Source organism: Pristiophorus japonicus, chromosome 27 (assembly GCF_044704955.1).
Source record: "Pristiophorus japonicus isolate sPriJap1 chromosome 27, sPriJap1.hap1, whole genome shotgun sequence".
Taxonomy (NCBI): Eukaryota; Metazoa; Chordata; class Chondrichthyes; family Pristiophoridae; genus Pristiophorus; species Pristiophorus japonicus.
The window spans coordinates 5,404,718-5,981,433 of NC_092003.1; the positions used below are offsets into that span (position 1 = coordinate 5,404,718).

The 576,716-nt window shown below is 48.3% G+C and overlaps 3 protein-coding genes and 2 long non-coding RNA genes across 10 annotated transcripts in view; 1 reads left to right on the forward strand and 4 right to left on the reverse strand.

Moving 5' to 3' along the window:
• Positions 1-14,880: 14,880 nt before the first annotated feature.
• LOC139239286 (prokineticin receptor 1-like) lies at positions 14,881-18,208 on the reverse strand. The gene is made up of 2 exons (XM_070867956.1): positions 17,754-18,208; positions 14,881-15,574 (listed from the first exon to the last, which is right to left on the reverse strand). The coding sequence occupies exons 1-2, from the start codon at positions 18,206-18,208 to the stop codon at positions 14,881-14,883; spliced, it is 1,149 nt and encodes a 382-aa protein (XP_070724057.1).
• Positions 18,209-28,533: 10,325 nt separating this feature from the next.
• LOC139239436 (uncharacterized) lies at positions 28,534-44,102 on the forward strand. The gene is made up of 3 exons (XR_011588657.1): positions 28,534-28,678; positions 35,842-35,910; positions 43,868-44,102. It is a non-coding gene; the product is annotated as an uncharacterized lncRNA (long non-coding RNA).
• On the reverse strand, positions 41,340-51,354 carry LOC139239435 (uncharacterized). 2 transcript variants are annotated; one of them, XR_011588655.1, is made up of 3 exons: positions 51,107-51,354; positions 44,849-44,964; positions 41,340-41,535 (listed from the first exon to the last, which is right to left on the reverse strand). It is a non-coding gene; the product is annotated as an uncharacterized lncRNA (long non-coding RNA). The 2 variants fall into 2 exon arrangements; XR_011588656.1 differs by having other exon boundaries at positions 51,076-51,354.
• A 23,140-nt stretch (positions 51,355-74,494) lies between these two features.
• On the reverse strand, positions 74,495-451,175 carry sptbn2 (spectrin, beta, non-erythrocytic 2). Of its 4 annotated transcripts, XM_070868167.1 has the most exons (39): positions 451,011-451,175; positions 448,832-448,920; positions 432,316-432,437; positions 345,044-345,235; positions 188,561-188,712; positions 171,767-171,940; positions 166,364-166,455; positions 163,792-163,872; positions 161,109-161,224; positions 158,778-158,890; positions 157,178-157,365; positions 155,862-155,979; positions 154,050-154,208; positions 149,766-150,068; positions 146,973-147,126; positions 143,826-144,696; positions 142,802-142,939; positions 140,235-140,991; positions 137,167-137,369; positions 136,352-136,442; positions 132,209-132,355; positions 128,655-128,918; positions 123,534-123,758; positions 121,763-121,852; positions 120,153-120,431; positions 118,418-118,548; positions 116,211-116,415; positions 114,511-114,885; positions 112,455-112,699; positions 109,219-109,357; positions 107,443-107,527; positions 104,933-105,129; positions 97,806-97,957; positions 95,746-95,818; positions 95,040-95,096; positions 89,363-89,577; positions 86,782-86,955; positions 84,394-84,436; positions 74,495-80,757 (listed from the first exon to the last, which is right to left on the reverse strand). In XM_070868167.1, the coding sequence occupies exons 4-39, from the start codon at positions 345,201-345,203 to the stop codon at positions 80,539-80,541; spliced, it is 7,185 nt and encodes a 2,394-aa protein (XP_070724268.1). In that variant the 5' UTR covers positions 345,204-345,235; positions 432,316-432,437; positions 448,832-448,920; positions 451,011-451,175; the 3' UTR covers positions 74,495-80,538. The 4 variants fall into 4 exon arrangements, with proteins under 4 accessions (XP_070724268.1, XP_070724267.1, XP_070724271.1 ...); XM_070868166.1 differs by lacking the exon at positions 448,832-448,920; XM_070868170.1 differs by lacking the exons at positions 95,040-95,096; positions 448,832-448,920.
• A 43,359-nt stretch (positions 451,176-494,534) lies between these two features.
• Positions 494,535-576,716, reverse strand: part of LOC139239438 (acylphosphatase-2-like) — a 104,969-nt gene continuing 22,787 nt past the window's right edge. For both annotated transcript variants that reach the window (XM_070868171.1, XM_070868172.1), the window contains exons 2-5: positions 564,744-564,883; positions 555,302-555,318; positions 526,104-526,213; positions 494,535-496,288 (exon numbers count right to left, since the gene is read on the reverse strand). In XM_070868171.1, the coding sequence (XP_070724272.1) occupies positions 496,174-496,288; positions 526,104-526,213; positions 555,302-555,318; positions 564,744-564,804 (303 nt within the window). In that variant the 5' untranslated portion in view covers positions 564,805-564,883 and the 3' untranslated portion in view covers positions 494,535-496,173. The remainder of the gene's footprint in view (positions 496,289-526,103; positions 526,214-555,301; positions 555,319-564,743; positions 564,884-576,716) is intronic.

Below are 576,716 nucleotides of genomic sequence, written 5' to 3' on the forward strand. Positions count from 1 at the left end.
TAAATCCAATGGGGAATTTACTTGTGACCATAGTGTTCAATCTGCAGTATGGGGCATGAACGAGAGAGCCGAATATGGGATTGGGCAAGAAGTGTCAGACCTGCCCTTTCCCCTATTCGACTGTGAGGGGCATCACAACCATGCCTGATCCTGACCTGACCAGACATCTTGTGTGCACATTCCAGCAGGAGATGCTCAATAGCGATCGGGTGCAGTGGCCAAGGCTGAATGTTGTATTTTAATTTTGTTTCCCTCCCGGGACAGTAGCCTAAGCTGCTGGGTCAAGTGTCTGGAGAAACCTTTGGGGTTGAAGGAAGAACGTAGAAGGAAGTGAACCAAGAAACAATGATATTTTTGACCAGGTTCCAAGTCTCTCTCCCAGATCCTGTGTGTCTCAATCTAATTTTCTGGTGGCGTTTTATTGGATTGTGGAGGTTTACAATGTGTCTGCTCTTTGGTGACAAGATAATCTATTGCAGGAGCTTTTCATGCTCTGTGCCATAGACTCTTAGTCTATTAATCACCTTGATGCGCCTGACCCCGCAGGGTGTATCATTCACTGAGCGCACAGTGCTGTGAGTCTGCTCCACCTCCAATCCAAATCCATCTTAAAAAAATAAAAGGCAACCTGTGGGTTCTGATGGCTCGGGCAGCGTGTAGCAGCATCAGACAAGGACGAGATTGATGAACGGGCCGTCCTATCAGGAGAGATTGAGTAGATTGGGTCTGAACTCTCTGGAGGTGATCCCATTGCAACATACAAGATTCTGAGGGGGATTGACAGGGTAGATGCAGGGAGGATGTTACCCCCGGGCTGGGGAGTCTAGAACCAGGGGTCACAGTCTCAGGATAAGAGGTCGGCCATTTAAAACTGAGATGAGGTGAAATTTCTTCACTCGGTTGTGAATCTTTGGAATTCTCTGCCCCAGAGGGCTGTGGATGATTAGCAATTGAGTATATTCAAGACCGAGATCAATAGATTTTTGGATATCAAAGGGAATCGAGGCATATGGGGATCGGGCAGGAAAGTGGAGTTGAGGTCGAAGGTCAGCCATGATATTGAATGGCGGAGCAGGCTCGAGGGGCCGAATGGCCTCCTCCTGCTCCTAATTCTCTCGGGCTGGGCTGGTTTGATCTCAGCTGGTTGCTGCAATTAGGTTCCTGCAGCTGACTGTTTATCCAGTGAGCCCTGAATGTGTGGACATGGAGCTTGGACAACATTGGGTTCGGCTGCAATCTACTCCACAGTCGAATAGGCTGCTGACCAGGGTCGTGGGGGAGGATTGAAAAATTTAGGACCAACGTCAGGAAGATCTTGACACCAAGAATGGGAATCCGTTGGCGAACCTAGTTTCATCGGGCACAGACAGAGGCCATTCGGCCCATCGACCCTGTGCCAGCTCTTTGAAAGAGCTGTCCAGTTAGTCCCACTGCTGCCCCACAATGCCTACTCTTTCCCCACAGCCCAGCAAATTATTCCCCTTCAAGTGTTTATCTAGTTCCCTTTTGACAAGTTATTCTTGAATCTTTTTTTCAAAAATATACTTTATTCATATAAAATGTTCACAATACATTGGAAAATAGTTCAGTACCTTGCGGTCAGCAATTCCATACAATTAGTTTGGATGCTGACAGCAGTTCCGTACAATGCATTCGATTGCATTTCATTTCAAAGTACAGTTTAGTACAATCCGTAAATCACGTTACATGTAGTACTGTGCAAATGAGGTTATTACATGGAGCAGATGAGAACAGGTTTACATTACATTTCAGGATACATTTCAATACCGATCACGAATCACGTTACATGTAGCACTATGCAGATGAAAGCAATACACGGAACAGATGAGAATACATTTACATTTCTTTACAAGTTACTAAACAGTGCAGAGACTTTCATTATACATGGCACAACACAGGTGTTTTTCAGTACGTTAATCTACTTGTATACATAAAGCACCAAGTACAGCCCGAGGAACTCTGATTCCATCCCCTGGGTTACTGTGGCGGAAAATGGCCTTAAACTCTGGCCCTTCCCCATCGTGCCTTTGCGGCGACTGCACCAACCTTTAGTGCGTCCCTCAGCACGTACTCCTGGACCTTGGATTGCACCAGTCTGCAACACGCAGCCGTGGACATCTTGCTTTGGAAGACCAACAAGTTTCGGGAAGATTAAAGTGCGTCTTTCACCGAGTTGATGGCCCTCCAGCAGCAGATGATGTCTGTCTCGGTGTGTGTCCCTGGGTACAGCCCGCAGAGCACAGAGTCCTGTGTTACGGAGCTGCTTGGGATGAACCTCGACAGCAACCACTGCATCTCCTTCCAGACCTGCCTTGCAAAGGGGCAGTCCCGAAGGAGATGGATGACAGTCTCCCGCACCACAGCCGACTCGGAGGCAGAGTGCCGTGTCTCTGAAACCCCAGCTGTGCCTGAAGGATCTGACTGGTAGGGCCCTTCTCACCGCCAACCAAGCTACGTCTTGGTGCTTGTGTGAAAGCTCTGGCAATGAGACACTTGAATCACTTCAGCAACCATTGAGTACTGTGATGAGGGAGACTGCAAGGTGCTTCTCGCTGACCGCTGGAGATGCTGCTATCTGCACACATTGGTTTGGCGGCTGTACAGGTTCGGGAGCTGACTGCTGCCGGAACAGAGAATTTTACCAAACCACAGGAGGTCAGTGCAGGTGATCGCTGAGTGAGGGAGAGGCAAGGAATGTTGGTGGTTGGTCATTTTTCTGTCTGTCTCGGGTCTGACGCCCCTTCACTGTGCCATCATGCCCCACAATTCCACAGTGAGATGCTGAGCGTCACGGAAGCGCCTAACAACGAGCTCGAACCCGAGGCGCAGGAAAGCAGCAGTTCCGCCACGGATGCCGAACCACGGATGTTTCCGCACCGGAGAGGTTCAACCTGTACCAGCTGCGAGGCAGGATTTCCAGCGGTGGGTGCAGAAGTCCCGTCCCGGCAGCTAAGTTGGTGTTAGCGCCCCCAGGAGGTAGTGCGCTATCGCGCGCTGCACTTCCTATTGGTTGCGGGACTGGGACGCTAACATTGCGAGTTTTCCAGCGCTAGGCGGAGAGGCGCGCACAGCTGGCGGGCGCATAGGGCGCTCCCCTCTGTTAGAGGAGGGCACGCTATGGACTCGACCCAAATTTCTCCCCCCTCAGTCTGAAAATGCGATGCTGGCGTGTTACTGAGCTGCCCAGACCGCTGAGACCCTGTGAGGCTGCGCTCGGCCTCAATCCTACCCGGGCATACGTCGGGTGAGGGAATGAAAATATTCCTTGCTCCCCGCCCGGTCTCCGACAGCCTCATTGTCATTAAAATAATCATTTAAATCTGTTAAAAAGATAAGTCTTTGCTGCACTGTAAAATATTCTAGCTCTTCCGTTCTTGCCTTATTCATGGGGCCATCGGCCCTTTGAGGGTGTGCCAAAGTGCCTGGCTTTTCATCATTAAGGTTGGAAGAAATCTTTTGAGAAATCTACTTTAATGCCTGAGTTGGTCATTCAGAACATTACTGAGTAAGATCGATCTGTTTGTATGAGCCCTCTCCCTACTATTTCTCCCCTTCCAGTCTCCCTCTGTGACAACTCTGCCTGAACCATGGCAGCACTCTCTCCTCTGAGTCAGAATATTGTGGGTTCAAGCCCTACTCCAGAGACTTGAGTACATAAATCTAGGCTGACACTCCCAGTGCAGTGTTGAGGGAGGGGCCGCACTGTCAGAGGGGCAGTACTGAAGGAGCGCTGCACTGTCGGAGGGGCAGTACTGAGGGAGCGCTGCACTGTCGGAGGGGCAGTACTGAGGGAGCGTGCACTGTTGGAAGTGCCGTCTTTTGGATGGGACATTAAACCGAGGCCCCGTCTGCTCTCTGAGGTGGATGTAAAAGACCCCAAGGCCACTATTGGAAGAAGCAGGGGAGTTGTCCTCGGTGTCTGGAGCCAATATTTATCCCTAAACCAACATTACTAAAAAAACATTATCTGGTCATCTTATTCCTGTTTGTGGGAGCTTGCTATGCGCAAATTGGCTGCCGCGTTTCATACATTACAACAGTGACTACACTCAAAGTACTTAATTGGCTGTAAAGCGCTTTGAGACATCCTGAGGTCATGAAAGGCGCTATATAAATGCATGTTTTTACTTTTGTCTAACACTGAAGAAAGTTGGCATTTGAATCATCTTGCGAGAGGGAACCGATAAGTGGTAACAATGTTCCCCGAATCTTTTAGTAGCAATCACATTCAACCTGTCTTTACCAGCGGATTAATCCAGACCGACTCTTTCATTGTGCACAAACTAAAAATGTTGCGTGTAAGGAGGGAAGCCAAATGGAATTCTTTCAGCCAAAGAGTAATGAAGCCGAGACTGTAAGTGGGATTAAGAGACTATTAGGCACGTCACTGGAAAAGGAGTGGATTGAGGGGTCTGATGGGGAAGCGAGTCAGGAGGATTAGCAATTAGTTATAGCCGTCGGTAGATTGTGACATAGCATTTCATTTATTCCCATTCGTTATCGTTTAACGGTTTCCCTTTGATCTTTCCATTACACTTCCATTCCTTTCTTTGTTCCTTTGCTCCAGACTCTTAGCCATTTGACGCTCGAGGCTTACACGTTGCTTTTGAATTAGTTGTGCCGTCTGGCGGTGATATCAACGAGGCAGAATCAGCTCAAAGTGGTCACACCTTGTGCACTCCGTGTTGGGAGGATCACAAGAAACCATGTAAGAACACAAATGGAAAAAAACGCAGAGAGGATGTTTCCCCTTGTGGGAGAATGGAACTAGGGGCCACAGTTTCAGAATAAAGGGTCGCCCATTTAGAACTGAGGATGAGGAGGGTTATAAATCTGATTTCGCTGCTCCAGAGAGCTGTGGAGGCTGGGTCATTGAATATATTTAAGGTGGAGATGGACAGATTTTTGAACGGTAAGGGAGTCGAGGGTTATGGGGAGCGGACGGGAAAGTGGAGCTGTGCCCAAGATCAGATCAGTCATGGTATTGAATGGCAGAGCAGGCTCGAGGGGCCGAATGGCCGACTCCTGCTCCTATTTCTTTTGTTCTTATAACGCCCGCAGGAGCTGCCGAAGAGATGTGAAAGCAGCTCTTTGCTGTGGTCTGAAGGGCTTCGAAGAGATAGTGAGCTGTCACTGTGTAACCGGTGGAATTGTTTTCAGCAGGCTGCGGCTGAGACTGGTACATTGGATGTTGTCCAATGTTTGTCTCTGTGGAGCAGCAGCGTCTGGCTGTACGTCCGGTGAGACCCGGCGTCCTTAAATGTCCTGTTTCTCGTCTCCTGACACTTCTCTGTGTGCGTTTTTCCCCCATTCATTTCAGTGGGGTTTAATCTATCAACTTTGTGCGTTCTCTCTTCAAATGTTTTTCCTCAAAGTGTTCAGCCCACTGATGGGCGGTGGTCTTGTGTCCCTTCAAGCCATCCTTACCACCCACTGAAGGCCCTTGGGTTCTCAGCAAAACTTTAGACTTTAGTTAGAATTTTTTGCATTGAATCTTACCAATTTTCTCCCATCCCATTAATACGCTGGCTCTGCACTGTCTGTGTGAATTTACCAGTGCACAGTACAACAACAACTTGAATTTATACAGCGCCTTTAACGTAGTGAAACATCCCAAGGCGCTTCACAGGAGTATTATGAGATTCAAAAAATTTGACATCGAGCCGCACAAGTAGAAATTAGCGCAGGTGACCAGAAGCTTGGTCAAAGAGGTCGGTTTTAAGGAGCGTCTTGAAGGAGGATAGAGAGGCGGACAGGTTTGGCAGGGAGTTCCAGAGCTTGGGGCCCAGGCAACAGAAGGCACGGCCACTGATGGTGGAGTGATTACAATCGGGGCTGCGCAAGAGGGCAGAATTAGAGGAGTGCAGACATCTCGGAGGATTGTGGGGCTGGAGGAGATTACAGAGATGGGGAGGGGCGAGGGCCATAGAGGGATTTGTAAACAAGGATAAGAATTTTGAAATTTAGGTGGTGTTTAACCGAGAGCCAATGTAGGTCAGAGAGCAAGAGGGTGATGGGTGAGCAAGACTCAGTGCGAGTTAGGACACGGGGCAGCGAGCACAGGGGGTGATGGGTGAGCGGGACTCGGTGCGAGTTAGGACACGGGGCAGTGAGCACAGGGGGTGATGGGTGAGCGGGACTCGGTGCGAGTTAGGACACGGGGCAGCTAGCACCGGGGGCGATGGGTGAGCGGGACTCGGTGCGAGTTAGGACACGGGCTGCCGAGTTTTGGATCACCTCTAGTTTACGTCGGGTAGAATGTGGGAGGCCAGCCAGGCATGCGTTGGAATAGTCAAGTCTGGAGGTAACAAAGGCATGGATGAGGGCTTCAACAGCACATGAGCTGAAGCAAGGGCGGAGGTGGAAATAGGCCGTCTTGGTTATGCTGCAGGAGAGCGCGATGCTCAAGCTTGTGCAGGCGAGTTGGTCGGACTGGGTGGGGGGGGCTTGAGGGGCGAGGCCAGTTCACCCTCCCCTTGGGTCCAGTGGGGAAACAACAACAAACTTGACTTTATGCAGTGCTGGTCGTGTCTTCAGGACACGCCAAGGCATTTTGCAGACCATGAATTAGTTTTGAAGTGTAGGGAAAGAGATGGTAGGAGAGAAAAAGACTTCAAAAAGCTTGAAATTCAGCCTCCAGAATAAATGCAAAGCACAACCATTTTCTTCCATTAATTTTATTCAACGCTATTGACATTACAGGAATAAGAATCACTTGTAGAGAACAGCTACAGTTAGATCAGGAGCCATTGACATGAAACGGCACGGGACAAGAACCAGCTCCTTCACACTTTCTTTTTGGCCATCCACAGGTTTCGACGGTTGGATGCCATCCAAGTTTAAAGTGACAGAAAACACCTGAAAAGGGAATGGTCTGTTGATGCCGTTTCAGCTATTTACAAGGCGTCGCTCAATGCCGATAGGCGTTCCAATGTTTTCTGGTTGACCCCATTTTTCTCTCCCGTTTGTGTCTCTCGTCAGTTCTCCAACTGAAGTAGATGTTTTGAACGAGAAATGTTGGAGATGTTTGAGAAACCCAGCTACGGTGCTTGTATAAACGGGAGACCTTCTCGTCCAGTCCACCTCTCCCTGCCCCGGAATAACTAGACTAGTGTCTTCTCCGCAGCATGTACGTGAAGACACGATGACCCAAAACACACGAGAGTATAAAGCTGTCTTGGAATTACATGTGGGTGGTGTGGGGACTGACACTGTTTATCCAGTAAACATCAGTTTCGGATAAGGAATTCTGAAATGAAATGTCATGGAATACTGTGGCCCTGTTTGGCCCGGTTGTGTAAGAAAAGGACCAACTCCTGAGACCCATGCCGGAGATGTGGTTAGGGAACTTGGTCCTGAATACCATTGGGAACTGGAGCAGCACCCGCTAAGAGTTGTGAGCACGGGAGCCTTCAACACTTGGGACAATACAGTACCAGAAGGAATACATTACGCTTGTACAAGTTTGAACACGAAATGAACCGACAGAGCTACTACAGTGACTAGAGCAAACTCTGCTCATTGAAAGGCTCCAACATGCTCGCTTACGCCACATGGTTTTCTCAAAACACCACCACAATCAAATTCATGATCGATACTTGCCTCTTTTTTTTTTTTTCCAATTGCCCCGAGCTGCACTCCCATCTTACTGCAGAAGGCCATCTCGTCTTTAGTCAGCATGGCCTTATTTAAGGAGGGATATACTTTCATTGGAGGCAGTTCGGAGAAGGTTCACTAGATTGATTCCTGAGATGAAGGGGTTGTCTTATGAGGAAAGGTTGAGCAGGTTGGGCCTGTACTCATTGGAGTTTAGAAGAAACATAGAAAATAGGTGCACGAGTAGGCCATTCGACCCTTTGAGCCTGCACCACCATTCAATCAGATCATGGCTGATCATTCCCTCAGTACCCCTTTCCTGCTTTCTCTCCATACACCTGCATCCCGTTAGCCGTAAGGGCCATATCTAACTCCCTGTTGAATATATCCAATGAACTGGCATCAACAACTCTCTGCGGTAGGGAATTCCACAGGTTAACAACCCTGAGTGAAGAAGTTTCGCCTCATCTCAGTCCTAAATGGCCTACCCCTTATCCGTAAGACTGTGTCCCCTAGTTCTGGACGTCCTCATCATCGGGAACATTCTTCCCGCATCTAATCTGTCCCGTCCCGTCAGAATCTTAGAAGCTTCGATGAGATCCCCTCTCATCCTTCTAAACTCCAGTGTATAAAGGCCCAGTTGATCCAGTCTCTCCTCATATGTCAGTCCCGCCATCCCGGGAATCAGTCTGGTGAACCTTCGCTGCACTCCCTCAATAGCAAGAACGTCCTTCCTCAGCTTAGGAGACCAAAACTGAACACAATATTCCAGTTGAGGTCTCACCAAGGCCCTGTACAACTGCAGTAAGACCTCCCTGCTCCTAGACTCAAATGCCCTAGCTATGAAGGCCAACATACCATTTGCCGCCTTCACCGCCACAGGTTAACAACTCTCTGAGTGAAGAGGTTTCTCCTCATCTCAGTCCTAAATAGCTTACCCCTTATCCTTAGACTATGTCCCCTGGTTCTGGACTTTCCCAACATCTGGAACATTCTTCCTGCATCTAACCTGTCGAGTCCTGTCAGAATTTTATATGTTTCTATGAGATCCCCTCTCATCCTTCTAAACTCCAGTGAATACAGGCCCAGTCAATCCAGTCTCTCCTCATATGTAAGTCCTGCCATCCTGGGAATCAGTCTGGTGAACCTTTGCTGCACTCCCTCAATAGCAAGACCGTCCTTCTTCAGATTAGGAGACCAAAACTGAACACAATATTCCAGGTGAGGCCTCACCAAGGTCCTGTAAACTGCAGTAAGACCTCCCTGCTCCTATACTCAAATCCCCTTGCTATGAAGGCCAACATACCATTTGCCGCCTTCACCGCCTGCTGTACCTGCATGCCAACTTTCAATGACTGATGAACCATGACACCCAGATCTCGTTGCACCTCCCCCTTTCCTAATCTGCCGCCATTCAGATAATATTCTGCCTTCGTGTTTTTACCCCGAAAGTGGATAACCTTACACTTATCCACATTATATTGCATCTGCCATGCATTGGCCCACTCACCTAACCTGTCCAAGTCACCCTGCAGCCTCTTAGCCACCCAGTTTAGTGTCATCTGCAAACTTGGAGATATTACACTCAATTCCTTCATCTAATGTATATTGTAAAGAGCTGGGGTCCCAGCACTGAGTCCCAGCCTGCCATTCTGAAAAGGACCCGTTTATCCCGACTCTCTGCTTCCTGTTTGCCAACCAGTATCCACGTCAGTACATTACCCCCAATACCATGTGCTTTGATTTTGCACAACAATCTCTTGAGTGGGACCTTGTCAAAAGCCTTTTGAAAGTCCAAATACACCACATCCACTAGTTCTCCCTTGTCCACTCTACTAGTTACATCCTCTCAAATTCCAGAAGATTTGTCGAGCATGATTTCCCTTTCATAAATCTATGCTGACTTGGACCGATCCTGTCACTGCTTTCCAAATGCGCTGCTATGTCATCTTTAATAATTGATTCCAACATTTTCCCCACTACTGATGTCAGGCTAACTGGTCTATAATTACCCGTTTTCTCTCTCCTTTTTTAAACAGCAGTGTTACATTAGTTACTCTTCAGTCCATAGGAACTGATCCAGAGTCGATAGACTATTGGAAAATGATCACCAATGCATCCACTATTTCTAGGGCCACTTCCTTAAGTACTCTGGGATGCAGACTATCGGGCCCGGGGATTTATCGGTCTTCAATCCCATCAATTTCCCGCTTTATAAGGATATCCTTCAGTTCCTCCTTCTCACTAGACCCTCGGTCCCCTAGTATTTCCGGAAGGTTATTTGTGTCTTCCTTTGTGAAAACAGAACCAAAATATTTGTTTAACTGGTCCGCCATTTCCTTGTTCCCCATTATAAATTCACCTGAATCTGACTGCAAGGGACCTATGTTTGTTTTCACTAATCTTTTTCTCTTCACACATATCTATAGAAGCTTTTGCAGTCAGTTTTTATGTTCCCAGCAAGCTTCCTCTCATACTCTATTTTCCCCCTCCTAATTAAACCCTTTGTCCTCCTCTGCTGTATTACAAAATTCTCCCAGTCCTCAGGTTTGCTGCTTTTTCTGGCCAATGTAAATGTCTCTTCATTGGATTTAACACTATCCTTAATTTCCCTTGTTAGCCACGATTGAGCCACCTTCCCCGTTTTATTTTTACTCCAGACAGGGATGTACACTTGTTGAAGTTCATCCATGTGATCTTTAAATGTTTACCATTGTCTATCCACCGTCCATGGTACCGTGGATGGCTCTGCTGCACAGGAGGGCAGGAAAAAGAGTGGGAGAGCTATAGTGATAGGGGATTCTATTGTAAGGGGAATAGATAGACGTTTCTGCGGCTGGAACCGAGACTCCAGGATGGTATGTTGCCTCCCTGGTGCAGGGGTCAAGGATGTCTCGGAGCGGGTGCAAGACATTTTGAAAGGGGAGGGTAAACAGCCAGTTGTCGTGCATATAGGTACCAATGATGTAGGACCTCATCCCGTTTTGTACTATAAGTCGAATTTAGGAAGCTAGGAGCTAAATTTAAAAAGTAGGACCTCAAAAGTACTAATCTCAGGATTGCTACCAGTGCCACGTGCTAGTCAGAGTAGGAATCGCAGGATAGCTCAGATGAAAATACGTGGCTTGAGGACTGGTGCAGAAGGGAGGGATTCAAATTCCTGGGACACTGGAACCGGTTCTGGGAGAGGTGGGACCAGTACAAACTGGACGGTCTGCACCTGGGCAGGACCGGAACCAATGTCCTAGGAGGAGTGTTTGCTAGTGCTGTTGGGGAGGGGTTAAACTAATATGACAGGGGAATGGGAACCTATGCAGGGAGACAGAGGGAAGTAGAATGGGGGCAGAAGCAAAAAATAGAAAGAAGAAAAGTAAAAGTGGAGGGCAGAGAAACCCAAGGCAAAAGGGGCCATATTACAGCAAAATCCTAAAGGGGCAAAGGGTGTTAAAAAGACAAGCCTGAAGTCTCTGTGCCTCAATACGAGGAGTATTCGGAATAAGGTGGACGAATTAACTGCGCAGATAGCAGTTAATGGATATGATGTAATTGGCATCACGGAGACATGGCTCCAGGGTGACCAAGGCTGAGAACTCAACATCCAGGGGTATTCAACATTTAGGAAGGATAGACAGAAAGGAAAAGGAGGTGGGGTGGCGTTGCTCATTAAAGAGGAAATTAATGCAATAGTAAGGAAGGACATTAGCTTGGATGATGTGGAATCGGTACGGGTGGAGCTACGGAATACCAAAGCGCAGAAAACGCTAGTGGGAGTTGTGTACAGACCACCAAACAGTAGTAATGAGGATGGGGACAGCATCAAACAAGAAATTAGGGATGCATGCAATAAAGGTACAGCAGTTATCATGGGTGACTTTAATCTACATATTGACTGGGCTAACCAAATTGGTAGCAATGCGGTGGAGGAGGATTTCCTGGAGTGTATTAAGGATGGTTTTCTAGACCAATATGTCAAGGAACCAACGAGAGGTGAGCTTATTGAAACAGAAGATTCTGAGGAGGCTTTACAGGGTAGGTGCTGAGAGGATGTTTCCCCTCGTGTGGGGCAATCTCAAACTAAGGGCATAGTCTCAGAATAAGGGGTCGCCCATTTAAAACTCCGATGAGGAGCAATTTCTTAGGGTTGTAAATCTGTGGAAATCTCTGCCCCAGAGAACTGTGGAGGCTGGGTCATTGAATATATTTAAGGTGGAGATAGACACATTTTTGAATGATAAGGGAGTAAAGTGTTATGGGGAGCGGGCAGGGAAGTGGCACTGAGTCCATGATCAGATCAGCCATGATCTTTTTAAATGGCGGAGCAGGCTCGAGGGGCCAAATGGCTGAATCCTGCTCCTATTTCTTATATCCTCGGACGAGAATGGTAACTGAACACTTGAGAGTTTGGGAGGGTTTACGAGCCTCTGAGGCACTGCCTGTCCGTGCTCCAATCACTGAGGCACAAGTCATCATCGGGGAATTTGCAGCTTGAAAAAAAATTATCTTCCTCGCTGCCCCCTCCAATTATTTCCTCTCCGCTGCTGAAGGAGGTGACTTGAGATCTGGTTTCAGAGCATGACCATTTGCCTCACCGTGTGCGATCCTACACATTGGGGGATTGGCGTGTTTCTTGATTATGGGGCTGCACTGCAACCTGACCCAATCCTGTTGTCACTCTTTCGCTTTGCAACACGATTCACCAGATGGAAATCGAGGAGTCCTTGCTGGTTTCTCTTTCTCCCTCTTTCCCCTCAATTCAGTGGCACCTCTCGCCATCGCCCCGACTGAGATAAAAGAGTTCAGGGATTGAGCGACTCGCTGATCGACTGAGTCAGGAGCTTTGCTGATTGTTTCATCAGTGGGCCAGGAGCGAATCACAAGCCTCCTCACCAATTGGTTGATTTGAAATGGCTGAAGCATTGGCAGAAATTGGTTCAAGTGCAACGTGTGAATCAGTTCTGGGCAAACGGTGAGCTTGGCTCCATTGACACCCAACATTGTCAATCATTGAAAATTTCGGCACAGAAGGGGGCCATTCAGCCCATTCTGTCGGTCAAGAAAGTGAGACCCAGCCTAATCCCACTTTCCAGCTCTCTGTCCGTAGCCCTATAGGTTACGGCACTTCAAGTGCACATCCAGGTACTTTTTAAATGTGGAGAGGGTTTCTACCTCTACCGCCCATTCAGGCAGTGAGTTCCAGACCCCCACCACCCTCTGGGTGATAGTTTTTTTTTTTCCTCGTCTCATCTCTAATTCTTCTACTTTAAATCTATGCCCCCTGGTTATTGACCTCTCTGCTTGGGGAACTAGATCCATCCTATCCACTCTATCTAGGCCCCTCATAATTTTATACACCTCAATTAAATCTCCCCTCAACCTCCTTTGTTCCAAAGAAAACAACCCCAGCCTATCCAATCTTTCCTCATAGCTAAAATTCTCCAGTCCAGGCAACATCCTCGTAAATCTCCTCTGCACCCTCTCTAGTGCAATCCTGTAATGTGGTGACCAGAACTGCACGCAGTACTCTAGCTGTGGCCTAACTATTTTATACAGTTTAAGCATAACCCCCGTGCTCTTAGATTCTATGCCTCAGCTAATAAAGGAAAACATTCTCTATGCCTTCTTAACCACCTTATCCACCTGTTCTGCCTTTAAGGAACTGTGGACATACACTCCAAGGTCCTCCATACCTCTCTGTATCCTCCTACTTAATGTGTATTTCCTTTCCTTGTTAACCTTCCCCAAATGCATCACCTCGCACTTTCCTGCATTGAATTCCATTTGCCACTGTTCTGCCCACCTGACCAGACCATCAATATCTTCCTGCAGTCTTCAGTTTTCTTACTTGCTGTCCACCACACGGCCAACTTTTGTATCATCTGCAAATTTCTTTATCACGCCCCCTACATTTAAGTCTAAATCATTAATATATACCGCAAGCAGCAAGCCCACGTGCAGTCCACAAATGATGTACAGTAGGAAAGCCGACCGGGTAATTCAGGAGGTAGCGATGTGATGCTGTCTAGTTTCAGTCGGTTGGAAGAGGAAGGCACAACAGAAGGAAATCTGAAAATTTGACATCTTGGGAATCCGAGCCCAGGACCGAAACACCAACGTGGCTCTTTGGGTGGAGACTTGCCTCGTTTATGTCAGCCGTGGCTCAGTGGGTAGTACACTTGCCTCTGAGTCAGAAGGTTGTGGGTTCATGTCCCACTCCAGGGACTTGAGCACAAAAATAATCTAGGATGATACTCTAGTGCAGTACTGAGGAATCGTCGCACTGTCGGAGGGGTAGTACTGAGGGAGCGCCGCACTGTCGGAGGGGCAGCACTGAGGGAGCGCCGCACTGTCGGAGGGGCAGCACTGAGGGAGCGCCGCACTGTCGGAGGGGCAGTACTGAGGGAGCGCCGCACTGTCGGAGGGGCAGTACTGAGGGAGCGCCGCACTGTCGGAGGGGCAGCACTGAGGGAGCGCCGCACTGTCGGAGGGGCAGCACTGAGGGAGCGCCGCACTGTCGGAGGGGCAGTACTGAGGGAGCGCCGCACTGTCGGAGGGGCAGTACTGAGGGAGCGCCGCACTGTCGGAGGGGCAGTACTGAGGGAGCACCGCACTGTCGGAGGGGCAGTACTGAGGGAGCGCCGCACTGTCGGAGGGGCAGTACTGAGGGAGTGCCGCACTGTCGGAGGTCCTGTCTTTCAGATGAACATTAAACCGAGGTCCCGTCTGCCCCCCTCAAGTTAAAAAATCCCATGGCCACTATTTCAAAGAAAAGCAGGGGAGTTATCCCTGGTGTCCTGGCCAATATTTATCCCTCGATCAACATAACAAAAAGCGATGATCTGGTCATTACTATATTGCTGTCTGTGGGAGCTTGCTGTGCGCAAATTGGCTGCCGTGTTTCCCACATTACAACAGTGACTACACTCCAAAAGTACTTCATTGGCTGTAAAACGCTTTGAGACGTCCGCTGGTCGTGACGGGCGCTATATAAATCCGAGTCTTTATAACGAAACTGCTTGGGCACTTTGATGGTCTGTCCTCTCATCCCACACACCCAACCAAAGACCTCCACAACGATCATCTCGGGAGGCCGAGCAGGCAGCGATTTGCTTTGCGTCAACGCTGGGTTTGCAGCCACCCACTTGCCAATGTACTACACGCACACGGGAGGGCTGGCCCCCTCGCACCCGCGTGCAGGGGAGATCACTGCTTCTCGTCGCACTGCCAGAATATCCGTCCGCGTATAAACGTTGCGGCCCATGTCGGCTACTGCTGGTGAAGCAGATACTCGGACACCGGCAGCATCGAGGTTCGGCACTCTTGCACTGCGGTGCTCTTGTCTGGCATGCAGGGCGCCCTCCAGCGCTGAAGCAGTGTCCTTCTCGCGACCTTGATGGTGGTGTTCTTCACCGTGACGAAGAAGAGCGTGTTGACCATGCTGTTGCTCACCGCCACGCACTCCACGATGTAGTACATGGTGATGGAGTGCCTCTCCTTCAGGAGTACGTGGGGGAAGAAGTCTCGGACGATGGCGTAGCTGTAATACGGAGCCCAGCAGAGGATATAAGCGGTCAGTATGCCCAGGAGGACCAGGACCGTCTTCCTCCTCGCCCGGAGCCGCCGCTTGATCTGGCTGGTCTGCACGCCTGGCATGGTCTTGAACCACAGCTCCCGGCAAATCTGCACGTAGCACAGGGACATGGTCGTCACCGGGGCGATAAACTCCAGGACGAAGAGGAACAGGAAATAGGATTTGTAGAAGACCTCCTTGTCCGCCGGCCAGATCTGCCCGCAGAATATTTTCCCGCCTCCACCCGGGGAGGCGTCAAAGGTGGTCTCCGTGGTGAAGTAGGCGGAGGGAACGGAGATGAGCAGGGAGACGACCCAGACCCCGGCCAGGACGCAGTACACCGTCTGAAACTTCATGCGGGGTTTCAACGGGTGCACGATCACCAGATACCTGCAACGTGCACAGGAGAGATAAAAAAAATGGAAAATACAGTGGGGAGAATGTGAGGTAGGCGGGAGACTTTGGGTTGGTCCAAAATGAGTGTTGACCCAGTTTGATTTGATGAGGAAGGTTACCAAAAAGAAAAATTCTTTAGTAGGGAAGTCCTGCTACAACTGTACAGGGCGTTGGTGAGGCCACACCTGGAGTACTGCGTAGTTTTGGTCGTCTTATTTAAGGAAGGATATACTTGCATTGGAGGCAGTTCAGAGAAGGTTCACGAGGTTGATTCCTGAGATGAAGGGGTTGACTTATGAAGAAAGGTTGAGCTGGTTGGGCCTCTACTCATTTAGAAGAATGAGAGGTGATCTTATTGAAACGTATAAGCTTTTGTGGGGGAAATCTAGGACTAGGGGGCATAGTTTCAGAATAAGGGGTCGTCCATTTAAAATGGAGTTGAGGAGGAATTTCTTCTGTGGGTCGTGAATCTTTGGAATTCTCTGCCCCAAGAGAGCTGTGGAGGCTGGGTCATTGAATATATTTAAGGTGGAGATAGACAGATTTTTGAGCGATAAGGGAATAAAGGGTTACGGGGAGCGGGCAGGGCAGTGGAGTTGAGACCAAGACCAGATCAGCCATGATATTGAATGGCGGAGCAGGCTCGAGGGGCCAAATGGCCAACTCCTGCTATTTCTTATGTTCTTATGTTTTAATTCCCCCCCACTCCCTCAAATTTTGCTCCCTTCCTTTTCCAGAGAGAGGTAATGGTTCCGTGGGCACTGCAACCTTCGGCTACCTCGTCCAAATGGCCCTCCTTCATGTTTGAGCCTCTCCAGTATTGTCTGGCAATGATAATTTACACTGGGCTGTAGTAAACGAGCCTGATCGTTCCAAGGCGCTTCACAGGAGCATAATCGGAGCCACATAAGGAATTATTAGGACAGGTGACCCAAAGCTTGGTCAAAGAGGTCGTTTTCCAGGGGCATCTTTTTGGAGGAGAGCCCGGGAGAGAGGTTTAGGGAGGGAGCGCAGAGTCCAGACGCCTGAAGGCATAGCCACCAATGGTGCGGTGAAGGAAATCAGTGATGCTCAAGTGGCTAAAATTGGAGGAACGTAGAGTTGTAGAGCTGGAGGAGATTTATAGAGATGGGGAGGAGAGAGGCCATGGAGGGATTCTGAACACTAGGATGACAATTTTAAATTCGGGGCGTTGCTAGACTGGAAGTCGATGTAGGCCCGAGATGTTGGCTCAAAGGGACTTGGTGCGAGTTATGAAATGGGCAGCAGAGTTTTAGATGACCTCGAATTGACGGAGGGTAGGAGATGGGAGGCCGTCCAGGAGAGCACTGGAATAGTGGAGTCTGAAGTTAACAAAGGCACGGATGGTGGTTTTAGTAGCAGCTAGGCAGAGACGGGCGATGTTAATGGAGATGGAAGAAAGGCCTTGGTGATGGAGAGGATATAAGAATTTGGAGCAGGAGTAGGCCATTCGGCCTCTCGAGCTTGCTCCACCATTCAATAAAATCATGGCTGATCTTCCACTTCAACTCCACTTTCCCACCCGATCCCCATATCCCTTGATTCCCTTAATATCCAAAAATCTATCAATCTCTCTCTTGAATATACAAAGACTGAGCCTCCACAGCCCTCTGGGGCAGAGAATTCCAAAGATTCACCACTCTGAGTGAAGAAATTTCTCCCCATCTCAGTCCTAAATGGCTGACCCCTTATCCTGAGACTGTGACTCCTGGTTCTAGACTCCCCAGCCCGGGGGAAACATCCTCCCTGCATCTACCCTGTCGAGCCCCTGTAAGAATTGTCTGTTTCAATTAGATCACCTCTCATTCTTCTAAACTCTCGAGAATATCGGCTCAATCTCTCCTCATAGGACAATCCCCCATCCCAGGAATCAGTCTGGTGAACCTTCGCTGCACTCCCTCTATGGCAAGTATATCCTTCCTTTGATAAGGAGACCAAAACTGTGCACAATAAGATGACTAAGACCTTGTTATTGTGGCTGGAAGCTCAGCTCGAGGTCAGTTCGGACGCCGAGGTTGCGAACAGTCTGCTTCAGCCTCGCGTAGGGTGGCTAGGGAGAGGGACGGAATTGGCGGCTGGGGAACAGAGTTGGTGATGATTTGTAAAAACTTAACCGGAAGTCCCTGAGCACAGCAAAACGGAAGGTTCTCACCTGTCGACCGCTATGGCCAGCAGAGCGTTGGTGGAGACGTAGAGGGACACCGTCCTGAGGTAGTTGACGCAGGAGCAAAGCACATGTCCAAAACTCCACGACAGCTCCCTGACCACGTAGTAATCCATCTCGAAGGGGCAGCACACGACGGCCACAATTAAGTCGGAGATGGCCAGGTTGACGATGAGGAGGTTGGTGATGTTCCTCAGGTTCTTGTACCTGGCCAGGGACACGATGAAGAGGAAGTTGCCGACACCACAGACCAGCATGATACAGACCAGGGCCACGCCGATCACGACCCTGGCCTGGTAGAAGGTGTTGTCCGTGGCCTCCTGCCCTCGTATATCCGGGGAGGTCATGTACTGCTCATACTCGCAGCTCTGGTTCCAAGGTGAGCTGATGTCCATCAAACTCAAGTCATTGTAGTGCGACAGGTTGGCACAGTGATCAGCCATGGCTGAATCGTCACAATTTCTCCCCTAATCCTGGGACCTTGCGTGTTCAGTGGAATTTCCTCTTCGGGCAAGAGCTTATTGATGTTCCTGCACACAAGGTTCTGCAGACGTACCTTTTCAAACACAAGGATTCTCTTGTAAGTGTTCTGCCTGGGTGAAGAGAGACATTTGTTTTAAAGTTCGCAGTTTGCAAAGTGCTTGACTGCGTCACAGGATTGAACAGTTGTCTGCATCACTCCACTACGCTGATGAGAAATATAGAAAATAGGTGCAGGAGTAGGCCCTTCGAGCCTGCACCGCCATTCAATGAGTTCATGGCTGAACATGCAACTTCCTGAACATGCAGCACCCCATTCCTGCTTTCTTGCCATACCCCTTGATCCCCCTAGTAGTAAGGACTACATCTAACTCCTTTTTGAATATATTTAGTGAATTGGCCTCAACAACTTTCTGTGGTAGAGAATTCCACAGGTTCACCACTCTCTGGGTGAAGAAGTTTCTCCTCATCTCGGTCCTAACTGGCTTACCCCTTATCCTTAGACTGTGTCCCCTGGTTCTGGACTTCCCCAACATTCTTCCTGCATCTAACCTGTCTAAACCCGTCAGAATTTTAAACGTTTCTATGAGATCCCCTCTCATTCTTCTGAACTCCAGTGAATACAAGCCCAGTTGATCCAGTCTTTCTTGATATGTCAGTCCCGCCATCCCGGGAATCAGTCTGGTGAACCTTCGCTGCACTCCCTCAATAGTAAGAATGTCCTTCCTCAAGTTAGGAGACCAAAACTGTACACAATACTCCAGGTGTGGCCTCACCAAGGCCCTGTACAACTGTAGCAATACCTCCCTGCCCCTGTACTCAAATCCCCTCGCTATGAAGGCCAACATGCCATTTGTTTTCTTAACCGCCTGCTGTACCTGCATGCCAGCCTTCAATGACTGATGTACCATGACACCCAGGTCTTGTTGCACCTCCCCTTTTCCTAATCTGTCACCATTCAGATAATAGTCTGTCTCTGTTTTTACCACCAAAGTGGATAACCTCACATTTATCCACATTATACTTCATCTGCCATGCATTTGCCCACTCACCTAACCTATCCAAGTCACTCTGCAGCCTCATAGCATCCTCCTCGCAGCTCACACTGCCACCCAACTTAGTGTCATCCGCAAATTTGGAGATACTACATTTAATCCCCTCGTCTAAATCATTAATGTACAATGTAAACAGCTGGGGCCCCACCACAGAACCTTGTGGAACCCCACTAGTCACTGCCTGCCATTCTGAAAAGTACCCATTTACTCCTACTCTTTGCTTCCTGTCTGACAACTAGTTCTCAATCTATGTCAGCACACTACCCCCAATCCCATGTGCTTTAACTTTACACATTAATCTCTTGTGTGGGACCTTGTCGAAAGCCTTCTGAAAGTCCAAATATACCACATCAACTGGTTCTCCCTTGTCCACTCTACTGGAAACATCCTCAAAAAATTCCAGAAGATTTGTCAAGCATGATTTCCCTTTCACAAATCCATGCTGACTTGGACCTATCATGTCACCTCTTTCCAAATGCGCTGCTATGACATCCTTAATAATTGATTCCATCATTTTACCCACTACTGATGTCAGGCTGACCGGTCTATAATTCCCTGCTTTCTCCCTCCTTTTTTAAAAAGTGGGGTTACATTGGCTACCCTCCACTCAATAGGAACTGATCCAGAGTCAATGGAATGTTGGAAAATGACTGTCAATGCATCCGCTATTTCTGGGATGCAGTCCATCAGGCCCTGGGGATTTATCGGCCTTCAATCCCATCAATTTCCCCAACACAATTTCCCGACTAATAAGGATTTCCCTCAGTTCCTCCTTCTTACTAGACCCTCTGACACCTTTTATATCCAGAAGGTTGTTTGTATCCTCCTTCGTGAATACCGAACCAAAGTACTTGTTCAATTGGTCTGCCATTTCTTTGTTCCCCGTTATGACTTCCCCTGATTCTGACTGCAGGGAACCTACGTTTGTCTTTACTAACCTTTTTCTCTTTACATATCTATAGAAACTTTTGCAATCCGTCTTAATGTTCCCTGCAAGCTTCCTCTGGTACTCTATTTTCCCTGCCCTAATCAAACCCTTTGTCCTCCTCTGCTGAGTTCTAAATTTCTCCCAGTCCCCAGGTTCGCTGCTATTTCTGGCCAATTTGTATGCCACTTCCTTGGCTTTAATACTATCCCTGATTTCCCTTGATAGCCACGGTTGAGCCACCTTCCCTTTTTAATTTTTACGCTAGACAGGGATGTACAATTGTTGTAGTTCATCCATGCGGTCTCTAAATGTCTGCCATTGCCCATCCACAGTCAACCCCTTAAGTATCATTCGCCAATCTATCCTAGCCAATTCACGCCTCATACCTTCAAAGTTACCCTTCTTTAAGTTCTGGACCATGGTCTCTGAATTAACTGTTTCATTCTCCATCCTAATGCAGAATTCCACCATATTATGGTCACTCTTTCCCAAAGGGCCTCGCACAACGAGATTGCTAATTAATCCTCTCTCATTACACAACACCCAGCCTAAGATGGCCTCCCCCCGAGTTGGTTCCTTGACATATTGGTCTAGAAAACCATCTCTTATGCACTCCAGGAAATCCTCCTCCACCGTATTACTTCTAGTTTGGTTAGCCCAATCTATATGCATATTAAAGTCACCCATGATAACTGCTGCACCTTTATTACATGCACCCCTAATTTCCTGTTTGATGCCCTCCCCAACATCACTACTACTGTTTGGAGGTCTGTACACAACTCTCACTAACGTTTTTTGCCCTTTGGTGTTCTGTAGCTCTACCCATATAGATTCCACATCATCCAAGCTAATGTCCTTCCTAACTATTGCATTAATCTCCTCTTTAACCAGCAATGCTACCCCACCTCCTTTTCCTTTTATTCTATCCTTCCTGAATGTTGAATACCCATGGATGTTGAGTTCCCAGCCCTGATCATCCTGGAGCCACGTCTCCATAATCCCAATCACATCATATCTGTTAACATCTATTTGCACAGTTAATTCATCCACCTTATTACGGATACTCCTTGCATTAAGACACAAAGCCTTCAGGCTTGTTTTTTTAACACCCTTTGTCCTATTAGAATTATGATGTAGTGTGGCCCTTTTTGTTTCTTGCCTTTGTTTACTCGGCCTTCCACTATTGCTTTTTACCTTTCTACCATCTGTTTCTGACTCCATATTACTTCGCCCTGTCTCACTGCATAGGTTCCCATCCCCCTGCCATATTAGTTTAAACACTCCCGAACTGCATTAGCAAATGTTACCCCCAGGACATCAGTTCCAGTCCTGCCCAAGTGCAGACCGTCCCTTTTGTACAGGTCCCATTTCCCCCAGAACTGGTTCCAATGTCCCAGGAATTTGAATCCCTCCCTCTTGCACCACTGCTCAAGCCACGTATTTATTCTAACTATCCTGCTCCCTCTACTCTGATTAGCACGTGGTACTGATTGAACTCAATGCCCCGACGGCCCAGTGTCCCAGCTTCAATCCTGGTCCGCCTCCGTTTCACTGCCCTGTGCCAGAGGGGTGGCAGGAGAGACGTCATCACTCAGCCTCCTCTCAACTGGAGAGCGGAGGAACAATAGCAGCTCACCACCCAACTTACCCCCTCCCCCCTCACCTCTCTGCTTCCCCCACCCCCCACTAACTCACCCTCACCCACCCCCTCCCGCTCCCCACTAACTCACCGTCCCTGCTTTCCCTGCCCCCCCCACTAACTCACCCTCACCCCCCCCCACTAACTCGCCTCCCCCTCGACACGAACACACCCTCACCCCCCTCCCCATTAACTCGCCCACAACCCCCCCCCTCCCCACTATCTGGCCCCCCCCCTCCCCACTATCTGGCCCCCCCCTCCCCACTATCTGGCCCCCCCCCTCCCCACTATCTGGCCCCCCCCCTCCCCACTATCTGGCCCCCCCCCTCCCCACTATCTGCCCCCCCCTCCCCACTATCTGGCCCCCCCTCCCCACTATCTGGCCCCCCCCCTCCCCACTATCTGGCCCCCCCCCTCCCCACTATCTGGCCCCCCCCCTCCCCACTATCTGGCCCCCCCCTCCCCACTATCTGGCCCCCCCCCTCCCCACTATCTGGCCCCCCCCCTCCCCACTATCTGGCCCCCCCCCTCCCCACTATCTGGCCCCCCCCCTCCCCACTATCTGGCCCCCCCCTCCCCACTATCTGGCCCCCCCCTCCCCACTATCTGGCCTCCCCCCTCCCCACTATCTGGCCTCCCCCCTCCCCACTAACTGCCCCCCCCTCCCCACTAACTGCCCCCCCCTCCCCACTAACTGCCCCCCCTCCCCACTAACTGCTCCCCACTAACTGCCCCCCCTCCCCACTAACTGCTCCCCACTAACTGCCCCCCCCTCCCCACTAACTGCCCCCCCTCCCCACTAACTGCCCCCCCCTCCCCACTAACTGCCCCCCCTCCCCACTAACTGCCCCCCCCTCCCCACTAACTGCCCCCCCTCCCCACTAACTGCCCCCCCTCCCCACTAACTGCCCCCCCTCCCCACTAACTGCCCCCCCCTCCCCACTAACTGCCCCCCCCTCCCCACTAACTGCCCCCCCCTCCCCACTAACTGCCCCCCCCTCCCCACTAACTGCCCCCCCCTCCCCACTAACTGCCCCCCCTCCCCACTAACTGCCCCCCCTCCCCACTAACTGCCCCCCCTCCCCACTAACTGCCCCCCCCCTCCCCATTAACTGCCCCCCCTCCCCATTAACTGCCCCCCCTCCCCATTAACTGCCCCCCCTCCCCATTAACTGCCCCCCCTCCCCATTAACTGCCCCCCTCCCCACTAACTGCCCCCCCTCCCCACTAACTGCCCCCCCCTCCCCACTAACTTGCCCACCCCCACTAACTCGCCCCCCCCCCCCCACTCATCGTTCCTCCTTCTGCTAACTCACCCTCCTTTCCCCTCCCCTCCCCCCCCCCCCCCCACTCCCCACTAACTCACCGTTCCTCCCCCCCCCACCCCCACTCTCCCTCCTCCACTCACTCTCCCCTCTCCCCTCTTCCCTTGATTGCGCTCTGCTGGACCTGCAAATCTGCGTTGGCTGTGGATTGTGAAGCTACCCACAGCTCAATAGCCTGCAGTTACCCTAGATTAACGGGCATTTGAACATGGTCCGTAGACTGCTACCCCAGCCCGGAGTAAATGAGAGGCGGGGAAAACGGCATAAGCCGCGAACGTGAGCTTGCATCGCCCAGCAGAGGTCAGTTTTACAGATGGACATTTAGCATCGTTGCTGCAATGGCCTTCTGTGCTAAAGGTGAGTCATTTTGTAAGAGGCAGTCCGGAGATTTTATTTTGAGCACCAATGCCGTCATGGACCTGTTGGGCCGAATGGCTGTCAATATTTTGCTGCAGGCCTCTATAAAGGAGAATTGCTCTCCTACAAATGGGGGTTTCTCTGGGTAAGCTCTCCCTCCCTTTTTTTCTGTAATTTATTTGTCTCTATAATTCAATGCCCAGAGACCCCCAACTCCTCGCAGCCTGAGAGGGCACACGGCCTGTCCTCAACCTGCTGGTTGACCCCCGTGGGCGCTGGGCGGCTCTGGGCACAGGGGTGTGACCGCCCCCCCCCATGACAGCTATGAGCTGATCAAGACTATAACCTGCACCCCCCCCCCCGCACCATGAGGATATCTGCACCCATCCACTCTCCATTGCACTGTGTCGTTACATTATTTATTGCAGTAACATTGACTAATTAATCGGAAAGGTCTTCATGTCTTCATTCTGCCAGGACTATAAATTCTGTTGAACAGGAACTGATCATCTACACCCTGTTTGCAATAAATCCTGAGGGAGTTTTTACTGGAATTAACTGCTAAACGTGGCCTGCAGCTCCCCAAACACTGCCTCGAGGTTATGCCTGACTCCCGGAGGAGAAACATTACCTTGTAGAGAGGACACACCCCACCTTGTGCTGATTTTTATTATTTAAAAGTCTTTAAAAGTGTAATCCATGTGTGAGATAATACGGTAAATTTCTTAACTGGCGAGTTTTGATTTATAGAATCACAGAAGACACAAGGAGGCCATTTGGTCCATCGTGGAAATTAGTCCCACTCCCCCCTGCTCTTTCACCACAGCCATGCAAAATTTTCCTTTTTAAGTCCACATCCAATTCGCTGTTGAATCTGTTCCCACCACCCTTTCAGGCAGTGCATTCCAGATCAGCATAACTCACTGCGTAAAAATCTTTTCCTTTGTGTCAGCTGTGGCTCAGTGGGCAGAACTCTCACCTCTGAGTCAGTAGGTTGTGGGTTCAAGTCCCACTCCAGGGACTTGAGCACAAAAAAACTAGGCTGACACTCCAGTGCAGTGCTGAAGGAGCGCCACATTGTCGGAGGGGCAGTACTGAGGGAGCGCCGCACTGTCGGAGGGGCAGTACTGAGGGAGCGCCGCACTGTCAGAGGGGCAGTACTGAGGGAGCGCTGCACTGTTGGAGGGGCAGTACTGAGGGCGCGCTGCAGTGTCGGAGGGGCAGTACTGAAAGAGAACTGCACTGTTGGAGGTGCCGTCTTTCGGATGAGACGTTACACCAAGGCCTCGTCTGCCCTCTCAGGTGGATGTAAAAGATCCCATGGCACTATTTTGAAGAAGAGCAGGGGAGTTCTCCCCAGTGTCCTGGGCCAATATTTATCCTTCAATCAACATCATAAAAAATATATAATCCGGTCATTATCACATTGCTGTCTGTGGGAGCTTACTGTGTGCAAATTGGCTGCCGTGTTTCCCACATCACAACAGTGTCTGCACTTCAAAAGTACTTCATTGGCTGTAAAGTGTTTTGAGAGGTCCGGTGGTCGTGAAAGGTGCTATATAAATGCAAGTCTTCTTTCTCATCTCCCCTCCCCCCGGCATTTTTGCTAATTAACTTAAATCTGTATCTCTCCCATTACCGACTCTCCTGCCACTTGAAACCGTTTCTTCCTGTTTACTCTATCTAAACCCCACGTCATTTTGAAGAGCTCTATTTGTTGAAGTTGTATTACTGTGAAGATTTCACCCCCTCCCGAAGGCACTGGTCCGTGCTCCGGTATGGTACCCCATCCGGACCTTGAACTAAAACAGCCAGGATTTCTGCCTCTACCACCCTTTCAGGCAGTGAGTTCCAGACCCCCACCACCCCAGAGTCAGACCAGGTTTCCCCGCCTGGATTGTGGACCAGTGACCAGGCGACAGTGCGTTAACTCGAGTTCGACCGCCCTGCCCCAAGCCAAGCCCCTCCGAGGAAGGAAACCCACCTGCCAAACACTTAACACCAGTGAATGATATAAGACTATCTGAAAGCTTCATCACAGCAAGTAACCACTCACAAAAATGGGGTTTAAGAAGTCTCTAGAGACGAGTGACTGACTGAGCAAATCTTACCTGGCCCTGGATGAAGTAAGCTTGAATATTTTCAGCTGTCTCAAGCAACAACCGCTTTGTCCCCAAAAAAGGCTGGTCTTGGAGATCGGTTAGTTGGAGATACCCAAACGTTATGGAACTGAATTCGATCGGCAGCTAAAGTCCTCGATCACTTAACTGTTAACTGTTTTACAATCTCTCTGCTGGGCCAAAATGAAACGGCTGACAAGTTTCTGTGAATCAGCGGAGTGAAACTGGAGCAGGTTTATCGTGTGGGTTATATTTCCCCCCGTTCTCCTGAGATTGTGAGCAAGTTTAATGTCCCGTTGCTTCTGATTAGCCCCGTGAGCATGTCTCTCACCCTCGACTCTCCCACAAGGGCTCGATCTCCAGTTGACACAGCTATGCTGTCTTTTGTTGTAAAATGTCTCCGGGTGGAAGTAGGGTCCAGAGAAATTGACCACTGTGCTTGGCTATCTTCTCCCGTTGATTGTAATTATAATTTTAGATTTTTTAAATGAAATTGTCTGTTTTCTCCAGAGGTGTGCTGACAGAACGCTCTCTCCTCTGTCCCCAAGCTCCTGTTTCTGTCGCTCGGTTGCTCACTGACATATGCAGCCTCTGTGATTGCTGACTTTCACCAGCCAGGCTCTCCTCTTAAAGGAGAAGTCCCATTTTTTTTTTATTCTGCTGAATTAAAGGGGAACCCAGGTACCTGGCCTCCCACGGTCTCGCAGCTGAAGGGTCTCGAGTGCAGGAAACGATGAAGAGGCAACTTCCTGGGATAGGGGGAGGTTTCCAGGGGCAACGCACTTAGCAACTAAAAGTTTTTTTTTTAATCTCCCGAGGAATCACAAAGGTCTTCATATATTTGACTCTGTCAGAAATGCACCACTTGTTATTATCCGTACTGGCTTTCTCCCCCCCCCCCCCCCACTTGACTGTCTTTGTGAAAAAGACTGGCTTTAATTGAGAAATCTTAAGTGAAGGGCAAGGCTGTAGCAGGAGCGAGGCTGGAAATAGGAGAGAAAACGAGATGAGCGAAGGAGCAACGACTGTGTGTCGCCAAGCTTGGGTTTTAAGGCCTCGCGGAATGTGGGAGGAAGGACAGACCGAGGGAGGAAACGAGTTCCACAGAATGAACGTGCTGAACCTTATGCCCAAAAATCGCGGCCTCTCCGGCTGTGTCTGATGTGCACACGCACCCGGAGAGGCCTCGCATTTGCCGGTTCTCTGCGCGCGATGAGAGAAGGCATTTATGATCGATCAAAATGTCTCTTGTCCGAGCGCTTGCCTTCCCGAGAGAAGGACGTTTGCGAGGTGGAGATTTGGGCTATTTGCTCAACTCTTGCCCAGCAAATGTCCTTCAAACTCTTACCCCTGGTAAAAGCAAGCGTATAGCCTACTTTTACCAGAGTAAGAGTTTTAAAATGTAGAAAAATTCCATTTTATCACTAATTTCTATAATAAAAACCCTGTCCATTAAGGTAAGTTTATTTTTAATCCAATTAAAACATTTTGTATTCTTAAAAAAAACGTTTTGTTCTAAAACATTCAATTTCAATTAATTTTAAATGTGTGAGGTGTTTTATTTATTGTGTTGTGTTTCTGTGGGTTATTCTCAATGATAGTAATGGGAGCTGGTACGAAGGGAGCTCCCATTATTCTAAATGAGAATACTAGATGTTCAATGGTAGTCCCAGGCCCACGTCACCCCAGGTTAGGAATACGTTCTTGGGATGTATGGGCCCCTACACTGGACTGCGCATCTAGGCCTCGGAGCGCAAGTCTACGTTCCTCCGGGACCACCGGGTACTTTTGTTTTTTTAAAAATTTGGTTGGAGGCGTCTGACCGCAATTTTCAGGCCTTTAATTTAATCGCAGGTTGCAGAAAGGAAGCAAGGAGAGTGAGTCAGACAGGGTATCTCGAGCTTCAGAGGAACAGGAACAAGAGCTTTTGATGATGTGGGCACTGTGCACAGTGGGCGACAGAAGATGAATACGGAATGGCTAGCACCTTGTGTCAGTCAAAATCACGCTTATTTTGAAAGTTCTTCCAACCCTGCAAACCAATTTCTGATATAAAATACTTCCTTCAATTCACAAAGCAAGCCTGCTTTAATGGTAAAGGATAGTTTGGGTGCCCTCAGTGTGAAGTTACTCCTCCATGTAGTACAAAAGCGAGGAAGTTATGATTGAACCTGTTGTGTATCTGTAAAGCATGCACTCCCATGTTCCGCCACCAGGGAGCTCATCCCCTGAAGTCCCAAGGGACCCCAGCATCCCTTGGGAGCACTGTATATAAGCCCAAGGCCTGTTCCTCACTCTGGAGTGTCTTATTAAAGACTGAGGTCACTGTTACTTTAACCTCCCTGTGTGCAGTCTCATCTGTGTTAGGGACACAATAGAACCTGTGTAAAACACTGGTCCGGCCTCAACTGGAGTATTGTGTCCAATTCTGGGCACAGAAAGATTTAGGAGAATGGTTCCAGGGATGAGGGTCTTCAGTTACGCGGATAGACTGGAGAAGCTGGGGTTGTTCTCTTTGGAGCAGAGAAGGTTGGGAGGAGTTTTGATCGAGGTGCTCAAAATCATGAGGGGTCTGGACAGAGTAGATCGAGAGAAACTGTTCCCATTGGGGGAAGGGTCGAGAACCAGAAGGCACAGATTTAAGGTGTTTGGCAGAAGAACCAAAGGCGACATGAGGACAAACATTTTTACGCAGTGAGTGGTTAGGATCTGGAATGCGCTGTTTGAGAGGGTGGTGGAGGCAGACTCAATCGCGGCTTTCAAAAGGGAGTTGGATAAGTATCTGAAGGAGAAATTATTGCAGGGACAAGGGCGGGGGAGGGGGACTGGCTGAGGTGCTCTTGCAGAGAGCTGGCACGGGCTGAATGACCACCTCCTGTGCTGTAACCGTTCTATGTACATCACTTCACAAGCTGAATTATGTTTCTTCTTCCCGCAGGGTATGCCATTGTTCTGACTGTGGAGCTGCGCATCTATGGGTCATCACTTGCATGGCAGAACTGAATACAGGTATGTCCAGAGGGGCTTTATGGGCTAATTAACAATAGACACTTGGACAGGGCTGGGAGTTTCTTAATGAACCAGAATCGTAGACATCTTGTGCAGGAAGCGGCCATTCGATCCATCGTGACTAACCTGTGCTATCGTGATATTGGAGCTCTCCCATTTCTCCATACCCTTAGGTATTTTTGTTTAAGTGCCCATTGATGGGACTTCAGTAGACACTTGTGATGGATTCCATTTTCCAATAATCCTTTGTGTGGAAAATATTCTTCTTCATGCTTTGAGTATGAAGCCTAAATATTCTTACCCATTCAATATCTTTCATTGTTTACCCTCTCAAATGTTTCCATAATTTTGAACACCTCCCTTAGATTCCTCAAACCTTCTCTGCTCCAATGTAAATTGCCCCAGGTTTGTTAAGTCTCTCATTGTGACTATATCCTCTTGACCCTGGTATCATCCCAACGGATCTAAGATGTGTCTTTTCCATGGCTCCAGTGCATGCCTAAATCTGCCCACAGGCCTCTGTGCCCGAATCATTGTCTTGCACAGATTCATTGTCGTTTCCTTGCTTTTGTATTCAAGGGTGTCAGCTGTGTCTCTGGGTAGCACTCTCACCTCCGAGTCAGAAGGTTGTAGGTTCAAGTCCCACTTGAGCTCATAAATCTAGGCTGACACTCCTGAGGAAGCGCCGCACTGTCGGAGGTGCCGTCTTTCGGATGAGACGTTAAACCGAGGCCCCGTCTGAACATAAGAACTAGGAACAGGAGTAGGCCATCTAGCCCCTCGAGCATGCTCCACCATTCAACAGGATCATGGCTGATCTGGCCGTGGACTCAGCTCCACTTACCCGCCCGCTCCCTGTAACCCTTAATTCCCTTATTGGTTAAAAATCTATCTATCTGTGATTCGAATACATTCAATGAGCTAGCCTCAACTGCTTCCTTGGGCAGAGAATTCCACAGATTCACAACCCATCTGGGAGAAGAAATTCCTTCTCTACTCTGTTTTAAATTGGCTCCCCTGTATTTTGAGGCTGTGCCCCCTAGTTCTAGTCTCCCTGACCAGTGGAAACAACCTCTCTGCCTCTATCTTGTCTATCCCTTTCATTATTTTAAATGTTACTATAAGATCACCCCTCATCCTTCTGAACTCCAACGAGTAAAGACCCAGTCTACTCAATCTATCATCATAAGGTAACCCCCTCATCTCCGGAATCAGCCTAGTGAATCGTCTCTGTACCCCCTCCAAAATTAGTATATCCTTCCTTAAATAAGGTGACCAAAACTGCACGCAGTACTCCTGGTGCGGCCTCACCCATACCCTGTACAGTTGCAGCAACACCTCCCTGCTTTTGTACTCCATCCCTCTCGCAATGAAGGCCAACATTCCATTCGCCTTCCTGATTACCTGCTCCACCTGCAAACTAACTTTTTGGGATTCATGCACCAGGACCCCCAGGTCCCTCTGCACCACAGCATGTTGTAATTTCTCCCCATTCAAATAATATTCCCTTTTACTGTTTTTTTTTCCAAGGTGGATGACCTCACACTTTCTGTATTGTATTCCATCTGCCAAACCTTAGCCCATTCGCTTAACCTATCTAAATCTCTTTGCAGCCTCTCTGTGTCCTCTACACAACCCGCTTTCCCACTAATCTTTGTGTCATCTGCAAATTTTGCTACACTACACTCTGTCCCCTCTTCCAGGTCATCTATGTATATTGTAAACAGTTGTGGTCCCAGCACCGATCCCTGTGGCACACCACTAACCACCGATTTCCAACCCGAAAAGGACCCATTTATCCCGACTCTCTGCTTTCTGTTCGCCAGCCAATTCTCTATCCATGCTAATACATTTCCTCTGACTCCGCGTACCTTTATCTTCTGCAGTAACCTTTTGTGTGGCACCTCTCAGGTGGATGTAAAAGATCCCACGGCAATTATTTGAAGAGGAGCACGGGAGTTATCCCTGGTGTCCTGGGGCCAATATTCTTTCTCTCTCTCTCTCTCTCTCTCTCTCTCCTTCTCTCGACATCTCAGAGTGCTTTACAGCCAATGAAGTACTTTTGAGCTGTAGTCACTGGAAAATGTGGCGGCCAACTTGCACACAGCAAGCTCCCAAAAACAGCAATGTAATAATGACCAGATCATCTGTTTTTATTATGTTGGTTGAGGGATAAATATTGGCCAGGACACCGGGAATAACTTCCCTGCTCTTCTTCGAAATAGTAGCCGTGATATTTTTTACATCCATGCGAGAGAGCAAACGGGGCCTCGGTTTAACGTCTCATCCGAAAGACGGCCCCTCTGACAGTGCGGCGCTCCCTCGGCACTGCCCCTCCGACAGTGCGGCGCTCCCTTGGCACTGCCCCTCCGACAGTGCGGCGCTCCCTCGGGACTGCACTGAAATGTCAGCCTAGATTTTTGTGCTCGAGTCCCTGGAGTGGGCTTCTGACTCGGAGGTGAGTGTGCTACCCACTGAGTCACGGCTGTCTTTTTTTAAGACAAAAAGGAGAGTAACATTGCTTCAAAACAGAAGAAAGCAAGGTGAGATGTGGATAATAAAATAACTTGTATTTATATAGCGCATTTAATGTAGTAAAAAGTTTTAAGGAATGTCTTAAAGGAGGGTACAGAGGTTTAGGGAGGGAGTTCCAGAGCTTGGGGCCCAGCCATCAATGGTTGAGCAGTTATAATGAGGGATGTTCAAGAGGGCAGAATTTGAGGAGCGCAGACATCTTGTGGGGTTGTGAGGCTGAAATAGATTGCAGAGATAGGGAGGGGGCGAGGGCCATGGAGGGATTTGTAATCGAGGCGTTGTTTAAGTGGGAACCAATGTAGGTCAGAAAGCTCAGGGGATGATGGGTGATCGTGACTTGGTGCGAGTTAGGACACGGGGCTGCTGAGTTTTATATCAGCTCTAGTTTACATAGGGTAGAATGTGGGAGGCCAGCCAGGAATGCATTGGAGTAGTCAAGTCTCGAAGTAACAAAGGCATGGATGAGGGTTTCAGCAGCAGAAGAGCTGAGGCAGGGGTGGGAGGCGGGCGATGTTACGGAGGTGGAAAAGGGCGGTTTTAGTTATGCCGCAGATATGTGGCTGGAAACTCATTTCAGGGTCAAATATCACACCGAGGTTGTGAACAGACCCTCAGATTGATGCTATGGAGAGGGATGGAGTCAGTGGTTAGCGAACGCAGGTTGTGGCGAAGACCAAAGATAATGGCTTCGGTCTTCCCAGTACTTAATTGGAGAAAATTTCTGCTCATCCAGTACTGGATGTCGGACAGGCAGTCTGACAATTTAGAGACCAAGGAAGAGTTGAGAGAAGTGGTGGTGAGGTCGAGCTGGGTGCCGTCTGCGTACATGTGGAAACTGACCCCGTGTTTTCGGATGATATCGCCAAGGAGCAGCATGTAGATGAGAAACAAGAGGGGGCCCAAAGACAGATCCTTGGGGGACACCAGAGGTAACGATGCAGGAGTGGGAAGAGAAGCCATTGTGGGAGATTTCTGGCTATGATTCGATGGATAAGACTGGAACCAGGCGAGTGCAGAAGTGGTGAACTGTGTCTAAGGCTGCAGACAGGTCCAGGAGGACGAGGAGGGATAGTTTGCCTTTGTCACAGTCACAAAGGATGTCATTTGTGACTTTGACTTGAGCAACTTTATCTCTTAAATGTCTTCCATTTTCCTGCCAATTTCTTCCATTCAGTCATCCGTGTTTAGCCTCGAGGTTGCAGAGTGTGAAGGAGACGATAAAATATTGAAGTTGGTGTTGAGCTTGTTTGAAACAGTCTGAGAACTGAGGAAGGAAAGGAATGGGAGCGGGAGGTCTAGAATTATTCTGATTGATAGGACACAGTCATGGCAAAATGTCAACAACGTGTACGCAGCAACATGTCCCGAGACACTTCACAGGAGCGTAAATTAGACAAAATCTGACCCCGAGCCACAGAGAGATTGGGACAGGTGACCAAAAGCTGGGTCAAAGAGGTCGGTTTAAGGACCGTCTTAAAGGAGGAGAGAGAGGCGGAGAGGTTTAGGGAGGGAGTTCCAGAGCTTGGGTCCCAGGCAACAGAAGGCACGGCCACCGATGGTGGAGCGATGGGAATCGGGGGATGGGCAAGAGGGCAGAATTGGAGGAGTGCAGAGATCTCGGAGGGTTGTAGGGGCTGGAGGCGGTTACATAGATAGGGAGGGGTGTCGTGCTGGAGGAGGTTACAGAGATAGGGAGGGGTGTAGTGCTGGAGGAGGTTACAGAGATAGGGAGGGGTGTAGGGGCTGGAGGTGGTTACAGAGATAGGGAGGGGTGTAGTGCTGGAGGAGGTTACAGAGATAGGGAGGGGTGTAGGGTTGGAGGTGGTTACAGAGATAGGGAGGGGGGTAGGGCTGGAGGAGGTTACAAGGCTAGGGAGGGGTGTAGGGCTGGAGGAGGTTGGGGCGGGGGAGATGGGGAAATGGCTTTTAATTGAAAAATCAAACTTTTTGGTGCCTCTTTCAGCTTTCGAGAGATTCTGTTTAAATAGCCAGACTGTTGGGTCCAACACTGTATTCTGAGCCCGTACTGCTTGGCTCTCAGGCACCTGTGCTGTAGTTAGTTTACTGCTGGATGTAGCGGGCACAGCTGTGATGGTTAGTGTATGACTGGGCGAGAAGCTGTTCCTCATTAATAGTGCCATTTCTTTGTTTAAATGTTCGGCGACAGATTGAAAGCTAAACACACGCTGTGCTATACGATGCAGTTACCCTGAGCATTGCTGGAGCTGATTGGTTAATTTAGTGGCTGAGTGAATGAACTGCCCAATATGGTGCCATCCCTTAAATATCGGAGCTTTAATTCCTTCCCTTGTGCTATCTTTTAATGTGCTGAACAAAGCATTGGCTAAAAGGTGCTGCAAGTTCTTTCTGGTTTGCAGCCAGAATGATCTCTTTTCCCGGTCCATTAATTTAAATGGACTGATCGTCATCTGTTGAATGCGTCATTCTTCGTTCCTGAATTGTGCTCCCATCTCATCGAATGCAAACTGTGTGGGGGCGGGGGGGTAATTACCCCTCAAATCGTTCTCCCGCGGGCTTTTGTCCCTCTTCAAAGGAATCTGTTCCCGGGTAGCTTTGATACAGCGGGCTCCCAGGCACTGAGTGGTGTTTCCGGGGTTTGAAGTATGTACAAAGCCAGCGAGCGAGAGCAGGCTGCCATCCTCGCCTCGCAAAGATGTGAATCAGGACAGGCCATATAAATCAACCTGTGTCGCAACACAAACTGTGACGTGTGACGTGAGCTTAAACACATGCCACCTTTCACAGCGGTTATTTCCTGGGCTGGTAAAACAGTTTCCAAACACACGGGTCGATTTCGAGGTCAGCAGCCTGCTTTACGTCGCTCGTGTTTTTATTTTATTTTCCATTTGCAGTCAAATGCTCCCTGATTCCTGAAGGTAATCAAGAAAATAAAACACAATTCAAGTCCTGAGCACTGCCCCCTCGCTCCCTCCCCCCAGCACTCAGACTAACACAGGCTGCGGCTACCTTGTCAGCAAATGGTTATAGTTGCCGCAAAGAACAGAGGTGAAAGGAGGAAGGGACGCAGTAAAAATATATATAAAAGAGGAATTTTGGGAGGATCTGGTGTGGTGACTGAGCTACTAGCCTTCCATCTGAGACTGCATACAGTGAGTTTGGCCTGCTTCATCCCAGCTCGCTGTGAGTGTGGACACAGTGGCATTAAATCGGCAAGAGAGCCTGAATACTGGCTCGTGTGGGAGAGGGAAAAATGTTCCTCTGATGTGGTGTGGGGGGGATTCCGTCCATGTTTGGGCCGAGGGGAGGGATGGAGAGAACTTTCATCTCTGTCGCTTTCCCTCCCATTCCCCAGTAACTCTTTCTAAGTGGCCCTTCACGTGAGTTTAGACCATGAGCCGAATATTCAACTACACGGAGTATAATGCAGCTCTCAAAACGACATTCTCGGAATGTTTTTCCAGCAGAAGTCACCGAGTGATCAGGGGCAGGAGCTCTGGCCGATTTCTGCCTTCTCTAACCCAGGAGCCCCTAAGCCAATATTGTGGGACCCTCTATTGCTAACTCAGTTAGGTCTGCAGTGTGCACCGTCTACAAGATGCACTGCAGCAACTCACCAAGGCTTCTTCGGCAGCACCTCCCAAACCCGCGACCTCTACCGCCTAGGACAAGGGCAGAAGGTGCATGGGAACACCACCACCTCCACGTTCCTCTCCAAGTCCCACACACCATCCCTATTGTGTCCCTAAAACAGATGAGGCTGCACACAGGGAGGTTAAAGTAACAGTGACCTCAGTCTTTAATAAGACACTCCAGAGTGAGGAACAGGCCTTGGGCTTATATACAGTGCTCCCAAGGGATGCTGGGGTTCCTTAGGACTTCAGGGGATGAGCTCCCTGGTGGCGGAACATAGGAGTGCATGCTCTACAGATACACAACAATCCTGACTTGGAAATACATCACCCGTTCCTTCATCGTCGCTGGGTCACAATCCTGGAACTCCCTCCCTAACAGCACTGTGGGAGCACCTTCACCACACGGACTGCAGCGGTTCAAGAAGGCGGCTCAATAAATGCCGGCCTTGCCAGCAACGCCCACATCCCAGGAATGAATTAACAAAATGCCATTGTAGGAGCTCTACATTTCTTAGTAAGCAAGGGCTAACTGTGCGTCTTTAATATATAATTGAGGCAGACATTTTAATCTCCTGACTAAACTTCAATCAGAGACTGAACTGGAGCTGATGACAGAAAATAACTGGGTCTGTCTTTACACCGATTCCAATTGTCAAAAATTTAGAATATGCACACTAGAATAAATGTTTTGGGAAATTTTGGAAAGAAAAAATGTTCTTTGACACATGCGAGAATATCTCATAATTGTGTGTGGCAAAATATCTGGCCAACCACATGGGTGTTATCCGTCCATCACCATCGCGCTGCAGACAGTACCTGTCCAATCGGGTTCAGAGTTCTTCTAAAAACTGACTTCATGAATTTGTCAGTTGCCTGCATAGACAGATTAAATGAGTCAATAGCGCTTTGTCCTGTTCACTTTTGAAAGAAAATTTATACCCAAAACCTGCATGTACAGCTGGATATTATTATTTCAATGCGCTGAACAAAATTGATTAACTTGCTGTGTTACAGGCTCCTGACTTGTAGTCGATAGCGTATCAAAGGCGCGCTCACTGTGGGAGGCAGCCTAGATCCTCCTTGGTAAGTGTACTGTGTTTGCTACTTTCTGTAATGTGTGCTCATGGATTCAAGCCCCACCCCAGAGACTTGGCCACTTAATGAAGGCTGACACTTGGTGCAGTGCTGAGGAAGTGCATAATTGTTGTAGTTTGCTTCAGTGCCCCATGTTGGGGGAGGAAACTAGTTAAAGTTCCCACTTTCTCACAACTGTATTGATACTAAAACACTGGCGTACAGGCGGAGGAGCGGTGTCGTAAAATTTCAACTCGAGTACTGTTCTGGTGTGGTGCAGAAGAGAGTCACAGAGCTGATGCTGATGTAGTCACTGTTGTATCATTGGGAAATGCGGCGGTTTGTGCACAGCAAGCTCCCACAAGCAGCAATGAGGTAACAACCCGATAATCTATTTTTAGTGACATTGGACAAAGGATAAAGATAGGCCAGGACACTGGGATAATGCGCCCTGCTCTTCGAAATAGTGCCATGGGATCTTTTACGTCCACCTGAGAGAGCAGACGGGGCATTGGTTTAATGTCTCATCTGAAAGATTGCCCCTCCGACAGTGCGGCGCTCTCTCAGCACCGCCCCTCCGACAGTGCGGCGCTCCCTCGGCACCGCCCCTCCGACAGTGCGGCGCTCCCTCGGCGCCGCCCCTCCGACAGTGCGGCGCTCTCTCGGCACCGCCCCGGGAGTGTCAGCCTAGAATCTGTGCTCAAGTCTCTGGAGTGGAACTTTGGAGCCATAATCTTCCAACTAGGAGGTGAGAGAGCTGCCCATTGAGCCACTGTACAGAGAGACAGGCCCGTTAAACCCGAGTTCTGGGTTTGTTAGTGCCCTTTTACCCTCTGATTATCTCCTCTGCTCTTCTGACCCGTGTGTGCGTGTGTGTGGATCTTAAGATATCAGATGCCCTCCAGTGACCATGTGTGATCCCAGCCAGCGAGTGTCAGTAGGTTATTTGACCATGCGGGGGGAGGGAGGCACAGCAGCTCAAACCTGGTTCTTGACCGTCATCCAAGTCGATATATTTTTCCACGGCAGCAAACCAGGGAATGAAGTGTGTAACCAGAGGGCAGGGAATGAAGTGTGTAACCAGAGGGCAGGGAAATGGGGTGCAGAATCAGGAGGGTTAGGAATTGGCTGGAGAGATTTAGGGGGAGGTTCCAAGTTGTGGAATTGGGGCTGCCTATGGATAGGTGTGTGGAAATGGGGACTTGCTGCAGAATTGAGGAAGCTGGTAAAACGAAACAAAAATTAAAATGGGAGAGACCAGAGTAAAAACAAAAACAAGTGAATTATGCAGAAGCCTGCATGTAGCGAAGTGATGATTGCCTGATTCAGCGCATTGCAGGGTGCCGATATAATAGAGCAGCAGCCAGTGCACGGTGCAGTGCGTCATTACAGGAAAACTCAAGCTCGGGGATGGACTGGAATTCTAATCAACAGGCTGTACGCTTCACTCCGCTGCAAAGCTCCAGAACAGGCAAAGTACTTGCACCTTCAGCGAGAGAGAGCGCGAGTTCTGGAATGCTGAACTTTCTGATCACTGTTGGTGTCATGTATTCAACTGTCATTGTAACCCATGTATAAGCTGACCTGAGTTGTATACCTTGAGAACACTGGCCACAGGGGGCGAACTTGGGGGAGACACTCCTAACTTGGACCTTCCAGTCTAAAAGGGGAAGCTCCACTCACTGTCCACCTCTTGAGGTCTTGGTAATAAAGGTAACTGGTCACAGTGATCTTTTCTCAAGTATGGGCCTCGTATGCATTTATACTGTATAGTAAGGACATATTAGTTGGGGCTCCTTTTCCATCTCTCATCCTCTCCTGAAGATGCTGGGGAGCAGCATCATACTGGGTCGTAGTTCCACGGATACGACAGGATGCTGACTCTCGCTGGGGTATAGTTCCACGGACACGACAGGATGCTGACTAGCTGGGGTATAGAAACATAGAAAATAGGTGCAGGAGCAGGCCATTCAGCCCCTCTAACCTGCACCGCCATTCAATGAGTTCATGGCTGAACATGAAACTTCAGTACCCCCTTCCTGCTTTCTCGCCATACCCCTTGATCCCCCGAGTAGTAAGGACTTCATCTAACTCCCTTTTGAATATATTTAGTGAATTGGCCTCAACTACTTTCTGTGGTAGAGAATTCCACAGGTTCACCACTCTCTGGGTGAAGAAGTTTCTCCTCATCTCGGTCCTAAATGGCTTACCCCTTATCCTTAGACTGTGACCCCTGGTTCTGGACTTCCCCAACATTGGGAACATTCTTCCTGCATCCAACCTGTCCAAACCCGTCAGAATTTTAAACGTTTCTATGAGGTCCCCTCTCACTCTTCTGAACTCCAGTGAATACAAGCCCAGTTGATCCAGTCTTTCTTGATAGGTCAGTCCCACCATCCCGGGAATCAGTCTGGTGAATCTTCGCTGCACTCCCTCAATAGCAAGAATGTCCTTCCTCAAGTTAGGAGACCAAAACTGTACACAATACTCCAGGTGTGGCCTCACCAAGGCCCTATACAACTGTAGCAACACCTCCCTGCCCCTGTACTCAAATCCCCTCGCTATGAAGGCCAACATGCCATTTGCTTTCTTAACCGCCTGCTGTACCTGCATGCCAACCTTCAATGACTGATGTACCATGACACCCAGGTCTCTTTGCACCTCCCCTTTTCCTAATCTGTCACCATTCAGATAATAGTCTGTCTCTCTGTTTTTACCACCAAAGTGGATAACCTCACATTTATCCACATTATACTTCATCTGCCATGCATTTGCCCACTCACCTAACCTATCCAAGTCTCTCTGCAGCCTCACAGCATCCTCCTCGCAGCTCACACTGCCACCCAATTTAGTGTCATCCGCAAATTTGGAGATACTACATTTAATCCCCTCATCTAAATCATTAATGTACAGTGTAAACAGCTGGGGCCCCAGCACAGAACCTTGCGGTACCCCACTAGTCACTGCCTGCCATTCTGAAAAGTACCCATTTACTCCTACTCTTTGCTTCCTGTCTGACAACCAGTTCTCAATCCACGTCAGCACACTACCCCCAATCCCATGTGCTTTAACTTTGCACATTAATCTCCTGTGTGGGACCTTGACGAAAGCCTTCTGAAAGTCCAAATATACCACATCAACTGGTTCTCCTTTGTCCACTTTACTGGAAACATCCTCACAAAATTCCAGAAGATTTGTCAAGCATGATCTCCCTTTCACAAATCCATGCTGACTTGGACCTATAATGTCACCATTTTCCAAATGCGCTGCTATGACATCCTTAATAATTGATTCCATCATTTTGCCCACTACTGAGGTCAGGCTGACCGGTCTATAATTCCCTGCTTTCTCTCTCCCTCCTTTTTTAAAAAGTGGGGTTACATTGGTTACCCTCCACTCGATAGTTCCATGGACACGACAGGATGCTAACTCTAGCTGGGGTATAGTTCCATGGACACGACAGGATGCAGACTATAGCTGGGGTATAGTTCCACGGACACGACAGGATGCTGACTCTAGCTGGGGTGTCGTTCCACAGACACGACAGGATGCTGACTCTAGCTGGGGTATAGCTCCACAGACACGACAGGATGCTGACTCTAGCTGGGGTATAGTTCCACAGGAAACCCTATCTCACCCGTGTCCCTGCCTGCCTCCTTGTAATTCTCTGCCTTAGAGAGTGCGGAGGCCGAGTCATGGAATATATTCAAGGCTGAGCTTGACAGATTCTTGAACTATAGGGGAGTCGAGGGTTATGGGGAACAGGCAGGGAAGTGGAGTTATGGCTAAGATCAGATCAGCCATGATCGTATTAAATGGCGGAGCAGGCTCGAGGGGCCGGATGGCCGACTCCAGCTCCTATTTCTTGTGTTCTCCCTGGCTGACATAGTGAACAGCACAGAGCAGGGATCAAACCTGGGCGTTTATGGTCTGTCTGGATTTGTACCACACCGGACATAGTATTTACCCACTGAGCCATGATGGAGGGGGGAGGGGGGAGGGGTTCTAATAGATTACTTGATTAAAGTGGGTAGTGTTTGGGAAAGGAGACAATCCAGAATTGCAGTATAACATGTTCTAAATGGATAAATCCTATTAATAAAGCATGTGGGATCCTTTCTAAATCACTGGGTAGTTTTCAGCTGGAGAATTGTGTCCATCTCTGGGCTCCACACTTTAGGAAGGATATCAAGGTGCAGAGGAGATTTACTCGAATGGTACCAGGGATGAGGGACTTCAGTTATCCAGAGGCACTGGAGAAGCTGGGATTGTAGCAGAGATGGTTAAGGGGAGATTTGATAAGAGGTGTTCAAAATCATGAAGGTGATTTTAATAGATGGGGAGAAATTGTTTCCAGTGGCAGGAGGGTCGATGACCAGAGGACACAGATTTAAGGTAATTGGTAAAAGAACTGGAAGTGAGATGGCGAGAATTGTATTTGACACAGTGAGTTGTTACGATTGGGACCGTGCTGCCTGAAAGGGCGGTGGAAGCAGATTCAATAGTAACTTTCAAACTGGGACTAATTGGACAGCTTTCAGGAGCACAGCACAGCCTCCTCTGTGCTGTAAGATTCTATTATTTTTGCTGTTATGACTGTTGGAGTGTGGCACAATATTTTTGTGGTGAGATCTATTCTCACGATATCATGTTGTTCAGGCACGGGCATCACGATCCTAGTTTTGATCATGAGTCGGTGCGGCGATAATAGATCTCAGCCAGGCCAGCAGTGAACGGGTGGGAGGGTGGGCACCAGGTTTGACCTCCGCACTCTTGAGTGGGGATGAGTGTTGGCCAGGGTTCCTGCTCGAAGCTAAGCGTGCATGGTTCTCCAGTGAGGTACGGGACCGGCGTGGCGTGATGTCTTCGCAGTGAACAGCTTGGATTTCCATTGGTGGCTCAGTGGCAATAAATGCAACCTGCTGCAATTTCCTTCTCCAGCGTGTGGCTGTGCAGAACGGTAATATCGTCCCCTGGTTGGTTTACTGCTGGAGGGAGAGGGGCAGTTAAGGGTCCCAACACCTTTCAGCAAGTATTGTCAGAGCTAGCTGGAAGGGCTCCCAGATTCTCAGACATATACCCTGAAAGTGCTTTTGACGGAAGTCAGGGCTAATTTGTAAGACGTGTGTGTGTGGGGGGGGGGGGGTGTTGTGGGGCTGGAGGAGATTAGAGATGGGGAGGGGTGAGGCCACAGAGGGATCTGAAAACAAGGATGAGAATTTTAAAATCGTGGCGTTTCTTAACCAGAAGCAAATGTAGGTTAGCGAGCACGAAGGGTGCAGTTGTAGATGAGCGCTGAGAATTTTTGACCTTGTTACTTGTGTACAAGGAGTTAATTTGTGTGTGGGTTTGATCCTGGAATGGAGGCAGTGAAATGTATACAGGCACACCAGAAGAGGCTTTATTGAGAGCACTGGAGCAAAAATGATAAACAACTTCATTTATTTTTTTTTGCATTGCATCCTTTTTCTGTCTGCCAGCTGGCCTGATCTATGCCCTGTCCTCATACCGTGGGGACACAGGTCCGGCTGCCCACATTGCTCATCCTCATCGCTCCCAGAAGCAGCGAGCTGTGCTTCAGTGCGGTACGCTGCAGGCTGTTGCTGGCCTCTATAACCACATTGGTCCAGGCATCTAAAATGGGTAAGAAATAAAACGTGTGGGTGGGCTGGGTGTGAGCACCTTAATCCAGGTAATGTTTTCTGGCCTAAGGTTGGGTCAGTAAGGCCCAGAAGCCTTTGAAGAACATCCAGTCCTGAACGAGCCACCTTTGTGTTCGGCCTCCCCACCAATTCCATCCCCCTTCCCGGCCATTGTCTCGCGCTGAAGCCGACAGTTTGCAACGTTGGCGTCTTTTGACCCCGAGTCGAGCTTCTGACTCCATAAGCTCTCCACTAAGGGGCCAACTCCTAGCCCCACACCAGCCTCGGCCCATCTGCTGCTGAAACCCTCACCGTGCCTCTGTCACATCGAGACTTGACTGTTCCAGCACTCCCGGAGAGCCTCATCTTCCACCCACCATAAAACGCAGCCGTAGCCTAGCCTAGCCTGCACTGTCCTGCTCACCTATCGCCTCCCTGCTCCTTTCCCGTCCCCACTGTTCCTAATTTCTCATCCTTACCCCATCTCATCTCTGTAACCTCCTCCATCCCTCTAACTCTGGCTGCTTGTACCTCCCCGCCTGCCTTCACCCTCCACCCCAACACCGAATACCTTCCCTAAATGACCAAGGTTTAGATTATGCTGCCTAATCTTTAACTCATTCCATCTGATAATACCTTGATCTACCTTAAAAGGACAAAGGCATGCTATTGTAATTCCTGAGTTAGCCTGAAACTCCCCTCCTCCCCCATGACGTGGGTGAGAAGCTCCATCCACAGACCTCCACATCGCCAGAAAATGGCTGCACCAAACTGGGGGAGGGGGGGGGGGAAACCAGGGTTCCGAAGGTGGACATGGGCAGAATATGTTTGGTTTCAAGTATTTGGAGTGACCGAGTCTTAACCCAAGAGGGTTGTTAATGAGGAACAGGCTTTGGATTAGTCCGTGTCTCAGGTGCCGCCTCCTTCCAGTAAGTACGCCAAGCGAGAGTCCTCTCTGACACAGCCGACTGCCATTCTCGTCTTCTCTCTCTGTCTCTTCCCTCTCCCTCGCTCCATTTATTCCTCTCCTTCCCCCTCAGCCTCCCTCCGCCTCTTCTCTCAGGCTGTCACCCTCCCTCTCTCCCACCATCTTTCCTTTCTCTATCTGCCTTCCTCCTTTTTTCATCTTGCCCCTTTTCTTCTTCCGCTTTCTCTCCTGCTCTCCCTCCTTTTGTTTTTCCTCTCTTCCCACTCTTGTTGATCATCCTGTTAAGTATTGCTGGTGTTCACATGGTTAGCTGAAGCGTTGAGCTCAAATAGTACCACTGGCGTCAAATCAATCTGCCTGCTCTGCGTATTCCGGCAGACATTCACTGTGCCACCAAGGGCACTCTTAGCGCCCAAAACACGGGCATTAACGATACTAATTTCCCACCCTAACTCTAGGTTAACACCTGAAGAATGGCTACTTGCGTGAGCTTCATTCAACCATAATCCCAGAAAGCAACAGCAACCTAGATTTTGTATCTTAAGTCGGCCATTGCTAGCGTTTTACTATAGAAACACGATATAAAATGCAAATTGTCCGTTTAAAAATAAAAGCCCCATACCAATCATTAAATAGAACGCTGCACTTCAGGAGGGGATAAACTGTTTGTACGAACTAATCTCTCACCCTGTGATCAGTCCAGCCACGTGGAGAATGATGAGGTCTGGCAACTACAACACGGCCACCACCTGGGTGATTCATGCTGGAATCAATGAGTGAGATTTAATAGACAGAGAACCTGCAGCTGCTTGAAACTGGAAGGAATCACCAGGGAGACATTAACACCATTTACTCCCAGCGGGGATACTGAAGCAATCTGGCTGCTGACCTTGTTCCCGTTAATTGTTTTCAGGTATTAAATCCCACTGGCTTCTCTGCTGTTGGAAGAATCGGGGCAGAGCTTCCAGAATCTATTCGGGGGAGAAGTTGAGTCAAGGTGCTTTGCCCAGCCTCGGTGGTAGAAGCTCCCTTTCCTAACCCAGGTCGGAGCGCCGCTGCTGATCACGACCCAGAGACCCCCGATCTACCCCCCTCCCTGCTGAGGGGTGAGCCGAGGGCGTGTTCTCCTTGCTCGAGAAACTGGCTGCCCAGTACTGATATCCGTCACCTCGCTGCACGCACTAAGTAATGAGCGTAGAAGAGCTAAAGTTAAACTTATGGGGGTTACAGCTGAGCCTGGAGCTGATGTCAGTGGGGCCAGTGTGCATGATACAATCTTCCCTCCCTCTCCTAATTCCTTCTCCTCCCTTCCCATCCTTCTAATCCCCCCTCTCTCTCCTCCCATCAGCAGTTATAGACAATGCTATGAAGTGACATTTGTTCTTGGTCCAAACAGGAAGACCAGAATTCCAGAAGTGAGGGTGATTACCCCTTGCCCTCAAGGCACCATTCGTCACGAGGTCAAACTCCAGGAAAACTCCTCACCTACCAGCACTTGTGAGCGAGAACCTTCAGCAAATGGATGCAGTGGTTCAAGAACCACCACTTTAAGGGTAACTAGGGATGGGCAATAAGTGCCACTCTTGCATGTGATGCCCACAGCCTGGGAATAAATATATATTTAAAATGTGCCATGAGTATTGAGCTATTTTGTAACATAAGGAGCAGGAGGCAGCCCCTTGAGCCTGCGGCATTCCCCCATGGCTGATCTACCTCAACTCCACTTTGCTGCACTGTCCCCATTCAGTGACTGAGCCTTCACAACCCCCAGTGAGGAAATTCCTCATCTCAGTCTTTAATGGCTGGCCCCTAGTTCTAGACTGTCCAGCCAAAGGGAATAACTTCTCAGCAACTACCCTGTCATCTCAGAATCAAAGGCAAGTATATCCTTCCTTAAATAAGGAGACCAAAGCTGTGCACAGTACTCCAGGTGTGGTCTCACCAAGGCCCTGTACAATTGTAGCAAGACTTCCTGACTCTTGCAATAAAGGCCAACGTGCCATTTGCATTGCTTGCTGTACCTGCATGCTAACTAACCCTCTGTTTCCTGTTCCAGGACACCTAAATCTTTTCAAACACCATTTAATACTTTCTCACCATTTTTTAAGAAAAATGTTTTTATATTTTTCCTACTTTTCCCCACATTACACTCCATCTGCCACCTTATTGCCCACTCACTTAACCTGTCTATATCGCTTTATCCTCCTCACAGCTTGCTTTCCCACCTAACAAGCCCTGCCGAGGCGGAGATCAGCTTTTTCTTTATTGGACAAAAAGGGCGCTTGATTTAAAGAACCTCCCCTCCCCCTGACACACACACACACACACTTCCTCATTCAACTGCCCAGGGGGCGTGTTCATTTGCAGTTCATCTCACCGTTATCTGTTGTCCTCGGCAGGCTTGCTGCTTCTGGGCCTCCAGTCATGACCTGCCTGGTTGGAGGATGTTGGCTGAGCTGGGATTAAGGCTGTTCCCTCTTCCGTGCTGTGCAGCTAAAGGAGGCAAGGAGTTTGTATTAGCAGGCAGGATTATCCCAGCTTCCATACAGCAAGCGAAAAGGCCCCATTAAAATACAACTGCATGGCCTGGAGTATTATCTCTTCATGTGAACTGCCTCTCCTCCACCATGATTGTAATTAGGATTCTGTTGGGATCCCAGTCCCATCGTTACATGAAAACAAGATATAGGAGTCGGCCATTTGGCCCCTCGAGTCTGGTCCGCCATTCAATAAGATCATGGCTGATCTGATCTTGGCCTCAGCTCCACTCCCCTATCGTTCAAAATTCTGTCTATCTCCACCTTAAATATATTCAATGACCCAGCCTCCACAGATTCACGACCCTCAGAGGAAATTCCTCATTCAGTTTTAAATGAGCAACCCCTTATTCTGAAACTATGTCCCCTTATTCTAGATTGCCCCACGAGAGGAAACATCCTCTCAGTATCTTAACGTGTTTCAATAGATTGCCTCTCATTCTTCTAAACTCCAATGAGTACAGGCCCAACCTGCTTAACCTTTCTTCATAAGAACTTAATTTCAGGAATCAACTTTGTGAATCTTCTCTGAACTGCCTCCAATACAAGAATATCCCTCCTTACTAAAATCATTCTCTTTCTGGTTGCTCTCCAGTAGAAGATTGTTCGTAGTTGGAGTACTTCAGGCAGTTAGCTGCCAAGTCTGGTGCCAATTAGTTGTTTGTTCCCATTTTCAAAGAGGAGCTCGCGCAAAAAGACTCTGGATCAATGTAGAGACTCCCAATCATAATTAATTCCTCATCAATTTCTGTAGTGGCATTGCAGTTAAACTCCAGCAACGATAGAGATTGATTTTCCTTCCACTGCTGCCTGTACAAAAGCCACAAGATATTGACAACGTAATTGTCTCTGCAGTAATCTGCACTCGTCGATTTGCACAAACATGTAGGAGCACTTTTTTTTTTTACAACGTGTGAATTTGTGCTCCTCAAGGTGAAAAACTAACTGCCTAGAATAGAAGTCAACATCGCGCATTCCTGGGTCAGCACGGGTTAGATACAGAGTAAAGCTCCCTCTACACTGTCCCATCAAACACTCCCAGGGCAGGTACAGCACGGGGTCAGATACAGAATGAATAGCCTCAGTCTGAGTGGAGCGCCTCTACTGTACCTGTATGAAATTTCCATTTTCCAGACCAGCCCTCTAGTGGCTTTGATTTGAATGTGGGTCTGAGATAAAATGCCAAACCTGCTGTATGACCCACAGAATTCTCAAAGGTATACAACGTAGAAGAGGTGGCTCCAGACTAATGGACGTTCAATACACACAAAAAAATACAAGAGTGAGTAATGCAGTGGGATAGATCGTTGACTTCTCTCCTGTCTTGGGTGCAAACTCAGCCCATACACCGATAGGATTGAAGTATTCCTTTTGTCGGAGGCTATAGGATTCCTAATAAATAACAATGAACCTCTGGCATCAGCAACACTCTCGTCACGTGACCAGGTTTTCATACAAACACCATAAAGCACATTAACTATGAATGAACAGTAACTTATTGCATAGCATGCATGCATCCCCACGCTGCTGAATAAAGGGGAACATCAACACACTGAACTTGACTCGAGCCCGACCACTTTGTGGGGCCTTACTGTTTGAAAAGTTCAGCAGCGTGGACCTCCACAGCACTGGCTATTTTTGACCCAACTGAGGTCAATTGTGGAGCCCCACTTGCATACAAGTTCTTGTAGATTTCTATAGCACCTTTCACGACCACCAATGTTTTTACAGCCAATGACGTACTTTTGTTGTAAACGTGGCAGCCAATTTGCTGTTTGTGGGAGCTTGCTGTGTGCAATGTGATAATGAGCAGATAATCTGTTTTAGTGATGTTGGTTGAGGGATAAATATTGACCCCAGGACATCAAGGATAACCCCCCTGCTCTTCTTTGAAATAGTGGCCATGGGATCTTTTACGTCCACCTGAGAGGGCTAGCGGGACCTCGGTCACATAGAAACAAAGAAAATAGGAGCAGGAGTAGGCCATTCGGCCCTTCGATCCTGCACCACCATTCAATAAGATCATGGCTGATCATTCACCTCAGTACCCCTTTCCTGCTTTCTCTCCATACCCCTTGATCCCTTTAGCCATAAGGGCCATATCTAACTCCCTCTTTGAATATGTCCAACGAACTGGCATCAACAACTCTCTGCGGGAGAGAATTCCACAGGTTAACAACTCTCTGAGTGAAGAAGTTTCTCTTCATCTCGGTCCTAAATGGCCTACCCCTTATCCTAAGACTCTGTCCCCGGGTTCTGGACTTTCCCAATATCGGGAACAATCTACCTGCATCTAACCTGTCCCGTCCCGTCAGAATCTTGTATGTTTCTATGAGATCCCCTCTCATCCTTTTAAACTCCAGTGTATAAAGGCCCAGTTGATCCAGTCTCTCCTCGTATGTCAGTCCTGCCATCCCAGGAATCAGTCTGGTGAACCTTCGCTGCACTCCCTCAATAGCAAGAATGTTCTTCCTCAGATTAGGAGAGCAAAACTGAACACAATATTCCAGGTGAGGCCTCACCAAAGCCCTGTACAACTGCAGTAAGACCTCCCTGCTCCTATACTCAAATCCCCAGCTATGAAGACCAACATACCATTTGCCTTCTTCAATGCCTTTCAATGACTGATGTACCATGATACCCAGGTCTCGTTGCACCTCCCCTTTTCCTAATCTGCCACCATTCAGATAATATTCTGTTGTGCATTTTTGTCCCCAAAATGGATAACCTCACATTTATCCACATTATACTGCAACTGCCATGCATTGGCCCACTCACCTAACCTGTCCAAGTCACCCTGCAGCCTCTTAGCGTCCCTCTCACAGCTCACACCGCTACCCAGTTTAGTGTCATCTGCAAACTTGGAGATAATTACACTGAATTCCTTCATCCAAATCATTGATGTATATTGTAAAGAGCTGGGGTCCCAGCACTGAGCCCTGCGGCACTCCACTAGTCATTGCCTGCCATTTTGAAAAGGACCCGTTTATCCCGACTCACTGATTCCTGTCTGCCAGCCAGTTCTCTATCCACGTCAGTATATTACCCCCAATACCATGATTTTGCACACCAATCTCTTGTGTGTGACCTTGTCAAAAGCCTTTTGAAAGTCCAAATACACCACATCCACTGGTACTCCCTTGTCCACTCTACTAGTTACATCCCCAAAAAATTACAGAAGATTTGTCAAGCATGATTTCCCTTTCATAAATCCATGTTGACTTGGACCGATCCTGTCACTGCTTTTCAAATGTGCTGCGATTTCATCCTTAATAATTGATTCCAACATTTTCCCCACTACTGATGTCAGGCTAACTGGTCTATAATTACCCGCTTTCTCTCTCCCTCCCTTTTTAAAAAGTGGTGTTACATTAGCTACTCTCCAGTCCATAGGAACTGATCCAGAGTCGATAGACAGTTGGAAAAATGATCACCAATGCATCCACTATTTCTAGGGCCACTTCCTTAAATTCTCTGGGATGCAGACTTTCAGACCCCGGGGATTTATCGGCCTTCGATCCCATCAATTTCCCAAACACAATTTCCCGACTAATAAGGATATCCTTCAGTTTCTCCTTCTCACTAGACCTTCGGTCCCCTAGTACTTCCGGAAGGTTATTTGTGCCTTCCTTCGTGAAGACAAAACTGAAGTATTTGTTCAATTGGTCTGCCATTTCTTTGTTCCCCATTATAAATTCACCTGATTCTGACTGCAAGGGACCTACATTTGTCTTCACTAAGCTTTTTCTCTTCACATATCTATAGAAGCTTTTGCAGTCAGTTTTTATGTTCCCGGCAAGCTTCTTCTCGTATTCTATTTTCCCCCTCTTAATTAAACCCTTTGTCCTCCTCTGCTGAATTCTAAATTTCTCCCAGTCCTCAGGTTTGCTGCTTTTTCTGGCCAATGACCAAACTGGTAGCAATATGGTGGTGGAGGATTTCCTGGCGTGCATCAGGGATGGTTTTCTAGACCAATATGTTGAGGAACCAACCAGGGAGCTGGCCATCCTAGACTGGGTGATGTGTAATGAGAAAGGACTAATTAGCAATCTTCCTTGGATTTAACACTATCCTTAATTTCCCTTGTTAGCCACGGCTGAGCCACCTTCCCCGTTTTATTTTTACTCCAGTCAGAGATGTACAATTGCTGAAGTTCATCCATGTGATCTTTAAATGTTTGCCATTGCCTATCCACCGTCAACCCTTTAAGTATCATTTAAAAAATTTGCCAGTCTATTCTAGCCAATTCACCCCTCAAACCATCAAAGTTACCTTTCCTTAAGTTCAAGACCCTAGTTTCTGAATTAACTGTTTAACTCTCCATCCTAATAAAGAATTCTACCATGTTATGGTCACTCTTCCCCAAGGGGTCTCGCACAACAAGATTGCTAATTAGTCCTTTCTCATTAGACATCACCCAGTCTAGGATGGCCAGCTCCCTGTTGGTTCCTCGGCATATTGGTCTAGAAAACCATCCCTAATACATGCCAGAAATCCTTCTCCACCGTATTGCTACCAGTTTGGTTAGCCCAATCAATATGTAGATTAAAGTCACCCATGATAACTGCTGTACCTTTATTGCATGCATCCCTAATTTCTTGTTTGATGCTGTCCCCAACCTTACTACTACTGTTTGGTGGTCTGTACACAACTCCCACTAGCGTTTTCTGCCCCTTGGTATTCCATAGCTCCACCCATACCGATTCCACATCATCCAAGCTGATGTCCTTTCTTACTATTGCATTAATTTCCTCTTTAACCAGCAATACCACCGCACCTTCTTTTCCTTTCTGTCTATCCTTCCTAAATGTTGAATATCCCTGGATGTTGAAGTTCCCAGCCTTGGTCACCCTGGAGCCATGTCTCTGTGATGCCAATTACATCATATCCATTAACTGCTGTCTGCGCAGTTAATTCGTCCACCTTATTCCGAATATTCCTTGCATTGAGGCACAGAGCCTTCAGGCTTGTCTGTTTAACACACTTTGCCCTTTTAGAATTTTGCTGTAATGTGGCCCTTTTTGCTTTTTGCCTTGGGTTTCTCTGCCCTCCACTTTTACTTCTCTTCTTTCTACTTCTGCCCCCATTCTACTTCCCTCTGTCTCCCTGCATAGGTTCCCATCCCCCTGCCATATTAGTTTAACTCCTCCCCAACAGCACTAGCAAACACTCCCCCTAGGACATTGGTTCCGGTCCTGCCTAGGTGAAGACCATCCGATTTGTACTGGTCCCACCTCCCCCAGAACCGGTTCCAATGCCCCAGGAATTTGAATCCCTCCCTTCTGCACCACTGCTCAAGCCACGTATTCATCTGAGCTATCCTGCGATTCCTACTCTGACCAGCACGTGGCACTGGTAGCAATCTTGAGGTCCTACTTTTTAATTTAGCTCCGAGTTCCCTAAATTCGTCATGTAAGATCTCATCCCGTTTTTTTAACCTATATCGTTGGTACCTATATGCACCACGACAACTGGCTGTTCACCCTTCCTTTTCAGAATGCCCTGCACCCGCTCCGAGACATCCTTGACCCGCGCACGAGGGAGGCAACATACCATCCTGGAGTCTCGGTTGCGACCGCAGAAACGTCCATCTATTCCCCTTACAATTGAATCCCCTATCACTATAGCTCTCCCACTCTTTTTCATGCCCTCCTGTGCAGCAGAGCCCACGGTGCCATGAACTTAGCTGTTGCTGCCCTCTCCTGGTGAGTCATCCCCCGCAACAGGACCCAAAGTGGTGAATCTGTTTTGCAGGGGGATGACTGCAGGGGGATGACCGCAGGGGACCCCTGCACTACCTTCCTTGCACTGCTCCTTCCTGTTAGTCACCCATCCCCTATCTGGCTATGTACCCTTTACCTGCGGTAAGACCAACTCACTAAACATGCCATTCATGTCATTCTCAGCATTGTGCATGCTCCAGAGTGAATCCACCCGCCGCAATGTGGTCCGTCAGGAGCTGCACTTCCCGCACACGTAGTTGTCGGGGAGCATAACCCGTGTCTGAGCTCTCCTGCCATGACTTCTAAAAGTTACTTACTGATAAAGAAAAAGAATAACTATTTACCAATCACCAACCCCCTTGGCTGTGACGTCACCTTTCGATTTCTTTCTACTTTTTTGCCTCGCAGCTGCACCAGATGGGCCTCTTGTAGGCCTCACTGCCTCCTCGACTCCCTGCTGGGCCTCTCTGACTCACCACGCTGGCCTCTTGTAGGCCTCACCAACGCTGCCGCTCCGCCTCCTCGACTCCCTGCTGGGCCTCCCGACGAAGGCTGGTCTCTTGTAGGCCTCTCCGACGTTGCTCCGCCTCCCTACTGGGCCTCCTCGACGAAGCTGGCCTCTTGTCATAGTCTTAGCCGAAAGAAGGCACCTCCGACAGTGCGGTGCTCCCTCAGTACTGCCCCCCCGACAGTGTGGTGTTCCCTCAGTACTGCACTGGGGGTGTCAGCCTAGATTTATGTACTCAAGTCCCTGGAGTGGGACTTGAACCCGCAACCTTCTGAGTCAGAGGCGAGGGTGCTACCCACTGACCCACAGATGACACTGTAGAATGAAGCTCCTGGAACATTTGTTGACACTATTCCTCCATTTTCTGCTTGTTACTTTCCTGTGTTTCACTTTTACAACAAACAAGAGTAAACTTTGATCATTAGCCCAAGCTAACTTTGTCCTTCGCCTTCTAACATTGTCTGCGATTATTCCAGGTTCCCGAGCAGACTCGCTGAAACCGGGCCTGTAGGCATCATCACTCTCCCAACTTTCAACGGGTCTTTCGGGCATGTGTTAAAATGAACTGAATCCAATAGACACACTTCGTTGAACAGAAGCGACTTATTCATTTTTACAGAAAAATATATCATCCAAACCATTCACTGTTTTGTTTGGAAACAAAATGAAGGATTGTTGTAGTCAGTATGGGTTGCGAAAGGCAAGGGACACTAAACTGAGATTGTTCAGCTGCCTCACACTATATTATGGGGAAAGCAAATCTTGAATAAATAATCTAGAATATAAACAGCTCAAGTGTCACCCAGAATGGCTCAGTGGATACATGATAGCGTGGGGGAGGCCAGAACTAGGGGCCATCAATATAAGACAGTCACTAATAAATCCAATGGGGAATTCAGGAGAAACTTCTTTACCCAGAGAGCGGTGAGAATGTGGAACTCGCTGCCACAGGGAGGGGTTGAGGCGAATAGTATCGATGTATTTAAGGGGAGGCTGGATAAACACATGAGGGAGAAAGGAATAGAAGGAAGTGTGAGGAGGGTGTGCAGCATAAACATCGGCATGGGCCTGTTGGGCCCAAAAGCCTGTGCTGTAAACACTTTGTAACACACCTCCTGGAGTGGGACTTGTACCCACAACCTTCTGGCTCGGAGGCGAGGGGGCTGCCCACTGAGCCACTGCTCGACTGACAGATGGGGATTGATTGTGGGATCATAAAATTGGGAGCTGCTGTCATGCCATAAGTGTCCCGTTGCCATGACACCGGCCAAATGTGATGTGGCATTTGCAATAAATGTGCTAATGTTCTGGAGTGCGGCCCTGCAGACAAGACAAGCTACCTGCCTGTCATTGTGAAGGCACATTTGTAACAAATTCGCAGCTTGTCCTTTAAAGGAGATCGTCTCTCAGGCAGTATTTGTACCTACTGTCATTCAGATGCTGGGTTTGGGAGGCTGAGAGTGACTGGAAAGGTGCCAGGTATTATTTGGCACAGTGGGCATTGCTGCCCTGCGAATGTAAAGTACCGGATTCACTGCATATAAAACCGCTCCATCTATGAGCCTTTTGTTTTACAACAACATTTTTTTCTGCTTCTTCTAGGCCAAGCAGCAGAGCCCGACAGACGTTTGCGGGAGAAACATAGAAAATAGGTGCAGGAGTAGGCCATTCGGCCCTTCTAGCCTGCACCGCCATTCAATGAGTTCATGGCTGAACATTCAACTTCAGTACCCCATTCCTGCTTTCTCGCCATACCCCTTGATCCCCCTAGTAGTAAGGACCTCATCTAACTCCTTTTTGAATATATTTAGTGAATTGGCCTCAACAACTTTCTGTGGTAGAGAATTCCACAGGTTCACCACTCTCTGGGTGAAGAAGTTTCTCCTCATCTCGGTCCTAAATGGCTTACCCCTTATCCTTAGACTGTGACCTCTGGTTCTGGACTTCCCCAACATTGGGAACATTCTTCCTGCATCTAACCTGTCTAACCCCGTCAGAATTTTAAATGTTTCTATGAGGTCCTTTTTCATTCTTCTGCACTCCAGTGAATACAAGCCCAGTTGATCCAGTCTTTCTTGATAGGTCAGTCCCGCCATCCCGGGAATCAGTCTGGCGAACCTTCGCTGCACTCCCTCAATAGCAAGAATGTCCTTCCTCAGATTAGGAGACCAAAACTGTACACAATACTCCAGGTGTGGCCTCACCAATGCCCTGTACAACTGTAGCAACACCTCCCTGCCCCTGTACTCAAATCCCCTTGCTATGAAGGCCAACATGCCATTTGCTTTCTTAACCGCCTGCTGCACCTGCATGCCAACCTTCAATGACTGATGTACCATGACACCCAGGTCTCTTTGCACCTCCCCTTTTCCTAATCTGTCACCATTCAGATAATAGTCTGTCTCTCTGTTTTTACCACCAAAGTGGATAACCTCACATTTATCCACATTATACTTCATCTGCCATGCATTTGCCCACTCACCTAACCTATCCAAGTCGCTCTGCAGCCTCACAGCATCCTCCTCGCAGCTCACACTGCCACCCAATTTAGTGTCATCCGCAAATTTGGAGATACTACATTTAATCCCCTCATCTAAATCATTAATGTACAGCGTAAACAGCTGGGGCCCCAGCACAGAACCTTGCGGTACCCCACTAGTCACTGCCTGCCATTCTGAAAAGTACCCATTTACTCCTACTCTTTGCTTCCTGTCTGACAACCAGTTCTCAATCCATGTCAGCACACTACCCCCAATCCCATGTGCTCTAACTTTGCACATTAATCTCCTGTGTGGGACCTTGTCGAACGCCTTCTGAAAGTCCAAATATACCACATCAACTGGTTCTCACTTGTCCACTCTACTGGAAACATCCTCAAAAAATTCCAGAAGATTTGTCAAGCATGATTTCCCTTTCACAAATCCATGCTGACTTGGACCTATCATGTCACCTCTTTCCAATTGCACTGCTATGACATCCTTAATAATTGATATTTAATAAGACTTTGCTGTTCCGTGATAAAGAGGAACTTCATATAGTTACACAACAACTGCTTGGCTTTGTATAAGCTTCTTTAATGCAGCAAAACGTCCCGAGGTGCTTAACGAGAGACTTATCAATAAAAAAAATCAGACTGTTGCAACAAAGCCACACGGGGAGGTATGAGGTGAGCAAAAGCTCGGTCAAAGAGCTAGGTTTTAAGGAGCGTCTTAAAGGAGGAGAGGTTTAGGGAGGGAATTCCAGAGCTTGGGGCCAAGGCAGCTGCAAGCCAATGATGGAGCGATTAAAATTAGTAACCATTGCCCTGTTAAACAGCAGGGGAAATGTTACAGGGACACCCTCAAAGCCTCCCTGATAAAGTGCAACATCCCCACCGACACCTGGGAGTCCCTGGCCAAAGACCAGTGCATCCGGGAGGGCACTGAGCACCTCGAGTCTTGTCGCTGAGAGCGTGCAGAGACCAAGCGCAGGCAGCGGAAGGAGCGTGCGGCAAACCAGTCCCACCCACCCCTTCCCTCAACCACTGTCTGTCCCACCTGTGACAGGGACTGTGGTTCTCGTATTGGACTGTTCAGCCACCTAAGGACTCGTGCTAAGAGTGGAAGCAAGTCTTCCTCGATTCTGAGGGACTGCCTATGATGAAGATGAAACAGCAACTCTGTACGGACATTCTTACCTCGCTGAATAAATACAGTTGCTTGGGTGCGAGTCATTTCTGGGAGTAGCTCCCTGGAACACCCAAGAAGTGCCACTTGCAGGAGTAGGCACAGGACTGCTCGCAGCACGAGAGCCAAATGACAGACGCTATGATGCTCCTGGAGGGGCTCCTGCAGTGCAGTGCATAAAGATAATGATTCCAGGGACTGTAGTTATGTGGATAGACTGGAGAAGCTGGGGTTGTTCTCCTTGGAGCAGAGAAGGTTGGGAGGAGATTTGATAGAGGTGTTCAAAATCATGAGGGGTCTGGACAGAATAGAGAGAGAAACTTCCCATTGGCAGAGAACCAGAGGGCACAGACTTAAGGTGATTGGCAGAAGAACTAAAGGCGACACGAGGAAAAACGTTTTTGCACAGCGAGTGGTTAGGATCTGGAATGCACTGCCTGAGAGGGTGATGGAGGCAGACTCAATCGTGGCTTTCAAAATGGAGTTGGATAAGTATCTGAAGGGAAAAATAATTGCAGAGCTACGGGGAAAGGGCGGGGGAGTGGGACTGGCTGAGAGTTGGCACAGGCTTGATGGGCCGAATGGCTCATCGGAAAGACAGCACCTCCAACAGTACGGCGCTCCCTCAGTACTGCCCCTCCGACAGTGCGCCGCTCCCTCAGTACTGCCCCTCCGACAGTGCGGTGCTCCCTCAGTACCGCCCCTCCGAAAATGCGGCGCTCCCTCAGCACTGCCCCCCCAACAGTGCGGCGCTCCCTCAGCACTGCCCCTGCGCGCCGCTCCCTCAATACTTCCCCTCCGACAGTGCGATGCTCCCTCAGTACTGCCCCTCCAGAAGTGCAGCGCTCCCTCAGTACTGCCCCTCCGACAGTGCGGCGCTCCCTCAGTATCGCTCCTCCGACAGTGCGCCGCTCCCTCAGTACTTCCCCTCCGACAGTGCGGTGCTCCCTCAGTACTGTCCCTCCGATAGTGCGGCACTCCCTCCATACTGCACTGGAGTGATAGCGTAGATTGTGGTGCTCAAGTCTCTGGTTCAAATCCCATTCCAGAGGCGAGGGTGCTACCAATGGAGCCACTGGCTGACATGATGAATGTAACACTGGGCAGCTTTCCTCATTTCAGCAACACTAATCAGTGGGTGCACCCCCAGGGCCAGAGTCGGCTCAATGGGTCAAATGGCCATTTCTGATTGGGATATGCAGATTTTAGAAGCAGCATTGGGGCCACCCGATCACACTGCCATACACAAGACATGCTAAATTCAGCTCACCCATTTACATAACCTAGTACAAAAAAACGCACCTTTTAACATCAATACTAAAGGGTGGAGACCTTCGGGTTCTGGATAGCACAAGGAACATTAAACGTTGATGCTACCTGAAATATCTCCGTCCATGACTTCTATATCCGCGCATGCTTAATTATTAAACATCACTTGATAATCTGTTTTGTGTGATGTTGATTGCGGGATAAATATTAGCCCCAGGACACCGGGAAGAACTCCCCTGCTCTTCTTCGTGTCAGCCTAGATTTATGAGCTCAAGCCCCTGGAGTGGGACTTGAACCCACAACCTTCTGACTGAGAGGCAAGTGTACTACCCACTGAGCCACGGCTGATACCGAGCTCACTGCTACCCTCACCTATCGTTCTCATACATGTATTCTCCAGGGGGAGTCACTAGATGGTGTTCTGGAGCACGGACCGTGGCTGATTTTTCCCTTGCAAGCCCAGAAGTACTGAACCCAACTGCAGACCCCCGCTGTTATCTAGGCTGAGGTCACTAAGTTAGCACAGAACAGTGATGGAACCTAGGACTTCGCACCACAATGCCCATTAGTATAAACAACTTTCACATTGGAAAGCTGTCTGACCCCGTTAAAGAAAATCTAGAGAAAGATGGGAGACTGGTATACATGTTGTATAAAAGGGAAATCATGTTTGACAAATTTTCTGGAGTTCTTTGGGGATGTAACGAGTAGGATGGATAAGGGGGAACCAGTGGATGTGGTGTATTTGGATTTCCAGAAGGCATTCAATAAGGTGCCACATAAAAGGTTACAGCACAAGATAAAAGTTCACGGGGTTGGGGCTAATATATGAGCATGGATAGAGGATTAGCTAACTAACAGAAAACAGAGAGTCGGGATAAATGGGTCATTTTCCGGTTGGCAATCAGTGACTAGTGGGGTGCCGCAGGGATCTGTGCTGGGTCCTCCACTATTTACAATCTATATTAATGACTTGGATGAAGGGACCGAATGTAATGTAGCCAAGTTTGCTGATGATACCAAGATGGGTGGGAAAGCGAATTGTGAGGAGGACACAAAAAATCTGCAAAGGGACATGGACAGGCTAAATGAGTGGGCAGATGGAGTATAATGGCAGAAAAAATAGAAAAGCAAATTACAATTTAAATGGAGAAAAATTGCAAAGTGCTGCAGTACAGAGGGACCTGGGGGTCCTTGTGTATGAAACACAAAACGTTCGTATGCAGGTACAGCAAGTGATCAGGAAAGCAAATGGAATGTTGGCCTTTATTGTAAGGGACATGGAGTATAAAAGCAGAGAAGTCCTGCTACAACTGTACAGGGTATTGGTGAGGCCACACCTGGAGTACTGCGTGCAGTTTTTGTCTCCGTATTTAAGGATGGATATAATTGCACTGGAGGCAGTTCAGAGAAGGTTCACTAGGTTGATTCCGGAGATGAGGGGGTTGACTTATGAAGATAGGTTGAGACTATACTCAATGGAGTTCAGAAGAATGAGAGGTGATCTTATCGAAACATGTAAAATAATGAGGGGGTTCGACAAGGTGGATGCAGAGAGGATATTTCCATTCATAGGGGAAACTAAAACTAGGGGACATAGTCTCAGAATAAGGAGCCGCCCATTTAAAACTGAGATGAGCAGGAATTTCTTCTCTCAGAGGGTGGTAAATCTGTGGAATTCTCTGCCTCAGAGAGCTATGGAGACTGGGTCATTGAATATATTTAAGATGGACATAGACAGATTTTTGAGCCAGAAGGGTTATCGGGAGTGGGCAGGGAAGTGGAACTGAGACCATGATCAGATCAGCCATAATCTTATTGAATGGCGGAGCAGGCTCGAGGGGCCAAATGGCCGACTCCTGCTCCTATTTCTTGTGTTCATGCAGCATCTACTGAAGCTCATTGTGGAGACTTTTATGAAAAAAGATTTTCCAGCAGCAGAGACTGAGGGTGAAGTGTTACTGATCACACGAATTTAAAAAAAAAATCACTTCACAAATGACATCAAAGAAAGGCATTGTTTGAAGAGGAGGGAACAGGTTTAGCAGTGCTGTTGTTAGCATCGCTCTTTAATCTGAAGCCATTATAGACCTCGCTCCCAGAACACAGGAGAGCTCTCAAGCAACAGGAGGAGAGCCAGCTGTTTGAAGACACATTTTACCTGAGATTAACAGGCTTTTAGAGACAGAGCAAGGTTTAAATCAGCCTAATTTAATCAAAAATGTGACTTTGATCAACCAAGTATTGATCAACAAGTTACGGCATCTCACAGATGTTTGAACACTATTAAAGCTCTTGAAGTAGGCCATTCTTGGTTTAAGAGCTCTTCCATACAACCACTTGTATTTATATAACGCCTTTAAGGTAATGAAACGTCCCAAGGTGCTTCACAGGGGGGGTTAGGAGATAAAAATTTGACACCGAGCCGCATAAGTAGAAATTAGGGCAGGTGACCAAAAGCTTGGTCAAAGAGGTAGGTTTAAAGGAGCATCTGAAAGGAGTAAAGAGAGACGGAGAGGTTTAGGCAGGGAGTTCCAGAGATTGGGGCCCAGGCAACAGAAGGCACGGCCACCGATGGTGGAGCGATTATAATCAGGGATGCTCAGGAGGGCAGAATTAGAGGAGCGTAGAGATCTCGGGGGGGGGTTGTGGGGCTGGAGGAGATTACAGAGATAGGGAGGGGTGTAGGACCAGGGAGAGATTTGTAAACAAGGATGAGAATTTTTAAATCGAGGCGTTGACCGTCAAGGTTCCAGGTTTAACCTCTCATCTGTGCTGAGCCAACTGCTGAGAAACCTCTTGACATTCCTGAGGATGTAGAGCTCTGAACAGAGCCCTTTGAGCAAAGGATGCTGACCCGTGTGTGTGATATGTCCACTTTTTGACTCCACAACAGACTGAGAGGCAAGACACGGATGCGCTGAAAGTCAAGCAACCTTAATGACGCAGATAAGAACATAAGAATTAGGAACAGGAGTAGGCCATCTAGCCCCTCGAGCCTGCTCCGCCATTCAATAAGATCATGGCTGATCTGGCCGTGGACTCAGCTCCACTTACCCGCCCGCTCCCTATAACCCTTAATTCCCTTATTGGTTAAAAAATCTATCTATCTGTGATTTGAATATATTCAATGAGCTAGCCTCAACTGCTTCCTTGGGCAGAGAATTCCACAGATTCACAACCCTCTGGGAGAAGAAATTCCTCTCAACTCGGTTTTAAATTGGCTCCCCCGTATTTTGAGGCTGTGCCCCCTAGTTCTAGTCTCCCCGACCAGTGGAAACAACCTCTCCGCCTCTATCTTGTCTATCCCTTTCCTTATTTTAAATGTTTCTATAAGAAAAATAAGCTGATTGAGCAAGTACCCTACTAGCCTGAGGTTGACGCAGCCTCAGCTACTGTACATCTCACACACATGCTCATACGCGGCTGTGTGGGAATCCCTGGGAGACTGACTGCAGAAAGCAGTGAGGTCGCCTTCCTCTCCTTGTCGTGTCAACTGTGACTCAGTGGGAAGCACCCTCTCGCCTCTGAATCAGAAGGTTGTGGGTTCAAGTCCCACTCCAGGGACTTGAGCACAAAATAATCTAGGTGTACACTCCCAGTGCAGTACTGAGGGAGCGCTGCACTGTCGGAGGGGCCATCTTTCGGATGAGACATTAAACCGAGGCCCCGTCTGCTCTCTCAGGTGGATGTAAAAGATCCCATGGCATTATTTCGAAAAAGAGCAGGGGGAGTTATCCCTGATGTCTTGGGTCAATATTTATCCCTCAATCAACATAACAAAATAAAACAGATTATCTGGTCAAGTCCCTGGAGTGGGACTTGAACCCACAACCTCCTGACTCAGAGGTGAGGGTGCTGCCCACTGAGACACGGATAACACTCGAGCACGACATGGCTTGGGATAGCAGCGCTCGACAAAGCAGTGCCTTTGACTAGCATCGCAACATTTAAGGCAGTCAAGCACTTGGAAGTAACATCACTTCCAATAAATCTTCTTCAGTGTTAGATTTTACCAATCTCTTCATAATAAAAGATCATTCTGAGGATCAGTTGATGGAATGCCCCCTTGAGAATGAGATCAGAGGAGGATTCTTAAAACTAACACAGATAAATCCTGACAGACAATAGTGACAGGAATCACGTTAACACTCAGTCCCAAGCTTCTCTAGATTGCGGGCGAGACAGTTAATTGGTAAATCTTTTCTCGAGAATCTTTTTAATCATTCCTTCAATAATTTAATCTCAACAAAGGCTAAAGGACACTCAAGAATGTTGTACAAAAATAATCTGATTCCTGAAATGTCACTGCTGTCTCGATGAACAGATTGGACTGTATTGATTGTTGCAACTGCAATAAGGACCAAAGTCACAAACAACATCTTTTGTGTAACAAAGATAAACTATCCCTCCTCGTCCTTCTCGACCTGTCTGCAGCCTTTGACACAGTTGACCACTTCATCCTCCTCCAACGCCTCTCCACCATCGGCCAGCTGGGTGGGACTGCACTCGCCTGGTTCCTATCTCTAATTCCTATCTCTAATCGTAGCCAGAGAATTACCTGCAATGGCTTCTTTTCCAACCCCCACATCGTTACCTCTGTGTCCCCCAAGGATCGGCCCCCTCCTGTTTCTCATCTACATGTTGCCCCTTGCCGACATCATCCGAAAACACAGCGTCAGTTTCCACATGTACGCTGACAACACCCAAGCTCTATCACTCCACCACTTCTCTCCACCCCTCCACGCGCTCTAAATAGTCAGACTGCTTGTCCGACATCCAGTACTGGATGAGCAGAAATGTTCTCCTTTTGAGTATTGGGAAGACCGAAGCCACTGCTTTCGGTCCCTGTCACAAACTTCGTTCCCTAGACACTGACTCCATCCATCTCCCCAACTCCTGCCTGAGGCTGAACTAGACTGTTTGCAACCTTGGTGTCAGATTTGACCCTGCAATGCAGCTTTCCACCACATATCTGCAGCATAACTAAGACCGTTTATTTCCACCTCTGTAAGATCGCCCGTCTCCGCCTCCTGCCTCAGCTTATCCGCTGCTGAAACCCTCATCCGTGCCTTTGTTACCTCCAGACTTGACTATTCCAACGCACTCCTGGCCGGCCTCCCACATTCTGCCCTCCGTAAACTAGAGTTGATCAAAAACTCAGCTGCCCCGTGTCCTAACTTGCACCCAGTCCCACTCACCCATCACCCCCTGTGCTCGCTGGCCTACATTGGCTCCTGGTTAAGCAACGCCTCGATTTCAAAATTCTCATCCTTGTTTTCAAATCTCTCCATAAACCTCGCCCCCTCCCTATCTCTGTAATCTCCTCCAGCTCCCCCCTCTCCCCACCCTGAGATGTCTGCGTTACTCTAATTCTGTTATCCTGAGCATCCCTGATTATAATCGCTCCACCATTGGTGGCCGTGCCTCTGTTACCTGGGCCCCAAGCTCTGGAACTTCCTCCCGAAACCTCTCTGCCTCTACCTCTCTTTCCTCCTTCAAGACGCTCCTTAAAACCAACCCTTTTTGACCAAGCCCTGCGCTAATTTCTACTTATGCGGCTCGGTGTCAAATTTTTCATCTCATAACACTCCTGTAAAGCACCTTGGGACGTTTCACTATGTTAAAGGCGCTATATAGTTGGAGTTGGGTTTTTCAGCCAGTGAGTTTGAGGCAGGAATCCCCTTCGTCAAAACTTTTTACACGGGGAAGGAAAGGTCTAGAACTGGGCTGAAGATAGCTGGACAGTCAAGTGGAGTGCTGGGTAGAGTGGTTAGTGTTTACCATGCCCAAAATTGAAACGGAGCTGGGGTTTTTAATGAGGGCAGGACAGAGAGGGCAGCTTTGAAAAGATAGCAGGTTTAGAGGAAATATGCTAACCTGCAAATAAAACACCAGTGGGAGCTAAAGTCAAGCTTTCTCAATGAAAAAGGAGGAAAAAAAACTGATGTCAAAGCATCCCGAACCTCGCTCAACATAAATGCGAGGAGGAAGACACAAGACCATAAGAAATAGGAGCAGGAGTCGGCCATTCGGCCCCTCGAGCCTGCTCCACCATTCAATAAGATCATGGCTGATCTGATCCTGGCCTCAACTCCACTTCCCTGCCTGCTCCCCAGAACCCTTCACTCCCTTATCGTTCAAAAATCTGTCTATCTCCACCTTTAAATATATTCAATGTCCCAGCCTCCACTGCTCTCTGGGGTAGAGAAGTTCACAGATTTACAGCCCTCGGAGAGAAGAAATTCCTCCTCATTTCTGTTTTAAATGGGCGAGCCCTTATTCTAAGCCTATGCCCCCTAGTTCTGGATTCCCTCCCACGAGGGGAAACATCCTCTCTGCATCTACCCTGTCGAGCCCCCTCACAATCTTACTCGTTTCAATCTGCTCACCTCTCAGTCTTCTAAACTCCAATGAGTATAAGGCCCAACCTTTCTTCATATGACAACCCCTTCATAAGACAATTCATTATCCTAGCTCGTCCACCTAGATAAATCTAATCTCCCTCCGCAGACAGCTCTTAAAAAGCTTGCATTTTTAATTCAACCTTGGTCGATTACATGTTGGAGAAGATCATCCTGGAATCACCGCTAAATTTGCATTTCACTACTTTGTCCCCTTGTACACGTTTTACCTTGCAGTAATGCTCAAGAGTCTCACCGGCAGTGACAAGGGCTGAGGGGGATTTATTATAAGGAAATGACTTGCATTTATATCAGCGGCAGTCACAACCTCAGGACGTCACACAGCGTTTTACAGCCTATTAAGTACTTTCTGAAGGGTAATCATTGATGAAATGTAGGTAGGAAGCAAAGAAGCACGGAAAATTGAGGGCAATAAAATCTCCACCACAACAGGACAGGATTAGACTTGACTGCCATACCCTCCTGGTACAGCAATCTTAAATTTGGGTCTATCTAAGGTTTTGTAAACATTCTGTGTCGAACCTTGGTTAGACTACACTTAGAGTACCTGTATCGAACCTTGGTTAGACCGCACTTGGGAGCACTGCGTACAGTTCTGGTCACCATGTTATAAAAAGAATACAAAGGCACCGTAGAGGGTGCAGAGAAGATTTACAAGGATGATACCAGAAATGCGAGGGTATACATATCAGGAAAGGATGAACAGGCTGGGTCTCTTTCCTCTTGAAAAAAGGCTGAGGGGTGACCTAATAGAGGTCTTTAAAATGATGAAAGGTTTTGATCGAATGGATACAGAGAGAATGTTTCCACTTGTGGAGAAGAGCATAACTAGAGGCCATCAATATAAGATAGTCACCAAAAAATCCAATGGGGAATTCAGGAGAAACTTCTTTACCCAGAGAGTGGTGAGAATGTGGAACTCGCTGCCACAGGGAGGGGTTGAAGCGAATAGTATCGATGTATTTAAGGGGAGGCTGGACAAGCATATGAGGGAGAAGGGAATAGAGGGTTATGCTGATAGAGTTAGATGAGGAAAGACGGGAGGAGGCTCGAGTGGAGCATAAACGCCGGCACGGACTGGTTGGGTCCAATGGCCTTGTCTGTGCCGTATATTCTTTGTAAAATAAAGGGGCTGGGAATTTCCTGTGGGGTTTTTCAATTGGCAAATGGAAAATTGGCAGAAAGAGGATTTACACACATATGCATATAAAATCGAAGGCAGCCCTGTGATGTTCAGGAGAGGCCAGCTCAATAAAATATGTATTTTTGTAAACTACAAATGTAAAAGCAATTCGTTGGGTATGTGGGATGTAGAGCAGGAAGGCTGCGGGTCCAAGTCTCAGTTTGGGCCGAGGTGGTCCACTTCAGTTGGAGCGCCACAACATCTTGATGCAAGAACAGGTGAGGGGGGTGGAGAGAGAGACCACGGTTCCTCATCTCCATACAGTGTCTTCTGTCAGAAAGTGAGCTGGGGACCTCGAGTGAGAGTACAATCAGCTGTGAGGGTTAAACAACAACTCGCATTTATACAGTGCCTTTAACATTGTAAAAAAACCAAGGCACTTCGCAGGACATTTGAGAGAAGCCACATAAAATATTAGGATGTGCGACTCATAGCTTGGTCAAAAAGGACAAGCTGGTGGAAGACCTTTGTCTTACGGATGTTAAGCGTAAGGCCCATGCTTTCATATACCTCGGTGAATACATCGACTATATCCTGGAGCTCAGCCTCAGAATGTGCGCAGACGCAGGCGTAGTCAGCGTACTGCAGCTCCGATCTATACAGGAGGGCGGGTATTACTACAGCCCTGTAGACCATGAGCTTGGTGGTAGATTTGAGGGCCTGGTCTTCAAACACTTGTTTCCTCAGGCGGCCAAAGGCTGCACTGGCGCACTGGTGTTGAATCCCCGCATTAAGGCGCCATGAATCTTGTCGAGCTCTTCGAATCTCAACGTCGCGAGTGTGAAGAGGTCAGGTGCAGGCAGTGGAAGGAGCGCCTGGCAAATCAGTCACATCCCCCCCCCCCCCCTTCCCCCGACGAATGTCTGTACCACCTGTGACAGGGTCTGTGGATCTCGTATTGGACTGTTCAGCTGTCAAAGGACTCACTTTAGAAATGGCAGCAAGTCTTCCTCGATTCCGAGGGACTGCCTATGATGATGGTCAAAAAGGAATGTTTTAAAGAGCGTCTTAAATGAGGCGAGGCGGAGGGCTTTACTGAGGGAATTCCAGAGCTTAGGGACTCAACACAGGAGGCAGGGTCGTCAATGGTGCAGCGATTAAAATTGGGGATGCACGAGAGGCTAGAATTGGAGGAGCGCAGAGATCGCGGAGGTTACAGAGATTGGGAGACGAGAGCACGTGGAGGGATTTGAACACAAAGTCAAGAATTTTAAATCCTCGGCGTGGCCGGACTGGGTACCAATGTAAGTCAGTTGGTACAGAGGGGATATTCTAACACCGAACATGGCCCAGTCAGTAGACAGGGGTTGGGGGCGGGGGGGAAGAAGAGCTAGAAATAGCGCCCATGGACGTATCTTAAAATACAGCCAGCGACAATCAGACCTTTATTATCAAAGATGATCACTTGGGAAATCAGATCGTCAAGGTCGAAATTATAGAAACATAGAAAATAGGTGCAGGAGTAGGCCATTCGGCCCTTCGAGCCTGCACCACCATTGAATATGATCATGGCTGATCATGCAACTTCAGTACCCCTCTCCTGCTTTCTCTCCTTACCCCTTGATCCCTTTACTTGTAAGGACCACATCTAACTCCCTTTTGAATATATCTAACGAACTGGCCTCAACAACTTTCTGTGGTAGAGAATTCCACAGGTTCACAATTCTCTGGGTGAAAAAGTTTCTCCTCATCTCGGTCCTAGATGGCTTACCCCTTATCCTTAGACTGTGTCCCCTGGTTCTGGGCTTCACCAACATCAGGTACATTCTTCCTGCATCTAACCTGTCCAATCTCATCAGAATTTTATATGTTTCTATGAGATCCCCTCTCATTCTTCTAAATTCCAGTGAATACAAGCCTAGTCGATCCAGTCTTTCTTCATATGTCAGTCCTGCCATCCCGGGAATCAGTCTGGTGAACCTTTGCTGCACTCCCTCAATAGTAAGAATGTCCTTCCTCAGATTAGGAGACCAAAACTGCACACAATACTCAAGGTGTGGTCTCACCAAGGCCCTGTACAACTGCAGCAAGACCTCCCTGCTCCTATACTCAAATTCTCTCGCTATGAAGGCCAACATGCCATTTGCTTTCTTTACTGCTTGCTGTACCTGCATGCCTACTTTCAATGACTGATGTACCATGACACTCCGGTCTCGTTGCACCTCCCCTTTTACTAATCTGTCACCATTCAAATAATAATCTGCTTTCCCACATTATACTGCATCTGCCATGCATTTGCCCACTCACCGAACCTGTCCAAGTCACCCTGCAGCCTCTTAGCATCCTCCTCACTGCTCACATTGCCATCCAGCTTAGTATCATCTGCAAACTTGGAGATATTACATTCAATTCCTTCATCTAAATCATTAATATATATTGTAAATAGCTGGGGTCCCAGCACTGAACCTTGCGGTACCCCACTAGTCACTGTCTGTGTACAAAAAAAAAAGATTTTTGAGTTAATATTTTGAATTCTAAATTGGTTGCAGTTGTAAAGTGATAATTACAACACTAAACTAATTGGGCACGTGATTTATTCTGATTTAATTTATCCCCACTCTCTGCTAACCAGTTCTCTATCCACGTCAATACATTACCCCCAATACCATGTGCTTTAATTTTGCACACCAATCTCTTGTGTGGGACCTTGTCAAAAGCCTTTTGAAAGTCCAAATACACCACATCCACTGGTTCTCCATTATCCACTCTACTAGTTACATCCTCAAAAAATTCTAGAAGATTTGTCATGCTGACTTGGACCGATCCGATTATAGCGGTGAAACAATTTCTCTCACTCTGACGTGCAAAGAAATGTAAAACCGCAAAAGATAACTGCATTAAATATATTTGTGTTGAACGCTCGCTCATTCGGTGGTCTTAAGTGTAGAGTGGAAGCTTTGTCCCTTCTGACTCACTTTATCCGTCAGACATAATTGAAAGCAGTTGAATTTAATTCACGAAGACACCAGCCGATAAATTGTACAGCTTAAGCCAAATGACAGCTCACTGAGAATTATTCTAAAAACGCATAAAAATTATCTCACCAGCTGCAATCAGCTTGCCGTCATCCTGCCTGGATTAACCTTTCAGTCGTGCTCAGAATGATGGGATGAACATTTTCTCTCTCTCTTTGCTGGCTGCAAGACTCCCACAACAACGAGGCAAGCTGTAAATCGGTGCCGGAAACAGAAATCGGTGAGATGTGGGTCAGTTTTGACAAGGGGGAGAAAAACAAAGGACAGGTTAACGACTCAAGTGAACATGCTTCATCAGAACTCGTGTCAAATGGATTTGAGGGGGCCCCAACCCAAAGCTGACCATAACTGGGCACAAACATGGCAATCTCATGCACAAGATAGACGTGGACGAGTTAGGCCCTTCCGGGCTCTTTCATCCAGAAATGCCCCAGCATCTCCCCAACTGCTCCAGGTCTTACACTCCATTCATCATCATTCTAGGCAGTCTCTCGAAATCGGTGCGGCCCTGGACAACGTGGACTACTTCCCATACCTGGGGAGCCTTTTATCAAACAAGGGCAGATATTGACGAGGAGATTTAACACCGCCTCCAGTGCGCCAGTGCAGCCTTCAGTCGCCCGAGGAAAAGTGTTTTTGAAGACCAGGCCCTCAAAACACTCCATTACCCTACCCATGATATGGACCCCAAATTTGCCTTTACAACATCATTACAATAGTGATTACACTCCAAAAGTACTTAATTGGCTGTAAAGCGTTTTGAGACGTCCGGTGGTCGTGAAAGGCACTGTATAAATCCAAGTCTTTTTTTTACTAACTGTCCTACACTAACTACTAGCCCAATGTCTCCAATTTGAAATTCTCACTCTCCTGTATAAATCCCTTTGTGACCTCACCCCTTACTATCTCTAACCTGCTGCAGCCTTGCAACCCCCCACTACCACTCCCAATCCAGTACCCTCCGAAACTCCGACCTCTTGCACATCCCCAATCACATTGTCCCACCGTTGCCAGTTGAATCTTCAGCCATCAAAGCCATCTCAGCCGTAAATGGCTGACCCCCTTATTCTGAGACTGTGACCCCTAGTTGTAGACTCACCACAGCCGGATGCTCTTCCTTCACTTTGGGCGGTCTTGGGCCAGGTGTCGGTGGGGATGTTACACTTTATCAAAGAGGCTTTGAGGGTGCCCTTGAAATGTTTCCTCAGCCCACCTGTGGCTCAATAAGGTCTCCCCTCAGGCTCCTCTGTTCCAAAGAAAACAACCCCAGCCTATCCAATCTTTCCTCGTAGCTAATGTTCTCCAGTCCAGGCAACATCCTCGTAAATCTCCTCTGTACCCTCTGTAGTGCGATCACATCTTTCCTGTAATGTGGTGACTAGAACTGCATGCTGTGGCCTAACTAGTGTTTTACACAGTTCAAATTGACAAATCATTTGCATTATCTTCATTATTCAGTGAATATTTCAGCCTTGACTGTTTGGTATTGATGCTGATTACCTAAACCCCACAGTCTCATGCTGGGCACTTGCAATTTATAATTCGGATATTACTTCTGTTGTTTGTGAGAATAACATGATGAACACCAGCCCCATTTATGCCCGATGTAACTCGCAAGAGGTTAACTCTCCTTGTGTGTACAAACTAGTCTCCGACTCTCATCACTATTCTATCCGTCTCGGTTTCCTTCCCCCAAATATGTATACAGTGCAATTTTTTTGCCAATCATAGTAAGCAATGCATTCGTTTTTTCTTAAATTGCAAAGCCTAGGGCTGAGGTGCACAAGGAAGGTCAGGACCAGGGCTGAAAGAAGTCAGATTAAATACTGGATAAATCAGCAATTAGTGCTTGGGTGACACCAAGCCTGGGTTTCCAAGGCTGATGGATTGGAAGGGGATGGGTGAAGGGGGGAAATTCAGCAGGTTTGCGAGGAAAGGAGATATCAATCGATTCGATTGCTCCTTCTGGATGATGGAAATTAACCTCGAGTTAATTACCTTTCCTTGGCAAAATGTTCACGCTTGGGAGAAAGGTAGTCAGCTCCCTAATTTATGAGGCAATTGGGTATTTTTTGACGCAAGAAATGAAATATTTTAAACACTGAAGGAAATAAATCAAGCAAGAACCAATCTAACATTCCATCCGACATTAAATCAACCCTCCCCAGTTGCTATCCTTGACGTGACAGTTCCAAGGTCCCACAACTCACTCCTCAGTGGCAATTATTAATACCACTCGGTTTCCCTGAACTTAAATCCAATTTTAATTTACACGTGGTTGGTTTGACCACAAATCTGTGCCCTCGGGAAAAGACTGAAGCTAAATTGTGCCCCGCAGAGAAAAAAGACAGAAAGAGAAAGACAGGCTTGCATTTTTATAGCATCTTTCACAACCTCAGGACATCTCAACGCTTTACAGCCAATGGCATACTTTTGAAGTGCCAGACACTGTTGTAATGTAGGAAATAGATGACATTTATGACATAAAACTGCTTGATTTGAAACTCTGACATGGGCAGCAGTGCAGTCATGCAAGGTAGGGGCAGTTTGGTAGTGAGGCAGCTGTTAAGCCCAATCTACAACACTTGCATCCTCAACATAGTGTAATATTGCAAGGCATGTCACACGGAGGTAGGGGGGGGGTGCAGTGAGTCAGGGTTGGAAGTAGTTAAGATGCTGCTGGATCTGGTGTGTGACAGGAATATTAACAAGTGTTTTGAACGGTTCTTGAAATTAGAAAATATGTGAAATTCAAATTTGTTTTTTTTTGCTTTTAAGCATTCCAGAGCGAGTCATTCCAGCTCCAGCTGATCAGATCCCATTACAATCAGAGATTGCAGCATCAGAGCTAATGAATCCTTCTGAATCGCAGCCTAAACTAAATCAACTAATAATAAAGGGTAAATTAAATCATGGTGTCTGTGCATGAGGAGCCAGACCCAATCAAAGTGAAAACTGGGGACTGGTTTGATTATCGTTATCCACAATCAAGGCTCTCACACTGTCTCCTGCTTGTAACGCACTCACTCTCAGGACCTCAAAACCGCCACATTTCATACTGCAAGACCACAGCTGCAGACTCAGGTTTCTCTCCGTATTCATGTCCATTTGAGAGCAGGTGGATGTGCAAGTTGTGGCGGGGAGTCCTTCCGCCAGCTCCCTGCTGTCGGACACCACCTCTGGGGTTTTCTGCTCGAAGTGATGGTAGACAATAAGTATAGCCCCCACCCCCCCATCTTTAAAGTGGGCACGTACAGACTAAAACATAATGCTGCGAAAAATGTAATTTCCAGGTCACAACAATTTTTATTTAACATCCCAAGGTGCTTCACAGAAGTGTTAAGAGATAAAACAGATGATTGTGCCACCGAACAGCATAAGAAGAAATTAAGGGAGATGACCAAAAGCTTGGTTAAAGAGGTAGGTTTTAAGGAGCGTCTTAACGGAGGAAAGAGAGGTTTAGGGAGGGAGTTCCAGAGCTTGGGGCTCAGGCAGCTGAAGGCCACCAATAATGGAGCGATTATAATCAGGGATGCTCAAGAGGGCAGAATTGGAGGAGCGCAGAGATCTCGGGGGGAGGGGGGGGGGCTGGAGGAGATTACAGAGATAGGGAGGGGCGAGGACATGGAGGGATTTGTAAACAAGGATGAGAATTTTGAAATCGAGGGAGTTAAAAATTTAAATTTAAAAATCAAAACAATTTTTTAATTGTTGATAACAGCACTGATCTCGCAAGCTGCATCGATCGCACTGAAGGTGATTCTGTCAATTTGCGGTAAGCCTTCTAGGAATTGAATGCCTATCCAGGCTGTCATTGTTTAGTTCACTAATGTATTATAATGCTTTGTAAGTGGGCTTTGACTCGCCACAGGGCATCATTAATACGTCTCCAATTCTCTAGCGGTTACGTGACACCTGTGACAGAGCAAACAGTCTTGTTCCTGCAGAGAAGTTTCGAACATGTGTTTGAGAAAACTCAAGGAGTAAGTGTCAGGTCCAATCCCTGGTCCGCACCGTTTTAGATGATCTCAAGTATCACAACTCAGCCTGATCCCATCCTCACCCAGCACACACACAACACTTGGGTGCAGCTCAGTTTTTGAAGGCACCAGCTGGATTTGCCAGTTACATGCGGTACACATAAGAAATAGGAGCAGGAGCCGGCCATTCGGCCCCTCGAGCATGCTCCGCCATTCAATAAGATCTGGTCTTGACCTCAACTCCACTTCCCAGCCCGATCCCCACAACCCTTGATACCCGTGTCGTTCAAAACTCTGAATATATTTAAGGTGGAGACAGACAATGAGTTGGAGAGGAAGCTATTGAAGCAGTGTCCCTGCTGGCAATGCACAGTCTGGCAAGGTCAGCACGAGAGGGCACCGTGGTTCCAAAAATGGCTGACTATTTAGGTATTTAAAGATACTCGTGAAAAATCATAGGCTATGACTACACATCATGACCACAGCAATTGTTCCCACATTTGAGCAGAATATAGACAAGAACCGTCAGGGTCATGACCCACACTATGAAGACTCCAATATAAACTCGAGTTCTTTTAGTTATTACATAGTATTTACAGCCTAAAAACAGGCCATTCGGCTCAACAGGTCTGTTAAGTCTGTAATGCACTTATTAATGACTCCACGAGGCAATGTGTTGTACTCAAACTGTAGTGACCTTGGTCCTTTATTCGTAACTCCAGAGTGAAGCACAAGGATGGTGGGCAGCCTTTTATACTGGGCCCTGCACACCTATGCAGGTGACCCTCAGGTCTCCCACCGCATGCCCTCTGGTAGACTGTCTCTGCCACGGGCAGGAAACCCCGGTCTCCACCAGTTGCACCCTCTAATGGTGCCAGCATAATATATACATAGTGTGAACCTTATTGATAGTACATCAGGTAACAAGTCTCCATCTTATGCAACTATACAGTGACTACACAGAGAGTATATCTATAGCTTGCATATATGACATGGTCCATGCTTATATCGATGGCCCCTAGTTCTGGTCTCCTCCGCAAGTGGAAACATCTTCTCCATGTCTACCCTATCGAACCCCTTCATAATCTTAAGAGACCTCCATCAGGTCACTCCTCAGTCTTTTCTTTTCTAGAGATTTAAACCTCCTCTGGAACCATCTTTTGTTTCTTTACTTGTCCCATTACCACCTCTTTTTGCTCTGCGCCGTCATCCTTTTGAGTGGAGTTGAGGCCAAGATCAGATCAGTCATGATCTTATTGAATGGCGGAGCAGGCTCGAGGGGCCGAATGGCCGACTCCTGCTCCTATTCCTTATGCTCTTATATTTGGTCACTGAATCGCCCCTACCCTCCATCTTATCACAGACCTTCCTGCTTCGACATTTCTCCGTTACCGACACTTTTCCTGGTTCTGCATTTGCTGTAGTTACATCGAGACTACAGCACAGAAACAGGCCATTCGGCCCAACTGCCCCACACCAGCCTCCTCCCACTCCATCACCATATTTTCTATTCCTTTCTCCCTCGTGTGCTTGTCTATCATCCCTTTAAATGCATCTGTACTACAAGCTTCCAGTTCTGATGAAAGGTCATCGACCTGAAACATTAACTGTTTTTCTCTCCACAGATGCTGTCTGACCTGCTGAGCTATCCCCAGCATTTTCTGTCTTTATTTCAAACTTCCCTTAAGGTCCGTGAATATAATGGATCATTTTGTGCGTTATTTTTCTCCACGACCAGGAAGTACTACTCTGTCATTACCTCATCTATGCCATCGAATATCTTATACCCTCAGTGAGAACCACCTCTTAAACCTTCTCTAAACTTATATTTCCAATGGTTTCTCATTCCCCGAAAGAATCATAGTTTTACACCGCAGGAAGCCATTTGACCAATCAGGCCTGTGCCAGCTCTATAAAAGATCTATCCATTTAGCCCACTCTCCTGTCCGTTCCCCATATCTTCATTTTTTTTTTCTTTTTCAAACATTTATTCTCCTTTTAAAAGCTATTATGGTTTTACTTCCATCACTGTGTCTGCTAGGGCTAACCTCTACACAAAAACAAAATCTCCCAAATCTTTGAAGTGTCAGCTGTGGCTCAGTGGGCAGCACACTCGCCTGAGTCAGAAGGTTGTGGGTTCAAGTCCCACTCCAGGAATTTGAGCACAAAAATCTAGGCTGACACTCCAGTGCAGTACTGAGGGTGCGCCGCACTGTCAGAGGGGCAGTACTGAGGGAGCGCCGCACTGTCAGAGGGGCAGTACTGAGGGAATGCCACACTGTCAGAGGGGCAGTACTGAGGGAGTGCCACACTGTCAGAGGAGCAGTACTGAAAGTACTGAGGGAGCGCCGCACTGTAGGAGGGGCAGTACTGAGGGAGCGCCGCACTGTCGGAGGGGCAGTACTGAGGGAGCGCCACTGTCGGAGAGGCAATACTGAGGGAACGACGCGCTGTTGGAGGGGCAGTACTGAGGGAGCGCCGCGCTGTCGGAGGGGCAGTATTGAGGGAGTGCCGCGCTGTCGGAGGGGCAGTACTGAGGGAGTGCTGCACTGTCGGAGGGGCGGTACTGAGGGAGTGCTGCACTGTCGGAGGTGCCATCTTTCGGAAAAGACGTTAAACCGAGACCCCGTCTGCTCTTTCAAGAGGATGTAAAAGATCCCATGGCACTATTTCGAAGAAGAGCAGGGGAGTTATTCCTAATGTCCTGGGGCAACATTTATCCCTCAATCAACATCCCAAAATTTAATTACCTGATCACATCGCTGTGTGTGGGAGCTTGCTGTGCGTAAGTTATCTGCCGCGTTCCCTATATTACAACAGTGACCACACTCCAAAAGTACTTCATTGGCTGTAAAGCGCTTTGAGACATCCGGTGGTTGTGAAAGGCGCTATATAAATGCGAGTCTTTCTTTCTTTAGGCAGTGTTCTTCAATTTATGCCCTTTAGTTACCGATCCACCGGCCAGTTGACATCGTTTTTCCTTATTTGCCACATTTACATACCCGAAACAATTAAATTGCACCCTCTCCAAGGCCTTGACATTGTTCCTAAAGTATGGTGCCCAGAATTGGACCAAATACTCTCGCTACCAGTGATTTATTTATAAAGGTTTAGCATAACTTCCTTGCTTTTGTACTCTATACCTCTATTTATATAATCAACAGTCAGTTAGCAGGATTATTATAAGAACATAAGAAATAGCAGGAGTAGGCCCCTCGAGCGTACTTCACTATTCAGCAATATCATGGCCGATCTTCTACCTCAACCTGCACTATCCCCTTATCCCTCGATTCCCTTAATATTCCCCCCCCACCCAAAATTATATTTAATATAAAACAAAATCTTTTCTCCTTACCGGTAGTTTCTCTGTTGCAATCCTCTGCTGCTTACTGAAGCGTGCTTCGCTCTAGTGGACAATTCTTCAGGTGGGGAATCCTGTAGAGTAGGTAAGGGCAGGCTATTCAGTCACGGGGGCGGGAGGGAGGTTTCTCAGCTGAGTCTGATGGTAAGTGTGGACTTTGCTTGAAGGCACGAACGTCCAAGGAGGGGGTCACTGGATAGCGACAGCAGAAAAATCCTAGCCCAAAGGGACTGAGGCGAACTGCAGCGCACCTCGCTCCATCTTGCCCGAGATCAGAAATCAAACCTCCTTGCCCGTGATTGAGTCATCGGGGACACTGCCTTACTTCTAACGCAGCACATTAACATTTACAACAGCTCTCTGAGACTCAAACACCGAGGAACCAAGGCACTGGGAGAACAGTTTTAAATGCACTCTTTATTTGCAGTACAATAAGAATCCAGTAAATAGAGAGATTATAATATTCCAAACCAGAACTTCAAAATGGGAACACCAAGACCACTCCATTCATTAGTAAGCCTTTAAGGGAACATTTTGAACAACCCGCTAGCGGCCAGGTTGTTAGCCAAGCCTGTGCTGTGGACTGTCGGATCATTCCTTCCCTCACGTACCCGTGTATACGCTCGATGGCTTTCACTTCTCTCACTATTACGCTTTAGTCGTGATGGTTCAGTGGCTGATGATGCCACCGTGCACCCGAGTCACAACCAACAATAGTCGCTGACTCCCCTTCACTGTTGCCCGCTTTGGTTGGAAGAAGCCACTGACAGTAATTTATCAAATGAGTTGGTGCCTGAGCAAACATTTCCATCACACTACATTTTTTTTAATTTTGGGGGCTGAATTTTGTGCTCATTAATCTGAGGGATCAGAATCCCAGCATCGACATTTCCACTCTACACTGTCCCCATCAAAAACTCCCAGGGCAGGTACAGCACGGGGTTAGATACAGAGTAAAGCTCCCTCTACACTGTCCCATCAAACACTCCCAGGGCAGGTACAGGGGGTTAGATACAGAGTAAAGCTCCCTCTACACTGTCCCCATCAAAAACTCCCAGGGCAGGTACAGCACGGGGTTAGATACAGAGTAAAGCTCCCTCTACACTGTCCCATCAAACACTCCCAGGGCAGGTACAGCACGGGGTTAGATACAGAGTAAAGCTCCCTCTACACTGTCCCATCAAACACTCCCAGGGCAGGTACAGGGGGGTTAGATACAGAGTAAAGCTCCCTCTACACTGTCCCATCAAACACTCCCAGGGCAGGTACAGGGGGTTAGATACAGAGTAAAGCTCCCTCTACACTGTCCCCATCAAACACTCCCAGGGCAGGTACAGCACGGGGTTAGATACAGAGTAAAGCTCCCTCTACACTGTCCCATCAAATACTCCCAGGGCAGGTACAGGGGGTTAGATACAGAGTAAAGCTCCCTCTACACTGTCCCCATCAAACACTCCCAGGGCAGGTACAGAGGGTTAGATACAGAGTAAAGCTCCCTCTACACTGTCCCATCAAACACTCCCAGCGCAGGTACAACACGGGGTTAGATACAGAGTAACGCTCCCTCTACACTGTCCCATCAAACACTCCCAGCGCAGGTACAGCACGGGGTTAGATACAGAGTAAACATTCCAAATTGAAAAAAACATTCTCTGGACCAAAGCATCATTTGGACCTCCCGTACCAGCTATTCCTGCTTCTATTGGCAACTTCTATTGGCAAGGAATACCGCCTCACAAGATAGGCCATTCCTTGCCAAAGTGTTAAAGCTGACCAACATAAATAGTTGTGGGGACCCGTGTAGATTTAGTTTGCCATTTTTGGGGATAATATTCCTGCTGGCAACTCTATGGATCGACCCGATTACTATACTATTGGGATAGGGTGAAACATTGATCCAAAGCCGAATGCAATCTTATCACAAGCGAAAATGCACAGCAGGGAAGTCAGCTTCTGAAGGAGGAACGACAGATTAACACTGTCTTTTTTATTGACACTGTCTGACCCGCTGTGCATTTTCTGCTTTTATCCCAAATCTCCAGCAATTGCAACTTGACATCGTTACCCAGTTTTATTCATGTTCACTCCCAATTCTTCCTAACGTTATTATCCCATGCTTAAATCCCGTATCAATATTCAAAGTCAGTTTATAAACCATTCCCCAACATACACAGCCTCCACACATTAAGCATTGTAAAAACCATTTGAAAGCATATAATGTCCTTATAACTGTTGCAGATAGGTTGGAAATTATTAAAAGGCTCTGGCTGCTGGCAGCTATCTGATGCTACTTTCTCTCGAGAGTCGCGTTCTCTCATTTCCTTCCTCCTCGCCTCATTTTGTGGAGGCATTGACTCCTTACTAGGGTGCTGCTCCATAGGCACCGAGCGTTTTCCAGTACCTAATGCAAGTGGAGACTCTGCATGTACTCAAATCAGCGAGCGTCGGCAGACTATTTGACTGATTCTGTCCACAAGACACATGTTTTGCCAGCAGCAGTCAGTGGCTAGTGAGCTCTGGCTGATTTCCCCTACTCCCTCGCCCTGGTCTGAATCTTAGCTTTGAAGACAAGGGTTATGGGGAGAGGGCAGGGAAGTGGAGTTGAGGCCAAGATCAGATCAGCCATGTTCTGTATTGAATGGCGGAGCAGGCTCGAGGAGCCAGACGGCCTACTCCTCCATTTCTTATGTAGGATTGGCTGGACTCTTGCGCGCACAGGATCAGGGGGCTGTGATCCCTATGCTCGAGGGCGTTAATTTGCAAGAACTGCTCTGAGCTTTAAATTCCTCAATTGAAAAGGCTGTGCTGAGTTTTGATAATTCAACGCTGTGCAAAGCTGCTCGAGACACAGAAGCTCCGAGGGAGACCTCGGCCCTTTTGTTACACAAACCACCTTGAATGCGCTGCTAGTGTTTCCATATAGCTACTCGCGACTCCCATTTTCCCCCATGTAGAAAATGCAGTTACATTTAAATGCAGTGCCGAGGCACAAGGACATTTTTAGCTTTATTTTCCAAAGCAAAAAAAAAAGATTTAAACAAGAGGAACGACTCCTCTTGCAGAAGTGATTTCAAGCATTAGTTGCTCAGACAGGCTAGGCAGCACAACCTGAAGAGTTAAACCGTACGTCACTATTGCAATGGCTGTGTTGGCAGAGTGGGGGTGGCATTGTATAAGAATAATCTGATTGGTGGAATCATCATTAAAACGGCCTGTTGGCACTGGATGCACCAAGTCTGGATACTAGTGGCATCCCAATAGCACTGGATTCACCAAGTCTGGATACTATTGGCACTATAATGGCACTGGGTTAACACGTCTGAAATGGTTCCTTTCGGAAAGTAATGGGTGAATACTTCGGACTGAGCCACAGTATCATTTGTTGCAAGGATTGAAACTGACGTGCTTTCCTCATGTATCATTCAGGTATTTGCTATTATCTCATTATTTCCCCCCCCCCAAAAAAAGGATTTCCTGCTTTCCGCTCCGGATCCCCTATTTTATGAGAGCAGAGAAATGTCCTCACCAAGGATTTCAGCGCAACGCCGACTGGTGGGACTGTGAAAATTGCCGTGTCCTCTTGAAGTGTGCGAGACACCCAGCTGTACAATTCTACATTGCTTCTTTCCAAACCCGAGCTGTTTGGCACTAGGAAAATGTGTGTCACTGGTGAATGAGAACAACGAGGGCATGAGTCGAGAGTACTGCACAAGAAGTGCGTCACACGTGTATTGGCTTCGGGTCCAAATGTTCTCATACCGCATTTGTGCCAGCACACCGAACAAGGTCAGTAAACGCCGATAATTACCCACTGTTTCTTTGCTCCAACGGAGAGTGAGAATCCAGCCGCCTCTTGCCTATACCAAATGGCGTGTGTCACATGGTAAAAGGTAACCACCGGCAAGTCTGTGGCAACATGTCCGTCGGAATCGCGATCAGGGAACGGTGGGAAACACAAGAGAACGTCTGCATGCTGCCGAGGTGCCTTGAGACTACAGTCTGGCCCCCCGCTGACCACGATATCTGTTTCTACCATTTCTCTCCCGAGTCTCTGTGTGCTGTAGGTGTCTTGGTGCATGACCAGGCAATCGCTCTTTAGTTCCAGCTTTAAAAATTATTTTAAATGGAACTTGTGTGTGAAAGAACTCATCAAAAAAAAGCTGTACTCTGATATTTATCGATAATAATGTTCAAATCCAACATCCCCGGGCGTTTCCTGTTCAAAAGATTGAACTTCTTGTCCCGGTTTTTGAGTAACGTTTAGTGTCAACAATGGCCCGTCACAATTGGGGTCTCCCTCTAGTGGAGCCTCTCTGTCTGTCTCCAGCAGTAGTTTTTGGTACTCAAACCTAAAATCTCCTCCTTGCTGCTGCAGCCTCTCTTTGAAGTTCCTTCAAGTTCTCAACTTTTGGAACCATTTTTTTTTAAACTAAGACTTACCACGATTGATTTTTAATATCAGATCGACTTTTGCGTCCTTCAACTTTATGCCTTTCATTTTCTATCTTCATCTTTTATATTTCAAGTCACACCACGGGGCTTTTACTAGTGTCAAGTCCCAGCACCCATTTAAAAACACTTTTGGTAACTCAACTCAACTAGACGGATTTTGGGCTTGGCCAACAGTAGGATAGCAAGCGTTCTGTAGCGTGCCACCCGGCTGTGGCAACAGCTTACCACAAAACCTGTCCATCTCACCTCTCCTCCTTCAAAAGCCTTCTCATCAAGTACCTGTCGTACCATTCGCTCACCTCCCCCAACGTCCCTCCTACCTGCTGCTGGCTGCCTACCGGTCGGTCCCTCCCGCAAAGCTCAGCGGGACCTTTCCTAATCGTGAGAGGCGCTAGGTAGCTCGGAGCTTGGCGCAAAGAGGCAGCGTCTGAGGCGTTTGCAGCACAGAAAAGAAACGACAAGAGTTAGTGGGACCAGAGGTGAATTTAAAACTTTTTGTTTCTTTAATGGAAGTTAACGCAAGGTTTTAACCTAATGTTAAAATGTTCAGAACTGAGCCGAGCGAGTAGAATTCCTCTGGAGGGGAGAGGCCGGCCCACCTCCTAACAAACAGCAATACAAGACCAACCATTAGTGTACACTCACTCCAACACCTCCGGCGGCACATTCTATAATGTGGTCTACACCAAGCTATGGAGGCTTCGTCTAGTTTTAACTCGGCACTGAGTGGCAGCTGCTGTGGCCTGTAAAGGTCGAAGGGTGCTTATATTGGAAATAAAACTTAAAAGCTATTAAAAGGAGGAAAAAAAACCCAAGTTGAATTAGTCTACAATTTTCACTACAACCACTTAAGTAAATAGAATATTTTGACAAGTTCTGTAACGTGTGTGTGTGTGTGTGCTTTCCTTTGAAGCAATAATCCATTTCAACACCTGATGCAGCACAGGCCTGCGAGAGAGAAAGAAAGTTTGGCAAGTTGGGAGATCTATTCACATCGAGAGTGGATTTGCTTTTTATCGGGTCAGTGCTGCGGGACACCCGCGGAGGGAGGAGTGGCCAACACATGCTGCCAAACCGTCTTAACACAGACAAAGGAAAAGCATCTAAAAGCAGGTCGAATGCTCTCTCCAGCCCCTCCTCCCCCGCCCCGCCCGTTCTGCATCCTTTGAAGCACATCTCGGTTTTCAATAAATACACAAATATTTCAATGTTGTGTTTACCCCACTTTAGACGTTAGCTAACTGTATGTGTCCCTGCTCCCCATTACTTGCACTCTGGTTAAGTGGGGAGGGGGTGAAATGGAGGGGTGGTGGCGGTAGGGAGGGAGCGAAGATACGAGGGGAAAAAAAATTAAATGGCACCAAGTGAGATAGGAGATGACTATTTGCTGGTTGCTTGTGAAATACGTATTTCCAACTTTTTTGTCTCATTTTGCAGCCGTTCAGACAAGACAGCCACCACTCTGCCCGGCCGAGCTGGGAAAAGAGACAAGTTAAGCGTAAGCTTCTGCCTGGAGGCCCCGTTAATCTTTCAAACCGTGAGCAGCCCACAGAGCCATCTTGTCACATTTCAAACCATCGGAAAAGCCAGCCAAGGCACCCAACACACACAGCTCAGCCGACAGAATTTACACTTCGGTGCTGGTAAAAGCACGGCAGGACTCTGGCAGTCTCTCTCTCTCTCTCTCTCGATCCCTCTCTCGACTACGTTAAGTAATCGAGAATAATCTCTCGTGGTTCTTGAATCGGTTCTTTAGAAATGTCCCACTAACCATTCCTGAAGTGTTGGCGTTTTGTTTTCCCCATTGATAAAATTGAGTTTGTTTTTGTTTAAATTCCCCCCCCTCCCTCCCCCCCCACCATGCCCCGGGAATGTCAGGCAGAGTCATTCGGAAAAACAAGCTGGAATCGACTGGAATGACGTGCGAAGTGTGGAACGCGTGGTGACCTTTTTTAGACTTTTAAACTTTGCAGCTTTGGAATTCATGTTCTATTTTTTCTTGAAGAAGCTGAACCTCTTCTCTCGGTCTTTGTCCTTGCCGTCCTTGTCCCGTCGCAGGGTGACAGTCTCGCCGCTGTTGGGAGAGATGGGGGGCATCGTCATGGCGCGGGTCAGGCCCTGCGGGCTGACGGGATAGCGGTCCTCCTGATTGGTGGAGCTGGTAGAGATCGACGTGGAGATCCCATCGATCCAGCTGCTCATTTCGGCCTGCAAAACACATCTGGGTAAGTACACACAATCCCTTTCCACCCGCGCTGACCCAATGTTCTCCACCCTCTCCCGACAATACAATTACATGGATGGTAGCGCACCCAAGCACGCCTTGTCTATGTGTGAGGATAGATAGTGAATGTCAGCAGGTTATTTGACCATGGCTGACTCGCCAGTGCAGCACTGAGGGAGCGCCGCACTGTCGGAGGGGCAGTACTGAGGGAGTGCCGCACTGTCGGAGGGGCAGTACTGAGGGAGTGCCGCACTGTCGGAGGGGCAGCGCTGAGGGAGCGCCGCACTGTCGGAGGGGCAGCGCTGAGGGAGCGCCGCACTGTCGGAGGGGCAGTGCTGAGGGAGCGCCGCACTGTCGGAGGGGCAGTGCTGAGGGAGCGCCGCACTGTCGGAGGGGCAGCGCCGCACTGTCGGAGGGGCAGCGCTGAGGGAGCGCCGCACTGTCGGAGGGGCAGCGCTGAGGGAGCGCCGCACTGTCGGAGGGGCAGCGCTGAGGGAGCGCCGCACTGTCGGAGGGGCAGCGCTGAGGGAGCGCCGCACTGTCGGAGGGGCAGCGCTGAGGGAGCGCCGCACTGTCGGAGGGGCAGCGCTGAGGGAGCGCCGCACTGTCGGAGGGGCAGCGCTGAGGGAGCGCCGCACTGTCGGAGGGGCAGTGCTGAGGGAGCGCTGCAGTGTCGGAGGTGCCGTGTTTCGAATGAAATGTTAAACCGAGGCCCCGTCTGCTCTCTCAGGTGGATGTAAAAGATCCCATGGCACTATTTCAAAGAAGAGCAGGGGAATTATCTCCGGTGTCCTGGGGCCAATATTTATCCTTCAATCAACACCACTAAAAAAAACATGATCTAGTTATCACATTGCTGTTTGTGGAAGCTTGCTGTGCGAAAATTGGCTGCTGCGTTTCCTACATTACAACTGTGACTACACTTCAAAAAGTACTAAATTGGATGCAAAGCACTTTGAGACGTCCAGTGGTCATGAAAGGCGCTATATAAATGCAATTCTTTCTTTCTGTGGGGCTCATCACGGCAGAGCCCAACCCTGAATTTACCCAACAGCCATTCACCTCCAACAGGAATCACTGGATAGTGATCAGGAGCAGCAACCCTGACTCGCTCATTCATTTCCTAGCCCAAGGGGTTAGGTTAATTGTGGTGCCCCAAATGTTGTTCTGGTTGAGAGTAGCTAATTCAACACAGATCGGGAATTCACCCTGGAGCGTCCTGCTCTGTATGGCTTGGTGCAAGAACCAGGAGAGGCAATTGCCAACTGAGCTGGTGGAACAGGCTGCATGGCCAGGCACTGAAACCTATACAGGGGAACAGATCTAAACATCAAGCACAGAACTCGGCAATGCTGTAGGATGCCAGTCATAGAAACATAGAAAATAGGTTTAGGAGTAGGCCATACGGCCCTTCGAGCCTGCACCGCCATTCAATGAGTTCATGGCTGAACATGCAACTTCAGTATCCCATTCCCGCTTTCTCGCCATACCCCTTGATCCCCCTAATAGTAAGGACTTCATCTAACTCCTTTTTGAATATATTTAGTGAATTGGCCTCAACAACTTTTTGTGGTAGAGAATTTCACAGGTTCACCACTCTCTGGGTGAAGAAGTTTCTCCTCATCTCGGTCCTAAATGGCTTACCCCTTATCCTTAGACTGTGTCCCCTGGTTCTGAACTTCACATTTAGGTAGACTACCCTTCCCCTTTAAATGGCACACGAGGCTCACCATCACTTTTGATCATATCAGACACCCAGTGTCAACATTAAGCACTCACAAAGTCAGGTACACAAGTTCAAAATCCCACCACGGCAGCTAGTGTCAGTAATGGTGACCATCACACTACCGGATTGTCGTAAAAACCCATCTGGTTCACTAATGTCCTTTAATCTCTACTCGGAACTCCCTCACGGCAAACGAGCCCCAGGTGGGCAGAGGAAACGTTACAGGGACCACCCTCAAAGCCTCCGTGATAAAGTGCAACATCCCCACCGACACCTGGGAGTCCCTGTCCAAAGACCAGTCTGCCCTAAGCGGAGGAAGTGCATCTGGGAGGGCGCTGAGCACCTCGAGTCTCGCCGCCGAGAGCGTGCAGAAATCAAGCGCAGGCAGCGGAAGGAGCGTGCGGCAAACCTGTCCCACCCTCCCCTTCCCTCAACCACTGTCTGTCCCACCTGTGACAGGGATTGTGGTTCCCGTATTGGACTATTCAGCCACCTAAGGACTCATTTTAAGAGTGGAAGCAAGTCTTACTTCCGAGGGACTGTCTATGATGACGATTAGGAAAGGAAATATGCCGTCCTTACCTGGTCTGGCCGATACGTGACTCCAGACCCACAGCAATGTGACTGACTCTTAACTGCCCTCTGAAATGGTGGTTCACCACCACCTTCTCACAGGCAATTGGGGGACGGGCAATAAATGCCAGCCTTGCCAACGACGCCCACATCCAATGAATGAATTCATTTAAAAAAAGGTTAAATGCAGAGTAAAGATTTATTCGCTGTGCCCCAACTAAGGACCTCAGCCCAATCCTACATCAGTACGACATTTCCCATCCCCATCATCCTGTGACCTCCGAGATAGATCCTCAAATAATAGTGGATATGGGCCACACCTGGAGTACTGTGTACAGTTCTAGTCTCCTTACCCAAGGAGAGACATAATTGCCGTAGAGGGAGTGCACCTGGGATGGGGGGATTTCCCTGGGAGGAGATTGATCAGACTACGCCTATATTCTCTAGAGCTTAGAAGAATGTGATCTCATTGAAACATATAAAATTCTAAAGAGGCTTGACAGGGTAGATGTTTCCTCTAGCTGAGAAGTCTAGAACCAGGGGTCACAGTCTCAGGATAAGGGGTCGGCCAATTAAGACCGAGATGAGGAGGAATTTCTTCACTCAGAGGGTTGTGAAACTTTGGAATTCTCTGCCCCAGAGGGCTATGGAGGCTCAGTCGTTGAATTTATTCAAGACAGAGATAGATCATTTCTTGGGAATTAAGGGAAATGGGGATAGTGCGGAAAGGTGGAGTTGAGGTAGAAGATCAGTTATGGTCTTGCTGAATATCGGAGCAGGTTCAAGGGGGACAAATGGCCGAGTCCAGCTCCTATTTCTTATGTTCTTATACCTACCAGGAACTTGACTGATTCCACCCAAAAACTCATTTCATATAGAATCCCTACCGAAAAGGTCTTAGTGGCCACAGGTGGCTTCCCTTCCATCAGTCTGAGTTGGATTTGAACCCAGGATCCCGAGGTAAAATGTTAGCGTCTGATCTAGTGCACAACCCAGCCCCCAAGGGAAAGGGATAACAAATCTTCATCCTTTCTGCAGAGTAACTGTGTAGTGCTTGTGTGTATTCAGCAGGGTGAAAATTAGACAGGCCTGGGTCTCTGCCGTGTAACTGTGCAGTGTTCCTGCGTATTCAGGGTTTACATAAGAAATAGGAGCAGGAGTCGGCCATTCGGCCCCTCAAGCCTGCTCCGCCATTCAGTAAGATCACGGCTGATCTGATCCTGGCCTCAACTCCATTTCCCTGCCCGCTCCCCATAACCCTCGACTCCCCTTTCAATAATCGGCAGCGTTTTCATCAAAATCGCAAGTAGTTGACACTTACATCATCCTTGGCCTGGAACAGGAACTCCTTCCCTTCGCTGAGCCTGTGAGCAAAAATACACTGACTGAGCAATCATTATCGCACAAACAGCGATGATACGATGATTCAATCAAAGCTTTCACCCTGGAGTAACGCTTTGCCAGATTACGGCTGACGCACTGACACTGACTCACTTCAGTATGTTTAGAGTTAAGGGTGAGGGCAGCCCAGCAAGTGTAGAGGCTTTTTTCCATAACTTTTTTTTCTCGTAACAATTTTCCCATTTCACCACATAATAGAACCATTATAAATCGCTGGTTCGGCCCCAAGCTGGAGAATTGTGTCCACTTCTGGGCACTGTACTTTAGGAAGGATGTTGAGGCCTTAGAGAGGGTGCGGAGGAGATTTGCTAGAATGGTCCCGGGGATGCGTTCCTTCGGTTATGTGGAGAGACTGGAAAAGCTGGGGTTGTTCTCCTTAGAGCAGAGACTCGATAGAGGTGTTCAAAATCGTGAAGGGTTTTGATAGAGTAAATAAGGAGAACCAGTTTCCAGAGGCAGGAGGGTCGGTGACCAGAAGGACACAGATTTAAGGTAATCGGCAAAAGAACCAGAGAGGGAGATGAGAATAGGTTTTTTAAAAACGCAGCAGGAGTAAGGGGAATACAATCTGACCCGTATGATTCCTGTACGCTGCCCGCCATGTATGCACCTGTGAGCATGCTCACAGGTGTGTAGAGTTGTTGCACCCTGTGCGGAGGGGAGCGGGCAGGTCGGAGGGCCTCCTCGGGGGAACTGCTCCTGGGCCTGGCCATGGGGGCCATTAACAGGTCTAGGCAGCGGGCAGTCAAGGGGGTCGTTCAGCCCGAGTGCCTGCCTCTCTTCCACGGTTACATCTGAGCCAGGGTGTCCACCGGTACGCTCGCGGCCTTCCGCGAGAGGTGGGCGCCAGAGGGACTGGAGTGCATCATCACCCCCGGGAACAGAAGTTTAATTTAATTTGGCAAAGTTCCCAGTCAGTTTGTAAATTTGAGGGTTCGAGCGACCTTACCAAAAGAGGGCACTTGATTTAAAGTTATTTTTAAACAGTTGTAGAGCTGTTGCATGGTGAGTGGCTCAGCCAGTCACGTGATGTCCACAAGACTCAATAAAACCCCAGCCAGTTGGGCCATCCACGATGGGGTATGCAGTTGTGAGCCTGGTGGATGAACTGGTAATGTGTCGTGTGATTGTTAAACCTTTGCTAATAAACAAACTCCTCCTTAATAGCAATGAATGAATGCTATGAATTCTTAAGCAAAGAACCCATGAAGCAAACACATTACATTGCCAAACTATTATAGCTACAGTGACCCAACGATTCTGGACTCTATTTGTTTGACGGCCCATTCACTTGTATCGGTGTGACTCTGACCTAATGGTGTGGGTTCGACCTCCGCCAATGTACTGGGGTTTCAGTGCATACTCGAGGCAGACGCCCAGTGTAGTCAGGGCCGGATTAAGGGCCTGATGGGTCTGGGGCAAATTGATCCAAATGGGCCGATAGTTATGTTTGTTCATGTTCATTAGATGACGTATATGATTCTGATTCCGAGTATGGAAACACAGGCCAGTATAAATAACAAATAACAATGAAAGCATATATTCTGTATCAAGTCAGTATATATTCTGGTTCTGGTAACAGTGCAATACTAGATTCCTATACATATATGCAAATTTTTCTCAATAACGTGAAATAAAATAGGCTAGTATGTATTCTGTTCTGTCAACAGGTATATTAGTGTATATAGGTACTTCTGTATATTGGTACTTCTGTATATCGGTACATTAGTGTATATAGGTACTTCTGTATATAGGTACATTAGTGTATATAGGTACTTCTGTATATTGGTACATTAGTGTATATCGGTAATTCTGTATATCGGTACATTAGTGTATATTGGTACATTAGTGTATATTGGTACTTCTGTATATCGGTACATTAGTGTATATAGGTACTTCTGTATATCGGTACTTCAGTATATCCGTACATTAGTGTATATCGGTACATTAGTGTATATAGGTACTTCTGTATATCGGTACTTCTGTATATCGGTACGTTGGTGTATACAGGTACTTCTGTATATGGGTATAAACAAGTGCATCTATTTTCCTCGGTCTTGTTTTTCCTCTTATTGTCTATTCTATTCGGCCTATTTGGGAGGCCTTATATTTTTCTTCCTACATTTATTTGGTGGGGCTGTGTTCTTTGGTGGGTCTGGGGCTGCAGCTCCCTCCGCCCCATGGTTAATCCACCCCTGGGTGTAGTAATAAGTCGCAGGTACATACCAGTGTTTGTACGTGCCACTGTGCAATACTGAGGGGAAGCAGTGCGCTGTGTTATGGGGACAAGGTATGAGGTGAAGCTTACTTGAGTTTGAAGACGCTTTTTCTCTTCTTGTAATCATGTGCCACCTCGCACGTGGCGTCTGTCAGGCTGACCGGAACCTCTCCGTGGTACGGGATGCCCATGCTCGCGTTCTTGGAATCCTTATAAAAACCGAGGCTTCTGTTCCTCAACACACAGTACACGTTCTGCCATGACCTGCAGGTGGAGCAACACAGCAGTTAGGACGACTGGTTCATGTGCATCAGGTTAGAGCAGCGCTTGCCTGCGCTAGCCAACAGGTAATTTAAAATATATCTGGCACTGCTTGCCCAGCGGGGAGCTTGGTGATATACCAGGGATATATGCTGCAAACTGCACGCTGGAGAGGGAGGGTCTTTATGGGTGCTTGATACTGCAAGGGGGATGGAGTATAAAAGTAGGGAAGTCCTGCTACAACTGTACAGGGCGTTTATCAGACCACACCTGGAGTACTGCGTGCAGGTTACAGATCTCTTTATTTAAGGAGGGATATACTTGCAGTTCAGAGAAGGTTCACTAGGTTGATTCCCAAGATGAAGGGGTTGTCTTATGAAGAAAGGTTGAGCAGGTTGGGACTGTACTCGTGGAGTTTAGAAGAATGAGAGGTGATTTTATTGCAACGTATAAGATTCTGAGGGGGCTTGACAGGGTAGATGCAGAGAGGATGTTTCCCCTCGTGGGGGAATCTAGAACTAGGGGGCATAGTTTCAGATAAGCGGTCGCCCATTTAGAACTGAGATGAGGAGGAATTTCTTCTTTCAGAGGGTTGTGAATCTTTGGAATTCTCTGCCCCAGAGAGCTGTGGAGGCCGGGTCATTGAATATATTTAAGGTAGAGATTGTGTGTGTGAGGTGTGAGATGTGAGTGAGTGAGTGTGAGTGCGAGTGAGGAGTGTGAGTGCGTGAGAGTGAGCGTGAGACTGTGCGTGAGAGTGCGATTTTTGGACTATAAGGGACTCCCAAGGTTATGGGGAGCGGGCAGGGAAGTGGAGTTGAGGCCAAGATCAGATCAGCCATGATCTTATTGAATGGCGGAGCAGGTTTGAGGGGCCAGATGGCCGACTCCTGCTCCTTCTTATGTTCTTATGATAGCCATGTAACTGACGGGAGGAGGAAGGGTGGTGGGGGGGGTGTTAAGAGTCTGTGTAGATATCTGCTGTGTGCACGCATGCGTTGGACGTATGTTTGAATCCAGGTGGGTAATTACACACGCAGCCATGATCATATTGAATGGTGGAACATGCTCGAGGGGCCGTATGGCCTGCTCCTGCTCCTAATCCTTATGTTCTCGTTATATAAATTCAAGTTGCTATTAAATAACTGTTTCAAAGAGCCATGTTGGAGTCTTCTATAGTGTATGATGTGTTATAGACTGGGATATCTTAAGTGCCTTTCTTTTAAGAAGGCTGTGACAATAGAGGCTGTGTTATATTGATTAACAGAGTGACTCCTGCCAATGAACCAGAAGCATTCTGTGCATAACTATCAGGTCCCACATTTCCACCACAACAGATGGAGGATGTGAAGTAGTACTGAAGCACATCACTAATAAGAGTTTCATTAATGAGGCTAGCTTGGGTAAAATGCTACTGGTGAATTTACAGCTGTCTCAAAGGACAAACAACTTTGAACAATAAACTCTCGGTTCAAATTTTGTTTAAAATCAACAGAATTCCGCTTCTTTATTCCTCATTTTGGGAAGCCCGGCGACAACAAACAAAGGCACTGGCACTGTGCATGCGCACCTACTTCCTGGTCGTTGGCCGCAGTCGTGTCGATTCATTAATTCGAGAGGCTGCAGTATTTCACAATGCCATAGTTGGTGAAAGGTTGTGGTATGTCAGAATGTCAGTGAATGTGAGGGCCATGTATCAGTGCGTTGTAGTGTCTGCGATATATCATAAGGAATAGGAGCAGGAGCAGGCCACTCGGCCCCTCGAGCCTGCTCCGCCATTCAATAAGATCAGGGCTGATCTGATCTTGGCCTCAACTCCACTTCCCCGCCCACTCCCCATAACCCTCGACTCCCTTATCTTTCACAAATCTATCTCCACCTTAAATATATTCAATGACATCCTCCACAGCTCTCTGGGGCAGAGAATTACAAAGATTCACGACCCTCTGAGAAGAAATTCCTCCTCATTTCTGTCTTAAATGGGCGACCCCTTATTCTGAAACTATGCCCCCTAGTTCTAGATTCCCCCACAAGGGGAAACATCCTCTCTGTATCTACCCTGTCGAGCCCCCTCAGAATCTTACATGTTTCAATAAGATCACCTCTCATTCTTCTAAACTCCAATGAGTATAGGCCCAACTTGCTCAACCTTTCTTCATATGACAACCCCTACATAGCAGACTGCGGCACTGAGTGACGGGCTACGTTATATTACTATCGTAGTGAGCTGTAGGTACACTAAGTAGGACATTGATGACACTGGTCGGGTTTAGGAAAGCACAGGGAATATGCTGCTCACTGGTTTGCTTTCTCTCCCCGATCATTCCTGGCGAGTCTGCTATACATTGCAACTGTCCGATACACAAGTGCTTGTGCGCGGCAGTTGAATTTTCTGCCACCAGCCTCTTACCTGCTCGACGCTTTCTTGTTGTGCGACTCCCACTCGTGTTTGCGACACAAAATTCCTTCCAGTTGCACCGTGGCGGCGTCCTGTGCCTTGCTGAGCATGGTGCTGACAGAGCCCGGGTGCGGAGAGGACTGCGGGGTCTTCCGGGCGGGACTGTGGTCCTTCTTCGATTCTGTTGCAGTGCTCGTCCCATTAATGGGTTCCGATGGTTCGGAGACCTGGGGGAGAATCGCAGAAATTGACAGCATGGAAGGAGGCCATTTCGGCCCATGGTGTCCACACCGGCCAACAGATAGCTATCTGGCCCAATCCCACTTTCCAGCTCTCGGTCCGCAGCCCTGTAGGTTATAGCACTTCAAGCGCACATCCAAATACTTTTTAAATGTGGTGAGGGTTTCTGCCTCTACCACCCTTTCAGGCAGAGTTCCAGACTCCCACCACCCTCTGGGTGAAAACATTTCCCCTCAAATCCCCTCTAAACCTCTTACCAATGACTTTAAATCTATGCCTCTGGTTGTTGACCCCTCTGCTAAGGGAAATAGGTCCTTCCTATCCACTCTATCTAGGCCCCTCTTAATTTTATACACCTCAATCAGGTCTCCCCTCAGCCTCATCTGTTCCAAAGAAAACAAACCCAGCCTATCCAATCTTTCCTGGATGGCCTGATGTCGCCTGAGAGCGCCAAAAACATTACAGCCGGTATTAGAGGCACTTCAATCATCAAAATTCTACTGCGGTTTCCCGGTTACTGATCTAACTGTGAGGATAATATAGCGTTATCGTCTTTCAGTGAATTAAAAAAACATTTATTTCACAACCATCAGTGATCCGCCATTAAATACACAAGAGAAATCTGAAAGAAGACATCATGCCATCCAGGCTCAGCTAATCCTTTGCTAGGATAGCTTACATTGCAAATGATTTATTACTCTTAATTTGTTTCATGTGAATTTTGTGCTCATCAGGATGTGTGATGTTAATATCGGGGAATGCAACAGTCAATGTCAAACAATCCCAGGGCAGGTACAGCACGGGGTTAGATACAGAGTAAAGCTCCCTCTACACTGTCCCATCAAACACACCCAGGGCAGGTACAGCACGGGGTTAGATACAGAGTAAAGCTCCCTCTACACTGTCCCATCAAACACTCCCAGGGCAGGTACAGCACGGGGTTAGATACAGAGTAAAGCTCCCTCTACACTGTCCCATCAAACACTCCCAGGGCAGGTACAGCACGGGGTTAGATACAGAGTAAAGCTCCCTCTACACTGTCCCATCAAACACACCCAGGGCAGGTACAGCACGGGGTTAGATACAGAGTAAAGCTCCCTCTACACTGTCCCATTAAACACTCCCAGGGCAGGTACAGCACCTACTAGCCGTTTTCCATTGCCCACACTATTTCTAGCCTCAGTGAGATTATCACTTCGTGGCAAACAACAAACTGAGTTCAGACTGATTGAGGGTTGTGATCATTCCTGCCATCATTCCTGACATTCATTGTCTAATCTCAAAAAGGATGAATGTCAAGATATTGAACTCACCCCAGCAAGAGTCGGCATCTTCAGGAGGGGGGCAGTAAGCGGACAACATAAGAAATAGAAGCAGGAGTAGGCCATACGGCCCCTTGAGTCTGCTCCGCCATTTAATAAGATCATGGTTGATCCGATCATGGACACAGCTCTACTTCCCTGCCCGCTCCCCATAACCCCTTATCGGCTAAGAAACTGTCTATTTCTGTCTTAAATTTATTCAATGTCCCATCTTCCACAGCTCTCTGAGGCAGCAAATTCCACAGATTTACAACCCTCAGAAAAGAAATTTCTCCTCATCTCTGTTTTAAATGTAGGAATTGAATTGCTGCCTGGCCAAGTGCTTCATTGTATTACAGGTAACTCTTCTGGAAAAATATGTGCTTTAAAAAGGGATGAAACCATGCCTTCCTTAACATGGGTGCTCGTGCCTGATTTTGCGAGAATGGCAATTTGAGGGTTGAGCTGGGTTTGAGGCCCAAGAGTTGGTGCACCGATGTTTGCAGCTCAGATGTCTGGACTGGCTAAAGTTTGCGGCACTAATCGAAGCTACAGGCGTGAAATGTGTGTGTTGTGCAGGCTGGGTGTCCCCTGGGCTCAATTGGCTCCGGTGGCAAGAAAACTTCATGCTGCGGTGAGCTATTGTGGAGGTTGTATATAACTCGCCCCGCAGAAATTCTGGCACGGTAGCACAGCGATTATGTTACTGGGCCGGTACTGCAGAGGCCGAGACGAATGATCCGGAGACCAAGAGTTCAAATCCCACCACCGCAGCTGGGGAATTTAAACTTCAGTGAATTAAATAATTCTGGAATAAAAAGCTACGATCAGTAATGGTGATCGTGGAACTATTGGATTGTTGGGAAAAAACTATCTGGTTCACTTTCGGGGAGGAAATCTGCCGCCCTTACCCGGTCTGGCTGATATGTGACTCCAGACCCACAGCAATGCAGTTGACTCTTCGCTGCCCCTCTGAAATGGCCCAGCGAGCCACCTAGTTGTACCAAACCGCTACAAAGAACAGCGGTTCAAGGCGGCGGCTCACCACCAACTTCTCAAGGGCAATTCGAGATGGGCAATAAATTGCTGGGCTTTGTCCGCGACTCCCACATCCCGTTGAAGAATAAATTGTGAAACAGCTTCTGTTATGAAGAGAGCCGGTGACAACAGATCACTTCTGACATCTCCAGGTCCGTGCAGACGGCCCATAACGTGGGCGCCGAGAGGTATGACCAGAACCCCTCAGATGGTCGTTGCATCTGCATTGGCTGGCCCCTCAGGAATTCCTTCCTCCTCATCTAAATCGTACACTGTGCCAGAACCCCACCCCAAGAGAAATGCCAGCCTGTACACTTTTTTGGTGCGATGTAAATGCCAGCAGCAAAAAAGAATAATGAAGGAAAGTACTGTCAGGAAAACAAAACACACACAAAAATTGAGGAAGAAGAAACAGTAAATGTTGCATGCAGAAAAATCTAATTGCAAACTTTCCAAAAGCAATCTCCCTCTTTGAAGCATACTTGCGCAGGCTGGGCCCTAGGATAATCTACATAGCCATTTATATGGGCGAGATGCACGCATGTCATAAAGGGACCCAAATGCAACAAACCGCACAATTGCCCGGCGGGGCAATACAACGCACCGTGGATTGGGAGGAAGCAATGCCGCGATCGGTTGCTACTCCCCCCCCCCCCGGCGAGGCTCTGTTCGGCTGGCGGAGTGTCCATCAACCCCACTCGCCTGCAGTGGCTCGGGACAGTGACTCGACATGGGTTTGTCGGTTTCACCAGTGGCTCAGTGGGTAGCACTCTTGCCTCGGAGTCAGAAAGTTGTGGGTTCAAGTCCCGCTCCAGGGACTTGAGCACAAAATCTAGGCTGACACTCCAGTGCAGTACTGAGGGAGTGCTGCACTGTCGGAGGCACAGTACTGAAGGAGCACCGCACTGTCGGAGGGGCAGTACTGAGGGAGCACTAAACTGTCGGAGGTGCCGTCTTTCGGATGAGACGTTAAACCGAGGCCCCGTCTGCTCTCTCAGGTGGATGTAAAAGATCCCATGGCTCTATTTAAAGAAGAGCAGGGGAGTTATCTCCGGTGTCCTGGGGCCAATTTATCCCTCAATCAACAAAATAAAAAACAGATGATCTGGTCATTATCACATTGCTGTGTGTAGAAATTGGTGTGAGCCCTTTGGCTGCCGCGTTTCCCACATTACAACAGTGACTACACTCCAAAAGTACTTCATTGTCTGTAAAGCACTTTGAGATGTCTGGTAGTTGTGAAAGGTGCTTTATAAATACGTCTTTTTTTCCCCCACTGGCTGAGATCGCCACCTGGTGGACATGAAGGAAACTACTGTGGGACACTCAGGACTGGTTAAAACAGAAAATGCTTTAAAAAAAAATTACAGCAGTTCTGTTAGTGTCTGAATAAAGAAAAATAACTAGCGAATCTCCCGAGGGGTTTCTCCTAGTAAGTTGGATTTGTAGATGACAGGAAACGTGTGATTCCGCTGCTAAGGTGGGACCTGGAAGGTCACAAGAGTCGATTGCACATTTCGAGGTCACTCGGAGGGCAAGGTCCTTTTTGGTACACCTTGAGGTCGAGCAGAGTGATATTTTTTTTGCTGATCGTTTCAGGCCAGATTTTTTTTTTAAAATACGGTGGAGTCCAGAACAAGGGGGCGAAACCTTAAAATTAGAGCCAGGCTGTTCAGGGCTGATGTCAGGAAGCACTTCTTCTCACAAAGAGCCGTGGGAATCGGGAACTCTCTCCCCCACAAAGCTGCAGAGGCCAGGGGTCAATTGGAAATGTCAAAACTGAGATGGCTATTTGTTCGGCAAGGGGATTAAGGGTTACAGAACCGAGGCAGGTAGATTGGGTTAAGATACGGATCAGCCGTGATTTCATTAAATGGCGGAACAGGCTCGAAGGTCCGATCCCGTACCTAAGAAATGATTGGTTTTATAAGACTGCTTTGCATCCAAGAACGTATACAGTGACTCAAAAGTTTTGTACAGACTAATAGATGTAACCTGGCTCTGCTCATGGTGAGCGAAAGGATACGTGGTTTTATGACAATATGGGTATTCGGTTATGTAACGTACAAAGCATCATCAGGGCCACTGATTTTCCTCAACACTCCCCTCGCCTTTGGTCCATTTATTTCCTGTCCCTGTAAGTCCTGCTTTACTTTGAGCCAGGCAACAAAGAACGTAAAAACTAGGAGCAGGAGTAGGCCATTCAGCCCCTCAAGCCTGCTCCGCCATTCAATAAGATCATGGCTGATCTGCCTCAACTCCATTCTCCTGCTCCATCTCCATATCCCTCGATTCCCTTAATATCCAATCTATCGATCTCGGTCTTGAATATACTCTACCACTGAGACTCCACAGCCCTCTGGGGTAGAGAATTCCAAAGTGAGACAGCAAGTGCAAAACGGTGGCAGGACTTCGGTAATATCACGAGTAAACTTCCTGTGGCACTGCGTACGGGGAGTCAAGTGTACGCCCAGTGGAAGTGGGGGTTAGAGGGCATGACATAAATAGACCAGACGCCATTCAGTCCCCCCTTTTAAACTCATCCATTCTGTCTTAACTTTCTCATTTCAGTGATAAATTCCCATGTCCACATTTATAATGGAAACTGCCACTGATGATTCACCTTTATTGAGGAGGGGGGGGGGACTGTAATAAATGCCTGACAAGCACACCTGCCCAACGCCCCCCTTGCCTTCATCTCACCCCATCTGTATAACCCTCTATTCCTTTCTCCCTCATGTGTTTATCCAGCCTCCCCTTAAATGCATCCATACTATTCGCCTCAACCCCTCCCTGCGGCAGCGAGTTCCACATTCTCACCCCGCTCTGGGTAAAGAAGTTTCTCCTGAATTCCCTATTGGGTTTATTGGTGACTGTCTGATATTGATGACCCCTAGTTCTGGTCTCGCACGCCCATCAACACTACCTCTACCGTATCAAATCCCTTTTTATCATTTTTAAAAGACCTCTATCAGGTCACCCTCGGTATTTTTCCGAGAGTTAAAAGGCCCAGCCCGTTCAGTCTCTCATAAGATCAAACTTGTGGAGTAGAGATAAAGGTAAAACAGAAAGCCAGGAAGACAAGAAGCAAGGAAGCAGAAAGCACTTACTGTCACAGTCACAGGTGATGATACACCATCTCTCAATTGTCTGAAATCTTCTGACGGCTGAAAGAACGGAGTAACACCCATTATAACCAAGGAACCAGTGCAATATGAAATTAGAAAACTCCTTCCCGGAGCCCGCCAGATGAAGGTTGTGTTTTATATTAGCAAAACAACAGAATAGTCCAGCTGGGTACAGGCCTACCACACATTTGGCCACCTTGATACAATGAGCATCAACCTCAGGGTTTAACTTTGTATCTCGATGTTTCATCACTGGAGTTGTGTGTGGTAAAACAATCCCAAGGACCTTCACAGCAGTTACCAGACAAAATATGCCACCAAGCCACATAAAGGGATAGTAGGACAGGGTAGGTTTTAAGGAGCGACTTAAAGGAGGAGAGGCAGAGAGGTTTAGGCAGGGAGTTCCAGAGCTTGGGGCCCAGGCAGCTGAAGGTACGGCCACCGATGGTGGAGCGATTAAAATCAGGGGATGCGCAACAGGCCGGAAATGGAGGAGGCCAGAGATCTAGGAGGAAGTTACAGAGATATGGAGGAGGCGAAGCCATGGAGGGTGCCTCCATGCGCTGCTGAGTACAGGGGTCCCAATCGCACAAACTGCAAACCCATGTCGCCTACAGCTCCCCACTGCTGCCTCTTGTGGGCAGCGGGTCCCACCGAGCGACTCGCAGAGCGCGGCACTGTGACTGACCTGCGGCGACTCCATGTCCGAGTGAACTCCGTTCTGAGCGATGGGCTCCAGGTGATTAACCATCTCACCTTCCCTAAAAACAGCAAAAAAATTAAATTAATGACAGGAAACCATTAAAACGACTGCTGGCAAAACAGACCCATGGTTTTTAGCTGCTGTGATATAAAACCCTCCCGCTCCTCGGCCTCTTTACAAAATGAATGGTCGTCGGGGCAGACAGCCCACTCTCATACTTTAAGGAGGCACATGATTCACCCACTGGTTTGAAGAAGAACCTCCTTCCCCCTACCAGGTAATTTCATAGGGAAGGCTCCCAGCTGACAAGACAGAATAGAATTCCATGCCATGGGCTTAGATTCAAACCCGAGTCGCAGAGATTAAAAGGAGACCAGAAACGCTAAGGCACTATTAAGAGGTCAGGAAGGGAGGGGCCATGTCCATGAAGCAGACAGGAGCTGCTAATACACTGCGACGGACACAGGCCTGGGAGCAAGTTGCCTCCCTGGCCTCCTCGACAAACTGATGTATTGCGTAGGGGAAGCAAAGGTGGGACATGATCTTATTGAATAGTGGTGCAGGCTCGAAGGGCCGAATGGCCTACTCCTGCACCAACTTTCTATCTTTCTATGAGAAGATACACAATTAAATGATCCCTTAACAGAGTGTGACAATTACCACATTACACCCAACATGCATATATCTACTTTAACCCCAGAGAACAACTTGTATTTTTAAAGCACCTTTAACATAGTGCAACATCCCAAGGTCCTTCACAGGAGTATCGACATTAATAAATTGACACTGAGCTGCTATGAAGAGATTGGGGCAGGTGACCAAAAGCTTGATTAAAGAGGCAGGTTTTAAGGAGCGTCTTGAAGAAGGAAAGAGAGGTAGGGGGCGGAGAGGTATCGGCAGGGAGTTCCAGAGCTTAGGGCCCAGGTAACAAAAGGCACGGCCACCGATGGTTGACCGATTATAATCAGGGATGCTCAGGAGGGCAGAATTAGAGGAGCGCAGACATCTCGTGGGGTTGTGGGGCTGGAGGGGGTTACAGAGATAGGGAGGGGCGAGGGCCATGGAGGGATTTGTAAACAAGGATGAGAATTTTGAAACTGAGGCGTTGCTTAACCGGGAGCCAATGTAGGTCAGCGAGCACAGGGGGTGATGGGTGAGCGGGACATGGTGCGAGTTAGGACACGGGGCAGTGAGCACAGGGGGTGATGGGTGAGTGGGACTCGGTGTGAGTTAGGACACGGGGCAGCGAGCACAGGGGGTGATGGGTGAGTGGGACTCGGTGTGAGTTAGGACACGGGGCAGCGAGCACAGAGGGTGATGGGTGAGCGGGACTCGGTGCAAGTTAGGACACGGAGCAGGGAGCACAGGGGGTGATGGGTGAGCGGGACTGGGTGCGAGTTAAGACACGGGGCAGCGAGCACAGGGGGTGATGGGTGAGTAGGACTCGGTGCGAGTTAGGACACGGGGCAGTGAGCACAGGGGGTGATGGGTGAGTGGGACTGGGTGCGAGTTAGGACACGGGACAGGGAGCACAGGGGGTGATGGGTGAGCGGGACTCGGTGCGAGTTAGGACACGGGGCAGCCGAGTTTTGGATCACCTCTAGTTGAATGTGGGAGGCCGGCCAGAAGAGGCACCAGAGGCAGTCCTGCAAAAGATCCGGCATCGGTGCACGGCGCAAGGCACATGAACCAGGTCGGAAAGGTCACTTTCGCAGGTACCTTTGTCAGTAGAGGTCAGTGGGCACTTGCAACAGGACAACCTCAGATCCTGGTTGTGGATTGCTCAGCTTTCAGCCTGCCAGCAGAGGGCAGCAACGGACTTTCACCATCGCTGCCCGACCGGATCTTCCCCGGACCCCGGCAGCAGTCGAGACCCAAGTGACAAAGTGGCGACTGCTTTTTAAACTTAACAGCACATACACTTGTCCTGTTACTTTAAAGGTGCAGTCACAGCTTCGCAGCAACGGTGCAGGTTGCAAACCTTTGGCAAGGGACAGTCCCTTGGTCACGTGATGGCTAACGGCACGACTGGTGGGTGTTATTACCGTGACAGTTCGTTCTGCTGTGCCCGACTCCTGGTCTCCGGGCTGTCCTCTGCAGTCACGGAGACGCGCGGTGTGGGCGGCGAGGGTGGCGGCGGGGGCTTTCGCTTCCTCTCCTCCTCCTCCTGTATGCGGCGAATCTCGTGCTGCTCCAGCTGCAACAAAGGATGGCACGCTAAGGCGTCATTCTCACTAAAACAAAGACATCCAAGTACCGCCGATGAACATGACTTGGAACGCACGCGCACCAGACAGCTTGCAAAATGTCCCAGCAAATAAGAACAGTTCCATGTACATGTTAGTGTCAGCCGTGGCTCGGTGGGTAGCACTCTCACCTCTGAGTCAGAAGGTTGTGGGTTCAAGTCTAACTCCAGGGACATGAGCACATAAATCCAGGCTGACACTCCCAGTGCAGTACTGAGGAGCGCCGCACTGTCGGAGGGGCAGTACTGAGGGAGCCCCGCACTGTCGGAGGGGCAGTGCTGAGGGAGCGCCGCACTGTCGGAGGGGCAGTGCTGAGGGAGCGCCGCACTGTCGGAGGGGCAGTGCTGAGGGAGCCCCGCACTGTCGGAGGGGCAGTACTGAGGGAGCCCCGCACTGTGGGAGGGGCGGTACTGAGGGAGCCCCGCACTGTCGGAGGGGCAGGACTGAGGGAGCGCCGCACTGTCGGAGGGGCAGTGCTGAGGGAGCGCCGCACTGTCGGAGGGGCGGTACTGAGGGAGCGCCGCACTGTCGGAGGGGCAGGACTGAGGGAGCGCCGCACTGTCGGAGGGGCGGGACTGAGGGAGTGCCGCACTGTCGGAGGGGCTGTACTGAGGGAGCGCCGCACTGTCGGGGGGGCAGTACTGAGGGAGCGCCGCACTGTCGGAGGGGCAGTACTGAGGGAGCGCCGCACTGTCGGAGGGGCAGTGCTGAGGGAGCGCCGCACTGTCGGAGGGGCAGCACTGAGGGAGCGCCGCACTGTCTGAGGGGCAGTACTGAGGGAGCGCCGCACTGTCTGAGGGGCAGTGCTGAGGGAGCGCCGCACTGTCGGAGGGGCAGTACTGAGGGAGCTTGTCGGAGGTGCAGTGCTGAGGGAGTGCCGCACTGTCGGAGGGGCAGTACTGAGGGAGTGCCGCACTGTCGGAGGGGCAGTGCTGAGGGAGGGCCGCACTGTCGGAGGTGCAGTGCTGAGGGAGCCCCGCACTGTCGGAGGGGCAGTGCTGAGGGAGCGCCACACTGTCGGAGGGGCAGTACTGAGGGAGCGCCGCACTGTCGGAGGGGCAGTACTGAGGGAGCGCCGCACTGTCGGAGGGGCAGTGCTGAGGGAGCGCCGCACTGTCGGAGGGGCAGTACTGAGGGAGCTTGTCGGAGGTGCAGTGCTGAGGGAGTGCCGCACTGTCGGAGGGGCAGTACTGAGGGAGTGCCGCACTGTCGGAGGGGCAGTGCTGAGGGAGGGCCGCACTGTCGGAGGTGCAGTGCTGAGGGAGCCCCGCACTGTGGGAGGGACAGTACTGAGGGAGCCCCGCACTGTCGGAGGGGCAGGACTGAGGGAGCGCCGCACTGTCGGAGGGGCAGTGCTGAGGGAGCGCCGCACTGTCGGAGGGGCGGTACTGAGGGAGCGCCGCACTGTCTGAGGGGCAGTACTGAGGGAGCGCCGCACTGTCGGGGGAGCGCCGCACTGTCGGAGGGGCAGTACTGAGGGAGCGCCGCACTGTCGGGGGAGCGCCGCACTGTCGGAGGGGCAGTACTGAGGGAGCGCCGCACTGTCGGAGGGGCAGTACTGAGGGAGCGCCGCACTGTCGGAGGGGCAGTGCTGAGGGAGCGCCGCACTGTCGGAGGGGCAGTACTGAGGGAGCGCCGCACTGTCTGAGGGGCAGTACTGAGGGAGCGCCGCACTGTCTGAGGGGCAGTGCTGAGGGAGCGCCGCACTGTCGGAGGGGCAGTGCTGAGGGAGCGCCGCACTGTCGGAGGGGCAGTGCTGAGGGAGCGCCGCACTGTCGGAGGGGCAGTGCTGAGGGAGCGCCGCACTGTCGGAGGGGCAGTGCTGAGGGAGCGCCGCACTGTCGGAGGGGCAGTGCTGAGGGAGCGCCGCACTGTCGGAGGGGCGGTATTGAGGGAGCGCCGCACTGTCGGAGGGGCAGTGCTGAGGGAGCGCCACACTGTCGGAGGGGCAGTACTGAGGGAGCGCCGCACTGTCGGAGGGGCAGTACTGAGGGAGCGCCGCACTGTCGGAGGGGCAGTGCTGAGGGAGCGCCGCACTGTCGGAGGGGCAGTACTGAGGGAGCTTGTCGGAGGTGCAGTGCTGAGGGAGTGCCGCACTGTCGGAGGGGCAGTACTGAGGGAGTGCCGCACTGTCGGAGGGGCAGTGCTGAGGGAGGGCCGCACTGTCGGAGGTGCAGTGCTGAGGGAGCGCCGCACTGTCGGAGGGGCAGTACTGAGGGAGCGCCGCACTGTCGGAGGGGCAGTACTGAGGGAGTGCCGCACTGTCGGACGGGCAGTACTGAGGGAGCGCCGCACTGTCGGAGGCGCAGTGCTGAGGGAGCGCCGCACTGTCGGAGGCGCAGTGCTGAGGGAGCGCCGCACTGTCGGAGGGGCAGTACCGAGGGAGCGCCGCACTGTCGGAGGGGCAGTACTGAGGGAGTGCCGCACTGTCGGTGGGGCAGTGCTGAGGGAGTGCCGCACTGTCGGAGGGGCCATCTTTCAGATGAGACATTAAACCGAGGCGCCGCCTGCTCTCTCAGGTAGACATAAAAGATCCCACGGCAGTATTTCGAAGAGCAGGAGAGTTTTCCCCGGCCAATACTTATCACTCAACAGAACGAAAACCGATTATCTGGGTCATTATCACATTGCTGTTAGTGGGAGCTTGCTGTGCGCAAATTGGCTGCCGTGATTCCTACATTACAACAATGACTACACTCCAAAAAGTACTTCATTTGCTGTAAAGCGCTTTGAGATGTCCAGTGGTCGTGAAAGGTGCTATATAAATGCAAGTCTTTCTTTCTTGCATTTCCCAAGGAGGGACGTCCGAGTGTGTTACGATATTCCGGGCCTGCTTTGTTGGCTGAGTTTTGGGCCTGGCTCCACCGTGTACCTTTGAACCCAGGCTGCAGAAGTATGCGTGGGGATCTGTGGTTAGGGTGTCAAACTCCAAGCTCCTGGGAAGAACATAAAATATAGGAGCAGCAGTCGGCGAGTATATCCTTCCTTAGATAAGGAGACCAAAACTGTGCACAATACTCCAGGTGTGGTCTCACCAAGGCCCTGTACAGTTGTAGCAAGACTTCCTTACTCTTATACTCCAACCCCCTTGCAATAAAGGACAACATGCCATTTGCCTTCCTTATTGCTTGCTGTAACCTGCATGCTAACTCTCTGTTTCTCGCACAAGGACTGTACAAAGCAAAAATCACTTGGCTGCAGCACGAAAGCTGGTGTGTAAAGGTTCTGTGCTGGGGCCCCAGCTGTTTACATTGGACATTAATGATTTAGATGAGGGGATTAAATGCAGTATCTCCAAATTTGCGGATGACACTAAGTTGGGTGGCAGTTTGAGCTGAGAGGAGGATGCTATGAGGCTGCAGAGTGACTTGGATAGGTTAGATGAGTGGGCAAATGCATGGCAGATGAAGTATAATGTGGATAAGTGTGAGGTTATCCACTTTGGTGGTAAAAACCGAGAGACAGGCTATTATCTGAATGGTGACAGATTAGGAAAAGGGGAAGTCCAGAACCAGAGGTCACAGTCTAAGGATAAGGGGTAAGCCATTTACGACCGAGATGAGGAGAAACTTCATCACCCAGAGAGTGGTGAACCTGTGGAATTTTCTACCACAGAAAGTTGTTGAGGCCAATTCACTAAATATATTCAAAAAGGAGTCAGATGTAGTTCTTACTACTAGGGGGATCAAGGGGTATGGCGAGAAAGCAGGAATGGGGTACTGAAGTTGCATGTTCAGCCATGAACTCACTGAATGGCGGTGCTGGCTCGAAGGGCCGAATGGCCTACTCCTGCACCTATTTTCTATGTTTCTAAATGCGTTTTCAGTCCTACCCCTATTGACTCGTTGGAAAAACGATGTGTTAAAGTTTTACTGAACTGTTTTGTCAAATGCAAATTTAAAATTTACCAAACAAATCTCTGAGCTAGGATATTTACATGAGGGAAAGGAAACAAATGGATGTTAAAAGGGCACCACCCTAATGAAAAAGTGCTTGGCTAACTATTTTTCATTTGTTTACAAACAGAAGCGAATGCAATAGGCCACTACTACTTACATTCATTGCATATGGTGGCAAAAATAGAAACAGGAAAAGAACCGCTTCCTTTGTGGTCACTGGGTAGTACGGAGCCTTAAAAGGTTCGAGGTTTGGTCCCCGTTTGTGCGGAGTTAAGCGGACATCAGCCGGGGCAGAGGAGGGCAATACAGCTGGCCAGAAAGGGCAGAAATCAGCCAAGGCCCCTGCTCGCGACTGTTGACCAGTAACCCCTCCTCCCACGACGTGCACACGTGTGGATTTTGGCCATGGATAGGATCGTGTTTAGCTGTGATGCTCTCCACAGTCAAACACTCTGCTGACACTCGCTGACAGGGATCATATGTCAGAAAATGCTGAATAGGCTGAGGGGTGACCTAATAAAGATCTTTAAAATTACGACGGGTTAGGCGTAGGGAAAATGTTTCCACTTATAGGGGGGAGACTATCAATATAAGACAGTTACTAATAAATCCAATGGGAAATTCAGGAGAAACTTCTTTACCCAGACACTGGTGAGAATGTGGAACTCGCTGCCACAGGGAGTGGTTGAGGCGAATAGTATCGATGTATTTAAGGGGAAGCTGGATAAACACATGAGGGAGAAAGGAATAGAAGGATATGCTGATAGGTTGAGATGAAGTAAGGAAGGCGGAGGGTCACGTGGAGCATAAACACCGACTTACACCTGTTGGATCAAATGGTCAGTTTCTGCAAACATAAGGAATAGGAGTTGGCCATTCGGCCCCTCGAGCCTGCTCCGCCATTCAATAAGATCATGGCTGATCTTCTACCTCAACTCCACTTCCCTGCACTGTCCCCATATCCGTTGAGTTCCTTAGTATCCAAAAATCTATCGATTTCAGTCTTGAATATACTCAACAACTGAGCCTCCACAGCTCTCTGGGGTAGAGAATAGAAACATAGAAAATAGGTGCAGGAGTAGGCCATTCGGCCCTTCGAGCCTGCACCACCATTCAATAAGATCATGGCTGATCATTCAACTTCAGTACCCCATTCCTGCTTTCTCTCCATACCCCTTTGATCCCTTTAGCCGTAAGGACCACATCGAACTCCCTTTTGAATATATCGAACGAACTGGCCTCAACAACTTTCTGCGGTAGGGAATTCCACAGGTTAACAACTCTCTGAGTGAAGAAATTTCTCCTCATCTCGGTCCTAAATGGCTTACCCCTTACCCTTAAGACTGTGATCCCTGGTTCTGGACTTCCCCAACATCGGGAACATTCTTCCTGCATCTAACCTGTCCAGTCCCGTCAGAATTTTATATGTTTCTATGAGATCCCCTCTCATTCTTCTAAACTCCAGTGAATATAAGCCCAGTCGATCCAGTCTCTCCTCATATGTCAGTCCTGCCATCCCGGGAATCAGTCTGGTGAACCTTCGCTGCACTCCCTCAATAGCAAGAATGTCCTTCCTCAGATTAGGAGACCAAAACTGAACACAATATTCCAGGTAAGGCCTCACCAAGGTCCTGAACAACTGCAGTAAGACCTCCCTGCTCCTATACTCAAATCCCCTAGCTATGAAGGCCAACATGCCATTTGCCTTCTTCACGGCCTGCTGTACCTGTATGCCAACTTTCAATGACTGATGTACCATGACACCCAGGTCTCGTTACATCTCCCCTTTTCCTAATCTGTCACCATTCAGATAATATTCTGCCTTCCGGTTTTTGCCACCAAAGTGGATAACCTCACATTTATCCACATTATACTGCATCTGCCATGCATTTGCCCATTCACCTAACCTGTCCAAGTCACTCTGCAGCCTCTTAGCATGCTCCTCACAGCTCACACTGCCACCCAGCTTAGTGTCATCTGCAAACTTGGGAGATAATACATTCAATTCCTTCATCTAAATCATTAATGTATATTGTAAATAGCTGAGGTCCCAGTACTGAACCCTGCGGCACCTCACTAGTCACTGCCTGCCATTCTGAAAAGGACCCATTTATTCCGACACTCTGCTTCCTGTCTGCCAACCAGTTCTCTATCCACGTCAATACAATTCCAAAGATTCACCACTCTCTGAGTGAAGAAATTCCTCCTCATCTCAGTTCTAAATGGCTGACCCCATATTCTGAGACTGTGACCCCAAGTTATGGACTGCGCAGGCAGGGGAAATATCCTCCCTGCATCTATCCTGTCTCGCCCCTTAAGAATTTTGTATGTTTCAATCCGATCACCTCTCATTCTTCTAATCTCTAGGAAATATAGGCCTAGTCTGCTCAATTGCCCCATAGAAACATAGAAATTTATAGCGCTGAAGGAGGCCATTCGGCCCATCGTGTCCGCGCCGGCCGACACAGAGCCGCACGGCCCTCGGTCAGCAGCCCTGAAGGTTACATATAAACCCCAACCAGTCCGCCCACACAACTGCGACACCCCTTCACTAAAATATTTTACACTCCACCCCAACCGGAGCCATGGGATCTCCTGGGAGGGGCAACAAACCGGATTAAAAACCCAGGCCAATTTAGGGAGAAAAGAAATCTGGGAAAATTCCTCTCCGACCCATCCAGGCGATCGGAATCTATGGCGGAGCAGGTTTGAGGGGCCAAATGGTCGACTCCTGCTCCTAATTCTTATGTTCACAGAAACAGGAGATCATCCTGGCCGTATTTGATTCCCTGCAGTACTTGCCATTATATCTGCGCCGTCCAAGAAAAGGGACCAGTCTGGTGAACCTTTGTTGCTGTCCCTCTAAGGCAGGTATATCCTTCCATAGGTAAGGAGACCAAAACTGCACACAGTTATGTGAATTTCTATGTAGTGGCCATTTAGGCGAGGTTCTAGAGGGTTGTCAGCACGCCCGGGAGAGTTGGGGAGAAAACTGGAAGGACAATTAGAGAGTAGCACTGCACTTACTGTTGTCAGTTTTTCCAGGGCCAGGAAACGCTCGTCCCATGCAGCAGCCGATTTCTCAAACCCTTCGTGCCGCTTGATCAGGTTCTCGGCTTCATCGACGTTGCCCCCGATGTCAGCTGTCCTGACATACGGCTCCTGACTTGCCAGCCAGGTCTCTGCAACCGCTGCATCCCGACCAAACTGGAGAACTTCCATCACTGGGGAGGGGAGGGAGGGGACAGAGAGAGAGGGAATGCACCATTATCAGTTACAGCTCATTTGATTCTATCTTCAATTTACTGAAGGAAACGTCATCAAATCTGATGCAGCTGGCAGCTGGCTGCCGTTTCAAACTCGATGAATCCATTAAACATCTGGAGATAATCGTGACGCAGGCTTTTCATGTGCCTTGCACTGTGCTGTGCCTAACCCTAAGGAAAAGTGACACCGTTTCTTGGGGCGATTGGCAACAGAACCAGAGGTGACATGAGGAAACATTTTGGGATAGAAATTCGGTCGCTTAGCGGCCCTGGAAAGGGTCGGAACAGGGGCGCTAAAGGACTCGGGGCCGTGAGCGCCGGTATTGGCGCCGCTCGGCACGTTCAGTGTGCCGGCGGCGCTGACCAGTCCCGCCCGGGAGCGTCAAGCCGGTTTGCAACGCCCCCGGTTTCCACAGCGCTTTTGATTTTTGTTTCGCGCCCCGCAGTGGGACCGCCTGAAAAACAAGGCGGTCAGAGCTGTGCCGGCGGCGGCAAGGGAAGGAATTACTGAACGAGGCAAGTCTGATTGTTTTTGATTTTTTTTGTTTTATTTTTGCGATTTAACTTTATGTGGGGTGACCAAGGTATTGGGAATGTTTTTTTGTGGCCATTTTTCCTTCTCCACAGGGAATCCTCTCTTGGGGGTGCTTCAGCGATGGATTTTCAGTCGCTCAGCCGGCCTAGCGCCCTACAAGAGGTGTGGAACGCCTCTCTTAGCGCTGCGCCCCACACTCGGGGCCCAGCTGCTGGATTTTGTGGCTGCAAACTTTACCGTCCCGCCGCCATTATCGCCATCAGTAGCCTCCGACCTCATATCCACCCCTTTTTTTTTTTTATAAACGCAGCGTGTTGCTGCGATCTGGAATGCACTGTGCTCAAAGGGCGGTGGAAGCAGATTCAAGAATAACTTTCAAAAAGGAACTGGATAAGTACTTGAAGAGGAAAAAGTTGCAGGGATATGGGGAAACAGTGGGTGGGGGGACTAATCGTATCGCTCTTTCAAATTGGGCCGAATGGCCTCATTCTGTGCTGTTATCGTATGATTTCAAAACTGAAAACGCAAGCCAGCTTGCTACATCAAAGCACCGCATAGCCTCTCTTGGTGAAATGGGTGAGAAGAACTAGGGTGGGAGGGGGCTCGCGTGGAGCACGGACCAGGCGGGCTGAATGGCCTGTTTCTGTGCTGTACGTTCTACATAAAATTATGAAACTGAAGAATTGGAAGGGTTGTAAGCTGTGGCCCCAGTCTCAACTGGAACTAGGTGGAGGCTGCCCCAACTCATTTCACCTAGGACCCTCACAGCCAGTAGACAGAGGAGACCTTCAGCCCACCGTTATGGGCTGGATGAGTTCACACTGAGGTGCCCAGAGGTGACAGGCCTGTAGTTTCATGCACTGCACCTAGAGTTAGTGCCAAGTTAAGGGCGGTGTAATGTATGCACAGGTTTGTAGAGCCGTCGTCGTTGTATTCGAAGGGGCTGCTCCTCGGTTTCTGGTTGCACTTCAGTCCCACGCTCCTGATCTTTGGGCACCCGGTATGGAGGGGAGCGGGCAGGTCGGAAGGCCTCCTCGTGGGACTGCTCCTGGGCCTGGCCAAGGTGGCCATTAACCGGTCCAGGCAGCAGGCAGTCGAGGAGATCGTTGAGCCCGACTCTCTTCCGCGGTTACGTTCGCGCCAGGGTGTCCCTGGAGATGGAGCACGCGGTGTCCACCGGTACGCTCGCGGCCTTCTGGGAGAGGTGGCCGCCCGAGGGACTGGAGTGCGTCATCACTCCCAGCAAACCCAATTTTAAGTTGACTATTTAAAGATTCAAAAAGTATTATTTGTTAATTTGTTGGTTCTAGTGCCCCTTTAATAAGGGGACACTTAAGTTAAAGTTCTACTTTAAAATAGTTGTAGAGCTGTTGCATTGTGAGTGGCTTAGCCAGTCACATGATGTTCACAAGACTCAATAAAACCCCAGCCAGTTGGGTCTAGGTCATCCACGATGAGGTATGCAGTTGTGAGCCTAGTGGATGAACTGGTAAAGCGTTGTGTGATTGTTAAACCTTTGTTAATCAACCAAATTGTTTTTAATAGCAATGTGTTGCTATGAATTCTTAAGCAAAGAACCCATGAAGCAAATACATTACATGTGGTTTTGCACTGTAGAATTATTGTTCTTCAGTATACACAGCATCGCACAGAGCACAAGACAAGATATGTGGGTTTGTCAATCCCCGACGGAGGCTTCCCACTGGCTACCTCGAGACAGGGCTCAGTATTCTCACCCAGCTGTAACCAATCTTCCTTCTCCTTCCATTTATCGTTGATTTCTTTCCTCCTTTCCTGGAGCTGGGCCAACTTCTCTGCAATCTAACAGGAAAAGAATACGGAATAATAGTCTTACACCTATAATGGGTCTGTGCATTAAACTGATGTGTGTTCTGGTATTTTCACCACCTTGTCTTGTACAATAGTAGAAACCAGGTCATTTATGCTGCAGGGTCTGTTTTAATATTTGTGCCTATAATGTGTGCCTATACTGGCTTTGGAGGGGGTACAGAGACGATTCACTAGGCTGATTCCGGAGATGAGGGAGTTATCTTATGATGATAGATTGAGTAGACTGGGTCTTTACTCCTTGGAGTTCAGAAGGATGAGGGGTGAACTTATAGAAACATTTAAAATAATGAAAGGGATAGACAAGATAGAGGCGGAGAGGTTGGTTACACTGGTCGGGGAGACTAGAACTAGGGGGCACAGCCTCAAAATACGGGGGAGCCAATTTAAAACTGAGTTGAGAAGGAATTTCTTCTCCCAGAGGGTTGTGAATCTGTGGAATTCTCTGCCCAAGGAAGCAGTTGAGGCTGGCTCATTGAATGTATTCAAGTCACAGATAGATAGATTTTTAACCAATAAGGGAATTAAGGGTTACGGGGAGTGGGCGGGTAAGTGGAGCTGAGTCCACGGCCAGATCAGCCATGATCTTATTGAATGGCGGAGCAGGCTCGAGGGGCTAGATGGCCTACTCCTGTTCCTAATTCTTATGTTCTTATGTGTGTATTACTGAGGGCATTACTAAAGGTAAGACACCTATTATCAAATACCAGCACTACCCTCGGGGCTTGAGTATATAACCGGCACTTGGCATCATGGCAACCGGAATAATGGCGAAAGGACGCAATTCGTGACAACGAACGGAAGTATGCACACTTCCGGTTCTCTCAGTCTCTTCCCCCCCCTCCCTCCACTCTCTCCCCTCCCCCCATAGTCTCTCTTTCCCTCCCTCCCCCCATCCATAGTCTACCCCCACTCCCACCATCCATACTCTCTCCTCCCCTCCACAGTCTCTCCCTCTCTCCCCCCCATCCCCCCAACCCTCTCTCCAGTCTCCCCCACCATAGTCTCTCTTTCCCTCCCTCCCCCTAGCCATAGTCTCTTCACCCCCCCTCCACCATACTCTCCCCCTCCTCCACAGTCTCTCTCTCTCTCTCACTCCCACCTCCTCCACAATCTCCTCCCCCCTCCCTCCCTCCACACTCTCTTTTTCCCTCCCTCCCCCCTCCTTCCATCCATAGTCTCCCCCCAGCCCCAACAACCTTCCTCCAGAGTCTCAGCGTCTCTCCTCATCCCCTCCAGTCTCTCTCTCTCTCTTCCCCCCTCCCTCCACAGTCTCTTCCCCCACCCCCCCTCCCTCCAGTCTCTCCCTGCACCCCCCCCCCCCCACACCCTCCAATCTCCCACCACCCCCCCACTCCCCTCCGTCCACAGTCTCTCTCCCCACCCCCTCCCTCACTCCAGGCAGTTTGAAACAAGATGGAAGTGGCTGTCGGGGTCCCAGCCCCAAACCTGGATTTGCGCGGCACATGATGTGACGCAGTTGTGGCCAACGACCCGGAAGCGCGCTGCGCTTGCGCTGCGCTTGCGCTGCGCAGAAAGCCACTGTGCGGCCTTTAGTCACTGTCTGGAATCACTCCGAAAACAAAAAGCACAAATGAAAATAACCAATCCACAAGAGTTCCAAGACCTTCAGGAATGCCCTTTGGTGCAAAGGATTACGCTACCTCATCTGAAGCGTAGTGGTTCTTGGCCAGGAGGGAGTCACCCATCTCAATGCTCGCAGTGAAGCTGTCGTCGCGGGCATCAATTTCAGACTTGATGCCCTGATGGTTCTTTATGGTCAGATCCGCTGAAGAGACGTCCCTGCAAAAGGTGGAGGGTGCAACGGTTCAGTTGGGTGCATCAGGCACGGAGCCACTGTTCAATCCTGCCAGGGCCGGAGATTCCCATTGGCCGTTGGCTTTGGCCAATCAGCAAACCAAAGGAATTCGCCAGCGTGCGTCAACACGGGATGTCCATCCCTTCTCAAATCCTTAGTGGTTACCTTTGGTGTGGTAGTTGAGGGAGAACTGGGAGAACGGATCGGAACAGGAGGAGGCCATTCAGCTCCTCCAGCCTGTCCCACCGTTCAGTTAGACCACAGCTGATCTGCACCTCAACTTCACTTACCCAACTTTGTTCCATACCCCTTGATACCCTTACCCGACAAAAATCTATCCATCTGTTTCAATTCACCCAGAATCCACAGCCTTTTGGGAAGAGAGTTCCAGATTGCCATTACCACTTGTGTGGAAACCCCTCCTCCCTTTTTAAAAACGTATTCGTTCCCGGGATGTGGGCGTCGCTGGCAAGGCCAGCATTTATTGCCCGTCCCTAATTGCTCTTGAGAAGGTGGTGGTGAGCCGGCTTATACAACTGAGTGACTTGCTAGGTAATTTCAGAGGGCAGTTAAGAGTTAATCACATTGCCGTGGGTCTGGAGTCACATATCGGCCAGACCGGGTAAGGGCGGCAGATTTCCTTCCCTGAAGCACATTAGCATGAACCAGATTGGTTTTTATGACAATCCGGTAGTTCCATGGGGCCCAAATTTCCCCACTCACCCGAGATGCGCTGACTTTGTACGCTCAAGACGGCGCCAAAAAACTTACTCACGATTCTGGCCGCTCTGCTGTGTGTCCCGGGTCCTGGGGCGGCGTTTCTTGTGGAGGGAAGGGGGGGGGGGCTGAGCTACGGCCCTACGCCGAAAACAATGCCGGCAACTATGCACATGCGCGGTGGAGTCTGCGCGCATGCGCAGTAGCTCCTAGCCCTCCCAGCGCGTCCTGCAGGCTGTGAGCGGGACCCGATGCTCGCCGCCCCTATTCCTGGCCGAAGGGACGACCCGATGTTCGCTGCCCCTGTCCCTGGCCGAATGGTCTCCCGCACCGGCTGGGGCGGGCCCGCTGTGGATCTCTCTCTTCCCCCCCACCCCTTCACCGATGCCGCATTCAGCCTCTCCCTCCCTTCCCCGTTCACAGATGCCGCGTGGAGCCTAGCCTCCCAGTGTGCGCCTTGCCGCCCCTATCCCAGGCCGAATGGCCTCCCGCACAGGTCAGCCGCTGCCGAGTTTAGTTGAAGGTAGGATTTACTTCAGTTCTTTATTTGTTAATTGGATGCTGATTACTTTTTGTGCTGTGTTTAGTGCTTTGTAAGTCTTGGTGCTTTAGGTGCAGGTCTTCTCCGCTTCCTTCTATTTTTTATTTGTTAATTAGTTGCTCATTACTTTTTGGGCTTTGTAAGTCTTGGTGCTTTAGAATGTACTAACCTGCGCTGATTTCTTAACTTTCCGCAAGGGTTTTCTGCGCGGCCACAAACGCTGGCCTAAGTTAGTTTGGAGCAACTATTAGCTGTCCAAACTGGCTTAAATGGCCAAAATGGCTGGTAATACCCCCTTTTGAAAAAAAAACGAAACTAAAAAAAAAATCCTAACTAACTCACTTACACTGGCACAAATTAAATGTGCAGAATGGGGATTTTTAAGATGCTCCAGAAAAATCAAGTTGCTCCAAAAAAAACGGAGCAACTCCTGGACAAATTTGGGCCCATGGTCACCATTACTGATGCTAGCTTTTTATTCCAGATTTTAAAAAATGAATTTAAATTCCCCAGCTGCCCTGCCGTGGTTGGATTTGTACTCAAGTGCCCCAGATCATTAATCCAGGCATCTGGATTACTAGTTCAGTAACATTACTATGCTACAGCACCCGATAATCTGATATCACTCCATGCTCTTTTTTAAATACTGCCATGACAGGTTTAATTTCAACTTCAACAGCAGGGCAGGGCCTCAATTTAAGGATCACCCGGAGAATGGCGGCACTCTCCCAGCAATGTGTGGAGTGCCTGCCGATATTATGAGCTCTACTTCTCCAAGCTGCAACCTTCTGACCTAGAGAAGAGATTGCCACCAACTGAGTAAGCCAAGCTGACTGAATTCAAGTGCACAACGAAATACACAGATGCATTTAAGGGGAAGCTGGATAAGTACGGGAGGGAGAAAGAGAAGGATATGCTGATAGGGTGAGATAAAGAGGGGGTGGGAGGGGGCTCCTATGCACCAGGTGGGCCAAATGGCCTGCTTCTGTGCTATAAATTTTATGTAATTCTACGTAATGAAAAAAGAAAAAAAAGACTTTGATTTCTATAGCGCCTTTTACGATCACTGGACGTCTCAAAACGCTTTACAGCCAATGAAATACTTTTGGAGTGCAGTCACTGTTGTAATGTGGGAAATGCGGCAGCCAATTTGCGCACAGCAAGCTCCCACAAACAGCAATGTGATAATGACCAGATAATCTGTTTTTTTGTTATGCTGATTGAGCGTTAAATATTGGCCCCAGGACACCGGGGATAACTCCCCTGCTCTTCTTCGAAATGGTGCCATGGGATATTTTATGTCCATTTGAGAGGGCAGACGGGGCCTCGGTTTAACGTCTCATCCGAAAGCCAGCACCTCCGACAGTGCGGCGCTCCCTCAGTACCGCCCCTCCGACAGTGCGGCGCTCCCTCAGCACTGCCCCTCCGACAGTACGGCGCACCCTCAGTACTGCCCCTCCGACAGTGCGGCGCTCCCTCAGTACTTCCCCTCCGACAGTGCGGCACTCCCTCAGTACTTCCCCTCCGACAGTGCGGCGCTCCCTTGGTACTGCCCCTCCGACAGTGCGGCGCTCCCTCAGCAATGCTGAGTGAGTGAGTGGAAGTGAATGTCAGCCTAGGTTTTTTTTGTGCTCAAGTCCCTGGAGTGGGACTTGACCCATAACCTTCTGACTTAAAGGAGAGAGTGCTGCCCACTGAGGCACAGCTGACACAATATTCATAGAGGCCCATCCGTCTAACTTTTGTGGGGGTTCTGAGCATGACTTCCCAAAATAATTGAAGCTACCCATCCACCCCTTGAACGCAGTAGTTAGTGAACATACCTGGGCTTCTCCTGGGTATCCATTTGTCTGTTGACGTCGTCCATCCACAGCATCAGAGCCCGTACGATGTTGAAGAAGCGGAACTTTTCGACAGAGTCCGAGAGGAGCTGTTTGCGCCCTTTGCTGGCGCTGAGGAGGGCGTTCCAGGCCTCCACAACCGTATCCTCGTGTCGCTGAATGTCCTCAGCCTTTTCCCCGGCGTAGGCTGACCGCAGACGAGAAGCATCGTCCTGGACCTGTTTCACCTGAGTTACAAAAAAAAAAGGGGAAACCATTGTCAAAGGGAAAGCCAAATCCACGGGGCAAAGATAGAGTGCAAAATTGGTCAGCCGTTACCACGATCTGAAATGAAGGAATGAGGACCATTGCAGCAGCAGAAGTTGTTTCGAAGTGGGCTGGGATCAAAACCGCTTACAGTAGACTGGTCATGAAGGTTAAAGCCCATGGGATCCAGGGCAAAGTGACAAAATTGTCACTTGGATGCAAAATTGGCTTGGAGGTAGGAAGCAAAGGGTAATGATTGATGGATGTTTTTGTGACTGGAAGGATGTTTCCAGTGGGGTTCCGCAGGGCTCAGTATTGGGACCCTTGATTTTTGTGGTATATATCAATGATCTAGGTTTGTATATAGGGAGTATGATTAAGAAGTTTGCAGACAACACTAAAATTGGCTGTGTGGTTGATAGTGAAGAGGAAAGTCATGGGCTGCAGGAGAATCTACTGGTCAGGTGGGCAGAGCCAGTGGCACATACCTCGAGTATTGTGTGCAGTTTTGGTCTCCGAATCTGAGGAAGGACGTTCTTGCTATTGAGGGAGTGCAGCGAAGGTTCACCAGACTGATTCCCGGGATAGCAGGACTGACATATGAAGAAAGACTGGATCGACTAGGCTTATATTCACTGGAATTTAGAAAAATGAGAGGGGATCTCATAGAAACATATAAAATTCTGACGGGATTGGACAGGTTAGATGCAGGAAGAATGTTCCCGATGTTGCGGAAGTCCAGAACCAGGGGTCACAGTCTAAGGATAAGGGGTAAGCCTTTTAGGACCGAGATGAGGAGAAACTTCTTCACTCAGAGAATTGTGAACCTGTGGAATTCTCTGCCACAGAAAGTTGTTGAGGCCAGTTCGTTAGATATATTCAAAAGGGAGTGAGGTGTGGTCCTTACGGCTAAAGGGATCAAGGGGTATGGAGAGAAAGCAGGAATGGGGTACTGAAGTTGCATAATCAGCCATGATCATATTGAATGGTGGTGCAGGCTCGAAGGGCCGAATGGCCTACTCCTGCACCTATTTTCTATGTTTCTATTTTCTATGTAAGACATCTTTTAAAGACAATCTCACCATCAAAACCCTTGGAAATTATACTTATTTGTTTTCCTTCCTTCTGAACCCTTTTAAAATCTTCGAAATAGTGCCCTGGGGTCTTTTACGTCCATCTGAGAGAGCAGATGGGGCCTCGGTTTAACGTCTCATCCGAAAGACAATGGAAAGATGAGGGGGTTGAATAGGTTGGGCCTACATTCATTGGAGTTCAGAAAAATGAGAGGTGATCTTATTGAAACATATAAGATAATGAGGGGGCTCGACAGAGTAGATGCAGAGAGGATATTTCTACTCATAGGGGAGACTAGAACTAAGGGGGCATAGTTTCAGAATAAGGGGCTGCCCATTTAAAACTGAGATGAGGAGGAATTTCTTCTCTCAGAGGGTCGTGAATCTGTGGAATTCTCTGCCCCAGAGAGCTGTGGAGGCTGAGTCATTGAATATATTTAAGGTGGAGATAGAGATTTTTGAACGGTAAGGGAGTGAAGGGTTATGGAGAGTGGGCAGGGAAGTGGAGCTGAGTCCATGATCAGATCAGCCATGATCTTATTGAATGGCGGAGCAGGCTCGAGGGGCCGAATGGCCTACTCCTGCTCCTAGTTCTTATGCTCTTACAGCACTGCACTGGAGTGTCAGCTTGGAGTTGTGTGCTCACAACCTTCTGACTCGGAGGCGAGAGAGCTGACGCCGAGAAAGGGAAAGGAGCGATCTGCACACTCAGCACCTACCTGCGTGCTCAGCGCCTGGATGTCGTGCTCGTATGTAGTGTGCATCCGGTGCATCCTCTCCACCGTGTTGAGGTCGCGGCCCACTTCCTCCGGCAGCTGCATCTCCTTCTCCTGGATGCGGTCCAGCGTCTCCCGGGCGTCGTGATAGAAGCAGTGCAGCTCGTAGGAGGCGGCCAGCATCTGCGTGCGGGTGTCGATGAGCTCCAGCAGGTCGGCCCAGGCCTCGTTCAGCCCGTCCTTCCATTCGGCGATGGTGGCGTTTTCAGAGTGGCCCAGGTCGATCTGCTCGTCGGCCATGCGGTTCACAGAGTCCACCCGCTCCTGGCCGATGTTGCTGGTGTCCCGAGCAAATTCGCGGAATTTATCCCGCAGCATCTGCGCAAAGAAAGGGGAGGGGGGGTGATTCACTCTCGGTCAACGTGCTACCAGCTGAATTCATTTGAACAACAAGAACTTGTAGTTATTACAGTGTCTTTAACGTAGTAAAACATCCCGAGGCGCTTATAGCAGGAGTGTTATGAAGTAAAACTTGACACCGAGCCACATAAGGAGAAATTAGGGCAGATGACCAGAACCTTGGTCAAAGAGGTCAGTTTTATGGAGCGACTTAAAGGAGGAGAAAGAAAAGACAGACTTGCATTTCTATAGCGCCTTTCAAGACCACCGGTCGTCTCAAAGCGCTTTACAGCCAATGGAGTACTTTTGAAGTGTAGTCACTGTTGTAATGTGGGAAATGCCAATTTGCGCACAGCAAGCTCCCACACACAGCAATGTGATATTGACCCAGATCATCAGTTTCCACAGTGAGGTTGATTGGGGGATAAACATTGGCCCCAGGACACCGGCGAGAACTCTCCTGCTCCTCTTTAAAATGGTGCTGTGGATCTTTTATGTCCACCCGAGAGTGGACGGGGCCTCAATTTAGCGTCTCAGCCGAGAGAGAGGTGGCAAACTGGGGGACCAGGCGGCTCACTAAAATCGGGTTTGCTCAAGGAGCGCATAGATCTCGGGGTGGGTGGGGGGGGGGGGGGTGGGGGGAGTTGTGGGGCTGGAGGAGATTACAGAGATAGGGTGGCCAAAATTACCCTGCGCTGGGTTTGGGGCAGTCAATTCGAAATAGATGTATTTTTTTGTGCCGGCGCGTGAAGCAGAATCAGCCTCTGACAAAAAATTGTGTGTTGCTCTAACGGAGGACATCAGCGCGGTGTTGGTGATGTCAGCGCGTCGCGTCACAATGTCCCTTCCCTTCTCTTAAAGGGGAGGGCCGCCGCGACATCTGATGCAACTTTAGTGGTGCCCACAGGGCCACCAGAGAGGGTCTTAGCCGGGCCAGTGGCCTGGCACCCAAGAGGGGGGAACCGGGCTGCTTGTTGGCGGCCCAGCCAAACCAGCGACCGCCATTGTCGTGCCGACTGAAAAGCCGGCCGACGCAAAAAAGATGGCAGCGCCACATCCCCTTTAAAGGCGGTCTGGGCGGCTCAGCCACCACAGCTTCTCGGGAGCTTCTCGCTCCGAGACGCAGTTGGTGGCATCGCCCCGTGCTGATCTTGCTTCCGCGGGGTAAATTGGGGCCATTGTGGGCTACTGTAGGAGAATGAGGAAGGTGGGCCGATGGCCTCCTTCATCTGTACTTATTTCAATCTGTGTGTCAGTAAGGGGGGAGGGGGGGGGGGGGGGGGAGGAAGGTAGCCTTTACTCACAGAGACGTGCTCATAATCCTGACCCAGCTCGTGGGAGCCGGCCACAATCTCGCGCTCCGCGATCCACTGCTCCAGGTCATCCACCTCCCGCTTGAGCTGGCAGAGCCGTAGCCGCTCCTGCAGTTTTTCCCGTCGCTCCTCCGCCAGGTCCTTCAGTCCAGCGTACAACTTATCCACCTGGGACTGCCGGAGCGTAATCCGGTCACTGCACAATCCCAACAAAAACACATCATGTGAGGCAAAAAAATCACCACTGCCTAACACATTAAATCGGAAATAAAATCGGAGAGCAAAAAAAGCCTGATGTTCTGGGCGAGCCCTTTCATCAGATAGTAAGTATTACAGCTCCATAAGGTCAAGCAATAAATGGAATGAAACAGCGGCATCACCAAGAGACTAGCAGGGACCCACAAAACATTATCGCAACAGTACTGGTTTAGACTGTTATCATCGTCTTCGTCTATAGAATCAATGCTGATGTCCCCCCACGCTCCCTCTACCTCCTTCCCCTCCCCCTCGCCTTCCCCTGCCCTCCCCCTCTCGCCTTCCCCTGCCCTCCCCCTCTCGCCTTGCCCCCTCCCTCTTGCCTTCCCCTGCCCTCCCCCTCTCGCCTTGCCCCCTCCCTCTTGCCTTCCCCCGCCCTCCCCCTCTCGCCTTGCCCCCTCCCCCTCTCGCCTTGCCCCGCCCTCCCCCTCTCGCTTCCCCCCCCCCCCCCACCTCAGCCTTCCCCTCCCCCTCTCGCCTTCCCCTTCCCAATCTCCCCAACCCTCCCTGCTCCTCTCCCACCTGCGCTCCTCTCGGCTCCGTAGCAATGCCCGGGGAGGCCCCGGCGCCCCCACAACCACTGCCGCCTCCTCATTGGAGCAGACCCAGCGATTGGTTGCGAGGCCGGGCGGGGCCCTGATCGCCCATTGGTCAGTGCAACTGTCACTCAGTCCGGCCCACGTGCTCCCAGCCCCCGGCCAGGCAAAAACTGACTATTATTATTACAGATAATAAGATGCGCTGCTTCTTACTTGCATTTCAGCAATGCCAGAGTCAGTGTGGGGGAATAAAAAGCCCCAATGGATCAGATCTCATTCCACACTGCCCCAGCCCGGGACTCCCAGGGGCTTCACCAAGTCTACGCAAAGGCCCGACATTGGCATTTCCACGAGGCAGGTGAGGGGGCATGCTGGGCTTCCCACTTCACTTCCTTCCTTTCTATGGGGCCGTTCGGTGCCCCAGCGGAGAGGCAGCTGAAGAAGCTTACTGCGAGGGTTTGCAGCTGGGCCCTGGAGATCGGAGGGTTTTGCGGGCACCCTGGGCCCCAGCCTGAGGGTTAATGATTAGAGACGGGCAAGTGATTCCCGAGATGAAGGGGTTGACTTATGAAGAAAGGTTGAGCAGGTTGGGCCTGTACTAATTGGAGTTTAGAAGAATGAGAGGTGATCTTATTGAAACATGTAAGATTCTGAGGGGGCTCGAAGGGGCAGATGCTGATAGGAAGATTCCCCTGGTGGGGGAATCTAGAACTAGTTGAAGAACAAGGGGTCGCCCATTTAAAATGGAGATGAGGAAGAATTTTTTTTCTCAAGAGGGTCATGAATCTATGGAATCCTGCTCCTATTTCTTATGACTCCCGGTGTTTCCACCTTCCTTCCCCAAGCCCGGGGTGGTGGGAGCTTCTGGTTGTTGCTGGGACAGAGGAAGGAACCAGACCTGGAGTAGGGCCCATCGGTTAGGGACACAGTTCCTGTTGCCGATTCTCCTTTCCAGCAGTGGCCCTGGCCAGTGGTGGAGCCCGTGCTCAAGACATGAAAATGGCCTGGGAGGGAGGGGACAGTCACCAGGTCCTCTCCCGCAACCGGCTCGGCTTACCTCAGGCACCTCAGGAGCCCAGGGAGGGAAATAGATCCGGGGTAATATTCCACAAAAGGGCATGAACTGTTGGCGCCAATGACAGGACTCACTCGTGTTGCACAGCTCGCACATAGAAACATAGAAAATAGGTGCAGGTGCCCCTCGAGCCCACACCACCATTCAACAAGATCATGGCTGATCATGCACCCCAGTACCCCTCTCCCGCTTTCTCTCCATACCCCTTGATCCCTTTAGCCGTAAGGGCCATTGGGGAATTGAACCCTGGTCTCCGGCGTGACAGGCAGGGATACTCACCACTACACTAACATCAATGGAACCACAGACTGGATAGTGTCAGCACTGACCTCTCGGGATGACTGTTTGTTACGAGGTTCCTGCTCAGGTTGGCGAGCTGGTGAATGGTCTGGGCGTAATCCTCCAGCGACTGCTCCACCACCTGGTGTTTCTTCACCATGGCCATCGCGCTCTGTTCATCCTTTGCACGCAGGACAACACAGTCACACAGAGCATGAGCAACCACAAATACAACAGGAAGTATGATCTGCATTTATGTCACACCTTTCACGACCACCGGGTGTCCTAAAGCACACTACGAAATACGTTTTTGAAGTGTGGTCACTGTTGGAAGTGTAGCCACATAGAACAGTCTGAAGGCCTGTATTTGCTTGGGTCGGGGTCAGGGAATTTGTACTTCAATTGTTGACTGGAAAGTCTTTCTGCGCTCCAACTTCCCTATCAGTCGTGTAATTTTCAGCCTGGTCCACAGTGGAGCCCTCAGTCAGGCAGGACTGACATATGAAGAAAGACTGGATCGACTAGGCTTATATTCACTGGAATTTAGAAGAATGAGGGGGGATCTCATAGAAACATATAAAATTCTGACGGGACTGGACAGGTTAGATGCAGGAAGAATGTTCCCGATGTTGGGGAAGTCCAGAACCAGGGGTCACAGTCTAAGGATAAGGGGTAAGCCATTTAGGACCGAGATGAGGAGAAGCTTCTTCACTCAGAAAATTGTGAACCTGTGGAATTCTCTACCGCAGAAAGTTGTTGAGGCCAGTTCGTTAGATATATTCAAAAGGGAGTTAGATGTGGCCCTTAGGGCTAAAGGGATCAAGGGGTATGGAGAGAAAGCGGAGTGGGGTACTGAAGTTTCATGATCATATTCAATGGAGGTGCAGGCTCGAAGGGCCGAATGGCCTACTCCTGCACCTATTTTCTATGTTTCTATGTTTAAACACACACACTGCGGGGCGCTATCTGTTGGTAACTTATGGAGCTGCCAAGGACAGAGGAGGGACTAGGATTTAAAAAAAATATATATATATTTATCCCCGACTATAAAATAGCATAATGCAATTTGCACTCCCTCGATTTTCTTTTAAAATATGGGGCCCTAGTGAGACCGCACCTGGAGTACTGTGCACAGTTTTGGTCTCCTTATCTAAGGAAAGATATACTTGCCATAGAGGGAGTGCAGCAAAGGTTCACCAGACTGATTCCTGGGATGCGGGGATTGTCCTATGAGGAGAGATTGAGTAGAGTGGGCCGCTATTCTCTAGAGTTTAGAAGAATGAGAGGTGATCTCATTGAAACACACACAATTCTTACAGGGCTTGACAGGGTAGATGCAGGGAGGGTGTTTCCCCCTGGCTGGGGAGTCTAGAACCAGGGGGTCACACAGTCTCAGGATAAGGGGTCGGCCATTTAGGACTGAGACGAGGAGAAATTTCTTCACTCAGAGCCTCTGAATGTGCGCAGACGCAAGCGTCGTCCGCGTACTGTAGCTCGACGACAGAGGATGGGACAGTCTTGGATCTGGCCTGAAGGCGACGAAGGTGAATCTCTGGAATTCTCTACCCTAGAGAGCTGTGGAGGTTCAGTCTATTCAAGACAGAGATTGATATATTTTTGGATATTAAGGGAATCAAGGGATATGGGGATAGTGCAGGAAAGTGGAGTTACGGTGGTAGATAAGCCATGATCTCATTGAATGGCAGAGCAGGCCCGAAGGGCCGAATGGCCTACTCTGGTTCCTAATTCTTATGTTCATCTTTAATTAATATAATTCTTTAGTACCTTTGCCCGCTCTTCAGACATCATATGAAGCTCCAGTTCCCCCATCCAGGCCTCCGCTTCAGCAGCGTCGAAGTAGAACTGCTGAGCCTTGTGGGACTCCTGCAGGCGCCCGTTGCGTTTGTCGGTCTCCTCGATGAGCTCCTTCCACATCCCCTGCAGGTCCCCCAGGCGGGCTCGCAGCACCGTGGAGTCTACCCGCCCCGCTCGGTCCGTGGTGTCCCCGCGCTCCGCGATGTCGTCAATCCGGGGCTGGTGACCCTGGATCTCCTTCTGCAGGGTCTGAGGAACAGAAGTGAAACGTTAAGAAATGTGGCTGAAGCTTTCCTCATTTCAGAAGTATCTTCAACCGACACGTATTCACAGATATACACTGCACCACGGTAACCAAGGAAAGACCATGCCATTGAGCAGTAAGCCATGGCAGATAGTTGGGTAGAAAGAAGGAAGAAAGGCTCACATTAATACAGCAGCTTTCACAACCACCGGACATCTCAAAGCGCTTTACAGCCAACGAAAATGTGACACCGAGCCGCTGAAGCAGAAATTAGCGCAGGTGACCAAAAGCTTGGTCAAAGAGGTCGGTTTTAAGGAGTGTCTTGAAGGAGGAAAGGGAGATAGAGAGGTGGAGAGGTTTAGGGAGGGAGTTCCAGAGCTTGGGGCCCAGGCAACGGAAGGCACGGCCACCGATGGTTGAGTGATTATAATCGGGGATACTCAAGGGGGCAGAATTAGAGGAGCGCAGACATCTCGGGGGGTTGTGGGGCTGGAGGAGGTTACAGAGATAGGGAGGGGCGAGGCTATGGAGGGATTTGAAAACAAGGATGAGAATTTTGAAAATCGAGGCGTTGCTTAACCGGGAGCCAATGTAGGACAGCGATGGGTGAGCGGGACTCGGTGCGAGTTAGGACACTGGGCAGTGAGCACAGGGGGTGATGGATGAGGGGAACTCGGTGCGAGTTAGGATACGGGGCTTCGAGCACAGGGGGTGATGGGTGAGTGGGACTGGGTGTGAGTTAGGACAGTGGGTCAGCGAGCACAGGGGGTGATGGGTGAGTGGGACTCGGTGCAAGTTAGGACACAGGGCAGCGAGCACAGGGGGTGATGGGTGAGCGGGACTGGGTGCGAGTTAGGACACGGGGCAGACGAGTTTTGGATCACATCTAGTTTACGTCGGGTAGAATGTGAGAGACCGGCCAGGAGCAGAGTGGATGATAGAACCTGCATCTTGCCATATTCTGACACCAGTTTCACGTTATTACGTATCACTCCGTCCTTATCAACAATTTCCTAACATTGTCTTTGTCTGATTGATACAACAGTGAAAAACAACAGAAAGGTACGAGAACAATTTAGACATTTAATTTGGATTGTTGGCGCGATGAGAGTAATCTGTAATCTAACGCTTCACAGAGCAACAGTTGTACAGCAAGGTTTGTATCTGTAATGGTTGACGAAACTGCCTATGTGCAAGATGCATTATGGCTATTATTCCACAGTATATTAGTCGGAAACACTTGGATAGGGCCAGCTGTTTAGTGAGTCCTTTAGCGCCTTGTTAGAGAGTGGAGTGTGTGCACAAGTAAATGGGCCGTGTCAAGCGCTCCTCTCACCTGGTTCTTTTTGATGAGCAGCTGCACCGTTGGTAGGTTGTTGCCATGGTCAGTTGAGGTAGCCAGTGGCATCCGCTCATTTACCCACAGCTGGGGACAGAGAGAAAGGAGATCAGAACAATTAACGCAGTGTTAACTAGTCACTGGGTTTAACAGACTCTAAACACTTTTTTTAAATCAAAAAATTCACGCAACTTACCATTCTTCAAAAGCAAGGTTCAAATATGTTTTTTTCCCCTCAAGTGCTATTCCAGTCAGTAGTGAAGTATAAAAACATCGACTCCACTGATAAACACATTGCCAAAAGGTCCTCGGTTCGATTCCCTGGTCTGCTGACCTCAGTGTCCGTTTGTCTCAGACCTCTGGGTCACAACATTGTGGGGTCAAGGCCCCCACTCCAGGACTCGAATACTTAAGCTAAATCGACACCCCAGTGCAGTAGTGAGGGAGCGCCGCACTGTCGGAGGGGCGGTATTGAGGGAGCGCCGCAATGTCGGAGGGGCAGTACAGGCGGAGTGCCGCACTGTCGGAGGGGCAGTACTGAGGGAGCGCCGCATTGTCGGAGGGGCAATACTGGGGGAGTGCTGCACTGTCGGAGGGCAGTACTGAGGGAGCGCCACACTGTCGGAGGGCAGTACTGAGGGAGCGCCGCACTGTCAGAGGGGCAGTACTGAGGGAGTGCCGCACTGTCGGAGGGGCGGTATTGAGGGATCGCTGCACTGTCGGAGTACCTCAGTACTGAGGGAGCGCCACACTGTCGGAGGGGCAATACTGGGGGAGTGCTGCACTGTCGGAGGGCAGTACTGAGGGAGCGCCACACTGTCGGAGGGGCAGTACTGAGGGAGCGGCGCACTGTCGGAGGGGCAGTACTGAGGGATCGCTGCACTGTCGGAGGGGCAGTACTGAGGAAGCACTGCACTGTCGGAGGGGTAGTACTGAGGAAGCGCTGCACTGTCGGAGGGGCAATACTGGGGGAGTGCTGCACTGTCGGAGGGGCAATACTGGGGGAGTGCTGCACTGTCGGAGGTGCCGTCTTTCTAATGCGATGTCTGCCCTTCCGTGCAGACAGAGAAAAACGCTCTTCAAAGAAGTTTTCCTGGCCATCATTCTTAAACCTAATTAACTGGTCATTCATCTTATTTACTACTTTTGAGGACCTTACTCTGTGCAAACTTGGCTGCCACCTTTGCTTACGTAACAACAGTGACTGCATTTCAAAAGGGATTCAGTGGGACATCCTGAGGCGCTAAATGAATGCAAGACTTTGCTTTGATATCTGGTCTCAGCTTGGATGGTAGTGACTGGCCTCAGTGGGCCTGGACTGGGAAGAGGAAACAGATCGTCTGCGAGTCTCTCCTGATCAATATGCAGTGACTCCCGTTAGGGTGGGGGGCGTGACTCTTGGCCGACAACAGGGCATGGCTCCGCTGTGATGCCCCTACAGTGCCGAATAGTCATTTGTACTCGCATGGAGTCAGGACACCGAGGTACTGGAGGGTTACTGCCACAGGAGACACTACGGGGCAGCGTTTCCTGTTCCTACGTGTTTTGGATTGCACTGGGCGCAGTGCACAGAGGAAAATTCGGGCGGGGAGAAGCGAGTGCCCAGAAGGGAGCCTGTCCATTGTAAATTAAAACCCGGTCCGGTCACGGCTGCCCAAGTTTCCTCTCTGCTCCGCAGGAAGCACAGGAACACAATAATCTGCTCTCGGGAGACCAGTGGCGGAAGGGGAGGACGGGTAGGTTTGCCGGTTAAAGAAGTGGCACTTACAATTTCATCCTCCAAATCCCTGTTGAATTGGTGGCCCTCTTTAGATGCCATGAGGTTGCTGCGTCGCTCCTGGATGGGTTTCAGCAGCTCCTGGAATCGCTCCTCCACCCGTTTTTGTTTGCAATCCACCTCCACGATGTTGGTATCCTCCTGCCCCAGGGCCTGCGCCTGATGCTTCAGCTCCTCCACCTCTTTCTGACGGACCTGCATCTGATTCTCCAGCATCTGCGAGAGACAAGCGGGAGGCGGGGGGGGGGGGGGAGACACCCCAATTAGAGGTGGCAGATTAAGAAGGGAAGCAGGGCGAAGCAAAAGGTATAAAGGAGAAAAGTAGAAGTGGAGGGCAGAAAAATCAAAGGCAAAAATCAAAAAGGGCCACATTACAACATAATTCTAAAAGGACAAAGAGTGTTAAAAAAACAAGCTATAAGGCTCTGTGTCTCAATGCGAGGATCATTCGTTATAAGGTGGATGAATTAACTGCGCAGACAGCTGTTAACGGATATGATGTCATTGGGATTACGGAGACATGGCTCCAGGGTGACCAAGGCTGGGAACTCAACATCCAGGGGTATTCAATATTCAGGAAGGATAGACAGAAAGGAAAAGGAGATGGGGTAGCGTTACTGGTTAAAGAAGAGATTAATGCAATAGTAAGGAAGAACATTAGCCTGGAATCTGTATGGATAGAGCTGCGGAACACCAAAGGGCAGAAAACGCTAGTGGGAGTTGTGTACAGACCACCAAACAGTCATAGCTAGGTTGGGGATGGCATCAAACAGGAAATTAGGGATACGTGCAATAAAGGTACAGCAGTTATCATGGGTGACTTTAATCTACATATAGATTGGGCTAAACAAACTGGTAGCAATGCGGTGGAGGAGGATTTCCTGGAGTGTATAAGGTATGGTTTTCAAGACCAATATGTTGAGACTGGGTGTTGTGTAATGAGAGAGGATTAGTTAGCAATCTTGTTGTGCGAGGCCCCTTGGGGAAGAGTGACCATAATATGGTAGAATTCTTCATTAAGATGGAGAGTGACACAGTTAATTCAGAGACTAGAGTCCTGAACTTAAAGAAAGGCAATTTCGACGGTATGAGACGTGAATTGGCGAGGATAGACTGGCGAATGATACTTAAAGGGTTGACGGTGGATAGGCAATGGCAGACATTTAAAGATCACATGGATGAACTTCAACAATTGTACATCCCTGTCTGGGGTAAAAATAAAATGAGGAAGGTGGCTCAACCGTGGCTTACAAGGAAAATTAGGGATAGTGATAAATCCAAGAGGCATATAAATTGGCCAGATAAAGCAGCAAACCTGAGGACTGGGAGAAATTTAGAATTCGGCAGAGGAGGACAAAGGGTTTAATTAAGAGGGGGAAAATGGAATATGAGAGTAAGCTTGCAGGGAACATAAAAACTGACTGCAAAAGCTTCTACAGATACGTGAAGAGAAAAAGATTAGTGAAGACAAATGTGGGTCCCTTACAGTCAGAATCAGGCGAATTTATAATGGGGAACAAAGAAATGGCAGACCAATTGAAAAAATACTTTGGTTCTGTCTTCACTAAGGAAGACACAAATAACCTTCCGGAAATACTAGGGGACCGAGGGTCTAGTGAGAAGGAGGAACTAAAAGAAATCCTTATTAGTCAGCAAATTGTGTTAGGGAAATTGATGGGATTGAAGGCCAATAAATCCACAGGTCCCGACAGTCTGCATCCCCGAGTACTTAAGGAAGTGGCCCTAGAAATAGTGGATGCATTAGTGGTCATTTTCCAACATTCTATGGACTCTGGATCAGTTCCTATGGACTGGAGGGTAGCTAATGTAACCCCATTTTTAAAAAAAGGAGGGAGAGAGAAAACAGGGAATTATAGACTGGTCAGCCTGACATCGGTGGTGGGGAAAATGTTGGAATCAATTATTAAAGATGTATTAGCAGCACATTTGGAAAGCAGTGACAGGATCGGTCCAAGTCAGCATGGATTTATGAAAGGGAAATCATGCTTGACAAATCTTCTAGAATTTTTTGAGGATGTAACAAGTAGAGTGGACAAGGGAGAACCAGTGGATGTGGTGTATTTAGACTTTCAAAAGGCTTTTGACAAGGTCCCACACAAGAGATTAGTGTGCAAAATTAAAGCACACGGTTTTGGGGGGTAATATACTGACGTGGATAGAGAACTGGTTGGCAGACAGGAAGCAAAGAGTAGGAATAAACGGGTCCTTTTCAGAATGGCAGGCAGTGACTAGTGGGGTACCGCAAGGTTCAGTGCTGGGACCCCAGCTATTTACAATATACACTAATGATTTAGATGAAGGAATTGAATCTAATATCTCCAAGTTTGCAGATAACACTCAGCTGGGTAGCAGTGTGAGCTGTGAGGAGGATGCTAAGAGGCTGCAGGGTGACTTGGACAGGTTAGGTGCGTGGGCAAATACATGGCAGATGCGGTATAATGTAGATAAATGTGAGGTTATCCACTTTGGTGGTAAAAACAGGAAGGCAGATTATTATCTGAATGGTGACAGATTAGTAAAAGGGGAGGTGCAACGAGACCTGGGTGTCATAGTACATCAGGCATTGAAAGTTGGCATATCGGTCCAGCAGGCAGTGAAGAAGGCAAATGGCATGTTGGCCTTAACAGCAAGAGGATTTGAGTATAGGAGCAGGGAGGTCTTAGGACAGTTGTACAGGGCCTTGGTGAGGCCACATCTTGAATATTGTGTGCAGTTTTGGTCTCCTAATCTGAGAAAGGACATTCTTGCTATTGAGGGATTGCAGCGAAGGTTCACCAGACTGATTCCCGGGATGACAGGACTGACATATGAAGAAAGATTGGATCGACTAGGCTTATATTCACTGGAATGTAAAAGAATGAGAGGGGATCTCATAGAAACATATAAAATTCTGACGGGACTGGACAGGTTAGATGCAGGAAGAATGTTCCCGATGTTGGGGAAGTCCAGAACCAGGGTTCACAGTCTAAGGATAAGGGGTAAACAATTTAGGATCGAGATGAGGAGAAACTTCTTCACTCAGAGAGTTGTGAGCATGTGGAATTCTCCATGCATGTGGAATGTTGTTGAGGCCAGTTCGTTAGATATATTCAAAAATTAGATGTAGCCCTTAGAGCTAAAGAGATTAAGGGGTATGGAGAGAAGGCAGGAATGGGGTACTGAAGTTGCATGATCAGCCATGATCATATTGAATGGTGGTGCAGGCTCGAAGGGCCGAATGGCCTACTCCTGCACCTATTTTCTATGTTTCTTGCCCAGTCGCAAAATCATTCAGTTAATTAAATAATTCTGGAATAAAAAGCTGGAATAGGTAATGGTGACTGTAACGTATGCTCACAGGTTTGTAGATCTGTCGGAGAGCTGGGCGCCGGAGGGACTGGAGTGCAACATCACTCCCGGCAACTAAATTTTAATTTGATTTTAATGTCTAAAGTTGAATTTGTTTAAGTTTTCGGTTTTAGTGCCCTCTCCTCCACCCCCCCCCCCCCACCCCCCTTTCGCCAGGGGACACTTGTATAATTTGTGTTTTAGTGCCCTCAAAAACCCCCCCCAAAAAAACAAGGGGGCATTTGAAAAGTTTTTGGAGTATGCACCCCCCGCCCCCCCCTTTAATCAGCAGGACACTTGATTACTGATACAACTAAAATAGTTGTAGAGCTGTCGGGGTAAAAAGTTAATTTGTCGGTTTTGGTGCCCCCCCATTAATAAGGGGGCACTTGATTTATGGTTTTACAAAAATAGTTGTAGAGTTGTTGAGTTGGGAGTGGCTTAGCCAGTCATGTGAGGGTCACAAGACTCAATAAAACCCCGGCCAGTTGGGTTCGGGGGATGCACGATGGGGCAGGTGGTTGAAAGCCTGGTGGATGAACTGGTAATGTGTCGTGTGATTGTTAAACCATTTGCTAATAAACCAACCAGTTTTTAATAGCAATGTGTTGCTATGAATTCTTAAGTAAAGAACCCATAAAGGAAATACATCACAGTGAGCATAAAACTACCAGATTGTCGTAAAAACCCCATCAGGTTCATTAATGTGCTTTGGGGAAAGAAATCTGCCACCTTTACCCAGACTGGCCTATATGCGAGTCTAGTTTCACAGCAATGTGGTTGATTCTTAACTGCCCTCTGAAATGGCCCTGCGAGCCACCCAGTTGTACCAAACCGCTACTGCAATGGTTCAAGAAGTTGGCTCACCACCACCTTCTCAAGGGCAATTGGCGATGCAGGTACAGCAAGTAATCAGGAATGGAAATGGAATGTTGGCCTTTATTGCAAGGGGGATGGAGTATAAAAGCAGGGAAGTCCTGCTACAACTGTACAGGGTATTGGTGAGATCACACCTAGAGTATTGAGCACAGTTTTGGTCTCCTTATTTAAGGAGGGATATACTTGCATTGGAGGCAGTTCAGAGAAGGTTCACAAGGTTGATTCCTGAGGTGAAGAGATTGTCTTATGAAGAAAGGTTGAGCAGGTTGGGCCTATACTCATGGAGTTTAGAAGAATGAGGTGTGATCTTTTTGAATCATATAAGATTCTGACAGGGTAGATGCAGAGAAGATGTTTCCCCACATGGGTGAATCTAGAACTAGGGGGTATAGTTCCAGAATAAGGGGTCGCCCATTTAAAACGGAGATGAGGAGGAATTTCTTCTCTCAGAGGGTCATGAATCTGTGGAATTCTCTGCCCCAGAGAGCTGTGGAGGCTGGGTCATTAAATATATTCAAGGCTGAGATAGACAGATTCTTGAAGTACAGGAGAGGTGAGGGTATGGGGAACAGGCAGGGAAGTGGAGTTAAGGCCATTTTTTTGGAATTCTCTATCCCAGAGAGCAGTAGAGGCTGGGTCATTGAATATATTTAAGGTGGAGATAGACAGATTTTTGAGCGATAAGAGAATCAAGGGTAATGGGGAGCGGGCAGGGAAGTGGAGGTGAGGCTAAGATCAGATCAACCATTGAATGGCGGAGCAGGCTCGAGGGGCCAAATGGCCGACTCCTGCTCCTATTTCTTATGGTCTATTGTGAAGGTAAATAGCAGGATGGACTGCTCGAGCAGAATGGCCTGTTTCAGTGTTGCGCTACAGCACCCATACCTGCTGCTTTTTCAAGAGGATGCTGACGCTGGTCAGATCTTTGCCGTGATCGTCAGACTGTAGCTGTGAATCCAGGTTATTGAGCCAGGTGTCCAGGTCTGCACAGCTCTGCGTGAACAGTTCAGTGCGGTTGGCGTCAAACAGGCACTGAGCTTTGGTCTTGGTCGTGGACTCCAGGTCATCCCAAAGCCTGTGCAGGGTACAGAGTTTCTCCTCCACGATGGGTTCGGTCTCTGGTTTCTCGGATATCAGCTGCTTCCCATCCTGCACAACAAGGTAGATCAATTAAAAGAAAGACTTGCATTTATACAGCACTTTTCACGACCACCGGACGTCTCAAAGCGCTTTACAGCCAATGAAGTACTTTTGAAATGTGGTCACTGTTGTGCACAGCAAACTCCCACAAACAGCAATGTGAAAATTACCAGATAATCAGTTTTTGTTATGTTGATTGAGGAATAAATATTGGCCAGGACACCGGAGATAACTCCCCTGCTCTTCGAAATAGGGCCATGGGATCTTTTATGTCCACCTGAGAGAGTAGACGGGGCCTCGGTTTTAACGTCTCATCCGAAAGACAGTGCGGCACTCCCTCAGTACCGTCCCTCCGACAGTGCAGCATTCCCTCAGTACTGCCCCTCTGACAGTGCAGCACTCCCTCAGTACTGCCCCTTCGACAGTGTGGCATCCCTCAGAACTGCCCCTCCGACAGTGCAGTGCTCCCTCAGTACTGCCCATTCCTATAGTGCGGCACTCCCTCAGTACTGCCCCTCCGACAGTGCGGCACTCCCTCGGTACTGCCCCTCCGACAGTGCGGCGCTCCCTCAGTTCTGCCCCTCTGACAGTGCGGCGCTTCCTCAGTACTGCCCCTCCAATAGTGCGGCGCTCCCTCAGTACTGCCCCTCCGACCGTGCGGCGCTCCCCCAGCATTGCACTGGAGTGTCAGCCTAGATTTATGTGCTCAAGTTCCTGGAGTGGAACTTTGAACACACAACCTTCTGACTCAGGGGTGAGTGTGGTACCCACTGAGCTGCAGCTGACACTACAGATTGCTTGAGCTGAATGGCCTGTTTCCATGTTGTCGTACACAATCTACAGTACCCACACCTGCTGCTGTCAGTGGTTTATAATGACTTAACCAACCGAGCAAGCACATTAGCACAACAGTGGGTGGCAAGCTCTCTTGTAAAGGCAGCAGATAAATGAGTTGCACAAATTCTGTATTGAATTAGACAATCGTTGCCAGGGAGGTACAATTGGCTTCAACACCTCCAGGGCTCGGGTGCGGCAAACTATTTATTTTCAGACGGCAGCTGTTTCCCATTTACACCTCCTCTGGACCCATCTTCTGTTTCTTCACTTGTCCCATTACCATCACCTTTTGCCTCACACCCTCATCCCCTTTGTCATCTAATAAGAACGTAAGAAATAGGAGCAGGAGTAGGCCATACGGCCCCTTGAGTCTGCTCTGCCATTCAATAAGATCATGCTCACCTGATCTTGGCCTCAACTCCACTTCCCTGCCCGCTCACCAGAACCCTCGACTCCCTTATCGTTCAAAAATCAGTCTATCTCTACCTTAAATATATTCAATGACTGAGCCTCCACAGCTCTCTGGGGTAGAGAATTCCAAAGATTCACATTTTGAGATGAAATTCTTCCGTGTTAAATGTGCAGCCCTTTATTCTGAAACTATGCCCCCTAGTTCTACATTCCCCCACCGGAGGGGCCTTCCACCCTAGCACAGACCTTCCGTTTTGTTCTTTCCTCTCCTCCCCTCCCCCCTGCACTTGCTTCAAAACCTGTTGCATTCTCTTAATTTTCTCCAGTTCTGACAAAGGCTCAACGACCTGAAACGTTAACTGTTTCTCTCTCCACAGACGCTGCCCGACCTGCTGAGCGTTTCCAGCATTTTTTGCTTCTATTTCAGAGTTACAGCTTCTGCGGTGTTTTGGCTTTGGTTAAAAAAAATCAGCAGGCTTCCCACTCCTGATCACCAAACAGTGACTCCTGCCAGTAGAGCACCAAGGACAAGGACGAAATCAGGCGCAGTTGTAATGCCGCCCACCGTCACAGTCAAGAATCACATGTGAAGCACGATTACTCAGGGCAAGGTCCTGCAATTGAATTGGACCACAGCAACAATCAGAAGCGAAGCAGAGAAAATTGGCAAATAAAGGCTAGTTCTAAAGAAGGCACATGCGTCATCATCATCATCATCATAGGCAGTCCCTCGAAATCGAGGAAGACTTGCTTCCACTCTAAAAGTGAGTTCTCAGGTGACTGCACAGTCCAATACGGAAATTACAGTCCCTGTCACAGGTGGGACAGACAGTGGTTGAGGGAAGGGGAGGGTGGGACTGGTTTGCCGCACGCTCCTTCTGCTGCCTGCGCTTGGTTTCTGCACGCTCTCGGCGACGAGACTCGAGGTGCTCAGCGCCCTCCCGGATGCTCTTCCTCCACTTAGGGCAGTCTTTGGCCAGGGACTCCCAGGTGTCAGCGGGGATGTTGCATTTTATCAGATGATGCTTTGAGAGTGTCCTTGAAACGTTTCCTCTGCCCACCTTTGACTCGCTTGCCGTGTAGGAGTTCCGAGTAGAGCACTTGTTTTGGGAGTTTCGTGTCAGGTATGCGAACAATGTGGACCGCCCGACGGAGCTTGTCAAGTATGGTCTGTGCTTCGATGCCACATGTGTAGCTTACAGTAAGAGAAACGCGAGTATGCTGGAAATTGAATTAAATGCATTTTCCTCCCCAACAATTTCGATAGTCCCTTCCCTGTTCACACACAGATGGCTGCCAGGAATTTTCAAACCATGCTCTGCGGCCAGCTGCTGCTTGGTACACCCAGCGCTGTTTAATCATTCAGCTCGCGTCCACCGAGCAAGTTTCCCTCCTCGCAGTCTGGCTGACATTCGGGGCCGTCTCTTGTCTCTTGCGCAGCAGGTTGGAACCAGCAGCAGACCAAGCTGCCAGCCCTCCCACTAAGACTGCAGATGACAAATGCGGCGTTTTGTTATACAGGTACAATATCTCAAATCCAGCAACCTCGGGACCGAGACCCTGGCGGTTTTCGAATTTTTCTGGATTTCGGACAAGAAATCACGATAGACACCAGAGCGTCCGAAGAGACACAAAGTACTAATGGTGGCGTGGGTCAGGTTGGGCCGGGTCAAGAGTCATTCGGCAAGGCTCGGACCGATCGTACGCCGTTTAATACCTAACGGTGAAGCAGATAACTAGTCCGGTCCTCCGGTTTTTGGACAATAATTCCGGATTTTATTTTACTGAATATCAAATGGGAATTATTTCAAAAATGTCCGATTTTCGGACAGCCGGATTTGAGGCGACGTACCTGTATCTGATCTGCTGTTTCTATCTCTTCACAGTGTAAGTCGCCTTAAAAAAAAAACTAACAATGTTCCCTGCCTGAGCAGATAAGGATGATGTATGATCTTGGATAAATCATCTCCAGTACCATTATTTTTACATGTATTTATGGAAAACAAGCGAGGCATCCTTGGAGAACATTCGCCTCCCTCAGACGTGGTTACCTTGTCTATCTTATCCAGCCAGTCTTTATTGGAGGCGAGCTCTGCCATGAAGGCCTGGTGCTTCTGCCATTTTGTGTGAAGATTGCGAGCCTCATCGTACGACATATCCTGGGCTGTCAACATCTTTTCATTGATCCAGAGCGTGAGCTGAGGCAAAACGGTACAAAAAAAGTTAAAACACGGGACCGTTCGGAGCAGGAGGAGACCATTCAGCCCCTTGAGCCTGCTCAACCATTCAATCAGATCGCGGCTGATCAGCACCGCAATTCCATCAACCCGCCATTGCTCAATACCCAACACAAATATGGCGACTTTGGTCTTGAAAGCTCTATTTTCCCAAAGCATCCACAGCCTTTTGGAGGCGGGAGGGGGGGCGGGGAAAGAGTTCCAAATTTCTAGATTTTCGGTGAAAACAGTAGTTTTATGCCAAAATTACGCGACCGCTTTTAGGCCTAACTTTCGGCCTTTACGTCCATCGGTAAAGGAGGCGTTGCACGATGATTCGCGGCGCAAACCGCAAGCTTCGCCAACTTTAGTCCGGGGCAGGGAGCGCTGCAAGAGAGGCCTTGGGGGGGGGGGGGAAACAAACAAAAAATTCCAAATAACATTGCAAAAACATTTACAAGATCCTCCTTATCTATTGAATCACTGAAAAAAAATGAAAGAATAAAAACTTTAACTTACCTTTTTTTTTTGCAGATTTTCTTACTTACCGCTGCTGACAGGGCTGCACCGACAGGTTTGACCTGTAGCTATTCTGGGCACAGTGTATGGGTCGGTGTTTAAAAGTGGTTCCTGATTTTACTCCTGAAAGGCCTAGCTCTAATTTGAAGATTACCAGAATTGATTACCTATCAGGAAAGATTGAACAGGCTAGGTCTCTTTTACTCTTGAAAATGGAAGGTTGAGGGGTGACCTGATGGAGGTCTTTAAAATTATGAAAGGGTTTGACGTAAAGAAGATGTTTCCACTTGTGGGGGAGACTAGAACTCGGGGCCATCAATATAAGACAGTCACTGATAAACCCAATGGGGAATTCAGGAGAAACTTCTTTACCTAGAGAGCGGTGAGAATGTGGAACTTGCTGCCACAGGGAGAGATTGAGGTGAATAGTATAGTTGCATTTAAGGGGAATCTGGGTAAACACGTGAGGGAGAAAGGAATAGAAGGATGGGCGATGGGGTGAGATGAAGAGGGGTGGGAGGAGGCTCGTGTGGAACATAAACCCCGGCACGGAGCGGTGGGCCCGAATGGCCTGTCTCTGTGCTGTGAAGACTTTGTAAGAGTGGTGACCAGAATGGGACGCAATACTTTGTTGTGGCCTAACCAGAGCTTTATAAAGAATTAGCATAACTTCCCTGCTTTTGTACTCAATACCTTTATTTATGAAGCCCAAGATCTCATATGCTTTGCTAACTACTCTCTCAGTATGTCCTACCACCTTCATAGATCTGCACATGAACCCAGGGGTCCCTCTGTCCCTGCACACTCTTTACAATTGTGCCATTAAGTCGATACTTTGATTAACAAATGGCAGCATGGTTGGTATTCTCGAAGGATTTGTCGGTCTTATGAATTAAATCCAGAACCAGGGGTGGGCAGCAGAGGTCAGTGGCCATAAACCATGTGTGGTCTTTAGACTCATTTATAAAGCATATTGCTACGCTTTAGGAAAATTGCACTGAAGTTAATCCGCTTGAATGCTGTGCCAATACACTTACTGTGTGATGCTTTCAATCCATCACCCCATCTTACTGTCAGTGACCAACCTGTAGCCACCTATACTTCACTCTAGTGTCATACAGCTCAGAACCCTCTCTCCAGATACAATATATAATTCAACTGCTGGGCGATTTTCATAGTTGAAACGGACGTGATATGAAAGTTTCGCACACCCTCCATGATTTTACTGAAACCCTGGTCCTCATGGTATACCCCACCCCCTCCCAACCCCCCACCGCTCCACTAGTGCTGGCTGCCCTTAAGAACAGAAGACATAGGAACAGGAGTAGGCCCTACGGCCCCTCAAGCCAGCTCCGCCATTCAATAAGATCATGGCTGATCATCGACCTCAACTCCACTTTCCCGCCCGATTCCCATTCCCCTAGAGTCTAAAAATCTATCGATCTCAGCCTTGAATATACTCAACAACCGCAGCCCCAAAGATTCACAACCCTCTGAGTGAAGAAATCCCTCCTCATCTCAGTCCTCAATGGCCGACCCCTTATCCTGAGACTGTGACCCCTGGTTCTAGACTCTCTGCCAGGATGGGAAAACAGCTTCTCAACATCCACCCTGTCAATGCAACTCAGAATCTTATACGTTTCAATGAGATTACCTCTCAGTCTTCTAAACTCGAGCGTATAGGCCCAATCTACTCAATCCCTTTTAGCCACCAAACTCTTCCATCTGGGGCCCTCTCCTTAATAGCACGCCATTTCCACCTCAATACAGCAGTGCATTATTTCCAGACGAAGAAAGTTTTGTGCTCAGTGCGTACTGCATCAGGCCTACGCACACTGACTCACTTTTTTAATGTGCATCGATGAACAGGCTCGTCTGAAGTGTAAGATTTTTACACAGACCAGAACATTTAAATATTTATAAATGCTTCCTCAAGACTTCCCAGGAATCTGTCAGTGCTGTTCTAAAAAGGGCCACCAGGAGATGCACAAGGGCAACTCTCGTTGTCATGAATAAGATGATTTTTGATTACTCTTGAACTGAAATTGACACTTTCGCAGTCTGCGTGCTCTCCTTGGTGGAATTGTGACACTCAGGCAGAAAATCTAGCGAGTGTATGAAGGATAGAAATGACCCGGGGAGCTTGTTGTAGGACGCTGCACTGGATCAGTTATCATCCAATGATGGCAGGACTGACATATGAAGAAAGACTGGATCGACTAGGCTTATATTCACTGGAATTTAGAAGAATGAGAGGGGATCTCATAGAAACATATAAAATTCTTGGGAAGTCCAGAACCAGGGGTCACAGTCTAAGGATAAGGTGTAAGCCATTTAGGACCGAGATGAGGAGAAACTTCTTCACTCAGAGAATTGTGAACCTGTGGAATTCTCTACCACAGAAAGTAGTTGAGGCTAGTTCGTTAGATATATTCAAAAGGGAATTAGATGTGGCCCTTACGGCTAAAGGGATCATAGGGTATGGAGAGAAAGCAGGAATGGGTTACTGAAGTTGCATGATCAGCCATGATCATATTGAATGGTGGTGCAGGCTTCAAGGGCCGAATGGCCTACTCCTGCACCTATTTTCTATGTTTCTATGTGCCGTCCATGTTCGTGAGGAACGCTTGACTTTCAGTGAAGCCCACGGGCTGACTGCAAGTTGAGAACATGGCAGTTGCACCTCACTACAGCAGCCGTAGCTGTGCCCCTGCTGTTTAGTGCCGGACTAGGAGCGTTTTATGCTCAGTGTCTTGTACCACATGTCTGTCCCGTGCACCTGGCTAACTTCAGTATAGGATCGCACGGCACAGAAGGAGGCCATTCTGCCCATCGTGCCTGTGTCGACTCCCTGAATGAGCTATCCAATTAGTCCCTCTCCCCCAGCTCTTTCCCCACAGCCCAGCATTTTTTTCCCTTTTTAAGCACTGAAAGCATCCAAAATCCGGAATCCTCAGGACCGAGTCCGTTCCGGTTGTTGGCTTCGTCCAGATTTCAGACAAGACAATCAACAGTCTGAAATCCGGAATCCTCGACTGAATCCGTACCGGGTTTTGAGCGGCGAGGTACGAAATCCGTCAAAACCAAAAATCCAGCGCGGATTCAGACAAGGAATACGGCTTTCAGACTTGATTTTGCCTGAAATCTGGAATCCTCGCCCAAATCCGTGCCGGATTTTGGATTTTGCCTCAAAAATGTCCGGTTTGCGAACAATTCCGGTTTTCGGAGTTCTGGATTCGGGACATTTGCACCTGTATGTGTTCAATTTTGAAAGTTACGACTGAATGTGCTGCAAGTTCTGAAGAGCGCCATCTGTAATGTTTGCGAGATAGGTTCGGGTGATTTGGCCCACTCCTGTTCATTCATAAAAGACATTAAAATACGCTCATCCCGTAATCCGCAATTCAAACTCCAGAGTGCCCAGGCCGGCATACCCCAATTGACTGAAAGGAAAGTTACCTCCTGGCAATCCTGAAGGAATTTCTGCAGCTCCAGGTTGTCCTTGAGCCGACTGGCGAGGTCGCTGGCATTTTTGCGATTCCTTCTGTGCCTGAAATCGGAAGATTTGAAGACAAAATTTAAAACTCGAATCGACGGTGGCACCAACAGGCAGAAAATCAGCAGAACAAAGGGCAGTCACAATTTTCCAAGCCGACGACTAGCGGAGAAAGAACACCTTGGGCAAATACTTACTATTCAAAGTAATCTGGAAAAAAACATCTTGACTAATAAGAATAGATTTACAGATGTATAACTCTTTAATCGTGTCTCTAATCAAATTCACATCGTGAATTTTTCCTTCAAAGCAGCAAGCTGCGTGAAGATAGAAATAGCAGCTTTCTGCGGCAGCAAAATTCCAGTCAGGAAAAGACTTGCAATTATATAGCATCTTTCACAACTACCGGACCGTCTCAAAGCGTTTTTACAGCCAATGAAGTACTTTTGGAGTGTCGTCACTTGCGGGGTGTGCATTTTACGCTGGGTGCAGGGTAAGAAAACCAAGATCTCCTGGTTAAGAGCGCTTCGCACACAGCTAAGAGCAAAAATCCTAACTTTTTCTGGCACTCCAGGCCCCCCCAGAATTGCAGTTGCTACAAGCAGCGGGGGACAGTAATTCAAATCTTTTAACGTTTTGCGCTAAGACACGGGGGCGGAATTTTTGCATCACTGCCAGTACTCGCAGGGAGCGGGTGGCCTTTTTGCATCACCCACGGTTTTCCGACGTGCAGAGCCTGGGGAGAATTCGGCCGGGAAGGAATGGGGGACAGACCAACCGTTCATCGATGGAGTCCACTTTCTCCTGGATTTTGTCGGCGTGAACGTTGCCCTCGCTCATGAGCTTCATGCCCGAGTCCACCACGCCATTGATCTTCTCCTCGTTGGCGTCCATGGTGGTCTCAATGTCCTCGTGCTTCTTGATGGCAGCCTCGGCCATCTCCAGGGTGCCAGGCATCTCGGTGTGCGAAAGCATGTACTCCTGGAATAAAAGAGAAACAGATCGTAAGCAACGGCGCGGTCGGAACTGCCCATTCGTTTCTCCATCCTGGTGTTACGATTCTACCCTCAGGCCTCCTGTACCACTCCCATTATTCATGTGCCCGTGGGGAATCACAGCAGCTGCTGTCCGTACCTGGCACAGTGTCAGCAGGAGTCACGGGGGACGAAATTCAGGCACGTCAGAAAGCTGGCCCACCTATGATTTTTGACAGCTGGGAGCGATGAGGCGGCCGCCCGATCGATTTTCAGGACCCAAGATTTTTTTTTTTTACACACTGGACCGGAAGTCGGTCATAAAGGGGAGCGGTAAGTCATGCTGAGGGGCGGGAATTGGGGCAGGATCGAGTCCGGCGGGGCAGTGGTGACGTCACAGCACGTGTGTGTCACCACACGCTGTCCCCTCCGTTAAAGGAGAGAGAATTGGAGATTTTTTTCGTTTTGGCCACTGGGCTACCAGGGAGGGTTTCGGCCGGGCCAGTGGCCTGCCACCCAAGAGGGGTTTCAATAGTCCTGTTGGTGGCCCGGCCGAACCTGGGGGAACAATTGTCCAGCCGACAAAAAAAAATAACGTGGCAGCCACGGCATTCAGCCCTCGCTTTTAATGGCCACCGCACCGCCAGGGCAGAGAGAGAGAGCAGACAAGGTGCACCGACAGAGAAAGCTGTCGGGGGTACCGTTCAGCCGCTCGTGGATTTTATTCAGCAAAATTGGGGTGGATTAAAATGGAGGTACAGGATAGCGGCAGCGCACAGCAGCAGCGGGGGCGGAAGTGGGCACAGGACGAAAAGTCCCTGAGCTGAATTTGGGTCGGGGCGGCCAATGGAGTGGAACATGGCGGCCACTCGATTCCGCCGCGGTAACGGGCCTTATACGGACCCTGAATTTCAGCCCCACAGAATCATAGAAATCTACGGCATAGAAGGAGGCCATTCGGCCCATCGTTTCTGCGCCAGCCGAAAAAACACTACCCACTTTCCAGCCCTGCAGGTTACGGCACTTCAAACGCACATCCAAGTACATTTTAAATGCGATATGGGTTTCTGCCTCTACCATCCTTTCAGGCAGTGAGTCCCAAACCCCCCACCACCCTCTGGGTGAAAATATTTCCCCCCAAATCCCCTCTAAACCTCCCCCCAGTTACTTTCAGTCTACGTCCCTGGTTATTGACCTCTCTGCTAAGGGAAATAGGTCCTTCCTATCCACTCTATCTGGGCCACTCATTATTTTATGTACCTCAATTAAATCTCCCCTCAGCCTCCTCTGTTCCAAAGAAAACAACCCCAGCCTATAAAGTAATTGGGGGGAGGTTTAGAGGGGATTTGAGGGGAAATGTCTTCACCCAGAGGGTGGTGGGGAATTCACTGCCTGAAAGGGTGGTAGAGGCAGAAACCCTCACCACATTTAAAAAGTATTTGGATGTGCACCTGAAGTGTCGTAACCTGCAGGGCAACGGACCAAGAGCTGGAAAGTGGGATTAGGCTGGATAGCTCTTTGTCGGCCGGCGCGGACACAATGGGCCGAAATGGCATTCTTCCGTGCTGTAAATTTCTCTGATTCTATCCAATCGTTCATGGTAGCTAAAATTCTCGGTGGATAGTGATCAGCAGCAGAAGCTCTCGGCAATTTTACTTCTCCCTAAGCCTGGTGCAGAGACCAACTGTACCACCCCCATACCACTGACCCAGTCGCTATCTGCTAACTCAGCACCAATTGGGGATGGAACCTGATAGATATTAATTATCATACAGCAGAGGAGGCCATTGGGCCCATTGTGCCTGTGCTGACTCTGTGAAAGAGCGATCCAATTAATCCCACTCCCCCTGTTCTTTCCCCACGGCCCTGCCAGCTCTTTGCTATTTAAGTACATTTCCAATTCCCTTTCGACAGTCACTGTTAAAAATCTGTTGTAAGCTCTGAAGAGCACCATTTCCCACTGTCTGCGAGTTAAATTCAGGTGAGGTGGGCTTTTTGGCCTATTCCCGTTTATCCATAAACACACTAAAATACGCCAATCGCTGAATCAGCCTTCCTTTTGAAAGTTACCATTGACTCTGCTTCCACCGCCCTTTCGGGCAGCGCGTTTCAGATCATAATAACTCGCTGCGTAAAATCATTACTCCTCATCCAGCCCCCTACACCACGGCATTTTTTACAAATGATCTTAAATCTGTGTCCTCTGGTCACCGACTGTCCTGCCGGTGGAAACGGTTTCTCCTGGTTTACGTACAGGCAACTCTCGATTACCCGTACATGGATCCAACGGGAAACCGTTGTAACAGGATTTAAAATTCTGTTGCGAACAAGTGAAAAGACAGCTCCAAATAATTTGGAAAAATCTCCTTCCAAACACTGTGCACATTTGTATTTGCTTATTCTCTCTCTCTCACACTCGCACATTCTCTCTCTCACTCACAGTAAAAATCACCCTCCTCTGCCCTTGCTTTGCTGGTGTGTGTGTGTGTGTGTGTGTGTGTGTGTGTGTGCGTACTGCTGCAGCCGCTGTCTCTCGCGGCCGCCGCTGACGTTGGGAGCAGGGGCAGAGCCGGCACTGGTTCCAGGCACAGAACCTGTACATGCATGCTGGCAATGTCCATCTTTTGTTACTGTTTGTAGCTGATTGTGTTGAGTCATTAAAGTTTTAACTTATAAATGTAAACTTGCCGTAACAATTGTATTTATTCATTAAAGTTTAACTTTAAAGTGTAGACTCACCCTAACAGAAAAATCGTTTACCCGGAATAGCCCAATCCCCAAGAGACTCAGATAATCGAGAGTTGCCTGTATTATTCAACCAATAACATGCCCCGGCTCTGTGGCTGCAGGGTCTCTGAAATCACCACTGTACCTGATTGTTGAGGAACCCTTCCGCCTGCTTGACGTCGCGCAGGAAGATCTGGTAGCCGTACACCTGCGCCAGAAGGTTGTGCCTGTTCTCCCACATTTGGCTCAGCTCGTTCCAGCCCGTGTCGAGAGCCTGCAGCCGCTGGCGCAGGAACATGTACTGGGCGTCGGTCTGGTCCAGCGTCACCTCCTCCCCGACGTTGCGCATCCGCTCGTAGTCGTTCTTGTAGTTGTCGATCTCGTTCTTGATGTTCTCGTGGTGGGCCAGCAGCTTCTCGGCGTCGGGCAGCGAGGTGGCCATGTCCTCCGAGGCGATGGCGGTCTGCGTGCGGGACAGCCACGACTGGAAGTCGTCCAGGTCCCGCAGGAACCCCTGAAGCTTGCTGGCCTCCCCCAGCGACTCCTCGCGCCTCTTCAGGGTGTCCTTCAGGTCCTCCCACACGCCGTTGATTTCCGACAGCCGGGCCAGGATGGCCTCCGCCTGCTCCGGGTGTTCGGAGGCCAGCTTCTCCGCTTCTTTCTGCAGGTCGTCCAGCTTGCCCTGGATGGCCTCCAGGTCCCGCTCCATGCCGGTCAGCTTGCGCTGAAGGGCCATGACCCCGGCCAGGTCGTTGCCCAGACTCTGGGTCGACTCGATGACTTTGGTCTTCTCTTTGATCCACGACTTGGTCTCGTTGCACTCGAGGTGGTAATTCTGAATGCTGAGGGCCGAGCTGAGTGCTTCCTTCTTCTCGTCCGCGAGGCCACGGAACTGATCCCAGCTGAAACAGGTAAATTAGCAAACGATCAAAGTTTGTTTCATGGAATCATAGAAATTTACAGCCATTTCGGTCTACCATGTCTGTGCCGGCCAACCAAGAGCTATCCAGCCGAATCCCACTTTCCAGCTCTTGGTCCGTAGCCCTGTAGGTTACGGCACTTCAAGTGCATATCCAAGTACTGTTAAATGCTGTGAGGGTTTCTGCCTCTACCACGCATTCAGGCAGTGAGTTCCAGACCCCCATCACCCTCTGGGTGAAGAAATTTCCCCTCAGATCTCCTCTAAACTCCCCCCAATTACTTTAAATCTATGTCCCCTGGTTGTTGACCCCTCTGCTAAGGGAAATACGTCCATCCTATCCACTCTATCTCGGCCCCTCATAATTTTATACACCTCAATAAGCTCTTCTGTCCTAAGGAAAACAAACCCAGTCTTTCCAATCTTTTCTCATAGCTAAAATTCTCCAGTCCAGGTAACATCCTCGTACATCTTCTCTTTACCCTCTCTAGTGCAATCACATCTTTCCGGTAATGTGGTGAATTGGGGCATAAATTTAGGATTAGCGCTAGCGGATCGACTGCACGAATGTGTTTTCTCCATGTGAAGCCTTTGTCCGCCAGGAGTGCACGTCAATGGTCGGAGAATTGGGGGTGGCATACCTGCGCTCTCTCAATACGCGTGGTTGCCCGCCAAGAACGCAATTTCCAAAAATTAACACACTTGAGGACCCCCTGTAAATATTGACACACACCCGGGGTCCCCCTGTAAATACTGACACACTCCTGGGGACCCCCTATAAATACTGACACACTCCCTGGGACCCACTGTAAATACTGACACACTCCCGGGGACCCCCTGTAAATACTGACACACACCCGGGGTCCCCCTGTAAATATTGACACACACCCAGGGTCCCCCTGTAAATACTGACACACTCCTGGGGACCCCCTATAAATACTGACACACTCCCGGGGACCATCCTTTAAATACTGACACACTCCCCCCGGGACCCACTGTAAATACTGACACACTCCGAGGGACCCCCGTCAATACTGGCACACTGCCAGCGACCCCCTGTAAATACTGACACACTCCTGGGGACCCCCTGTAAATACTGACACACTCCGAGGGACCCCCTGTAAATGCTGACACACTCCGAGGGACCCCCTGTAAATACAGACACACTGCCAGCGACCCCCTGTAAATACTGACACACTCCCGGGGACCCCCTGTAAATACTGACACACTCTGAGGGACCCCCTGTAAATACTGACACACTCCCGAGGACCCCCTGTAAATACTGACACACTCCCGGGGACCCCCTGTAAATACTGACACACTCCCGGGGACCCCCTGTAAATACTGACACACTCCGAGGGACCCCCTGTCAATACTGACACACTGCCAGAGACCTCCTTTAAACACTGCCGCCACTCCTGAGTACCCACTGCAAACACTGACTTCCCTCAGGCATTTCACTGGCTTTTAAAATTGCTATTTTCATTGAGAAACCCAAGCGAGGGTTTAAATTGTAGCACGTTACAAAAGGGTGAAGTGAGCAGGAGAGAAGTGGAGGTAAATCAGCAAATAGTGAACAGGTGGCTGAATTCAGACAAAAGATGGAAATTTAAGAAAAGTAACCAGATAAACAACAGGAAACAATGTGTGTCCATTCACATTCACATGGACAGGTAACTTGGGTGAAAGTTGATAAAGAAATCCTCTTGCTGTTGGTTCCCGTTGGCAGTTCAGCTGTCCTTGTTCAGAGGGTTACACTGTGAGCAGCCTCTGCATTATTGGGTTGGGCTCACCTGCTGTTAAGCTGGTCTTTCATGCCAGTCACCTCGTCTTTGTTGCGGTGCTCGGTGCTTAGTAACTGACTGGCAACTTCGTTGACAGCTGTGATACGAGAGGCTTGGCTGTTCATCTCTGGCTCGAGTGTTTCAAACCTAATCGTGAAGCAAATTACATAAGTTTAATCAACTTCAGTGCGTAAGAGTCACCTGCATTATATATAACAACTTGTGTCTGTACAGCACCTTTATCGTCGCAAGGCGCTTCACAGGAGCGTAAATCTAAAGCAATTTGACACCGAGCCACACAAGGAGTTATTGGGCAGGTTGGTCAAAGAGGGAGGTTTAAGGAATGTCTTAAAGAAGGAGAGTCGGAGAGGTTTAGGGAGGGAATTCCAGAGCTTAGGCCTAGTATAGTATATAGCAGCTTAGCGTATCCGCAGGACATCAAAACATAACATGAAATAGGAGCAGGAGTCGGCCATACGGCCCCTCGAGCCTGCTCCGCCATTCAATAAGATTATGGCTGATCTGATCTTGGCCTCAGCTCCGCTTCCCTGCCCGCTCCTCATAACCCGCGACTCCCCTATTGTTCAAAAATCTGTCTATCTCTACCATAAATGTATTCAATTAAATATATAATATAAAAACACCGAATACGCATAGGCCAGTGACCAGAGCCAGGGGCTTAGCCACCAGACAAGAACATTTCGTTGTCTTAAAAGAACCGCCCACTGATCCACGCAGATTGAGGAGGGCACAGAATCAATCTCCAGTCTGCTCCGAGATAACCTATCTGGTAGTTGCAAGTGACAAGGGAGGCAGGGGGGGGGGGGGGGGGGGGGGCGGAATAACCATCCGTAGTTCCCATACCTGACCACTCCCCCAGCAAGAAGTCCTAGGCAGCGCACAAATGAGTACGAAATGAGAGTCAGTGCCTTGCGGAGGTGAAAAGAGCCCGTAGGTGAACCACTCTCGTACTCAAGAGTTCACCCAATTCATTTACTTTGTTTCAAAAAGAGATCGACTTCGGCTGCCGTACCTGTGCTGGACAACCTCCAAGTCCTCCAGTTTCTCCGGGATGGCCATGGCATTCAGCCACTGCTCCTTCTCATCGATCCACAGCGTGCAGGCGTCCGCCTCACTGAACATCTTGTAGAGCGCCAGTGCGTCCTGCAGCGTCTGCTTCCGCTGCTGTGCCAGGGCCACCAGCTCCTCGTAGCGCTGCTCGATGGCAGGCAGCCTGCCGTCCACCTCGGGAGAGCGGGCAAAGTCAGCCGGCAGGCCTTGGGCCTGCTCGTGCAGGGCGTCGATGGTGGCCCGGTGGTTGTGGATCTCCTCCTCCACGTCCTTGTGCTTCTTGGCCAGCGTCTGCGTGGAGTACTGGTCGTGGCCCACGTCGCCGCTGGAGGCGATGCGCAGCGTGTCGAGGATCCAGGCCTCGATGTCGTTGGCGTCGGCCTGGAACTGGTAGAGGTTGGAGACCTCGTGCAGCCGCTGCTCCCGCTGGGCTGCCAGCTCCTCCAGGTGGGCCCACAGCCCCCGGATGTCCTCGATCTTCTCCTGGACTTCACTGGCTCCGAAGTGGCCCTCGTCGATCAGGCCCTCGCCCGCCCGGATCGTCTGCTGTAGGGGGCCACCGCGGCCACTCATCTCGTCCTTGAACGAGTTGTGCTTGCTGATGAGCAGCATGACGCCGGTCAGGTCCCGGCCGTAGTCCTCCGACGACATAATCTGCTCCTTCTCCCGGATCCACGACTCCTCCTCGCCCATCTCCCAGAAGAACTTCCAGAGGCGCCGGGACTCCTCGAGCTTGGCCCGCCGCTCCGCCGCGAGCTCGCACAGCTCCTGGTAGCAAAGGTCCAGGTGTGTGATGCGGTCGCGGACGATCTGAGGATCGCATGGTTTGTAACCTGGCAGGAAAACACAGAGAGTTTACTATTTTAGACGCCACTTAAATGCCTCATCGTACGACACATCTTTTCATTGACTTAGAGTGTGAGCTGGGCAAAATGGTACAAAAAAAGTAAAACATAAGAAATAGGTGTAGGAATCGGCCATTTGGCCCATCGAGCCTGCTCCGTCATTCAATAAGATCATGGCTGATCCGATCCTGGCCTCAACTCCACTTCCTTGCCCGCTCCCCATAACCTTTGACTCCCTTATCGCTCAAAGTTCTGTCTACCCCCACCTTAAATATATTCAATGACCAAGCCTCCACAGCTCTCTGGGGAGAATTCCACAGATTTACAACCCTCTCAGAGGGAAACATAGAGGGCTATTCGGAACAGGAGGAGACCATTCAGCCCCTCGGGCCTGTTCCGCCATTCAATCAGATCGTGGCTGATCTGCGACGTAACTCCATCCACCCGCCTTTCACCCACATCCCTCGATACCCAACAAAAAACATAGCGACTTCGGTCTTGAAAGCTCAGTTTCCCCAAAGCTTCCACAGCCTTTTGGGTGGGGGGGGGAGGGAGCGCGGTGGAGGTGGGGGACGATTAAGAGTTCCAGATTTTTACTGCCCTTGTGTTTAAAAGTGGAAACTAATTTCACTCCTGGATGGCCTAGCTCTAATTTGAATATAGGCCCAGTGTACTCAATCCCTTGTACCCACCAAACCCTTCCATCTAGGACCCTCTCCTTAGTGGCATGTCATTTCCACCTCACTACAGCACTGTCCATGTGCCATTTAATGCCAGTCCTTTTTTTAGCTGCTGATTGTCCATTTACAGTCTCCTCAAAGGTTGAGGAGGTTGGGCCTCTACTCATTGAAATTAAGAAGAATGAGAGGTGATCTTATTGAAACGTGTAAGATTCTGAGGGGGCTTGACAAGGTGGATGCAGAGAGGATGTTTCCACTGATGGGCAGACTAGGGGGCATAATCTTAGAATAAGGGGCCGCCCATTTAAAACTGAGATGAGGAGGAATTTCTTCTCTCAGAGGGTTGTAAATCTGTGGAAATCGCTGCCTCAGAGAGCTGTGGAAGCCGGAACATTGAATAAATTTAAGACAGTGATAGATAGTTTCTTAACCAATAAAGGGATAAGGGGTTATGGGGAGCGGGCGGGGAAGTGGACCCGAGTCCATGATCGGATCAGTCATGATCGTATCAAACGGCGGAGCAGGTTTGAGGGGCCGTATGGCCTTCTGCTCCTATTTCTTATGTTCAATGAACAATTGGTGGCAGTGCAGTTGCAACTGTGAGGAGTTTGCGTACACTACAGCACTGCCTCATCAGGCTGCCCTCCCCATCAGCAGAGCAAGTGATCTGGTGTGGTGGAGCACACTGTGACAAACCTTGCACACATTCACTAGAGTGCTATTGTCTGCCCCAGTACTACATGTCCCGGAGGTTGTGCAACTTCCAGTTTACTGAGTGGATCTGCGCAATAGTAAAATCACCTGCTCTAACCGTCATGAGGCAGTGCTCTCTGCTGAACAGTCAGATAATCCTAGCAGCCGCGTCGCTCAGTCACTCTTCAGCCCCCTGTTTTATGAGTCTCCTTCCTATCTGACATTATGGACAGCTGATAGGCTGCCCTGAGACACAACTCGCACTAGAGGATTTAAGAATATTGTCCTGGGGCCAATATTTATCCCTCAACCAACGTCGCTAAATTCCACGGCCACTATTTCGAAGAAGAGCAGGGGAGTTATCCTCGGTGTTCTGGGACCAATATTTATCCCTCAACCAACATCATTAAAACAGATCATCTGGTCATTATCATATTGCTGTTTGTGGGAGCTTGCTGTGTGCAAATTGGCTGCCGCATTTCCTACATTACAACAGTGACTACACTTCAAAAGTACTTCATTGGCTGTGAAGCGCTTTGATATGTCCGGTGGTCGTGAAAGGCGCTATATAGAAACACAGAAAATGGGTGCAGGAGTAGGCCATTCGGCCCTTCGAGCCTGCACCACCATTCAAAATGATCATGGCTGATCATGCAACTTCAGTACCCCATTCCTGCTTTCTCTCCATACCCCATATAAATGCAAGTCTTTCTTTTGCAGGAGAGCAAGAAAAGGGGAATCCCAGTTTGATCAAAGGGCAGGCCGTGTGCAGTGGCCCAGAGGACGAGACAGGCCGAGAGGAGTCCCACTGCCACATTCTAAGTCTAACCACACTCAACAAACCGCGCTCGCTCAGGGGAGTGTGAGACACAAAGCACACTCTGGCCATACCTTCCTCGCTGCTGGTGAATCTCTGAGCACCGGCGTTAACGCTTTTGACCCGTTCTGCCTGGATTGCGATATCCGCCTCCACCAGCGTGTGAGTCTGCAGCAGGTCCTCGACGCCGTGCAGGTGTTTGCCGTAATCTTGCGACTGCAGGCGGCTCTGAAATGCAAAGTTCAGGCGTGAGGTCATCGCAGTTATAGGGCCGCGCATTCCTTTAAGGTCACTGTGGAGGTGACTGATCATACTCGCAGATCATAGAACCATAGAAAGTTACAGCACGGAAGGAGGCCATTCGGCCCATCGTGTCTGTTCTGGCCGACAAAGAGCTACCCAGCCTAATCCCACTTTCCAGCTCTTGATCCGTAGCCCTGAAGGTTACAAGTGCACATCCAAGTACTTTTTAAATGCGGTGAAGGTTTCTGCCTCCACCACCCTTTCAGGCAGTGAGTTCCAGACCCCCACCACCCTCTGGGGGAAGAAATTTCCCCTCAAATCCCCTCGAAACCTCCTCCCAATTACTTTAAATCTACTCCCCTGGTTATTGACCCGTCCGCTAAGGGAAACAGGTCCTTCCTATCCACTCTATCTAGGCCCCTCATCATTTTATACACCTCAATCAGGTCTCCCCATAGCTTCCTCTGTTCCAAAGAAAACAAACCCAGCCCATCCAATTTTTCCTCATCGTGAAAATTCTCCAGTCCTGGCAACATCCTCGTAAATCTCCCCTATACCCTCTCCAGTGCGATCACAGCTTTCCTGTAATGTGGTGACCAGAACTGCACGCAGTACTCTAGCCGTGGCCTAACTAGTGTTTTATACAATTCAAGCATAGCCTCCCTACTCTTGTATTCTATGCCTCGGCTAATAAAGGCAACTATTCCGTATGCCTTCTTAATCACTTTATCTACCTCTCCTGCAACCTTCAGGGATCTATGGACATGCACTCCAAGGTCCCTTTGTTCCTCTACACCTCTCAGTGTCCTACCATTTAATGTGTATTCCCTCCCCAAATGCATTACCTCACACTTCTCTGGATTGAAATCCATTTGTCACTGTTCTGCCCACCTGACCAGTTCATTGATATCTTCCTGCAGTCTACAGCTTTCTTCTTCATTATCAACCACACAGCATCATCTGAAACTTATTAAATCATACCCCCTATATTCAAGTCTAAATGTAGCTGTGTCATTTCCATTGACGGTACCAGCAACACTACCACTTTGATAACATTGCAAGTATCAACACGGACGAGTGCAGTTAGGAGCAGTACTTAAGTGTATTGGTACCCATACATTATATGAAAAACCACACTTATTAAACTGTCAAAACTCAATGGTATTGGCACCAGTCTGCAAGTGGTACAGATTAGACGAGTTCATGAGGTTCATGAACCTAATTCACCACCTCAAACTATGTGCATCACTATTACCACTAGACAGACCTGTAACCACCAGTACCTCACACACCTTAGTGTTAACGCAGCTGACAATGTTTTCACACACAGCCTAGTACTGGTTAGGCGGAAGCTATAATTATACTGTTCAACCGGATACAGAACTCCAACTGCACGCCCTATAGCGGGGAATATATACGGGCTGGGGGAAATTTTCAACTTTGCTACCTTGGTCGACATGATTCGCCGCTCTTTACGGAACCCGCCTGATTTTCATTGCAACGCAACGAAAAGCGGACAGAGTCTATAAGGAACGGACGATGTATTGTGCCAGGTTACAGCCCAAGTGGTGAAGGTGAAAATTAACCCCAGCACCAGTACTGTGTTGGTCTATAAGTGGTGCAGATTGTACGTAATTTTGGAGTAAATCTGGATTGTGACTGGACTCGGATTTTCCCAATGCCCTCAGACAGGATCTCCACTCCCACCCCACTCCCTCCCCCACCTTCTCCCCTCCACTCGATGCTTTAAAGATCTTCATTTTGAAATCCTTCCACTACCTAATCCTGACCTATCCCAGCCATTGCTTAGATGTAGTCCTTACTACTAGGGGGATCAAGGGGTATGGCGAGAAAGCAGGAATGGGGTACTGAAGTTGCATGTTCAGCCATGAACTCATTGAATGGTGGTGCAGGCTCGATGGGCCGAATGGCCAATCCTGCACCTATTTTCTATGTTTCTATGCCACTGGTTCCCCGCTTTCTCCTCCCCACCGCTCCCTTCAGTCACTGCACCGCCTGCTCTCCGGAACCTAAACTGCTTCACCTCATTACCTCCTCCCTCCGTCCTTCAAAAGCCTCTCTCTGACTGTGCGGCTGATCCGCGCTCTATTCCCTCCATGCTCCCCACCCTCCACCCCACTGATCCTTCGCGTCTCCCACTCGGCATTCTCCTCGCAAGCTCTGGAGCAGCAACACTGCTGGCTGCTGCAAAGGGTATTACAGCTCAGTAAAGTATTTGCAGCAAAGGGTATTACAGCTCAGTAAAGTATTTGCAGCACAGAATCAGGCCATTTGGTCCAACAGGTCCGTGCCGGTGCACGCAAGGCTCCTCCCACCCCTACTTCATCTCACCCCATCAGCGTATTCTATTCCTATCTCCCTCGTGCGCTTCCCCTTAAATGCACCTACGCTACTCGCCGCGACCACTGCCTGTGGCAGCGAGTTCTACATTCTCACCACTCTCTGGGTAAAGAAGTTTCTCCTGAATGCCCGATTAGTGACCGCCTTATGTTAATGGCCCGTAGTTTGGGTCTTGCAAGTCAAAACATCTACTCTTTCATAATCTTGAAGGTCTCTATCGGGTCACGCCCCCCTTCAGCCTTCCCTTTTCTGATGCCGCCTACCTTCATGTCTTCCATCCAGTCCACGATGTGCAGCATCTCCTGAAACATCTTCTGCAGCTCGAGGTTCCTCATCAGACGCTCGCGCCGCGCGTGCAGCAGCTCCCGCAGGTAGTCCCACAGCCGGATGACGTTGTCCTTGCGGACCGTGATGCGCTTGATGTCGTAGTACCGCTCGGCCTCCAGCTCCTTGGCCACCGCCACCACGGCCTGCACGCGCTCGTTGTAGGCGTTGATGTCCGTCTCGATGGCCTCGTGCTTCCTCGTGGCGGCCTCCACCGCCGCCAGGTCAATTCCAAAATTGTCCTTCAGACATAGAAGAGGGAAGAGGTTACAGCAACGGAGCAGGAGCAGCTCCCGAGGAAACGCGTAGCCTTTATTTCGCGAGTGTGTCGCTGGTTGGCAAAAACATCGAATGGAATTTTTGATAAAATGGCTGCGTTATTCAGTCAGGAAGTGTGACTGTTGCAGGACTATCTCCAGCTGATTGCCCACCTTTTGTGCCATGGGAACCAGTTATTGTTTTATACAGTACTGCACACCGACTGTTTTATACAGAGCTGGCACGCTGCCCGTAGTGTGTTTTACTGGGACTGATTACTGCTCTCGGTGTTTTACTGGGACTGATTACTGCCCGTAGTGTGTTTTACTGGGACTGATTACTGCTCTCGGTGTGTTTTACTGGGACTGATTACTGCCCGTAGCGTGTTTTACTGGGTCTGATTATTGCTCTCAGTGTGTTTTACTGGGACTGATTACTGCTCTCGGTGTGTTTTACTGGGACTGATTACTGCCCGTAGCGTGTTTTACTGGGACTGATTACTGCTCTCTGTGTGTTTTACTGGGTCTGATTACTGCTCTCTGTGTGTTTTACTGGGACTGATTACTGCCCGTAGCGTGTTTTACTGGGACTGATTACTGCCCGTAGCGTGTTTTACTGGGACTGATTACTGCTCTCGGTGTGTTTTACTGGGTCTGATTACTGCTCTCAGTGTGTTTTACTGGGACTGATTACTACTCTCGGTGTGTTTTACTGGGTCTGATTACTGCTCTCGGTGTGTTTTACTGGGTCTGATTACTGCTCTCGGTGTGTTTTACTGGGACTGATTACTGCTCTCGGTGTGTTTTACTGGGTCTGATTACTGCTCTCGGTGTGTTTTACTGGGACTGATTACTGCTCTCGGTGTGTTTTACTGGGACTGATTACTGCTCTCGGTGTGTTTTACTGGGACTGATTACTGCCCGTAGCGTGTTTTACTGGGACTGATTACTGCCCGTAGCGTGTTTTACTGGGACTGATTACTGCTCTCGGTGTGTTTTACTGGGACTGATTACTGCCCGTAGCGTGTTTTACTGGGACTGATTACTGCTCTCGGTGTGTTTTACTGGGACTGATTACTGCCCATAGCATGTTTTACTGGGACTGATTACTGCTCTCGGTGTGTTTTACTGGGACTGATTACTGCCCGTAGCGTGTTTTACTGGGACTGATTACTGCTCTCGGTGTGTTTTACTGGGACTGATTACTGCTCTCAGTGTGTTTTACTGGGACTGATTACTGCTCTCGGTGTGTTTTACTGGGACTGATTACTGCCCGTAGCGTGTTTTACTGGGACTGATTACTGCTCTCGGTGTGTTTTACTGGGACTGATTACTGCTCTCGGTGTGTTTTACTGGGACTGATTACTGCCCGTAGCGTGTTTTACTGGGACTGATTACTGCTCTCGGTGTGTTTTACTGGGACTGATTACTGCTCTCAGTGTGTTTTACTGGGACTGATTACTGCTCTCGGTGTGTTTTACTGGGACTGCTTACTGCTCTCGGTGTGTTTTACTGGGACTGATTACTGCCCGTAGCGTGTTTTACTGGGACTGATTACTGCTCTCGGTGTGTTTTACTGGGACTGATTACTGTCCGTAGCGTGTTTTACTGGGACTGATTACTTCTCTCAGTGTGTTTTACTGGGACTGATTACTGCCTGTAGCGTGTTTTACTGGGTCTGATTATGCTCTCGGTGTGTTTTACTGGGACTGATTACTGCCCGTAGCGTGTTTTACTGGGACTGATTACTGCCCTCAGTGTGTTTTACTGGGACTGATTACTGCCTGTAGCGTGTTTTACTGGGTCTGATTATGCTCTCGGTGTGTTTTACTGGGACTGATTACTGCCCGTAGCGTGTTTTACTGGGACTGATTACTGCCCTCAGTGTGTTTTACTGGGACTGATTACTGCCCTCAGTGTGTTTTACTGGGACTGATTACTGCCCGTAGCATGTTTTACTGGGACTGATTACTGCTCTCGGTGTTTTACTGGGACTGATTACTGCCCGTAGCGTGTTTTACTGGGACTGATTACTTCTCTCAGTGTGTTTTACTGGGACTGATTACTGCTCTCGGTGTGTTTTACTGGGACTGATTACTGCCCGTAGCGTGTTTTACTGGGACTGATTACTGCCCGTAGCGTGTTTTACTGGGACTGATTACTGCCCGTAGCGTGTTTTACTGGGACTGAATACTGCTCTCAGTGTGTTTTACTGGGACTGATTACTGCTCTCGGTGTGTTTTACTCGGACTGATTACTGCCCGTAGTGTGTTTTACTGGGACTGATTACTGCTCTTGGTGTGTTTTACTGGGACTGATTACTGCCCGTAGCGTGTTTTACTGGGACTGATTACTGCCCTCAGTGTGTTTTACTGGGACTGATTACTGCCCGTAGCGTGTTTTACTGGGACTGATTACGGCCCGTAGCGTGTTTTACTGGGAGCTGGTTTTGATACTGGCAGGAGTCGATTTGTCTTGGGAGGGGGTTTCTGTAACCAGAAGGGTCAGGTCACAGCCAGAGATCGTCTCTTCCATTACGCGCGCTCTCTCTCTCTCTCTTTCTCTCTCTCTCTCGTGATCGCTACCAACTAACATGCAGCCTCCTTATAAACAATTGCTGATTATAAACCATAATATTTGAGAAGGATAGATCAAGTACTTTTTGTTTGCTTGTGATGCTATGCCACATTGCAGTGAGGGTGTCTAGATGTATACAAAATGCTGAAATGTACTGCGAGGGAGTCTGAACTGACAGTGGGTCCCATGTAAATCATCTTATCTCTTTCAGACGCTGACGAATTTGCTGTGCATCCAGTTATCAGTTTTGAATATTGGCGTTTGCGGTTTTTCTTTGGATCCATAATATGTTTCATGCTATTACGCTTGGGATGAATGCGCTCTGCTGAGCAGCGGCTAATTGGCGTGCTAACATTATAGCAAGGATTTTAGTGCCCTTGAGGGGGTACATAGTTAAGTAACACCGATGACTCTGGCGATCAGGAATTTAAGTTCTCATGAAAGGATCAAGGATTTTGCGGGGTTTTTTTGGGGATGAGTCCTTGAGGTGACCCCGTCGAAGGTTTTCAAGATTATATGGAGAATTTGCCAAAGTTGTTCCGGGCAAATTATTTACTGCGGTAATGGGTTCAAATCCTACAAGTTAGGAATCAGAAAGTTTGGAGTAAGAAGGGAAGTCACGCAGAACTTTTCATCCAAAGGGTGATCCAGGTACAGAATAAGTTGCCAAGGAAAGATGCTGAATCGAATAAAATAAGTGAGACCAACTTGGCTCGGGAAAGGAACGGGAGGGGGATTTATGACGAGAAGGTGGGGGGAGGTGCAGTACTGAGATCAACGACAACAACAACAACAACTTGCCTTGATACAGCGCCTCTGACGTAGTAAAACGTCCCGAGGCGCTTCAGAGCAGCGATTATCAAACGCAATTTGACACCGAGCCACATAAGGAGATATTAGGGCAGGTGAACAAAAGCTGGATCAAAGAGGTCAGTTTTAGGGAGTGCCTCAAAGGAGGAGAGAGAGGTGGAGAGGTTTAGGGAGGGAAGTCCAGAGTTTAGGACCTGGGTAGCTGAAGGCACGGCTGCCAATTAAGAGAGATGAAAATCGGGGATGGGCAAGAGGCCAGAACTGGAGGAGCGCAGAGAACTTGGGGGGGGGGGGGGGGGCGGGTTGTACGGCTGGAGGAGGTTACAGAGATAGGGAGGGGGCGAGGCCATGGAGGGATTTGAACACAAGGATGAGAATTTTAGAAATGTGGCATTGCTGGACTGGGGCCAGAAGATCAGTCAATAACAGAGACTTGTCTGGACAAGTGGCTTTTTGCCCCCTGTAAGTGTTGCTTGTTATTGGCCTCGACAGCTGAATCTGCAGCTTGTGTTGTGCACAATGCTGTGCGAGTTGCAGAGCTACTTCAACATTCCTCCCCCCTCCATGCATGCTGCTTACCTGGGAGACCAGCCGCTGATTTTCGCTCAGCCATGTCTCTCTCATGGCCGCCTTGCGATCAAACCGATGAGCCAGTTGTTCCAGTTTCTCCTGTCGGATGAGCTCTGTCCGTAAGGCGAGTTCCCGCTCGTGCTCAGCTTTCTCCAGTCGTTCCCAAGCCTGAGGTGTGGGGGGAGCGGGGGAGAAAGAGAGTGGGGGGACAGGACGTAAAGGACACGGTAAGCCCACTGTGGTGTTAGCATCTATTTTCATATTCGTCCCATTGAGATAAACAGCGAGGGGTCAAAATTCGGTCTGTAATGCCACCCGTTGGCAGCGGAGAGGGGCGGCTAACAACTAACCATCACCACGGAGTGCGTTCCTCGACCCCTGAAAAATGTAGTTGGGCAGTGGGGGAGGTCCCAAGAGGTACCACTGTGGCTTGACCGCCACCCTCGAGGTGACGTCATTGAGTGTGCAATGCCCCCTTGGGGCTGCGGCTGCGATATTTGGTACGTTCGGTGGCTTCACCGGCAGACATTCGTACCGACTGGGAAAGGTGGTGGGACATCGAGGATCCCGGGGCGGTACCGTCCGGAGAGCAAGGTAAGTTGTTCACTTAAATTAGTTCAGCATATATTTATTAACGGCACCAGTGGGGAAGTGTGGGTGAAAGAAAGTTTCGAAAACTTTTGTTTTCATTTTTATCTGCCAGGGTGCCGGCAGCCGATCGCCGGGAAATTGGGTCGGCCTCCTGAACGACCACTCCCTTGGCGCCTGAGGACGAGTGTACAATGCCTCTTTTAGAGCTACTCGCTCATCTTTGGGGAAAAATACTGAATTTGGCAGCTTGAGGCGGTGATTACCGCCCGGCGGTAACATCGCCCTTCAGGTGGCGTGACCGCCTCAAAAACAGCGGTACCAAATTTTGACCACCGCCGAGGATCAGAGCTCCCAGTGGGTAAAGGCGCCAGCCTGGTGTAACACTAAAGCATACAGCCCGGAGGACCAGGGCTTGATTCTTGGTCTGTGCCGAGCGAGTTGCTCTCCGTTGGGGCAGCAGTACAGGTCGGACAGCTGGCCTCAGCACCTCAGAGGCGGCCGGGGAAACCAGCCCCTGCTCCTGCTCGAGTAATCCCGGCTGGAAAGTGCATTTGTATGGATGTTGAGGACCAAATCAGGCCCGGCTGTGATGGCGGCCATGACTGAATAGCCTGTCAGTGCTCAGTGTCTAGGCTCACGTATGAGGAATGTCACTTGGGTGAGGTACTGCAAGGCTTGTGGAACCGTACCCTAACAAGAGTATCTTCAGTGGTGAAAGGAAATTGGAGGGTGAATAAAAGCCACGGTCTGAATTTGGTAGTACAACGGTTTCTGCTCTCTCAGGTGGACGTGAAAGATCCACGGGAATATTTTGAAGAGCAGGAGAGTTGTGGGCCCAATATTTATCCCTCAATCAACATCACTAAAATGAGATGATCTGGTCATTATCACATTGCTCTTTGTGGGAGCTTGCTGTGCACAAAATGGCTGCCCCGTTTCCCACATTACAACAGTGACCACACTTCAAAAAGTACTTCATTGGCTGAAAAGCGCTTTGGTACAGCCCAGCGAGCCCAGTGTTTTTGCAGCTTTAGGAGAGCACTGACCAGAGCAACAAGAAAGGTGGCGGTGGGGAGAGAAAAGATTGGAGGCTGAAGGCGAGAGTGGAATCATCCATCAGATGAGAAACTTTTTATTGATCCTGGACCGTTTGGAGCAGTGGTTCCATGCGGGTGCTGCTGCAACGTTACACATTTAATTGGCCATAAAGTCACGGGCAGCGTTGCTCACCTTGTTAATATCAGAGATGAGTTTGCCTTCTCGTGGAATGTAGACTTTCTGGTTGTTGGCCCTCATCTTGCTTTGAATAGTGAAAAGCAGCACCTCGAGATTGCCCTTCTCTGTGAACCTGTCAAGCAAGCAACACCAGAATCTCACTTAACTGCGATCGGCTCTGGAGAAGCAATTTGCTGAGGTGATTGAGGGCCCCGACTGACAGCACCATACAATCACAATTTCACTTAAAAAAAAATAAATGATTGAGCAAAACTTTTCAACATTGCTGGGGACCCATTGCAGAGAAGCGATGGAGCGGACTGCGAGTCTGCTCAAGTTGGGAGCGCCAGACCCATCCCCGCACTGTCAGAGGGGCAGTACTGAGGGAGCGCCGCACTGTCGGAGGGGCAGTACTGAGGGAGCGCCGCATTGTCGGAGGGGCAGTACTGAGGGAGCGCCGCACTGTCGGAGGGGCAGTACTGAGGGAGCGCCGCACTGTCGGAGGCGCGGTACTGAGGGAGCGCCGCACTGTCGGAGGGGCGGTACTGAGAGAGCGCCGCACTGTCGGAGGGGCGGTACTGAGGGAGCGCCGCACTGTCAGAGGGGCGGTACTGAGGGAGCGCCGCACTGTCGGAGGGGCGGTACTGAGGGAGCGCCGCACTGTCGGAGGGGCGGTACTGAGGGAGCGCCGCACTGTCGGAGGGGCGGTACTGAGGGAGCGCCGCACTGTCGGAGGGGCAGTACTGAGGGAGCGCTGCACTGTCGGAGGGGCGGTGCTGAGGGAGCGCCGCACTGTCGGAGGGCCGGTACTGAGGGACCGCCGCACTGTCGGAGGGGCGGTGCTGAGGGAGCGCCGCACTGTCAGAGGGACAGTAATGAGAGAGCGGCGCACTGTTGGAGGGGCAGTACTGAGGGAGCGGCGCACTGTCGGAGGGGCAGTACTGAGGGAACGGCGCAATGTTGGAGGGGCAGTACTGAGGGAGCGCCGCACTGTCGGAGGGGCCACTTTTGGATGAGACATTAAACCCAGGTCCTGTCTGCTCTTAGAAATGCAAGTCTTTCTTTCTTTCTGTCCCTTTACAGACATTGCTGAGCTCTAAAGGTCCGGGAGTCAGTTTGAGAGTAATTGCTGCGTGTAAATCACTGCCTCCTGCCCATCGGGGCAAGGCCAGGTTATCAAGATCAGAAAATCCAGGAGGAAATGACTGGCTTTCTTTCTCTTTTTAAAATGGGACACAAGCTAGATGCAAGTACCACAGCTAACGCCTAAGTGATGAGCGGGGGCAGGGGAGGGTGGGGCGGATGTTGTGGGGGAGCTCCAGCTCACTTACTTGGGCGGTTTTTCCACAGTGCGGTATGTGTTGAATGCCTGAAGCTGGTTCTGAACCCCGTTCAGTGAGTTTGCCAGCTTGCGGTCGTTCAGTGTGATGATGGTGTGCTCAATCCACTGCAGGAGGTCAGAGGCGAGCGTTTCGTACTTGTCGATCATGTTGTCTGCCTCGATTGCATAGTCCAGCACCTGAGAAGCACAAGCAGCATAATCAGCGACTGGTCGGCACTGCATCGCAGAATGGGTACAACAAACCGACTGACCTACGCGGTACTTGGGTAGTGATTTTGGAGAGGCGTCCCCGGTTAAAAAGTGGCTACAGGGTGTCGTACTGGGCCAGATAGAGACCAGGAATCCCTGCTATGTGCTTAATTAACCGATCTCGCCAGCTGAGGTGCTGCTCTTGTTTTGTGCTCCTAGGATACAAAGAGGGAAAATCAACCAGGATTCCCGTCCCGATCAATACTGAGTGAGTGCGTGCACGCGCACGCTCGGTTATGATGCCCCTGCAGTCAAATAGCTTGAGCATTGTCCAGCTCACAGTGGAGTAATGGCCCCTGGCAGGGGCGGGCGGAGGAAGATACTGGAAGACATCCACGGAATCATACCACAGTGAGGAGTCATTGCCTCTGGGGAAGAGACAATAGAAAATAAGATTAACTCTAGCAGACAGTACAAGCAGCTTCTTTTTGATGACAATATTTGTGGTGGGCACGATGTTGCGATTACAACCTTTGTTGATATTACAGTGCTCTTGTTTTTGTTCTACACAGAAACATAGAAAATAGGTGCAGGAGCGGGCCATTCGGCCCTTCGAGCCTGCACCACCATTCAATATGATCATGGCTGATCATTCACCTCAGTACCCCTTTCCTGCTTTCTCTCCATACCCCTTGATCCCTTTAGCCATAAGGGCCACATCTAACTCCCTCTTGAATATATCCAATGAACTGGCCTCAACAACTCTCTGCGGTAGAGAATTCCACAGGTTAACAACTCTGAGTGAAGAAGTTTCTCCTCATCTGGTGAACCGTCGCTGCACTCCTTCAATAGCAAGAATGTCCTTCCTCAGATTAGGAGACCAAAACTGAACACAATATTCCCGGCGAGGCCTCACTAAGGCCCTGTACAACTGCAGTAAGACCTGCTCCTATACTCAAATCTCCTAGCTATGAAGGCCAACATACCATTTGCCTTCTTCACCGCCTGCTGTACCTGCATGCCAACTTTCAATGACTGATGTACCATGACACCCAGGTCTCGTTGCACCTCCCTTTTTCCTAATCTGCCGCCATTCAGATAATATTCTGCCTTCGTGTTTTTGCCACCAAAGTGGATAACCTCACATTTATCCACATTATACTGCATCTGCCACTCGTTTGCCCACTCATCTAATCTGTCCAAGCCCCCCTGCAGCCTTTTAGCATCCTCCTCATAGCTCACACTGCCACCCAGCTTAGTGTCATCTGCAAACTTGGAGATATTACACTCAATTCCCTCACCCAAATCATTAATGTATATTGTAAATAGCTGGGGTCCCAGCACTGAGACCTGCGGCATCCCACTAGTCAGTGCCTGCCAGTTCTCATCCCTCCTCGTACCTTCCCAATACGTTTCCCTTCCACAGCCAGCGCCTTCATCTTGGAGAAGTAGTGATAGTACGTAGCAACGTAAGTGATGATGGACTTCTCGTCGGGCTGGTCCACACTGACATCTGGAAGCAAAGAAGCTCAAGTGAGTGCGGCCCCTACACCTCACCCAAATGCAACACAACAAAGACCGCTCCCCCCCCACAGCATCAAATCTCTGATGTAAAAGGACTTATTGTCTTCTTCTAGCGTATTACCAGAGTCTGAAAATTACTGTTTGTGATAGTGCAGGAATGCGCAGCGCACCCATGCCAAATCCTGCCGTCAGATATGTTAATGGGAGGCTTTAACTGTAATTTCTAGGCTCTGATCTCTTTGTTTAAATGAAGGAACTCAGGTGAAGGCTTTACACGCTGCACGATAGCACCAAAGCGGACAAGAGTAGAACAGACGAGGTAAATCGAGAAGCAGTGGGAAGGTGATGCATGTTTGGGATTTGGAAGCGGCTGAGGACGGTTCACTGAGTTTGAGTCAGGGAGGGATTTCAACACGAGGATGAGAATTTTAAAATTGAGGCGTTGACGGACCAGGAGTTCAAGAGGATTATCAAAACGAGATATGAGAGTAGACGATTCAAGAGTAAATAAGAGAGAGGCAGGCAACAACCTCATGACATGGATTATCTTTGTGTCTCTGAGTGGTGACAGTGACACTACTGCAGGTGATTCATACTCCTCAATAATTCTCCCCAGTTTATTGTCACCCATTCCTTGACAGGCAGTTGGACTCTGTCCTGATTTTCGCTCCCAAGCGGTGGGGAAGCGTTTGGCCCACACCCCCTGCCTCTCTCCCCTCAATGGCACGGCTGAAGGCAAGTACCCAATATGTAGGGAGCCGCAGAAACAAACGCACAACTTGTCTCACTGGGGACTAACACACTGCTCGATCAGTGTCCGCCGTGGCTCAGTGGGCAGCACACTCGCCTCTGAGTCAGAATGTTGTGGGTTCAAGTCCCACTCCAGAGATTGCAACACAAAAAAATCCAGGCCGATGCTGCCAGGGCCAGTATTGAGCGAGTGGTGCACCGTCAGAGGTGCTGTCTTTCGGATGAGACGTTAAGCCGAGGACCTGTCTGCCCTCGCAGATGGGTGTAAAAGATCCCATGGCCACTATTTTGATGAAGAGCTGGGTTATCCCAGGTGTCCTGGGGGCCAATATTTATCTCTCAATCAACATCACTAAAACCGATGATCTGGGTCATTATGACATCGCTGTGTGTGGGAGCTTGTTGTGCGTAAATGGGCTGCTGCGTTTCCCACATTACAACAGTGACTACACTCCAAAAAGTACTTCATTGGCTGTAAAGCGCTTTGGGACGTCCAGTGGTCGTGAAAGGCGCAATAGAAATGCAAGTATTTCTTTCAATCATGTTTACGAAAGTTTTAATATACAACAACGGCAACTTGTATTTATATAGCGCCTTTAATGTAGTGAAACGACCCAAGGCGCTTCACAGGAGTATTATGAGGCAAAAGATTTGACAGCGAGTCACATAAGGAGAAATTAGGGCAGGTGACCAAAAGCTTGGTCGAAGAGGTAGGTTTTAAAGAGCTTCTTGAAGGAAGAAAGAGAGGTAGAGAGGTGGAGAGGTTTAGGGAGAGAGTTCCAGAGCTTGGGGCCCAGGCAACAGAAGGCACGGCCACCGATGGTTGAGCGATTATAATCAGGGATGCTCAAGAGGCCAGAATTGGAGGAGCGCAGACATCTCAGGGGCTGGAGGAGATTACAGAGCTAGGAAGGGGCGAGGCCTTTGAGGGATTTAAAAACAAGGTTGAGAATTTTGGAATCAAAGCATTGCTTAACCGGAAGCCGATGTAGGTCAGCAAGCACAGGGGGTGATGGGTGAGTGGGACTCGGTGCGAGTTAGGACATTGGACAGCCGAGTTTTGGATCACCTCTAGATTACATAGGATATGATATGGCAGGCCAGCCAGGGGTGCATTGGAATAGTCAAGTCTGGAGGTAACAAAGACATGGATGAGGGCTTCAGCAGCGGATGAGCTGAAGCAAGGGCGGAGGCGGGCGATGTCACAGAGGTGGAAATAGGCAGTCTTAGTTATGCTGCGGATAGGTGGTCGAAAGCGCTTTTCGGGGTCAAATACGGACAGCAAGATTGTGAACAGTCTGGTTCAGCCTCAGACAGAAGTTGGGGAGAGGGATGGAGTCAGTGGCTAGGGAACGGAGGTTGTGGCAGGGACCGAAAACAATGGCTTCGGTCTTCCCAATACACCGGTTACAGCCAGTTAGGATCAAGTCTATGCCCGTATACGTGCCCTTATGTACCTTCAGGGTCCAGCAGCTTGGTGAGCCCCAGCTGCTGCTCTGCCACGTTGAAAGCATTCTGCAAGTTGTGGTGAGCGTTCGATTTCTTTAGTTTGTCAAAATCAATCAGATCGGGCCTGCAAGGAAGAACAAAGATAAAGGTCCTACCTATATTTAAAGAACAAGGCTAACATCACATGATTACAAACTGGATCCTATGTAGGGTGAGACTGCACTAAAATAAGACCATAAGAAAACAGGAGCCGAAGTCGGCCATGCGGCTCCTTGAGCCCACTCTGCCAGTCAATAAGATCACGGCTGACCTTTGACCTCAACTCCACTTTCCCGCCCAATCGCTTGCTGTAGTCATCCAACTTGATTTTTTACATGTTTTAATTGTGACCACTGGGAGAGGTCAAAGTTGATTGTAAATCTAGAAACGAGCACTGGAGCCAGAGCCTGACATCAGGAAATGTTTTCCCCAGTCGGTAAAGATAGTGTGTAACTCCGCTGCACACACCAGGAAGGTCCCAGGTTTGATTCCCGATCTGTACTGAGCAAACTGATCTCAGCCAGGAAGTTTTTTTTTAAAAATTTGGTCATGGGATGTGGGCGTCGCTGGCAAGGCCAGCATTTATTGCCCATCCCTAATCTCCCTTGAGAAGGTGGCGGTGAGCTGCCTTCTTGAACCTCTCCAATCCGTGTGGTGAAGGTGCTCCCACAGTGCTGTTAGGGAGGGAGTTCCAGGATTTTGACCCAGTGGCAATGAAGGAACGGCCGATATATTTCCAAGTCAGGATGGGGTGTGGCTTGGTGGTGGTGGTAATCCCATGAGCCTGATGCCCTTGCCCTTCTAGGTGGTAGAGGGCGTGTGTTTGGGAGGTGCTGCTGAAGAAGCCTTCGGAACGTTTCCTACAATCTATAATGTGTGGATGCTGGGCTAAGTGTGGTGCCCTTGACTTTCTCAGCACTCATTATCTAGGTTCATGTTGAACAGAGAAACACAGAAAATAGGAGCAGTAGCAGGCCATTTAGTCCTGAGTCTGCACCGCCATTCAATATGATCATGGCTAATCCTCTATCTCTTGGCTGAGGGACCAGAGCTGTACCCCAGCAGGCATCAGTGCTTTTAAAAAAAAAACTGGGGGAAATCAGGGTTGCAGCAGTCTCTGGATATGTACTTTGACTATCGCTCAGCCATGCTGCTGGGAGAGGGCCCTCTACTGTTACTGATCCGGGATTGATGCTGGAGCACCATTAATTCCATGGGTATCATCAGTAAATCTGTAAACATAATTCCGCAACAAATTACATGCTGCACACTATTAAATTATAACTCGCTGCTGTGAATTTTCCAACACTTCTTTGGAAGGTTGTAAAATTAGCAGAAATAAGTTAACATATTAGAACAACCTGTAGTTATATAGTGGTTTTGATACACTGAAACAAGCGGAGCTTCCTCACAAAGCGGGGAGTGGAAATTCTGGTGAAAGTGAGAGACAATAGCAACGGCCTGGGGTTACGAGAAAGGTTCAGGGAGGCGCCCAAAGAAATGGTCTCAGGGACTGGTGATTTGGGGGGCTTCTGAAGATGGAGAGAAATGTGGCATGGCAGTGTGATTTAGGGTGGTAACTGCAGGGTTCCAGAGGCGAATAGCTGAAGGCTCTGCCACTTCTGGTGAACTGAGCTTGGCCTGGGGAGGGGGACAGGATAAGACACAGTAGGGCAGAGTTTGTAGAATGGAGGTTGGAAGCTATGTTATAAGGTTGGAGGAAGTTGCAGAGGTAGAGTGGGGCAAGGCCATGGAGGGATTTGTAAACAAGGATTTAGAATGGCTATGTTGAGGATAGGGAGCCAATGGAAAACAGGAGTGCCAAGCGAGGAAGGCTTACAATGGGATAAGATACAGGGCAGCAGGGAGGAGATGTTTATGTGAGGAGCTCAAGGGCTGATGGCACCTTTAGAAAGTCAAGCCTGGAGGGGACATGAGCTTGGACGAGAGTTTCAACAGTTGTGGGACTGAGGTACGATGGAGCTGGGTAATATTAAAAGAGAAGGCAGTAGATGATGGATAGGATTTGGAGTTTGAAGCTCTGCTCAGTGTCAACATCACACCGAGGTTGCTCATTGAAGGGATCAACCCCAGCAAGCAGCCAGCTAGGTGCTATGGTGTGGAATTTCTGGCAAAAGCCAATGGTCACATGGCTTAACCTGTGTCTACTTAGCGCATGCATCTGTCTTGAAACAGAGAACACTGAAAATCGTAAACTGAGCTGGGAAAAATCATTGATACCATTTACTCCATCTTAAGAAAGTAACACTAACATGTGAACAATGTTCTGCACCTTTGTACAATACTGACACTTGGGGTGGAAATTCGGTTTTCTAGCGCCTCAGTTAGCGGCCAGAAGGAGCGTTAAAGCTTGCGTAATAGCGTGGCGACCAGACGTGCAGCTTTTAACGCCGCACCGGACCTTCTAGTTGAGTTAAATCCTAGCTGCTCACTATCCGTCCAATCGTGACGTCAGTTGGGTGCAACGACCGCATTAGCGCCTTCGCTCGCTAAATTTGGTCCGGCCTGGATTAACGCCTCAAAATGGGCGGTAACAAATTTCCACCCCCTTAGTATTTACATTATTATATGAACAGTCAGGTAATGTTGTCTTGAAGGACACGGTTCGATGTTTGACGGAATGATACGTACCGGTGCTTGTGGACAATTGCATTGAAGGCCAGTCCATCCCTCCAGCTGGTGGTGAAGTTGTGAACATTAACATTGGGGTACCTGCAAAACACAAAAAACAACCCAGTCTGTTGAAGAGTTCAGATTAGTGTCAAACCGTGACTGAAGCAGTTCAGAGAAGGTTCACTAGGTTGATTCTGGAGATGAGGAGGTTGACTTATAAGGAAAGGTTGAGTAGATTGGACCTCTACTCATTGGAATTCAGAAGATTGAGAGGTGACATCGAAACGTATAAGGTTATGAGGGAGCTTGACAAGGTGGATGCAGAGAGGATGTTTCCACTGATGGTGGGGGAAGACTAGAACTATACTAGGGCATGATCTTAGAATAAGGGGCCGCCCATTTAAAAGTGAGATGAGGAGAAATTTCTTCTCAGAGGGTTGTAAATCTGTGGAATTCGCTGCCTCAGAGAGCTGTGGAAGCTGGGACATTGAATAAATTTAAGACAGAAATAGACAGTTTCTTAAACGATAAGGGGATAAGAGGTTATGGGGAGCGGGCAGGGAAGTGGAGCTGAGTCCATGATCGGATCAGCCATGATCATATTAAATGGCGGAGCTGACTTGAGGGGCCGTATGGCCTACTCCTGCTCCTGTTTCTTATGTTCTTATGATGCACAAACTGAGAAACAGCAAGTTAAGGAAGCGGTTCTTCACACACAAAGAGTGATTAATGTCTGCAATGGAGTAAAGTGGGATGGACTGAATGGCCTCCTTGATCAGTATTTATCTTGGTAACGGCCTCCAGGTTGCTACCTGACTGGAGGTGTTTGAGTGGAAGAGTACGTGTATGTTCTGTCGAGGTGGGGAATAGGGCAGGAATCGATGAAGAGAACCAGAACACTTTATGCAGATGTCTGACCAGAATCAAAAATTAAAGATATAGGCCAACGATGAGTGGCTGAAGAGGAGGGAGCTTTCAGATATGTGAGAGACTCCAGAACTGACAATTGCCACACGGGGTGACAGAGCCCAGCCTCTTTGTCACTGGTTAGTAATGGTGCTCGCTTCAGTACGTACCTCACTGTCAAACTTGAGTATTATAGAATCATAGAAATTTACAACATGGAAGGAGGCCATTCGGCCCATCGTGGCCGACCAAGAGCTATCCAGCCTAATCCCACTTTCCAGCTCTCGGTCCGTAGCCCTGTAGGTTACGGCACTTCAAGTGCACATCCAAGTACTTTTTGAGGGTGAGGGTTTCTGCCTCTACCACCCTTTCAGGAAGAGAGTTCCAGACCCCCACCACCCTCTGGGTGAAGAAATTTCCCCTCAAATCCCCTCTAAACCTCCCCCCAATTACTATCTATGCCCCCTGGTTGTTGACCCCTCTGCCAAGGGAAACAGGTCCGTCCTATCCACTCTATCTCGGCCCCTCATAATTTTATACACCTCAATCAGGTCTCCCCTCAGCCTCCTCTGTTCCCAGCCTATCCAATCTTTCCTCATCGCTAAAATTCTCCAGTCCAGGCAACATCCTGGTAAATCTCCTCTGCACCCTCTCTAGTGCAATCACATCCTTCCTGTAATGTGGTGACCAGAACTGCACGCAGTACTCCAACTGTGGGCCTAACTAGTGTTTTATACTGTTCAAGCATAACCCCCCCTGCTCTTATATTTTATGCCGCGGCTAATAAAGGCAACTATTCCGTATGCCTTCTTAACCATCTTATCTACCCGGCCTACTACCTGCAGGAGTAATATATTTTTGTAAGTGAATTTTGGCATGAGGCCTAATGGTGTTGGAAATGGAAAACTTTTCTACCCAGTGTCAGTGCCAAACACACATAGGGCAAGTATAGCACAGATAGCTACTACATAAAGTTCCCTATAAACTACAACAACAACTTGTATTTATATAGCACCTTTAACATAGTAAAACCTTACAAGGCGCTTCAATGTTATAAGACAAAACAAATAAATTTGACACTGAGCCACATTAAGAAGAAATTAGCGCAGGTGACCAAAAGCTGGGCCAAAAAGGTAGGTTTTAAGGAGCGTCTTAAATGAGGAAAGAGAGGCGGAGAGGTTTAGGAAGGGAGTTCCAGAGCTTGGGGCCCAGGCAGCAGAAGGCACGGCCACCAATGGTGGAGCGATTATAATCAGGGATGCTCAGGAGGGCAGAATTAGAGGAACGCAGACATCTCGGGGGGTTTGTGGGGCTGCGAGATTACAGAGATAGGGAGGGGCGAAGCCATGGAGGGATTTGTAAACAAGAATGAGAACTTTGAAATCGAGTGCCTCAGCTTCAACCTCAGAAGAGCAGAGATTTTATAAATACTGGTTCTAATGAAGGGACATTCATTTCTTGGTCAGGTGTTCACCCTTCTCTGCATTTCCAGCATTGCCCGTTCTTTATGGATTATATACATTGCAAGGATCTGCCATTCATTTCCCACATTGAACGAGCGACTACACTCCAAAAGTACTTCATTGGCTGTGAAGCGTTTTGAGACTTCCGGTGGTCGTGAAAGGCGCCATATAAATGTAAATCAGTCTGTCTTTCTTTCTGGCATTTTTCCACTTGTGCTTACCCTGCTGTCTTCATCTGGCACCACAGCAGCAGCGCGTCCTTGGCAGATTTCTTTTCTTTGTTATCCTCAGTTTCAACACTGATATCCTGGATCTGTGGAAATAGAAGCCATGATAAGTAAAGTACACATCAGCACGACCAACGACTGCCTTACTTATTGCAGAACGAGTCAAAAGCAAAGCATCATTTGGGCCCTCCGCGTGACCTTAAGCACTGACTCAGTGCGGCGAGCTCGCGGACCCCTCCGCGGCTGTTTAGCAGTGGCCTTGTGAGTCAGTGCCTCCGGGAGAGGTGGCGGTGTGAGAGGGCGAGAAAAGAAGAAAACGGCTTTTTGCAGTCAAGCTGCAGCCCAGTCCAGGTTCTGGACACACAAAGAAAACTGGCAGATGAGGCAAAGCAATATTAGTTCTGCTGCAGGGAAGATGCAGTGAGCGGGACAGGGCTTACACAAGTTTGCTGACACAGGTACTTTTGATAAAGAACAATGAGGGATGGTCACGATAGATGCATGAATTCGAATACTCCTGACCGGAATAGATTGTTTAACCCTTTGCTGCCCCTAGAAAACCGTTTACACAAAGCGAACAACTTTCTGAAGGAAGGAGGTTTCCGTTGCTTCCTATTTGTATCTTCTGCTGAAACCCTCATCCGTGCCTTGTTCACCTCCAGACTCGAATATTCGACTCCGGACTCCTGGCCTGCCTCCCATCCTCCTCCCTCCATAAATTTCAGCTCGTCCAAAGCTCTGCTGCCTTTATCCTATCCTGCAATCGATCCTGCTCACCTATCTTCTTCTCCTTCTTCTTAGGTGGTCCCCGTGGAGTCGAGGATGACTTGCTTCCACACTAAGTTCTCAGGTGACTGATGAGACCAATGCGGGACCTACAGTCTCGGTCACAGGTGGGGCAGACGGTGGTCGAAGGGACGGGTGGGTGGGGTGCTCCTTCCGCTGTCTGCGCTTGGCTTCCGTGTGCTCCCGACGAAGAGACTCGAAATATTCGTCGCTTCCCGGATGCTTCTCCTCCGCTTGGAGCGGTCTCGGGCCAGAGATTCCCAAGAGTCGGTGGGGAGGTTACATTTTTTCAAGGAGGCTTTAAGTGTGTCTTTGAAGAGATTTCCCTGCCCTCCTGGGACTCGCTTGCCGTGTCGGAGCTCGGAGTAGAGCGCTTGTTTCGGGAGTCTAGAATCGGGCATGCAGACGATGTGGCCCATCCCTTGGAGCTGATCAAGCGTGGTCAGTGCTTCGATGCTGGGGATGTGACGCTGGTGCACCTATCCTGCCAATTTACAGGATTTTGCGGCTGGTACTGCTGTGTACTTCTCCAGTGCTTTGAGGTGCCTACGTACATAGTCCGTATCTCTGAATGTCACCCAAAACACTCATCACCCCTGTACTTGCTAACCTACATTGGCTCTTGGTCAAATGCCTCAAGTATATTTCAAATCGGAGATTGATAGACCTTTGTTGGGTGAGGGTATTAATGGTTGTGGAACCAACTCAGGTAGATACAAATCCTCCCAGATCTAACAGAAGGCTCGAGGGGCTGTGTTCCTTTTATCTCGCTCGGCAGGACAGCAGTACCAGCCACAAAGCTCACCATGCCTTTCAGGGAATGTGTTAGACATGCCGAGGCACAGTATAAATATAATAATGCTTTCTCGTCTCTCACTGAAGTTTCTCCGCTGATATGTTTACACAACCGCGTGTTCCCAAGTTTCACTTTAGAAATAAGCTCTGCCTTGGGGAAAATGACTCTCAATCTCTTCTCACAACGATGTCTGCCAGCGTGATCCTAGCACGTTAATCATACTTCTGTGACCTTTCATTTATCAGCATTGCTTTCATCCAGATGAAGCATGCAATAATAAACTGGCTTGACATTGGGGATCGAACTGTGTTACTAAATTCAGACTTCAGAACAGGAAATGCCCAAAATACAAGGCATGACAGTCTGCTTCGGAAAGATAAAAGGGCAAGTTAAAGGTTCGGGTGGAGGCTCTTCACAATAACCTTCTGAAGTGTCTCCACCCAAAATATTAACCTGCCTCTTCTTGTTTCAAATGCTGACAGACCTGCTGTTTAATGCAAGCAGTTGGGTTTTATTCCCAATTTCCAAAACTGCAAGTTATCGAGAACAATAACGTGCGTTTAATATCACTCTCCTCCAGTTCTGGCCTCTTGTGCATCCTCGATTTTAATCTCTCCACCATTGGGGGCTGTGCCTTCAGCTGCCTGGGCCCCAAGCTCTGTAATTCCCTCCCTAAACCGCTCCGCCTCTCTCTCTCCCTTTAATGCGCATTGTAATGTATTTGCTTCATGGGTTCTTTGCTTAAGAATTCATAGCAACACATTGCTATTATGAACGAGTTGGTTTATTAACAAAGGTTTCACAATCGCACTACACATTACCAGTTCATCCACTAGGCTCACAACTGCATACCTCATCATGGATGACCTACTCAACTGACTGGGGTTTTATTGAGTCTTGTGAACGTCACGTGACTGGCTAAGCCACTCACAATGCAACAGCTCTACAAACCTGTGAGCATACATTACACGTACCTTGAAACCTACGTCTTTGATCAAGCTTTTCGTCACCTATCCTAATACCTCCTTATGTGGTGTCAACTTTTGTTTGATAATCGCACCCGTGAAGCGTCTTGGAATGTTTCACTACGTTAAAGGTGCTATATAAATACAGGTTGTGGTTGCTTTTCTCTAACGCCTCTCCAACACGGCAATGTCCTTTTGAAGGCAGTATTGCCCTAGACTGCACACGAGCCCCAGGTGGGCAGAGGAAACGCTTCAAGGGCACCCTCAAAGCCTCCCTGATAAAGTGCGACATCCCCACTGGCACCTGGGAGTCCCTGGCCAAAGACCAGTACGCCCTAAGTGGAGGAAGTGCACCCGGGAGGGCGCTGAGCACCTCGAGTCTCGTCGCCGAGAGCATGCAGAAAGCAAGCGCAGGCAGCGGAAGGAGCATGCGGAAAACCAATCCCATCCTCCCCTTCCCTCAACCACTGTCTGTCCCACCTGTGACAGAGACTGTAATCCCCGTATTGGACTGTACAGTCACCTGAGAACTCACTTTTAGAGTGGAAGCAATTTCGAGGGACTGCCTATGATGATGCACACAATGTTCCAAATGTGGCCTCACTGATGATCTACGCAAGGCTGGAAAAACTGGTTCTGTTTTACTGTTAAATGCCCTTGAGATGCAGCTCAATGCAACATCAGCCTTGTTGATATCCCAGTACAATAATCCATGTAAAATGGTCAATGATTGTACTCGAATCGATTTCTCTTTCCGCACTTGCTTCATTATCTACATAATTCCTGCTAGACTGTACCTCACAGTTTCTCCACATGAAAATGCATCAGTTCAGGTTCCTTTGATTACTATCAATTGCCCTTATACCTGTTACATGGCACCATACGCACCAAGTACTCTCCCCTATATTGACTGTTTCCAGCAGAGCCCCAGGGCAGATCCCAGCAGCACCAGCTCCGAACCACAACTTTGTTTACATTCATCACATTCTGCTTACTGTTTCTAAACTGGTTTTCCAGCTAATTAGATAATCTGCTATATTCTTTTCTTGAACCAATTGTCTGCAATGCTTAAATATCCTCGGCTATAGTACAGCAATGAGAAATGTACACACTGTTCCAGATTATCATCGCTTCCTGGGATTTGCATCCTATCCCCCTGGCTGTGCGTCCCAGGGTATAGCTAGCTTTTCTTACCATTGCTAGATGCTACGCTATTGGGATCAGTGAGTTATCCACCAATACTCCTAAATCCCTCTTGTGTTATGCAGATTTAAAGTAATTGGTAGGGGGTTTAGAGGGGATTTGAGAGGAAATCTTTCACCCAGAGGGTGGTGGGGGTCTGGAACTCACTGCCTGAAAGGGTGGTAGAGGCAGAAACCTTCACATTTAAAAAGTACCTGGGTATGCATTTGAAATGCCGTAAGCTACAGGGCTATGGACCAAGAGCTGGAAAGTGGCAATAGACGGGATAGCTCTTTGTCGGCTGGCACGGACATGATGGGCCGAAATGGCCTCCTTCCATGCTGTAAATTTCCATGATTCTATCCGACAGCCATTTAGTTTATGTTCTCACTGTTCATTTTCCTTCCATTGTCTTATTATCTTGCATTTTCCCTACAGCGAATGCTATTTGCCACTCATCTGCAACTTAACCAAATGTAATATGTGCCCCGGTGAGTATGCTCACAGGTTTGTAGAGTTGTGAGTGGCTTAGCCAGTCATGTGATGTTCACAAGACTCTATAAAACCCCAGCCAGTTGGGTTCAAGGGATCCACGATGAGGCAGGTGGTTGTAAGCCTGGTGAAAGAACTGGTAATGTGTCGTGTGATTGTTAAACCTTTGCTAATAAACCAACTCGTTCTTAATAGCAATGTGTTGCCAAGAATTCTTAAGCAAAGTACCCATGATGCAAATACATTACATAGAAACATAGAAAACAGGTGCAGGAGTAGGCCATTCGGCCCTTTGAGCCTGCACCACCACGCAATATGATCATGGCTGATCATGCAACTTCAGTACCCCATTACACCAGGGAGCCAAGCTGAATGGGGAGTAGAAACATAGAAACATAGAAAATAGGTGCAGGAGTAGGCCATTCGGCCCTTCTAGCCTGCACCGCCATTCAATGAGTTCATGGCTGAACATGCAACTTCAGTACCCCATTCCTGCTTTCTCACCATACCCTTTGATTCCCCTAGTAGTAAGGACTTCATCTAACTCCTTTTTGAATATATTTAGTAAATTGGCCTCAACAACTTTCTGTGGTAGAGAATTCCACAGGTTCACCACTCTCTGGGTGAAGAAATTCCTCCTCATCTCGGTCCTAAATATCCTTAGACTGTGTCCCCTGGTTCTGGACTTCCCCAACATTGGGAACATTCTTCCTGCATCTAACCTGTCTAACCCCATCAGAATTTTAAACGTTTCTATGAGGTCCCCTCTCATTCTTCTGAACTCCAGTGAATACAAGCCCAGTTGATCCAGTCTTTCTTGATAGGTCAGTCCCGCCATTCCGGGAATCAGTCTTGTGAACCTTCGCTGCACTCCCTCAATAGCAAGAATGTCCTTCCTCAGATTAGGAGACCAAAACTGTACACAATACTCCAGGTGATTAGGATACACCAAGTTTGGATTTTAAAAGCCATTATAGTGTCACGGGTAAGGAAAGACCGAGGGCGGTAAGGCCTGCCGCGGTTTTGAAATCCTAGGGAAGGATGACTTAGAGTCGGAGAAAATTTGCCCCGTATTTAATTATCTTAATAGACAACCATTCATTGGGGGTTTGTAATTCATTCACTATTCATAATAACAAATGAATCTTCAAGACCTGAAAATGTTGCACCTAGTACCTGAAATCGAAGGATGATGGTCCAGATCAGGCCCAGAGTGAGGCGGTGGTTCCCATCAACAATGTCGTGTGAGCCCATATTTTCCAGATGGACTTTCTGCTCCTTCAAGAATTGCAGGGCCTTATCCACGTTCTCCAAACAGTGAATCCGCATGCGTCCTTTGGTGGGCTTGGGCTGCAAATAGAAGCAGAAATCTTGGGTTTAATATCACGAGGTCACTAATCGAGTCACTCCTCCATGATTTGGCAATCCAGTCACTTGCGGGGCCTGAAAGTTTATCAATAAAAAAATGTTTCAGACGGTGATACACCAAGTTCAGGATCAAACAGTCTCATATCTCAACTGCGAAACGCTGAAGATCCGTCTTGTACCGAATGTCTTCCCTCAACTCCTGCTTGGTGTTTGTTCTCTCGACCCTCCCCGCCCCATTTTGTGATGCACCTTGTCACGTTAAAGTTGCTATTTAAATGGACATTACTGTGGTGGATTTTCAGGAAAGTCCTGCAGCATTGTTGCACACTTCAGGACCTGTGCAGCTCCAATCAGTGGGAACCAAAGAAATAGGAGCAGGAGTCGGCCATTCGGCCCCTCAAGCCTGCTCCGCCATTCAATAAGATCATGGCTGATCATCGACCTCAACTCCACTTTCCCGCCCAATCCCCTTATCACTTGATTCCCTTAATATCCAAAAATCTATCGATCTCAGGCTTGAATATACTTTAAGGAATTAACACCTTCATGAACGGAGGGGTGTAAAAAAAGCAAAAACCGAGTTCACAAAAGTGTACGAATTTAAAACTTTGGCATTCATTCCGGTAATGTATGCACCTGCGAGTATGCTCACTAATTTGTAGAGCTGTTGCATGGCCAAGGGGGCCATCAACCGGTCCAGGCAGCGGACGGTCGAGGGGGCCGTTCAGTCCGACTGCCTGCCTCTCTTCCCCGGTTATATCCGAGCCAGTGTGTCCCTGGAGATGGAGCACGCGAAAGGTGGGCGCTGGAGGGACTGGAGTGCATCATCACCCCCGGCAACCAAATTTTAATTTGATTTGTGTTTCTGGCTAAAAGTTAATTGGTTTATTTGTCGGTTTTAGTGCCCCCTGTTAATAAGGGGGCACTTGATTGATGGTCTCAACTAAAATTGGTTGTATCCTGTTGATTGTGCCTTTAAAAAAGGGACACTTGATTTAATAGTTTTACACAAAATAGTTGTAGAGCTGTTGCATTGTGAGTAGCTTAGCCAGTCACGTGATGTTCACAAGACTCAATAAAACCCCAGTCAGTTGGGTTTAGGTCATCCACAATGAGGCATGCGGTTGTGAGCCTGGTGGATGAACTGGTAATGTGTAGTGCGATTGTTAACCCTTTGTTAATAAACCAACTCGTTCTTAATAGCAAAGTGTTGCTATGAATTCTTAAGCAAAGAACCCATGAAGCAAATACATTACAATTCGCACCTAGTTTCACAGAAAAATACGTGTGACTTGGATTTTATATCTGGATTCATTCGACATTTAAAAAAAACGATCCTTAAAAATATTCTCCCTGCGCAGTCTGTGAGTAAAATGTTTCATCAGGAATTAAGATGTCGAGTGATTAAACAGGAAGACTAATTGATATATGCACTCACCAGTGCTGCTGACATTAAATAAATGACCTGCTGCACTCCTGCCTCTGGCAAACACTTGTCATCGAGCTGAGAACACACTCATTCATCTTTATTTGCACATAGAAAGTTCATTAAACACGAGCAGACACAGAGCGCATAGGCGTGATTGATCCAGTCTATAAACTGTGATTAATGTAAGGTACGAGTTCACCCACACAGCCAAAGAGGCATAAATGTGTGCGCCTAATGAATGACTCACTCCATATCCGTGATGTCATCTACCCACTCTGGCCTCATATTAGATCTTCGACATCGGGGTTCCAAGGAACCTCATCACATTTAAGGGCGAATTCTGTTGTAGCTGTGGCTCAGCGGGTAGCACTCTCGCCTCTGAGTCAGAAGGTAGTGGGTTCAAGTCCCACTCCAGGGACTTGAGCGCATAAATCTAAACTGACACTCCAGTGCAGTATCGAGGAAGTGTTGCACTGTTGAAGGTGTCGTCTTTCGGCTGAGATGTTGCACCGAGGCCCCATCTGCCCCTCAGGTGGACGTAAAAGATTCCATGGCACTATTTCGAGGAAGAGCAGGGGAGTTATCCCCTCTGTCCTGGGGCCAATATTTATCCCTCAATCAACATAACAAAAACAGATGATCTGGGTCATTATCACGTTGCTGTGTGTGGGAGCTTGCTGTGCGCAAATTGGCTGCCGTGTTTCCCACATTACAACAGTGACTACACTTCAGTAAGTACTTCATTGGCTGTAAAGCGCTTGGAGACATCCGGTAGTCGTGGAAGGTGCTATATAAATGTAAGTGTTTTTTTTAATGTGCTCCCAGTGGCGACGGGAGATTCAGGTTACAATGTTGTAGTTTTATCACTGATCCTTCAAGCACGGCTTTCCTGCAGGGAGAGTGGAATTAACCCTTTAATTCCTAACAACATTTTTATCTTGATACTTTACTGACAGCACTACTGCCGAGAACACTTTGAATATAGGGGAGGTGGACTTTACATCTCTAACTCCACCTTAGTAGGGGTCTTCAGACCTTTCTGTATGGGGTACGCCCGGCAAATATTGACACACTCCTTGGGACTCGCTTAACAACAACAACTTGAATTTATATAGCGCCTTTAACGTCGAGAAACGTCCCAAGGCGCTTCACAGGAGTATTATGAGATTAAAAACTTTGACACCGAGCCGTATAAGTAGAAATTAGGACAGGTGACCAAAAACTTGGTCAAAGAGGTAGGTTTTAAGGAGGGTCTTGAAGGAGGAAAGAGAGGGAGAGAGGCGGAAAGGTTTAGGCAGGGAGTTCCAGAGCTTAGGGCCTAGGCAGTTGAAGGCACAGCCACCAATGGTGGAGCGATTATAATCAGGAATGCTCAGGAGGGCAGAATTAGAGGAGCGCAGACATCTCGGGGGGTTGTGGGGTGGGGAGGAGATTATAGAGATAGGGAGGGGGCGAGGCCTTGGAGAGATTTGAAAACAAGGATGAGAATTTTGAAATCGATGCGTCGCTTAACCGGAAGCCAATGTAGGTCAGCGAGCACAGGAGGTGATGGGTGAGTTAGGACACGGGCATCGAGTTTCGGATCATCTCTAGTTTAAAATACTTCCTCAAATACTTTTAACTTCTGAAAAACAGGATTAGCGTCTCAAAGGAACACAGCGCTATTACTGCAGAAAGCGTTTTGTTTTCATTAGTGTACTGTAACAGAAATAATGTGCCGGGGCAGTCAACAAACGCGAATGCAGAATTCTCCAGACGCAGTTTTTGAAGCTAATTTGCCAAACTCGAGACAGACAGAAATCTGATGACCTTGCAGCCCCAGGGATCTTCCCCCAGACTCCTTTCGGTCTGCACAACCATGGTCTGAAATCACGTGCGCCTGGAATCCAACCGTAGCTGGCTCCAAAAGCTGGCAGTCACCGGCAGTGCAAATTGTGAACTCCTTTCTGCTTCGGCCTCCAATGGGCCCGACAGGGAGCATCATGGACACCAGAGCGTACCACTTAAGCGGAAGCCTGCAACCTCTGAGCACTGCCCAGCTATGTCAATATAAAACCCCCTGAGAGGGAGAAAGATCAATAGATTATAAAAAAGGGAAATAGCTGGAGAGAAAATAAAAAGAGAATGAGAACAAAAATGCAGGATCAGATTTGTAATGTCTGCAAACAGTTTTTCAGCAGCGTTGAATATCTGCATTAAGGTGGAGAAAGAGATGAACCCCATGCACATTCCACACTCCCAGGGAGTCCATCGCAGGAGAGAGCCGGTGCAGCCCGTGATTTGCTGCTCCTTTAAAAGGAATGGACAGAGGAACGCAGGCTCCATATGCACTACTGAAAGCAACAAACTGGCCCTTTAAAATCTTCACTTACCAACATAAGAGACAGGAGCAGGAGTCGGCCATTTGGCCCCTCGAGCCTGTTCCGTCATTCAATGTGATCATGGCTGATCTTCGACCTCAACTGCACTACCTCCACATCCCTTAATATTCAAAAATCTATCAATCTCTGTCTTGAGTATACTCTACGACTGAGCCTCCACAGCCCTCTGGGGTAGAGAATTCCAGAATTAGTTAATTCCAGAATTAATACTGAACCACTTTTGAAAAATAGAAGATAAAGCAGTGTTGCTGACACGGACCAGTTGGTCCGAATGGCTTGTTTCGGTGCCGTAGATTCTATTCAATAATGGCGTGAAGGCGATACTAGTGACAAACACTTTGATGCTTTCGTATGAAACCCTTTTAACTAAGATGTCGGGCCATTTAAATTAAAAGTCAACACCCCAGTAAAATAGCAGAGAAAGGAACTTCACGCAAGCATGCTTGTATGTCTGTTACTTTGATGTAATAGCTGCAGTATGTTGAATCCCCTGGCAATGGCAAGAGATGCTGGAAATACAATTAGAGCAGCAGGCTAGGCCAAATCTTTGCTTGGTTTAGGTAAAAAGATCAAAAGGAGATATTCAACTTGGCAACAGCCGCAGGTTTTCACACATTAATCTGCAGCGTGGGAGGATATGGGTTCATGAACTTCTCGCGCAATGAGCTCTCCGCTTAAACTGGTGGAACTGATGGTGGTATTGATGGGATTCCAGCCATGGGTAACCAGTAAATGAAGGTTGCACTGTGCTGACGATGGAGGAATCTAGTCATGCAGCATACAGCATGTGCTACTTAATCTTCTGTCGATAATTTTCGTTGTCTTTTTTCTCTTCTTTTCTTTACATAAAATGTACAACACAGAGACAGGCCATTCAATCCCACCGCTCCGTGTCGGTGTTTATGCTCCACACGAGCCTCCTCCCATCCCTCTCCATCACCATTTCCTTCTATTCCTTTCTCCCTCACGTACTTTTCTCGATTTCCCTTAAATGCATCTATGCTATTCACCTCAACTACTCCCAAGTGGTAGCAAGTTCCCATTCCAACCACTCTCTGGGTAAGGAAGTTTCTCCTGAATTCCTTATTGAGCATATTATAATCATAACTTTTATTTATATAGCGCCTTTAACGTAGTAAAACGTCCCCAAGGCGCTTCACAACAGTGTTACAGACAAACCGATAAATTTGACATCGAGCCACAAAAGATATTAAGGCAGTTGATCAAAAGCTTGTTTAAAGAGGTAGGTTTTAATGAGTGTCTTAAAGGAGGAGAGAGAGGCGGAGAGGTTTAGGGAGGGAGTTCCAGAGCTTGAGGCCCAGGCAGCTGAAGGCACGGCCACCGATGGCTGAGCAATTATAATGAGGGATGTTCAAAAGGCCAGAATTTGAGGAGCGCAGGCATCTCCTAGAAACATAGAAAGTAGGTGCAGGAGTAGGCCATTCAGCCTTTCGAGCCTGCACCACCCTTCAATATGATCATGGCTGATCATGCAACTTCAGTACCCCATTCCTGCTTTCTCTCCATACCCCTTGATCCCTTTAGCCGTAAGGGCCACATCTAACTCCCTTTTGAATATATCTAACAAACTGGCCTCAACAACTTTCTGTGGTAGAGAATTCCACAAGTTCACAATTCTCTGAGTGAAGAAGTTTCTCCTCATCTCAGTCCTAAATGGCTTACCCCTTATCCTTAGACTGTGTCCCCTGGTTCTGGACTTCCCCAACATCAGGAACATTCTTCCTGCATCTAACCTGTCTAATCCCGTCAGAATTTTATATGTTTCTATGAGATCCCTTCACATTCTTCTAAACCCCAGTGAATATAAGCCCAGTCGATCCAGTCTTTCTTCATATGTCAGTCCTGCCATCGCGGGAATCAGTCTGGTGAACCTTTGCTGCACTCCCTCAATAGCAAGAATGTCGGGGGATTGTGAGGTTGAAAAAGATTACAGAGATAGAGAGGGGCAAGTTCATGGAATGATTTGTAAACAAGGATGAGAATTTTGAATTTGAAATATTGGGTGACTCCTTTATATTTATGATGCCCTAATTCTGGACTCCCCTCACAACCACCAGCCCCCCCCCACCCCCCAAACCCCCTCCCCGCCCCCACCACATGCGGAAACATTTTCTCTATGTCTAGCCTGTCAAACTCGTTTGTAATTTTAAAGAGCTCTATTAGGTCAGCCCTCGGCCTTCTCCTTTCTAGAGAAAAGAGCCCCAGTTTGTTTGGTTTTGCCTGATAGATATAGCCTCTCAGTTCTGGTATCATCCTTGTAAATCTTTTTTGGATCTTCTCCACTGCCTGTGTAGTCTTTTTGGGTAAGATGGGAGAGCAGAACTGTGCCCAGTGCTCCAAGTGTGGTCGAACATTGGCAACATTCTCTCCTTATATCTGATGGTGCTGTTTTATGCTGGGGTACGGTTCCCATGGCCATCAATACTTCGCCGATGTGTCCGTTCTTCATCTTTGAGCCTGGACAGTAAATGTCAGCAGTGTATTTGACCAAGGAGGGCATTACCTGACACCAATACGTATGCACTTTCTAACAGGGGTCACTGGATAACAATTAGAAGCAATAAATAAGCCTGGCTGGAATTTATCCTACAACACAATAGTAAAATACTGCGGATGCTTGGATCTGAAATAAAAACAGAAAATACTCAGGAAGTCAGGCAGCATCTGTGGAGAGAGAAACATAGAGTTAACGTTTCAGGCCTGTGACTGTAATATATTTGCTTCATGGGTTCTTTGTGTAAGAATTCATAGCAACACATTAAGAACTAGTTGGTTTATTAACAAAGGTTTAACAATCACATCACACATTACCAGTTCATCCACCAGGCTCACAACTGCATACCTCATCGTGGATGACCTAGTCCCAACTGGCCGGGGTTTTATTGAGTCTGACTGACTGGCTGACTAAGCCAGTCACAACGCAACAGCTCTACAACCTGAGAGCATATGGAAAGGGTGATCTTCTGGACTAGTTTCGATCACCTGGATGGGTCGGAGAGGAATTTTCCCAGATGTTTTTCCCTTAAATTGGCCTGGGTTTTTATCTGGTTTTTGCCTCTCCCAGGAGATCACATGGCTCCGGTTGGGGTAGAGTGTAGAACGTTTCAGTATAAGGGGTGTTGCAGTTGTGTGGGGTGGACTGGTTGGGCCGGGTGCTCTTTGTCTTTCCGTCACTGTTCATAGGTTTATGTGTAACCTTCAGGGCTGCTGACCAAGGACCGTGTGGCTTTTTGTCGGCTGGCGCGGACACAATGGGCCGAAATGGCCTCTTTCTGCGCTGTAGATTCCCATGTTTCTATTACAGTGGGCCTTTATCAGAACCAGAACTTTTCCCTCCTTGGCCCAGGGAACTGAAGCCAATTGTAGCACCCCCAACTGAGCCTATACCAGGGATTAAACCTGAAGCCGACCTGGTCTGTGGGACTCATTACTACAAATTACCCACTGCGTTCGTCAGGCACTGCGGAGAGCTGCACTTTAACAGCACGAGTTTCATCATTCCTGGCAGGACTCCTGACTAACTGGTGTTTAATTACAAGATATAGATGATGAAGAGCATGTCTACATTATAAACAACCAGTCACACTATTTAATCTCCAGAACCACCACGTATCCTCAGACCTGCGGCATGGCATGGCTCCCAAAAAATCCCCAGCCAAAGCACAATGCAATACAGCTTAATCGAGCGAACATTCTGAATCACGTGAGATGGTCTTAGAAAGACATTTTATTGAGAGGTTAAACCTGAAGCCGTCCGTCCTATAGGCTGAGTTGGGGGTGCTACAATTGGCTTTAGTTCCCTGGGATCCCATTTCTGCTGAGAAACACGTTTGCGAAAATAAGGCCCCCTTTTTTTTAAGCTGATATTTTCAGCAGACCTCTGGAATAAATTAGCCGTAAACACTGATAATATCAGGAACAAAATAACTCGCTGTGAAGCAGCGTTGAAGAAATGGGCTCACCTCAGAGATTTCTACTCAGTACAAAAGCTACCCACAGCTTTGGCATTTTCTCCCCATTGTTCCTTTTACTGTCTCCATGGTACTCATCATTCCCTAACCACGGGAGTGGGCTGGCAATTTGATCCAGGAGCACTGCCAACGCTCCAGACTCCGGAGGTGGGGAGCTGGGAGTAGCAGCTTGGAGTAACACACCCACTGATTTTCAATGCTGCCTGATGAGGAACATTCTGAGGGGGATTGACAGGGTAGATGCAGGGAGGATGTTTCCCCAGGCTGGAGAGTCTAGAACCAGGGGTCACACAGTCTTAAGAATAAGGGGTTGGCCATTTAAGTCTGAGATCAGGAGGAATGTCTTCACTCAGAGGGTGGTGAATCTATGGAATTCTCTGCCCCAGAGAGCTGGGTCATTGAATATATTTAAGGTGGAGATAGACAGATTTTTGAACGATAAGGAAGTCGAACGTTATGGGGAGCAGGCGGGGAAGTGGAGTTGAGGCCAAGATCAGATCAGCCATGATCTTATTAAATGGCGGAGCAGGCTCGAGGGGCCGTATGGCCTACTCCTGTTCCTATTTCTTATGTTCTTATATCTTCTCTTCCCCACCCCGCCACCACAAACCGTATGCCCGGTGTTGGGAGTGTGTGGGAAATCAGACACCCCACTCTGTCGTTTGCCGTGTCAGTCCCTAACATACTAAAATACCTTTGCAGTCTCGCAGATCTCAATTTAAATTTTCTTTTGGGAGGAGGGGGATCCAAAACCTGCATTAGTGACTATACTGAAGTACGTAATATCACTGACACTCCAGGGCAGTGCTGACGGAGTGCTGCATTGTCAGATGCACCGTCTTTCAGATGAAGCGGTAAACTGAGGCTCCATCAACGAGTGACGGTGGGTGTGAATAGATCCATTGGCACTGTTCGAAATGAAACATAGAAACATAGAAAATAGGTGCAGGAGTAGGCCATTTGGCCCTTTGAGCCTGCACCGCCATTCAATAAGATCATGGCTGATCATTCCTTCAGTACCCCATTCCTGCTTTCTCTCCATAACCCTTGATCCCCTTAAACGTAAAAGCCATATCTAACTCCCTCATGAATACATCCAATGAACTGGCATCAACAACTCTCTGCGGCAGGGAATTCCACAGGTTAACAACTCTCTGAGTGAAGAAATTTCTCCTCATCTCAGTCCTAAATGGCTTACCCCTTATCTAAGACTATGTCCTCTGGTTCTGGACTTTCCCAACATCGGGAACATTCTTCCCGCATCTAACCTGCCCAGTCCCGTCAGAATCTTACACGTTTCTATGAGATCCCCTCTCATCCTTCTAAACTCCAGTGAATAAAGGCCCAGTTGATCCAGTCTCTCCTCATATGACAGCCCAGACATCCTTGGAATCAGTCTGGTGAACCTTCGCTGCACTGAAGCAGGGGATTCTCCAGGTGCCCCGATCAATATTTACCCATTAACGAACACCACAAAAAGCAGGTTAACCAGTCATTAATCTGAATTGTTTATGTGAGACATTGCTGTGCTCAAATTGACTGTCATGTTTGCCATCATAATAACAGTGACACACTTCAAAAGTAATTGATTGGTCCTGAGCACTTTGGGATGGATATCCATAGAATCGCAGAACAGTAGAGAACAGGAGGTCATTCGGCCATCGAGTCTGTGCCAGCTCTTTCGAAGAGCCATCCAGTTAGTCCCACTCCCCTCGGCTCTTTCCCCATATCCCTGCTATTGCTTCTCCTTCAAGTATTTATCCAATTCCCTTTAGAAGGCTACTATTCAATCTCCCTCCACCAGCCTTTCAGGCACTGCATTCCAGATCCTAACCACTTGTTGGGCAAGAACATTTTTCCTCGTGTCGCCTCTGGTTCTTTTATCAATCACCTTAAACACATGTCCTCTGGTTAACGTCTCTTCAGCCATTGGAAGCAGTTTCTCTATATTTACTCTATCTAAATCCTTCATGATTTTACACACCTCTATCAAATCTCCTCTTAGCTTTCTCTGCTTCACGGAGAACAACCCCAGCTTCTCCAGTCCATCCATATAACTGTAATCACTCATCCCTGGAACCATTCTAGTAAATTCCATCTGTACCCTCTCCAAAGTCATGCTTAAGGATGTGTTACGGTTATATAAAAATGCAGCTTTCTTTCCTTCCAGTAAAAGCAAAGGGGACCAAACGCAGATTGGGTGACCGCTTTGCAGAACACCTCCGTTCAGTCGGTAAGTGTGACCCTGAGCTTCCGGCCCGTCACTTTAATTCCCCACTCTGATCACTCCGTCCTCGGTCTCCCACACTGTTCCATGAAGCTCAACGCAAGCTCAAGGAGCAGCACCTCAATCTTTCGCTTCGGCACTTTACAGCCTTCCGGACTCAACGTCGAGCTCAACAATGTCAAATCATAACCTCTGCTCCTATTTTTTTTGTTTTTTCCAAAGATGACAGCTGATGATAAATCTCCATTTACACCCTCTCTAGACTCATCTTTTGTTTCATAACCTGTCCCGTGACCATCGTCTTTTGCCTCGCACCATCATCCCTTTTGTCTCTCTAATCTCTCCTGCCTTCCACCCTATCACAGACCTTCCCTTTTGTTCTTTCCTCCCATCCCCCTTTTCCCAGTTCCTGCACTTGCTTAAAAACCTGTTACATCTCTAACTTTCGCCAGTTCTGACGAAGGGTCATCGACCTAAAACGTTAATGGTTTCTCTCTCCACAGATGCTGCCCGACCTGCTGACTACTTCCAGCATTTTCTGTTTTTATTATTGAGAGATAGTTATCTTAGCTTCCATACAGCAAGGGAAAGGACCCTATTAATTAATTGAGAACTATTTAATCGAGCTATTGAGCCTGTCGTTTGTACTCTTCCTGCAGGGAATTGCCTGGCCGGCTGCCCACAACAGGATTAAAATTAGTGGGCCATTCTGGGGAGAATCTCAGGCGCATGCTCATCTCTCATCTCACTGTGCTGCAATATGTTGTCACATCCTTGACTGGCCATCAAACAAAACACTGGCTGGGCTTGCGGCTGTGTTAACAGCAAGTTAGTGAGCAATGCTGGCTTAAAGCGTTATATTGTTCCTGTAATGTGTACACCTGCAAGAATGTTAACAGCTTTGTGGAGCAGTTGCATTGTGAGTGGCTTAGTTCATAAGGACATAAGAATTATAGCCATTCGGCCCCTCGAGCCTGCTCCGCCATTCAATATCATGGCTGATCTGATCATGGACTCAGCTCCACTTTCCAGCCCGCTCCCCATAACCCTTTCGTCATGTATTCAACTATCATTGTAACCCATGTATAAGCTGACCTAAGTTGTACACCTTGAGAACATTGACCACAAGGTGGTAAACTTGTGGGAGACACTCCTAACCTGGACTTTCAGGTATAAAAGGAAAAGCTCCACCCACCTTCATCACTTGAGCGCTTGGTAAAAAAGGTAACTGGTCACAGAGTGATCTTCTCTCAAGTATGGGCCTCGTGTGCATTTATACTGTATAGCAAGGACATATCATTGGCGATGAGAAACTAGGCATGGCCACCAGCAGCACAGAAGAGAAGTACTGTGTTGGTGATGATTGGGACGACTTTATTGAGAGACGACAACAAAGTTTTGTCACTAAGGAATGGTTGGGACAGGATTCGGCCGACAAACGCAGGGCTCATCTCCTAACTGTTTGTGGATCCAGAACGTACTCCCTGATGAAGGACCTTCTAGCGCCAAAGAAGCCGGTGGACAAGACGTTCGAAGAGCTCAGTAAGTTGATCGGGGAACACCTTAAACTGGCGAGCAGCATGTACATGGCGAGACACCGGTTTTACACGCACCAGCGGCGAGAGGGGCAAAGTGTTCCAGACTTCGAGGCAGATCTCCGGCGACTGGCGAGCCTATGTAAGTTCCCAGATGCATGCAGAGCAGAGATGCTGAGAGACTTTTTTATTGTGGACATCGGGCACGCTGGGGTTTTCAGGAAACTGATTGAGACCAAAGACTTGACCTTGGAAGCGGCGACTTTGATAGCCCAGACATTTATCTCAGGGAAGGAAGTGACCAGAATGATGTATGACAAAAATCTTGGCTCAAATGCGGCAAATGACCAGAGAGTCAACATTGTTAACGCGGCACACAGTTCTCTAGGCAGACAAGGGCAATCGGACATGCCCCAGCATGTAGTCGAATTCAAAAGGGGAATTCAACAGAGACAAAGGCTAGCTGAACGGCAATTCATACCAGTAATGGGGCCATCAACACCTGTTAATGGTGCGCTTAAGGACAGTTACAGAGACAGTCAGAGACGATCGACTGGAAACCTTCTGTTTCCAACAATGGGGCCTCCAGCTCATGCTGGAGGTGTGGAGACAAACACACAGCCAGAGCTTGCAGGTAATCAGCAAGATACCTGCAGAAATTGCAACGTCAGCAGTCACTTGGCGGGTATGTGCAGGAAGCCTGCAGCCAGGTTGATGTACGAGGAGGACGGGCCCGATGTAAGCCCTCCGAGGCCAAATGAATACTGGGGGAAATCACTGGAAGCTGAAGTTCAGCGAGTTGATGTGGAGTACATATACAGTTCATATACCAGGACGCCACCAATAATGATGAAAGTGCTCCTCAATGGCATCCCAGTATTAATGGAGCTAGACACGGGGGCCAGCCAGTCCCTGATGAGTATCAAACAGTTCGAAAGGTTGTGGGTGTCCAAGGCCAGGAGGCCAAAATTATTGCTGATTGCCGCACAGCTACGGACATACACAAAGCAGATCATTCCGGTGCTAGGCAGCGCCACGGTAGTCGTGACCCACAAAGATTCGGAGAACAGGTTGCCACTCTGGATTGTCCCGGGGGACAGTCCCGTACTACTGGGGAGGAGTTGGCTTGCTGTCATGAACTGGGAATGGGGCGATGTCAATGCAATTTCTTCTGTGGAGCGAGTATCATGCTCACAGGTCCTGGACAAATTTGACTCATTATTTCAACCCGGCATCGGCACTTTCATGGGGGCAAAGGTAGTGATTCACATAAACCCGGACGCCAGGCCAGTACACAAGGCCAGAGCGGTGCCATACGTGATGCGGGAAAAGATAGAATGCGAATTGGACCGCCTGCTGAGGGAAGGCATCATCTTGCCAGTCGAATTCAGTGACTGGGCGAGCCCGATCGTGCCAGTGCTCAAGGCGGATGGGTTGGTCAGGATATGTGGCGATTACAAGGCCACCATCAATCGGGTGTCACTCCAAGACCAGTACCCGCTACCGAGAGTGGAGGCCCTCTTTGCGACGCTATCCGGTGGCAAACGTTTTTCAAAATTGGACCTGACCTCAGCTTACATGACCCAGGAGCTGGCGAGTGAGTCGAAGAAGCTGACCACCATCACGACACACAAGGGGCTGTTTGAGAATAACAGATGTCCGTTCGGGATGCGTTCGGCCACCGCGATCTTTCAGCGAAATATGGAAAGCCTCCTGAAGTCGATTCCAAGGACGGTGGTTTTTCAAGACGACATCCTCATCACGGGTCGCGATACTGAAGAACACCTCCACAACCTGGAGGAGGTGCTACACAGACTGGACCGGGTAGGACTGCGACTGAAAAAAGTGAAGTGCGTCTTCTTAGCTCCAGAGGTAGAATTCCTGGGGAGGAGGGTAGCAGCAGATGGGATCAGACCTACTGCGTCCAAAACGGAAGCGATCCAGAGAGCACCCAGATCCAGTAACACGACAGAGCTGCATTCGTTCCTGGGGCTCCTGAACTATTTTGGTAACTTTCTTCCCAAATTGAGCACGCTGTTAGAGCCACGACACGTGCTCCTACGCAAAGGTTGCGTTTGGGTCTGGGGGGACAGCCAGGAAAGGGCTTTTGATAGAGCATGCAATTTGTTATGCTCCAACAAACTGTTAACATTATATGACCCATGTAAGAAACTTGTTTTAATGTGCGATGCGTCGTCCTATGGGGTCGGGTATGTGTTGCAGCATGTGAATGCCAATGGTCAGTTACAGCCAGTAGCTTATGCCTTCAGAAGTCTGTCCCAGGCAGAAAGGGGCTACGGGATGGTAGAAAAAGAAGCGCTAGTATGTGGATATGCGGTAAAAAAAAAATGCACCAGTACCTGTTTGGCAGGAAATTTGAGCTGGAGACAGATCACAAACCCCTAACGTCCCTTTTGGCCGACAACAAGGCCATAAATGCAAATGCATCGGCCCGCATACAGAGGTGGACACTCACGTTAGCCGCCTATGACTACACAATTCGGCACAGACCGGGCACTGAAAACTGCGCCGATGCACTCAGCAGGCTCCCACTAGCCACCAATGAAGGGGACAACTGAGCATGATGCTGAGATGGTCATGGCTTTTGAAGCTTTCGAAAGCGAAGGCTCACCTGTGACAGCCTGTCAGATTAAAGTCTGGACAAATAAAGACCCGCTACTGTCTTTAGTTAAGAAATGTGTCCTGAATGGGGACTGGGCAGCCACATACGGGGCATGCCTTGAGGAATTTAAACCGTTTCATAAACGCAAGGATGAACTCTCGATTCAGGCCGATTGCCTACTGTGGGGAAACCGAGTAGTCATGCCCCAGATGGGCAGAGAGGTGTTTATCAGAGAACTTCGCAATGAGTACCTGGGCATTGTCATGATGAAGGCAATTACCAGGTCACATGTTTGGTGGCCAGGGATAGATGCAGACCTGGAACTTTGTGTTCGCAGGTGCAACACGTGTGCTCAGCTGGGCAACACAACCAGGGAAGCCCCCCTTAGCCCCTGGTCCAGGCCCACCAAGCCATGGTCACGCATTCATGTGGACTACGCAGGTCCTTTCATGGGAAAAATGTTTTTGGTTGTAGTAGACGCCTATTCCAAATGGATTGAGTGTGCCATTTTGAATTCAAGCACATCCTCTGCCACGGTAGAAAGTCTACGGGCAATGTTCACCGCCCATGGTCTACCAAATGTCTTGGTCAGCGACAATGGCCCGTGCTTCACAAGCACTGAATTCCAGGACTTCATGGCAGGCAATGGAATCAATCATGTCAGAATGGCACCATTCAAGCTGGCCTCAAACGACCAGGCGGAACAAGCATTGTAGATGATCAAACAGGGGATGCTCAGAATCCAAGGGGGTTCCCTACAAAGCCGCTTATCACGCCTCCTGTTGGCCAATAGATCCCGACCACACTCGCTCACAGGGGTTCCACCCGCAGAGCTGCTAATGAAAAGGACGCTCAAAACCAGATAATCCCTTATACACCCCACTATGAAAGAACTTGTTGAGAGCAGGCATCAGTCACAATGTGACGACCATGACAGGAATGCGAGGGCACGATGTATTGATGTCAATGACCCTGTTTTGATAATGATCCTTAATTACGCTGCAGGGCCCAAATGGCTTGCAGGCACTGAGATTGCCAAAGAGGGGAATAGGGTTTTGGTAGTTAAACTTACCAATGGACAAATCTGCCGCAAACACGTGGATCAAACTAAAAGGAGGTTCAGCAACCCCATAGAAGAAGCAGAGGAAGAGCACGACGTAGAGTTTGCCCCACCACAGGTGACAGAACACCGGAACCAAGTGGAGGAGAGCAAAGCAGACCCTCAGGCCAGTTCCCAACAACCGGAGCCCCAACTCAGGCGCTCTACAAGGGAGCGTAAACCACCAGACTTAACCTGTGATCCCAATAAGACTTTGGGGGGGGGGGGTGATGTCATGTATTCAACTATCATTGTAACCCATGTATAAGCTGACCTAAGTTGTACACCTTGAGAACATTGGCCACAAGGGGGTAAACTTGTGAGAGACACTCCTAACCTGGACTTTCAGGTATAAAAGGGGAATCTCCACCCACCTTCATCACTTGAGGTCTTGGTAATAAAGGTAACTGGTCACAGAGTGACCTTCTCTCAAGTGTGGGCCTCGTGTGCATTTATACTGTGTAGTAAGGACATATCACCTTTACTCTCTTATCGTTCAAAAATCTGTCTATCTCCGCCTTAAATATATTCAACGACCCAGCCTCCACTGCTCTCTGAGCAGAGAATTCCACAGATTTAAAACTCTCAGACAAGAAATTCCTTCTCATCTCAGTTTTAAATGGGCGGCCCCTTATTCTAAGACTATGTCCCCTAGTTTTAGGTTCCCCTATGAGTGGAAATATCCTCTCTACATCCACCTTGTCGCGCCCCCTCATTATCTTATATGTTTCAATAAGATCACCTCTCATTCTTCTCAACTCCAACATGTATAGGCCCAACCTACTCAACCTATCTTCATAAGTCAAACCCCTCATCTCCGGAATCAACCTCGTGAACCTTCTCTGAACAGCCTCCAATGCAAGTATATCCTTCCTTAAATACGGAGACCAAAACTGTACGCAGTACTCTAGGTGTGGCCTCACCAATACCCTGTACAGTTGTAGCAGGACTTCTCTGCTTTTATACTGCATCCACCTTGCCTTCCTGATTACTTGCTGTACCTGCATACTAACTTTTTGTGATTCATGCAAAAGGACCCCCAGGTGCCTCTGTACTGCAGCACTTTGCAATTTTTCTCCATTTAAATCACAAGACTCAATAAAACCCCAGTTAGTTGGGTCTAGGTCATCCACAATGAGGCAGGCAGTTGTGAGCCTAGTGGATGAACTGGTACTGTGTAGTGTAATTGTTAAACCTTTGCTAATAAACCAACTAGTTCTTAATAGTTGCGATGAATTCTTAAGCAAAGAACCCATGAAGCAAACACATTACAGTTCCAGTGACAGCCACAAAGCGGAGTAGAGTTGTATACTGACCAGCAGTTCGCCCGACAGCACCTCGAGCAGCCGGATCAGCATGCGCCCATCCCTCAGGTCTGTGTACAGGTCCGTGATCCGGCAGGTCACTCTCGCCAAGTGCGAGTTCACCCATTTCGTGAACGTTTTCTTCTGCACCGCTTCACGCTCATCTGAAACAAGAAACAGGAGTGTGTCATCAAAGCAATTAAACGAAAAGAGAATGGTGAACAACAAGGGAAGGAAATGTTTTTTTTTAAAAACACGTAAGGAAGCACCTCAATTAAACAAAAAAAAAATGTAGGAAATACGCAGCAGGTCCATCAGATCTGAAAGATAAATACAGTTTAATGTTTTGGGTGCAGACCCTCCATCAGAACTAGACCGGTGAAGGCTCTTGGTCAAAACATTAACCCATATTTTCTGTTTCAGAGGCTAGCATTTTCAGTTTTTATTCTAGAATCCTGGTATTCAGCTTCTCTTTTTCTCTCACCTCTGTGCTCAGATTTTAAACTGAATAGAAGAAACGCTGCCTGCAAAATGGCAATTAACACAACATAATGTTAAACACACGACAAAACCACCTAAATGGTCCAAGATTGGGGAACCATAGTGTTTAAATAAAAATGTGTTTTTTTTATTATTACAAAAAGCCCCAAACCAGAATGTGAATCCTGGGCCTTCTGACCGTTGTGGCTTACTGCAGCGGCACTGGGCCATGTCATTGAGCAGTAAGTCAGATAGTTGGTTAGAAAGGAAGAATGGCTCACATTTACATAGCGCCTTTCACCACCACCGGACGCCTCAAAGCGCTTTACAGCCAATGAACTTTTGGAGTGTGGTCACTGTTGTAATGTAGGAAACACAGCAGCGAATTGGCGCACAGCAAGCTCCCACACACAGCCATGTGATAATGACCCAGATCATCTGTTTTTGTTATGTTGATTGAAGGATAAATATTGGCCTCAGGACATCGGGGATAACTTCCCCGCTCTTTTTCGAAATAGTGCCGTGGGATCTTTTGCGTCCACCTGAGAGGGCAGACGGGGCCTCGGTTTGACGTCTCATCCGAAAGACGGCGCCTCCGACAGTGCGGCACTCCCTCAGTACTGCCACTCCGACAGTGCGGCACTCCCTCAGTACTGCCCCTCCGACAGTGCGGCGCTCCCTCAGTACTGCCCCTCCGACAGTGCGGCGCTCCCTCACTACTGCCCCTCCGACAGTACGGCGCTCCCTCACTACTGCCCCTCCGACAATGCGGCGCTCCCTCAGTACTGCCCTGCCGACAATGCGGCGCTCCCTCAGTACTGCCCCTCCGACAGTGCGGCGCTCCCTCACTACTGCCCCTCCGACAGTACGGCGCTCCCTCACTACTGCCCCTCCGACAGTGCGGCGCTCCCTCAGTACTGCCCCGCCGACAATGCGGCGCTCCCTCAGTACTGCCCCTCCGACAGTGCGGCGCTCCCTCAGTATTGCACTGGAGCGTCAGCCTAGATATATGTGCTCAAGTCCCTGAAGTGGGACCTGAACCCACAACCTTCTGACTCAAGAGGCAAAAGTGCTACCCACTGAGCCACGGCTGACAATTACTGGGTAATGCTCTGCTTGGATTGAACCTACGGCGGGAAGGTAATTTTCACAATGCAGGCAAGATCAAATTGAGGTGCCACTGAATGATTGATTAAACAAGCTGTACACTCTCACCAAGCACAACAGGAAGCGAATGAACACAAAGATGTATTATACACAGCAGTGATTAGATTAGGTGGTGTCGCCTTCTCCAAATGAGAGTTGGTAATAGATTTGATTATATTTGGTGTGCATTACAATTGGGGAATTTTTTATGCTGCGACCAGAGCTCTTTACAATTCGAGTGAAGTGAGTTGGTCTATTGGATCCGGCACAATAGGAATGAATGGAAAGGGATTTGGTCCATTGAGAGTGAATGGGAAGAGGGTGATTCATTGGGATTTGCAGCCATTAGTCAACTGTGCTTTGCTCCTGCAGACTTGGAAACAATCTCACCTCAGTAGTTGGTGCTCTTTGTCTGTGAAGGCAAGTATACTGTAATGTGTGCACCTGTGAGGATGCTCACAGAGTTAGTGGTCGTGGCCGAGTGGTTAAGGCGATGGACTAGAAATCCATTGAGGTTTCCTTGCGCGGGTTCGCATCCTGCCGACTGCGGTTCTCAGCATTTTTACAAAAATAGTTGTGGAGCTGTTGATTGTCAGTTCCTCGTTAGTATATAGTGGTGAGCAGCCCCGCCTGTCACGCGGGCGATTGAGGTTCAATTTCCCGACGGGTTGGAAGCATTTAACTAAAAGAGTTGTAGAGCCCTTAAAAAAAAAGGGGGCACTTGATTTAAAGTTATACCAAAAATAGTTCTAGAGCTGTTGCATTGTGAGTGGCTTAACCAGTCATATGATGTTCACAAGACTCAATAAAGCCCCAGCCAGTTGGGTTCGGGGGATCCACGATGGGGCAGGTGCTTGTGAGCCTGGTGGATGAACCGGTAATGTGTCGTGTGATTGTTAAACCTTTGCTAATAAACCAACCAGTTCTTAATAGCAATGTGTTCCTATGAATTCTTAAGCAAAGAACCCTTGAAGCAAATCCATTTCATATACCAGAGAGCTGCCTTCAACGCTATGGCTGTAATATAAATGGGGTAGCAATGTCTTTCAGAGAGCCGATCAGTCATCTGCGTAATTGCAAAAGTAACACCTCAGCTCATCTGCTTTTCAACACAAAGATCTCTGTAAACTTCTCTGATAGCGACCCACACTGTGGGTTAGAGTCTGAGCTGCTGTTTATTACCCGCGTATACAATTTTACACGAGTGCCAAAAGAAAGTTAAAATACCATCTGCTGACGCAATTACTTTGAGCTTTGTTCTCGGCAGACTCTGGTTCAAATCCAGAAAAATAAACTTTGGTAGATCAAGAAAATTCCTCTTCGCATTATCACATACACTATGAGCTCTTCCCCAGCCACTGCATTTCCGGCCCTGTCACTAACTGCTAGACCGTGCACAATATTGGGCTGCAATGGTGAATATTCTTTATATTCCCCCCCGCCCCCCAACATTCTCCTTTCCTGAAGGCACTGACATACTAACCAGGGCCCACTAAAACAGATAATCTGGTCATTATCACATAGCTGTGCGCAAATTGGCTGCCACGTTTCCTACATTACAACAGTGACTACAATTCTAAAGTACTTCATTGTCTGTAAAGCGCTTTGGGACATCCTGAGGTTGTGAACGGCGGTGCATGAACGCAAGTTCTTTGGGACGGATTTTCCGGTCCTTTGCACTCCGTTTTTCGCCCCGGAGCGGCAGCAATGAAGTTTTCTGGGCGGGCGGTCAGCCTCCAGCGCCCTGCGGGGGTTTTCGGGGCCGGTTCTGCGGCAGCGAGGAGCAGCACCGCCCGGAAGAGCTGCGTCGGCGTGCAACGCCCCTGGTTGCGACACCGGCGTGCTTTTTGATTCCCACCCGACCCGTACACCTTGAAGTGCGCCCCGCAGTGACCACCTGTAAATATGGGCGATCCAACCTACACTGACAGAGGCTTTACTTAGGGACTGTGGCTCCCATATTGGACTGTTCAGCCACCTAAGGACTCATTTTAAGAGTGGAAGCAAGTCTTCCTCGATTCTGAGGGACTGCCTATGATGGTGATGAAGTAATGCTGTGCTACGGTAAGCGTGATTGTTTTTTCTTTTCATTTTCTTGTAATTTATGTTGTGGTGGCATGGGCGATATATTGGGAATGTTTTTGTGTGGGGGTGAGTTTTCCCCCAGGCGTCTCGAGGAGCGATCCCGACCCTGGCTCTTTAGCTCCGAAACCATCAAAGCCGAAAAACTAGTCCCAGTCCTTTTGCCGGTCATGTGCGTTCCCGTCTGCGAATCAGAAAAAGACCGCTCCATCGTTTAGTCAGTACTGCAACTACCGAAAACAATAACCAGGTCAGCATAATTTGGAACTGGATGCCACATTCCAAATGATGGATGTCGTCACGGTGAAAATGAGATGTTGGCGGACTGAACAAAAAGAGGTCGGTCTGTGCAAAGCCTCCGATTGAAATGCGAACGGCATGGTTGCTAATGCTTATTGCACCAATCATGAAAATCTTTTCAGGGTATTAACTTTGATCTTTATTTCATCAGTGTAATGGCTTTGATGAGAAGGTCGGATGTTGAAACAGCAGATTATGTTTTTTTTAAATAAAAACTGCTGCACAAACAAATAGCTGTTCCTGTGCTGTATTCAATGCTGCCTGCAGCCATGGGTACTGCAGATAGCATCACTCTTTGACTTGTCCATGGCCCTGGGAGCGGCCACGCTGATGCCACTTGGTGATAACATTACAAAGTACTGCTTCGTTGGGGGAACAATCTAGGTGGGAACCATGGCCGGAAAAAAACACCGGCAGCTACTGACGGAGTCATTCTCAGTAGCCGCACAAATTGCAATATTCTCCAATTCTCTCCCGACAGCAGCAACTCTCTGCCGAGATACGGTTTCACGGGCAGGGCCGATCTACATTTGCTCCCGGTTAAGCAACGCCTCGATTTCAAAATTCTCATCCATGTTTACAAATCCCTCCGTGGCCTCTCACCTCCCTATCTCTGTAATCTCCTTCAGCCTCACAAAACCACCCCACCCCACAGAGATGTCTGCTGCCTCGTCCAAGCGACCATTCTTCAGGTGTCAGCCCAGACAGTGAACATCGGCAGGTTATTTTAACACTGAAGTACCTGCAGCTGAACCCAATTCCGTCACTGCACAACATCCACGTTCATTGGCTGTAAAGCGCTTTGAGACGTCCTGAGGTCGTGAAAGGCGCTATATAAATGCACGTCTATCTTTCTTTGTTATAGTTGACCCTGAAATGAGCTTCCAACCACATATCCACAACATAACTAAAACCGCCTATTTCCACCTCCGTAACATTGCCCGTCTCCACCCCTGCATCAGCTTATCCACTGCTGAAACCCTCATCCGTGCTTTTTTTTACTTCTAGACTTGACTATTCCAACGCACTCCTGGCTGGCCTCACATATTCTACCCTCCGTAAATTAGAGGTGATCCAAAACTCAGCTGCCCGCGTCCTAACTCGCACTGACTCCCGCTCACCCATCACCCCCTGTGCTCACTGCCCCGTGTCCTAACTCGCACCGACTCCCGCTCACCCTTCACCCCCTGTGCTCACTGCCCCGTGTCCGAACTCGCACCGAGTCCCACTCACCCATCACCCCCTGTGCTCACTGACCTACATTTGCTCCCAGTTAAGCAATGCCTTGATTTCAAAATTCTCATCAGTGTTTACAAATCCCTCCGTGGCCTCTCACCTCCCTATCTCTGTAATCTCCTTCAGCCTCACAACCCCACCGCCCCCTCCCTCCCCCCAACCACTCCATCTCCCGAGATGTCTGCGCTCCACAAATTCTGCCCTCGAGCATAACTGCTCAACCATTAGTGGCCGTGCCTTCGTCTGCCTGGGCCCTAAGCTCTAGAATTCCCTCCCTAAACCTCTCTGCCTCTCTTTCCTTCAAAACGCTCCTTAAAATCTACCTCTTTGACCTGGCTCTAAGAATTTCTTCTTAGAGCTTAGGGCCCAGGCAGGCGAAGGCACGGCCACCAATGGTTGAGCAGTTATGCTCAATAGGGCAGAATTTGTGGAGTGCAGACATCTCGGGGGGCGGGGGAGGGGGGGGGAGGTGCGGTTGTGAGGCTGAAGGAGATTACAGAGATAGGAGGGACGAGGCCATGGAGCAATTTATTTGTTTTGTCTTATAACACTCCTGTCAAGTGCCTTGGGGCGTTGTACTGCGTTAGGGGTGCTATATAAATACAAGTTGTTGTTGTCACACACTTGTATTTTCCAGAAGGGGAACACCGGGTAGCACTCAGGAGCAGGAACAGTGACTGATTTAGTCTCTTAGTCCAAAGGAGCTGACGTTAATTGACATACCGCAAGTGCTGTCCTATCTGAGGACATCAGAACTCAGCCCTGCCTGGGAATAGAACTTGGGACCTTGTTTTCTCGGTGACTCAGTATTAAAACATGTGGTGCATTGTCCAAATTGCGCCATTGGGGCGCCTCACTGCAACTTGAACAATCGACACACCCAGCATACAGCAAGCAGGTTGTTAAAGGTTGACAGAGAAAGTAGCCAAGAGGTCATTTTAACCCACCACAGCTTTCCCCGTAGCTATAAGGAGCTGAAAGGTGTCAGCCGTGGCTCAGTGGATAGCATTCTCGCTTCTGAGTCAGAAGGTCGTGGGTTCAAGTCCCACCACATAGACTTGAGCCCATAATCTAGGCGGGCACTCCTGGTGCAGTACTGAGGGAGCCCGCATTGTCGGAGGGGCGGTACTGAGGGAGCCCCGCATTGTCGGAGGTACGGTACTGAGGGAGCACCGCATTGTCGGAGGTACGGTACTGAGGGAGCACCGCATTGTCGGAGGAGCAGTGCTGAGGGAGCCCCGCATTGTCGGAGGGGCAGTGCTGAGGGAGCCCCGCATTGTCGGAGGGGCAGTGCTGAGGGAGCCCCGCATTGTCGGAGGGGCAGTGCTGAGGGAGCCCCGCACTGTCGGAGGGGCAGTGCTGAGGGAGCACCGCACTGTTGGAGGGGCAGTGCTGAGGGAGCCCCGCATTGTCGGAAGGGCAGTACTGAGGGAGCACCGCACTGTTGGAGGGGCAGTGCTGAGGGAGCCCCGCATTGTCGGAAGGGCAGTACTGAGGGAGCAACGTATTGCCACTGAGGGAGCCCTGCATTGTCGGAGAGGCAGTACAGAGGGAGAGCTGCACTGTCGGAGGGGCGGTACTGAGGGAGCCCCACATTGTCGGAGAGGCAGTACTGAGGGAGCCCCGCATTGTCGGAGATGCAGTACTGAGGGAGAGCTGCACTGTCGGAGGGGCGGTACTGAGGGAGCCCCACATTGTCGGAGAGGCAGCTCTGAGGGAGCCCCGCATTGTCGGAGAGTCAGTACTGAGGGAGAGCTATACTGTCGGAAGCACCGTCTTTTGAATGAGAAGTCTGCCCTCTCAGGTGGACGTAAAAGTTCCCAAGAAAGTATTTGAAGAAGAGATGGGGAGTTATCCCCGGTTTCCTGGGTCAATATTTATCCCTGGAATTTAAAAGGGTTAGGGGTGATTTGATCGATGTATTCAAGATATTAAGGGGAACAAATAGGTTAGAGAGAGAGAAACTATTTTCACTGGTTGGGGATTCTAGGACTAGGGGGCCACAGTCTAAAAGTTCGAGCCAGACTTTATAGGAGTGGCTAACTAAAGAAATAAAGGACGATATCCAATTAAAAACAAGGGCATACAATGTGGCCAAAACTAGTGGGAGGACAGAGACTGGGAAGAGTTTAAAAGCCAACAAAGAATGACTAAAAAAATGATTAAGAAAGGGAAGATAGACTATGAAAGTAAACTAGCACAAAATATAAAAACAGATAGCAAGAGTTTCTATAGGTATATAAAAAGGAAAAGGGTGGCTAAAGTAAATGTTGGTCCCTTAGAAGACGAGACCGTGGAATTAGTAATGGGGAACATGGAGATGGTAGAAACTCTGAACAGATATTTTAAATCAGTCTTTACAGTAGAGGACACTAACAATATTCCGACAGTGGATAGTCAAGGGGCTATAGGGGGGGGGGGGGGGGGGGGGGAGGAGCTTAACACAATCACAATCACTAAGGAGGTGATACTCAGTAAGATAATGGGACTAAAGGCAGATAAATCCCCTGAACCGGATGGCTTGCATCCTAGGGTCTTAAGAGAAGTAGCGGCAGGGATTGTGGATGCACTGGTTGTAATTTACCAAAATTCCCTGGATTCTGGGCAGGTCCCAGCAGATTGGAAAACCGCACATATTTAAAAAAAGGAGGCAGACAAAAAGCAGGAAACTATAGACCAGTTAGCCTAACATCTGTGGTTGGGAAGATGTTGGAGTCCATTATTAAAGAAGCAGTAACAGGACATTTGGAAAAGCAAAATTCGGTCAGGCAGAGTCGGCACGGATTTATGAAGGGGAAATCATGTTTGACAAATTTGCTAGAATTCTTTGAGGATGTAACGAACAGGGTGAATAAAGGGGAACCTGTAGATGTGGTGTATTTGGACTTCCACAAGGCATTTGACAAGGTGCCACATAAAAGGGTTACTGCACAAGATAAAAGTTCACGGGGTTGGGGGTAATATATTAGCATGGATCGAGGATTGGCTAACTAACAGAAAACAGAGAGTAGGGATAAATGGTTCATTCTAGGGTTGGCAATCAGTAACAAGTGGGGTGCCGCAGGGATCAGTGCTGGGACCCCAACTATTTACAATCTATATTAACGACTTGGAGGAAGGGACCGAGTGTAGCGTAGCCAAGTTTGCTGACGATACAACGATGGGAGGAAAAGCAATGTGTGAGGAGGACACAAAAAATCTGCAAAAGGTGAGTGGCCAAAAATTTGGCAGATGGAGTATAATGTTGGAAAGTGTGAGGTCATGCATTTGGCAGAAAAAAATCTAAGAGCAAGTTATTATTTAAATGGAGAAAGATTGCAAAGTGCTGCAGTAAGGCGGGACCTGGGGGTATTTGTGTATTAAACACAAAAGGATAGTATGCAGGCACAGCAAGTGATCAGGAAGACCAATGGAATCTTGCCTTTATTGCAAAGGGGATGGAGTATAAAAGCAGGGAAGTCTTGCTGCAGTTGTACAGGGTATTATTTATGAAAGGATATGCTTGCTCTGGAGGCAGTTCAGAGGAGGTTCACTCGGTTGATTCCGGAGATGAGGGGATTGACTTATGAGGAAAGGTTGAGTAGGTTGGGCCTCTACTCATTGGAATTCAGAAGAATGAGAGGTGATCTTATTGAAGCGTATAAGATTATGAGGGGGCTCGACAAGGTGGATGCAGAGAGGATGTTTCCACTGATGGGGGAGACTAGAACTAGAGGTCATAATCTTAGAATAAGGGGCCGCCCATTTAAAACTGAGATGAGGAGGAATTTCTTCTCTCAGAGGGTTGTAAATCTGTGGAATTCGCTGCCTCAGAGAGCTGTGGAAGCTGGGACATTGAATAAATTTAAGACATAAATAGACAGTTTCTTAAACGAGAAGGGAATAAGGGGTTATGGAGAGCGGGCAGGGAAGTGGACCTGAGTCCATGATCGGATCAGCCATGATCGTATTGAATGGCAGAGCAGGCTCGAGAGGCCGTATGGCCTACTCCTGCTCCCATGTTTCTTATGAGTGAAGTTAGAAAACACTTCTACATGCAAAGGGTGGTAGACGTCTGGAACTCTCTTCCGTAAATGGCAATTGTTAATTTTAAATCTGAGATTGATAGATTTTGCTAACCAAAGGTATTAAGGGATATTGGGCAAAGACGGGTAGATAGAGTTTGGTCGCAGAACAGGCTGGGAGGGGGCTCCTCCTCTTCCTATGTTGAAGCTCAGTGAACAATAGAATCGATTACAGTCTTTCAGCAGAGAAGACGACAACAGAAGAAAAGCATTGAGACATACAGCAGAGGTGGCACCATTGGGAATACAGCTGTAATAGGCTCATTTTGTAATACGGCACAGCATTTTCAGGCAAAGATGCATATATCCCTAATCCGTTGCATAACTCCTTGGCACATGCTGTAATTAGTACATTTTAAAAGCAAAGCTCTGTAAGGGCAAATGCACTTTCACAGATAATGACTGAATATGTTTTAATAATGGATAACATTTCTCAAACGGATTTTAATAAGTGAGCTGCGGGCCTTTAAATTTCCCCAAACAATACAGTCTACTCCTGATAATTTCAAATCACTTAATTTGAATGCATGGAATTAGCAAAAAAGACTTCGAGTTATCAGTGCAACTAAAGGAAGTGCTGATGAATCAGTCCGAGACACAAGTAGATGGGAGTACTGCACGCAAATGTCAGCACCTCGTTACAGAAAACGTATCGCAGCCCAGGAAAAGGTGCAATGTCGATTTACTAAAATTATACTTTGGATAAAAAACTTAATTATGGGGGAAATAATAGAAGTGAACGAGTATGTGAGGGTTAAAAGAAAGACAGACTTGGATTTATATAGCGCCTTTCATGTCCCAAAGCGCTTTACAGCCAATGAAGTACTTTTTGGAGTGTAGTCACTGTTGTAATGTAGGAAACGCGGCAGCCAATTTGCACACAGCAAGCTCCCACAAACAGCAATGTGATGATGACTAGATAATCTGTTTTTTTTTTGTTATGTTGATTGAGGGATAAATATTGGGCCCAGGACACCGGGGAGAACTCCCCTGCCCCTCTTCGCAATAGTGGCCATGGGACCGGTTACATCCACCCGAGGGAGCAGACGGGGCCTCGGTTTAACGTCTCACCTGAAAAGACGGCTCCTCCTCCGAAAAGGATTAGAATAAAGGAAGCAAAGAAAAAAGGAGGAAGATGGTGTGGGGTCAGGGGAAGGACAGAAGGAAGCAACGGATAAATCAGAGAGAGATTTTCCTAAAAACTATAATACACGTACAGTATTGTGCACACAATCTCTTCCACTCAGACGACGATCCTCCCATTATTTTACTGCCTGCGGTTACAACTCTTACAGATGCTCCTGTCCAGTACCTGTCAGCAGAATGCTCCCCGAGTGCTCCTTCGATGTAAACTCTACTCATCATCATAGGGAGTCCCTCGAAGCAAGGATGACTTGCTTCCACGCCGAAGAGGGATGAGTTCACAGGTGTTTCAATGAAGGACCTAATATTCCGGATCCCGAACTACATCCTGAAGGGTGGAAGATGCCTGTGCGTGGATTTTTTTAACGTGGGGTGGCCGTTGCACACCAGCCACCACACGGGCTTGACAGAGCTAGGTCTTGGTCCAGTGACAAGGGTTAACCAGGACGAATGGAGGCCCAGCTCTGCTGCACGGACCCAGTGCGCTCACATATCGCAGTGTGGGCTGGCCTGTGCTGCCCCTCGCCTCTTCTGAGCCCCAAACTCACGCCTCTCCTGGGCCCCGGTCACATCCCTCTATGAACTCTTGCCGCTCCTTCGCCCTGACGCCAATACATTTAGGTTAATACACAAAAGAACTGTTAACCTTAGCAGGATTAGGTGTTGGTAATATTAATGGCAGCCCTTCGCTCCTCCACTGATTCTTGGCTGAAGTCCGATGACACGTCGCACATACTATCCCGAACTTGAAAGTCACTGGTGCAGACAGAACTTCGATCAACATCCATCAGGGTCACGATTACCTTCACAGCAGGTGACACAGTCCCATGTGGTTATTTAACTCGAGCAAAAACAACACAAATTCTAACTTTCCATTCTTGGGCTCTCAGTGGACATTTTTTTTAAAAAGCGTTGGAAATCGGCAATAAAAAAATAATGAGAAAAGAAATACTGGGTAACATTTCAAGTGGGTAATGTCACTAATGAAAGGGGATTCACTCATAACATTAAACTGTTTTTTCCAGAAACTCTCAGACCTGCTGTGCAGTTCTGACATATTCTATTTTTATTTCTCCATTTGCACTTGGATTCAGATAATACAATCCTGACCCACAATCTAGGTCTAGGGAATACAGCAGATGAGCTGAGGGCACAGATAGACACGTGAGAGTACAAGATTATAGCTGTTACTGAGACATGGCTGAAAGAAGAGCAGGTATGGCAGCTCAACATTCCTGGGTACAGGGTTTTCAGACGGGATAGAGGGGGGGAATAACAAAGGAGGGGTGGGGGTATTGCAGTATTGTTGAACCAGGAATGTTGAGCTACCATACCTGCCCTTCTTTCAGCCATAATATCGTACTCCCACGTGTCTATCTGTGCCCTCATGTGCTGTATTAAAGAAACAATTACAGCTGTGAGATGGGAGGATATGTTAGAAGGATCATCAAATGAGGCCATATGGGTTGAACTGAAGAACAAAAAAGGGGCAATCACATTGCTGGGAGTGTACTATAGACCCCCAAACAGTCAGAGGGAGATAATAATAACTTGTATTTATATAGTGCCTTTATTGTAGCAAAACGTCCCAAGGTGCTTCACAACAGTGTTACAAGACAAAACAGATAAATTTGACACCGAACCACAGGAGAAGAAATTAAGGCAGATGACCAAAAGCTTGTTTAAAGAGGTTGGTTTTAAGGAGCGTCTTAAAGGAGGAAAGAGAGGTAGAGAGGCGGAGAGGTTTAGGCAGGGAGTTCCAGAGCTTGGGGCCCAGGCAGCTGAAGGCACGGCCACCGATGGTTGAGCGATTATAATCAGGGATGCTCAAGAGGCCAAAATTTGAGGAGCGCAGAGATCTTGTGGCATTGTGAGGCTGAAAAAGGTTGCAGAGATAGGGAGGGGCGAGGGCCATGGAGGGATTTGTAAACAAGGATGAGAATTCTGAAATCGAGGCGTTGTTTAACCGGGAGCTAATGTAGGTCGGCGAGCACAGGGGGTGATGGATGATCATAAATTGGTGTGAGTTAATACACGAGCTGCTGAGTTTTGGATGACCTCAAGTGTACGTAGTTTAGATAGAAGAGCAAGTAGCAAGTACGACCCATCCGCAATTGCCCTCACGTCCTCTAAGAATCTAAATGGGGTGGATGAGCAGAGGGATTTGGGAATACAAATACACAAATCACTAAAGGTAGTGCCACAGATTAATAAGGCCAATTTTTTAAAAAGCAAACTGCGCACTAGGGTTTATTTCTAGAGGGATAGAATTGAAAAGTAGGGAAGTTATGAACAGGCTGGGTCTTTTTTCTCTTGAAAAGAGAACGCTGAGGGGTAACTTAGTAGAAGTCAGTAAAATTATGAAAGGTTTTGATAGAGTGGATACAGAGAGAATGGGCCCAAGTTTCGGCCTCAGTTGCTCCTGATTTTTTGGAGCAACTGGTGTAGAACGGAGTATCTTAGAAATTCAAATTGTCGGCATTTAGTTTGCTCCAGTTCTAGTCAGTTAGAACAGTTTCACTTTGGAACAGAATTTTTTTTTCCAAAAGGGGGCGTGTCCGGCCACTTACGCCTGTTTTCAAAGTTTCGGCAGTGAAAACTTACTCCAAACTAACTTAGAATGGAGTAAGTGAAGATTTTTGTACGCTCGAAAAAACCTTGACTACACTTTAGAAAATCAGGCGTAGGTTACAAATCAGGCGTAGGGAATGGGGGGAGGGAGTTTAAAGGGAAGTTTACAAACATTAAACACTTCAGTTTTACAAATAAAGAGCCATCATCAATAATAAATGATAAAAACATAAATAAATCAACCAATAAATCAATCAAAAACAATAAGAAATAATTTTTTTTTTAAATCAATAAATAAAACATTTTCTACTTACCGACTGCAGCACCGGGAGCCCTCCAACAGCGTGCTGGGATGCCCCCCCCCCCCCCCACCCACCCCCCAGTGTGTCTCTGTCAGTGTCTCTATCTCTCTGTCTGTCAGTGTCTGTGTTTCTGACAGCGAGGGGTGGAGGGGAGGGGGAGGATGGGGAGGGGTGGAGGGGTGGAGGGGAGGGGGAGGAGGAGTGGGGGAGAGAGGGTGGGGGGGGAAGAGGGGTGACAAGGGAGGGAGGGAAGGGGAGGGAGGGAAGGGTGGGGTGAGAAGGGAGGGAGAGTGAGAAGGGAGGGAAGGGGAGGGAGGGAAGGGTGGGGTGAGAAGGGAGGGAGAGTGAGAAGGGAGGGAGGGGAGGGGGGTGAGAGAAGGGAGGGAGGGAGGGGAGGGGTAAGAGAAGAGAGGGAGGGGAAGGGGGGAGAGAAGGGAGATGAGAGAGAGAGAGAGAGAGAGAGAGAGAGAGAGAGAGAGAGAGAGAGAGAGAGAGAGAGAAGGGGGAGAGAGAGAGAGAGAAGGGGGAGAGAGAGAGAGAGAGAGAGAGAGAGAGAGAGAGAGAGAGAGAGAGAGAGAGAAGGGGGAGAGAGAGAAGGGGGAGAGAGAGAGAGAGAGAGAGAGAGAGAGAGAGAGAGAGAAGGGGGAGAGAGAGAGAGAGAGAGAGGGAGAGAGAGAGAGAAAGAAAGGAGAGGGAAGCTGAATGGGCCGGGCCTGGCTTCGAGCTTAGACTTACCGGATTGACAGGTAGGTGGCGTCGGGTCCGGTGGGGTCGGGAGCGCGGATCGGGGGGAGCACGGGTTGGGGCGGAGGGGAGGGAGTCGGTCGGTTGGGGGGGTGGGGTGGGCGGAGATCGGGTCGGTGGGGGGGGGGAGCGGGAGTCAAGTCGGGTCCGGAGGAAGCAGGAGCTGGGCGTGGGAGGAGCCTTATGCACGCAGCCTCAGTGAGGCCATTCGGCCAGGGCTAGGGGCTGCGTGCTTCGGGCCCCTCCCACACAGTTTTGGGCGCCTGGAGCTACTGCACATGCGCGACCACTGTAGCGCGCATGTGCAGAGGTCCCGGCACTGTTTTCAGCTTTTGCTGCACCACGCCGAGGGCCAGAGGACCAGCAGGGAGCTGGAGAAACTGGAAGTTTTTTTTAGGCGCTCTTTGTGGCGCGAAAAACGGGCGTCCAGGTCGGGGCTGTGCCGTTCTAGGCGCGGCCCGAAACTTGGGCCCAATGTTTCCACTTGTGGGGAAGAGCAAAACTAGAGGCCATCAATACAAGATAGTCACCAGTAAAGCCAATAGGGAATTCAGAAGAAATGTCTTTACCCAGAGTGCGGTGAGAATGTGGAACTCGCTGCCACAGGGAGTGGTTGAGGCGAATAGTATCGATGCATTTAAGGGGAAGATATACAAGTATGTGAGGAAGATGGAAATTGAGGATTATGTCGTCAAAGTTCGATGAAGAGGGATGGGAGAAGGCTCGAGAGGAGCATAACCGCCGGCACGGACCTGTTGGGTCGAATGGCCTGTTTCTGTGCTGCACATTTCCGTGTAATGTCCAAATGAAAAGCATGATACTTGTGTTTGCATATTTTTTACCCATCCAGGGGAGGAATGAGAGTACTGGGAATTGGAGTGTTTTGCCATTTCAGGCACCCAGTGTCAGCAAACACTCCCGAGGCAGGTACAGCACGGGGTTAGATACAGAGTAAAGCTCCCTCTACACTGTCCCATCAAACACTCCCAGGGCAGGTACAGCACGGGGTTAGATACAGAGTAAAGCTCCCTCTACACTGTCCCATCAAACACTCCCAGGGCAGGTACAGCACGGGGTTAGATACAGAGTAAAGCTCCCTCTACACTGCCCAAACCTCTAGTTGCCATTGCCCCTCCAGTGAGACCCCTAAATAACAGGCCGTTCTGTGCTTATGGGCCCGTGCCCACCAGGAACTGGCCATGCCCACAAATGAAACTCACTGTACATAGGGCCCTTACAGCCAGCCAAGAGATGATACTTCCAGACACGAGGTCAGAACCTAATCCCTTACACCCCAAGTCACCTTTTCTTAGTCATTTAGTACACAGCCTTTTGTCACAGGCATTTCCATTTCCTGGATTCTAACATTCTCACAATCATCAGAAGGCAAGTTTCAGATGTTTTAATGTACTCACATTAATGAGCTGTACCGAGTGACTGGGGCCCATACTGCATCTTTTGTTTCTTTTTGTTGCGGGTTTAAAAAGGAAACAAGAATGAAAGGGAAAATAGGGATTCAAGAACTGAATCAAAAGCCAGTTTGTTGGCAAGGCTCCTAAGGGACACATGATCTGGCTAAATTAGTCTCTCAATGAGGCTACTGAGCGATAAATCCCCATGGCAAACAATGAAACAACGAGCTTCCTCACTGATACTCACTCTGACCGAGGCAGCCTCCCGAGCAATATACTTCTCTGCCAAGTCAGTTCATCACTGAATCTCCCCAGTGGCACTCCCTCCGGCTCGGCTTGCTCATCAGTGAGCTTCCTCAATAACGCATTTTCTGGAACATTTTGTCCCATGAGAATATTGCTACCAGCTTTTCTATTCGCCCATCACATGGTGCCAGGCTCATCGTGATGTTTCCGACTCTGAAGCTTTTAAAGCACGCTGCCGCAATCGAACAACAACTTGCATTTATATAACGCCTTTAACATAATAAAACGGCCCAAGGCGCATCATAGGAGCGATTGTCAAACAAAGTTTGACACCGAGCCAGATAAGGAGATATTAGGGCAGATGACCAAAAGCTTGGTCATAGAGGGAGGTTTTGTATTGGTCTTCACAGTAGAAGACACTAAAAACGTCCCAATAATGGAGAATCAAGGTAGGGAGAAACTTAAAACTATCACTAAAGTAGTAGTACTCGGTAAAATAATGGGACTGAAGGTGAACAAGTCCCCTGGACCTGATGGTTTGCATCCCAGGGTCTTAAAAGAAGTGGCTGCAGAGATAGTGGATGCCTTGGTTGTAATCTACGAAAATTCCCTGGATTCTGGGGCGGTCCCAGCGGATTGGAAAACCACAAATTTAAAAAAGGAGGCAGACAGAAAGCAGGTTGTGGGATCAAGTCCCACTCCAAACACTTACGGACATAAAAAAAATCTAGGCTGACCCACTCCAGTGCAGTGCTGAGGGAGTGTCAGAGGTGCTATCTCATCCATGAGAGGTTAAACCAAGGCCCCATCTGCCCTCTCAGGTGGATGTAAAATATTCCACGGCAGTATCTCAAAGAAGAGCAGGGGAGTTATCCCCGGTGTCCTGGGGTCAATATTTATCCCTCAAACAACATAACAAAAAGACAGTTTATCTGGTCATTGACACATTGCTGTTTGTGGGAGCTTGCTGTGTGCATGTTGGCTGCCGCGTTTCCCACATTACAACAGTGACTACTCTCCAAAAAGTGCTTCATTGGCTGTAAAGCGCTTTGAGACGTCCGGTGGTCGTGAAAGACGCTATATAAATGCAAGTCTTTCTCCTGAGTCATAACTCGCAGCTTAACTCCTACTGTCCAATAATCCTGTAATAAGATGTAATGTTCTGAGAATAATATTGACAATGGCAGAACAGTGCAGTTCTTTGTTTTGAAGATGTACTGGCAAAACATCACGTCTTGTTCATGCTCAATATCTGTATTCACCCTTTCAATGTAAAACATGGCAGTGATCAAGCAGCACATTGTTTCTCTGATGGGACAACAATCACTGACACAACACACATTCCCTCGGTTGTGGAAGAACTAGCATGTAAATACCCTCCCTGGTTCCACCCCACTCGCTCAGCTCATAAACGCAGTTATGATCTCTCCTGATACCAGGTAAAGCCACCACCCAAGCAAAGCACTAAAGCCAGACAGACCGGGTTTGTGGTCGGAGCCGAGCTGGTTGATGACAAACACTGCAGCAAATGGGGAAATAAAGCTGCCCCCGGAGCCAGTGCTGGAATGTGGGTGTGTGTGTGTGTCATTAACTAGTGAAGACAGGACTGAACTCAGCTGTGATGTCATCCACAGTCAAATATCCTGCGGACTCTGTCTCAGCACATACGCGGGGAGCAGCGTGTGCTGCAGGAGATCGGCGGCTGCGAAGCCAGGTCGCTGATTGTAGCGCGGGCAGGCACAGCAGGAGGGGCGAAGGAGCGGTATGAGCTTGTAGATGGAAGCGATCAGGGCCCAGGAGAGCAGAGGGCCCAGGGGCAGCACGGGCCCAGCCCACACTGTGCGATATGTGCGCGCACTAGGTCCGTGCAGCAGAGCAGGTCTCCAGTCGTCCTGGTTAACCCTTGCCACTGGACCAAGACCTCGCTCGGTCAAGCCCCGTGTGGTGGCTGGTGTGCAACGACCACCCCCACGTTAAAAAAATCCACCCACAGGCATCTTCCACCCTTCAGGATGTAGTTCGGGATCTGGAATATTAGGTCCTTCATTGAAACATCTGTGAACGCATCCCTTTTTGGCGTGGAAGCAATTCATCCTCGCTTCGAGGGATCGCCTATGATGATGACACGTGTTGAAGGGTCATGTGGTCCAGTTAGACGAGAACAAGCAGCAGCCATGGAAGTACAGCCCCAGAATGAGTTAGTGCTTTCAGGAGATTGAGGGCGGGAAAGAATTGCTAATAATGTCAACCTATATGCAGCTTGATTTTAAAATTGAAGACGGGCCTTTTTTTTCCCCCCAGGTAAATATTCAAATCCCGTAATATTTCCTTTTTGGATTCTGTTATAAAGACAATGACTATTTACAAATAGTTTAACAAGTCGGTAATACCGAGACTACATAAACCACACTCCTCACTGTCTCACAGACAAACGGCGAGAACACCAGTCTGCGACACAATTAGAAGCATAAACGCGGGACAACCTGACCCTGCAAACATCAAAGGAATGGCGGGGGCCTGTTCTACTTGTTTCTGCTAAGTTTTCAGAAGAGTAAACGCTGCCTCCTTATTTATGGAGCACAACGGCGGCGTTTAGAGGGGCCAAAACACGATGAGTTGCAACAAGTGCACTTGTCGCTGGGAATTTGGAACGGCAGTGAGTGCACACCTGTTTGCCAAAGGGCTTGGCTCAATGAAAGACTAGGCAGAGTTTCCTGCGGGAGTCTCATGTTACAGCCAAGCTGTTTTTATGGACTGTTTAAACCATGTCGGATGCTAACTGCAACCAAGCTTCCAATGGGTTGAAAAGCTGACCAGCTCCATGCAGTTTTTAAACACAGATTTTTTTTTTTCTAAACCAGTTTGGCTGGGTTTTGTACAGGACCATATTGCCAGCCAGAGTTTCAGCACGGCAGACTAGTACAGTCTCAGACAGGACAGCAGTCGGGGCCTGCTCGGCTGGACAAGAATGCATTCCTTGGCACTTGCTGGAGTAGAGTTCTCCCTGCATCATGGCCAACGTGCACGCCTCATCAAAATCTGATTACCTGGCCTGTCATTCATTTGCTGTCCTCGTTCATTTGCGATTCGTGGGATCTTGACGTGTCCACCTTGCCTGTTTTTATAGCTACCCAACCGTTGCAAAGTCATACAATCATAAGAACATAAGAAATAGAGGCAGGAGTAGCCCATACAGCCTCTCGAGCCTGCTCCGCTATTCAATAAGATCATGGCTGATCTGATCATGGACTCAGCTCCACTTCCCCGCCTACTCCCCATAACCCCTTATCGTTTAAGGAACTGCCCATTTCTGTCTTAAATTTATTCAATGTCCCAGCTTCCACAGCTCTCTGAGGCAGCGAATTCCACAGATTTACAACCCTCAGAGAAGAAATTTCAACTCATCGCTGTTTTAAATGGGCGGCCCCTTATTCTAAGATCGTGCCCTCTAGTTCTAGTCTCCCCCATCAGTGGAAACATCCTCTCTGCATCCACCTTGTCAAGCCCCCCTCATAATCTTATACGTTTCGATAAGATCGTCTCTCATTCTTCTGAATTCCAATGTGTAGAGGCCCAACCTCCTCAACCTTTCCTCATAATCAACCCCCTCATCCCCGGAATCAACCGAGTGAACCTTCTCTGAACTGCCTCCAAAGGAAGTATATCTTTTCGTAAATATGGAAACCAAAACTTCCAATTATGGAACAATACAGCACGTTAAGGAGGCCATTCGGCGCATTGTGCCTGTGCCGGCTCCATGGTAGAGTATCCAATTAATCCCACTCTGCTCTTTCCCCCGGTGATGTGGAATGTCCCGGGAATGTGACATGGTGCCAGCTAAAGGTACGCTCGGTCTTTCAAATGACCACAGGTCTAGGCGGGGGAGGGGGGGAGAGGTGGAGAAACAGCCGGGGTTCGCCTCCCAATTGTTATCCAGTAACTCCGACTGGAAATCTCCCACGTTTGGACAAACAATCATCAACACAAAGCTATTTGTAATTCATCAGAAATAATCACTACGCCCACTGCTTGCTTTACGGTGGAAAATGATCGGGTACTTATGTCCTGCGGCAGAAAACAAGGTGTTAATAAGATCAGTGTGAGACAATAATTCTACATTCCAAAGTTTAGGTGTTGCGGTGCATTGCGGAGCAGTCAACGGCGACAGTGGCACTGCCTCCGTCTCCCTTTCCAGTCAATGGCTTTTAGGTGGGCGGGCTATTGCAATCGCTCAGCATTGCCAAAGAGCATTTCTCCTACCCCTGCCCTTTTTATTAAAAGCAATTGTGTCTGGTAGAAATGATGGATCCTATAACCTCCAAGAAATAGCAATTCTGTTTGAGTTGCCACCCAATCATGATGCTGTCTCAGACCGTTTCATTATAAAGGGCCTACTCAATAGTGACAGCCTAGGATCCAGTCCATTGCTTCTAAAGGTTGGACTTTTACCGTGTTTTTCTTTCCTTGAGCAGATAATTGATTTATTTATTGATTGACTGAATTCTCGAGAGATACTTTCACCGATATATTTTATGAGGCTATTGTACAGTTTGGTTACTAAGTGCTCACAATGGCTGTACCTTTATCAATTCAGGCTCCTTGGCATGACTCTGCTTGCAATGCATGTTTGGGGCTTGAAGCCACTTGCTTCTCCTTGGTTAAGTCAGTGAGCCTCCAAGAACAGGCCCCAGACTACTTGGCATTTTTCTAGCTCCAGGCTCAGGCTGAACAACACATGTTCTGATTGGGATACATGTTTGATGTTTGTGGGAGCTTCCTGTGCGCAATTTGGCTGACGCGTTTCCTACATTACAGCGACAACACTTCAAAAAGTGCTTCATTAGCTTTGATGAGCATTGAGATGTCCTGCGGTCGTGAAAGGCGCTACAGAAATGCATGTTTGCTGTGGGAGGGCTGCAGCCCAGCACAAAAGACAGAGGTCGATAGAATTTTCAATATTAAGGGAAGCAAGAGATATGGGGACAGTGCAGGAAAGTGGAGTTGAGGTAGAAGATCAGCCATGATCTTATTGAATGGCGGAGCAGGCTCGAGGGGCCGAATGGCCAACTCCTGCTCCTAATTCATATGTTTCTATGTTCTTATGTTCTAAAAGGGGAGATGCACTTTATTTCGGCCAGGATTAAGAATTGTGCTAACCTGACCTGTTAATTGTGTTTTTTGGGGGGGGGGGGGGGGGAAGCTTGCTCTACAGGTGGTAGGCCCAACAAGCACCGGGCTGAGTTTTCTGCAATTACATAACTAGCCATGATCCCTCTGGGGGCTCCAGAAAGGCAGAATACAGAGACAGAGTCAGAATACATTGCCCTTCTGACCACAGCTGCTCCAGCAGTAATCTCATACAAAGGAGTGAAATAAACTTCACTGGAGTTTTTCCTCAGTGTCCCAAACATATCACAGAATCTAGGTTTGTATTCATGTTTTTGTGTAAACATGATATTAATCATGACCTCCACCATGGCATTTGGTTACGCACATATCCGCACGCCTTGCACAAGGACCAATAAGAGTCAGTTTCCCACATTCTTCTTCTGAGGCAGTCCCCTGGAGTCGAGGATGACTTGCTTCCACACTAATACGAGTTCTCAGGTGACTGATAAGAACATAAGAAATAGGAACGGGAGTAGGCCATACGGCCCCTCGAGCCTGCTCCGCCATTCAATGAGATCATAGCTGATCTGATCATGGACTCAGGTCCACTTCCCTGCCCGCTCCCCATAACCCCTTATTCCTTTATCGTTTAAGAAACTGTTTATTTCGGTCTTAAATTTATTCAATGTCCCAGCTTCCACAACTCTCTGAGGCAGCGAATTCCACAGATTTACAACCCACAGTGAAGAAATTTCTACTCATCTCAGTTTTAAATGGGCAGCCCCTTATTCTAAGATTATGCCCCCTAGTTCTAGTCTCCCCCATCAGTGGAAACATCCTCTCTGCATCCACCTTGTCAAGCCCCCTCATAATCTTATATGTTTCTATAAGGTCACCTCTCATTCTTCTGAATTCCAATGAGTAGAGGCTCACCCTACTCAACCTTTCTTCATAAGTCAGCCCCCTCATCCCCGGAATCAACCTAGTGAACCTTCTCTGAACTGCCTCCAAAGCAAATATATTCTTTCATAAATATGGAAACCAAAACTGCATGCCGTATTCCAGGTGTGGCCTCATCAATATCCTATATAACTGTAGTAAGACTTCCCTGCTTTTATACTCCATCCCCTTTGCAATAAAGGCCAAGATGCCATTGGCCTTCCTGATCACCTGCTCTACCTGCATACTAAACTTTTGTGTTTCATGCACAAGTACCCCCAGGTCCCGCTCTACTGCAGCACTTTGCAATCTTTCTCCATTTAAATAATAACTTGCTCTTTGATTTTTTTTCTGCCAAAGTGCATGACCTCACACTTTCCAACATTATACTCCATCTGCCAAATTTTTGCCCACTCACGTAGCCTATGTCCTTTTGCAGATTTTTTGTGACCTCTTCACACATTGCTTTTCCTCCTATCTTTGTATCGTCAGCAAATTTAGCTACGTTACACTCGGTCCCTTCTTCCAAGTCGTTAATGTAGATTGTTAATAGTTGGGTCCCAGCACTGATCCCTGTGGCACCCCACTAGTTACTGGTTGCCAACCAGAGAATGAACCATTTATCCCAACTCTCTGTTCTCTGTTAATTAGCCAGTCCTCTATCCATGCTAATATGTTACCCCAACCCCATGAACTTTTATCTTGTGCAGTAACCTTTTATGTGACACCTTGTCAAATGCATTCTGGAAGTCCAAATACACCACATCAACTGGTTCCCCTTTATCCACCCTGTTTGTTACATCCTCAAAGAACTCCAGCAAATTTGTCAAAGATGACTTCCCCTTCATAAATCCATGCTGACTCTGCCTGACCGAATTTTGCTTTTCCAAATATCCTGCTACTGCTTCTTTACTAATGGACTCCAACATTTTCCTAACCACAGATGTTAGGCTAACTGGTCTATAGTTTCCTGCTTTTTGTCTGCCTCTTTTTTTTAATGATGAGTCCAATGTACAGTCTATATCACATGGGGCAGACGGTGGTTGAAAGGACGGGTGGGTGGGGTGCTTGGATTGCCCTGCGCTCCTGTCACGTGCTCCCGGTGAAGAGACGCGAGGTGTTCGGCGCCTTCCCAGATGCTCCTCCTCCATTTTGAGTGGTCTCGGGCCAGGGATTCCCAGGTGTCGGTGGGGATGTTGCACATTTTCAAAGAGGCTTTGAGGGTGTCCTTGAAGGGTTCCCTCTACCCACCTGGGACTCGCTTGCCATGTCGGAGCTCTGAGTACAGCGCTTGTTTTGGGCATGTGGACGATGTGGCCTGTCCATAGGAGCTGATCAAGAATATTACAACAGTGACTACACTTCAAAAGTACGTCATGGGCTGTAAAGTGCTTTGAGAGTTCTGGTGGTCGTGAAAGGCACTGTATAAATCCAAGTCTTTCTTTTTTCATTGTAGCAGGTACGGATGAGGCCAAGACACGTTTTACAGGATTCCTTCTGTGGTTCCACGAGCACCAGCAACCCTTCAGCATCCTCCCATGCTGCGTGTGCAAGCCCAGACGCTGTGCTCCAGCTGGCTGTCGGAGGGCGGTACTGACGGAGCGCTGCACTGTCGGAGGGATAATACTGAGGGATTGCTGCACTGTCGGAGGGACAATACTGAGGGGGCGCCGCACTGTCAGAGGGGCAGTACTGAGGGAGCACCGCAGTGTCGGAGGGGCAGTACCGAGGGATTGCCGGACTGTTGGAGGGGCAGTACTGAGGGAGCACTGCACTGTCGGAGGGGTAGTACTGAGGGAGCGCCGCACTGTCGGAGGGGTAGTACTGAGGGAGCGCCACACTGTCGGAGGGGTAGTACTGAGGGAGCCCCGCTGCACTGTCGGAGGTGCCGTCTTTCGGATGAGATGTTAAACCGAGGCCCCATCTACCCTCTAAGGTGGCCATAAAAGATCCCACGGCCATTATTTTGAAGAAGAGCAGAGGGGTTATCCCTGGTGTCCTGGCCAATATTTCATCATCATAGGCAGTCCCTCGAAATCGAGGAAGACTTGCTTCCACTCTAAAAGTGAGTTCTCGGTTGACTGTACAGTCCAATGGGGGAATTACAGTCTCTGTCACAGGTGGGACAGACTGTGTTTGAGGGTAAGGGAGGGTGGGGAGTCTGGTTTGCCGCATGCTCCTTCCGCTGCCTGCGCTGGTTTTCTGCATGCTCTCAGCGATGAGACTCGAGGTGCTCAGCGCCAATATTTATCCCTCAATCAACATAACAAAAAACGATTAACTGGTCATTATCACATTGCTGTGTGTGGGAGTTTGCTGTGCGCAATTTGGCTGCCGCGTTTCCTACATTACAACAGTGACTACACTTCAAAAGTACTGCATTGGCTGTAAAGCGCTTTGAGACATCTGGTGGTCGTGAAAGACGCTATATAAATGCACGTCTTTATTTCCTTTTACAAATTCTGGTGACAAGTCACGATCCCACCTCATTTCCCTCCACCAGTAATCCGCTAAAGCTCCAATTCCTTCCCCAATCCCCATTTTTTCTCCTCCTCTCCCCGAGGCACCGACACATGCTGTGGGAGTGGTCCACGGTGCCAGCAGCACTCGGGAAACTCACTCCATCTTTGACCGTGGAAGGTACCACCGTTTCCATACCATCCAGTTCTCACCCGTCACTTGCACGCACGCAAACTGACAACAGGATTTCAAACGGCAGCAGTTATTTCAGGCTGATATTTCTCCCCTCCTTAGCCAGGGGCACTGCAGCTCGAGCATTGCCGCCCAGCTTCACGGCAATTAACCCGGCACAGAACTGGAACAGACTCGGGGACCGCCTGCTTTGCACAACTCCAGTACCTCAGCAGGCAACGCAGCTTACAAATTAAGTCATTATAAGCAGCACACAGCACCGCAGACCAACCTCCGGTACACAGTTCATTCAGGATAATGATTTGTGAAGTCCCGATTCTACTGCAGCATTTGTGAAGTATTCAAAGACTTACATTTCTACATCGCCTTTCACGACCACCAGACAACTGAAAAGCGCTTTACAGCCAATGAAGTACTTTTTGAAGTGTACTCACGGTTGTAATGTTGGAAATGAGGTAGCCAATTTGCGCACAGCAAGCTCCCACAAATAGTAACGTAATAATAACCAGATAATATGTTTTAGTGATGTTGATTGAGGGATAAATATCGGCCCCAGGAAGAACTCTCCTGCTCGTCATTGAAATAGTGTCATGGGACATTCACCGAAGAGGACACGGGGCCTCAGTTTAACGTCTCATCTGAACGACGGCACCCCCGACAATGCGGCGCTCCCTCAGTACTGTCCCTCTGATGGTGCGGCGCTCCCTCAGTACTGCCCCTCTGCCAGTGCGGCACTCCCTCAGTACGGCACCTCCGAAAGTGCGGCACTCCCTCAGTAAGGCACCTCCGACAGTGCGGCACTCCCTCAGTACCGCCCCTCCGACAGTGCAATGCACCCTCAGTACCCATCCGACAGTGCGGGGCTCCCTCAGTACTGCCCCTCCGACAGTGCGGCGCTCCCTCAGTACTGCCTCTCCGACAGTGCGGCGCTCCCTCAGTACTGCCCCCCGACAGTGCGGCGCTCCCTCAGTACTGCACTGGGAGTGTCGGTCTGGATTTTGTGCTTGTCTCTGGAGTGAGACTTGAACTACAACCTTATGACTCAGAGGCGAGGGTGCTACCAACTGAGCCACGACTAACACAGTACAACATTCTTCTGTTGTACCTATTTTATACAGCTGCTAACTGGTAAATGGGATCAAATTTTAATTTCTTTACAATGGTTACATCTATCCCTGAAATACCTAAAGCTTCAAATTGAAGTCCCTTTCAGTCCAATGATAAATTTCATTTCTAAAACTATCAGAGTACCCCTACTAACATAAATATACTTGTTCGCTTATAATTACTAATACATTGATGCACTAGGTAATGGTTGCTGGTACCAACACTGGAGTTGTAAATGGCGACTGCCGTTTACATTACATAGGATACACGACACAGAAACAGGCATTGGGCCCAACCAGTCCATGCCGGCATTTATGCTCCACTCGAGCCTCCTCCCGCATTTCCTCATCTAAATCTATCAGCATAACCCTCTATTCCCTTCTCCCTCATATGCTTGTCTAGCACAAAGAGGCCAGGCACAGGCAGTGGAAGGAGCGTGCGGCAAACCAGCCCTACCGACCCCTTCCCCTGACAAATGTCTGTCCCAACTGTAACAGGGTCTGTGGCTCTCGTATCGGACTGTTCAGCCACCAAAGAACTCACTTTGGGAGTGGAAGCAAGTCCTCCTCGATTCGGAGGGACTGCCTATGATGATGGAGGTCTAGCCTCCCCCTAAATGCATCGATACTATTTGCCTCAACCCCTCCCTGTGGCAGCGAGTTCCACATTCTCACCACTCTCTGGGTAAAGAAGTTTTTCCTGAATTCCCTATTGGATTTCTGGGTGACTATCTTATATTGATGGCCTCTAGTTATGCTCTTCCCCACAAGTGGAAACATTCTCTCTGTATCCACTCGATCAAAACCTTTCATCATTTTAAAGACCTCTATTAGGTCACCCCTCAGCCTTCTTTCCCTCCTCCCTCCTCCCCACCCCTCCCCCAAGAGAAAGCTTTTTAACAAAAAGCTATCAATCTCAGATTTAAAATTAACAATTGATCCAGCACCAATTGCTGTTTACGGAAGGGAATTTTAAACTTCTACCACCCTTTGTGTGTAGAATTGTTTCCTAACTTCACTCATCACGTGACCCGAGAAGGACTTAAATTTCTAAAGCCCCTTCTCATATTTCAGAAAGGCCTCAAAACACTTTATGCAGAACCATTTTGAAGTGCGGCGATTGTCGTTTCGTTGGCAAACGCAGCAGCCATTTCCGCAAAGCAAGGCCCCACAAATGAAGGACCGGTTATTTTGCACGTCTTGATTGTGAGAGAAATGCCGGCCAGGACACAGGGAGTTGCTCCCCTTCCAACAGTGCCACGGGATTTCACTATCCACCCCAGTCACTGGAACAGGAAAGGGGCCTCAGTTTAATGTCGCAACTAACAAATGGCTTCTCCGCACAATGCAGCAGTTGCTCAGTATTGTACCGAAGGCAGACATTACATGCAACATTGCCATATACAGAAACTTTACTGCACATTCATCTTCCACATGCGCATGCTTAATATGCTGCGGTGTGCTTCAGAAAGATAATTGTTATCTGCCAGCATATTTCTGTATTTTCTTCTGCATGGCAATAACCATGAAATTATCAGATAGCGGTTTAACTCCCTGAAGGCAGTGAGACACTGCGCTGATGGGCCAAGAGCCAGGGTGATGGGAGACTACCAAGGGTGAAGAGTAGGAGAGGTGATGAGACAAATCAAGGAGGGATTAGGAGGTCCTAGAAAGGATACATTGGGTTGGAGACGGTTTTTGACAATATAATTTTGCTTCAAGTACCCCAAGTAGATTGCAACGTGAAATCTGCTTTCAGATTGTCTGAACAGTGGACTAAAAGTGGGTCTGTCTCAATGGAGGTAGGAGGAAAGAGCCTGCAGGGGACGTCCAGTGGTAGATAGGAGTGCAAGTCAGAAAAGTGTTACAACTCTATCTCTGACTCGCACTCCCCCCCCCCCCCCCCCAAGCAAACTTCCTCTCCAAGGGCAAAGTCTCAAAGAATTTGCACTAAGTTGGTACAGATGGTTCCATTTACCCCCATTACTCGAATATATAAAGAAAAGACTTGGATTTATATAGCGCCTTTCACCATCATCATCATAGACAGTCCCTCGGAATTGAGGAAGACTTGCTTCCACTCTACAAGTGAGTTCTTAACTGACTGAACAGTCCAATTCGAGAGCCGCAGACTCTGTCACAGGTGGGACAGACAGTCATTGGAGGAAAGGGTGCCGCACGCTCCTTCCACTGCCTGCACTTGAACATCTCACCACCACCGGATGTTTCAAAGCACTTTACAGCCAAATGAAGTACTTTAAAAAAAAGAGTGCAGTCATTGTTGTAATGTGGGCAACGCGGCAGCCAACTTGCACACAGCAAACAGCAATGTGATAATGACCCGATAATCTGCTTTTGTTCTGTTGATTGAGGGATAAATATCGGCCCAGGACACTGGGGATAACTCCCCTGCTCTTCTTCGAAATGGTGCCGTGGAATTTTTTACATCCACCTGAGGGGCAGACAGGACCTCGGTTTAGCGTTTTATGGATGAGACAACACCTCCAACAGTGCGGCACTCCCTCAGCACTAACTGGAGTGCCACCCTAGATTTTTTTTTTAATGTGCTTAAGTGCCTGAAGTGGGACTTGAACCCACAACCTTCTGACTCAGAGGCAAGTGTGCTACCCACTGAGCCACAGCTGACACTCAGTAGTGCATCCTTATCCTTCGACGACACTAGCTCCTATTAACCACACTGTCCCACAAACAATGAGTTCGATCTGCCTGCACACTATCGCCATCTATCACAGGCCCACGCCACCACCCTCTGGTTCAGAGCCAGTCCTTTCTAACCGCATATTCTCACAATCTCCACGGTTCAGTCTCGTTTGTTCTCAGTTGTCTCTTTAGGAAATCTTGCCGGCACCAGGGACTCTGATCATCTCCTCGCTTCCCATTAGTTTTCAGAGGCAGGACAAGTGGTTTCTGAACCGCATGCCAACAATCTTTGAGCTATCATAGCACATCTGGCGATAAGGAAAGCATAGTTTCTACCGCATATGTGAAATAATAAAAACTTACTCAGCCTTCAGGTAAATCAGCCAGACATTATGAAACTCAGCGCATTAATGCCAGGAATGTAAATAAGCTGAGTAACCCATTGCTGTGCCAAAGGATCCTGTCCTGGCATGTGGTGAAAGTGCAGTTTAGTTTGCTTTTCTAAGTAGAGAGACAAGTTTTCTGTACAGTTTAACCTCAAGTAGACAAACAAAAAGGTTTGGGGGTCTACTTTCCACACGGCTTCAATGACCACATCTCTTGCAAAAATCAAATTTCAACCTTGCGTGCATTTAAACCGTCTGTCTGATTCAAACCCTCCTGCAAACCACTGGCTATGTAGCAAGATCTCACACAACTGCATCACGAGATTCAGAGCGTAACAACTTAGTTATATGGCCTGTTATATTACCTGTCATGTAATGAAACGTGCCAGGGTGCTTTACAGGGGCAACGGTGGGATACCAAGCAGGAGGGAAGTTAAGGTCGAAGAGATGGGTTCTGAGGAGAATATCTGGGAGCAGGGAGGCGAGAAACGGCAAGGCAAAGAGGTTTAGGAAGAGAATTCAAGGATACGGTAACTAAAGGCTGTGCCACCAATACAGAAAAGCAGGACACGCAGTAGACGAAAGCAGAAAGAGCAGAGCGTTGAAGGATTCCAGAGGTAGGGTGCAGCAAGACCACGGACAGATTTGAAGGCAAGATTTTGAAGCCAAAGTTCAGGCAATTATATCCTTCCAATAATGAGTGACAATTTGGTTCAGTGGGTAGCACTTGCGCCTAAATCAGAAGGTCGAGGGTTCAAACCCAACTCCAGGACCTGAGCTAAAAATCCAAGCTGTCACAGCAGGGAGTAAATGCGTTACAGGAGATGGTACCTTTCAGAGGGAGACGTTAAACCTTTTTTTCCATTCTCAGTTGGATGCAAGAGATCCCATGGCACTTGTGATCCCTTGGAGAGCAGGGATTTCTCCCAGTGTCCTGGCCAACATTCCCCTTTCAACAAACACCACCGAAACAGATCGCCTACTCATTTATCCAATTGCTGTTTGTAGGACTTTGCTGAGCACAAATAGTTTGCTCCCCTATCCTCTCCAAAAGTCGTTTCCATGTGCTGGTTAACCTCTTGGAGGGGTGGGGGATTGGGGGGAGGGGGGAATGCTTCCTAACAACTGTCCTAAACGTGGTCTGCACGAGCTTGACCGTGTCTCTCTTGCCCGACTGTCAATTGTTTAGTCTGAAGTAAAGTTCCGGGGATAGAAATTGCGTGGCTCCCCGTTCAGGGCGATAACTTCTGCGGCAGCACAAAAGCACTACGCACATGAAGCCGACGCAAACTTTTGGTTTCGCGCTCCCGGAGGGAAGTGGAGCGCTAAATCAAGCGCTAACACTTCCCTTAGTGCGTTAAACCCGGCAAGAGGGGTGGTAGCGGTAGCGTACAGTGCTGCACAATGTCCAGTGCAGCGCTGCCAGGATCCGAAGCTACTTCCCTCCCTTGAATGAAAGGGCCATCGCTGCAGGCTCTGCATGCAAACGATGTCCCTCCTCGCCGACAGCAACCACGATCGCCACGATCAGCCCCAAGCACTCTAACAGAGTGTAGGGCTGATCAATCACGGCACAGCAAAATGGTGGAAAAATAACATTAAGGGGTGAAAACGCATTTTTTTTTTAAACTATACTCGAGCGGCCTTACCTTTAAATACCGCTCCCCAAGCAGCCGCCCACGTGAACAATGCCTCCTGCAGCTGTCGGTGTTGACCTGCAGGGGGCGGAACCGAGGTTTGCATCCGGGGCACGAGGCGCAGGATATCGTGGCGCTAGGGGTGATCGCCGCCACAAACCTCCACGGCAAGTTCACGGGCTTCGCGCCCGGTCGCACAGCCGGTAGTGCTCCGTTATCGCACTCCCCCTCCCCCGAGGCGCGAGCAGGAGACGCAAAGGAGGCCAATTTCTCCCCTCAGTTTTTTCCTTTGCTATACTGTTTACTATTGCGTACCTCTTCCGAAATCACACCGAGTTGTTTCCAAATTTCTCCAGTCCTTCCTCGTACTGAAGCGCTTGGACACTTGGGAGGATCTCCTCTGTCCTACCCCGGGACGTGCGATATTATGTGACACGAAACTCAAGATATAATTTGGCGAGAGTTGTAGACTGATGTCGTCTGACTTGTTTTTGATTACCTGCTCCCACGTCATCTCGCATTTGTGTGTTAAATCTGTCTGGTGCACTGTTACTCTCCCCGGGCGTGCCAGCATAATTACAACACAAACTGGTTACAACAATGAAAAGGTTAAACTGTGGCAGTATCGCTCAGAAACATGATAATGGCTTCCTGCTCACACATCTCACACTGCAGGTCCGTGGGGGCTGTTGTTGATGGCCTGAACATAGCCGTACTCTTTAACGTGGCTAATTTATTACCGAGTTCATTTTCACGTAAAAAAATGTGCTTATATTTCACTGGTTACGAGAATTATTTGGCCTGTAGGTGAAAAAAAATTTCATTACCGAACTGTTGAGACACAAATAAAGAAAAGGCGTGCAATTATATAGCGCCTTTCACAACCTCAGGATGTCTCAAAGTGCTTTACTTTTGGAGTGTAGTCACTGTTGTAATGTGGGAAACGCGGCAGCCAATTTGCGCACAGCAAGCTCCCACACACAGCAATGTGATAATGACCCAGATCATCTGTTTTTAGTGATGCTGATTCAGGGGTAGCACTCGGCCTGAGTCAGAAGGTTGTGGGTTTAAGTCCCACTCCAGAGACTTGATCGCATAAATCTAGGCTGACACTCCAATGCAGTGTTGAGGGAGCGCCGCACTGTCGGAGGGGCAGTACTGAGGGAGCGTTGCACTGTCGGAGGGGCAGTACTGAGGGAGCGCCGCACTGTCGGAGGGGCAGTACTGAGGGAGCGTTGCACTGTCGGAGGGGCAGTACTGAGGGAGCGCCGCACTGTCGGAGGGGCAGTACTGAGGGAGCGTTGCACTGTCGGAGGGGCAGTACTGAGGGAGTGCCGCACTGTCGGAGGGGCAGTACTGAGGGAGCGCCGCACTGTCGGAGGGGCAGTACTGAGGGCGAGCCGCACTGTCGGAGGGGCAGTACTGAGGGAGCGCCGCACTGTCGGAGGGGCAGTACTGAGGGAGTGCCGCACTGTCAGAGGGGCAGTACTGAGGGAGCGCCGCACTGTCGGAGGGGCAGTACTGAGGGCGCGCCGCACTGTCGGAGGGGCAGTACTTAGGGTGCGCCGTCTTTCAGATGAGACGTTAAACCGAGGCCCCGTCTGCTCTCTTGGGTGGACGTAAAAGATCCCATGGCACTATTTCGAAGAAGAGCAGGGGGAGTTCTCCCCGGTATCCTGGGGCCAATATTTATTCCTCAATCAACATAACAAAAACAGATTATCTGGTCGTTATCACATTGCTGTGTGTGGGAGCTTGCTGTGCGCAAACTGGCTGCCGCATTTCCCACATTACAATAGTGGCTACACTTCAAAAGTACTTAATTGGCTGAAGCGCTTTAAGATGTCCGGTGGTCATGAAAGACACTATATAAATGCAAATCTTTCTTTCATTCTTAGTATAATGAGTGAAACTGCTGCTCCGCCAAACAAGTGTATCTCAAAAGCCCTTACAAAATTCAGGGGAGATTCTTAATTGCCGGCCGGCTGCTCTCACCTGAAAGATGGGCGATTGGCAACGGAAAATGTGGTGAGCATCTTGGGACACCCATTTATGCCCGATTCAATTTTCACGTGGAACTATAAATGGGTGCCCAGCGCTCCTGCTAGAAGCGGCGGACAGCCGTTTAAATTTGCAAACCAGGGTCCTACACCAGTTGTACAGTGCCTGGCTGTAATTTTCATGTACAAATGGGCGAAGCAGGCCCTGTGCATGCTGACAAAGTGAAGTTTGTATCTTTCAGAAGGGAGAGTGAATACGGTGGGCACCGCATGTATTCATGTATTCTCTGGTGATTGTTATAGCGTAGGTGCATTTCAGGGGAAGCTAGATAAACACATGAGGGAGAAAGTAATAGAAGGATATGCTATAGGGTGGGAGGAGACTCGTGTGGAGCATAACACCAGCACGGAGCGGGTGGGTGGTTTGGGGAGAAAGTGGGAATATGGTGCTGAGATAGAGGATCAGCCATGATCATATTGAATGGCGGTGCAGACTAGAAGGGCCGAATGGCCTAAAACTGCTCCTATTTTCTATGTTTCTATGGCCTGTTTCCGTGTTATAACTTTTATGTAATTTTATGTTGAGCAGCCTAGCCAGTGGCCCTTAAAACAGGGACCACTGCGGGCCTCAGGAAAAGATGTTTTTGTTTTTTCTGTGGGGCAGGAGGAGCTTTCATGAAACGCCATCCGTGCCCCCTCCTTCCCCAGGATTGGAATGGGCAGAATCCTGGTGAAGAGAGCAGAGCTCGGGGCCAAAACCCAGGCCCCGCTGAGAATAAATGGAACTTGTGTGCCCTCCAATCCCAGGAGTTTCAGAGGCGGGCGGTCAGTCAATCCACCCGTGCCCCTGCCACACCCATCGGATTTTACCACGGTCCAGTCTAAGGGACCGGGATCCTGGCTGAGCAGAGTCATGGCCCGCATTCCCCTCACGACTCTGGCAGAAACTTGGACTGATGCCCGTTCCATTGCTGGGGATTTCAGGGCTGGAGTGATGGCAGCCTCCGAGCGTGGAAGACGTCAGTCACCCATCACCCACATACACGCACTCTCCAGCAGGGGGGTAACTGGATAGCAATCAGGAGCACAGAGCCTGGCTCATGTTCCCCTCTCCAAGCCAAAGGCCCAACCCACTGCATTGCCGGTGATTGTCTAATCTCGCACAGCCCGGCGACTGAACTCGGGCTCTTCTGGGTGGTCTCGATAGTGACCTCAAGAGTTTTAAATTAGATCTTTGTGGCCATGCTCAATGCTGTGGGATTTTGTCCAACAAGTGGTAGGCTTTATGGAACCAGAGTGTCGCACAAGATTATCTGATTAACGTGCTTAATTCAAGCATTGAAATACTTCAGCCCTGAAAAGTGGAAGTGTCACTAAAATCTCGCCGTTTATAAACTAGGAAGTTACTTCATAGTAAATTGCTGAAATCGATGTAGAAAACGTGTTGCCAGAGTCAGTTTTCTCCCCAACACAAGAATGGAGGGGCATAAAAGCAAGTCCTAATTATTGTAGTCTGGAGTTTCAGCAAAGCTTAAACTTTCTGTTAATTTTCACGTCCTATACATTGCAAGCTGTCTCGAGCCCTGTACTGTGTATTCAGTTACTTTGAAGGTATTTATCAGAATCCCTGCAAGTCTGACAGTCTTGTGTAGCCTCGTGAACACGAGTGTGCCTCAGTCCTGCTCTGAAGGCACAGCTTTTCTAAGTTGAATTAGAGTAAGATTCTGCTGCAAGATCGTAGCACGCGGACCCAGTATCAAAGTGTTGACTCCTTTGATAAAATAACAGACAAAAGGTATTTCACACAAACACATATACTCACTTACACATTCCCATTTCGCCTTAAATACTTTCGATCACAAGAGTTATTACTGTTATTAACTGAATGATAAGGACACGGAGGTGCGATCGGCAGAGAGGGGGATAGGGAAATCCAATTCCAGCGGTACCCTGCTCCTGACGAAATGCCTAGAACATGGCCTTATCATTACCAACACCTTGTTCCGTCAGAGAGTTAAGTACAAGGCATCATGGCAGCACCCTCGCTCCAAGCACTGGCATCTGCTCGACGACGTCATCGTCCGAGCGAGGGACCGCAAGGACATGCGCGTCCCCCATGCCATGACAGCAGCTGATGACTGCTGGACGGACCACCGCCTAGTCCACTCCGTCATTATCAACAGAGCCTCAAAACAGCGACGGCATCTGAGAAGGCGCTGAGCACCTCGAGTCCCATCGCCAAGAACAAGTAGAAACCAAGCGTAGACAGGGAAGGAGCGTGCGTCAACCCAGGCTCCCCAACCACCCTTTCCTTCAACCACTGTCTGCCCCACCTGTGACAGAGACTGTCGGTCCCGCATTGGACTCTTCAGTCACCTGAGAACTCACTTTTAGAGTGGAAGCAAATCATCCTTGACTCTGAGGGACTGCCTATGATGATGATAATTGAATGATACAATAACCGCTATATGTCTAACACATGTAGAGGTCGCACGAAAGATGCAAAAGGATCCTGAAATGATAGTTACCACCTGAAACTGACCCAGCACATTCCAACGTGCTGAGTTTCCTGACCAAACAATCAAACACTGATTAGCCTCAGCCTAGTTCCATTGAACACCAGTTAGTTTTGTGGCCTCAACAGGGACACATGTCAACACTCGCAGATTAATACTTGTACAGTCGCTGCCCTTATAAAATAGCATCATCTGGCCTACCTTCAACAAGAGATCCAATTTCCTTTGATGCATTTCCCACATTACAACAGTGACTACACTCCAAAAGGACGTCATTGGCTGCAAAGCGCTTTGAGACGTCCAGTGGTCATGAAAGACACTATATAAATACAAGTCTTTCTCTCTTACAATGTTGTGCATTGCAAACTAAGTATTATATATTGTTAAACCCATTGTTGTTCAAGCTTGTTGAGCAGGGGCATGGGAATGGGATTAAAGCCACAATGGACTACTGCAATGCTGTTTTTGTGCCTCAAGTAGCTTGAGATCTTGCAGAGCAAGTGGGCTGGAGTACAGTCAGAATTTGGCAACGTTTCAGCATAGCTTCACTTCACCTTAGCCAAGGGCCTGAGCTTAATAATATTAAAGGCGGAAAATGGTGACTCCGGCGGGCAGTTTACGTAATGCAATGGAAGAGAGATCTAACCTGAATGTGAGAGGATTAGTCATTATACTCTGTGCGACTTCTGGCAGGGTTCCTGTTGTAATTATTGACAGACATTTTGAAGCAGCCAATTTTTAAAACGTATAGCAGGGACTAAAATTTAAAACAACACGGCAAGCTCATTATGTTGCACAGCAGCAATAGTGTTTACAGCACAAAAACAGGCCATTCAGGCCCATCGCACCGTGCCGGGGTTTATGCTTCACTCGAGCCCCCTCCCACCCCTCTTCATCTCACCCCGTCACCATATCCTTCTATTCCTCTCTCCCTCGTGTGTTTATCCAGCATTCCCTTAAATGCATCGATACTATTCGCCTCAACCCCTCCCTGTGGCAGCAAGTTCCACATTCTCACCCCTCTCTGGGTAAATAAACTTCGCCTGAATTCCCCATTGGATTTATTAGTGACTATCATGTATTTGTAGGCCGTGGTTTGTGGTCTCCCTGCAAGTGGAAACATCCTCTCTACATCTACCCTATCGACCATCTTCATAATGAGAACAAATGGGTTAGTTTAATTGTGGTTTTCATTTGATTAATTGTCAACTTGGTAGGCAAGTTGCCAGCTCACACCAGAAGGCCGAGTCCCGTATTTTAAATTGCAATTTAAAAAGAACTATTATAGAATAGGGGGGCCAAGGAATAAGGCTCCCGGGAGAGTGACCTGCAGCCCTAATCTAGTGAAGTTGAACCAAATTAGATTTTTCGTCCAATTGTTCTCTTTCTTCTCCCAAAGTGCTGACTCACAGTGGGCTGCAGTATCGGGGATGCTGAATTAGTTCTAGTGCCGAGTCCAGGTCGCCAGTTTTAATATTTGAGCCTTGGCAGCGAAAGTAACCCGGCTATTCATCTCTGCAGGGCATCGTTATTCGGTGCTGTAATGGAAGTGTTTAAAATAATCAAATGGATTTGTTGAGTAGATCATCATAGGCAGTCCCTCGAAGCGAGGATGACTTGATTCCAAGCCAAAAAAGGATGAGTTCACCGGTGTTTCAATGAAGATCCCGAACTACATCCTGAAGGGTGGAAGATGTCTGTGCGTGGATTTTTTTTAACGTGGAGTGGCTGTTGCACACCAGCCCCCACACGGGCTTAACAAAGCTAGGTCTTGGTCCAGTGGCAAGGGTTAACCAAGACAACTGGAGACCAGCTCTGCTGCACGGACCTAGTGCGCACACATATCGTAGTGTGGGCTGGCCCGTGCTGTCCCTGGACCCCTGGCCCCGAACTCACGCCTCTCCTGGGTCCCTCTACAGTCTCCCGCCGCTCCTTCGCCCCGATCTCGCTGCTCCTGCTGTATCGGCCCACGCTCCAATCACCGACCTGGACCTTGATGGCGTCACTCTTCGCTGCCGTCGCCCTCCTGCACCAGCTCGCGCTGCTCCCTGAAGTAGTACGCCTCCACGCTGCTCCCGAGGCCACTTGCTGCTCCTTTTATGGCCCCAACCTGCTGGTGTTCTCTCGCAGATACAGAGTAGATACAGAGTTAGAGCTAGGTCATTCAGGAGTGAAATCAGGAGGCACCTTTTCACCCTAAGGGCAGTGGAAACGCAGGGCTCTCTTCCAAAAGGCTATGGATGCTACAGGTCAATGCAAATTTTCAAGACCCAGATCGCCATTTTTATTATTAAGAGTATCAAGAGATATGGAACAAAGGCGGGTAAATGGAGTTACGGTGCAGATCAGCCATGATCTAATTAAATGGTGGACTAGGCTTAGCGGGGCTGAATGGTCTCTTCCTGTTCCAATCTTCCGAGAGCCTGATTCTGGCCACACTCACTGAATGGTTCAGAGGGAACCCTGGCTGATATTTCCTTTTCCTAGGCAGGAGACAATGCTGCCAATTTTAGTGTTGTTCTTGTTGAGCTTTTTTACGACTTGGCTGCTTAAAATTAGCAACTGTGCTCAAAATAACCGTTACTAAAAACGAGAAGAACCGACTGCCAACAACAACAGAATGAAGTCCTGCTACAAAGAGAGTGTTGACATAGGTCCTGCTGGAAATTGCATGCGTGGATACTGGATGAAACATTCGTCGTCACTGGGTCACTGTGAGAGCACCTTCACCGCACGAACTGCAGCAGTTCAAGGCGGCAGCTCACCACCACCTCATCAAGGGCAATCAGGGATGGGCAATAAATGCCGGTCTTGCCAGCAACGTCCAGATCCTGGAACTAATTTTAAAAATAGCAGCTAGAGTCGATTATGATGCCACCCTGTAGTGGAACAGCCAATTTAACACACACTTCCTTGACTGGTAAGTGAAGGATGGACACTTGGGCAAGGCACTTCAGGGTACCCAACACCCCTGGAGCCGTGCCCCAACAAAAGTCGAGAGGGGGGGAAAGGGGGGCATTATTTTAATCTAACCCGCCTGACGGGAAACTGGCAGAATGGTCACCCATTTTACAACCCCCGCCGCCAATTTTACTTTCCAACCACTTCAATGCAGAGCAAGTTCGGGCGGGGTGTAAAATGGACGCCTGAGCCAGTCCCGTCAGTTTCCTCCCAGGTTAGAATTTTTCCCCTCCTCCTCGTCTTCTGATCAGGAAGGCAGAGATTGGAAGCAGAAATAGAAATCACCAATACAACTTTAACAAGCAGCACGATTTACATAATTCAACATCCTGACCAAACAGTCACAAGCTGTTGACAAGAGATCTGAGGTTATAAATCTTAGGTGCAGAATTTTTGGCAACTTGAACGACTCCCCTTCAAACAGCAACATGAAGAAGTAGAACTGCGCGGCTTGTGTGTTTACTGTTTATACATGGAGCTTGCTGTGTCATCATAGGCAGTCCCTCGGAATCGAGGAAGACTTGCTTCCACTCCTGAAGTGAGTTCTCTGGTGGCTGAACAGTCCAATACAAGAGCCACAGACTCTTTGTCACAGGTGGGACAGATATTCGCCGAGGGAAGGGGTGTGCGCGACTGGTTTACTACACGCTCCTTCCGCTGCCTGCGCTTGACCTCTTCATGCTCTCGGCGTTGAGCTTGCTGTGTGCTGGCCTGCTTACTGGCGGAGGTGCGGCAAATGAGGGTACGGGGTCCAGAGAGACGAGGGCCCAGGGACAGCACGGACCAGCCCACACTGCGATGTGTGCGCGCACTAGGTCGGTGCAGCAGAGCAGGTCTCCAGTCGTCCTGGTTCAACCCTTGCCACTGGATAAAGGCCTAGTTCTGTGGAGCCCGTGTGGTGGCTGATGTGCAACGGTCACCCCATGTTAAAAAAATCCACGCACTGACATCTTCCACCCCCTCAACTGGAGTTCAGGACTTGAACATCGGGTCCTTCATTCGAACATCTGTGAACTCTTGTGGAAGCAAGTCATCCTCGTTTGAGGGAGCGCCTATGAGTGCACTTGGCATTCTGTGCATCAATAGGCACCCGATAGCATCCTTTCAGGCCAATTACCCAACGAGTTTTATCAACTGCACTGTCTTGCCTTGCTGTGTCGCACAGTTTTCAAATGCAACCTTCACTGGGAGATAGCAATTTTTCGATGCCTCGTCACTGGCATGATTTATTGCCAAATGCAGAATCAACAATAACTTGTATTTATATAGCACCTTTAACGTAGTAAAACCTCCCAAGGCGCTTCAGTTTTTTAAGACAAAACAAATAAATTTGACACCGAGCCACAGAAGAGATTACATCAGATGACCAAAAGCTTGACAAAGAGGTAGGTTTTAAGGAGCGTCTTGAAAGAGGAAAGAGAGGTAGCGAGGCAACGAGGTTTAGGGAGGGAGTTCCAGAGCTTCGGGCCCAGGCAACCGAAGACACGGCCACCAATGGTGGAGCGATTATAATCAGGGGTGCTCAAGAGGGCAGAATTAGAAGAGCGCTATTCTGGTGCTCTTGCATCAACACAAAAGCAGCCCGAGATTTACTGACCATGAGCGAAGCCATAAATGTAATTAGCAACAGTTGGGGCACTGCAGTTCTCCGCACAGTCTCTCATGGGAAACCCTAGTGTAAATATTACTTTAAATATCCCGATAAACAATGTAATCACACTTCCCAGAGGGTTTCAGACTCACTGTGTTTACACACACCAACACTGAAAATCGACAGCACATTTCTGCGCAGCACTGTATCCACATTCATGATTTATTCCCGCTTAATGTTTTCATACTTGGAAGCTCGAATGTCTGAGTAAGCCGAGAGAGAACAGACGATCTCTGACCAAGAGAACTAGCTGAGCTTCCCTTGTGGATCTCAAGTTTATAGAGCAATGTGGCAGAGACCTGGCAACAGAAATATCCCACTTCCTCGGCTGTAGAACTGGCATATGATGATGAGATGGCGGAGAGAGAGACAAACGGGGGAAAATGCACATCTTACAAGAACTGTGCCTGAGCTAAAATATGAAAATAATAAGGGGAAAGAAAGAGCTGCAAAGATTAAAGAAAAGGAACGAGTGTCAGCAGAACCATCGACTGGCGCATGAAAATGTTCAAACCACAGCCGCCCCTCCCCGGTATAAAATCCTCGGATCCTTGGATAGACTTCATTCCTGGCCCAATTCAGAGGTGGCCCCATCGGCCTGCACAGGGCGGTTGTTTGATTATCATTAGGTTGCTTCTCTTTTCAAGATTCTATGGCTTAGAGATAAACTGAAAAGATCTTGCACTTATATAGCACCTTTCGCAACCTTAAGACGTCCCCAAAGCACTTTACAACCAATGAAGTACTTTTGAAGTGTAGTCACTGTTGTAATGTAGGAAACGTAGTCGCTAATTTGCGCACAGCATGCTTCCACAAACAGCACTGTAGTAATGTTTGGTGATTCTGATTGAGGGATAAATATTGGCCAGGATACCGGGGAGAACTCACCTGCTCTTCGTAAAATAGTGCCGTGGGATTTTTTTACATCCACCCGAGAGGAGAACAGACAGGGCCTCGGTTTGACATCTCATCCTACAGTGCGGCGCTCTCTCAGTACTGCCCCTCTAACAGTATGGCGCTCCCTCAGCTCTGCACTGGAGTGTCAGCCTAGATTATGAGCTCAAGTCTCTGGAGTGGGATGTGAATCCACGACCTTCTGAATCAGAGGCGAGGGTGTTTCCAACTGAGACATGCCACAAACTCCAACTAGGGGCACAATCTCAGCCGAGAAAGGGGACAAGTGAACAGACACTTATCTACTTCACATACAGACTTGCCCATGTGCGGAGAGTGTTAAGAGGCGGTGAGACAATTTTACATAAAAAGAAAAGATTAAGTAGGATAAGGCTCGGTCGAGTACAGGTACAACGTCCGAAATCCGGAGTCCGTTCCGGTTTTTAAGGTTTTTCTGGATTTCAGACAAGAAAATCAATAGTCTGAAATCCGGAATCCTCGACCGAATCAGTGCCGATTTCTGCCTGAAAATGTCCAGTTGTCAGACAATAATTCTGGACGTCGCCATCAGCTATGCGTAAAATGTCCAGTTTTTGGACAATTCCGGTTTGCGGAGTTCCGGACTCGAGACGTTGCACCTGTATAGTATTCGTTGAACTTCACTTTGGTCCTGTAAATTCCTTGGTTTGTGCCATGGTGTCGGAATGTGACATCGTTCAAAGAGCGAGGCCAGCGCTGCAATCACGGTGCTGCCAATAAGATTGGGGCTAATTGTACTGGGACACAGTATGAATTACATGGAATCAGGAGGCTGTGTGCAGTAAATTAAGATGATATCTGGTAGGATTTGACATTATTGGCTTTGGTGTTAAGCAGAAAGTATCCCAATTAAAAAAATTTAACCCATTTCCTTTTCTTTTTCTTATAAAGTATATGTGCTGACATGTTTCGCTCCTGAACTCAGCAGCCCACAATTGTGCACGCATTCATTAATTATTTAGCTGGGGAGCAGGACACGACATGGGAAAAGTTTTTTTTGTGGTTGGGATCTGGATCTGCCTGATAGGGGAATTGGATAAATACTTGAAGGAGAAAGAATTGCAGGGATATGGGGAAAGAGTGGGGGAGTGGGACTAACTGGATTCCTCTTTGAGAGAGGGACAGCCAGCAGACTCAATGAGCCGAATAGCCTCCTTCTGTGCTGGACCTGTCCTACGAAGAAACGAACGCACGAACAATGACGTACAGGTAAAGACCCTCTGGTCCTTCGAGCCCGTCCCACACAATTGCCATACCTTGTGTATCACAACATATACACTCCCCCCCACCCGAAACCATGTGATCTCCTGGGAGAGGCAAAACACATAAAAAGCACAGGCCAATTTGGGGGAAAAAGCTGGGAAATTTCTCTCCGACCCATCTAGGCGATCGAAACTAGTCCAGACGATCACGCTGGCCATTAAATTCCCTACCTTCTGTAAGAGGTGATCGTACTATTCTATGATTAACATGAATGGGCAGAAAATCACAATTTGGCAAGCACAGAGGCTGAAATCCCCGGCCGGAGGATCCAAGTTAACCCTGGTTCAAACCCCCGGAGTGCTTTCTGTTTCTGTCTCTGTCTCTGTCTCTCCGTCAGATGAGATGTTAAACTGACATTAAACTCTCTCAGGTGGATGTAAAAGATCCTACGGCATGATTTTGAAGAAGAGCAGGGGAGTTATCCCCGGTGTCCTGGGACTAATATTTATCCCTCAATCAACATAACAAAAAAAAGCACATTATCTGGGTCATTATCACATTGCTGTGTGTGGGAGCTTGCTGTGCACAGATTGGCTGCCGCGGTTCCCTACATTAACAACAGTGACTACACTCCAAAAGTACTTCATTGGTTGTAAAGCGCTTTGAGACGTCTGGTGGTGGTGAAAGGTGCTCTATAAATGTAAGTCTTTCTTTCTTTTTGGTCATACTGCCAGAACCTTTCCAACCCCAGGGGAAGGTCTAGTTACATTACTTCTTTCAATTTAGTAGCCTGTATTCGCTGCTCACGATTTGAGCTCCTCTACACTGGGGAGACCAAGCGTAGATTGGGTGACTGCTTTGCGGAACATCTCCGTTCAGTCCGTTAGTGTGACCCCGAGCTTTTGGTCACCCGTCACTTTAATTCTCCACTCCGCTCCCACTCTGATCTCTCCGAGCTCGGTCTCCTGCACTGTTCCAACAAGCTCGAGGAACAGCACCTCATCTTTCGTGAGGCACTTTACAGTTGAGGACTCAACAGAGTTCAACAATTTCAGAGTGTAACTTCGGCTCTCTTCCCCCCCCGCCCCCTCCCCCCCTCAGAGCCTGTTTCTTTTATTCTCCTGGTCTTTAATGGCAGTTGGTCATTATTCAGCCATTCACACCCTATCTCGAGTGACCTAAGTCTAACTCCTGCCATTACCATTTCAATTCGGCCCATCATCCCTTTCGTCTCTCTAATCTCTCCTGCCTTCCACCCCATCACAGACCTTCCCTTTTGTTTTCCTCCCCTCCCCCTTTCAGTGCTCAATAAGAATGTGTTCTTTCCAAACACTCTCCAGTTCTGACGAAGGGTCGTCGACCCGAAACGATAACTCTGTTTCTCTCTCCACAGATGCTGCCTGACCCGCTGAGATTTCCAGCATTTTCTGTTTTTATTCCAGGGTAAGGTCTGATCTCCAGTCAGTAACACGTTGTCCAAAGCAGTGAAGGACTTTCCCCCACAGGTTCCACCGATGACTCGGTTGGTACAGGCAGTGAACAAGGTGGTGCCAGCTTCGACTTCCAGTTTGTCCTAAGTGAGCAGTTGGCAGCTGGGGTGCTGCTCCCAGGCTAGATTGCCATGCGCTGGGGGAAAATCAGACAGCGTTTCTGATTACTATCCAGTGACACTTGCTGGGGAGCAAGTACATGCAAACATCAGAGGACGAGAGGAATGTGTGTGGAAAGAGCTTAGTTGTGGGGCCCCCCCTACAGTCATACAGTTTGCCAGCACTGATAGCCACGGGCCACACATGGAGTGGCCATTTTAGAGCAAGGGTGATGGATGCCCATTGAACCATAACCAAGCAGAAGCCAACAACTTCAGATAAGGAGATTAAAGTTGCACAGAAGAATTTTTCCACAGATAACCCAGTTCAAAAAAATAACTCCACCAGTCAATCATATACATGCTTTGGAGGCTGTTCAGAGAAGGTACACCAGGTTGATTCCTGAGATGAAGGGGTTGCCTTATGAAGAAAGGTTGAGCAGGTTGGGCCTGTACTCATTGGAGTTTAGAAGAATGAGAGGTGATCTTATTGAAACATATAAGATTCTGAGGGGGTACGACAGGGTAGATGCAGAGAGGATGTTTCCCCTCATGGGGGAATCTGGAACCGGGGGCTTAGTTTCAGAATAAGGGTCGCCCATTTAAGACGGAGATGAAGAGGAATCTTTGGAATTCTCTACCCCAGAGAGCTGTGGAGGCTGGGTCACTGAATATATTTAAGATAGAGATAGACAGATTTTTGAGCAATAAGGGATTCCAGGGTTATGGGGAGCAGGCAGGGAAGTGGAGTTGAGGCCAGGATCGGATCAGCCATGATCTTATTGAATGGTGGAGCAGGCTCGAGGGGCCGTATGGCCGACTCCTGCTCCTATTTCTTACCTTCTTATAACTAACTATAGCTTAGCACAAGCCGCCACATTTGGGAGAGCAGGGACTAGTCAATCGCAGCTGGGCTGCAATGTGATGCGAAAGCTGGCCTCCTCATTCCCGTGCAGGATAGGAGAAGAATTAGCCGGGGCTTGTGCTCCTCAACAGTTTACAATGCGTGTGTGGGCACTGAGAGAGGAGAGACTCAGGCTTAGGTGTGAAGCTCCCCTCCTCCTGACATCTAAAAACCAGCTGACGTTCACAATCTGGGCTCTGAGAATCAGCATCAACAATAATAAAATTACCAATGATAAACAGTCTTGGGTACATACAGTCTTGTGTTACAGTTCACCTATGTCATCATCATCATAGGCAGTCCCTCGGAATCAAGGAAGACTTGTTTCCACTCTAAAAATGAGTTCTTTGATGGCTGAACAGTCCAATACAAAAGCCACAGTCACTGTCACAGGTGGGACAGATAGTCGTTGAGGGAAGGGGTGGGTGGGACTGGTTTGCCCTCACGCTCCTTCCGCTTGATTTCTGCATGCTCTCGGTGATGAGACTCGAGGTGCTCAGCGCCCTCCTGGATGCACGTCTTCCACTTAGGGCGGACTAGTCTTTGGCCAGGGACTCCCAGGTGTCGGTGGTGATGTCGCACTTTACCAGGGAGGCTTTGATGGTGTCCTTGTAGCATTTCCGTTGCCCACCTTTGGCTCGTTTGCCGTGAAGGAGCTGCGCATAGAGTACTTACTTTTGGAGTCTCGTGCCTGGCATGCGGACAAAGTGGCCTGCCCAGCGAAGCTGATCAAGTGTGGTCAGTGCTTCAATGCTGCTGATGTTAGCCTGGGCAAGGCCACTGATGTTGGTGCATCTGTCCTCCCGGGGGATTTGTAGGATCTTGCGGAGACATCGTTGGTGATATATCTCCAGCGACTTGAGGTGTCTTCTGTACATCGTCCATGTCTCTGAGCCATACAGGAGGGGCGGGTATTACTACAGCCCTGTAGACCATGAGCTTGGTGGTAGATTTGAGGGCCTGGTCTTCGAACTCTTTTCCTCAGGCAGCCGAAAACTGCACTGGTGCACTGGAGGCGGTGTTGAATCTCCGCATCAATGTCTGCTTTTGTTGAGAAGTGGCTCCCGTGGTATGGGAAATGGTCCACGTTTTCGAGAGCCACGCCGTGGATCTTGATGACTGGGGGGACAGTGCTGTGCGGCGAGGACAGGCTGGTGGAGGACCTGTGTCTTACGGATGTTTAGTCATATCAGATAATGATGTTGTAATCATATGTCATATCAGATAATGGAATCCTTTCATCCTCAAGGAAGACACTTACAAATCAAACAATAATGTGCCAGCCACACACTGGCTTTGCCTTCGCTTTATAAGTGGCAAGGAGCCAGGACCCGAAGGTGCATTCCAGTGTTTAATGACAAACAGCGTTCCTTCTTACAAATCAATATTTCATGTTGTGCAATCCCCTTAATTCAGTGAGCCATCATTTATTACACTTACCATTTTCAAGTTATAATTAAAATTTAGCTGTCAGCCGTGGCTCAGCGGGTAGCACTCTCACCTGTGAGTCAGATGGCTGTGGGTTCGAGCCCCACTCCAGAGGCTCGAGCACAAAAATCTAAGCTGACACTCTCAGTGCCAGTAATGAAGGAGCACTACAGTGTCAGAGGAGACGTTAAACCGAGGCTCCACCTACCCTCTCAGGTGGACACAAAATATTCCATGGCACTATTTTGTGCAAGGGATTACACCTCAGTGTACTGGCCAATATTTATCCCACAACCAAAAATCAGTAAAAACAGATTATCTGGTGATTCATTCATTGCTGTCTGTGGGAGTTTGCTGTGCGAAAATTAGCTACTGCGTTTTCCACATTACAACAGTGGCTATGATTCAAAAGTACTTCATTAGCTATAAAGCGCTTTGTGATGTCCTAAGGCGCTGTCTAAAAACACATCTTTCTTTTTATGAACCCAGCAAGAGTCAGGATTTTAAATATATATAATCTCCCTGGGTGAATGTCATATCAGCTTTCCTTCCACCTCCCATGATGAAGCGAATTGCCAGTGAAATTTAGAGTTGGGTTGCAAGGGGAGACAGGCGGCTATGCAAAGTTTGTGTTATTTGCATCCTTCTCCATTTCCTGTTCATTTGAAGTACTGCTTCAGGTTTTCGGGCATGTGCAGGTCGGTGGGGGCCGGAGCGGATCAGAACCAAGCCCAGGCTGACACGTATGGTCCCTCCCCCCGCCTGTCACGGCAATATGTCATCTAGTCTATGTAACAGCAATGTTCTCCTGTCTGACATCAACACCGACCCACGCCACAGGTTTAGGAGAGAGAGATAAATAGTGTGCGTGCGTGTGTGTGTAGCCTCCAACCAACTTCAAAAAATGCACTGGAAAAAAGGGGATTAGGGTACAGAACTCCTGAATCAATCCCACATCAAAGCTGCAGTGCCTTCAGATTCATTATTACAGAGGTGCGTGGAGCTTCAAACACAGCCTCGATCCAAACTCCCACATTCAGCTAAACTCCTCCTGATCGCAGGTGCCAGTGTAAATCAGACCCAACTCAGTGGCTCGTTTCACACCAGCGCTGATAAGGAGTGTGCTGGCAAAACCCATCTGTGGAGAAGCTCCTCCCAACACCTCATTTGCACTCGCAATAGGACACGGAAAAAAACATCTCGTCTGATGTATAATCCTTTTCACCTCTAGTCAGCTGTGCCTCAGTGGGTAGCACTCTCGCATCTGAGTCAGAAGGTTGCGGGTTCAAGTCCCACTCCAGGGAGTTGAGCACATAAATCTAGGCTGACACTCCAGTGCCGTACTGAGGGAGCGCCGCACTGTCGGAGGAGCAGTACTGAGAGAGCGGCGCACTGTCGGAGGGGTGGTACTGAGAGAGTGCCGCACTGTCGGAGGGGCGGTACTGAGGGAGCGCCGCACTGTCGGAGGGGTGGTACTGAGGGAGCGCCGCACTGTCGGAGGGGCGGTACTGAGAGAGCGCCGCACTGTCGGAGGGGCGGTACTGAGAGAGCGCCGCACTGTCGGAGGGGCGGTACTGAGAGAGCGCCGCACTGTCGGAGGGGCGGTACTGAGGGAGCGCCGCACTGTCGGAGGGGTGGTACTGAGGGAGCGCCGCACTGTCGGAGGGGTGGTACTGAGGGAGCGCCGCACTGTCGGAGGGGCGGTACTGAGAGAGCGCCGCACTGTCGGAGGGGCGGTACTGAGGGAGCGCCGCACTGTCGGAGGGGCGGTACTGAAGAAGGAGGCAGACAAAAAGCAAGAAACTATAGACGAGTTAGCCTAACATTTGTCATTGGGAAAATGTTGGAGTCCATTATTAAGGATGCAGTAGCGGGGCATTTGGAAAAGCATAATTCAATCAAGTAGAGTCAGCATGGGAAATCATGTTTGACAAATTTGCTGGAGTTCTTTGAGGATGTAACGAGCAGGGTGGATAAAGGGAAACCAGTGGATGTGGTGTATTTGGATTTCCAGAAAGCATTCGATAAGGTGCCACAAAGAAGTTTACTGCACAAGATAAAAGTTCACGGGGTTGGGGGTAATGTATGAGCATGAATAGAGGATTGGCTAACTAACAGAGAACAGAGTCGGGATAAATGAGTCAGTAACTCGTGGGGTGCCGCAGAGATCAGTGCTGGGGCCTCAACTATTTACAATCTATATTAATGACTTGGATGAAGGGACCGAGTGTAATGTAGCCAAGTTTGCTGATGTTACAAAGATGGGTAGGAAAGCAAATTGTGAGTAGGACACAAAAAATCTACAAAGGGATACAGACAGGCGAAGTGAGTGGGCAAAAATTTGGCAGATGGAGTATAATGTGGGAAAATGTGAGGTTGTCCACTTTGGCAGAAAAAGTTGAAAAGCAAATTATAATTTAAATGGAGAAAAATTGCAAAGTGCTGCAGTACAAAGGGTCCTGTGGGTCCTTGTGCATGAAACACAAAAGGTACAACAAGTAATCAGGAAGGAAAATGGAATGTTGGCCTTTATTGCAAGGGGGATAGAGTATAAAAGCAGAGAAGTCCTGCTACAAATGTACAGGGTATTGGTGAGGCCTCAATTGGAGTACTGCATACAGTTTTGGTCTCCGTATTTAAGGAAGAATATACTTGCATTGGAGGCTGTTCAGAGAAGGTTCACTAAGTTGATTCCAGAGATGAGGGAGTTGACTTATGAAGATAGGTTGGGCCTATACTCATTGGAGTTCAGAAGAATGAGAGGTGATCTTATCGAAACATATAAGATAATGAGGGGACTCAACAAGGTGGATTCAGAGAGGATATTTCCACTCATAGAGGAAACTAAAACTAGGTGATATAGTATCAGAATAAGGGACCGCCCATTTAAAACTGAGGTGGAGACATTTCTTCTCTCAGAGGGTGGTAAATCTATGGAATTCTCTGCCCCAGAGAGCTGTGGAGGCTGCACCATTGAATATATTTAAGCCGGAGATAAACAGATTTTTGAGCGAAAAGGGAATAAAGGGTTATGGGGAGCGGGCGGGGAAGTGGAGCTGAGTCCATGATCAGATCAACCATGATCTTATTAAATGGCGGAGCAGGCTCAAGTGGCCAGGTGGCCGATTCCAGCTCCTATTTCTTATGTCGGAGGGGCAGTACTGAGGGAATGCTGCACTGTTAGATGCCGTCTTTCGGATGAGACGTTAAACTGAGGCCCCGTCTGATCTCTCGGGTGGACCTAAACGATCCCATGGCACTATTTCGAAGAGGAGTAGGGGAATTCTCCCTAGTGACCTGGGGCCAATATTTATCCCTCAATCAACATGACTAAAGCAAATGATCCAATCATTAGCCCATTGCAGTTGTGGGAGCTTGCTGTGCGCAAATTAGCTGCTATGTTTCCTCCATTACAACAGTGACTACATTCCAAAAGTACTTCATTGGCTGTAAAGTGCTTTGGGACATCCGGTGGTCGCGATAGGTGCTATAGAAATTCAAGTTCTTTCCTTGGTGCGGTATGGCGGAGGAGCGGTGAGAGATCGTGGCGGAGGTGCGATAGATGAGGGTACGGGACCCAGAAGAGCCGAGGGCCTAGGGGCAGCTCGGGCCAGCCCAAACTACGATGAGTGTGTGCACTCGGTCCGTGCAGCAGAGCAGGTCTCCAGTCGTCTTGGTTAACGCTTGCCACTGGATAAAGGCCTAGCTTTGTCAAGCCCGTGTGGTGGCTGGTGTGCAACGGTTACCACACGTTAAAAAAATCTACGCACAGGCATCTTCCACCCCTTTGATTGGAGTTCAGGGCTGGAACATCGGGTCCTTCATTGAAACACCTGTGAACTCGTGGAAGCAAGTCATCCTCGTTCGAGGGACCGCCTATGATGATGGCGATGATGATGATGATGATAATGATGAGAGTCCCATGTCTTTAGGAAGTTCTTCAGAACCTTCTTCTATTTCAAAGGTGCTATATAATTGTTGATTCAATCAGGATGTGACTTTCTGATGAGTCAAGTGATTTCTACAGTGCAACTATGTTCCAGCATCTGGGAGCGATTGCGATACTTGGCTGCTGTAATTCACTTTAATTTGGTCACGTCATAAATGATCTGGATCGATCTAAACACAACCATCAGCATCTGGATACTGAGAGACACGAATGACCCCTGCACTGCAGGAGCACATAGTCACCCAGATTTCTCTGGTGTTGTACAAAATCCAGACTCAACTAACTGGCAGTTTTATCAGCAGTCATAGCTTGTGTTTCTCCGCAGAAATGGTCTTGGTTATCATGTAACGGTAAGCATGTATTTTTCAATACATGTTGCTGTCAACGGTAAGCTTTTTGACATTGACATATGCAAGAGCGCAAGAAAATCATGAATGAGAAAGGGCTATTTGGCTCGCTGAAGCTCAGCACCCGAGCCTTCCCATCGTAGCACAATCTCAAATACACTGCCCGGGAGATTATTCCAACCCATTTATCATTCTTTAAGCACGGGAGTTTCTTTTTTCTGTTAAAATTATACCCCAAAAGGTGGTAGCAAAGGGGCTTCAGTGCACACGATGACATCCCAGGAACAAATGTTTTTTTTTAAAAAGGCACTGCCAATGCCGCTCCACTCTTTCTGATAAGCTACTGTTATGCTGAGACCCGTCCCAGTGGTGCTGGCTCCCAACAGGTGATATAGAACTGGTCTTCCCAGCTACATAAGAATTAGAAGCAGGAGTAGGCCATACGGCGCCTCTAGCCTGCTCCGCCATTTAATAAGATCATGGCTGATCTGATCATGGGCTCAGCTCCACTTCCCTGCCCGCTCCCCATAACTCTTTACCCGTCTCTACCACAGAGGCACCTGCCCAACACTGCACAAACCGCTGCAGTGTAAATGGAGGGTTAGTGTGCCACCAGGCTATCTGCCTTAATAACTCGGCAGCACTCATTCGGATTCGCTTCAGCAGTGGCCGATGGAGGTTTGGCCGCACACTAATTGTTTCCCCGCTGCGTTTGTAATTAACCGAGCTCTCACAAGTTTGCTTTGGATACCATGTCCCTTGTCCCGGCCTCAAAGGAACGCCGAGGTCAGACACACCCACCTGAGTATCTGCGCAGGTCTGTTAGCACAGGTTAAAGCTTAGCCCAGCCAGAAAACTGATCTGGAAGAACATGTTTCTCACAGGGTCAGGTGACTGGCTCAGAGCAGCAGAGCGCCTCACTGACAAGGGACTGCAGCCAAGGCGACTCACATTATTCTTGTACAACTTACAACTAGGATTGCACCAGGCACTGTCAATCGGGTTACATTCAGGTCAATTTTATTCATAGACTTGGATTTACACAGCGGTGATACCATCCTGAGGATATTCCAAAATGCTCCACAGCCCATATATTGCTTTTGAAATGTTGTTGTGTAAAAGAAGACTTGCATTTATTTAGCGCCTTTCACGACCACTGGACGTCTCAAAGTGCTTTACAGCCAATAAAGCACTTTTTAAAGTGTGGGAATCGTGGCAGCCAATTTGCGCACAGTAAGCTCCCACAAACAGCAATGTGATAATGACCAGATAATGTTTTTTTTATTGTGTTGATTGAGGGATAAATATTGGTCCCAGGACACCGGGTAGAACTTCCCTGTTCTTCTTCGAAACAGTGCCATGGGATCTTTTATGTCCGCCTAAGAGAGCAGTCGGGACCTCGGTTTAATTCAAAAGACGGCATCTCCGACAGTGCGGCGCTCCCTCAGTACCGCGCTCCCTCAGTACCGTCCCTCCGACAGTGCGGCGCTCCCTCAGTACCGTCCCTCCGACAGTGCGGCGCTCCCTCAGTACCGCGCTCCCTCAGTACCGTCCCTCCGACAGTGCGGCGCTCCCTAAGTACCGTCCCTCCGACAGTGCGGCGCTGCCTCAGAACTGCCCCTCCAACAGTGCGGCGCTCCCTCAGTACTGCCCCTCCGACAATGCGGTGCTCCCTCAGTACTGCCCCTCCGACAGCGCAGTGCGACGCTTCCTCAGTACTATCCCTCCGACAGCGCAGTATGGCGCCCCCCTCAGTACTGCCCCTCCGACAGTGCGGCGCTCGCTCAGTACTGCACAGGAGTGTCAACCTAGATTTTTGTGCTCAAATCCCTGGAGTGGGACTTGAACCCACAACCTTCTGACTCAGCACCAAGTGTGCTACCCACTGAGCCACGGCCGACACAGTTTGTAGGTAAACACAGCAGCAAGGTCACACGTTATAAATAAGCACTTGATCTGTTTTTGGTCGAGGGAGGAATGTTGGCCAGAGTACCGAAACCTCCTGCTCTTTTTCCAATAGTGCCGCGGGATCTTCCTCGGTTTGACATTTCTTCCGAAAAACATCTCTGACAACGTAGCAGCCAGTCAGCACTGCACAGAAGTGTCAGCCTGGAGAAGTGCTCAAGGCCTTGAGTGGGGATTGACACCATAACCTCTGACTGGCAAGTGTGCCATCACCAAGCCCAGCTGACACTCATAAAACAAACATTTACAAATTCAAAATACTTGTCCTTGTTCACATCATAGCCTCACTCCTCCAAACCTCCTTCAGGCCTAAGTCTTAGCCTGTGCCCTTCAAAGGCCTGGTTCTGCTCTTCAATCTATTCTTCCCTCTATTACTTTAAGAGGCAACATTTTCAGCCTTCTCAGTTCCTACTCCCTGGAGCGCAATCCCTAAAAATTTTTTTATTCGTTCCTGGGATGTGGGCATCGCTGGCATTTATTGCCCATCCCTAATTGTCCCTTGAGAAGGCGGTGGTGAGCCGCAACCTTGAACCGCAGAGGGCAGTTAAGAGTCAAGCACATTGCTGTGGATCTGGAGTCACATATAGGCCAGACCGGGTAAAGACAGCAGATTTCCTGCCCTAAAGGACATTAGTGAACCAGATGGGTTTTTACGACAATCCGGTAGTTTCATGGTCACCATTACACTGATATTAATTTTTTATTCCAGATTTATTTAATTAACGGAATTTAAATTCCTCAGCTGCCATGGTGAGATTCGAACTCATGTCTCCGGGTCATTAGTCCCGGCCCCTAGATTACTGGTCCCATAACATAACCACTATGCTACCATTCCTCAGTACCCCAATACTCTTTCCTTCTGCTTTTAAAAGCCTTCTCAAAATCACTTTCTCCCCACCCCGTGCACTCGGTCATCGCTCCCAAATCCTTTCCTATTCCGCACAGTCGCACTCTTTCCTCGAGGTACTCTATAAATATAAGTTGCTGTTTCATGGATTCTACATTGGACCTCGTGTTGCAAAAATTAAGCTATTCTAAGTGGGGGGTTTTTTCTATACAAATCTCTTGTTCAACTTGTTCTTGTAAAAATCTGAGTCAGCTCCTCACTGAATAAATTCCCTGAGCCAACACGGGGCCGGGGTGGGGGGAATGAAACAGTTGATGAATCAATCTATCTGGCATGAGCACATTCGGATCCAGTTCCCAGCAAGACGTGCCGACATTGTCACAATGATGACACACAATGGCAGGCGCATACACCAAATTAAGTGATAGATATCTCCAGACCCCACATATTAAGTGATAGATATCTCCAGACTCCACTGCCCGCCTCCTGACTAAATGTGGCTTCATCTGCACGCGCACACGTACACAGAGGTGGATCTGATCAGTGTATTTTCACATTTCTTCTTTCCCAATAGAGAGTTCACCATTTGGATTCTGACAAATTCTGGTCATAACACTCCTTTGCTAGTCGCACAGTCTCGCCTATTGGTTTAACGGCTCCTTGAGAATTCTTTGGCAGCATCTCCCACAAACCCGCAACCTCTACCTCCTAGAAGGACAAGGGCAGCAGGCGCATGGGAACACCACAACCTCCTATTTCCCCTCCGAGTCACACACACCATCCCGACTTGGAAATATATCGGCCGTTCCATCATCGTCACTGGGTCACAATCCTGGAGCTCCCTCCCTAACAGCACTGTGGGAGCAGCTTCACCACATGGACTGCAGCGGTTCAAGAAGGGGGGCTCACCATCACCTTCTCAAGGGCAAATAGGTATGGGCAATAAATGTCAGCCTTGCCAGCGATGCCCACATCCCAAGAACGAAAAATAATTTTTTTTTTAATTCTGAGGTTTTAAGAGATTCATCATCATGGCAGTCTCTCGGAATCAAGGAAGACTTGCTTCCACTCTAAAAATGAGTTCTTAGGAGACTGAACAGTCCAATACGAGAATTACAGCCTCTTGTCACAGCGTGGGGCAGATAGTCGTTGAGGGAAGGGGAGGGTGGGACAGATTTGCCGCACGCTCCTTCCGCTGCCTGCGCTTGATTCCTGCATGCTCTCGGCGACGAGACTCGAGGTGCTCAGCGCCCTCCCAGATGCACTTCCTCCACTTAGGGCGGGCTTTGGCCAGGGACTCCCAGGTGTCGATGGGGATGTTGCATTTGCCCATCTTGGGCTCGTTTGCTGTGAAGGAGTTACGAGCAGAGCGCTTGCTTTGGGAGTCTTGCGTCAGGCATGCGAACTATGTGTTCAGTGCTTCAATGCTGGGGATGTTGGTCTGGTCGAGGACGCCAACGTTGGTGCGTCTGTCCTCCCAGGGAGGATCTCACGTACGTGCTAAACCGTTGCTTTCCTATTCTTCACCCCTCTGCCAACAATCACCTGCTAGGTTTAACAGGCCGCAATGATCCAGAGACCAGAGAACGACAGGCCTGCAGACACCGAGTCCATTCCACTCAGAAAGCCAGGCAGCCTCTGTCGAGAATCTACAAGTCGATGTTCCAGTATTGAAACCTCCCTCTGAACTGTTCTGAGGAAGGGCTCGTTACTCGAAACATCGCCTTGCATTTTCTCTTTTTTGCTTCATGTTTGCAGTATTTTGTTCATTTCATTTAAAGTCCGGTGCAGCTCAGTTGAAAGTTACAATGCTGCATCAAAACAAGTAACCAGATAACAATCGCCCTTTTGCCGTCTCCTCCAGAGACTCCTTCATAGCTTCTATTGATAATTCTGCTTTGGCCAATAAGTGAGTGAAACTCTCACCGAGTACTAGCTCTGGGCAATGGCATTCACGTTACTGGAGGATAAAAGAATTTGAATCTCATGCAATTCAAACCTTGGCCTTATTAATGAGAATCCAGCAGTCCGCCACAGCTAGACTGAAGGTTCCACATTTAAGTCGTGATAGAAACATAGAAAATAGGTGCAGGAGTAGGCCATTCGGCCCTTCGAGCCTGCACCACCATTCGATAAGATCATGGCTGATCATTCCCTCAGTACCCCTTTCCTGCTTTCTCTCCATACCCCTTGATCCCTTTTGCCGTAAGGGCCCACATCTAACTCCCTCTTGAATATATCCAAAGAACTGGCCCCAACAACTTTCTGTGGTAGAGAATTCCACAGGTTCACCACTCCCTGGGTGAAGAGGTTCCTCCTCATCTCGGTCCTAAATGGCTTACCCCTTATCCTTAGACTGTGACCCCTGGTTCTGGACTTCCCCAACATCGGGAACATTCTTCCTGCATCTAACCTGTCCAGTCCCGTCAGAATTTTGTGTGTTACTATGAGATCCCCTCTCATCCTTCTAAACTCCAGTGAATATAAGCCCAGTCGATCCAGTCTCTCCTCATATGTCAGTCCTGCCATCCCGGGAATCAGTCTGGTGAACCTTCGCTGCACTCCCTCAATAGCAAGAACGTCCTTCCTCAGATTAGGAGACCAAAACTATACACAATACTCCAGGTGAGGCCTCACCAAGGCCCTGTACAACTGCAGCAAGACCTCCCTGCTCCTACATTCAAATCCCCTCGCTATGAAGGCCAACATGCCACTTTTTCTTGTACCCCTTTGTAATAGGACTATAGAACGGTCACAGCACAGAAGGAGGCCATTCAGCCCGTCAATCCCGTGCCTGCTCTCTGCAAGAGCACCTCGGCCGGTACCCGCAGGCCGGCAAATATTTATCTTTCAGGAACTTATCCAACTCCCTTTTGAAAGCCACGATTGAGTCTGCCTCCAGCTCCCTCTCAGGCAGCGCATTCCAGATCCTAACCCCTCGCTGCGTAAACAAGTTATTTCTCGCGTGGCCTTCTGCCAGTCGCCTTAAATCCGTGTCCTCCGCTTCCCGACCCTTCCGCCAATAATAACAACTATTATTTATATACCACCTTTAACGTAGTAAAACGTCTCGAGGCGTTTCACAGCAGTGTCACAAGACAAAACAGATCATTTTGACACTGAGCCACATAAGAAGGAATTAGCGCAGGTGACCAAAAGTTTGGTCAAAGAGGGAGGCTTTAAGGAGTGTCTCGGAGGAGGAAAGAGAGGTCGAGAGGCGAAGAGGTTTAGGGATGAATGTTGTTGGGTTAAAATCACCCTGTGAAGAACATGGGCCGTTTTCTGTCCGCTTTGACGCGCACCCCCACACCTCCCGTTTGGGGTTAAATCTCCTGGGTCTCACACTGTGGAAAGCAAGGCTGTTTTCCGTCTGCTTCAGCCCCACCCACATAGCTCCCACTGGGGGTTAAATTTGGGACGTGCTTTTTCTTCAGTTCTGGACACGTCTGGGTTCTACTACAGAACATGCAAGGTTAGACATTTACAGATTGGCACATCTTATGTGAAGCAAAACCAGTGTCCTTAGAAACAAAGAAAATAGGTGCAGGAGTAGGCCATTCGGCCCTTTGAGCCTGCACCGCCATTCAATAAGATCATGGCTGATCATTCCCTCAGTACCCCGTTCCTGCTTTCTCTCCATACCCCTTGATCCCCTTAGCCGTAAGGGCCATATCTAACTCCCTCTTGAATATATCCAATGAACTGGCATCAACAACTTTCTGCGGCAGGTAATTCCACAGGTTAACAACTCTCTGAAGTTTCTCCTCATCTCAGTCCTAAATGGCCTACCCCTTATCCTAAGACTATGACCCTAGTTCTGGACTTCCCCAACATCGGGAACATTCTTCCCGCATCTAACCTGTCCAATCCCGTCAGAATCTTATACGTTTCTATGAGATCCCCTCTCATCCTTCTCAACGCCAGTGAATAAAGGCCCAGTTGATCCAGTCTCTCCTCATAGGTCAGTCCTGCCATCCCTGGAATCAGTCTGGTGAACCTTCGCTGCACTCCCTCAATAGCAAGAACATCCTTCCTCAGATTAGGAGACCAAAACTGAACACAATATTTCAGGCGAGGCCTCACTAAGGCCCTGTACAACTACAGTAAGACCTCCCTGTTCCTATACTCAAATCCCCTAGCTATGAAGGCCAACATACCATTTGCTTTCTTCACCGCCTGCTGTACCTGCATGCCAACTTTCAGTGACTGCTGAACCATGACACCCAGATCTCGTTGCATCTCCCCTTTTCCTAATCTGCCGCCATTCAGATAATATTCTGCCTTTGTGTTTTTGCCCCCAAAATGGATAACCTCACATTTATCCACATTATACTGCATCTGCCATGCATTTGCCCACTCACCTAACCTGTCCAAGTCACTCTGCAGCCTCTCAGCGTCCTCCTCACAGCTCACACCACCAACCAGTTTAGTGTCATCTGCAAACTTGGGAGATATTACACTCAATTCCTTCATCTAAATCGTTAATGTATATTGTAAAGAGCTGGGGTCCCAGCACTGAGCCCTGCAGCACTCCACTAGTCACTGCCTGCCATTATGAAAAGGACCCGTTTATCCCGATTCTCTGCTTCCTGTCTGCCAACCAGTTCTCTATCCACGTCAGTACATTACCCCCAATACCATGTGCTTTGATTTTGCACACCAATCTCTTGTGTGGGAACTTGTCAAAAGCCTTTTGAAAGTCCAAATACACCACATCCACTGGTTCTCCCTTGTCCACTCCGCTAGTTACATCCTCAAAAAATTCCAGAAGATTCGTCAAGCATGATTTCCCTTTCATAAATCCATGCTGACTTGTTCCGATCCTGTCACTGCTTTCCAAATGCGCTGCTATTTCATCCTTAATAATTGATTCCAACATTTTCCGCACTACTGATGTCAGGCTAACCGGTCTATAATTACCTGTTTTCTCTCTTTCCACTTTTTTAAAAAAAAGGTGGCATTACAGTAAGCTACCCTCCAGTCCATAGGAACTGATCCAGAGTCGATAGACTGTTGGAAAATGATCACCAATGCATCCACTATTTCTAGGGCCACTTCCTTAAGTACTCTGGGATGCAGACGATCAGGCCCCGGAGATTTATCGGCCTTCAATCCCATCAATTTCCCTAACACAATTTCCTGCCTAATAAGGATATCCTTCAGTTCCTCCTTCTCACTAGACCCACTGTCCCCTAGTATATTCGGAAGGTTATTTGTGTCTTCCTTCGTAAAGACAGAACCGAAGTATTTGTTCAATTGGTCTGCCATTTCTTTGTTCCACTTTATAAATTCACCTGAATCCGACTGCAAGGGACCTACGTTTGTCTTCACTAATCTTTTTCTCTTCACATATTTATAGAAGCTTTTGCAGTCAGTTTTTATGTTCCCTGCAAGCTTCCTCTCGTACTCTATTTTCCCCCTCCATATTAAACCCTTAGTCCTCCTCTGCTGAATTCTAAATTTCTCCCAGTCCTCAGGTTTGTTGCTTTTTCTAGCCAATTTATATGCCTCTTCCTTGGTTTTAACACTATCCTTAATTTCCTTTGTTAGCCATGGTTGAGCCATCTTCCCGGTTTTATTTTTACTCCAGACAGGGATGTACAATTGCTGAAGTTCATCCATGTGATCTTTAAATGTTTGTCATTGCTTATCCACCATCAACCCTTTACGAATCCTTTGCCAGTCTATTCTAGCCAATTCACGCCTCATACCGTCGAAGTTACCTTTCCTTAAGTTCAGGACCCTAGTTTCTGAATTAACTGTGTCACTCTCCATCTTAATAAAGAATTCTACCATATTATGGTCACTCTTCCCCAAGAGGCCTCGCACAAGAAGATTGTTAATTCGTCCATTCTCATTACATGTCACCCAGTCTAGGGTGGCCAGCTCTCTAGTTGGTTCCTCGACATATTGGTTTGGAAAACCATCCCTAATACACTCCAGGAAATCTTCCTCCACCGCATTGCTATCAGTTTGGTTAGCCCAATCAATATGTAGATTAAAGTCGCCTATGATAACTGCTGTTTATTGCACACATCCCTTATTTTTTGTTTGATGCTGTCCCCAACCTCACTACTACTGTTTGGTGGTCTGTACACAACTCCCACTTGCGTTTTCTGCCCTTTGGAATTTCGCAGCTCCACCCATACCGATTCCACATCATCCAGGCTAATGTCCCTTTCCTTACTATTGCATTAATTTCCTCTTTAACCAGCAATGCCACCCCGCCTCCTTTTCCTCTCTGCTTATCCTTCCTAAATGTTGAATACCCCTGGATGTTGAGTTCCCAGCCTTGGTCACCCTGGAGCCATGTCTCCGTGATGCCAATTACATATTCATATCCGCTAACTGCTGTCTGCGCAGTTCATTCATCCACCTTATTCCGAATACTCCTCGCATTGAGGCACAGAGCCTTCAGGCTTGTCTTTTTAACACACTTTGCCCATTTAGAATTTTGCTGTAATGTGGCTCTTTTTGTTTTTTGCCTTGGGTTTCTTTGCCCTCCACTTTTACTATTCTCCTTTCTACCTTTTGTTTCAGCCTCCATTTTATTTCCTTCTGTCTCCCTGCATAGGTTCCCATCCCCCTGCCATGTTAGTTTAACTCCTCCCCAACAGCACTAGCAAACACTCCCCCTAGGACATTGGTTCCAGTCCTGCCCAGGTGCAGACGGTCCGGTTTGTACTGGTCCCACCTCCCCCAGAACCGGTTCCAATGGCCCAGGAATTTGAATCCCTCCCTTCTGCACCACTGCTCAAGCCACGTATTCATCTGAGCTATCCTGCGATTCCTACTCTGACTAGCATGTGGCACTGGTAGCAATCCTGAGATTATTACTTTTGAGGTCCTACTTTTTAATTCAACTCCTAGCTCCCTAAATTCATCTCGTAGGACCTCATCCCGTTTTTTACCTATATCGTTGGTACCTATATGCACCACGACAACTGGCTGTTCACCCTCCCTTTTCAGAAAGTCCTGCACCCGCTCTGAGACACCCTTGACCCTTGCACCAGGGCAGCAACATACCATCCTGCAGTCTCGGTTGCAGCCGCAGAAAGGCATATCTATTCCCCTTACAATCGAATCCCCTATCACTATAGCTCTCCCACTCTTTTTCCTGCCCTCCTGTACAGCAGAGCCACCCACGGTGCCATGAACTTGGCTGCTGCTGCTCCCCCCTGATGAGTCATCCCCCTCAACAGTACCCAAAGCGGTGTATCTGTTTTGCAAGGGGAATGACCGCAGGGGACCCCTGCACTACCTTCCTTGCACTGCTCGTCCTGTTGGTCACCCATTTACTATCTGGCTGTGTAGCCTTTTCCTGCGGTAAGACCAACTCGCTAAACGTGCTATTCACGTCATTCTCAGCATTGTGCATGCTACAGAGTGAATCCACCCGCAGCTCCAGTGCCGCAATGCGGTCCGTCAGGAGCTGGAGGCGGATACACTTCCCGCACACGTAAAACCCCAAGTGCAAGAATGGACATTTTGCCTTTTAAGTACAAGGCTGCAGTACATCTCCGAGATGCTGCAGTCTAACAGTGAGGCAGGCTTACCTTTCTCAAACCTGCAGCAACATCCAGTTGGCTCCCTCTTGCCAAATGTTTGACAGATTACGTACCGTGCGTTCTTTCAGCGCAGATATACATCAGTACATCTGTGCACTGAATCAACTCAGAATGCCTTTATTTCATGCCTTACTTTCATCTGACTGAAAAAAAATTCTTCGGAGCCTGCCAAGTGTATCAGTGACGACAGAAACCTTGGGCGAAATTTCCCCGTTTTTGCATCCTGGCAGCAAGCAGGACCCTCTGATGCCTGACCTGACACCAGAATATGCACCAAACCCGCCAATAAAGGTACCAGTAAATGTGTTGTGACAGCACAGTGCACCAAGTGACCAAGGGTACTGTGCCACAGAGCACTCGGGCACAGGCTCTGCCCTGCATTCCTTTCCTCGGTTAGGTAGTTACTGATCTAAAGTTGCATGACTTTGCTGTGCCAGGGCGGAAGGAAAAATAATAATCAGATGGAGAGTTACTCCAGGTCACTACTGCACACCTACACGTGCCAGTTTCAAAGCAGCATCATCGAAGTTTGCGGAACAGAAGGGGGCCATTCGGCCCATCGTATCCACGCTGGCCGACAAAGAGCTACCCAGCCTAATCCCACTTTCCAGCACTCGGTCCGTAGCCCTGTAGGTTACGGCACTTCAAGTGCACATCCAAGTACTTTTTAAATGTGGTGAGGGTTTCTGCCTCTACCACCCTTTCAGGCAGTGAGTTCCAGACCCCCACTGTCCTCTGGGTGAAAAAGGTTCTCCTCAACTCCCCTCTAATCCTTCTATCAATTACTTTAAATCTGATTATTGACCGCTCTGCTAAGGGAAATAGGCTCTTCCTATCACTCTATCTAGGCCCCTCATAATATTATATACCTCGACAAAGTCTCTTCTCAATCTCTATTCCAGGAGATGTCTAGGAGCAAGGAAAGGGGTAAAAAAAATACCTAGAACTGCGAGTGCCTCACTTTCAACATAGCGTACTGAAGAATAACCTAGTAATGCATCAACAATACTTCAACATAGTCCGCACGCTTTTAAATACTAGCTGGGTTTTTGTTCAGTTACAGACTTATAGTCTTTTCAAGATCAGTGGTGAATGCTTCATCAGATTTTGCTGGCATTATTTTAGCTTCAGGATGTTTGCCACGTTGGAGCTATGCCAATGTCTCAGCGAGCTTGTTCGGTGGGGAGCTGAGCCACACGGAGCAGGAAATGAGGGGAAGAAAGAAAACTTGTCCAGGATTTCCGCTCCTGATTTCTATCGAGTTTCGCTGTATCAGCTGTGACCCAGTGGGCAGCACCCTCGCCTCTGAGTCCAGGAACTTGAGCACATAAATCGAGGTTGACAATCCAGTGTAGTACTGAGGGGCAGTACTGAGGGAGTGCCGCACTGTCAGAGGGGCAGTACTGAGGGAGTGCCGCACTGTCAGAGGGGCAGCACTGAGGGAGCGCCGCACTGTCAGAGGGGCAGCACTGAGGGAGCGCCGCACTGTCAGAGGGGCAGCACTGAGGGAGCGCCGCACTGTCAGAGGGGCAGCACTGAGGGAGCGCTGCACTGTCGGAGGTGTCGTCTTTCGGATGAGGCGTTAAACCGTGGCCCCATCTGCCCTCTCAGGTGGACATAAAAGATCCCATGGCACTATTTTGAGAAGAGCAGAGGAGGTATCCCCGGTGTTCTGGACGGATATTTATTCCTCAATCAACATAATACAAACAGATTATTTGGTCTTTATCATGTCGCTTTGTGTGGGAGCTTGCTGTGCGCAATTTGGCTGCCGCGTTTCCCACATTACAACAGCGACTACACCCCAAAAGCACTTCATTGGCTGCAAAGAGCTTTGGGACGTCCGGTGGTTGTGAAAGGCACTATATAAATACAGTCTTTCTTTTTTTAGTGAGCCGGGTGATATTGGGGGAGGACAGGATCAGACCTGGTTGCGATGGCCCGTTAGGAACAGGAGGAGGCCATTTAGCTCCTCGAGCCTGTTTTGCCATTCAACGATATCATGGCTGATCTGCGACCGATCTCCATCTGCCCAACGTTGCCCCACATTCCTTCACACCTATGGTGAACAGAAAGCTATCAGTCTCCAACACTTGGTCCTCAGAATCAATTAGCCTACTGACATTTATTGGCACAACTCACTTAATAACAGTGTTAATAGCATGGAGGATGATGGTGCCTGTGCAACTCTAAACCAGAAAGGAATAAACACCTTCCAAAGGAGAGCAGAAAAAATTGGCAAGAAAATATGCCATCTTCGGAGACAGTCCAAAAAATTGCTGTTAATGTGTTTTGAAATGGATATGTCTCAAATTTCCAACTGTGCCAGTATCTCGTGATGCCACTTAAAAGTAGCCCAACTTCTTAAACTTTTGACTTACAAGGATGTTTTATTTCCTAAATATCAAACATGACAACAGAGTCGAAATATAAGACATCACTCAGAGCTATGTATCGGCCTGTGACGAGTGTGTGTGTGTGTGTGTACGCAGAAGTACTGAACTTTACAGGTTCAAATGGAAGGGGTGTTCGCAAATTCATCAAGTTATTCCGACCTATGTATTTTGTTAATTGAGTAGCCTGGTTTTTTAAAAATCTGAGGAGACCGAGGGGGGGCAAGGAGTTCCACAGTTTTGGAAACCCAGGAATGACTGATTTGGAGTGGGTGATAGTGTAGTGAACAATATTCCCTTTGAGCTGCGACAACTGCAGCGCTCTACAGGTCCTGCACAGCCGGTCAGCCGGCTTTTAAATAGGAGAACATAAGAATTAGGAGCAGGAGTCGGCCATTCAACCCTTGAGCCTGCTCCGTCATTCAATAAGATCATGGCTGATCTTTGACCTGAACTCCGACCTGAACTCCATTTACCCGCCCAATCCCCATATCACTTGATTCTCTTAATAGTCAAAAATCTATCGCTCTCTCTCTTGAATATACTCAAAGAGTGAGCCTCCACAGCCCTCTAGGGTAGAGAATGCCAAAGATTCACCACCCTCTGAGTGAAGACATTCCTCCTCATCTCAGTCCTAAATGGCCAACCCCTTATTCTGAGAGTGTGAGCCCTGGTTTAGACTCCCCAGCCAGGGGGAAACATCCTCCCTGCATCTACCCTGTCAAGCCTTCTAAGTATTTTGTGTGTTTGAATGAGATCATTCTTCTAAACTCTAGAGAATATTGGCCCAGTCTACTCAATCTCTCCTCATAGGACAATCCCCCATCCCAGAAATCAATCTGGTGAACCTTTGTTGCACTCCCTCTATGGCAAATATATCCTTCCTTGGGTAAGGAGACCAAAACTGTACACAATACTCTAGGTGCGGTAATTTTGAAGGGGCCGTGCAGGCCAAAGAAAAATGAGGGAACATTGACGTTGAGTCTTGCTTTTACCACAGTGTGGACATAAGCAGGAGGAAGGGCGTTAGGACAGGGTTTTGGCAACTTCGGAGGAACTAAACAGCAGAGTTTAGAGGAGCAGCAACCATAGAAAAGAGAGATTGAAGGCCAGAGGTAATATAAGAACATAAGAAATAGGAGCAGGAGTAGACGGGAAAGTGGAGTTGAGGTCAATGATCAGCCATGATCTTACTGAATGGCGAAGCCTGCTCCACCATTCAGTAAGATCATGGTTGATCATCGACCTCAACTCCACTTTCCCGCCCAATCTCCATATCCCTTAACGCAACGGTTTTTGCATGCCTGGTGCGGGAAGTGTTAGGAGGGCTTCCTAATATGGGTCAGACCCGGCCTTTATAGGGAGTCTCTATACTTGAGAGTGGAGAATAGTGGTTTTCAAGCATTTTGGAGGCAGCTTAGCTGGATATATATTGGGAGATCTGGGGTACAAGTCGCACCTTCAGATATTTTGAGTGCTCTAGCCATAGAGTTGAAAGGTGCCTTACCTAAAGTCATCCTTTAACAAGAGTAATTTATACATGGTGAATTCAGCACATGCTGGAAAATCACAGGCACGAGTGCCTGCCATTGCCTAGACTCATAAAATTATCCCCAAGTGTCTGCAGAATTTAAATATACGCGATGACATCAATCGAAATATCGTGAACCTGCCTTCATTGAGTTTTGCTATTTATAGCCATTTTATGACCAATATCAAAACACATTGCTACTAGAGCAAAGGCGGTTTAGGAAAATCAGATTGGGGAGCAGTAGAGAGAGTAACGGGAAGGTAACAATCGTTGAGGTCTCTGATTCAACCTTTCGGACTTTGTACATTGCTCCCCAGTAACTCAATTTGTCAATGTTTGACGGACCATCTTTCGAATCCAAGAATGAAGATTGCTACCGTACCAGGCTACGAGAATCTGTGTAGCCTGTAGGGATAAAGGTCGATGTGAATCCTCCTTTGCGCAAAGCCTGGCATTTCTCAACCGCGAAACGTTTCAGGGGAAAGGTGTATTGAGAAACATCCTTCCCCCTGGCTCTCCCCCCAACCCCCTGCTCTCCCACTCCCACCATGGGCATAACCAGCCCTCTGATACCATGCACAACTAGCTGTTCCTCATGTCATCATCATAGGCAATCCCTCGAACGAGGATGACTTGCTTCCACAAGTTCACAGATGTTTCAATGAAGGACCCGATGTTCCAGTCCTGAACTCCAATTGAGGGGGTGGAAGATGCCTGTGGGTGGATTTTTTTTAATGTGTGATGACCGTTGCACACCAGCCACCACACGGGCTTGACAGAGCTTGGTCTTGGTCCAGTGGCAAGGGTTAACCAGGACGACTGGAGACCAGCTCTGCTGCACGGACCTAGTGCACACACATATCGCAGTGTGGGCTGGCCTGTGCTGCCCCTGGGCCCTCGGCTCTTCTGAGCCCTGATTCCTGCAAGCCTGGACAATGGCTGTGGCCAGCCTAATCAACCAACAAGGACATTAAGGCGGAGCCTGATCCTGCCCTCGCCCCACCAGCATTGTGCAGCAGCAGTCATTGGCTAGCAATCAGGAAAAGAAAGAAAAAGACTTGCATTTATATCGCGCCTTTCATGACCTTAAGACGTCCCAAAGTGCTTTACAGCCAATAAAGTACTTTATGACGTGTAGTCACTGTTGGAATGTAGGATACGCGGCAGCCAATTTGCGCACAGCAAGCTCCCACAATCAGCAATGTAATGGTCTCAACGACTATCTGTCCCACCTGTGACAGGGACTGTGGTTCTCGTATTGGACTGTTCGGCCACCTAAGGACTCATTTTAAGAGTGGAAGCAAGTCTTCCTCGACTCCGAGGGACTGCCTATGATGATGAATGACCGGATAATCTCTTCTTAGTGATATTGATTGAGGGATAAATATTGGCCCCAGGAATAACTCCTATGCTCTTCTTCGAAATAGTGCCATGGGGTCTTTTACATCCACCTCAGAGAGCAGATGGGGCCTCGGTTTAACGTCTCATCTGACAGACGGCACCTCTGACAGTGGAGCACTCCCTCCCTGGAATGTCAGCCTTGATTTTTGTGCTCAGGTCCCTGGAGCAGGACTTGAACTCAAACCTTCTGACTCAGAGGCGAGGGTGCTACCCACTGAGCTACGGCTGACACCCTGGCTGATTCTTCGTCCCCCAATCCAAGGGTGTTGAGAGCACTTTTAGTACTGAGTGCTTTGAAGTGTTGCTGCTCAATGGCACTCTCTGTTGATTGGGCATTCATATGCTAATTGATTAATTGCAGAAACTCGTCTTTCCAGTTTGGCTGGGTCTGGCCTTTTGGCTCGGGCCAAGCATCAATTGTAGAGAAGAAGAAATCTGCATGTTGACCAACCAACGGACGGACCAGGAGGTCCGCCAAGGCGCCGGACTGGCACCACAAAAGATTGAAGGCTCCAGCCAAAACTCAAGCCGAAAGGAGGAATCTGCAAACCAGATGGCGGCCAACCGAGCGGCAAACCAGGGTGTCCGAACACCATCCGAGTGACTGCAAAGAAAGTGGAAGGACAGACGATGATGCACCAGGACATCTTCGTGAAGAAAATTCTGCTTGAAACCTATGGCATGAAAATCGCGGATGTCTTCGCCTTGCAGGATATCCCGAAGAGAGGTTACTTTGATGTAACCTTCAGAAATGTCACCCAATGCCTGAAATTCCTGAAGGGATTGAAGGAGGCGAGTGAACCGCTGCGGTCAATGCTGACTTGGGAACCACTGTTCACCCTCCCATCGCAGAGGAAACGCACTATCACAGTTCACATGTACAATCCCCACATCCCAGTCATTGATGTGCTGACATTCCTCGCCAGGTATGTCGATGGGGCAGGAAACAGCATCGACCTGAAGGACTTCCATGGGATTTGGACTAGCAAGCGCCAGACCCAGGTCACCTTGAAAGTGTACGCCAGCGGACCCATTTCCGGAAACCCCCCCCCCCCCCACTCCAGCTTTGCCATCGGAGGAAGTCGGGGCTACATGGTGTATGCTGGACAACCCAATGTATGCCGAACCTGCGGGAAAGCAGGCCACGTGGCGGCAAGCTGCAAAGCAATCATTTGCCGCAACTGCAAGAAGGAAGGACACCAGATAAAGGACTGCAAAGAGAGCAAGTGCTGCAACCTTTGTGGTAAGGCTGGACATCTGTATAAGGCCTGCCCCAAGCGCAATTTCAGCTATGCGCAGGTGGCAAAGAACATGTGAGGAGAAAGCTGAGGAGCGCAACGCCCCAGAGGAGACCTCCCTCCCCTCCAAGACACCGTGCGAACAAACCACCGCCCTAGACGACACTGACCGAGAGGAGGAAAGGAAGTCTGCCACAGCAAGCCGCCAGACATTTAACACCCAGCAGTGAAACTCCCCTCCGAGACACCGAGTCCATGGAAGAGGAGGGAGCAGAAGCAGAAGAGGAACAGGGATGGCAGCATGTCACCAAGAAGGCGGCGGCCCGCAAGTCAAAGAAGAGGCCTCCTGCAGAAACGAGAGGCAAAAAATGGCTACTGTCCACGATGGACAGTAGTGGCTGCAGCTCTTCCGATGACGATGACGAAGGGCGAGGCAAAAGCCCTCACTAGCAGAAGAAGAGGCAAAACGCCAATGCGACCAGCGCAGTCCAGCTCCGGGACTCCGGGAGCAGTGATTTCGCCGATGCACCCCCGCTCCGGATTTCCGAGAGCGACGAAGCCATCAATGCACTCCCGCTCTGGATCTCCGGGAGCGATGAAGCGACAGATGCAACCCAGCTCCAGAACGCTGTGAGCGACGACACCACAGGGGCTGCACACAAGGAACAACCAACACCAGACGAGGGCAGCCCAGTTGACATGGAGGACCCCCCCGTCTACAATGCTGGCGTCCCCTGGTCGAAGCATCCCCAAGGCAGAGGACAACCCATATCTCAGCCAAGGTGCAGTAGAAAAGCTTAAAGCTAACCTATGTATACGGGAACAGGCCACAGGGCCAAAGGATTGCGTGTTCGAAATGTAATGTTTGGATTGTAATCACCAATTTAAAAATGGGTTTAAAGATTGCATCCATTAACATGCGTAGCATTAAGTTGACTACGCAATGTGTTTCCACCTTGGGGTACCTCGCCAAGGTCAAAGCAGACCTGCTATCCTTGTAGGAGTGCGGCCTCAGCAGTTACCGGCAGTGGTTGCAATGGTGGTCCCACGGACCATCCATCTGGTCAGGAGGCAACGATTGCATGGCAGATGAAGTATAATGTGGATAAATGTGAGGTTATCCACTTTGGTGGTAAAAACAGAGAGACAGACTATTATCTGAATGGTGACAGATTAGGAAAAGGGGAGGTGCAACGAGACCTGGGTGACATGGTCCATCAGTCATTGAAGGTTGGCATGCAGGTACAGTAGGTGGTTAAGAAAGCAAATGGCATGTTGGCCTTCATAGCGAGGGGATTTGAGTACAGGGGCAGGGAGGTGTTGCTACAGTTGTACAGGGCCTTGGTGAGGCCACACCTGGAGGGACATTCTTGCTATTGAGGGAGTGCAGCGAAGGTTCACCAGACTGATTCCCGGGATGGCGGGACTGACCTATCAAGAAAGACTGGATCAACTGGGCTTGTATTCACTGGAGTTCAAAAGAATGAGAGGGGTCCTCATAGAAACGTTTAAAATTCTGACGGGTTCAGACAGGTTAGATGCAGGAAGAATGTTCCCAATGTTGGGGAAGTCCAGAACCAGGGGTCACAGTCTAAGGGATAAGGGATAAGCCATTTAGGACCGAGATGAGGAGAAACGTCTTCACCCAGAGAATGGTGAATCTGTGGAATTCTCTACCACAGAAAGTTGTTGAGGCCAATTCACTAAATATATTCAAAAAGGAGTTAGATGAAGTCCTTACTATTAAGGGGATCAAGGGGTATGGCGAGAAAGCAGGAATGGGGTACTGAAGTTGCATGTTCAGCCATGAACTCATTGAATGGCGGTGCAGGCTAGAAGGGCCGAATGGCCTACTCCTGCACCTATTTTCTATGTTTCTATGTTTCCTCCGGCCTGGGCATTCTGCTATGGGGAGGCCACTTCACCATCACCGAAGTTAAGGAGGTGGTGGGCGGCCACCTCCTCGTAGCAGATGTATTGTATAAAAATGGTCCTCTAAGGCTAATTAACGTGTATGCCTCGCCTCTCAGAAGCAGGCGGCTGGCCCTCCTCCAGCAGCTCCCACTGCTGCTGGCGGTGATTTCAACTGCATCATCGATGCGGCTGGACGATCCAGCAGAGCCGACAGCAAACTGGACACCACATCCAAATTCCTGATGGACATGGTAAAAGATGCCAAGCTGTGCGACGTCTTCAGCAACCCTGCAGATGGAGCACCGTGCAGATGCAGCTGATCGAGATCAGACGGGTCCGTCCGTTCCAGAATAAACTTCCTGTTTGTGTCCCACATGCTCAAGGTCAGATCCACCGGCATCACGCCGGTCGGTGTTCTTTTCTGACCACTGCCTCCTACTGGCCGACTGCCATCCACAGGAAGACCAGGAAGTTGGCAGGGGGATATGGAAGCTCAACGTGAAACTGTTGACCCCGGAAAACGTTGAGGAACTCAAGAGGGATTACAAAGGTTGGAGAACTGTAAAACCCCTCTGATTCCCCGATGCACTGGTGGGAAACAATCAAGACAAACATCAAGAGGTTCTTCATCCTCAAAGGTGTTCAGGAGGCGAGAGGGAGACAGAGGGAATTGTCCCAACTCCAGAAGAGTATGCAAAACGTGCTCCTGCTGCAGTCGATGGGGGTCGATGTTGCGGAGGAACTCCAAGAGGTGAAGGGCCAGCAAGTCTCGCTCTTTGCCTCAGAGTCCTCCAAAATCATCTTCCGCTCCAGAGTCCGCTCCGTCGAGCAGGATGAGACGTGTTCACACAGGGGGAACTCTGTGATCACTAGCTTAAAGGAAGAAGATGGTTCTGATGGGCTGTGCAGCCCGACATGCTGAGGATCAGCAAATCCTTCTATGCCAGACTGTACGACGTCAAGCCCACAGACCGCACGGCCTCCCAGTCTTTCCTGTCGTCTATCTCAGAGGTCTTAGACGACAGCGAGTGGGAGAGTCTGGACCCACCCGCTAACTCTGGACGAGCTGACAAAGGCCATCCGGTCCCTCGCGACAAGTAAAACTCTCGGAAGCGATGGCTTACCGATCGAGTTGTATTCGGCTCTGTGGGACTGGATGGGCCCAGACCTGCTGGAAGTGTATGGGGGTATGCTTCTGGCCGGCAGCATGTCAGAATCAATAAGGAAAGGCATCATCACCCTCATCTTCAAGCAGGAGGGGGAAGAGGGAGAAAATCAAAAATTGGTGGCCCATCTCGCTGCTCAATGTGGACTACAAGGTCCTGTCAAAGGTCATCGCAAACAGGGTCAAGTCTGTTCTGGAGCTGGTGATCCACCCGGACCAGACCTGCGCTGTCTCCGGCAAGAAGATTTCTGATAGCCTCGCGCTACTCAGGCATACGATCGCCTATGTGTCGGATAGGAGGGTGGACACCTGTTTAATCAGCTTGGACCAGGAGAAGGCCTTTGACAGGATATCGCACACGTACCTGATGGACGTGCTCTCCAAGATGGGGTTTGGGGAGGGTATCCGCAATTGGATCCAACTGCTCTACACAGACATCAGTAGCACAGTTCTAATCAACGGGTGGGAAAGTGAAAGCTTTCCGATCAGGTCTGGAGTCAGGCAAGGCTGTCCCCTCTCCTCTGTCTTGTTTGTGTGCTGTATCGAGCCCTTTGCCGAGTCTATCAGGAAGGATGCAAGCATTAGAGGGGTGGCGATCCCAGGCAGTGGAGGCGATTAGGTCAAGACCTCCCTGTACATGGACGACGTCACCGTCTTTTGCTCGGATCCGCAATTTGCTCACAATCTGCGACCAGTCTGAACTGGCCTTGGGAGCGAAGATCAATCGCAGCAAAAACGAGGCCAGGTTCTTTGGCAACTGGGCCGACCGATCCTTTATTCTCTTCACCGTTAAGCCAGATTACCTGAAGGTGTTGGGAATATGGTTCGGAGCGGACGGGGCGTGCGCCAAAAACTGGGAAGAGCGTATCGCCAAAGTGAAACAAAAACTGGGATGGTGGAAACTGCGCTCCCTCTCCATTGCAGGAAAGAACCTGGTCATCGGGAGTGAGGTGCTCTCGGTGTTGTTGTACGTGGAGCAGGTCTGGCCCATCTCACGCTCCTGTGCTGCGGCAGTCACCCGGGCCGTCTTCCACTTTGTCTGGAGGTCCAAAATGGACCGTGTCCGCAGAGACACGATGTACAAATCTCTGGACAGTGGAGGAAAGGATGTTCCGAACATGGCCCTCATCCTGATGGCCATCTTTGTGCGCAGCTGCATCAAGCAAACACCAAGTGTCACTACTTGCTGAGGTTCGACCTGTCCCCAGTGTTGCGAAGGATGGGTCTGGCCACGCTGCCGCAAAACGCCCCCACCAGTTGCACCATGCCTGTCCACCTGTCCTTCGTGGAAAAGTTTTTCAGAAAAAACCCCTTTGACCACAAGGCCATAAAGAAGTGGTCGGCACGTAAGGAGGGTGGACCCTGTCGGGTGGTTCCCCGAGCAGACTGTCGAAATCGTCTGGCAGAACATCTCATCGCCAGAGCTTTCACACAAGCACCAAGACGTAGCTTGGTTGGCGGTGGTAAGGGCCCTACCCGTCAGATACTTCATGCACAGCCGGGGTTTCAGAGACACGGCACTCTGCCCCCGAGTTGGCTGTGGTGCGGACGAGACTGTCATTCATACCCTTCGGGATAGCCCCTTTGCAAAGCAGGTCTGGAAGGAGATGCAGTGATTGATGTCGAGCTTCATCCCAAGCAGCTCCGTAACACAGGACTCTGTGCTCTATGGGCTCTTCCTAGGGACACACACCGAGACAGACATCTTCTGCTGCTGGAGGGCCATCAACTCGGTGAAAGACGCACTTTGGTCTTGCCGAAACTTGCTGGACTGCCAAAGCAAGGAGATGTCCACATCTGCGTGTTGCAGACTGGCGCAATCCAAGATCCAGGAGTACGTGCTGAGGGACGCACTAAAAATTGCTGCAGTCGCCGCAAAGGCACGGTGGGGAAGAGCCACAGTTTAAAGCCCTTCCGCCACGGTCAACCCAGGGGCTGGAATCAGTATAAAACTCCCCTCGGGCTGTACTTGTAAACTTTTTGTATAGAGCACCATGATCTGAAAACACCTATGTAGTGCCATGTATAATGCAAGTTCTGTTTAGTAACGTATGTTGCAAAGAAATGTAACTGTATCCTCACCCATTCCGTGTACCGTATAGTGCCATATGTAATGTCATTTGATGACTGTATTACAATGTATCCTGGATTGTACTGAAATGTACCTCGAAATGTAAAGCAAGCAAACGTATTGAACGTAACTGCCGTCAGCATCCAAATGTATTGTATGGAATTGCTGACCGCATCCAAATGTACTGAACTGCTTTCCAATGCATTGTGCAAATTTTTATATGAATAAAGTATATTTTGAAATTTTTTTTTAAAAAGTACTCAAACTGATGTCCAACTATGACCAAGTAACTGAGCCTCTTGCTACCAAATGTGGTGGAGCCGTACAAACCAGAAATTCAGGATCAGGCGCTAATTGTAAATACAAGCATCACACTGGTTCTCATGACTGTTTACTTGTAACATGCTAATTAAACAGTGGTGAGGTTGGCTAGCCTTCATCTCATGCATAGATGCTACTTTGCATTCAAGGAGAGACAAGTCAATTGTGACAACCCAACTACTTTCTCCTGGGATCCGCTGTGCAGTTCCAGCATTTTCACTCTTTTTTAAAATTTTTTTTGCAGATTTCCAGCATTTGGGAGGTTTTCCTATTCATCCCAGGGATCTGTCCAGTTGCCCCTTGAAGAACACACAAAGTCAAAGCTCGCACCCTGGAGCGACGACGAGCCCTGGGGACTCAACGTGCCCCTTTGTAAACATGAAAGAAGCCGGGTGGGCAATCGGCTCATTTTCCTCAGGTAACAAGACATTTACATTTCAGTCCGCTCGCTCATCGCTGCCTTCTATTTGTTTGATTTTGGGACATAAACAGCAATTTGCAATTTCTGGGGTTTTACAGCCACACTTCAGAAGCTTTCAGTTATTTACAAAAAAATACTGGCCCTGGCAACAGAACATACAGCAAAAGGAGTCACCAGTCATTTGCCAACATTTAATTGTCTTGGTAATTTAGGCCTACATCAGTTAAACTGTTAACCACATTATTGAGGCTATTCATGTCCTCACTAGGGGCCCAAGTTTCCACAGGATAAAAAAACGGGCGCCCCTCCGAGCTGGGTGCCCGTTTTTCGCGCCTAAAACGGCGCCAGAAAAAAAACGCGCTATTCTCGAGCGCCCTGCAGCTCCTTGTCTGTTTGGCGCGGCGCCCAGGGGGGCGGAGCCTACACTCGCGCTGATTTTTTAAGTGGGAGGGGGCGGGTACTATTTACATTAGTTTTTTTCCTGCCGGCAACGCTGCGCGTGCGCATTGGAGCGTTCGTGCACGCGCAGTGTGAAGGAAACATTGGCACTCGGACATTTTTGTAGTTCTTTGTAGCTGTTTAATTTTTGAACATTTTTTAATAAAAGCACATTGCCATCAGCAGAGGCTACCCTTCTCACTGTCTCCTTCCCCTCCCCATCCTCCACGGCAACAAATGGCGGTTTTCTCCCCCTCCCTCCCCTCCACGGCAACAAACCACTGTCTCCTTCCCCTCCCTCCCCTCCGCGGCAACAAACCGCTGTCTCCTTCCCCTCCCTCCCCTCCACGGCGGCAACAAACCGCTGTCTCCTTCCCCTCCCTCCCCTCCACGGCGGCAACAAACCGCTGTCTCCTTCCCCTCCCCACTCTCCACGGCAACATACCGCTGTCTCCTTCCCCTCCCTCCCCTCCGCGGCAACAAACCGCTTTCTCCTTCCCCTCCCTCCCCTCCGCGGCGGCAACAAACCGCTGTCTCCTTCCCCTCCCCACTCTCCACGGCAACATACCGCTGTCTCCTTCCCCTCCCTCCCCTCCGCGGCAACAAACCGCTTTCTCCTTCCCCTCCCTCCCCTCCGCGGCGGCAACAAACCGCTGTCTCCTTCCCCTCCCTCCCCTCCGCGGCGGCAACAAACCGCTGTCTCCTTCCCCTCCCTCCCCTCCGCGGCGGCAACAAACCGCTGTCTCCTTCCCCTCCCCATCCTCCACGGCAAAAACCGCTGTCTCCTTCCCCTCCCTCCCCTCCGCGGCAACAAACGGCGGTTTCCTTCCCCACCCCCCGCGGCAACGAACGATGGCTGAAGCACTTTCACACAGGTAGGAAGATGGTTTATTTAATCTTTTCTTTGCTTATAAATGTTTATTCAGGTTGGATTTATTTGTATAATATTTGTAGAAGTATAAATAAGGATTGATTGTAGAATTTAATGACTTCCCTTCCCCCCACTCCCCCCCCCCCCCCCACCTCGTTCTGGACGCCTAATTTGTAACCTGCGCCTGATTTTTTAATGTGTAGAACAGGTTCTTTCAGTTCTACAAAAATCTTCACTTGCTCCATTCTACTTTAGTTTGGAGTACGTTTTCACTGTGGAAACTTTGAAATCAGGCGTCAGTGGCCGGACACGCCCCCTTTTGAAGAAAAAATTATGTTCCAAAGTAGAACTGTTCTACCTCACTAGAACGGCAGAAAAAAAAATGTGGAGAATTGTGATTTCTAAGATAGTCCGTTCTCCACCAGTTGCTCCTAAAAATCAGGCGCAAATCATGTGGAAACTTGGGCCCTAGATGTTAATGGCACACCCTCGTTAGATCACTCACAGGTGCAGCTCAGCGACTAGACTGATGCAGAGCGACAGAGTATCCTAACTCGCACCGAGTCCAGTCACCCTCTGTGCTCACTGCCCCCGTGTCCTAATTCGCACCGAGTCCCGTCACCCCCTGTGCTCGCTGCCCTGTGTCCTAACTCGCACCGAGTCCCGCTCACCCATCACCCCCTGTGCTCGCTGCCCCGTGTCCTAACTCGCACCGAGTCCCGTCACTCATCATCCCCTGTGCTCGCTGCCCCGTGTCCTAACTCGCACCGAGTCCCGTCACTCATCACCCCCTGTGTTTGCTGCCCCCGTGTCCTAACTCGCACCGAGTCACGTCACCCATCACCCTCTGTGCTCGCTGACCTACACTGACTCCAGGTCTGGCAGCGCCTCGATTGTAAAATTATCATCCTTGTTTTCAAATCCCTCCATGGCCACCTTGCCCCCTCCTCCGTGTCTATGTAATTTCATTCAGCCCTACAACCCTTCGAGATCTCTACACTCCTCTAATTTGGCCTCTTGCGCATCCCCAATTTTAATCACTCCACCATTGGTGGCCTCTTTTAAGACGCTTCTTAAAACTGTTTTAACATCTCATGTCAGTGTCAGCCGTGGCTCAGTGGGTAGCACTCTCGCCCCCGAGTCAGAAGGTTGTGGGTTTAAGTCCCACGCGAGACTTGAGCACATAAATCTCAGCTGACACTCCAGTGCAGTATTGCCGCAGTACTGAGGGAGCGCCACACTGTCGGAGGGGCAGTACTGAGGGAGCACCGCACTGTCGGAAGGGCAGTACTGAGGGAGCACCGCACTGTCGGAAGTGCTGTCTTTCACATGAAACGTTAAACCGAGGCCCCGCCTGCTCTCTCAGGTAGACATACAAGATTCTATTAGAAGAAGAGCAGGGGAGTTCTCCCCGGTGTCTTTGGGCCAATATTTATCCCTCAAATCAACATAACAAAAAAAACATGATCTGGGTCATTATCACATTGCTATTTGAGAGAGCTTGCTGTGCGCAAATTGGCTGCTGCATTTCCCAAATTACAACAGTGACTACACTCCAAAAGTAGTTCATTGGCTGTAAAGCGTTTTGAGACGTCCGGTGGTCGTGAAAGGCGCTATATATATGCAAGTCTGTCTTTTTTGTGTGTGCCTCAGTGCCAAATCCTGTTTGATAACACTCTTGTGAAGTGCCTTGGGACATTTTTAAAGGCAATATCGAAATGCGAGTTGCTGTTGGGAGTGACCCATCAGCAATGTCATTAAAATCAGAAGCCTGCTTGCATCAGAAGGCCCCAGATTTGATCCTTGGTCTGTGCTGAGTTAGCCGAGTTCAGCCGGGGCTGGAGCTGTGGTGTTGCAATTGCCGTGAGTGCCCCTAAGGCTGAGGAGAGGGAACCGTCAGTCTGGGATTCTACTCGTGACTGCCATATACAGATTCCTGGGGGGGGGGGGGGGGAAATGCCATTATGGGATGTTGGTGAAAACAAGATCTGGCTTTGTTTGTGTTGCGAGCACAGTTGAATACCCTGCCGATTGTCTGGGGTCACACATTAAGAATAGTTACTCGGACTGCCAAGGTCCATTGAACCACATCGCAGCAAGAGTCAGGGCCAGGGAAGAGAAGGAAATTGGGAAAAAGGCAACTACATTTATTTTTTTTTAAAGATTACTCTTCCAATCGGAGCTCCTCAGTTGGGTGGTGCTTTGCTCAAACAACATCTAATGATAAGATGGTGCAGCCAATATGTTGTACTCATTGAAATTTATTTCCTACTTACAGTGCCAGCAGAAAGCATTTGCCTCACCACCAGAAATCCAATTACACCAATAATGGAATAAAAACCGGCTGGAGCAGATGTCACTGCAATAACCTCCTGACTGTCGTATCGAGGGTATTTCAATTACATTTTGCACTGGGAGTGTCAGCCTGGATTTTGTGCTCGAAGTCGCTGGAGTGGGACTTGAACCCACAACCTTCTGACTCAGAGGCGAGAGAGAGAGAGAGAGAGAGAGAGTGCTACCCACTGAACCACAGCGGACACATCTCATTACTGTTTGTGCCGCATCTTTGCCTACACAACATTCACTGCACTTCAGAAAGCAGCTGATGTGAGAGCTAAATAATTCCACTATCATCATTTTATTATTAGCCTACTGACAAGACGCCAGCGTAAATGATGCAGCTCCACAAAGTCCAACACGGCATGTTCAGCCGCTGAGCCCAGCTTAGCGCACACGTGACTCCAAACAAACAAGGCCGAACATCAAAATGACAACCTGAATAACTGGCTGCATTTTCATCTCGTGGAAAAGTGTGCAACAACCTACGAAGAACATCAGCCAGTGCAGGCTGTGCAATTAGGGAGGGGGGGGGGGGTCTCACTGCAAATCCTACCAAGTTCTTCCATCTCCTCAGAGTTGGAACCAAGACTCATTGCACATCACGCATTCCACCGTTTCCTTGTTTAATGAATTCTTTCTCAGGTTCTCGAAGACCATGGCACTCCTTACGATGCACAGTCTTCCATTCCTCTTTCAATCTGCAGGCCCGACAGGCATCCAGGCACTGCTCTCCTAGTTTTTCTTCGAGCCGCCCAAGAACATAAGAAATAGGATGGGATCAGCCATGACCCCATTCAATGGGGTCATGGCTGATCATCGACCTCAACTCCACTTTCCCGCCCGATCCTTTGATTTCCCCGAGAGCCCAAAATCTATCTATCGATCTCAGCCTTGAATATACTCAACGACTCAGATTCACAACCCTCTGTGTGAAGAAATTCCTCATCTCAGTCTTAAATGGTCGACCCCTTATCCCGAGACTGTGGCCCCGAGTTCCAGACTCTCCAGCCAGAGGGAAACAGCCTCTCCGCATCTACCCTGTCGATCCCTTTCAGAATCTTATAGTTCAGAGAAGGTTCACTACGTTGATTCCTGAGATGAAGGGGTTGACTTATGAAGAAAGGTCAAGTAGGTTGGTCCTCTACTCAGTGGAGTTTAGAAGAATGAGAGGTGATCTTAATGAAACATATAAGATTATGAGGGGGCTTGACAAGGTGGATGCTGAGAGGATGTTTCCACTGATGGGGAGACTATAACTAGGGGCATAGTTTCAGAATAAGGGGCCGCCCATTTGAAACTGAGATGAGGAGGAATTTCTTCTCTCAGAGGATTGTAAATCTGTAGAATTCTCTGCCCCAGAGAGCTGTGGAGACTGGGTTATTGAATATATTCAAGGTGGAGATAGACAGATTTTTGAGTGATAAGGGAGTGAAGGGTTGTGGGGAACGGGCAGGGAAGTGGAGCTGAGGCCAAGATCAGATCAGCCATGATCTTATTGAATGGCAGAGCAGGTTCGAGGAGCCGAATGGCCTACTCCTGCTCCGAGTTCTTATGCTCTTATATGTTTCAATGAGCTTCAATGGTCTTCTCTTCTACTCATTTCAACCCTTGGTCGTGCCTCGCGCAGTTCAACTTGACCCCTCACCTACGTCTCCATTTAAAAAAAATAATTTGACAGGTTAAAATGTGAACTTCGACTTCCCGGCACTGACTTACTGACAGAAACCCTATTGAATTCCGTAAGTTAGCACAGCACAGCAAACATTACCAAACTGACTGAACTTTCTGGTCTGGCACATCAAGATAAACTGCAGCACACATTACAAAACTGCAGGAGACATTACATCAGTTTTATTGAGCTCTCTAGCCTGGCACAGAATAGTTATTAATTACGTGAAGTACTATGCCCCATAACCAACCAACATTCTTTGCTCCGGAAATCAGATCTACGAAGAGGCTTATTAGTTAAACTCAGATTGGAATTCTGAGCACATTTTCACAACCTCCAACCATAAACACCATTACAAACATGCATTTAAATAACATGATTTTCCCAATTTTACTCAAAGTGTGTTGAAGCATGAGAAGCATGTGGATGGAAGAACAGTGTGGAGAAATAACAGAACTATAGTCAGAAGACACAAGAGCAGAAAACATCGCTGAGAACCAAAGGAAAGAAACATGTGGCTATATTAAAAATAGGGAGATTTTGTACATAATAAAGCAATCTTAAGCTTTAAAATTCTCGTCCTTGTTTTCAAATCCCTCCATGGCCTCCTTGGCCCTCCATCTCTGTAACCTCCTCCAGCCCCTACACCCCTCCCTATCTCTGTAACCACCTCCAGCTCCTACACCTCTCCCTATCTCTGTAACCTCCTCCAGCCCCTACACCCCTCCTAGATGTCTGCGCTCCTCCAATTCTCTTGAGCATCCACCTATTTCAAATTGCTCCACCATCGGCGGCCGTGTCTTCAGTTGCCTGGGCCCCAAGCTCTGGAATTCCCTCCCTAAACCTCTCCGCTTCTCTCTCCTCCTTTAAGACGCTCCTTAAAACCTACCTCTTTGACCAAACTTTTGGTCATCTGTCCTAATATCTCCTTAAGTGTCTCCTGTGAAGTGTCTTGGGACATTTTACTACATAAATGCCAGTTATTGGTGTTGTAAGCTAGATGAGCAGAATGGATAAAACCTTTTGACTGGTGACCAAAGAGAAGCTAAGTATTACATGTGGGCTGTCGGAGATCAGAAATTGTTCACGCTCTAAAGGACAGACCGGAGAAGACGATGTCCTAACATGGATGCTGCAGAATATGGGGGGAGGTTGGTGAACAGAAAATTGCCCAACTCTGTAATATGATGTGCTGCTCAGCGATCTTACCCACGAACTATCTCAGGTCCACAAAGTCGGCTTGGTACCAACTGAGCCATCACCATCCCTGGGCCAGGAGGTTACAAACTTAAAACACACAGGGGTCGAAATGCGGTGCCGCCGTTTTGGAGGTAACCTCAAACTGCCAAACACAGTTTTTCTTCCCAAAGATGAGAGCATCAGCGCTAAAAGAGGCGTTGCACACTCATCCTCGGGACCCAACGGAGTGCCAGCTCAGTAGGCCGACCGAATTTCCCTACGGTGGGCTGCGAGTTGAAATAACTGGGGAAAAAAAAGTTTCTAAAAATGTATCTGACCCACACCCACACCCACACTTCCCCACTGGTCCCATTAACACATAACTGCTGAAAAAACTTATGAACAACTTACCTTGCTCTCCGGACATTACCGCCCCAGGATCCTCGATGTCCCGCCACCTTTCCCAGTCGGTACGAACGCCTGCCGGTGAAGTCGCCGAACCTAGCGAATATTGCAGCCGGGGCGCCAAGGGGGCGTTGCACACTCGATGACGTCGCACGCTCGATGATCGAGCAGCAGCAGTACCTCTTGGGGCCGCCCCCACCGCCCAATGACATTTCTCCGGAGGCCAGGAGTCTGCTCCGCAACGATGGCGAGTCCTTTGCCAACCGAATTTTGTCCCCAGAATGTAGGGGGCTGACATTCCAGCGTTGTTAGAGGTGGCGGCCGTGATGTTAAAGTAGGTTCAAGTGAATGTTGAAGATCCTATGACAGTATTTGAAGAGCAGGGGCTTGCCTTTCTCTCGTGAGCAATTCATCGCAGTATTAATTCTCACTGACATTTGTGGGATCTCACTGTGCAAAAAAAAATGCCTGGCATAGCGACATAACAAGGAGCCTTTGCACTTTTAAGCAACTCACTGGATCACACAATAGAATCATAGAATGGTTACAGCACAGGAGGAGGCCACTCGGCCCGTCGGGCCCATGCCGGCTCTCCGCAAGAGCACAAGTGTCTGGAATCTCAGAGAGATGTGACCAGGTGTGTTATAAATACAAATCTTTCTTTATTCACAACACTCTCCAAAAAGATTCGAAGGCCACAGATTGTGGAGAACATAAGAGCCGGTGTCATGAGCCACGACAAGTAAGTGCTGTTACAAATCATGCTAGAACAAAAAAGTGTGATAGGAACTGAATGCAGAAAGTAATGAAGGAATGAATACTTGGGTTGAGAACAATTCCTGAGCAGGCACTATATATATGTAGATAGATATATAAGCTTTCTACGTAAGCATTTGACAGGCTGAAGCAGGAAAGAATTAAAGCAAATGGATGGCAAAAGCATGAATCTTATTAGGAATCTTTACTGGGAAGCAGCAGCAGTAAGAGCCGATAGTGAGTTAACAAAATGAATAAAGATCAGAGGAGGACTGAGACAAGGATATGCTCAGTCACCCAACATTTTGAGCACATTCTCTGAATTCATTATGACAGACAGAGAGTCTGGGTGCCTTACAGGTTGGTCTTAAGATCATTGGATAGTTGATAAACAACCCAAGGAACTCCGATGATTGCAGACAAGAAGGATAGATTACAAGATACCCGAGAAGATAAATCCAACAGGTTTGGGAAAATAAATGCTACGCTGATGCAGCCACAATTCACAAAAAAGTAGAGCGCTCAAATGTGAGACTTTTATGAGTGAATTCAGAAACTGGAAGCAGCCGAGATGTTTTTTTTTTACTTGGGTAGCCTAATAACATTAGATGGTTGAAGCAATAAAGGAATTGAATGAAGGAAGCCATTGTAAAACAAAAAGGCACTGAACAAAATGAAAGCATTTCTGTGCAAATGTAAAATCAGAGTTGTAATTGGTTTGTAGAGCTGTTGCTGTCCACCGGTACGCTCGCGGCCTTCCGTGAGAGGTGGGCACCGGAGGGACTGGAGTGCATCATCACCCCCGGCAACCAAATTTTAATTTGATCCCATAATGTAAAACGTTTAATTGGTTCAATGTGTCCGTTTTAGTGTCCCTTTTAAGGGGGGCACTTAATTTATAGTTTTCACAAAAATAGTTGTAGAGCTGTTGCAAGAGGTGGGCTCCAGAGGGACTGGAGTGCCTCCGGCAACCAAATTTCAATTTGGCCGCTCCAATGTTCCAAAAGTTTATTTGTTAATTTAATGGTTCTAGTGCCCTTTAATAAGGGGGCACTTGGCTTTATAGTTTTATTAAAATCGTTGTAGAGCAGTTGCATTGTGAGTGGCTTAACCAGTCACGTGATATTCACAAGACTCAATAAAACCCCGGCCAGTTGGTCACGGTCATCCACGATGAGGTATGCAGTTGTGAGCCTAGTGGGTGAACTGGTAATGCGTCGTGCGATTGTTAAACCTTTGTTAATAAACCAACTAGTTCTTAATAGCAATGTGTTGCTATGAATTCTTAAGCAAAGAACCCATGAAGCAAATACATTACAAGAGTGTTGATGAGAATGCTTAAGTGTTACGTGTAATTAACAGCAGTGCATGGCCGTGAAAAATGGAACATGATGTCCAAGGAGGACTGGAGGTGTTTGAATCATGGTGCTGTAGACAGATGCCGACGATGAGTTGAACATATAGGCCCCAAGTTTCCACATGATTTGCTCCTGATTTTTAGGAGCAACTGGTGTAGAACGGAGTATCTTAGAAATTGGAATTCTCGTCATTTAGTTTGCTCCAGTTCTAGTCTGTTAGAACAGTTTCACTTTGGAACAGAATTTTTTTTTTCCAAAAGGGGGCGTGTCCGGCCACTTAACGCCTGTTTTCAAAGTTTCGTCAGTGAAAACTTACTCCAAACTAACTTAGAATGGAGTAAGTGAAGATTTGTGTACGCTCGAAAAAACCTTGTCTACACTTTAGAAAATCAGGCGTAGGTTACAAATCAGGCGTAGGGAATGGTGGCGGGGGGTTTAAAGGGAAGTTTACAAACATTAAACACTTCAGTTTTACAAATAAAGAGCCATCATCAATAATAAATGATAAATACATCAATAAATCAATCAATAAATCAATAAATCAATCAAAAAAAATTAATAAGAAATAAAAAATTTTTTAAATCAATAAATAAAACATTTTTTACTTACTGACTGCAGCACTGGGAGCCCTCCAACAGCGTGCTGGGATGCCCCCCCCCAGTGTGTCTCTATCGCGCTGTCTGTCTGTGTGTGTCTCTCATGTCAGTGTCTGTGTTTCTGACAGCGAGGGGAGGGGGGGGGAGCAGAGGGAGGGAAGGGGGAGAAGGGGGAGGGATGGGGGAGAAGGGGGAGGGATGGGGGAGAAGGGGGAGGGATGGGGGAGAAGGGGGAGAGATGGGGAGAAGGGGGAGAGATGGGGGAGAAGGGGGAGAGATGGGGGAGAAGGGGAAGGGATGGGGGAGAAGGGGAAGGGATGGGGGAGAAGGGGGAGGGATGGGGGAGAAGGGGGAGGGATGGGGGAGAAGGGGGAGGGATGTGGAGAAGGGGGAGGGATGGGGGAGAAGGGGGAAGGATGGGGGAGAAGGGGGAGGGATGGGGGAGAAGGGGGAGGGATGGGGGAGAAGGGGGAGGGATGGGGGAGAAGGGGGAGGGATGGGGAGAAGGGGGAGGGATGGGGAGAAGGGGGAGGGATGGGGAGGGATGGGGAGAAGGGGAGGGATGGGGAGAAGGGGGAGGGATGGGGAGAAGGGGGAGGGATGGGGAGAAGGGGGAGGGATGGGGAGAAGGGGGAGGGATGGGGAGAAGGGGGAGGGATGGGGAGAAGGGGGAGGGATGGGGAGAAGGGGGAGGGATGGGGAGAAGGGGAAGGGATGGGGAGAAGGGGGAGGGATGGGGAGAAGGGGGAGGGATGGGGAGAAGGGGGAGGGATGGGGAGAAGGGGGAGGGATGGGGGAAGGTGGGGAGGGTGGGATGAGGGGGATGGGGGAGAAGAGGGAGGGATGGGGAGAAGAGGAGGGATGGGGAGAAGAGGGAGGGGATGGGGAGAAGAGGGAGGTGGGGGAGAGAGAGGAGGGATGAGGGAAGAGGGAGGGATGCGGGAGAAGAGGGAGGGTGGGGGAAGGGGGAGGGATGGGGAGAGGGGTAAGGAGATGGGGGGGGAGGGATGGGGGGGGGGGGGTGTTGGGGGGGGGGCCAAGGGAAGATAATTGGGGAAGGAGATTGGGGTGGGGGGGGGGAAGGAGATTGTGGGGGGGAAGGAGATTGGGGGGGGAAGGAGATTGGGGGGGGAAGGAGATTGGGGGGGGAAGGAGATTGGGGGGGGGGAAGGAGATTGGGGGGGGAAGGAGATTGGGGGGGGGAAGGAGATTGGGGGGGGAAGGAGATTGGGGGGGGGAAGGAGATTGGGGGGGGAAGGAGATGCGGGGGGGAAGGAGATGCGGGGGGGAAGGAGATGCGGGGGGGAAGGAGATGCGGGGGGGAAGGAGATGCGGGGGGGAAGGAGATGCGGGGGGGAAGGAGATGCGGGGGGGAAGGAGATGCGGGGGGGAAGGAGATGCGGGGGGGAAGGAGATGCGGGGGGGAAGGAGATGCGGGGGGGAAGGAGATGCGGGGGGGAAGGAGATGCGGGGGGGAAGGAGATGCGGGGGGGAAGGAGATGCGGGGGGGAAGGAGATGCGGGGGGGAAGGAGATGCGGGGGGGAAGGAGATGCGGGGGGGAAGGAGATGCGGGGGGGGAAGGAGATGCGGGGGGGAAGGAGATGCGGGGGGGAAGGAGATGCGGGGGGGAAGGAGATGCGGGGGGGAAGGAGATGCGGGGGGAAGGAGATGCGGGGGGAAGGAGATGCGGGGGGAAGGAGATGCGGGGGGGAAGGAGATGCGGGGGGGAAGGAGATGCGGGGGGGAAGGAGATGCGGGGGGGAAGGAGATGCGGGGGGGAAGGAGATGCGGGGGGAAGGAGATGCGGGGGGGAAGGAGATGCGGGGGGGAAGGAGATGCGGGGGGGAAGGAGATGCGGGGGGGAAGGAGATGCGGGGGGGAAGGAGATGGTGGGGGGGAAGGAGATTGGGGGGGGGAAGGAGATTGGGGGGGGAGAGAAGGGAGGAGATGGGGGGGAGAGAAGGGAGGAGATGGGGGGGAGAAGGAAATGGGGGGGGAAGGAGATGGGGGGGGGAAGGAGATGGGGGGGGAAGGAGATGGGGGGGGGAAAGGAGATGGGGGGGGGAGGAAGGAGATGGGGGGGGAGGAAGGAGATGGGGGGGGAGGAAGGAGATGGGGGGGGAGGGGAGAAGGAGATGGGGGGGAGGGGAGAAGGTGATGGGGGGGGGAGAGAAGGTGATGGGGGGGGGAGAAGGTGATGGGGGGGGGGGAGAAGGTGATGGGGGGGGGGAGAAGGTGATGGGGGGGGGGAGGTGATGGGGGGGGGTGAGAAGGTGATGGGGGGGGAGAAGGTGATGGGGGGGGGGGGAGAAGGTGATGGGGGGGGGAGAAGGAGATGGGGGGGGGAGAAGGAGAAGGAGATTAGCGGGGTGGGGGGGGAAGGAGAAGGAAGGCTGAACGGGCTGGGCCCGTGACTTCGGGCAGGGCCCGTCCCCAGCACCAGATTTACAGGTAGGTGGCGTTGGGTCGGGTCGGGGGAGTGGTGGGAGGGAGGGAGGTTCGGTTTGGGTCGGGGGGGAGGGAGGGAGGGAGAGGGAGGTCAGGTCGGTTCCAGTCCGGGGGCGGGGGTGGGGCGGGGGGAGCGGATGTTTGGTCGGGTCCGGTGAGGGGGCGGGGGAGGGACGACACCAGGAGTCGGGTCGGGTCAAGTCGGGGGGGCGGGGGAGTCGGGTCGGTGTCGGGTCCGGTCCGGAGGCAGGAAGCGGGAGTCGAGTCGGGTGGAAGCAGGAGCTGGCCGTGGGAGGAGCCTTATTCACGCAGTCCCAGTGAGGCCATTCGGCCAGGGCTAGGGGCTGCGTGCTTTGGCCCCTCCCACACAGTTTCGGGCGCCTGGAGCTACTGCACTTGCACACCCATGTGCAGAAGTCCCGACACTGTTTTCAGCGCAGGGACCTGGCTCCGCCCCCTACAGCTCCTGCTGCGCTGCGCCGAGGGCCAGAGGACCTGCAGGGAGGTGGAGAATACGGAGGATTTTTTTGGGCGCACTTTGTGGCGCGAAAAACGGGAGTCCAGGTCAGGACTGCGCCGTTCTTGGCGCGCCTCGAAACTTGGGCCCGAAGAGTGACTAATAAGAGAGTCCTTGAATTTGTGCAAGAAACGAAAGAAGTGATGAGGCTGATTGCAGCGAGAAAGTCGGCACATTATTTAGGAGTCGCAAGGAAAATGACCATGTGGAACATTGATGATAATAGTTCCAGAGTCAGGCAAAGAAGAATCCCTCAATCGGAAACATAAATAGAAAATGCTTAGCTGGTAAGGTAGCTTCTATGGAGAGAAGAGATGATAGCAGAAAGGAGAGGTTATACCGATCAGGAAAAACTGAACAGGCTGGTGCTCTTTTCTCTAGAAAAGGGACTGAGGTGTGACCTGAAAGAGGTCTTTAAATTATGAAAGGGTTTGATAGGGTAGACGTAAAGAAAATGTTTCCACTTGTGGATGAGACAAGAAATATAAGATAGTCACTAATAAATCCAATGGGGAATTCAGGAGAAACTTCTTTACCCAGACAGTAGTGAGAATGTGGAACTCGCTGCCACAGGGAGTGGTTGAGGCGAATAGTATCGATGTATTTAAGGGGAGGCTGGATAAACACACGAGGGAGAAAGGAATAGAAGGTTATGGTAATAGGGTGAGATGAAGAGGGGTGGGAGGACGCTTGAGTGGAGCATAAAGCACTTAGAGAGAGAAATGTTCAGGAAGAGATGGAAATCAGAGCTGAACCACAAAAGGTAAGAGAGGGGGCGGAAGTTAGAAGCAAGATTAATGAAATACTCCAGATCAGGGCAACAGCGGGAAGCAGCACTGACGAGGTGTGGAGAAACTTCTTCACTCATTGAGTTCTTAGCCTGTGGAATTCCCTACCGCAGAGAGTTGTTGATGCCAGTTCATTGGATATATTCAAGAGAGAGTTAGATATGGCCCTTACGGCTAAGGGGATCAAGGGGTATGGAGAGAAAGCAGGAGAGGGGTACTGAGGGAATGATCAGCCATGATCTTATTGAATGGTGGTGCAGGCTCGAAGGGCCGAATGGCCTACTCCTGCACCTACTTTCTATGACAGACTTGTCATTGGAATGGGAAACAGTCAGGGAGTGGGCTCGAGTGAGACTAGAACAAAGCGTGTTCGACATATTCTACACAAAGATAGACGTCGTAAGAACTAAGTAGGTTCCCACAGTGACACCTTTATCTGGAAGAATTGAGTGGAGTTAAAGGAAAATTGTTCAATGCACGAACAAGTTGAGCCGGGGGAGATGGGGGCTGGTCGCGGCACTGTTCACGGGAAATGCGGAGGGCCCACAGACAGCCCCCTGGTGAGAGATGGAGCTGGAGAGGGACTATAAATCCATAATGAAAAGGTGACGTTAAAGCCAGTAAACTGGAATTAGTTAAAGCTGCATAGTAAATCAGAAGAGTCACAGATGTAGGTGGGTAGGGGCTGGACAAGGGGAGAAAAAAAAGATTAGACTAAAACTCCTCAACCAGTGTGGTTCAACAAAATATACGTTACTGCATCAATACCACTGCATCAATACCACTGATCTTGTGAACAGAATTCTAACTTTAAGCCACTGAATTAGAAAGATCTTTCAGAGCAACCCAAATTGTTTAATGGCCCCACCCAGTGTGGTTTTGACACAAGGCCAGAGCGAACTGGTTCAAACCCAGTCTGCGCTGAACCAAGCTTCTTTTACATTAGCCTTCGAGAGATGCTTGTGCCACTGGTTTCCAATATATATGAATCTCACACAAATGGCCTCTGATCCAATGTAAACTTCCTAGATTTGCTAAAACAGGGTTGCACGGGGAACCAGTGCTACAAGCACTCCCCCAAGGCCACTGGGAAAGCATCTTTAGCCAATCTCAGCTGTGACAGCATACTGGACCCTACAATTGGCCCAGGGCTAGTGTCAGCCGTGGCTCAGTGGGCAGCACACTCACCTCTGAGTCAGAAGGTTGTGGGTTCAAGTCCCATTCTAGGGACTTGAGCACAAAAATCTCGGCTGACACGCCAGTGCAGTGCTGAGGGAGCGCCGCACTGTCGGAGGGGCAGTACTGAGGGAGTGCCGTACTGCACTGTCGGAGGGGCAGTGCTGAGGGAACGCTGTACTGTCGGAGGGGCAGTACTGAGGGAGCGCCGCACTGTCGGAGGTGCCGTCTTTCAGATGGGACGTTAAACCGAGGCCCATCTTCCCTCTCAGGTGGACGTAAAAGATCCCATAGCACTATTTCGCTAAAAGAGCAGGGGAGTTCTCCCTGGCCAATATTAATCCCTCAATCAACATAACAAAAAACAAATTATCTGTTCATTGTCACATTGCTGTGTGGAAGTTGGCTGCCATGTTTCCCACATTACAACAGTGACTACACTCCAAAAAGTACTTCATTGGCTGTGAAGCTCTTTGAGGCGTCCAGTGGTTGCGAAAGGCACTTTTTAAATGCAAGTCTTTCTTTCTGGGAATGAGACAAAATTAAACAAAGTGCCTGTTTGAATCTTAAGTACCTCAATCGTACCCCAAACCTCAGGCAAGATTTCAATAAGACAATGATTAATGGAAAATTAATCAGTCACCATTATGGAATCAGTCGTTTTCCCACTCATTGCTACAAAATTCCAAATCAGATTCATACAATAAAAATTAAAATCAGATATACATGATAACATGATATACATGTGCATGACACTTGGGTGCACAGTCCAGCACAAGTGAAACTCCTCGCAATACTGTGGTGATGTAATCACAACACGGTTAGGGCAACGTCTTGCCAAACCACAACAGGTCGGGAAAGAGCTCAGACCAAGTACAAAGCTCCCACTGGAGAGCTCTATTTGACCAACTAGGCAAAGGCACAAGACCCTGGCACGCTCAGTACCACGAGGATTGAAAACACAGCAAGAAATAATCAAGGGGAAATTAAGCATGAATTGAAGTCCAGAAATAGTTTTGTGTACAAACCAACTCAAGTACCACAAGGGAGAGCAGGATCTCTGTTGGAGACCCTCTGCTGATCCTTCTCTTGAACTACTCGCTCAGGAGGCTCCCTCGTTAAAAGGAGAGCTTCCAAACCGTCTGTCCACTTTATCCACAACTGTAATTGATTTGCCTCATGGCTTCTTTGCTTAAGAATTCATAGCAACACATTGCTATTCAGAACTAGTTGGTTTATTAGCAAAGGTTCAACAATCACACGACACATTACCACAGAAGGCTGTGGAGGCCAAGTCACTGAATATATTCAAGAGGGAGAAAGATAGATTTCTAGCAATAAAGGGCATCAAGGGGTATGGGGGAAAAAGCAGGAATATGATGTTGAGATAGAGGATCAGCCATGATCATATTGAATGGCGGTGCAGACTCAAAGGGCCGAATGGCCTACTACTGCTCCTATTTTCTATGTTTCTAGTACCAGTTCATCCACCAGGCTCACAACTGCATACCTCATCTTGGATCCCCCAAACCCAACTGGCTGGGGTTTTACTGAGTCTTGTGAACGTGACGTGACTGGCTAAGCCACTCCCAACTCAACAGCTCTACAAACCTGTGAGCATACTCACAGGTACATACATTATTATTTTGTGATGTGCAGCAACACGGGTTCATAGAAAACATAAAAAATAGGTGCAGTATTAGGCCATTCGGCCCTTCTGCACCGCCATTCAATAAGATCATGGCTGATCATTCCCTCAGCACCCCTTTCCTGCTTTCTCTCCATACCCCTTGATCCCCTTAGCCGTAAGGGCCATATCTATAGAAACATAGAATATCTATAGAAACATAGAAAATATCTATAGAAACATAGAAGGGGTAAGGTGGAGAAGGGTGTGTGGGGTGGGGTGGTGCGGGTGTGTGGGGTGGGGGGGTGTGTGGGGTGGGTGGGTGTGTGGGGTGGGTGGGTGTGTGGGCTGGGGGGGTGTGTGGGCTGGGGGGGTGTGTGGGCTGGGGGGGTGTGTGGGGTGGGGGTGTGTGTGGGGTGGGGGGGTGTGGGGTGGGGGGGGTGTGTGGGGTGGGGGGGGTGTGTGGGGTGGGGGGGGTGTGTGGGGTGGGGGGGGTGTGTGGGGTGGGGGGGGTGTGTGGGGTGGGGGGGGTGTGTGGGGTGGGGGGGGGTGTGGGGTGGGGGGGGGTGTGGGGTGGGGGGGGTGTGGGGTGGGGGGGGTGTGGGGTGGGGGGGGTGTGGGGTGGGGGGGTGTGTGGGGTGGGGGGGTGTGTGGGGTGGGGGGGTGTGTGGGGTGGGGAGGTGCCAGAATGCAAGGCTTTGGGAGAATGTTTATTTTATTTTATTGAGAACTGTGATGAAAGGTCCAGATTGAAAAAGTAGAAGGCAAGTTAAAGTACATCAGGAAGTAGTGATAGAATAATGCAATGCCTGGGCTATAAAAGCCTAAAGGTAGCAAGAGGAAGAAAGGAAGGCCTTTAATAACAATATTTGCTTTTATATTGTGCCTTATCACATCAAAGCTTCCAAGAGGCCTTAACCAATGAGTCACTCTGAAACATGCAGGTGCAGCAAGCAGTTAGGAAGGCTAATGGTATGTTGGCCTTCATTGCAAGAGGATTTAAGTACAGGAGCAAGGATGTCTTACTACAGTTATACAGGGCCTTGGTGAGACCACACCTGGAGTATTGTGTGCAGTTTTGGTTTCCTTACCTAAGATAGGATATACTTGCCATAGAGGGAGTGCAGCGAAGGTTCACCAGACTGATTCCTGGGATGGCAGGACTGTCGTATGAGCAGAGATTGGATCGACTGGGCTTGTATTCATTAGAGTTTAGAAGAATGAGAGGGGATCGCATTGAAACGTATAAAATTCTGACAGGGTTGGATAGACTGGATGTGGGGAGGATGTTTCCCCTGGGTGGGAAGTCTAGAACAAGGGGTCACAGTCTTCGGATACGGGGTGGGAAATTTAGGACCGAGATGAGGAGAAATTTCATCACTCAGAGGGCGATGAACCTATGGGATTCTCTACCACAGAAGGGTGTTAAAGGCACTATATCAATGCAAGTGCTTTCTTTCTTTTACTGTGGTATCATTAATAAAATAAGGACAAGAACAGTTACAAAACGGAGAGAAGGAGGTAGGGAGGGAAAGAGAGAGAGAGAGTGAGTGTGGTCAGAGTGGTCACCTTTCTCCTCCATCCTGTCAGAGGAGAGCCTCGACAAGCTCCCCATTTAGTGCCAGCACTGAGGTGTAGCAATGTGGGCCAAAGCCATGTGTGAGCCAAGAGGTTTGTACTGTCCCCCTGAGCTGCTTCCTCCAGAGCTTGCAGTAAATAAACATTATATCCAATGGGGCTTTAGTGACTTGGACCACCTCCGGAGTCAGGTCTCCAGCAAACTGTGCCCCAGTGGTGAACAGAGCTGAAATGGCCAATCTCTGTTGTGTGCCTTGTAAATAGACAGCAATACTTAGAAAACTGTAAAGCCGCTTTCCGTGCGAGTAGAATCTTATGTAATCTCTTCTTCATTAATGGTGTTCACGTGAAGTGCAAGTTCTTCAGTGTTCCTCTGAATCACACAGTCATTAACGCAGCTTTTTTCTAATTAACACTGCAACAGAAATGATGAAGGGCCAGTCTATGAAGGGGTGTAACATTGAACTGCTGAGTTGTGATTGAGAATGACCCCATCAGATGCCCGTGTATCTCTCCTTGCACAGTCGAACTTTTAGAAACCTCAGAAGCCAAAGAATGACTATGGTCAGGGTTCCTGACACAATCACAACATATTTCACCGTGGATGTAAGACTGCATGCCTCTTCGTTCAGTGTCTTCGACTGGTTTGAATTGCCTTCCGTGTGGTTTCGCTGCACATTGTACCCACTTGGTACAATGTACAGCACAAACCCAAGCGGTAAGACAGCTTCTGAGGAATGTTTCTTTCTGAAGACTGCAGAACCATTTCTGCAATCCCATCATCATCACGGTAGGTAAAGCAAAAGCAGTTTTTTTTCCAGCTCTTTGACCAAGCTTTCAGTCATCTGCCGTAATTTCTTTTTATGTGCCTTGGTGTCAAATTTATCTATTATAGCACTGGGACGTTTTACTACGTTAAAGGCACTATATAAATAAAAGTTGTTGTTGTTTGACTGGTTGGCAAGAAATAGGACTGGCTGGTAAGAAAAAGGATCTCGGGGCCACCTGTTGGCTAGCCTTGGTGTACAGCCCTGTAAGATATCCTCGATTTCGAGGGACTGCCTATGATGACAGCCCTGTAGTTTGTACTACACACACACAGACTGTATGGTACAGTACTGCGCTCTGCAGGGCTACACTGCCCTGTGGAGTGTCCTATGGCAGACTTTGCCTCGCCCTGGTGCCTCTGCCTACCCTCCTTCCACTTCTCACCATTTATCCATGAAACAAAATGGCCAGCAGCAACATGCAGAAATGCAATGCAGAGGTAGGCACTTGAAATAAGAACATAAGAAATAGGGGCAGGAGTAGGCCATACGGCCCCTCGAGGCTGCTCCGCCATTTAATACGATCATGGCTGATCTGATCATGGACTCAGCGCCACTTCCCTGCCCGTTCCCCATAACCCTACTCCCTTATCGCTCAAAAATCTGTATCTCCACCTTAAATATATTCAATGACCCAGCCTCCACAACTCTCTGGGGCAGAGAATTCCACAGATTTACAACCCTCAGAGAGAAGACATTTCTCTTCATCTCAGTTTTAAATGGGCGGCCCCTTATTCTGAGACTATGTCCCCTAGTTTTAGTTTCCCCTATGAGTGGAAATATCCTCTCTGCATCCACCTTGTCGAGCCCCTTCATTATCTTCTATGTTTCGATAAGATCACCCCTCATTCTTCTGAACTCCACTGAGTAGAGGCCCAACCTATCTTCATAAGTCAACCCCGTCATCTCCGGAATCAACCGAGTAAACCTTCTCTGAACAGCCTCCAATGCAAGTATATCTTTCCTTAAATACGGAGACCAAAACTGTACTCAATATTTCAGGTGAGGACTGAACAATACCCTGTACAGTTGTAGCAGGACTTCTCTGCTTTTATACTCTATCCCCCTTGCAATAAAGGCCAACATTCCATTTGCCTTCCTGATCACTTGCTGTAACTGCATACTAACTTTTTGTGTTTCATGCACAAGGACCCACAGGACCCTTTGTACTGCAGCACTTTGCAATTTTCTCCGTTTAAATTATAATTTGCTTTTCTATTTTTTCTGCCAAAGTTAATAACGTCACATTTTCCCACATTATGTTCCATCTGCCAAATTTTTGCCCACTCACTTAGCCTGTCTATATCCCTTTGCAGATGTTTTGTGTCCTCCTCACAATTTGCTTTCCTACACATCTTTGTATCATCAGCAAACTTGGCTACATTACATTCGGTCCCTTCATCCAAGTCATTAATATAGATTGTAATAGAGGCCCCATCACCGATCCCTGTGGCACCCCACTAGTGACTGTTTGCCAACCGGAAAATGACCCATTTATCCCAACTCTCTGTTTTCTGTTAGTTAGCCAATCCTCTATCCATGCTAATATATTACCCCCAGCCCAGTGAGCTTTTATCTTATGCAGTAACCTCTTATGTGGCACCTTATCGAATGCCTTCTGGAAATCCAAATCCACTGGTTCCCCCTTATCCACCCTGTTCGTTACATTCTCAAAGAACTCCAGCAAATTTGTCAAACATGATTTCCCTTGCATAAAACCATGCTGACCCTGCTTGATTGAATCATGCTTTTCCAAATGTCCCGCTACTGCTTCTTTAATAATGGATTCCAGCATTTTCCTAACCACAGATGTTAGGCTAACTGGGTCTATAGTTTCCTGCTTTTTGTCTGCCTCCGTCTTTAAATAGGGGCGTTACATGTGGGGTTTTCCAATCTGCTGGGACCGTCCCAGAATCCAGGGAACTTTGGTAGATTACAACCAGTGCATCCACTATCTCTGGTCAGTGCTTTGATGCTGGGGATGTTGGCCTGATCTAGAACAGTGACGTTGATGCGTCGATCCTCCCAGGGGATTTGCAGGATCTTGCAGAGACATTGTTGGTGGCATTTCTCCAGCGTTTTGAGGTGTCTACTGTATACGGTCCACATCTCTGAGCCATACAGGAGGGCGGGTATCACTGCAACCCTACAGACCATGAGCTTGGTGCCAGATTTGAGGGCTTGATCTTCGAACACTCTTTTCCTCAGGCGACCGAAGGACAGATCGACCTCCCACCGATTGAAACGCCTCCCCACCAGTGGTCACCATGCTCATAAACTGGGCATCAGTGTGATTCAGGGACTATGGCAAGACTTTGACATGAGGGAAGAAGGGGCCTGCCTCTGATGTTTGGACCAGTTGAAGTAATTAGTAAATCAGTGGCTGGCAAATTAAAAAAATCTTATCTTTACTGTGGGATGATGTAGTCAGCATAAATATAACCCGAGATAAGGGGTCAGATTAATATGCTAAACAGTCATGGTGTGCAATTAACTGGGCTCAGGAAGATTGCAGCCAGTTGGGAGAATACCAGAACCAAAAGAGGAGCGGGAAACTTTTTAAAGAGAACAGGAGGATATTACGAAGTGAATTTAAAACAAAAGAGGAGAGAACACAGAGCACTGAGGAAGGGGCAAACTGCTGACTGGAAACTGTTCACTCACGTAGCAGATATTTACCATGACATAGCGCAAAATATCTAACGGGGAAAGTGAAGTGTGCGCGCTTTTTCTCCTCTGATTTTCTCACCTTTCCCTTCCTGTTAATAGGCCAGGTCCCTGGACACCGGCAGCCATCTGATACCTCACCCAACGAGGCACTCTCCAGATGTAAAGGTGGACAAGGTGGCCATTCAACATGCTTAATCCTGTGCTTTCCCCAACATCCATGCCCACCAACATCCAACAGCAAGCCGGGCGGTGACCAGGAGCAAGAAATCAGGCTAATTTACCCTCGCTAGACTGGGATTTAGGTCATGGGGCGGGAGTCCTAATGGACAGAATGTGTGCCCCACATCAGGCAAACAGTACCTCTATTAATAATAATTACTTTTATTAATATAGCGCCTTTAACACAGTAAAAGGTGCTTCACAACAGTATTACAAGACAAAACAGATAAATTTGACTGAGCCACAAAAGAAGAAATTAAAGCAGATGACCAAAAGCTTGTTTAAAGAGGTAGGTTTTAAGGAGCGTCTTAAAGGAGGAAAGAGAGGTAGAGAGGTGGAGAGGTCCAGAGCTTAGGACCCAGGCAGCTGAAGGCATGTCCACCGATGGCTGAGCAGTTATAAAGAGGGATGTTCAAGAGGCCAGAATTTGAGGAGTGCAGACATTTTGTGGGGTTGTGAGGCTGGAAAAGATTACAGAGATAGGGAGGGGCGAGGCCATGGAGTGATTTGGAAACAAGAATGAGAATTTTGAAATCGAAGCCAATGTCATCATCATAGGCAGTCCCTCGAACGAGGATGACTTGCTTCCATACCAAAGGGGATGAGTTTGCAGATGTTTCAATGAAGGACCCGATGTTCCAGTCCTGAACTCCAGGGGTGGAAGATGACTGTGCATAGATTTTTTTTAAAGCGAGGAGACCGTTGCACATCAGCCACCAAACGGGCTTGACAGAAAGCACAGGGGTGATGGATGATCTTGACTTGGTGCTATATTAATGTAGGTTCCTCAGCAGTTTGGTTAGAACACACATAGGACATTTTCTCAGTTCGGATTCTGGGAGAGTGGTGCCTGTGTGCTTACAATGCTAAAACCCACTCCCTTATCGTGGTGGCAGAATTGTGGTGCACATTTTTATGGGTTTGCGATTCGGGAGCTCCTGCAACCCAAACTAAATAAGTGCCAAGGTGAGAGTGCTTTTACGTGGGGATGGGTTTCTTGGCGTATTGCATATTTAGTTGTATATAAAAAAGTTACACTTTTAAGAACTGTTTTACGTACTAAAGAAATCAATTAGTGCAAGACATTTTTTTTAAAAAACGCATTCTGTTTGGGCGTGTGCAGTGTAAACATAGCAGTTGATCTGCACCATTCAAGTAGTGGGTGTAGATTGGGTATTAACCATAGAGTTGCAAGGAATGTTTAAACCTTCAACACGCCACAAGGAATTTAATCCGATAAAGGCCTTGGATAGTCTCAACAGGTCAGAGGTTATGTAACATGTGCTTACATAAACAGGCAATGTGTGTGAGAGTGAGAGAGTGTGTATGTGTGTATGTGAGAGTGAATGTGTGCATGCGTGTGTGCAAGAGTGTGTGCGTGTGCGCAAGAGTGTGCGTGTGCGTGTGCGCGAAAGTGTGTGTGTGTGTGTGTGTTCGTGCGTGCAAGTGTGTACGGGAGTCTGTAGGAGTGTGTGTGTGAGAGTAAGTGTGAGTGAGTGAGGGTGAGTGTGTGTATGAGTGTGTGATAGATACATTTGACGCACAACAATGAGCGGGTAGAGATCAATTTTACGATTTAGTGTTCCCAGTGTAGAAAGAAAAAGAGCTTGCACTTATATAGCGCCTTTCACAACCACAGGACGTCCTAAAGCGCATTACAGCCAATGAATCTCAGTGTCGAGCTTGGCCCAGCGGACGTGGATATCGGAATTCAGGTGCGGAGCTCAACATGCCCTATTCGCACCAACGTGTAGATGGAAAACCTTACAAAGGAGCACTACGCCGAGAACACTACATCGCAACATATACCCTCCCAATTTACAATTGCCGAGTTAGATTCCAAACCAAACAAGCTGAGACCGTACAGGGGCGTGACCCATGGCTGTAATCTCTACAGGAAGGTCAGCCCTCAGAGTTTGTAATGTATGCGCCTGTGAGCATGCTCACAGGTTGATAGAGCTGTTGAGTTGGGAGTGGCTTAGCTAGTCACGTGATGTTCACAAGACTCAATAAAACCGCGGCAAGTTGGGTTCGGGGGATCCACGATGAGGCAGGTGGTTGTGAGCCTGGTGGATGAACCGGTAATGTGTCGGATGATTGGTAAATCTTTTGCAATAAACCAACTAGTTCTTAATAGCAATGTGTTGCTATGAATTCTTAAGCAAAGAGCCCGTGAAGCAAATACATTACAAAATGAAAAAGTCCCTGTTTGATAACTGGTATTATTGCAGTGTCTATGAATACACAGCACTGTTGACTCAGGACCGAGTTAGGTCAGAAAGCATTGTTGTATGATTCAGCTTCTATTAGCAGGGACATGACTAGCTGCAGGTGTGCCCGCAGTGACAGTCACCAAGAGAAACAACAGTCAACTGCCACATCCTGGTGAAGCCTGAAGTTACTTCAATGCATTTCTTTTAAATGTGCTTTGTTAAATAAAGTGAGCAGTCTGACAGGAAGCAGCGCAGTGCAAGCGATAAGATGGTCCCCAGCAGGTTCGTCATTCTAGAAACACAGAAAATAGGTCCAGGAGTGAGCCTGCAACACCATTCAATGTGATCAGGGCTGATCATGCACTTCAGTACCCCATTCCTGCTTTCTCTCCACACCCCTTGATCCCTTTGGCCGTAAGGGCCACATCTAACTCCCTTTTGAATATATCTAACGAACTGGCCTCAACAATTTTCTGTGGTAGAGAATTCCACAGGTTCACAATTCTCTGAGTGAAGAAGTTTCTCCTCATCTCGGTCCTAAATGGCCTACCCCTTATCCTTAGACTGTGACCCCTGGTTCTGGAAGCCTTGACCTTCCCCATTAAGGTAAAGGCAGTGCCTGATGAGCATCGAGCCAAGAGGGACCCACTTTCAATTGCCTTTCCTGTTCCGAACCAATGCTATAATAGCCTCAGCATCTCTTGGTTAGGATGGCAGAGCTAGGTTTGGTCGACATAGGGAGTGGGGGACGATGACAGCAGAGTCGAACTCAAGTGCGTTGGCCATCTTGGCAGGAAAGGAACAAAGCTGGGAGCTGGGGAAAACCGATTTACCTTGTCCAAAGGACCAGTCAGGAATCGGTGAGCCATTCGCTATCCACTGGAAGCCAAAGATGGACGACACAGGTTCCTGGGAGTAAAATGCAGGCGGTCCTCCAGAGGCATGTTGGCCAATGACAGGACCCATCTCCATCCACTGACTCCTCCTGAAAGTATTCCTGTGTGAATGTCGGACAACAGCAGGAATGGGCACATCTATCATGTCCTCAATGGTCAAAGAGTCTAGGTTCACAGCTGAAGAAATGGGGACTCTTTGTATGAAGAAAAATGAACAGACCTCAGCCTTAAATTTGCCTTTTGCACCCGTGGACCCTTAACCTATTGTCATGGCTTAGTTGTAAATCGTGTTCTGGGTTTACAATTTACAATTTACTATTTTATATACTTCTACAAGATCACCTCTATGCCTCCTTTCAAGTCTGAGATGCCCAGGCTCAGAACTCAGCCTTCTGACACTAGGATTAGTCTCGTGGCTCTTCTCCGCACCTCATCCAGGACTTGAAAAGCTGCTTTAACATCAGGTTTACAGCCAAGCTTCCCACCAGACAGCAAACACAAACTAGACTTGGTGCATTCGGCAAGACTGGCAGCAACGGCGACCTCTTTTTTTTTTTCAAAACAGATCTTCTCGTCATTGCTAAACCAATAAAGAGTCAACTTTAATCTCAGCTGTGGCTCAGTGGGTAGCACACTTGCCTCTGAGTCAGAAAGTTGTGGGTTCAAGACTCACTCCAGGGACTTGAGCACAAAAATCTAGACTTACACTTCAGGGCAGTGCTGAGGGAGCGCCGCACTGTCGGAGGGGCAGTACTGAGGGAGCGCCGCACTGTCCGAGGGGCAGTACTGAGGGAGCGCCGCACTGTCCGAGGGGCAGTACTGAGGGAGCGCCGCACTGTCCGAGGGGCAGTACTGAGGGAGCGCCGCACTGTCTGAGGGGCAGTACTGAGGGAGCGCCGCACTGTCCAAGGGGCAGTACTGAGGGAGCGCCGCACTGTCGGAGGGGCAGTGCTGAGGGAGCGCCGCACTGTCGGAGGTGGCGTCTTTCAAATGAGACGTTAAACCGAGGCCCCGTCTGCTGTCTCAGGTGGATGTAAAAGATCCCACGGCACTATTTCGAAGAATAGGGGAGTTATCCCCGGTGTCTTGGGGCCAATATTTATCCCTCAAACAACATAACAAAAATAGATTATCTGGTCATTATCACATTGCTGTGTGTGGGAGCTTGCTGTGCGCAAATTGGCTACCGCGTTTCCCACATTACAACAGTGACCACACTCCAAAAGTACTTCATTGGCTGGAGAGTGCTTCGAGACGTCCGGTGGTAGTGAAAAAATCTAAGTCTTTCTTTTCTTTTCCAATATATGAGAAACTCTAAGATAACCATTGCCCCTCCACTAGAGGAGCAGTTTCCACACAAACACTTTATTTGGACCTTGAAATTATGTTGTGTGAACATTGATATGTGAATGCTTAATGAGTTTGCACATTAACATTCGCAGCAGTGCAATTGCAAGGCTTTTGCATTTTATAAATGAAAACAGCAAACATAAAATTATCTGAGCGACTTCTAAAAATGTTGAGAACTGTAATCGAATGTTATGGTAAATATTACATGCAGCCACAATATGGGAGCTATACAGAGAATCTCTTATTAAACCCACTCGAGAGTAAGAGTAATGAAGGGGTTAAAGCAGCTTGTCTTTTGATCTCAGGCAGCATGTGATCTTACAATCAGTGGTGTGTACAGAGCTGTATTTACTGATCCTGTGTCATGTGCCATCCAGAAACCTCACAAAAACACATTCGTGCCCCGAAGCACCACCAAGCTGCTCTCTCTCCACAGCTAAAAGACAGGAGGGGCAAAGCAGAAGCTATTTAATTTGAGGAGCCATCTCGCGAATTGTGGTCCTTTATGTCTGTATGTTGCTGCGACAGCAACTCAAGGTGGGGGCAGAGGGGGGCAAAGGAAAGAAGGAAAGCCTGGTTTTAGCCGATCAGGTGAATACCAACATAATTTATCATGTCATTTTCCTAATCATTTAAAGATTTGCACTGTACATAGCAACCTTGCGTCTCCCCGAAACATCTCGAAGCACATTGTAAATACAATGGATTACCCTGTAGAGCAGTGACTGCTTATCTCAGTCATCCCACAAATAGCAAACGTGATGAATGACCACTCAGTCTGGTTTTCTTTGGTTGGTGGGGGAATGTTAGCCAGGGCACCACGAAAACAGCCAACTCTTTTTTTCCCACGGTAGAATTTTTAAATGTTTAGCTAAAAACCCATCTGGTTCACTAATGTCCTTTAGGGAAGGAAATCTGCCACTCTCACCCAGTCTGGCTGATATGTGACTCCAGACCCACAGCAATGCGGTCGACTCTTAGCTGCCCCTCTGAAATGGCCTAGCGAGCCACTCAAGTCACCACTACCTTCCGATTTCCAGGCTGGACCGCCGCACGACTACAAGACCATTAGCAGGTCGGGGCCATTAGCGAGAGCAGCGTGCGGTGGCACACCATTGCCGGGAACAGTGCATGCTGCTGCAGGAGGGTGACGGCTGACTGCAGTGCAGGCAGGTACAGCAGGAGCGGCGAGGTCGGGGCAAAGGAGCGGCGAGAGTTCGTAGATGGATGAGATCGGGGCCCAGAAGAGCTGAGGGCCCAGGGGCAGCATGGGCCAGCCCACACTGCGATATGTGCACGCACTAGGTCCATGCAGCAGAGCTGGTCTCCAGTCACCCTGGTTAACCCTTGCCACTGGACCAAGACCTCGCTCTGTCAAGCCCGTATGATGGCTGTTGTGCAACGGCCACCACACATTAAAAACTCCACGCACAGGCATCTTCCACCCTTCAGGATGTAATTCGGGATCCGGAATATTAGGTCCTTCACCTGTGAACTCATCACTTTTCGGCGTGGAAGCAAGTCATCCTCGCTTCGAGGGGCTGCCTATGATGACCACTTTCTCAAGGGAACTTAGGGATGGACAATAAATGATGACTTTGCCAGCAATGCCCACACCCGTGGAATGAAGGAATAAAAAATAAAGGCAGCTCAACATCTCAACACCTCCAGCAACGCTCAGGATTATGAGCTCGAACCCTGGGACTTGAAGCCACAACCTCACCAGCCACTGAGCCAAGTGCACCACAGATGAATGCAGTTTAATTTAAAGAGGAAAAGTTAAATAGTTGGGAATCTTTCAGGTTTAGGCAGAGAAAAACAAGGTAACTCTCTAGTAGGAGGCAATTAGCAGCTAGTTAAAACCAGTTCTGTAAACGACTGACCAGTAGTCATCTGACCTAGATACAGTTTAAAAAGAGGCAGCTCGTGCAGAGCACAGAGTGCAGCAGCATAGAGTGGCATTTGTGAGTTTGGTAAGTGGGTGAGTTCGGGCAGGTGCTGTTTTGTCTTGTTTTTCCTACCAGCGCTGACACTAGAGCAGCTGATAAAGAGTGCGAGAGTAGGAGATGGAGGCCCAGAGACCAGCCCAACCAGTTGCAGACAAAGATAGAGGGGTGCGAAATCGAGAGGTGACGTCACAGCCAAGCTGGTAAGTGGTTGGCTGTTCGACTGGTAAGTATAACTCTCTTTTAGACTGACTTTTAGATCGACTTTTAGATCGGTTTAATTGGCAGCGAACTACTAAGTAGCTGTTTGGTGTTTAAGTAAATTTTAGTAAGTAAATTAATTTAAGGGTTAAGTCATGGCAGGAGAGCTCGGACTCGTGTCATGCTCCTCCTGTGCTATGTGGGAAGTCAGGGACGCTTCCAGTGTCCCTGACTACGATGTATGTGGGAAGTGTGTCCAGCTGCAGCTCCTGACAGACCGCATGATGGCACTGGAGCTGCGGATGGGGTCACTCTGGAGCATGCGCGATGCTGAGAATATTGTGGATAGCACATTTAGTGAGTTGGTCACACCGCAGGTAAGGGTTAGGACATAGTGAATGGGTGACCAAGAGACAAGGCGAGAGCAGGAAGGTAGTGCAGGAGTCCCCTGCGGTCATCTCCCTCCAAAACAGATATACCGTTTTGGATACTGTTGGGGGAGATGACTTACCAGGGGAAGGCACCAACAGCCATGTTCATGGCACCATGGGTGGCTCTGCTGCACAGAAGGGTGGGAAAAAGAGTGGGAGAACTATAGTGATAGGGGACTCTATTGTAAGGGGAATAGATAGGAGTTTCTGCGGCCGCAACCAAGACTCCAGGATGGTATGTTGCCTCCCTGGTGCAAGGGTCAAGGATGTCGCGGAGCGGCTGCAGAGTATTCTGGAGAGGGAGGGTGAACAGCCAGTTGTCGTGGTACATGTAGGTACCAACGATATAGGTAAGAAGCGGGAAGAGGTCCTACAAGCTGAATTTAGGGAGCTAGGAGTTAAATTAAAAAGTAGGACCTCAAAGGTAGTAATCTCTGGATTGCTACCAGTGCCACGTGCTAATCAGAGTAGAGGGAGCAGGATAGTTAGAATAAATACGTGGCTTGAGCAGTGGTGCAAGAGGGAGGGATTCAAATTCCTGGGACATTGGAACCAGTTCTGGGGGAAGTGGGACCTGTACAAAGGTACGGTCTGCACTTGTGCAGGACTGGAATTGATGTCCTAGGGGTAACATTTGCTAATGCAGTTCGGGAGTGTTCAAACTAATATGGCAGGGGGATGGGAACCTATGCAGCGAGACAGGGCGAAGTAATATGGAGTCAGAAACAGATGGTAGAAAGGTAAAAAGCAATAGTGGAAGACAGAGTAAACAAAGGCAAGAAACAAAAAGGGCCACACTACATCATAATTCTAAAAGGACAAAGGGTGTTAAAAAGACAAGCCTGAAGGCTTTGTGTCTTAATGCAAGGAATATCCGTAATAAGGTAGATGAATTAACTGTGCAAATAGATGTTAACAGATATGATGTGATTGGGATTACAGAGACGTGGCTCCAGGATGATCAGGGCTGGGAACTCAACATCCATGGGTATTCAACATTCAGGAAGGATAGAATAAAAGAAAAAGGAGGTGGGGTAGCATTGCTGGTTAAAAAGGAGATTAATGCAATAGTTAGGAAAGACATTAGCTTGGATGATGTGGAATCTATATGGGTAGAGCTGCAGAACACCAAAGGGCAAAAAACGTTAGTGGGAGTTGTGTACAAACCTCCAAACAATAGTAGTGATGTTGGGGAGGGCTTCAAACAGGAAATTAGGGTTGCATGCAATAAAGGTGCAGCAGTTATCATGGGTGACTTTAATATGCATATAGATTGGGCTAACCAAACTGGAAGCAATACGGTGGAGGAGGATTTCCTGGAGTGCATAAGGGATGGTTTTCTAGACCAATATGTCGAGGAACCAACTAGGGGGGAGGCCATCTTAGACTGGATGTTGTGTAATGAGGATTAATTAGCAATCTCGTTGTGCGAGGCCCCTTGGGAAAGAGTGACCATAATATGGTGGAATTCTACATTAGGATGGAGAATGAAACAGTTAATTCAGAGACCATGATCCAGAACTTAAAGAAGGGTAACTTTGAAGGTATGAAGCGTGAATTGGCTAGGATAGATTGGCGAATGATACTTAAGGGGTTGACTGTGGATGGGCAATGGCAGACATTTAGAGACCGCATGGATGAACTACAACAATTGTACATCCCTGTCTGGCGTAAAAATAAAATAGGGACGGTGGCTCAACCGTGGCTATCAAGGGAAATCAGGGATAGTATTAAAGCCAAGGAAGTGGCATACAAATTGGCCAGAAATAGCAGTGAACCCGGGGACTGTGAGAAATTTAGAACTCAGCAGAGGAGGACAAAGGGTTTGATTAGGGCGGGAAAAGAGAGTACGAGGAAGCTTGCAGGGAACATTAAGACGGACTGCAAAAGTTTCTATAGATATGTAAAGAGAAAAAGGTTAGTAAAGACAAACATAGGTCCCCTGCAGTCAGAATCAGGGGAAGTCATAACGGGGAACAAAGAAATGGCAGACCAATTGAACAAGTACTTTGGTTCGGTATTCACTAAGGAGGACACAAACAATCTTCCGGATATAAAAGGGGTCAGAGGGTCTAGTAAGGAGGAGGAACTGAGGGAAATCCTTATTAGTCGGGAAATTGTGTTGGGGAATTGATGGGATTGAAGGCCGATAAATCCCCAGGGCCTGATGGACTGCATCCCAGAGTACTTAAGGAGGTGGCCTTGGAAATAGTAGATGCATTGACAGTCATTTTCCAACATTCCATAGACTCTGGATCAGTTCCTATGGAGTGGAGGATAGCCAATGTAACCCCACTTTTTAAAAAAGGAGGGAAGAGAGAAAACGGGTAATTATGGACCGGTCAGCCTGACATCAGTAGTGGGTAAAATGATGGAATCAATTATTAAGGATGTCATAGCAGCGCATTTGGAAAGGGGTGACATGATAGGTCCAAGTCAGCATGGATTTGTGAAAGGGAAATCATGCTTGACAAATCTTCTGGAATTTTTTGAGGATGTTTCCAGTAAAGTGGACAAGGGAGAACCAGTTGATGTGGTGTATTTGGACTTTCAGAAGGCTTTCGACAAGGTCTCACACAAGAGATTAATGTGCAAATTAAAGCACATGGGATTGGGGGTAGTGTGCTGACGTGGATTGAGAACTGGTTGGAAGCAAAGAGTAGGAGTAAATGGGTACTTTTCAGAATGGCAGGCAGTGACTAGTGGGGTACCGCAAGGTTCTGTGCTGGGGCCCCAGCTGTTTACATTGTACATTAATGATTTGGACGAGGGGATTAAATGTAGTATCTCCAAATTTGCGGATGACACTAAGTTGGGTGGCAGTGTGAGCTGCGAGGAGGATGCTATGAGGCTGCAGAGTGACTTGGATAGGTTAGGTGAGTGGGCAAATGCATGGCAGATGAAATATAATGTGGATAAATGTGAGGTTATCCACTTTGGTGGTAAAAGCAGAGAGACAGACTATTATCTGAATGGTGACAGATTAGGAAAAGGGGAGGTGCAACGAGACCTGGATGTCATGGTACATCAGTCATTGAAGGTTGGCATGCAGGTACAGCAGGCAGTTAAGAAAGCAAATGGCATGTTGGCCTTCATAGCGAGGGGATTTGAATACAGGGGCAGGGAGCAGTTACTACAGTTGTACAGGGCCTTGGTGAGGCCACACCTGGAGTATTGTGTACAGTTTTGGTCTCCTAACTTGAGGAAGGACATTCTTTCTATTGAGGGAGTGCAGCGAAGGTACACCAGACTGATTCCCGGGATGGTGGGACTGACATATCAAGAAAGACTGGATCAACTGGGCTTATATTCACTGGAGTTCAGAAGAATGAGAGGGGACCTCATAGAAACGTTTAAAATTCTGATGGGGTTAGACAGGTTAGATGCAGGAAGAATGTTCCCAATGTTGGGGAAGTCCAGAACCAGGGGTCACAGTCTAAGGATAAAGGGTAAGCCATTTAGGACCGAGATAAGGAGAAACTTCTTCACCCAGAGAGTGGTGAATCTGTGGAATTCTCTACCACAGAAAGTTGTTGAGGCCAATTCACTAAATATATTCAAAAAGGAGTTAGATGTAGTCCTTACTACTAGGGGGATCAAGGGGTATGGCGAGAAAGCAGGAATGGGGTACTGAAGTTGCATGTTCAGCCATGAACTCATTGAATGGCGGTGCAGGCTCGAAGGGCCGAATGGTGATACAACCCAAGTAAACAAAAGCTTTTCACAAAAGCAGTTGAGAACTTTTGTCGTTTTACGCCATGTTTAGAATGAATACGAAACTAAATTTACAACCCTCTCACTCTGGCCACTAACCTTCCCTGATGTTCAGGAAATGCTCTGTAAGGGTCAGCAATATGGAAACCACATGGTTGCCTTGTACAGGTAGCTCGGATCGAATCAAGAAACCTAAAGCACCGGGACCATCACCGACAGCAATTTACCTAATTTGCTGACGGCACAGAGGAAAATACCTGTTGCTTAGTGATTTCCGAGTGCGCTAAACAGGGTAGCAATCAAGACGTACCCGTTCAGAAAACTTAACGCCATGTGTCTCATCAACCACTGTACTGGTCCACGGCAAACGAGCCAAAGGTGGGCAGAGGAAACGTTCAGGGACCACCCTTAAAGCCTCCCTGATAAAATGCAACATCCCCACTGACACCTGGGAGTTCCTGGCAAAAGACCAGTCCACCCTAAGTGGAGGAAGTACACCCGGGAGGGCGCTGAGCACCTCGAGTCTCGTCGGCGAGAGCGTGCAGAAACCAAGCGCAGACAGCGGAAGGAGCGTGCGGGAAACCAGTCCCACCCTCCCCTTCCCTCAACCACTGTCTGTCCCACCTGTGACAGGGACTGTGGTTCTCGTATTGAACTGTTCAGTCACCCAAGGACTCATGCTAGCAAGTCTTCCTCGATTCCGAGGGACTGCCTATAATGATGATTACTCAGAAATTGAACAAAATATTTCTAACAAAGTTAGCCTGAGATTTTACATGTGGGATTCCTTTATGGCTCCATAATTCAGGACAATTGCTGAACCAGCTGGATAATCCCAGTAATTCCGGTGTGTTTGGGACCTCTATGGAGTGAATGGAATCGAGCTTTGTGTGTGGCCAAGCACAGCAATACGAGGTTCCCCAAAGGTGGAGAGAATTTTTTTCGAAATGTTCAGGGTTAAGTTTCCCGTTTCCCGATTTCTCACCTGCATGCTGCCCCTCGGTGAAATCATCCGAGAACACAACCGGTTCTGTTGACGACACCCAGCTCTACCTCATCACCACCTCCCTTGACCCCTCTCCACCGTCCCTACTTAGTCACGCTGCTTGCCTCCAGTGCACCAGTGCAGCCTTCGGCCGCCTGGGGAAAAAAAGTGTTTGAAGACCAGACCCTCAAAACTGTCACCAAGCTCATGGTCTACAGGGCTGTAGTAATACCTGCTCTCCTGTATTACTCAGAGACATGGACCATGTACAGTAGGCACCTCAAACCACTGGAGAAATACTACCAATGATGTCTCCGCAAGATCCTACAAATCCCCTGGGAGGACAGATGCACCAACATTAGTGTCCTCGACCAGGCCAACATCCCCAGCATTGAAGCACTGACCACACTTGATCAGCTCCGCTGGGCAGGCCACATCGTTCGCATGCCAGACATGAGACTCCCAAAGCAAGCGCTCTACTCGGAACTCCTTCAGGGCAAACGAGCCAAATGTGGGCAGAGGAAACGTTACAAGGACACCATCAAAGCCTCCCTGATAAAAGTTCGACATCCCAAATGACACCTGGGAGTCTCTGGCCAAAGACCGCCCTAAGTGGAGGGCGCTGAGCTCCTCGCCGAGAGCATGCAGAAACCAAGCGCAGACAGCGGAAGAAGCGTGCGGCAAACCATTCCCACCCACCCCTTCCCTCAATGACTATCTGTCCCACCTGTGACAGAGACTGTGGTTCTCGTATAGGACTGTTCAGTCACCTAAGAACTCATGCTAAGAGTGGAAGCAAATCTTCCTCGATTCCGAGGAACTGCCTATGATGATGATGTCCGACATCCAGTACTGGATGAGCAGAAATTTCCAACCAAATAATCTGGCACAAACTCTAATTCCCTAGCCACCAACTCCATCGCCCTCTCCGGCGAGCATCCGAGGCTGAACCAGTCTGTTCACAACCTTGGTATCGTATTTGACCCCGCTCCTGCCTCAGCTAATCTACTGCTGAAACTCTCATCCATACCTTTGTTACCTCTAGACAACTATTCCAACAAACTCCTGGCTGGTCTCCCATCCTCCAACCTCCATAAACTTGAGCTCATTCAAAACTCAGCTGCCCCCATGTCCTAACTCGCACCGAGTCCCGCTCACCCATCACCCCCTGTGCTCGCTGACCCGTGTCCTAACTCGCACCGAGTCCCGCTCACCCATCACCCCCTGTGCTCGCTGACCCGTGTCCTAACTCGCACCGAGTCCCGCTCACCCATCACCCCGTGCTCGCTGCCCCGTGTCCTAACTCGCACCGAGTCCCAATCACCCATCACCCACTGTGCTCGCTGACCTCACTGTGCTCAGCTCCCAGTCCGGCAAAACCTCGATTTAAAAATTTTCATCCTGGTGTTCAAACCCCTCCATGCCCCTCACCCCTCCCTATCTCAGTAATCTCCTCCAGCCCTACAACCCTCCGAGATGAATGGCCTCCTCCAATTCTGGCCTCTTGTGCATCCCCGATTTTCATCGCTCCACCATTGGGGAGAGGATGTAACAAGCAAAATATGTTATGGGTCCTTTTACATTAGATAGTTACGTTTATATATAGCGCAAAAACCGTGCCGGATCCCAACACATTCCGTCTCCCAGACACATCAGGGGCTGGGGTCACCGGCCACGGGTCTTAGTGCAGTATAAAAGCAGCCAAGGGCAGAGGCATGGGTGGCTAACCGTCAGCTGCACTCCAAAATGCAACCAAGCCCAGGCTACAGGAACTAACAGCATTACAGGCTCATATAAATATGGCCCAAAGATTGCTCTGCTGGGGACATGGGAGCCAGGTTAAAGCAACAACAACTTGTAATGAAACGTCCCAAGGCGCTTCACAGGAGCATTATGCAATAAATATTTGACACCGAGCCGCATAAGGAGAAATTAGTGCAGGCTTGGTCAAAGAGGTAGGTTTTAAGGAGCGTCCTGAAGGAGGAAAGAGAGGCGGAGAGGTTTAGAGAGGAAGTTCCAGAGCTTGGGGCCCAGGCAACAGAAGGCACGGCCGCCGATGGTTGAGCGATTATAATCAGGGGTGCTCAGGAGGGCAGAATTAGAGGAGAGCAGACATCTCGGGGGTGTTGTGGGGCTGGAGGTCATTATAGAGATAGGGAGGGGCGAGGCCCATGGAGGGATTTGAAAATAAGGATTGAAATTGAAGCATTTCTTAACCGGGAGCCAATGTAGGTCAGGGAGCTCAGGGGGTGATGGGTGAGTAGGGACTTGGTGCAAGTTGGGACACGAGGCAGCCGAGTTTTGGATCACCTCTAGTTTACGTCGGGTAGAATGTGGGAGGCCAGCCAGGAATGCGTTGGAATAGTCAAGTCTGGAAGTTATAACGGCATGGATACTGTGGTAGTTCTGTGCAAGTACTGTGGTAGTGCAGTGCTGCTAACACTGGTTCCAGGCAAGCACATTTAAAACAGCCCGTGACAGCACCAAGGATTAAAACTGTCCGATTCGCTGAAGCCCGTCAAATGATCAGACCGAGTATTTCTACTTCAGGAACTGGCAGCTCTGGCACAATGTAAAAAAAATGGCTGCAGTTATGCAAACACGGGAGAGCCAGTCCCACGTTTACTCTCAGCCCGTCTCCCTATGACATCGGTGTCCAGTGAGCCCACAAGGACCCGGTTTCCCAATCCGATGACAAAGCGGGAGAGTTGCACATTGCCACCAACCGCTCTCCTGAAACAGGATACAGGAAGAGACGCTTTCAGCAAACTGATAAACCACAGTCCCCTTTGCCCACGCTCATCCCCACATCAAGAAACCACATGGAAGTCTTGGAAACAGACTGAACCAGTAAGTGAGAGGACGAGCTTGCCAGACAGAAGCAACACAGCAAGCAAGCTCCCCCTTGAATTCCCGCTGTTTAAAGTAAAAGTGCTTCTGCCTCTCCGCTACTTATTTACAGAACACACTGACAGCACTGTGCAAACTCTACTGCTGGTGTCCGGTGTCAGGAGGAAAGGCGGGAAGGGGAGGCTTACCTTGTAGCTGCTTGAATCTTCCCTCCAGGATGCTGGAATACTGTGTTGAGTTGACATAAGCCGCAGGTGACAAGGGCGGTGCATTGGATTTCCTCTGTACCTCCATCTGACCGAGCTAAACCGAAAAGGTTTCAAATATTTTTTTTTAATTTTAAAAGGAGGGGAGGAAAAAAAAACCCCTTCAGTCCGAAAGCCAGGACCCTGTAATCTGGTCACTGGATCTTTCATACAGTGAACATCAGCCGGCTCCCTGGCTCAGAAGCCTTGTGATGCGCACTTAAGGCTACAATGCTGGCTGTGAGGGAAGGACTCCCTCTGGCATTATTTCCACCTTTCTCTGCTCGTGTCCCGACTTCAAAAAGAAAACTCTGGCAGCCACAGACACAGCCCAAAGCTCAGTCACTCTAATCCAGCGCTCTCCTTCCTTCCTTTCTTTCGTCCCCCTCTGTTCTTTTCGTTCAGGTTCCAACGGAGGTGATCACTCCCAAACTCCGGGAGTGAAAAGAAAAACGAGATTCTTCTGCTGCAAGCACCCTAGGGAGTTGTGTGTACCGAGCACACACACCTTGTTGAAAATGCAAAGGGCTGGGCCCCCCCCTCCGACCTGCAGCCTGGACTGCTCGGTTGTGACATCACTCAGCTCATTATCATAGCAGTAAGGTAGCCAGGATCAGTCCATTCTACAAGGTGTGCAGAGGGGGGCAGGGAAGAGGGAAGGAAAAGTTGCTCAGGATCCTGCAAAGGACTGCACCACAACCTCTGGCTGAAAAGCCCACTTCTGCAATACAGGCTTTGCAGAAAGTGGCTGTTAAACACTCACAGTCGCTCGACGACCGCCTACTATTTAAATGAGCTGATAACACCTTGTTGTGAAAGGCTGAATATTTTCAAAATGACAGCATCACAAAACATCAAACCCAGATTACGCCGCCCACGGCTTCTGAACTTGGCTGCTTCCTTTCTTAGCATTGCTTCTCTGTTCGTTCGTTCCCCCCCCCACCCCACCACCCCCGCCAACCCCTCCCCCACGCACTTCCTCCTTGTGATCACTTTGACACATCTGCCTGCAGTTAGCAGGGTGGTCAAACGGGCTTTGCAACTTCTGTAGTATACTGCTCACGGCCCCCCGCCCCCCCCCCCACCCCCGGCAACTACCGCACTTTTACACCGCCAGTAAATCTACCTGCCGCTTGTCTTTCTTTGAAATCAGTATGTACTGCTCGAAACTCACTCACCATTAAATGCCTGCTGTCTAATAACCCAGTACTAAAGCAAACCTCCTAATGATCTGGCTTCCCAACATCTTAGGATCGGTTTCTGCAGAGCTGTAATAACTGGACTATCATGCAATGTGGGTCACTGAGAGCATATGTCACTGAACACGGATGCCAGTATCGTTTGTCCCAGTCTAACAGCAATGCCATTGAGCCCCGATGCCTCGGTTAAGGTGCCACTCAGCGCCATCATCATAGGTGGTCCCTCGAATGAGGATGACTTGCTTCCAGAGTTCACAGGTGTTTCAATGAAGGACCCGATGTTCCAGACCTTAACTCCAGTTGAGGGGGGTGGAAGATGCCTGTGCGTGGATTTTTTTAACGTGTGGTGACCGTTGCACACCAGCCACCACACGGGTTTGACAGAGTTTGGCCTTTATCCAGTGGCAAGGGTTGAACCAGGACAACTGGAGACCTGCTCTGCTGCACGGACCTAGTGCGCACACATATCGCAGTGTGGGCTGGTCCGTCCTGCCCCTGGGCCCTCGGCTCTTCTGGGCCCCGTACCCTCATTCACCGCACCTTCGCCCACGATGTTCCAGGGCCCGGCGCTCCAGCTCTATTTATAGCCCTGACCTGCGATGGTGTTCTCACACAGGTCGGGGCGACCCATGATGTTCCAGGGCCCGACGCTCCAGCTCTATTTATAGCCCCGACCTGCGGTGGTGTTCTCACACAGGTCGGAGTATTCAGTGGTGTTCTCCTAGAGTAGCACTTAGCCATAACACCAGAAGGTTCCTGATTGCTAAGTGAGCTGACCCCATCCATGCTGCAGCAAAGACCTCGGTGTCCCTGGGCTACAGGGAGGGGAAAGAAAAATCAGCCAGGGTTGCTGGCCGGGCTTTGTCCTGGTCTCTGCATTCTGCGGGATGTCGGCCTGATACAAAATGAACTACTGCAGTTGACTGGAAATGGAGTTGCTTATTTGATGTTGGAGATTTATGGAGTGGAGAGACATGGGATCAAATCCTTGTCTTGTGTCGAGCAGACGCAATTCACTGGTGGGACAAACCGATAACCTCAGATTATAATGCAAATGCTTGAACTCTGATGGAATTCTTCTGGTGCTCCAAAGTGCTGCTTCACAGAAGAACAACTTGTATTTATATAGCGCCTTTAACGTAGTAAACATCCCAAGGCGCTTCACGGGCTGCCACGTGTCCCACATTACAACCGTGACCACACTTCAAAAGTGGGCTGTAAAGCGCTTTGAGTCGTGCAAGGCGCTGTAAAATGCAAGTCTTTCTTTCTATTAACCCCAACGGGTTAAAATGCCATTAAAACCACACAGGAATTCGACACCAATGCGTTAACCTGTATGGAAAAGGTGGAGTCCAGTGGAACTGCACCCTATAATTTTCCACCAGAAAGTGCTTCTGCCCCGTTCCAATTGACAATGTACAGGATTATACATTTACAGAGCTTCAGCAGAGCATCAAATATTGCAGGACTGTGACCCGGAGCAGATTTTGGACATTCAGTAATCAGAAAGGAATTGACGAAAAGCCAATCGTCACTGGGCTACATCGATGGCCTGTGCTGACCATTGCCAATGTCTGGCACTTTACCACAGTTGGAGAAATAACTGCTGTTTAAAACACCCGCATACGCTGAGAGAATATGTACTGTGCAGTTTTAAAGTTGCTCTGGTTGAAGGAACCGGCCTGATTTCTACGGTAATCAGCCAATAGGGGAGAAACATGGCGGGCAACTCCCCTATGCAAATCCAGCGATTATCACAGCACAGGAACTAGCTAACACCCTATTTATGTTACACACTGCCTTCAGAAAAAAAAGATTCTGTAATAATCACCCGACTGCCAGTGCTGTGGAAACCGCCCAACACGGACCAATTAGCAACAAATTCCATGGCGCCAGAGCAGAACCGGTTTTAAAAGTCACGGTTTGCAAACTTTGTAATCTGAATGTTGGATCTTCTGCACGGAGGAAAGGTGGGGGGGGGGGTGTGTGGGGGGGCTTGTACAGGCAGGCTGAGCAGCCGACTCCAGCCAGATAAGGTGGCGTCCTCTCCTTCCAGTGACAATTGCTGCCGAGGTCCTCTTGCCTTCAGAGAAACGGGCGGAACCACCACTTTGAATGAAGTCTCGATGGAAGCAACAATTCTCGCCTCCCTTACATTACGCAGCTGAAAACAGGGCTGCAGTTTGCTTTACTTTCAAAGTCCAAAGGAACATGTTAACACCTCAAACTGCCTGTGTTCAGCTTCTTTTTTTTTAAAATCACGTGACTCTTAAATCACCACTGCCCCCCACCCCACCCCACCACACACACACACCCCACCCTTTAATCCTCAATGTTTGAACGATTTCTGCCACATTCCTGTGGGCAGCTGCGAAACAGAACAAATAGTCTTGCTTCACAATCAATATTTAAGCGCAGATAACAACTCTGACCACATGGCTCGCTCTGTACACTTACCAAACAGGAATGAAGAGTTTAAAAAAAGAATACTGCTTGCTGCCCACTCTCGGAGAGTCAGCTCCTGCCAGTTAATTGCCACCCTGTTAATGGCCACCTAATTAGTGGCTCCCTTTATTTAAAATCAGCATCTGCTCAAGAACTACCAATTCACTCCCCGGAGAGTCTACAATGGTGCCTCACAGACCCACCGTCAGCCAGGCTAACCAGTAGAGTGTGCGCCGGTGTGGTCTAAGACATAATTGCGTGTCGCACGATGCTGCCTTGGTTGTAAAGCTGCCTTGCTCCCCAACATGCAGATCCTCGCCAAGCTCCACTCGCTTCCAGCTCCACTCTTCATTTCCAAATCCTTCCATCTCGCCCGCAGCCCACGCCCTTCTCAACCTTCGTCAAGGGCCGAGCAGACTGTCCAACTCGTTTGGCAGAATGTCTCATCGCCAGAGCTTTCACACAAGCACCAAGGACGTAGCTTGGTTGGCGGTGAGAAGGGCCCTACCAGTCAGATCCTTCAGGCACAGCCGGGGTTTCAGAGACACGGCACTCTGCCTCCGAGTCGGCTGTGGTGCGGACGAGACTGTCATCCATCTCCTTCGGGATTGCCCCTTTGCAAGGCAGGTCTGGAAGGAGATGCAGTGGTTGCTGTCGAGGTTCACCCCAAGCAGCTCCGTAACACAGGACTCTGTGCTCTGCGGGCTGTACCCAGGGACACACAACGAGACAGACATCATCTGCTGCTGGAGGGCCATCAACTCGGTGAAAGATGCACTTTGGTCTTGCTGGTCTTCCAGAGCAAGGAGATGTCCACGGCAGAGTGTTGCAGACTGGCGTAATCCAAGGTTCAGGAGTACGTGCTGAGGGACGCACTAAAGGTTGGTGCAGTCGCCGCAAAGGCACGAAGAGCCACAGTCTAAAGCCCTTCCACCACGGTAAACCCAGGGGATGGAATCAGAGCTCCTCGGGCTGTACTTGTTAATCTGCTTGTATACCTAGAGCACCATGTACTGAAAAACACCTGTGTTGTGCCATGTATAATGAAAGTCTCTGCATTGTTTAGTAACTTGTAAAGAAATGTAAATGTATTCTCATCCGTTCCGTGTATTGCTTTCATCTGCATAGTGTTACATGTAACATGATTCGTGATTGAAATGCATTCTGGAATGTAATGTAAATCTGTTCTTACCTGCTCCATGTAACACCCTTATTTGCACAGTACTACATGTAACGTGATTTACGGATTGTACTAAACTGTACCTTGAAATGAAATGTACGCTAGTGCATTGTACGGAACTGCTGTCAGCATCCAAACTAATTGTATGGAATTGCTGACCATAAGGTACTGAAGTATTTTCCAATGTATTGTGAAAATTTTATATGAATAATGTATATTTTTGAATAAAAAAGTCTAGGATTTAATTCCCCCTTGACCCTCAGACGCAGTAACCACAGTGACGACGTAACTATTCTTCGAGACTCTCCCAAAATTATTTTGCCTCAATACCTCTGCTTTCCTGCAAAAGCCTCCTCCCTATCTCTGTAATCTCCTCCAGCCCCACAAATGCCCCCTGCCCCCCCCACCCTAAGATATCTGCACTTCTCTAATTCTGCCCTCTTGAGCATCCCTGATTATAATCACTCCACCATCGGCGGCCGTGTCTTCTGTTGCCTGGGTCCTAAGCTCTGGAACTCCCTCCCTAAACCTCTCCGCCTCTCTTTCCTCCTTCAAGTTGCTCCTTAAAACCGACCTCTCTGACCAAGCTTTTGGTCACCTGCCCTAATTTCTCCTTATGCGGCTCGGTGTCAAATTTTTTATCGCATAATACTCCTGTGAAGCGCCTTGGGCCGTTTCACTGCGTTAAAGGTGCTATATAAATACAAGTTGTTGTTGTTGTTGTAAATCTCACTCTCTCTTTGAGCATCTATTCGGCTGCCTCCCTCTCCCCACCAATCCCATCTGCTCATGTGTAAAGCTATCTCAGACATTGCTATATAGGTTGTTGTTGCTGGGGAAGTGTACCACACTGTGTGTAACTACACAACACAGACCGAAAGGTTCTTGGTTAGATTCTTGGTCTGTGGTGAATCATCTATCTCAGCCTGGGCTGCACGTCTGTCACCGTCAAATGTCATGTAAGAAAGAAAGACTTGCATTTATATAGCACCTTTCATGACCACCAGATGTCTCAAAACATTTTACAGCCAATGAAGTACCTTTTTTTGAAGTGTAGTCACTGTTGTAATGTGGGAAACGCGGCAGCCATTATGCGCACAGAAAGCTCCCACAAACAGCAATGTGATAATGACCCAGATCTTCTGTTTTTTTGTTATGTTGACCAGGACACCGGGTATAACTCCCCTGCTCTTCTTCCAAATAGTGCCGTGGGATTTTATATGTACACCTGAGAGAGTTGACAGGACCTCGGTTTAACACCTCGACTGAAAGAGGACACCTCAGACAGTGCGATGCTCCCTCAGTACCGCCCCTCCGTCAGTGCGGCGCTCTCTCAGTACCGCCCCTCCGACAGTGGGGCGCTCCCTCAGTACAGCCCCTCCGACAGTGCGGCGCTCCCTCAGTTCTGCCCCTCCGACAGTGCGGCGCTCCTTCAGTACTGCCCCTCCGACAGTGCGGCGCTCCTTCAGTTCTACCCCTCCGACAGTGCGGCGCTCCCTCAGTTCTGCCCCTCCGACAGTGCGGCGCTCCCTCAGTTCTGCCCCTCCGACAGTGCGGCGCTCCCTCAGTTCTGCCCCTCCGACAGTGCGGCGCTCCTTCAGTACTGCCCCTCCGACAGTGCGGCGCTCCCTCAGTACTGCCCCTCCGACAGTGCGGCGCTCCCTCAGTTCTGCCCCTCCGACAGTGCGGCGCTCCCTCAGTTCTGCCCCTCCGACAGTGCGGCGCTCCTTCAGTACTGCCCCTCCGACAGTGCGGCGCTCCCTCAGTACTGCCCCTCCGACAGTGCGGCGCTCCCTCAGTTCTGCCTCTCCGACAGTGCGGCGCTCCCTCAGTTCTGCCCCTCCGACAGTGCGGCGCTCACTCAGTTCTGCCCCTCCGACAGTGCGCCGCTCCCTTAGTTCTGCCCCTCCGACAGTGTGGCGCTCCCTCAGTTCTGCCCCTCCGACAGTGCGGCGCTCCCTCAGTACTGCACTGTGTGTGTCCTGGAGTGGGACTTGAATCCACAACCTTCTGACTCAGAGGAGAGCGTGCTGCCAACTGACACTACTTAGTGGGGCATCACACATTTCCACAGTGGGGAAACTTACTATTGAGCCAACCAACAGAAATATGCTAAATGGGCCGCCACCCTCTCCTATCGCATCACTGAATAAAACTGATGTGTGATATCATGCGCTTACCCAATGTTCCTACAGCCAATAGGGAGAAGCCTTTTTGATTTGAAATTCAATGCTGGTGCCAAAACTTAAAAATCTAGGCCCTTTAGCCACTGTTGCTGCTATGTAAAACTAGGTGTGCCACCCATGGTGTGGAGAAACATAGAAAATAGGTGCAGGAGTAGGCCATTCGGCCCTTCGAGCCTGCACCACCATTCAATATGATCATGGCTGATCATGCAGCTTCAGTATCCCATTCCTGCTTTCTCTCCATACCCCTTGATCCCTTTAGCCGTAAGGGCCACATCTAACTCCCTTTTGAATATATCTAACGAACTGGCCTCAACAACTTTCTGTGGTAGAAAATTCCACAGGTTCACAATTCTCTGGGTGAAGAAGTTTCTCCTCATCTCAGTCCTAAATGGCTTACCCCTTATCCTTAGACTGTGACCCCTGGTTCTGGACTTCCCCAACATCGGGAATATTCTTCCTGCATCTAACCTGTCCAATCCCGTCAGAATTTTGTATGTTTCTATGAGATCCCCTCTCATTCTTCTAAATTCCAGTGAATATGAGCCTAGTCGATTCAGTCTTTCTTCATATGTCAGTCCTGCCATCTCGGGAATCAGTCTGGTAAACCTTCACTGCACTCTCTCAATAGCAAGAATGTCCTTCCTCAGGTTAGGAGACCAAAACTGTACACAATATTCAAGGTGTGGCCTCACCAAGGCCCTGTACAACTGCAGTAAGACTTCCTTGCTCCTATACTCAAATCCTCTCGCTATGAAGGCCAACATGCCATTTGCCTTCTTCACCGCCTGCTGTACCTGCATGCCAACTTTCAATGACTGATGTACCATGACACCCAGGTCTCATTGCACCTCCCCTTTTCCTAATCTGTCACCATTCAGATAATATTCTGCCTCCATGTTTTTGCCACCAAAGTGGATAACCTCACATTTATCCACATTATACTGCATCTGCCATGCATTTGCTCACTCACCTAACCTGTCCAAGTCACCCTGCAGCCTCTTAGAATCCTCCTCACCGCTCACACCGCCACCCAGCTTAGTGTCATCTGCAAACTTGGAGATATTACATTCATAGAACCTCGGCCTGAACAAGGCACTAGAATCAAAGAGAACCCAACAGGAAGACAACAAGATGAAAGGACAGATGAACCCACAAAGTATCTACTGGGGGGATCGGCAACATTGCCATCTAATTCTTGGAGGACTACATCAGCGACTTGACCTTTATTGTTTATTTAGTGTTATTTTTCTACCTGACACAATGATTTTTCTTAAATGCCTTTTTCAAACAAACTCATTATTTATTTGAACTCTTCTGAAAGTTTACATTTTCTGAAGATTTTAACTTTTTTTGTAACCATTATAACTGTTTTAAACCAATTTTGTTTAAGTTAAACGCTGTCAACTTTTTGTTAAACTCTTTAACCTAATGGAGGTTATGCTCGTTATATTTAATTTTTAAATAGTATTGCAGTGTGTTTCTTTAAGATTGAAGTTTCCTTTTTTTTACATTTCAGTTTCCCGTAAACTTGAGGTCATCCAAAACTCGGCTACCCCCGTATCCTAACTTGCACCAAGTCCGCTCACCCATCACCCCTGTGCTCACTGCCCTGTGTCCTAACTCGCACCCAGTCCGCTCACCTACTGACCTACATTGGCTCCCGGTTAAGCAACGCTTCGATTTTAAAATGTTCATCCTTGTTTTCAAATCCCTCCATGGCCCTCGCCCCTCCCTATCTCTGTAATCTCCTCCAGCCCCACAACCCCCCCCCCCCCAAGATATCTGAGCTCCTACAATTCTGGCCCCTTGAGCATTCCAGCATTGGCAGCCAAGCCTTCAGCTGCCTAGATCCTAAACTCTGAAATTCCCTTTCTTAACCTCTCCGCTTCTCTCTCCCTCTTTCCTCCTTTCAGACTCTCCTTAAAACCTACCTCTTTGACCAAGCTTTTAGTCATCTGACTTAATATCTCCTTACGTGGCTCGGTCTCAAATTTTGTTTGATAACACTCCTGTGAAGCACCTTGGGACATTTTACGACGTTAAAGGTGCGATATCAATACAAGTCTTTGTTGTTACCCATGTGAGTATTTTTAAATCTCTTTATTAAACTGCTGCAGATGGTTTAATATGTTTTGTGACTTCTTGTCCATGTCTCCCCTCCCTAGTTATTATGGAGTTTAAAATGGACAATGACTGAATTGAGAGTAATACTGTCATCGCCACAGAGAAAACAGAGATACAGCTGAGAAAAGCATACAGTAGAGACAAAGCCAGCTTTACTGAAGGGTAAGAGATAAATAGAGAAGAGAGATGTAGCAGAGAAACAAAGGCAGCGGATGTGTGACATTCAAAAGCAGCTAGATCATAGCATTTGACTATATCATGGAATTATAGAAATTATGTAATTTACAGCACAGGAAGTAAATCTCCAGCCCATCACACCCAGCTCCCCATTTTCTCTTCAACTAATCTTACTGCTCTGCCTTTCCCTGTATCGGTTTATATTCTCCCTTTTCGAATCCTTATCCAATTCTCTTTAAAATATTACTTTCTGCCTCAATGGCCACCTGTGGTGAAGCATTCCACGTTCCATCAACACTTTGGGTGCAAGAAATAAAAACACAAGAATTAGGAGCAGCAGTCGGCCATTCGGCCTCTCGAGCCTGCTCCGCCATTTCAATAAGATCATGGCTGATCTTCTACTTCAACTCCACTTTCCTGCACTATCCCCATATCCCCTGATTCTCTTAATATCCAAAAATCTATCGATCTGTCTTGAATATACTCAAAGACTGAGCCTCCATAGTGCTCTGGGGCAGAGAATTCCAAAGATTCACCACCCTCTGAGTGAAGAAATTCCTCCTCATCTCAGTCCTAAATGGCCGACCCCTTATCCTGAGGACTGTGTGACCCCTGGTTCTAGACTCCCCAGCCCCGGGGGAAACATCCTCCCTGCATCTACCCTGTCAAGCCCTGTAAGAATTTTGTATGTTTCAATGAGATCACCTCTCATTCTTCCAAACTCTAGAGAATATTGATCTATCAAAAGTGCTTATCACACGTCTTCACCTGTGGCTCAGTGGGTAGCACTCTCGTCTCTCAGTCCACTCCAGGGACTGGAGCACAAAATAAATCTAGGCTGACATTCCAGTGAAGTGTTGAGGGAGCGCTGCACTGTCGGAGGGGCAGAACTGAGGGAGCGCTGCACTGTTGGAGGAGCAGTACTGAGAGAGCGCTGCACTGTCGGTGGTGCCATCTTTCGGATGAGATGTTAAACCGAGGCCCCGTCTGCTCTCTCAGGTGGACATAAAAGATCCCATGGCACTATTTCGAAGAGGAGCAGGGGAGTTATCCCCAGTGTCCTGGGCCAATATTTATCCCTCAATCTGCATAACAAAAACGGATGATCTGGTCATTATCACATTGCTGATTGTGGGAGTTTGCTGTGCGCAAATTGGCTGCCGCGTTTCCCACATTACAACAGTGACTACACTTCAAAAGTACTTCATTGGCTGTAAAGCGCTTTGGGATGTCCGGTGGCCATGAAAGGCGCTATATAAATGCAAGTCTTTCTTTCTTATTGCCAACCAGTCAAAACAATCTTACTCCATTTTCCCTTTCAAAATTTTTCATAATTTTGAAAACCTTCATTAAATTCTCCATTTAGCCTTCTCTGTTGCAATGGATCAGAGTGTTTGAGGGTAAATCTTTCCCTTTGTATATAACCTGCGGATGACTTCACTGTTGGCTGCGGTGGGCACCCGGAGATGCCGCGACACAAAAAACAGAAAAAATTTGCACAGCAAGCTCCCGCAAACAGCAATGAGATAATGACCAGATAATCTGTTTTTGTTTTGGCGGTTGTGGGATAAATATTGGCCCCAGGACACCGGGGAGAACTCCCCTGCTCTTCTTCGAAATAGTGACATGGGATCTTTTATGTCTACCTGACAGATCAGACGGGGCCTCGGTTTTACATCTCATCCGAAAGACGGCACCTCTGACAGTGTAGTACTCTCTCAGTACTGCCCATCCGACAACGCGGCGCTGCCTCAGCACTGCCCCTCCGACAGTGCGGCGCTCCCTCAGGACCGCCCCTCCGACAGTGCGACGCTCCCTCAGTACTGCCCCTCCGACAGTGCAACACTCCCTCAACACTGCACTGGTGTGTCAGCCTAGCTTTACGTGCTCAAGTCTAGGGAGTGGGACTTGAACTTACAGTCTTCTGGCTCAGAGCGACGTCATCGCAGCACAATCTGTCCTTTTCTTGTCAAGTTGCACAGAGGATGAGCTGTTGTCCCACAGAAGCCAGAAATGCTTCTGGGTCCAAAATATCAATCTGTTGTGGCAGAGAGGTATGTGAGGCCTCTTTCAGTGTGCATTCAGGCCTCACGCACAGGCGATGTTGAATTGCTAGTAATCTTGCTGGGATGTTATGGTGAGAATCTATGAAAGAATTATTTTTTTTGTTTGGATATGCCAATGCCCATGCATGCTATTTTTAGACGGTGCAATATCAGAGAGGGATGTGGTACGAGTGCATTAAACATTTGTACCTGATCTTCACTAATCAGAAAATATATCCCCAAGAGAATACGTTCAACTGTGATGAGCACCACTGTTAAAAAGCATGTTGACATTCACTGTCTCAGCTCGGCTATGAAGATTAGCCAGTATGGCTATTGAATACACATCGAACCATAACAATAACTTTTATTTATATAGCGCCTTTAATGTAGTAAAATGTCCCAAGGCACTTCACAGCAGTGTTATAAGACAAAACAGATAAATTTGACACCGAGACACGTAAGAAATTACGGCAGATGACCAAAAGCTTGCTTAAAGAGGTAGGTTTTAAGGAGCGTTTTAAAGGAGAAAAGAGAGGCGGAGAGGTTTAGGGAGGGAGTTCCAGAGCTTGGGGCCCAGGCAGCTGAAGGCACGGCCACCGATGGTGGAGCGATTATAATCAGGGATGCTCAGGAGGGCAGAATTAGAGGAGCGCAGACATCTCGGGGGGTTGTGAGGCTGAAAGAAATTACAGAGATAGGGAGGGGCGAGGGCCATGGAGGGATTTGTAAACAAGGATGAGAATTTTAAAATCGAGGTGTTGCTTAACCGGAAGTCAATGTAGGTCAGCGAGCACAGGGGATGATAGGTGATGGACACAGATGGGTGAGTGGCACTTGGTGCAAGTTAGGACACGGGCTGCCGAGTTTTGGATCGTGTCAAGTTTACGTAGGTTATAATGTGGGAGGCCAGCCAGGAGTGCGTTGGAACAGTCAAGTCTAGAGGTAACAAAGGCACGGATAAGAGTTTCAGCAGCAGAAGAGCTGAGGCATGAATCAATAGCTTCAGGACAGGAACAGGAAAGCACCTGGAAACCGCTGTGTGACTATTTATGGTACAGTAGATACCGTGCCTTGCTGAATCTTCAGAGCTAAATGGTTCATTAACTGAGGCTTACTGAAAGTATCTACTGTAGAAACAACTAAAGGGGTACTGAGGGAATGATCAGCCATGATTTTATTGAATGGTGATGCAGGCTCGAGGGGCCGAATGGCCTACTCCTGCACCTATTTTCTATGTTTCTAACTCCCCTTATAGGGAACCACACAATAACGAAGGAAGAAGGAGGAGAAATTATTAAGAGAAGCACTAAGTTTACCATTGCTGGAACAGGAAAGAGAATGGGGAATTTTGAAAAGGATACCGTTACATTAGTACTAAGCACTACAGTACACGAGAGCTGGAGTTGTGTGTGCAATACCCTAAGGACACACACTGGGATGAGCCAAGCCTCATGCCGAGGACTTTTAAACCAAAAACTAGCACTTACACAAGTCTGGAGCGAACGATGTGTTGATTTCATGTCTGATTATGTTGTTGTTCAGACAATATGCACCATTAGCCCAGTGTGGCTCTTCTGCAAGTACTATTTAACGTCTCTTTTTCTGTCTCTCTGTAATGAACCAAAGTCTTCATTTAATGTAGAAACAATCTTTAATTTGCCCGTCTTTCACTTTCTCATTACCGCTCTCCTGTTCTGTCCTTCTCCATCGCCAATGAAGAATCTGGATCAAATCCCTTCTCTGTTGAACTTACCTCATTGTAACCGAGACCTCCGATACACTGCAGATAATACCATAGAATGTGTTTCCCTCGGTGGATTTGGAAGCGGGACAGCCCGCAAGAGGAGAAGAGACCCGGGAATCGGGAGCACGGTAAACGGCGGAAATACGAACAGCTTTTGCAATAACCCTTGTATAATTAACACAACACAGGAGACTCGGATTCTGAGTGAGACTCCCAGAACAACTAATCCCACTGTAACAACAGACTCTATTTCCCATCTCTCCCGTTCCCAATTATTCGATCTCTTCTGTTCCTTCCTGCTTTCCTCTTAGTTTTTTATTTACTTATTTATTTTATTTGTTCCTGGGATGTGGGCATCGCTGGCAATGCCGGCATTTATTGCCTAATCCTAATTGCCCCTTGAGAAGGTGGTGGTGAGCTGCCTTCTTGAACCACTGCAGTCCGTGAGGTGAAGGTGCTCCCACAGTGCTGTTAGGGAGGGAGTTCCAGGATTGTGACCCAGCGACGATGAAGGAATGGCCGATATATTTCCAAGTCAGGATGGTGTGTAACTTGGAGTGGGGGGGGGAACGTGGAGGTAGTGATGTTCCCATGCGCCTGCTGCCCTTGTCCCTCTAGGTTGTAGAGGTAGCGGGTTTGGGAGATGCTGCCGAAGAAGCCTTGGCGAGTTGCTGCAGTGCATCTTGTAGATGGTGCACACTGCAGCCACGGTGCGCCGGTGGTGGAGGGAGTGAGTGTTGAAGGTGGTGGGTAGTGTGCCGATCAAGTAGGCTGCTTTGTCCTGGATGGTGTCGAGCTTCCTGAGTGTTGTTCGAGCAACATCAGTGTTCTTGCTCAGGCCAACAACCCCAGCATTGAAGCACTGACCACACTCGATCAGCTCTGTTGGGCGGGCCACATTGTCCGCATGCCCGACACAAGACTCCCAAAGCAAGCGTTCTACTCAGAGCTTCAACACACGGCAAGCGAGCCCCAGGTGGGCAGAGGAAATGCTTCAAGGGCACCCTCAAAGCCTCCTCGATAAAGTGCAACATCTCCACCGACACCTGGGAATACCTGACTCACGACTGCCCAAACTGAAGGAAGATCATCCGGGAAGGCACTGAGCACCTTGAGTTCCACCGCCGAGAACAAGCAGAAACCAAGCGTAGACAGCGGAAGGAGCATGCGTCAACCCAGGTTCCCCACCCACCCGTTCCTTCAACCACTGTCTGCCCCACCTGTGACAGAGACTGTAGGTCCCGCATTGGACTCTTCAGCCACCTGAGAACTCACTTTTAGAGTGGAAGCAAGTCATCTTCGATCCGAGGGACTATGATGATGATGACGACTCATCCAGGCAAGTGGTTGTGTGTCTGTCTCTCTAAATGCTGTCATCTCTCCTGTTCTGCAGTCATTTCAGGTGATGATGCAACTGCTCCAACTTCCATAACCTGGGAAGCTTGAACCCTCCCCTCCTGGCTGTGGTTGGATGCTGGTAGTGTTGACTCGTGGCTGCAACAAGCTGGCTGGCGTTGACTGCTCCCGATCTCGGACATCTATTCTCTTGCTCTCTTGACTCCACTCATTCTCGAGTACTGTAAGTTTATAATTTAAGAGCTGGATTTTCGGCTTTTAAGATTTCGGGGCGTTAATGGCGGCGGCAGTATGACACATGGCACAAACGGCACACCTGATACCGCCCAGGAACAGTTTGCGCCTCAGTCAGCAAAATTGGGCGGCTGGGCCCTGAGGGTGGGGCAGAGCACGAAGGGAGGCGTTGCACATCTCTCTCAGGGCGCTAGGCCGGCTGAGTATGGGAAAATCCTGAGCTAAACAGCAGGCCTGGGAGAGCCCTGAGAGGGGCCTGGGGAGAAAACAAACCCTGAAAATAGCCCCACCAAAAGCATTCCCAAAAAATACCTCACGCCACCACTACATAAATCGCAAAAAGAAAGATCACTCTTACCTCTCTGCACGTATCGCCCGTTTTCACAGGCGGTCCCAGCACGGCGCTCTACACAGCACTACGGGTCAGGCGGGAGGCAGAAATTGAGCCGGTGTCACAACCGGGGACTTTGCACAGCAGCTCGCCTCTTCGGATGGCAATGCTCCGCGCCTCACCGGAACCGGCCCCGAAAACCCCGGCGGGGCGCTGGAAGCTGGCCGGCTGCCCGCCCGGAAGAGCTCACCACCGCCATTGCCTCCCCTCCGGTGCGAAAACAGAGGCCGGAAAATCAAGCCCGAAATATCATTCTGAAAACTTGGGCGTTTTCCTTTAATCTGAGAATTGCTGCTGTTCTATTTTTCTCAAGACATGAATATGTGCAGATCACTCCATAAAGTGCTGCACAATCTACTCTTACCTAGCCGCAGAAATGGGTTTTGAGCTGCTGCTAAATTTTAGCAACCCTTACCACTACTCTCTGAAAGGTTGAGCAGGTTGGGCCTATACTCAGATCTTATTGAAGCGTGTAAGATTGTGAGGGGGATTGACAGGGTAAATGCAGAGAGGATGTTTCCCCTCGTGGGGGAATCTAGAACTAGGGGCCATTGTTTCAGAATAAGGGGTCGCCCATTTAAAACGGAAATGAGGAGGAATTTCTTCTCTCAGAGGGTTGTGAGTCTTTGGAATTCTCTACCCCAGAGGGCTGTGGTCATTGAATATATTCAAGATGGAGATAGACAGATTTTTGAGCGATAAGGGAGTCAAGGGTTATGGGGAGCGGGCAGGGAAGTGGACCCGAGTCCATGATCAGATCAGCCATGATCTTATTGAATGGCGGAGCAGGCTCGAGGGGCCGTATGGCCGACTCCTGCTCCCATTTCTTATGTTGTGTTTTTATGTAATGATGTGTGTATCGTCCCAGTACCTTAAATGTAATGTAAGTACTATGCCACACCACAGAGGGCGCTGCGGTGGGAAACCCTGGTAGTACCTGTAAGAAGAACTATATAAGGGTGACCACCACACCTGGGAGGCACTCTGGAGCTGAACAATAAAGGACGAAGGTCACAGCAATTAGACTTACACCAGACCGTGTGGAGTCAGTGATTTGTGGGCTACATACACCACATTGGCAACGAGGAAGCGGACGAACTCCACACAACCATGGCTACTCTGGTCTCGCTAAAGGATTTTACCGTGGGCAATGATTGGGAGGCCTTCACAGCAAATGACCTGACGGAGGACACATACGCAATGAGAGAGAAGCGTAAGGCGATATTGCTCTCCAGTTGTGGGGATGAGGTTTACTGTCTCGTCAGGAATTTGCTGGCACCTGGGAGCGCCAGGGACAAGTCATACGAGGCGCTGACTGAACTCATTCATGACCAGTTGAAACCGAAGGAGAGCATCCTCACGGCCAGATACAAATTTTACCATCACTGCAGACCTGAGGGCCAGGATGTCACCAAATATGCTGCGGACCTCAGGAGACTCGCGGCGCCGTATGATTTTGGGGCACACCTTGACGAGGCTTTGCGGGACGTTTTCGTTATGGGGATTGGCCACGAGGGCCTCCTTCACAAGCTGCTGGCCACGGAACCCACAGTCACTCTGACAAAAGCCATCGCCATCAGCCGGGCATATATGACCTCGACTTGCAGCACCAAGCAAATAATCCACACAATCTCGAACCCGGCAGGCACTGTCACAGGATAGCGCCCACCACGGACAAAACTGCAGAACGTGGCTCTGCCCGGGGCAGAGAGCACGGACCTCGGGGTCCTGGAGCTCAGAGTCCGCCGAGGGGGGCCAATCAAGCAGCACCATGCTGGCGCTGTGGAGGAAGCCATGGGGCTCACCGGTGCAGGTTTGCGGAGTACACGTGCAATACCTGCCATGTTAAAGGCCACCTTCAGCGTAAGTGTAAAAGAAATTGGACTCACCGTGTGGCTGGGGAGATGGGGGAATGATCCACTGTTCAGCGAGGAGCAGGTAGAAGAAGATGAGGTGCTTGGATTGTATACGTGCACCGACGATTCGCCCCCAGTGATAAGGGAAGTAAAAATCAACGGAGTCACAGTGAGTATGGTGGACACGGGCTCGGGTCCGTCGTTGATGAGTCGGAGAACTTTTGATAAACTGTGGATTAACCCAGCTGCACGACCCAAGCTGGTCCCGGTCATGACGAAGCTGCGTACCTACACCAGGGAACTGATACCTGTTCTCGGCAGAGCGATGGTGCAGGTATCCCACCGGGACGAGACGCACGTTTTACCTTTGTGGGTCGTTGCAGGCGATGGGCCGACGCTCCTCGGCCGGAGGTGGATGGGGACGGTCCGTGGGAGCTGGGAAGACTTCTTTCCTCCACAGGCTGCTGCTCCCCGGGGTGCTGCCGTGCCCCGGGTCCCCAGAGAGCAGCGCCGACCGAGCTGGAGCTGCAGCCTCAATTCACTAACAGGCAAGTCCCAGGCCCGGGCCTCACACAGAGACCCTGCAGCCTTAATCCCCACAGGCAAGTCCCAGGCCCGGATCTCACACAGAGACCCTGCAGCCCCAGCCCCCACAGGCAAGCAGCCCTGCACAAAGGGGCCCAAGGGGAGGTGGGGGTTGAGTCGGCGGGGCGCTGCGGGCAGGGTGCTGAGGGATCCAGGGGCCGGCGGTTCGGAAGGGCCCCGCAGAGGAAGAGGCCCCACAGAGGTCGGCGGCCATGGCAGCCGCAGGGGAGGCCGCGGGGGATGCGGCAAGTGCGGCCGCTGGAGAGGCCACGACGGCCGCAGGAGAGGCGGCAAGTCAGGTGGCAGCGGAGGCTGCGGCGGCGGAGGGCATTCGGAGCGGCGGAGAAGAAGATGGCAGCGGCCTCGTATCGGAGCTGCAGAGCATCAAAGATGGCGGCGCCCAAGGAGAAGCCTCGTGGAATCCTCCTGCATCAAAGATGGCGCCTTAAAGAGGCAATGCACCCGGGAGTCTTAAAAGGGCCTTACAAAGAGGTGGTCCCCACAAAGAACCTCTGTTTGGCAGAGCGAGTCTAAAATGAGCTATGTTAATGTGAGATAGTAAATTTACAATAAGAATTACTTTTTTATGCTGAATGGCCACTGTATTTGTGTAAAGTACAATTAATGATAATCAAGGTTCCGCTACCAGTCAATAACCAGTTAATGTATCAGATAATATGTACCATACTAACGCACTGTCTATGCCCACCTGCCTTCCGTTGAACAAGTGTGATGTTATGTAATGATGTGTGTATCGTTGTCCTGCGTCCAGGTGGGGGGGGGAAGGTGATGTTATGTAATGATGTATCGTCCTAGTACCTTAAATGTAATGTAAGTACTATGCCACACCACAGAGGGCGCTGCGGTGGGAAACCCTGGTAGTACCTGTAAGAAGGACTATATAAGGGTGACCACCACACCTGGGAGGCACTCTGGAGCTGAACAATAAAGGACGAAGGTCACAGCAGTTAGACTTACACCAGACTGTGTGGAGTCAGTGATTTGTGTGCTACATACACCACAGTTTTTATATAGCAAAGGTGCCCAGTCAATGGCACTGTCAAATATAAGCTTACAGGGTTCTGCTGCTGACAGCGGAGATCTGTCCAAAGGGGCTTCAAATGCACCGAGCTAGTTCAGTACAGCAGCGTGCTTACCTTGTGGCATAAAATTGCAAAATGACGCATGGCACCTAGGGAATGCTCAGCCCCGGGCCGACAACTCAACACCTCTTGCCGATTGGAATTTTTTTTCAATTGAATGTGCTTTTCCTGAGCCTCTGCTGGGGGCAACTTGGAAAATGGAGAGCCGGTGCTGTGTGCGGGAGAATCCCCGGGGAACATAAACACAATGTCATACAAGTAGGCTCGTATTGCCGTTGCTTTCCCAACGCTCAAGGCAAGTTATAAAAACATCTTTAGACCACAACAGATGATTATGTCAGAATGGAGCGAACCCAGGGACTAATGTGGCACTGGTGAATTGAAGCAAACTGCGGCAAGAAAAAACCTTCTGTCTTTAGCTCCTGCCCCTCTGAAGAGATTCCCGTCTGGTCTCTGCTCATTATCCTTTTGCTGTGCTTTTTAAAAAAAAAGACTTGCATTTATATAGCGCCTTTCACCGAACATCTCAACGTGCTTTACAGCCAATGAAGTACTTTTTGGAGTGTAGTCACTGTTGTAATGTGGGAAACGCAGCAGCCAATTTGCGCACAACAAGCTCCCATACACAGCAATGTGATAATGACCCAGATCATCTGTTTTAGTGGTGCTGGTGGAGGGATAAATTTTGGCCCCAGGACACCAGGGATAACTCCCCTGCTCTTCTTTGAAATAGTGCAACGGGATCTTCACCTGAGAGAGCAGATGGAGCCTCGGTTTAATGTCTTTTAAATCACAGTCCTACCTTGGAGAAACGGTGAAGTTTAGAGATTTATATCCACAACAGTAAGAATTTTGCGAATTGATATGGGTGCACCCCCATGCGACCTTCTACTTCATCTTCGTTTCCCCTATGGCCCTGAACCGAAATTGCTGATGTCTCCAGAGATATCTAAATCAGCAAAGAGCGAGTGTTTGACTTTTTTTTTTAAAAGGACAGATCAGGTCCTGATAAAGGACCCGGATGAGAGAGCAACCTGGATGGGCTTTTCCTGTATTTTATATCTTGGTGGCACAATGTCATTTTTACCCAAAAATTTTAAACAGTACTGTAATGTATGCATCTGTGAGTATGCTTATAGGTTTGGTGAGCTGTTTCATTGTGGGTGGCTTAGCCAGTCGGGTGATGTTCACAAGACTCAATAAAACCCCGGCCAGTTGAGGCAGGCGGTTTTGAGCCTGGTGGATGAACCGGTAATGTCATGTGATTGTTAAACCTTTGCTAATAAACCTTTGCTCTTAATAGTAATGTGTTGCTATGAATTCTTAAGCAAATAACCCTTGAAGCAAATACATTACAGGTACAGGTTGAACCTCTTTTATCCGGCACCATCGGGACCTGGCCTGTCCCGAACGAGGGATTTTGCCGGATGAGGGAAGGTGATGTGTTTGGGTGGACTGCACCTTTAAGTGCTGTTGCTGGGGTAAGTGTGTGCGTGCGCCGATTGGCTGGACCGACTGTCAGTCAGTCAGCCAGCAAATCAGTGTGCAGGGGGCCCCCGAAGAGTCAGCGGGCCCCAAAGAGCCAGCCCGGCACCCCGGAAGGAGCGCTGTGGGGAGGCCCGAGGACTGTGGCTGCAGGAGTTCCAGCAGGGCGACAAGGAGGAGGCAGCTGATCGAGGAGAAAGATTATATTAGTGAGTAGGATTTTGACGGTCGCGTTCTGCGCATGCGCCATCCGGCAGTCAGAAATGGTGCCGGACGAGGGGTGGTGCCAGATAAAGGAGTCCCGGATAAGGGAGGTTTAACCTGTAAAATGTCTGAAAACAAAATATATTCAAACTACAGAGCTATTGTATTCTGCGGCTCAGTAAATGTTTCCAGAGTGCTTTCTAAAATATGTTGAGAGAGAAAGATATGGGGGGGTTGAAAAGAAAGTGGCAAATCTGAAATATAAAACAGAGAGATGGTAGAAAACTAGCTGTGCAGCACCTAACCTGGAATGGCATGCCGACACTCACTGAGGGTAATGTTGACTCTGCGACTGGTGACAGCGTGTAGGCAGCCCGTTTAACATCTCTCCCCGACTTTTATTTCTGCGTTGGAAAGAGATGTAAAACAGGCTGCCGAACCACTGTCACCCGTTTTACACGATCGCACAAAGTCAAGATCTACCCCACTGTTTCTCTATTAATGCCGGACGTGTATACACAAAGAGCAAATTGACGATGGAGGTACTTGCGTGAAGTTGATATCAGTTTATCTGTTGGCAGGTCAGAATTTGCTGTTAAAAAAAGTCATTAAATGTTTACAAATAATCAACTTTTTTTTATTCGTTCCTGGGATGTGGGGCATCGCTGGGAAGGCCCAGCATTTATTGCCCATCCCTAATCGCCCCTTGAGAAGATGGTGGTGAGCCGCCTTCTTGAACCGCTGCAGTCCGTGTGGTGAATGTGCTCCCACAGCGCTGTTAGGGATGGAGTTCCAGGATTAAGACCCAGCAACGATGAAGGAACGTACGGTATATGCCCAAGTCAGGATGGTGTGTAACTTGGAGGTGATGGTGTTCCCATGCGCCTGCTGCCATTATCTTTCTAGGCAGTAGAGGTGGCGGATTTGGGAGGTGCTGCCGAAGAAGCCTTGGTGAGTTGCTGCAATGCTTCTTGTAAATGGTGCACACTGCAGCCACGTTGCGCCGGTGGTGGAGGGAGTGAATGTTTACGGTGGTGGATGGGCTGCCGATCTAATGTGTCCTGGATGGTGTGGAGCTTCTTGAGTGTTGTTGGAGCTGCAACTCATCCAGGCAAAGTGGAGAGTATTCCATCACACTCCTGACTCACCATCATCATAGGTAGTCCCTCTGAATCGAGGAAGGCTTGCTTCCACTCTTAGCATGAGTCCTTAGATGGCTGAACAGTCCAATATGAGAACCACAGTCCCTGTCACAGGTGGGACAGATAGTCGTTGAGGGAAGTGGAGGGTGGGACAGGTTTGCCGCACGCTCTTTCTGCTGCGTTTGATTTCTGCATGCCCTCGGCGATGAGACTCGAGGAGCTCAGCGCGCTCCCGGATGCACTTCCTCCACTTTGAGCTGTCTTTGGCCAGGGACTCCCAGGTGTCGGTGACTAGAGCATTGTAGATGGTAGAAAGGCTTTGGAGAGTCAGGAGGTGAGACACTCGCCACAGAATAACCAGCCTCTGATCTGGAGCATCATCTGAAAACGTTTGTCTGTCACATGTTGAGTCGGCAGCATCATGATCGGCAATCCTGGTTTCGAATGAGCCAGAGAACTCATCAACAAATGCTCACCGCAAAGAGGATTTGTCGTTACTTTGTCGACTGGTTTCCATGATTTCTCTGAACTACGTGACTAGAAGCAGCATTTTTCTCCCCTATTGCAGGCGCTGACTTCCTTACGGGGGCCCAGTTACACAGAGGTGTTGTCTATCCTCCTGTATCTCTCCCGAGTAGTCATTCTTTGTCTGTGAGCCAATACAGTGAACGTCAGCAGGCCAATCGACCGTGAAGGGCTCCACATCCGCATCCGACACAGTCCATGCCCGACATCCACGGACGCACGCTTTTCCGACAAGGTCACTGTATAGCAATGGCCCAACTGCTGCCCTGGCAGAGGGCAGCTAACTACTGACAGACCCAAGGATCAAACCTGGGACCTTTGTCTCACAGTGAGCAATCCGTTATCAGCGGAGTCATCAGGAGAAGCAAAAGCAATGTTTCATGCCAAATTTGTCGCAGAGTTTATGGACACATTCCTTGATCTTTATTTCATGGCAAGAGAACGCCCTAAGCCGCCACGACTAAAATTGCCGGCTTGCGCCGCGAATCCTTGTGCCACGCCGATCTTTACCGCTGTGCAAACTACAGCCTGACTATCGGGCCCGATAACGATGGCGAAACGAAAACGGTAATTTTGGCAAAAAAATACCATTTGAAAACCGAATTTCTAGCTCATTGTGCTTACATACTAAGTCACAAGTATTCCATGAATGTCTTGGGGGTGGGAGCAGAGAGAGGTCACCATAAATATGGGTGTAACAAAGGTGTAGAAACAACCAACATCATAAAAAAAGTCAACTACTTAATTGGCAAGACATTTTCCACCAATGCCCTTCAACTTGTCCTGTATCCCTGCAGTAAAAAGACTGTTCGGCACTTAAAATACGGGTAAATGTACTTACTACAGCCCTAGTAAACACCTTTGTTACACCCATATTTATGGTGACCTCTCTCTGCTCCCACACCCAAGACATTCATGGAATACTTGAGACTTAGTATGTAAGCACAATGAGCTAGAAATTCGGTTTTCAAACGGTATTTTTTTGCCAAAATTACCGTTTTCGTTTCGCCATCGTTATCGGGCCCGATATTCAGGCTGTAGTTTGCACAGCGGTAAAGATCGGCGTGGCACAAGGATTCGCGGCGCAAGCTGGCAATTTTAGTCCGAGGCCGATACCGCTGCGAGGGGGGGCCTCAGGAGGGAGGAAAAACACCCCAAAAAAATTGAAAAAAAACAAAAAGGTTCACAAAACATGTACAAGACACTTATCTATCGAATCGCTGAAAAAGAATGAATAAAAACTTTAACTTACCTTTTTGCAGGTCTTCATACTTACCGCTGCTGGCAGGAATGTACCGACAGGTTTGACCCCGTCGGTATGCTGAGCGCAGAATACGGGCGCGGAGAGAGCCGAATTTTTGGCGAAAACGCTGTTTCGACTGTTGCACAATGACGTTCCTCTCCCAGTGGTACGTGGAAAGTGCCGTCACACAAAGATTGGTGAATTTCCTGCCAACCGGGTTTTTGCCAAAAAAGGTGAAATAGTACCAAAAGCCCAGTCGCAAAATCGACGAATTTCCAGCCTAATATACCTTATAATGCATATAAAATCACAACGGTCAGTACAGATGAGGCCATTCCCCCCCCATCCAGCTCATCCTTCCATAGAAGCCTACAGTAGGCCCCCCGTCCCCCCCGTCTCCCATCATAGCAATTGATTAATCAATGATTCTGGCCTCCGCTGCTCTACCCAGAGACCATTCCAGCCATTCGAGTATCTGTGCTTCCTGACCTCGGTTGCAAACTTGCTTTTTGCCAGTTTATCCCCACATCCTCTCCACTTACAGTTGTGGTGTAAGCAATCCTTGTTCCACTAAGTATCTTGTGTATCTCTATAAGGCACCTTCTTGTTCAAAGAAATTTGAGCAACCCAGGCCATTTCAACCTCATTCTTCTAAACTCTAATGAGTACAGGCCCAGCCTGCTCAACCTTTCCTCATAAGACAACCCCTTCATCTCAGGAATCAACCTAGTGAACCTTCTATGAATTGCCTCCAATGCAAGTATATCCCTCCTTAAATAAGGAGACCAAAACAGTACGCAGTACAGGAGAGTATTTTTTTCTAGAAATGGAAAATCATTTTCTGTCCACTCGGGAGTTTTTAGGCAGTTCTAGTGAAGACCTTCCAAGTGAAACTAGGGACAATTAAGAAGAATGAGAGGTGATCTTATTGAAACATAGAAGATTCTGAGGGAGCTCGATAGGGTAGATGCTGAGAGGATGTCTCCCCTCGTGGGGGAATCTAGAACTGGGGTGATTTCATTACCGATTCTCCCTCCCTCCACACGAGAAAGTGCATCATTACCATTTTCCTCCCCTCAGGGAAGAGCCAAGATCGGAAAATCGGTATGTGGGGTCTTGAAGCTGGCCTGCTGTTCCATCAGGACATCCCATCATTTTTTTTGAAGCAATGCTTTGTGCAAGTAGTGGCTCTGATTGAGTACTTCAATTCTGAAAAAACACGAGATTCAAGATTTTTTTTTTTACTGTGGACAGGCTCCGGATTTGTCCCGGGAAATTAGGCTGCGGCAAAGCTTGTTCCCACCGACAGCGACTAACAGTTTAATTTTAGCTGCATTACTCATTGTGCTGTTGTTTTAGCTCCCTCCCTCGCTATCTGAGCAGTTGTAGCTGCAGGTAAAATTTTGCTGTTTTTATCCATTTAAGGAGAAGGTCAAAGGTCAACAGGGAGCTAATTTGGATGGTGGCGCATGCTGCAACAGGTAAAGATGAAACTGTGTATACTTCAGTGTCACAGGACTGCTTACACAAATGAGCACAGATTACAAGGCAGGAACACAATGAAACCATTCAAAGTGATATCCGAAACCACAAGAGTCTATCTTCAGTTATTCACAAGGTCTGAGCTGGCTCTTCCCTACCCTCGGCATGCAGTCTGGATCAGCACGGATGCAAGTTGAAGAATCGGACAGTGTGCTCAGCACACCCAGTTCACACCGTTCACTGGCTTTTGGCCATTTCAAGTCAATAGACTGGATTTGCGTTCTCGGTTTCGCCGTGAAATAGAAACATAGAAAATAGGTGCAGGAGTAGGCCATCCGGCCCTTCGAGCCTGCACCATCATTCAATCAAATCATGGCTGAACATTCCTTCAGTACCCCATTCCTGCTTTCTCTCCATACCCCTTGATCCCTTTCGCCGCAAGGGCCATATCTAACTCCCTCTTGAATATATCCAATGAACTGGCATCAACAACTCTCTGCGGTAGGGAATTCCACAGGTTAACAACTCTGAGTGAAGAAGTTCCTCCTCATCTCAGTCCTAAATGGCTTACCCCTTATCCTAAGACTATGTCCCCTGGTTCTGGACTTCCCCAACATCGGAAACATTCTTCCTGCATCTAACCTGTCCAGTCCCGTCAGAATTTTATATGTTTCTATGAGATCCCCTCTCATCCTTCTAAACTCCAGTAAATACAGGCCCAGTCAATCCAGTCTCTCCTCATATGTCAGTCCTGCCATTCCTGGAATCAGTCTGGTGAACCTTCGCTGCACTCCCTCTATAGCAAGAACGTCCTTCCTCAGATTAGGGGAACAAAACTGAACACAATATTCCAGATGGGGTCTCACCAAGGCCCTGTACAACTGCAGTAAGACTTCCCTGCTCCTGTACTCAAATCCCCTTGCTCTGAAGGCCAACATCCCATTTGCTTTCTTCACCGCCTGCTGTACTTACATGCCAACCTTCAATGACTGATGAATCATGACACCCAGGTCTCGCTGCACCTCCCCTTTTCCTAATCTGCCGCCATTCAGATAATATTCTGCCTTCATGTTTTTGCCCCCAACGTGGATAACCTCACATTTATCAACATTATACTGCATCTGCCATGCATTTGCCCACTCGCCTAACCTGTCCAATTCACCCTGCAGCCTCTTAGCGTCCTCCTCACAGCTCACACCGCCACCCAGTTTAGTGTCATCTGCAAACTTGGAGATATTACACTCAATTCCTTCATCCAAATCATTAATATATACGTAAAGAGCTGGGGTCCCATCACTGAGCCCTGCGGCACTCCACTAGTCACTGCCTGCCATTCTGAAAAGGACCCGTTTATCCCAACTCTCTGCTTCCTGTCTGCCAACCAGTTCTCTATCTACGTCAGTACATTACCCACATGGTAATGTGCTTTGATTTTGCACACCAATCCCTTCTGTGGGACCTTGTCACAAGTCTTTTGAAAGTCCAAATACACCACATCCACTGGTTCTCCCTTGTCCACTCTCCTAGTTACATCCTCAAAAAATTCCAGAAGATTTGTCAAGCATGATTTCCCCTTCATAAATCTATGCTGACTTGGACCAATCCTATCACTGCTTTCCAAATGTGCTGCTATTTCATCCTTAATGATTGATTCCAACATTTTCCCCACTACTGATGTCAGGCTAACTGGTTTAGAATTACCCGTTTTCTCTCTCCCTCCTTTCTTAAAAAGTGGTGTTACATTAGCTACCCTCCACTCCATAGGAACTGATCCAGAGTCGATCGACTGTTGGAAAATGATCACCAATGCATCCACTATTTCTAGGGCCACTTCCTTAAGTACTCTGGGATGTAGACCATCAGGCCCTGGGGATTTATCGGCCTTCAATCCCTTCAATTTCCCTAACACAATTTCCCGCCTGATAAGGATATCCTTCAGTTCCTCCTTCTCACTAGACCTTCGGACCCCTAGTACATCGGGAAGGTTATTTGTGTCTTCCTTTGTGAAGACAAAACTAAAGTGCTTGTTCAATTGGTCTGCCATTTCTTTGTTCCCCATTATAAATTCACCCGAATCTGACTGCAAGGGACCAACGTTTGTCTTCACTAATCTTTTTCTCTTCACATATCTATAGAAGCTTTTGCAGTCATTTTTTATGTTTCCGGCAAGCTTCCTCTCGTACTCTATTTTCCCCCTCTTAATTAAACCCTTAGTCCTCCTCTGCTGTATTCTAAATTTCTCCCAGTCCTCTGGCTTGCTACTTTTTCTGGCTAATTTGTATGCCTCGTCCTTGGATTTAACATTATCCTTAATTTCCCTTGTTAGCCACGGTTGAGCCATCTTCCTTGTTTTATTTTTACTCCAGACAGGGATGTACAATTGCTGAAGTTCATCCATGTGATCTTTAAATGTTTGTCATTGCTTATCCACCATCAACCCTTTACGAATCCTTTGCCAGTCTATTCTAGCCAATTCACGCCTCATACCATCAAAGTTACCTTTCCTTAAGTTCAGGACCCTAGTTTCTGAATTAACTTTGTCACTCTCCATCTTAATAAAGAATTCTACCATATTATGGTCACTCTTCCCCAAGGGACCTCACACAACAAGATTGTTAATTAGTCCCTTCTCATTACACATCATCCAGTCGAGTATGGCCAGCTCTCTGGTTGGTTCCTCGACATATTGGTCTAGAAAACCATCCCTAATACACTCCAGGAAATTCTCCTCCACCGCATTGCTACCAGTTAGGTTTGCCCAATCAATATGTAGATTAAAGTCACCCATGATTACTGCTGTACCTTCATTGCACACATCCCTTATTTCTTGTTTGATGCTGTCCCCAACCTCACTACTACTATTTAGTGGCCTGTACACAACTCCCACTAGTGTTTTCTGCCCTTTGGTATTCCGTAGCTCTACCCATACCGATTCCTTACAATTGCATTAATTTCCTCTTTAACCAGCAACGCCACCCCGCCTCCTTTTCCTTTCTGTCTATCCTTCCTACATGCTGAATACCCGTGGATGTTGAGTTCCCAGCTTTGGTCACCCTGGAGCCATGCCTCCGTGATGCCAATCACATCGTATCCGTTAACTGCTATCTGTGCAGTTAATTCGTCCACCTTATTCCGAATACTCCTTGCATTGAGGCACAGAGTCTTCAAAGCTTGTCTTTTTAAAACACTTTGCCCCTTTAGAATTCTGCTGTAATCTGGCTCTTTTTGTTTTTTGCCTTGGGTTTCTCTGTCCTCCACTTTTACTATTGTCCTTTCTATCTTTTGCTTCTGTCTCCATTTTATTCCCCTCTGTCTCCCTGCATAGGTTCCCATCCCCCTGCCATATTAGTTTAACTCCTCCCAAACAGCACTAGCAAACACTCCCCCTAGGACATTGGTTCCGGTATTGCCCAGGAGCAGACCGTCCGGTTTGTACTGGTCCCACCTCCCCCAGAACCGGTTCCAATGTCCCAGGAAATTGAATCCTTCCCTTCTGCACCACAGCTCAAGCCACATATTCATCTGAGCTATCCTGCGATTCCTACTCTGACTAGCACGTGGCACTGGTAGCAATCCTGAGATTACTACTTTTGAGGTCCTACTTTTTAAATTAACTCCTAGCTCCCTAAATTCGTCTCGTAGGACCTCACCCCGTTTCTTTTCTATATCGTTGGTACCTATATGCACCACGACAACTGGCTGTTCGTCCTCCCTTTTCAGAATGTCCTGCACCCGCTCCGAGACATCTTTGACCCTTGCACCAGGGAGGCAACATACCATCCTGGAGTCTCGGTTGCGGCCGCAGAAACGCCTATCTATTCCCCTTACAATCGAATCCCCTATCACTATTGCTCTCCCACTCTTTTTCCTGCCCTCCTGTGCAGCAGAGCCACCCACGGTGCCATGAACTTGGCTGTTGCTGCTCTCCCCTGATGAGTCATCCCCCTCAACAGTACCCAAAGCGGTGTATCTGTTTTGCAGGGGGATGACCGCAGGGGACCCCTGCACTACCTTCCTTGCACTGCTCTTCCTGTTGGTCTTCCATTCCCTATCTGGCTGTGGACCCTTTACCAGTGGTAAGACCAACTCACTAAACGTGCTATTCACATCATTCTCAGCATCGTGCATGCTCCAGAGTGAATCCACCCGCAGCTCCAGTTCCGCAAAGCGGTTCGTCAGGAGCTGGAGGCGGATACACTTCCCGCACACGTAATCGTCAGGGACTGTGTCTCCTGGTACTGGTCTTCCCCAGTATCGGGAACATTCTTCCTGCCTCCAACCTGTCCAGTCCCGTCAGAATTTTATATGTTTGCGCCTCAGTCAGCAAAATTGGGCAGCTGGGCCCTGAGTGTGGGGCGGAATGCTAAGGCCGGCGTTGCAAACCTCTCTCAGGGCGCTAGGCCGGCTGAGCATGTGAAAATCCCGAGCTAAACAGCCGGCTTCAGAGCACTCTCCAAGGCCCGGGGAGAAAAAAAAAAATGAAATAAACCCACCAAAAACATTCCCAATAAACAAATCACACCACCACAACATAAATCAGAAAAAAAAAATCACACTTACCTGAGGTCGACGTGACTTACCTCACTGCAGCCACTACAGGTCGGACCGCCCGCTTTCACAGGCGGTCCCAGCGGGGTGCTCTACGGAGCGCTAAGTGTCGGACGGTAGACAAAAAGCGAGCCGGTATCATAATCAGGCACGTTGCTCACCGGCTCGACTCTTTCAGGCGGTAATGCTCCGCGCCCCGTCAAAACCGGCCCCGAAAACGCCGGCAGGGCGCTGGAAGCTGGCCACCCATCCGGAAGAGCTCACCGCCACCATTGCTGCCCTCCAGAGGCAGACAGGAGCAGAAAATCCATCCCACAGAGTCTCGATTTCAAGAGAGAGAATACAAGTAAATGGGAGGATAACCTTAATGTATAACAAAGGACAAGATATTTGACATTGATATGAGACGTAGTGCAAATGCAATGCAAAGTGTAACATTAGGTGGAGCCTTGTAGAATCTCAAAGTCCTGTGAAAGTTAACTGAATTCCTGATAGACACACCCAATAGACAAAGATCTGTACCTTGTAGTCCAAAACCTGCAATTTACCTCTCTGTAATTATTCATCAGTAAACCTTCCTGGAATATACTTTCAAACAAATAACAGAACAAGGTGTATTAGTTTCTTCAGTGTCAGTCATGGCTCAGTGGGTAGCACTCGCGCCTGAGTCAGAAGGTTGTGGGTTTAAGTCCCACTCCAGGGACTTGTGCACAAACACCTATGCTGATTGCTCCAGTGCAGTGCACTGGCGGAGATGCCGTCTTTCAAAAAAGATCAGGGAAGTTATCCCCGGTGTCCTGGGGCTAATATTTATCCCTCAATCAACATCTAAAACAGATGATCTGGTCATTATCAGTATTAGCAGTACTGAGGGAGCACCACACTATCGGAGGAGCAATGCTGAGGGAACACCGCACTGTCGGAGGGGCGGTACTGAGGGAGCGCCGCACTGTCGGAGGGGCGGTACTGAGGGAGCGCCGCACTGTCGGAGGGACGGTGCTGAGGGAACGCCGCACTGTCGGAGGGGCGGTACTGAGGGAACACCGCACTGTCGGAGGGGCGGTACTGAGGGAACACCGCACTGTCGGAGGGGCGGTACTGAGGGAGCGCCGCACTGTCGGAGGGGCGGTACTGAGGGAGCGCCGCACTGTCGGAGGGGCGGTACTGAGGGAGCGCCGCACTGTCGGAGGGGCGGTACTGAGGGAGCGCCGCACTGTCGGAGGGGCGGTACTGAGGGAGCGCCGCACTGTCGGAGGGGCGGTACTGAGGGAGCGCCGCACTGTCGGAGGGGCGGTACTGAGGGAGCGCCGCACTGTCGGAGGGACGGTGCTGAGGGAACGCCGCACTGTCGGAGGGGCGGTACTGAGGGAACACCGCACTGTCGGAGGGGCGGTACTGAGGGAGCGCCGCACTGTCGGAGGGGCGGTACTGAGGGAGCGCCGCACTGTCGGAGGGGCGGTACTGAGGGAGCGCCGCACTGTCGGAGGGGCGGTACTGAGGGAATGCCGCACTGTCGGAGGGACGGTGCTGAGGGAGAGCCGCACTGTCGGAGGGACGGTGCTGAGGGAGTGCCGCACTGTCGGAGGGACGGTGCTGAGGGAGTGCCGCACTGTCGGAGGGACGGTGCTGAGGGAGCGCCGCACTGTCGGAGGGGCGGTACTGAGGGAACGCCGCACTGTCGGAGGGACGGTACTGAGGGAGCGCCGCACTGTCGGAGGGGCGGTGCTGAGGGAGCGCCACACTGTCGGAGGGGCGGTGCTGAGGGAGCACCGCACTGTCGGAGGGGCAGTACAGAGGGAGCGCCGCACTGTCGGAGAGGCAGTACTGAGGGAGAGCCGCACTGTCGGAGGTGCCGTCTTCAGATGAGAATTAAATCGAGGTCCCGTCTGCTCTCTCAGGTGGCTGTAAAAGATCCCATGGCACTATTTTGAAGAAGAGCAGTGGAGTTATCCCCGGTGTCCTGGGGCCAATATCTAGCCCTCAATCAATATCTTAAAAACAGATTATCTGGTTATCACATTGCTGTGTGTGGGAGCTTGCTGTGCGCAAATTGTCTGCCGCGTTTCCCACATTACAATAGTGACTACACTCCAAAAGTACTTCATTGGCTGAAAAGCGCTTTGCGACGTCCGGTGGTCGTGAAAGGCACTATATAAGTCAAAGTCTTTCTTTTCTTTAAGTGATCTGACCCTGCACTACGGTCCGAGGGCAGCTTTATGCCCCACAGGCGTGAGCAGCGACACAAACACCATGGCGCCGGAGCGGCATCATCAGGCCGACAGAGCCAAGCAGCCCTTTGCCGACGAAAACAAAGCTGCATTGTGCAGATCAGGGTTGGAAATAAACACTAACTGCTGCCATTTGTTCAGAAGAATCTAATGTTCCTCGCATCCCGCCAGCCCCTTCCATCTGCGCACTTGCACGGGATTACTTTACAAAGGCAGCAGACCATTAAACCTCCAGAGTTTTGCCATCCTGTTCCTTTTTAAAGCCTTGTCTTATTCTACACATATGATTGAATCAGCCCATTCTTTAATAGGTCATGACACACTGGTTTCAAGTTGCTGAAAACTTGTGCTGGAACCTGAAGCAATAGCAGGAGCGTGCAGCCTCGATTCTTTTGCACGATAGGTCACCTTTAGGGTTCAAAGTGGTTCCCCTTTTTCTTGCCTTCCCAAATGGGACAGTAATGGAGACGGGGCGACGACCACCCATCTGGTTTAAAACAAAACATACCCTTGCAGCGTGCGGCACCAAGCAAATTTGATCGTCTGAAAAAGCAACAGAAAAGGTCAGATTTTGCACTTGTAGAAACAATGTGCGTGGGTGTGAGCAGCCATGGTTTCGCTTTCATGGATGCACGAGCAGGCTCCAGCTAACGGTTGCTTTTTAATACCGCGCCACCATCCAGTTTTATACCAGACAAACATCATCATCATAGGCAGTCCCTCGAATCGAGGATGACTTGCTTCCACGCCAAAAAGTTCACAGGTGTTTCAATGAAGGACCTAATATTCCGGATCCCGAACTACATGTTGAAGGGTGGAAGATGCCTGTGCGTGGACTTTTTTAACATGTGGTGACCGTTGCACTCCAGCCATCACACGGGCTTGACAGAGCTAGGCCTTTATCCAGTAGCAAGGATTAACCTGGACGACTGGAGACCAGCTCTGTTGCACAGACCTATTGCGCACACGTATCACAGTGTGGGCTGGCCCGTGCTGCCCCTGGGCCCTCGCCTCTTCTGGGTCCCAAACTCAGACCTCTCCTGGGCCCCGATCATGTCGCTCTACAGTCTTTCGCCGCTCCTCAGTCTCTCGCCGCTCCTTCGCCCCGACCACCGCTCCTGTTGTACCTGCCCACGCTCCAATCACCAACCTGGACTTTGCAGATGTCCCTTTTCACTGCCATTGCTCTCCTGCTCCAGCACGCGCTGCTCCCAGGAGTGGTAGGCCACCGCCCTGCTCCTTCCGCTCCCCGGCCTGCTCCGATGGTGCTCGTACGTCAGGGGCCACGCAGAGAAACACCGGTGAACCCCAATGGGAAGCGAGAGATTTTTAAAATCGGTAAAATCATGGAGGAGTGAGACATCCTTGTGCTGCACGAGGATATTCCACAAGCTCGTGTGCACCCACAATCCTGCACGCAGCCACTTCCTAATCTCAGCCACTTGGGCTGGCACCAGAAGTGTCGCTCCATGGGACTCTCATGCATCTTCTTGTTACCAGCTTAAAGGTGCAACAGACTCGAGTGTTGGGGCGTGCGCACCGGTAACTGTGGCACACTGGTTCTGGGATAAGGTGAGCCACAGAGTCATGAGACATTCATTAATCCCTCTGAGGCGGTCAACCAGCTCGTTCTTGATGGGGAAACCAACTCCATGGATGCGGCGTTCTTGCTCTGGTTTGCGTTTCCAGAAGAAGGTGTAACCTCCGCCTTGTTCTTTGAGCTGGCCTTCCCCTGCCCGCCGGGTCTCGCTTAGGGTAGCGATGTCAACATCGAAGCGTCTAAGTTCCTAGGCAACTATGGCGGTGCGGCGTTCCGGTCTGTTGCTGTTGGACTTGTCGATGAGGGTCCTGACGCTCCAGGTCCCGAACGTCATTTGAAATTGGTAAAAGTTCAAATCTAACTGTAATTCATGTGAAACAAATCATAAAATCATAGAATGGTTACAGCACAGGAGGAAGCCATTCGGCCCGTCGAGCCCGTGCCGGCTCGCTGCAGGAGCACTTCAGCCAGTCCCACTCATCCGCCCTTTCCCCGGAGCCATGAATTTTTTTTCCCCTTCGGGTACTCATCCAATTTCCTTTTGAAAGCCACGATTGAGTCTGCCTCCACCACCTCTTCAGGCAATGCATTCCAGATCCTAACCACTCGCTGCCTGAAAAAGGTTTTTCCTCATGTCGCCTTTGGTTCTTCTGCCAATCGCCTTAAACCTGTGTCCTTGGTTCTCGATCCTTCTACCAATGGGAACAGTTTCACTCGATCTATTCTGACCCCTCATGATTTTGAACACCTCGATCAAATCTCCTCTCAACCTTCTCTGCTCCAAGGAGAACAACCCCAGCTTCTCCAGTCTCTCCACGTAACTGAACTCCCTCATCCCTGGTTGAGTTTGCAAGACAGAAAAATGTCCAAAATAGCCAAGAACATTTCAAATTTAAGTTGCACAATTGGGTATCAATTATTCCCATCAATCTCTGCAAATAGGCATTAATAAGGCCAATGGGAACATAATAAGACCTGTTATGCAGACAATCTCCTGCAGTTCACTGTGGGGCAATTAGAAAGTCATTAACACGGCACTGAATATCTGTTAGCTAGCTGCCGGCCAAGAACGCGGCAAGTCATCTTGTAGGTTGTCAATCAGTGGGCTATTCTCGTAGATTTAAACTGACCGGCCACAATACCTGAGCAACTAGGCCGCTATTCCCTTTCTTTCTCCCTCTCCCTCCCATTAAGCCAGCCCCTCTCTCTCTCTTAGATGGAGAGAGAGAGAAACTATTTCTGCTGGTTGGGGAGTCTAGGACCAGGGGGGCATTAGAGCCAGGCCTTTCAGGAGTGAAGTTAGGAAACACTTCAATATACAAAGGGTGGGTGGTGTTTGGAACTCCCTTCCGCAAACGGCAATTGTTCATTTGAAATCCGAGATTTAATAGATCTTTGTTAACCAAACTTATTAAGGGATACGGGGCAAAGGCAGGTGGATGGAGTTAGGTCACAGATCAGCCGTGATCTCACTGAATGGCGGAACAGGCTCGAGAGGCTAAATGATCTACTCCTATTCCTATCTTTCTATATTCCCAGATGTTTTTTTTTAAATTCATTCACAGGATGAGGGCATCGCTGGCAAGGCCAGCATTTATTGCCCATCTGTGGAAGTACAGGCCATAAGGTCACCGGTCTGGGCAGCCAAAGCGGAGCCAATTTCCCCCAACATAAAGACCGAGTATGCACTGTCAATCAAGACCCTGATCACCTCACACTTATTGGCACCAACTCAACTAGTTCGGCATGAAAAGGAGGGTATAAAGATAGACAGATTCGAACAGTCCATAGCGAGTAACACTCGGCAGAGGCAGGCACCAGGGAAGAGACCCTCGACGGAACAGTGTTAGGATGGACTGATCATACGGGGACCTATTGGGTAACTATAAAGTATAAGTGGTGAGTCTTGTACTTCTTCTGCATTAAACGAACATTAACGATACTGCCATTGTCTAGTGTGTCATTTGGTATTTAACTCAAGAACCGTCGCAAGCAACTGTTAGTCACACGACTAGTGAAATTGCCGTTCGAGCAACACCATCCCTAACTGCCCTCCAGAGGGCTGTTAAGAGTCAACCACATTTCTGCAGATCGAGAGTCACATATCGACCAGACCGGGTAAGGGCAGCAGATTTCCTTCCCTAAGGGGCATTACTAAACCAGATGGGTTTTTATGACAATCCAGTAATTACATGGTCTCCATCACTGATACTAGCTTTTTATTCCAGATTTTTTATATTTAACTGAATTTAAATTCCCCAGCTACAGTGGTGGGATTCAAACTCACGTCTCTGGATCATTAGTCCACTTCAGGGATTCAGCTAGGCTGACACTCCAGTGCAGTCCTGAGACAGTGCTGCACTGTCGGAGGTGCCGTCTTTCGGATGAGACGTTAAACCGAGGCCCCGTCTGCTCTCTCAAGTGAACATAAAAGATCCCATGGCACTATTTCGAAGAAGAGCAGGGGAGTTATCCCCGGTGTTCTGGCCAATATTTATCCCTCAATCAACATAACAAAAACAGATGATCTGGTTGATCTGGTCATTATCGTGTTGTTGTGTGTGGGAGCTTGTTGTGCGCAAATTGGCTGCCGCATTTCCCACATTACAACAGCGACAATTCAAAAAGTGCTTCATTGGCTGTAAAGCGCTTTGAGACGTTCGGTGGTCATGAAAGGCGCTAGATAAAGTCAAGTCTTTCTTTCTTTCATAACCACTATGCTACCGTTGATCTACATAATGTAAAGAGTATACAGCCTGATCTGAGGATGCCACTGAACAATGAAGTACAGGACATGTTTGGTTTCTGGTCCTGGGAATAGTACTGCATTCAACGTGGCTGCTTTTACATGGCTCAAGTGCTTCCAGCTCCCAGTGTGAAGGTCCCACGCAGCCTGTGGCTGCACCAAAGTAAATTTATTGGATTAGCTGGCCATTAGGTTAAATAAAACGTGTCTTCCCTGCCACTGACCTGGTGAATTTACTTTGGCGTTGCCACTGTGCTGGCCGCAGTCCCACGGCGCTCTCTGATTTCAAATCTTTGGAGCTCCGCTACGCTGCAGTGTGTGGCGTGGAGCCCTCTGTATTCTTTGGTAATCTGCTGCTGCCTTAATCAACTGCTTGGGCTGGATTTTCCGGTCCTTTGCGCTCGAGGTTTCGCCCCGGAGCGGGGTGAAAGGCGGCGGTGAGGTCTCCAACGTCCCGCCGTGATCCTCCGGTCGGGTTTTGCGGCGGCACGGAGCAGCACCAGCGGGAAGAGCTGCGCCGGGTGTGCAATGCCCGCATGGTCGCGACGCCGGCGCGAGTTTTGAGCTCTTGCTCGACCCGTCTGCGCGGAAGTTTGCCCGCAATGAGCGCCTGGGAAATCAGAGCGGTCGAATGATCCCGGCGGCAGAGAGGAAGGTAATGGGCTCCAAAAGTAAGTGCGAGTGTTTATTGTTTTAATTTCTTGTGCGAGTTGTGTTGCGGTGGCGTGGGCAATGTTTTTGTGGGGTTTTTAGGTTCCCTCCCCCGCCTATCCCAGGCCTCTCGCGGAGTGCTCCCTGGTTGGCTGTTTAGCTCGGGAGTTTCCCAGCCTTGCATCAGGGGAGGTGTACAACGCACCCCTTCGCACTGCGCCCCCCCCAGATGCCCAAACTTAAATACTGAGGCACAAACTATTCCCGGCCATTAACTTCCCTGCCTCGTCGCCATTCTCGCCCCGAAAACAGAAAATTCAAAATTCCAGCCCCTTCTGTCTTACTCCAAGCCATCCATAAGATGAAGGGGCTCCAGACACGCCAAGTCAGGCCGGAAACCTAAGCCCGGGTTACAAAAGCAACACTGGAAAAAGCCTGGCGTTGGGCAGATGCTCAGAAAATTAAATCAAGTGAAAGCCTCGGTTATTGTTCCATTTACCGCAGAGCCTCAAAGCCTCCCTGGTGAAGTGCGACATCACCACTGAGACCTGGGAGACCCTGGCCGAAGACCGCCCGAGGTGGGAGAAGGGAAGGCGTTGAGCTCTTCGAGTCTCAACGCAAAGAGCGTGGAGAGGTCAAGCGCAGGCAGCGGAAGGAGCGCGCGGCAAACCAGCCCCACCCACCCCTTCCCTCGACGAATGTTTGCCCCACCTGTGACAGGGTCTGTGGCTCTCGTTCAGCCATCAAAGAACTCACTTTGGGAGTGGAAGCAAGTCTTCCTCGATTCCAAGGGACTGCCTATGATGATGCTGAACCCCAGAGAGAGTGTGGTGCGTATATCTATTTCACATATTAAGTGGGCAGGGGCACTTGCAATGCACATGACTATTGCACGTCAGGCATTCTAACCCCAGATGTCACATTTTGTGAAGGGATGCAGAACCTGAAAACGCTGGGTGCTCCTGAGCTGCAACCTGAAACGGACAAGCACATTCCAACGTGCTGAGCTGCTAGACAGCAATTAAACTGTGCGTGTGTGTGTGTGTGTGGGGAGCGTAAACACCGGCAGGGACCAGTTGGACCTGTTTCTGTGCTGTGCAGTCTGCGCAACTGACCCGAGCCTTTGTTCAACAAGAATTAGAATTCATGACCTTCCAAGGGACACGATTCCAGGGCAGCAGAATACATTGTGCATTACGTGCCGGAAACCCCCGTCATTCTAAAAGAGTGAATTATCCACAAGTAACCAGGCCATTTCTTTACTCATTTCGGTCGGCGGCTTTGCAGAGAGTGCAAGTAGTGCACATGATGGTTTGATTCAGGTTGGCCCTCCTCGGAATCAGAGCCGTTTACGGCACAGCAGGAGACCATTCGGCCCATCGTGTCTGTGCGGGCCGAAAAATTTCACGCAGACTGAACCACCCACCTGCAACTGCACCACAATGGGAGGGGGAGGAGGGAAGAAGAGCTCTGAAGAGACTTTACAGGAAGAGGGGAAAAATGGGATTAGGGTGGTGTCAGACTGGAGTTACTTTCACAACTCCCAGCAGACAGCTTCAGAGCAGTGCCGCATTAGCTACTACTTTAAGAGATTAATTGTGGCCAAGACAGCTGGTGATCGACCGAGCCAAATTACATTTTTATTAAATGGAACCTGTGTTTTGGGATTTCATTCTGCAATTCCTTCCAGGTTTCCGTGTCAGCAACAAACCGATGGCCTAATCTCCTGTCAACCGTGCAGCGGAATAGAAAGAAAGGCTTGGATGTATACAGCGCCTTTCACGACCACCGGACGTCTTAAAGCGCTTTATAGCCAATTAAGAACTTTTGGAGTGCGGTCACTGTTGTAATGTAGGAAACACGGCAAAGCAAGTTCCCACAAACAGCAACGTGATAATGACCAGATCATCTGTTTTTGTTATGTGGATTGAGGGATAAATATTGCCACCTAGACAACTCCCCTGCTCTTCTTCGAAATAGTGCCATGGGATCTTTTACGTCCACTTGAGAGAATAGATGGGGCCTCGATTTAAAGTCTCATCCGAAAGACGGCACCTCCGACAGTGTAGTGCTCCCTCATGCCCTCCGACAGTGTGGTACTCCCTCAGTACTGCCCCTCCGACAGTGCAGCGCTCCCTCAGTACTGCCCCTCCGACAATGTGGGGCTCCCTCAGTACTGCCCCTCCGACAGTGCAGGGCTCCCTCAGTACCGAACTGAGAGTGTCAGCCTAGATTTATATACTAAAGTTCCTCGAGTGGGACTTGAACCCACAACCTTCTGACCCAGAGGCGAGAGTGCTGCCCACTGAGCCACAGCTGACACAGCAGGTCACGGTGTCTGTGCAGTGGAGTAGGGTGCCGAATGGCACATGTTAAACGTGGATGAGGAAGGACACGCAAACCAAACCAGTGCATCGACCCAGAAGGCTGCTGGAACCGCACTCGGCCAAGAGGGAATAGAAAAAAAATTGGGAACGAGAAATAAATCATTGTTCATCAAATCATATGAATGCTACACGATTGTACAAATATTGATTCTGTTGCATGTACAAGGGTTTAATTCATTTTTTTTCTATTGAAATCCTATTTTTCATCTCCAGTTTCAAAAGTACTCTCATTTTAAGGTGATGACAAAGATTGCAGAGCTCAATATAAATTAATCCTCTACTCCATCAAAATATATCAATTCACTAATGCTTAGGTGTGGATTACAGGTAATAAAAAGATTAGTTTATGCTGGTGGCAAATTAGTGTTTAGCCATGTTATTATACAAGAATGTGGATCATTTATAAAATCAACAAAAGAATGAATGATGCCTTTGAGAAATAAAATCTCTTCAAGTTTTCCCAAACTTGGTATCTGCGTTCTGAGGAATATTCTACAAAGGCAAAACTGGATTTAAGTAAATTAGGTCGTTTGTTGTAATCGCTGAACCTCGAAAACATTAGGATCCTAAACTAAATCCTAAACAGCGAACTCATCCTTAGAGCGTGGCTCTTTCATAGAAATCCACCAGTTAATCTCCTCTGCTGCAGTGAAGAAAAGATCTACAAATGAAAAAAAGAGACGCATTTATATAGCGCCTTTCACGACATCAGGACGTCCCAAAGCGCTTTACAGTCAATGAAATACTTTCTGAAGTGTAGTCACTGTTGTAATGTAGGAAACACAGCAGCCAATTTGCAAATAGCAAGTTCCCACAAACAGCAATATGATAATGACCAGATAATCTGTTGATTGAGGGATAAATATTGGCCCCAGGACACCGTGGATAACTCCCCTGCTCTTCTTCGAATCGTAGCCCTGGGATCTTTTACGTCCACCTGAGAGATCAGACGGGACCTCGGTTTAACATCTCATCTGAAAGATGGCACCTCTGACAATGCAGCGCTCCCTCAGTACTGGCACTGAAGTGTCAGCCTAAATTTTTATGCTCAAGTTTGTGGAGTGGAACTTGAACCCACGACCTTCTGACTTAGAGGCGAGAGTGTTGCCCACTGAGCCACGGCTGAGATCAGCACAACTGAGGTCGGGGGTTCAAGTCAAGGTGCTTCAAATGTGATTGAAAGGCTGCATTAGAGGGAGCAGCGTGCGGCGGCCCAGGCTGGCCCGGAAATCGGAGTGGTCCCGGCCTGCAAGACTATCAGCAGGCCGGGGCCATTACAGGGAGCAGCGCGTGCTGCTGCAGAAGGGTGACGGCTGCGAAGCTAGGTCGCTGACTGCAGTGCGGGCAGGCACAGCAGGAGGAGCGAAGGAGTGGCAAGAGTTTGTAGATGGAAGTGACCGGGGCCCAGGCGAGGCGTGAGTCTGGAGCCCAGAAGAGGCGAGGGCCCAGAGGCAGCACGGGCCCAGCCCACACTGCGATATGTGTGCGCTCGGTCCCTGCAGCAGAGCTGGTCTCCAGTCATCTTACCAATGGACCAAGACCTAGCTCTGTCAAGCCCGTGTGATGGCTGGTGTGCAACGGCCACCCCATGTTAAAAAAATCCACGCTCAGGCATCTTCCACTATTTAGGATGTAGTTCGGGATCCAGAATATTAGGTCCTTCATTGAAACACCTGTGAACTCATTCCTTTTTGGCGTGGAAGCAAGTTATCCTCGCTTCGAGGGACTGCCTATGATGATGATGATGATGCTTCAAATGGATTGTTTGTCACTGAAACCGTCATTTTAGAAACCACAACAGAGTGGCTTTGAAGATTTGTGAAACGTTTCAGCGTGATCAGAGGCTCTTCCCAAGGTCCGTTGAATCTGTGGCTGCCTAGGTATTGTCCCGGATAGCTGCAGACACCTGTGGTGAGCCTGCACTAGCCTGGGCGCTTTGGTTATGTATAAACTTGAGCTTCCAGTACACATCTCCCAATGGGCCTCACATGAAGCTATGCTCACTTGTAAGGAGCTTTCGGAATACAATCGCTTGTCCCAGCTTTCCACCTTTTTTCATCCCATTTCACAAGACATATCAGATCAATTAACTCCAAAAAGGTATTTGAAATTCAGACGTCTTATTTCAAAACAATGTCCTCAGTCTGTCAGTAACCTACAGGGCCACGGACCAAGAGCTGGAAAGTGGGATTAGGCGAGATAGCTCTTTGTCGGCCTGCGCGGACACGATGCGCCGAAATGGTCTCCTTCCGTGCAATAAATTTCTATGATTTCTATTCTATAATTCTATGCTATGACTTTTTCAGGATCTCAGGAGAAAGTGCATGATCCCAGCAATAGTTAAAATTCCTTGGAAAATGCTAATTGTACGACTTGAACTGTGAGTGCAGAACCAGAGGACACAAATACAAAACGTACATGCCTCAAGTGAAACTAAAGATTAGAAAATTATTTTATGCACCGTAAGCCATTAATCCTGTGTCAATTCACTCAATCAAGAAAAAGCTGAATAAATATCTGGGATCAATAGAAATAGGGCTGGAGATTATGGGGCTAGGTACAGGCAGGAATGGTCGCATATTCTAAGGGCACAGTTGATCCTGGGACTCGTGGAAAGTCGTCTGTGGAAAAGAACTGGCCAGTTGATTAGTGAAGGTGTGAATAAAGGTGTGAATACCATCAACGTTGTCGCCGCAAGATCCTGCAAATCCCCTGGGAGGACAGGCGCACCAACATTAGTGTTCTCAATCAGGCCAACACCCCCAGCATCAAAGCACTAACCACACTCAACCAGCTCCGCTGGGCGGGCCACATTGTCCGCATGCCAGACACAAGACACCCAAAGCAAGCGCTCTACTCAGAACTCCTACATGTCAAGCGAGCCAAAGGTGGGCAGAGGAAACTTTTCAAGGACACCCTCAAAGTCTCCCTGATAAAGTGCAACATCCCCACCGACACCTGGGAGTCCCTGGCCAAAGACCGCCTAAGTGGAGGAAGAGCATCCGGGAGGGCGCTGAGCACCTCGAGTCTGGACGCCGAGAGCGTGCAGAAAACAAGCGCAGGCAGCGGAAGGAGCGTGCGTCAAACTAGGCTCCCCGACCACACTTTCCTTCAACCACTGTCTGCCCCACCTGTGGCAGAGACTGTAGGTCCCACATTGGATTCTTCAGCCACCTGAAAACTCACTTTTAGAGTGGAAGCAAGTCATCCTCATCATCATCATCATCATCATAGGCAGTCCGAGGGACTGCCTATGATGATGACGATGATGATGATGAAGTGAGTAACATATGTCGCATAGTTTTGAGACCTATTTGATTAATACCTGCATAGAAATAGCGTACATAGTGTGAGCATCTTGAAGGTCATCCATGACCTTTCCCATTCAGTCCTATCCTTTTTCCAGTGTTGCTGCCCTTCATAGTTGGACTGCTCGTGTGAAACCTGTCGCACCGAATCCAAGGCTGAGCCAAAGGTAACAGTTCTCGAGTCGGCTTGTGGCTGAAATACCCACGCACAGAATGAACAAATCTACTGTTATTTGCTCATCAGCCCTCGGAGACCCATTTCCGAAATGTGTTCAGTCTAAGCACTATTTCTACTTGTACAGCTACGCCAGGATGCTTTGAATTTGCCATCAGTACATATCGTAATTCTCGAATTGGGCTGCTCGGTCACCTGAGAACTCACTTTTGGAGTGGAAGCAAGTCTTCCTCGATTCCGAGGGCCTGCCTAGGACGATGACGACGATGACACTTTTCTGTCTCCCTCACTGGCTGAAACCACCGACCACCCTCCAGTCACTGGGTAATCTTCACACAAACAAACACTGCGCCAAGTCCCAAGCTATTGGTTGCCATAGAAATGATGGTTGCAGTCCTGTGTGGCACACAGACCCACCTCAGCCTAGGCAGGCCCGTCAGTGAAGGAGTGCTTCTCTACCTCGTAACCACAGAAAGGAAATTAAAACACCAGGCGTACCAGCAGTCAATGGGACCAACAATACAATGGCAGAAAGCTGATGTACGGCACACGCCAGAGACCTGTGTGAGCGGGTGTAATGTATGCACCTGTGAGCATGCCCACTGGTTCAATCAGACTCAATAAAACCCCACCTAGTTGGGTTCAGGGGATTGACGATGAGGCAGATGGTTGTGAGGTTATCCACTTTGGCAGAAAAAATAGAAAAGCAAATTATAATTTAAATGGAGAAAGATTGCAAAGTGCTGCAGTACAGCGGGACTTGGGGGTCCTTGTGCATGAAACACAAAAGGATAGTATGCAGGTACAGCAAGTGATCAGGAAGACAAATGGAATCTTGGCCTTTATTGCAAGGGGGATAGAGTATAAAAGCAGAGAAGTCTTGCTACAGTTATACAGGGTATTGGTGAGGCCACATCTGGAATACTGCGTGTAGTTTTGGTCTCCGTATTTAAGAATATACTTGCATTGAAAGCTGTTCAGAGAAGGTTCACAAGGTTGATTCCGGAGATGAGAGGGTTGTCTTATGAGGAAAGGTTGAGTAGGTTGGGCCTCTACTCATTGGAGTTCAGAAAAATGAGAGGTGATCTTATCAAAACATATAAGATAATGAGGGGGCTCGACAAGGTGGATGCAGAGAGGATATTTCCACTCATAGGGGAAACTAAAACTTGGGGACATAGTCTCAAAATAAGGGGCCGCCCATTTAAAACTGAGATGAGGAGGAATTTCTTCTCTCAGAGGGTTGTAAATCTATGGAATTCTCTGCCTCAGAGAGCTGGGTCATTGAATATATTTAAGGTGGAGATAGACAGATTTTTAAGCGATAAGGGAATATGGGGAGTGGGCAGGGAAGTGGAGCCGAGTCCATGATCAGATCAGCCATGATCTTATTGAATGGCGGAGCAGGCTCGAGGGGCCGTATGTCCTTCTCCTGCTCCTATTTCTTACGTTCTTATGTTTCTGCGTTGGCCGACAAAGAGCTATCCAGCCTAATCCCACTTACCAGCTCTTGGTCCGTAGCCCTGTAGGTTACAAGTGCATATCCAAGTACTTTATAAATGTGGTGAGGGTTTCTGCCTCTACCACCCTTTCAGGCAGTGAATTACAGACCCCCACCACCCTCTAGGTGAAGATATTTCCCCTCAAATCCCCTCTAAACCTTTAAATCTATGCCCCCTGTTTGTTGACTCCTCTGCTAAGGGAAATAGGTCCTTCCTATCCACTCTATCTTGGCTCCTCATAATTTTATACACCTCAATATGCTTTCGTATCAGGAGCTCTATGGTGGTCAGACTATTCTCCAACAAGTCTGCCACTGTAATAAGACACAGATGTTGTTCTTTACAAATCTACGATGTATAGACTTTGTCGCAATGAGGAGCTGTAGGTACTGCAAAGTGTCTTGTGGTTTTGCATCGGGCACAGTGAGACTGTGTTCCCACTTGTACGGCCCTCTTATTACTTCTCATGGTTTTTTTTAAATGTAGACAAAACATACCATTATTGTCTTGCTTCAGGATACACAGCGGAATAGGGAAACACACACTTCAGCTCTAATCTAACACACAGTCTGTCAAACAAATGTTTCACTGTAAACAAATTGACTGTTCCTCAGAAAAACACACATACACACACACATACTGAACTCCCTCAGTAAGGAAAGATTTTTCAATTTTATTTCAAGTGAAGCTTACACGGAAAACTCGAACATCAAAGTCTGCTCTGCTAAAATGAAGACAAGTTCGGCAATGAAGGACCCGCAAGACCATAAACCGGTCACATGATCAACCACAAGAGAGCTGTGGCACTTGATGAACCAATACGCGAGTCTCCCAGTAGCCCGTCGAGTTGATCCAGTGAAACATAGAAACATAGAAAATAGGTGCAGGAGTAGGCCATTCGGCCCTTCTAGCCTGCACCACCATTCAATGAGTTCATGGCTGAACATGCAACTTCAGTACCCCATTCCTGCTTTCTCACCATACCCCTTGATTCCCCTAGTATTAAGGACTTCATCTAACTCCTTTTTGAATATATTTAGTGAATTGGCCTCAACAACTTTCTGTGGTAGAGAATTCCACAGGTTCACCACTCTCTGGGTGAAGAAATTCCTCCTCATCTCGGTCTTAAATGGCTTCCCCCTTATCCTTAGACTGTGTCCCCTGGTTCTGGACTTCCCCAACATTGGGAACATTCTTCCTGCATCTAACCTGTCTAACCCCGTCAGAATTTTAAAGTTTCTATGAGGTCCCCTCTCATTCTTCTGAACTCCAGTGAATACAAGCCCAGTTGATCCAGTCTTTCTTGATAGGTCAGTCCCGCCATCCCGGGAATCAGTCTGGTGAACCTTCGCTGCACTCCCTCAATAGCAAGAATGTCCTTCCTCAGGTTAGGAGACCAAAACTGTATACAATACTCCAGGTGTGGCCTCACCACGGCCCTGTACAATTGTAGCAACACCTCCCTGCCCCTGTACTCAAATCCCCTCGCTATGAAGGCCAACATGCCATTTGCTTTCTTAACCGCCTGCTGTACCTGCATGCCAACCTTCAATGACTGATGTACCATGACACCCAGGTCTCGCTGCACCTCCCCTTTTCCTAATCTGCCACCATTCAGATAATAGTCTGTCTCTCTGTTTTTACCACCAAAGTGGATAACCTCACATTTATCCACATTATATTTCATCTGCCATGCATTTGCCCACTCACCTAACCTATCCAAGTCGCTCTGCAGCCTCATAGCATCCTCCTCGCAGCTCACACTGCCACCCAACTTAGTGTCATCCACAAATTTGGAGATACTACATTTAATCCCCTCGTCTAAATCATTAATGAGTCGCTGACCCACTCAGACCAGCAGGGACCCTGGGTTTGATCCCTGTCTACGTCGATTTAGTGGTTACATAGAAACATAGAAAATAGGTGCAGGAGTAGGCCATTCGGCCCTTCGAGCCTGCACCACCATTCAATATGATCATGGCTGATCATGCAACTTCAGTACCCCTTTCTTGCTTTCTCTCCATACCCCTTGATCCCTTTAGCCGCAAGGGCCACGTCTAACTCCCTTTTGAATATATCTAACAAACTGGCCTCAACAACTTTCTGTGGTAGAGAATTCCACAGGTTCACAATTCTCTGAGTGAAGAAGTTTCTCCTCAGCTCGGTCCTAAATGGCTTAGCCCTTATCCTTAGACTGTGACCCCTGGTTCTGGACTTCCCCAACATCGGGAACATTCTTCCTGCATCTAACCTGTCCAATCCCATCAGAATTTCATATGTTTCTATGAGATCCCCTCTCATTCTTCTAAATTCCAGTGAATATAAGCCTAGTCGATCCAGTCTTTCTTCATGTCAGTCCTGCCATCCCGGGAATCAGTCTGGTGAACCTTCGCTGCACTCCCTCAATAGCAAGAATTGGGGTATGACTGTGGCTTGAGCACCCCAAGATTAATGTCGGAAAATGAGAGAGGGTTCCTGCAACTAAGTGTTATCTGGGTGAGCTTTGTTGGAAGGAAGAGGAGAGGAAGTGGGAGAAACAGCAGTCCATCCCAGCCGATGTTAATGAGCAAATTGTCCAGGGCATCCCAAACGAGTGAAATATTGGGCACATTCCCACAGAGCTCAGAGACCTCTTCTGTCTCAGATGCATGTTTCATGCACAGATATTTCATTTCAGCAAATTCACGTTTCTTTTTAAAATGGTGATCGCAAGGAGTGTTCAAATCAACAACAATACCGACTTGGCCCGTCACTAAATGGAAGTAGCGAGAGATACGACAAGAAATCCAGCTGACAGTGGTACACAACAGAACAGTCACAGCACTGGATACTAAAGCTTTTTCTCCCCCTGCTCCTCTCCACTTGTATTGGGTGCCCTCCAGTACATTGCCCAGGCGACCATTTTTAATAGACCTGATAGCAGGGCAATAGAGAAACCCTCAAGGCCTCCTCAGCACCAGGTCATTTTAACTCCCGGGCCTCATTTAAACAGTTCTGCTCTGTTTACAGCCCGGCGCTGGGATCCTACATTTGGCCTTGGTGTCCGGGGCCAAGGAGGTCAACAGTCAGACGGGATATCCACTTCTCGATTCTGGAGGGAATCAACAACTCGGGCATAGTTTCTGAATGAGGGGTCGCCCATTTAAGACGGAGATGAGGAGGTACTTCTTCCCTCAGAGGGTCGTGAATCTGTGGAATTCTCTACCCCAGACAGCTGTGGAGGCTGGGTCATTGAATATATTCAAGATGGAGTTAGACAGATTCTTGAACTACAGGGGAGCCAAGGGTTATGGGAAACAGGCGGGAAAGTGGAGTTTAGGCCAGGATCAGATCAGCCATGATCTTATTGAATGGCGGAGCAGGCTTGAGGGGCCAAATGGCCGACTACTGCTCCTGTGTTCTAATCACTTTCCAGTGAACCCCACGGGAAAGCGTGCATGTAGAGATTGAGTGACGGTGGGGTTAGGCTGCACTGCAATGTCCCACCATGGGCAAGTACCACCTGACGCTGTCTAGTCTCGCGAAAGAAGGGCGGCCACTTGGCAATACATTGAAGAGGCAATGACACCCACAGAATCGTGCCCTCTGAAATAAACATAGAAAATAGGTGCAGGAGTAGGCCATTTGGCCCTTCGAGCCTGCACCACCACGCAATAAGATCATGGCTCAAAGAATCAGCATGTTCAGGGAAGACAATTAGCAAAAAGACTGCCAGAAATAGAATAAAGGAAACGGCGAATTTGATTCTACCTCCTTAATTTTTTTTTACAAGAGAGAAGATTGCCCCTTTTAATTTAGGCCTCCATTAAGCTGTAGGTTACACCTTTCCTGGGGTGCAACAATCAGACTGACCTATCAGTGTTTTCTGCCTACCTGCTAAGGCCTTGATACGTGAGCGTTCGAAGAGCCGTGCGGAGCTGTTCTCGTTGTCCCACTCCTCCTCGTTGGCATCCCAGCGGTTGTTGATGTCATTGTACTGCTGCTGGATCTCAATGCTGTCGTAGTCGGTGGCTGTTGACATTGTGCTGCTCATCCTTCAGGACAACGTATGCGCCTCAATCACAACTGCAAGACAAGAGGAGATTTGTTGTGTCACTACAGCGCATGATCACGGCTACAGCCAGAAAAATCGCCAAATTAGTTGCTCGGGCGGCTCAAACTGTTCGAGGCACATGCAGCAGGTGGCACTCAGGGTTGAACCCTGACCTGTTCTGCGGTCTCTTTCCCTGCTCACTTATCACGCGAGTGTCTCACCTCCTGACTCCCCGAAGTCTTTCCACCATCTACAAGGCACAAGTCAGGAGTGTGATGGAATATTCTCCACTTGCCTGGGTGAGTTGCAGCTCCAACACTCGAAGCTCAACACCATCCAGGACAAAGCAGCCCATTTGATCGGCACCCCATTACCACCTTCAACACTCACTCCCCCCATCACCGGCGCACCGTGGCTGCAGTGTGCACCGTCTACAAGATGCACTGCAGCAACTCGCCAAGGCTTCTTCGGCAGCACGTCCCAAACCCGTGACCTCTACTGCTAGAAGGACAAGGGCAGCAGGCGCATGGGAACACCACCACCTCCACGTTCCCCTCCCAGTCACACACACCATCCTGAACTGGAAATATATCGCCGTTCCTTCATCAAAATTCTGGAACTCCCTCCCTAACAGCACTGTGGGAGTACCTACACCACACGGACTGCAGCGGTTCAAAGCAGCGTCTCACCACCACCTTCTCAAGGGCAATTAGGATTGGGCAATAAATGCTGGGCCTTGCCAGTGACACCCACATCCCGGGAACAAATAATAAAAATAATAAAATATTCCTGCTGGTTTGGATCTGTTATACTTATTAAACCCTCCACAGTTCAACAACCTGCCAGTTCACTTCGAAGCGTGGCCACTTAGGTGAGGTATTGGAGGGCAACCATGGAACCATATCCCAGCAAAAGTTAATGGGGTCAAAATTCACCCCTGCCCGAAATGGGTTGCACCTTCCACTTTTGAAGTGATTTCTCCGCCACGTCGGATGAGGTCGCTTCTTTTGCGAAATTCAGCTTTCGTCATTTTTTATAAAGCGGACAGGAAGTCGGTCATAATGGGGGCAGAAGTGAGGGGCGGTGGGCACTCTAAAGGGGTGGAAGTGGAGGCAGGACGGGGTCTCCGCCGCTGTTAATCATCAGCAGAGCGGCGATGATGTCATTACACGTGTACGTCACCACTTGAAGTGAAGGGGAGAGCAGTGATTCTTTAGGTTCGGTGCACTAGGCCACCAGGGAGCGTTTCGGCCGGGCCAGCGGTCTGGGTCTCAAGCGCCAGGCTGCCTGCTGGCGGCTCGGCCGAACCCGGGGGGTGGGGGGGGGGGGCACAATTGTCCGCCCACCTGAAAGTCGTCAGGCAAAAACAATAAAATGGCGGACGCGGCATTGCGCCCTCGCCTTTAATGGCCGCCGTGCAGCGAAGTCCCACATACAGAAATCAAGGTGCACCGACAGAAAAAGCTGTCGGGGGCACCGCTCGGCGGATCGAGGATTTTTACTGAATTTGGCTGGAGATGCGGGAGATCGGCGGTGCGCGCTTTGATCACGCACTTAGGCAGCAGCGGCAGGGCGGAAGATGGGACCACCAGAAAAATCCCCGAGCTGAATTTCGCTGGCGGCGGCCATCGGACCGGAAGTCGGCGGCCGCTCAACTCCGCCGCTTCCCGGCGATAAACGGCCTTTTTGGGAGCTGAATTTCAGTCCCAAAGCCTTCGGGGGTGGGGGGGAGAAAAGGAGAGGAGAGAGCTCTCTTTAAAAGAAAAATGGTCGCCTTTATGGTGCGGATAAGGTATTGTGGCACAGTATGGCTCGACATCAACATTTGCGCATGTGCACAGCAAATTGTGATTTGTACGCTGACAGAACACAATTCGAAGAGTTGGGCGAGATGTGGGAGTTAAAGGGGAGCCGTGTATACCTCTCATACAAATGGCACATGTCTCGGTCCCGTGCAATTGCTGCACTTTACATTGTAATTCGAGTCTGGGGATTGGGTGGTGCAGTGGGTTTGCAGCACAATGTTCTTTCAGGCCTGGGTCTAAATCTAACGCAGACTGAGTTCCTCGTGCACTCTCTTTCTCGGCTGCCTCTACATGCAACAAATCTGGAGCAGTTTAAATCCAGTCTCAAAAAACAGGCACAGAGGTCGACACTGACGTCTACTGCACTCGGAAAAGATATTCGACTGAATTAGGGAATGGAAATGTCTGAAATTAGGATCAGCACACACATAACGGACTGGAAGATGTAGTCTGCGTCCAGCCTGTGCTACATTTAAACTGGGACACCTTGGCAAGCACTAATGAACATTATAAACTAAAACTAGAGGGAAAAGTCTCAGAATAAGGGGCCGCCCATTTAAAACTGGGATGAGGAGGAATTTCTTCTCTCAGGGGGTTGTAAATTTGTGGAATTCGGTGCCCCAGAGAGCTGTGGAGGCTGGTCATTGAATTGATTTAAGGCGGAGAGACACAGATTTCTGAGCGATAAAGGAATAAAGGGTTATGGGGAGCGGGCAGGGAAGTGAAGCTGAGTCCATGATCAGATCATCCATGATCGTATTGAATGGTGGAGCAGGCTCGAGGGGCCAAATAGCCAACTCCTGCTCCTATTTCTTGTGTTTTTATAGAACGAGAATGAATCCTGTGTTTTTCTACTCTATCCTCTGCCTAGCTTCTCACATACAGTTTCGAGCGACTGGAAGCAGCTACATGCAAGGTAACCTTGTAGCTCGGATGCTTCGCAGCGTAATTTTAACACCTGCTATTTGCAGCATAGAGCAATAAAAGCTTGACCCATCCACCTCCACGGAGGTGTGTGGGGTTGCTGACCCATCCACCTCCATGGCACGAACCTGGTATTGCAGTACTTCCAGGAACGGTGCTTGGGCTCTAGGCCTTTTGGCTAAGAGCATTAGCGCAGGGTGATCCTTGATGTGTGCAAGGTGACCTCTGGCGTTTGTGATCTGACAAAGAATTGGAAAGATTGGCTACGAAAATTTTTTTTAAAAGGCTGAATTAATTGTGCGAACAGCTTCTCACCCTTACACTCCTTAGTAGCTGCTCAACACAACTCAAAGCCATGAAACGTTATCTGGGAAGTATCAGTTTGCAAAAACAAAAGTCATTTATCACGTTGACATCGCTCACAGATCTGCTGGAATTTTCTGGTTTTATTTCAAGTTTCTAGCGTACATTTTTTTTAAATCTCTGGATTTATCACCCTGTTGCTATACTGGGTGTTAGCACACAGTCCATTCAGAATCACGCAGAGCTGGAGCAAGCAAAATATTATTTTAATAGAGATGACCATCAGTTATCCGAATGAGGGCCTGGTTGAGGTGATCGCTTGACTCCAATACGTGGTAGTCGGCCACTGAGATTTAGAACTGATAATTATTAATCCACAGCCACAGCCCACCCACTAGGAATAGCTTACACAGGATACAGCTCAGAAACAGGCCATTGGGCCCAACCAGTCCATGCCGCGTTTATGCTCCACTCGAGCCTCCTCCTGTCTTTCCTCATCTAAATCTATCAGCATAACCCTCTATTCCCTTCTCCCTCATATACTTGTCTAGCCTCCCCTTAAATGCATCGATACTATTCGCCTCAACCACTCCCTGTGGCAGCGAGTTCCACATTCTCACCACTCTCTGGGTAAAGAAGTTTCTTCTGAATTCACTATTGAATTTCTTGCTGACTATCTTATATTGGTGGCCTCTAGTTATGCTCTTCCCCACAAGTGGAAACATTCTCTCTGTATCCACTCGATCAAAACCTTTCATCATTTTAAAGACCTCTATTAGGTCACCCCTCAACCTTCTTTCAAGCGAAAAGAGACCCAGCCCGTTCATCCTTTCCTGATATATATATATATATACCCTCGCATTTCTGGTATCATCCTTGTAAATCTTCTCTCCACCCTCTCCAGTGCCTCGATATCCTTTTTATAATATGGCAACCAGAACTGTACGCAGTGCTCCAAGTGTGGTCCAACCAAGGTTCGATACAAGTTTAGCATAACTTCCCTACTTTTCAAATCTATACCCTCTAGAAATAAACCCTAGTGCTTGGTTTGCTTTTTATGGCCTTGTTAACCTGTGTGGCTACTTTTAGTGATTTGTGTATTTGTACTCCGAGATCCCTTTGTTTCTCTAGCCCGCCTAGACTCGCACCCTCCCGGTAAATGTCTCCTCCCTATTCTTCCAACCAAAATGTAATCCCTCACATTTATCTGTGTTGAAATTAATTCCCATTCTGCAAGTTTATTAATGTCCTCCTGTAATTTGTTGTAGTCCCCCTCAGTAGTGACAATCCTCCCCCGCCCTCCAGTTTGGTGTCATCTGCAAATTTGGAAATTGTGTGTTTGATTCCAAAGTCTAAATCGTTAATATAAATTGTGAACATTGGTTCCAGCACTGATCCTTGTAGAATACCACTACCCACCTTCTGCCCCTGTGAATAGCTATCCTATGATCTTTAACGTCCACCTGAGAGGGCAGATAGGGCCTCGGTTTAACGTGTCCTCCGAAAGACAGTACCTTCGACAGTGCAGCACTCCCTCAGCACTGCCCCTCCAACAGTGCGGCTCTCTCAGCACTGCCCCTCCGACAGTGCGGCGCTCTCAGCAATGCCCCTCTGACAGTGCGGCGCTCCCTCAGTTCTGCCCCTCCGACAGTGCAGCGCTCCCTCAGTCCTGCACGGGGAGTGTTAGCCTATAATTTGTGCTCAAGTCTCTGGACTGGAGCTCGAATCCACAATCTTCTGACTCAGAGGCGAGAGTGTTACCCAATGAGCCAAGACTGGCACTGTGTATTTGAAATATATATATATATATATATACACATAGATAAATTATATAACTATATATCATTAGTTAGTACATAATTAAATAACACTACTTGAATTTGTGCTATTTTGAACAGACTTTTAGCTAATACAGTCTTGGGCTGTAAAAACACTCAGAACACAGTATAATAACCAAGAGGTCCCAATGGTACAACAAAGCCCAACTGCCCACATACAAACTGCACTTGGTATGGCTAATCATTCTCAATCAGTATGTAGCCGCAGCTGGAAGGGCGGCGTTTATATTTAAGATGGTTATCCGTTGCCTCTCATATTCATATTGTCCAGATAAAGTCCTTCAGGCCATCAGCAGTGCTCCACAATCCCACTCGACTAATCAAACCAATCACGAAAAGAAAATGACCAACGCAAAGGACAAACGTTTCAAAGTGCAAGCTGAGGTGGAAATGCAACTTTATCTTGTGTGAATCGAGCTGTTTAAATGGTGTGCTTTTACCTACTTCAGGAAAAGGCAAAACATTTCGAAGTGGCTCAGCAACCAGGAGGCATATAGAAAGACTTGGATTTATGTAGCGCTTTTCACAACCTCAAAGCGCTTTACAGCCACTGAAGTATTTTTGGAGTGTAGTCATTGTTGTAATGCGAGAAACGTGGCAGCCAATTTGTGCACAGCAAGCTCCCACACACAGCAATGTGAAAATGACCAGATAATCTGATTTTGTTATGCTGATTGAGGGTTAAATAATGGCCCCAGGTCACCGGAGAGAACTTCCCTGCTCTTCTGCGAAAGAGTGGCCATGGGATCTTTTACATCCACCCAAGAGGGCAGACGGGGCCTCAGTTTAATGTGTCATACAAAAGATGGTACCTCCGACAGTGCGGTGCTCCCTCAGTACTGCGCCTCCGACAGTGCGGCACTCCCTCAGTGCCGCCCATCCGACAGTGCAGCACTCCCTCAGCACTGCACCTCTGACAGTGCTGCGTTCCCTCAGCACTGCACTGGAGTGTCAGCCTAGATTTTTGCGCTCAAGTCCCTGGAGTGGGACTTGAACCCACAACTTCTGACTCAGATGCACGTTTACTACCCATTGAGCCACAGCTGACACTGTGGTGAAATTGAGACTGTTTTTTTACATTTAACCTCTGTGGTACACTCACAGTTCGTTTGATTTAGTCCAAATTTAAAAATCTGTCAGGTAGAAATTACGATAGGTGCTATTCCCGTAGAAACATCTGACCCTTAGCAAATTTCTCTCGATTCTATCTTAACACATGCCTTCACCCATCTGAAAGACGGCAGGCCAGAATTTGGTACAGGCACATTGGGGTCATTTTGACCTTGTGCGATGGTGTAAAATGAGTGCATGCGAATTGACAGCCCATTGTACATCTCTCACGATTTTTTATTTCCATTGACTTCACCTCAATGACGATGATGACTCTGTGCCCAAGATCTGGGACAGGGGTCTGCATTATTAGCTGTGGGCGGACAGGAGTCCCACTGACGGAGAGGGATTCGGGTAATTTCTGGCCGCTTGTCTTTGCCAAGTTCAATAATGCCAACCATGCCTATCCAGGCAATGAAAAGGACTGTGTCTCTGGACACGTCCATCATGTCACACAGTTCAAAATGTCACATCTCAGACATCAAGCCCCTGTCAGACTTAAATCATGACTGGCCTAAAGTCGCTAGGCTGTTAATAATCAGTCAAATCTGACTGACTTAATGTGAATGAATTAAACAATAGCAAAAAGCACCAACGCAAACCAGCAGCAAGCTGAGCAACCACATTTTATTCAAAGCTACCATTAACTCAGCAGCAGGTCGCACAAAAGAAATCAAATCGTTCAAACGATTTCTTTGCAGAGTTTCTGACTGCCATTTCTCTTTGTCACTGAGCTGTTGAGTGCATACATCCGGAAATAACATTTACAATATAACATTGAAAAATTACACAATTCAGGAATATATTGTTAAACTTGCACCACCCCCCCCCCACCCCCACCTCCCCACCCGACAAAAAAAACCCATTTAAGTTAAAGATACCTACAAGGTTTTCCTCCAGACAAGGCTACCTTTCTGTCTTAAACCTGGGACTCGGTGCTGAAATTTCTGGTGGCTGTGTGTGAAACTGTGTGTGCGTGCAAGATTGTGTGTCTGCGCGCGTGCGTGCGAGATTGTGTGTCTGCGCGCGTGCGTGCACGTGTGTGCGAGATTGTGTGTCTGTGCGCGTGTGTGCACGTGTGTGCGAGATTGTGGGTCTGTGCACGTGTGTGCAAGATTGTGTCTGTGCGGGTGTGTGCGAGATTGTGAGTCTGTGTGCGTGTGTGCACGTGCGTGCGAGATTGTGTGTTTGTGCGCGTGTGTGCACGTGCGTGCGAGATTGTGTGTCTGTGCGCGTGTGTGCACGTGCGGGAGATTGTGTGTCTGTGCGCGCGAGATTGTGTCTGTGCGCGTGTGCACGTGCGTGCGAGATTGTGTGTCTATGCGCGTGTGTGCACGTGCCTGCGAGATCGTGTGTCTGTGCATGTGTGCATGAGAGGTTGTGTGTCTGTGCGCATGTGCACGTGCATGAGAGATTGTGTGTGTGCGCGTGTGCACGTACGTGATTGTGTGCACGTACGTGATTGTGTGCACATGCGAGATTGTGTGCACGTGCGTGTGAGATTGTGTGCATGTGCGATTGTGTGTCTGTGCGAGATTCTGTGTGTGTCTGTGTGCCTGTGTGCGAGTGAGCGAGTGTGCGCGTGAGTGCACGTGAGTGCGCGCGTGAGTGTGTGCAGCGCACAGTTAAGTGTTTACGTGTGTGTGTATTTCAGTGAGAAAGAGAGATAGACAGTAATTATTTTCAACCCCGTATCTATAGAATCAAAACTCCAGGACAGACAGGGGCATCACGGAAGTTGCAGTTTTACCTGCTGCAGATGAACAATTAATGCGTGGATATATTTCGACAAACCAGATAAAGAATTTACAACGATGCTTGAATGGTGTCCAGATTAAAAAGACTTAATTTTGTTTAACTTTTTTATGCTGTGATTGGAAGCAGCTAGTTAGAAAAGACTTACATTTATATTGCGCCTTTCACAACCTCAAGACGTCCCAAAGCGCTTTACAGCCAATGAAGTACTTTTTAGCAGTCACTGTTGTAATGTGGGAAACGCGGCAGCCAATTTACGCACAGCAAGCTCCCACACACAGCATGTGATAATGACCCAGATCATCTGTTTTTGATATGCTGATTGAAGGATAAATATTGGCCCCAGGACACCGGGGAGAACTCCCCTGTTCTTCTTCAAAATAGTGCCGTAGGATATTTTACATCCACCTGAGGGAGCAGACGGGGCCTCGGTTTAACGTCTCATCCGAAAGACGGCCCCTCCGACTGTGCAGCGCTCCCTCAGTACCGCACCTCCAACAGTGCGGCACTCCCTCAGTACTGCCCCTCCGACAGTGCGGCACTCCCTCAGTACTGCCCCTCTGACAGTGCAGCGCTCCCTCAGTACCGCCCCTCAACGACAGTGCGGCACTCCCTCAGTACTGCCCCTCAACAACAGTGCGGTACTCCCTCAGTGTAACGCTCCCTCAGTACCGCACCTCCGACAGTACGGCGCTCCCTCAGTACCACCCCTCCGACAGTGCGGCGCTCCCTCAGTACTGCCCCTCCGACAGTGCAACACTCCCTCAGTACTGCCCCTCCGACAGTACGGCGCTCCCTCAGTACCACCCCTCCGACAGTGCGGCGCTCCCTCAGTACTGCCCCTCCGACAGTGCGGCACTCCCTCAGTACTGCCCCTCCGACAGTGCAGCGCTCCCTCAGTACCGCCCCTCAACGACAGTGCGGCACTCCCTCAGTACTGCCCCTCAACAACAGTGCAGCGCTCCCTCAGTGTAACGCTCCCTCAGTACTGTCCCTCCGACAGTACGGCGCTCCCTCAGTACTGCCCCTCCGACATTGCGGCGCTCCCTCAGTACTGCCCCTCAACGACAGTGCAGTGCTCCCAGGTGTTGTTGTTGTTTGCAGTGCTAAGGGTAATTAATATTAGAAATATGCCTGTATCTTCCAGTAACAGTAACAGAACAGATTTACCTCGAGTCAGTCAATGATCTACTGCTTTAAGTAAATGAGCTGTATTGCAGCAATGGGTCAAGCATTCTTGCATTTAGGCCTCAGCAGGGTAGCAGTAAACATCAAAAAACACTCTCCACGTCCCACAATACACATTTGAAAGAAATAAACAATTCAATATATATTATAGACAGAGCAAAGAACAGCTGGCATGAATTTAAGGCTTTCGTTCCGCTGACCTTCACAATCTGGATAAACTTCATTCCCTGAGCCTCATGTCCTTGACATCCTTGGAACTCACTGCTAACTATTATGCTGTAAATTTTGTAGTTTTAATTTGTTCTTGTAAATTTTATAGCATAGTTTACAGCTTTAGTTTCTCTTAATTAACACATGTTAATAGATTCTGTGGTATAGTGTAAGGTAAAATCACTATGTACAAACTGCAATCACATTCACTGAAGCAAGGGTCCCTGGATAGTGCTCAGGATCAGGAACTCTGGCTGGTTTCCCTTCCCTTGGCCAGGGGCAGTTAGGGACAATTCTAGTCCCTCTACTAACAACTGGCTGAGGCACATTAACTCAAAACAGACAGCAAACAAACCTGGGACATTCTGGTCAATAAGCCACTTACTTACTTTGTTACCAAATCTGTCTGGGGAGCTAAATAGGACAAGGGTTTGTTTACACACACGCCTGCTCCCCTCATGCTGAATTCCTCATCTCATCGTATGTCAATTATCCAGTTTTGACTGGGACATTCGGACATTAAACATCAGCACTGAGAAAAACACCAGGGGCCGGCAGGATTCTCCAATCGCTTTTCCAGGTCCTGCAGAAAATCACCCTGAATTCCTCCCTTTCAACATAATACAGGTTGAAACGTGTGCAGTCAAACTGGCCATAATCTCAGAGATCACAAGGATGGCTAGCCCAGGAAATGGAATATTCCACCTTGGTGCAGTAAAGGTGCAATTGTGAGGTTGGGGGCTTGGGAAGAATTTTCTACCCAGACCCCTCCTCAGCTACAGGCAGGAAGTGGTGCTGAGTTATTGGTCCACTCAGAGCAATGTCGCTCCAGTATCTCAGTCTATTATTACCCATTGAGAGAGAGTTGGGGCAGCAAGTGGGCAGCAGGCTATTTAAAAGCTGAACTCTGATCCTATCCTTCGTGTCAGTGTCAGCTGCGGCTCAGTGGGTAGCACTCTCACCTCTGAATCAGAAGGTTGTGAGCACAAAACACCTAGGCTGACATTCCAGTGTAGTGCTGAGGGAGCCCTGCACTGTCTGAGGTGCCGTTTTTCAGATGAGACGTCTGCCCTCTCAGGTGGATGTAAAAGATCCCACGGCCACTATTTTGAAGAAGAGCAGGGGAGTTATCCCCAGTGTACTGGTCAATATTTATCCCTCAATCAACATAACAAAAACACAGATTATCTGGTCATTCACTTCGGGAGCTTTCTTGTGGGAAAATTGGCTGCTGCGTTTCCCACATTACAACAGTGACTACTCTTCAACAGTACTTCATTGGCTGTAAAGCGCTTTGTGGTCGTGAAAGACGCTGTATAAATCCAGGGGTGGATTTTTGGTTCTGATCATTTCGGAGCGGTGAAGTTTGCGCCCAGGAACAGTTTGCGCCTCTGTCAGCAAAAGGGCCCAGAGTGTGGGGCGGAGCCTTAAGCGAGGCTACACTTCAAAAGTACTTCAGGAGGTTGCACACATTCCTTAGGGCGCTAAGCCGGCTGATCAACTGAAAATCCCGAGCTAAACAGCCGGCCTCGGAGCGCCTTAAAGAGAGGCCTCGGAGGGGGGAAACCCACCAAAAACATTACCAATAAATAACTCACGCCACCACAAAATAAATCGCACCAATAAGAAACAATCGCACTTACCCGAGGTCGACGTTACTTACCTCACTGCAGCCGCTACAGCTGAGAAAGCCCGCTTTCACAGGCGGTCCCAGCAGGGGGCGCTCTATGGTGCGCTGCGGGTCGGGTGGCAGCCAAAAATCGCAACAAGGGTGTCGCAACAAGGGCCTCTTCCGGGCGGTACTGCTCGGCACCAAAAGTTCCGGTGGGGCGCTGGAAGCTGGCTGCCCACCTGGAAGTGCTTACCGCCGCCCCTCCGCAGCGCTAACAGGGGCAGCAGAAGACCAAAAATCCAGCCCCAAGTATTTCTTTTTGACTGATATCCACCCACATGCTTCCAGCAGGGGTCGCTCAATAAGGGTTGGGAAAATGAATCCTAGCTGATCACCCCTCCCTGCCCCATGGACATCAGTCATGACCCAATTAATACCCTGAATGAGCTCATCCAATTCAGCACAGACTGGGGACTGAACCGAGGACCATTTTCAGTCTGTGCTACACCATGTGGTGCATTTAGCCATGGAGCTATTGCGGTCATCATGCTAGCCCTGTCGTCATAAACAACTATACAGCCCTTTGTAACCTTCTGCGACCAAACTCCACACAGGCATAAGGATTCTACATTTCATTGAACAGTCCCCCCATCAAGTTAGTTTTGCTAACATTGCCTGGGAACCGTTGTCGCCCTTGCAAAGGAAAAACTGCAATCTATTAAAAATAATACACAAGTCTTGCTTGTCCGTTCTCTGGCTACAGACATCATTGGATGTCCCAAAGAAATGGGATAATAATAGGCTCTGACAGCCTGGCACTAATTGGTTACATCGCTGAATTCCCTGCATAATCCTGGTGTTAATTGACTGAATCCCCACTGTAGTGCATAATCATCCACGGGGATTGAACACACAGCATAAAAAAGATAGGAAAGTGCTGGGTTATCAGAATTTTTCAATTATTCTGATCTAAATTGCACAAAGCAAACCTGATTATGGAGCACCTCATTGTCCCCGTTAGATTTCAACCTATTCTCTCTTTATCCACGTTTTAAGCTCTCGGAAGTATGAACCTGCAAGAGTGGGACAATTCTTTTGTTCTGCTGTTGCTCTGTAATGCAGTGCATTGATTTTTTTAGGCCCATTTCCCAAAGGTGGGACTTCATTAATGCCCCTTTACATCACAGGGATGCCTCCAATGACAAAAGTGCTGATGGAGGTAAGAGCAAGTTTGTCAGCCATGGCTCAGTGGGCACCACTCCTCACCTCCGAGTCAGAAAGTTGTGGGTTCAAGTCCCAATCCAGGGACTGGAGCGCAAAACAACTAGGCTGACACACCTTTGCCTGTTTTGAGGGAGCGCCGCACTGTCAGAGAGGCAGTACTGAGGGAGCGCCGCACTGGCAGAGGGGCAGTACTGAGGGAGCGCTGCACTGGCAGAGAGGCGGTATTGAGGGAGTGCTGCACTGTCGGAGGAGCAGTACCAAGGGAGTGCTGCACTGTGGGAGGGGCGGTACTGAGGGAGTGCTGCACTGTCGGAGGGGCAGTACTGAGGGAGCGCCGCACTGACGGAAGGTCCGTCTTTTGGATGAGACGTTAAACTGAAGCCCCCTCTGTTCTCTTGGATGCATGTAAACGATCCCATGGCACTATTTAGAAGAGCAAGGGAGTCCTCCTGGTGCCCTGGCCAATATTTGTCCCTCAATCAACAAGACTAAACCAGATTATCTGGTCATGATCACTACACTGCACTGAGATTGTCAGCCTAGATTTATGTGCTCAAGTTCCTGGAGTGGGACTTGAACTCACAATCTTCCAGCTAGGAAAAAACTCAAACTCAACATTTTTAATAATAAGAGATCAACAGTTGGTATCTTTACAACTTTTGAGCTATTTTTCCTCCTTTTAGGTCTCCCAATTCCATGTGTTATTCCCGAGTGCAGGGAACCTGTTCCTCTGCGCCTGCCAATGACATTCTTCAACTGGTTATTCACCCTTCCCTCGGCGAATATCTGTCCCACCTGTGACAGGGTCTGTGGGTCTCGTATGGGACTGTTCAGCCACCAAAGAACTCACGTCAGGAGTGGAAGCAAGTCTTCCTCGATTGCGAGGGACTGCCTATGATGATGATGATGACCAGCTGCTAAGCCAGGTCCGTTCCAGTTAATCCGTATTCCATTTTCCCATCCCCATGTGAGGGGGCAGCTCATATCCACTCAAGCCTGACTAAACACAGGTAAGGCAGGCTGGGATCGAGAGCTCACTGTCGCCTCTCTCAGGACGCATCTCAAAACGCTTCACATACAATGAATTCACAAAACAAGCCCTAGCCCGGTCACCCCACAACACATCAAATTGGCCAGCTCTTCTCAATAGTATTTATTCCAGACCAAAAGGAGAATTGCACGAGCTGGTATACCAACCTTGCTTAAATGTAAAATATATGTTAATTTAAGGGAAGCACTTATGTTTAGAAGATATCTGGGCAGATTCCTTGTTTGAGAGAGGGGATATTTAGAATATTGGCACTGCTAACAAGCCATGCCATAATTCGTATAGATGGGAAATCGAGAAAGATGATGTTCACGTGATCAGCACCCTTGTCACTCAGCGCAATTGCCACCTCCTCCACTGTTGGCACAGTGTGGTTGCAGTATGTACTATCCAGAGGATGCACTGCAGAAACTCACCAAGGTGTTATATTTCATCACGAATTGAGCTTCCTATCCGTTCGATCACTAAGACTACTCATTTCCACCTCGGTAACATCGCTCGTCACCACCCTTACCTCTACTTATCTGCTACTGAAACCCTCATTCATGTCTTTATCACTGCTAGACTTGTCCCTAGTTCTGCCGTCCATAAACTTGAGGTCATCCAAAACCCGGCTGCCCGTGTCCTAACTCACACCAAGTCCCATTCACCCATCTCCCCTGTGCTCGCTGACCTACATTGGCTCCCAGTTAAGCAACGCCTCAATTTTAAAATTCTCATACTTGTTTTCAAATCCCTCCAAGGCCTCGCCCCTCCCTATCTCTGTAATCTCCTCCAGCCCTATAATCCCCTATACCTCTGCGGTCCACCTATTCTGGTCTTTTGAACATCCTCGATTTTATATGCTCCACCACTGGCGGCCGTGCCTTCAGCTGCCTAGGTTCTAAGTTCTGGAATTCCCTCCTAAATCTCTCCGCCTCTCTGTCACTCTTCCCTCCTTTAAGACCCTTCTTAAAACCTACCTCGTCAACCAAGCTTTTGGTCATCTTCCCGATCATCTCCTTATGTGGCTCAGTGTCAAATTTTTTTTCTGTTAACTCTCCTGAGAAGCGCCTTAGGGCATTTTATGATGTTAAGGGTGCTATGTAAATATATGTTGTTGTTGATATTGTTACTGCGACAGAACCTCCCTCACCTGCAACCTGCATCGCCGATAAGGACAAGAGCAGCAATGTCATGGGAACACCGTGACCTCCAAGTTCCCCTCCAAGTCGCGCGCCATCCCGACTTGGACAGTTATCGGCATTCCTTCATCGTCGCTGGGTTACTTTCCTGGAATTCCCTAGCTGACACCATTGTGGGAATGTCACCATCTTAACAGATTCTTGAACGATAGGGTAGTCGAGGGCAGGGAAGTGGAGTTGAGGCCCAGATGAGATCTGTCATGATCTTATTGAATGGCGGAACAGGCTCGAGGGGCCGTATGGCCTACTCCTGCTCCTATTTCTTGTGTTCTTCTGATCACAGGGACTGCAGCGGTTCAAGCGGAAATGCCGCCACAACTTTCTCAGGGCCACTAGGAATGGGAAATAAATACGGCCTTGCCAACGTCACAAACCTCCCAAGAACAAAAAAAAACGCTAAGGACATCTAGAGACAGAAACCTAGTTCTACAGCATTATATCACTGTTCCAATACATTCTTAAGAACCCTCTTCAGAAACATATAAAATTCTGACGGAATTGGACAGGTTAGATGCAGGAAGAATGTTCCCGATGTTGGAGAAGTCCAGAACCAGGGCTCACAGTCTAAGGGTAAGGGGTAAGCCAGTTAGGACCGAGATGAGGAGAAACTTCTTCACTCAGAGAATTGTGAACCTGTGGAATTCTCCATCACAGAAAGTTGTTGAGGCCAGTTCATTGGATATATTCAAGAGGGAGTTAGATATTGCCCTTACGGCTAAAGGGATCAAGGGGTATGGAGAGAAAGCAGGAAAGGGGTAATGAGGTGAATGATCAGCCATGATCATATTGAATGGTGGTGCATGCTCGAAGGGCCAAATGGCCTACTCCTGCACCTATTTTCTATGTTTCTATGTTTCTTCCCAGTTACTTCTGGAACATTTACCAATCAAACCTTATCAGGAAAATTGGGGTGCGTCAATAGTGGAACACTTATCACAGGCGAGCATACATATGCCATGAGTGAATCTGTCTGATATTCACGCCACGTTTTCAAATATAAGTGAGTTTATGATCAACAGTTCCACTCAGGGCCACAGCTTCAATTCCTCCATGGGGCTGAGCTCCTGATCACAACTATGCTGCTCAGGGGCAGGGGCGGGAGGTGGGTGCACTGAGCAGATCCCCGTGCCTATCTGAATGGAGTACGGGGAAAATGAGAAGGAACCTTGCCCTGGCGTAGCTCTATCTCGACACAAATTCAGGAATCACACGTGATTCAGTGGGTCCTGCACTGAGCCCCGATACGCAAGGCTCAGTACAAGACCCATTTAGCCACCGAATCAGGCTTCATAAGATTTCAGCATCTTGACCTGATCCACAGTATGTACAATAAATTACCTTTGCATCGCATTATACGCACCAACCAAATTTAAAATCACAGCTTGGAATACGTAAGCTTCAAACACCCCAAGCTGCCAAGTATTCCAGCTATAATACAACACAAACAGGATGGCGAAAGCAGCAAAGTTAACAGCCTCAATAATTGCTTCTGAACGGCAAACAATGGCCCTTTTTATTTCGATCAGCTTACTTGGAGGTTAACGCCAGGCAAGAAAAGCACAAAAAAAAACCCCGAAGTAAAAAGCGATAACTGGGTCACATTAACACGAGAAGCGGAAGGTCCAAGCCAGCAAATGATCACAAACTGGTGACACACAGCACTAACATTTGGGTTTCAGGAAAGCACAATGGGCGTTTGAAATGTTCACACAACATGTACTTGAACAGTGAAGAGCACAGCTGCTCAATGACCGATGATGTCCATCCAAACTTGGGTTTTGTTTAGAGACCTCATTTTTTGAGCTGTCTAATATTAGAGTGAAGCACATCAGTCACTGGTACTGAAAGCAATTGAAGGCAATGAATTAAGTGGATCATGCAATAACCGTTTATTGGATTAAGTGTGTTTTTTTCCCCCTGTAATATGCTGGCACCCGTGCACTACACAAGCAGAGTGCCTGCCGTGCACAAATCAAAAGAAATTATACAGAAATGAACAGAGCTGAGGGAGGAGTCCATAAGGTGATGCAGATGCTTCGCCACGCATCTCTCGAGACACTGGGGCCAAGTTTCGGCCTGAGTAGCTCCTGTTTTTTTGGAGCAACTGGTTTAGAATGGAGTATCTTAGAAATTGCAATTCTCGGCATTTAGTTTGCTCCAGTTCTAGTCAGTTAGAACAGTTTCAGTTTGGAACAGATTTTTATTTTCAAAAGGGGGCGTGTCCGGCCACTTACGCCTGTTTTCAAAGTTTGGGCAGTGAAAACTTACTCCAAACTAACTTAGAATGGAGTAAGTGTAGATTTTTGTACGCTCAGAAAAACCTTGTCTACACTTAAGAGGCCCCAAGTTTCCACATGATTTGTTCCTGATTTTTAGGAGCAACTGGTGGAGAACGGAGTATCTTAGAAATCGGAATTCTCCATATTTAAGTTTTCTGCAGTTCTAGTCAGGTAGAACAGTTTCACTTTTGAACAGAATTTTCTTTTCAAAAGGGGGCGTATCCGGCCACTGACGCCTGATTTGAAAGTTTCCACAGTGAAAACGTGCTCCAAACTAACTTAGAATGGAGCAAATGAAGATTTTTGCAGGCTTGAAAAAACCTTGTCTACACATTAAAAAATCAGGCGCAGGTTACAAATTAGGCGTCGGGAACGAGGTGGCGGGGGGGGGGGGGGGGGGAAGGGGGGGAAGGGAAGTCATTAAATTCTACAATAAATCCTTAGTTATACTTATACAAATATTACATAAATAAATCCAACCTGAATAAAAATTTATAAGCAAAGAAAAGATTAAATAAACCATGTTCCTACCTGTGTGAAAGTGCTTCAGGCAGGCCTTTCAGGCAGCGGTTTGCCGTCGGGACCGACCGACGGCAGGGGGAGGGAGGGAGAAGGCTGCAGGAAGCCTCAGTACTTGAGGCAGCCGTTTGCTGTCGGGCCCGACGGACGGCAGGGGGAGAAAGCTGCAAGAAGCCTCAGTGCTGATCATGGAAGGGCAATGTGGTTTTATTAAAAATTGAACAGCTACAAAGAATTTGAATAGTCTCAAACAAGTGCATGTGTCCCGTTTATCACAGTCTATCTTTAATTACAGAATGCACTCCCTCACCCTCACACACAGAAATAGCAAGAAAATTAAAATGCAAGCCTTTGCAAGGGTTCAATAAACAAATTTTCACTTTTTCTGCAGCACTTTTTAAAATGGCCGAGTGCCAATGTTTCCTTCACACTGTGCTCCAACACGCACGCGCAGGGTTGCCGGCACGAAAAAAACTCATTTAAATTGAACCCGCCCCCCTCCTACTTACAAAATCGGCGCGAGTGGTAGGCTCCGCCCCCGTGCGCCGCGCCAAGCAGACATCGAGCTGCAAAGCGCTCGAGAATACCGCGTTTTTTTTCAGGCGCCGTTTTCAGCGCGAAAAACGGGCGCCCAGCTCGGAGGGGCGCCCGTTTTGCCACGTGTGGAAACTTGGGGCCAGAAAATCAGGCGTAGGCTACAAATCAGGTGTAGGGAATGGGGTGTGGGGGGGGGGGGTTTAAAGGGAAGTTTACAAACATAAAACACTTCAGTTTTACAAATAAAGAGCCATCATCAATAATAAATGATAAATACATCAATAAATCAAGCAATAAACCAATCAAAAAAAATTAATAAAACATAAAAAAAATGTAAAAAATCAATAAAACAAAACATTTTCTACTTACTGACTGCAGCAGTGGGAGTCCGCCAACAGCGTGCTGGGACCCCCCCCCCCCACACACAGTGTGTCTCTGTCAGTGTCTCTCACTCTCTGTCTGTCAGCGTCTGTGTTTCTGACAGTGAGGGGAGGGGGAGGAGGGGGGTGGAAGGGGAGGGGGAGAGGAGGAGGACGGGGAGGAGGAGGAGGGGGTGGAGGGAGGGGGGGGGGGATGAGGGGAGAGGGAGGGGAGGGAGAGAAGGGAGGGAGGGAGAGAAAGGAGAGGGAGGCTGAACGGGCCGGGCCCAAGACTTCAGGCTGGCCAGCCCGCCCCCAGCACCGGATTTACAGGTAGGTGACGTCGGGATCCGGGGTCTGGAGCGCGGGACGGGGGAAGCGGAGGTCGGGTCCGGCGGGAGGGGAAGGTCAGGTCGGGGGGAAGAGAGAGAGTGGAGCGGAGGTCGGGTCCCGGGGGGGGCGGGGAGGGGGGAGTCAAGTTGGGTCGGGTCGAGAGGAAGCAGGAGCTGGGCGTGGGAGGCAGCCCATTCGGCCAGGGCTAGGGGCTGTGTGCTTCGGGCCTCTCCCACACAGTTTCGGGCGCCTGGAGCTACTGCACATGCGCGCACACTGTAGCGAGCATGTGCTGAGGTCCCGGCACTGTTTTCAGCACAGGGACCTGGTTCCACCCCCCACAGCTCGTGCTGCGCCGCGCCCAGCTCCATAGGACCTGCAGTGAGCTGAAGAATAGGTAAGTATTTTTTAGGCGCACTTTGTGGCGTGAAAAACGGGCATCCAGGTCGGCGGCGCAGCCCGAAACTTGGGCCCACTGATTCCACACTGCGTGTACAGCAGCATGGTAATGGGCTGCTCAGCAGGTAGTACTGGCCTTTATTTTCAACTTATTTGCGACGTTATTTTTACAGGAAAGATGTGATTGCACGAGAGAGGATGCAGAGATTTACGAGGATGTTGCCGGGACTGGAGAACTTTAGCTATGAGGGAAATTGGATAGGCTGGGTTTGTTTTCTTTGGAACAGCAGAGGCTGAGGGGAGACCTTATTGAGGTGTATAAAATTATGAGGTTCTAGATAGAGTGGATAGGAAGGACCTATCTTCCTTAAAGGGGTCAATAACCAGGGGGCATAGATTTAAAGTAATTGGTCGGAGGTTTAGAGAGGATTTGAGGAGAAATATTTTCACCCAGAGGGTGGTGGGGGTCTGGAACTCACTGCGTGAAAGGGTGGTAGAGGCAGAAACCCTCACCACATTTAAAAAGTATTTGGATGTGCACTTGTAACCTACAGGGCTACGGACTGAGAGCTGGAAAGTGGAATTAGGCTGGATAGCTCTTTGTCGGCCGGCACGGGCAAGATGAGCTGAATGGCCTCCTTCTGTGCTGTAAATTTCTATGGTTCTATGGTATAGCACCAAACTGATTTATTAATGTATTTTAGTTGTTTTAAACATCCTTTATTATTTCCCTCTTTTCAGTTGCCAAAAACCATTTCCTTGATGAGCCCCAGCTCTCTGCCAAGACGACTCTAACTAGAGACACGGCAAAGTGGTGGCTGGCTTACAGATTTCCCCTCCTTCCTTGTAAAGAAGCACCTGATCTCAGTTGCCAACGTCCTGTGCATCATGCGGACTAGATCAGAAACTTGGGGAATTCCATTTGGAAATCCATGCCAAGTTTCTAATGAGTACACCTCTAATCGGCAGGTCACTCCGTACAGCAAATCCCTGCAACACCAGGTAACCTTGATCAAACAGATCACATCTCTTGGATTTTTATTATCTAACCACTACAGGTTGAACCTTCCTTATCCAGAACCCTCGGGACCTGGCCTGTTCTGGATAAGGGATTTTTCCGGACGAGGGGTGGCCATGTTAAATTGGATGGTACAGGTACTGAGCAAGGGGATATCGGGGCTGGCTGACTTGGGGCTGGGAGTGCGACAGAGAGATCATGGGGGGAATGGGGGGGTAGATCGCGGGATCAGGCCAGAGATTGCGGGAGTCGGCAGCGAGGAAGGGCTTTAATTTGTTCATCTCGGAGTTCTGCGCATGCGCCACCCGATGGTCAGGAATGGTTCTGGACGAGGGTTGGTTCCGGATAAGGGAGTTCTGGATAAGGGAGTTTCAACCTGTATTCATTTTTATTTCAACAGCTGCCTTATCCACCTGGAATGACAGCAGAGTAAATCATGAAATAAATTGGCCATTTAACATGATGTCTTGCAATATAAGGCACGTCCTTCAGCAACAGGTAGCCTCATATTACATAGGATTACATAGGATATACAACACAGAAACAGGCCATTTGGCCCAACCAGTCCATGCCGGCATTTATGCTCCAGTTGAGCCGCCTCCCGTCTTTCCTCATCTAAATCCATCAACATAACCCTCTATTCCCTTCTCCCTCATATGCTTGTCTAGCCTCCCCTTAAATGCATCGATACTATTCGCTTCAACCACTCCCTGTGGCAGTGAGTTCCATATTCTCAACACCCTTTGGGTAAAGATGTTTCTTCTGAATTCCCCATTGGATTTCTTATATTGATGGCCTCTAGTTTTGCTCTTCACCACAAGTGGAAACATTCTCTCTGTATCCACTCGATCAAAACCTCTATCAGGCCACTCCTCAACAGAAAAGAGACCCAGCCTGTTCATCCTTTCCTGCTATCTCCAGCCTGCCTTTCACTGGAATTGACTGACTAACTCCACGCTTGACTGACACTCAAAGTCTGTTACACCCAAGTTTGAATGGTGCCGAGATGAGCCGCTAGTCTACACTTTTGGGGTTTGAGGAGGGGGCTCAATCCCACACTGAAAGTATCCATTCTGTCAGACCATACAGGGCAGTCCTGATATCAGACATGGGGGCAGGCACAGTTCATGTCATCTCATCCTCGAAAGACAGCGGCAGAAATTAGGCCATGAAGAGAGAAAATTGATACTGTGAAATGAGGTTTTCGAACATCAAATAAAACAGTAATTTCACTTCTTTTGCTTATGTTCTCAACAGCAACAACTTTCATTTATATAGCACCTTTAACATGAGCATAAATTAAACAAAATTTGACACCGGGTCACATAAGGAGATAGAAACACAGAAAGTAGGTGCAGGAGTAGGCCATTCGGCCTTCGAGCCTGCACCACCATTCAATATGATCATGGCTGATCATGCAACTTCAGTACCCCATTCCTGCTTTCGCTCCATACCCCTTAATCCCTTTAACCGTAAGAGCCACATCTAACTCCCTTTTGAATATATCTAACGAACTGGCCTCAACAATTTTCTGTGGTAGAGAATTCCACAGGTTCACAATTCTCTGAGTGATAAAGTTTCTCCTCATCTCGGTCCGAAAATGGCTTACCCCTTATCCTTAGACTGTGACCCCTGGTTCTAGACTTCCCCAACATCGGGAACATTCCTCCTGCATCTGACCTGTCCAATCCCGTCAGAATTTTATATGTTTCTATGAGATCCCCTCTCATTCTTCTAAATTCCAGATATTAGGACAGGTGACCAAAAAGCTTGGTCAAAGAGCATCTTGAAGGAGGAAAGAGAGGTAGAGAGACAGAGAGGTTTAAGGAGAGAATTCCAGAGCTTAGGGCCCAGGCAGCTGAAGGCACGGTCCCCAATGGTGGAGCAATTAAAATTGGGGTTGCTCAAGAATTAGAGGAGCACCCATTTTGTTTTCAGCATGGATAATGATCATCTTTCTTTCCTCCGAGCTCTAGACTCCAGAATTGCCCATGAAGTTTCCCTCATTTCTTTCTACATGGTTGGCGATGAGCACTCCCAGGTCCAGTACAGTACAGTTAAAAGTAAAGCTCTCGCTGCTACACCCGAACAACGTGCCCCAGCACCAACCCGAGAAGAGTACCTGTGTTCAGGGGAATCCCTAACCCAGAGCCAAGCAGCAAACGGAGGAGACGTTAACCCCATCCATTTTGTTTGCACTCGAGTCTCAGAAATAAAAGGAAAGTAGCATTTTCGAGGCATAGAAACGCAGTGAGCGTGGGCACGCTTGTAGTAAAAATCATAAGAATTCAACTTATGCGCAGTTATATTTCCCAGTAATCTGCTGTTGTGGCGCACGGTCATTAATTCAGCCTGACATCGCTGAACGATACTACCCCTTCATTCTGGCTCCGCTCCCGTAACACCAAAAGGCCCAGTTAATTTTATTTATTTTTAATAAATTACAGATGATAGGGCACATTCTAGCAATGCATGCTCCCAGCAATAGATGGAAATCATGGGGAGAATGTCCGTGACTTGCCAAGGCTCCATAGTGGGAGCGCACGTTGTTAAGATTTACTCATGTATTTTATAGCAAGTTTAAGGCAGTAATTAAATCTGAAGGTTGTCACGTTTTATTTCCACATTTTACAACTGCATCAGCTTGGCTCAGCTGCCAGCACTCTGCATCATGCGGTTGTGCTCAATCAGAAGGTTATGTTCAAGCTCCGCTACAAACCCTGAGCACACAATCCAAGCTCGGTATTCAATGACTGCTGCACTGTCGGAGGTATCAACCTATGGACGCTCACCTGAAATGCTACCTGTCTGTTCTAGTGGATGCAAATATCAGATGGCACTATTGAAAGCAAAGCAGTGAGGCGTCATATAAGAACCTAAGACATAGGAGCAGGAGTCGGCCATTCGGCCCCACGAGCCTGCTCCGCCATTCAATGAGATCATGGCTGATCTTCGACCTCAACACTTTTCTCCACTATCCCCATGTCCCTTAATTCCCTTAATATTCAAAAATCTATTGATCTCTGCCTTGAATATACTCAAAGACTGAGCTTCCACAGCCCTCTGGGGTAGAGAATTCCAAAGATTCACCACCCTCTGAGTGAAGAAATTTCGCCTCAACTCAGTCCTAAATGGCCGACCCCTTATTCTGACACTGTGACCCTTAGTTCTAGACTGCCCAGTCCACGGGAAACATCCTCCCTGCATCTACTCCGTCAAGCCCTGTAAGAATGTTATACATTTCAAATGAGATCACCTCTCATTCTTCTAAACTCTGGAGAATATAGGCCCAGTCTACTCGATCTCTCCTCATAGGAATCCCAAGAATCAGTCTGGAGAACCTTTGTTGCACTCCCTCTATGACAAATATATCCTTCCTTTGGTAAGGAGGCCAAAACTGTGGACAATACTCCAGGTGTGGTCCCACCAGGGCCCAATATAATTATTCATATCCGCTTGTAATACAGACCATCATCATAGGCAATTCCTCGGAATCGAGGAAGATTTGCTTCCACTCTAAAAATGAGTTCTTAGGTGGCTGAACAATCCAATATAAGAACCACAGTCCCTGTCACAGGTGGGACAGATAGTCATTGAGGGAAAGGGTGGGTGGGACAGGTTTGCCGCACGCTCTTTCCGCTGCCTGCGCTTGATTTCTGCATGCTTTCGGCGATGAAACTCGAGGTGCTCAGCGCCCTCCCGGATGCACTTCCTCCACTTAGGGCGATCTTTGGCCAGGGACTCCCAGGTGTTGGTGGGGATGTTGCACTTTATCAGGGAGGCTTTGAGGGTGTCCTTGTAACGTTTCCTCTGCTCACCTTTAGCTCGTTTGCCGTGAAGGGTTCGGAGTAGAGCAGTTGCTTTGGGAGTCTCGAGTCAGGCATGCGGACAATGTGGCGTGCCCAGCGGAGCTGATCGGGTGTGGTCAGTGCTTCAATGCTGGAGATGTTGGCCTGGTCAAGGACGCTAACGTGCATCTGCCCTCCCAGGGGATTTGCAGGATCTTGCAGAGACATCGTTGGTAGTATTTCTCCAGCGACTTGAGGTGTCTACTGTACATGGTCCATGTCTCTGAGCCATACAGGAGGGCTTGTATTACTACAGCCCTGCCAACCTCTCTGATCACCCTTCCCATCTTGTTGGGACAAATAATATTGGGTACTCAGCTTGATACTTCTAACTTGCTCACACAAGTGGCCGTACCGGGAGGTTAAGTATCTCGTAAACCTGCTGATGCTAAACAAATCTTTGGGGTACTCACACTCAATACAGACCAACATACCATATGAATATACATATTGCTTATCAAGCCTGCACATCCAGAATGATGCCACAGACATACATCCCCCCGAGGGAGAGGAGCGAGGTTCACGCTGGGACCCTCAGCAGGCTGGAGAGCCTGCCAAAGTCCCGAGAGTACCCCGAAGATTTGTTTAGCATCAGCAGGTTCACAAGCTACTTAGCCTCCAGGTATGGCCACTTGTGTGAACAAGTTAGAAGTATCAAGCTGAGTACCCAATATTATTTGTCCTGGCAAGGTGGGAAAGGTGATCAGAGAGGTTGGCATGTCTGTCATTGGACACCAAGAGCACAGAACTTGTGAAGGCAAGAGCATTAACAGGATGAGCTGCAGCACGAGAACATAAGAAATAGGAGCCTTCATTTTACATCAAGCACATTCCATTTACTGTTATCACAGCACAGCAAATGTATTTTATGGTGGACACATCCAACCCTGAATATAAATAATATCCCAGCTGATGCTAATGGGTATGGTTCTGAAAGGAATGAACGATCCAATTATCAGCTTAATGCCAGCACTGTAAACAGCCTCGTAAATTCTGCAAGACTCACAGGCTCAGCATTAGAAATTCTACGGGCAAATATTATTAGTCGACTTACAGCAGCCCTTTTATTTTCTTCTCCTTCTCCCCTGAAGGTGCCGACTCTTGCTGGGGTACAGTTCAAAAGGCACCAACAGCCCTCCGGTACAGAGAGAAGCATGTGGCCAACGTGTGAACGTGACAGTGGGTTTCAACAGGTTTGTCAAGCAGAGCATCACCACCAAGCGCCCGATCCTGCCTCTGTCTGTTATTCATTCTCCCACTTTCTAGAAGTGTATGCGCCGCCTTCTTCTTCTTCTCAGGCGGTCCCTCGAATCAAGGATGACTTGCTTCCACGCCAAAAAAAACAGAATGCTCACAGGAAAGTAGAGCTGTTGAGTCGGGAGTGGCTTAGCCAGTCACGTGATGTTCACAAGACTCAATAAAACCCCGGCCAGTTGGGTTCGGGGGGTCCGCAATGAGGCAGGCGGTTGTGACCCTGGTGGATGAACTGGTAATGTGTAGCGTGATTGTTAAACCTTTGCTAATAAACCACTAGTTCTTAATAGCAATGTGTTGCAATGAATTCTTAAGCAAAGAACCCATGAAGCAAATACATTCCAGACCCCCACCACTCTCTGGGTGAAGAAATTTCTCCTCAAATCCCCTCTAAACCTCCCCTAATTATTTTAAATAGATGCCCCCTGGTTGTTGACCCCTCTGCTAAGGGAAATAGGTCCGTCCTATCCACTCTATCTAGGCCCCTCATAATTTTATACACCTCAATTAGGTCTCCCCTCAGCCTCCTCTGTTCCAAAGAAAACAAACCCAACCTATCCAAATCCTCACAACTAAAATTCACTAGTCCTGGCAACATCCTCGTAAATCTCCTCTGTACCCTTGCATAGTCTCGCCCATTCCCGTTCCCCAGCTCAAACTCATCTATCTGCCAACTAGGGTCTACATAATTGTTTATCCAGGTACCCATTCATGACTCTTCCGATGAGGCCACGTTAAATTCCAACCCATTATTACCCAAGCGATAAAGTAACACGTTGAACTGGCAGAAACGCCATGCAGGAGTGGATTCAAGCTTCCTGGTTCAGGAAGTTCCCTATGTTGACCATGTTGCCACGGAAGATGCCAAGTGGAGGCCAGGCGCAATTCCAAAGGGAGAGAGAAGAGTAATTGCTGGAGTCACCCAAGCCATTCTGACACACCCACTAGCTGACCTATTGACAGAGGCCAAGGAGAAAAGAGACTTGAATTTATATAGCGCCTTTCACAACCACCAGACGTCTCTAAGCGCTTTACAGTTAATTAAGTACTTTTTGAAGTATGGTCACTGTTGCAATGCGGGAAACGCGGCAGCCAACTTGCGCACAGCAAGCTCCCACATACAGCAATGTGATAATGACCAGTTCATCTGTTTTGGCTATGCTGATTGAAGGATAAATATTGGTCCCAGGACACAGGGAAGAACACCTCCTGCTCTTCCTCGAAATATTAGCCGTGGGATCTTTTACGTCCACCTGAGAGAGCAGACGGGACCTCGGCTTAACGTCTCATCCGAAAGACGGCACCTGCGACAGTGCGGCGCTCCCTCAGTACCGCCCCTCCGACAGTGCGGCACTCTCTCAGTACTGCCCCTCCGACGGTGCGGCCCTTCCTCAGCACTGCACTGGGCGTGTCAGCCTAGATTTATGTCCCTGGAGTGGGACTTGAAGCCACAACCTTCTGACTCAGAAGCGAGAGTGCTACCCACTGAGTCACAGCTGACACTAACTCATGTGCCCTCCCAGCCAGGGGCCAGCAGATTCAGAAGGATAGAAACTTGAAGACGGAGCGGGGGTGGGGGTGGTGGGGGACACGACGACAGAGTAATCACATTGCACCTTCCAAAAGACAACAGAATTTTTTTTGCAGCTTGGACTGAATTGTCAAACCCTAGAATTTATAGCTTTAGTCAAGTTTTATACACTAATATTTCATTGAGAACAGCTGTTACACTGCTAGTGAGGTTGGGGGAGGTGGGGGGGGGGGGGGGGGTAGACGGGTTGTTCTAACAGCATGACCAATCCAGACAGCAATGCAATTAATAGAAACAGAATCAGGCCGAAGGCAGCAATGAGCTCATTCAATAGAATTATACATGGCAAGCTGCGCACTTTGCACAGGAAACAGATAATGTACATCTTGGTGCACCGAACAAATGCAGATTTCACTGCTCGCCTCAAAGAGCACTTACATACACCACAATTAGCCTCAGACTAGCTTGTTGTTGGAAGAATGCAGAATTCAAACCATTTGTTATCATATAATTCTTCATAACATGTGTGTTAGAGGGGAAGAAAAGTATAGGGAACAGTACTTATAGTTCAACCTAATCTTTCCCCATTTTCTATTCAAAATTTATATAAACTGATGAAAAAATACTTTTTAAAAAAATCATTCTGAATCGGGTCATCTGTTCCCAATTGCTCTCAGCAGCCTCTTCGGCCTTACCTACAAATGTAGAACGTCTATTTTTTAATGTATTTATTTTGCGCACCAAGTTCTAATCACCCATCACCCCTGTTGCTCGCTGACCATTGGGTTCCCTCGATTTTAAAATTCTCATCCTTGTTTTCAAATCCCTCCATGGCCTCCTCGCCCCCTCCCTATCTCTGTAATCTCCTCCAGCCCCACAACACCGGGATGTCTGCGCTCCTCCAATTCTGGCCTCTTGAGCTTCCCCGATTTTAATCGCTTCGCCATTGACAGCCGTGCCTCCAGCTGCCTGGGCCTTAAGCTCTGGAATTCCCTCCCTAAACCTCTCCGCCCCTCTCTCTCCCTCTTTTAAAACATTCCATAAACCCTACCTCACCTGTCTCAGTGTCAATTTTTTTGGTACGTTTTAGCATCTTGGGACGTTTTATAATGTTAAAGGCGCCATATAAATACAAGTGTCGTTAAACTCAGTCTGATCATTTGATAGATTTGTAGGCACACAGTTCACTTTGATGCATTTTCAATATTTGCATTGTTGGTTATTTTTTTATTTATTCATTCCTGAGATGTGGGCATCGCTGGCAAGGCTGGCATTTATTGCCCATTCCTAATTGCCCATGAGCCGCCACCTTGAACTGCTGCAGTCCGTGTGAAGGATTCTTATTATTGTTTTTTGTAGCGGTTTGTTACAACTGAGTGTCTCGCTCGGCCATTTCAGAGGGGCAGTTACGAATCAACCACATTGCTGTGGGTCTGGAGTCACATCTCGGCCAGACCAGGTAAGGACAGCAAATTTCCTTCTCTAAAGGACATTAGTGAACCAGTGGGTTTTTATGACAATCAGATCATTTCATGATCACCATTACTGATACTAGCTTTTTAATTCCAGATTTATTTAATTGATTTTAAATTCCCCAGCTGCCGTGGTAGAATTTGAACTCACGTCTCCGGATCATGTCCGCGCCTCTGGATTACTGGTCCAGTAACATAACCACTATGCTACTGTTCCCGGCTTCTTAACTTCTACTAAAACTGTTTAAAAACTACAAAATAATCCTTTCTTTTACCACATGGAGATATTGTACTGAGCATTTTCATCATAACTTAATGATCGTCAAATAGATGTCTTTCAATTCAAATGCGTCTTCACTGCAAGGTAGCGCATGCATAATTTAACAGTTCTGAACTGTTGTGCAAACAACAGGTGAATATTCAGATACAGATTATCAGTTCTAACGACACACATTTTTAAACTTCAGCTGTGCTCTCATCTTTCAGCCTCGACAATTATTTTCTGCAACCGTCGAGCATAAAATAATTTATTTTTAAAAACATGGCTTGTATTTAGTTTGGAAGATTGAGGGGTGACCTAATCGAGGTCATGATAAAGAGTAGATACAGAGAAACTATTTCCTCGGGCAGGGGAATCCAGAACAAGGGGCATGCAATCTTAAAATTAGAGCCAACATTTAGGAGGCTAAAATTGGGAAGCACTTTTTTATGCAAAGGGTAGTGGAACACTCTTTCTTAAAACACCTTGGATGCTGGGTCAATTGAAATTTTCAAATCTAAGATTGTTAAGATTTTTATTGGGTAAGTATATCAAGGGATTAGGAGCAATGGCGGGTAAATGGAGTTAGAAAGAAAGACTTGCATTTCTATAGCGCCTTTCACAACCACCGGATGTCTCAAAGCGCTTTACAGCCAATAAAGTACTTTTGGAGTGCAGTCACTGTTGGAATGTGGGAAACGGAGCAACCAACTTGTGCACAGCAAGCTCCCACAAACATCAATGTGATAATGACCAATCTGTTTTTGTTATGTTGATGGAGGGATAAATGTTGGCCAAGACACCGAGGATAACCCTCCTGCTCTTCTTCAAAATATTGGCCATGGGATCTATTACGTCCACCTGAGAGAGCAGACGGGGCCTCGGTTTAACGTCACATCCGAAAGGCGGCACCTTCGATAGTGCTGAAGGAGTGCTGCACTGTGCTGGAGTTGAGGTACAGATCAGCCACGATCGAACGGAATGACGGAACAGGCTCGAGAGGCTGAATGGCCTACTTATTTCAATATCAAGCTAAGTGGTTCAGGTGGCGGCTAAAGACCAATGGCACTATTCCAAGGAGATCAAGGAGTACTCCCGATGTCTTGGCCAAGATTCCTCCTTCAACTGATACCATGAAAAGCAGATTAACTGATCATTTATCTCACTACTGTTTGTGCAACATTGCTGCTGCGTTTGCTGTATTTGAAACTAGTAATCATTGCATTTGAAACAGTGATTCATTTTCACATGTAGAACTTGCCGATCTTTTGCTGCAAACAATGTACAATTTTGGGGGTAAAATAACTGGTGAGTTTTGCTGCTGCTTCATCATCGGCGGTCCCTCAAACGAGGATGACTTGCTTCTACAAGAGTTCACAGGTGTTTCAATGAAGGACCCGATGTTCCAGTCCTGAACTCCAGTTGAGGGGGTGGAAGATGCCTGTGCGTGGATTTTTTTAACGTGTGGTGACCGTTGCACACCAGCCACCACACGGGCTTGACAGAGTTAAGTCTTTATCCAGTGGTAAGGGTTAACCACCTGCTCTGCTGCACGGATCTAGTGCGCACACATATCGCACTGTGGGCTGGTGCCCCTCCCTTATCCCCCCCATTTACTGGTGCCCCTCCCCTACCCCTACCCCCCATTTACTGGTGCCCCTCCCCTATCCCCCCCATTTACTGGTGCCCTTCCCCTATCCCCCCCATTCCCTGCTGCCCCTCCCCTATCCCCCATTTACTTGTGCCCCTCTCCATCCCCCATTTACTGGTGCCCCTCCCCTACCCCCCCCCCCCATTTTACTGGTACCCCTCCCCTATACCCCCCATTTACTGGTACCCCTCCCCTATACCCCCATTTACTGGTGCCCCTCCCCTACCCCCCCATTTACTGGTGCCCCTCCCCTACCCCCCCATTCCCTGCTGCCCCTCCCCTATACCCCCATTTACTGGTGCCCCTCCCCTACCCCCCCATTTACTGGTGCCCCTCCCCTACCCCCCCCATTTACTGGTGCCCCTCCCCTACCCCCCCCATTTACTGGTGTCCCTCCCCTATCCACCCATTTACTGGTGCCCCTCCCCTACCCCCCCATTTATTGGTGCCCCTCCCCTATCCCCCCCATTTACTGGTGCCCTTCCCCTATCCCCCCATTCCCTGCTGCCCCTCCCCTATCCCCCATTTACTTGTGCCCCTCCCCATCCCCCATTTACTGGTGCCCCTCCACATCCCCCATTTACTGGTGCTCCTCCTCTATCCCCAATTTACTGGTGCCCTTCTCCTATCCCACATTTACTGGTGCCCCTCTCCTTTCCCCCCATTTACTCATACCCCTCCGCTATCGCCATTTACCGGTGCCCCTCCCCTATCGCCCATTTACTGGTGCCCCTCCCTTATCCCCCCATTTACTGGTGCCCCTCCCCTATGCCCCATTTACTGGTACCCCTCCTCTATCCCCCATTTACTGGTGCCCCTCTCCTATCCCCCATTTACTGGTGCCCCTCTCCTATCCCACATTTACTGGTGCCCCTCTCCTTTCCCCCCATTTACTCATACCCCTCCGCTATCGCCATTTACTGGTGCCCCTCCCCTATCGCCCATTTACTGGTGCCCCTCCCCTATTGCCCATTTACTGGTGTCCCTCCCCTATCGCCCATTTACCGGTGCCCCTCCCCTATCGCCCATTTACTGGTGCCCCTACCCATCTCCCATTTACTGGTGCCCCTCCCATATCCCTCCATTTACTGGTGCCCCTCCCCTATCCCCCCATTTACTGGTGCCCCTCCCTTATCCCCCATTTACTGGTGCCCCTCCCCTATGCCCCATTTACTGGTGCCCCTCCCCTATGCCCCATTTACCAGTGCCCCTCCCCTATCCCCCATTTACCAGTGCCCCTCCCCTATCCCCCATTTACTGCTTGTACTTGATATGGCAGTGTCAACATAACAAAAGCAGATGTTCATTACCACATTGCTGTGTGTGGGAGCTTGCCATGTGCAAACTGGCTGACGCGTTTCCCTCATCACATAGTGACTACACTCCAAAAGTACTTCATTAGCTGTAAAGCGCTTTGAGACGTCCGGTGGTCGTAAAAGGCACTATATAAATGTACGTCTTTCTTTCTTTCACACACATACCTTGCCATTTTTCCAATGTGTGCTGGCAGCTATGAGTCTCTTTCTTTCACCGAACTCGAGTTCTTGTTTTGTTGACTTCAAAGACCCCTGCAGCTGAGAGTCACCAGGTGCAAGCCCGATGTCTATCTGCCCTGCAGCAGCAAGCACAAGATTCTTAACTGCGTGCGAGGAATGCCCGACAGACTTACTGTGCGCAATTATTGCCAGCCTGATATTAAACATGTATTTACTAGCGCTGAAACAGAAGTTGCTGGAAATATGCAGCAGGTCCAGCGTATTTGCTTCATGGGTTCTTTGCTTAACAACTCGTAGTAACACATTGCTATTACGAACGAGTTGATTTATTAACAAAGGTCTGACAATCACATTACATATTATCAGTTCATCCGCTGGGCTCACAACTGCATACCTCATCGTGGATGACTCAAACCCAACTGACTGGGGTTTTATTGAGTCTTGTGAACATCACTTGACTGGCTAAGCCACTCACAATGCAACAGCTCCACAAATCTGTGAGCATACTTTGCACCCATCAACGTCTCAAATGAAAAGTGTCGGGTGACACTTCAAGTGTCCACCCCTTATCAGAACAGAATGGGACCAAAATGGGAGGGGTGAATAACAAATGCCATCGAGTATTATACATTGGCTATTAAAGTGCTTAAATCGAGGGGTTCAGCGGGTTTATTTATAGCGTGGCAGACCCGACCTGCGAGAGACCATCAGCGGCAGGTTGGGGCCATAAAAGGAGTGGCGAGCGGCTCCTGGACAGCGTGGCGAGCTGGTACAGAGCGACGGCAGCGAAGAGCGACCTCATCAAGGTCCAGGTCGGTGATTGGAGCGTGGGAAGATACAGCAGGAGCGGCGAGGTCGGGGCGAAGGAGCGGCGAGTGATCGTGGAGCGACATGACGGGGCCCAGGAGAGGCGCGAGTTCGGGGCCCAGAAGAGGCGAGGGCTAAGGGGCAGCATGGGCCAGACCATACTGCAATGTGTGCGCAATAGGTCCATGCAGCAGAGTCGTCCTGGTTAACCCTTGCCACTGGACCAAGACCTAGCTCTGTCAAGCCCGTGTGGTGGCTGGTGTGCAACGGCCACCACACGTTAAAAAAATCCACCCACAGGCATCTTCCACCCTTCAACGTGTAGTTTGGACCCGGAATATAAGGTCCTTCATTGAAACAACCTGTGAACTCATCCCTTTTTGGCGTGGAAACAAGTTATCCTCGCTCCGAGGGGCTGTCTATGATGATGATGATGCTTAAATGTGTGAGAATAAGATTTTTAAAAGCTGAAAGAGGTCATTGCAAGTGCTTAATAATATACAAAGATCATCTCAGTAAGGAAGCTACACGGCACTGCAAGAAACAAAAAGGGAACTAAAAATAGAAGGGAATAAAGTGGAGGTGGACTGGAGGAACAGCCATGGCCTGAAGTTGCTCAAGTCAATGCTCAGACCCGAGGCTGCAGAATGCCCAGGAGGAAGATTCTCCAGATGATTGCAGTGAGCTTGGCTGAGGCAGTGCAAGAGGCCAAAGGTAAATAAAAAAGGTGCAAGTGGGAATGGGAGGGGCAGTTGAAGTGACAATCTGCAGGGAGCTCGGGCTCACACTCCAATTAGCACGCTCGCCCCGGGCACACTATCGCCTCCCGTGAAATTGCGTGGGAGTTAGCGGAGGTGCAGAAGCCGCTGCATCTGCGATGATGACGTCATCGGCATGCGCAGCGAACCTTTTCACCCCTCAGCGGAAATCGGAGGGGGAGGCCACCATGGGCGATGTTAGTGCCACCCTCGTGGGACGCGGACCGGGCTGCACTCCGCTCGCAGGACGAAAAGTGCAGTGCGGCACTCCGCTTCTGCGCCAGGCTGCTGCCACGGCAAATTACATCCCCGGTGGCGTATCGGACGCCCCTTCGCCTCACTGCAGAGCTCACGGCGTGCCCTCCCCTTTAGTAGAAGGGGCATGTGCTCACACCAGCACTACGCAGAGAGGCTGCATAGCGTCAGAAAATACGCGCGCTTACCGCCCCGGTCCCACCCCCGAGAAGAGATTGGAACGCCCGACATTGCGCTCCACTTCCTCGAGGGTGGTAACCCCAATTTCGAGTCCGGGCGCATAAAGTCCCGCCTCGCCTCGCGCCCCCAAACGGGCCAATAACAAATTTCACCCCCATAGGCTACCAATTAGTCCCACTCCCTGCTCTTTCCCCGCAGCCCAATTCCCTTTTGAAATTTACTATCCGTTAATAAAGTTACGTTAATAATGAAGTTACACTATGTGGCAAAGCTGTCACACAACCTGTATTGGTCTCCCCCATGTTATGGAGACTACACCGTTAACAAATGCAGTACATTAGGTTAGAGCAAGTACATTTCAATTGACATCTCACATGAAAGGAGTATTTGGAGTGCAGGACAATAGTGTGGGAAGAGGGAAATGGACAGGTATTGTATCTATTCTGCTTTCAGAAGCTGACAGCCAGGACGATGATAATATTCCAAAGGGTCAAAGTGTAATAAAAAGGCAAGCATGAAAGCTCGGTGCCTCAATGCAAGGAGTATTCGGAACCCTGGAGAGGGCTCTGAGCTAGTTAGAGTGGGTGAGAGCTCAGATGAACAGGACCCCAAGAAAGAATGCAAAAGGCAGGAGGCAACAGAGCAGAGTAGCACTGGGGTAAGTGTAAACCACAAGGTGACAGGAAGGGACAATATGTATGAATATAAAGGGGCTGCAGGAGGGGTCAAAACTAAAAATCATGGTTTAAAAACTAGTATTAAAACACTCTACCTAAACGCACAGCATTTGAAATAAAGTAAATGAGTTGACGGCACAAATCATTACAAATGGGTATGATTTGATGTCCATTACAGAAACGTGGTTGCAGGGTGGCCAAGACTGGGAATTAAACATACAGGGGTATCTGACAATTCGGAAAGATAGACAAGAAGGGAAAGGAGGTGGGGTAGCTCTGTTAATAAAGGAAGATATCAAGGCAGTTGTGAGAGACGATATTGGCTCTAATGAACAAAATGTTGAATCATTGTGGGTGGAGATTAGAGATAGTAAGGGGAAAAAGTCACTAATAAGCGTAGTTTATAGGCCCCCAAATAATAACTTCACGGTGGGGCAGGCAATAATCAAGGGAATAATGGAGGCATGTGAAAAAGGAATGGCAGTAATCATGGGGGATTTTAACCTACATATCGATTGGTCAAATCAAATCGCACGGGGTAGCTTTGAGGAGGAATTCATAGAATGCATACGGGATTGTTTCTTAGAACAGTATGTTACAGGACCTACAAGGGAGCAAGCTATCTTAGATCTGGTCCTGTGTAATGAGACAGGAATAATAAACGATCTCCGAGTAAAAGATCCTCTCGGAATGAGTGATCACAGTATGGTTGAATTTGTAATACAGATTGAGGGTGAGGAAGTAGTGTCTCAAACGAGCGTACTATGCTTAAACAAAGGGGACTACAGTGGGATAAGGGCAGAGTTGGCTAAAGTAGACTGGAAACACAGACTAAACGGTAGCACAATTGAGGAACAGTGGAGGACTTTTAAGGAGCTCTTTCACAGTGCTCAACAAAAATATATTCCAGTGAAAAAGAAGGGCAGTAAGAGAAGGGATAACCAGCCGTGGATAACCAAGGAAATAAAGGAGAATATCAAATTAAAAAACAATGCGTATAAGGTGGCCAAGGTTAGTGGGAAACTAGAAGATTGGGAAAATTTTAAACAACAGCAAAGAATGACTAAGAAAGCAATAAAGAAAGGAAAGATAGATTACGAAAGTAAACTTGCGCAAAACATAAAAACAGATAGTAAAAGCTTTTACCGATATACAAAACGAAAAGAATGACTAAAGTAAATGTTGGTCCCTTAGAAGATGAGAAGGGGGATTTAAGATTTAATAATGGGAAAGGTAGAAATGGCTGAGACCATAAACAATTATTTTGCTTCGGTCTTCACAGTGGAAGACACCAAAACCATGCCAAAAATTGCTGGTCACAGGAATGTGGGAAGGGAGGAGCTTGAGACAATCACTATCACTAGGGGGATAGTGCTGGACAGGCTAATGGGACTCAAGGTAGGCAAGTCCAATGGTCCTGATGAAATGCATCCCAGGGTATTAAAAGAGATGGCGGAAGTTATAACAGATGCATTCGTTATAATCTACCAAAATTCTCTGGACTCTGGGGAGGTACCAGCGGATTGGAAAGCGGCTAATGTAACGCCTCTGTTTAAAAAATGGGGCAGACAAAAGGCAGGTAACTATAGGCCGGTTAGTTTAACATCTGTAGTGGGGAAAATGCTTGAAGCTATCATTAAGGAAGAAATAGCGGGACATCTAGATAGGAATAGTGCAATCAAGCAGACGCAACATGGATTCATGAAGGGGAAATCATGTGTAACTAATTTACTGGAATTCTTTGAGGATATAACGAGCATGGTGGATAGAGGTGTACCGATGGATGTGGTGTATTTAGATTTCCAAAAGGCATTCGATAAGGTGCCACAAAAGGTTACTGCAGAAGATAAAGGTACGCGGAGTCCAAGGAAATGTATTAGCATGGATAGAGAATTGGCTGGCTAACAGAAAGCAGAGAGTCGGAATAAATGGGTCCTTTTCGGGTTGGAAATCAATTAGTGGTGTGCCACAGGGATCGGTGCTGGGACCACAACTGTTTACAATATACATAGATGACCTGGAAGAGGGGACAGAGTGTAGTGTAGCAAAATTTGCAGATGACACAAAGATTAATGGGAAATCAGGTTGTGTAGAGGACACAGAGAGGCTGCAAAGAGATTTGGATAGGTTAAGCAAATGGGCTAAGGTTTGGCAGATGGAATATAATGTCGGAAAATGTGAGATCATCCACCTTGGAAAAAAAAACAGTAAAAGGGAATATTATTTGAATGGGGAGAAATTACAACATGCTGCGGTGCAGAGGGACCTGGGGGTCTTTGTGCATGAATCCCAAAAAGTTAGTTTGCAGGTGCAGCAGGTAATCAGGAAGGCGAATGGAATATTGGCCTTCATTGCGAGAGGGATGAGTACAAAAGCAGGGAGGTCCTGCTGCAACTGTACAGGGTATTGGTGAGGCTGCACCTGGAGTACTACGTGCAGTTTTGGTCACCTTACTTAAGAAAGGATATACTAGCTTTGGAGGGGGTACAGAGATGATTCACTAGGCTGATTCTGGAGATGAGGGGGTTACCTTATGATGATAGATTGAGTAGACTGGGTCTTTACTCGTTGGAGTTCAGAAGGATGAGGGGTGATCTTAAAGAAACATTTAAAATAATGAAAGGGATAGACAAGATAGAGGCAGAGAGGTTGTTTCCAGTGGTCGGGGAGACTAGAACTAGGGGGCACAGCCTCAAAATACGGGGGAGCCAATTTAAAACCGAGTTGAGAAGGAATTTCTTCTCCCAGAGGGTTGTGAATCTGTGGAATTATCTGCCCAAAGAAGCAGTTGATGCTAGCTCATTGAATGTATTCAAATCACAGATAGATAGATTTTTAACCAATAAGGGAATTAAGAGTTACGGGGAGCGGACGGGTAAGTGGAGCTGAATCCACGATCTTGTTGAATGGTGGAGCAGGCTCGAGGGGCTAAATGGCCTACACCTGTTCCAAATTCTTATGTTCTAATATTTCCAGTATTTGAACTAGTCAATCTCCCGTAGCATTGCACAGCTTCATCTTTGTACCAGGACATCACAACCAGAGTACCATTGTCATGTTCAAAAGCTGACAGCTATGTGTAACCTGGCCCATCCTTTCTCAGCCCACTGCTCATGCAGTTCCTGTTGGGAAATGGTCTAAATAGACACATCCTGAGATTAATTCCAGGCAAATTCTTTGAGGAAAGTTTCTGTAGATTGGCAGCTGATTATAAATCCTGAACTCCTGATCCTGGGCAAGCGACCACATTATCAAGCTGAGTAAAGTCAGCAGGAAACGACTGGAATTCTCTTTGATTTTTTAATACTTTGATGTATGAAGTCTGCAGTGTGACAGAGGTGCACGAGATGCAAGACCTTTTTACATACAGATGGATACATTTCCGATTCTAACATTTGCACTTTTCTCATTTATTTACTGGGGTTGTTCCAGTTTTGTAAGACAGTTTGATGTGCGATGGTTGTGATATCCAGGTACAAAGATGAAGCTGTGGAATGCCACGGGAGATTGTCAGCCGTGGCTCAGTGGGTGGCACACTCACCTCGGAGTCAGAAGCTTGTGGGTTTAAGTCTCACTCCACCTCTACCCCTTCCCCTTCTCATCTTGACTCCAAGCTGGCCGAGGACCTCCTCAGGCGATGCTTCATTGGGGGTGGGGGGGGGGGGAGGGGGACTTGAGCATAACAAAATCTAGACCGACACTCCAGTATAGTGCTGAGGGAGCACTGCACTGTCAGAGGTGCCGTCTTTCGGATGGAACGTTAAACCGAGGCCCCACCTGCTCTCTCAAGTGGATGTAAAAGATCCCATTGCACTATTGGAAGAAGAGAAGGGGAGTTATCTCCATGTTCCTGGCCAATATCTATCCCTTAATCAACATAACAAAAAAAACAGATTATCTGGGTCTTTATCACATTTCTGTTTGTGGGAGCTTGCTGTGCACATTGCTGCCACATTTCCAATATTACAACAGTAACTACACTTCAAAAGTACTTCATTTGCTGTGAAGCGCTTTGAGACGTCTGGTGGTCGTGAAATCCAAGTCTTTTATTTTATCTGTCACTAGTCACAACCCCTAATGTGTACACTTCTGGAACTCGCCATCTTCCATGCATTTTGAACTGGCTCTGTGATCATTCCCAGAGCTGCTGTAAAGAGACGACTGTTATCCAAAATCGATAAACCTAGTGGTAACTTTCCATCATATCCTTAAGAGACCCAATAACCTTTACAGGGGACAGTTATTTTAATGGAGTGGCTGCCTTTCTGCAGTAAATTGTTAGGGGACATATCCTTTTCTCGGGCTGCAATCCTCACTTGTACCTTCACTACTTGCTCTCTCTGTTCCTCCAACACTGGTTTATCTCCACTACACTACTGGTGACCATTCTTGCAATCACTATACCCTGCCCCTTAGAAATCCCCCTCCACCCACCCCCCCTCCCTCCGCCCTCAAACCCTCCGCTTCTTCGTCTCAGTATAAATTTGTCTAAAAAATAAATAGTTAAAAAAAAATACTTCTACACAGTGACAGTGGGCAGCACTCTCGCCTCCGAGTCAGAAGATTGTGGGTGCAAGTCCCACTCCAGGAACTTGAGCACATAAATCTAAGCTGGCACTCCAGTGCAATGCTAAGGGGGCATTGCACTATCGGAGAGGCAGTACTGAGGGAGCGCCACACTGTCGGAGGGGCAGTACTGAGGGAGTGCCGCACTGTCGGAGGGGCCGTCTTTCGAGTGTCATGGTTCATCAGTCATTGAAAGTTGGCATGCAGATGCAGCAGGCGGTGAAGAAGGCAAAGGGTATGTTGGCCTTCATAGCTAGGCGATTTGAGTATAGGAGCAGGGAGGTCTTACTGCAGTTGTACAGGGCCTTGGTGAGGCCTCACCTGGAATATTGTGTTCAGTTTTGGTCTCCTAATCTGAGGAAGGACGTTCTTGCTATTGAGGGAGTGCAGCGAAGGTTCACCAGATTGATTCCCGGGATGACAGGACTGACATATGAGGAGAGACTGGATCAATTTAGCCTTTATACATTGGAGTTTAGAAGGATGAGAGGGGATCTCATAGAATCATATAAGATTATGACGGGACAGGACAGGTTAGATGCGGGTAGAATGTTCCCGATGTTGGGGAAGTCCAGAACAAGGGGACACAGTCTTAGGAAAAGGGGTAGGCCATTTAGGACTGAGATGAGGAGAAAAGTCTTCACTCAGAGAGTTGTTAACCTGTGGAATTCCCTGCCGCAGAGAATTGTTGATGCCAGTTCATTGGATATATTCAAGAGGGAGTTAGATATGGCCCTTACGGCTAAGGGGATCAAGGGTTATGGAGAGAAAGCAGGAAAGGGGTACTGAGGGAATGATCAGCCATGATCTTATTGAATGGTGGTGCAGGCCGAATGGCCTACTCCTATTTTCTATGTTTCTATGAGACGCTAAACCAAGGCCCCGTCTGCTCTCTGAGGTGGACGTAAAAAATCCCATTGCACTATTTTGAAGAAGAGCAAGGGAGTTCTCCCCGGTGTACTGGGGCCAATATTTATCCATCAATCAACACAACAACAGATGATCTGGGTCATTATCACATTGCTGTGTGTGGGAGCTTGCTGTGCGCAAACTGGCTGCCGCGTTTCCCACATTACAACAGTGACTACACTCCCAAAAGTACTGCATTGGCTGTAAAGGCGCTATAACAACGCAAGTCATTCTCTTTCTTTCTTTATACTAAGAAAAGTAGAAATCAGCTAAAAATTGGAAATGATTTTCGATCAGTTTCGAATGTTCTCTGGGTTTTCCCACGTGTGTATGTGAATTCTGTACTCAGTGCCCAGTATCAGCACGGAGCATTTGCAAGGAAGATTACAGTACAAAACCTCCTCTCGTCTCCCCCATTATTGAAGCAGTTCGATATTTTTCCATTTCCCATCCTAGCCGTGCTGTGGCCTCTATAAATTAAAGACCAATTTTAGTGCCAATTCATGCTGAATTAAGAAAAGTTCTGTGCTAGTAGCTCATGATTATCCAACTGAGACAACCCAAACTCATTTCTTCTTGGATTCTTACGGTCGAAAGAGGAGAAGTTCCTTTCATTCATTAGTAACATTGGGGCCTTTACCCTCGACGGCTGGATTGAACCGTGACCCCTAGAGGTGAAAGGCCAAAATGCTAATTATAAAAATCTACTTGATCAACTTTAGTCAGCGGGACAGGCTCATCTCCGGAGCTGTTCAGTCAGTCCTTGGAAGGGAATATCCAACAGTGACTGCACTTCAAAAAAGTTCTGCATTGGCTGTAAAGCGCTTTGGGACGTCCGGTGGTCATGAAAGGCGTTGTATTATTGCAAGTCTTTTTCTTTTGTCCCAAGCTCTTCATTGAGCATCTGCACCGAGTGTCTGACTACGATGATAAGCACGGTCTCTGGGGAAGGGAAAGTAGCAGGTTTGGTGCCACGCATTGGTCGATCGCAGGATTCAGGCAGACATTTGCATACCAGACTGCTCCGCTCGCCTGACCGAGCGAGATGCCGTGATGACAAGCAACTCCCACGGGCAATGCGGTTAATAAGAGTGAGACTCGAGGATAATAGGGTGCAATCAGTAGTCCGGGATGGTGACATTTTCAATGATTTCTAATATTCTTGTACTGTTCCTTTGTTTTGAATTGTCATTTTCTTTCAGTAGCGGAGATGGACAGGTCTAAATCCCAGGAGCGGACATCAAGGCACCGCTTGTGTGTTCTTGTAATGTTAACGCTGTAAATGTTAAGCCTGCACATCCTGTATCTGGTGATCCAATTTCACTCCACACAGCAATGCTTTCTCAAAGGCAGCACTACTTTGGAGCGTCTCAGGAAAAAAAAAAATCACAGTCATCTCATTGTAAAATCATAGAAATTTGCAGCATGGAAGGAGGCCATTCGGCCCATCGTGTTCACGCCGGCCGACAAAGAGCTATCCAGCCTAATCCCACTTTCCAGCTCTTGGTCCGTAGCCCTGTAGGTTATGGCACTTCAACAACAATTTTTATTTATATAGCACCTTTAATGTAATAAAACGTCCCAAGGCGCTTCTCAGCAGTGTTATAAGACAACTAATTGTAACACTGAGCCACATTAAGGAGAAATTAGGGCAGGTGACAGAGGTCAGTTTTAAGGAACTTCTTAAAGGAGGAATGAGAGGTAGAGAGGCGGAGAGGTTTCGGGAGGGAGTTCCAGAGCTTGGGGCCCAGGCAGCTGAAGGCACGGCCACCGATGGTTGAGCGATTATAATCAGGGATGCTCAGGAGAACAAAATTAGAGGAGCGCAGACATCTCGGGGGATTGTGGGGCTGGAGGAGATTACAGAAATTCTGAATGTTTGATACACTACAATCGGAGGAGATTATAGAGATAGAGACAACTAATAGAGATAGGGAGGAGCAAATCCAAGTACTTTTAAATGCTATGTGAGTTCCTGCTCCTACCACCCTTTCAGGCAGAGTTCCAGAACCCCCACCCCCACCCACTGGATGAATCTTTTTTCCCTCAAATCCACTCTCAACCTCCAACCAATTACTTTAAATCTATGCCCCCTGGGTTGCTGACCCCTCTGCTAAGGGAAACAGGTCCTTCCTATCCACTCTATCTAGGCCCCTCATAATTTTATACACCTCAATCAGATCTAAAAAATATTCAAGGAAAATCAAAAAATTTTACCCCGATTGTTTATTGATATTTATATCATTTTAAATAATATTTCCATGACTGGGTAAAGGAAGGGAAGAAAGGTTGAGGGACCCAGTCACTCCAGGCTGTACGTGCCTGTCTGCTGGTCATCATCATAGGCAGTCCCCTCGTATCGAGGATGACTTGCTTCCACGCCAAAAAGGGTTGAGTTCACAGGTGTTTCAATGAAGGACCTAATATTGCGGATCCCGAACTACATCCTGAAGGGTGGAAGATACCTGTGCATGGATTTTTTTAACGTGGGGTGGCCGTTGCGCACCAGCCACCACACGGGCTTGACAGAGCGAGGTCTTGGTCCAGTGGCAAGGGTTAACCAGGACGACTGGAGACCTGCTCTGCTGCATGGACCCAGTGCGAACACATATTGCAGTGTGGGTTGGCCCGTGCTGCCCCTGGGCCTTCGCCTCGTCTAGGCCCCGAACACACGCCTCTCCTGGGCCCCGATCACTTCCATCTACAAATCCTTGCCGCTCCTTCGCCCCCTCCTGCCGCTCCTTTGCAACCGTCGCACTCCTGCAGCAGCGCACGCTGCTCCCTGTAATGGCCCCGGCCTGCTGATGGTGTTGCAGGCTGGGACTGCACCGATTTTCGGGCGGAGCCGCCACACATTGCTCCCTCCAATGGCCCTGGTAACTTCCATCAGGAGGTTAATGAATGGCGCTGGAGGAATCCTGGATACAGGTGAGCGGCTCTCTCTCTCTCTGCCATATGCACTGAGTGAGTCAGGGAGACCAGAAGAAACACACTTCAAGCGAGGCAGATTTTTTTTTTTTTAAACTCCACTGATTCCTTAAACGGTTTCAATATTTTCAAAGTTTCTCACTGGCAGATTAAATAATAAGAATTTTAATAACATGCAAGAATTCTGTGGAACAGGAAAAGAGAATTATCCCAAAAAGCTTGTCCCTTTAAAACTAATTGTAATGTATTTGCATCGTGGGTGCTTTGTTTAAGAATTCATAGCAAACACACTGCTGTTAAGAACTAGCTGGTTTATTAGCAAGTGTTTAACAATAAGAACATAAGAACATAAGAAATAGGAGCAGGAGTAGGCCATAATGCCCCTCGAGCCTGCTCCGCCATTTAATAAGATCATGGCTGATCTGATCATGGACTCAGGTCGACTTCCCCGCCCGCTCCCCATAAACCCCTTATTGTTGAAGAAACTGTCTCTTTCTGTCAAATTTATTCAATGTCCCAGGCTCCACAGCTCTCTGAGGCAGTGAATTTCACAGATTCACAACCCTCGGAGAAGAAATTTCTCCTCATCTCAGTTCTAAATGGGCAGCCCCTTATCCTAAGATTATGCCCCCTAGTTCTAGTCTCAGTGGAAATATTCTCTCTGCATCCACCTTGTCGAGCCCCCTCATAATCGTATACGTTTCGATAAGATCACCTCTCATTCTTCTGAATTCCAATGAGCAGAGGCCCAACCTACTCAACCTTTCCTCATAAGTCAACCCCCTCATCTCCGGAATCAACCGAGTGAACCTTCTCTGAACTGCCTCCACAGCAAGTATATCCTTTCATAAATATGGAAACCAAAACTGCATGCAGTATTCCAGGTGTGGCCTCACCAGTACCCTGTACAGCTGTAACAAGACTTCCCTGCTTTTATACCCTTTTAAGGCCAAGATCTTCTGGAATTTTTTGAGGATGTAACTAGTAGAGTGGACAAGCGAGAACCAGTGGATGTGGTGTATTTGGACTTTCAAAAGGCTTCTGACAAGGTCCCGCACAAGAGACTGATGTGCAAAATCAAAGCATGTGGTATTGGGGATGATGTACAAACGTGGATAGAGAACTGGTTGGCAGACAGGAAGCAGAGATAAACGGGTCCTTTTCAGAATGGCAGGCAGTGACTAGTGGGGTGCCGCAGGGCTCAGTGCTGGGACCCCAGCTATTTACAATATATATTAATGATTTAGATGAAGGAATTGAGTGTAATATCTCCAAGTTTGCAGATGACACTAAGCTGGGTGGCAGTGTGAGCTGTGAGGAGAACATTAAGCGGTTGCAGGGTGACTTGGACAGGTTAGGTGAGTGGGCGAATGCATGGCAGATGCAGTACAATGTGGATAAATGTGAGGTTACCCACTTTGGGGGCAAAAACATGAAGGCAGAATATTATCTGAATGGCAGCAGATTAGGAAAGGGGGAGGTGCAACGAGACCTGGGTGTCACAGTTCATCAGTCATTGAAAGTTGGCATGCAGATACAGCAGGCAGTGAAGAAGGCAAATGGTATGTTGGCCTTCATAGCTAGGGCATTTGAGTATAGGAGCAGGGAGGTCTTACTGCAGTTGTACAGGGCCTTGGTGAGGCCCCACCTGGAATATTGTGTTCAGTTTTGGTCTCCTAATCTGAGGAAGGACATTCTTGCTATTGAGGTAGTGCAGCGAAGGTTCATCAGGCTGATTCCCGGGATGGCTGGACTGACATACGAGGAGAGACTGGATCAACTGGGCCTTTATACACTGGAGTTTAGAAGGATGAGAGGGTATCTCATAGAAACATATAAGATCCTGATGGGACTGGATAGGTTAGATGCGGGAAGAATATTTCCATTGTTGGGGGAAGTCCAGAACCAGGGGACACAGTCTAAGGATAAGGGGTAGGCCATTTAGGACTGAGATGAGGAGAAACTTCTTCACTCAGAGAGTTGTTGACCTGTGGAATTCCCTACCGTAGAGAGTTGTTGAGGCCAGTTCACTGGATATATTCAAGAGGGAGTTAGATATGGCCCTTACGGCTAAAGGGATCAAGGGGTATGGAGAGAAAGCAGGAAAGGGGTACTGAGGGAATGATCAGCCTTGTTCTTATCGAATGGTGATGCAGGATCGAAGGGCCGAATGGCCGACTCCTGCACCTATTTTCTATGCTTCTGTTTCTATACCATTGGCCTTCCTGATCACTTGCTGTACCTGCATACTATCCTTTTGTGTTTCATGCACAAATACCCCCAGGTCCCGCTGTACTGCAGCACTTTGCAATCTTTCTCCATTTAAATAATAACTTGCTCTTTGACTTTTTCTGCCAAAGTGCATGACCTTACATTTTCTAACATTATACTCCATGTGCCAAATTCTTGGCCACTCACTTAGCCTCTTTATGTCCTCCTCACACATTACCCTTCCTCCCATCTTTGTATCGTCAGCAAACTTGGCTACGTTACACTCAGTCCCCTCTTCCAAGTCGTAATATAGATTGTAAATAATTGGGGTCCCAGCACTGATCCCTGCAGCACCCCACTCGTTACTGATTGAACCATTTATCCCGACTCTGTTTTCTGTTTGTCAGCCAATCTTCTATCCATGCTAATATATTACCCCCAACCCTGTGAACTTTTATCTTGTGCAGTAACCTTTTGTGTGGCATCTTGTCAAATGCCTTCTGGAAGTTCAAATACACCACATCCACTGGTTCCCTTTATCCACCCTGTTTGTTACATCCTCAAAGAATTCCAGCAAATTTGTCAAAAATGTTTTCCCCTTCATAAATCCATGCTGACTTTGCCTGATCGAATTTTGCTTTTCCAAATGTCCTGTTACAGCTTCTTTGATAATGGACTCCAACATTTTCCCAACCACAGATGTTAGGCGAACTGGTCTATAGTTTCCTGCTTTTTGTCTGCCTCCTTTTTTGAAAAGGGGCATTACATTTGCAGTTTTCCAATCTGCTGCGACCTCCCTAGAATTCAGGGAATTTTGGTAAATTACAACCAGTGCATTCACAATCCCTGCTGCTACTTCTCTTAAGACCCGAGGATGCAAGCCATCAGGTCCAGGGGATTTATCTGCCTTTAGTCCCATTATCTTACTGAGTACCACCTCCTTAGTGATTGTGACTGTGTTAAGTTCCTCCCCCCCTCCCCCGCCCACAGCCCTTTGACTATCCTCTATTGGAATATTGTTAGTGTCCTCTACCGTAAAAATTGATACAAAATACTTGTTTAGAGTTTCTGCCATCTCCATGTTCCCCATTACTAATTCCCCGGTCTCATCCTCTAAGGGACCAACATTTACTTTAGCCACCCTTTTCCTTTTTATATAATTATAGAAATGCTTACTATCTATTTTTAAATTTTATGCTAGTTTACTTTCATAGTCCATCTTCCCTTTTTTAATCATTTTTTTGTCATTCTTTACTGGCTTTTAAAAGCTTCCCAATCTTCTGTCCTCCCACTACTTTTGGCCACTTTGTATGCCCTTGTTTTTAAAATCGGATACCATCCTTTTCTTTAGTTAGCCAGTTCATCCACCAGGCTCACAACCACCTGCCTCATCGTGGATCCCCCGAACCCAACTGGCTGGGGTTTTATTCAGTCCTGTGAACAACATCATCATCATAGGCAGTCCTTCGAAGTCAAGGAACTTGCTTCCACTCTAAAAGTGATTCTCAAGTGACTGAACAGTCCAATACAGGAATTACAGTCTCTGTCACATGTGGAACAGATAGTGGTTGAAGGAAAGGGTGATCAGGGAGCTTGGTCTGCCGCACGCTTCTTCCGCTGCCTGCGCTTGGTTTCTGCATGCTCTCTGCAACGAGACTCGAGGTGCTCAGCGCCCTCCCGGATGCTCTTCCTCCATTTAGGGGGGTCTTGGGCCAGGGATTCCCAGGTGGCGGTGGGGATGTTGCACTCTCTCAACGAGGCTTTGAGGGTGTCCTTGAAACGGTTCCGCTGCCCACCTGGGGCTCGCTTGCCGTGTTGGAACTCCGAGTAGAGCGCTTGCTTAAGGGGTCTCGGGTTGGGCATGCAGACGATGGGGCCTGCCCAGCAGAGCTGGTCGAATGTGGTCAGTGCTTCAATGTTGGGGATGTTGGCCTGAGCAAGAACATTGACTCCCCCCAACTCAGAGCTCCACCAACCTGTATATAGTACACTAATCAACCCCATCTATCCTTCTCACCACCCCCTTCTCTCCAGCAACACGTCTAATTGTCTTGAACCCTAGTTAGACCACACTTGGAGCACTGCGTACAGTTCTGTTCGCCATATTATAAAATGGATATAGAGGCACTGGAGAGGGTGCAGAGAAGATTTACAAGGATGACACTAGAAATGCGAGGGTATACCTATCAGGAAAGGATGAACAGGCTGGATCTCTTTTTCCTTGAAAAAAGAAGGCTGAGGGGTGACCTAATAGAGGTCTTTAAAAATTATGAAAGGTTTTGATAGAGTGGATACAAAGAATGTTTCCACTTGTGGGGGAGCATAACTAGAGGCCATCAATATGATAGTTACCAATAAATCCAATGGGGAATTCAGGAGAAACTTCTTTACCCAGAGAGCGGTGAGAATGTGGAACTCGCTGCCACAGGGAGTGGTTGAAGCGAATAGTATCGATGCATTTAAGGGGAGGCTAGACAAGCATATGAGGGAGAAGGGAATAGAGGGTTCTGCTGATGGATTTAGATGAGGAAAGATGGGAGAAGGCTCGAGTGGAGCATAAAACACCGGCATGGATTTGAGTATAGGAGCAGAGAGGTCTTACTGCAGTTGTACAGGGCCTTGGTGAGGCCTCACCTTGAATATTGTGTACAATTTTGGTCTCCTAATCTGAGGAAGGACATTCTTGCTATTGAGGGAGTGCAGCAAAGGTTCACCAGACTGATTCTCAGGATGGCAGGACTGACATATGAGGAGAGACTGGATTGACTGGGCCTGTATTCACTGGAGTTTAGAAGGATGAGAGGGGATCTCACAGAAACATATAAAATTCTGACAGGACTCGACAGATTAGATGCAGGAAGAATGTTCCCGATGTTGGGAAAGTCCAGAACCAGGGGACATAATCTAAGGATAAGGGGTAAGCTATTTAGGACTGAGATGAGGAGAAACCTCTTCACTCAGAGAGTTGTTAACCTGTGGAATTCCCTACCGCAGAGAATTGTTGATGCCAGTTCATTGGATATATTCATGAGAGAGTTAGATATGGCCCTTACGGCTAAAGGGATCAAGGGGTATGGAGAGAAAGCAGGAAAGGGGTACTGAGGTGAACGATCAGCCATGATCATATGGAATGGTGGTGCAGACTCGATGGGCCGAATGGCCTACTCCTGTACCTATTTTCTATGTTTCTATGGACTGGTTGGGCCGAATGGCCTGTTTCTGTGCCGTATATCCTGTGCAATCCTATGTATCACTGAAGGATCTGACACAGACAGCCAACAAAAGAGACAAGGGCACTTTGACCTATTTCACAGCACGCTGCCTCTTTGCTCCCAACGTGCTCATTTTTAAAGTTGTGTCCGCTGAGATTTGAGATGTTTGGAGGGATTCCAGTGCGATGAGGATGTAACGGGGCCGAGCGGGCCATTAAATCAGTACTGCTGCAGTGACGAGCTGGAGCTTAAAGCACTGCGACACCGCAGTCCAAAGCTCCCAGCCGTTTGGCAGGAATCAGTAAAGCAGTGCATCAGTCATCAGCATGCCCCCTCAGCTCAAATGACCCTGCCACCCAACCATCACTCTTCATGCTTGGGTAGCTAGCCCTAATTAAGCAGCAGCAGGAGCTTCAATCTCTTTTAAGGGTGTTTTTTTTTTGCGTGTGGATTTGCTTGCTACATTTTTAATTAAAGAGCATACTGGATCACTGCAGACAGAATGACATATTTCCTTCTGTATTCAGTATAAATCCTGCCTCGCTTGCACAATGTATTCACTGGGTTCGTTGTGTGTAGCATTGTAAATTTTAAGTTTGAACGCAATATTGTTAAACTCAGCTGAAAGTCTCCATTTCACGAGACATGAAGCGATGAAGAGCTGAAGCTCCAGAATTCTGCTACGGTACCAGAAAACAACATTTATTTATATACAGCAACAACTTCTATTTATATAGCGCCTTTAACATAAACGTCACAGGAGTATTATAACGCTAAAAAATGTTACACCAAGCTGTATAAGTAGAAATTAGCGCAGGTGACCAAAAGCTTGGTCAAAGAGGTAGGTTTTAATGAGCATCTTAAAAGGAGGAAAGAAAGATAGAGAGGTTTAGGGAGGGAGTTCCAGAGTTTGGGGCCCAGGCAACAGAAGGCATAACCACCAATGGTTGAGCGATTATAATCAGAGATGCTCAGGAGGGCAGAATTGGAGGAGCACAGACATCTCTGGAGGTTGTGGGGCTGGAGGGGATGACAGAGATAGGGAGGGGCGAGGGCCATGGAGGGATTTGAAAACAAGGATGAGAATTTTGAAATTGAGGCGCTGCTTAACCGAGAGCCAATGTAGGTCAGCAAGCACAGGGGTGATGGGTGAGCGGGACTTGGTGCGAGTTAGGACACGGGGCAGCTGAGTTTTTGATCAACTCTAGTTTACGGAGGGTAGAATGTGGGAGGCCAGCCAGGAGTGCGTTGGAATACTCAAGTCTAGAGGTAACAAAGACATGGATGAGGGTTTCAGCAGCGGATGAGCTGAAGCAAGGGTGAAGACGGGCGATGTTACAGAGGTGGAAATAGGCCGTCTTAGTTATGCTGCGGATATGTGGCTGAAAGCTCATTTCAGGCTCAAATGTGACACCAAGGCTGCGAACAGTCTGGTTCAGCCTCAGACACAAGTTGGGGAGAGGGATGGAGTCAGTGGCTAGGGAACGGAGTTTGTGACGAGGACCGAAAACAATGGCTTCGGTCTTCCCAATATTCAATTGGAGAAAATTTCTGCTCCTTTAACGTAATAAAACAACCCAAGGCACTTCTCAGGAGTGACTATCAAACAAAATTTGACAGCAAGCCACACAAGGAGGAATTAGGAACAGGTAACCAAAAGCTTGGTCAAAGAGGTAGATTTTAAGGAGCATATTAAAGGAGGAAAGAGAGACGAAGAGGTTGAAAGAGGAAATTCCAGAGATTAGGGCCTTGGTAGCTGAAGATACGGCCACCAATGGTTGAGCGATTAATACCAGAAATGTTTGAGGCCAGAATTGAAGGAGCGCAGAGATCTCGGAGGGTTATGGTTCTTCTCCACTTGAGATGTTACGTTAAAATATGCACCATGAGTGATACAAGACAATACCTACTCTTCTTCTCTCATATGGTAGCAGCAAAGCAAATCAAACATCAATATCCAAGCTGGATAACCAGGCCAAAGCTTCCGGTGTAACAGCATGGATATCTTGTAGGCTGCCTGTGAATTTCCTGAGGGCAGTGCTCGATGATGTGTTCCAGAGTCTGATTAGGAGCTCCACAGTCACATGCTGGCGATGCTTTAATCTTCCATCTGTGGAGAAGATAGCAGTTCTGAGGCGATTTGATGGTTGTCCACTGTTTGCATGGAAGATTTGATCCTGAATTTGCCTTGCCAGAAACCAGTACTTGATGTAATGGACGACCAGAATCTGCTATATTTCTTCTGAGGTCATTCTTACAAAAAAATAACAAGTCCAATACTGACTATTTCTCTGTGTGGATGTTCAGATATATTGTAGTTTCAGTATTTACTGTTTCTGTGTTTCATATCGTCACCAGATTGCTGAATCTGCACAAACTCTTGGTCTGTGTTTAATACTCGTCAATTCAAAGTCTTTGGTAGTGTAGCACACAATTACATTTGATCCAGTAAACAGATTAATATCAGGGGTTATCCCACTGCCTCCTGCAACAAGGAGAACATAACTGATGACTTCTCTTCTGTTTAACGCAGTCTATCGTTGTGACCACTGCCGTAACTCCTTCCCCCACCCTCCACTGCCTTCAAATAAAACCTTCAGTCCCAGTAGCCATCGTGGAGCAAAACAATACATCAGCCCTCTTTACCCCTACAGAACCATACCACTAATAATCCCCTGAAACAAAATAAGCGCACCATTTCCTATACACACTAATCTCGATGAATAACACAGCATGATGTTAGATCACATAGATGCATACAGCACAGAAGGAGGCCACATTCTCCTTTAATAAACGAACTCCAAGATAAACAGAAGCCAACCTAACACTATACCTCCCCATGGTGTCTAATGTAATTTTTTCCTCCTCCTGTTCCAGTGTTTCGCCTAGGTGCGACCCGAGGGTCATTATCTCAGCAAGTGGTAGGCTGCTCATAAGAACGTAAGAAATAGGAGCAGGAGTCGGCCATTTAGCCCATCGAGCCTGCTCCGCCATTCAATAAGATCATGGCTGATCTGATCTTAGCTTCAACTCCACTTCCCTGTCCGCTCCCCATAACCCTCGACTTCCCTATCATTCAAAAATCTGTCTATCTCCATCTTAAATATATTCAATGACCCAGCCTCCACAGCTCACTGGGGCAGAGAATTTCAAAGATTCACCACCCTCAGAGAGAAGAAAGTCCTCCTCAGCTCTGTTTTAAATGGGCGACCCCTTATTCTAAAACTGTGCCCCCTAATTCTAGATTCCGTCATGCATCCACCCTGTCAAGCCTCCTCAGAATCTATGTTTCAATAAGATCACCTCTCATTCTTCTAAACTGCAATGAGTATATGCCCAACCTGAATTTATAAGACAACTTTTTCATCTCAGGAATCAATCTCGTGAATTTTCTCTGAACTGCCTCCAAGGCAACTATATCCCTCCTTAAATAAGGAGACCAAAACTTTATGCAGTACTCCAGGTGTGGCCTCACCAAAGCCATGTGTTGCACAAGACTCGTGGGACTGAGGAGGCCTTCCTCTCATGGCAGCTAGCTCCTGGGCGGGCGCCGCCATGGCTGCATCTCTGGAGCTTGTGTCTGGGCATCCTGCTGCATGCCATGAACGTGGTCCTTTGAGGGAGAAGACCAGAAGGCTGGAGGGACAGCAGCTCAGGCAGGTTGCCTCCAGCCGTCGCCATTCCACTGAGTCCTGGATCTGTGCCCCCAATGATCAGCAGGGTGGCTGGTCTAATGTCAGCTTATCAGATCGTGAAAGCCTTGCGACCCATCATCGTACATCCCGGGTCCCACGGTCTGGAAGCGGCTACACAGGGCTGTCTATTCTAGCTCCTGCTGTCACCATAGCTGCAGGTTATGAAAGAAAGTAGTGCATTTACATAGCGCCTTTTACTACCTCAGCATGTCCTAAAGCGCTTTATACCAAATTAAGTACCTTTTGTTGAAGTGTAGTCACTGTTGTAATGTGGGAACCGCAGCAGCCAATTCACGCACAGCAAGCTCCCACAAACAGCAATGTGATAATGACCATATCCTCTGTTTTAATGATGTTAGTTGAGGGATAAATATTAGGCCCGCAGGAACGGGGGGGGGGGGGAGGAGGAGAAGGGGAAGGGGGGAGAAGGGGAAAGGGGGGAGGAGAAGGGGAAAGGGGGGAGAGGAGATGGGGAAGGGGGAGGAGAAGGGGGGGAAGGGAGAAGGGGGGGGAAAGGAGAAGGGGGGGGAAAGGAGATGGGGGGGGGAAAGGAGATGAGGGGGGGAAAGGAGATGGGGGGGGAAAGGAGATGGGGGGGGGAAAGGAGATGGGGGGGGAAAGGAGATGGGGGGGGGGGGGAAAGGAGAAGGGGGAGGGGAAGCTGAACGGGCCCGACCTGGCCCAAGACTTCGGGCAGGGCCCGTCCCCAGCACCAGATTTACAGGTAGGTGGTATTGGGCCGGGTCGGGTCGGGTCCGGGGGGAGGTCGGTTCGGTTCGGTTCGGGTCGGGGGGGAGGGAGGGAGGAAGAGGGAGGTCAGGTCGGGTGGGGGGAAGCGCGGGTCGGGTCCAGTCTGGGGGGTTGGATCCGGTCCGGTCCGGTCCGGGGGCGGGGGCGGGGGGAAGCGGGTCAGGGTCGGGAGCGCGGGTCGTGTCGGGGGAGCGGAGGGAGGTCGGTTCGGTTCGGGTAGGGCGGGGAGGAAGGGAGAGGGAGGTCAGGTCGGGTGGGGAGGAGGGCGGGTCGGGTCCAGTCCAGGGGGGGTCGGGTCCGGGATCGGGAGGGGGGAAGCGGGAGTCGGGTCGGTGTCGCGGTCGGGTCCGGTCCGGGGGACGGGGGGAAGCTAGAGTCGAGTCGGGTCGGGAGGAAGCAGGAGCTGGGCGTGGGTGCAGCCTTATGCACGCAGCCCCAGTGAGGCCACTCGGCCAGGGCTAGGGGCTGCGTGCTTCGGGCCCCTCCCACACAGTTTTGGGCGCCTGGAGCTACTGCACATGCGCGCCCACTGTAGCGCGCATGTGCAGAGGTCCCGGCACTGTTTTCAGCGCAGGGACCTAGCTCCGCCCCGCACAGCTCGTGCTGCGCGGCGCCCGACTCAAGAGGACCAGCAGGGAGCCGGAGAATCTGTAAGTTTTTTTTAGGCGCACTTTGTGGCGCGAAAAACGGGCGTCCAGGTCGGGGCTGCGCCGTTCTAGGCGCGGCCTGAAACTTGGGCCCAAAATTCCAGGTGAGGCCTCACCAAGGCCCTTTAAGACCTCCCTGCTCCTATACTCAAATCCCCTCGCTATGAAGGCCAACATACCATTTGCCTTCTTCACCGCCTGCTGTACCTGTATGCCAACTTTCAATGACTGATGAACCATGACACCCAGGTCTTGTTGCACCTCCCCTTTTCCTAATCTGTCGCCATTCAGGTAATATTCTGCCTTCATGTTTTTGCCCTCAAAGTGGAAAACCTCACATTTAACCACATTATACTGCATCTGCCATGCATTTGCCCACTCACCTAACCTGTTCAAGTCACTCTGCAGCCTCTTAGCGTCCTCCTCACAGCTCACACCATCACCTAGCTTAGTGTCATCTACAAACTTGGAGATATTACACTCAATTCCTTCATCTAAATCATTAATGTGTAAGCCCTGCGGCACTCCACTAGTCACTGCCTGCCATTCTGAAAAGGACTTGTTTATCCCGACTGCTTCCTGTCTGCCAACCAGTTCTCTAGCCACGTCAGTACATTACCCCCAATACCATGTGCTTTAATTTTGCACACCAATCTCTTGTGTGGGACCTTGTCAAAAGCTTTTTGAAAGTCCAAATACACCACATCCACTGGTTCTCCCTTGTCTACTTTACTAGTCATATCCTCAAAAAATTCTAGAAGATTTGTCAAGCATTTGCCACAGGGATCAGTACTGGGACCACAACTGTTTACAATATACATAGATGACCTAATGAGGGGACAGAGTGTAGTGCAACAAAATTTGCAGATGACACTAAGATTAGTGGGAAAGCGGGTTGTGTAGAGGACTCAGAGAGGCTGCAAGGAGATTTGGATAGGTTAAGCGAATGGGCTAAGGTTTGGCAGATGGAATACAATGTCAGAAAGTGTGAGGTCATCCACCTTGGAAAAAAAAACAGTAAAAGGGAATATTATTTGAATGGGGAGAAATTACAACATGCTGTGGTGCAGAGGGACCTGGGGGTCCTTGTGCATGAAACTCTTTTCGAGTCCTTGTGCATGAATCCCAAAAGGTTAGTTTGCAGGTGCAGCAGGTAATCAGTAATTTGCGAAAGGGATGGAGTACAAAAGCAGGGAGGTGTTGCTGCAACTGTATAAGGTATTGGTAAGGCCGCACCTGGAGTACTGCGTGCAGTTTTGGTCACCTTACTTAAGGAAGGATATACTAGCTTTGGAAGGGGTACAGAGACGATTCACTAGGCTGATTTGAGAAATGAGGGAGTTACCTTATGATGATAGATTGAGTAGACTGGGTCTTTACTCGTTGGAGTTCAGAAGGATGAGGGGTGATCTTATAGAAACATTTAAAATCATGAAAGGGATAGACAAGATAGAGGCAGAGAGGTTGTTTCCATTGGTGGGGGAGACTAGAACTAGGGGGCACAGCCTCAAAATACGGAGGAGCCAATTTAAAACCGAGTTGAGAAGGAATTTCTTCTCCCAGAGGGTTGTGAATCTGTGGAATTCTCTGCCCAAGGAAGCAGTTGAGGCTGGCTCATTGAATGTTTTCAAGTCAAAGATAGATAGATTTTTAAGCAATAAGGGAATTAAGGGTTACGGGGAGAGGGCGGGTAAGTGGAGCTGAGTCCACGACCAGATCAGCCATGATCTTATTGAATGGCGGAGCAGGCTCAAGGGGCTAGATGGCCTACTCCTGTTCCTAATTCTTATGTTCTTATGATTTCCCTTTCATAAATCCATGCTGACTTGGACCGATCCTGTCACTGCTTTCCAAATGCGCTGCTATTTCATCTTTAATAATTGATTCCAACATTTTCCCCACTACTGATGTCAGGCTAACCGGTCTATAATTACCCGTTTTCTCTCTCCCTTCTTTTTTAAAAAGTGGGGTGACATTAGCTACCCTCCAGTCCATAGGAACTGATCCAGGGTCGATAGACTGTTGGAAAATGATCACCATTGCATCCACTATTTCTAGGGCCACTTCCTTAAGTACTCTTGGATGCAGACTATCAGGCCCCAGGGATTTATTGGCCTTCAATCCCATTAATTTCCCTAACACAGTTTCCCGCCTAATAAGGATTTCTTTCAGTTCCTCCTTCTCACAAGACCTCGGTCCCCTAGTATTTCCGGAAGGTTATTTGTGTCTATCTTCGTGAAGACAGAACCAAAGTATTTGTTCAACTAGTCTGCCATTTCTTTGTTCCCCATTATAAATTCGCCTGAATCTGACTGCAGCGCTCCCTCAGTACCGCCCCTCCAACAGGGCAGCGCTCCCTCAGTACTGCCCCTCCGACAGCGCAGCGCACCCTCAGTACCGCCCCTCCGACAGTGTGGCGCTCCCTCAGTACCGCCTCTCCGACAGTGCGGCGCTTCCTCAGTACTGCCCCTCCAACAGTGCAGCGCTCCCTCAGTACCGCCCCTCCGACAGTGCAGCGCTCCCTCAGTACCACCCCTCCAACAGGGCAGCGCTCTCTCAATAATATACTGGAGTGTCAAACTGGATTATATGCTGAAGTCTCTGGAGTGGGAATTGAGCCCACGACCTTCTGATTCGGAGGTGAGACAGTGCTACTGAGCCACGGCTGGCACCTTGGAAGCATCAACTAGTCCTTGGCTGCTCCTCAAGTGGGGCACTGCTGTAGATCACAATGAAGCTGCCACACGCTCCACTGATGTCCAATGAAGAAAAAGCTTTCCTGAAGATGCTTATCTAGAAAAAGAGAGCTTTGCGAGCCGAGCATGGTAATACAGTTGGGGGTTGAGTTAAATTGATGTCCTGCCTCTAGGTTTCATTAGCAAAATGAGTGATTACCACTTCACCTTAGACTAGAAGTCAGTGACTAAAGTCACAGCAAAGAGCGGCACCAAGCGGAGAAGGTCGAGGAAGGACTGTTACTTGATCTACATCTACAAAGTGATGAAGTAGGTTCACCCCGACACCGGCATCTCCTCCAAGGGCACGAGTATCGCAAACTCCCTGGTGATCGACAGTTTTGAGCGGATCGCGGGTGAAGCTTCCTGCCCGGCCCATTACAACAAGCTGCTGCCGCCCGAGGAGTTGGCCAAGCACGCCACGTCGGAAAGGACAAAGATGGTGACCAAGTCCACCAGCTCCAAGTAAAACAGCCCAAATACTGAGGAAACAACAACAACTTGTATTTATATAGCGCCTTTAACGTTGTGAACTGCACCAAGGCAAGCTTGGTCACAGAGGTAGGTTTTAAGGAGCGTCTTGAAGGAGGAAAGAGAGGTAGAGAAACAGAAAGCTTTAGGCAGGGAGTTCCAGAGCTTGGGGCCCAGGCAACAGAAGGCACTGCCACCGATGGTTGAGCGATTATAATCAGGGATGCTCAGGAGGGCAGAATTAGAGGAGCGCAGACATCTCGGGGGGTTGTGGGGCTGGAGGGGATTACAGAGATAGGGAGGGGCGAGGGCCATGGAGGGATTTGAAAACAAGGATGAGGATTTTGAAATTGAGGCATTGCTTAACCGGAAGCCAATGTAGGTCGGCGAGCACAGGGGTGATGTGTGAGCGGGGCTTGATGCGAGTTAGGACACGGGCAGTCGAGTTTTGGATCACCTCTGGTTTATGTAGGATAGAATGTGAGGCCAACCAGGAGTGCGTTGGAATAGTCAAGTCTAGAGGTAACAAAGGCACGGATGAGGGCTTCAGCAGCAGATGAGCTGATACAGGGGCGGAGACGAGCGGTGTTACGGAGGTGGAATTAGGCGGTCTCAGTTATGCTGCGGATATGTTTGCTAAAGACTTTGAGAGACAGATTGTCATTAGGACAAGTGGTCTGTTGTGACAAGTGGTCCATTCCCGGTGAGGTCCACCAAAAACCAGAAACAAAACTGCGCTACTCGGGCAGCAAATCACCCTACTCGGGCCAACTGTCGAGATTCACGGATGTCGTCCCACAATAAATTTCTTGCCCCAATGCTCATCGCTACACCCACTATTTCCCAACTTTTGGTCTAAGGCCAGACTTCTAAATACCAGGCATCAGTGTCTATATGTGTTCTCAGTTTCTCAATGGGAGATCTAGCAGTTGGAATTAGACTAACTGCTGCCACACCCACCCACTCAAAACATTTGCAGCAAACTTCAGTATCCACAAAGCCCCATCTACTGGCAGAAAACTGAATTTAAAGATTTGGAGCTAAATGTTCGTTACAGCCCAGTTTGAGGTGGTGACACCGATTGGGCGGTAACTTTAGCGCCGGGCGATGGTTACCGCCTCCAACTGGGATATTCCTTTTTAGCGCCCCAAGAGGGGAGGGGAGCACTAAGGGAAGCGTCCCACAATCCTCTTAGGGCGCTAAAGGCCCATCGCGGGGTGGTAGCGCTACTCAAGTTGAGGCACGAGGATACCGGCATCTTAGCGCCTAAAGAGGCGGCGAGGTCAACCATCTGAAACCTGCAAAAAATTGGAATGGAGGCTACCAACAACCTTCCACAGGTGAGAGGGGTAAGTAAATTGTTAAAAATTTGACTCGCAACACTTACCTCTTCCTTCCCTGCGATATCGCCCCGGGTCCTCTGTTAAAGGTGCTATATAAATAAAAGTTGTTGTTGCTGTTGCTGATCGAGGGAGGAACATTGCCCAGGAGACCTGGGGAACCACCTGCTCTTCTCTGAAGAGTACCATGGGATCTTTAAAGGCCACCTGAACTACTGAAAAAGGGAAACGGAACCCAAGCTTAGTGCACCATTTTGAAAGATGGCGCCTCCGACAGTGCAGCACTCCCTCGGCACTGCACTGGAGTGGCAGCCTAGATTATGTGCTTAAATCGCAGAGCAGGGCTTGAAACCATAATATTGTGACACGAAGGGGAGAGTGCTAACAACTGAGCCAAGAATATTGTGTGCGTGCGCGTAGAAGAGATGAGAACAGATCCCAGCTCCACTATGGTGTAGCACAGCCCAACAGCCCAATGTAACTCACTGTCTATGATCACAAATGAAGAATCCCCACTTGAGTGAAGAATCCGAGGATTACTGGTGTCTGTGGCGCCCTGGGGGGTAAAGGGAAGGGGACAAGAGAGAGGGGAGGGAATGGGAGGGGAGGAGTGGAAGAAAAGAAATAAAAAATACTAAGTATCATTCCTGCCGGTGATACCCATAATCGAAGGGCTCCACTTCAATCTCCGTAAGGAAAATAACTGAGTGTAGAGAATATGCTCAGTGGCAGGAATCTATCTGACATGCATCCGTTAGCCTGTCGGCCTGTCTATAAAACAATATACAGCAGTCCTTCATATTTTAGTTTTACAATGCTTGATATCCTCAGCAGTAGATTAAACACTGCACAAATGTTCAAATTACACAAGTGAATATACCAACCTCAAAACTGTAATCTGTTCCGATAGATCGACAGTATTTTATTTTGCATCACAACAGTGCTGGAGCATGCACAAAAAGTGTAGACAGACCTGGCAAGTGGGCAGAATGACAATACTGCCTTCGCAACCAGATGGTCAGAGGATTAATATCAGGCCTGGCCGTCACTCATGTCCACCTGGAGAATTGGAATTAAGGTTTATTTCATGAACAGGCCAGGAAGCGATCAATAGAATCGAAAAAATTAAAGATTTCTCAGTCGGGCCGATTGCTGTCTAACTGCAGATTTCACAGTGGTACGTAGATTAAAAGCGCTATGGGGAGTTGGCCGAGCAGCAGAGCAGATTGATTAACTAATGCAATGTATAATCAATCCCCTGAACAATTAGTGGAGGAAGCACTAAGCAGAGCTGGGAGGGAAAATCCAAGGACATTTTATTTCCATCAATAATGCCCCCTCCTTTCCTAAAGGCAGAGACTCTTGGTAGCCACCCTCCAGTGCCTTGTTCAAATAGTCATTCTTTATCCGAGAGTGTAGTCTACTGATGACAGGCAACAACCCTCACAACCCACTCCTGTCTTCCCCCGACATCCTTCATTGCTGTACTTTTCACCAGCAGTTATTTAAGAGCTGGTATTGTTTCACTCTCGAGTTCAGGAACCACAAGCCAATAGCAACTCGCCCACAATGTATGAGATCTTTAATGTATGAGATCAGTTAACTCAACACAAGCCAAGGATGGAAACTGGATATTCCTGGCTCCCCATCTCTAACCTCCTCCCACTCTTACAACCCTCCGAGATCTCTGCGCTCCTCCAATTCTGCCTACTTGCCCCGATTTTAATCGCCCCACCATTGGCGGCCGTGCCTTCTGCTGCCTGGGCCCCAAGCTCTGGAATTCGCTCCCTAAACTTCTCTCCCGCTCTCTCCTCATTTAAGATGCTCTTTAAAATCTAACTCTTTGACCCAGCTTTTGGTCACATGCCCTAATATCTCCTTATGTGGCTCGGTGTCAGAGTGTGTCTGATTTACACTCCTGTGAAACAGCTTGGAATATTTTACTACTTTAAAAAGTGCTATATAATTTTTTTTATTTTTTTATTTATTCATTCACGGGATGTGTGCGTCGCTGGCTAGGCCGGCATTTATTGCCCATCCCTAATTGCCCCTTGAGAAGGTGGTGGTGAGGTGCCTTCTTGAACCGCTGCAGTCCGTGTGGTCAAGGTGCTCCCACAGTGCTGTTAGGGAGGGAGTTCCAGGATTGTGACCCAGCAACGATGAAGGAACGGCCGATATATTTCCAAGTCGGGATGGTGTGTGACTCGGAGGGGAACGTGGAGGTGGTGATGTTTCCATGCTCCTGCTGCCCTTGTCCTTCTAGATGTAGAGGTCGCGGGTTTGGGAAGTGCTGCCGAAGAAGCCTTGGCGAGTTGCTGCAGTGCATCTTGTAGATGGTGCACACTGCAGCCACGGTGCACCGGTGGTGGAGGGAGTGAGTGTTTAAGGTGGGGGACAGGTGCCTTGTGGAATGGGATGCTTTGTTCTGGATGGCATCGAGCTTCTTGAGTGTTGTTGGAGCTGCACTCATCCAGGCAAGTGGAGAGTATTCCATCACACTCCTGACTTGTGCCTTGTAGATGGTGGAAAGGCATCTTCCACCCCCTCAACTGGAGTTCAGGACTGGAACATCGGGTCCTCTTGTGGAAATAGCTCAGTTCCCCAACGGAAAGTACATCTAATAACTAGGCCATGAGGGTATCTTTGAAACACTTTTTAAGCCATGCGTCTACTGACAGTGTCCCTTGACCAGGGAATAGTTCGTTGTGGTGAACAGGAATTGCCACAAGAGGAGAAAAATAATTCTAAATGAACAAACCTAACATACTTACACTGTGTGACTGTGCTTCAGGGAAACTCCTGTGCTCAATTAAACGTGCACCCTCCCCCCATATGAGGAATGCAGAAAGTACCATGGAATTTCTCCAGCTCTATAATTCTTTAGGTGTCAGATCTGACTATGTCTAATCCTTTGCATATGCATTTTTCCCAGAGTCAACCCATAGGTTACTCAACATCTGATTTTTCTCAGTCTGAGCAAACAGTAACTGGAAACAGATGATTATAAATCATTTCATTTTACATCTTCCACCCCTTTAACACTGCGTTTTTTTGAACGTCGTTCTTTAAAGAGGATTTGCTGCTCTCAACGAGGGCAGTGAGTAGATGCTACAGTTGGCCTGAATGCCCCCGAGCTACAGGGGGGATAAATTAGTCAGGGTTCCTGCTTCTGATGCTATTCAGTGATCCCTTCTGGAAAGTGCACATGTGTGGACGTCAGGTTAAGGCAGGATCAGGCTTTGCAGTCGAATAGAACATAAGGGGCTGGATTTTCGGCTTTGATGATTTCGGGGCGGTAATGGCGACAGGGCGGTAAAGTTTGCGCCCGGGAACAATTTGCACCTCAGTCAGCAAAATTGGGCAGCTGGGCCCGGAGCCTGGGGCGCAGCGCTAAGGGAAGCGTTGTACACCTCTCAGAGTGTTAGCATGGGAAAATCCCAAGCTAAAGAGCGCACCGAGACACACCGGGGGAGAAAAAAGAAAACCTGGAAATAAAACCACAAAAACATTCCCAATACATAGCCCACGCCTTACAGAAAAAACAATCACACTTGGCTTAGGACTGCATTATTTACCTCACTGCAGTCGGTATAGGTTGTGCCGCCCGATTTCCCAGGAGGTCACTGTGGGAGGCAGAAAGCACGCCAGTGCAGCTCTGCTGGGCGGTGCTGCTCCGCGTCACCGCAAAACCAGCCCCGAAACCCCTTGCGGGGCGCTGGAGGCTGACCGCCTGCCCAGAAGACCTCACCGCCGCCATTTCCGTCGCTCCGGGGCGAAAAACGGAGCGCAAAGGACCGGAAAATCTGTCCCAAGAATTAGGAGCAGGAGTCGGCCATACGGCCCTCGAGCCTGCACCGCCATTCAATAAGAGTACGGCTGGTCTTCGGCCTAATCTCCACTTTCATGCCCGTTCCCTCGCTTCCCCTCGAGTCCATAAATCAATTGACCTCAGCCTTGACTATACTCAACGACTGTGCATCCAAAGCCCTCTGGGCTAGAGAATTCCAAAGATTCACAACCCTCTGAGTGAAGAAATTCCTCCTCATCTCAGTCAGAAATTTAGTGCTGCGTTCAGAAGATCATACTGTGGAACTACAAAGGAGGGAGTTGGAAGAAACGCCATTGCTCACCATCTAGGAAGAGCGGCAAATTCGGTTGGGTAAGGAAGGGCTGTCAGAGCCTGTGAAACCTTAGCAAGAATCAGTGCCTCAAGGGGAAGAGAGGCGAGGGGGGCGGGGGGTTGCGGACGCGTGGAGTGCTGTTGATGGAACTAGGAATTCCACCACTACACTTTAACAGGGGCTTCACTGACACTCACGTCACTGATGATTAATGGTACCCCAATGTCATGTTTTTAAGTACCCCACGCTCCCAACCTTTAAACTATAAATATTTGCCATTTTATGGTTGAATAAAATAAACAGACGTCATGTGCATTTTGAAGAGCTGTCAAGATTTCAGCCCCAACTCGTGTGTTATTAAACACAGTCAGGAGGCTCTTCCTGCCCTGGGTAAAGAAAGGCAGCCTTCAGTCATGCAGGGGGCCACATTCACATCTAAATGCCGAAGGATGCCAGATGTGATGCACTTTATAACACTGAGATGGTCTGGCGATTGTGGAAATAAACAGATAGCAATCCCACGAGATCCAATATTTACACTGAGCGCACCCATCTTAATAACAAAGCATCATGATGGCTGGTATATATCAGATTCATGCTCCCAATGGCTCCGTGAGTAAAGGCACGGCACTGGCGTTATCAAACAACGGAAGTCAAAAGGTCCCAGGGTTCTCTTACTGGTCTGTGCAGAGTTGGGTGATTTGCACAAGATGAAACGAGGCTGAGAAACTATAGCCATGAGTAGGGACTTCCGAAACTGTGAATATTTCCACGGGTGCGGAGCAAGCCAAGAGGCTTTTACAACTGTGAAGGGTTTTGATAGGGTGACTGGGGAATATATTCCGGTGGGAGCGTCAGTGACAAGGGATCGCGGGCTGGATTTTCTGGTCTTCTGTGCTCCGTTTTTCGCCCCGGAGCAGCGGCAAGTAGGTCCTCGGGTCCGACTTTGCAACGGCGCTGAGCAGCATCCACTGTGTGACGACCCTGGTTGCAACACCGGCGCAAGTTTGAGCTCCTGCCCGTACTGTCCGCCCGGAAGTGCGTCTCAAAATGACCGCCTGGGAAATCCCGTCGGCGAAGAGGTGAGTAATGGACTCCAAAGTGTGACTGTTTGCCCTTTTAATTTTTTTAGCGATTTGTGTTGTGGTGACGTGGATAATTTTTTGTAGGTTATTTTTTTCCATGCCTCTCGGAGCGCTCCCGGCCAGCTCTTTAGCTCGCAAGTTTCCCATCCTAGCACCACGAGAGGTGTACAGCACCTCCCTTAGCTCTGCACCCCCTGATGCAGGGCCCAGATGCCCAAACTTAACTACTGAAGCGTAAACTATACCCGGCCACTAAGCTTCCCGCCCCACAGCCGTTATCACCCCAAAAACATAGCAGCGTATAATCCAGCCCGTCAGTTTAAAATTGTCGCGAAGAGGGTGAGGAGATGGGTTAGGAGAAATTTCTTGATGCAGAGACTTGCTGGAGAATGGAATGCTTTCCCACAAGGAATAGTTGAAGCAGAGACCACAGCATTGAGAAATATTTCAAGCAGAGGAAATACAGGGGACCGAGGGGAGATAATTGGGCAGTGAGACGAGTTTTGGATTGCTCTTGCAAAGAGCCAACACAGACACAATGAACCAAATAGTCTCCTTTTCTGCTATTGGCTTCTGTGATTCTATGGTTTAACCGGCACACCAGCAGGTCCTTGGAATTGGTTTCTGTGCTTCCAGGCTAAGGAGGGTAAAAAAAAATAGCAGCCACGGTTCTCATTCCTAAATGTTATCCAACAGCCTTTGAAGGGATGTGCACAGTGTGTGTGAGCAGGGTTAGGTTTGGCTGTGAAGCACTAATAGTCAAATAAAAGACTTGCATTTCTACAGCTCCTTTCATGACCACTGGACGTCCCAATGTGCTTTACAGACAACGAAGTACTTTTTGAAGTGTAGTCACTGTTCTAATGTAGGAAATGCAGCAGCCAACTTGCATACAGCAATTTGACAATGGCTAGATAATCTAATTTTTTGTTATGTTGATTGAGGGATAAATATTGGCCCCAGGACACTAGGGAGAACTCACCTGCTCTTCGAAATAGTGCCATGGGATATTGTAAGTCCATCTGAGAGAGCTGACGGGGCCTCAGATTAACATCTCATCCGAAAGATGCCACCTCCGACAGTGCGGCGCTCCCTCAGTACTGCCCCTCCGCCAGTGCGGCGCTCCCCAAGTACTGCCCCTCCAACAGTACAGCACTCCCCGAGTACTGCCCCTCCGACAGTACGGCACTCCCTCAGTACTGCACTGGACTGTCAGCCTAGATTTTTGTGCTCAAGTCTCTGGAATGGGACTTGAATGCACAACCTTCTGGCTCAGAGGCGAGGGTGCTACCAACCGAGCTACTGGCTGACCCTCGTAAGCCGACATTTACTGGACTCCCACATGAGGAATGGCCAAATTAGCGAGGTATCAGAGTGTGGACATATTTGACTAGATTACAGCGTGACTTCAGTTTACAATAAGGCACAGAGAAGAAGGGTTCATGTCGTGATTTACTTTTTTTACGGTATGACATAGAGCAGTGGAAAGCAGACATTGACTTTTATTCGGGTGAATGGGTTCTGAAATTGGCAGCAGCCAGAAATTTAGTGCTGTGTTCAGAAGATCATCCTGTGGAACTACAGAGGAGGGAGTTGGACGAAACGCCCTTGCTGGCCATGCAGGAAGAACATCTTGTAGGGATACTAGAGTCAGCAAGGAGTCGTGACGGGAGAGCTGGAAGAGGCTGGCATTCCTAGATAGTGACCACACAGATGAAAGGGAAACAATCAGATTTGAAGAGTTTGAATTTTAGAATTATATAGAATGTACAGCACAGAAACAGGCCATTCGGCTGAACTGCTCCGTGCCGGTGTTTATGCTCCACACGAGCCTCCTCACCCCCTATCAGCATATCCTTCTATTCCTTTCAACCCTCATGTACTTACTTAGCTTCCCCCTACAGGCATCCATGTTACTTACCTCAACTACTCCCTGTGGTAGCGAGTCCCACATTCGAACCAGCATACAGATGTTTCTCCTCAATTCTTTCCTGGATCAACAGACAAACCCCACCCCACACTTCCCCAATGTCTATCTTATCAGCATGAAGTTGCTCGACAGTGGTCAGGAGCGTGCGCCCTGGTCCATTTACCCCTTCCGGCCACTCTCTTGTGTTTCTGCTACCACCCAGGCTGAAGTCAGCACAAAGCTGGGATAAAACATGGAATTCTCCTGGTCTGCATATTTCAGCTGTCACTCACTGGATGCAGCCCGAGGCGCTGAGGGAGTCTGCCCATTTCTGTAACCACTTCAAAACATGCAAACACTGGAAATTGGTAAAATATTCCACGGAATTTGTGGGCAATGTAATTATGCACCTGTGAGGATGCTCATAGGTTTGTCAGCCAGTCCAGGCAGCGGGCGGTCAGCCCGACTGCCTGCCTCTCTTCCGCACAAAAAAAACCCATAAAAAAACAAAAACAAAAAAAGAGCACTTGTAATCTGTTTGGAGTGTTCCCCCACCCCTTTAATAAGGGGGCACTTGATTTAATGTTTATTTTTGTATTGCAACAAAAGAGTTGTAGTTATTTGACTTCAACCCAAAAGAGTTGTAGAGCTGTTGCCCTCCTCTTATTTATTGGGGACTTGGCCTGGAGGGTGTTGCACGAGGCAGTCCCATGCAATAAGTTTTTAAGTTGGTTCACGGGCTCCCAGGCCGCCTGTAATTTCTGCAGTCTGGAGGAATCCGTGTTCCACGTGTATGTTCAGTGTGTGGGGTTGCAGCCCCTCTTCCAATATTTGAAGGGGCTGCTCCTCAAATTCTGGTTACGCTTCAGTCCCACGCTCCTGATCTTTGGGCACCCTGTGCGGAGGGGAGCGGGCAGGTCGGAGGGCCTCCTCGTGGGACTGCTCCTGGGCATGGCCAAGGGGGCCATCAGCCGGTCCAGGCAGCGGGCGGTCGAGGTCGTCGTCAAGCCTGACTGCCTGCCTCTCTTCCACGGTTACATCCGAGCCAGGGTGTCCCTGGAGATGGAGCACGCGGTGTCCACCGGTACGCTCGCGGCCTTCCGCGAGAGGTGGGCGCCGGAGGGACTGGAGTGCATCATTACCCCCGGCAACCAAATTTTAATTTGATTATATTTGATTAAAGTTTAATTTGTTTCATTGCCAGTTTTAGTGCCCCCCCTTTTAGCCAGGGGGCACTTGTATAATTTGCCTCTCGGTGCCCTCAGAAAAAAAAACATAAAAACAAGGGGGCACTTGTTTGAAAAGTTTTGGTGTATGGCCCCCCCTTTAATCAGGGGGCACTTGATTATTAGTTAACAACTAAAATAGTTGTAGAGCTGTTGCATTGTGAGGGGCTTAGCCAGTCACGTGATGTTCACAAGACTCAATAAAACCCCGGCCAGTTGGATCTAGGTCATCCACGATGAGGCAGGTGATTGTGAGCCTGGTGGATGAACTAGCAACGTGCAGTGAGATTGTTAAACTTTGTTAATGAACCAACTATTTCTTAATAGCAATGTGTTGCTATGAATTCTTAAGCAAGAACCCATGAAACAAATACAATACAGGCAACATGACAACAAATAGTATATAAAAGACCGACGACCATTATCTGGACAGACTCCTGCATTGCCCTGTTTTCCTTTCTGTTTTTAAGAGTTACACCCCCGTGATGTTGCCCACGATAAGGCAGCTGATACGACTCCGTTTTATAAAGACAGGAATGTATACTATGTAACACACAACGTAATATTCTGCACTGTCACTTTAAGGCCAAAATGATTTAACTGTATTCAGTAAATTCAGCCTCTTATATTGTTGGGAATTGAGCAGATTGGGAAAGGCATTGTCAGTTTCAGGCTCCGAGTGAGAAGCACCAGGATTAAGTGACTCAGTCTTTCCCGAAAATTGATTTTCAGCTGGAATGAAGTGTGATGTCTGGAGTGTGACAGATAAAACAATTGCGAAACACACATTATTTTCAACGGGTTCAGCTCTCTCCACCTTTCCTGAAGGTGCAGACTAATGCTAGGTTAAAGTTCCAGCAAATGGATGATAATAATACTAAGTAAAAGAGCACTGCAGCATCCCCCCCACCCCACCGAGATCGGTAAATCCAGTACAGGAATGAAATCTAAACCCGTCTATTCTGTACTACCTTGCCCATACAGTCATCAGAAGTGCTTCGAAATGAACACAATCGAGATCACTCACTGTGCAGACTACTCACACATAATCCTCCTCACAGCACAGTTCAATTAAAAACTAATAGATCCAGTAGGGAATTCAGGAGAAATTTCTTTACCCAGAGAGTGGTGAGAATGTGGACCTTGCTATCACAGGGAGTGGTTGAGGCAAATAGCAAAGACGCATTTAGAAAGACTTGCATTTATATAGCGCCTTTCACGACCACCAGACGTCCCAAAGTGCTTTACAGCTAATGAAGTACTTTTGGAGTGTAGTCACTGTTGTAATGTGGGAAACGCGGCAGCCAATTTGTGCACAGCAAGTTCCCACAAACAGCAATGGCTTTGTTTTGTTGATTGAGGGATAAACATTGGCCAGGACACCGGGGATAACTCCGCTGCTCTTCTTCAAGATACTGCCATGGGATGAGAAAGAGCAGACGGGACCTCGGTTTAATGTCTCATCCGAAAGACAGCACCCACGACAGTGCAACACTCCCTCAACACTGCACTGTAGTGTCAGCCTAGATTTGTGTGCTCACGTCCCTGGAGTGGGACTCGAACCCACAACTTTCTGAATCAGAGGCGAGTGTGCTACCCACTGAGCCACAGCTGACACTTAAGGGGAAGCTGGATAAACACACGAGGGAGAAAGGAACAGAAGGATATGCTGATGGGGGGTGAGATGAATGGGGTACTGAAGTTGCATGTTCAGCCATGAACTAATTGAATGGCGGTGCAGGCTAGAAGGGCTGAATGGCCGACTCCTGCACCTATTTTCTATGTTTCTATGAAGAGGGGTGGGAGGGGGCTGGTGTGGAGCATAAACACTGGCACGGAGCGGTTGGGCCGAATGGCCTGTTTGTGTGCTGTAAATTCAATGTAATTCTACGTAAAACAAAAACCACATTTGTAAAAATAAATTTGGCAACGCAGTGTTTCAACAGAGTACAGTACTTGGTAATAACAGTTGTGGCACCATACGTGAATGACACTGCCAACTAGTAGATAAAGGTTATTTGCAAGCGTACGTTGGTGGAATTTAAATGAGGTCCAGTGTCATATGCCTTTAATTTAGCAACAGTCAATGTTTTAAGGTCAGAAAGAACTTAGAGACCACCCCCGAGCTTGCTGACTTGTATCAGAATGTCTGGGTCAGAACAAGGTCACAGCATCTGCTCGCCAAATATGCGCAAGAGTTTGAAGCTCTTGACCCAAACTCTCTAGAGCTCCGGCAAGTATTTTCAGAAGTCTACAATGCGAACAGACAGTAAGTGAACTTTTCAGAGGTGAATTTCGAGCAATTTAGCATCAAAGAACTCAAGTTCTGCAAGCTCTCCAGCATCTCCTTGAAAAAATATAAAGGCTCTTAGCTTGGACTCCGAGCCTCCGGCAAGCAAAAATTATAAAAGATTTTACTCATCATAAAATATCAGCAAGTCCCATAGCTCCCCGCTAAAATATTAATTCAACATGCCTTACCAACAACAACTGCTGCCTTGAAATTGTCAATAAAACCTATTTATGGTAAAGGTTTGAGGCAACCTCAACCCAGCAGCAGAAAATAGTCCTTCATTGGTACCAAAGTGGCAATCTCACTCAGGCGCCACGGGGACGCTGGTATGAGAAATTGAAAAACATCACAGTGGTACACAGTAGGGGGTGCTCTTTTGAAGTTAGAGCTGAGGCAATTATTGGGACAGTGTAGAGGGAGCTTTACTCTGCACCTAACCACGTGCTGTACCTGCCCTGGGAGTGTGTGATGGGACAGTGTAGAGGGAGCTTTACTCTGTACCTAACCCCGTGCTGTACCTGACCCGGGAGTGTTTGATGGGACAGTGTAGAGGGAGCTTTACTCTGTATCTAACCCCGTGCTGTACCTGCCCTGAGAGTATTTGATGGGACATTGTAGAAATATAGAAATTTACAGCGCAGGATGAGGCCATTTCGGCCCATCGTGTCTGCGCCGGCCGACAAAGAGCTGCACAGCCCTTCGTCTCTAACTCATGCTATTCCTTTTCCCAAAACTAAAATCCTCCATTTTAATTAACAAAAATTTACAACAAAAAAACAAATTTTTTTTTAAACTAACCTATTTTAACAGATGATTTGCATACTTACTTCTACCCTAATTGTGCTAATTGTTCATAAACAGCAGGACCATTATGTTGAGTTTACTACTGAATCTTTTATGCATCAATAGCACTGTCTCCAAATTGAGGAAAAGTCTGAGCTTAGTTTTTTTAGAAAAGGTACAACAACCCATCACTGCTCCTTAAAGGAGAATGCTAAGTATTTTGCTCATCCCTACCATCACTGATCTAGCATGGTGTGGAAAAGAGAAGACAGGTCACAATGGCTACTGCATGGCATGGTGCTACTGAACCATTCAAAAAGCCCATTTACAGTCATTCCTGATGCAAAAATCCACTTTACTTCTTTCACCACTTTTAAACATCCATAGCAAAATATTTAATTCAAATTCATTTAGAAGACCCACAACCACCCCGGAGATGTCTGCGCTCCTCCAATTCTGCCCTCCTGAGCATCCCTGATTATAATCGCTCAACCATCCGTGGCCGTGCCTTCTGTTGCCTGGGCCCCAAGCTCTGGAACTCCCTCCCTAAACCTCTCCGCCTCTCTACCTCTCTTTCCTCCTTCGAGACGCTCCTTAAAACATACCTCTGTGACCCTTTGGTCACCTGTCCTAATTTCTACTTAAGCGGCTCGGTGTCAAATTTTGTACCTCATAACATTCTTGTGAAGTGCCTTGGGACTTTTCACTACGTTAAAGGCGCTATATAAATACAGGTTGTTGTGTAACTGCTCTAGAATATTTACATTTTAAAAAGGTGTTTTAATTATTTTCACCCCTCTGTAGTTTTGTGCCAAATCTTTGTGCAAGTCTTCCTTCTTTCACATAGCAACCTTGGCAAAGGAACCTGCGACCAGGCTCCTGCCAATGCTGCCTTAGAGCGGAGGTTTGGAAATGGAGGGAGTGCGGATTCCTGGGCCGCCCACCCACACATCTTCCCCGCCCTCCCCACTCCGCCTTCTCTACGACCTGCTCGAATTTATCCATGCTGGGCACTGATTTGATAATCAGTTCAGCAATCGTTTCCACCCGTGGATCATCTCTTCTGCAAAAATACACCATTCCAAAAATCATATTTTGAACAATTAAGTCTTTCCCAGTCATCGTGTTGCTGTAAGTGTAATAATGCTGTGGTTCAGACTGAAATGTCAACTAAATATTTCTATAACAGCCTCCTAGGGTGAGCAAGAGCTTAGATTTAATGGTGATGAGGATCATGCGTACTTTATAACTAAACAGCCTCTGGCCATCGAGAGAGAAATCACTGCCATACTTTGAATCTCTCAGAATATTAATTTGTTTTCTAACCTAGGCAACTAGTATTTTGCAATTCAGGGAGCCAATTCATTTAGGTTAATCTTGTCTAAAGGGGAAGAGATAAGCTATTCGAGCTGAATGATGTAATTGAATGAAAGATGTAGAAAACACTAGGAACAATGCCGCAATGAAACCTTTAAGTTATCCGAATTTGAGAGTGTTTGAGGCGCTTCCATCTCGGTCCAGCCCTTTATCAAGTGTCAGTCGCGGCTCAGTGGGTAGCACTCTCGCCTCGGCGTCAGAAGATTGTGGGTACAAGTCCCACTCCAGGGACTTGAGCACATAAATCCAGGCTGACACTCCAGTGCAGTACTGAGGGAGTGCCGCACTGTTGGAGGTACTGTCTTTCGGATGAGATGTTAAACCGAGGCCCCGTCTGCTCTCTCAGATAAAAGATCCCATGGCCACTATTTCGAAGAAGAGCAGGGGGAAGTTATCCCTGTTGTCCTGGCCAATATTTCATCATCATCACAGGCGGTCCCTCGAACGAGGATGACTTGCTTCCACAAGAGTTCACAGATGTTTCTTTGAAGGACCCGATGTTCCAGTCCTGAACTCCAATTGAGGGGGTGGAAGATGCCTGTGCTTGGATTTTTTTAACGTGGGGTGACCGTTGCACAGCCACCAGCCACCACACAGGCTTGACAGAGCTCGGCCTTTATCCAGTGGCAAGCGTTAACCAGGACGACTGGAGACCTGCTCTGCTGCACCGACCTAGCGCGCGCACATATCGCAGTGTGGGCTGGCCTGTGCTGCCCCTGGGCCCTCGCCTCTTCTGGGTCCCGTACCCTCATTTGCCGCACCTCCGCCCACGATGTTCCAGGGCCCGGCGCTCCAGCTCTATTTATAGCCCTAGCCAATATTTATCCCTCAATCAATACAAGATGATCTGGGTCATTATCACATTGCTGTTTGTGGGAGCTTGCTGTGCACAAATTGGCTGCCGTGTTTCCCACATTACAACAGTGACTACACTCCAAAAGTACTTCATTGGCTGTTAAGCGCTTTGAAACTTCCAGCGGTCGTGAAAGGCGCTATATAAATCCAAGTCTTTCTTTTTTTGCCCCACATCGATAAATAACTTTAATAAACTTCAACTTCTGCTCATTTGAATTTTAGATGGACTACATTTTTACCTGCTTCTATTTGTATCGCACAATAATCATTGTTTCAGACCCCGAGGATTCTGCTGGAACTATAGCTGCAGGCTCGCTATGTATTTGCTGTTAATTGTTTTTTAATGGAGTTCTAGTAAGTGCACCCTGGCAAGCATGTGGTCAATATCTTACCACAATCAGTCTCCATTTTCTGCTGCCTTCATTTATCTACTTGTCTGTCTAGTTGTGCTCTTCGTACTGGGGTTCTCAGATGTTAGCGGCCCCATGAGGTCTGCCCATCTGCCATCAGATTTGAACATTTATCTGTGCGGCTTTCTGTTGTTTTATACCGGTAAAAAGCACTTTCTGCAGCTAGCGCTTTTGGTAATTAATATAGGGGTCTTCGGGGAGTGTGCCAATACTTGCAAGAGGTTCCCAACAACTTTTGTGTATATGGCTCTCTGTGTGCTTGTTTGTCTACTCATCTGTCCACGTTTAGCTGCACGTGGGTCTGTTTGTCCACCTGCCTCTATGTCTCTCATTGGTGAGACCACATTTAAAGAAAGTCTTGGATTCACCCGAGAGGGGTGCCAGGCTGCCTGTTGGTAGCCAGGCCACTGGCCCAACTGAAACCCTCCCTAGTGGCCCAGTGTTTGCCATTAAAGTGGCTGCAGAGTTTGCTGCAGCCCTCCCCTCTAACTGGTGGGGAGGGACATTGTGACGCACCAGCACGATGATGTCATCAGCGCGGCGCTGATGGCTTCGAGCATCGGCCATTCCGACCCGCCCCGATGATGGGGCCACTTCCGCCTCGCTCCAAAAAAAAGCACAAGGTGCTGAATTTCTCCGGGTTGGCCTCCCCGCGTATTGGGGCGGCCAGGCACTTCATAAACTAGGTGCGACTCGTTTCGGGCGGTGGGCAATTTCGGCCCCGTAGAGTCATAGGCCCCAAAATTCCCCAGCCACTTAGAGCGGCGTATTTCGATGTGGTGTGCCGACTTCCTGGGGGAAAAAGCGCGCCAAAAATCTACCCTTGAATTTGGCCGCTCCCTCGTCGTCCGGATCCATCGGCATCGCGCAGCAGAGCCTGGGGGGTCGGGGTGGTGGGGGGGTCGGGGGGTGGAGCTTCGGCCGCGTTTGCTCAGTGCGGCCGGCACGGGGGCGGGGCTTGGGCCCAGAGTGTTGTGTAGTGCCGTAGGGGCACGCATGACCGTTTGAATGTGCGGGGCGTTTCAGCATGCACGCATGCGCAGTGGAGCAGGAAGCTTGGCAATTGGCCAATTAAAGGGAGAGCGTCCTCAGAATCATTGGTAATGGAGCATATATAAAGGTACGGTTTAAATATTGATTTTTGTGTGGCTGAGGGAGTGGAAAAGAGTGCTGGATAGGCGGAAGAAAGATGAGAAGTGTGATCTTTGAACATTACCTGCGTTTGAGTCCAAAAGACGAATGGCGCAACAGTGTGCAAGACGAACCAAGAATTTCCTCCATGAGGAAGTGGAGAAACTAGTGACTGTAATTGAGGAGAAATGGCTGGAGCTGGATATCAGCAAGAGTGATCTGTCAAAGGTCTCACCCAAGGAAATGAGAAAAAGATGGAACCTCGTTGCAGAAGAATTCTCCGCTGGGGTCAACACCGCAAGATCTGGAAGCCAGTACAAGAAGAAATGGCAGGACATTGGTCAACTAGTGAGTGTAAGTAATATCTTCATCTTTAAATTGAATTGCAGTGGAAAATGTGAGCATCTGTATGTGTCCCACCCATCGGGAAGCGCACCATGTCTGACAATTAATATTTTCATCTTTGCAGAAGAAATTGGCTCACAACAGGAGGAGGGCCGCCAAATCTGCACCAATTATCACCCCTGGAACAGAGGGTTTGCTGCCTTGCTGAGTCGCACCGGCAGAAAAAGAATCAGCTCTGCACAAGCTGGACCCACACGCGAGGGTGAGGGCGAGTCATTAAAATGCACAGTCGCCCTTCAAATCAACCTGCTGACTGGCCTGCTACACGTGAGACTACTCATGCCACGCATTCTGCCCCCTCCTGTGCTGCTAACCATTTGACTGTTGTGTTGTCTTTTGCAGAAGACGACGACACTCCTCAAGATCCTGAGGATCCAGATGCTTGCGCTCCAGACCAAGGCGCGTGGGGGGAGGAGGGGACGGGGAAATATGTGCTCAGGAGAATGTTGACCGCGATATGGATCAGGACCTATCACAGGGCATCACATTGCCAGAACCCTCCATGGGTTCACACCTTCCGAGGTCGCGGGTCCAAGTGGCGGTCGGGAAATGCATCTTGGGACATCCAGTCCCCCACCCTGCGCCTCGCAAAGGAGGGATGCCACTCGGCAGACCCATGGCGAGGGGAAGGAGAAGCCGACCAGTCTCTCCTGAGAGGCAGCCCTCAGCAGAGGTTAATCAGGTTGTTTCATTGGGTGAGGAGACCAATGCCCTCACAAGATCACTTGTGGCTGCCGTCAGTGGGATGTATGATGAGGTCGCCACACTATCGGGTGAAATCTCGGCACTAAGACGAGAAGTGAGGGCGGGTATTTCAGAGGGTGTGCAGACGATGGCAGATGACATGAGGAAGCTGGCTTCTGCAATAAGGGCACAAAGACCGGAGACTCAAATGCCACTTCCACTTCACTCCACGCACCAGCCACCGGTCAGACCCAAGCCGGGCCCCCAACCACCCCCGCCCCCCCCCGCCCCAACCATCACCGACCCTATAAGAAAGTGCACTTTCCCCGAGATGTGGGTGAGGGATGGATGCAGACTTTCTTTCCTGTTGTGGCTGTTGTTGTTGGTATCGTTGAAGTGCACTGTAAAATTTACAATAAAAGATATTTTGCATCAAAACTGAATCATCGTCCATTAGGGCCACGCAACATTTAGGGCCAACTGTAAAAAGCAAAAATCCCTCACCCCTACAGTCATGCGTGCCTGCCGCCCCTAGCCCTGGCGGGAAGGCTAACCGGTGTGTTCTGCAGTCGGCAAGGCAGGACTGCTCTATTTTCAGTAGCTGATTTATCTTTCATTTATTTGTGGTGATGTTGTGCAGCTGTTGTGCTGAAGATGTTGTAATTTTGTGCTGATGTTGTGAAGGTCTTTAGTGCTTTGGAATCCTCTAACTCACCCCCGCCCTAGCCCCCCGCCCGGCCATCCTATCTCTGGCTACCTACACTGATCTCTTAAATGTAGGTAAGGTTTTTCTGTGTCTACAAAAGTGCCACATACACTGGCCTAAGTTAGTTTGAAGTAACTTTCAGCTGCCCAAATTTGCTTCTTTGGCCAGAAGAGGTGTAAGTGGATTGTCACACCCCCTTTTGCAGAGAACAAACTAAATTAGAAAAAAACCTAACTAACTGACTTACATTGTAGCACGTTAAATGAGGAAATTTGCGATTTTTAAGTTACTCCAATAAAAGCTGCTTACTCCAAAAAAAACGGGGCAACTCTTGGGGAAATTTGTGCCCTTAGAAACCAGCTAAAGAATTACACAATGGAAGGTTTGCAAATGGGCACAACTCTGGCAGATGGAACTCAATATAGATAAATGCACTGGAAGAAATAAGTGGTAGATCTCCCTAGTAACTGGTGGCTGGGGTGGAGATTGAAAGAGATCTGAGAGTTGCAACAGACTGAAACCGGACCATGTCCAGCCATTTCAGAGGACCGATCAATAAAGAAAACAGAATACTGAGCTATATTGACAAATCATTATAACTTAGTGCCGCCTGGCCAAAGCACTTTGAACACTGCGTTCAGTTCTGGCTGAGACACAAAGGACACATCCGGTGCAGAGAAGGGCAATAAAGCTGATCCCCAGGGAGTTACTGAGGAAACGTTAAAAATACAGGATTCTTCAGCTTCAAAACAAGCCGAATGAGCCTGATAAACCTACAGAAGTGTACTAGGTACAGTAGAAAAGGTTTATCCTTTTGCATTACTTCAAGTTCTACAGGGCTGTAGTAATACCCACCTCCTGTATGGCTCAGAGACATGGACCATGTACAGTAGGCACCTCAAGTCGCTGGAGAAATACCACCAACGATGTCTCCGCAAGATCCTACAAATCCCCTGGGAGGACAGATGCACCAACGTTAGCGTCCTCAACCAGGCCAACATCCCCAGCATCGAAGCACTGAGCACACTCGACCAGCTCCGCTGGGCAGGGCCACATTGTCTGCATGCCCGACACGAGGCTCCCAAAGCAAGCGCTCTACTCGGAATTCCTTTACAGCAAATGAGCCAAAGGTGGGCAGAGGAAACGTTACAGGGACACCCTCAAAGCCTCCCTGATAAAGTGCAACATCCCTACCGACACCTGGATGTCCCTGGCCAAAGACCGCCCTAAGTGAAGGAAGAGCATCCGGGAGGGCGCTGAGCTCCTCGAGCATGCAGAAATCAAGCGCAAGCAGCGGAGTGAGCATGCGGCAAACCTGTCCCACCCACCCATTCCTTCAACGAATATCTGTTCCACCTGTGACAGGGATTGTGGCTCTCGTATTGGACTGTTCAGCCACCTTAGGACTCATGTTAAGAGTGGAAGCAAGTCTTCCTCGATTCCGAGGGACTGTCTATGATGACTTCAAGTTAAACCACAACCACAGGTCAAGATAGGTACAAACTGGTAAACCAAACAGTTTCAGGATTTGATGTCACACAGAGTGATCAATACGTGAAACCGAGGGAGAATGGAGGCAAAATCTGAAGTCAGTCAAGAGTCTATGGAAGGGGGAGCTGAACTGACCTAAATGCTTCCTCATTGACACTGACCTGTGTGATTTTTGTAGCCTGGTGAAGGCATTGTATTTATTTTCTGCAGCTAATTCCTTGCATGAATACTGTAGTTAAACGCAAGGGTTTTATCGACTAAAAAATTAACAGCGACTGCTGAGGCCTGTGATTGAATACAGCTGCTACGCACAAACCACGAGCATTCCTCAGTTTTACTGAATTCAAATTATTTCATGTACGTGTCCCTACATTCTCCCTCATGCGGTATCCATATGAGCCATCCTTGGTCAGAAGGGCGGATCAATTAAGCGGGAGGAGAAAGCAAAAAGTGAGCAAGGAATTGGGGAGTTCTGCCACCTGGTATGTTCGCAGCAGGCACTGACAGCGCGGCGCTCGGGCGGGAGGTGTTTAGCAGCTCCCTAGCGCCGCTCTCTGGCGCTAAACAGCCGAATTTCTACCCCCAAGACCCTAGAACGTACACAGATCGAGACAGGAGACTTTCAACCCAGTCCAGGCAGGATTTGAACCCAGATACTAACCTGGTATATCATCTAGACTCCCCAAATAGTTTTCCAAGAGACATTTTAGTTTAACACATTTTTTATTTGATGTTGAGGCAGGGTCTCAACACCAAAGAAAGAAAGTTTAGTGATTTTAAATATTAGCAAACTCAGGGAGCTTATGCTCCCAACATTAAATCTCTCTGAACGGGAGAATGGGTCATAAATGGAGTTATAGAATGAGAACTATAATTCTATGATCTGTGTTTGCATTTCGCAAGTGTGTACACTGGTCGCACTGTCTTGCTCAAATAACCCGACAGATCCTGTTTCATGGATCTAAAAGTAGATTTTCTGATTGGTGCTGTTCTCATATTTGAAGCCCTTGTCCTAAAATGACAGTCATTTCTAGGGAGCGATCGGGAGAAAGTTTCGTAATTTTTTTCACTCAGAGGGCTGTTAATCTTTGGAATTCTCTACCTTAAAAGGTTGTGGATGCTCAGTCGTTAAGTAATTTCAAGACTGAGATCGATAGATTTTTGGACTGAGGGATCCAGGGATATGGAGACAGTGCAGGAAAGTGGAGTTGAGGTCGAAGATCAGCCATGATCTCTCTGAATGGCGGAGCAGGCTTGAGAAACCATGTAGTCCTACTCCTGCTCCTATTTCTTATGTTCTCATTCAGGCAGGGTCTTAACATCAAATAAAAAAAGTTTATTCTGTATCACTGTTCTGGACTTGACTATTCCAACCACTCCTGGTTGACCGCTCACATTCTATCCTACTTAAGCGAGAGGTGATCCAAGTCTTGGCTGTCTGTGTCCTAACTCGCACCGAGTCCCGCTCATCCATCACCCCCTGTGCTCGCTGACCTACATTGGCTCCCGGTTAAGCAACGCCTCAGTTTTAAAAAACTCATCCTTGTGTTCAAATCCCTCCATGGCCTCGCCCCTCCCTATCTCTGTAATCCTCTCCAGCTCCACAACCCCCGAGATGTCTGCGCTCCTCTAATTCTGCCCTCCTGAGCATCCCTGATTATAATCGCTCCACCATCGGTGGCCGTGCCTTCTGTTTCCTGGGCCCCAAGCTCTAGAACTCCCTCCCTAAACCTCTCCACCTCTCTGTCCCCCTTCAAGACACTTCTTAAAACCTCAGTGTTGCAGCCTATGTGGCTGTCCCTCTGATTTGGCATCTTTTTATATGGAGAAATGACTGGCCTGCACATCCTATAGCAGTGTGGCTGAGACCGGGGAGAGCAAGTTTACATGCCACTGTCCAACATGCTTAACCACCAAGCCATTTCCTTGCCCTCATTAATTAGACTTTTGTGGATTGTTTTATTAATTTCCTCATGATGAGCGTATACACTTAACCATTTCCAACAACATGATCTCTTTGTAAAAAATACAGAAAGACTTGCATTTATATAGCACCTTTCACGACCACCGGACGTCTCAAAGCGCTTTACAGCCATTTAAGTACTTGTTTTTTGGAGTGCAGTCACTGTTGTAATGTGGGGAACGTGGCAGCCAATTTGTGCACAGCAAGCTCCCATAAACAGCAATGTGATAATGACCCAGATCATCTGTTTTTGTTACTTTGATTGAGGGATAAATATTGGCCCCAGGACACCGGGGAGAACTCCCCTGCTCTTCTTCGAAATAGTGCCATGGGATCCTTTGCATCCACCTGAGAGAGCAAACGGAGCCTCAGTTTAATGTCTCATCCGAAAGATGAGCCAGGCCCCAAACTTCATTTTAGAGGGTGGAAGATGCCTGTGCGTGAATTCTTTTAACGTGGAGTGGCCGTTGCACACTAGCTACTACACAAACTTGACAAGAGCAAGGTCTTGGTCCAATGGCAAGGCAATCCAAGACGATTGGAGACCAGGCTCTGTTGCATGGGCCTAGCGCACACACACTCATGCTCCCACTAACCCCCTCCCTCCTTCCCTCCCTCCCTCTCTCAGGTCCTCTCTACCTGGTAACATGGAGTCAAATGCAAACACTTCACAAAGCCAGAAAGAATCGCCGGATGTGTCCATTTGTCAGATTAATAAAATATCCCATTCGGTCAAATTTTTCCAAAAAATCTACTGACTGATTAACAAATACTCGGTTGAGTTTTTCCGTTAATGATTCACAATCATAGTTCTCCCGCATTCCTTTGGTGGCAATAGCAATAAGGCAAAAGAGCACATGCAGAAAACCTAAAATAAACACAGAAAGTGCAGCGAGTCCATCGTCATGCGAAGAGGGAAAAGATGGCAGGTCTGCTAGTTATTAGAAAGAAAAACAGAAAGTGCTGGAAATCCACATGATTTCAGTCTCCTTCGGAAACAGTAACCTGACGCTGGCGGATCGACTGTCAATATCCAGCGTTTCTCGGATGGGTCCAGCTGCAACAACACTCGCGAAGCTCGACGCCATACGCGACAAGGTAGCCCGCTTGATCAGCACTCCTGCCAATGAACTGAATATCCACACCTCCCCCCCCTCCACACTGGGACTACAGTGTACACCATCCACAAGAAGCACAGTATCAACTCACCAAACTTACTTCAGTAGCAGTACCCAACCCTGTAACCTCTACCGATAGGAAGGATCACAGAAACACCATCATCTCCAAGTTCACTTCCAAGCCACCATTCTGACTTGAACATACAACTGCATTCCTTAATCATAACTCCGTCAAATTCTGGAATACCCTCAGTGTAATGTATTTGCTTCGTGGGTTCTTTGCTTAAGAATTCATAGCAACATATTGCTATTAAGAACTAGTTCGTTTATTAGCAAAAGGTTTAACAATCGCACTATACATTACCGGTTCATCCACCAGGCTCACAACCACTTACATAGAAAAATAGAAAATAGGTGCAGGGGCAGGCCATTCAGCCCTTCGAGCCTGCACCGCCATTCAATATGATCATGGCTGATCATTCCCTCAGTATCCCATTCCTGCTTTCTCTACATACCCCTTGATCCCTTTAGCCTTAAGGGCCACATCTAACTCCCTTTTGAAGATATCCAACAAACTGTACTCAACAACTTTCTGTGGTAAAGAATTCCACAGGTTCACAATTCTCTGAGTGAAGAAGTTTCTCCTCATCTCGGTCCTAAATGGCTTACCCCTTATCCTTAGACTGTGATCCCTGGTTTTGGACTTCCCCAACATTGGGAACATTCTTCTTGCATTTAACCTGTCCAATCCCGTCAGAATTTTATATGCTTCTATGAGATCCCCTCTCATTCTTCTAAATTCCAGTGAATATAAGCCGAGTCGATCCAGTCTTTCTTCATATGTCAGTCCTGCCATCCCGGGAATCAGTCTGGTGAACCTTCCCTGCACTCCCTCAATAGCAAGAATGTCCTTCCTCAGATTAGGAGACCAAAACTGGACACAATATTCAAGGTGAGGCCTCACCAAGGCCCTATACAACTGCAGTAAGACATCCCTGCTCCTATACTCAAATCCCCTCGCTATGAAAGCCAACATGCCATTTGCTTTCTTCACTGCCTGCTGTACCTGCATACCAACTTTCGATGACTGATGTACCATGACACCCAGGTCTCGTTGCACCTCCCCTTTTCCTAATCTGTCACCATTCAGATAATATTCTGCCTTCCTGTTTTTGCTTCATCGTGGGGGTTTTATTGAGTCTTGTGAACATCACGTGACTGGCTAAGCCACTCACAACTCAACAAGCTCTACCAACCTGTGAGCCTGATCACAGGGGCATACATTACACTCACAAACACCATTGTGAGAGCAACAACACAAGGGCTGCAGCAATTCAAAGAGAAGTCCACCACTACCTTCTCAGGGCAACTAGTGACGGCCGGTGAATGCAGCCTTGCCAGAGCCATCCACATCCCATAAACCCCTTAAAAACACACACACACACACACACACACACACACACTGATGTAAGAGGGTGTCTGACACAGCAAGAAAGGTAGTTGCCTCCCATGTCACTGATGAAGTCTGTTCAGTGTTGAAGGGTTTAACATTTTTGTAATCAAAATTGGTTGGTTATGGTACATAGCGGGTGACCATTACAATTTCTGTTCACCACCACTCCTTTATCTAGTCCAATATGAACTGTGATCCCCACAACTCAGTGAGTATTCTTCAGATCTTCATGATTTTTAAACCAGGTTTGGATGAGTAGGATCTTAAGAATTCAAACTTAAAAAATTGATTTAATTCAGTAACATGATCAATCAAAAACTGCTCTTAAAAAAAATATTCGAGGAACAGGAGGAGGCCGTTCAACACCTCGAGCCTGTTCCATCATTCAATTTGATCATGGCTGATGTATACCTTAACTCCATTTACACACAGACACACACACAGACACACACACAAGGGCAGTCAGGGCCTCGGTTTAACGTCTCATCCATTAGGTAAAAGTATCAAGGGAAAGAGATCAACGGCAGGTAAATGGAGTTAAGGTATACATCAGCCATGATCAAATTGAATGACGGAACAGGCTCGAGGTGTTGAACGGCCTCCTCCTGTTCCTCGAATATTTTTTTTAAGAGCAGTTTTTGATTGATCATATTACTGAATTAAATCAATTTTTTAAGTTTGAATTCTTAAGATCCTACTCATCCAAACCTGGTTTAAAAATCATGAAGATCTGAAGAATACTCACTGAGTTGTGGGGATCACAGTTCATAATGGACTAGATAAAGGAGTGGTGGTGAACAGAAATTGTAATGGTCACCCGCTATGTACCATAACCAACCAATTTTGATTACAAAAATGTTAAACCCTTCAACACTGAACAGACTTCATCAGTGACATGGGAGGCAACTACCTTTCTTGCTGTGTCAGACACCCTCTTACATCTGTGGTACCTTTGATCAACGATCGCCATACTAACCCATCTCTGCACTATGCGACATAGTATGGGGAAATCGCAGATATGCATCCAAGACCCTGATTCTGCTATGCCACTCTAGACCGTTCCCAAGTGAAGTACCCAGATGAAGAGGGTAAAAACTCTATATGTTGATAGATCTATTTATCTAAGGTCCGTTCATTTGCTGCATGGAAACGGAGAGGACACCTGCCTCTCGATAGAGTTCACAACATGGAGGGAACAGCACTGAATCCCAGCTCTATAAATATCCATTATCAGGCAGGTCATCAATAAAGGCCCAGAAACACTGAAAGCAGCAAGTCTGACGAGAGCCACAGATAATGGGGAGGCTGGCCATAAATAAACCCCAGGCCGTGCTGTCTTGAGCTTATGACCCCAGATCCACTTCATCACAAATACCGCCTACTTCCACCTCCGTAACACTGCCTGTCTCAGCCCATCTGCTGCTGACTGAAGGCTTGACTATTTAAACACTATCCTATCCTACTCACTCCCATCCTTTATTGATTCCCAGTCTGCATTTAAATCCTTCATGGCCTTGCCTCTCCCGATGTCTGTAAGTTCTTCCTGCCCTACTACCCCTCCTCCAAACTCTCCGTTCCTCAGCCTCTGGCTTTATGCGTCCGAACCTCCCTTTTCATAACATAAGAAATAGGAGCAGGAGTAGGTCATACGGCCCCTCGAGCCTGCTCCGCCATTCAATCAGATCATGGCTGATCATCGACCTCAACTCCACTTTCCCGCCCGATCTTCATATCCATTGATTCCCCTAGACTCCAAAAATCTATTTATTTAACACCGGTGGCCATGCCTTCAGCTGTCTAAGCCCCACACTCGTGAATTCCTTCCCTAAACCACTCCACCTCACTCGCCTCCTTTTGGGCCCCTCTTCAAACCCACAACTTTGACCAAGCTTTTGGTCTGTTAATATCCCTTTCTTTATCTCAACTTCCATTGTCCGATCACATCGCTGTGAAGCACCGTGGGACATATTTCTACATTAAACGTGGCACAAATGGCTATAAAACTACTAAAGAATGGCAGAGTTCAAAGACATGCATTCCAAAGATTATCACCTGTATCACAATGCTGACCTTTCTCTTTCCTTCGGCAAAATCAATACTTAAACTAATGCAATGCAATGTAAAAAAAAAAATGTTATTTCCTTGGAACAGAGGAGGCTGAGGGGAGATTTAATTGAGGTGTATAAAATTGAGGGGCCCAGATCGAGTGGATAGGAAGGACCGGTTTCCTTTAGCAGAGGGGTCAATAACCAGGGGGCATAGATTTAAAGTAATTGGTAAAAGGATTAGAGAGGAGATGAGGAAACATTTCTTCAGCCAGAGGGTGGTGGGGGTCTGGAACTCACGGCCTGAAAGGGTGGTAAGAGGCAGAAACCTTCACATTTAAAAATATTTGGATGTGCACTTGAAGTGCCGTAATCCACAGGGCTACGGACCGAGAGCTGGAAAGTGGGATGAGGCCGGACAGCTCTTGGTCGGCCAGTGCGGACACGATGGGCCGAATGGCCTCCTTCTGTGCCGTAATTTTCTATGATTCTAATTAAATTTCAACAACTATTTTCAGGGCCTTCTAGACTACTTTCTGCATGAGTGTCTCAATTCCTTCCATTATTCTCAGGCTGCCTTTGCCTTCCCAGGATTTGTGAGCCGGTACCCCAGTGCACTGCACTGGGAAGATTCATCCACCAATCATACTTTGGTAATAGAGTGAGCCACTGGCACATGTCGGGATGATTGAGAGAGAGAATGTTTGCGTGTGGGTGCGAGTGGCAAAAATAGCTGGCGAGAGAAGAGGTGAGAACTCAGTCTGCAATCATACACTCAACATCAGTACAGGACCGACAGCACCGAGGCATGCCTGAATTCGCTCCCGTAAAAAGCACAGTAAACACTTGAAAAGGGGTCAAACTGAATGGAAATCTGACAAAATGTAGTCAAATCCTGTCCCATAGCAAGGACAAAGAGTGGCACAATTTAGTTAACTGGATTAGGCTAAAGAATGGCAAAACTCAAACAAAAGCCAAGGTTACGATGGAGCTCAGTCAATCAATCATCTCGAACATGATTCAATCCCAAAGACTACTGGAGCTTCAGCTGACTGTTTCCAGCCCTAGGGGAACACTTTTGGAAAGGCAGCTCCACTGTGAAGCGACCTACATGGAAACCTTTCACAATCAATCCGCAGTACAGCCATCGGCGTCATCGTCACTACATCGGATTGGGTTCGGTCAGCCAAAGACACACATCTTCTCTGGAGCAGAGCATCAAAATCAACTGACATAATCTAGACAGGGCCAATTAATCGGCCCTGAGGGACGTTCAGATAAAAAGCTCCTGTGTTTCTGGGATTTTTGCTCCACTCCGGAGAACACGATTGGATAAGTCCCAGCTGAGCCGTCTGGAGATAAGGAAAAATGTATGGAACGGAGCTTGTCCCTTTCCACTTTAAGCACATCGCCGAGGGGGCAACCAGGAAGCAGCAATGACACTACAACCTCCCTTAGCAGAGGGGTCAACAACCAGGGGGCATAGATTTAAAGTAGTTGGTAGAAGAATTAGAGGGGAGATGAGGAAACATATTTTCTCCCAGAGGGTGGTGGGGGTCTGGAACTCACTGTCTGAAAGGGTGGTAGAGGCAGAAACCCTCACCACATTTAAAAAGTACTTGGATGTGCACTTGAAGTGCCGTAACCTACAGGGCTACGGACCAAGAGCTGGAAAGTGGGATTAGGCTGGATAGCTCTTGGTCGGCCGGCACGAACACAGTGGGCCGAATGACCTCCTTCTGTGCCGTAATTTTCTATGATTCTATGAACCTCAGTGGACACATCCACGGGCCGGCCTCCATAACGGGAAGACGACGACAAATGAGGGCAAACTTATGGATTCTGGGAGAAGAATTGTACAATATATAAAACATTTTAAAAATACATTTTAGCAAATAAATTGACCAGCAGCATCCTGATCTTTGGGGTTTGTATAGAATTTCTTTTTTTTAAGATTCATTCATGGGATGCCAGCATTTATTACCCATCCTTAATTATCCTTCAGAAGGTTGGGGTGAGCCAGCGTCTAGAAACAGCAGAGGCGCTCACTAGGCCATTTCAGAGAGGCAGTTAAACGTCGACCACATTGCTGTGGGTCTGGAGTCACATATAGGCCCAAACTGGCATTTCCTTCCCTAAAGTGGCATTAGTGAATCAGGTGGAGTTTTTTTACAACAATAGTTACATGGTCACTATCTTTTTTTTAATATTCCAGATTTATTTCATTCTGCAGCTGCTGTGGTGGGATTTGAACTCATAACGCTGGATTGTTAGCCCTGACCTCTGGATTACTAGTCCAGTAACATAACATCTGTGCTACTGTTCCCCTGTACGTACCATGGAGCCTCAGGGCCACATGGAGAGTTTGAAACCATGCTCCCACTAATTTGCACATATCGCAAGTTGCTGATACTAACAGATCCTAGTGTTCTAATTTAGGATTTATCCGCCAAACAAGGCAACAGCCTGAAGAACAGTCCTTTTGCAAACCTCCAAGACCATCAAGCAAAAAAAACAAATATAAATGTACGGTCTAAGTGCGCGGAGCTTCAAGGACAAGGTTGCAAGGGCTCAAGGGATGCAGTTTGGACACTCTTGTTCTTGATCTCAGCATACCGTGCTGTTTGTAACTTGACTTCCTGTTACTGTAAATAAAAGTGATGTGATAACACTGTTTGTGAGATTCCCTCAGTCAATCTTTAAAATGAACCGTCTGATATTCCATTCTTTGTGCGAGGGGTGCCTGACTGGCATTTCAATTTTTGGGTGAAATGGTGGTTTCTTCACCTATTCATAGGGGAACTGCGGTCGCTTGCGTCTGGCGACTGGGCAAGAAGATATTGATAAAACTCTACAATGGTTAAAAATGTCAAACGCGAGGCTCACCGCAAGCAGCAGAAACATCATGGGATTTTTTTTTCAATGATGGACTGAATGCAAGGAGAAACTAGCAAGAAGTGCCAAGGCCAGCAAAGTGCATTGGCTTGCTATAGTGGCGTGCTATGGAACGATCAAATAGGTTTGTGGACAGAATTCCCCAAGTTAGTTTCCTAGGCAACTTTGCAGGAGCTAAACGGGGTCTCTTTTTCCACAGGAAATGAAAACACAGAAAGAGGCAGCACTGAAGAGTGGTATAGGCAGGTGTGACCCACTAGTCTTCTTGGCCAGAAAAAAAGACTTGCATTTATATAGCACCTTTCACACCACCGGACAGCTCAAAGCGCTGTACAGCCAATGCAGTACTTACTGAAGTGTAGTCACTGATGTAATGTGGGAAACGCAGCAGCCAATTTGCACACAGCAACTTCCCACAAACAGCAATGTGATAATGACCAGATCATTTGTTTTTTTGTTATGTTGATTGAGGGATAAATATTGACCCCGGGACACTGGGGAGAACTCCCCCGCTCTTCTTCGAAATAGTGCCGTGGGATCTTTTAGAAACATAGAAAATAGGTGCAGGAGCAGGCCATTCAAGCCTGCAACGCCATTCAATAAGATCATGGTTGATCATTCACCTCAGTACCCCTTTCCTGCTTTCTCTCCATACTCCTTGATCCCTCTTGAATATATCCAATGAACTGGCATCAACAACTCTCTGCAGTTGGGAATTCCACAGGTTCACGACTCGCTGAGTCCACTTGAGGGGGCAGACGAGACCTCGATTTAACGTCTCATCCGTCAGCCTAGATTTATGCGCTCAAGTCCCCGGAGTGCGATTCGAACCCACAACCCTTCTGACTCAGAGGTGAGTGTGCTACCCACTGAGCCACAGCTGACACAGAATCTGTGCACGGCAGGGGAGGGGGGGTGGGGGAGAATGTAAACAGGAGGAAGTCTATAAATAATAAGAGATCCCAAGAACTCTGAATTTTCATAGTTCCTCACTTTCTACCTACCCTGCCAAAAAAGAAAAATCTGGTTTCACACCAATTGGGACCAATTAGGATCCACCCAGCCTGATCAAAAACCTGATATTCAGGTTTTTTTAAAAAATTCACACAAGGAGAAACAAGATATTTTAACAGGGAAGATCCTATTGGAGACCATCTAGCAAGGGATCTCCTTGGGAGAAATGACAGTCTCCTATTGTTTGCACAAAATGGATTTAAGTGCATTTTGTAGAATGGATCTGGCTCTGAAGTATTGATAAATCACCGATGCGATTACACAGCTAAATATATAAAAAGCTCCCGAACACGTTCAGGAGTTGGTCTGCCGTGAAAATACGAAGCCTAAATTGCCCAGTGCTAGCTCGAACGAGTATTTCGAAAACCTGGAATCCTTTTCGAAGGGGGCATCAACAGCGGGGGAAACCCGTGTATGCTTTACACACACACACATATATTATATATACACACACACATACAATATGCAGTGAAACTGAAATGCAATCGCAGCCTCTCCAAGCAAACAAAAACAGCGTATTCAGGGCTTTAATTATTCAAGAGGCAGGATGCTGATTATCCTTTGTACCAGCGCTTTGCAACCCCCCAAAAAATGGATCAAAAAGGTGCAATAATATGCCCGGATCTGCTCTTTTATGTGCAAAGCAACCTGAACACGCCAAAGGGATCTCGGAAAAGCCGAATGCATATATTTCCCGAAATCTCTGCTCTCCGATGCTCGCATTTCTCGTCCAAACCCATCACTGGGAGAATAAAAAACAAACATTTGCCACAATTTGTAATAAAGGCAGACCATGCAACACGCAGTTAAATGCACACCTTTTTTTTTGTCTTGCTAAATTGCACACGTACCTTTATATCCGGTCAATCCTGGAGCGATTAATTTCTATTTTTTAAATCCACATAGCTCTTTCGTTTTCATGCAGAGTGCTGCAGCGAGTCACGACATCCCACTCTCGCCCTCGCCACCGAGCCTGCCAATGAAACACTCCGGTTATTTCTATCCTCTCCGGTTGTGAATGTGGCGCTGGGAGCCAGAGAAAGAAAGCGGTGCAATGGGAGACAACGGCTCTTTCCTTCCAACCCACCCCCCTCCCGCCCCGGCAGATGGCTGGACCTGATCAGTTTTTGGATGCTTGCATGCCAGGCGGAGGAATACAGAGCGAATGGGACACATCCACACAATGCAGTAATCTGGGACAAGGCACAGCAGCAGCACATGGCTGCTTTAAGGGTCCTGCCTTCATGCTGCATTGTGCTTCACTGATTCATGAAAATAATCAAAATGTTACTTCCAGCACATCTGTAACAATGACTTTCCATCCAAAACAGATAGCGGAATCCAATCCTTCCCACCCAGCCCCTCCAAAAAACCAAATTAGCAATTTGTAAAGTATTATTTATGATTATAAATGACTGCATATGGTTGATTAGTTTAATGTATAATGGAAAATAAGTCATCTAGTGTCAGCTGTGGCTCAGTGGATAGCAGCCTCTAAGTCAGAAGGTTGTGGGTTCCAAGTCTCACTCCAGGGAATTGAGCACATAAATCTAGGCTGACACCCCCAGTGCAGTACTGAGGGAGCGCCACACTGTCGGAGGGGCAGTACTGAGGGAGTGCCGTACTGCGCTGTCAGAGGGACGGTACTGAGGGAGAGCCGCACTGTCGGAGGGGCAGTACTGAGGGAGCGCCGTACTGCGCTGTCGGAGGAGCAGTACTGAGGGAGAGCCGCACTGTCGGAGGGGCAGTACTGAGGGAGCGCCGTACTGCGCTGTCGGAGGGACAGTACTGAGGGAGCGCCGTACTACACTGGCAGAGGGGCAGTACTGAGGGAGCGCCGCAATGTCGGAGGGGCAGTACTGAGGGAGTGCCGCACTGTCGGAGGTGCCATCTTTCAGATGGGATGTTAAAACCGTGGCCCCATCGGCCCTCTCAGGTGGGGGTAAAAGATTCCATGGCACGATTTCGAAGAAAAGAGGAGTTATCCCCGGTGTCCTGGGGCCATTATTTATCCCTCAATCAACATCACTAAAACAGATGATCTGAGTATTATTACATTGCTGTTTGTGGGAGCTTGCTGTGCATAAGTTGGCTGCCACGTTTCCCACATTACAACCGTGACTGTATTCCAAAAGTACTTTTTTGGCTGTAAAGCGCTTTGAGACGTCAAAAAAAATAAATGCAATTCTTTCTTATAGTGTTGCAGTAGCAACCTTTTGGTGCCATCCTTGCTTAGCGTCAAAAGGTTTGTTGGTTTGTATCGCCCTCCCAATTATTTATCCTGTTGTTCACCATCCGCTTTATCGAGCTGGCTTTTTTAACGTGTCCCAATTCCTCATTGTATATAATGGCAATGCAAGCATAATTATAATGCTTTAAAAAAACACCTTCTCTCCCTAAAGCATTGACTCTTGCCTCGTGACATAAGGTTCCACAGGCACCTGGCACTTCACCATAGTGAGCATTCTTTATCGACGAGCCTAGGTAACAATTGTCTACATGCTGTTCAACTATGGAGAAAATGACAAACTCGATCATCCCTCACATACACTTCTAACAGCAGTCACAAGATTGCGATCCTTGGATAATTTTCCCAACTATAGTCCAGGGCACCAAGCTGAGTCATTAAATCGAAGCCCCGTTTGCTCTCAGGTGGCCATAAAAGATCCCACGTCCATTATTTCAAAGAAGCGTAGGAGGATTATGCCCAGTGTCCCGGGCCAATATTTATCTCTCAATCAACGTCACACAAACAGATGATCTGGTCATCATCACATTGCTGTTTGTGGGAGCTTGCTGTGCGCAAATTGGTTGCCGCGTTTCCCACATTGTAACAGTGACTACACTCCAAAAATTACTTCACTGGCTGTAGTGCACTTTGGGACGTGATTGTGAAAGGCGCATTTCTTTTTTGGCGGAAGTACAGGATGTTGCCTGGACTGGAGAATTTCAGCGATGAGGAAAGATTGGATAGGCTGAGTTGTCTTCTTTGGAACAGCGGAGGCCGAGGGGAGACTTAATTGAGGTGTATAAAATTATGAGGGGCTAGATAGAGTAGATAGGAAGGACTTATTTCCCTTAGCAGAGGGTAAACAACCAGGGGGCATAGATTTAAAGTAATTGGGAGGAGGTTGAGGGGATTTGAGGGGAATCTTTTCACCCAGAGGGTGGTGGGAGTCTGGGGCGGAACTCACTGCCTGAAAGGGTGGTAAAAGCAGAAACCCAAACCACATATAAAAGTACTTGGATATGCACTTGTAACCTACAGGGCTACGGACCAAGAGTTGGAAAGTGGGATTAGGTTGGACAGCTCTTTGTCAGCCATCATGGGTACGATGGCTGAATGGCCTCCTTCAGTGCTGTAAATTTCTGATTCTATACTTTGAGCATCCCAGATCCTGACCTGGCAATGGAAAAGTACATCCAGGGGGTCCTCCTCGCTATCCAGTGGCCCCTGCTGGGCAGTGCGTGTGTGTATGGGAATCAGACATCGATTCGATGTCTGGCTGCTGTCAAGATTGCAAATGGCATGTCCGGTTATATAAAAAATGAACAAAGCATATAATGAAGGAGGTTTACCTGCCTGTCTTGAGCGTTGGTCAGGCTACACTTAGGAGTATCGTGCGCAGTTTTACGGCCCTCACCACAGTACGGATGCAGCCGAGCCAGAAAAGGTACAGAGAAGAACTACTCGGGTAATTAGTGAAGTGGAGAACTCACTGGAAAGAGAAGGTTGAGAAATGCTATGATTCCTGTTTTTAGGATTCTAAAGGGACTGGATATCATCATCATCATCATAGGCGGTCCCTCGAACGAGGATGACTTGCTTCCAGCAATTCGGCCTCAGCTCTTCACTTTATTCATAAATGACTTGGATCAACCAATAGAGAGCGATGAACTCAAGCTTGCTAACAACACCAAGTTAGGTGGTCCAGAAGAGCAGAGGGCCCAGGGGCAGCACGGACCTGCCCACACTGCGATATGTGCGCGCACTAGGTCCGTGCAGCAGAGCAGGTCTCCAGTCGCCATGGTTAACCTTTGCCACAGGATAAAGGCCTAGCTCTGTCAAGCCCGTTGATAATGGCGACCATGACAAGCTATTCTTCCTTGTCCAGAACAGTCGAACCAGAGGACAAGGCCTGGGCTTGACGGGGGAGGGGGGGGTAAATCCAAAACTCGTCTGCGGAAACAGTCAGTGAGTGAGTGGACAGACTCCCCAGGGTGACAGTGGAAGCAGTTAGTATTGATTCATTCAAGTACAAATCCAATCGGTTTCTTTCCGAAAATAATATTTTGGGACGCACTGTATATGTGTAATTTAAGACGCAACATGTGGGGAGTGATGCGTGCTCGGGAGGAAGAAGCTAACTTTGGACCTCATTCCCAAGGCTCTCCACCGCTGGGGGTTTTCCTCGTCTCATGTCTGCGTCTGTTCTAGACTCATTGATAGAGGTCGATAGCCATGAGTGAACAAGTCCTTTATTGTCATATCATGCGGTTACTAGGATGGTAGAAGGCGAGCTAAGAACATAAGAAATAGGAACAGGAGTAGGCCATACGGCCCCTCGAGCCTGCTCCGCCATTCAATAAGATCATGACTGATCTGATTATGGACTCAGCTCCACTTCCCCGCCCACTCCCCATAACCCCTTATCCCCTTGTCGATTAAGAAACCGTCTATTTCTGTCTTAAATTTATTCAATGTCCCAGCTTCCACAGCTCTCTGAGGCAGCGATGGACCTGGGACTTGTTACGTTTAGCAATTTCAATGGATAGAAACATAGAAACATAGAATATAGGTGCAGGAGTAGGTCATTCGGCCCTTCAAGCCTGCACCACCATTCCATATGATCATGGCTGATCATTCACCTCAGTACCCCTTTCCTGCTTTCTCTCCATACCCCTTGATCCCTTTAGCCGTAAGGGCCCTATCTAACTCCCTCTTGAATATATTCAATGAACTGGCATCAACGACTCTCTGCGGCAAGGAATTCCACAGGTTAACAACTCTCTGAGTGAAGAAGTTTCTCTTCATCTCAGTCCTAAATGACCTACTCCCTATCCTAAGACTGTGTCCCCTGGTTCTGGACTTCCCCAACATCGGGGACATTCTTCCCGCATCTAACCTGTCCCGTCCCGTCACGTTTCTATGAGATCCCCTCTCATCCTTCTAAACTCCAGTGTATAAAGGCCCAGTTGATCCAGTCTCTCCTCATATGTCAGTCCAGCCATCCCTGGAATCAGTCTGGTGAACCTTCGCTGCACTCCCTCAATAGCAAGAACGTCCTTCCTCAGATTAGGAAACCAAAACTGAACACAATATTCCAGGTGAGGCCTCACCAAGGCCCTGTACAATTGCAGTAAGACATCCCTGCTACTATACTCAAATCCCCTAGCTATGAAGGCCAACATGTCATTTGCCTTCTTCACCGCCTGCTGTACCTGCATGCCAACTTTCAATGACTGGTGAACCAAGATACCTAGATCTCGTTGCACCTCCCCTTTTCCTAATCTGACACCATTCAGATAATATTCTGCCTTCGTGTTTTTGCCACCAAAGTGGATAACTTCATATTTATCCACATTATACTGCATCTGCCATACAGTTGCCCACTCACCTAACCTGTCCAAATAACCCTGCAGCCTCTTAGCATCCTCTTCACAGCTCACTCCGCCACCCAGTTTAGTGTCATCTGCAAACTTGGAGATATTACACTCAATTCCTGCATCCAAATCATTAATGTATGTTGTAAAGAGCTGGGGTCCCAGCACTGAGCCCTGTGGCACTCCACTAGTCATTGCCTGCCATTCCGAAAAGGACCCGTTTATCCTAACTCTCTGCTTCCTGTCTGCCAACCAATTCTCTATCCATACCAGTATCCACACCATTACCCCCAATATCATGTGCTTTGATTTTGAACACCAATCTCTTGTGTGGGGCCTTGTCAAAAGCCTTTTGAAAGTCCAAATACACCACATCCACTGGTTCTCCCTTGTCCACTCTATTAGTTACATCCTCAAAAATACCAGAAGATTTGTCAAGCATGATTTTCCCTTCACAAAACCATGCTGACTTGGACCGATCCTGTCACTGCTTTCCAAATGCGCTGCTATTTCATCCTTAATAATTGATTCCAACATTTTCCCCACTACTGATGTTAGGCCAACCGGTCTATAATTTCCCGTTTTCTCTCTCTCTCCTTTTTTAAAAAGTGCTGTTACATTAGCTACCCTCCAGTCCATAGGAACTGATCCAGAGTAAATAGACTGTTGGAAAATGATCACCAATGCAGCCACTATTTCTAGGGTCACCTCCTTAAGTACTCTGGGATGCAGACAATCAGGCCCCGGGGATTTGTCGGCCTTCAATCCCTTCAATTACCCCAACACAATTTCCCGCCTAATAAGGATATCCTTCAGTTCCTCCTTCTCACTAGACCCTCGGTCTCCTACTACATCCGGAAGGTCATTTGTGTCTTCCTTCGTGAAGACAGACCAAAGTATTTGTTCAATTGGTCTGCCATTTCTTTGTTCCCCATTATTAATTCACCTGAGTCTGTCTGCAAGGGACCTACGTTTGTCTTGACTAATCTTTTTCTCTTCACCTATCTATAGAAGCTTTTGCAGTCAGTTTTTATGTTCCCGGCAAGCTTCCTCTTGTACTCTATTTTCCCCCTCCTAATTAAACCCTTTGTCCTCCTCTGCTGAATTCTAAATTTCTCCCAGTCCTCAGGTTTGCTGCTTTTTCTGGCCAATTTATATGCCTCTTCCTTGGATCTAACACTATCCTTAATTTCCCTTGTTAGCCACGGTTGAGCCACCTTCCCTGTTTTATTTTTACTCCAGACAGGGATGTTCAACTGTTGAAGTTCATCCATGTGATCTATAAATGTTTGCCATTGCCTATCCACCGTCAACCCTTTAAGTATCATTTGCCAGTCTATTCTAGCCAATTCACGCCTCATGCCGTCGAAGTTAGCTTTCCTTAAGTTTAGGACCCTTGTTTCTGAATTAACTGTGTCACTCTCCATCTTAAATAAAGAATTCTACCATATTATGGTCATTCTTCCCCAAAGGGCCTCGCACAACAAGATTGCCAATTAGTCCCTTCTCATTACACATCACCCAGTCTAGGATGGCCAGCTCCCTAGTTGGTTCCTCGACATATTGGTCAAGAAAACCATCCCTAATACACTCCAGGAAATCCTCCTCCACCGCATTGCTACCAGTTTGGTTAGCCCAATCTATATGTAAATTAAAGTCGCCCATGATAACTGCTGTACCTTTATTGCACATATCCCTTATTTCTTGTTTGATGCTGTCCCCAATCTCACTACTACTATTTGGTGGCCTATACACAACTCCCACCAGCGTTTTCTGCCCTTTGGTATTCCGCAGCTCCACCCATACCGATTCCACATCATCCAAGCTAATGTCCTTCCTTACAATTGCATTAATTTGCTCTTTAACCAAGAACGCCACCCCGTCTCCTTTTCCTCTCTGTCTATCCTTCCTAAATGTTGAATACCCCCGGATGTTGAGTCCCAGCCTTGGTCACCCTGGAGCCATGTCTCTGTGATGCCAATTACATCATATCCATTAACTGTTATCTGCGCAGTTAATTCGTCCACCTTATTCCGAATACTCCTCGCATTGATGCACAGAGCCTTCAGGCTTGTCTTTTTAACACACCTTGCCCCTTTAGAAGTTTGCTGTAATGTGGCCCTTTTTGTTTTTTGCCTTGGGATTCCCTGCCCTCCACTTTTACTATTCTCCTTTCTATCTTTTGCCTTTGTCTCCCTTTTATTTCCCTCTGTCTACCTGCATTGGTTCCCATCCCCCTGCCATATTAGTTTAACTCCTCCCCAACAGCACTAGCAAACACTCCCCCTAGGACATTGGTTCCGGTCCTGGCCAGGTGCAAACCGTCCGGTTTGTACTGGTCCCACCTCCCCCAGAACCGGTTCCAATGCCCCAGGAATTTGAATCCCTCCCTTCTGCACCACTCCTCAAGCCATGTATTCAGCTGAGCTATCCTGCAATTCCTACTCTGACTGGCACGTGGCACTGGTAGCAATCCTGAGATTATTACTTTTGAGGTCCTACTTTTTAATTGAGCTCCTAGCTCCCTAAATTCGTCTCGTAGGACCTCATCCTGTTTTTTGCCTATAGCGTTGGTACCTATGTGCACCACGACAACTGGCTGTTCACCCTCCCTTTTCAGAATGTCCTGCACTCGCTCCGAGACATCCTTGACCCTTGCACCAGGGAGGCAACATACCATCCTGGATTCTCGGTTGCAGAAACGCCTATCTATTCCCCTTACAATTGAATCCCCTATCACTATCACTCTCCCACTCTTTTTCCTGCCCCCCTGTGCAGCAGAGCCACCCATGGTACCATGAACTTGGCTGCTTCTGCCCTCCCCTGATGAGTCAGCCCCCTCAACAGCACCCAAAGCGGTTGCAGATAAGACTCAGAACTGAGACTGGGGCGAAGACTGAAAGAAATATGATTAAAGGATCCAAATTCCATCAGGCTCAGGATTGTAGAAGGTTAATCAGGGCTATTGGATTCTGTACAGGAGAGCAGAACAAGAGACACAAGTACAAGGTGAAATGGATAAATTCAGGTAGGATGCAAGAAAACATTACTTCAACAAGAACAAAAGCTTATATTTATACAGAGTGAAACGTTCCAAGACACCGAGCCGCATAAGTAGAAATTAGCGCAGGTGACCAAAAGCTTGGTCAGAGGTATGCTTTAAGGGGCGTGTTGAAGGAGGAAAGAGATAGAGGGGCGGAGAGGTTTAGGGAAGGAGTTCCAGAGTTTGGGGCCCAGGCAACAGAAGGCACGGCCACCACCAATGATTGAGCAATTATAATCAGGGATGCTCAAGAGGGCAGAATTAGAGAAGTGCAGACATCTCGGGGGGGTGGGGGGGTCTTGAAGAGATTACAAAGATAGGGAGGGGGCGAGGCCATGGAGGGATTTATACACAAGGATGAGAATTTTGAAATCGAGGCGCTGCTTAACCGGAAGCCAACATAGGTCAACGAGCACAGAGGGTGATGCGTGAGCGGAACTCAGTGCGAGTTCGGACACAGGGCAGCAGAGTTTTGGATCACCTCTAGTTTACGTAGGGTAGAATGTGGGAGGCCAGCCAGGAGTGCATTGGAATAGTCAAGTCTAGAGGTAACAAAGGTATGGATGAGGGCTTCAGTAGCAGATGAGCTGAGGAAAGGGGCGGAGACGGGCGATGTTATGGAGGTGCAAATAGGCGGGTTTTAGTTATGCTGCGGATATGTGGTCGACAGCTCATTTCAGGGTCAAATATGGACACCAAGGTTGATCACGGAGCAGCACTGATGGGAGTTACGTAGAAGCACACAGCTCAGATGATCCCAACAAGTAACGGACAGATTACTTTCACAACACAATTGTAAAAGTTTGATTGGTGCCAGCACAAGTCTGGCACCAAATGCCCCACTTTAAACATGAGGGCAAACTTGTTAATTTACACAGTGCTATGTTGCAGTGATGCATGCTATGTGGAGAATCAGACTCCTATCGCACTATGTGGCACAACGCTTAGATGAGGCAACAGCAATACGCTCGGAAAGCAAATGAATCAGTTCCTATTATAGGTTCATTTATACATTCGGTAGCATTAAAAATCTCTGTTGAATGTACTCATCTCCTGGAGGAGATAAATCTTTTTAAAATAATGTTGCCATAAAATAGTTTTGTTATTTGCCAAGGAGAGAGACAAGCACAAGCTATGCGGACAGGAATATTCAGAAACAGAAGTAATATTTAGCAGCTGCGCTGAAATCTGTAAAATTTAAAGCATTGGGGCCTTGGGACACAAACTTTTAATCTAATTTTCAAAGTATATATATGTATGTCTGTAATATTCTTATTAATAAAATGTAACTATTTTATTTCATTTTTTTCTCCTGAAGGCTTATGCTGGTATACTGTTCCACCGACGTGAAGCATTCTTTGCATGCTTTACCTGTGACCCTCGACGGTGAATGGTTGTTTGGTTATTCGGTCATGTGATTCGTCACAGCCAAACCAGTTCCTGCGTTCACCCAATGTACACGCACACTTGCCCACAGGAGTCAATGTGAACCCTCTCACTGACTTTTCCCCTCAATAGCTCAGGATCATTAAGGTGCCCTGCCCCCGTTTCTCCCACCCCCAACAGCTGCCCCAGCAGAGACCAACCAACAACCCAACAGAAAACGATAACTCTAAATTAAAATACTGTGAATTCAAGAGACTATTACTTATCACAACCTATTCATCAGCATATGTTTTACCCCAATTTTACTGCAGGCTACAGGGAAACCAAAACCATCGGCTGGGTGTGTAGACATGGCAAAGGGCTGCTCAGCACTCCAGACTGACTCTTCGAATCATCATCATCATCATCATAGGCAGTCCCTCGAAATCGAGGAAGACTTGCTTCCACTCTTAACATGAGTCCTTAGGTGGCTGATCAGTCCAATACGGGAACCACAGTCCCTGTCACAGGTGGGACAGACAGTGGTTGAGGGGAAGGGTGGGCAGGGAGCCTGGTTTGCCGCATGCTCCTTCCGCTGCCTGCACTTGGTTTCTGCATGCTCTCGCGACAATACTCGAGGAGCTCAGCGCCCGCCCAGATGCACTTCCTCCACTTAGGGCGGTCTTTGGCCAGGGACTCCCAGATGTAACCCCGAGACATCAAGATTCACGGCGCAGCCCTGGACAACGTGGACCACTTCCCTTATCTTGGGAGCCTCCTATCAACAAGAGCAGGCATTGACGACGAGATCCAACACCACCTCCAGTGCAGCCTTCGGGCGCCTGAGGAAAAGAGTGTTTGAAGACCAGTCCCTCAAAACTTTCACCAAGCTCATGGTCTACAGGGCTGTAGTAATACCCGCCCTCCTGTATGGCTCAGAGACATGGACCATGTACAGTAGACACCTCAAGTCGCTGGAGAAATACCACCAGCGATGTCTCCACAAGATCCTACAAATGCCCTGGGAGGACAGACGCACCAACGTTAGCGTCCTCGACCAGTCCAACATCCCCAGCATTGAAGCACTGACCACACTTGATCTTAGAATCACACAGCACCGGAGGAGGCCATTCGGCTCATTGGGCCTGTGCCGGCTCTGTGAAAAAGCTGTTCAATTAGTCCCACTCCTGCTCTTTCCCTACAGCCCTGGAAATTCTACAGAGCCCATTACTTTACTCTGTAAACTGGGAAAGTATCATAGAATCATAGAAGTTTACCGCACAGAAGGAGGCCCTTCAGCCCATCATGTCTGTGCCAGCTGAAAAAGAGCTATCCAGCCTAATCCCACTTACCAGCTCTTGGTCCGTTGCCCTGTAAGTTAGGGCACTTCAGGAGGTTCACTTGGTTGATTCCGGGGATGAAGGGGTTGTCTTATGAAGAAAAGTTGAGCAGGTTGGGCCTATACTCATTGGAGTTTAGAAGAATGAGAGGGGATGTTATTGAAACATACAAGATTCTGAGGGGCTCGACAGGGGTAGATGCTGTGAGGATGTTTCCGCTCGTGGGGAATCTCGAACTAGTGGACATAATTTCAGAATAAGGGGTCACCCATTTAAAATGGAAATGAGGAGCAATTTCTTCTCTCAGAGGGTCGTGAATCTTTGGAATTCTCTGCCCTAGAGAGCTGTGGAGGCTGGGTCATTGAATATATTTAAGGTGGAGATAAGACAGATTCTTGAATGATGAGGGAGTCAAGGGTTATGGGGAAATGAAGTTGAGGCCAAGATCAGATCGGCCATGATCTTATTGAATGGCGGAGCAGGCTCGAGGGGCCAAATGGCCTACTCTTGTTCCTATTTCTTATGCAAGCGCATATCCAAGTACTGTTTAAATATGGCGAGGGTTTCTGCCTCTACCACCCTTTCAGGCAGTGAGTTCCAGACCCCCACCACCCTCTGGGTTCTCCTCAATTCCCCTCTAATCCTTCTACCAATTATTTTAAATCTATGCCCCCTGGTTATTGACCTCTCTGCTAAGGGAAACAGGTCCTTCCTATCCGCTCTATCTAGGCCCCTCATAATTTTATACAGCAACGTAAAACTTTAAACACAACTCCCCCTTGAAGGAGGAATGTAACATACCTTTTCCTCTGGACTGTATAACAGTAAAACGGTTGTCGTTATTAGGAGTAAAAAAAAAACATAAACTCAACAAGTACAGTGGCCTCAACAATCTTTCATCCACTGCGTTCCCAATCTCAGTCGTGCCTCCGTCGGTGTCACTATGTGCAAGCCAGACATTTCTGAACAAGGAGAGAGGGCAAATTGGAGAGCCAATTACTCCAGGCTGTTCGCACACCTCCCAACAGTTGTCACACTGGGAAGCAAGGGATCTGGGGGCTGCCCAACCACACTCTCAGCTAGAAACCTCACAAATAAGAATTGGAGTAAACACCTTTTAAAAAGAGTGGGCTGACACTACATATTACATAGAATTTACAGCAGGCCGTTCTTATCTTATTGAAACATATAAAATTCTGAGGGGGCTTAATAGGGTAGATGCAGGGAGGATGTTTTCCCCGGGCTGGGGAGTCTAGAACCAGGGGTCACAGTCTCAGGATAAGGGGTCGGCCATTTAGGGTGGAGATGAGGAAAAATGTCTTCACTCAGAGGGTGGTGAATCTTTGGAATTCTCTTCCCCAGAGGGCTGTGGAGGCTCAGTCCTTGAGTATATTCAAGACAGATCGATAGATTTTTGAATATTAAGGGTGTCAAGGGATATGGGGATAGTGCAGGCAAGTGGAGTTGAAGTACAAGATCAGCCATGATCTCACTGAATGGCGGAGCAGGCTCGAGGGGCCGAATGGCCTACTTCTGCTCCTAATTCTTGTTATGTTCTTATGCTCCACACGAGCCTCCTCCCACCCCTCTTCATCTCATCCTATCAGCGTTACCTTCTATTCCTTTCTCCCTCACATTCTTATCAAGCTTCCTCTTAAATGTGGCTCGCCTTTTTGTTTTACTTTGTCACCCCAACTGGGACACAGTTGCCCTTCACCTACCCCCTCGGAGCCTCCCGTTGCTGCTTCCCAGCTTGTTTTATTTTTGTTGGATCTGATACAGATTTGTTGCAAAAATGATCATTGTGTGTGTGTATTCCTCTGACCCCATCTTTGATGCATTGCTCTCGGTTATACTTATTGTACTGACTTTACCATTGAAGGTGTCAACGTGGCTGTCTCTAGCACTCTCGCCTGAGTGAGAGGGCTGTGGGTTCAAGGCCTTCTCCAAGACTGGAGCTGATACAGGTTGGACCTCTCTGGTCCAGCACCCTCGGGACCTGTGTGCGTGCTAGCAGCCTGTGGGCGGCTCCCTCAGCACTCGCGCACACACTCACTGACTGACAGTCGCTCCAGCCAATCACCAAACAAACTCACCGACTGACAGTCACTCCAGCCAATCACCGAACACACTCGCTGACTGACAGCCGCTCCAACCAGTCACCAAACACACTCACTGACTGGCAGCTGCTCCAGCAAATCACCAAACACACTCACTGACTGACAGCTGCTCCGGCCAATCAAAACGTTTCTTTTTTGTAAACCCTGCTCTTCCTCAGGCCCAGCTAATGCCGAACTACGGATGTTTCTGGACCAGAGAGTCCCGGACCAGAGAGGTCCAACCTGTAACCTGGGCTAACATTGCAGCGCAGTACTGAGGGAGTACTTCATTATTCACGGTGCCATCCTTTGAATGAGATGTTAAAGCAAGGTGCACTCTGCTTTTTCAGGTGTGTATTAAAGATCTTGTGACTGAAGAAACACATGGAAGTTCTGCTGGTATAATAAAAACAGAAAATGCTGGAAACACTCAGTAGGTCAAGTACCATCAGTGGAGAGAGAAAAACAGAGTTAACGTTTCAGGTCGATGACCTTTCGTCAGAACTGGAAAAAATTTTAAGCTAGTGCAGGGCCAGGGAAAGGGGATATGGGAGGAAAGAACAAAAGCGAAGGTCTGTGATAAGGTGGAAGGCAGGAGAGATCCAATGACAGAAAGTATGATTGTACAAAGCAAAAGGAGATGGTAATGGGACAAGTAACGAAAAAAAAAGATGAGTCTAGATGAGGTGAAAATGGGAATGGCAGAAACATCAACAGCCACCATTATGACCTGAAATTATTGAACTCGATGTTGAGTCCAGAAGGTTGTAAAGTGCCGAATGGAAAGATGAGGTGCTGTTCCTCGAGCTTAGGTTGAGCTTCATTGGAAGAGTGTACAAGGTCGAGGGCGGAAAGATCAAGGTGGGAGTGGAGGCGGAGAATTAAAGCTCTCCTGGTGTTCTGGCCTGGCTAACGTTTATCCCGCAATCACGTCGACCAAAGGACAGGTGAACTGGTCTGTCAAATCACTGCTGTTTAGGAGATCCTGCTGCCTGTAAATGAACTGCCACGTTTCCATACATCACATACACTGCACCTCACAAAGTGTCAGCAGTTTTTCCAAAGGAGAGCAGGTAGTTCTCCTGGTATCCTGGTCAGGATTCATCCATTACCACCAGAAGCGACCAACGAGTCATTCGTCTTGTTTGCTGTTTGTCGGACTTTGCGGTGCACAAGTAGGCTGTTTTATTCCCCTTCACAAGAGTGACTACACTTTAAAATCAGTTGATTGGCTGTAGAGCTCTGCTCATGTGAGGACCATGTTCGAAATACAACTTCCTATCAGACTGGAGTTACATTGCAGTCGCTGAAGACGAGAAGAAAAATGTGAGACAGCCTCTTGGAGGTCTGACACGTGAGTTGTACGACCATCATCATCATCGGCGGTCCCTCAAACGAGGATGACTTGCTTCCACAAGAATTCACAGATGTTTCAATGAAGGACCCGATGTTCCAGGCCTGAACTCCAATTGAAGGGTGGAAGATGCCTGTGCGTGGATTTTATTAACAGGTGGTAGCCGTTGCACATCAGCCACCACACGGGCTTGACAGAGCTAGGCCTTTATCCAGTGGCAAGGGTTAAACCAGGACCACTGGAGACCTGCTCTGCTGCACGGACTAGTGCCCGCACATATCGCAGTGTGGGCTGGCCCGTGTTGCACCTGGGCCCTCGTCTCTCTGGGTCCCGTACCCTCTGTCGCCGCACCTTCGCCCACGATGTTCCAGGGCCCAACGCTCCAGCTCTATTTTATAGCCCTAACCTGCGGTGGTGTTCTCACACAGGTGGGGGCGGCCCACGTGTCAGCCAATGAGTTGGAGGCGGAGTGAGACTTGCGGCAGGACTCACAGCCAACAGTCTACTTAACGGCCGGCAAAGACTATTTACTCAGCAAACAGAGTCTATTTAAACACCGCACTGCAGCAAACAGTCTACAGTGTCTATAATTTTTTAAGTTTCTACGAACTACAGCAAACAACTCCAGATAAATGCAGGGTGATTTCTCCAGCGTAATGCAGTGAGTGGAGGAGAGTTACAGAATACAAATTCTGTGCGTAAAATCAGTCGCAGTCACTGACAGAGGTGCAGTCTCCAGCAGTGATGGACGGGGTGGGAAATTATCCAATCACATCCATTCTGGCCGGGACTTGTGATGTCACGACGTGCAGCCTTAATTAACTCAAAAAATACATTAGGTACTCAGTTGGAACCCTGCCCTAATGTCCTTGAAATTGGGCTCATTGACTGTTCGGTGCAAGGGTTCGAAATGAACAGTTTAAATCCTGCACAAAACTACCTCTGGGATGAAAGGGTTGTCCAATGAGGAGAGATCGTGTAGACTGGGCCTGTACTCTCTGGAGTTTAGAAGAATGAGAGGCGATCTCATTGAAACATACAAGATTCTGAGGGGGGATTAACGGGGTAGATGCTGAGAGGTTGTTTCCCCCCTGGCTGCAGTGTCTAGAACGTGGGGGGCACAGTCAAGACTGAGATGAGGAGGAATTTCTTCACTCAGAGGGTGGTGAATCTTTGGAATTCTCTGCCCCAAAGGACTGTGGATGCTGAGTCTCTGAATATATTCAAGGCTGAGATCGATAGATTTTTGGAGTCGAGGGGAATCAAGGGATCGGGCGGGAAAGTGGAGTTGAGGTCGATGATCAGCCATGATTTTACTGAATGGCGGAGCAGGCTCGAGGTGTCAAATGGCCTACTCCTGCTCTTATTTCTTGTGTAAAAAGGTCAATCCCTTATTCTGAGACTGTAACCCCTGGTTCTATATTCCCCAGCCCGGGGGAAACACCCTCCCTGCATCCACCCTGTCAAGCCCTGTACAAATTTTGTATGTTTCAAAGAGATCACCTCTCATTCATCTAAACTCTGGAGAATATTGGCCCAGTCTACTCAATCTTTCCTCACAGGACAATCCCCCCCCATCCCAGAATCAGTCTGGTGAACCTTCGTTGCACTCCCTCTATAGCAAGTATGCCCTCCAAGCCCTTACACCTGGTACAAGCAGGCTTTGGGCCTGCTTTTATCAGCATAAGAGTGAGGATAATTGTTTAAATCGTTTAAACATTCAAAAATCTTCAAAATTAGTGCAGGTTACTTTTGGCCCCTTTAGAAATGTTTAAATTGGACATGACTCCCACCACCAACAACAACTTTTATTTATATAGCGCCTTCCCAAGGATTGGTGTAACAGAATGGTGAGAGGGTGGAAATTTCAGGTATTGTGAGGTCTGTGATGTTACTTAAAGGCGATACACGGTACAACATCCGAAATCCGGAATCCTCAGGACTGAGTCCATTCCGGTTTTTGGGGTTTCCCGCATTTCAGGTAAGAAAATCAATAGTCTGAAATCTGGAATCATCAACCGAATCCGTGACGGGTTTTGAGTGGCGGGGTCCAAAATCCGGCAAAACCCGAAATCCGGCACGGATGTAGTCAAGGATTCCGGATTCCAGACTTGATTTTCTTTTCTGAAATCCGGAATCCTCAACCGAACGAATCCGTGCCGGGTTTCGGGTTTTGCCTCAAAAAAATGTCCGGTTTTCGGACAGTAATTCCGGAAAATTCCAGACGACTCTATCAGCTATGCGCAAAATGTTCGGTTTTTGGACAATTCCGGTTTTCGGAGTTCCGGATTCGCAACGTTGCAACTGTATTAGGATGGCGTCGGCTTGTGAGAGTCGTATTGCAATCTCACGGAGTGTGTTTCAGGAACGCGAGGTGAGAGAGAGTGACAGCGGAGAGATTCATTCATCAGAATGGACTGCTAAAAGTTCCAATACAATTTAACGAGGAAATCTGACTTGAAGGCGATGTTAGGATGTGGTCAGATTGTGAGAATTTTATTGTACTTTTGCCGAGTGTGCTTATCGCTATCAACTCCTCTCGTCTGTTGTGGTGAACTTTACCTTTTCGTACCAAAGCAAAATACCGCGGATGCTGAAAATCTGAAACAGAAACAGAAAATGCTGGAGACACTCAGCAGGTCGGGCAGCGTCTGTGGAGAGAGAAACAGAGTTAATGTTTCAGGTCGACGACCCTTCGTTTTAACTGGAAAAGGTTAAGAGGTTTGACAGATTTTTAAGCAAGTGTTGGGGGGCAGTGAAAGGGCAGGGGGAGGGGAGGACAAAAGGGGAACGTCTGTGATAAGGTGGAAGGCAGGAGAGATTAGAGAGACAAAAGGAGCGAGGCGAAAGGAGATGGTAATGCGACAAGTTAAGATGAGTCGAGTCTAGATGAGGTGCAAATGGGAATGGCAGAATCATCAACATAGAAATATAGAAAGTAGGTGCAGGAGCAGGCCATTCGGCCCTTCGAGCCTGCACCACCATTCAATATGATCATGGCTGATCATGCAACTTCAGTACCCCATTCCTGCTTTCTCTCCATACCCCTTGATCCCTTTGGCCATAAGGGCCACATCTAACTCCCTTTTGAATATATCTAACGAACTGGACTCAACAACTTTCTGTGGTAGAGAATTCCACAGGTTCACAATTCCCTGAGTGAAGAAGTTTCTCCTCATCTCGGTCCTAAATGGCTTACCCCTTATCCTTAGACTGTGTCCCCTGGTTCTGGAACTCCCCAGCAACGGGAACATTCTTCCTGCCTCTAACCTGTCCAGTCCCGTCATAATTTTATATGTTTCTACGCTGCCATGTGAAAAAAAATAGGGGCAGAGGTTACGATATGAAATTGTTGAGCTCGATGTTGAGTCCAGAAGCCTAGACAATGCCGAATGGAAAGATGAGGTTCTGTTCCTTGAGCTTACGTTGAGCTTCGTTGGAACAGTGAAAGAGGCTGTGTACGGAAAGGACAGACAGGGAGTGGAGTGGAGAATTAAACTGACGGGCCCGTCCCGTAAAATCCGAGCCAAAGTGCGATCGGCTTATTTTTCTTCCAAAAATGTAGTACCACACACTTATCTGTGTTAAAATTCATTAGCCAAATTCTGCCAGTATATTAATATCTTTTGACTGTCAGCTGTGGCTCAATGGGTAGTACTCTCCGAGTCAGAAGTTTGACCCACTGCAGGAACTTGAGCGCATTAATCTAGGCTGACACTCCCAGTGCAGTACTGAGGGAGTGCCGCACTGTCGGAGGGGCGGTACTGAGGGAGCGCCGCACTGTCGGAGGGGCGGTACTGAGGGAGTGCCGCACTGTCGGAGGGGCAGTACTGAGGGAGCGCCGCACTGTCGGAGGGGCAGTACTGAGGGAGTGCCGCACTGTCGGAGGGGCAGTACTGAGGGAACGCCGCACTGTCGGAGGGGCAGTATTGAGGGAGCGCCGCACTGTCGGAGGGGCAGTACTGAGGGAGTGCCGCACTGTCGGAGGGGCAGTACTGAGGGAGTGCCGCACTGTCGGAGGGGCAGTACTGAGGGAGTGCCGCACTGTCGGAGGGGCAGTACTGAGGGAGTGCCGCACTGTCGGAGGGGCAGTACTGAGGGAGCGCCGCACTGTCGGAGGGGCAGTACTGAGGGAGCGCCGCACTGTCAGAGGGACAGTACTGAGGGAGCACCGCACTGTCGGAGGTGCCGACTTTCGGATGAGACATTAAACCATGGGCCCCCGTGTGCCCTCTCAGATGGACGTAAAAGATCCCACTGGCACTATTTCGAAGGGGGGGGGGGTTATCCCGGTGTCCTGGGGCTAATACTTATCCCTCAAACAGATGACCTGGGTCATTATCACATCGCTGTTTGTGGGAGCTTGCTGTGCGCAAATTGGCGTGTCCCACATGACAACAGTCGCTACATTTAAAAATAAAGGTCCTTCATTGGCCGTAAAGCGCTTTGAAAGGTGCTGAGGTGGAGAAAGTCGCTATATAAATGCAGTCTTTCTTGTAGTTTGTCGTAGTCCTGCCCCAAACCTTTAATATCACTTAAAAATAAAAGTTTCACCTCACCGAAGGGGCGAGTCACACCTCTCGCGGATTATTTGTCCCAATAAACCGGTACATATTTGTCAAAATTCAAATCATAATTGAGCGGGAGAAGGAAAGTTGAATGAGAAAGTTGGTCGACGGCGCCGGTATTTTTTAAGCCGCGATTTCTAAGCACTTTCCCGACGGGATGATGAATGCTTTACCTCAGATTTCTTTACTTTATACACTCAGACGCCACATTCCGGCGGTATTTGGGTGTTTTTTCGTGGAAAAATACCGGATTTTAAACCTCGCTCCCACTCGACGACCGCCGAGCGTCCGGGCGGCAAGAGCCTCACCTCCGCCATCTCCCCAATGGGGGGGGGGGGGAGACGCGCCACTGTTACTTCGCCTTTCGACATCCACCGTCGTATCTTGCGGCTGTGACCGTGCTGAATAGCCTGTGCCCGACTACTTTCAGGCGCTGCTCTACTTTTGCCCGATTCGCCTCATTTTGGAGCGATATTTGTCCGCCGGTGGGCTTCACCAGCACCCCTAAAGCTGGAATGGTTCGCTCCAGAGGCCAATCTCATGGAGAAGGCTCCCAAGTTGAGGCCATTGGCCAATGTTGATTATTCCCACTCAAAAGGTGCACAGGGCACCATATCCCACTGCATTCAGGCCTCTTATTGTATTAAACTTGACTTATTTTATTAAACTAGACTTGACTATTCTAATGCACTCCTAGGGTCTTCCAAAACTCTGGAACTTGGGGTCATCCAAAACTCTCCTGCCCGTGTCCGAGAAACATAGAAACATAGAAAATAGGTGCAGGAGTAGGCCATTCGGCCCTTCGATCCTGCACCGCCATTCAATGAGTTCATGGCTGAACATGCAACCTCAGTACCCCATTCCTGCTATGGAAACAACTCGCATCAAGTCCTACTCACCTATCACCCTGTCTTCACTGACATACATTGGCGAGATCGTGGGCCGCCCCGACCTGTGTGAGAACACCACCGCAGGTCGGGACCATAAATAGAGCTGGAGTGCCGGGCCCTGGAACATGGTGGGCGAAGGTGCGGCGAATGATAGTACGGGGCCCAGAAGAGCCGAGGGCCCAGGTGCAGCACGGGCCCAGCCCACACTGCGATATGTGCGCGCGCTAGGTCTGTGCAGCAGAGCAGGTCTCCAGTTGTCCTGGTTCAACCCTTGCCACTGGATAAAGGCCGAGCTCTGTCAAGCCCGTGTGGTGGCTGATGTGCAACGGCCACCCCACGTTAAAAAAGTCCACGCACAGGCATCTTCCAGCCCTTCAATTGGAGTTCAGGATCTGAAACATCGGGTCCTTCATTGAAACATCTGTGAACTCTTGTGGAAGCAAGTCATCCTCGTTCGAGGGACCACCTATGATGATGATACGCTCCTGGTCGGCCTCCCACATTCTACTCTATGTTATCCAAAACTCGGCTGCCCTGCTCACCCATCAAGAGAAGGTACGGCCATCAATGACCCAGCCTCTACAGCTCTCTGGGGCAGAGAATTCCATAGATTTAAAACCCTCTGAGAGAAGACATTTCTCTTCGTCACAGTTTTAAATAGGCAGCCATTTATTCTAAGACTATGTCCCCTGGTTTTAGTTTCCCCTATGAGTGGAAATATCCTCTCTGCATCCACGTCGGGGGGGTCGCACAGACATCTAAGGGGAGTTGTGGGACTGGAGAAGATCACAGAGATAGGGAGGGGTAAGGCCATGGAGGGATTTGAAAACAAGGATGAGAATTTTGAAATCGAAGCGTTGCTTCACCGGAAGCCAATGTAGGTCAGCGAGCACAGGGGGTGATGGGTGAGCGGGACTCGGTGCGAGTTAGGACACAGGGCAGCGAGCACAGGGGGGTGATGTGTGAGCGGGACTCGGTGCGAGTTAGGACACAGGGCAGCGAGCACAGGGGGGTGATGTGTGAGCGGGACTCGGTGTGAGTTAGGACACGGGGCAGTGAGCACAGGGGGTGATGGGTGAGCGGGACTTGTTGCGAGTTAGAACACGGGCAACCGAGTTTTGGATCACCTCTAGTTTACTTCGGGCAGAATGTCGGAGGTCAGCCAGAAGTGTGTTGGAATAGTCAATTTTAGAGGTAACAATGGCATGTAGCACTTATCCACTGTTATCTCACGGCGTAATTTCCAAACCATTGAGGAATTACAACGTGGAGAACAGGGAGAGTGGGTGTAAACTCCATGACCCAGGCAAGCACTGCGTTAGGCAAACAGTTGTTTCGGAGTTGAATGAAATATTGCCGCACATGAATACAGCTCCTTTTGCTCTTGGCAATGTCATGTGAAGGAAACTTTGGTATCTTGTCAGAGAGAGCCATGTGGACACTTTCCCAGTGTGTACTGAGTTCATTGTTCTTATCCTGGGAGGACAGGTCAGTAGAGGGAGCTCCCTAAATCAACCAAGGTCATCTTCCGCTCCTAATCACTTTTCAACAATCCCACGTTCAAATAGAAAGACTTGCATTTATATAGCGCCTTTCACAACCACCAGAGGTCTCAAAGCGTTTTGCAGCCAATGAAGTATCGTCACTGTTGTAATCTGGGAAACGCAGCAGCCAATTTGCGCACAGCAAGCAGCAATGTGATAATGACCAGATAATCCATTTTTGTTATGTTGATTGAGACATAAATATTGCTGTGAGAGATCTTTTATGTCCACCTGAGAGGGCAGACAGGGCTTCGGTTTAACATTTCATCCGAAAGAAGGCACCTCCGACAGTGTGGCGCTCCCTCAGTACTGCCCCTCCGACAATGCGACGCACCCTCAGCACTGCCCCTCCAACAGTGCGACGCTCCCTCAGTACTGCCCCTCCGACAGAGCGGTGCTCCCTCAGCACTGCACTGGAGTGTCAGCCTAGATTTTTTTGTGCTCAGGTTCCTGGAGTGGGACTTGAACCCACAACCTTCTGACTCAGAGGCGAGTGTGCTACCCACTGAGCCACGGCTGTAACATTTGTCCACCGTTATCTCACGGCATAATCTCCAAACCATTGAGGAATCACAACATGGAGAACAGGGAGAGCTTCATGACCCAGACAAGCACTGCGTTAAGCAAACTGTTGTTTCGGAGTTGAATGAAATATTGCCGCCCAGAAATACAGGCTCTGTGCCTCAATGCAAGGAGTATTTGGAATAAGGTGGACGAATTAACTGCGCAGATAGCACTTAACGGGTATGATGTAATTGGCATCACGGAGACATGGCTCCAGGGTGACCAAGGCTGGGAACTTAACATTTAGGAAGGATACACAGAAAGGAAAAGGAGGTGGGGTGGCATTGCTGGTTAAAGAGGAAATTAATGCAATAGTAAGAAAGGACATTAGCTTGGATAATGTGGAATCGGTATGGGTGGAGCTACGGAATACCAAGGGCAGAAACCGCTCGTGGGAGTTGTGTACAGATCACAAAACAGTAGAAGTAAGGTTGGGGACAGCATCAAAGAAGAAATTAGGGATACATGCAATAAAGGTACAGCAGCTATCATGGGTGACTTTAATCTACATATTGATTGGGCTAACCAAACTGGTAGCAATGCGGTGGAGGAGGATTTCCTGGAGTGTATTAAGGATGGTTTTCTAGACCAATATGTCGAGGAACCAACTAGAGGGCTGGCCATCCTAAACCGGGTGATATGTAATGAGAAGGGACTAATTAGCAATCTTGTTGTGCGAGGCCCCTTGGGGAAGAATGACCATAATATGGTGGAATTCTGCATTGGGATGGAGAATGAAACAGTTAATTCAGAAACTAGGGTCCTAAACTTAAGGAAAGGTAACTTCGATGGTTTGAGGCGTGAATTGGCTAGAATAGACTGGCAAATGATACTCAAAGGGTTGACGGTGGATAGGCAATGGCAAACATTTAAAGATCACATGGATGAACTTCAGAAATTGTACATCCCTGGCTGAAGTAAAAATAAAACGGGGAAGGTGGCTCAACCGTGGCTAACAAAGAAAATGAAGGATAGTGTTAAATCCAAGGAAGAGGCAAAGAAATTGGCCAGAAAAAGCAACAAACCTGAGGACTGGGAGAAATTTAGAATTCAGCAGAGGAGGACAAAGGGTTTAATTAAGAGAGGGAAAATAGAGAACGAGAAGAAACTTGCCGGGAACATAAAAACTAATTGCAAAAGCTTCTAAGCTTCTATAAATATGTGAAGAGAAAAAGATTATTGAAGACAAACGTAGGTCCATTGCAGTCAGATTCAGGTGAATTTATAATGGGGAACAAAGAAATGGCAGACCAATTGAACAAATACTTTGGTTCTGTCTTCACGAAGGAAGACACAAATAACCTTCCGGATGTACTAGGGGACCAAGGGTCTAGTGAGAAGGAGGAACTGAAGGATATCCTTATTACGTGGGAAATTGTGTTAGAGAAATTGATGGGAATGAAGGCTGATAAATCCCCGGGGCCTGATAGTCTGCATCCCAGAGTACTTAAGGAAGTGGCCCTAGAAATAGTGGATGCATTGGTGATCATTTTCCAACAATCTATCGACTCTGGATCAGTTCCTATGGACTGGAGGGTAGCTAATGTAACACCACTGTTTAAAAAGGGAGGGAGAGAGAAAGCGGATAATTATCGACTGGTTAGCCTGACATCAGTAGTGGGAAAATGTTGGAATAAATTATTAAGGATGAAATAGCAGTGCATTTGGAAAGCAGTGACAGGATCGGTCCAAGTCAGCATGGATTTATGAAGGGGAAATCATGCTTGACAAATCTTCTGGAATTTTTTGAGGATGTAACTAGGAGAGTGGACAAGGGAAAACCAATGGATATGGTGTATTTGGACTTTCAAAAGGCTTTTGACAAGGTCCCACACAAGAGATTGATATGCAAAATCAAAGCACATCGTATTGGGGGTAATATACTGACGTGGATAGAGAACTGGTTGGCAGACAGAAAGCAGAGAGTCGGGATAAACGGGTCCTTTTCAGAATGGCAGACAGTGACTAGTGGAGTGCCGCAGGGCTCAGTGCTGGGACCCCAGCTCTTTACAATATACATCAATAATTTGGATGAAGGAATTGAGTGTAATATCTCTAAGTTTGCAGATGACACTAAACTGGGTGGTGGTGTGAGCTGTGAGGGGGACGATAGGAGGCTGCAGGGTGACTTGGACAGGTTAGGTGAGTGGGCAAATACATGGCAGATGCAGTATAATGTGGATAAATGTGAGGTTATCCACTTTGGGGGCAAAAACATGAAGACAGAATATTATCTGAATGGCGGCAGATTAAGAAAAGGGGAGGTGCAACGAGACCTAGGTGTCATGCTTCATCAGTCATTGAAAGTTGGCATGCAGGTACAGCAGGCGGTGAAGAAATCAAATGGTATGTTGGCCTTCATAGCTAGGGGATTTGAGTATAGGAACAGGGAGGTCTTACTGCAGCTGTACAGGGCCTTGGTGAGGCCGCACCTGGAATATTGTGTTCAGTTTTGGTCTCCTAATCTGAGGAAGGACGTTCTTGCTATTGAGGGAGTGAAGCGAAGGTTCATCAGACTGATTCCCGGGATGGCAGGACTGACATATGAGGAGCGATGATCAACTGGGCCTTTATACATTGGAGTTTAGAAGGATGAGAGGGGATCTCATAGAAACATGTAAGATTCTGACGGGACGGGACAGGTTAGATGCAGGAAGAATGTTCTCGATGTTGGGGAAGTCCAGAACCAGGGGACATAATCTTAGGATAAGGGGTAGGCCATTTAGGACTGAGATGAGGTGAAACCTCTTCACTCAAAGAGTTGTTGACCCGTGGAATTTCCTGCCGCAGAGAGTTGTTGATGCCAGTTCATTGGATATATTCAAGAGGGAGTTAGATATGGCCATTTCGGTTAAGGGGATCAAGGGGTATGAAGAGAAAGCAGGAAAGGGGTACTGCAGGAATGATCAGCCATGATCTTATTGAATGGTGGTGCAGGCTCGTAGGGCCGAATGGCCTGCTCCTGTGCCTATTTTCTATGTTTCTAACCCATGCTGTACCTACCCTGGGAGTGTTTGATGGGACAGTGTAGAGGGAGCTTTACTCTGTATCTAACCCCGTGCTGTACCTGCCCTGGGAGTGTTTGATGGGACAGTGTAGAGGGAGCTTTACTCTGTATCTAACCCCGTGCTGTACCTGCCCTGGGAGTGTTTGATGGGACAGTGTAGAGGGAGCTTTACTCTGTATCTAACCCCGTGCTGTACCTGCCCTGGGAGTGTTTGATGGGACAGTGTAGAGGGAGCTTTACTCTGTATCTAACCCCGTGCTGTACCTGCCCTGGGAGTGTTTGATGAGACAGTGTAGAGGGAGCTTTACTCTGTATTTAGCTAACTCCATGCTGTACCTGCCCTGGGAGTGTTTAATGGGACAGTGTAGAGGGAGCTTTACTCTGTATGTAACCCGTGCTGTACCTGCCCTGGGAGTGTTTGATGGGACAGTGTAGAGGGAGCTTTACTCTGTATCTAACCCCCTGTACCTGCCCTGGGAGTGTTTGATGGGACAGTGTAGAGGGAGCTTTACTCTGTATCTAACCCCCTGTACCTGCCCTGGGAGTGTTTGATGGGACAGTGTAGAGGGAGCTTTACTCTGTATCTAACCCCCTGTACCTGCCCTGGGAGTGTTTGATGGGACAGTGTAGAGGGAGCTTTACTCGGTATCTAAACCCGTGCTGTACCTGCCCTGTTAGTGTTTGATGGGACAGTGTAGAGGGAGCTTTACTCTGTATCTAACCCCGTGCTGTACCTGACCCTGGAGAACTTGGTGCTAAGACTGAGTGTCTGGAATGAGAACATAACATCTCTCAGCTGGATGAGCTCAAAATTAACAACAAAAATTCTTCTCAAAAACTTACAAGGTTGAAGAAGCAGACACTAACTATAAGCAAAAAGGGGGAACGCTGTCAGTACGGGATGGGTGACAACAACATGGACGGATCTTTGTACAACAGGACGCCTTCTGTTTCCACCACCATTCCTGCAACCAATTTACATTCTCTTCCCAGGAGGGAGCATTCAGTCAAGAATTCCACCCAAATGACCTGTTTCCTGTTTACCAAAAGATGCTTAGATCTGCTGGCTTCAAAAATAAAATCTGGCGGAGAAATCATAAGGCATATTTTAAAAGTAACAGACGTTCTTAGCTGTCTTTCTGAATATGCCTCCTTTTATCTCACAGCTGTCATTTATTTATTAACCTTTATAATATTCCACAGAGGGCTGTGGGACTTTTCTTAGAATTCAGTGAACGTAAACATTTTCATTCGTCCAAATTCAGATTCAACCTTGGTGTCATAATTTGACCCTGGAATGAGCTTACGGCCACATAGCCGCAGCATAACTAAGACCGCCTATTTCCACCTCCGTAACATCGCCCGTCTCCGCCCTTGCCTCAGCTCATCGGCTGCTGAAGTCCTCATCCATGTCTTTGTTAGGCATGTTGGTCTTCATAGTGAGGGGATTTGAGTACAGGAGCAGGGAGGTCTTGCTGCAGTTGTACAGGGCCTTGGTGAGGCCACACATTGAGTATTGTGTACAGTTTTGGTCTCCGAATCTGAGGAAGGACATTCTTGCTATTGAGGGAGTGCAGTGAAGGTTCACCAGACTGATTCCCGGGATGGCAGGACTGACATATGAAGAAAGACTGGATCGACTAGGCTTATATTCACTGGAATTTAGAAGAATGGGAGGGCATCTCATAGAAGCATATAAAATTCTGACAGGATTGGACAGGTTAGATGCAGGAAGAATGTTCCCGATGTTGGGAAAGTCCAGAACCAGGGGTCACAGTCTAAGGATAAGGGGTAAGCCATTTAGGACTGAGATGAGGAGAAACTTCTTCACTCAGAGAATTGTGAACCTGTGGAATTCTATACCACAGAAAGTTGTTGAGGCCAGTATGTTGGATATATTCAAAAGGGAGTTAGATGTGGCCCTTATGACTAAAGGGATCAAGGGGTATGGAGAGAAAGCAGGAGTGGGGTACTGAAGTTGCATGATCAGCCATGATCATATTGAATGGTGGTGCGGGCTCGAAGGGCCGAATAGCCTACTCCTGCACCTATTTTTTATGTTTCTATGTTACCTCTAGACTTGACTATTCCAACGCACTCTTGGCTGGCCTCCCACATTCTACCCTACATAAACTTGAGGTCATCCAAAACTCGGCTGCTCCATGTCCTAAGTCGCACCAAATCCCGCTCACCCATCACCCCTGTGCTCGCAGTCCTACATTGGCTTCTGGTTAAGCATCGGCTCGATTTCAAAATTCTCCTCCTTATTTTCAAATCCCTCCATGTCCTCGTCCCCTCTCTATCTCTGTAATCCAGCCCCACAACCCCACAAGATATCTGCACTCCTCTAATTCTGCCTTCTTAAGAATCCCTGATTATAATCGTTCAACCATCGGTGGCCGTGCCTTCTGTTGCTTAGACCTAAGCTCTGGAACTCTCTGCCTAAACATCTCCAACTCTCTACCACACTTTCCACCTTCAAGACGCTCCTTAAAACCTACCTCTTTGACCAAGCTTTTGGTCACTTGCTCTAATTTCTCCTTATGCGGCTCGGTGTCAAGTTTATAGAAACATAGAAAATAGGTGCAGGAGTAGGCCATTCGGCCCTTCGAGCCTGCACCACCATTCAATAAGATCATGGCTGATCATTCACCTCAGTACCCCTTTCCTGGTTTCTCTCCATACCCCTTGATCCCTTTAGCCGTAAGGGCCATATCTAACTCCCTCTTGATTATATCCATTGAACTGGCATCAACAACTCTCTGCGGTAGTAAATTCCACAGGTTCACAATTCTCTGGGTGAAGAAGTTTCTCCTCATCTCGGTCCTAAATGGCCTACCCCTTATCCTAAGACTGTGTCCCCTGGTTCTGGACTTCCCCAACATCGGGGACATTCTTCCTGCATCTAATCTGTCCAGTCCCGTCAGAATTTTATACGTTTCTATGAGATCCCCTCTCATTCTTCTAAATTTCAGTGAATAAAGGCCCAATCGATCCAGTCTCTCCTCATATGTCAGTCTTGCCATCCCGGGAATCAGTCTGGTGAACCTTCGCTGCACTCCCTCAATAGCAAGAACGTCCTTCCTCAGATTAGGAGACCAAAACTGAACACAATATTCCAGGTGAGGCCTGACCAAGGCCTTGTACAATTGCAGTAAGACCTCCCTGCTCCTATACTCAAAACCCTTAGCTATGAAGGCCAACATACCATTTGCCTTCTTCACCGCTTGCTGTATCTGCATGCCAACTTTCAATGACTGATGTACCATGACACCCAGGTCTCGTTGCACCTCCCCTTTTCCTAATCTGCCGCCATTCAGATAATATTCTGCCTTGATGTTTTTGCCCCCAAAGTGGATAACCTCACATTTATCCACATTATACTGCATCTGCCATGCATTTGCCCATTCACCTAACCTGTCCCAAGTCATCCTGCAGCCTCTTAGCATCCTCTTCACAGCTCACACTGCTACCCAGATTAGTGTCATCTGCAAATTGGAGATATTACACTCAATTCCTTCATCCAAATCATTAATGTATATTGTAAATAGCTGTGATCCCAGCACTGAGCCCTGCGGCACCCCAATAGTCACTGCCTGCCATTCTGAAAAGGACCCGTTTATCCCGTCTCTCTGCTTCCTCTCTGCCAACTAGTTCTCTATCCATGTCAGTACATTACCCCCAATACGATGTGCTTTAATTTTGCACACCAATCTCTTGTATGGGACCTTGTCAAAGGCCTTTTGAAAGTCCAAATACACCACATCCACTGGTTCGCCCTTGTCCGCTCTTCTAGTTACATCCTCAAAAAATTCCAGAAGATTTGTCAAGCATGATTTCCCTTTCATAAATCCATGTTGACTTGGACTGATCCTGTCACTGCTTTCCAAATGCGCTGTTATTTCATCTTTAATAATTGATTCCAACATTTTCCCCACTATTGATGTCAGGCTAACCGGTCTATAATTACCCGTTTTCTATCTCCCTCCCTTTTTAAAAAAGTGGTGTTACATTAGCAACCCTCCAGTCCATAGGGACTGATCCAGAGTTGATAGATTGTTGGAAAATGATCACCAATGCATCCACTATTTCTAGGGCCACTTCCTTAAGTACTCTGGGATGCAGACTATCAGGCCCCGGGGATTTATCGGCCTTCAATCCCATCAATTTCCCTAACACAATTTCCCGCCTAATAAGGACATCCTTCAGTTCCTTCTTCTCACTAGACCCTCGGTCCCCTAGTACTTCCGGAAGGTTATTTGTCTTCCTTCGTGAAGAGAGAACCAAAGTATTTGTTCAATTGGTCTGTCATTTCTTTGTTCCCCATTATAAATTCACCTGAATCCGACTGCAAGGGACCTATGTTTGTCTTCATTAATCTTTTTCTCTTCACATATTTATAGAAGCTTTTGCAGTCAGTTTTTATGTTCCCGGCAAGTTTCTTCTCGTACTCTATTTTCCCCCTCCTGCTTAAACCCTTTGTCCTCCTCTGCTGAATTCTAAATTTCTCCCAGTCCTCAGGTTTGTTGCTTTTTCTGGCCAATTTCTTTGCCTCTTACTTGGATTTAACACTATCCTTCATTTTCTTTGTTAGCCACGGTTGAGCCACCTTCCCCGTTTTATTTTTACTTCAGTCAGGGATATACAATTGCTGAAGTTCATCCATGTGATCTTTAAATGTTTGCCATTGCCTATCCACCGTCAACCCTTTAAGTATCATTTGCCAGTCGATTCTAGCCAATTCACGCCTCAAACCATTGATTTTACCTTTTCTTAAGTTTAGGACCCTAGTTTCTGAATTAACTGTGTCACTCTCCATTTTGTTATTTGTGTCTTCCTTCGTGAAGACAGAACCAACATATTTGTTCAACTGGTCTGCCATTTCTTTGTTTCCCATTATAAATTCACCTGAATCTGACTGCAAGGGGCCTACTGTCCCATAATACTCCTGTGAAGCGCCTTGGGACATCTCACTACATTAAAGACGCTATATAAATACAAGCTGTTGTTGTTTTTGTACAAATTATATAAGGAATTAACTTGTTTCAGTTTACTGGTGATAAAAATTACAATTTATTCCATATTTACATACGCACAACCATTCGTTCCGCAGAATCCCAATAAACCAAACTCCTTCTCATTTACTCCCATTTTTCTAAACCCAATCAATCTTCCCATGTATTCCCAATATATGGAGAAACAATAGACCAAATTTCCCATTTGAATCAGTTCCATGGAATCACAAATGAAGGGAGGAAATTTGAATGACAAAAGTACAGTAAGCTTGCAAAAAAAAATGAAACAATTTAAAGTGCTATTTAAACTCAGAGACACAATTGGTACCACCAGAGGAAGGTCTAATGTTAATAGCCCATATTTAGCGTTGAGAATAACGGTGAGACTAACAGTTACACTCCCAGTGCAGGTAAGCACGGGGTTAAATACAGAGTAAAGCTCCCTCTACACTGTCCCATCAAACACTCCCAGGGCAGGGACAGCACGGGGTTAGATACAGAGTAAAGCTCCCTCTACACTGTCCCATCAAACACTCCCAGGGCAGGTACAGCACGGGGTTAGATACAGAGTAAAGCTCGCTCTACACTGTCCCATCAAACACTCCCAGGGCAGGTACAGCACGGGGTTAGATACAGAGTAAAGCTCTCTCTACACTGTCCCATCAAACACTCCCAGGGCAGGTACAGCACATGGTTTGATACAGAGTAAAGCTCCCTCTACACTGTCCCATCAAACACTCCCAGGGCAGGTACAGCACGGGGTTAGATACAGAGTAAAGCTCCCTCTACACTGTTCCATCAAACACTCCCAGGGCAGGTACAGCATGGGGTTAGATACAGAGTAAAGCTCCCTCTACACTGTCCCATCAAACACTCCTAGGAGTAAATCGGACAGCAACTTGCGGAATACGCTATGTGCAGTTTAATGCAGAAATGTGGAAGTTGTGGTCCGAGTTACTCATCTCCTCCACAGACTGCTCTATACCAGTACCTCGCCAATAGACTCGGCATTAAAATCAATGTAAGAGTGTGAAGTTGCTGCAGTTATCCAGTAGTTACCCACTAAACATGCCAGAAAAAGTTAGGGCTGGTGCAGTCAGGTGTAAGTGAATTTTTAATGGTGTTATAAGTTATCATTACTGCCAAACAACTTCACGTGAACTGAAAATTAAATTTTACAAGTGTGGAGTCTCATTCCTTCATAATTATATTAGTGTTGGAGATTAAACAATATATATCTCTTTTACTTTTTCTGTCTCTTATATCTCTTTCTCTTCATCCCATCTTTCTGTCCCTCTCTTTATTTCTCTTTCTGTACATGCTTTTAATCTAATTTATACTTCCTGGTTTAGACTTTGCGTGTCTCAGTGAGGATTCTTCAATTTGATTGGTTGAAGAGCCACGTTGTTGCTTGATCTGCGCACACATGCCACAGATCCCCTGTAGAGAGCGCCACGCTGGATGAGACGCCCGATGATAGCAGGATTCTGCTCAAAAGCCTGCAAAATCTCTGTGGGGCAGCTGTCAGTGTAGTGAACAAGCAGCACTGAAGCGCAAAATACAGGCTGTTGGTTCCTAACTGCCCCAATTAGATTCACATGTTGTTTGTTGCTGCCAGTTGTTATAGAAACAATAGTGAGATGCTGCATTGCTTATTGGTTATTTAATGCGCTCAATATTTGTTTACATTCTTTTCATACATTTTCAAGAATTTATATTCAGAATCATCTTTTTTTCTGGAGCTACTGTACACTTTGATAGCGCTCAAACCGGCACCAAGTTCATGGTCCTCAGAGCAGTAGTGATACCCGCCCTCCTATATGGTTCAGAGCATGGACTATGTACAGCAGGCACCTCAAAGCACTGGAAAAGTACCGCCAACACTGCCTCTGCAAAATGCTGCAAATTCATTGATTTATGAGGAAAGGTTGACCTTCTACTCATTGGAATTCAGCAGAATGAGAGGTAATCTTAACGAAACGAAATTTAGATGCAGGAATTGAATGTAATATCTCCAAGTTTGCAGATGACACTAAGCTGGGTGGCAGTGTGAGCTGTGAGGAGGATGCTAAGAGGCTGCAGGGTGATTTGGACAGATTAGGTAAGTGGGCAATTGCATGCCGGATGCAGTATAATGTAGATAAATGTGAGGTTATCCACTTTGGTGGCAAAAACAGGAAGGCAGAATATTATCTGAATGGCGGCAGATTAGGAAAAGGGGAGTTGCAACGAGATCTGGGTGTCATGGTACATCAGTCATTGAAAGTTGGCATGCAGGAACAGCAGGCGGTGAAGAAGGCAAATGGCATGTTGGCCTTCATAGCGCGAGGATTTGAGTAAAGGAACAAGGAGGTCTTACTGCAGTTATACAGGGCCTTGGTGAGGCCACACCTTGAATATTGTGTACAGTTTTGGCCTCCTAATCTGAGGAAGGACATTCTTTCTATTGAGGGAGTGCAGCGAAGGTTCACCAGACTGATTCCCGGGATGACAGGACTGACATATGAAGAAAGATTGGATCGACTAGGCTTATATTCACTGGAATTTAGAAGAATGAGAGGGGATCTCATAGAAACATATAAAATTCTGACGGGATTGGACAGGTTAGATGCAGGAAGAATGTTCCCGATGTTGGGGAAGTCCAGAACCAGGGGACACAGTCTAAGGATAAGGGGTAAGCCATTTAGGACCGAGATGAGGAGAAACTTCTTCACTCAGAGAATTGTGAACCTGTGGAATTCTCTACCACAGAAAGTTGTTGAGGCCAGTTCGTTAGATATATTCAAAAGGGAGTTAGATGTGGCCCTTACAGCTAAAGGGATCAAGGGGTATGGAGAGAAAGCAGGAATGGGGTTACTGAAGTTGCATGATCAACCATGATCATATTGAATGGCCTATTCCTGCACCTATTTTCTATGTTTCTATGAAACGTATAAGATTATGAGGAGGCTTGACAAGGTGGATGCAGAGAGGATGTTGCCACTGATGGGGGAGACTAGAACCAGAGGGTATAATCTTAGAATAAGGGGCCGCCCATTTAAAACTGAAATGAGGAGAAATTTTTTCTCTCAGAGGGTTGTGAATCTGTGGATTTCGCTGCCTCAGAGAGCTGTGGAAGCTGGGACATTGAATAAATTTAAGACAGAAATAGACAGTTTCTTAAACGATAAGGGGATAAGAGGTTATGGGGAGCGGGCGGGGAAGTGGACCTGAGTCTATGATCGGATCAGCCATGATCGTAGTTGTGTCTGTAAACACTCTAGTAATGACTCCACGAGGTAAGGTAATGTACTTGAACTGTGGTGACCTTGGTCCATTTATTACAGCTCCTGAGTGAGGGTACAGTATGGTGAGCTCCCTTTTATACCTGGTTACCTGTAATGTACAGGTGACCCCTTGACCTCCACTAGTTGCGCCCTCTGGTGGTACAAGCATATTGTATACAGTGTGAAGATACATCCAGTAGTCTTATGTAACTGTACATTGAGTGTGCAGGGTGTATACTTATATTATACATACAAACAGAATTAAATGGCGGAGCATGCTTGAGGGGCTGTATGGCCTACTCCTGCTCCTATTTCTTATGTTTTTATGTTCTTATAGGCGCACCAACGTCAGCGTTCTCTCTCAGGCCAACATCCCCTGCACTGAGACACTGACCACGCTCGACCAGCGCGGGCCACATTGTCCGCATGTTCGATGCTAGAATCCAGAAAGAAACACTCTACTCCCAACTACATCATGGCAGGAGAGCCCCACGTGGGCAGAGAAAACGCTTCAAGGACACCCTCAAAGCCTCCTTGAAAAAATGCAACATCCGCACCGACACCTTGGGGACTCCCTGCCCCAAGACCGCTCAAAGTGGAGGAGGAGCATCCGGGAAGGATCCGAACACCTCGAGTCACGAGGAGGTGAGCATGCGGAAGCCAAGCGCAAACAGCGGACAAATTAAGCACCCCACCCACCCGTCCCTCCAACCACCGTCTGCCCCAGACACCGCCTGTGACAGAGACTGTAGGTCCCACATTGGACTCATCAGTCACCTTAGAACTCATGTTAGTGTGGAAGCAAGTCATCCTCGCCTAAGTTGACTGCATAAGAAAGAATTGATAGCGCTGATCGCTATCCAGTGAGTGCTGCTACATAACTGCCAGAGTAAGACCACAGAGATGTCACATTCCAATAATTCCTTTAGTGCTCAGGGAGGAAAAAAGGAGATATTCATTTCAAAATAAACAGAAAATACATTTCAGATCTGACAAAAAAATCTTGTCACGTTATATAACTGAAAAATAAAGTAGAATAGAAAACAGCTTAATTAGTTGGAGATGGAGTTTGCGGGGGGCGGGGAGAGAGAATTTATAATCTAATCGTCGCACGAAGAGTTAGCTTGCGTGACTGTCAGGTGAGGACAGGTTTAAGCTGTGTGATGCTCAAAATTAAATAGCCTGCCTCTTCTCACTGTCTGAACTCACACAAGAGGAATGGGTATGTATGCAGGGTATGAAACTATTGCAAAATATTTACCGCGCAGAAACAGACCATTTAATCCAACCGCTCCGTGCCGGTGTTTATGCTCCACACGAGCCTCCTCCCACCCATCTTCATCTCACACCCCATCAACATAACCTTCTGTTCCTTTCTCCCTCGTGTGTTTATCCAGCTTCCCCTTAAATACATCGATACTATTCGCCTCAACCCCTCCCTGAGGTAGCGAGTTCCACATTCTCACCACTCTCCAAGTGCAGAGGGTTGTAAATCTGTGGAATTTGCTGCCTCAGAGAGCCGTGGAAGCCGGGACATTAAATAAATTTAAGACAGAGATAGACAGTTTCTTAACTGACAAGGGAATAGGGGTTATGGGGAACGGGCAGGGAAGTGGACCTGAGTCCATGATCGGATCAGCCATGATCGTATTAAATGGCGGAGCAGGCTCAAGGGGCCGTATGGCCTACTCCTGCTCCCATTTCTTATGTTCTTATGTAAAGAAGTTTCTCCGGAAATCCCTTTTGGATTTAGGAACATCGGAACGGGAGGAGGCCATTCAGCCCCTCGAGCCTGTTCCGGCATTCAATGAGATCATGGCTGATCTGCGACCTAACTCCATCTACCTGCCTTTGGCCCACATTCCTTAAGCTATCAAACTCCGATTTAAAATTAGCAATTGATCTGGCATCAGTTGCCATTTGCGGAAGAGAGTTCCAAGCTTCTTTGCCTGTCGAAGTGTTTCCTAATTTCACTCCTGAAAGGTCTGGCTCTTTATTTATGACTGGTCTCCTCCACAAGTGGAAACATCTTTGCAACGTCTACCCGATCAAACATTCATAATTTTAAAGACCTCAATCAGGCCAACTCTTTCCTCGAGAAAAGAGACCATTTATTGTTCCCCAACCCTGTTTACTGTTCCCCTCCCAAAATTGCCCCATTTACTGGTGCAATTCCACTTCAGTACCATACTGAGGGAGTGCTACATTGTTGGAGCTGCTTCCTCTTGTTGGAGATGTTAAATCGCCAAGTCCTGTTTGCCTGTTCTGGCGTGCTCTATGTATTCCAGTTCTCAAGTTGAACTTTGACCCACAACGTTCTCATTCAGTGCCATTACCTGAGTCAAGATGGCACACATGTGCATGTGTTTTACACACGCGTGCGCAAATATGACTGCACAGTCACTGTAGATTGTACGAAGATTATAGTAACTGATTACAATTGTAGTGTATCAAACATTCAGAATTTCTGTAATCTCCTCCAGCCCCACAACCCCCAAGATGTCTGCGCTCCTCTAATTCTGTCCTCTTGAGCATCCCTGATTATAATCACTCAACCATTGGTGGCCGTGCCTTCTGTTGCCTGGGCCCTAAGCTCTGGAACTCCCTCCCTAAACCTCTCCGCCTCTCTTTCCTCCTTCAAGACGACCTCTTTGACCAAGCTTTTGGTCACCTGCGCTAATTTCTACTTGTGCGGCTTAGTGTCAATTTTCTTTATCTGATAACACTCCTGTGAAGCGCCTTGGGATGTTTCACTATGTTGACGGCGCTATATAAATACAAGTTGTTGTTGTTGTTGGTTACAAATCAACCAGAACCTGTGATTCTCTTCTACCCAGATAACAAATACTGAAAATAAAAATGAACAACTTTTAAAGGGCCAGCACAGGCACGACGGGCCAAATGGTGGCCTTCTGTGCTGTGATATTCTGCGAAAGTTTTGAGACAAAAATGTTCTCCCCCTCCACTCCCAGGTTCTTGCTGAGTTGCAGATCCAGGACCTCGAGCGACTGGCCATTCCTCGTGAGTGTGTAAACCTTGATACTAATTGGCGGGAGGCTCTGTTTTTGACTTTTGAAGCGCATCACAGATGGCCTCATCCTGATCTCCACCCAACAGGGGGTGCAAGTTTTAAAAGATTCGTTCTCGGGATGTGGACATCATAGAAACATAGAAAATAGGAGCAGTAGTAGGCCATTCGGCCCTTCGAGTCTGCACCGCCATTCAATATGATCATGGCTGATCCTCTATCTCAACACCATATTCCCGCTTTCTCCCCATATCCCTTGATGCTTTTTGTTTCTAGAAATCTATCTATCTCCCTCTTAAATATATTCAGTGACTTGGCCTCCACAGCCTTCTGTGGTAGAGAATCCACAGGTTCACCACCCTCCGAGTGAAAACATTTCTCCTCATCTCGCTCCTAAATTCCTACCCTGTATCCTGAGACTGTGATCCCTTATTCTAGACTTCCCAGCCCCGGGGAAACATCCTCCCCGCATCCAGTCTGTCCAACCCCGTCAGAATTTTATACCTTTGAATGAGATCCCCTCTCATTCTTCGAAACGCTCGTGGATACAGGCCTAGTCGACCCAATCTCTCCTCATACGACAGTCCTGCCAGCCCAGGAATCAGTCTGGTGAACCTTCGCTGCAATCCCTCTATAACATGTTTATCCTTTCTTAGGTAAGGAGACCAAAACTGCACACAATACTCCAGGTGTGGTCTCACCAAGGCCCATCCCTAGTTGCCCTCAAGTGGCTTGCTGGGGCCTTTTAGAGTCAAACATATTGGCATGGGGCTGGAGTCACACATGGGCCTAGACTGGGTAAGGGCGGCAGGTTTCCTTCGATAAAGGACATTGGTGAACCAGTCGGGTTTTTAACGACAATCCGACAGCTTCATGGTCACTTTATATTTCCAGCTTGCTTTAAAAACTGATCTCAAATTCTCAAACTACCATAGTGTCATTTGAACGAGCGCGCACCGGATTATTAGACCAGGTTTCTGGATTGCTGGTCCAGTAACATAACCACTGCAGGATCGTACCCTTTCTTTGTGCCCCCATTCCTAGCAGGCTCACCGGATGGCGATCAGGAGCAGGCACCCGAGAGAAATCTTTCACTCGCTAGCTCAGAGGCCCATGACAGAGTTGAGGGTTATGGGGAACGGGCAGGGAAGTGGAGTTGAGCACCGCTGGGCGGGCCACATTGTCCACATGCCCCCAACACAAGACTCCCAAAGCAAGCGCTCTATTCGTAACTCCTACACGGCAAGCGAGCCCAAGGTGGACAGAGGAAACGTTACAAGGGACCACCCTCAAAACCTCCCTGATAAAGTGCAACATCCCCACCGACACCTGGGAGTCCCTGGGCCAAAGACATGTCCGCCCTAAATGGAGGAAGTGCATCCGGGAGGGCGCTGAGCACCTTGAGTCTCATCGCCGAGAGCATGCACAGACCAAGCGCAGGCAGCGGAAGGAGCGTGCGGCAAACCTGTCCCACCCTCCCCTTCCCTCAACCACTGTCTGTCCCACCTGTGACAGGGACTGTGGCTCTCGTATTGGACTGTTCAGCCACCTAAGGACTCACTTTTAGAGTGGAAGCAAGTCTTCCTCGATTCCGAGGGACAGCCTATGATGATGATGGAGTTGAGGCCGCGCTCGGATCAGCCGTGATCATATTGAATGGCGGAGCAGGCTTGAGGGGCCGTATGGCCGACTCCTGCTCCAATTTCTTATGTTCTTGTGGCATCCCATGCTGCTCCAACCCCCCCCACCCCATCCCTCCCTCCCCCTCTGCCCCCTTGCCGAGATCAGAGGCTTAGGACTAAACCTGAAACCTTCTGGTCTGCGCGATTTTAATCCAGGCCAGCTGCTGCCTTCACCTGCCGGGCCATTGCAGGAGCAAAGGAAAAACCCTGGCTCTTTAAAAGGCAAAAAAGCAAAGCTTTCTGGTGGCCTCAGAAACGATCCAGTCCCTTGACCTTGTGATTTGTGACCGCGTCAGATTGCCACTGGCGTGAGACAATATTGCAGGTGTTGGAACTAACTTTAAAGGCACTTAATGCAAGTAAAACGCAGTAAATCTAACGTATGTAAGCGTTACACGGAGTCTTTGTTTTAAGCCGGCTCCCTGACTGAGCCCCACTAAGTGCGAGGCTGTGAAAATGTTTTCTTGGCGTCTGAGTTGTTTAGATATAGGATCCGTTCCATGACAGATACCGTCTGTAGCAGAGATAAGGGCATCAGAAAAACCCACATGCTGTGTATTGAACTCTGGCATCCTTAACCCTGTCAGTGCTGCAAGCAGACTTTAACAACTCCCAAAGTAAGCGGGGCGGGGGGCGAGGAGGGAGGGCATGGCATTTTTTTTTACATTTGCGACCCCCTACCACCTGCTGCCTTCCAGTGTCAGCCATGGCTCAGTGGGCAGCACTCTCGCCCGCCTCCGAGTCAGGGCGTTGTAGGTCCAAGTCTCGACTCCAGAGCCTTCAGCACATAAATCTAGGCTGACTCTCCCAGTGCCAGTACTGAGGGAGTGCCGCACTGTCGGAAGGGTGTACTGAGGGAGCGCCACACTGTCGGAGGGGCGGTACTGAGGGAGCGCCGCACTGTCGGAAGGGTGTACTGAGGGAGTGCCGCACTGTCGGAGGGGCGGTACTGAGGGGGAGCCGCACTGTCGGAAGGGTGTACTGAGGGAGCGCCTCACTGTCGGAGGGGCGGTACTGAGGGAATGCCGCACTGTCGGAGGGGCAGTACTGAGGGAGCGCCTCACTGTCGGAGGGGCGGTACTGAGGGGGAGCCGCACTGTCGGAGGGGCGGTACTGAGGGAGCGCCGCACTGTCGGAGGGGCGGTACTGAGGGAGCGCCGTACTGTCGGAGGGGCGGTACTGAGGGAGCGCCGCACTGTCGGAGGGGCGGTACTGAGGGAGCGCCGCACTGTCGGAGGGGCGGTACTGAGGGAGCGCCGCACTGTCGGAGGGGCGGTACTGAGGGAACGCCGCACTGTCGGAGGGGCAGTACTGAGGGAGTGCTGCACTGTCGGAGGGGCGGTACTGAGGGAGTGTTTATATAGCGCCTTTAACATAGTGAAACATCTCAAGGCGCTTCAGATAAAACAATTTGACACCGAGCCGCATAAGTAGAAATTAGCGCAGGTGACCAAAAGCTGGGTCAAAGAGGTCGGTTTTAAGGAGCGTCTTGAAGGAGGAAAGTGAGGCGGAAAGGTTTAGGTAGGGAGTTCCAGACAACAGGCAACAGAAGGTACGGTTACCAATGGTTGAGCGATTATAACCAGGGATGCTCAAGCTGGCAGAATTGGAGAAGCTGGAGGGAGGGGGTGAGGCCATGGAGGGATTTGAACAACATCGTGGGGAGATCTCTCCTGTCTCGCAGGTGACGCACTGGCTAGAGATCAGAAGGGCGATCGCTGGGAGCGGGGCCAGCTTTATTGCGCACATAATCTTCCCAGCCGCGATTAGTAACTCGGCAGTCCAGACACAGCCTGTGGACCTATATCATCTTCTACGGTTTAGTTGCAAGCGAGCTAGATTTATTTTCCACGGCCACGATCTCACTGAATGGCGGAACAAGCTCAAGGGGGCGGAATAAGAACATAAGATATGGGAGCAGGAGTCGGCCATTCGGCCCCTCGAGCCTGCTCCGCCATTTAATACGATCATGGCTGATCCGATCATGGACTCAGCTCCACTTCCCCGCCCGCCCCCTTATTCCCTTATCGGTTAAGAAACTGTCTATTTCTGACTTAAATTTATTCAATGTCCCGGCTTCCACAGCTCTCTGAGGCAGCGAATTCCACAGATTTACAACCCTCTGAAAGAAGAAATTCCTCCTCATCTCAGTTTTAAATGGGCGGCCCCTTATTCTAAGGTTATGCTCTCTAGTTCTAGTCTCCCCCATCAGTGGAAACATCCTCTCTGCATCCACCTTGTCAAGCCCCCTCATAATCTTATATGTTTCGATAAGATCACCTCTCATTCTTCTGAATTCCAATGAGTAAAGGCCCAACCTCCTCAACCTTTGCTCATAAGTCAACCCCCTCATCTCCAGAATCAACCTAGTGAACCTTCTCTGAACTGCCTCCAATGCAAGTACATCCTTTCTTAAATATGGAAACCAAAACTGCATGCCGTATTCCAGGTGTGGCCTCACCAATGGCCTCTTCCGGTTCATATTTTGCGCAGGTGCCCAATATGGAGGCAGTTCCAGCACTCGCTGTGACTGCACTCACAGGTCTGACTCCCAGTGGTGCCGGTCTTGTCATTTTAGCATGCACGACACGGGAAGATTCACTGGGATAAACGACACAGGTGGTGGTGACAGCGCAGCTCTGAGAGCAGAAAATAAAGTGTGACTGATCACCTCCGGCTCTGCAGTCACAGCTGAGTATCACCCTGATGGCCATGTTCGCCAAAGAGAGAATCTTTGCCAATTTCCCAAATTTTTAAAAGAAATGAACGACCTGCATTTATATAGCGCCTTTCACGACCACTGGGCGTCTCAAAGCGCTTTACAGCCAATGAAGTTGAAGTGTAGTCGCTGTTGTAATGTGGAAGACACATTGGGAGGTCAGGTGGTTGTGAAATGCGATGTGCAAGTCTTTCTTTCTAATATGCAAGTACGATGTTTCTGGGTGCAACCATATTTTGGGGACTGCACATAACTGCAAGTCTTTCTTTAAAATGACAAGACCAAAGAATTTCACAGGGACATGATGCATTTTGGCAGAAGGGATAGAGAAAGGCAATATGGACTTAACAGCACAGTTCTAAAGAGTATGCAGGGACAGAGAGGCCTAGGGGTTCATGTGTGTCGATCTTTGAAGGTGGCAGGACATAATGAGAGTAGTTAGCAAAACATATGGGATCTTGGGCTTCATAAATACAGGTATTGAGTACAAAAACAGGGAAGTTATGCTGAATCTTTATCAAGCTCTGGTTAGGCCACAACTAGAGTACTGTGTCCAGTTCTGGTCACCACACTTTAGGAAGGATGTGAAGGTCCTGCAGAGGGTGCAGAGGAGATTTACCAGAATTGTTCCAGGGATGAGGGATTTTAGCTCCAAGGTTAGGTTGGAGAAGCTGGGGTTGTTCTCCTTGGAGCAAAGGTGGTTGAGGGGAGATTAGATAGAGGTGTACAAGATTATGACGGGTTTGGGTCAGGTAGACAGAGAAAGGCTGTTCCCATTAGCTGAGGGTACAAGGACTAGGTGACACAGAATTAAGATTTTGGGCAAGAGATACTGGAGAGATGAGAGGTAGAACTTTTTTGACGCAGCGAGTGGTAATGACCTGGAACTCGCTGCTGACGAGGGTGGTGGAAGCGGAGATGATCAATGATTGCAGCGAAGGTTCACCAGACTGATTCCCGGGATGGCAGGACTGACATATGAGGAGAGACTGGATTGAATGGGCCTGTATTCACTGGAGTTTAGAAGAATGCGAGGGGATCTCATAGAAATATATAAAATTCTGACGGGATTGGACAGGTTAGATGCAGGAAGAATGTTCCCGATGTTGGGGAAGTCCAGAACCAGGGGACACAGTCTATGGATAAGGGGTAAGCCGTTTAGGACCGAGATGAGGAGAAACTTTTTCACTCAGTTGTTAACCTGTGGAATTCCCCACCGCAGAGAGTTGCTGATGCCAGTTCGTTGGATATATTCAAGAGAGAGTTGGATATGGCCCTTATGGCTAAAGGGATCAAGGGGTATGGAGAGAAAGCAGGAAAGGGGTACTGAGGTGAATGATCAGCCATGATCTTATTGAATGGTGGTGCAGGCTCGAATGTTCTGTGTTTCTATTTCAAAATGAAATTGAATAGTCACTGGAGGTAAACTTGCAGGGCTACGGGGATAGAGCGGGGGAATAGGACTGACTGCATTGCTCTACAGAGAGCTGGCATGGACTCGATGGGCCAAATGGCCTCTTTTGTGATGTAATGACCCTATGACACGTTAAGTGTTCATTCAATAACATTGCAACATTAACAGGTAGAGACAGGCTTCTCGGGCTTCATGGCTTATTCTTGTTCCTAAGAATCCTTATCTTCTGACTTGCTTGGGACTTTCTGGGACCCATGGAAATCAATGCCCCAGCCAACAGGTGGCCTCTTCTGGTACCAGGCTTCATCTAGCTACGACATCGGCCCTTGCTAATTCTGCCTCTAATTTTCGTACAATTTAAGAAAACGTCAAGGGTGCGAAGAGGCCATTTGACCTATCAAAGTTCAGCCCTCTGGTGCGACATCCAATGTACCAACGCACTTTGAACTCCTCTCAGGTCTTGGATTCCATTATCCCATCTGGCAGATTATTCCGAAAATGTTTATTGGTCTTTTAAACAAAGACATTTTTTTCTCCTCAGATCTGTTTTGAATTTATTTGTTCACTCATTTCATCTTGTCCCAACGTCCTGACTCGGCCTGGATTCATCTTATCTATATCATTTAATGTTTTTACAACCTACTGTCCATTGTACATTCCTTGACCTTGACACTCTGTCCTAATAGCCCAGCTAAGATCAGCAACTGCAGAATCTTACATGGAAACATTCCAGCTTTTTGTTTGTGTCAAGTAAATGCTATTTTTGCTCCAAAAGTTTCCCAAACCATTCTTTCAGTTAAATCTGGATTATGAAGTCTTCAGAGTGCCTCTGACTAAACAAATACCCAGTATCATCTTAAAAATTAATGAGATACCATTTCTGTGTCGAGCTTAAATAGCTAATTTTACCTCAATATTTCTGTGAGAAAACAGGAATTTCTGACTTTATGTGGTGTCAAGTAGTTAACTCAAAATGGAGGCTGTTCTTTCAAGGATGTAGCTAGTTGCACTAGAAAATGCTCTGATTGGCTCGTCATGATCACATGACCTGATTGCTGATTGGTCTCCTTGGAGGATTAGCCACACCCAGAAGTTTCTCTGGAATGTGTAATTGTAAAGTGTAATTCGAGCCATTCTGATTTTAGACCCCAGACAGGCTAGAGCTCCCCCAGCCCAAGTTCCTGACTCCCCCCTCGCCCCCAGCCTAAGTTCATGCCCCCCCCTCCAGCCCAAGTTCCTTAACCTGTCCCCCAGCCCAAGTTCAGGCCGACCCCAGCCCAAGTTCCTGACAACCTCTGCCCAAGTTCCTAACTCCATCCCAGCCTTACCCACCTTATCCACCCCCCGCCATTGTGTGGCTCACGGATTGTTAACAGGTTTATTGGGTATGAAGTGAATAGTGATTGTTGTGACTTACGGCTTTCATCCACTCCAACAATGTTCATTGCAACACACGCATCGAGCTATCCGAGAAATCGGGTGTGGATGTAAAGGGGGTTGGAAGAATGTGATCCATCTTCCCTGAGTTCCCTCTCTCTCCTCCGATCCCCTTCTCCCACTTCCCTTCTCTCGCCCCCAATCTCTGTCTCTCCCTCCCAGTCTCTCCCTCCCAGTCTCTCTCTCCCCCGTTTCTCTCTCCCCTCCTCCCCCATCTCTCTCCCCCTTAGTCTCGCTCTCTCCCCGTCTCTCTCTCTCTCTCTCTCCCCCTCCGTCTCTCTCTCTCTCCCCCTCCGTCTCTCTCTCTTTCTCCCCCTCCGTCTCTCTCTCTCTCTCCCCCTCCGTCTCTCTCTCTCTCTCCCCCCCCACCCCCGTCTCTCTCTCTCCTCCCCCCCCCCCCCAGTCTCTCTCTCTCCTCCCCCCCCCCAGTCTCGCTCTCTCCCCTCCGTCTCTCTCATTCCCCAGGTCTCTCTCTCCCCGTCACTTTCCTCCCTCTCACTCACCCCCCTGCCGTCTCTCTCTCCCCGTCGCTTTCCTCCCTGTTGCTCTCCCCCCCGTCTCTCTCTCTCCCTCTGTCGCTTTCCTCCCTCTGTCGCTCAGCCCCCTGCCGTCTCTCACTCCCTCCTGTCTCTCTTTCCCTGTCGCTTTCCTCCCTCTTGCTCTCCCCCCATGTTTCTCTCTCTCTCTCCTCCCCACAACCTCCCCCGGTCTCTCTCTACCCATCCCCCCACCTCGCCCCCTCTCTCGCTCCCAGTACCTCCGATGTTCCTCGAATGTTCCAAATAATGCAAAAGCCAGGAGCAAATCCAGCTCCAGTGGCAGTGTCAGTTCCCCACGCAGCTCGTGGTTTGGCTCCCACTTCCGATGTCACACTGCGCATGCTCGACCGAATTGAGGGCCCATGCTCAAAAAGGGGGCGGAGTCCAACATGCGCATGCGCAGAAGGACACACAAAAACTAGTACAATAATCACTCTGCTCTCTTAACTAGACTCAAAATGGACGAGAGCAAAAAAAAAGGAAAGGCCTCTTATTGAGAAACTAGTTGGATAAAAGCGATCCTGATGGCCAGGGGAAGCACGTTTGACATGAAAGAGATGTAGTTTAAATCATGTGGGAAAATATGCAAAGGAAGCTAGCAGTCCCAAGCCATTACTGCTTTGTCTGCCCAAAATAAAAAATTTTATACCACGCCTTTCACGACCACCGAACGGCTCAAAGCTCTTTACATCCAATAAAGTACTTTTGGAGTGCGGTCACTGTTGTAATGTAGGAACCGTGGCAGCCAATTTGCAGACAAACAAGCTCCCACAATCAGCAATGTGATAATGACCATTTGTCATGTTGATTGAGGGATAAATCGTGGCCAAGGACACCAGAGAGAACTTCCCTGCTCTTCTTCGAAATAGTGCCATGGGATCTTTTACGTCCGCTTGAAAGAGCAGACAGAGCCTCGGTTTAACCTCTCATCCGAAAGACAGCCCCTCCGACAGTGTGGCACTCCCTCAGTACTGCCCCTCCGACAGTGCAGCACTCCCTCAGTACTGGCACTGGAATGCCAGCCTAGATTTATGTACTCAAGTCCCTGGAGTGGGACTTGAACCCACAACTTTCTGATTCAGAGGCGAGAGTGCTACCCACTGAGCCACAGCTGATACTGATACTACACAGACTAAAATCATCCCCTATTGCAAAAATCTCAAAGGGGTTGCAATACAAAGGGGAGGAAGCGATGCTTCAGTTGTACAGAGCCTTGGTAAGACCCTGTCTGGAGCGCTGCGTTCAGTTCTGGGCACCGCACTTCAGAAAGGATATACTGACCTTGGAGGGAAACCAGACTGACACTGGGGCTAAGAGCTTTTAAATATGAGGTTGCTTACACATGGCTTGTATTCCCTTGAGTATGAAAGACTGAGGAGAGATCTGATCGAGGTGGTTAAAATGTTAGAAGGGCTCAATCGGGTAGATACAGAGAAATTATTTACTCTGCTGAGGGAATCAGGAACAAGGGGACATCATCTTAAAATTAGAATCATAGAAAAATTACGACACAGAAGGAGGCCATTCGACCCATCGTGTCCGTGCCGGCCGACCAAGAGCTATCCAGCCTAATGCCACTTTCCAGCTCTCGGTCCGTAGCCCTGTAGGTTACGGCAATTCAAGTGCACATCCAAATACTTTTTAAATGTGGTGAGGGTTTCTGTCTCTACCACCCTTTCAGGCAGTGAGTTCCAGACCCCCACCACCCTCTGGGTGAAGAAATGTTTCCTTATCTCCCCTCTAATTCTACTGCCAATTACTTTAAATCTATGCCCCATGGTTATTGACCCCTCTGCTAAGGGAAATAGATACAAAATGGAAGACAGCTGCTATCATCGAATACTACAGCAGAAGAGGACGCCTTTCGGTCCACCGTGCCTGTGCCGATTCTATGAAAGAGCGATCCCATTAGTCCCACTCGCCCTGCTCTTTCCCCATAGCCCCGCAAATCTCTCCTTTTTTAGTAGATATCCGATTTCCTTTTGAAAGTTACTATTGATTCTACTTTCATCTGATCACCCCTTTCTGATTTAACTTGTCTTCTGTCTTACTCATTTCAGACTTTGGGATGTTGTGGATCATGGATCTCAGTAAAAGAAAAATAGCGAATAAGACTGAGATAGCAAACTCTTCGAGTTCTGATCGTAAGCACAGAAACAAGCCATTCAGCCCAACCAGTCCAATGTTCCACCATTCAATTAGATCACAACTGAACTGTACCTTAACTCCGCCTTGGTTCCGTAACCCTTAATACCCTTGCCCATCAAAGATCTATCTAGTGTCAGCTGTGGCTCAGTGGGTAGCACTCTTGCCTCTGAGTCAGAAAGTTGTGGGTTCAAGTCCCAATTCAGAGACTTGAACTTAAAAATCTAGGCTGACACTCCAGTGCAGTACTGAGGGAGCGCCACACTGTCGGAGGGTCAGTACTGAGGGAGTGCCGCACTGTCGGAGGGTCAGTACTGAGGGAGCGCCGCACTGTCAGAGGGACAGTACTGAGGGAGCGCCGCACTGTCGGAGGGGCAGTACTGAGGGAGCGCCGCACTGTCGGAGAGGCAGTACTGAGGGAGAGCCGCACTGTCAGAGGGACAGTACTGAGGGAGCGCTGTACTGTCGGAGGTGCTGTCTTTTGGATGAGACGTTAAATGCCTGCTCTCTCAGGTGGACATAAAATAACCATGGCACTATTTCGAAAAAGAGCAGGGGATTTATCCCTGCTGTCCTGGTCAATATTTATCTCTCAATCAACATAACAAAAAAAGATGATCCGGTCATTAACACATTGCTCTTTGTGGGAGCTTGCTGTGCGCAAATCAGCTGCCGCATTTCCCACATTACATCAGTGACTACACTTCACAAGTACTTCATTGGCTGTAAAGCGCTTTGAGACATCCGGTGGTCATGAAAGGCGCTATATAAATGCAAGTTTTTCTTTCCTTTCTTTCATTACCATTCTGTTTTGAAATTTTCAATTGACCTCCTGCCTCAACAGCTTTTTGGGGGAGAGTTCCAGATGCTCACTAACCTTTGTGTAAAGAAGTGACACCACCCGACTATAATTTCAATGCTGGGGTGGGTTAGAGAAAGGTTGGGACGGGGCTGAGTGGGGTGGTAGACCGTGCCCCAACAGTAAAACACAGTAGAGGCAGACAGCAACAAGGATTGGCTTCCAAGTAACAGCCTGGTGCCTAATCTGCATCATCACCACAGGCAGTCCCTCGGAATTGAGGAAGGCTTGCTTCCACTCTAAACACGAGTCCTCAGGTGGCTGAACAGTCCAATACGAGAACCACAGTCCCTGTCACAGGTGGGACAGACAGTGGTTGAGGGAAGGGGAGGGTGGGACTGGTTTGCCGCACGCTCCTTCCGCTGCCTGCGCTTGGTTTCTGCATGCTCTCGGCGATGAGACTCGAGGTGATCAACGCTCTCCTGGATGCACTTCCTCCACTTAGGGCGGACTGGTCTTTGGCCAGGGACTCCCAGGTGTCAGTGGGGATGTTGCATTTTTTCAGGGAGGCTTTGAGGGTGGTCCCTTGTAACGTTTCCTCTGCCCACCTGGGGCTCGCTTGCCGTGAAGGAGTTCCGAGTAGAGCTCTTGCTTTGGGAGTCTCGTGTCTGGCATGCGAACAGTGTGGTCCGCCCAGCGGAGCTGGTCGAGTGTGGTCAATGCTTCGATGCTGGGGATGTTGGCCTGGTTGAGGACGCTAATCTGCACCAGACAAAAGCTGTGTCACAAGATACTTTTAGCATCTGCTGAGATTATAGAATCACATAGCACTGAAGGCCATTCGGCCTATTGAGTCTGTGCCAGCTCTCTGAAAGAGCAATCCTATTAATCCCACTCCCCCCTGCAAATTTCTCCTTTTTTAGTATATATGCAATTCCCTTTTGAAAGTTTCTATTGAATCTGCTCCCATTGCTCTTTCAGGCAGCGCATTCCAGATCACAACAACTCGCTGCACCAAAACATGTTGTCCTCATCTTTCCCCACTGGATTCTGTTTTTTGCCAATTACCCTGGATCTGTGTCCAGCGGATTTACGAGCTCCCGGCAGCGCTGCACGCTTGCTGACGATGCAGGGCCCAGTGTTAAAGCCGATACCTCCACAGTCAGCGTGTCTAGGGTTCCTCATTCAGGACCAGAGCCTGCTGCGCTCGGTGTGAATGGGAAGTGTCACATCGTGTTTGTCGGAAGCACAGGCCTGTGATCGCACACAGTAACCGTTCATTCTTCCACTCCATTTGCTTTTCCTGCCAGCCAGCAGCCTTTGTTGTTGTTCGGATTAAGCTGACAACGGCCTTGGGGGCGACCATCAGACCTCTGGCCGACCCAGACTGTCTTTTATTGTGAAGAAAAAAAAATTCCATATCCAGTAATGAGTATGCTTTTAACTCATTTTTACAAATAAAATCTACCCAGCTGTGTCGTGAAGGGGCTGGCTCAAGGCAGCATGGAGTTCCCCATCGACCAGCTGCCTGCAGGCATCTCGCCAACATGGTCAATCATGGCATGGCGTAAGTGTCACCAGGTTATTGAACTTGGAGGCATCACAACATTACCTTGTATTTAGTGGGTCGCACTCTCGCCTCTGAGTCAGAAGGTTTGTGGGTTCAAGTACCACTCCAGGGACATAAGCACAAAAAAATCTAGGTGGACACTCCCAGTGCAGTACTGAGGGAGTGCTAGTGTTGGGGGGAGGGGGGGCGGTGCTGAGGGAGCGCCGCTCTGTCGGGGGGGCAGTGCTGAGTGAGCGCCGCACTGTCGGAAGTGCCGTCTTTCAGATGAGATGTTATACCGAGGCCCCGTATGCTCTCTTTGGCGGACGTAAAAAAATCTCATGGCACTATTTCGAAGAAAAGCAGAGGAGTTACCTTCTGTATCCTGGCCAATATTTATTCCTCAATCAACATAACAGGAACAGATGATCTGGTCATTATCACATTGCTGTGTGTGGGAGCTTGCTCTCCGCAAACTGGCTGCTGCGTTTCCCACATTTCGACAGTGACAGTACTTCATTGGCTGTAAAGTGCTGTGAGACATCTGGTGGTCGTGAAAGGTACTATATAAATGCAAACCTTTCTTTTTTATACAGATGAGACGTGATCCTTTTTCTGTACTGTTACGCCCTGTGAATTGGTAAATAAAGATAGGCGTTTATATTTCGCGCCTTTCACAACTCCAGGACGTCCCAAAGCTCAGGCCATTTTCAGCCAATGAAGTACTTTTGAAGTGTAGTCACTTGCAACGTAGGGAGTTGCGAAAGCCAATTTTTAACACAGCAAGCTCCCACAGACAGCGGTTAAACAAATCACCATTTGATCTGTCGAGGCTTCGCTGCACGGGGAAGCTTTGGAAGCGACTACCCTCGGGGCTGCCCAACTGCCCCGCAACACTGGGTCCTGTACTGCAGCACGCCTGGCAGGCAGTGGAGGCAGAGGAAGTGGGGGGGGGGGGGGGGGCACAGCTGGCTGGTCTTGTCACAAGCCGTGTCAGCCCCGCGGTGAGTGAGAACTTCGGCCGAAAATAACATTGAGGAAAAAAATACGCTGTTGCCTGAAGCTTCTTACTCGCCCTTTAAGGTTTCTTCAGCAAGCCGGCACACCCATTTGCATGCGCGGTAAACAGAAGTGGGGTGCGTCGAGAGTAAAGGCAAAGAAAAAGATAGGGGAAGACGATACTGCATCAGTGTCCTACCATTTGCAAGCTTCCACCTGAAACAGGTGCCCAACCGTATCTCCGCCCGACCACTGGCCTACTGCAAATGTACAAATGAGGCGTGATCTTTTGTCTGTTCTATTACGCCCTGTGAACTGGTAAATAAAGATAGGCGTTTATATATAGCGCTTTTCACAACTCCAGGACGTCTCAAAGCTCTTTACAGCCAATGAAGTACTTCTGAAGTGTAGTCACTGTTGTAATGTAGGAAACGCGGCAGCCAATTTGCGCACAGTAAGCTCCCACAAACATCATCATCATCAGAGGCAGTCCCTCGAATCGAGGATGACTTGCTTCCACATCAAAAAGTTCACAGGTGTTTCAATGAAGGACCTAAAATTCCAGGTCCCGAACTAAATCTTGTAGGGTGGAAGATGCCTGTGCTTGGATTTTTTTTTAAAACGTGGGGTGACCGTTGCACACCAGCCACCACATAGAAACATAGAAAATAGGTGCAGGAGTAGGCCATTCAGCCCTTCTAGCCTGCACCGCCATTCAATGAGTCCATGGCTGAACATACAACTTCAGTACCCCATTCCTGCTTTCTCGCCATACCCCTTGATCCCCCTAGTAGTAAGGACTTCATCTAACTCCCTTTTGAATATATTTAGTGAATTGGCCTCAACAACTTTCTGTGGTAGAGAATTCCACAGGTTCACCACTCTCTGGGTGAAGACGTTTCTCCTCATCTCGGTCCTAAATGGCTTACCCCTTATTCTTAGACTGTGACCCCTGGTTCTGGACTTCCCCAACATCGGGAACATTCTTCCTGCATCCAACCTGTCTAAACCCGTCAGAATTTTAAACGTTTCTATGAGGTCCCCTCTCATTCTTCTGAACTCCAGTGAATACAAGCCCAGTTGATCCAGTCTTTCTTGATATGTCAGTCCCACCATCCCGGGAATCAGTCTGGTGAATCTTCGCTGCACTCCCTCAATAGCAAGAATGTCCTTCCTCAAGTTAGGAGACCAAAACTGTACACAATACTCCAGGTGTGGCCTCACCAAGGCCCTGTACAACTGTAGCAACACCTCCCTGCCCCTGTACTCAAATCCCCTCGCTATGAAGGCCAACATGCCATTGGCTTTCTTAACCGCCTGCTGTACCTGCATGCCAACCTTCAATGACTGATGTACCATGACACCCAGGTCTCGTTGCACCTCCCCTTTTCCTAATCTGTCACCATTCAGATAATAGTCTGTCTCTCTGTTTTTACCACCAAAGTGGAAAACCTCACATTTATCCACATTATACTTCATCTGCCATGCATTTGCCCACTCACCTAACCTATCCAAGTCACTCTGCAGCCTCATAGCATCCTCCTCACAGCTCACACTGCCACCCAACTTAGTGTCATCTGCAAATTTGGAGATACTACATTTAATCCCCTCATCTAAATCATTAATGTACAATGTAAACAGCTGGGGCCCCAGCACAGAACCTTGCGGTACCCCGCTAGTCACATGGGCTTGACAGTTAGGTCTTGGTCCAGTAGCAAGGGTTAACCAGGACTGGAGACTAGTTCTGCTGCACGGACCTAGTGCACACACGTATCGCAGTGTGGGCTGGCCCTGTGCTGCCCCCTGGGCCTTCGCCTCTCCTGGGCCCCGAACTCTCGCCTCTCCTGGGCCCCGGTCACTTGCATCATCATGTCCCTCTACAATCTCTCGCCGCTCCTTCGCCCCGACCTCGCCGCTCCAGCTGTACCTGCCCACGCTCCAATCACCGACCTGGACCTTGATGACGTCACTCTTCACTGCCGTAGCTCTTCTGCTCCAACATGCGCTGCTCCCTGGAGCAGTACGCTGCCAGGCTGCTCCTTCCGCTCCCCGGCCTGCTCCGATGGTGCTCGCAGGCCGGGGGCCACAAACAGCAATGTGATAATAACCCAGATCATCTGTTTTCGTGATGTTGGTTGAGGGATAAATATTGGACCAGGACACCGGGGAGAACTCCCCTGATCTTCTTCCAATAAGAACATAAGAGCAGGAGTAGGCCATACGGCCCCTTGAGCCTGCTCCGCCATTTAATAAGATCATGGCCAATCCGATCATGGACTCAGCTCCACTTCCCCGCCCACTCCCCATAACCTCTTATCCCCTTATCGGTTAAGAAACTGTCTATCTCTGTCTTAAATTTATTCAATGTCCCAGCCTCCACAGCTCTCTGAGGCAGCGATTCCACAGATTTACAACCCTCTGAGAAGAAATTCCTCCTCATCTCAGTTTTAAATGGGCGGCCCCTTATTCTAAGATCATGCCCTCTAGTTCTAGTCTCCCCCATCAGTGGAAACATCCTCTCTTCATCCACCTTGTCAAGCCCCCTCATAATCTTATACGTTTCGATAAGTTCACCTCTCATTCTTCTGAATTCCAATGAGTAGAAGCCCATAAGTCAACCCCCTCATCCCCGGAATCAACCTAGTCCGGAAATAGTGCGATGGATCTTTACGTTCACCTAGGAGGGCAGGCGGGGCCTCGGTTGGTCATCTTATCGCAAAGGCTGCCCCTCCGACAGTGCGGCACTCCCTCAGTACTGCCCCTCCGACAGTGCGGCGCTCCCTCAGTACTGCCCCTCCGACAGTGCGGCGCTCCCTCAGTACTGCCCCTCCGACAGTGCAGCACTCCCTCAGCACTGCCGCTCCAACAGTACAGCACTCCCTCAGCACTGCACTGCAGTGTCGGCTCAAGACTGTGGAGTCGGACTTGAACCCACAACTCAGAAGCGAGGGTGGGATCCACTGAGCCACGGTTGACACCACAACAAGGAGCGGTAACCGCAGGAGATCAGCCCCCAACCTCTTGAAGAATAGTTCCCTTGTGCAAATCTGCTGTGCTTTTGTCTGGGCTGTTTAGTCTTGTGCCTTTCAAATTGCCTGGTCTTGTTCTGGTCAGTTATGTTGAACAGAACCAGTTTGCAGGAGCCTGAGGAACAGCTGTGTGATCACAGTAACAAAGGCCAGATGGCGTCTGCTGTCAAAGCAAACAATTCCCTCTATCTGCAGAGCCACAAATCAGCAGCAGCTCCCTCGGATCTGCAGCCTGCTCTGTCCCCACTGTTTATTTTATAAAAGCGCCCGAATTTGAAGCCGGCAATCAGGGATTATTGCAACCTCTGCAATGTGACATCAAAGAGACGTTATAATAAAACGCACCTCTTGTTATTTCATTTCTCCGGTCCCCTCCCCATCTCTCCCAAAGCCATTCTCGGGCAGGAACGGGTTCCACAGGATGCAGCAGCCCTACCTTGCCAACGTAGCCATCCTTCATGTGCGAGTTTACACAGTGCCAGCCGGCTAATGGGCAACGGGTGTATCACGGCTAAGCCCACTCCAGTCTCCACTGATCATAGGAGGCCATTCAGCCCACTGTGCCTGTGCCAGCTCTCTGAACGAGCTATCCAATTATTCCCCTGCTCTTTCGCCATAGCCCTGCGATTTTCGTGTATTTATCCAAAGGTACGATTGAATCTGCTTCCCCTGCACTTTCAGGCAGTGCATTCCAGATCTTCGTGATTCCAGATTCCAGACAGTGTCAGCAGTGGCTCAGTGCGTAGCACACTCGCCTCTGAATCAGAAGGTTGTGGGTTCAAGTCCCGCTCCAGGGACTTGTGCACAAAAATCTAGGCTGACACTGCAGTACTGAAGGAGTGCTGCACTGTTGGGGGGGGCAGTACTGAAGGAGCGCTACGCTGTCGGAGGGGCGGTATTGAGGGAGCGTCGCACTGTCAGAGGGGCGGTACTGAGGGAGCGCTGCACTGTCGGAGGGGAGGTACTGCGGGAGCGCTGCACTGTCGGAGGGGCAGTAGTGAGGGAGCGCTGCACTGTCGGAGGGGCAGTACTGAGGGAGCGCTGCACTGTCGGAGGGGCAGTACTGAGGGAGCGTTGCACTGTCAGAGGGGCTGTACTGAGGGAGCTCTGCACTGTCGGAGGGGCAGTACTGAGGGAGCGTTGCACTGTCAGAGGGGCTGTACTGAGGGAGCGCTGCACTGTCGGAGGGGCAGTAGTGAGGGAGCGCTGCACTGTCGGAGGGGCAGTACTGAGGGAGCGCTGCACTGTCGGAGGGGCAGTACTGAGGGAGCGTCGCACTGTCGGAGGGGCAGTACTGAGGGAGCGTTGCACTGTCAGAGGGGCTGTACTGAGGGAGCTCTGCACTGTCGGAGGGGCAGTACTGAGGGAGCCCGCACTTTCGGAGGGCGGTACTGAGGGCGTGCCGCACTGTCAGAAGTGCCGTCTTTCGGCTGAGATGTTAAACTGACACCCCGTTTACTCCCTCAGGTGGACGTAAAAGACCTCAAGGCACTATTTTGAAGAAACGCAGGGGAGTTATACTCGGTGTCCTGGGGCCAATAGTTAACCCTCAATCAACATAACAAAAAAAGATGATCTGGGTCATTATCACATTGCCGTGGGAGCTTGCTGTGCGCAAATTGGCTGCAGCGTTTCCCACATTACAACAGTGACTACACTTCAAAAAAAAGTACTTCGTTGGCTGTAAAGCACTTTGGGACATCCAGTGGTGGTGAAAGGCGCTATATAAATGCAAGTCTTTCTTTCTTTCAAAAGGGGTCAGATATTTGAATTGCAGCCAAGTTTAGCTAATTCTCCATCTATGAGAAAAACAGGTCTATCGTTAACAAAGTTAAAATTTAATAAGGTGACGGATCCCACAGTTCTGAAAGCAACCTGCCCTTTCAACAGAAGAAAGGCACGCGGGATGGTAGAGGGGAGAAGCGATTTTTAACGGTAGACATGAAATCTGCAGCTGAGACAGTCTGCGGCTGAAAGACGGGACTGAGCAGCAGTAGCACAACAGGTGACGTACAATAAGTAACATCCTTTCGCATGTCAGAGAAAGCAAAAATACATTCTTCTCACCCTCCAGCCACCCCCAAAAAAGCAGGAAATTATGAGGAAAGTCTGCTGAAATGTGGGATCTTTCGTATTGAAGTTGAGTATATTCAAGGCTGAGATCAATAGAGTTTTTAAACTCGAGGGGGACAGTGCAGGAAAGCGGAGTTGAGATCGAAGATCAGCCATGATCTTATTGAATGGCGGAGCAGATTCGAGGGGCCGAATGGCTGACTCTTGCTCCTAATTTCCCACATTACAACAGTGACCACACTCCAAAAGTACTTCATTGGCTGTAAAGACGTCCGGTGGTTGTGAAAGGCACTATATAAATGCAAGTCTTTCTTTTCTTTCCAAGTCTTATGTTCAACTGAGAGGTGAGCTTATCTAAAGTAATGTACAGTATAGAAAGAGTAAATCCTGCATGCTACTTCAAGAGTATGTCATGAAAGTAGGGCAAGGGAGCACAGGTTAAAACTGGTGAGAAACAAATTGTGGAACGTTATCAGTCAGCTCTTCATACCACAAAGATGGATCAGCACATCACATGGACTTCTGATTTGAGGTAAGAATCTTGGAAATCATGTGAAGGTGCTTTACACTGCAGCTGTACAGATGATAAACCGGCTTCCTGGCAGCCCCCGCCCCTCTTTTACATTCCCCAGAGATGGGCGAGGTTATGGAGGGATTTGTAAACAAGGATGAGAATTTTAAAATCGAGGCATTGCCTAACCGGGAGCCAATGTAGGTCAGCGAGCACAGGGGGTGATGGGTGAGCGGGACTCGGTGCGAGTTAGGACACGGGGGCAGCGAGCACAGGGGGTGATGGGTGAGCGGGACTCGGTGCGAGTTAGGACACGGGGGCAGCGAGCACAGGGGGTGATGGGTGAGCGGGACTCGGTGCGAGTTAGGACACGGGGCAGCGAGCACAGGGGGGTGATGGGTGAGTGGGACTCGGTGCGAGTTAGGACACGGGGCAGCGAGCACAGGGGGTGGTGGGTGAGCGGGACTCAGTGCGAGTTAGGACACGGGGGCAGCGAGCACAGGGGTGATGGGTGAGCGGGATTTGGTGCGAGTTCGGACACGGGACAACCGAGTTTTGGATCACCTCTAGTTTACGTAGAGTAGAATGTGGGAGGCCAGCCAGGAGTGCGTTGGGAGTAGAAGTAACAAAGGCATGGATGATGGCTTCAGCAGCAGATGAGCTGAGGCAAGGGCGGAGACGGGCGATGTTATGGAGGTGGAAGTAGGTGGTTTTAGTTGTTCCGCGGATTTGTGGCTGGAAGTTCATTTCAGGGTCAACTAGAATACCTAGATTGCGAACAGTCTGGTTTAGCCTCAGACAGATATTCAAAAGGGCTGTGTGGCCTATTCCTGCTCCTAATTCTTATAATTTAGATTCTGACATTGTGGCTGGGGGGGGGGGGGGGGGGGGGGGATTGTAGTACTTTCCAGCTGGATAAACTAAGGTGGGATGAATAGCATTTATCACTGCATTTATCTGGTGACTGCGCTGCATCAACCATTAGCTGGTAAAGCTGATGCAAGTACAATATTATTTATATATAATGGGGGAGATATTGCGCTGCTATGCACCTCCAGTTAGCTCCCCTGGGGGCGAGAACAGCGACAGCTTCGGGCGATACATATCGGCTGGCTGGCCACTACCGGGGTGAAAATGAAAGGGAACATTGCTGCGTTTTTTTCCGCGGGGTCGTGGCCAGGATATCGCTCAGCCCGGCACTCTGCCTGCTTTCTTCTTCTGAAGAGTCGGCAGCGAGGGCCATTCCCTTTAATTGAGGGATGAACCCCTGAGGCGTACGCCCCAGGAAGGAAATGGAGCGTTTCCTGCCCGGGGGGGGGCGATCGCCCGAATTTATCGAGCGGGGCGAGACTTCTGCACCTGGCGCTAAGTCTCGCGCCTCCCGAGTATTAGCGCCCCCCGAACGGGGCGATGTCTAATTTCTAGGCCTGTATATTTTCCCGTCGTTACGCAAGAACTATTTGCTCCTTTGTCTCACGTTCAGGGCAGAAGCGCTGTCCATCTGGAGTGAGCGATAGTGAGAAGGGGCCCCAGTGGCTGACAGAATGGTGTCAGATGCAATGGCTGCATGCAGCCTCAATCTTTTTTTAGTAATGCGTTCACAGGCTCTCAGCTGCACGAGCTGCCGGGGAGAGGTGGCAATGCCAAGTGGACATGATCTGTTCTGGTCTGACACGAACCTTGCCACCGACCCTGTGGACAATCGGCTACCCTCGAGGGAAGGGGAGAGACGCAGGCCAAGCTGTCAATCCAAACTGTCAGGCAAGGAGTACGGAAAATGGACCATTATTTTGCTTAGTTCATTCTAATGCACTACATGTCAGCCGTGGCTCAGTGGGTAGCACCCTCACCTCTGAGTCAGGCGGCTGGGGGTTCAAGTCCCACTCCAGAGTCTTGAGCACACAAATCTAGGCTAACACTCCAGTGCAGTGCTGAGTGAGCGCTGTCGGAGGGGCAGTACTGAGGGAGCGTCGCACAGTTGGAGGGGTAGTACTGAGGGAGTGCCGCACTGTCGGAGGGGCAGTACTGAGGGAGCGCCGCACTGTGGGAGGGGCAGTACTGAGGGAGCGCCGCACTGTGTGAGGGGCAGTACTGAGGGAGCGCCGCACTGTGTGAGGGGCAGTACTGAGGGAGCGCCGCACTGTGGGAGGGGCAGTACTGAGGGAGCGCCGCACTGTGGGAGGGGCGGTACTGAGGGAGCGCCGCACTGTGGGAGGGGCGGTACTGAGGGAGCGCCGCACTGTGGGAGGGGCGGTACTGAGGGAGCTCCGCACTGTGGGAGGGGCGGTACTGAGGGAGCGCCGCACTGTCGGAGGGGCGGTACTGAGGGAGCGCCGCACTGTCGGAGGGGCGGTACTGAGGGAGCGCCGCACTATCAGAGGGGCAGTACTGAGGGAGAGGGGCAGTACTGAAGGAGCGCCGCACTGTCAGAGGGGCAGTACTGAAGGAGCGCCGCACTGTCGGAGGGGCAGTACTGAGGGAGCGCCGCACTGTCGGAGGGGCAGATTTTCAGATGAGACATTAAACCAAGATCCCGTCCGTCCGCTCAAGTGGACGTAAAAGATCCCACGGCAACTATTGGAAGAAGAGCAGGGGGAGTTATCCCCGGTGTTCTCGGCCAATAATTATCCCTCAATCAACATCACTAACACAAGAGTATCTAGTTGTGGGATCTTGCTGTGTGCAAATATCCTACATAACAACTTGTATTTATACAGCGCCTTTAACGTAGTGAAAGGTCCCAAGGTGCTTCACAGGAGTATTATGAGACAACAAAGTTGACAGCGACTACACTTCAAAATGACTTAATTGTAATGTGCGGTGGTCATGATAGGTGCTGTATAAATACAAGTCGTTCTTGCTTTCACTCCATAAAGACACAAGGCGGCAGTTCCCCCGATTGTCCAATAGGTAAAGGGTCTATCTGCGTCAGTACTGAATCACACTCCCCGGAAGGTCTCTAGTTTAATTCTTTAACCAATCTGTAAAACACTGCTTTCTATGTTAAAGGCCCTATTTTAAGACGTGTTATTGTTAAGTTGGCTGACTTTCGCAGTTGGGATTGGCTCCTGTAGCTCTGGGCTGGGAAGTGGAAAATAAATCAAGCCAAGACTCATGCTCCTGGTTGCTATCCAGTGACTGCTGGAACACGTGTGCGTGAATGTCGGTTGATGTCAGGACTGGGTTATGGTTGATTGTGATACCCCACCCCTCATCAAGTACCCGGCATTCACTGTCCAGGCACACGTGTGAGCAATGGACAGTTGGGTAGGGTATAGAAGTGCTCAAGGTGCCCCAGGATGGAACTGCACCTCAACAGGAGTCAGCTGCATGTGTCCTATCTTGAAGGATAATTAAGTGTCCATTGTTAAAGTCTTCTCTAGCCCACCTCTTTTTTTTTCCACATCTGCCTTTCTTTGTGTCAGCCGTAGCTAAGTTGGTACCACACTTGCCTCTGAGTCAGAAAGATTGTGGGTTCAAGTATCACTCCAGTGACATGAGCACAACAATCTAGCCTGATAACTCCAGTTCAGTAGTAAGAAACATAGAAACATAGAAAGTAGGTGCAGGAATAGACCATTCGGCACTTCAAGCCTGCACCACCATTCAATAAGATCATGGCTGATCATTCACCTCAGTACCTCATTCCTGCTTTCTCTCCATACCCCATGATCCCTTTAGCCGTAAGGGCCATATCTAACTCCCTCTTGAATATATACAATGAACTGGCATCAACAACTTTCTGTGATAGAGAATTCCACAGGTTAACAACTCTCTGAGGTGAAGAAGTTTCTCCTCATCTCAGTCCTAAATGGCTTATCCCATATCCTTATGTCTCCTGGTTCTGGGCTTCCCCAACATCAGGAACATTCTTCCTGCATCTAACCTGTCCCGTCCCGTCAGAATTTTATATGTTTCTATGAAATCCCCTCTCATCCTTCTAAACTCCAATGAATACAGGCCCAGTCGATCCAGTCTCTCCTCATAGGTCAGTCTTGCCATCCCAGGAATCAGTCTGGTGAACCTTCGCTGCACTCCCTCAATAGCAAGAACGTCCTTCCTCAGATTAGGAGAGCAAAACTGAACACAATATTCCAGGTGAGGCCTCACTAACGCCCTGTACAACTGCAGTAAGACCTCCCTGCTCCTATACTCAAATCCCCTAGCTATGAAGGCCAACATACCATTTGCTTTCTTCACCGCCTGCTGTACCTGCATGCCAACTTTCAATGACTGATGTACCATGACACCAAAGTCTCATTGCACCTCCCCTTTTCCTAATCTGTCGCCATTCAGATAATATTCTGCCTTCGTGTTTTTGCCACCAAAGTGGACAACTTCACATTTATCCACATTATATTGCTCTGCCATACGTTTGCCCACTCACCTAACCTGTCTAAGCCACCCTGCAGCCTCTTAGCGTCCTCCTCACAGCTCACACCGCCACCCAGCTTAGTGTCATCTGCAAACTTAGAAATGTTACACTCAATTCCTTCATCTAAATCATTAATGTATATTGTAAATAGCTGGGGTCCCAGCACTGAGCCCTGCGGCACCCCACTAGTCACTGCCTGCCATTCTGAAAAGGATCTGTTTAACCCGACTCTCTGCTTCCTGTCTGCCAACTAGTTCTCTTTCCACTTCAGTACATTACCCCCAATACCATGTGCTTTAATTTTGCACACCAATCTCTTGTGTGGGACCTTGTCAAAATACACCACATCCACTGGTTCTCCCTTGTCCACTCTACCAGTTACATCCTCAAAAAATTCTAATAGATTTGTCAAGCATAATTTCCCTTTCATAAATCCATGCAGACCGATCCTGCCACTGCTTTCCAAATGTTAGATGCCGAGTAACACTTGTTCCACTCAGTTCCAACCTTCTATTCTGCCTGTGTGACATTCCAGCTAACGGAATGCTGGCTTTTATATCCAAAAGATTGGAATACGAGGGGGTAGAAGTTATGCTGCAGCTGTACAGAGCCCTGGTTAGACCACACCTGGAGCACTGTGAGCAGTCCTGAGCACCACACATTAGGGAGGATATATTGGCCTTGGAGTGAGTGCAGCGTAGGTTTACCAGAATGATATTCAGATTCCAAGGTTTCAGTTACGAGGAGAGATTACACAAACCAAACTAGGGTTGTATTCCCTAGAATTTAGAAGGTTATGGGGTGATCTGATTGAAGTTTTAAAGATGTTAATGGGAACAGATAGGGTAGATAGAGAGAAACTATATCCGCTGGTTAGGGGATTGTAGGGCTAGGGGGCCTAGTCTAAAAATTAGAGCCAGACCTTTCAGGAGTGAAATTAGGAAACACTTCTAGATGCAAAGAGTGGGAGAGATTTGGAACTCTCTTCCGCAAACGGCAATTGATGCTGGGTCAATTGTTAATTTTAAATCTGAGATTGATAGCTTTCTGTTGACTAAACGTATTAAGGGATATGGGTCAAAGGCAGGTGGATGGAGTTAGGTCACAGATCAGCCAGGATCTCATTGAATGGCGGAGCAGGCTCGAGGGGCTGAATGGCCTCCTCCTGTTCTTGCTTTTCCAATTTCCACACCAGCTCTCTCTCTCTGTGAAATTGCCAATTTAGTACCAAATTATGGGGCAGTTGCTATGCGCCCACTCGGCAGTGCTAGTAGCCAAACTCAATTCAGCAGACAGAGGAGTTTACACACCGGCAGTCTGGGGTTGATTTGAACTCAGATCCTCAAGATGAAGAGCTAGTGTCAGATCCACTGCATCACTCAATCTCCTAAAATTCGCCTTTAATTTTGTTAACTGAAGAGCCAGCATTTGGACTCGAGGAACTTTTACTCAGGAACCCATAATACTTCAAATATATGTGTAATGCATGCACCTGTGAGCATGCTCACAGGTTTGTGGAACTGCTGCACATGAGTGGCTTAGCCAATCACGTGATGTTCACAAGACTCAATAAAACCCCAGTTAGTTGAGTTCAGGTTCTCCACGATGAGACGTGCAGTTGTGAGCCTGGTGGATGAACTGGTGATGTTCACTTTGATTGTTAAACCTTTGCTAATAAACCAGCTATGAATTCTTAAACAAAGAATCCATGAAGCAAATACACTACAATGTGCTACAGAGGGGGACTGCCTGCCTCTCTTCCGCGACTACGTTCGCGCCAGGGTGTCCCTGGAGATGGAGCACGTGGTGTCCACCGGTACGCTCGCGGCCTTCCGCGAGAGGTGGACACCGGAAGGACTAGAGTGCATCATTTCAACAGGGAGCAAAATTTTAATTTGATTTGACAAGGTTCCCTTTAGTTTTTAATTGTTAACTTGTGGGTTTTGGTGCCCTTAAAAAAGGAGGCACTTGATTTAAAGTTATACCAAAAATAGTTCTAGAGCTGTTGCATTGTGAGTGGCTTAGCCAGTCACGTGATGTTCACAAGACTCAATAAAACCCCAGCCAGTTGGGTCTCGGTCATCCACGATGAGGTTTGCAGTTGTGAGCCTGGTGGATGAACTGGTAATGTGACGTGTGATTGTTAAAGCTTTGTTAATAAACCAACTCGTTCTTAATAGCAATGTGTTGCTATGAATTTTTAAGCAAAGAACCCATGAAGCAAATACATAACAGAAACCTCGCTAGTTTCATGTGCAAACCAGCCTGTGTTACCCAATGAATTGGCGCCCCCACCTCTCCCCATTCCCTGCCACTATTTGCTTAAAACCTGTTAGATCTTTAACCTTTGCCAGCTCTGACGAAGGGTTGCTGACCTGAAACGTTAACTCTATTTCTCTCTCCACAGACGCTGCCCGACCCGCTGACTGTTTCCAGCATTTTCAGTTTTTATTTCCGATTCCCAGCCTCTGCAGTAGTTTGCCTTTGTGTCACTTGTTTGTTTAACTGCGTGTTGTGGGTTGGAAAACAGATGTTAGAACATTGAAGGAGTGAAATTCCCAATGGCTGCTTGCCGGAGCCCAAAAATGACATGACACTCAACAGAGTTGATGCGCTGTGCGGTGCCAAAAACTTACCATAAACTGTGGCGGACACCCACAAAGCAATTTTTATGACATGATTCCTTCCTACTCTCTCTCTTAGGCAGTCCCTCGAAGCGAGGATGACTTGCTTCCACACCAAAAAGGGATGAGTTCACAGGTGTTTCAATGAAGGACCTAATATTCCAGATCCTGAACTACATGTTGAAGGGTGGAAGATGCCTGTGCGTGGATTTCTTTTAACGTGGGGTGGCCGTTGCACACCAGCCACCACACGGGCTTGACAGAGCTAGGTCTTGGTCCAGTGGCAAGGGTTAACCAGGACGACTGGAGACCTGCTCTGCTGCACGGACCCAGTGCACACACATATCTCAGTGTGGGCTGGGCCCGTGCTGCCCCTGGGCCTTCGCCTCTTCTGGGCCCCGAACTCACGCCTCTCCTCGTTCAATCCGTCCTACAAACAGCACTGAGCTATAACATGATGCTCATAAACTATTAACTTCAGGCAACCCTCACAGTTCCAGTTCCAGTTTAATGCAGTCAGTTTACACCAAACTTAAGCATTTCCAACAGAATCATCCGAAAGATTTCTTCTTTAAAATGCAAAGCTGTTCGAAGTAGTCACTGAAGGTGTTTTTTATATTATTGTGGCGCGCAAGACTCTCCCAGTCAACAGCATTTCCTGGTGTAAATCGGCCAAACTACCTTACTCTGACAGCAGTGGAGACCCACTTCGGATCTGCTATCAAAACAACAACGTATTTATATAGCGCCTTTAACATCTTAAGGTGCGTCACAGGAGTGTTATAAGACAAAAAAAAACTTGACACTGAGCTACACAAGGTGAAATTTGCGCAGGTGACCAATAGCTTGGTCAAAGATGTATGTTTTAAGAACTGTCTTAAAGGAGGAAAGAGAGGTAGAGAGGCAGAGAGGTTTAGGGAGCGAGTTCCAGAGCTTGGGGCCTAGGCAGCAGACGGCACGGCCACCGATGGTTGAGCGATTATAATCAGGGATTCACAAGGGGGCTGAATTAAGAGGAACGCAGACATATCGGGGGGTTGTGGGGCTGGAGGAAATTACAGAGATAGGGAGGGGCGAGGGCCATGGAGGGATTTGTAAACAAAGATGAGAATTTTGAAATTGAGGCATTGCTTAACTGGGAGCCAATGTAGGTCAACGAGCACAGGGGGTGATGGGTGAGCGGGACTGGGTGCGAGTTAGGACACGGGGCAATGAGCACAGGGGGTGATGGGTGAGCGGGACTCAGTGCGAGTTAGGACACGGGGCAACGAGCACAGGGGGTGATGGGAGAGCGGGACTCGATGCGAGTTAGGACATGGGGCAACGAGCACAGGGGGTGATGGGTGAGCGGGACTCGGTGCGAGTTAGGACACGGGGCAGCGAGCACAGGGGGTGATGGCTGAGCGGAACTCGGTGCGAGTTAGGACACGGGGCAGCCGAGTTTTGGATCAGTTCTAGTTTACGTAGGGTAGAATGTGGGATGCCAGTCAGGAGTGCGTTGGAGTAGTCAAGTGTAGAAGTAACGGATGAGGGCTTCAGCAGCGGATGAGCTGAGACAAGATGGCGGAGCCAAAAGGCCAGCGGGAGACTGGTGGCAGACCTCAGGCATAAAAGCACAAAACCAATACAGGGAAGCCAGTTATAGTATCGTGTTCTCAGGACTTGGACTCTCCTAAGCCACAAAGTAAAAAGCGCCTTACAAAGTATACAAGAGTGAGGCAACTTGTTCCCAACTTTTCCCTGCTGGGAAGGAACAGGTGTCCATTCAACAACATTCCTCATAACATCTGGGGAACCAAGAGACACCCTAAAGCTCTGCGGTGCAGCAGAACCAAATACCAACAGGACTCCCTACTGTGCCGTCAGTGTAAACAGTATTTACAAGATGCATGGAGGTTGACTGCCAGACCATAAAAACAGAAAGTATTTATGGGAAACATAGATCAAGCAACAATATGGAGAGTGAGCAAATTACTCCCCTTCCCTCCACCCCCCCCCCCCCCAAGTCTCCAATCTCTCGGATTCTATAAATGTGCCTTCTTTATCCCTCCCCACCCAGCTAAATGAGATTGGAGGTGATATCAGCCAAGTTCCAGCAAGCATCTGTTGTTGTAATATCTCAAGAGTTCAGTATTTGGTTGAGAAAGTGTCAAAGTCCAGTTTGGAGATGTCTCTCTCGTTTGAGAAGTGCGCTTTGTCGATCCGGGACATCGGGCTGCCCACGGATTTCAGCCAGTTCATCCTGCAACAGGGAGCAGAAAATAAATGATTGGAGCCTGGCAGCAGAGACATGAAAAGCAAATTGATAGAGACAGCAGATAACTCGTGTTGGCATTTGGTAACTGTCCTTGTATCTGTGACACCGAGGATGTGCTCAGTGTCAAACAGTGTGAACATCACGGATGAATTGTTCAGTACTCAATTTTTTAAGAGGAATCAAAGCGAAGGTACATTTTTAAGTTGCTAGGAAAAGAAGGATTATAGTAGGATACAGTGTGCTGAGTCTTAATTTTTAACACAGCTCATACCTAAAGATCGTACGTTGTTCTTTATGTGTCTCCTTATGCCATAAACCATTCCACAGGTGAAAAGGTTGGCAGACTACCTGCTCCCAAAGCATTTGTAACTTCATAACCCAGCTTTGCCACTGGCCGAGGGTGCACTAGAAAGAATACAGAGGAGATTTACGAGGATGTTGCCAGGACTGGAGAATTTTAGCGATGAGGAAAGATTGGATAGGCTGGGTTTGTTTTCTTTGGAACGGAGGAGGCTGAGGGGAGACCTTATTGAGGTGTATAAAATTATGAGGGGCCTAGATAGAGTGGATAGGAAGGACCTATTTCACTTAGCAAAGGGGTCAACCACCAGGGGACATAGATTTAGAGTAATTGGTAGGAGGTTTAGAGGGGATTTGAGGGGAAATCTTTTCATGCAAAGGATGGTGGGGGTCTGGAACTCACTGTCTGAAAGTGTGGTAGAGGCAGAAACCCTCACATTTAAAAAGTACTTGGATGTGCACTTGAAGTGCCGTAACCTACAGGGCTATGGACCAAGAGCTGGAAAGTGGGATTAGGCTGGATAGCTCTTTGTTGGCCAGCGTGGACACGATGGGCAGAAATAGCCTCCTTCTATGTCGTAAATTTCTCTGGTTCTATGAGGTATTTGACAATTTTACCCAACCCGTAAGTGCAAGTGCTTGGCACTCCATTCGACATCTCTCTAATAGCACGGCCAGAGGTTGGGGGGGTGAAGCTACAAACAAGTCACTGGCTGTTTTTAACAGTGGAGCACCAAAGTGGCATGTCGCCCCAATTGTCCATCCTTCTCCCCAATCGATATTGTCAAGCGACTGACAATGCAGAATTATGAGACACTGCAGTTTTTGCAAATGGACCATCTGCTTCAGGGGTAGACCCAGACTGGGTTCTGTTAGTTCAGATTCAGGTATTTTGAGCAGTCAGTCACACTGCAATGGGGCTGCAAGGCATCAAAAGCATCTATCGATCTCTGCCTTGAATATACTCAACGAAGTGAAGTCGGGGGCACTGAAGTCAAACCAAGCAATTATTAGCGTATAAACTTTTAATATCAGCTTCCATTGCCTGCTATTTTAATGGAAACATTAACTAAAAAAAACACAGGTTACTTTCTCTATTAATGTATTAGAGGAATTTAAGGTGATAGCCAGAAGATCCAAAGGCAGACATGAGGAAAAACTTATTTACGCAGTGAGTTGTTAGGATCTGGAATTCACTGCCTGAGAGGGTGGTGGAGGCAGACTCAATCGTGGCTTTCAAAAGTGAATTGGATAAGTACCTGAAGGAAAAAACTTTGCAGGGCTACGGGGAAAGGACGGGGGAGTGGGATTGAAGTGCTCTTGCAGAGAGCTGGCACAGGCTCGATGGGCCGAATGGCCTCCTGCTGTGCTGTACCAATTGTTTTAAGCATTCATACAGTGTAATTTCAAGGCGTTTTAATGGGTATTGCCTTTGCCACAGGACAAATACAAGGCATGGTGGAATTATGACTCAACAGGGATCCCGACTGTTAGATTGTACAGTACATATGGAGGACATAAAACACCACAGCACAATAATGAAACACTTACGCTAATCACTGCAATGTAATTTTGGTCTGACTTGATTCCTTCACTGTGAGCCACAACATAACTTTATCCTGATTATGTTTCAGCTGATGCAAATGACTCATTTATCCTGTTGTAATGCGTCGGACATAGACTGGCTGGGCCGAACGGCCTGTTTCTGTGCTGTGTAGCCCTGCATCTATGACACTACTTAAGTAACAAGTTGACTGAGGTCCAGTATTGAGGGACTTGCTGGAGAGCAAGGTTAAACCTTCTCATTGCCCCCAAAACACTGGGCTATAAGGGGATCTTTTAGTTCCACTTGAGAAGGCAGACTGGGCCTCGGTTTACCGTCTCATCTGAAAGACGGCACCTCCGACAGTGCAGCCAATGAAGTACTTTTGGAATGTAGCCACTTTTGTAATGTAGAAAACGTGGCAGCCAACTTGCGTATAAGCAAGCTCCCACAAACAGCAATGTAATAATGACCAGATCATCTGTTTTTTTTGTTATGTTGATTCAGTACTGCCCCTTCAACAGTGCGGCGCTCCCTCGGTATTGCCCCTCTGACAGTGTGGCACTCCCTCAGTACTGCCCCTCAGACAGTGCGGCGCTCCCTTGGTATTGCCCCTCTGACAGAGCGGCACTCCCTCAGTACTGCCCCTCCAACAGTGCGGCGCTCCCTCGGTATTGCCCCTCTGACAGTGTGGCACTCCCTCAGTACTGCCCCTCAAACAGTGCGGCACTCCCTCAGTACTGCCCCTCCAACAGTGCGGCGCTCCCTCGGTATTGCCCCTCTGACAGTGCGGCACTCCTTCAGTACTGCCCCTCCAACAGTGCGGCGCTCCCTCGGTATTGCCCCTCTGACAGTGCGGCACTCCCTCGGTATTGCCCCTCTGGCGGTGCGGCACTCCCTCAGTACTGCCCCTCCGACAGTGCGGCGCTCCCTCAGTACTGCCCCTCCGACAGTGCGGCGCTCCCTCAGCACTGCCCCTCCGACAGTGCGGCGCTCCCTCAGCACTGCCCCTTCGACAGTGCGGCGCTCCCTCAGCACTGCCCCTTTGACAGTGTAGCGCTCCCTCAGCACTGCCCCTTTGACAGTGTGGCGCTCCCTCAGCACTGCCCCTTTGACAGTGCGGCGCTCCCTCAGCACTGCCCCTCCGACAGTGCGGCGCTCCCTCAGCACTGCCCCTTTGACAGTGCGGTGCTCCCTCAGTACTGCGCCTCTGACAGTGCGGCGCTCCCTCAGTATTGCACTGTGAGAGTCAGCCTAAATTTTTGGGCTCATGTCTCTGGAGTGGGACTTGGACCACAACCTTCTGCTACCCACTGAACCACGGCTGACATCTGCAATTGTATTTTGTAGTTGGTTCAGCTTCCTTGTGTTGTCACTGTGTCTAAGAAATAGGTGCGAGTCGCAGCAAGTCAGATCCACATTGAAGATTTTTTTTTGCTCCTTTCCAATAGTGCAGGAAAGAAGAACCCCTGGTTTTAGTGACCCAATCCTTTTCATTGCTTCAGCATCTCTGCTAAAAGGTGGCGTGGCACACATTTACCTTTATTTTCTTCTGAAAGCCTGCACAGAGCTCGCAAAAGGCAATGTCAGAATTGCAAAGAAAGCATCAGAGGCAATGTGTCCCCCTCAACCTGACCACAGTCAATGCAAGATCTGAACTCCTGCATAACGCAGTTGGAAGTGTTGGAATAAAACGTCTTTCACAATGGAGGGAGCATAATGGTGAAAAAAGCTCAAGAAGCTCAACACCACCCAGGACAAAGCAGCTCAATTCATCGGCACCCCATCCACCACCTTCAACACTCACTCCCTCCACCACCGGCGCACCGTGGCTGCAGTGTGCACCGTCTACAAGATGCACTGCAGCAACTCGCCAAGGCTTCTTCGGCAGCACCTCCCAAACCCGCGACCTCTACCACCCAGAAGGACAAGGGCAACAGGCGCATGGGAACACCACCACCTCCACGTTCCCCTCCGAGTCACACACACACCATCCCGACTTGGAAATATATCAGCCGTTCCTTCATCGTCACTGGTCAAAATCCTGGAACTCCCTCCCTAACAACACTGTGGGAGCACCTTCACCACACGGACTGCAGCGGTTCAAGAAGGCGGCTCACCACCACCTCCTCAAGGGCAATTAGGGATGGGCAATAAATGCCAGCCTTGCCAGCGATGCCCACATCCCAGAACGAATTTTTTAAAAAATAGATGAAGACGAGAAAAACCTGGGTTATTCATCCACAACAGCAAACCACTGAAAGAACAGCTCATGGAGTATTTAAGATAGTAAATGGGGCTGAGAAGGCAAATCTGGAACATGACTGCAAGTTAAACCAGGAGGGCCGGACACGTGGGCACAGGTTCAAACTAGAAAATGCAAACTAAAAACTGTCAGAAAAGTGTTTCACACAAGACTGTGCAACAGACGGAACAGACTTCCAGATAGGGCAAAAAACCAGCAACCATTTCAGAAATTGGTTATGGTGAGGAGGACTATCTGGATGATGAACTATATTGAGCTGATGGCGCTCCCGATCCGTATCACTCATGTGAACCCCATCATCATCATCATAGGCAGTCCCTCGAAACCGAGGAAGACTTCCTTCCACTCTAAAAGTGAGTTCGAAGGTGACTGAACAGTCCAATACAGGAATTACAGTCTCTGTCACAGGTTGGAAAGGGTGGGTGGGACTGGTTTGCCGCACGCTCCTTCCGCTGCCTGCGCTTGGTTTCTGCATGCTCTTGGTGATGAAACTCGAGGTGCTCAGCGCCCTCCCGGATGCACTTCCTCCACTTAGGGCGGACTGGTCTTTGGCCAGGAACTCCCAGGTGTCAGTGGGGATGTTGCATTTTATCAGGGAGGCTTTGAGGGTGTCCCTGTAATGTTTCCGCTGCCCTCTTTGGGCTCGTTTGCCGTGAACCCCATCACGTCAGTAAAGGGACATCTACGCAAAACATCTTCTGCTCACTGGCTGCCTCAAAGTAAAATACAAAAGAGGAAGATAGGAAGTACCAGACCTCAGTGAGTGGGCAGGTCGGTTAGAAACATAGAAACATAGAAAATAGGTGCAGGAGTAAGCCATTCGGCTCTTCGAGCCTGCACCACCTTTCAGTAAGATCATAGAAACATAGAAAATAGGTGCAGGAGCAGGCCATTCAGCCCTTCTAGCCTGCACCGCCATTCAATGAGTTCATGGCTGAACATGAAACTTCAGTACCCCCTTCCTGCTTTCTCGCCATAACCCTTGATCCCCCGAGTAGTAAGGACTTCATCTAACTCCCTTTTGAATATATTTAGTGAATTGGCCTCAACTACTTTCTGTGGTAGAGAATTCCACAGGTTCACCACTCTCTGGGTGAAGAAGTTTCTCCTCATCTCGGTCCTAAATGGCTTAGCCCTTATCCTCAGACTGTGACCCCTGGTTCTGGACTTCCCCAACATTGGGAACATTCTTCCTGCATCTAACCTGTCTAAACCCGTCAGAATTTTAAACGTTTCTATGAGGTCCCCTCTCATTCTTCTGAACTCCAGTGAATACAAGCCCAGTTGATCCAGTCTTTCTTGATAGGTCAGTCCCGCCATCCCGGGAATCAGTCTGGTGAATCTTCGCTGCACTCCCTCAATAGCAAGAATGTCCTTCCTCAAGTTAGGAGACCAAAACTGTACACAATAGTCCAGGTGTGGCCTCACCAAGGCCCTGTACAACTGTAGCAACACCTCCCTGCCCCTGTATTCAAATCCCCTCGCTATGAAGGCCAACATGCCATTTGCTTTCTTAACCGCCTGCTGTACCTGCATGCCAACCTTCAATGACTGATGCACCATGACACCCAGGTCTCGTTGCACCTTCCCTTTTCCTAATCTGTCACCATTCAGATAATAGTCTGTCTCTCTGTTTTTACCACCAAAGTGGATAACCTCACATTTATCCACATTATACTTCATCTGCCATGCATTTGCCCACTCACCTAACCTATCCAAGTCACTCTGCAGCCTAATAACATCCTCCTCGCAGCTCACACTGCCACCCAACTTAGTGTCATCCGCAAATTTGGAGATACTGCATTTAATCCCCTCGTCTAAATCATTAATGTACAATGTAAACAGCTGGGGCCCCAGCACAGAACCTTGCGGCACCCCACTAGTCACTGCCTGCCATTCTGAAAAGTACCCGTTTACTCCTACTCTTTGCTTCCTGTCTGACAACCAGTTCTCAATCCACGTCAGCACACTACCCCCAATCCCATGTGCTTTAACTTTGCACATTAATCTCTTGTGTGGGACCTTGTCGAAAGCCTTCTGAAAGTCCAAATATACCACATCAACTGGTTCTCCTTTGTCCACTTTACTGGAAACATCCTCAAAAAATTCCAGAAGATTTGTCAAGCATGATTTCCCTTTCACAAATCCATGCTGACTTGGACCTATCATGTCACCATTTTCCAGATGCACTGCTATGACATCCTTAATAATTGATTCCATCATTTTACCCACTACTGAGGTCAGGCTGACCGGTCTATAATTCCCTGTTTTCTCTCTCCCTCCTTTTTTAAAAAGTGGGGTTACATTGGCTACCCTCCACTCCATAGGAACTGATCCAGAGTCAATGGAATGTTGGAAAATGACTGTCAATGCATCCGCTATTTCCAAGGCCACCTCCTTAAGTACTCTGGGATGCAGTCCATCAGGCCCTGGGGATTTATCGGCCTTCAATCCCATCAATTTCCCCAACACAATTTCCCGACTAATAATGATCATGGCTGATCATTCACCTCAGTACCCCTTTCCTGCTTTCCTGCTTACAATGAACTGGCATCAACAACTCTCTGCGGTAGGGAATTCCACAGGTTAACAACTCTCTGAGTGAAGAAGTTTCTCCTCATCTCAGTCCTAAATGGCTTATCCTTTGACCGTGTCCCCTGGTTTTGGACTTCCCCAACATCGGGAACATTTTTCCAGTATTTGACCTGTCCAGTCCCGTCAGAATTTTATAAGTTTTTATGAGATCCCTCTCATCCTTCTAAACTCCAGTGAATTCAGGCCCAGTCGATCCAGTCTCTCCTCATATGTCAGTCCTGCCATCCCAGGAATCAGTCTGGTGAACCTTCGCTGCACTCCCTCAATAGCAAGAATGTTCTTCTTCAGATTAAGAGACCAAAACTGAACACAATATTCCAGGTGAAGTCTCACCAAGGCCCTGTACAACTGCAATAAGACCTCCCTGCTCCTATACTCAAATCCCCGAGCTATGAAGGAAAACATACCATTTGCCTTCTTCACCGCCTGCTGTACCTGCATGCCAACTTTCAATGACTGACGTACCATGACATCCAGGTCTCGTTGCACCTCCCCCTTTCCTAATCTACCGCCATTCAAATAATATTCTGCCTTTGTGTTTTTGCCACCAAAGTGGATAACCTCACATTTATCCACATTATACTGCATCTGCCATGCATTTGCCCACTCACCTAACCTGTCCAAGTCATCGTGCAGCCTCTTAGCACCCTCCTCACAGCTCATACTGCCACCCAGCTTAGTGTCATCTGCAAACTTGGAGATATTACACTCAATTCCTTCATCTAAATCATTAATGTATATTGCAAATAGCTGGGGTACCAGCATTGAGTCCTGCGGCACCCCACTAGTCACTGCCTGCCATTCTGAAAAAGATCCGTTTTTCCCGACTCTCTGCTTCCTGTCTGCCAACCAGTTCTCTATCCACTTCAGTACATTACCCCTCAATATGATGTGCTTTAATTTTGCACACCAATCTCTTGTGTGGGGCCTTGTCAAAAGCCTTTTGAAAGTCCAAATACACCACATTCACTGGTTCTCCCTTGTCCACTCTACTAGTTACATCCTCAAAAAATTCTAGAAGATTTGTCAAGCATGATTTCCCTTTCATAAGTCCATAATGACTTGGACCGATCCTGTCACTGCTTTCAAAATGCGCTGCTATTTCATCTTTAATAATTGATTCCAACATTTTCCGCACTACTGATGTCAGGCTAACCGGTCTATAATTACCTGTTTTCTCTCTCCCTCCTTTTTTAAAAAGTGGGGTTACATTAGCTACCCTCCAGTCCATAGGAACTGATCCAGAGTCGACAGACTGTTGGAAAATGATCACCAATGCATCCACTATTTCTAGGGCCACTTCCTTAAGTACTCTGGAATGCAGACTATCAGGCCCTGGGGATTTATCGGCCTTCAATCCCATCAATTTCCCGCCTAATAACGATTTCCTTCAGTTCCTCCTTCTCACTAGATCCTTGGTCCCCGAGTATTTCCGGAAGGTTATTTATGAATAGGTGGCTTGAGCAGTGGTGCAGCAGGGAGGGATTCAAATTCCTGGGGCATTGGAACCGGTTCTGGGGGAGGTGGGACCAGTACAAACCGGACAGTATGCACCTGGGCAGTACCGGAACCAATGTCCTAGGGGGAGTGTTTGCGAGTGCTGTTGGGGAGGAGTTAAACTAATATGGCAGGGGGATGGGAACCAATGCAGGGAGACAGAGGGAGACAAAAAGGAGGCAAAAGCAAAAGACAGAAAGGAGATGAGGAGGGGTGGGGGGGCAGAGAAACCCGGGGCAAAGAACAAGAGGGGCCACTGTACAGCAAAATTCTAAAAGGAAAAAGGGTGTTAAAAAAACAAGCCTGAAGGCTTTGTGTCTTAATGCAAGGAGTATCCGCAATAAAGTGGATGAATTAACTGTGCAAATAGATGTTAACAAATATGATGTGATTGGGATTACGGAGACGTGGCTCCAGGATGATCAGGGCTGGGAACTCAACATCCAGGGGTATTCAACATTCAGGAAGGATAGAATAAAAGGAAAAGGAGGTGGGGTAGCATTGCTGGTTAAAGAGGAGATTAATGCAATAGTTAGGAAAGACATTAGCTTGGATGATGTGGAATCTATATGGGTAGAGCTGCAGAACACCAAAGGGCAAAAAACGTTACTGGGAGTTGTGTACAGACCTCCAAACAGTAGTAGTGATGTTGGGGAGGGCATCAAACAGGAAATTAGGGGTGCATGCAATAAAGTTGCAGCAGTTATAATGGGTGACTTTAATATGCACATAGATTGGGCCAGCCAAACAGGAAGCAATACGGTGGAGGAGGATTTCCTGGAGTTCATAAGGGATGGTTTTCTAGACCAATATGTCGAGGAACCAACTAGGGGGGAGGCCATCTTAGACTGGGTGTTGTGTGATGAGAGAGGACTAATTAGCAATCTCATTGTGCGAGGCCCTTTGGGGAAGAGTGATCATAATATGGTGGAATTCTGCATTAGGATGGAGAATGATACAGTTAATTCAGAGACCATGGTCCAGAACTTAAAGAAGGGTAACTTTGAAGATATGAGGCATGAATTGGCTAGGATAGATTGGCAAATGAAACTTAAGGGGTTGACTGTGGATGGGCAATGGCAGACATTTAGAGACCGCATGGATGAACTACAACAATTGTACATTCCTGTCTGGCGTAAAAATAAAAAAGGGAAGGTGGCTCAACCGTGGCTATCTAGGGAAATCAGGGATAGTATTAAAGCCAAGGAAGTGGCATACAAATTGGCCAGAAATAGCAGCGAACCTGGGGACTGGGAGAAATTTAGAACTCAGCAGAGGAGGACAAAGGGTATGGTATTGATTAGGGCATGGAAAATGGAGTACGAGAAGAAGCTTGCAGGGAACATTAAGGCGGATTGCAAAAGTTTCTATAGGTATGTAAAGAGAAAAAGGTTAGTAAAGACAAACGTAGGTCCCCTGCAGTCAGAATCAGGGGAAGTCATAACGGGGAACAAAGAAATGGCAGACCAATTGAACAAGTACTTTGGTTCAGTATTCACTAAGGAGGAAACAAACAACCTTCCGGATATAAAAGGGGTCAGTCGGTCTAGTAAGGAGGAGGAACTGAGGGAAATCTTTATTAGTCGGGAAATTGTGTTGGGGAAATTGATGGGATTGAAGGCCGATAAATCCCCAGGGCCTGATGGACTGCATCCCAGAGTGCTTAAGGAGGTGGCCTTGGAAATAGCGGATGCATTGACAGTCATTTTCCAACATTCCATTGACTCTGGATCGGTTCCTATCGAGTGGAGGGTAGCCAATGTAACCCCACTTTTTAAAAAAGGAGGGAGAGAGAAAACAGGGAATTATAGACCGGTCAGCCTGGCCTCAGTAGTGGGTAAAATGATGGAATCAATTATTAAGGATGTCATAGCAGCGCATTTGGAAAATGGTGACATGATAGGTCCAAGTCAGCATGGATTTGTGAAAGGGAAATCATGCTTGACAAATCTTCTGGAATTTTTTGAGGATGTTTCCAGTAAAGTGGACAAAGGAGAACCAGTTGATGTGGTATATTTGGACTTTCAGAAGGCTTTCGACAAGGTCCCACACAAGAGATTAATGGGCAAAGTTAAAGCACATGGGATTGGGGGTAGTGTGCTGACGTGGATTGAGAACTGGTTGTCAGGCAGGAAGCAAAGAATAGGAGTAAATGGGTACTTTTCAGAATGGCAGGCAGTGACTAGTGGGGTACCGCAAGGTTCTGTGCTGGGGCCCCAGCTGTTTACATTGTACATTAATGATTTAGACGAGGGGATTAAATGTAGTATCTCCAAATTTGCGGATGACACTAAGTTGGGTGGCAGTGTGAGCTGCGAGGAGGATGCTATGAGGCTGCAGAGTGACTTGGATAGGTTAGGTGAGTGGGCAAATGAATGGCAGATGAAGTATAATGTGGATAAATGTGAGGTTATCCACTTTGGTGGTAAAAACAGAGAGACAGACTATTATCTGAATGGTGACAGATTAGGAAAAGGGAAGGTGCAACGAGACCTGGGTGTCATGGTACATCAGTCATTGAAGGTTGGCATGCAGGTACAGCAGGCGGTTAAAGAAAGCAAATGGCATGTTGGCCTTCATAGCGAGGGGATTTGAGTACAGGGGCAGGGAGGTGTTGCTACAGTTGTACAGGGCCTTGGTGAGGCCACACCTGGAGTATTGTGTACAGTTTTGGTCTCCTAACTTGAGGAAGGACATTCTTGCTATTGAGGGAGTGCAGCGAAGATTCACCATACTGATTCCCGGGATGGTGGGACTGACCTATCAAGAAAGACTGGATCAACTGGGCTTGTATTCACTGGAGTTCAGAAGAATGAGAGGGGACCTCATAGAAATGTTTAAAATTCTGACGGGTTTAGACAGGTTAGATGCAGGAAGAATGTTCCCAATGTTGGGGAAGTCCAGAACCAGGGGTCACAGTCTAAGGATAAGGGCTAAGCCATTTAGGACCGAGATGAGGAGAAACTTCTTCACCCAGAGAGTGGTGAACCTGTGGAATTCTCTACCACAGAAAGTAGTTGAGGCCAATTCACTAAATATATTCAAAAGGGAGTTAGATGTAGTCCTTACTACTAGAGGGATCAAGGGGTATGGCGAGAAAGCAGGAAGTGGGTACTGAAGTTTCATGTTCAGCCATGAACTCATTGAATGGCGGTGCAGGCTGGAAGGGCTGAATGGCCTGCTCCTGCACCTAGTTTCTATGTTTCTATGTCTTCCTTCGTGAAGACAGAACCAAAGTATTTGTTCAACTGGTCTGCCATTTCTTTGGTCCCCATTATTAATTCACCTGAATCTGACTGTAAGGGTTAATCTTCACTAATCTTTTTCTCTTCACGTATCTATAGCAGCTTTTGCAGTCAGTTTTTATGTTCCCGGCAAGCTTCCTCTCATACTCTATTTCCCCCCTCCTAATTAAACCCTTTGTCCTCCGCTGCTGAATATCTAAATTTCTCCCAGTCCTCAGGTTTGCTGCTTTTTCTGGCCAATTTATATGCCTCTTCCTTGGATGTAACACTATCCTTAATTTCCCTCGTTAGCCACGGTTGAGCCACCTTCCCCGTTTTATTTTTACTCCAGACAGGGATGTACAATTGTTGAAGTTCATCCATGTGATCTTTAAATGTTTGCCATTGTCTATCTGCCTTCAACCTTTTAAGTATCATTTGCCAATCTATTCTAGCCAATTCACGTCTCATACCATCGAAGTTACCTTTCCTTAAGTTCAGGACCCTAGTCTCTGAATTAACTGTGTCACTCTCCATCTTAATAAAGAATTCTACCATGTTATGGTCACCCTTCCCCAAGGGGTCTCGCACAACAAGATTGCTAATTAGTCCTTTCTCATTACACATCACCCAGTCTAGGATGGCCAGCCCTCTAGTTGGTTCCTCGACACATTGGTCTCGAAAACCATCCCTAATACACTCCAGGAAATCCTCCTCCACCGTATTGCTACCAGTTTGGTTAGCCCAATCTATATGTAGATTGAAGTCGCCCTTGATAACTGCTGTACCCTTATTGCACACATCCCTAATTTCTTGTTTGATGCTGTCCCCAACCTCACTACTACTGTTTGGTGGTCTGTACACAACTCCCATTAGCGTTTTCTGCCCTTTGGTATTCCGCAGCTCCACCCATACATTTTCCACATCATCCAAGCTTATGTCCTTTCTTACTATTGCATTAATTTCCTCTTTAACCAGTAATGCTACCCCACCTCCTTTTCCTTTCTGTCTATCCTTCCTGAATGTTGAATACCCCTGGATGTTGAGTTCCCAGTCTTGGTCACCCTGGAGCCATGTTTCCGTGATGCCAATTATATCATATTCTTTAATTGCTGCCTGTGCAGTTAATTCGTCCACCTTATTACGAATACTCCTCGCATTGAGGCACAGAGCCTTCAGGCTTATCTTTTTAACATACCTTGCCCCTTTAGAATTTTGCTGAAATGTGGCCCTTTTTGCTTTTTGCCTTGGGTTTCTCTGCCCTCCACTTTTACTTTTCTTCTTTCTATCTTTTGCTTCTGCCCCCATTCTACTTCTCCCTGCATAGGTTTCCATCCCCCTGCCATATTAGTTTAACTCCTCCCCAATAGCACTAGCAAACACTTCCCCTGGGACATTGGTTCCGGTCCTGCCCAGGTGCAGACCGTTAGGTTTTTACTGGTCCCACCTCCCCCAGAGCCGGTTCCAATGTCCCAGGAATTTGAATCACTCCCTTCTGAACCACTCTTCAAGCTACGTATTCATCTGAGCTATCCTGCGATTCCTGCTCTGACTAGCACGTGGCACTGGTAGCAATCCTGAGATTACTACCTTTGAGGTCCTGCTTTTTAATTTAACTCCTAGCTCCCTAAATTCAGTTTGTAGGGCCTCATCCCGTTTTTTACCTATATCGTTGGTACCTATATGCAACATGACAACTGGCTGTTCACCCTCCCCCTCCAAAATGTCCTGCACCCGCTCCGAGACATCCTTGCCCTTGAACCAGGGAGACAACATACCATCCAGGAGTCTCGATTGCGGCTGCAGAAACGTCTATCTATTCCCCTTACAATAGAATCTCATACCACTATAGCTCTCCCACTCGTTTTCCTGCCCTCCTGTGCAGCAGAGCCACCCACGGTGCCATGAACTTGGCTGCTGCTGCCTTCCCCTGATGAATCATCCCCCCCAACAGTACCCAAAGCAGTGTATCTGTTTTCGAGGGGAATGACCGCAGGGGACCCCTGCACTACCTTCCTTCCACTGCTCTTCCTGTTGATCACCCATCCCCTATCTGTCTTTGTAATCTTTACCTGCGGTGTGACCAACTCACTAAACGTGCTATTCACGGCATCCTCAGCATCGTGGATGCTCCAGAATGAATCCACACGCAGCTCCAGTGCTGCAATGCGGTCTGTCAGGAGCTGCAGCAGGATACACTTCCCGCACATGTAGTCTTCAGGGACACTGGAAGCGTCCCTGAGTTCCCACATAGCATGACATGTGTCCCAGCTCTCCTGCCATGACTTTACCCCGAGATTAAATTTATTTGGCAACAACAACGATAAAGGTTACCTACTGATAAAGAAAAGAAAAACGACTCACCAATCACCTGCCAATCACTTACCCACTTGGCTGTGACATAAGAACATAAGAATTAGGAACAGGAGTAGGCCATCTAGCCCCTCGAGTTTTTGTTGCGCACTATGAAAGAGCTCCTTAAAAGTCCTCCACTGTTCCTCAATTGTGCCACCGTTTAGTCCTTGTTTCCAGTCTACTTTAGCCAACTCTGCCCTCATCCCACTGTATTCCCCTTTGTTTAAGCATAGTATGCTCGTTTCTGACACAACTTCCTCATCCTCAATCTGTATTACAAATTCAACCATATTGTGATCACTCATTCTGAGAGGATCTTTTACGAGGAGATCATTTATTTTTCGATTTCACCCTTCGATTTCTTTCTACTTCTTTTTCGCCTTCTCACCCAGCATGACTGGCCTCCTGACGACGTTGGGCCTTTTATAGGCCTCCTGACGCTGTCGCTCCACCTCCTCGATGTCCCGCTGGCCTCCCAACGACGTCGGGCCTTTTATAGGCCTATAACATTTATAATAATAAGGCAATGTAGATGAATATATTCCCATTTAAGTATTTTTTCACCATGTTAGCCAAGTTGATGTGGCATATGGATTACATCTGAACACCAGAAAACAAAAAAACTATTCTAACAGGAAAGCCTTTCCAGCAAAGCTATTGCCTCCGAGTCAGAAGGTTGTAGGTTCAAGTCCCAGGGACTTGAGCACAAAAAAAATCTAGGCTAACACTCAAGTGCAGTACTGAGGGAGTGCCGCACTGTCGGAGGGGCAGTACTGAGGAAGTGCCACACTGTCGGAGGGGCAGTGCTGAGGGAATGCCGCACTGTCGGAGGGGCAGTGCTGAGGGAGCGCCGCACTGTCGGAGGGGCAGTACTGAGGGAGCGCCGCACTGTCGGAGGGGCAGTGCTGAGGGAACGCCGCACTGTCGGAGGGGCAGTGCTGAGGGAATGCCGCACTGTCGGAGGGGCAGTGCTGAGGGAACACCGCATTGTCGGAGGGGCAGTACTGAGGGAGCGCCGCACTGTCGGAGGGGCAGTGCTGAGAGAGCGCCGCACTGTCGGAGGGGCAGTGCTGAGGGTGGGCCGCACTGTCGGAGGGGCAGTACTGAGGGAGTGCCGCACTGTCGGAGGGGCAGTACTGAGGGAGTGCCGCACTGTCGGAGGGGCAATACTAAGGGAGCACTGCACTGTCAGAGATGCCGTCTTTCGGATGAGACGTTATGCACATAGATTGGGCTAGCCAAACTGGAAGCAATACGGTGGAGGAGGATTTCCTGGAGTGCATAAGGGATGGTTTTCTCGACCAATATGTCGAGGAATCAACTAGGGGGGAGGTCATCTTAGACTGGGTGTTGTGTAATGAAAGAGGATTAATTAGCAATCTCATTGTGTGAGGCCCCTTGGGGAAGAGTGACCATAATATGGTGGAATTCTGCATTAGGATGGAGAATGAAACAGTTAATTCAGAACTTAAAGAAGGGTAACTTTGAAGGTATGAGGCGTGAATTGGCTAGGATAGATTGGCGAATGATACTTAAGGGGTTGATTGTGGATGGGCAATGGCAGACATTTAGAGACCGCATGGGTGAACTACAACAATTGTACATCCCGTAAAAATAAAAAAGGGAAGGTGGCTCAACCGTGGCTGTCAAGGGAAATCAGGGATAGTATTAAAGCCAAGGAAGTGGCATACAAATTGGGCAGAAATAGCAGCGAACCCGGGGACTGGGAGAAATTTAGAACTCAAGTGGAGGACAAAGGGTTTGATTAATGCAGGGAAAATGGAGTATGAGAAGAAACTTGCAGGGAACATTAAGGCGGACTGCAAAAGTTTCTATAGATTTGTAAAGAGAAAAAGGTTATTAAAGACAAACGTAGGTCCCCTGCAGTCAGAATCAGGGGAAGTCATAATGGGGAACAAAGAAATGGCAGACCAATTGAACAAGTACTTTGGTTCGGTATTCACTAAGGAGGACACAAACAACCTTCCGGATATAAAAGGGGTCAGAGGGTCTATTAAGGAGGAGGAACTCAGGGAAATCCTTATTAGTCGGGAAATTGTGTTGGGGAAATTGATGGGATTGAAGGCCGATAAATCTCCAGGGCCTGATGGACTGCATCCCAGAGTACTTAAGGAGGTGGCCTTGGAAATAGCGGATGCATTGACAGTCATTTTCCAACATTCCATTGACTCTGGATCAGTTCCTATCGAGTGGAGGGTAGCCAATGTAACCCCACTTTTTAAAAAAGGAGGGAGAGAGATAACAGGGAATTATAGACCGGTCAGCCTGACATCGGTAGTGGGTAAAATGATGGAATCAATTATTAAGGATGTCATAGCAGCGCATTTGGAAAAAGGTGACATGATAGGTCCAAGTCAGCATGGATTTGTGAAAGGGAAATCATGCTTGACAAATCTTCTGGAATTTTTTGAGGATGTTTCCAGTAGAGTGGACAAGGGAGAACCAGTTGATGTGGTATATTTGGACTTTCAGAAGGCTTTCGACAAGATCCCACACAAGAGATTAATGTGCAAAGTTAAAGCACATGGGATTGGGGGTAGTGTGCTGACGTGGATTGAGAACTGGTTGTCAGACAGGAAGCAAAGAGTAGGAGTAAATGGGTACTTTTCAGAATGGCAGGCAGTGACTAGTGGGGTACCGCAGGGTTCTGTGCTGGGGCCCCAGCTGTTTACATTGTACATTAATGATTTAGACGAGGGGATTAAATGTAGTATCTCCAAATTTGCGGATGACACTAAGTTGGGTGGCAGTGTGAGCTGCGAGGAGGATGCTATGAGGCTGCAGAGTGACTTGGATAGGTTAGGTGAGTGGGCAAATGCATGGCAGATGAAGTATAATGTGGATAAATGTGAGGTTATCCACTTTGGTGGTAAAAACAGAGAGACAGACTATTATCTGAATGGTGACAGATTAGGAAAAGGGGAGTTGCAACGAGACCTGGGTGTCATGGTACATCAGTCATTGAAGGTTGGCATGCAGGTACAGCAGGCGGTTAAGAAAGCAAATGGCATGTTGGCCTTCATAGCGAGGGGATTTGAGTACAGGGGCAGGGAGGTGTTGCTACAGTTGTACAGGGCCTTGGTGAGGCCACACCTGGAGTATTGTGTACAGTTTTGGTCTCTTAACTTGAGGAAGGACATTCTTGCTATTGAGGGAGTGCAACGAAGATTCACCAGACTGATTCCCGGGATGGTGGGATTGACCTATCAAGAAAGACTGGATCAACTGGGCTTGTATTCACTGGGGTTCAGAAGAATGAGAGGGGACCTCATAGAAATGTTTAAAATTCTGACGGGTTTAGACAGGTTAGATGCAGGAAGAATGTTCCCAATGTTGTGGAAGTCCAGAACCAGGGGTCACAGTCTAAGGATAAGGGCTAAGCCATTTAGGACCGAGATGAGGAGAAACTACTTCACCCAGAGAGTGGTGAACCTGTGGAATTCTCTACCACAGAAAGTAATTGAGGCCAATTCACTAAATATATTCAAAAGGGATTTAGATGAAGTCCTTACTACTAGGGGGATCAAGGGGTATGGCGAGAAAGCAAGAATGGGGTACTGAAGTTGCATGTTCAGCCATGAACTCATTGAATGGCGGTGCAGGCTAGAAGGGCTGAATGGCCTACTCCTGCACCTATTTTCTATGTTTCTATGTTAAACCGAGGACCCGTCTGCTCCCTCAAGTGGACGTAAAATATCCCATAGCACTATTTTGAAGAAGAGCAGGGGTTTTATACCCGGTGTCTGGGCAAAATTTATCCCTCAATCAACATGACAAAAAAACAGATTATCTGGGTTATTATCACATTGCTGTTTGTGGGAGCTTGCTGTGCGCAAATTGGCTGCTGCGTTTCCCACATTACAACAGTGACTACACTCCAAAAGTATTTCATTGGATGTAAAGCACTTTGAAACGTCCGGTGGTCGTGAAAGGCGCTATATAAATACAAGTCTTTCTTTCTTTACAAACTGTTATCCTATTGCTCCAACAGGCACATCCCCTCCACTTAAATAAAATATGTTGAGCTGAAATATCACCCCTCAATAACTAACTGACATGACCCAAGGGCATCTTCATGCATAATATAACGCTTGCTGTTCGCAGACACTTAGAAATACCACAGCTGCCCATTTAAGCTTCCAATAAGTGCAATTTATGCTTAATGTACATTAATGGGGTGACTGCATAAGAACATAAGAAATAGGTACAGGAGTCGGCCATACGGTCCCTCGAGCCTGCTCCGCCATTCAATAAGATCATGGCTGATCTGATCTTGGTCTCAACTCCACTTCCCTGCCCACTTCCCATAACCCTTGACTCTCCTGTAGTTCAAAAATCTGTCTATCTCCACCTTAAATATATTTAATGACCCAGACTCCACAGCTCTCTGGGGCAGAGAATTCCAAAGATTCACGACTCTCTGAGAGAAGAAATTCCTCCTCATCTCTGTCTTAAGTGGGCGACCCCTCATTCTGAAACTATGTCCCTCGTTCTAAATTCCCCCCTCGAGGGGAAACATCCTCTCAGCATCTACCCCGTCAAGCCCCATCAGAACCTTATGCTTTTCAAACAAACTGGTAACTTTATCCGGAGCATTGGAACACTGGTGGACAGCGGCATCACGGAGTCGGTTGCAGTGCTGTCCAGCGATAAACAATCTAAACTTGATTGCGACCAATTCTGCACCAGCGCTGGATATTCTCTTAGATTCAGCGCCACCAGCCTCTGCCATTAGCTGACCTTGCATCATTTACGTTCAGGAGTTTATTTTTACTGCCCAATATCTAGTTATGTGACAGTGTGATCCCGGGGGGCAGTTACAATGAAACTCTGCATTATGTGTATTGGAGATTGTAATCTCGCATGAACGTTTCTTCTGCTTCCCAGAGAGGCGAAGTGATGAACACTCTACTGAGACACGGCCAATTATAAACCAACAGGCTAATTTATGTTATATATAATGCCAACGAATAAAAGGGGCTGGATTTTCGGTCTTCTGCCGCCCCTGTTAGCGCCCCGGAGGGGCAGCAATGGCGGTGGTACTCACTTCCGGGCGGGCGGCTAGCTTCCAGCGTCCCGCTGGGACTTTCGGGGCCGGTTTTGACGGGGCGCGGAGCATTACCGCCCGGCAGAGGCGAGCCAGTGTGCAACATCCCTGGTTGCGACACCGGCTCGATTTTTGACTCCCACCCAATCCATAGTGCTCCGTGCTAGGATCGCCTGTGAAAGTAGGCGGTCCGACCTGTAGCGACCGCAGTGAGGTCAGTAACGTCGGTTGAGTGTGATTGTATCTTATTTTATTTCTTTTGCGATTTATGTTGTGGTAACGCAAGTTATTTATTGGGGATGTTTTTGATGTTTTTGTTTCAGGTTCCCCTCCCCCCCCCACCGCCACCTTGCCTCTCTTACAGCCCTCCGAGGCCAGCTGTTTAGCTCGGGATTTTCGCTTGCTCAGCCGGCCTAGCGCCCTGACAGAGGTGTGTAGCATTTCCTTTAGCGCTCTGCCCCACATTCAGGGGCCCAGCTGATGAATTTTGCTGACTGAGGCGCAAACTGTTCCAGGGCGCAAACTTTACCGCACTTGTGAACGACTCCACAAGGCAATGTGCTGTACTCAAACTGGAGTGATCTTGGTCCTTTATTCGTAACTCCAGAGTGAGGCAGTCACTGTGGGCAGTCCGGACAGGCCTGAGGCATCGCAAACAGCAGACACTCAGGCCAGCGCCCAACAACCGGAGCCCCAACTCACGCGCTCTACAAGGGAGCGTAAACCACCAGAGAGACTCAACCTGTGATCCCAATAAGACTTTGGGGGTGGAGGTGATGTCATGTATTCAACTGTCATTGTAACCCATGTATAAGCTGACCTAAGTTGTACACCTTAAGAACACTGACCACAGGGGGCGAACTTGTGGGAGACACTCCTAACCTGGACTTTTCCGGTATAAAAGGGGAAGCTCCACCCACCGTCTGTCTCTTGAGTTATTGGTAATAAAGGTAACTGGTCAGAGTGACTTTCTCTCAAGTATGGGCCTCGTGTGCATTTATACTGTATAGTAAGGACATATCATTGGCGACGAGAAACTGGGATTTAAACCATGCGAGCATGGCCACTAGCAGTATAGAAGAGAGGTACTGCGTTGGTGATAATTGGGACGTCTTTATTGAGAGACTACAGCAAAGTTTTGTCACTAAGGAATGGTTGGGACAGGAGTCGGCCGACAAACGCAGGGCTCATCTCCTGACGGTTTGTGCATCCAGAACGTACTCCCCGATGAAGGACCGTCTAGCGCCAGAGAAGCCGGCGGACAAGACGTTCGACGAGCTCAGTAAGTTGATCGGGGAACACCTTAAACTGGCGAGCAGCATGTACATGGCGATACACCGGTTTTACACGCACCGGCGGCGAGAAGGGCAAAGCGTTCAAGACTTCATGGCAGATTTCCGGCAACTGGCGAGCCTATGTAAGTTCCCAGATGCATGCAGAGCGGAGATGCTGCGCGACTTTTTTATTGAGGGCACAGGGCATGCTGGGGTTTTCAGGAAACTGATTGAGACCAAAGACTTGACCTTGGAAGCGACGGCTCTGATAGCCCAGACAATTATCTCAGGGGAGGAAGAGACCAGAATGATTTATGGCAAAAATCTTGGCTCAAATGCGGCAAACGACCAGGGAGTCAACATTGTTAACGCAGCATACAGTTCTCTAGGCAGACAAGGCAATCAGACATGCCCCAGCATGTAGTCGAACCCAAAGGGGGAATTCAACAGAGACAATGGCTAGCTGAACGGCGATTCATGCCTTCGCAATGGATAATGCAGCCAGTAATGGGGCAATCAACACCTGTCAATGGTGCACTTAAGGACAGTTACAGAGACAGTCAGAGACAATCAACTGGTAATGAACCTTTTGTTTCCAACAATGGGGCCTTCAGCTCATGCTGGAGGTGTGGAGGCAAACACCCAGCCAGAGCTTGCAGGTATCAGCAATATACCTGCAGAAACTGCAACGTCAGCGGTCACTTGGCGGGTATGTGCAGGAAGCCTGCAGCCAGGTTGCTGTACGAGGAGGGCGGGCCCGATATAAGCCCGACGAGGCCAAATGAATACTGTGGGAAATCACTGGAAGCTGAAGTTCAGCGAGTTCATGTGGAGTACATACACAGCTCATATACCAGGACGCCACCGATAATGATGAAAGTGCTCCTCAGTGGCATCCCGGTATTAATGGAGCTAGACACGGGGGCCAACCAGTCCCTGATGAGTATCAAACAGTTCGAAAGGTTGTGGGTGTCCAAGGCCAGGAGGTCAAAATTATTGCCGATTGACGCACTGCTATGGACATATACAAAAGGAGATCATTCTGATGCTAGGCAGCGCCATGGTAGTCGTGACCCACAAAGATTCGGAGAACAAGTTGCCACTCTGGATTGTCCCGGGGGATGGTCCCGCACTACTGGGGAGGAGTTGGCTTGCTGTCATGAACTGGAAATGGGGCAATGTCAATGCAATTTCTTCTGTGGAGCGAATATCATGCTCACAGGTCCTGGACAAATTTGACTCATTATTTCAACCCGGCATCGGCACTTTCATGGGGACCAAAGTAGTGATTCACATAAACCCGGACACCAGGCCAGTACACCACAAGGCCAGAGCTGTGCCATACGTGATGCGGGAAAAGATAGAATGCGAATTGGACCGCCTGCTGAGGGAAGGCATCATCTCGCCAGTCGAATTCAGTGACTGGGCGAGCCCGATCGTGCCGGTGCTCAAGGCGGATGGGTCGGTCAGGATATGTAGCGATTACAAGGCCACCATCAATCGGGTGTCACTCCAAGACCAGTACCCACTACCGAGAGCGGAGGACCTCTTTGCGACGCTATCCGGTGGCAAACTTTTTTCAAAATTGGACCTGACCTCAGCTTACATGACCCAGGACCTGGCGAGTGAGTCGAAGAAGCTGACCACCATCATGACACACAAGGGTTTGTTTGAGTATAACAGATGTCCGTTCGGGATTCGTTCGGCCGCAGTGGTCTTTCAGCGAAATATGGAAAGCCTCCTCAAGTCGATTCCAAGGATGGTGGTTTTTCAAGACGACATCCTCATCACGATACTGAAGAATACTTCCACAACCTGGAGGAGGTGCTACGCAGACTGGACCGGGTAGGGCTGCGACCGAAGTGCGTCTTCTTAGCTCCAGAGGTAGAATTCCTGGGGAGGACGGTAGCAGCAGACAGGATCAGACCTACTGCGTCCAAAACGGAAGCGATCCAGAGAGCACCCAGACCCCGTAACATGACGGAGCTGCGTTCATTCCTGGGGCTCCTGAACTATTTTGGTAACTTTCTTCCCAAATTGAGCACGTGCTCCTACGCAAAGGTCACGATTGGGTCTGGGGGGACAACCAGGAACGGGCTTTTGATAGAGCACGCAATTTGTTATGCTCCAACAAACTGTTAACGTTATATGACCCGTGTAAGAAAGTAGTTTTAACGTGTGATGCGTCATCCTTTGGGGTTGGGTGTGTGTTGCAGCATGTGAATGTCAATGGTCAGTTACAGCCGATAGCTTATGCCTCCAGAAGTCTGTCCCAGGCAGAAAGGGGCTACGGGATGGTAGAAAAGGAAGTGCTAGCATGTGTATATGCAGTAAAAAAAATGCACCAGTATCTGTTTGGCAGGAAATTTGAGCTGGAGATGGATCACAAACCCCTAACATCCCTTTTTGCTGACAACAAGGCCATAAATGCGAATGCATCGGCCCACATACAGAGGTGGGCACTTACGTTAGCCGCCTATGACTGCACAATTCGGCACAGACCTGGCACTGAAAACTGTGCCGATGCACTCAGCAGGCTCCCACGAGCCACCACTGAGGGAGCAGCTGAGCATGATACTGAGATGGTCATGGCTGTTGAAGCTTTCAAAAGCGAAGGCTCACCTGTGACAGCCCGTCAGATTAAAGCTTGGACAAATAAAGACCCGCTATTGTCTTTAGTTAAGAAATGTGTCCTGAATGGGGACTGGGCAGCCACGTACAGGGCATGCCCTGAGGAGTTTAAACCGTTTCATATGCGCAAGGATGAACTCTCGATTCAGGCCGATTGCCTACTGTGGGGAAACCGAATAGTCACGTCCCAGAAGGGCAGAGAGGTGTTTATCAGAGAACTTCACAATGAGCACCCGGGCATTGTCATGATGAAGGCAATTGCAGGTCACACATTTGGCAATTGCCAGGGATAGATGCAAACCTGGAACTTTGTGTTCGCAGGTGCAGCACGTGTGCTCAGCTGGGCAACGCACCAAGGGAAGCCGCCCTTAGCCCCTGGTCCTGGCCCGCCAAGCCAAGCCATGGTCATGCATCCATGTGGACTACGCAGGTCCTTTCATGGGAAAAATGTTTTTGGTTGTAGTAGACGCCTACTCCAAATGGATTGAGTGTGCCATTTTAAATTCAAGCACATCCTCTGCCATGGTAGAAAGTCTATGGGCAATGTTCGCCGCCCATGGTCTACCGGACGTCTTGGTCAGCGACAATGGCCCGTGTTTCACAAGCACTGAATTCCAGGACTTCATGGCAGGCAATGGAATCAATCATGTCAGAACGGCATCGTTCAAGCCGGCCTCAAACGGCCAGGCGGAACGAGCAGTGCAGATAATCAAACAGGGGATTCTCAGAATCCAAGGGGGTTCCCTAACACGCCTCCTGTTGGCCAATAGATCCCGACCACACTCGCTCACAGGGGTTCCACCCGCAGAGCTGCTAATGAAAAGGACGCTCAAAACCAAGTTATCCCTCATACACCCCACCATGAAAGAAACTGTTGAGAGCAGGCGTCAGTCACAATGTGACTACCATGACAGGAATGTGAGGGCGCAATGTATTGATGTCAATGACCCAGTTTTTGTCCTTAATTACGCTGCAGGGCCCAAATGGTTCGCAGGCACTGTGATTGCCAAAGAGGGGAATAGGGTTTTGGTAGTTAAACTTAGCAATAGACAAATCTGCCGCAAACACGTGGATCAAACTAAAAGGAGGTTCAGCAACCCCATAGAAGAAGCAGAGGAAGAGCACGACGTAGAGTTTACTCCACCACAGGTGACCGAACACCAGAACCAAGTGGAGGAGAGCCCAGTCACTGTGGGCAGTCCGGACAGGCCTGAGGCACCGCAAACAGCAGGCACTCAGGCCAGCGCCCAACAACCGGAGCCCCAACTCAGGCGCTCTATAAGGGAGCGTAAACCACCAGAGAGACTTAACCTGTGATCCTAATAAGACTTTGGGGGGGAGGTAATGTCATGTATTCAACTGTCATTGTAACCCATGTATAAGCTGACCTAAGTTGTACATCTTGAGAACACTGACCACAGGGGGCGAACTTGTGGGAGACACTCCTAACCTGGACTTTTCCAGTATAAAAGGGGAAGCTCCACCCACCGTCTGTCTCTTGAGTTCTTGGCAATAAAGGTAACTGGTCATAGAGTGACTTTCTCTCAAGTATGGACCTCGTGTGCATTTACACTGTATAGTAAGGACATATCAATCCCTGTTAGTGGGCTAAATACACCGCTAATTTATTTTCCGAGCTGTGTCTGACCTCATTGTGTCTGACCTCCTTACTAGATCTCTGCAGACTCTGTTTCTGACTTCCCAGCTGGAGAGCAAGCCCAAGGTTTGAGCTCTGATTCTCCCCAGCTCTCAGTGTGTCCAGGGATTGGCAAGTTGAGCTGGCAAACAAAAGGAGTGGCCTCTGGCGTCTCACTGCACTGGGCCAGAAAGAAGCCTTTCCGACATATTATGTGTCATCATCATCATCATAGGCAGTCTCTCGGAATCGAGGAAGACTTGCTTCCACTCTTAAAATTAGTCCTTAGGTGGCCAAACAGCTCAATATGAGAACTACAGTCCCTGTCACAGGTGGGACAGATAGTCGTTGGGGAAGGGGAGGGTGGGACTGGTTTGCCGCACGCTCCTTCCGCTGCCTGCGCTTGATTTCTGCACGCTCTCGGCAATGAGACTCGAGGTGCTCAGCGCCCTCCCGGATGCAATTCCTCCACTTATGGCGGTCTTTGGCCAGGGATTCCCAAGTGTCGGTGGGGATGATGCGCTTTATCAGGGAGGCTTTGAGGGTGTCCCTTGTAACGTTTCCTCTGCCCACTTTTGGCTCGTTTGCCGTGAAGGAGTTCCGAGTAGAGCGCTTGCTTTGGGAGCCTCATGTCTGGCATGCGAACTATGTGGCCTGCCCAGAGGAGCTGATCGAGTGTGGTCAGTGCTTCAATGCTGGGGATGTTGGCCTGGTCGAATGTTTTATGGAATGACTTTCAGAAACCTCCAGTGTTGCAAGCTGATGTGGAATGCAGGGGACACATGGGCGCGGATTTTCCGGTCCATTGTGCTCCGCTTTTCGCCCAAGTGGCGGCAATGGCGACGGTGAGGCCTTCCGAGCGGGCGGTCAGCCTCCAGCGGGGGCTTTTGGAGCCGGCTTTTCAGCGGCGCATAGGAGTACCGCCCGGAAGAGTTACGCCGGTATTCAATGCCCCTGGTTGCAACACCGGTGCGAGTTTTGACTCCCGCCCGACCCACAGTGACCGCCTGTAAATACGGCTGATCCAACCTATACCGACAGAGGAGCAGGAGTCGGCCATGTGGCCCCTCGAGCCTGCTCCGCATTTAATACGATCATGGCTGATCTGATCATGGACTCAGCTCCACTTCCCTGTGTAAGGTCCTTACTCTACAGTATGAAACCACACGAGGCACACTCTGGGGACAAGGTCACTCTGTGACCTTAACTCTTTATTCACAGGACTCCAAAGACGATGACCCTGCGTGGGACCTCCCTTTTTATACCTGTGTGATCAGGTAAGGAGTGTCTCCCACAAGTTCACCCCTTGTGGTCAAGGTGTGCATCTAGGTTGAGTGTATACAGTAATACAGTGGTGTTACATTGTGGTTACATACATGACACTCTGCTCATCTGCATCCCCAAAAGCATCATCCTAATATAAACTGATCAAAAATCCCTTTGAGGCCAAATAGTCAAATATCTTTTGAATCTTAACACGCACATGACGTAATGATATGTATTGATTTCATTATAAGCAACTTAGACTGTTATACGAGCATAAGCATTAGGAGCAGGAGTAGGCCCTATGGTCCCTCAAGCCTACTCTGCCATTCAATAAGATCATGGCTGATCTTCTACCTCAACTCCACTTCCCCCCCCAATCCTCATATCCCTTGATTCCCCTAGAGTGCAGAAACCTATCGATCTCAGCCTTGACTATACTCAACGACCAGCATCCACAGCCCTTTAGGGATTGGAATTCCAAAGCTTCATAACCCTCTGAGTGACGATCTGAGCTATGGATATAAAACCGACAGATTCAATCACCAGAGGTCAGCACAACAAGGAACACTCGTGTGGGAGAAAAGCCACTAGTCCAAGTACAATAATCCCACGTTCGCCTGTAAAACTGACAAATGGCACTCTCGGCTCAAGGCCAAAAGTAAAGGAGAGGAGTGCCATTCACAGCAGGGAATTAAATGCTGAGTAACCAGCCTCCTGGTGCTTCTTGAAGGGCTTATGAAAGTTTTTAGTGACAGACAGAACATCTTTTCAAGGAAGGTCACGAATAATGTAACCGAGAACGTGATCGCCATACCAACTCCAAAGATGCAGCTCCCAAAATAAAACAATTTCAAAACATCGGCATTAATCATGAGATGGCGAGGTGCAAAAATAACACAAGCCCAACAGACAGCAGCAAAGTAATGTCAGTCAGTCTTGTTCCCGATTCAACAAGAGAGAAAGGCAAAGAGGGAAACTAGGTTGGCTCGATCAGTCACACAAAATGCGGCTCACACACAAGGGAGATGACATCTGCAAAAACAATAGGCCGGAATAATAAGCTTGCAACTGCTTCTCCCAGTTTTTAAAAACTTAATACTTATCATTTTAGTAAAGCAGCTTCCCCCATTGTGCAGTATCTGGGGTGATAGGACAGTGAGAGCCACTTTGCAGAAGTTGCTCGTGTTGTTCAGGGGCTCACTGTTGAGTTATTCTGAACTCTTCCCTTCCCACCCCTGCTCCCAAGACTGAACACCCCACAGCAAAGCACACTATCTAGCTTCCAGGTTATAAACTTAGCGCATTAACCCACAACAGCAGTGCACCAGGCAACTCTGGCACTTGTACACATTAATGCCCTATCTTGAGAGAATCATAGAATGGTAGCAGCACAGAAGGAGGCCACTTGGTCCATCAAGCCTGTGCCAGCTCTCTGCAAGAGCACTTCAGCTAGTCCTGCTGCCCCACCCTTTCCCCGTAGCCCTGCAATTTTTTTTCCCTTCAGGTATGTTATGTCTTTAGATGCTCTGAGAATGACTCCAAGAGGCAAAGTATTGTACTTGAACAGTAGTGACCTTAGTCCATTCAATATAACTCCAGAGTGAGGATACCACATGGTGGACTCCCTTTTATAACTGGGTACCTGTGGTGTACAGGTGACCCCCGGGCCTCCACCAGTTGCACCCTCTGGTGGTGCCAGCATAGTGTGTACAGTGTAAACCTTGTTGATGGTACCTCCGGTAAACAAGTCTCCATCTTATGCAACTATACAGTGACTACACAGAGAGTATATCTATAGTATACATATATAACAAGGTACTTATCCAATTCTCTTTTGCAAACCATGATTGTGTCTGCCTCCACCGCCCTTTTATGCAGCGCATTCCAGATCCTAATCACTCGATGGTGAAAAGGTTTTACCTCATGTCGCCTTTGGTTCTTCTGCCAATCACCTTAAATCTGTGTGTCCTCTAGTACTGCTAGTGTTAGCTGTGGCCCAGTGGGTAGCACACTCACCTCTGAGTCAGAAGGTTGCGGGTTCAAATCCCACTCCAGGGACTTGAGCACAGAAATCTAGGCTGAGGGAACGCCGCACTGTCAGAGGGGCAGTGCTGAGGGAGCACCACACTGTCGGAGGTGCTACCTTTCAGATGAGATGTTAAACTAAGGCCCAATCTGCTCTCTCAGGTGGATGTAAAAGATCCCATGGCACTATTTCAAAGAGCAGGGGAGTTCTCCCCGGTGTCCTGGCCAATATTCATCCCTCAATCAACATCATTAAAAACAGATGATCTGGTCATTATCACATTGCTGTGTGTGGGAGCTTGCTGTGTGCAAATTGGCTGCCGTGTGTCCCACATTACAACAGTGACCACACTCCAAAAGTACTTAATTGGCTGTAATGTGTGAAAGGGGCTATATAAATGCAAGTCTTTCTTTCGTTCTTTTACTCGATCCCGTGCTGGTAGGCCTTCCATTTAATTTGAAAGAATTCTCTCAGCCCCTCAGTCACTCGCGTGTCACACTCCACCTGTAACAGGTTCGCAACACGAGCTGGATCGTATCTGTGAATGTGCAACTTCCGCCTTGAGGAATCAGCTATCGTGGCAGCTTTAGTAGAACACAGCTTTCAATTCCGCGAACGGAGAACATTTATAACCTGACCTCATTCACACACCTGCCCCCAGTGAATTTCCGAGTTCATGCTAAATGGTCTTTTAAAAATAGCACAACTGCCCTAGTTTATTGTGCGAGAAAGGACAAATCTTTAAAAAGATCTGGAAGTGTCCAAAAGAAAGGAGTACAGAATTTAGCAATGTCCAAAGCACAGGTTTGTTAATTTTCTCCTTTAATCTAATTGATGAAGTAATTAAACTTCGATGAAGAGCATTAATTTCTTCTAGAAACTTTAGCTGATTGGATGCTCTTGAGGGGCACAATTTAAATAGGGCACTTGTATCATTAGCCAATTACTTACGTCACTGATGCTGTAACGTAACTGCTACTTTTGCCACACCCCAACCCTAAGCAGGCGTCCTTTTCTTTTTATTCGTTCACATGATATGGGCGTCGCAGGCAAGGCCAGCATTTATTGCCTATCCCTAACTGTCCTCGAGAAGGTGAGGGCGAGCGAACTTCTTGAATACAGCTGAGGGCGGTTAAGAGTCAACCACATTGCTGTGCGTCTGGAGTCACAAATAGGCCAGACCGGGTAAGGCCGGCAGATTTCCTTCCCTAAAGGGCATTAGTGAACCAGATGGGTTTTTATGACAAAATGGAGTGTCAGCTATGGCTCAGTGGAGAGCACACTCTCACCTCTGAATCAGAAGGTTGTGGGTTCAAATCCCACTCCAGAGACTTGAGCACATAAATCTAGGCTGACACTCCAGTGCAATACCGAGGGAGTGCTGCATTGTCGGAGGGGCAGTACTGAGGGAGCCCCGCACTGTTAGAGGGGCAGTACTGAGGGAGCGCCGCACTGTCGTAGGGGCAGTACTGATGGAGCGCTGCACTGTCGTTGGGGCAGTACTGAGGGAGCGTCGCACTGTCGGAGCTGCCATCTTTCGGATGAGATGTTAAACCGAGGCCCCATCTGCCCTCTCAACTGGATGTAAAAGATCCCATGGCACTATTTTGAAGAAGAGCAGGGGGGTTATCCCCGGTGTCCTGGACAATATTTATCCCTCAATCAACATAATAAAAACAGATTATCTGGTCATTATCACATTGCTGTGTGTCGGAGCTTGCTGTGCGCAAATTGGCTGCTGCATTTCCCACATTACAACAGTGACTGCACTCCAAAAGTACTTTATTGGCTGTAAAGCCGAACGCAAGGATGCACTCCCCAGAACTTCCCGAAGATATTGACCTACTCCCCAACACTACCCACAAATACGGACACACTCCCCTTTACAAATGCTCACACTACTCCTGGTGAACCCTTATCCGAATGTATGAAAACCAGTGTCAGTCATCCAAAGGACAACGGTGCTATCATCGCAGAAAATGTGTTTTTTAAAAATTAGTATACAGCAACAGCCCTGTTGTTGCTTCTCTGTTCATATTCACAATCGATATATCGGTGTATGGGGCCACCCAATTCAAATCTCAAAGATATTGCAACGTTTCCACCTCATGCTACTTACATAAAGTTGACTTTTGCAACGGGTCCCTGCACCTGTCCCGTCACTGTGCCTCCTGCTGTATTCTTCACCCAGCCAACCAGGCCCAGCTTCCTGGCCTGTTCCTCAGTGTACTGAAACAAAAAAAAATTCAAAGGATAAAATATTACCGTTAAGAGTGCAAGGCAACACAGCGCGGTGGGGGGGAGACAGACTGTTTATTCAAAACACAATGTGTAAAATACAATATTCTATTTATATATATATATATATAGGGTCGTCTCATTATTTACACACTGTCTGACAACTCGGGCATCGCGGAGGCTCGATGATCCATGTGTATGGAGTGGTGCCGATCTGTGAGCCCAAACTTCCTGAGGCCTGCATGGTGTGCAGGATTCCTGCTTGGTGGTGTTTCAATAACAAAAACGACACCTTGTATTTATATAGCGCCTTTAACGTAGCGAAACGTCCCAAAGCCTTTCGTAGGAGTATTATGAGATTTTTTTTAAATTGACACCGAGCCACATAAGTAGAAATTAGCGCAGGTGGCCCTTGGTCACAGAGGGAGGTTTTAAGGAGCCTCTTGAAGGAGGAAAGAGAGGTAGAGAGGTGGAGAGGTTTAGGGAGGGAGTTCCAGAGCTTGGGGCCCAGGCAGCAGAAGGCACAGCCACCGATGGTTGAGGGATTATAATCAGGCATGCCCAAGAGGGCAGAATTAGAGAGGTGCAGACATCTCGGGGGGTTGTGGGGCTGGAGGGGATTACAGAGATACGGAGGGGCGAGACCATGGAGGGATTTGTAAACAGGGATGAGAATTTTGAAATCGAGGCGTTGCCGGACCGGGAGCCAATGTAGGTCGGCGAGCACAGGAGGTGATGGGTGAGTGGGACTCGGTGCGAGTTAGGACACGGGGTGATGGGTGAGTGGGACTGGGTGCGAGTTAAGACACAGGACAGCGAGCACAGGGGGTGATGGGTGAGCGGGACTCGGTGCGAGTTAGGACACGGGCCAGCGAGCACAGAGGGTGATGGGTGAGCAGGAGTCGGTGCGAGTTAGGACACAGGGTAGTGAGCACAGGGGGTGATGGGTGAGCGGGACTTGGTGTGAGTTACGACACAGGGCAGCGAGCACAGGGGTGGTGATGGGTGAGCGGGACTCGGTATGAGTTAGGACACGGGGCAGCGAGCACAGGGGGTGATGGGTGAGCGGGACTCGGTGCGAGTTAGAACACAGGGCAGTGAGCACAGGGGTTGATGGATGAGCGAGACTCGGTGCGAGTTTGGACACGGGGCAGCGAGCACAGGGGGTAATGGGTGAGCGGGACTCGGTGCGAGTTAGGACACGGGGTCAGTGAGCACAGGGGGTGATGGGTGAGCGGGACTCAATGTGAGTTAGGACACGGGGCAGCCAAGAGGCTTCTGAGACTGTCACAAATGGAAACGGGACAATGTGAGTAAGGTGGACACTCGGTTATAATCTACTCTGACTGTTGTTGACTGTGAGCTTGTGCTGAAATACAATCTGCACTCCGTCTTAGTTTGGTTGACATGGGGTTGGAACGCGTTCAGTTGCTGACTGTTGGTTGGCTGCAATTAACAGGGGAGCCCGCAGCTCCCGCTGCATGAAAGGCCAACGTTCAGGAGGTCAACCAGACTGGCCTGGTCTCAGTTACTTGACTGCTGGCTGACAGCACAGCAAAGCTGGAACTCCTCAGGAGGACAGTACTCTGATCATCATTCCCCCGTCAAACCCAAGCTGAAGCTCCTTCGAAGAATCAGAAGCCATTCTTCCTCCAGAAAGACAGCAAGCCCTCAATGGGCCTGGGGAAAGAGATACCAGTCCGTGGTAATGACCCATTTATCAGACCCAGGAATTTTCAACGTGCAGCGAAGCGTCTGTCCCTGTGATGAACGATGTCGCAACAATTGTGCAGAAGCGATCCAACGGCACACTAACAAGGAAAAGAAGACTTGCATTTATATAGCACCTTTCACGACCACCAGACATCTCAAGGCGCTTTAATGACCAGATCATCTGTTTTAGTGATGTTGCTTGAGGCCCAGGTAGCTGAAGGCACGGCCACCAATGGTGGAGCGATTATAATCAGGGATGCTCAAGAGGGTAGAATTAGAGGAGTGCAGACATCTCGGGGAGTTTGTGGGGCTGGAGGAGATTACAGAGATAGGGAGGGGCAAGGCCATGGAGGGATTTGTAAACAAGGATGAGAATTTTGAAATTGAGGCGTTGCTTAACTGAATGTCAATGTAGGCCAGTGAGCACAGGGGGTGATGGGTGAGCGGGACTTGGTGCAAGTTTTGGATCACCTCTAGTTTACGCGGAGTAGAATGTGGGAGGACAGCCAGAAATGCGTAGGAGTAGTCAAGTCCAGAGGTAACAAAGGCATGGATGAGGGCTTCAGTAGCAGATGAGCTGAGGCAGGGGTGGAGACAGGCAACGTTATGGAGGTGGAAGTAAGAGGTTTTAGTAATGCCGCGGATATGTGGCCGGAAGCTCATAGTTGGGAGGAGGACCATCTCAAGCCTCTACTCACCAGGGCAGGAGGCTCCTTCAATGTCAGGAGCCTGTCATGGCAAACTGCAGCCAGCTACCCCTCAGTGCCACTGCAGGAACATTCAATTGTATAGAAATATGGAAACATAGAAAATAGGTGCAGGAGAAGGCCATTCGGCCCTTCGAGCCTGCACTGCCATTCAATAAGATCATGGCTGATCATTCCTTCAGTACCCCTTTCCTGCTTTCTCTCCATACCCCTTGATCCCCTTAACCGTAAGGGCCATATCGAACTCCCTCTTGAATATATCCAATGAACTGGCCTCAACAGCTCTCTGCGGCAGGAAATTCCACAGATCAACAACTCTCTGAGTGAAGAAGTTTCTCCTCATCTCAGTCCTAAATGGCCTACCCCTTATCCTAAGACTGTGTCCCCTGGTTCTGGACTTCCCCAACATCGAGAACATTCTTCCCACATCTAACCTGTCCAGTCCCGTCAGAATCTTATATGATTCTATGAGATCCCCTCTCATCCTTCTAAACTCCAGTGAATAAAGGCCCAGTTGATCCAGTCTCTCCTCATATGACAGCCCAGCCATCCCTGGAATTAGTCTGGTGAACCTTCGCTGCACTCCCTCAATAGCAAGAACGTCCTTCCTCAGATTAGGAGACCAAAACTGAACACAATATTCCAGGTGAGGCCTCACTAAGTCCCTGTACAACTGCAGTAAGACCTCCCTGCTCCTATGTTCAAATCCCCTAGCTATGAAGGCCAACATACCATTTGCCTTCTTTACCACCTGCTGTACCTGCGTGCTCACTTTCAGTGACTGATGAACCATGACACCCAGGTCTCGTTGCACCTTCCCTTTTTCTAGTCTGCCGCCATTCAGATAATATTCTGCCTTCGTGTTTTTGCCCTCAAAATGGATAACCTCACATTTATCCACATTATACTGCATCTGCCATGTATTTGCCCACTCACCTAATCTGTCCAAGTCACCCTGCAGCCTCTTAGCGTCCCCCTCACAGCTCACACCGCCACCCAGTTTAGTGTCATCCGCAAACTTGGAGATATTACACTCTATTCCTTCATCAAAATCGTTAATGTATATTGTAAAGAGCTGGGGTCCTAGCACTGAGCCCTGCGGCACCCCACCAGTAACTGCCTGCCATTCTGAAAAGGACCTGTTTATCCCGACTCTCTGCTTCCTGTCTGCCAACCAGTTCTCTATCCACGTCAGTACATTACCCCCAATACCATGCGCTTTGATTTTGCACACCAATCTCTTGTGCGGGACCTTGTCAAAAGCCTTTTGAAAGTCCAAATACACCACATCCACTGGTTCTCCCTTGTCAACTCTACTAGTTACATCCTCAAAAAATTCCAGAAGAGTCGTCAAGCATGATTTCCCTTTCTTAAATCCATGCTCACTCGGACCGATCCTGTCACTGCTTTCCAAATGGGCTGCTATTTCATCCTTAATGATTGATTCCAACATTTTCCACACTACTGATGTCAGGCTAACCGGTCTATAATTACCTGTTTTCTCTCTCCCTCCTTTTTTAAAAAGTGGGGTTACATTAGCTACCCCCCAGTTCAGTAGAACTGATCCAGAGTCGATAGATTGTTGGAAAATGATCACCAATGCATCCACTATTTCTAGGGCCATTTCCTTAAGTACTCTGGGATGCAGACTATCAGGACCCGGGGATTTATCAGCCTTTAATTCCATCAATTTCCCTAACACAATTTCCCGCCTAATAAGGATATCTTTCAGTTCCTCATTCTCACTAGACCCACTGTCCCCTAGTACTTCCGAAAGGTTATTTGTATCTTCCTTTGTGAAGACAGACCCAAAGTATTGGTTCAATTGGTCTTCCATTTCTTTGTTCCCCATTATAAATTCACCTGAATCCAACTGCAAGGGACCTACATTTGTCTTTACTAATCTTTTTCTCTTCACATATATATAGAAGCTTTTGCAGTCAGTTTTTATGTTCCCTGCAAGCTTCCTCTCGTACTCTATTTTCCCCTTCTTAATTAAACCCTTAGTCCTCCTCTGTTGAATTCTAAATTTCTCCCAGTCCTCAGGTTTGTTGCTTTTCCTAGCCAATTTAAATGCCTCTTCCTTGATTTTAACACTATCCTTAATTTCCCTTGTTAGCCATGGTTGAGCCACCTTCCCAGTTTTATTTTTACTCCAGACAGGGATGTACAATTGCTGAAGTTCATCCATGTGATCTTTAAATGTTTGCCATTGCTTATCCACCATCAACCCTCTAAGTATCCTCTGCCAGTTTATTCCAGCCAATTCACACCTCATACTGTCAAAGTTACCTTTCCTTAAGTTCAGGACCCTAGTTTCCGAATTAACTTATTAAGATGGAGTCTTAATAAAGAATTCTACCATATTATGGTCACTTTTCCCCAAAGGGCCTCACACAACAAGATTGCTAATTAGTCCCTTCTCATTACACATCACCCAGTCTAGGATGGCCAGCTCCCTGGTTGGTTCCCCGACATATTGGTCTAGAAAACCATCCCTAATACACTCCAGGAAATCCTCCTCCACCGCATTGCTACCAGTTAGGTTAGCCCAATCTCTATGTAGATTAAAGTCGCCCATGAGTACTGCTGTACCTTTATTGCACGCATCCCTTATTTCTTGTTTGATGCTGTCCCCAACCTCACTACTACTATTTAGTGGTCTATACACAACTCCCACTCGCGTTTTCTGCCCTTTGGAATTCCGCAGCTCTACCCATACCGATTCCACATCATCCAGGCTAATGTCCTTCCTTACAATTGCACTGATTTCCTCTTTAATCAGCAACACCACCCCGCCTCCTTTTCCTTTCTGTCTATCCTTCCTAAATGCTGAATACCCCTGGATGTTGAGTTCCCAGCCTTGGTCACCCTGGAGCCATGTCTCCGTGATGCCAATCACATCGTATCCGTTAACTGCTATCTGCGCAGTTAATTCGTCCACCTTATTCCGAATACTCCTCGCATTGAGGCACAGAGCCTTCAGGCTTGTCTTTTTAACACACTTTGCCCCTTTTGAATTTTGCTGTAATGTGGCCCTTTTTGCTTTTTGCCTTGGAATTCCCTGCCCTCCACTTTTACTCATCTCCTTTCTATCTTTTGCTTCTGCCGCCCTTTCTATTTCCCTCTGTCTCGCTGCATAGGTTCCCATCCCCCTGCCATATTAGTTTAACTCTTCCCCAACAGCACGAGCAAACACTCCCCCTAGGACACTGGTTCCGATCCTGCCCAGGTGCAGACCGTCCAGTTTGTACTGATCCCACCTCCCCCAGAACCGGTTCCAATGTTCCAGGAATTTGAATCCCTCCCTTCTGCACCATTTCTCAAGCCACGTATTCATCTGAGCTATCCTGTGATTCCTACTCTGACTAGCACGTGGCACTGGTAGCAATCCTGAGATTACTACTTTTGAGGTCCTACTTTTTAATTTAACTCCTAGCTCCCTAAATTCGTCTTGTAAGACCTCATCCCGCTTTTTTTACCTATATCGTTGGTACCTATATGCATCACGACAACTGGCTGTTCACCCTCCCTTTTCAGAATGTCCTGCACCCACTCCGAGACATCCTTGACCCTTGCACCAGGGAGGCAACATACCATCATCCTGGAGTCTCGGTTGCGGCCGCAGAAACGCCTATCTATTCCCCTTACAATTGAATCCCCTATCACTATCGCTCTCCCACTCTTTTTCCTACCCTCCTGTATAGTAGATCGGTCATGCATTATCAACAAGGGAAAGGATGACAAAGAATAACCATACACTGATCTCATTCAGTGCAATAGAACTTAGTGACACTTCAGCTGTACGGTGTCCAAAGAGTGCACATAAGAAATAGGAGCAGGAGTTACCATTTGGCCCCTCGAGCCTGCTCCACCATTCAGTAAGATCATGACTGATCTGAGCTTTGCCTCAACTCCACTTTCCTGCCAACTCCCCATAACCCATGACTCCCTTATCGTTCTAAATTCTGTCTATCTCCACCTCTTGTGCTGTTGTGGGGCCCAAATTTGGCCCTCTGGTTTTTTTCGCCGCACTTACGTGAGGTGCACTGACTTTCTACTCTCAAAATGGCGCCGAAAGGATATCGCCGTAGTCTCCCCGCTCTGTCAACTGTCCCTGTGCTTGGCGCAGGGTTGCAATTACAGTGGGGGGCGGAGCTAGGGCCCTGCGCTCAAAAGAGTGCCGGCAGCTCAACACATGCGCACTGGAGGTGTCGCGCATGCGCAGTAGCTCCTCTGCAGCATGGGACCCGATGCCGGGCAGTCATTGTTGCTGGATGGAAGGGGGTCCGGCAAGTCGAGCGCCTTTCTTCGGAAGCCAGCTTGGCCAGCCGGTTAAAAGTGGAGCAGCCAGCCAACCAGCCAGCGGGTGGAAAACTACGATCGGCCATTTCTCGCTGTCTGGTGCGGCCGCGGCTGGAATGGGCTTGCTGGTGCATTCTCCTGCCGGTGCGTTCTCCCGCCCCTAGCCCTGGCCGAAGGGCTTGCCGGTGCATTCTCTGAGTTCTCCTGCCTGCCAGTGCGTTCTCCCGCCCCTATCCCTGGCCGAGTGGCCTCCCGCACCGGCCGGCCCGCTGACTTCCCAGGCCGAGTTATGAAGTTAGGACATAAGTTTTATTTTTTATTTATTTTAAAAAATTTATTATTGATGGTTTTTATGCTTCTTGAATGTTGTTGTGAAGGTGTTTAGTGCTTTGCAAGGTCCTCTCCACTTCCCTCCCTGCCGCACCATCTCTGGCTACCTGCGCTGATTTCTTAACTCCGCAAGGTTTTTCTGTGCGGCCACATACACTGGCCTAAGTTAGCTTGGAGCAACTATTAACTGTCCAAACTGGCTTTAATGGCCAAAGCAGGCATAGGTGGCTGGTAACGCCCCCTTTTGAAAAAAAAACGAAACTAAAAAAAAATCCTAACTAACTCACTTACACTGTCGCAAATTAAATGTGCAGAATGGGGATTTTTAAGATACTCCAGAAAAATCAAGTTGCTCCAAAAAAAAATGGAGCAACTCCTGGGCAAATTTGGGCCTGTGGTTCTGGAAGGACCATCAGCAGAAGGCAGGAATCATATTTTTGTCTGTTCAGGAAGAGGCGAAACAGTGTTGAGAGAAAGTTGAACATCTAAGAAGGGAGGTTCATGAGAAGATCTTCTCAATGGGAGTGGGGGAGCGGCTCTCGCAACAGGCAAAGGTGGTTCAGCTGCCGCATCAGCCTCCTGTATGTTATATCCTCGCGTATGTTCAGGACCACATTCCTCTGGATCATCAACATTGACTCTTCGTAGGACTGCGAAGTGGTGCAGCATGCAGCATACGCAAAAGATGCACAAGACTTTGGCTGGATTATTTTCTACCATGCCCCTTGATGTGTCCAACTACCTGAATCCTTGCTTCACATATGGAGTGAGCCTTTGACTTCATGATAGCACTACCACCTCTGATCAGACCACGCTCCCGGCGAATGGAAACTGCAGCAACGGGTTGACATCCACCAGGATACTTGTGTCCAGCAGGTCTGGGTTACCTCTCCTGGGTCGGATGGGCTGTGGGAGTGGATTAAGCGCCGTATCTACATTAACGACTTGGAAGAAGGGACCGAGTGTAACGTAGCCAAATTTGCTGACGATACAAAGATGGGAAGAAAAACAATGTGTGAGGAGGACACAAAATATCTGCAAAAGGACATAGACAGGCTAAGTGAGTGGGCAATAATTTAGCAGATGGAGTATAATGTTGGAAAGTGTGAGGTCATGCACTTTGGCAGAAAAAAAATCAAAGAGCAAGTTATTATTTAAATGGAGAAAGATTGCAAAGTGCCGCAGTACAGCGGGACCTGGGGGTACTTGTGCATGAAACACAAAAGGATAGTATGCAGGTATAGCAGGTGATCGGGAAGGCCAATGGAATCTTGGCCTTTATTGCAAAGGAGATGGAGTATAAAAGCAGGGAAGTCTTGCTACAGTTATACAGGGTATTGGTGAGGCCACACCTGGAGTACTGCGTGCAGTTTTGGTTTCCATATTTACAAAAGGATATACTTGCTTTGGAGGCAGTTCAGAGAAAGTTCACTCGGTTGATTCCGGAGATGAGGGGGTTGTCTTATGAGGAAAGGTTGAATGGGTTGGGCCTCTACTCATTGGAATTCAGAAGAATGAGCGTTGATCTTATCAAAACGTATACAATTATGAGGGGCCATGACAAGGTGGATGCAGAGAGGATGTTTGCACTGATAGGGGAGACTAGAACTAGAGGGCATGATCTTAGACTAATGGCCACCCATTTAAAACTGAGATGAGGAGAAATTTCTTCGACATAAGAACATAAGAAATAGGAACAGGAAGAGGCCATACAGCCCCTCAAACCTGCTCCGCCATTTAATAAGATCATGGTTGATCTGATCATGGACTCAGCTCCACTTCCACGCCTATTCCCCATAACCCCTTCTCCCCTTATCGTTTAAGAAACTGTCTATTTCTGTTTTAAATTTATTCAATGTCCCAGCTTCCACAGCTCTTTGAGGCAGCAAGTTCCACAGATTTACAACCCTCTGAGAGAAGAAATTTCTCCTCATCTCAGTTTTAAATGGGCGGCCCCTTATTCTAAGATCATGCCCTCTAGTTCTAGTTTCCCCCATCAGTGGAAACATCCTCTCTGCATCCACCTTGTCAAGGCCCCTCATAATCTTATACGTTTCGATGTTCCCCTCTCATTCTTCTGAATTCCACTGAGTAGAGGCCCAACCTCCTCAACCTTTCCTCATAAGTCAAGCCCCTCATCCCCAGACTCAACCGAGTAAACCTTCTCTGAACTACCTCCAAAGCAAGTATATACTTTTGTAAATATAGAAACCAAAACTCCACACAGTATTCCAGGTGTGTCCTCACCAATACCTTATACAGCTGTAGCAAGACTTCCCTGCTTTTATACTCCATCCCCTTTGCAATAAAGGCCAAGATACCATTGGCCTTCCTGATCACCTGCTATACCTGCATACTATCCTTTTGTGTTTCATGCACAAGTACCCCCAGGTCCTGCTGTACTGTGGCACTTTGCAATCTTTCTCCATTTAAATAGTAACTTGCTCTTTGATTTTTTTTCTGCCAAAGTGCATGACCTCACACTTTCCAACATTATACTCCATCTGCTAAATTTTTGCCCACTCACTTAGCCTGTCTATGTCCTTTTGCAGATTTCTTGTGCCCTCCTCACACATTGCTTTTCCTCCCATCTTTGTATCGTCAGCAAACTTGGCTACGTTATACTCAGTCCCTTCTTCCAAGTCGTTAATATAGATTGTAAATAGTTGGGGTCCCAGCACTGATCCCTGCGGCACCCCACTAGTTACTGGTTGCCAACCAGAGAATGAACCATTTATCCCGACTCTCTGTTCTCTGTTAGTTAGCCAATCCTCGATCCATGCTAATATATTACCCCCAACCCCGTGAACTTTTATCTTGTGCAGTAACCTTTTATGTGGCACCTTGTAAAACGCCTTCTGGAAGTCCAAATGCACCACATCCACTGGTTCCCCCTTATTCACCCTCTTTGTTACATCCTCAAAGAACTCGAGCAAATTTGTCAAACATGACTTCCCCTTCATAAATCCATGCTGACTCTGCCTGACCGAAAATTTGCTTTTACAAATGTCCTGCTACTGCTTCTTTAATAATGGACTCCAACATTTTCCCAACCACAGATGTTAGAAACATAGAAAATAGGTGCAGGAGTAGGCCATTCGGCCCTTCAAGCCTGCACCACCATTCAATGAGTTCATGGTTGAACATGCAACTTCAGTACCCTATTCCTGCTTTCTCGCCATACCCCTTGATCCCCCTAGTAGTAAGGACTACATCTAACTCCTTTTTGAATATATTTAGTGAATTGGCCTCAACTACTTTCTGTGGTAGAGAATTCCACAGGTTCACCACTCTCTGGGTGAAGAAGTTTCTCCTCATCTCGGTTCTAAATGGCTTACCCCTTATCCTTAGACTGTGACCCCTGGTTCTGGACTTCCCCAACATTGGGAACATTCTTCCTGCATCTAACCTGTCTAAACCCATCAGATTTTTAAACGTTTCTATGAGATCACCTCTCATTCTTCTGAACTCCAGTGAATACAAGCCCAGTTGATCCAATCTTTCTTAATATGTCACTCCCGCCATGCCGGGAATCAGTCTGGTGAACCTTCGCTGCACTCCCTCAATAGAAAGAATGTCCTTCCTCAAGTTAGGAGACAAAAACTGTACACAATACTCCAGGTTTGGCCTCACCAAGGCCCTGTACAACTGTAGTAACACCTCCCTGCCCCTGTACTCAAATCCCCTCGCTATGAAGGCCAACATGCCATTTGCTTTCTTAACCGCCTGCTGTACCTGCATGCCAACCTTCAATGACTGATGTACCATGACACCCTGGTCTCATTGCACCTCCCCTTTTCCTAATCTGTGACCATTCAGATAATAGTCTGTCTCTCTGTTTTTACCACCAAAGTGGATAACCTCACATTTATGCACATTATACTTCATCTGCCATGCATTTGCCTACTCACCTAACCTATCCAAGTCATTCTGCAGCCTCATAGCATCCTCTTCGCAGCTCACGCTGCCACCCAACTTAGTGTCATCCGCAAATTTGGAGATACTACATTTAATCCCTTCGTCTAAATCATTAATGTACAATGTAAACAGCTGGGGCCCCAGCACAGAACCTTGCGGTACCCCATTAGTCACTGCCTGCCATTCTGAAAAGTACCCATTTACTCCTACTCTTTGCTTCCTGTCTGCCAACCAGTTCTCAATCCACGTCAGCACACTACCCCCAATCCCATGTGCTTTAACTTTGCACATTAATCTCTTGTGTGGGACCTTGTCGAAAGCCTTCTGAAAGTCCAAATATACCACATCAACTGGTTCTCACTTGTCCACTCTACTGGAAACATCCTCAAAAAATTCCAGAAGATTTGTCAAGCATGATTTCCCTTTCGCAAATTCATGCTGACTTGGACCTATAATGTCACCTCTTTCCAAATGCGCTGCTATGACATCCTTAATAATTGATTCCATCATTTTACCCACTACTGATGTCAGGCTGACCTCTCCCTCTTTTTTTAAAAAGTGGGGTTACATTGGCTATCCTCCACTCCATAGGAACTGATCCAGAGTCTATGGAATGTTGGAAAATGACTGTCAATGCATCCGCTATTTCCCAGACCACCTCCTTAAGTACTCTGGGATGCAGTCCATCAGGCCCTGGGGATTTATCGGCCTTCAATCTCATCAATTTCCCCAACACAATTTCCCGACTAATAAGGATTTCCCTCAGTTCCTCCTTCTTACTAGACCCTCTGACCCCTTTTATATCTGGAAGGTTGTTTGTGTCCTCCTTCGTGAATACCGAACCAAAGTACTTGTTCAATTGGTCTGCCATTTCTTTGTTCCCAGTTATGATTTCCCCTGATTCTGACTGCAGGGGACCTATGTTTGTCTTTACTAACCTTTATCTCTTTACATAGCTATAGAAACTTTTGCAGTCCTTCTTAATGTTCATTGCAAGCTTCCTCTCGTACTCTCTTTTCCCTGCCCTAATCAAACCCTTTGTCCTCCTCTGCTGAGTTCTAAATTTCTCCCAGTCCCTGGGTTCGCTGCTATTTCTGGCCAATTTGTATTCCTTGGCTTTAATACTATCCCTGATTTCGCTTGATAGCCACGGTTGAGCCACCGTCCCTATTTTATTTTTACGCCAGACAGGGATGTACAATTGTTGTAGTTCATCCATGCGGTCTCTAAATGTCTGCCATTGCCCATCCACAGTCAACCCTTTAAGTATCATTCGCCAATCTATCCTCGCCAATTCACGCCTCATACCTTCAAAGTTACCCTTCTTTAAGTTCTGGACCATGGTCTCTGAATTAACTGTTTCATTCTCCATCCTAATTTAGAATTCCACCATATTATGGTCACTCTTTCCCAAGGGTCCTCGCACAATGAGATTGCTACTTAATCCTCTCTCATTACACAACACCCAGTCTAAGATAGCCTCCTCCTAGTTGGTTCCTCGACATATTGGTCTAGAAAACCATCCCTTAATGCACTCCAGGAAATCCTCCTCCACTGTATTGCTTCCAGTTGGTTAGCCCAATCTATATGTATATTAAAGTCACCCATGATAACTGCTACACCTTTATTGCATGCACCTCTAATTTCCTGTTTGATGCCCTCCCCAACATCACTACTACTGTTTGGAGGTCTGTACACAACTCCCACTAACGTTTTTTGCTAACTGGTGTATAGTTTCCTGCTTTTTGACTGCCTCCTTTTTTAAATAGGGGCATTACATTTGCAGTTTTCCAATCTGCTGGGAGCTCCCCAGAGTCCAGGGAATTTTGGTAAATTATAACCAATGCATGCACAATCCCTGCCACTACTTCTCTTAAAACCCTAGGATGCAAGCCATCAAGTCCAGATGATTTATCTGCCTTTAGACCCATTATCTTACTGAGTACCACCTCTTTAGTGATTGTGATTGTGTTAAGTTCCTCCCCCCCCTATAGCCCCTTGACTATCCACTATTGGAATATTGTTAATGTCCTCTACAGTAAAGACTGATACAAAATATCTGTTCAGAGTTTCTGCCATCTTCATGTTCCCCATTACTAATTCCCCGGTCTCGTCCTCTTAAGGACCAACATTTACTTTAGCCACCCTTTTCCTTTTTATATACTTATAGAAACTCTTGCTATCTGTTTTTATATTTTGCGCTAGTTTATTTTCATAGTCCATCTTCCCTCTCGTAATCATTTTTTTAGTCGTTCTCTGCTGGCTTTTAAAAGCTTCCCAGTCTTCTGTCCTCCCACTAGTTTCGGCCACTTTGTATGCCCTTGTTTTTAGTTGGATACCGTCCTTTATTTCTTTAGTCAGCCACGGATGGCTAACTTTTCTCCTACACTCTTTCCTCCTCACTGGAATATATTTTTCTTGAGAGTTGTGAAATATCTCCTTAAAAGTACACCACTGTTCATCAACCGTCCTACACTTTAATCTATTTTCCCAGTCCACTTTACCCAACTCTGCCCTCATACCTTCATAGTCTTCTTTATTTAAGCTTAGTACGCTGGTTAGAGATCCAACTTTCTCACCCTCCATCTGAATTTGAAATTCAATCATGCTATGATTACTCATTCCGAGGGGATCCTTTACTAGGAGATTGTTTATTAATCCTGTCTCATTACACAGGACCAGATCTAAGATAGCCTGTCCTCTGGTTCGTTCTGTTACATACTGCTCAAGGAACCTGTCCCTTACGCACTCTATGAACTCCTTCTCAAGGCTATCCTGACCAATTTGATTTGTCCAATAAATATGGAGGTTAAAATCACCCATGATTATTGCTGATCCCTTTTTACAAACCCCCACTATTTCCTGGTTTATGCTCCGACCAACAGAGTTGCTACTGTTAGGGGGCCTATAGACTACGCCCACCAGTGACTTTTTCCCCTTATTGTTTCTTATCTCCACCCAAACTGTTTCAACACCCTTATCATTTGAGCCAATATCATTTCTTACTATTATAGAGGGTTGTGAATCTGTGGAATTCGCTGCCTCAGAGAGCTGTGGAAGCTGGGACATTGAATAAATTTAAGACGAAATAGACAGTTTCTTAAACGATAAGGAAATATGGGATTATGGGGAGTGGGCAGGGAAGTGGAGCTGAGTCCATGATCAGATCAGCCATGATCATATTAAATGGCGGGGCATGCTCGAGGGGCCGTATGGCCTACTCCGGCTCCTATTTCTTATGTTCTTATCAGCTGGTATAAAAATGGATACGGCTGTGGAAAGAGCGTTAATGCGAGTTCTTCCACTACTTCACAATATTCTCCAAGGGAGAAGTGTGAAGATTCGAAAAGACAACTACCGTGACAACTCTACTGCATCTTCCTTGGTGAATCACAGCCTCAGAAAACATTGTCCCTCCAGTAAGTCCAGTTATGCCTATATATGCATCTAGGAGGATTACATAGGATATGCGACACAGAAACAGGCCATTTGGCCCAAACAGTCCATGCCGGCGTTTATGCTCCACTCGAGCCTCCTCCCGTCTGTCCCCATCTAAATCTATCCAGATAACCCTCTATTCCCTTCTCCCTCATATGCTTGTCCAGCCTCCCCTTAAATCTATACTATTCTATTTGCTTCAACCACTCCCTGTAGTAGTGAGTTCCACATTCTCACCACTCTCTGGGTAAAGAATTTTCTTCTGAATTCTCTGTTTGATTTCTTGGTGATTATCTTATATTGATGGCCTCTAGTATAGGAGTGTAATGATGGATGACGCAATCCACCTAACTAAATCTTGAAGGGGAGCGGAAGGAGCAGTGTGATGGCCTAGCCCAGCATTCTGTGTGGCCCCCGGCCTGCGAGCACCATCGGAGCAGGCCTGGGAGCGGAAGGAGCAGCGTGACGGCCTAGCCCAGCACTCTGTGCGGCCCCTGGCCTGCGAGCGCCATCGGAGCAGGCCTGGGAGCGGAAGGAGCAGCGTGACGGCCTAGCCCAGTACTCTGTGTGGCCCCCGGCCTGCGAGCACCATCGGAGCAGGCCTGGGAGCGGAAGGAGCAGCATGGCGGCCTACCACTCCTGGGAGCAGCATGTGCTGGAGCAGGAGAGAAACAGCAGTGAAAAGGGATGTCACCAAGATCCAGGATTGGAGCATGGGCAGGTACTGCAGGAGCAGCGAGGTCAGGGTGAAGGAATTGCGAGGTCGAAGCGAAGGAGCGGCGAGAGATCATGGAGAGGGACGTGATCGGGGCCCAGGAGAGGCGTGAGTTCAGGGCCCAGGAGAGGCGAGGGCCCAGGGGCAGCACAGGCCAGCCCACACTGCGATATGTGTGCACACTAGGTCCGTGCAGCAGAGCTGGTCTCCAGTCGTCTTGGTTAACCCTTGCCACTGGACCAAGACCTCGCTCTGTCGAGCCCGTGTGGTGGCTGGTGTGCAACGGTCACCACACGTTAAAAAAATCCACCCACAGGCATCTGCCGCCTTAAAACATGTAGTTCGGACCTGGAATTATAGGTCCTTCATTGAAACACCTGTGAACTTTTTGACGTGGAAGCAAGTCATCCTCGATTCGAGGGACTGCCTATGATAATGATGATGATGAATCCTCCTATAATGTAAAATCTGTCTATCCGGACAGCAAAAGAACAATTTGAAAACACATGTAAAACTTAAAGCCTTTCCCTTTAGATAGGCGTATTTGAAGACAATGGGCCCTCTGGAAAAACGGCGCATCTCGATAAGGTGCGCCGACTTTCTGGAAGAATATGGGCGCGGCGAAAACTTACCTTGTGATCCTCCAGTCTCCTCAGGACATCTTTGTGCTCGGCGTGGTACAGCACAAGGGGTCGGGGGCAGAGCCAGGTCCCGGTGCTGAAAACAGTGCCGGGACCTTTGCACATGCACGCTAGAGTGTGCGCGCATGTGCAGTAGCTCCAGGCCCCCGAGACTGTGTGGGAAGGGCCCGAAGCACGCCGCCCCTAGCCCTGGCCGAATGGGCTCACTGGGGCGGCGAAGATCAGACTCGGGCTCCCTCCTCTTCAGCTTCAGCTTCAGCTCCCGCTCCCCCCCTCCCTCCCTCCCGTTCAGGTCCCACTCCTGCTCCCCCCTCCCTCTCTCCCGTTCAGGTCTCGCTCTGGCTCTCCCCCCCCCCTCCCGTTCAGGTCCCACCCTCCCCCCTCAATCCCCTCCCCCCTCCCCTCCTCTTCCCCCTCTCCTCTCCCCCCTCCCTCCCTTCCTCCTCTCCCCTCCCTCCTCTCCTCTCCCTCCCCCATCTTCTTCCCTCCCTCCCCCTCGTCCTCTTCCCTCCACCCTCCTCTTCCTTCCCCCCTCCTCTTCCCTCCCTCACATCCCTCTTCCCTCCCTCCCCCCTTCCCTCCCTCTTCTCCAACCCGTCTTCCCCCCATCTCCCTCCCTCTTCCCCTACTCTCCCTTCCTCTTCCCCCTCCTCTCCCTCCCTCTTCCCCCCTCCTCTTTCTCCCCCTCCTCTCCATCCCTCCTCACCCTCCCCCACGCCTCGCTGTCAGAAACACAAAGAGACACTGACAGAGACAGAGAGAGAGAGACGCTGACAGAGACAGATACTCGGGGGACCCCAACCCAACACACTATTGGAGGGCTCCCGGTGCTGCAGTCGGGGAGTAGAAACTTAATTTTTCATTTATTGATTTTTTAAATTTTTTTTATTTTTTTATTTGATTTATTGGTTGATTTATTTATCATTTATTATTGATGATGGCTCTTTATTTGTAAAAGTGAAGTGTTTAATGTTTGTAAACTTCCCCGCCTCCCCCCCCCCCCCACACCCCCACCACCCCCCATCTCTCGATCCCTAAGTTTCAAAGTGAAGGCAAGGTTTTTCTGAGCGTACAAAAATCTACACTTACTCCATTCTAAGCTAGTTTGGAGTAAGTTTTCGCTACCTAAACTTGCAAAACAAGTGTAAGTGGCCGGACAGGGACCCTTTTGAAAAAAAAATCTGTTCTAAAATGGAACTATTCTAACTCACTAGAACTGGAGCAAACTAAATGCCGAGAATTACAATTTCTAAGATGCTCCATTCTAAACTAGTTGCTCCAAAAAAATAGGAGCAACTCAGGCCGAAACTTGAGCCCATTGTTAGCTGCCCTGGACACCATTATTTGGGTGAAGTGAAAAAACAGCGTACTCCCTGTGTAAAGAATGGGAATGACATTGAAATGGAAATCACACCAATTTCTGGAAGGAGCTTCCTGAACCATTCATTTCACTGGTGGAGATTTGCGTCACTTGGACTGTTGACTGGGATCCAGCACAAGTGATCTCCGCCCACATTTCCATTCCGTAACTTCCCAATTGTGCACCTTTTTGGGCATTAGCGGCAAACACCTGGGCCACTGTATCTGCAGCAGTTCGAGGCATTTCTGAAGAACATAAGAAATAGGAGCAGGAGTAGGTCATACAGCCCCTCGAGCCTGCTCCGCCATTTAATACGATCATGGCTGATCTGATCATGGACTCAGCTCCACTTCCCCGCCCGCTCCCCATAACCCCTTATCCCCTTATCGTTTAAGAAACTGTCTATTTCTGTTTTAAATATATTCAATGTCCCAGCTTCCACAGCTCGCTGAGGCAGCGAATTCCACAGATTTACAACCCTCTGAGAGAAGAAATTTCTCCTCATCTCAGTTTTAAATGGGCAACCCCTTATTCTAAGATTATGCCCTCTAGTTCTAGTCTCCCCCATCAGTGGAAACATCCTCTCTGCATCCACCTTGTCAAGCCCCCTCATAATCTTATACGTTTCGATAAGATCACCTCTCATTCTTCTGCATTCCAATGAGTAGAGGCACAACCTCCTCAACCTTTCCTCATAAGTCAATCCTCTCATCTCTGGAATCAACCGAGTGAACCTTCTCTGAACTGCCTCCAAAGCAAGTATATCCTTTTGTAAATATGGAAACCAAAACTGCATGCAGTATTCCAGGTGTGGCCTCACCAATACCCTGTATAACTGTAGTAAGACTTCCCTGCTTTTATACTCCATCCCCTTTGCAATAAAGGCCAAGATTCAATTGGCCCTTCCTGATCACTTGCTGTACCTGCATACTATCCTTTTGTGCTTCATGCACAAGTACCCCAGGTCCCGCTGTACTGCAGCACTACATAAATCTTTCTAACGATAGTGTGATTAATAATCCCACTTTTTACAGCAGATCAATATTATAGTGCTAGATTCAGAAGCAGTGCTTCCATTTTTATCATTAAAGGGCGAGAAAAGTGTAGGGCATAAATATCCGCCCACTATTGGTGCCTTCAATAAAAAAAAAGATAAATATTCACTTAGAAACACTGGACCTGAATTCGCGCTCCCCACGGGTGCGTACCAGGTGCGGGTTTAGGCATGCGGAGCGCACGCAACCTCAAGAATTCTCTGGACAGATTGCACGTCTCTGAAACTAAAGAGGCCTCTGTGGGCGGAGAGTTGGGCTATTTGCCCGACTCCTGCCCAGCGAATGTCCTTCAAATTCTTATAACTGATAAAAAGCAGGCGTAAAGCCTGCATTTATCAGTGTTAAGACTTTTAAAGCACAGAATAATATATATTTTTCAATAATTTAAACATTTAAAATCCTATTAAATAAGGTAAGTTTATTTTTAGACCATTTAAAGAATGTAAAAAAAAATTTAATCAAATTTTTGATTTAAATAATTAATTACATTCCATTTTGATTAAATTCAAATATGTGATGTTTTTTTAAAAAATGTATCTTAAGTGCTTGTGTACTTAAAGGGGTATTTCCATTCATACTTATGTTGAGTTCCATACATATGGAATCACCACAAGTATGAATGGGAAGACCCCTACTCAGATAGGTTGGGCCGGCCCACATGATCCCAGTGATGCGTACAAAGCCCAAAGGCTGCTGGGATACGTGGGCCTCTACCCAGGCTTCGCCTCTCCAAAACTCTGGGAGCAACACATACTTTCGTAGATATTTTTGCGGTTGGAGACATCCGCCTGCGGAAAGCCTCCAACCGCAAATGCTGGCCAATTATTTTTTTAGATGTCAGGAGCAAAGCTGTGATGGAGCCATTTGGTAATGCCGTGCCAGCTATATAGGAAATGATAGAGCAGGCATTGACGACGAGATCCAACACCGCCTCCACTGCGCCAGTGCAGCTTTCGGCCGCCTGAGGAAAAGAGTGTTTGAAGACCAGGCCCTCAAATCTGCCACCGAGCTCATGGTCTACAGGGCTGTAGTAATACCCGCCCTCCTGTATGGCTCAGAAACATGGACCATGTACAGGAGACACCTCAAGTCGCTGGAGAAATACCACCAACGATGTCTCCGCAAGATCCTACAAATCCCCTGGGAGGACAGACCGACCAACATTAGCGTCCTCGACCAGGCCAACATCCCCAGCATCGAAGCACTGACCACACTCGACCAGCTCTGCTGGGCGGGCCATGTAGTTCGCATGCCCGACACGAGACTCCCAAAGCAAGCGCTCTACTCGGAACTCCTTCACGGAAAACGAGCCAAAGGTGGGCAGCGGAAATGTTACAAGGACACCCTCGAAGCCTCCCTGATAAAGTGCAACATACCCACCGACACCTGGGAGTCCCTGGCCAAAGACCAGTCCGCCCTAAGTGGAGGAAGTGCATCCGGGAGGGCGCTGAGCATCTCGAGTCTCGTCGCCGAGAGCATGCAGAAATCAAGCGCAGGCAGCGGAAGGAGCATGCGGCAAACCAGTCCCGCCCACCCCTTCACTCAACGACTATCTGCCCCACCTGTGGCAGGAACTGTGGCTCTCGTATTGGACTGTTCAGCCACCTAAGAAGTCATGTTAAGAGTGGAAGCAAGTCTTCCTCGATTCCTAGGGACTGTCTATGATGATGATAGGAAATTAGTATTAAAGTATGCTAAATATGACACGCACTCCTTATATGGGCATCACCATTCTGTGCCCAAATAAGGAGTACATGACATATATAGAAAACCAGAAGCTGCACATTCTCTGTCCCTATACCTACAGCATCACCGATGCATTCAAAGAGAAATTCGCCTGATTTTGCGTGGGCAAAGCCACAAGAAATCCTCCAGTATGCAATAAAATCACTGACATTTTTGGGGCTTTTTGTTCGTGCTTCAGCAGCTGATTCGATAGACTTTGCTGCCTCTTCATGTATCTGCTTGTGTTTTTCCTGATGTACCTTCGTCATAACTTAAGTCCTATGCATGCACATAAAACTGTGTGTGTACGTTAGTCCATAATTATGAGCCTGTAAATGCAAGATAGTCACAAATAAATCCGATAAGGAATTCAGGAGAAACCTCTTTACCCAGGGAGTGGTGAGAATGTGGAACTCACTCCCACAGAGAGTGGTTGAGGCGAGTAGCACAGATGCAGTTAAGGGGAAGCTGGATAAACACACGATGGAGAAAGGAATAGAAGGATATGCTGAGAGGGTGAGATGGAGAGGGGTGGGAGAAGGCTTGTGTGGAGCATAAGCGCTGGCCATAGATCAGTTGGGCCGAATGGCCTGCTTCTGTGCTGTAAATTTGATGTAATTGATGTCCTATGTTGACAGATTGAGTAGACTGGGCCGATATTCTCTCGAGTTTAGAAGAATGAGAGGTGATCTCATTGAAACATACACAATTCTTACAGGGCTTGACAGGGTAGATGCAGGGAGGATGTTTCCACCGGGCTGGGGAGTCTAGAACCAGAGGTCACACAGTCTCAGAATAATGGGTCGGCCATTTAGGACTGAGATGAGGAGAAATTTCTTCACTCAGAGGGTGGTGAATCTTTGGAATTCTTTACCCCAGAGGGCTGTGGGAGGCTCAGTCGCTGAGTATATTCAAGACAGATATGTAAAGAGAAAAAGGTTAGTAAAGGCAAACGTAGGTCCCCTGCAGTCAGAATCAGGAGAAGTCATAACTGGGAACAAATAAATGGCAGACCAATTGAACAAGTATTTTGGTTCGGTATTCACTAAGGAGGACACAAACAACCTTCCGGATATAAAAGGGGTCAGAGGGTCTAGTAAGAAGGAGGAACTGAGGGAAATCCTTATTAGTCGGGAAATTGTGTTGAGGAAATTGATGGGATTGAAGGCCGATAAATCCCCAGGGCCTGATGGACTGCATCCCAGAGTACTTAAGGAGGTGGTCTTGGAAATAGCAGATGCATTGACAGTCATTTTCCAACATTCCATAGACTCTGGATCAGTTCCTATGGAGTGGAGGGTAGCCAATGTCATAGCAGCACATTTGGAAAGAGGTGACATGATAGGTCCAAGTCAGCATGGATTTGTGAAAGGGAAATCATGCTTGACAAATCTTCTGGAATTTTTTGAGGATGTAACTAGTAGAGTGGACAAGGGAGAACCAGTTGATGTGGTGTATTTGGACTTTCAGAAGGCTTTCGACAAGGTCCCACACAAGAGATTAATGTGCAAAGTTAAAGCACATGGGATTGGGGGTAGTGTGCTGACGTAGAATGAGAACTGGTTGGCAGACAGGAAGCAAAGAGTAGGAGTAAATGGGTACTTTTCAGAATGGCAGGCAGTGACTAGTGGGGTACCGCAAAGTTCTGTGCTGGGGCCCCAGCTGTTTACATTGTACATTAATGATTTAGACGAAGGGATTAAATGTAGTATCTCCAAATTTGCGGATGACACTAAGTTGGGTGGCAGTGTGAGCTGCGAAGAGGATGCTATGAGGCTGCAGAGTGACTTGGATAGGTTAGGTGAGTGGGCAAATGCATGGCAGATGAAGTATAATGTGGATAAATGTGAGGTTATCCATGTTGGCGGTAAAAACAGAGACAGACTATTATCTGAATGGTGACAGATTAGGAAAAGGGGAGGTGCAACGAGACCTGGGTGTCATGGTACATCAGTCATTGAAGGTTGGCATGCAGGTACAGCAGGCGGTTAAGAAAGCAAATGGCATATTGGCCTTCATAGCAAGGGGATTTGAGTACAGGGGCAGGGAGGTGTTACTACAGTTGTACAGGGCCTTGGTGAGGCTACACCTGGAGTATTGTGTACAGTTTTGGTCTCCTAACTTGAGGAAGGACATTCTTGCTATTGAGGGAGTGCAGCGAAGGTTCACCAGACTGATTCCCAGGATGACAGGACTGACATATCAAGAAAGACTGGATCAACTGGGCTTGTATTCACTGGAGTTCAGAAGAATGAGAGGGGATTTCATAGAAACGTTTAAAATTCTGACGGGTTTAGACAGATTAGATGCAGGAAGAATGTTCCCAATGTTGGGGAAGTCCAGAACCAGAGGTCACAGTCTAAGGATAAGGGGTAAGCCATTTAGGACCGAGATGAGGGAAACTTCTTCACCCAGAGAGTGGTGAACCTGTGGAATTCTCTACCACAGAAAGTTGTTGAGGCCAATTCACTAAATATATTCAAAAAGGAGTTAGATGTAGTCCTTACTACTAGGGGGATCAAGGGGTATGGCGAGAAAGCAGGAATGGGGTACTGAAGTTGCATGTTCAGCCATGAACTCATTGAATGGCGGTGCAGGCTCGAAGGGCCGAATGGCCTACTCCTGCACCTATTTTCTATGTTTCTATGATAGATTTTTGAATATTAAGGGAATATTAAGGGATATGGGGATGATGCAAAAAAGTGGAGTTAAGGTAGATCAGCCATGATCTTATTGAATGGCGGAGCAGGCTCGAGGAGCCGAATGGCCTACTCCTGCTCCTAATTCTTATGTTCTTATAATTCTAATTAAAAGAGCAGTTATCGCACTGAGGAATCAGGCAGATGGTAGCATTTTGTTTAACACCCAACTTAACATGAATTTAACTTCTAAGGTTTTTATTTGAAATCAATCCAAGAGAGAGGTGGCACATACTTCATGATGAACCATCTGCGCTGCATGGGTGACTTTATTACGGACATCAGAATGAACTTGCGTGAGGAGGAACTGCGTACCCTTGGTACAAACCAAAACTCAGGGAAGACTAAAGCCCAAATTAGCTGATCTTTGTCTGCGTTAGCCCATGAAAGAATGCTTCCTGTACTAGTGTTCTTCATTTGAGGACTGAAGGGTGACCTAATAGAGCACATAAAATCTCGGCTGACACTCCAGTGCACTGCTGAGGGAGCGCTGCACTGTCTGAGGTGCTGTCTTTTGGATGAGACGTTAAACCGAATCCCCGTCTGCTCTCAGGCAGATGTAAAAGATCCCATGGCACTATTTTGAAGAAAGCAGGGGAGTTCTCTCCTGTGTCCTAGCCAATATTTATCCCTCAAGCATCGTAACAAAAACAGGTTATTTGGTCATTATCACGTTGCTGTTTGTGGGAGCTTGCTGTGTGCCACGTTTCTCACATTCCAACAGTGACTATACGCCAAAAAGTACTTCATTGGCAGTAAAGCGCTTTGAGACGCCCAGTGGCCGTGAAAGGCGCTATAGAAATGTCAGTCTTTCTTTCTTTTTATTTAAAATTATAAAATAATTTGATAAGAGTAGACACAGAGAGAGTGTTTCCATTTGTAGGGGAGAGCATAACTAGAGGCCATCAATATAAGATAGTCATCAAGAAATCCAATAGGGAATTCCGAAGAAATATCTTTACCCAGAGAGTGGTGAGAATGTGGAACTCGCTGCCACAGGGAGTGGTTGAAGCGAATAGTATAGATGCATTTAAGAGGAGGCTAGACAAGTGCATGGGGGAGAAAGGAATGGAGTTAGATGAGGAAAGACGAGAGGAGGCTCGAGTGGAGCACAAATGCCGGCTTGGACTGGTTGGGCCGAATGGCCTGTTTCTGTGCTGTATATCCTCTGTAATTTCCCATGCAGTAAAACGTAGGTGCAGTTTGGCAGGATATCCCCATGTTGACCAACAAAGCAAGTTGCCAGTCTCAATGGTTGAGCAGCACATATTAAAAGTTGCTCGGACCGGCATCCTGGCCCCGCTCTGCCGCACAGAGACTGAAGGATGGAATCAAAGATAAGGATGTCCAGCCGGGAAGCTTCCTGCGCTTCACTGCTGTCAGGAATCCCCACAAATGAGGGGGAAGCATTGGAGACGATAAGTGGAAGCATCAAGAACAAAGAGAATGCTGCCTCCAAGAGTTTGAAATCAGCCATAGGCAATGCAACGTTGAATACAATACAACGAGAAAAGCACTCAATAGGACAAAGGGCTGGATTTTCGGGTCTTCTCCACTCCGTTTTTTGCCCCAGTGCGGTGGCAATGGCGGCGGTGAGGTGTTCTGGGCGGGCGGTCAGCCTCCAGCGCCCCGCGGCGATCCTCAGGTCCGGTTTAGCAGTGGCGCGGAGCAGCACCGCCCGGAAGGGCTGTGCCCGGTGTGCAATGCCCCTGCTTGCGACACCGGCGCGGGTTCGAACTTCAGCCCGACCCGTCCGCCCTGCCCTGCACCGCGTGCGCACTCATCGCCTGGGAAATCGGGGCGGTCCAACCATCCCGTCGGCGTAGAGGTAGGTAATGGACTCCTGAAGTAAGTTTTTTCTTTTAATTTTTTTTGCGATTTGTGTTGTGGTGGCATGGGCAATGTTTTGGGAATGTTTTTGTGGTATTCTTTTAGTTTCCCTACCCCTCCTCAGGCAACTTTCGGAGCACTCCCAGCCCTGCTCTTTAGCTCGGGAGTTTCCCATCACAGGGCCCAAGAGAGGTGTACAACGCCTCCCTTCGCACCGCCGCCCTAACGCAGGGCCCAGCTGCCCAATGTTACTTACTGAGGCGTAGACTATTCCGACCCGCCAACATTATCGCCCCAAAAACAGCAAAGCCGAAAACCCAGTCCAAAATGTCTGTGGCTTTGTCTTTTCTTGCACAACAGAACATCACAAACAAAACCAAGTGATGTTGATGGTAGCAAACAAATGATTGAAGATGCTGGTTATGGGCGCAAAAGATCTCGCACAGCGCAGGAAGCGAACAGCATCCTATAGGAGACAACGTTACCCATGGCTGGACTGGCAACCTTATCAATGGCACCAAGAGTATAAAATCAGAGCAGATGGCACAAGGAAAAATAGTGCTTCAGTCGCCACTTTCTTTAGCTCCTCAATTATGGAAAAGCAATTGTCCGTCAACAATTGTCAGGGACCTTAACTCTCAACGCAGATAGGACACGAAGGGGTTGAAAATCGGTCCCGCCGTGTCTCAGGCGGTGACACTGGCTGAGTGCTGATTTTACCGGCAGGCGTTAGGTGCCGCCTCAAACTGCAAAATTCAGTTTTGCCGCCCACAGAGATAGCGCGCCAAAAGTGGCATCCTCGGGCGCCAACAGAGTGGCATCTCAGGAGGCCGACCGAATTTCCCGACGGCATGCGAGTTAAAAAAAAACTCGCTTCCCCACAATACCTAAATGCTAAAAAAAAACATAAACACTTACCTTGATCCCTGGATGCTACTGCCCCAGGATCCCCGATGCCCTACCACCTTTCCCAGGCTGTACGGACACCTAATCTCGGAGCCGCGATGGCAAGTGGCGGCAGAACGCACAGCGGTAAGTCACCGCCCAACTAAATTGAGTGGGAGCCCAGGAACCCAGTTGCCGTCGACGGCAAGTACTTAGCCGCCCGTTAGCCGCCCCTCTCCGGCGGTAATGGGCGGCATAAGATACTGAATTTCGAGCCCTAATTCTTTGTTTCTCCAGAACGGATCTTTCACTATAATTTCATTCAGTCCAAACCTTATTTTGCAAAATCATATTTTATTCCAACTGAGAACTTCAGCCAATTTACTCTTTATTAGCATTGTGTGAGATTGATCGAATGACAGGTCAAGAGGCCTGTCAATCATAATTATCAAGGCAGCTGTGACATGCCTCTCGAGGAATATTTAGTTCCGAACAAGCCAAAACCATTGCCAGCTGAAGAAAGGGATTTCCATAAATCAAATGCTTATCTGATCTGATCTCCCAAAAAAATGTACCTTTGTGAAAACAAAGGAACCTAATCCATTGTGCTGTAGGGCTGCTTTCTTATTCTTATGATTGGAAAAGACAATAAACTGAACGTTAGATTGAAGAGCAAGTTGTTACTTTTATTTAGAGCTAAGAAATAGCTATTTTTGGATGAGAAAATTCATGCACTCAGGTTTAGAGTTTATATCATATGAAAAAAAGCCGGTATTTTGGAACAAGGGAATGTACAATTTACATCCGCATATCTGACTATCTGTCCCACCTGTGACAGGGACTGTGGCTCTCGTATTGGACTGTTCAGCCACCTAAGGACTCATTTTAAGGGTGGAAGCAAGTGTTCCTCGATTCCGAGGGACTGCCGATGATGATGATGATAAAACACCCTCCCAAACGCCACTGATAAAAGGTATGACTCGAGTGACACAAAAATCATTATTTGAATCAGGAGTTCTGAAAAACACCACCAAATTCCCAGGCTTTTTTTAAGCAGCTGGTCTCCGCTAGACACCAAAGTTCTCAACTTGACATTGTATGGCATTCAAATTCATTCGTTGTTTTCTTTCTCATTTCAGCCGGAGCGTTTCCAGTGCTGTCCCAACGCTGTGATATTGAGATGGCAACTCTCCCGTTACTGAATGGCCTGTCTCTATGCTGTAAGTTATATGTAACTCTATAGGCATTTAAGGGAAGGCTTGATACATACATGAGGGGGAAGGGAATAGAGGGCTACGGTGGGAAGGGTGTGATGTGATAATTGGAGTGTGAGGAGGCTCACATGGCGTATAAACACTGACATAGACCAGTTGGGCTGAATGAACATAGGAACATACGAACAAGGAGGTGGCCATTTAGCCCCTCGGCCCGTTCTGCTATTCAATGAGATCATGGCTGATCTGCGACCTAACTCCATCTATCCGCCTTTGGCCCATAGGAGCGTGCATCAAACCAGTCCCACCCTCCCCTTCCCTCAACCACTGTCTGAACCACCCGTGACAGAGACTGTGGTTTCGGTATTGGACTGTTCAGTCACCTGAGAACTCACTTTTGGAATGGAAGACAGACTTCCTCGACTTTGAGGAACTGCCTATGAATTTTAAATCTGTTGTTCCTTCACGAGATTTTCCTTTCCAGCAACATAGCTGCTGGAAGGGTGGCAGGTCAGGACAATCCTGCCCGATTGAGCAGGCGCTGACCCCTGGCGAATTTTCCAGGGTACAGCTAATGATGTACACCAATATCTTTGTGAAAGATAGTTGTTGTAAGCGATTATTGCTCACTCAGAAGTCCTTTATTTGGTCCTTATATTTGGTCCTTATAAATTGCTCTGCCTACTATGAAAATACTGACCTAATTTTTTTTCAAGTATATGCCAACGGCAAGGAACCTCATCTGCCAGACATCGGAACATCACTGGCAATGTGCCCGTCATTTTCTGATACGTGGCAGACGAGATTCCTTGCCTCTGGCTTGTACTTGGAAAATTTAGAGCATTCTGTATTATCTTCCATTCAAAAGAATCAGCAAATTGATTGTTGCTGGTTGTAATATATGCACCTGTGAGTAATGCTCACAGGTTTGTGGAGCTGTTTATAGGGGGCACTTGGAAAATTCATGATTTTAATGCCCAAAAAAAAAAAAAAAAAAATACAAAAAAAACAACAAAAAAAACAAAAAAAGGGCATTGGAAAATGTTTGGAGTGGCCCCCCCCCAGATTGGGGGGTATTTGATTTAAATGTTTTATTTTGTCTCTAAAAGAGTTGTGGAGCTGTTGAGTTGGGAGTGACTTAGCCAGTCATGTGATGGTCACAAGACTCAATAAAACCCCAGCCAGTTGGGTTCGGGGGATCCACGATGAGGTAGGTGGTTGTGAGCCTGGTGGATTGTTATATATGCAATAAAGGTTCAAACTGAGTACTGTTTAACTAAGCAAGGTGTCATGTATATTACATTATTATATATTGTATCCTAACATGCTATACATGACTGTAATAATATATAACCTGTAACCACCAGCATACCTTACCACCAGGGGTGCACAGATATATAAGGACAGGTCTCAGGCAAGTGCAGCATTCCAGAGCTGTGAAATAAAGATGCAGGTCCAGAGTGACCTTGACTTCACTACATGCCTCGTGTGAATCTGTACTGAGGGGACAGGACTTTACACAAGGTACACCCTTGGCTCTGCTTTATTTAGACCCAAAGTGCCTGACTCACAAAATGGCTGGATTATTATGTCTAAATCATGATAAGGGGCTTGAAATCTCAGCTACCCAGAAGCAAAATTCTACCAAATGAGGCAAGTTGTTGCAGTTGCTGGACTATTAATATTATTTTGAGGGAGAAGGGAAGAAGTATTAGGCTACAACATCAAAGTTAAATCCAACTCAAGCAACAGACCATAAAGCCAAGCATTGATTGGACAAGTCTACAGCACAAAGTATGGATTTGTTTGATCTTATTTGCACGATGCCTATTTTGAAGAGGCAAGCAAGTTGCCTTGTACAATGAATTTGGTGATTCAAAAGGATCTACCAAAGGCCACACGAGGAAAAAACCTTTTTACGCAGCGAGTGCTTAGGATCTGGAATGCGCTGCCTGAAAGGGTGGTGGAGGCAGACTCAATCGTGACTTTCAAAAGGGAGTTGGATAAGTACCCGGAGGAAAAAGAATTGCAGGGCTAGGGGGACAGGGCCAGGGAGTGGGACTAGCTGAGGTGCTCTTGCAGAGAGCCGGCACGGGCTCGATGGGCCAAATGGCTTCTTCTGTGCTGAAACCATTCTATGATTCTCTCAAGATAGGGCATTAATGGGAGGCCTATTAGCATGGGGTAGAGTACCAGAGGGCACGGATTTAAGGTGATTGGCAGAACAACCAAAGGCGACATGAGGAAAAACTTTTTCACGCTTTCAAAAGGGAATTGGGTAAGTACCTGAAGGAAATAAATTTGCAGGGTTACTGGGAAAGGGATGGGGAGGGGGGGAGTGGGACTAGCTGAGGTGCTCTTGCAGAGAGCGGCACTATGATTCTATCAGGTTGACGCACATTCATCCATTCCTTCCCTCCTCTGAGAATGCAGATATTGATTCCCCCCTTCAAGAAATGCATACTCACAGTTGACACACTGTACCCCGGCAAGATTTAGCTAGCCGCGCTGGGAAATGGAATCCTTGGCTTTCAGCGTTCTTACCTTTCGAAAAAAGACACCTAGAAATGGAAGGGAATAAAACCAAACAAAATAATCAGTCATGATATTCAACAACTGCAATGCTTACATCGAGAAACTGTTGCCCAGGTTGAGCAGTCCGAAGGTAAGGAGCTGGATGCAAATAAAGATTTCTGCTCAGGCCTGAGGTGCGACAGCCCCTGGAGCAGTAAGGTCAGTGCTCTTTGGATACCCAGGGTTTCTGGAACTTTTGCCTCTTCTGTTACCAGATGAGTTGAGAACCCTCCACGTGGAGTGGTGGGTGACTCTCATCCTGTTAAGTCCAATGTTTGCGGCGTGTTCAGCATCACTCATTTAAAATGGACGCCAACCCGCAAGTATTTCTTTAAACATATGCAGTGATTCTTGTTCTGTTTGTTGTATTGTTTTGTTACTTCCATCACATCAGTAAATACTTGCACAAATCATTTTTCAATTAAAAAGTATTCTTCTCCTCCGCCCCAATTTTCATCATCATCATTATCATCATCATGTAAAATACCAATTTTAATCAGTTCTGTACGTTCCGAATAACTCCAAGAGACTGTGTTGTAAGCTCAAACCATTGTGATCTTGGTCTCTTTAATATAACTCCAAAGTGAGGCAGCAGCATGGTGGACTGCCTTTTATACCTGCTTGCTCCAGGGTACACAGAGGACCCATAGGTCTCCCACAGGTGTGCCCCCTAGTGGCACTTAGGTGAGGTTCACATACATAACAGGTTCCCCATCACGGGACTTGCCTTGACACTAGACAGAATCTAAATGGGCTAGAAATTACGTGGCGCCTCGTTTGGGGCGATAACTTTTGCGATAGCGCAAATCTATCGCCGGACGGCAAGCAAGTGAAACTGATGCAAACTTCCAGTTTAGCGCTCCGGGGGTGGGAGTGGAGTGCTAAATCAAGCACTACCACTTCCCTTGGAGCTCGAAAGCCAGCGAGAGGGGCGGTAGCAGTGCAGCGCTGCACAGTGCCGGGATCTGAGGCTCCTTCCCGCCCTTAAAGGGAAGGGCCTGCGCTGCAGGGTCTGCATGGAAACGATGTCCCTTCTCACCGACAGCAGCCGCAATCTGCTTCTTTGCCTGCCTGCCGCTCCATTTGTGCTGAGAAACAGAGCAGTAGGCAGATGAAAATCGCCTCCTGTAAGTTTCCACGCATGAAAAACAAATAGCCCAATTTCAGCCAACATTGTACTCCCTTTGAAATGAATGCAATTCTGAACGTGGAGAATTTATATTATCTTTATCACTTTTTCCAGTCTGACTTTGACTCTCATCATTTTTTTACTTATACTTAGGTTATAATTTTTTACCATTATTTTACTGATTCTCCTGCTCTTCTTCGAAATAGTGGCCATAGGATCTTTTACATCTATCTGAGGGCAGACGGGCCTCGATTCAACATCTCATCCGAAAGTCGGCACCTCCGCCAGTGCGGTGCTCCCTCAGTACTGCCCCTCTGACAGTGCAACGCTCCAACAGTACTGCCCCTCCGACAGTGCGGCACTCCCTCAGTACTGCCCCTCTGACAGTGCAACGCTCCAACAGTACTGCCCCTCCGACAGTGCGGCACTCTCTCAGTACTGCCCCTCTGACAGTGCAACGCTCCCTCAGTACTGCCTCTCCGACAGTGCGGCGCTCCCTCAGTACTGCCCCTCCGACAGTGCGGCGCTCCCTCAGTACCGCACTAGGAGTGTCTGCATAGATTTTTGTGCTCAAGTCTCTGAAGTGGGACTTCATTGGTCACTTACTACAGAAGACTTCAAGACTCGTTCTAACCGGTAGCATGAAACATTGGCTGGTCCCAATTCACTCGAATAATCCTGCAATCTACTGCTGTAGAGGTTTAAGTTAAGCAACAATTACTAAGAGGCCTGCGTTATGTAGGTTACAATAGAGCCAGTCTGTGCTTCAGCTACACAGCATGTAGCACCACCCAGAGGATGGAATTGCACATCAATTTTAAAATCCAACACACTCATAAATTCATCAGTATTTTATCGTTGTTGCTTGGAGCAGACCCTTTCCCAAACGTAAACGGCATACAGAAAAAAAAGGGCAGTGGGACAGATTGCGGACTCAGTGATATAAATGGAGTTCTGTTCCATTTTTTGCTGAGACATCATCATATCATCATATGCAGTCCCTCAAAATCAAGGAAGACTTGCTTCCACTCTAAAAGTGAGTTCTCAGGTGACTGCACAGTCCAATATGGGAATTATAGTCTTTGTCACAGGTGGGGCAGACAGTGGTTGAGGGAAGGGGAGGGTGGGACAGGTTTGCCGCACGCTCCTTCCACAGCCTGCGCTTGATTTCTGCACGCTCTCGGCGACGGAACTTGAGGTGCTCAGCGCCCTCCCGGATGCTCTTCCTCCACATAGGGCGGTCTTTGGCTAGGTGCCAGTGGGGATGTTGCACTTTATGAGGGTGTCCTTGAAATGTTTCCTCTGCCCACCTGGAGCTCGCTTGCCATGCAGGAATTCCGAGTAGTGCGCTTGCTTTGGGAGTCTCGTGTCGGGCATGCGAACAATGTGGCCCGCCTAACGGAGCTGGTTGAATGTGGTCAGTGCTTCAATGTTGAGGATGTTGGCCTAATCGAGAACACTGATGTTGGTGCGTCTGTCCTCCCAGGGGATTTGCAGGATCTTGCGGAGACATCGTAGATGGTATTTCTCCAGCGATTTGAGGTGTCTACTGTATATAGTCCACGTCTCTGAGCCATGCTGGAGTAAAAATAAAACGGGGAAGGTGACTCAACCGTGGCTAAAAGGGAAATTAGGGATAGTGTTAAATCCAAGGAAGAGGCATATAAATTGGCCAGAAAAAGAAGCAAACCTGAGGACTGAGAGAAATTTAGAATTCAGCAGAGGAGGATAAAGGGTATAATTAGGATGGGAAAATAGAGTATGAGAGGAAGCTTGCCGGGAACATAAAAAACGACTGCAAAAGCTTCTATAGATATGTGTAGAGAAAAAGATTAGTGAAGACCAACGTAGGTCCTTTGCAGTCAGAATCAGGTGAATTTATAATGGGGAACAAAGAAATGGCAGACCAGTTGAACAAATACTTTAGTTCTGTCTTCACGAAGGAAGACACAAATAAACTTCCGGAAATAGTAGGGGACCGAGGGTCTAGTGAGAAGGAAGAACTGAAGGAAATCCTTATTAGTCGGGAAATTGTGTTAGGAAAATTGATGGGATTGAAGGCCGATAAATCCCCAGGGCCTGATAACCTGCATCCCAGAGTACTTAAGGAAGTGGCCTTAGAAATAGTGGATGCATTGGTGATCATTTTCCAACAGTCTATCAACTCTGGATCAGTTTCTATGGACTGGAGGGTCGCTAATGTAACACCACTTTTTTAAAAAGATGGGAGAGAGAAAACGGATAATTATAGACCGGTTAGCCTGACATCAGTAATGGGGAAAATGTTAGAATCAATTATTAAAGAAGAAATAGCAGCGCATTTGGAAAGTAAAGTCAGGATCGGTCCAAGTCAGCATGGATTTATGAAAGAGAAATCATGCTTGACAAATCTTCTAGAATTTTTTGAGGATGTGACTAGTAGAGTGGACAAGGGAGAACCAGTGGATGTGGTGTATTTGGGCTCTCAAAAGGCTTTTGACAAGGTCCCACACAAGAGATTGGTGTGCAAAAATAAAGCACATGGTATTGGGGGTAATGTACTGACGTGGATAGAGAACTGGTTGGCAGACAGGAAGCAGAGAGTCGGGATAAACGGGTCTTTTTCAGAATGGCAGGCAGTGACTAGTGGGGTGCCGCAGGGCTCAGTGCTGGGACCCCAGCTATTTACAATATACATCAATGATTTAGATGAAGGAATTGAGTGTAATATCTCCAAGTTTGCAGATGACACTAAGCTGGGTGGCGGTGTGAGCTGTGAGGAGGATGCTAAGAGGCTGCAGGGTGCCTTGGACAGGTTAGGTGAGTGGGCAAATGCATGGCAGATGCAGTATAATGTGGATAAATGTGAGGTTATCCACTTTGGTGGCAAAAACATGAAGGCAGAATATTATCTGAATGGTGGCAGATTAGGAAAAGGGGAGGTGCAACGAGACCTGGGTGTCATGGTACATCAGTCATTGAAAGTTGGCATGCGGGTACAGCAGGTGGTGAAGAAGGCAAATGGCATGTTGGCCTTCATAGCTAGGGGATTTGAGTATAGGAGCAGGGAGACTTACTGCAGTTGTACAGGGCCTTGGTGAGACCTCACCTGGAATATTGTGTTCCGTTTTGGTCTCCTAATCTGAGGAAGGACGTTCTTGCTATTGAGGGAGTGCAGCGAAGGTTCACCAGACTGATTTCCGGGATGGCAGGACTGACATATGAGGAGAGACTGGATCAACTGAGCCTGTATTCACTGGATGAGAGGGCATCTCATAGAAACATATAAAATTCTGACGGGACTGTACAGGTTCGATGCAGGAAGAATTTTCCCGATGTTGGGCAAGTCCAGAACCAGGGGACACAGTCTAAGGATAAGGGGTAAGTCATTTAGGACTGAGATGAGGAGAAATTTCTTCACTCAGAGTTCTTAACCTGTGGAATTCTCTACCGCAGAGAGCTGTTGATGCCAGTTCGTTGGATATATTCAAGAATGAGTTAGATATGGCCCGTACTGCTAAAGGGATCAAGGAGTATGGAGAGAAAGCAGGAATGGAGCACTGAGGTGAATGATCAGCCATGATCTTATTGAATAGTGGTGCAGGCTCGAAGGGCCGAATGGCCTACTCCTGAACCTATTTTCTGTGTTTCTATGCTGAGACATATTGCAATTGAAAAGAATGTGTTTGTCTTTCTAAAGGTGAGACAGATTGTAACCCACTGAAGTTAACGCATTTAGTTTCTGATAATGAGACAGGTTACATCCTATTCAATTGAATGAAGTTGTGATTCTTTCAAAAGGACACATAGATTTGTAATATACATTAAATTGCTATTATTAAAATGCTATCCATTGTCTCCGCCCCTTGCCTCAACTTATCTGCTGCTGAAGCCCTCATCCATGCCTTTGTTACTTCTAGACTTGATTATTCCAATGCACTCCTGGCCGGCCTCCCACATTTGACCCTACGTAAACTTGAGGTGATTCAAAACTTGGCTGCCCCGTGACCTAACTTGCACCAAGTCCCGCTCACCCATCACCCACTGTGCTCGCTGACCTATAATGGCTCCCAGTAAAGCAATGCCTCAATTTCAAAATTCTCATCCTTGTTTACAAATCCCTCCAGGGCCCTCGTCCCTCCCTATCTCTGTAATCTCCTCCAGCCCAACAACCCCCCCTCCCCCCCCCCCACCACCACCCCCCCCCCCCCCCCCCGAGATGCCTGCGCTCTTCTAATTCTGAACATCCCTGATTATAATCGCTCAACCATTGGTGGCTGTGCCTTCTGTTGCCTAGGCCCCAAACTTTGGAACTCCCTCCCTAAACCTCTCCGCCTCTCTACCTTTCCTTCGTCCTTTAAGGCGCTCCTTAAAACCTACCTCTTTGACCAAGCTTTTGGTCATCTGCCATAATTTCTTCTGTCAAATTTATTTGTTTTGCCTTACAACACTCCTATAAAGCGCCTTGGGATGTTTGACTACGTTAAAGGCGCTATATATATATACAAGTTGTTGACGCTGTTGTTCAATTTTGTGGCAATCATCAATAATAAAGAGACCTGCAGCCAGAAACACGAGCAAATGTCCTCTACAGTCAAATATGGAGCTGCAGGTCTCAAGGCCGTTCAGCTAAAACATCCCCACAGCCTCTGCATCACCCAAACGGTTTCTGAAATCGGTACAAGGCCGAATCAAAATAGTTACACCGACCTAACCGAAGACCACTGCACCTCCCAATCACATAGGCCCCGAACTTGGTGGAAGTTAAGTTCCGCCCAAAAGACCGTTGAGATCCTGACGTTACTTTGGGCGGAAGTTTCATGAAAAAGTCCTGGAAAAACCACCCGGCGGCAAAAAAAGGATTCACGTCCTGAATCTGGGCGCCAGCGGGCGGGAGCTCCCAATCTTGGCGGCAAATGCAATCCTCAGCAAAGTACCCACCGAGGATTGAGTCCGGCCCAGGGAGCGGGGAACAGATAAAAATAAAAATTTCCCCCAAGTTAAAAACACTGGAAAACCTTCAGGGGACCCCCATCCACCTGAATCGCTGGAAAAAAATAAAGAAGTGTACTAGCCTTTTTTTGCAGGTCTTCATACTTACTGTTGAGGCTAGACCTGTCTCCACGTGGCGGTCCTGTCCCCTGTTGCAGCGGAGGCCCGCCTGGACCAAACTGGCAGCTCGGCGGGCGGGAGGACTCTTACGTGTGTTGCACGCCAGTGGGCGGCCCCCAGTGGCCTTCCCTCCACGCCGGCGGGAGGCCTCCGCCAAACTCGCTCGGAGGGAAGACCGCCCAGAAAACTCGGCGGCAGTGGGCGGTGAGTCCACCAAGTTTGGCCCCATGGTGTCCAGCGCTTTCTGATAAGCAAAACAGTATTTCCTGAACTGATCCTTTAAAAAAACATGTCAAATATAATCAGTGTCATTTTTTTTCGATCTGATTATTTATGGGTGGCTCATGTGCTCCAGTCCATTCCTGCATTGTGTCACAGATGAAGAAACTCGGGTAGAAATTCCCATTCGAGGTGACATTCCCATCTGGCCATTGGAGGGAGCTGCGTGCAGTGGCATGCCTCTGTAGGGAGCAGCGCGTGCTGCTGCAGGAGGGCGACGGCTGTGAAGTCAGGTCACTGATTGCAGTGCGGGTAGGCACAGCAGGAGGGGCGAAGGAGCGGCGAGAGATTGTAGAGGGAAGTGACCGGGGCTCAGGAGAGGCGAGGGCCCAGGAGCAGCACGGGCCAGCCCACACTGCGATATGTGCGCGCATTAGGTCCGTGCAGCAGAGCTGGTCTCCAGTTGTCTTGGTTAATCCTTGCCACTGGACCAAGACCGAGCTCTGTCGAGCCCGGGTGGTGGCTGGTGTGCAACGGCCACCACACGTTAAAAAAAATCCACGCACAGGCATCTTCCACCCTTCAGGATGTAGTTCGGGACCTGGAATATTAGGTCCTTCATTGAAACACCTGTGAACTCATCCCTTTTTGGCGTGGAAGCAAGTCATCCTCGATCCGAGGGACTGTCTATGATGATGAGGACTCCCAAATGGCAAGTTCCCAGTCTTGGCTGGATCATCGGGTGAAAATACCAACCCTCGGCATGGTGCTTTGCTACTGGGAAAAGAGAAATACTCGGGGATGATCCCGTTCACAATTTTGGTTAAATGTTGATTATTTTCTTCCTAATTCATTCTCGGGGTGAGGGTATCACTGGCAAGGCTGGCATTTATTGCCCGTCCCTAGATTCCCTTGAGAAGGTGGTGGTGGGCCTTCTTCTTGAACTGCTGCAGCCTGTGTGGTGAAGATCGGGAGTTACAGGATTTTGATCCAACAACAATGAGGGAACGGCGATATATATATATATATATTTTTTAAAAAATTAAAATTTCGTAGCCAATCTTTCCAATTCTTTGTCAGATCACAAACGCCAGAGGTCACCTTGCACACATCAAGGATCACCCTGCACTAATGCTCTTAGCCAAAAGGCCTAGAGCCCAAGCACCGTTCCTGGAAGTACTGCAATACCAGGTTCGTGCCATGGAGGTGGATGGGTCAGGCCCCCCACACACCTCCGTGGAGGTGGATGGGTCAAGCCACCCCACCCACCTCCTCCTATGCGATATATGTCCCAAGTCAGGATGGTGTGTGTGATTTGGAGGGTAACGTGGGGCTACTGATGTTCCCATGCATCTGCTACCCTTATCTTTCTAGGTGACGGAGGTCACGGGTTTGAGAGGTTCCTGACGAGCAGAACAGCAGGCTCGGAGCCTCTCAGTGCAAGAGTGCTGAACTGGCATCAAATAAAGCCAGTCGTGAGCGATAGCATGAAGACGTTAAGCTAACATCAAATGGAGGCATTCATTAACCAAGTATGCTTCAACGACTGCATGAATTCAAACAAATGCATCAGCTGTGACTCAGCGGGTAGAACGCTCGCCTCTGAGTCAAAAGGTTGTGGGTTCAAGTCCCACTCCAGGGACTTGAGCACAAAAAAAATCTAAGCTGACACTCCAGTGCAGTACTGAGGGAGCGGCGCACTGTCGAAGGGGCGGTACTGAGGGAGCGGCGCACTGTTGGAGGGGCGGTACTGAGGGAGCGGCGCACTGTCGGAGGGGCGGTACTGAGGGAGCACCGCACTGTCGGAGGGGCGGTACTGAGGGAGCGCCGCACTGTCAGAGGGACAGTACTAGGGGAGGGCCACGGTGTCAGAGGGGCAGTACTGAGGGAGCGCTGCACTGTCGGAGGGGCGGTACTGAGGGAGCGGCGCACTGTCGGAGGGGCAGTACTGAGGGAGCGGCGCACTGTCGGGGATGCCGTCTTTCGGATGAGACATTAAACCAAGGCTCGGGCTGCTCTCTCAGGTGGACGTAACAGATCCCGTGGCACTATTTCGAAGAAGAGCAGGCGAGTTATCCCTGGTGCCTGGCCAATATTTATCCCTCAACCGACATAACAAAAACAGTTTAATTGATCATTATCACATTGCTGTTTGTGGGAGCTTGCTGTGCGCAAATTGGCTGCCGTGTTTCCCACATTACCTCAGTGACTACACTCCAAAAGTACTTCATTGGCTGTAAAGAGCTTTGAGACGTCCAGTGGTCGTGAAAGGCGCTATATAAATGCAAGACTTTCTTCCTTTCTTTCTCTCACTCCCCACCCTCTCCGCAATGGATGATTTTACCTCCCCCTAATCCAAGGGCGCTGTGGCCAATTGTAGTGCCTCAGTTGCTGCCCCAGCTTACATCAAACGGCTTACAGCGAACTCAGCACAGACTGGAAGCCAAACATGGGACCTGCTGCTATGTTTTAGTGCAATACTGGTGCCTTTATCCACTAGGCCATCGGGGTAGCTTAGGCATCAATCGTGACAATTTGTTTTTCTCTTAAAATAAATATCAACGGTGAAAAATATCAACTTCGTACAGTGAAGGTAATTCTCTGAAGCGTGGCATTTAAAAAATATTACAGCACAGCATAACTAAAAGAATGTCTGAAATGCAAGGGGAAATTGTGTGTTCATTTTCATACATAAATGGCCAAATTGTAATGATAGAATGTAAATGTTGTCACTGAACGTTAAGAGATTTGTAAAGCAGTTTGAGTTGCTAGATTACCAACATCCCCGTGGCATTTGCTGCCTATGGTGGCAGCTGGTTTTTGCAGCTCGAGTCAGTTTTGCTGTGCTATTTTCAGCAGACACCCCCGCCCCCACCCCCACCCCCCACTCCTCTGGTGCAGCCCGAGCGAGGAGATGAAATAAAACTGATAAAAATGGGCAGGAAAGGATGTCTTGTCCTGCGTTATACCGACCCTGCACGTCCCCGAAGATCTCGTAATCCACGGATTTCAACCCTGTGCTGGAGGAACTCATCTCTGAAGCCGGCAAGTTCGGACTGGAGTGTGCTGCAGTCTGGCAGCAGATGATTTCTGGCTGCAGTCGCTACAGGATCCTAATGGGAACAAAATTCTTCTGTCAGTAAGAGAGAGAGGGAGGGAGGGAGCGAATGAGCAAGTGAGAGAACAATGAAGATAGACCCAGGAGTGAAGCATACACTGAATTGCGATCATTATTAGATTACACTGTGGTGGACGTATTTCATTCAAGAATTTAGGATTACTTTGCAATACATTAGGGCATTAATTTGTGCATTATTTTGACCACCCATTTAAGCGAGGATATTGAATCCTTTAGGCTTTTTCCACTTTCAGTTTGTACTCATTTTTCGAAGCAGTGAGATTTTGAAATTGCAGTCACCCTAATCTTATTGCACACACATTTTCACCCGTGAGTCGACAGCCTTGCCAACGTGCCGGATTTTCTCAAATTTGCCACGGTGGCCAGCTGTCAGCTTCGCTGTTCCCCGTTAGAATTAGGCTGCCCATCACCTCTTTCTCTCTGTGCGTTTGCCTCCTGTCTCGCCCAACCTTTTTATGTCTCGTTTGGGACGCAAGGGTATTTAGGCATTAAGTTATACAACCATAGAAATTTACAGCACGGAAGGAGGCCATTTCGGCCCATCGTGTCCGTTCCGGCCGACAAAGAGCTATCCAGCCTAATCCCACTTTCCGGTTCTAGGTCCGTTGCCCTGCAGGTTACAGCACTTCAAGTGCACAACCAAGCACTTTTTAAATGTGGTGAGAGTTTCTGCCTCTCTCACCCTTTCAGGTGGTGAGTTCCAGACCCCCACAACCCTCTGGGTGAAGAAATTTCCCCTCAAATCCCCTCTAAACCTCCCCCAATTACTTTAAATCTCTGCCCCCCTGGTTATAGGCCCCTCTGCTAAGGGAAATAGGTCCGCCCTATCCACTCTATCTAGGCCCCTCATAATTTTATACACCCCAATAAGGTCTCCCCTCAGCCTCCTCTGTTCCAAAGAAAACAACCCCAGCCTATCCAATCTTTCCTCATCGCTAAAATTCTCCAGTCCAGGCAACATTCTTGTACATCTCCTCTGTACCCTCTCCAGTGCAATCACATCCTTCCTGCAATGTGGTGACCAGAACTGCACGCAGTACTCTAGCTGTGGCCTAACTAGTGTTTTATACAGTTCAAGCATTTATTTCTGAATAATTATGAATAATTAAAGGTCACGAACATTAACTATCTTTTTTGAAGGTCCCACTATGCAGGACAAAAAAATATAACATAAAATTGGAACAGCACGCAAGTCAAATCAATTCCCTTAGTCAAAGGAGTGAAGGGTTATGGGGAGCGGGTGGGGAAGTGCAGCTGAGCCCAAGATTAGATCAGCCATGATCTTATTAAATGGCGGAGCAGGCTCGAGGGGCCAAATGGCCTACTCCTGCTCCCATTTCTTATGTTCTTAACATTTCAGACAGCGACTCCAGGTTTGTAATCAAACGCTGTGGTTTGGGTGATTGTTATAAATGTCCATATGAACCCCTGATTAGAATACTGCCTTGTAACCTCTTTCAGATAGGCAGTATTCTGCCGTGCATCCGGGAGAGCGCTGAGCACCTCAAGTCTCATCGCCGAAAGCATGCAGAAATCAAGCGCAGGCAGCGGAAGGAGCGTGCGGCAAACCAGTCCCACCCTCCCCTTCCCTCAATCTGTCCCACCTGTGACAGGGACTATGGCTCTCGTATTGGACTGTTCAACCACCTAAGGACTCAGTTTAAGAGCAGACGTAAGTCTTCCTCGATTCTGAGGGACTGCCTATGATGATGATTCTGCCATGAATATTTAGCATAGAAGATAGTCAGTTCATCAACACGAAACAAACACATTTTTTAAAAGTCTAATCACTTTTGCGTAGAATATGCTTTCGTCATGGATTTTCCATTGCATTTGTTCCGATCTAACATGTTGCGTAACAAATATTTTCTAAACGTTTTTACTTACGAGCAAACGGACACTTTTTAACCTCTATTTACCACAATATTGGTTAGCCAACAGCCTGTTTCTGGTCTTCCAACAAACTCCAACCCAGACTGTGATTGGGAGCTCAAGATTTTAGCAATTGCTTCACAGCGACACTAAGAGTCACCCAAAATGTACTGCCAAAGTTCTTTCTAAGGTGTCAGACTTCGAAGAAGATATCTGTTATGTCTTGAATAAAGAATCTGACCAGATACTATAAGCTCAAAGTAATGTGTGACCAGAGTGCCTCTCCAGCCTGTGAGGCCTCCTTATGTACAGATGATCCCAAGGGATTGTGGGATCCCTTGGGACTCCAGGGGATAAGCCCTCTGGTGGTTAAACAAGGTATTTACAAGTTTACATATATAACAATATCTACATTTATTCTGTTTTGCTCCTTTGCGTCAGTTGTGGCTCAGTTGATAGCACCCTTGCCTCTGAGTTTGAAGGTTGTGGGTTCAAATCTCGTTCCAGAGATTTAAGCACATAAATCTAGGCTGATGCTCCAGTGCAGTGCTGAGGGAGTGCTGCATTGTCGGAGGTGCCGTCTTTTGAATGAGACATTATTTTGTTTTGCCAGTTTCCTCTCCTGAGCCAGCATGAGGTTCAACGCCACAGGCTCAGATCACTCACAGCTCTTCCAAATGGATGCATAAGATCCCATGGCTCTATTTCGAAGAAGAGCAGGAGAATTATCCCCGGTGTCCTGGGCCAATATTTATCCCTCAATCAGAAAGATTATCTGGTCATTATCACACTGCTGTTTGTGGGAGCTTGCTGTGCGCAAATTGGCTGCCGCGTTTCCTACATTACACGAGTGACTATTCTTCAAAAAGTACTTCATCGGCTGTTAGGTGCTTTGGGGCATCCGATGGTCGTGAAAGGCGCTACATAAAGGCAAGTCTTACTTTTCTTTTCCACATCACAAAGATTATTTCGGAGAAAATTCATATTTATATTAGTGTGTTGCTGTGAACAATGTTGTCATTTTGCCCAAGAACGTGGAGAAACCACACCAGCTCAATGAAAATCCCGGGATAACCTCCGAAGTATACAGGTCAGTGGGATTGTGAAGACAAGCTATTCTGGGTTAAAATGTACCCTTTATTGAGGTGATATAGCTGCGCTGCCCAGACCGACTGCACCACTGCCATGAGTTCCCATTGCTTAAACCGCATTTCCATGTTGATGCCCGGGGGATGCAACAGTGCACTGACATATGAGGAGAGACTGGATCGACTAGGCTTATATTCACTGGGGTTTTGAAGACTATGAGAGAGGGGATCTCATAAAAACAAATAAAATACTGACGGGACTGGACAGGTTAGATGCAGGAAAAATGTTCCCGATGTTGTGAAAGTCCAGAACCAGGGGACACAGGGGTAAGCCATTTAGGACTGAGATGAGGAGAAACTTCTTCACTCAGAGAGTTGTTAACCTGTGGAATTCTCTACTGCAGAGAGTTGTTGATGCCAGTTCATTGTATATATTCAAGAGGGAGTTAGATGTGGCCCTTACGGCTAAAGGGATCAAGGGGTATGGAGAGAAAGCAGGAAAGGGGTACTGAGGTGAATGATCAGCCATGATCTTATTGAATGGTGGTGCAGGCTCGAAGGGCCGAATGACCTACTCATGCACCTATTTTCTATGTTTCTATGTTAGATATATTCAAAAGAGAGTTAGATGTGGCCCTTACAGCTAAAGGGATCGAGGGGTATGGAGAGAAAGCAGGAATGGGGTACTGAAGTTGCATGATCAGCCATAATCTTATTGAATGGTGGTGCAGGTTCGAAGGGCCAAATGGCCTACTCCTGCACCTATTTTCTATGTTTCTATGCATAAATCACAAAAGTCTGGCACTATTACCAGGGCAAAGCCTTTTTGGTACATGGAACTCTTGTCCAAGTAGCACTGTTGCTTGGAGCTGCGTCCTTTGCATGTTAAGATTAAACATAGAATTGACAGCTACTGGGCATACTGGGCATTGAAGGATCAACGACTACCTCATACTTTCAGCAGCTGCTAGACTTCATTTTATGAGGCCGTCAAATACTGTTCAAGAAAAAACGTGGTCCGTGAAGAGAAAGATCGTAGACTGTTGTACTAGGGCCGAGATAGTTCTACCGTATAAAGTTATGACCTTAACTATTAGCGCGCAGCAAGTCTGCTCCTCAGTGAAGGGGGTGCTGTCATGATTTACGGCATTATCAGTTTCCCAATATTTCCACAGTTGCCATGAACTCATTCCTTCCTTTTTTTTATCAATTTTCTCCCCCTTCCTCTCTTGAGCAAAGCAACTCGCTGCTTTTTGTCTGCGATTTCCAGCAATTGCAGGATTTTCCTTTTAATCAACCCCACTGTACTCTGTCATTCTTCAGATTAACACATTTGTTGTGGACATGGTCTTTGAAAAACGATAAAACAACTTAATTTATACAGCGCCTTTAACGTAGTGAAACATGCCAAGGCGCTTCACAGCAGTGGTTTGAGATAAAAATTTGACAACGAAATGCATAAGTAGAAATTAGTGCAGGTGAGCAAAAGCTTGGTTGACAAGGTAGGTTTTAAGGAGTGTCTTGAAGGAGGAAAGAGAGGCGGAGAAGCTTAGGGAGCTTGGGGCCCAGGCAGCAGAAGGCACGGCCACCAATGGTTGTGCGGTTATATAAAATCAGGGATGCTCAGGAGGGCAGAATTAGAGGAGCGCAGACATCTCGGGGGTTGTGGGGCTGGAGGAGATTACAGAGATAGGGAGGGCCATGGGGGGATTTGAAAATAAGGATGAGAATTTTGAAATCGAGGTGTTGTTTAACCACAGATTATGCTTTACCATTTGAAACACAAGCGTGTTTTGTGCCAAAACACATATGGCTGGAACAAATCCCTTTGGACCCTGCTTCCGAAAAAGCACCTGCACCTTCCCCGCCAGTCACCCATTGCAAGACATGATGGTAGAGCTTGCAGCTACAATTCGCTTTGCGCATTTATCGTTTGAAACCCACATCTTAAGGCCACACTTACTCTTTGGTTGATCCCAACCTTCTGGGTAACAGCGTGACCATTCTATGATGACGCGTAGATGTAGCAGTCTCAGAGACACATGTGCAGTCCCCAAAATATGGCTGCTGCCAGCAACATAGTACTTGCATCTTAGAAAGACTTGCATTTATATAGCGTCTTTCACGACCACAGGACGTCCCCAAAGCGATTTACAGCCAATGAACTACTTTTTGGAGTGTAGTCATTACAGCCATTATTTGAACTGTAGTCACCGTTGTAATGTGGGAAACGGGGCAGCCAATTTGCGCTCAGCAAGCTCCCACAAGCAGCAATGTGATAATGACCAGATCATCTGTTTTTGTTATGTTGGTTGACGGATAAGTATTGGCCCCAGGATACCAGGGATAACTCCCCTGCTCTTCTTCGAAATAGTGGCCATGGGATCTTTTACGTCCAGCTGAGGGAGCAGACGGGGCCTCAGTTTAACCTCTCATCCGAAAGACGGCACCTCCGACAGTGCAGTGCTCCCTCAGTACTGCCCCTCTGACAGTGCAGCGCTCCCTCAGTACTGCCCCTCCGACAGTTCACCACTCCCTCAGTACTGCCCCTCCGACAGTGCGGCGCTCCCTCAGTATTGCCCCTCCGACAGTGCGGCACTCCTTCAGTACTGCCCCTCCGACAGTGCGCCGCTCCCTCAGTACTGCCCCTCCGACAGTGCGGCGCTCCCTCAGTACTGCCCCGCCGACAGTGCGGCGCTGCCTCAGTACTGCCCCTCCGACAGTGCGGCGCTCCCTCAGTGCTGCCCCTCTGACAGTGTGGCGCTCCCTCAGCACTGCACTGGAGTGACAGCCTAGATCTTTGTGCTCAAGTCTCTGGAGTAGGACTTGAGCCCAAAACCTTCTGACTCAGAGGCGAGGGTGCCATCAACTGTGCCACTGGCTGACATATTATTCCATTCTGAATGATCACTCTGAACTGTGTCTGCCTCTTGCATGAATAGTACACAGCTTCTGCATACAAACGTTAAGCATTATGAGCATTTGTAGGTACCTAGTGTACACGTACATATATGGGATTAAGCAGAGCCGAGACACATACAGACCCAGAACATTAATGATGGAATAGCTTGCGCAGTCAGAGGTTGGATTAAAAATGATTTATTTTAAAAACGTGTCATAAATGATAACCATACGTGCATCTAATTGTATTGATCATGTTAAGTAAACATCTGTCCATTGGCAGATTTATCAATCTGGACTGAAAGCATCAGGGCAATGGCTTGGAAGCAAAACATTTCTAATTCATACGCACTGGTAGTTTCCATGGAAACGCTCCTTAGAAACAGGAGATTGCTCCAGAGTGCTGCATCAGATGAAAGAAAAGCTTGTTTAACAATGAGGCGGCAATGTATGTCAAGGTGTTGAATGGATTCATTGAATTTTTTTTTCAGGCCCGCATTTGGCTTTGCATTTTTTTGGGGGGCATTTGGATGGGTTTCTGGCCACCGTTTGATGCAACCTGGTGTGTTTTTGTCGAGCCTGAGAATTTTCTGATTCCCTCAGTCATCAATGTCAAATCCTGCAGTACCTCGTCTGACTGCCAAATTGCTCCTCTTGTCTCGTGGAGATTTAGCACACTATCCATCACAACCAAGATGTGACCTTATGACCAAAAACAAACTGACTGGTATGTATTAAGCACTTCATTCATTGTCAAATAAATGACCGTGTTACTAAGAAGCTGTCGCTTCATTACAAAATCCGTGGTAATGTTATTATCTATTGAAAGACCAATAGTATATGTTTTCCTTTAATTTTGTGTCATTCTAATACTAAAAATGTCATACTTTGTGAATATCGAAAAAAAACCTTTGTTGCAAGTGGCCCCACTGAATGTGGTTTTCCTCTAGTCTTATTGTAAAGATGTTACATGCTGACAGTGCAGGGCAATGTTGAACAGATTATGGGTGCTCGTATGCATCATTTGCTTGCAACTAAATACATGTGATGATCAAGTATGCATGTGAATGTTCGATCTTATATGTGTAACTGTATGTGCATACATCAACCTGCAGTATGTAACAGGAGCACAGGAAGGGGATTTAAATATTATGGGTGAGAATTGAACTGCTTGCAATATGTGGAGATAGTGTAAACCCCTTCATAAAGCTGCCCTCTCCACCTTTTCGAGCAATATTATCAATGTGTTCTTTTAGAGCAGACAGGATGTAAATATTCACTGTGCTTTCCCAAGGATTGATGGGCTGGTCTGGTGGGGTCTTGTGCAGGATAGTTCCATTTGATGAATGAAGACTGCATTACAAGACTGGTGGTCATCTCACTTTCTTCTTCAGGCATTGCCTCGTGTTCAAGATGAAACATCTAGTCAGGACAGATGTGTCAAATGATACCTCTGCCCTTGTTTGATCGGTCAAAGCCACAGTGTTTCATAAAGATATGGGTGCAGGCAGATTCCAGCTGTTCGAAACAGTGCCATGGGATCTTTTATGTCCACTTGCGAGTTCAGACGGGACCTCGGTTTAACTAATTTTTTAGGCTAAACATCAGACAATATTGTTTTTGTTGTGTATCTGTAAAGCATGCACTCCCATGTTCTGCCACCAGGGAGCTCATCCCCTGAAGTCCCAAGGGATCCCAGCATCCTTTGGGAGCACTGTATATAAGCCAGTCCCGAAGGTCTGTTCCTCACTCTGGAGTGTCTTATTAAAGACTGAGGTCACTGTTACTTTAACCTCCCTGTGTGCAGCCTCATCTGTGTTAGGAACACAATAATTGGCGACGGGAATACGAATCCAACACAAAGATGCAGCAAACTGTGGGCATCCTGGAGAAGTTCTCGGAGGGTGAGGACTGGGAAGCCTATGTCGAACGGCTAGACCAGTACTTTGTAGCCAACGAGCTGGACAGAGAAGAAAGCGCTGCAAAAAGGAGAGCGGTCCTCCTCACAGTCTGCAGGGCACCGACCTACAGCCTCATGAAGAATCTTCTGGCTCCGGTGATACCCACAGATAAGTCGTATAAGGAGCTGTGTACACTGGTTCGGGAGCATCTTAACCTGAGGGAGAGCGTGCTGATGGCGAGGTATCGGTTCTACACGTGCCAGCGATCTGAAGGTCAGGAAGTGGCGAGCTACGTCGCCGAGCTAAAGCGACTTGCAGGATAATGTGAGGAGTTTGATGGCTACCTGGAGCAAATGCTCAGAGACTTTTCTAGACTGGGCATTGGCCACGAGACCATCCTACGAAAACTTTTGACTGTAGAGACACCGACCCTCAGTAAGGCCATTGCGATAGCACAGATGTTTATGTTCACCAGTGATAACACCAAACAAATCTCTCAGCACACAAGTGCTAGCAATGTTCATAAATTAACTGGAACTGTGTTTGCGAGCAGAAATGTACAGGGCACAACCCACGAGTCTGCAACTGTCAGCAGGCCTCAGGTAACCCAGATGACTCAGTGTCCCCAACAAAGGATGAATGCAAGGCAATTCACACCTTATTGGCGTTGTGGAGGCTTCCATTCAGCCTATTCATGCCGCTTCAAAGGGATGGGGCACCTCCAACGAGCTTGCAAACGAGCTGTAAGCTCTGCAAAACCTGCTAACCACCACGTGGCAAAGGAAGATCAGTCCATGGTGGATCAAAGCAAATTTGAGCCTTAGAGAGAAGAGATAGATGCTGAAGTATACGGGGTGCACACATTTTTGACGAAATGTCCACCTATAATGCTAAACGTAAAATTGAATGGCTTACCCATAGCCATGGAACTGGACACTGGCGCTAGCAAATCCATCATGAGTAAAAAGATGTTTGAAAGACTGTGGTGCAACAAGGCATTCAGACTAGCCCTGAGCCCCATCCACACGAAACTGAGAACGTACACCAAAGAGCTTATCACTGTCCTGGGCAGCACCATGGTCAAGGTCACCTACGAGGGCACGGTGCATGAACTGCCACTCTGGATTGTCCTGGGCGATGGCTCCACACTGCTTGGAAGCAGCTGGCTGGGCAAAATCCACTGGAACTGGGATGACCTCCGAGCGCTATTACATGTCGATGACGCCTCATGTACCCAGGTTCTTAACAAATTTCCTTCCCTTTTTGAGTCAGGCGTTGGAAACTTTTCCGGGGCGAAGGTGCGGATCCACTTGGTCCCAGAGGCACGACCCATTCACCACAAGGCTCGAGCGGTACCTCGCATGATGAGGGAGAGTGGAAATCGAGCTGGACAGGCTGCAACACGAGGGCATCATCTCCCCAGTGGAATTCCGTGAGTGGGCCAGCCCGATTGTTCCAGTACTCAAAAGTGATGGCATGGTCAGGATTTGCGGCAATTATAAAGTAACTATTAATCGTTTCTCGCTATAGGACCAATACCTGCTACCTAAGGCAGATTACCTATTTGCGACGCTGGCAGGAGGCAAGATGTTCACCAAGCTCGACCTGACTTCGGCCTACATGATGCAGGAGCTGGAGGAGTCTTTGAAGGGCCTCACCTGCATCAACACGCACCAAGGACTGTTCATCGACAACAGATGTCCGTTTGGAATTCGGTCGGCTGCAGCGATCTTCCAGAGAAACATGGAGAGCCTACTCAAGTCGGTACTACACATGGTGGTTTTTCAGGACGACATATTGGTCATGGGTCGGGACACCGTCGAGCACCTAAAACCCTAGAGGACATCCTCCAGAGACTGGATCGCGTAGGGCTGCGGCTGAAGAGGCCGAAATGCATCTTCATGGCAACAGAAGTGGAGTTTTTGGGGAGAAAGATTGCGGCAGATGGCATTCGGCCCACAGACGCCAAGACAGAGGCTATCAAGAACGTGCCCAGGCCACAGAACATCATGGAGCTGCGGTCGTTCCTGGGATTCCTCAACTATTTTGGTAACTTCCTACCAGGGTTAAGCACCCTTTTCGAGCCCCTACGTGTGTTATTGGGCAAAGGGTATGGGGAAAAAAACAAGTAATTGTTTTTGAGAAAGCCAGAAACATTTTATGCTCCAACAAGCTGCTTGTATTGTATAATCCGTGTAAAAGACTTGTGCTAGCATGTGACATGTCGTCGTACGGAGTCGGGTGTGTATTACAACAAGCTAACATTGCGGGCAAGTTGCAACCTGTCGCCTATGCTTCCAGGAGCTTGTCTAAGACCGAGAGGGCTTACAGCATGATTGAGAAAGAGGCATTAGCGTATGTGTTCGAGGTAAAGAAAATGCATCAATACCTGTTTGGCCTCAAATTTGAGCTGGAAACCGATCACAAGCCCCTCACATCCTTGTTTGCTGAAAACAAGGGGATAAATACTAATGCTTCAGTCCGCATACAAAGGTGGGCACTCGCGCTATCAGCGTATAACTATACCATCCACCACAGACCAGGCACCGAGAACTGTGCTGATGCTCTCAGTCGGCTACCATTTCCCACCACGGGGGTGGAAATGGCGCAGCCTGCAAACTTGTTGATGGTGGCACAGCCCGCAGATTTGTTGATGGTCATGGAAGCGTTTGAAAATGATAAATCACCTGTCACGGCCCGCCAGATTAGGATTTGGACCAGCTAAGATCCTCTGCTGTCCCTAGTAAAAAATTGTGTACTGCATGGGAGCTGGGCCAGCATCCCCATTGAAATGCAAGAGCCAATCAAGCCGTTCCAGCGGCGAAAGGACGAGCTGTCCATTCAGGCAGACTGCCTGTTGTGGGGTAACCGCGTAGTGCTACCCAAAAAGGGCAGGGAGACGTTCATCTCGGATTTCCACAGCACACACCCGGGTATAGTAATGATGAAAGCGATAGCCAGATCCCACGTGTGGTGGCCCGGTATCGACTCTGACTTAGAGAGTCCTGTGTACGGCAATGCAGCGTGTGTGCTCAGTTGAGCAACGCACCCAGAGAGGCACCACTAAGTTTGTGGTCCTGGCCCTCCAAACCAAGCTCAAGGATCCATCTCGGTAAAATGTTCCTGGTGGTGGTGGATGCTTTTTCAAAATGGATTGAATGTGAAATCATGTCGGGAAGCACCGCCACCGCCACCATTGAAAGCCTGAGGGCCATGTTTGCCACCCACGGCCTGCTTGACATACTGGTCAGTGACAACGGGCCATGTTTCACCAGTGCCGAATTTAAAGAATTCATGACCCGCAATGGGATCAAACATGTCACCTCGGCCCCGTTTAAACCAGCCTCCAATGGGCAGACAAAGCGGGCAGTACAAACCATCAAACAGAGCCTTAAACGAGTCACAGAAGGCTCACTCCAAACCCACCTGTCCCGAGTACTGCTCAGCTACACGAGACGCCACTCGCTCAAAGGGGTGCCCCCGGCTGAGCTACTCATGAAAAGGACACTTAAAATCAGACTCTCGCTGGTTCACCCCAACTTGCATGATCAGGTAGAGAGCAGGCGGAAGCAACAAAATGTAAATGATGGTCGCGCCACTGCATCACGTGAAATTGATCTGAATGATGCTAAACTATGTGCTAAACTATGGACATGGTCCCAAGTGAATCGCAGGCACGGTGATAGCTAAAGAAGGAAATAAGGTGTTTGTAGTCAAACTAGACAATGGACAAATTTGCAGAAAGCACCTGGATTCATGAAGGGGAAATCATGTTTAACTAATTTACTGGAATTCTTTCAGGATATAACGAGCATGGTGGATAGAGGTGTACCGATGGATGTGGTGTATTTAGATTTTCAAAAGGCATTCGATAAGGTGCCACACAAAAGGTTACTGCAGAAGATAAGGGTACGCGGAGTCAGAGGAAATGTATTAGCATGGATAGAGAATTGGCTGGCGAACAGAAAGCAAAGAGTCGGGATAAATGGGTCCTTTTCGGGTTGGAAATCGGTGGTTAGTGGTGTGCCACAGGGATCGGTGCTGG

Excerpts from the sequence above, each read along its gene's own strand:
- sptbn2 (XM_070868166.1), bottom strand. The coding sequence starts at position 345,203 with ATGAGCAGCACAATGTCAACAGCCACCGACTACGACAGCATTGAGATC. Across the intron at positions 155,980-157,177 it reads ACTGTGGAAAAACCGCCCAA|GTTCACAGAGAAGGGCAATC; the intron begins GTAAGTGAGCTG and ends CTTGCTTGACAG. Across the intron at positions 120,432-121,762 it reads TGCTCATCAAAAAGAACCAG|ACCCTGCAGAAGGAGATCCA; the intron begins GTGAGAGGAGCG and ends TCTGTTCCTCAG.
- LOC139239286 (XM_070867956.1), bottom strand. The coding sequence starts at position 18,208 with ATGGCTGATCACTGTGCCAACCTGTCGCACTACAATGACTTGAGTTTG. Across the intron at positions 15,575-17,753 it reads CTGGCCATAGCGGTCGACAG|GTATCTGGTGATCGTGCACC; the intron begins GTGAGAACCTTC and ends TGCACGTTGCAG.